This window comes from Sciurus carolinensis, chromosome 4, assembly GCF_902686445.1.
Source record: "Sciurus carolinensis chromosome 4, mSciCar1.2, whole genome shotgun sequence".
Classification (NCBI taxonomy): Eukaryota; Metazoa; Chordata; class Mammalia; order Rodentia; family Sciuridae; genus Sciurus; species Sciurus carolinensis.
The window spans coordinates 107,480,744-108,057,459 of record NC_062216.1 but is presented as its reverse complement, the minus strand read 5'-3'; the positions used below and the strand labels follow the sequence as shown (position 1 = coordinate 108,057,459).

Here is a 576,716-nt window from a genome sequence, read left to right as displayed (position 1 = left end):
ATCACTTGTGAATAAAAATGCATTAGATTTATGAGCATTGATCTTATATCCTGCTACTTTACTGAATTCACTTATGAGTTCTAAAAGTTTTCTGGTGGAATTTCCCAGTTCCTCTAAATATATAATCCTGTCATCAGCAAATAGGGATAGTTTGAGTTCTTATTTTTCTATTCATATCCCTTTAATTTCTTTGGTCTGTCTAATTGCTCTGGCTAGAGTCTCAAGGATGATGTTGAATAGAGGTGGTGAAAGAGGGCATCCCTGCCTTGTTCCAGTTTTTAGGGGGAATGCTTTCAGTTTTCACCATTTAGAATGATATTGGCCATGGGCTTAGCATAGATGGCCTTTACAATGTTAAGGAATGTTCCCACTATCCTATTTTCTACTGTTTTGAGCATGAAGGGGTGCCATATTTTATCAAATGTTTTTTCTGCATGTATCGAAATACTCATGTGATTCTGGACTTCAAGTCTGTTGATATGGTGAATTACATTTATTGATTTCTGGATTTTGACCAACCTTGCATCCTTGGGATAACACCCACTTGATCATGGTGCACTATCTTTTTAATATATTTTTGTATGCGATTTGCTAAAATTTTTTTTTTTTTGCGGTACTGGGGATTGAACCCAGGGCATTGTGCTTACAAGGCAAGCACTCTACCAACTGAGCTATCTCCCCAGCCCCTAAAATTTTGATGAGAATTTTTGCATCAATATTTATTAAGGTTATTTGTCTGAAATTTTCTTTCCTCAATGTGTCTCTGTCTGGTTTAGGTATTAGGGTGATATTGGCTTCATAGAATGAGTTTGGAAGAGTTCCCTTCTCTTCTATTTCATGGAGTACTTTGACGAGTATTGGAATGAGCTGTTCTTTAAAGGTTTTGTAGAACTCGACTGAGAATCCATCTGGTCCTGAACTTTTCTTTGTTTGTAGGCTTTTGATGACTTCTTCTATTTCATTACTTGAAATTGATCTATTTAAATTGTGTATGTCCTTCGTGTTCAGTTTAGGTAATTCATGTCTCTAGAAACTTGTTGATGTCTTCGAGATTTTGTGATTTGTTGGAGTATAGATTTTCAAAATATCTTCTAATTATGTTTTGTATTTCACTCGTGTCTGTTGTGATATTTCCTTGTTCATTCTGAATTTTAGTAATTTGAGTTTTCTCTCTCCTTCTCTTTGTTAGTGTGGCTAAGGGCTTATCAATTTTGTATATTTTTTCAAAGAACCAACTATTTATTTTGTCAATTTTTTCTATCGTTTCTTTTGTTTCAATTTCACTGATTTCAGCTCAGATTTTAACTATTTCTTGTCTTCTACTACTTTTGGTGTTGGTCTGTTCTTCTTTTTCTAGGACTTTGAGCTGTAGTGTTAGGTCATTTATTTGTTGATTTTTTCTTCTTTTATTGAATGTGCTCCATGGAATAAATTTTCCTCTAAGTACTGCTTTCATAGTGTCCCAGAGATTTTGATATGATGTGTCTTTGTTCTCGTTTACCTCTAAGAATTTTTTTATTTCCCCCCTGATGTCTTCTGTTATCCATTCATCATTCAATAATATATTATTTAATCTCCAGGTGTTGGAGTAGTTTCTGTTTTTTATTCTGTCATTTATTTCTAATTTCAATTCATTATGATCTGATAGAGTACAAGGTAGTATCTCTATCTTCTTGTATTTGCTAACAGTAGCTTTGTGGCATAATATATGGTCTATTTTAGAGAAGGATCCATGTGCTGCTGAGAACAAAGTGTATTCGCTCTTTGTTGGATAGAATATTCTATAAATGTTTGTTAAGTCTAAATTATTGATTGTGTTATTGAGATCTATAGTTTCTTTGTTCAATTTTTGATTGGAAGATCTGTCCGGTGGTGAGAGAGGTGTGTTAAAGTCACCTAGTATTATTGTGTTGTGGTCTATTTGATTCCTGGAATTGAGAAGGATTTGTTTGACGTACATGGATGAGTCAATGTTTGGGGCATAGATATGTATGATTATTATGTCTTGCTGATTTGTGCTTCCCTTAAGCAGTATGAAATTTCCTTCTTTATCCCTTCTGACTAATTCTGGCTTGAAGTATACATTATCTGATGTGAGGATGGATACTTCAGCTTTTTTGCTGAGTCCATGTGCATGGTATGTTTTTCTTATCCTTTCACCTCTAGTCTGTGTTTATCTCTTTCTATGAGATGAGTCTCTTGCAGGCAGCATATTGTTTTCTTTCTTTTTAATCCAATCTGCCAGTCTATGTCTTTTGATTGATGATTTCAGGCCATTAATATTCAGGGTTATAATTGAGATATGATTTGTATTCCCCGGTCATTTGGCTCATTTTTGTTTTTTGACATGACTTGATTTCTTCTTTATTTGGCTATTCCTTTAGGGTAGTTCCTCCCTTTGCTGATTTACATTGTTGTTTTTCATCTCTCCCTCATGGAATATTTTGCTAAAAATGTTCTGTAGTGTTGGGATTCTTTTTGTAAATTATTTTAGTTTTTGTTTATCATGGAAGGATTTTATTTCATCATCAAATCTGAAGTTAAGTTTTGCTGGGTATAAGATTCTTGGTTGGCATCCATTTTCTTTCAGAGCTTGAAAAATGTTCCAGGCCCTTCTACCGTGTAAGGTCTGGGTTGAAAAATCTCCTGATACCATATTGGGTTTTACCTGAATGTATATTGATTTTTTTCTCTTGCAGCCTTTAAAATTCTGTCTTTATTTTGTATGTTCGGTATTTTCATTATAATGTGCCTTGGTGTGGGTCTGTTGTAATTCTGTATATTTGGAGTCCTATAAGCCTCTTGTACTTGATTTTCCATTTCATTCTTCAGATTTGGGAAATTTTCTGTTTTTATTTCATTGAATAGATTGTTCATTCCTTTGGTTTGTTTCTCTAAGCCTTCCTCAATCCCAATAATTCTTAAATTTGGCCTTTTCATGATATCCCATAATTCTTGTAGATTCTGTTCATGATTTCTTACTATCTTCTCTGTTTAGTCAACTTTGTTTTCAAGATTAAATATTTTGTCTTCAGTGTCTGAGGGTCTGTCTGTTGGGACTAATGACACGTTAACTAACTCAGGCTGACTCCTTATTCCCTGGCGAGTGAGCTAGATCAAGGCCTCAAAGGCGGTTTCAATAGTTAATGACGATGAATCGAACCACCGTCAGGGATTGGTTAACAACAGTTCTGCGAACGTGATCAGCTTGTGCTTGCCATATAGTCCAATGGGACTCTCGCCTGCGTGAACCCCCCTGCCTTGCTGACCTTTAAGCTGATTGGTTCCCGCCTAGCCCTCACCCTACATAAAAGCTGTGTGACTTCCTCAATAAACGAGTTCCTGCTGTCACGGGTCTCCCTGAAGTGTCTAATTGTCCTCCACCCGGAGAGCTGGGAGCGGGCGGTCAGTCGGCTCTACCTATCCTGGTCTGACCTTGTTGGGGAGTGTCCCCTTCCCTTGTCGCTGGTTGAGAAGGGCAAGGGGGCTTAAGTCCCCGACACTGTCTCCAGGTGTTCTATCCTATTGGTTATGCTTTCTGTGGAGTTTTGAATTTGGTTTATTGTTTCCTTCATTTCAAGGATTTCTGTTTGGTTGTTTTTCAGAATCTCTTAACTCTTTATTGAAATGATCTTTTGCTTCCTACATTTGCTCTTTTAACTGTTGATTGGTGCAATCATTCAAAGCCTGTATTTGCTCTCCATGTCATCATTTGCTTCTCTGATCATTTTAATTATGTACATTCTGAACTCCCTTTCTGAAATTTCTCCCACCATGCTGTCATTGGATTTTATTGATGTAGCATCCAGGTTTGTTTGGGACATTTTCTTCCCTTGTTTTCTCATATTGCTCAGATATCTTCCCCTCTAATAGTGAAACTCTGAGATGTTGCAGATTTCCCCTATTGACTTATAGTGTCCCTGTATATTTCCAATAACTCACCTCCTAACCTTCAGTAGCCTGAAGTCTTGGAGGAACTTGATAATGCAGTGCTCCACAAGGAAGTTGCCCCTCTATGGGTGGTGACCTTCAGGTGGGGTATGTTCCCTGCTAGTGGGCAGAGGTCCCTCCACTTGTTGACTCATGATGGTCAGTCAAAGGGGGACTAGACTATGGACTGGGGCATGGCTGGTCTGGGCCTGGGTGTCTTGTTTTTAATGTCCTGTTGGGAAAAGCTTGCCCGGTGGGGAAGATTCACCCAGTGGGGAAGTCTCACTGGGCAGCCCTCTTCCGAGAAGTTCCCTGCGGTCTGGAACTACCACTGGGGCTGGGGAGCCTTGCTCTGCAGCGAAGTCTCTCGCTAGGCCGCCCTCTACAATGCTCCTGGCTGTCTGGGTTCACCACTCCAGCAGGGGAATCTCGCTGGGCAACTCTTCTCCACCAAGTTCCCTATGTTCTGGGACTACTGCCCCGGCAGGAGAGCCTCACCCAGCGGGAGAGACTCACCCACTGACTCTGAGTTGGTCAATACCTCCTCTTCTTGAATACTGAGTCCCTTGGTCCCAAGGCAAGATTCTTCTATGGAAGGGACGTGATGAACAGTGTTAATGTCTTCTTATAGTGTGATGCACAATCACCTCTCGCTCCAGCCCAGGGTGACTGATGCCCGCATTGGAGAAACTAATTTCTACCAATTGCCGACTGTGGCACCAGTCCGGTAGCTCTACTGGCAGACTGTCCCCTGAGCTGCCAACCAAGACAGGTGCTCTTGTTATCCCCATTTTAGAGGTGAGAAAATTGAGGACAAATGAGATTAATTAACCCATCCTACATCACACAGCCAGTGAGCAATGGGGTAGGTTTCACTCTGGGCAGTCTGAGTCCAGAGCTTTCCTTCTTGACTTCTGCTGTCCACAGAGGAGCTTTACTTCCAAGTCTTCTCTGATTCTGTAACTGAAAACACAATAGAAAGGAACTTAAAATTTTTCCTATTCTGAAAAGTGCCATAGAGGCTTGGGGTCAAAGAGGCTTAGGGTCACCATTGGGAACTTTAAAAGCTATTGAGAGGCCTGCATCTCACATGTGTGAGGTGCTGATTGTAGTAGGAACCTTGCTTCCCTTTCTCTTCCTGCTGCTCACTCTGCTTCATGTGTCATGACTGCATTTTATTCTTGTTTTTGTTCCTCACAAAGTAATCTGCTTGAAGCACAATGTGAAATCACTGTTCTGAAAATGACTTCGGCATTTTACAAAAGCGAGTGTCCTCTGTAGGTCGTGATATTAGGTTTATTCTTCCCCAAGTGTTCCTTCATAGCTGAATTTATTCTTCAAATAAGCTTCCAGCTGCTTTATGTGCACAGATTATGGTTCAAATCCTCTCTTGTCAGATCTGATAGGATCACCAAATTCAATTGAGAAGAACCGTGAAGCTCACTAAAACACCAGAAAAGACAGTGGCAGAGAACAGTTTTTAAATGAAATGTAAAGACTTTCTGGAGTCCCCTTTTCATCACTTTTATATGGGATGTTTGGAAATTTCTTGAGTCTTAGGGCAGAATTTACTCTAATTTGTGGATCAAATGATGGGTTAATAAGCCCCTATTTGGATTGGCAGAGGTCCTGTCCTTGCTTGTGGAACATAACCTATATTTATAATTTATTCTCTATCCAATTCCAAAGAGCATTTGGTTACTTTGTAGCTAAGCATTGATGAGATAAAAGTTTTGTCAACCTGAAAATAATCATCTAAATCTTCAAGTCTCAGTTTCTATGTCCTCTTTCCAAGGGAGCCTTCTTTGATCTTTTTAATAGGAAGCAATCTCTACTTATTTATGGAACGCTCAAGTATCAGCGTTTCCTCCTATTAAAGAATCCTTCCTTTTGGCATAGTTGGTAAAGGAGGACTTTGTCATGTGCTTCTTCCAGCCTTATCAGTGACAGCCAGTTTTCTGCATCTTGTGATTGGCACTGGTGCTTCCCGTGGGCTGCTCCTCTTTTTCCTGCCCTCTGGGCTGGGATGGGGGTGAGACGGGCCAGGCAGCTAAGGAACCAAGTGTTAAGGACACATTTCTTCTGAGGTTGGATTAAAAGCAGGCTGATCTTCACTGGCCTTGGTTCTGGGACCCACCATAGTCTGGATTATTCCCCTTGGTGAGTAGACGGAAAGAGGTCTGGATTATATCAGTCTGGTGACACGTGGTGGCATTTTATGTAAACAGTGATAAAGAGCATGATCTCTGGAGCTGTACATGCTACTTTATTTCTTTGTACCTCAGTTTCCTCATTTGTAGGAGGGGGATTATGATGCTGAAAATATAACCCACCTTGCAGAATGCAGGCCAGTCACAAAGAGCATCCCTGACACACGGTGCATACTCTGTCAGTCCCAGCTTTGTCTCTCATTGTCATTTCAAGCTCCAGTCTCAGGTACCTCCTGCAGCACCACCACCCAAAGTTACAGAAATGCATGAAATTTTATGAGAAGATTGGAGAAAACCAAGTAAGTGGAATATTTTTATATTTAATTTTTAAAATTTGTTTTAATTAGTTATACATGACAGTAGAATGCACTTTGATACATCATATATAATGGAGTATAATTTCCCATTTTTCTGGCTATACATGATGCAGCAACCCACCAGTGGTATAGTCATATATGTAATAGGGTAATAATTTTTGATTCATTTTACTATACTTCCCACACCCTTCACTCACCTCTACCTAATCTAAAGTAACTTATTCTTCCCTAGCCACCCCTCATTGTGAATTAGCATTCACATATCAGAGAAAACATTCCACTTTTGGTTTTTTGGGATTGGCTTATTTCACTTAGCATGATATTCTCTAGCTCCATTCACTTACCAGTAAAGGCCATCTTTCATTTTTCTCCAAGGCTGAATAATATTCCATATATATATCTCACATTTTTTTAATCCATTCATCAGTTGAAGGGCATCTAGGTTGGTTCCATAGTTTAGCTATTGTGAGTTGAGCTGCTATAAATATTAATGTGACTCCATCACTGTAATATGGTGATGTTAGGTCCTTTGGGTATAAACCCAGAAGTTGGATAACTGGTTCAAATGGTGGTACCATTCGATGTTTTCTGAGAATCTCCACACTGCTTTCCAGATGACTGCACCAATTTGCATTCCCACCAGCAATGTATGAGTGTACCTTTCCCCCCACATCCTTGCCAACATTTATTGTTTTTTTGTATTCTTGATAATTGTCATTTTGACTGGGGTGAGATGAAATCTAAGAGTAATTTTGATTTGCATTTCTCTAATTGCTAAAGATGTTGAACATTTTTTCATATATTTGTTGATTGATTGTATTTCTTCTTCTGTGAAGTGTCTGTTTAGTTCCTTAGCCCATTTATTGGTTGAGTTATTTTGTTTTTTTGGTGTTAAATTTTGAGTTCTTTATTTATCCTGGAGATTAGTGGTTTATCTGAGGTATACATGGTAAAGATTTTCTCCCAATCTGTAGACTTTATCTTCACATTGATTGTTCCTTTGTTGAGAAGAAACTTTTTAGTTTGAATCCATCCAGTTTATCGATTCTTGATTTAACTTCTTACACTTTAGGAGTCTTGTTAAGGAATTCAAATTTTAGGCCGAAATGGTGAAGATTTGGGCCTACGTTTTTTTCTGTTAGGTGCAGGGTCTCTGGTCTAGTGCCTACGTCTTTGGTCCACTTTGAGTTGAGTTTTGAGTAGGGTGAGAGGTAGGGATTTAAATTCATTTTGTTATATCTGGATTTCCAAATTTCTCAGTACCATTTATTGAATAGACTATCTTCAGTGAATGTTTTTGGCACCTTTGTTCAGTATGAGATAACTGCATTTATGTGGGTTTGTCTCTGTGTCTTCTATTTTGTACCATTTGTCTACATGTCTGTTTTGATGCCAATACCATGCTGTTTTTGTTACTATGTCTTTGTAGTATAGTCTAAAGTCTGATATTGTGATGCCTTCTGTTTCACTCTTCTTGTTAAGAATTGCTTTGGCTATTATGGGTTTTTAATTTTTCCAAGTGAATTTCACGATTGCTTTTTCTAGATCTATGAAGAATGTCATTGGAATTTTAATTGAAATTGCATTAAATCTATATAACGCTTTCAGTAGTATGACCATTTTGACAATATTATTTCTGCCTATCCAGAAACATGGGAGATCTTTCCAACTTTTGAGATCTTCTTCAATTTCTTTCCTTAGTGTTCTGTAATTTTCATTGTAGAGGTCTTTCACCTCTTTTCTTAGATAGATTCCCAAGTATTTTATTTTATTTTTTTGAAGTTATTGTGAATGGGATAGTTATCCTAATTTTCCTTTCAGTAGATTCATCACTGATGTATAGGAACACCTTTGATTTATGGGTGTTGATTTTATACCTGCTACTTTGCTGAATTAATTTAGGAGTTTTAGAAGTTTTCTGGTGGAATTTTTTGGCTCTTCTAAATATAGAATCATGTCATTGGCAAATAGTGATAGTTTGAGTTCTTCTTTTCCTATTTGTATCCTTTTAATTTCTTTCTTCTGTCTAATTGCTCTGGTTAGAGTTTCAAGGACAATGTTGAATATGAGTGGTAAGAGAGGGCATCCTTGTCTTGTTCCAGTTTTTAGATAGAGTGCTTTTTGTTTTACTCCATTTAGAATTATGTTGGCCTTTGGTTTAGCATATATAGCTTTTATGATGTTTAGGTATGTTCTTACTATCCCTAGTTTTTCTAGTGTTTTGACATGAAGGGGTGCTATATTTTGTCAAATGCTTTTTCTGCATCTATTAAGATGCTCATGTGATTCTTATCTTTAAGTCTATTGATATGATGAATTATGTTTATTCATTTCTGAATGTTGAAACAACCTTGCATCCCTGGGATGAACCTCACTTGATCATGGTGCACTATCTTTTTAATATGTTTTTGTATGTGATTTGCCAGAATTTTATTGAGAATTTTTGCATCTATGTCATCAGGGATATTGGTCTGAAGTTTTCTTTCTTTGATGTGTCTTTGTCTGGTTTTGGTATCAGGTTGATAATAACCTCACAGAATGAGTTTGGTAGGGTTACCTCCTTTTGTATTTAATGGAATATTTTAAGGAGTATTGGTGTTAATTTTCTTTGAAGGTCTTGTAGAACTTGGCTGAGAATCCATCTGGTCCTGGGATTTTCTTGATTGGTAGGCTTTTGATGGAGTTTTCTATTTCTTACTTGTAATTGATCTATTTAAATTGTGTATGTTCTCCTGTTTCAGTTTAGGTAGGTCATATGTCTCTAGAAATTTGTTGATGTGTTCAAGGTTTTCCATTTTATTGGAGTATAAGTTTCAGAATAGTTTCTAATTATCTTCTGTAGTTCAGTCATGTCTGTTGTGATATTCCCTTTTTCATCATGTATTTTACTAATTTGAGTTTTCTCTCTTTTTCTGTTCATTAGTATGACTAGGGGTTTATCAATTTTATTTATTTATTTTTTCAGAGAACCAACTTTTAAATTTGTCAATATTTTCAATTGTTTCTTTTGTTTCACTTCATCGATTTCAACTCTGATTTTAATTATTTCCTGTCTTCTATGGTTTTTGGTGTTAAAATTTGTTCTTCTTTTTCTTTCTTTCTTTTTTTCTTTTTTGAATTGTAATATTAGGTCATCTATTTGTTGACTTTTTATTTGTTTAATGAATGAGCTCAATGCAATGAATTTTCCTCTTAGTACTGCCTTCATAGTGTCCCAGAGACTTTGATATGTTGTGTCACTATTCTCATTTACCTCTAAGTATTTTTTATTTCATCTCTGATTTCTTCTGTTATCCATTCATCATTCAATATGTCTTATTTAGTCTCCAGGTTTACAGTTTTTTATTCTATCATTGATTTCTAATTTATTCCACTATGATATGATGGAATGTGGATATTATCTCTATTTTTTTTGTATTTGCTAAGACTTATTTTATGGCATACTATATGGTCTATTTTAGAGAAGGATGCATGTGCTGCTGAGAAGAAAGTGTATTCACTCATTGATGGATGAAATATTCTATATATGTCTGTTAAGTCTAAATTATTGATTTTATTATTTAGATCTAGAGTTTCTTTGTTTAGTTTTTGTTTGGAAGATCTATCCAGTAGTAAGAGAGGTGTGTTAAAGTCACCCAGTATTATTGTGTTGTGATCTTTTTGGTTCTTTAAGATGAGAAGGGTTTGTTTGAAGTATGTAGATACTCTATTGTTTGGGGCATAAATATTTATGATTGTTATGTCTCGTTGATGTATAATTTCTTTAAGCAGTATGAAATACTGTTTTTTTGTCCCTTCTGAATAACACTTTAAGTCCACTTTATCTGGTATGAGGCTAGAAACCTTGCTTGTTTACATGATCCATGTGAATAATGTTTATTCCCATCCTTTTACCTTCAGTCTGTGCATGTCCTTGCTTATGAGTCTCTTAGAGACAGCATATTGTTGGGTCTTGTTTTTTAATCCAATCTGCCAGTCTATGGCTTTTGATTGATGAGTTTAGGCTGTTAACATATAATGTTATTATTGAGATATGATTTGTGTTCTGGTCATTTTGGTTTACTTCTGGTTTTTAATTTGATTTAGTTTCTCCTGTGACTATACCTTTAGCTGTTGTTCCTCTCTTTGCTGGTTTATACTTTTTTTTTCTCATGGACTATTTTGTTGAGAATGTTCTGTAGTTCAGGCTTTCTAGTTGTGAATTCTTTTAGCTTTTGCTTATCATAGAAGGTTTTTATTTCATCTTCAAATTTGAAACTTAATTTTGCGGAATATAAAATTCTTGTTTGGCATTCATTTTATTTCAGAACTTGAAATATGTAATTCCAGAACCTCCTAGCTTTGAGGGTCTGGACTGAGAAATCAGTTGAGATTCTAAGTGGTTACCTGCTATATGTAACTCAATTTTTCTTTCTCTCATGGCCTTTAAGATTTTATTTTTATTCTCTGTGTTAGTCATTCTCATTATAATGTGTCTTGGTGGGGGTATGCTGTAATTTTGTACATTTGGGGTTCTGTAAACCTCTTGTATTTGGTTTTCCACTTCATTCTTTAGGTTTGGGAAATTATGTGATATTATATCATTTAAAAGATTGTGCATTCCTTTGGTTTATATTTCTGCTCCTTCATCTATCCTGATAACTTAAATTTGGTCTTTTCACATTATCCATAATTCTTGGGTGTTTTGTCCATGGTTTCCTACAATCTTCTCTCCATGGTCAACTCTGTTTTCAATATTATATATTTTGTCTTCATTGCCTGAATTTCTGTCTTCTAAGTGGTATAGTTGGTGATGCTTTCTATTGAATTTATAATTTGGTTTATTGATTCCTTCATTCCAAGGATTTCTGCTTATTTTTTCACAATTTCTCTTTATTGAAGTGATTTTTCACTTCCTGTGTTTTTTCTTTGACTTCATTCCTCATACTATCCTTTATGTCACAGATCAGTTTAATTATGTACATTCTAAACTGTCTCTGTGACATTTCTTCTACTGTGTTGTCAGTGGATTCTGTCATTGGAGTATCTTGGTTTGTTTGGGGCACTTTATACCCTTGTTTTTTCATGTTGTTTGTGTGTTTTCCTATCTAGCAGTATGGAACTAAGGCAGCACAAGTTCTACCCTGCAGACCTATAGTGTCCCTGAAGTTTTCCAGCACCTTGCTTTCAAGGGGTGAGACCAACAGCAACAACAATCAACATAACAACACACAGTCTCAAGCCCCCTAGATCCTATCAAAGCGTCCACAGTTTTCTGGCAACAAACAGAAACTACAAGTTCAATTACTGTCCACACTATACATAGCAAATTTTCTAAAAGGATTTACAATTCCAAATGTCGGACAAAGAGATAACAGAAGTGGTGCAGGACATGATGTTCATGAGAGAAAAGGAGAGAAGCCAGAAGCAAAAATCTATAATAAGAATGGAAGAGCAATTGGCAGAGACTGACCGTTAGTGGGAGAAAAGATGGAGAATCCAGGGAAACAGACCATCGGGAGGAAAAATATAGACAATAAAAAATTAAAAATATAAGAATACACAACAAAACTGCAAAATACCATCCATATGCCACAGTCTTCAATGAACTGATGCATAAAAAATAGCCAGTCCCCCCAATAGTAGAGATGCTAGAGAAGAGAAAAACAAAAACAAAACAAAATAAACAAAAAACCCTAGAAACAAAAAAATAACGACAAAAACACCTTGGTGAAAAACTGAACAACTGTTTGCTTCAGAGTTCAGTTTTTTCAGTCCTGTCTCTGATTCTTCATGGAATTTCCAGGCCCAGACTGGCCCACGCAGACCCAGTCACTATCCCACTGATCTGGGTTCAGATCCCCAGGCTTGGCCACAGTACAGTTGCAAGATCTCAATGCTATTCCAATTTTGCAGAGAGCTCATCAGGGATGCGCTCACATAGAGGAGCGACTCTGAAAAGAATCTGCAAGGTGGCAGCACTCCCCACAGGAAGACTCCAGGTGCAGTCAACCCTGAACGCACTTCAATACTGGAACTTCAGGTCCCAGCTGGTGTCCCCAAACAGAGGTGGCTGTGCCCTGAGATGGCGGTGGCGGCAAACCTGCAGACCCCCTAGCTCCCCAAGCGCTGACTGGAGTCCCCAGATGGAGGGGCCATGTGTAACCAAACCTGCAGGCACACTGGCAGTGGACCTCTGGGCGGTGGTAGCAGTTGGTTAACAGCAGTAGGTGGAGGGTTGCCGGCAGCGACGCTGGGAAAACTGGTTGGCAGCAGAAGCACCTGTGGTAGTTGTGCCCGGAGAGAAGACCTCCAAGCGGCGGCAGTGGCATCTCCCAAGTGGAATTTTTAAATAGAGAATTTAAAATTGTCATACAAAATCAGATTTCCCCAAGACCCAAGGAAAAGGCCTGCCAGGAATTAGAGGGTGCAGTTCACTCCCTGACCTTCCTCTCTCTTGGGGTTCTGTATTCTCTCAAAGTACCTCTGCTTTAAGTTCTTTGGTTTCTTTATCTCCTTCTGCTACATATTTTGCAGAAAACTTCATTCTTACCTCAGAGGGCTCTCCCCTCTCAATTCATCCTGCTTCCCCGACTGAATATTTCCCCACGCTGAACTTTCTAGTCCAGAATAATACCTGGGACCATCCGTAGCACAGTCCATATTGGGCACTGGCAGTTTATCATGTCTTCTGCAAAGTCTTCTTACCAAATATACCTCTCTACCCCCTCCCACCAAAACACCAGTTTCTGGTTGGAGGAGTCGCTGGACACCTATGCTTAGCCATGAGGTTGGGGTGGAATTCTCCCGTCCCTAGTTTCAGGGAATAAGCTTATTCTACATCCCTGGCTCTGGTGATTGGTTCAGAGTGGAGCTCAACATAGCCAATCACAAACAAGGAGACAAATGAGCCAAGAGGAGACATTTGCTGGGGTTTCTGGTAACACTGGCTTCTTCTGCAGGAGATTCCTGAAGTGACTTTTTGCTTGCATAATCTCCCTCCCTACTGGACCTATGTGAAGAAGAGTGTAGTCCTGTAGGTACTGCATCTGTCTTGAAGCCAGGAGAGCACAGCCTGCTTGAGAATGGTGTTACATCAAAGAAACAGGAACACACAGGCATGCTCGCAGGGGGGTGGGAGTGGGGAGAGAAAGGGAGAAACCTCCTTAGGTTCTAGATGGAGCTGTGTCTGAACCCCCCTGGACTGTTTAGTTATGTGAGACAATATGTTTCCTTTATGGTTTAAGCCAGTTTGAATCGTGCTTTCTGTTGTTTATGACACAGTGTCCAAAATGATAGTGTCTGTGTTTTCTAATAGTCCAACTAAGAGCTGAAGTGTCACAATCTCTCTCTCACCAAATACACATACTCCAGAAGGGAATATTTTAGTTCTTAAATGTAATAATATCACTACCATTTTTAAGAAGTAAGAAAAATATTGTTTCAAGTGCTACATAGTCTGTAAGGCACTGTTGCTCACAGAAACATTTGTCTTTTGATATTATTGTACACAGCTGTTTTAGCACATTGTATTTACCAACATCTCAACTCTCTTTAGATTCATCTGGAATAAGAAACTGAGCCATCACTAAACCACATACTGGCTTCTTAACTCCATGGGAGCTAAGTTAAAACTTCAGAATTATAACTTGTAAAGTTCTGATTGCTTTTCCTACAAGGTCATTCTTTTCTCTAATTTTTATTTGGGGAGGTTGAGTGGAGGACATGTTTTTGTTTTTTAATACATTTAGTTACATTTTTAGTGTTCTTGCTGAAATAGGATTTCATCACCTTGCCTGGTAAGTTGTGGATTCTGGTTGATCATATCTTTTTTCATCTACTAGCTATGTTAATCATACTTCTGTTCTCTTAATATTCAGGTTAAAGAAAAGAGATAGGAATTTTCCCTTGACACAGAATCTGAAATTCTTCCTTCCACCATCTCCATAGTCTGAATTGCTTACCCTTTAGGTTAAAGATGCAGTTTGAGGACATATTTAGCTTCCCTGTAAATCTTTGGGAACAAATTAGAGATTTGAGATAAAAATAACTCTCAAAATGCCATATTGCCCACCTATTTTCCACTTCTTATTTGTAAGGATGTGCCTTTCTCACTTTAATGGAAAGATCCTACTTCAAGAAAGGCTTTTGTCTGAATGTTATGGGAAATGTTATAAAAAGCAAACACATTTACAATCCAACCAATTTGCAATGTTGTTACATATCACCTATAAATAAAGTGACAATATAATACAGTGTACAAACCAAGGTGCTTTTGAGGGCGAAAAGGAAACTTTTCATAAGTACATAAAACTGCCATACAGGCCAAGAAGGAGCAACAAGAAGTGAATTTATCCTCTTATCCAAAAATTTAAACAGTCAAATAAAATGTATTAAGTAACAGCTTACTAGACAGAAGACATCAAATGACAAGGGGCAGGTGTCTCTGAGAGGTGGGAAGCAAATAGGTGGGCCCTATGATTATCCCATATTACTGCCTGGATACAGCCTGGAGAGAGTTTCTAGTCCCAACACAGGGAAGGGGACATAGGTGGTCTCCTTGAAGGGAGGAGACACTGCTGGGAGTGTGGGATGAGGCAACTCAAGCTCACAGGACAGAGTACTGAAGAGGAGGAGGAGGAAGAGGAGGAGAAAATGCTGTGGAGATCTTTAGTGGGTCACTCTTGAGTACCCACCTGACCTCTGATCAGTGCATGTAGGAAACAACCACCCACGTAGAGCACTCAGGAGACTTTTGCCTCAGTAGTGGAACCCAATAATTTTTTTTCTGGTTTCACCTAACAAACCAGCTTAAAAGCAAGATTCAAATGTCTCAAACTTTTTCAAGAACTTTACTTCTGTCCCAAAACGAAGCCCAAGAATTTTTATAGGAATACAAGAATATCACACTCAATGAGATATTTACAGTGTAACATCAACTAAAACTTGTTAGCACACAAAGAAAAAGAAAACTATAAGCCATGATGAGGAAAAAATTCAATCTAGTGAAACCAAACCAGAATAGATATGGAACTAGTAGACAGAGATATAAAAGTATTAACTATTGGTTTCCATACGCTCAAGACACTTAGAGAAAAGATTTAACACTTTATTTAGAAAGATAAAATGATTCAAATCAGGTTTACAGGGACAAAACCTACAAAGTCTGAGGTGTAAAAGCATATTAGCATTAACATCATATTAGACACTGCAGAAAAAAGATTAGTGACTTGAGAACATAGCAATATAACTCTCCAAAATTAAACACAGAGAGAAAAAAGATGGAAAGAAATTGAACAGAGAAACATTAAGCTGTGGAAAAATTTCAAGTGCTTAATAGAAATGTAACTGGAGTCCTCAAATGAAAGGATAAAAGAAAATTTAAAGAACTAAGAAACAATTCTCCCCCAATTCCAAGGAGGGCAACAAATCCAATACATTAGAAATGTGTCTACACCAAGAGACATCACAATTCTTTGGCTTATAAATGACAATAAAAGAAAACTTTACAAGTAGTCAGAGATAGAAAGAAAACACTCAGTGCAAAGGATAAGGATAAGATACAGCAATGACTTCTCAGTAGAAACGATGTAAGCTAGAAGGCCCTCGAGCAACATCTTTAAAGTACCAAAAGGGGGAAGGTTAGCTTAAAATACCACACCCAAAGACTCACTTACAAAAACTGAGAGAATTTATCACAAATAAACATATCCTACATGAAATGTTAAAGGAAGTCCTCTAAGCAGGACAGAAATGGCATCAGATGGAAATCAGGATCAACTAAAGGAATGAAGAGCATCAAAATGGTAACTGAAAAGGTAAAATAGAATGATTTCTTCTTATTATTTAAATCTTATTAAAGATGGTTTTGAATGCAAAATTAATAGCAATGTATTGTATAGTTTATAACATATGAAGAACTAAAATGCATGGCCTCGTTAGCACAAAGGTTGGTAGAGGAGAAATGGAAGCAGAGTGTCCTAACATTCTTGTACTGAATATGAAGTGGTGTAAAATTACTTGAAGTTAGATTGTATGACATTTAAATATGTCAAACCTACAGCAACTACTAAAAATAACCATAATACGTTATAGCTAATAAGTCAACAAAGATAAAATGGTATAAAAATACTCAGCATCAAATAAGTCAGAAAAGGGGCATGAAGAACAGATGAATAAACAAAAATCAAATAGCAAAGTAGATTTCATTCCAACTCCATCAATAATCACATTATATGTTTAAGGTCTCAATACCACAGTTAAAGAATTTTTTATTTTATTATTTTTAAAATTTTATTTTTACAGTCTGCATTCTGATTTGTTGTACACAAATGGGGCACAACTTTTCATTTCTATGGTTGTACACAATGTAGAGTCACACCATTCGTGTAATCATTCATGTACATAGGGTAATGGTGTCTGTCTCATTCCACTAAGTTAAAGATATTAATTGATTGTCAGATTGGATTAAAAAAAACAAGGGTCAACTATTTACATTTCCTGAAAGACTCGCTTTAAATATAAAGATAAATAGGTTGAAAGTAAAAGAAGGGGCCATGCCTCTTGGGATTCGCAAGGGTTTCTCTAGGGGAGGTAAGTCATCTGTCCCCACAAAGTCATGGAGTTATAGAATATGGCCCATTCTTCAGACTAAAGGGAACTCAATGAGGAGAATCCAGGTGCTCCATTACTCTGAAGCTACTGGTCCCAAGCATTTTGAGTAAGGGATACTGAACCTGTTTATCTTTCATGGAAGTGGATATCTCCATGTGAGGAGTAAAGAGGACAAATTGGTTCAGATTTGTATGAAGTAAGGAGACAAAATTTTTCCTGAGAGGAATTTTTTTTTTTTGAACCAGGGATGGAACCAAGGGGTACTTAATCACTGGGCCACATCCCCAGTCTCTCTTTTTTTTTAATTATTGTAAACAAATGGGATACATGTTGTTTCTCTGTTTGTACATGGCGTAAAGGCATACCATTTGTGTAATCATACATTTACATAGGGTAATGTTGTTTGATTCATTCTGTTATTTTTTCCCCTTCCCCCCCACCCCTCCCACCCCTCTTTTCCCTCTATACAGTCGTTCCTTCCTCCATTCTTGCCCCCCTCCCTAACCCTAACTCTAACCCTAACACTAACCCCTCCCACCCCCCATTATGTGTCATCATCCACATATTAGCGATATCATTCGTCCATTGGTTTTTTGAGATTGGCTTATCTCACTTAGCATGATATTCTCCAGTTTCATCCATTCACCTGCAAATGCCATAATTTTATCATTCTTTATGGCTGAGTAATATTCCATTGTATGTATATACCACATTTTCTTTATCCATTCATCAATTGAAGGACATCTAGGTTGGTTCCACATTCTGGCTATTGTGAATTGAGCAGCTATGAACATTGATGTGGCTGTATCTCTGTAATATGCTGATTTTAAGTCCTTTGGGTATAGGCCAAGGAGTGGGATAGCTGGGTCAAATGGTGGTTCCATTCCAAGTTTTCTAAGGAGTCTCCACACTGCTTTCCAGAGTGGCTGCACTAATTTGCAGCCCCACCAGCAATGTAAGAGTGTATCTTTCTCCCCACATCCTCGCCAACACCTGTTGTTGCTTGTATTCTTGATAATCGCCATTCTAATTGGGGTGAGATGGAATCTTCGGGTGGTTTTGATTTGCATTTCTCTTATTACTAGAGATGTTGAACATTTTTCCATATGTTTGTTGATTGCTTGTAGATCTTCTTCTGTGAAGTGTCTATTCATTTCCTTAGCCCATTTGTCAATTGGATTATTTGCATTCTTGGTGTAGAGTTTTTTGAGTTCTTTATAGATTCTGGAGATTAGCGCTCTATCTGAAGTATGATTGGCAAAGATTTTCTCCCACTCTGTAGGCTCTCTCTTCACATTGCTGATAGTTTCCTTTGCTGAGAGAAAGCTTTTTAGTTTGAATCTATCCCAGTTATTGATTCTTGCTTTTATTTCTTGTGCTATGGGAGTCCTGTTGAGGAAGTCTGGTCCTAAGCCGACATGTTGAAGCTCTGGACCTACTTTTTCTTCTATAAGATGCAAGGTCTCTGGTCTGATTCTGAGATCCTTAATCCATTTTGAGTTTAGTTTCGTGCATGGTGAGAGATATGGGTTTAGTTTCATTCTGTTGCATATGGATTTCCAATTCTCCCAGCACCATTTGTTGAAGAGGCTATCTTTTCTCCATTGCATATTTTTGGAACCTTTGTCTAGTATGAGAAAATTGTATTTATTAGGGTTTGTGTTCGTGTCCTCTATTCTGTACCATTGATCCACCTTTCTATTTTGGTACCAATACCATGCCGTTTTTGTTACTATTGCTTTGTAGTAGAGTTGAAGATCTGGTATTGCGATACCCCCTGCTTCACTCTTTCTGCCAAGGATTGCTTTAGCTATTCTGGGTTTTTTATTCTTCCAGATGAATTTCATAATTGCTTGCTCTATTTCTGTAAGGTACATCATTGGGATTTTCATTGGAATTGCATTGAATCTGTATAGCACTTTTGGTAGTATGGCCATTTTGACAATATTAATTCTTCCTATCCAAGAACATGGGAGATCTTTGCATCTTCTAAGGTTTTCTTTAATTTCTTTCTTTAATGTTCTGTAGTTCTCATTGTAGAGGTCTTTCACCTCTTTTGTGAGATTGATTTCCAAGTATTTTATTTTTTTCGAAGCTATTGTGAATGGGGTAGTTTTCCTGATTTCTCTTTCTGAAGATTCATCACTTATGTATAAAAATGCCTTAGATTTATGTGCATTGATCTTATATCCCGCTACTTTATTGAATTCACTTATGAGATCTAAAAGTTTTCTGGTGGAATTTCCTGGTTCCTCTAAGTATACAATCATATCATCAGCAAATAGGGATAGTTTGAGTTCTTCTTTTCCTATTCGTATCCCTTTAATTTCTTTGGTCTGTCTAATTGCTCTGGCTAGAGTTTCAAGGACGATATTGAATAGAAGTGGTGAAAGAGGGCATCCCTGCCTTGTTCCAGTTTTTAGAGGGAATGCTTTCAGTTTTTCACCATTTAGAATGATATTAGCCATGGGTTTAGCGTAGATGGCCTTTACAATGTTAAGGAATGTTCCCACTATCCCTATTTTTTCTAGTGTTTTGAGCATGAAGGGGTGCTGTATTTTATCAAATGCTTTTTCTGCATCTATCGAAATAATCATGTGATTCTTGACTTTAAGTCTATTGATATGGTGAATGACATTTATTGATTTCCTGATGTTGAACCAACCTTGCATCCCTGGGATGAAACCCACTTGATCATGGTGCACTATCTTTTTAATATGTTTTTGTATGCGATTTGCTAAAAGTTTGTGGAGAATTTTTGCGTCAATGTTCATTAAGGATATAGGTCTGAAATTTTCTTTCCTCGATGTGTCTCTCTCTGGTTTAGGTATCAGGGTAATATTGGCTTCATAGAATGAGTTTGGGAGGGTTCCCTCCTCTTCTATTTTATGGAATACTTTGAGAAGTATTGGAATGAGCTCTTCTTTAAAGGTTTTGTAGAACTTGGCTGAGAACCCATCTGGTCCTGGACTTTTCTTTGTTGGTAGGCTATTGATGACTTCTTCTATTTCATTACTTGAAATTGGTCTATTTAAATTGTGTATGTCCTCCTCGTTCAGTTTAGGCAATTCATATGTCTCTAGAAAGCTGTTGATGTCTTTGAAATTTTCTATTTTGTTGGAGTATAGATTTTCAAAATAGCTTCTAATTATGTTTTGTATTTCAGTCATGTCTGTTGTGATATTTCCTTGTTCATTCCGAATTTTAGTGATTTGGGTCTTCTCTCGTCTTCTCTTTGTTAGTGTGGCTAAAGGTTTATCAATTTTGTTTATTTTTTCGAAGAACCAACTATTTATTTTGTCAATTTTTTGTATTGTTTCTTTTGTTTCAATTTTGTTGATTTCAGCTCTGAGTTTAACTATTTCCTGTCTTCTACTACTTTTGGTGTTGGTCTGTTCTTCTTTTTCTAGGGCTTTGAGCTGTAGTGTTAGGTTGTTTATTTTTTGAGTTTTACTTCTTTTATTAAATGCGCTCCATGAAATAAATCTTCCTCTAAGTACTGCTTTCATAGTGTCCCAGAGATTTTGATATGATGTTTCTTTGTTCTCATTTACCTCTAAGAATTTTTTAATTTCCTTCCTAATATCTTCTGTTATCCATTCATCATATAATAGCATATTGTTTAATCTCCAGGTGTTGGAGTAGTTTCTGTTTTTTACTCTGTCATTTATTTCTAACTTCAATCCATTATGATCTGATAGAATACAAGGTAGTGTCTCTATCTTCTTATATTTGCTGACATTAGCTTTGTGGCATAATATATGGTCTATTTTAGAGAAGGATCCATGTGCTGCTGAGAAGAAAGTGTATTCGCTCTTGGTTGGATGGTATATTCTATAAATGTCTGTTAAGTCTAAATTATTGATTGTGTTATTGAGATCTATGGTTTCTTTGTTCAATTTTTGTTTGGAAGATCTGTCCAGTGGTGAGAGAGGCGTGTTAAAATCACCTAGTATTATTGTGTTATGGTCTATTTGGTTTCTAAAATTGAGAAGGATTTGTTTAACATTCATGGATGAGCCACTGTTTGGGGCATAGATGTTTATGATTGTTATATCTTGCTGATTTATGCTTCCCTTAAGCGGTATGAAATGTCCTTCTTTATCCCTTCTGAGTAACATTGGCTTGAAGTCCACATTATCTGAAATGAGGATGGATACTCCAGTTTTTTTGCTGAGTCCATGTGCATGGTATGTTTTTCCCCATCCTTTCACCTTTAGTCTATGGGTATCTCTTTCTATGAGGTGAGTCTCTTGCAGGCAACATATTGTTGGATCTTTCTTTTTAATCCAATCTGTCAGTCTATGTCTTTTGATTGATGAATTCAGGCCATTAACATTCAGGGTTATTATTGAGATATGATTTATATTCCTGGTCATTTGGTTCATATTTAAAATTTTATTTATTTATTTATTTATTTCTTTTTTGACACACCTTGGTTCCTCCTTTATTTGACTGTTCTTTAGGGTAATTCCTCCCTTTGCTGATATGCTTCTTTGTTTTTTATCTCTTCCTCATGAAATATTTTGCTGAGAATGTTCTGTAATGCTGGCTTTCTTTTTGTAAATTCTTTTAGCTTTTGTTTATCATGGAATGATTTTATTTCATCGTCAAATTTGAAGGTAAGTTTTTCTGGGTATAAGATTCTTGGTTGGCATCCATTTTCTTTCAGAGCTTGAAAAATGTTGTTCCAGGCCCTTCTAGCTTTTAGGGTCTGGATTGAAAAATCTGCTGACATCTGTATTGGTTTCCCCCTGAATGTAATTTGGTTCTTTTCTCTCACAGCCTTTAAAATTCTGTCTTTATTTTGTATGTTAGGTATTTTCATTATAATATGCCTTGATGTGGGTCTGTTGTAATTTTGTGTATTTGGAGTCCTATAAGCCTCTTGGACTTGATTTTCCATTTCATTCTTCAGATTTGGGAAATTTTCTGATATTATTTCATTGAATAGATTATTCATTCCTTTGGTTTGTTTCTCTAAGCCTTCCTCAATCCCAATAATTCTCAAATTTGGCCTTTTCATGATATCCCATAGTTCTTGCAGATTCTGTTCATGATTTCTTACCATCTTCTCTGTTTGTTCAACTTTGTTTTCGAGTTTAAATATTTTGTCTTCAATATCTGAAGTTCTGTCTTCCAGGTGTTCTATCCTATTGGTTATGCTTTCTATGGAGTTCTTAATTTGGTTTATTGTTTCCTTCATTTCAAGGATTTCTGTTTTTTTTTTTTTCAATATCTCTAACTCTTTATTGAAATGATCTTTTGCTTCCTGTATTTGTTCTTTTAACTGTCGATTGGTGCTATCATTCAATGCCTGCATTTGCTTTTCATCTCATCATTCAATGCCTGCATTTGCTCTTTCATCTCATCATTCAATGCCTGCATTTGCTCTTTCATCTCATCGTTTGCTTCCCTAATCATTTTAATTATGTACATTCTGAACTCCCTTTCTGTCATTTCTTCTGCCATGCTGTCGTTGGATTTTATTGATGTAACATCTAGATTTGTTTGGGGCATTTTCTTCCCTTGTTTTCTCATATTGTTCAGGAATCAATGGGTTATTAAGATATTACAGATTTCCTCTATCAACTTATAATGTCCCTGAAGATTGCTAGTATATCCCCTCTTATCCTTCAGTAGCCTGAAGTCTTGGAGGAAGTTGATAATGCGAAGCTCCACGAAGAAACTGCCTCTCTAGGGGTGGTGACCCTCAGGTGGCGTATATTCCCTGCTAGTGGGCAGAGGTGCCTCCACTTGTTGACCAATGGTCATCCAACGGGGAACTAGGCTATGGGCTGAGGCAAGTCCTGTTTGTGCCTGTGTCTCTGGTTTTACCGTCCCTGTGGGAAAACCTCACCCGGCAGGGAAGACTCACCCGGTGGGGAGGTCTCGCTGGTCAGTTCCCCTCCTAGAGGTTTCCCTCAATCTACAACTACCGCCTGGGCTGGGCTGTCTTCCTCTACAACGTTCCCAGGGGCCCGGACCTACCTCCTGGGCCTGGGAGCCTCACCCTTCGCAGGCGAGTCTCCTTAGGCTGCCTCTCCCAGAGAATCTGCCCGCAGTCCTGGAAACTTCGCTCCGCCCCTAGGCGTGTCTCTGTGCGGCTCTTCCAGCAAGAAGCTACCTAGCTCCTGGGACCCTGCTCTGCACCTAATCGCCTGGCTATGCGGCCCCTCCTCTGAGCCGCCACCTGGAGCCCCGTACAATAGCTCCGATACCCAGAGACCCGCCACACACCTCCTCCTCTGGACAGCCGCCCGGTTTCCGACGCAGTCACTAGGAACCCAAGCAACTCACTTCGTGTCTCCTCCTCCCGCCAACCTCCCGTAGCCCTAGGCAGTCACTCCAAGTCCAAGTGACCCACCCTGTTCCTCCTCCTCCTCTTCGGGGTAGCCCCCCGGGTGTTCAGGAGCGGTGGCTCTGAGACCAAGTGACCCACCACACTCCTCCTCCAGGCAGGCCACCGGTGTTCAGGAGCGGTCGCTTTTAGTCCAATCAACTCACCACTCACCTCCTCCTCTGGCAACCGCCTGTGGCTCTGATGCAGTCACTCCTAGACTGCGACCCGCCGCACTTCTCCTCTTCCTCCGGGCAACCTCCCGGTGTTCAGGAGCGGTCCTTCTGAGTTCAAACAGCTCCCCACGCAGCTCCTCCTCTGGCAACCGCCTGTGGCTCTGATGCAGTCACTCCCAGGCCAAGTGACCCGCCACGCTCCTCCTCTTCCTCCGGGCAACCCCCCGGTGTTCAGATGCGGTGGTTCTGAGTCCAAATAGCTCGCCATGCACCTCCTCCTCAGGCAGCTGCCCGGAGCCCCAGTGGTTGCTCCTAGTCCAAGCGCTGTGCTGAGCCGCCTCCTCTACGATGATCCCAGTTGTCCGTGTTTACCACTCCAGCGGGGGGGAGGGGCGTCTCGCCGGGCAACTCTACTTCACAAAGTTCCCTGCGTTCCGGGGCTACTGCCCCATCCGGGACGCCTCCCCAATGGGAGAGACTCACCCAGCGGCTTTGAGTTGGTCCCAAGTCTCTCACTATCTCCTCTTTTGAATCTTCCGTCCTGGAGCAACGTGAAATGTAGCCGCCCCCTAGTCCACCATCTTCTCATGTTCTGATCCCCAGTCTCTTTTTATTTATTTATTTTTTTGAGACAGGGATATGCTAAGTTGCTGAGGCTGGCCTCAAACTCACAATCCTCCTGCCTTAGTCTCCCCAGTCACTGGGCTTACAGATGTGCACCACCATGCTTTGCTCCTGAGGGGATTCTTTATCATCTTACACTGGATGTAAAGGACAATATGAAGGTAGTGAGGTCATTTGTTGGAGGACAAGGATTACTACATACAACTGACCAGCTCATTGTTTTGGTATTTAAGGAAGCTCATCAAGTTTTTGGCACAAACAGCATAGTGGTGTTCTCTAGAAGCTGGAGCACTCTATAAGGGGTCTGATTGTGTTAACTAAGTAGACATTTAGCCCTTTTTACATTACAGACGTGAAACAAGATGATTTTTCCTTTGTTAGGTCATTTGATCAGATATTTTTAGTGAAGTAATAAAATTGATTTTGACATGAAATAAACTGTGAACATGTGGATCACATTTATGAAACTCAAGATTCAAGAATAGTGGTCTCTATGTTAATATATGCATTAACTGTAATCTAGGTAAAAGTTGAATCTTCCAAATTACAGCTACTTAGCATATGTTAACTGAATAGTATTCTTAGTCATATATGCTAATGCCATCCCTGCACTCTGAGGAATGATAGATAATACAAGTAGACAAATATAATACACTTTCTACTTCCCATCTCACATTTTCCTTGGGTTGAGAAGTTGGAGAGAAAACCTATTATGGGGTACACTCTATTACCTACATTACTTTTCCAGTTCACAATAAAATAACTGTCTGAATTTTATGCAAATGCATAAAATTGAGAAATGCTTAGTTCTTTTGTCTGGTGCCTTAAAATAATCTCTGCTTAGATTCTTTGTTTTAGAGTCTATGCCTTCTGTGACAAACAGGTGGCTACATGGACCAAGACACCTAAGCTAAACTTCCACAGTAACAGGGAGATAGGGTTGCTATGCTTCTTGATGTTTATGTTTAAGAAGAGATGGCTCTCAGGACCTTGAGAAAATAATTTCTGGGTTGTAAAACTGACAAAAACCTTACCCAACCTTTGCAAAAGATCTTTACAAAGATCTCTATCTATATCTATACACACATTCATATATTCATACGTCAAAGATAGAGGGGAAGATCACATGAACATTATGTTTGTCATGAAAATGCTCTAAAAAAGAGATTAGAAGTAATTTTCTTGGCAACCAAGAAAATTCTGAGTGTTTTTTTGTTTTGTTTTGTTTTTTGTTTTGTCCTTGTAGTACCCAGAAACCAGGCAGACAAGGAGATATCTCTGTAAAGAACACAGGAGTCTGGTTGTACCAAGACTGAGTGTAAATCCCCTCTGGAAATCTTCGTGAGATTATAAGGTTCCTTTCTTAAGTACCTAGGTGCTTTTCTGAAGAGGAGTGGTGGAGGAGAAGGAAATCTGAAGGTTTGGGCATTTATCCTGATGTTGCTCAGTTTCATTAAGAGACTGATGAGGTATTGAATTGGGTTAAATCATCTTTTATCTTGCTAGCCAATGGGGTAGGAATTCATGGGAAAAAAACAGATCTGTTATGAGAAATATAGTTTTGTTTGCCACTTTGTGTCAAATGCACAGATCTGTGTTGCTGCTGGACAACTTTTTATTTCACTTGTGCCCATACTTTTCATTTATTTACCTAACTGCCCACAGCTTAGTTTATTTGTGGGAAAACCAAACCAAATTTAACAAGCACAAATCCTTTTTAAATGCAGAATGAGTCACTATATCTGATAAATGCATGACCAAACTATGAAATATATATACATTCTTGGTGCTAATATCAAGCCTCAAATATGGTTTATCTAACTTAATAACAAAAAGTTAAGGTTTTGTTTGCCCTTTTCCATTTTTAAGAGTCTTACTCCACCACAAACAAACAATACATCATCATATTGTCATCTATCTTACCATTTCAGAGAGGGAGAGCAAATATGACAGTTAAATATTTGTTCAAGACTGGCTTAATCAGATCTCATAACTGGGAGCCTCTCTTTATCCTTAATATCAATGATTCACAGCGAAAAAGGATAAAATGTTGACTAAGTTAAACAGTAGAGAAAAGAATGATTAAACAAACTAGAACTTAAAAAAGGAAGAAATGACTTTAGAACTAGTTATAAAAAAAAAAGAAGGTCCCTTGGTCAGTGCCTTTGGTGATATTATTTCTAGCTGCCCGTTAAACATGATGTGCTGTGGAGATTTAGTTTGCTTATAAGCATCCCAGATGATGGAGACCCACACTAAGGCCTTGCCAACTTCCTATGTTGGGTCCAAAATGTGATACCAGATGTAGCTGAACTTTTCCAAAGGACTGGGTTTCCAAACCCATTTTCCTTTTAAAAGCAATGAATCCAGTTTCCTGGGAAGTTCAGAATAAATTGAACTGAAATGTCTGAGACTTTTATGTTAAAAAAAAAAGCAGTAACTGTGTTGTATGCACACAGCTTCTCTCAGACCAAGCAATTTCACAACTATGTAGAGAAAAGGAAGAGGTCATGTAGAGACTTGGGGTATCTACTCTTAGGAAACAGTCTTTGATGTTCCTTGATTTGTTCAGAAACATGAAACAAATTTAAATTTACATACAAAGCTTCTTCCAGTCCAGTACTTTGAGAAGTCATAAAAAATGAACATTATTATGATAAGCTTTATACCAAATAATTCCATTGCCGAACTCAAACTCCTGAATAAATCAAGAGACTTGCCTTATCAAATTGTTTTGGTTCTTGGGGGCAAAGATATTATTTTTAAAGAGTTGAACATTGCCCATCAAGAAGTATCTCACAACTTCGAGCAATACAAAAGAACTTCCATTTGTTTTTCTGTTTGATTTAGAAAGTATTCACTAAAGTTTTTTTTTTTTTTTCTTTCAGGACTATAGAATTAAGTGGATACATTCTGCCACAAACAGCCTAAATATTAGGATAAATTCAACACATATTTGGTTCCTTGGAGTGTGTCTGGAGCAGTGAATGTTCTCTTTCTCTCTGCTCTTCCTCCTCCTACTTACCTTTTCCCTCTATAATAAAGGCTCAGGGTCTGGACAAACAGGGGTTAGAATTTAAAAGTAACTCCTAGATGGTGCTAAGTACTTAGTGGAAAAATCAATATTGATTGACGGTAGACCATGCTTTGCTGGAACCTAGGTAATAAAAGAAACATTTAAGCAAAATACTTAAAATGAAAAATAAAAACTAGATGGCACATACTCCTTTGATTAGTTTTCTCAAAGAACATGTGTAATTTCATTTCAAATTCTGCTTTTAGAGGAATAAAACTCACTATTGTTATTATTCAAAGTCCAACATACTAACTCTGAAAAGGGTCTTAAATTTTTTAATTGGGTAAGGAGACATTCCACACTAAATTTTTAATGGATACAACTCCAGAGAAATTTAAGAAGTGGAATAGGGGAGTAGTGTGAGAGAAGAATAGAAATGTGATTTGAGTCATAGCATAAAAGCACTCTGCTGGGTGTGGTGGTGCTTGTCTGTAATCCCAGTGGCTCAGGAGGCTGAGGCAGGAGAATCTCGGGTTCATAACCTAATTCAGCAACATAGTGAGGACCTAAGCAACTCAGAGAGACCCTGTCTCTAAAATATGTGTGTGTGTGTTTATATATTAAAAATGCAAAATAAAAACTATATGTATACATATATATATGGGCTTGGGGAGGCCCTGTCCCAGACATGTGGGGCTGTTTTCTTCAGCTGCTGCTGCAGCCGCTGTCAACACTGCATCGGATGCTCTGAGATCTTTTCTCCTAGTGTGGCTGCTGTCTATACTGCTCTGCTGCCACTCCTGCTGCCATCAACACTGCTGTCTTTTGCCAAAGTTGCTGCCACTCCCAGAGGTCACCGAATGTCTTCTCTCTGGGTGCCACTGCAGTTGCAGCCACAGTGGCGGCCACCGCCATTGCTGCCACTGACCCTCTACCTGCCACCAATGCCATTGATGACTGCAACTGCTGCTGACCTCCTTCCCGCTGCCACCAACTCCTGTCACCACCACTTTCCCCACTGCCCAGAGGCCCACTGCCAGGGAGACTCCAGGTTTGATTGCACGTGGCCACATTCATTTTGAGACTCTGGTCAGAACCTGGAGTTTGGGGTGCCTGCAGGTTTGCTGCCACCACCATCTTGGGGCACAGTGGCTTCTGTCTGGGTATACTGGCCAGGACCTGGAGGTTCAGTGTCGGAGTACCTGTGGGTTTGGCTGTGCCTGGGATCTTCCTCTTGGGAGTGCAGGTTGCTGCCATCTAGTTACTATCTCTCAGGATTGCTCATCCCTGGTGGTTTCTCTCCAAATTCTTGTGCATTGAGATCTTGGGACTGCATCATGGCTGAACCCAGGACATCTGAGGCCCAGATTGGTGGGATAGTGACTGGGTCTGTCAGGGCCAGTCTGGGTCAGTCAGTCTTGTGGGAAGTCAGAGACAGAGCTAAGAAGTTTTCAGATGCTGGCAGAGACAGTTCAATTTCCCACCTAGATTTGTTTTATTTTTATTTTTTTCTTCTCTCTCTACCATATTTGGAGTAGGGTGTTTTTTGTGCATCAGTTTGTTGAGGATGGTGATATACGCATGGCATTATGCAGTTCTGCTGTATATTCTTATATATTTTTTTCTCTTTATATGTATGCTTCCTCTTGCTTGTCTGTTTTCCTGGATCTCTTTTCTACCTTTTCTCCACCTAACAGTCAATCTCTGTTGGTTTCTGTTCCACCTTCCTGTGGATTTTTGCTTCTGGCTTTTCTCTCTCCCTCATGTCCTCCACTATTTATGTTCTGTCTTTGTCCACTATCTGAAATTGTAAATCCTCTTGGTAAATTTTCTGTTTATATTGTGGACAGTGATTGAACTCATCATTGCTGTTTATAGCAAGAGGGCAGTGGATGCCTTGGTAGGAGCTATTAGATTTGAGGCAGTATATTGTTTATACTGGGTGCTGTTGATATTGGTCTCCCTCTTAAAGGTGGGCTACTGGAAATCTTCAGGGACAATGTAGGTCTACAGGGTAGAATCTTCACTGCCTCAGATCCATACAACTAGATGGGAAAACACACAAGCAACATGAAAAAACACAGGAATAAAGTGACCCAAACAAACCAAGATGCCCTAATAAGAGAATCTACTGACAACACAGTAGAAGAAATGTCCAAGAAAGAGTTTAGAATGTATGTAGTTAAACTGATCTACAAAGCAAAGGATGGTATAAAGAGTGAAATCAAAGAGAAAACAAGGAAGTGAAAGATCACTTCAGTAAAGAGTTAGAAATTGTGAAAAATAACCAAGTATAAGTCCTTGAAATGAAGAAATCAATGAACCAAATTATAAATTCAATGAAAAGCATCACCATTAGACTAGACCATTTAGAAGACAGAAACTCAGGCAATGAAGATAAAATATTTAATATTAAAAATAAAGTTGACCATGCAGAGGAAATGATAAGAATCCATGAACAGAACTTCCAAGAATTATGAGATAACATGAAAAGACCAAATAGATGAAGGAGCAGAGATACAAACTAAAGGAATGACCAATCTGTTCAATGACAAAATAGCAGAAAATTTCTCAACCCTGAAGAATGAAATGGAAAGTCAATTACAGGAGACTTACAGGACCCGAAATGTACAAAATTATAGCAGACCCACACCAAGATACATTATAATGAGAATAACTAAAATACAGAATAAGAATAAAATCTTAAAGCCTGTGAGAGAAAAAAAGCAAATTATGTATAGGGGAAAACCAATTTGGATCTCAACTGATTTCTCAGTCCAGACCCTCAAAGCTAGGAGGTCCTGGAATTACATATTTCAAGTTCTGAAATAAAATGAATGCCAAACAAGAATTTTATATCCAGCAAAATTAAGTTTCAAATTTGAAGATGAAATAAAAACTTTCCATGATAAACAAAAGCTAAAAGAATTCACAATTAGAAAGTCTACACTACAGAACATTCTCAACAAAATATTCCATGAGAATGAAGTGAGAAAAAATAGTGAAAATCAGTAAAGGGAGGAACTACATTAGAGGAATAGTCAAAGGAGAAACTAAATCAAATTAAAAGCCAGAAATAAACCAAAATGACTGGGAACACAAATCATATCTCAATAATAACTTTGAATGTTAATGGCCTAAACTCATCAATCAAAAGACATAGACTGGTAGATTGGATTAAAAAACAAAACCCAACAATATGCTGTCTCTAAGAGACTCACCTCATAGGCAAAGACATTCACAGATTGAAGGTGAAAGGATGGGAAAAAACATATTACTCATATGGATTGTGTAAAGAAGCAGGGGTTTCCATCCTCATGTCAGACAAAGTGGACTTTAGGTCAAAGTTAATCAGAAGGGAAAAAGAAGGATATTTCATTCTACTGAAAGGAATTATACATCAGCAGACATAATGATCGTAAATATTTATGCCCCAAACCATGGAACACCTATGTATGTTAAAGAAACCCTGCTGAATTTCAAGAATCAAAGACACCACAACACAATAATACTGGGTGACTTTAATACATCTCTCTCACTACTGGACAGGTCTTCTAAACAAAAACTAAATAAATAAACTATAGAACTAAATTATTAATTAGTATAACTAATTATACTAATTATACTAATTAATAATTTAGACTTAACAGACATATATAGAATATTTTATCCATCAATGAGCGAATACATTTTCTTCTCAGCAGCACACAAATTGTTCATTAAAGTATACCATATTCTTATGCCACAGAGCAACTCTGAGTAAATACAAAAAAATGGAGATAATACCTGCATTCTATCAGATCATAATGGACTGAAATTAGAAATCAAGGGTAAAAGAAAAAATAGAATCTATTCTAACACATGGAGACTAAATAAGGCATATTGAATGATGAATGGATAGTAGAAGAAATCAAGGATGAAATGAAAAAATACTTAGAGGTAAATGAGAATACTGATAAAATGTACCAAAATCTCTGTGACACTATGAAGGCAATACTAAGAGGAAAGTTCATTGCATTGAGCTCATTCATTAAAAGCGTAAAAAGTCAACAAATAAATTACAGAACCTTACATCTCAAGGCCCTAGAAAAAGAAGAAATCAACACTAAAAACAGTAGAAGACAGGAAATAATTATAATCAGAGCTGAAATAAATGAAATTGAAACAAAAGAAACAATTGAAAAAATTGACAACACAAAATGTTGGTTCTTGAAAAAATAAATACAATTGACAAACTCCTACCAAAAGTAATGAGGAGAAAGAGAGAAAACCCAAATTATTAAAATATGTGATGAAAAAGGAAATATCACAATAGACACAACTGAAATACAGAAGATAATTAGAAACTATTTTGAAATAGAGACATATGACTTACCCAAACTGAATCAAGAGAACATACACAATTTAAACAGATCAATTACAAGTAATGAAATAAAAAACTTCATCAAAAGCCTACTAATCAAGAAAAGCCCAGGAACAGATGGATTCTCAGTCAAGTTCTGCAAGACTTCAAAGAAGAATTAACACCAATACTCCTTAAAGTAGTCCATGAAATAGAAAAGGAGGGAACCCTACTAAACTTATTCTATGAGGTTGATACCAAAACCAGACGAAGACACATCAAAGAAAGAAAACTTTAGACCAATATCCCTGATGAACATAGATGCAAAAATTCTCAATAAAATTCTGGCAAATCACATACAAAAACATATTAAAAAGATAGTGCACCATAACCAATTGGGGTTCATCCCAGGGATACAATGTTGGTTCAACATATGGAAATCAATAAACGTAACTCATCATATTAATAGACTTAAAAACAAGAATCATATGATCATCTCAATAGATGCAGAAAAAGCATTTACAAAATACAGCACCTCTTCATGTTCAAAACACTAGAAAAACTAAAAAGTAGGAACATAACTCAACATTGTAAAAGTCATATATGCTAAACCCAATGCAAACATAATTCTAAATGGAGAAATATGGAAAGCATTCCTTCTAAAAACTGGAACAAGACAAGGATACGCTTTTTCACCACTCCTATTCAACATTATCCTTGAAATGCTATCCAGAGCAATTAGAAGAAAGAAATTAAAGGTATACAAATAGGTAAAGAAGAACTTAAACTATCACTATTTGCAGATGACATGATTCTATATTTAGAAGATCTAAAAAATTCCACCAAAAAAATTCTAGAACAAATAAATCAGCCAGGTAACGGAATATAAAATCAATACCTAAAAGTCAAATGTATTCCTATATATCAGTAATGAATCCACTGAAAGAGAAATAAAGAAAACTACCCTATTCACAGTAGCCTCGAAAAAATACTTGGGAATTAATCTAACAAAAGAGGTGAAAGACCTCTATAAAGAAAATTACAAGACCAATATGGATAGCAGCCGACTTCTCAACCCAGACTCTAAAAGCTAGAAGGGCCTGGACCAACATATTTCAAGCTCTGAAAGAACATGGTTGCCAACCAAGAATCCTATACCCAGCAAAACTAACCTTCAGATTTGAAGATGAAATAAAATCCTTCCATGATAAACAAAAGTTAAAAGAATTTACAAATAGAAAGCCTACACTACAGAATGTTCTCAACAAAATATTCCATGAGGAGGAAATGAAAAACAACAATGTAGGTCAGCAAAGGGAGGAACTACCTTAGAGAAAAACCACTCAAAGGAGAAACCAAGCCAACTTAAAAACCAAAAATAAGCCAAATGACTGGGAATACAAATCATTTCTCAATAATAACCCTGAATGTTAATGGCCTAAACTCATCAATCAAAAGACATAGACTGGCAGAATGGATTAAAAAGAAAGACACAACAATATGCTGCCTGCAAGAGACTCATCTCATAGAAAAAGACATCCACAGACTAAAGGTGAAAGGATGGGAAAAAACCTACCACGCACATGGACTCAGTAAAAAAGTGGGGGTTCCCATCCTTATATCACATAAAGTGGACTTCAAGTCAAAGTTAATCAGAAGGGATAAAGAAGGACATTTCATACTGCTTAAGGAAACCACAAATCAGGAAGACATAACGATAGTAAATATTTTTGCCCCAAACAATGGTGCATCCCTGTACATCAAACAAATCCTTCTCAATTTCAGGAATCACATAGACCACAACACAATAATTCTGGGCGACTTTAACGCACTGCTATCACCACTAGATAGTTCTTCCAAACAAAATCCAACCAAAGAAACCATAGAACTCAATAACACAATCAATAACCTAGACTTAATAGACATATATAGAATATTCCATCCATTAACGAGCGGATACACTTTCTTCTCAGCAGCACATGGAACCTTCTCAAAATAGACCATGTGTTATGCCACAAAGCAACCCTTAGGAAATGCAAAAAAATAGAGATACTGCCTTGTGTTCTATCAGATCATAATGGACTGAGAGTAGAAGTCAATGACAAAATAAAAAAGAGAAATTACTCTAACACTTGGAGAATAAATAATATGCTATTGAATGAAACATGGATAACAAAAAACATCAAGGAGGAGATTAAAAAATTCTTAGAGTTCAATGAGAATGATGATACAACATATCAAAATCTCTGGGACACTATGAAAGTGGTACTAAGAGGAAAATTCATTGCATGGATCACATTCCAGAAAAGAATGAAAAGTCAACAACTAAATGACCTAACATTACAGCTCAAAGCCCTAGAAAAAGAAGAACAGAATAACAGCAAAAGTAGTAGAAGACAGGAAATAATTAAAATCAGAGCTGAAATCAATGAAATTGAAACAAAAGAAACTATTCAAAAAATTGGCAAAACAAAAAGTTGGTTCTTTGAGAAAGTAAACAAAATAGACAAACCCTTAGCCACACTAACAAAGAGAAAGAGAGAGAAGACTCAAATTACTAAAATACATGATGCAAAAGGAAATATCATGACAGACACCACTGAGATACAGAACATAATGAGAAGCTACTTTGAAAATCTGTATTCCAACAAAATAGAAACTACCGAAGACATTGATAAATTTCTAGAGACATATGCTCCTCCCAAACTGAACCAGGAGGACATACATGATTTAAACAGATCAATATCAAGCAATGAAATAGAAGAAGCCATTAAAAATCTACCAACAAAGAAAAACCCAGGACTAGACGGATTCTCAGCCGAGTTCTACAAGACCTTCAAAGAAGAACTCATTCCAATACTTCTCAAAGTATTCCAGGAAATAGAAAAGGAGGGTACCCTACTGAATTCATTCTATGAAGCTAATATCACCCTCATACCCAAACCAGGAAAAGACACATCAAAGAAAGAAAATTTTAGACCAATATCCTTGATGAATATAGATGCAAAGATCCTTAACAAAATACTAGCAAACTGTATCCAAAAACATATTAAGAAAGTTGTGCACCACGATCAAGTGGGGTTCATCCCCAGAATGCAAGGATGGTTCAACATTCGTAAATCAATAAACGTAATCCATCATGTCAATAGACTTAAGGATAAGAATCATATGGTTATTTCAATTGACGTGGAAAAAAGCGTTCGACAAAATACAACAGCTCTTCATGCTCAAAACGCTAGAAAAAATAGGGATAGTAGGAACATACCTGAACATTGTAAAGGCTATTTATGCTAAGCCCATGGCCAACATCATTCTTAATGGAGAAAGACTGAAACCATTCCCTTTAAAAACGGGAACAAGACAGGGATGTCCTCTTTCACCACTTCTATTCAACATTGTCCTCGAAACTCTAGCCAGAGCAATTAGGCAGACTAAAGAAATTAAAGGGATATGAATAGGAAAAGAGGAACTTAAGCTGTCACTATTTGCAGATGACATGATTCTATATTTAGAGGATCCAAAAACTCCTCCAGAAAACTTGTAGACCTCCTCAATGAATTCAGCAAAATAGCAGGCTATAAAATCAACACGCATAAATCTAAAGCATTTTTATATGCAAGCGACGAAACAGCTGAAAGGGAAATGAGGAAAACAACTCCATTTGCAATAGACTCAAATCAATCTAACCAAAGAGGTAAAAGATCTCTACAATGAAAACTACAAAACATTGAAGAAAGAAATTAAGGAAGACCTTAGAAGATGGAAAGATCTCCCATGTTCTTGGATAGGCAGAATTAATATCATCAAAATGGCCATACTACCAAAAGTGCTATACAGATTCAATGCAATTCCAATTAAAATCCCAATGATGTACTTTACAGAAATAGAGCAAGCAATCATGAAATTCATCTGGAGGAATAAGAAAGCCAGAATAGCTAAAGCAATCCTTAACAGGAAGAATCAAACAGGGGGTATCGCAATACCAGAACTTCAACTATACTACAAAGCAATAGTAACAAAAACAGCATGGTATTGGCACCAAAATTGACAGATAGATCAATGGTACAGAATAGAGGACATGGACACAAACCCAAATAAGTACAATTTTCTCATACTAGACAAAGGGTCCAAAAATATGCAATGGAGAAAAGATAGCCTCTTCCACAAATGGTGCTGGCAAAACTGGAAATCCATATGCAACAGAATGAAACTAAACCCCTATCTCTCACCCTGCACAAAACTCAACTCAAAATGGATCAAGGACCTCAGAATCAGACCAGAGACCCTGCATCTTATAGAAGAAAAAGTAGGTCCAAATCTTCACCTTATTGGCTTAGGATCAGACTTCCTTAACAGGACTCCCATAGCACAAGAAATAAAAGCAAGAATCAATAACTGGGATAGATTCAAACTAAATAGCTTTTTCTCAGCAAAGGAAACTATCAGCAATGTGAAGAGTGAGCCTACAGAGTGGGAGAAAATCTTTGCCACTCATACTTCAGATAGAGCAATAATTTCCAGAATCTATAAAGAACTCAAAAAACTCTACACCAAGAATACAAATAATCCAATCAACAAATGGGCTAAGGAAATGAACAGACACTTCACAGAAGAAGATCTATAAGCAATCAACAAACATATGAAAAAATGTTCACCATCTTTAGTAATAAGAGAAATGCAAATCAAAACTACACTAAGATTCCATCTCACCCCAATTAGAATGGCAATTATCAAGAATACAAGCAACAATAGGTGTTGGCGAGGATGTGGGGAAAAAGGTACACTCATACATTGCTGGTGGGGTTGCAAATTAGTGCAGCCACTCTGGAAAGCAGTGTGGAGATTCCTTAGAAAACTTGGAATGGAACCACCATTTGACCCAGCTATCCCACTCCTTGGCCTATACCCAAAGGACTTAAAATCAGCATACTACAGAGATACAGCCACATCAATGTTCATAGTTGCTCAATTCACAATAGCCAGACTATGGAACCAACCTAGATGCCCTTCAATTGATGAATGAATAAAGAAACTGTGGTATATATATACACTGGAATATTACTCAGCTATAAAGAATGATAAAATTGTGGCATTTGCAGGCAAATGGATGAATTGTAGAATATCATGTTAAGTGAGATAAGCCAATCTCAAAAATCCAAAAGATGAATGATCTCACTGATAAGCGGATGATGACACGTAATGGGGGGTGGGAGGGGGGCAAGAATGGAGGAAGGAGGGACTGTATAGAGGGAAAAGAGAGGTGGGATGGGTGGGGGGGAAGAAAAAAATAACAGAATGAATCAAACATCATTACTCTATGTAAATGTATGAATATGCAAATGGTATGCTGTTACTCCATGTACAAACAGAAACATGTATCCCATTTATTTACAATAAAAATAAATTAAAAAAAAACAACTTTTACTATTAAAAAATCAGACTTCTGGTAAAAAAAAATAAAATAAAATAAAATTATAGTACACTAAGGAGGGAAATTGAAGAAGACCTTAGAAGATGGAAAGATCTCTCATGCTCCTGGATAGGCAGAATTAATACTGTCAAAAATGGCCATACTACCACAATCTTATATAAATTTAATGCAATTCCTATTAAAATCCCAATGACATTCTTCATAGATCTAAAAAAAGCAATCATGAAATTCATTTGGAAAAAGAAGAGACCCAGAATAGCCAACGCAATCCTTAGCAAGAAGAGTGAAGCAGGAAACATCACAATACCAGACCTTAGACTATACAACAGAGCCATAGTAACAAAAATGGTATGATATTGGCACCAAAACAGACATATAGACCAGTGGTGCAAAATAGAAGACACAGAGACAAACCCACATTAAATGCAGTCATCTCATACTAGACAAAGTTGCCAAAAATATTTACTGGTGAAATAAATAAGTGGTGCTGGAAAAACTGGAAATCCACATGTAACGAAATAAATTTAAATCCCTATCTTTCACCCTGCAAAAAACTCAACTCAAAGTGGATCAAAGACTTAGGCACTAGACCAGAGACCCTACACCTAATAGAAAAAAAGTAGGCCCAAATCTACTAAATCACCATGTTGGCTTAGGATCTGATTTCCTTAACAAGACTCCTAAAGTGCAAGAAATTAAATCAAGAATCAATAAACTGGATGGATTCAAACTAAAACGTTTCTTCTCAGCAAAGGAAACAATCAATAATGTGAAGAGAGAGCCTACAAAGTGGGAGAAAATCTTTACCACATGCACCTCAGATAAAGCATTAATCTCTAGGATATATAAAGAACTCGAAAAAGTTAACACCAAAAAAAAAAAAAAAAAAAACCCAATCAATAAATGGGCTAAGGAACTGAACAGATTCTTCACAGAAGATATATAATCGATTAACAAATATATGAAAAAATGTTCGACATCTTTAGCAATTAGAGAAATGCCAATCAGAACTATTCTAAGATTTCATCTCACTCCAATCAGAATGACAACTATCAAGAATATAAGCAACAATAAATGTTGGTGAAGATATGGGGAGAAAGGTACGTTCATATGTCACTGATGGGAATGCAAATTGGTGCAACCATTATGGAAAGTAGTATGGAGATTTGCTCAGAAAATGTGGAATGGACCCACCATTTGACCCATTTATCCCACTCCTCGGTTTATACCCAAAGAACTTAAAATCTGCATACTACAGTGATGCAGTCATATTAATATTTATAGCAGCTCAGCTCACAATAGCTAAACTGGAACCAACCTAGGCGCATTTTAACAGAGGAATGGATAAAGAGAATATGGTATATATATATATAAGATGGACTGTTACTCAGCTTTAAAGAAAAATGAAATGATGGCATTTGCTGGTAAATGGACGGAATTGGGGAATATCATGCTAAGTGAAATAAGCCAAACTCAAAAAGGCAAAGATCAAATGTTTTCTCTGATACATGGATGCTAACTCACAATAAGTGGGGAGGGGATAGGGAAGAATAGAGTTACTTTATATTAAGTAGAGGGGATGGGAAGGGGTCTGGGGATAGGAAGGATAGTAGAGTGAAACAGACATTATTACTTCATGTACATATATGACTGCATGACTGACGTGATCCTACAATATGCACAATCAGAAAAATGAGAAATTATACTCGATTTATGTATGATCTACCAAAATGTATAAATGTATTCTACTGTCATGTACAACTAATTAGAACAAATTAAAAAATTAAACAATTTTAAAAAAGGCTGGTGATGTGGCTCAGTGGTTAAGCACCCCTAGGTTTAATCTCTGGTTAAAAAAAAACAACAACAGCAACAGGTGTGCACACACACACACACACACACACACACACACACACACACAGCTTACAAACATTAAGTTCCATGGTAGAAACTTTATCCAACGTGTAAAGGATAGCCATCACTGGTTCCAAGCATGTAGAACTCATCCCTGTGCTGACACCCTGAATTTAACCCTCACCCCTTGGAACACAATAGGGTTTTTAATGGCAAATCCTCCCATTTCTTTAGATCTGTGAGCCTCACCTCCTCCAATGAGTGTTCTTACTCTCTAACACATACCCCACAGTGCTCTCTTTCTGGGGAAACTCCAGTAACTTAGCTGGGTCATTCCCAGAGTGCTTATCACAAACTGCCTTGTAGCATGACCTTCTGCTTGCATTTATCTTGTCTCTGGGATCAGTGGGTTACAAAGTCCTTGAGCAAAGGAAGTATGGCTTATGTGAACTGAAGGCAACCCTGCCCCAATGTCAAGTTCCAGGTAATATCTCAGCTTGGTAGATGTAACATGCATAAACATTAACTGTTCCTCTCTTCACTGCCACACATCTCAGTCTCTTCATTGTAGTTAGAAATTAAAGACAAGAATTTTGGTCTCTTTATTACTTCTGAACTCCCCTAATTATCTGCAACAAGGTGGTTTTAATTTTCCCTAAGAAATACTATAATTTAATACTAAGGAACAAATGGCAACACTCTTTTTTCAGTTCCTCCCGTAAAGAGGTGGAGTCTCCTCCACGTCTTGAATCTTGGCTTAGCCTATGAGTTTCTTGGCCAATGTGACGTTAGCAAGCCTGGCATAAACTGAAGCCTGACAAGTGCTTCTGCGTGGGGCTTGTTCTCTGTCTTACTGCTTTTGGAACTCAGTTGCCATGTGGAAAAGCCCAGCTAGACACTGGAGAGATGTGGCCCAGTCTCTCTGTTTCTCTAGCCAACTGCCAGACATGTAAGTGAGGCTCTCTAGGACCAGCCATCTCCCAGCCAGTCCCCAGCTGACTGCAATGGCCTGAGCGAGTCCAGCAGAAACTAGCAGAGGAGCTGCTTAACATCACCCAGCCCAAATTACACACCTATGGAATCGTGAGCTAATAAATGTTTATAGTCATGTGCCATGTAATATTTTGGTCAATCATGGGCCACCTATATGATAGTGGTCCCATAAGATTATAGTGTCTGGTGACATCATCACTATCTTTGTGTAAATACACTCTGTTTATTTATCTGGGGATGTGGCTCAGTGGTAGGACACTTGCCTAGCATGTGTGTGGCCCTGGGTTCAATCCCTAGTATTGTAATACATAAATAAATAAAGTGCTTAAACAATTTGTCCTAGAGAATATTTAACTAATAAAGTGGTGAAACTGGGATTAAAATTCTAGAAGTCTGGATTTTTTTTTTTTTTTTTCTTTTTTAAGATGGGGTCTCACTATGTTGTTCAGAGTCATTTCAAACCCATGAGTTCAAGTGAGCCTCCGGAGTAGCTCAAGAAACCTGGATTCTTAACCAAGAGTTCACATTCTTAATAAAACACCCTGTAAGTACTGCTTTAGTTTTTAAAATTGTAATTGGTAAACTGTGAAGCTAAAAAGAAAAGGTGTATCATTAGACTTCTTTTACATGAATACCATCATTTCCTACTTCCTACTATTTAAAATCATTACCAATTGTCTTTGTATAGGTGTGGGATATAAGCCACAGCAGGGATTAATGAGTTTTTGCAGCTATGAAACTCTCATAAATATTAGCATATTGGAGAAATGTGTCTCTTCTGTTCCAGAAGAATTATATTAGAATCCCAAAACATGGGATTAAGGAGGTTTATAGATCCACAGAACACCCACAGGCAGAGACCTGAACGTTATAGACTCCACTTGTAATTCAATTCACTAAGTGAATCCAATAAATGCACATATTTCAAGTGCTCTGTAGAGTCTGAAGTGCTATGCAAATGTTAATTGTTTTTTGCTAAATTAATTTTTCAGAAATGTCCAGCTGGGCTATTGGGAAAAAGGAGGCCAGGGCCATAAAGCTAACAGAGACTATGCTTTATTACTGATGCTATTATGACTTTCTGCTTTATGTAAAACAAGGCATCATGGGAATATGTTTAGGCACTGTTGGGACAGGTACTAGCTTGGTGACTGTCTAACAACTCTATCTGAATGACACAGTGCAGGCTCGAGTCAGTCGCAGAGCTCATGTCATAGTATAAAACACAGGGGTGTTCGGGTATTCTTAACAAGTCATTTAAGTTTTCTAAGTCCCAGTTTCCTTCTTTGCAAAATAAGCATCATAGAATTGTTGGGAGATAAGGACACAAGTAAACAGGATGATGCTACAAAGACCTTACATTCATGTCTTAGATTCACTTTTCCTGTGCTAAAAATATGGACTAAATCATTCTTCCGACACAGTAAGTTCAAAACCTGGGCCTCCAAGCCAGTGGTTCTCTAAAAGTCTCATTATTATCTGTTTGCAACCCAACTGGAAGGAAGTAAATATTATAACCCAAACAATTTTTCTCTGTCCTTACAATGCTTCGTTTACCCCCTTTCCATTTCCTTTATCTTTAACAGCTACAGTCATATCTCCAGCCATTATTAATATTTTACTACCACAAATAATGTTCTGTTAACTGTCTTCCCATGACCTTTATTTTCCTTTGTTCATAGAAATGTGCTGAAAGATGAGACACTTGGCCTAATGGGTGAAACTATGATGGTTTTCTCAGAAATTAGAATAGAGAAGAGTCCTTGGTTAAGTTCTGTATCTGCACTGGAGATCAAACTGCTCCTTTTAAAGCTTACAGAGAGTTTGTTGCTGTGCATAAACATTCTCTGACAACAGACTGAAGAAAATTTCCATAACCTAATGTTTAAAGTCTGACAATGAGCTCCTTGTTTAAAGATTCTCTAAAAAGATGAGCTTATGTAAAGTAACCAAGTCTGCTAATATAGGAGGGAGGAAAAAACTGGTAATTTGGGAGGGTTCATTTATGCTTCATCCATTTTTTGGAATAGACCCTCAGAAATTTTCTTACTTTTCCCCAGTGGAAGTAGTCTGAGATATCAGAAATGGTAACAGTTTTACTGAGACTTGGACTCATGACAGTCCTGCATGCACACTTGCATTGGTCAGATTTCCATTACTGTGACAAAGTACCTGCCATAGAGCAACTCAAAGGAGGAAACCTCTGTTTTCCGAGTTTGGGTCCATGGTTACTTGGTCTTGTTGCTTTGGGTCTGTAGCAGGCAGCACCTCTTGGAGCAAAGAGGAAGGACTGAGATCCCAGGATCCCCTTCAAGGCCAGATCCCCAGTGAACACACTTCTTTCCATCAGATACCATAAGCTCCTAACAGCACCATCATCTGTGAACCAAAGGCTTTAACACATGAGACTTTGGGACATTTAAGATCCAAACAACACTTCTTGGCTTTCCTCAGTGGTCTCATGGGGGCATTAGATTTTCATACAAGACCATCTATGAGATTGTCAAATCTTGAAGAGAGGCAGTTGGGCCTGAGCCGCCCTGTCTAACCCCAAAAGGTCTGTGGTTCCCCTTTGACATTGCCTCCTGAAGTCCTCTTTCCCTAGGAGAATCCCCCGCCAGCTATTTTCCAGGGCCAATCATGGACAATACTGTGCTATCTTCTTCAATTTTCTCCTCCTCTTCTTTCATTTCTCTGATCTCTGCCTCCAGTTCACTCTAATCCCATGTCCACATTTAGATTTTTAAAATAGGACCTCAGGCAAACTTTTGCTTCCTGGATCCTGTCAGGAAGGAGGGCAGTGCTTTCAAATTGCCTTCCTGCAGAACTACTCCTTCATGGTCACAAAACTCATTTAAGACCAACAAGAGCTCAATGGGTCATTTTTCTCGGGGTTGTTTGGACTTTTAAACAAGAGGCAGAATAATGGCAGAATTTAAGCAGTGGGAAAGGCAGGGGGAGGTAGGACAGAGTATTTGGACAGGGGACCCTTCCAAGTATATGTCAGCCCCTGCAGGGCTGCTTTGACATGGACAAGGGTGCTGGCCTAGTTGACTGGCAAGGCCTGCTTTGATCATGGCTGCAGGATACAGACACTTTGCACTTCAGAATCTGGCTGGAGTAGAAACTTGTGCTAGCTAACCTTCAAGGCTGGTTTGGTGGATGTACATAGAAAACTTACTTGAAGATTTCCTATTTATAAAAGAATTACTGCTATTGTCACAGATCTGAGAACTTGGGTTGTCCTGAGAGGGAAAAAAGGCATTTCACTACTGTATCCAGTCATCAAAGTGACCAGATACATAAGAACATTAGTAGGTAACAGATGCTGAGGTGGCTGTGAAGACTGTGACCCCCAAATGGATTAGGATGGGCAACCATAGCACTGTTCGTTAGATTTTAAAGTGTTAAGACCCTGGGGGAAGGAGAATAGCAGGCCCATCCCCAGACCACTAAAGGGCACTTCTCAGTGCTTGTAACACTGTTCTTGAGTAAGTGACCTGTCTCCCCACTCTCCCATATCCCAGATTCTCCCCACTAATGGACAGAAGCTCACAGATTTGTGCAGCCTTCTCCCTGGAGATAAATGACCCCGAGAATGATTCAGGCCTCTTCACCTCCTTCTGTTCATTTGCAAGTTGCCTATCAGTTTGGTTTTTGCTTGCTGCTTTCTGCTTAAAGCATTTCCCAAACTAATGAGAAACAGAGCCATATCTCATTCCCTTCCCAATGTTATGCCTAAACTTGGGGGCTTATTTTATTCTGTACCTGTGGGTAGGGCTCAATTTTATCCCAATATTTTTTCAGATATATAAAAATAGAGCCTTATGATTTTAGATAGCTCTCTATAGTGACAAAAGCAAGAAAATAAATTAGAAAAATGGAAAATAATACTAAGAGGGAAATTGCATTCTGGTCGGGAGGGTTCCCATTTTAAGAGCATAGAAACAGATGGATTTCACCTAGGTCTACAACAGGAACAAGCAGGCAATACTAGCCCCCACCCCCATATTTGCTAAACCCTTAAAGTACACAATGTCTTTGAAGACAACTGTGAAATATTTGGGGTACAAATATAAACACAGGAGAAAACAACAAAATAATGATATTTCTGCTAAAGTCTCTTGAGATGCAGAAAATAATTTCATTTTTCTTAAGATTATTTCTTGAGAAAAATCCATTTGGATCACAAATAAGAGGGAGGAAAAAAAGAAGAGATAAAGATAGACATATGTATAGAGAGAATTATTTGACTATATTGAGGTTAAGGAGAAAATTAGGCACTAAAGACTTTACTGGCATTCTGACTTCCTAAAATAGAATGCCAGATACACAATCTCCTTCTGGAATATATTAAACATAATGCAGAGAACTTGCAAAATGGAATTGGAAGACAGTGAAGGCCAATATAAGCCAATATCTGGTTATCCACAGAGAATGGTAGAACCAAGTTCATAGACTTTAATGTGTAAGATCATAATGAACCAAGGACGTCAGGAATGGCACCCTGAGGGCAAGGCAGGAGACAGGATATATTTTATCCAGTTATTATTAGTACATGTATATGTAATTAATTCATCCCTTCCCTAATTGTTGAAAGTGATGTTACAGATAAGGCTAAATTCTTTTTTCCCCACCTATCCCCAAATCCTGGTGTCCTCTACATAGGAAATGTGTGTATATTCTTGAATATATTAAGTTATGCATTTATAAACATTCATTACCTGTATTAAATCTATACTATTGTTTTTGATGAGTATATATTTTTAAAAACCACAAATGATAACATTCTCTGTGCATACATAGAGAATGCAACTGCTTTTCCCCATCAACAATACATCTTCAAGATTCATGTCAGTGCAGTGGGTGCTGTGGTGTACACCTGTGATTCCAGTGACCTGGGAGTCTGAAGGAGAAGAATTCCAAGTTCAAGGTCAGCCTCAGAAACTTAGTGGGGCCCTAAGCGACTTAGCCAGATCGTGTCTCAAAAAATAAATAAATAAATAAATAAATAAATAAATAAATAAAAATAAAAAGGGCTGGAGATGTGACTCAGTGGCAACGCACCTCTGGGTTCAATCCCCAGTATCAAAAAAAAAAAAAAAAAAGTGCATATGTCTATCCATATGCATGTATCTTCCTTGTATAGATACATCTGATATTATACACATAAGCAGCAGTTATTACTACTTTTTAACTGAGTTGTGATATATCATAGTGAAGATGTGCTTTAACCATTTCTTTATAGATGGACATTTAGGGAGTTTCCAATTTCACTCTTACATACTTTGAACATGCCTTCTTGGCTATATGTGTAAATGTTCCTTTAAGGAAAAATACTAAAAACCAGAAATACTGAGACATAAAATTTGTGCCATTGAGAATCCTGTTAGCTGGCTATGAGAATACACATTTGCCCACACTCTGCTTACAGAAAATACTACCAAGTGTTTAAATTTTTCATAATCTTATGGGTAAAAAAAAATGACACATTGTTGTTTTGATTTTTATTTTCTTGATTTCTAATGGAGTCAAGCATTGTTTTCCATATTCTTAATCACTTATTCACATTTTCCTTCTGTAAATTGCCTGCTTGGATTTTTTGGATCCATTTTGACTTTGGATTATTTGCACATTCTCCCATTTTTAGAAATTTTCTTCATCTAGTCTAGAAATCAATTTGTCCATTATATAGTTTGATGTATCATCTCCTAGTCTTCCACTTAAAAATCTTTCTTCAAATTATTTGTCATATAAAGGTTTTGATTTTGAAGTAGTCAACTTCTCTTGTGACTTTAAAAAAATCCTAAGAAGGACCTTACTACTCAAAGTTACACATATATTTTCATGACTTCCTTAACAAGATTCCCAGAGCAGAAGAAATCAAAGCAAGAATCAATAAATGGGATGGATTCAAACTAAAAAGATTTTTCTCAGTAAAGGATACAATCAATAATACAAAAAGAGAGCCTACAAAGTGGGAGAAAATCTTTTCCACACGCACTTCAGATAAAGCACTAATCTCCAAAATTCATTAAGAACTTACAAAACTTTACACCAAAAATACAAAGAACCTAATCAATAAATGGGCCAAGGAACTGGGCAGACACTTTACAGAAGAAGATATACAGGAGATTGATAAATATATGAAAAAGTGTTCAATATCTCTAGTAATTACAGAAAAGCAAATTAAAACAACTCTAAGATTTCATCTCACTCCAATTAGAATGGCGATTATCAAGAACACAAACAATAATAGGTGTTGGCATGGATGTGGGGAAAAAGGTACACTCATACATTGCTGGTGGAGTTGCAAATTAGTGTAGCCACTCTGGAAAGCAGTATGGAGATTCCTCAGAAAACTTGGAATGGATCCACCTTTTGACCAGTTATCCCACTCCTCGGTTTATACCCAAAGGACTTAAAATTAGCATACTACAGTAACATAATCACATCAATGTTTTGCATACTTTTTAAACCTTACCTTTAGAGCTTTAATTCAGTTGGAATTTATTTTGTAACTAAATACAAAAATAAAGATACATGAAATAAAGATAATCTTATTTCTCCTTATCAATGGATACATAGCTGACCTACTTGCCAATTTGATATGCCTCCTTTAGCATATCCAAATTTCCATGTATACGTGGATATATTCTTTCATACCAAATATCTACTTGCCTATTCCTGATCTAATGCTGCATTATTTAAGTTATTGTACCTTATAATAAAATTTGATACTGGAAATTAATGATTCAGAATTTGTTCTTCATTTTATTACCTTGATTATTGCTCTGCCTTTACTCTTTCATATGAATTTTAACTTGATTTAGCTCATTGTATAAAAAGTAACTTGAGGATTTTAATTAAGATTGAATTAAATTTACAGATTAATTTATGAAGAATTGAATGTTTACAAATAGTGAATCTTCTCATTCACAATCTGAAATATTTCTCAGTAATATTTTATAGTTTTCTCTAAAAGGGTCTAAAAGGGTAGATTCATTTGATATGCTTTACAGTCTTGCTATTGCTGAGAAAGGCATATTTTTCAATTGCTTTTTAGTAGGCATCTATAGGAAACAATAGTACCTTTTAAATCTTTTTTCAAAACAGAAGTGTTTTATGTCAAGAATCCTTACTCTTTTTAATGGTGATAAAAATGTCTTTAAAGCTTTCAAAGAATGAAGAAGAATGCACACAGGTTTTTTCTTTTTCATCAAGATGTCTGGTTTATCCTCACCCATGCTTAGATAACCTGAAGTTACCTATTGCTTTAATTGTTTCACAAGAAGTTTCTGCTGCCCCTCTTATCCCTCCTCCTCATGAAAGATTTTTGACATTTAAACCAAATAAGACCAAATAGATACTAACCTCAAATATTCTAACCTTAAATGTAGATTTACATTTTTAAAAGAGATCAGTAAATTTGTATTGGGAACTTTTTGTGCAAGACAGTTACTGCGAAGTATATAAAATGTATAAAATACTGCGACTGCCCTTAGGAACTTAGAGGTAGCAGTGGATGTGTTCTCAAGGTCAGAGGCCAAAACTTCAGTAAGACAATAATTTATTACATTATTTAAGCCTTAGAAAACTTCCATACAGGAAGTGCTATTATTATTCCCATTTTAGAGATGAATTCTGTGTGTAAGAGTGTATAATAAAGGATTTGGCTGCTTTTGTCCCCTATTCCTGGGAGGGGGCCTCTAGTGCTAGGAGATTTTTTTTTTTTTTTTTTTTTTTTGTGGTGCTGGGGATTGAACCCAGGGTCTTACACATGGGAAGCAAGCACTTTACCAACTGAGCTATATCCCCAGCCCAAGGAGAATCTTTGTCACTCATTGTGCACCCCTCAACTCATGTTTGATAATTTGTGCTAATGAGGTGACTTATGACAGATCCCCCTAGATAGTTTCAATTACTTATTTTTAGGTGTGTATAGGAAATGATAGTGTCTTTTGAGTCTTTTTTTATAACAGAAATGTTTTATGTCAAGATAAACAAATGTTTTGTTTTAGGTAGATAGTTTATGCTAATGAGATGCCTTAGCATCTCATTAGAAAGACGGATCATGATTAGATGGTTAGGACTTTGAGCTATGCGATGTCAGCCCAACCTTCAGAGAAAGGAGAGGGGTTAGAGATTGAGTTGCATAACACTGCCAATGATTTGGTCAGTCATGCCCACATAAAATGAACCAATAAAAACTGCACACCAAAATTTGGGTGAGCTGCTCTGGTTGGCAAAAGTGAGCGTTACCTACATTATAAGCTGGAGGAGGCAATAGGTTTGGGAGACAGGACTGGAAGCTTCATGTTGGGGACATTCCAAGAACTCACCCTGTGTGCTCTCCCTTTGACCTGTTCTGACTTGTATCTCTTTTTTACAAAATTGCAATGGTAAATTCAGGGCTTCCTGGAGTTCAATGAAATATTCTAGTCATTATTGAACATGTGGGGGCTCATCAAGGGGACTCCTGGATTTGTAGTCAGCTGATCAGAAGTGAAGGGAGTCCTAGGGATCCCACATTTGCAGCTAGTGTCTGAAAGGGACGGCATTCAAGTGGAGGGCCCTGCTCTTAACCTATGAGGTTAGAGCTGGGTAGTTGCTGGCTAATCATGGTGGAAAGACCATTCTTGGGCAAAGAACATGACCACTCTGTAATTTATCTTTCTTAAGGTTTGGTATTTTTATGTTTTATATTTAGATGGGGGAAAGGGAAAGTCCCTTCAGTAACTATTTTCCACTTCCTCTGGTGGATAGAACCATGTAAACAGGCAGGGATGAGTAAGGGAGAAACTCGTCGTGTATTATTAGTAAATCCAGGTCCAAGTAATGCATTTTCTGCTTAACATCAGAAATGGGACAAAGAAAACCAGACATCCAGGAGGATGGAGAGCTGGATAAAAAATGTTCAGAAAGAAAACTCCCAGTTAAGGATTCTGTGAACCCTTTCAAGTCATATTCATCTTGTGCTTTAATTAATAGACAGCTAAGCGCAGAATGCATAAAATGCAATTAAGTTGGAGATGTGAGTCAATTTTATAGCCAAGGGTTCAGGAAACTTGTGCCTTCTCATTTCAGACCTACAAGGTTTTTCATGCCATGCAGCAAGAATTGTGTACATTAAACTTCTCTTTAAGTTGATAATTTAGTTGAACAGTGTTCCGCATTTCATTCGCACTAAGTGCCAATCTGCTGTTTGTTCTCAAGGTGAGTAGCAGTCCTACCTCCAACACCAGATCCCTCCCAGAGTATTTTCCTACCCACAGAGTCCAAAGTCATAGTTGCTCCAAATGTGGTCCTATGGAAGGAATTCTGAAGATTTGAAGAAATTTTCCTTTCTTTGCCAATGCAAGTTTCTCAAAAGTGTCATACGTCATGCCTCTGGACATTTGAGTTCCGGAGTGGGATGGGAATTCTCATCCATTTCACTGGGAACCAAAATGGCACAGATGCCTGGTCTTAAATATGCTGCAGCCAATATGTCTCATTCCCTATAACTGGGATAGCAGAGGTGATTTCTTTGAAAGTGGCAGGGGCCACAGCTGGTCTCTGCCTCATTCTTTTTTTATTTATTTATTTATTTATTTTTTATTGTAAACAAATGGGATACAACTTGTTTCTCTGGTTGTACATGAAGCAGAGGCATACCATTTCTGCCTCATTTTTAATGAAGGGTGGTTTTATAGAACATCCTTAAACTATGGCCACCATGCTTTTAGGGAGGAAGTAACGAATAAAGAAAAATCTCTATATGTGATATCTGTATTAGTTTCCTAGGACTGCTGTAACAAATCACCAAAAATTTGGTGGCTAAAACAACAAAAGTATGTTCTGTCATGATTCTGGAGGCTAGAGAGACCAATATGTCAGCAGGACCGCATTTCCTTCAAGAATCCTTCCTTGACTCTTCCAGGCATTCTCTAACTGTGGCTGCTTCACTCCAAATTCTACCCATCTTCATATGGTCTCCCCCGACCCCTGCGTCTCTGTGTATCTAAATCTTTCTCCCTTTTCTCTCATAAAAATGCCAATCATTAGATTTGGGGTCCACCCTCAATCCAAGAGCATTTCATCTGGATGTTCTTAACTAGTTACATCTGCAAAGACCCTGTTTCCAAATTAGGTCATATTCTGAGGTTCTGGGTGGGCACAAATTTTGGGGACACCATTCAATCCTCTAAGCAGCCACAAATAAGGATCTGAGTGGTGCATTTTCCAGATCTTATCTTTTTCGAGCCTCAACTCCTTCACTTGTAAGCTGAGGCTGATGGTTATACTTTCCCTAAATACCTCACAGGATGGTTAAGATTAAACCAGTTAATTGGTGTGACAAGACTTTGTAAACTATTTCAGGGATAATGGGACAAATATGAAATGGAGGGATGTGGCTGCTGGCAATAAGAATTACTGTCTTTGTTGAGTTTCTACAACTGGATTTGAATGCTGGGACAGGCAAAAGCTCAGGACCCACTGTGGGCAGTAGCTGAGGGAACAAACCTGGATGCTTAGCTGTCTTGAGTGTCAGAAGAGGAATACGTAGGTTTATTATGCTTACTTTCCTGAAGAGAAGAGTATGAACTGGGAGAAACTGGGACACTATGTTCAAAGGTGACATCCGAAAACAGGGAGGCTGTGACAGTCCTTAAAAACTGAAATTGCTGGTTTGTGTTTTAAGTAGTTTGTTCTGTGTCTTGTCATATGACTTCTTTCCTGTGATGCCCAAGTCCTCAGAAATGTCAACTGTACTCAGGGGTGTTTTGAGCTTATAGGATTTTTCTGACTTGTTTTGGAAATTATGTCAGGAGATCAGTTTTTAACTCAGGCAGATGTGACTTGGGAAAAAAACTGTAGACATGTGAATAGGAACCAAGAGATAGTGACTCTAAGAATGTCATCATTTTCCCCGGGTTCCGGAATTGGTAGAAAAGGAGGGAGTGCTTTGGTCTCAGTCAAGGAATGGAATTAGGGTTAAGGCTATCTAATTCAGATTTCCCAAGGCAGGAGAGCCCCAGATGACATTGGGACACACGACACTGGGTGCAGGTACGAAGGAACTGCAATGGAGTGAGGAGGGACACAGAGCACTTACAAGCAGCAGAGGCAGAGGCACTGGGCTCACAGCCCTAAAAGGCAGACTCTTCATTCTACAGAAGCTCAGGGCCTAGGCGGAGACTGGACTGTGCGACCCACGTAAGGGTAAGTGGTAAGGAGAACTGCAGACACCCAGCCCAAGGTGGGACTTCAGGCGAGGGTTGCCCTGATGACCTCCTGGAGGCTGACACTTTCTGATTGTCTTAAGAGATGAATCAGAGTTGGCAGGAAAAACAAAGCAGGGAAAATCCTCCTACTTCTCCTTGCCTGGTTTGCTCATCTATTTATCCCTTTTTCAGGATACTAGCAGGGGCTCAGGGAGAGCTCTTGTGGAGAAGGCAGGGTCGAGTCGTGTCCTTACATCACACTTGAAGGATTGTACCACTTCTGCCTACAGCTAACGTTTTAGTCGTCTTTTTCACTGCTGAGACCAGAAGACCTGAAAAGAACAATTAGAGGAGGAAAGTTTATTTTGGGGCTCACAGTTTCAGAGTTCTTAGTTCATAGATGGCCGACTCCATTCTTAGGGGTCCAGGGTAAGGCAGAACATCATGGCAGAAGAGTGTGTCAGACGAAAGTGACTCAGGACGTGACACCAGGAGAGAGAGAGCTCTGCTCAACAAGGAGAAAATATAAACCCCAAAGGTTCGTCTCCCAGGGACCCACCTCTTCCAGCTAACCCTACTTGCCTATAGTTACCACCCAGTTAATCCTTATCAGTGGATTAATGCACTGATTAAGTTAAGATTCTCATCACCCAATCATTTCGCCTCTGAATGTTCTTGCATTGTCTCACATATGAGCTTTTGGGGGGTACCCCATATCTAAACCATAACAGCTAATGACCAATTGCATTCAAATTGGTCGATTGTTACTTCTCAGAAGTTAACACAAAAGATGGTATGCAATTTCAATAATGGTTATAATAGAATAAAAATAGTTCCAAGGCAAAGTATAAGCAAAAAAATATATTCATAGTAAAGCGAGTATAAAAATTCATTAGGTAGCCAAATAAATTGCATAAGAAATAAACTGCTAAACCACTAATCACTTGCTTAACCATGAAGGAAATAGCTACTGATGTTTCAAAAACCTTGGAGTGCCAACTGAACAGTCCTTTCCAAATGTGGCTCATTACTTATTCAGCTTTTTTTGCACCGGCTGATTAGTTAGTTGTTAGAGTGGGTCCTCTTGCCACTCTGGAGGTTTCTACATATAAAACTATGAATATATATACATACATGTACATCCGTATAAATAAAAGCAGATGGTTTACAAATGCAAGTACGAGAGTGTATAAAATGTATATACAAAGTCAATCCTCATCATTCACAAATTCTTTTCTGATGAATTTGTGACTCAATAAAACCTATTTGTAACCCAAAATCAATACTCTCAGTGCTTGCCAAGTGCTGTGGTTTAAATGGGTCCCCCATAGTTCAAGGGTTGGAAACTTAATCCCCACTGCAACATTGTCCTTAGGTGGTACATTTAGGAGGTGATTAGATCATGAGGATTCTGCCCCTGTGAATGGATTCGTACTGTTATCATGCAAGTGGGTTCACTATCACAGGAGTGGCATCCTTTTGAGGGATGAGTTCAGCCTTTCCTTCTCTTTCCCTTCCTACTCTCCCCATCTCATTTTCTCTTTCTCCTCTTTTCTCTCTCACTTTATCTTTTTCTCTTTTTTCTGTCACTCTCTTACCATGTAATGTCTTCCACAGTATCATGATACAGCAAGAAGGTCCTCACTAGATGAAGGCCCTTGATCTTGAACTTCCCAGCCTCTAGAACCACAAGCCAGATAAATTTCTATTGCCTATAAATAACAGTCTATGGGCAATCCATTAGTATAACTAGTTACAGCAACACTAAATGGAGCAAGACCCCCATCATTCAAAATGTGTGAATTATGAAAACTCTGAGTCTTCTGGATGTGCACATTCCCAACTGAAATCTAACAAGGCAACTTCTCTGCTCTTTTGTTCCAACTCTTACAAAGAAATGACCAGAAACGAAGCATGGTGGTGCATGCCTTTAGTCCCAACATTCGGGAGACTGTGATGGGAGGATTCCTTGATTCCAGGAGTTCAAGATTAGCCTGGACAACATAGTGAGACCCCACAGAAACAACAAAATAGATAAAAAACCCCAAACAGAACAGAAGGAAGAGGAAAGAAATATGATACATATGATATATATGATATATGCACATATACATAAATTTATATAAATGTATATGTGCATATTATATATTTATATGTACATATGTAGAAATATAATATATAAATATATACATACACATATACACACCAAGGGGTAGTGGTTCAGTTTTCACTAACCTGGTATTCACTAATTTGTAGAAATAACTACCATGAATGATGAGAATTGCCTATATACATTTGTATGTGCACCTACAGACATATCTGGAAAGAGGCACACATATGTTTGCATGTTTGTGAATGAGGATAGGGTGTATTTGTCCATCTTTGCTATATATTCTGAAATCCACACAGGTATAATCAAGAGAATATTGCTAATGGCTCTTGTTTCTTCCATTTTTCAGAAGTGACGAAATTAGTTCTCGAAAGAGCTTTGCTCTTTATAAAAAGGGAGCAAATTGCTCACTTTTTTTGTAGGTACATTAAGTCTTTTGGGGAAAGTCTTCTTGAGTCTACTCAGTAATCTACCTCTTTCAACACATTGAATAGCATATCCCATTAGTCTGACCGAGTTAATGCAACTTCAAAAGGGAAATAGTTCAGCTCTTTCCATAAGTATGATGAGAACCATAATGCAATTTTCCCAGCTGTTTTTCTATATTTTGCTATTCACTGGCTAAGATTGCTAGAAAAGGATTACATTATTATAGGAAAAGGATGGCCACTCACGGCAGGTAAAAACTGATGCCACTGACTTAACAATAGCAAGAGAACTTCAAGAAATTTTCTCAAAAGTTGTAATGGGTTTACAATATTCCATTCTTGCTTTTCCTCTAATGGCCCAGGGTGGCCAAGGGAACATTTTTGCAGGACAGCTGAAATGCATCAGGGCATTTAGTCAAAATTTGAGTGAACTAACTGGTCTACGATAGCCATGAATCTTCAGTCTTGACTGCTGAGACCCTATCACATAAAATCAGTGAGCCTGTTACAAAATTCAGAAACAGAAGTGTGGCATTTTATTTGATGCAGCCAAGGGTAAAAACATGTATTTACATTTGATGTAATAAAAAGAATTCCTGTCTACAGGAATTCCTGTGTAATTCTTACTAAATGGGGATTAAAGATTTCTGTGTTCTAAATGTATTTTTGGAGTAGATTAAGTTCAAGGACAGACTCCCAAATTAATGGTGGCTCAGGGTAACTGCAAAGGATCCTAGGAGCTGTGGTTTCCCTATGGGCCCAGGAAGAAAAGAAGATGGTGGATTTTGGTGAGCAGTTAGCCATTTCTGGCATGGATATTGTTATTTACTGGACCTGAAGGAGGAACACAGACCCCTCCCCCTCCCCCACCACCATCACCACCACAGGTTGGGCAACAGATCTCAGAAGAGGAGTGGGGCCATTTATGATATTAATGTCCTGGGGAAGATGCTGGTTACTATTCAAAAGTGAAAGGTGAAATAAAATAGTTAAAGGCAGAGAATAATCCATGACCATCTGCCTCTCACTTTTTTTTTTTCTTTAAGAATTGACTAAAAACAGCCAGGCACTATGGTACATGCCTGTAATCCCAGCAGCTCAGGAAACGTAGGCAGGAGGACCTTGAGTTCAAAGTCCCTAGGCAATTCAGTGAGACCCTGTCTCTTAACCAAATAAAAGAAAGGGCTGGGGATATGGCTCAGTGATAAGTGCCCTCTGGGTTCAATCCCCAGTACCAAAATAAATAAATAAGTAAATGAATAAATAAATAAAATAAATTAAAAAAAAGAATTGACTAAAAACAAAAGTCAAGGTGCTTTAAAAATAGATCCTTGCTGAGGAACCCAAGCAATGTGTGTATGAAATTATGCCTGCAAATACTAGAAGCATTTGTGAGAGTGAGTGGACATTCTCATATATTTTAAATATCTTCATCACATGATACTATTTATTCATCTTTTGAGAATCTCCCCAAAGTAATATTTTATGCCACAGGATGCAGATATGTGCCTTAGATTCTTCCAAACAATTCATGAACATGTGATGTGGAGTCAAGCTACCAGAGGGATCACTGGGGCATCTCGTTGCAATTTGGGAATGGCCAAGGCGGGGCATTTCTGAGACTGACAGTGATGGAGGACAGCTTCTGATCACAGGTAAGTTTTAGTAGTCCTAGAGTTGATGGCAGCACCTACTGTATTACCTGGCCAGTCCTGTGGGCTAGTTCTGGGAGCTGTACCTGGTAGCTTAGTCTAAATGCTGTTCCCACCACCCCAGGCCTTCCAGTACTTCTGTGAGCTTTCTAATGTTCCTTCAATTTATTTTTCAGCTAACGAGAATGAATTACCTTGTCTTCAACTAAGAGCTTTGACCAACATAAACAACAAGCTAGGTGTAGTAGAATGAGAACTCATTTCTTTGATGTAAAACTATTTCTCTTCCTCAAACTCTTTACTCACATTTTCTTAATCCACTCATATTTGTTAACAGTGCTGTGCTAAAGTACACAGATGGAAATTTCTGTCTACATTATGTGGAATATCAAAGCTAGGGCAGAATGCTCTCGGAAGCCAGTATGCTTTGGTGGAAATTATTCACGTAGGAGAATCTGAAGGGGGAGGAAGGTGAATTCCAGGAGAATTCGTCAGTTCCACTGGTCCCGCTGCCCATCCATGCCAGCAAGTTCTCCTTCTGAGTTAAAGCTTGAAGCTTCTGGACTGGAATTTAGTAAAAGAGGGAAATTACTCCAGAGACAGACTTATGAAAAGGAATCAACTTTTCTTTTCTTTTTTTTCCAACTTCTTTTTATAAAAGGATATCTCAAATTTTATTCTGTTTTTTCTAGAGTTACTGATGACTTGGGTCTAATGTTTCAAGAAGTTATGTTTTTTCATTAAAATTTTTCTAACCCAAATTGTGTTCCCAGTGTAATTGAGGCTTAACAGAGACAGAAAGCAAGGGCGTGCCATCAGGACTGGCCACGGAGAAAAGAGACGGTCTTGGTTTGTGAGAGGAAACTTGGCACATGGCAAATCGCATTTGAGTTGTCACTTGCCAGCTCTGTGTGAACTTATGCAAGTCCTTCAACTTCTCTGAGCCTCACTTCCTCCTATGCAACTTGGGGATAATAATGACAGGACCTTACTCACAGGATTGTCATCAGACTTAATTAAAAGCATATCATGGCTCTTTGTTGTAGGTATTAGAAACCAATTCTGACCTAACGTAAGCAGAAAAAGTATTTTTGAGGGGTGACTGAGATGCTTACAGAATTGAGGAAGGTGAAAGAACCAGGGTCATAAAATGAGCAGGTGCTAAAGGAAGCCAAGGGAAAAAAGAGAGAGCAAGGCCAACACTAGGAATGGTTACTGGGGTACCCCCACTGGCTCCTCTATCACTGACCTAGTTCCTGTTACTGCTGTGGCCTGGCCCCATCACGATGCCATGGGACTCTTAGCTCCACTGTCTCCAAGCATCATTCCCCACTCCACAAAGTCCCGAAGCTGAATTGAACCTGCTTATGAGAAACAAATATTAAACATGCAGGAGTTTCGCAAGCTGAGCAATAAAGAGTTTTTAGTTGGAAATTAGTCATAGTAGGAGTTACTTTCACCATGAAAATTGGCAAACCTACAAATTAAGACCGGTTTTGTTTTCCCAGAAAGCCAGTTTACCAGCACACTACTGCCTCAGGTACCATATCCTGGGTGTGAGATCTACTTGGTTGTGTCTAAGATATGTGACTGTTTAAGCTTCAAGAAGATGGGGAGGGGAGAGAATGGTCTTTTAAGTCTTGTAGGCCATAGTGGAAAGAGGCTTCTCACTTACCAGCACTGGAGCTGTTGGAGGATCTTCCCCCAAATGATGAAGTTCCAATGCTGACTAGTCTCCTCAAATTTCAAATATTTTCTGCAGTATATAAAGGGCTTACCTAAATCTATACCAAGCACCTGGTACTTTTTGTGTCCCTTTTCCTTTATTCTCCTTCCTTTCCCCAGTTTTTACCCTTCCTTTTCTGTTTGATGTGATCTTAAATCTCAGACACAACAAAAATAAAGCCTCCATCAAACCTTGCCCTAAGTTATAGCTAGTAAAGGTGTAAGGTCAGCTTACACCTAGTTGAATTGCTAACTAACATTATGTTCCCTGTGAAGGAAATGAGCTTCTTTTTTTTTTTTTTTTTTTTTTTTTTGCGGTACTGGGGATCGAACTCAGGGCCTTGTGCTTGTGAGGCAAGCACTCTACCAGTTGAGCTATATCCCCAGCCGGAAATGAGCTTCTTTAGACAGAATTATTATTGTCTTAAAACCTTCATGTTTGTTTTTGAACTAATAATAAAATAACATATGAACCCTCAAAACCAAGATAAATTTCTTACTGAGATACCGAAAGTCTATTTGTTATCTAAAATTCTATCAGAATAATTTTTATTAAAAAAACCAAAAGGTAAAGTAGTGAATCTTCTAAGTGAGAGGAAATTACAGTCAGCTAGTATTATTTTTTACTACTAATTAATAAACCTAAGGTACCTGGCTAACCAGCTGAAGGTTAGACACAGAAAGAATAAAAGTAAAATCTTTTTCAAGGAAACTGCTTCTTCGTATTGGTTGCAAATGATTTGTCTTAAAACTTGGATGCGTTCTGGGGATGAGCTGGGGTTCAGGGTTTGACTGCTCTGCTGGGTGGAGGGAAGAATGCAGTGACTTGAGCTAATTGTCTCCTTCCCACGCCATCCAGTTTCCTCATCTGGAAAAGAAGCCTCCAACCAGATGTCATTTTAGTCAGCTTTCCGTTGCTGTGACCAAAAGACCCAAGCGATCAGATGAGGAAAAGTTTATTTTGGCTCACAGTTTCAGAGGTTCAGCTCATGGTTGTTTGACTCCATAGCTCTGGGCATGAGGCAGAACATCACGTTGGGAGGGCTTGGCAGAGGAAAACAGCTCAGGACATGGCACTAGGAAGGGAGAAAGAGAGAGAGAGAGAGAGAGAGCACTATGCTCACAAGGGATAAAATATAAACCTTAAAGTCTTGCCCCCAGTGACCTACCTTCTCCAGCCATACCTTACCTGCTTACAGTTGCCACCCAGTTAATCCATATCAGTGGATTAATTCACAGATCAGGTTGCAACTCTTATAATCTAATCATTGCACTTATAAACTTTCTTGCATTGTTTGACACCTGAGCTTTTGGGAAACACCACATATCCAAACCATAACAATTCCTTTGTATGCCCTTTCTTCTCAAAATTTTGCCTCTTAATTACCAATTCCAATCCCAACTTTCAGTTGAAAAATGCACTTAATTATTTGCAGTTCAGCTGGGCACTAATGAAAACTCGACACACCATGATGGACTTTCTGATCTCGGAAGCCCTGTTCATACCTGGGTTACAGAATCTCCCTCCTTTGGTCTTTCCTGATGAGTAAAGCCTTATTTTTGGCAGTGCTGGTTTGGGAATAGCATCTCTATAGAAACCACTGCCTAGGTGAACACTTCCCTGTGACTGAGCATCCTTCCACATTTGCATGTTATCTTAATTGAAAGAACAGGTACATCTTTCTATCTAGATCTCTGAGTCATTTTGTCAGCTTCCAAGTCAAATCCTAAATTAGATGCAACACCTGAAGGAGTGTGCAAACTGAGAGAGGCATCAGGGTTGTCATGACAACTGGGAAATGCCATGTCTCCCCCAGAATGTTAATTTAACTGTCATGGTAGGGTTTTACAAACCAGTAGTTATTATGTTTTTCAACTGAGTAGAAATGAAGTGACATTTGGGGTTTTCCTTGAAGGATTTAAAACTATTTGTGGTTACTGTTGTTAGGTTTCTTCCTTTGCTACAACCCCAAGCCCCGTGTTTTCAGAGTTGTGGAGTCTGGTGAGAATTGGCTGGGACATCACTAGAGGTTCCTGAGCAACCTCTGACTGGATCTGAAATAGTGAAGATCTAGAGCACCTACCATTTCATACTTTGGAGTACGTGTTCTCAGAAAGAACTCCGGAATCCAGTCTTATAAGATGGTTTTAAGAAAAAACAGAAATGGGGACTGGGGTGGTGGCTAAGTGGTAGAGTGCCTGACTCACACGTATGAGGCACTGGGTTGGATCCTCAGCACCACATAAAAATAAATGAATAAAATAAAGGTATTGTGTCTATCTACAACTAAAAAATAATAATAAAAAAAGAAAATAGAAGTGACTGGCAGCCTCTAAATGCATTGCTGTTTCTAACACTGTTACAACAAGGAATAGCTTTCATTTGATACACAAACTAGAGGAATAAACTCTATAATGTGTAATGTCATTCAGTTTTTCTCCCTCTAGCCCCCAATGTGTTATAAGTGCTCCAGGTACCCCCTGTCTTCAGGAGAACTGTGGAATGATCAACTCTGCACATTTTCTCGTGGGTCAACTATAATTACCAGTCCTACGAGGTTGAATTTTCTTGTACCTGATATTACTGAGTGAATCAAGAAGCAAAACATATGTATAGTCTGGTTTGGAAATCCCAGCAAGGTTTGGGTCAAGGTAAAATGATAGAAAATACATCTTGTTGTAAAGAGGCATGATGTATTGAAACTACTGATAATTTTAAACTGGGCACTTTCTTTGGAATGTTAGGTAATCATGGAAGTTTTGATTCATAGCTGCTCAGGACTTCCTCATGTATGACTGTCACGGGTAGCTTTAACCTCTTTCAGAAATGCCAATTCTAATTCTCACCATGAAGAGTTCCCCATGTTCTGACAAGAAGAGGAACACTTTCTGCTCTAAAGTGTGTGCTGTCCCTGCTCTTTAGGAAGGATGGAGAAAAAGAGCCCAAATGGATACACACACTGTTTTTAATAGTTGGGAGCAGTGTGTGCCTCTAAATTCACTTGATGCTTGCTCAATTTTCTATTTCCTGTGTAGATTCATTCTCAGATTGGAGGCAATTTTATTACCAACACATTCAGATTAATTCCTGAGTCATGCCTGGCTTCTCTTAAAAGCAGATCACAAAATCTGGACTTTGATAGTTGGAGTTTGACCATTTTTCAATCTAAGTGTTCCAGGATAAGATGTTCTATAAAGATAACTGTGATGAAACCACTTCTGATTTATTAGGCAGACTGAGAATTCCAAATGATGCAGAGAAAAGAATAAAAATGCAACAAAACCACCACCATTTCTTAAGTGTCTGCTAGATTCTAGGCATTTTGCACATATTAACCTCATCTAATCTGCACAACAACCCTGTGAGTTTGATTTTATTTTCAGATGAAAGAACTTGTCTCAGAGATTAACTTGCTCAAGTCACACAAACCACCCTTAGCCCTGGAGCTAAGATGCAAACCCGAGTCAGAGGATTCTTAGCCAGAATGCTGCATAGTAAGCAATGCTGTATCACCAGTCAAAAAGCTATGTGGGATGGTATATTTTTGCTCATGCCTGTGAGTTCAGTATTTTCCCAATGTTTGTGTTCTAGAAGACTATGGCAGTTAAGGCAGTTGTGGAGAGGCAGACCCTGGAAGAAAAGTGGAATGGTGATAAATAGGAACAATATTATGTGGAAAGAAGAAAAGATATTTCTTATTAGCTAAATGAGATTAAGGTCTGGGATCTAAGAGTTCATCCTTCAGCATTTATTGAAATGCCAACATAAGCAGAGCCCTATATTATAATCCTTAGCAAAACTCAGTATAAATTACTGACTAACAACCATTAGAGGAGTTTCAGTTTTTTTCTGAAGTGCAGCTATAAGTTAAGTGTCAATTGAAATCTGTTAGGTAACGTAATGTTGGAAAGAAGACGTTTTAGAAAAATATTGGGGCCTGAAATTTCATTTTAGAAAGTCTCCAGTTTTTCTGACAAAAACTGGATGAAGACAAAAAAGGACAAAAAAGGATGAAGAGAAGCATTGTAGTGCAATTGTGCTGCACAAGAAAAAGGAGTGCCATTTACATAGATTGCAATGCACATGGTGTCTACTGGATTTGTACAAAAGGGCAGCCTTCACTGAATTGGGAGAAACACTAAGAATCTTCTCTACTCAGACATATGATGCTTCTGGTTTGTTTGCTTCTCTAAGTAACTGGGTCAATGATGGTGCATGCCATTTAGACAGATACAAAATATTAGGGAAGGAGTGACATTTCTGGTGGGGGGGGGGCGGTACCCAAGAGTTTTCTATGGAGAGGTCAAGTCTGAGAAGTTGAGGATGCCATTGGACACACTACATTGAAGCCGAGGGGAAAAGTTGAATCTAGAGAGAGAATTTTGGGAGTTAACAGCGTATACAGAATCCTAATGCCATGGGACTGAATGATATGTCCCAGAGAGGGAGAGTGGAGAAAGAAGAGAAGGGGGCTTAGGACCAGGCCTAAGTATCCTCTAACATCTAGAAGTCTGGAAAAGGAAGAGAGTCAGCAAAGAGATTGAAAATGAGCAATGAGTGAGGTCAAGGACAGCTATGAGTTTAATATCCAGGAGGGAAAACAAATGAGAAGAGTGCTTCAAGAAGTGTCAAATGCTGGGCCACGTGCTGCTGAGCAGTGCTGAAGCCCGATTTTGTAATATGTCCTCTTCCCCCCAAACCCATGACTGCCTCTCCAAGGATCCCCTTGCTTCTTGATTAAGTTTCATACAATCTGTGCTTATTGCTATCACCAGAGTGGGCTATCTCTCTACAAGTATAAACACTATCATGTCATGTTCTAGCTTAAAACTAGGTAATGGCTTTCCATTTCCCACAGAATATAATTTTAACTCCTTAATTTATTAGAGGCCCTTTCTCTTTGGAAATTGTGCTCCCTACCTGCTTATCTCCCATACATTCTGAGCTGTACCTCAGTGAAACACTTCCCATGTGCATGCTTTTCCCCCTGCTTCCATGCAGTTCCTTTTTTTACTACTCTTCCCTCTGGCTGAAATACTCTCTTCATAGTCCTCCTAACACTTCTCAGTACACAGGACTTAATTCTAGGGTCATCTGCTCTGTAAAATTCTTCCTTGACTTCCCTTGAACAAAGTAAATAATGCCCCATTCTACCACCCCATAACTTGTCTTATATGTCTCAATTACAGCACTATTTGTATTGTGACTGCTTTATATTACTATCATGACATTAATAACTGCTCATTCCTTAAGAATGGGAGCTATGCCTTTTCTTTTTAATGTTCCCAGGGCCGTGTAGAGTGCTTAGTTCTTATGAGAAACCCTGTAACTACACATGAAGGAACAAGATGTAAAAGTTTTCATAAAAGTCTGCATTTCTATGTTGACAATACTTCAACAAAACTTTCTGTTTCTTGAGGAATTACTTACTTACTAAAAGTCAGGAATAACTACTCACCTGGCTCTCACCTTCCTGCTCTGGGGGAACACACTGCTCTAGTACTTCCAGATTGTGGACCACTGGTGATTGTTCTGTTTTATGATTCACCAGAGGCCTTTTCCAATCATTTTCTTGGGGCTCAAAATCATGAGTCATGCAGCTAGTTCTTTACACTAGGAAAAAAAATCCTACTCACCCTATTTATTAGAAGCCCAGAGCTCCATCACTTCAATTAAATTAATTTAGTATTTGTCAAAGTTCCCCCAGTTACAGATTGTACCTTAAAACATAAGAAAACGTACTCTGTGAAGACTCCACATTTTTATTAATATAATTTTTAAAGAAAATGGCTTATGTAACCCAGCCATAATCCATCTAGGATAAGATATGAGGAGGGAAATGAAGTCGATTAGATTATCTTGGAGCCAAATTAGTTTGTAGTGGAAATTTATGAAGAGCACTAAGTCAGACTTTGGTGTTTAAATATGTAGCAAAACTTTAATATTTCCCTAGCATTAGGTTATATAATAGTAGGAATACACTTATCCCTGTCTTGTTTTCTTTTGTCTTTGCATCTCAAATTTAAAAAAGCCCTATTTCAAGAAAATCTATTGCTGAAAGATTAAGAAGATAAAGGTCAGGCTTCTGAGTGTTATTTAAGCAGATATTTTGACCTCTCAAAATTGGACCTTTTAGAGGTCAACCATTCTATCCTTCTCTCTCTTTCATCAGGAGCAATTGAAATAAACCAGAAGAATGAGAATCTGTCCTACTTTTAGAGGCCTAGAAAATAAATCTCCATTGGTAACTCATTTCATTATATAGTAACCCTCTGGAACTTCCTTCTCATGTTTGTTCTCTAAGGACCTCATGCTTCCATCAAAGTCCTTTGCCTTCTTCCAAACCTGGACAACACCATTCATAAAACTACATTTTCATATAGGAATGCTCTTAGCTGCCCCCAAAAGAAACTAATTCAAATGGACTTTGAGTCAGCAAATTTAACTCTCCTCACAGCAATTCTAAGGTCAGGTGTGCTCTGGGGTTATTTGGTTTGTGACTCAAGAAAATCTTTGAGGATACACATATTTTCATCTTTCCTTGACTATTCAGAACTTGTTTCAATCTCAGTCTGTAAGCAAGTTTCCGTACACATCCAGACAGGACAAAATCCAGAGGGAGAAGAATGGTTGTTTCTTGTGTCTCCTTGGAAGGAAGGAAACCTTTTCGAGAATTTCTTAGCAAACTTCTCTTCATGTTTCTTGGTCAGAATTGGCTGTTTTTGACCAGGTTTTGACAAAGAAGATAAAATGTTCACAACTGACCAATCATGTGGTATAAACTACCAGGGTCACTATGTCTGCCTGTCATTCCATCCAGCATTTTCTTCTGACTTTTGTTCCTCTCCTGCATATCCTCCATTAAGAGGGGAGGAAGGACCAGGAGGAGGACAAGAGAACAAACCGATTTGAAAGTAGAGATTGTTTGAGATTGTAGAACAGATATAACTTATAAGTTGGAGAATAGAATTTATTGAAGAGGATCATGTTTACATTTATTATGTAAGGGAGTTGGATTATATGTTCTCAGAGGTCCATTTAACACTAAAATGTGGGTGCCTTTCAAGGCTAGCTTCTCGGAACAGACCGCCCAGTGAGAGCCTTTCTACATAGAGCCAGCTACAAGTCCCCAAGCCAACGGAGAGCTTCGATCCGCAAGCAGCCTCTGGGATCAGGGCAGGGCAGCCAGAGATCTCTTCAGGCGGCTCTGCCCACTCTGGCCGCAGGCGCTTTCCACGGGGCGATCCAAGATGGCGGCCTAGAGGGTGACTGCACCCCCAGTTGCTCCAGAACCCAGGAGTTAAGAAGGGGAGGCATTGAGAGATTCGGACTGAAATAGAGCCACGGGTGAGTCTACCCACTGGGTAAAGCTTGACACGGGTGGCAGGCCCAGATAGAGGTGGCTTATTGGAGCCGGGCAGGGCAGCTAGAGTCTTCCACAGGCAGCCCTGCGCACTCCAGCGCTGGACCCCTCCCACACAGCCAGATTCTCCAGGTTCTTGGAGCAGCCCCCCTACTGAGAGCCTTTCGGATCAGAACAAGCTCCAAGTCCCGGAGCCAGCGCGGCATACTCCGGCCCGCAAGCGGCTTCAGGGACCAGGACAGGGCAGCCAGAGACTTACCCAAGCAGCCCAGACCCCTACGGTGGGAGGTGCCTTTCAAGGCTAGCTTCTCGGAACAGACCGCCTAGTGAGAGCCTTTCTACATAGAGCCAGCCCCAAGTCCCCAAGCCAACGGAGAGCTTCGATCCGCAAGCAGCCTCTAGGATCAGGGCAGGACAGCCAGAGACTTCCCCAGGCGACTCTGCCCACTCCGGCCGCAGGCTCTTTCCACGGGGTGAACCAAGATGGCAGCCTAGAGGGTGACTGCATCTCCAGTCATTCCAGAACCCAGGACTCAAGAAGGGGAGGCATTGAGAGACTTGGACAAAAATAGAGTCACGGGGTGAGTCTTCCCCACTGGGCAAAACTTGGCCTGAGCGGCAGGCACACATAGGGGTGGCTTATCAGAGCAGGGCAGGGCAGCTAGAGTCTTTCCCAGGTAGCCTTCCACACTCTGACGGTGGGCTCCGCCCACACGGCCAGCTGCAAGGTGCAGGCCCCCAGTGAGAGCCTTTCCGCACAGAGCCAGCTCCAAGCCCTGGAACCAGTAGGGGGCTAGGGGTAACTTTCTTCGGAAACACTACATTATCAAGTACCTCCAAGACTTCAGGCTGCTGAAGGCTGGGAGGTGATACACTGGAAATCTACCGGGACACTATAAGCCAATAGAGGAAATCTGCAATATCTCAGATTCCCACTGACATCTGACCAATATGAGAAAACAAGGGAAGAAAATGTCCCAAACAAACCTAGATACTACATCAATAAAACCCAATGACAGCACAGCAGAAGAAATGTCAGAAAGGGAGTTCAGAATGTATGTAATTAAAACAATCAGAGAAGCAAATGAGGAGATGAAAGAGCAAATGCAGGCATTGAAGGAGGAGATGAAAGAGCAAATGCAGGCATTAAATGATCGCACCAATCAACAGTTAAAAGACCAAATACGGGAAGCAAGAGATCATTTCAATAAAGAGTTAGAGATACTGAAAAAAAAAAAAAACAAACTGAAATACTTGAAATGAAGGAAACAATAAACCAAGTTAAAAACTCCATAGAAAGCATAACCAATAGAATAGAACACCTGGAAGACAGAACCTCAGACATTGAAGACAAATTATTTAATCTTGAAAACATAGTTAGCCAAACAGAGAAGATGGTAAGAAATCATGAACAGAATCTACAAGAATTATGGGATATCATGAAAAGGCCAAATTTAAGAATTATTGGGATTGAGGAAGGCTTAGAGAAACAAACCAAAGGAATGAACAATCTATTCAATGAAATAATATCAGAAAATTTCCCAAATCTGAAGAATGAAATGGAAAACCAAGTACAAGAGGCTTATAGAACTCCAAATATACAAAATTACAACAGACCCACACCAAGGCACATTATTATGAAAATACCTAACATACAAAATAAAGACAGAGTTTTAAAGGCCGCGAGAGAAAAGAATCAAATTACATTCAGGGGGAAACCAATAAGAATATCAGCAGATTTTTCAATCCAGACCCTAAAAGCTAGAAGGACCTGGAACAACATTTTTCAAGCTCTGAAAGAAAATGGATGCCAACCAAGAATCTTATACCCAGCAAAACTTACCTTCAAATTTGACGATGAAATAAGATCCTTCCATGATAAACAAAAGCTAAAGGAATTTACAAAAAGAAAGTCAGCATTACAGAACATTCTCAGCAAAATATTCCATGAGGAAGAGATAAAAAACAAAGAAGCAAATCAGCAGAGGGAGGAATTATCCTAAAGGAACTGTCAAATAAAGGAGGAACCAAGTTGTGTCAAAAAAATAAATAAATAAATAAAATTTAAAAAATGAACCAAATGACCGGGAATACAAATCATATCTCAATAATAACCCTGAATGTTAATGGCCTGAGCTCATCAATCAAAAGACATAGACTGGCAGATTGGATTAAAAAGAAAAATCCAACAATATGCTGCCTGCAAGAGACTCATCTCATAGAAATAGATACCCATAGACTAAAGGTGAAAGGATGGGGAAAAACATACCACGCCCACGGACACAGCAAAAAAGCTGGAGTATCCATCCTCATTTCAGATAATGTGGACTTCAAACCAAAACTAGTCAGAAGGGATAAAGAAGGACATTACATGCTGCTTAAGGGAAGCATAAATCAGCAAGACATAACAATCATAAATATCTATGCCCCGAACATTGGCTCATCCACGTACGTCAAACAAATCCTTCTCAATTCCAGAAATCAAATAGACCACAACACAATAATACTAGGCGATTTTAACACACCTCTCTCACCACTGGATAGATCGTCCAAACAAAATTGAATAAAGAAACCATAGATCTCAATAACACAATCAACAATTTAGACTTAACGGACATATATAGAATATACCATCCAACAAAGAACGAATACACTTTCTTCTCAGCAGCACATGGATCCTTCTCTAAAATAGACCATATTTTATGCCACAAAGCTACTGTTAGCAAATACAAGAAGATAGAGATATTACCTTGTACTCTATTAGATCATAGTGGATTGAAATTAGAAATAAATGACAGAATAAAAAACAGAAATTTCTCCAATACCTGGAGATTAAATAATACACTATTATATGATGAATGGATAACAGAAGACATCAGGAGGGAAATAAAAAATTCTTAGAAGTAAACGAGAACAAAGACACATCATATCAAAATCTCTGGGACACTATGAAAGGAGTACTTAGAGGAAGATTTATTTCATGGGGCGCATTCAAAAAAAGAAGTAGAAATCAACAAATAAACGACTTAACACTACAGCTGAAAGCCCTAGAAAAAGAAGAGCAGACCAATACCAAAAGTAGTAGAAGACAGGAAATAGTTAAACTCAGAGATGAAATCAACAAAATTGAAACAAAAGAAACAATTGGAAAAATTAACAAAATAAACAGTTGGTTCTTTGAAAAAATAAATAAAATTGATAAAACCTTAGCCACACTAACAAAGAGAAAGAGGGAGAAAACTCAAATTACTAAAATTCGGAATGAACAAGGAAACATCACAACAGACACGACTGAAATACAAAACATAATTAGAAGCTATTTCGAAAATCTATACTCCAACAAAACAGAAAACCTCGAAGACATCAACAAATTTCTAGAGACATATGAATTACCTAAACTGAACCAGGAGGACATACACAACTTAAACCAATTTCAAGCAATGAAATAGAAGAGGTCATCAAAAGCCTACCAACGAAGAAAAGTCCGGGACCAGATGGGTTCTCAGCCGAGTTCTACAAAACCTTTAAAGAAGAGCTCATTCCAATACTCCTCAAAGTATTCCATGAAATAGGAGGGAACCCTCCCAAACTCGTTCTATGAAGCCAATATCACCCTGATACCTAAACCAGACAGAGACACATCGAGGAAAGAAAATTTCAGACCAATATCCTTAATGAACATTGATGCAAAAATTCTCAACAAAATTTTAGCAAATCGCGTACAAATATGTATTAAAAAGATAGTGCACCACGATCAAGTGGGTTTTATCCCAGGGATGCAAGGTTGTTTCAACATCCGGAAATCAATAAATGTCATTCACCATATCAACAGACTTAAAGTTAAGAATCACATGATTATTTCAATAGATGCAGAAAAAGCATTTGATAAAATACAGCATCCCTTCATGCTCAAAACACTAGAAAAAATAGGGATAGTGGGAACATTCCTTAACATTATAAAGGCCATCCACGCTAAGCCCGTGACCAGTATCATTCTAAATGGTGAAAAACTGAAAGCGTTCCCCCTAAAAACTGGAACAAGGCAGGGATGCCCTCTTTCACCACTTCTATTCAACATCGTCCTTGAGACTCTAGCCAGAGCAATTAGACAAACCAAAGAAATTAAAGGGATATGAATTGGAAAAGAAGAACTCAAACTATCCCTGTTCGCTGACGACATGATTATATATTTAGAGGAACCTGGAAATCCCACCAGAAAACTTTTAGAACTCATAAGTGAATTCAGTAAAGTAGCAGGTTACAAGATCAATGCTCATAAATCCAATGCATTTTTATACATAAGTGATGACTCTTCAGAAAGAGAAATTAGGAAAACTACCCCATTCACAATAGCATCGAAAAAAATAAAATACTTGGGAATCAATCTCACAAAAGAGGTGAAAGACCTCTACAATGAGAACTACAGAACACTAAAGAAAGAAATTAAAGAAAACCTTAGAAGATGGAAAGATCTCCCATGTTCCAGGATAGGCAGAATTAAAATTGTCAAAATGGCCATACTACCTAAAGTGCTATACAGATTCAATGCAATTCCAATTAAAATCCCAATGATGTACCTTGCAGAAATAGAGCAAGCAATTATGAAATTCATCTGGAAGAATAAAAAACCCAGAATAGCTAAAGCAATCCTCAGTAGCAAGAACAAAGCAGGGGGTATTGCAATACCAGATCTTCAACTCTACTACAAAGCAATAGTAACAAAAACGGCATGGTATTGGTACCAAAATAGACAGATAGATCAATGGTACAGAATAGAGGACATGGACACAAACCCAAATAAATACAATTTTCTCATACTAGACAAAGGGTCCAAAAATATGCAATGGAGAAAAGATAGCCTCTTCAACAAATGGTGCTGGGAAAACTGGAAAACCATATGTAACAGAATGAAATTAAACCCCTATCTCTCACCCTACACAAAACTCAACTCAAAATGGATTAAGGACCTCGGAATCAGACCAGAGACCCTGCATCTTATAGAAGAAAAAGTAGGTCCAAATCTTCAACTTGTTGGCTTAGGATCAGACTTCTTTAACAGGACTCCCATAGCACAAGAAATAAAAGCAAGAATCAATAACTGGGATAGATTCAAACTAAAAAGCTTTCTCTCAGCAAAGGAAACTATCAGCAATGTGAAGAGAGAGCCTACAGAGTGGGAGAATATCTTTGCCAACCAGACTTCAGATAGAGCGCTAATTTCCAGAATCTATAAAGAACTCAAAAAACTCTACACCAAGAATACAAATAATCCAATCAACAAATGGGCTAAGGAAATGAATAGACACTTCACAGAAGAAGATGTACAAGCAATCAACAGATATATGAAAAAATGTTCAACATCCCTAGTAATAAGGGAAATGCAAATCAAAACTACCCTAAGATTTCATCTCACCCCAATTAGAATGGTGATTATCAAGAACACAAGCAACAATAGGTGTTGGCGAGGATGTGGTGAAAAAGGAACACTCATACATTGCTGGTGGGGTTGCAAATTAGTGCAGCCACTCTGGAAAGCAGTATGGAGATTCCTCAGAAAGCTTGGAATGGAACCACCATTTGACCCAGCTATCCCACTCCTTGGTCTATACCCAAAGGACTTAAAATCAGCATACTACAGAGATACAGCCACATCAATGTTCATTGCTGCTCAATTCACCATAGCCAGATTGTGGAACCAACTTAGATGCCCTTCAGTTGAGGAATGGATAAAGAAACTGTGGCATCCCTGGGATGAAACCCACTTGATCATGATGCACTATCTTTTTAATACATTTTTGTATGCGATTTGCTAAAATTTTGTTGAGAATTTTTGCGTCGATGTTCATTAAGGAAATTGGTCTGAAATTTTCTTTCCTCGATGTGTCTCTCTCTGGTTTAAGTATCAGGGTGATATTGGCTTCGTAGAATGAGTTTGGGAGGGTTCCCTCATCTTCTATTTTATGGAATACTTTGAGAACTATTGGAATGAGCTCTTCTTTAAAGGTTTTGTAGAACTCAGCTGAGAACCCATCTGGTCCTGGACTTTTCTTTGTTGGTAGGCTTTTGATGACTTCTTCTATTTCATTACTTGAAATTGGTCTATTTAAATTGTGTATGTCCTTCTTGTTTAGTTTAGGCAATTCATAGGTCTCTAGAAACTTGTTGATATCTTCGAAATTTTCTATTCGGCTTAGGACCAGACTTTCTCAACAGGACTCCCATAGCACAAGAAATAAAAGCAAGAATCAACAACTGGGATAGATTCAAACTAAAAAGCTTTCTATCAGCAAAGGAAACTATCAGCAATGTGAAGAAAGAGCCTACAGAGTGCGAGAAAATCTTTGCCAATCATACTTCAGATAGAGCACTAATCTCCAGAATCTATAAAGAACTCAAAAAACTCTGCACCAAGACTACAAATAACCCAATCGACAAATGGTCTAAGGAAATGAACAGACACTTCACAGAAGAAGACCTACAAACAATCAACAAACATATGGAAAAATGTTCAACATCTCTAGTAATAAAAGAAATGCAAATCAAAACCACCCTAAGATTCCATCTCACCCCAATCAGAATGGCGATTATCAAGAACACAAGCAACAACAGGTGTTGGCGAGGATGTGGGGAAAAAGGTACACTCATACATTGCTGGTGGGGTTGCAAATTAGTGCAACCACTCTGGAAGGCAGTATGGAGATTCCTTAAAAAACTTGGAATGGAACTACCATTTGACCCAGCTATCCCACTCCTTGGCCTATACCCAAAGGACTTAAAATCAGCATACTACAGAGATACAGCCACATCAATGTTCATTGCTGCTCAATTCACCATAGCCAGATTGTGGAACCAACCTAGATGCCCTTCAGTTGATGAATGGATAAAGAAACTGTGGCATATATATTCAATGGAATATTACTCAGCCATAAAGAATGATAAAATAATGGCATTTGCAAGCAAATGGACGAAATTGGAGAATATCATGCTAAGTGAGATAAGCCAATCTCAAAAAACCAAAGGAAGAATGATCTCGCTGATAAGTGGATGATGATACATAATGGGGCGTGGGATGGGTTAGTTTTAGGGTTAGAGTGAGGGTTAGGGAGGGGGGCAAGAATGGGGGAAGGAAGGACTGTATAGAGGGAAAAGAGGGATGGGAGGGGTGGGGGGAAGGGGAAAAAAATAACAGAATGAATCAACTAACATCACCCGATGTAAACGTATGATTACACAAATGGTATGCCTTTACTCTATGTACAAACAGAGAAAGAACATGTATCCCATTTGTTCACAAAAAAAAAAAAAAAGAAACTGTGGCATATATATACAATGGAATATCACTCCGCAATGAAGAATGATAAAATTATGGCATTTACTGGCAAATGGATGAAATTGGAGAATATCATGCTAAGTGAGATAAGCCAATCTCAAAAAACTAAAGGACGAATGATCTCACTGATAAGCGGATGAGGACATATAATGGGGGGTGGGAGGGATTAGCATTAGGTTTAGGGTTAGGTTTAGGGTTAGGGATAAGGAGAGCAGTAAGAATGAAGGAAAGAAGGACTGTATAGAGGGAAAAGAGGGGTGGTAGGGGTGGGGGGGAAGGGAAAAAAAATAGTGAATCAAACATCATTGCCCTATGTAAACGTATGATTACACAAATGGTACACCTTGACTCCATGTACAAATAGAGAAACCAACATGTATCCCATTTGTATACAATAATAATAATAAAAAAATATCATTCCAAATGAAAAAAAAAAAAAAAAAAACACTAAAATGTTGCCACCAGACTGATAGGTAGGAACATTGGCAGTGAAGTCAGACAAATATGCATCCTTAGATCAATTCATTTAATTCTATGGAGACTAAGATTCCTTGTCTGAAAAATAGAAATAATAACAATCACCTCGTGGGATGCTGTGAGCACTATATGTATTATACAACTAGTGTATCACACCTGGTACTTTACTTATAGGTAAATCACAGAGGACAATTGTCTGTAATAATAAGGAGAAGGAATTGGAGATGCTGGGAACACCAAGCGAGTCAGTTGCAGGGACCACAGAACAGTTGAACTGATGACTGTGAGATGGCAACTGCCCGTACTGAATGATTCACTGTGCTGAACGTGGCACTCATGTTGTCTCACTTGTCTATTGTGGTCCCCATTTTACAGATGAGATCACAAAAGTCACATGACTGGTGAGTGGAAAGACCTAGTCTGCAATTTGTATCTGCCTTGTGCTGAGGCCCAAGCTCCTGACCAGAATATGATAATTCTTCTAGAATAAGCCCCCTTCCCATGGTTACCTGGGTAGTACATTCTCAACAAAGTAGATTCACACAGTACTCTAACTTTTAGATTTCTTTGCCTTGCTTTCTTTATCCAATTATATTGTATATTATATTGTATATTATATATTCAAATATACAATACTAGTATATTATATACAATATATATTGTAAATTATATATTCAAAGTGCATGTATATTAATAACTTGTTTTCATATACTGTCTCTTTTTGACAGAGGACCTAAACCTCTTTGTATTCTCTAGGTAGAATCAACTGGCACCAAAACGTTAGTAAGCAAATGCAGATTTCACCAAAGACTTTACGGAAGGCACAGAGGAGGAGGAGTCCATTGCACACTGCACAACGAGCTATTGACAAATCCTGTTCAATCTTCCTGCTCTCTGGTTCCTTTTTCCCCACTGAATATTCAGTGTGGGGGTTATTCTCCCTATAGTAGAACCCCTTTCTGGGTCCTGGCTCTCTTTACCATGTTGCTTTCTCCACTCTGACTCATCGTTTCCTCCTCTGCAGACTGTTTAGCAGTTTTCCGCCTTCTACCTTTTACTTACACACCCCAGCCTACCTCTGGAAACACAAGTGGGTCTGGCATTAGCCCTATAATATTAGTTGAGGGTCAAGAAGACCTCACTACTGAAACATCTTAACATGCTTTCCTCTTTGAATTGGGGTATAAATGCTATCTTAGGAGTGAACTGAGAGAGGAATGCAAGATTGAGAGGAGACTTGTTAAACCATCATCAACAAGTGATATTTTATTTTGAATTGGTTTATTGATTAACTCACAGAATTCTGAAAGGATAAATTTGATTTTTTTCCCCAATGAAAATCTATTTCTCAGGATATGGTATGGAAAGAGAGTCTCTGGGAAGCTGTGGGGGAGGTATACAGACAGGAGGGAAGATTCAATGTCAAACACCAGTGGTGGAATGAAATTTAGAGATGGGACTCTATATAATTTCCCCTAAATTAGTAGATGTGTTCATGTCAGGGCAACTTACTAAGTGTCCTAACCTATATAGAAGATATAAGTAAAAAGTAAAAGATGCAGGAGAAACTTTAAAACCTTGCTTAGTTTACACTTCTATCATGAAGAACTTGAAGAACAGATGTTTGTAAGTATCAGGTATTTAAATAATACAGAATCACGTCTTAACAACTGGCTATATTGTTGGTAGAAGTACAAAAACAAAACTGATAAAAAAAATTGAAGTCAAATTCCCATCCCATATCACACCTGAAATGAATTCCAGATGATTTTGATTTTAATATTTTAAAGAAAAAAATTAACGAAAGAAAATACACGTGATTATATTTGTTGAGAATATTGTGGTAGGTAAAAAACTTTTCAGCATGACACATATAAGGCAAAACTAAAGCTGAAATGATCAAAATACCCTTCTATGAGTGGAAGGAATAATCCATAGGCACATATACCAGGAGGCAGGGGGCTAGATGCCACAGTAGGATGCAGTAGTTCATAAAAGTAGAAAGACAATGGACAGATTAGTGTGAAAGGGGACTTCATGGCGAACATGTCCCTTACAGTACAGCCCACAGTAGATTATGGGAGAAATTAGGATCAGACTTGGTTGCTCCCTAAAAGTTGGCATAAAGCTTAATTCTCTTAAGAAAAACAGACCAACAATTTCCAAGAGGTGTCTTTGGGTAAACAAATGATGAGAGGTAACTGATCAAGAGGTGGTACTATAGCTTCCAGTTTAGGAGTAAGAATAGGCGGATTTTGAGTCCTGCATTGCTGGAATTCCTCAGAGCCACAGAGGAGTAGAATGATAAACATTACAAAGAAAGGTAGAGAAGCACAGTTTTAAAGTCCAACCCCTTTGCAAATAGTTCCCTTAGAAGGCATTTTTCTATGCAAAGAGAATTATGTTGAGAAAAAGTAAGTACTGAAGGCAAAAAGAATTTACTGTTTGGATGTATACCAAGATTCAAGCCGTCAAGATAAATCATGACTTTTTGTATATTCCTGAAGGAGTAAGCATGCTCTAGAGATACGTGCATACCCATATTTATAGCAGCATAATTCACAATTATGGAATCAGCATATGTGCCCGTCAACAGATTAATGGATAAACAAAATGTGGTGTGTATATATATATATAGTGGAGAACTATTCAGTCATAAAGAAGAATGAAATAATGTCATTTGCCAAAAAAAATGAATGGAACTAGAGATCATCATGTTAAATGAAATAAGCTGGAATCAGGAAAATATCATATGTTTTCTTCCATATATGGAATCTAGAAAAAAAAGGATAACATGAAAGTGAAGGGAAACAGAAGGGGAGTGGGAAGAGGGTAAAAAAAAAAAAAAAGAGAAAAATCATAGTTTTAAGCCATCAATATCTATTAAGCCTAACTGAGGAAGTTACTTATTCTGATTGTTGGATTTTTGTCATGAAAATCTTGGTCTTGGTAACATTTCATATTTCTCTACTGGTCTTGTACAGAGAGCAAAGGAAAGACTAAGAACTTAAGTTTTGATATTGAAAGTTTGGAATGAATTTTCAAAAAACTAACAAACAAAAAGATCCAAATCCTTCTGTTTAGTCTCATACAGAAATTCTACTTCATTCTGTCATTCAAATTCCTTCGTTAGTAGATGCTAACTTCTTTTTAAATCTTAACTCCAATTTTTTTACAGTCTTCCATTCTTCTCATCACTCATATTAATCTGTTCTACCTCTTTCCACATTTCTGATCATGCTTATCTTTTTGCCACTGCACCTATCTTGTCCTTCCTTCTTTTCTCCTCCCATAAAGTTTGTAGCCTATCCTTGAAGGCTTGGCTCAAATATCTCCTCTTCCATAAAAATTTTATAGACATCTCAGCTCCTTCCATTCTCTAGGCTCAAATAGCACTCTTGGTCTGATTCCTCCTCATTCAAGTAGGCTGTCCTTCAGCTGCCATTGACTTCTGGCACTTCACTTAATGGGTGCATGGATATACACCAGTACTTCTTCAAAAGATTGTAATGTTTTGGAGAACAGAACTCTACACTACTTTGTCCTCTTTGACGCATTCTATTGCTTGGTGATTATCTCTTTGTCTCCCTCAGGCACTAGAGCATCTGGAAAAAGTAAGTACTTGCTGGATTGAGTTTTTTATTAAAGTGACATTGCAAGACACCAGACAGTAGCTGGTCCCTTCACAGTGATGCTTTACTGGTGGTGATTGAGGGCTGTGTGCAAACCAGTGTAAACTTGGTGAAGCCACAGTGGTTCATCTTTGCTATGAGCTAGATGTGAAATCAGCAGGAGTTACGCCAAGTCCAAGAAACTCTGGGAGAACAGGGGTGATAAATATGCCATCACTTGGGATGCTCACAGCGATCCATTTCCATTGACAGCTCTACAAAGTTGGGCAATTTTTCACTACTGCAAGCTTCAAATACCTGCTTTTCTGATTAAACAGGGTTCATTAAACATATTTATGAGTGCCTGTCAAGGGCATTTATATAAAAAACTGGCACATAGTAGGTGCTCAAAGATCTTTCTTTTCTCATTCACTTGGCAAATGTTGCAGTTATTTCCAAAGTTGGCCCTTTATTCCCTCTTCCCCACCTTCTGACAGCATTTTCATGCAACGAAAATGATAGCTCCTTCCACTGATATAGAGCTTTATGGTCTGTAAAGTAATTACAAGTATTGTTTCATTTGAGCATCACATGAATCCAGTCAGGTGGATATTATTAATCTCTGTTTTTCAGATGGTAAAACTGAACCTTATAGAACTAAAGTTATTTGCTATTGGTGAACAACTCAAACTCGAATTTCCTGATTTAATAAATTAGAAATGAAGAGGTAGAGGGGACATCTTATTTCCTCTTTTTAAAATGATATTACCTTGAAAATACTACTGTGTTAAATATTGCTATTTGCTTCCCAGAGGTTTGATTCACCATGAGCTGAACAAGTCCAAGTTCTATGGCCCTTCACTTAAATGACCTTCCTAAAGTCATATTACATAGTTATATGTTTTTGTAGAAATTGCTAGCAAAAAGATTGAGTTATATTCTACACCCCCAAGTTGTATAACCTTCAGACCCCACAACCTAGCTGTGTCACTAACAGAACCTTGACTAGGCACATTGTCACCCAACCGGAACACTACATTTGCCTCTATTCCTTGCAGGCATGGCCACATGATCAGTTCTGGCTAATGGCATGTAAGCCAAAAGTGTTTGAGACTTTCAGGAATTATTCTAAATGAAAAATGGACAACAAACCTTCTTTGTCCCTTTCCCTATCCAGCTGCTTAGAACATGAGTGCTTTAGTAAGCAGCTTAGACCTTTGGAATGAAAGACCCATACTAGGGATGGTGGAAGGAAGAAATGTAAGGAAACTTGATCTCTAATAACTGATGATATGTATCTTGGATTTTCACCAGACTTCTTTAAGTAAGAAAAATAAATTTTATAGATTAACATCTTTAACATTTGGGATAATAGAAAACCAGGAAAGTTTTGAGAGTGGTAGGAGACATATGATAGATCTTTTTGTTTTGTCTTGTTAAGTTGCCCAGGCTCAGTGATCCTTCTACCTCAGTCTCCTGAGTGTTGGGACTACTTTTAAAAAAATTATTGGTGAATAGTATTGCATGATATGGGGGTACCATAGTATGTTTAACCATTTACCCATTAAAGGATATTTAAAGGATAAAGGATATTTAAAGGATAAAGGATATTTGTTTCCAGCTTTTGGCTATTACAAATAAAGATGTTATAAACAAACATGTATACAAGTTTTCATTCTCTGAGATAAATAACTAGGAATACAATTGCCAGACCTTATGGTAATTGCATATTTAATTTTTTAAGAAACTGAAAAATCATTTTTCAGAGTTATTGTAACATTTTATAATCCCAATAGTAATGTATGAGAGATTCAATTTCTCAATATCTTCACCAACATTTGGTATTGTCATTGTATTTTATGTTAGCTGTTTCAATGGGAATGTAGTGGTATCTCATTATAACCTCAATTTGAATTACCCTAATGACTAATCATGTTGAACATGTCTTTGTGTGCTTGTTTGCCATCTGTATATCCTCTTTATCTAAATGTTTCTTCATGTATTTTGCTCATTTTGTAATTGAATATTGGTTTGTTGATGTTTACCTTGAGATTTTTAAAAATTCTAGATATTTTGGATATAAATTCAGATATATGGTGTGGAAATATCTTCTTTTATTGTGTAGTCATGTCAAAGAACTCTTTACTGACCCCAAAGTCCCAAAGATTTTCTCCTGTACCATCTTATAATTCTTTCATAATTTTAATTCTACATTTAAACCTAGGATCTATTTTGAGCTAACTTTTAATGTCATGGGAGATTAGGTCAATGTTTTTGCTTATGGATATCAAATTGCTTTGGCATATTTTTTTCAAAATTCTGTCCTTCCTCCATTGAGTTGCTTTTGCACCTTTGTCAAAAATCAGGTAGCCAAACTATATGCACCAATTTATTTGTTCTCTATTCTGTTCTATTAATCTATGTACTCATTTCTTTGCCAATATCATACAGCCTTGATTAGTTTAACTATATAGCAAGACTTGAGATCAAGTGAACTGATTCCTCTCACTTTATTATTTTTTAAAAAAATCAGATCTGAACTATACTAGTTCCTTTGCCTTTCCATGTGGATTTTAGAATAAATCTGTCTGTTTCTATAAAAAAAAACTTACTGAGAATTTGATAAGGGTAATAATGTTCAGCTATGTATCAAGTTGAAAGAATGAATTTCTGAACTATGTTGAGTCTTCTTTCAATTCAGAAATTCAGTCTATCTATTTTCATCTTTGATTTCTTTCATGAGCTTTCAGCATATAAGTACCGTATATATAGGTAGATTCACACCTAAATAATTCACTTTTTGAACAATTACTATTTAAGATTTTTAATTTCAGTTTTCAAGTGTTAGTTTCAGTATATGGAAATGCAATTGATTTTTGCATGTTGATCTTGTGTTCTTTGACCTGTGGAACTTGCTTATTAGTTCTAAGATTATTTTTATAGATTCCTTGGGGTTTTCTGTGTAGACCATCATGTCTCTTGCAGAGAGGGACAGTTTCATTTTTTTCCTTTTCTATCTGTATGCACTTTATTTCCCTTTCTTGCCTTACCATATTCTAAAACTTTTAACACTGTTGTATTGCAATGATAAGAGTGGCTATTCTTGCCTTATTTCTGCTCTTAGGAGGAAAGTATTCATTCTTTTGCCATTAAATATATCATTTTAACTATAGGTTTTTTTTTTTTTTTTTTTTTTTTTCAGTACTGGGGATCGAACTCAGGGCCTTGTGCTTGCAAGGCAAACACTCTACCAGCTGAGCTATCTCCCCAGCCCAACTATAGGTATTTTTGTAGATTATTTTTTAAAGTTTAGAAACTCTCTTCTATTCCTAGTTTTTAAATTTTTTCTCATGAATGATTACTAAATTTTCTCAAATGCTTTTTATCTATTGATAAAATCATGTAGTTTTTCTTCTTTAGTCTGTTAACATGGTAAGATCACACTCCTGGATTTTTGAATATTGAACCATCCTTGCCTCTCTGAAGTAAACCCACTTGGATTTGGTATAGAATTCTTTTTATATGTTGTTGAATTCTACCTGCTAATATTTTGTTAGAAATTTTTACATCTATACTCATGGGGGGTTAGTCTGTAGGGTTTTTTTTTTTTCTCTTTGCATGTCTTTATTTGATTTGCATATCAGTTAATATTAGCTTTATTCAGTGAATTGTCAAGTCATTCCCTTCTATTTTTCACAAAAGATTGTGTTGAATTGATGTTAATTCTTTTTAAATATTTGGCAGAATTCTTCAATGAAACCATTTTTTGTTCTCACGGGCTTCCAAAGAGCACAATTTAAAAGCAGAGAATAAAGGGAAGAAACTAATACAGGTCCATGCGATAATGTGGCATGCTCCTTCATTGAGAGGCACTTTGCAAGTTTTGAGCATGTGCTCTTTAGTGTCAGAGGGATGGCATAGTCCAGAGGAAGAAGAGCTTACCATGAATTGGAAGAGCCAGAAAAGTTCTGTTGGATGAGATGGACACAGCTCCATGGACAATGTGAAAGCTTGGTGAAATGAAATAACTGAGAACTTATATGGCGCTTCAGTAAACAGGATCGACTGTAAATACAGTGAGCACATAGTGCTCAGGACCCTTTGTTTAGGGATAAGGGACAGATCTTATCTAGGGATAGAAAGAAGTTTAAATTTGGGGGAAGGTACTTACCTCAGTGAACCTCTTTTTTTTTTTTTTTTTTTTTAGGGCTTGACATTTCCAACCCCTAAAATGGTGAGTCCAACTCTAAAAACCATAGCTTCATAGCTTTAAATCTGCCACTGTATAAAATGCCCAAATCCCTGCAGATTACTGAAGAAGTCAGAACATGTCAGCATTCAAGATCTTCTGGGGAGTGGACACTGTGGAATGCCTCATCAGACTGTAAAGAACCCTTCATGAATGATCACCTGTCACCTACCCATGAAGTGGTTGGGTATGAAGGGTGGCTATCATTGCATTTCTCTCACTGTTATTGTTCAAAATGCTCTGACAGGGCTGCCAAGGAGGAGGAATGGCACAACATTGTGACAAAATTTATTAGCATTTGCAGAACTAGACACAGCCCCCCAGGGGACTTAGAGATGTTTCGCCACGCTCTCCTCCCACGCTGCTATGGCTGCTTCCTGACCTTCCCCCCACCTTGAGATGTCTGTCGTCTCCAATGTGTCTGGGTCCCCAGCTGGCTTGAAAGTTCTTGTGACACCGGGGGCATATTATGTGACATTGTCCTTAGAAAACTCTAAAGCTGGTATACACTCCAGAGATCTGCTTTACATTTTGTTCATTTTGTATTTAATTCTGTTCTTATCATACAAAATAGAGAACTGAAAATGCCAACGGTTGAATATAGTGTAAGGATTTTAAATGTAGATTTTTAAAATTCATCATGACAAATTTAAGTTCAATATTAAGGAAGATTCAGCATCTATATTCAGTAGGAATTAAGCCTTCCCATTTCTTTATTTTGAAATACATTATCTTGTAAGAGTTGTAGAAAAGGTGCCCTATCTAAACCAGGGGCATGAAAATGTACATTCCCTGGAATGTGCAGAAACATTGTGGAGGGCGTTTGACTGCTCAGAGTCTAGCTGAGGTCTTGAATACTTCAGTAATATCCTAGAGTAAAATTAACAGCTACCATTGAGCCCTGGCCATATACCAGCACAGAAGTATGTAATACCCCAGTGGATCCAGGTGCTAGTATCCCTCTATTCCTATGAGTATAACGTTGACAGTGATGATGGTTAGCTAGTGTATATTTAAGTCTGGATAAAGTCCAGATATATTTGACCCCTGTCTGCAGTCTTGGCCACTGCCTTTGACATTCCTGAATATAAGACCAAGGGATAGGTCTTACTCTGTTTGTACTGCTACAACAAAATAAAATAAACTGGATAGCTTATAAAGTATAGAAATTTATTTCTCAAAGCCTGAAGGAGGCTCAAGGTCAATACAGATTTAGTGTCTGGTGAGAGTCCATTTTCTGCTCAGACAGCACCTTCTGGCTGCATCCTCACATAGTGAAGTGGGTGAAGGGTTCTCTGGGGTTTCTTTTATAAGGTCATCGACCCCTGCATGAGAGTTCTGTTCTCATGACCTAATCACCCCACCTCCTAATACCACTACCTTGGGGTAAGAATTTTGATAAATGAATTTTGGGGAACACAAACATTCAGATGATAGGAGGATTAACTTATTCTGTAAATTGTTATTTATAGTCCTATATATATTTGCCTGAGAACCTTAATTAAATGTGAACTGCTCTTTCCAGATAAGCATGGTACAAATATGCAATAATTTTTATTTCTAAATATTTCACCTGATACATTGAAACCCTTCCAAAACATGAACACCTATTTCAAAATGTTCTCAAAATTAGGCTGATTTTCTCTTCTAATCACCTACTCAGAACTAAAATACCTATGTCTTCCAGGGAAGGACAACCTCATTTCTCCACTTCATGAGGTCCAAGGAGATGGTGGAACCAAGCGACTCTCTCTTGTTTTGTTTTTGTTTTAGAAGAGTGAGATGCCAGCCCCCTGGTCTGCTACAGGGAAGCTCTGCCCTCGGCCCTGCGAGTGCATTTTATAACATCCGAAAGAACCTTATGAACTATACCTGTACTGGCCAAAGTTCTTCCATCCCTGGCATGACTGTTGACAGAAGAAAGTGTGAATAGTGTGGGCCATGCTCTGTAGAGCAGAGTGAAACAAAAGAGTGCAATGATGCCTACAATAATTAGGACTGCAGTCTTTGCAGTAGGTTGGGGGCATCTCTGGGAACAGCAAATTAATAACAATGTCTCTTTATGGTAGTACATAATAATTATGAAAATGAATATGCTGCATGGAGTTGGGTTTTGCTCCCTAGTGGACCCACAGCATTGAATGATTCATTTACTGCTGGAGCAGAATTCTTTATCCCAGATCAATTGCGTGCCTTCCTGATGACTCTTTAATAGAAAAAGTGGGCACGGAATGACGCTGATGATGGGAGACTCAGACGCAAAGTAGAGCTAGCATTGCCTGAAGTCAAACAAAAATTATACCACTTAAAAACCCAGAGTCCAAGAGCTAATACCTTGCCTACAAAAGAACAAAAGGCAGAAAGTTTTTGCTAAAGTCGTGTAGATTATAAATGTCTGGAACTCCTAAGATGTGTATTTCCAGTTGAGGCTTGAAGAGTCATTATAATTTTTTTTTTTTTGTGGTGCTGGGGATCGAACCCAGGGCCTTGTGCTTGCAAGGCAAGCACTCTACCAACTGAGCCATATCCCCAGTCCCGAGTCATTATATTTTTAAAGAAAGAAAAAGAAAAAAACCTGTTAAAGTCAGGTAACCTCATGAAAATCTCAGGTGCTATGCAGTGAGACAAGTCTGGAACTAGGAACTCAGACCTAAGTGTTGACCAACAGGCCTTTGAGAAAGTGGCTTTGTCTCTCTAGAACTGAGCTTCCACAGAGGAAACTCTGATGTCCATAGGGAGAAAAAAGAAACTCCCCTTTCTTGGAGAATCTTCTCTCTCCAAAATTACCCACATGAAGGTGAACATTCCCTGGGAGGATGGGACCGACAAATATGGTTCATTCTATCAAATGACTTTAAAATTAAACCACAGAAAGAAGTAGGAAATGCCACTGTGACAATAGCACATCTTCATGATGTTCTCCCCATAATTTACTCTAAATGAAGGTAGAAACCAGGACACAGAACTTTCGCTGCAGATGGAAAGAGAAAAAGGGATGCCAGTCATTTTGTTCTTATTCATGTGCATTCAAAAAAAAAAAAATACTTCCCTCATGGTTTCCATAGCTACTCCACCCCCTCAGTTTTTATTTGCAACTTGTCTAAGGGAGAGGTCATGGACAAGTGGCATCAGTGCCTTCTCACCCACCAATTTGGAATGGGTCTCCAGGACCCATGCCCCGCCTAATGCTGATTCACACCCCATGTCATGAAGGAGGGCAAAGCAAATCCAAACATAATCCTCTCTGCCTAAACAATCTCCCTTGTTCCTTTTAGCTTTGAAATTCTTATGGAAAGATGGCTCAAGAGTGTCCTTCAAGCTAAACACTAACTAAAACATTGAGGTAAAACACCATCATTTGTCAGAGTAAAAATATAGATCTAAAATATTTCTAAAAATCTGAATTTTCTATCACCAATTCAATTCATAATATAAGATCATATATATGTTAATATTAAAACCAAAAGAACTAAAAAGAATACTTTTAGATTGATGAAAAAACAATTCTTTCTCCTAGGGTTCCCATTCTTGACTGATTTTGGGTTTCTCGACTCTATCCTGGTGCTTGGTTACTGGTCATAACTGCCAGGGGTATATTATATGGCCCTCCCTTGATCTTTTTATACCTTCTCTGAAATCGTTTCTCAAGGCTATTTTGTTTCTCATAACAATTGAATTCAAATTTCAAAAGAGTTCCCTTTCTTTATGTTCAGACAAGAACATTAGCAGCATCTTACTGAATGTTCAGGACAATTGTTCTTGGGATTCTCAGCCCTGAGTTTAACCTCATGTCTGGTATCTGGTTCCTGGCAGACTCCCACATGGTGCAGGGGAAAGCTTGCCCTCCACCAGTGAAAAATCTCAACCCCTCTGTTCCCTGCTTGCAGTTCAAGGCATGACAATTCTTCATGACAATTTTTCATGAGAAACTTCTCTCCTGCTCCCTCTCCAGCCTTGAAACACACAAGGGCAGATGGTCTTCCATGACCCACACAAGTCTAAATCTATATTTGGAAGTCTTCAGATTGGGGATAGTATATCTGCTCTCTTCTTAGAGTCCACCAAAGTAAAATAAAGAAAGGAAACCATATGCTAAACCCACAACAAAGAGAATGGGAGTCAGGCTCAGTAGAAGAACTTGTTAACATTCTAAATATGTCAAGTGAATGGAGGATATGAAATGGATCCGGGAAGTCATGCTTTCACATGGGGCACAAAGACAACATTGGAGCTGATTTACCCCACAAAACCATGGAGAAGTGCCAAACTGGAGATGTCACCTACAGTGAAGGGCAGGAATAAAGCTTGGAACTGAGAACAGGGGATTAGTTTACAGGGTATGGAAGCGACAAACTCTGCTCTCCCTAGCCCATCCTTGACACTTAAAGGCCCAGTGTTGGCAGCTAGATATCTCCCCCCAGGCTAGATACCTGAGTTTCTTCTTGTGTGGGGGTCAGTGCTGGATTGATGGCTCTTGGTCAAGTACACACTCTGGCACTATAGGTCTCCTCACATAAAAGATGGTTTCCCACTTGATAAAGCAAACTGCAGCAACGCAGAAGTCTTTCAGATGTAGAGTTTCAGATTAGCTTTTCATTGAATTACTCTGAAATGTGAACAGTAAAACAAGGATTCTAACATATATGAAGGAGTCCCTAAGTAGTAGGGGGACCAAGGGTGGGTGGGCCAATGAAAAGAGTGAAAACGCAGACAACAGAAGAGAACTCTACAAAGAAGAAACCGCAGTGAATGTCCATGATATAGGCAGGTAATTGGAAGAGGGTTGGAGTGATATTGAGTGAGCCTGATGTCTGCTCCCATCAACAGGTACCAAAACAAAAACAAAAACAAAAAAACAAAAAAACCTCAGTTTGACATTTAGCCAGTCAGTGAGTATGATTGCCTGTCTTTTTGTGCTAAGTTCATCCTGGATATTGATGGCAGTCAATTTTATTTTTAATGGCATGTAATCAGTTTTCTTCAGGGTGGTAATCAACTGCATCTCTCCATGCTTTTACTGAGCATAGCCAGCAAGATGAAGGCTAAGAATTATGGGAATAGAACATCACCTTCTCTCAGAGACATTGAAAACAGATGTGGGAAATAAAATGCTGGAAAACAGTAAAAATAAATACCACCTTTCATAATTGATGATTTATAACTTGCAAAGCACTTCCTTGTTTCACCTTATCACCAAACAACCCTGTAAAGCAGAACATTTTTACAGTTGCCCTTTTGCTCCAAACTGATGTTGAACCTACTAGGAAAAGATTAACACATGCAAAGAGCTCTTCGTGCCTGGTACCTAAGTGTTCAACAGGAGAGAGATGCAGCCAGAGAACTTGAAAAGTGGGGCAAAATCTGCCTTTTGTTGTCATGATTTTTTTTTCTGTGCTTATCTTCTTCCTTCCATCTCCCTGTGCCTCCTTGTATCTAAATTTTTAGCTTGTGCATGCCTAAAGTCCCCTAGGTATTACCCACAGCTTTCAACTTCTGCTCCCTTCTCCCCAGATAAAAAGCTTCCGTCCCACTTCTCTTTCCTTCAGATCTTTAATACAATGTGACAATGTTCAGTACAGGAGCCCCAGAGTACTGTTTCAGAATCACTTAAGAGTCTTTAAAACAGGCAAGGCATCAAGGTAAATGACAATAATTAAGGTGTCTCTCTTGGATTTCTGATGGTGCCACACAGGCAGGTTGTTGCCAACTTTGTGGTCCTGAATTACTTGACACCTGAACATCCATGTAGCCCACTGAAGGAAGATTCAGATTCTCCTGACTTTTAGAAATAAGTGTTGAGGGTTGAAGGAATAAAAGAGGTTGCCTTTGAGAGTTTTAAAAATTGATCTGTGGAATAAACTTGAATTTTCTTTGAGTAGAGTAAGCAGCTTTTAGTCTCTTGCACAGAAAACACCGCCTCCCAGCCTGGCACCACAGCAGGTTTCCTAGGCTGAATAGAGAATAGTCAGAGCTGCAGGCAGATCCTTGGAGAAACATTTACAGAGTATAAATCTGATTCTCATACAAGGACTGTGTGGTGTCTAGTGTAGGGTGGGTGGTGTTGCCGTGGCGATGGTAATGGTGTAGTGTGTGTGTATGCATGCACCGTCAGAATCAGAAAGAAAAGAGAGACAGTGAAATGAGTTAGCTCACTACATATTTACATTCATTGAGCTGTAAAATTTATCTCTTAAAAAAAAGAAAACCACAGAAAAACCAAAAAACAACTCTATTTTGTTGGATCTGATTCCAACCATTTTCAGCCAAATAGCACTTTGATTTTACAGGAAATAAACTCAGCATCCCATAAAGTTGGGGGATTGTGGATTGCCACTGTGATAAGAATTAACCATCTGCTGAATATCTAAGCAAGAATTGTTACTGCCCAAATTCTAAAACAGAGTTTCCCATGGATTCAGATGATTTCAGAAGAATTTTTATGATGAGAATTAACTCTAAATGGCCCATCTGCTGATGCTCTCTGCTCCAAATTAGAGTCTCCTCGGTCACACTAATCATATATACATCTGAGAGAAGTCCTTGTAAGGTGTCAGCGCCAAGCACCAAGCGATGTGTGCTCTCAGTGCTTGGGTAGTTTTGTTTTTATGTACTTGAGTCGCAATTTGTCAGTGATGATATATTAAAGGAAGAGAAATGTCAAAATGATCATTTATGGATGACCTAATTTCACACTAATATAATCTAAAAAATAAAGTCAGATGTTGGAATAAAGTGATTAAATACATTAAAACAAGCAAGATGATGACGAGGAAAATAGTGCAGGCTTGGCTTTGTCATGACGACAAGCCCAGTGGAAGGACGTGGTCAGCCAGTGCCCAGATGCCTCTGTCTTGGAGGCTCCCTGACAGCTCTCAGGATTTTAGGAGAATCCATAAGCAGTTCAGTTCTTTCCCTCGATCACCCCTCCTCAGCCTATGTACGGACAACTGTCCAGACAGACTTCTTTGCTAGACAATCAGTTTACCTAGAAAACAAGCAAACCAGATTTTCTCTCCCTATCTTTAGTTTTTTTTCTCTCCTTTCTTTTCTAAATTCTGTTTTTTTGCCTTCTTTGCTTAACAAGTAGTAAATGTGCGTGCATACAATATTATGCCATATCAATAATCACTGAAAATCATAATTTAAGGAAGAGATCATGTTGGAAAAACTGATGGGTCAAAATAAAGAAAACATTACTTTTAACACAAGAGGTTCTCTTTAAAAAAAAAAAATACATGACTGTGGTTTTATTTCCATGTAATGAACTACCCCCAAATTTACTGACTTCAAACAACAGTTTTGTTCAGAGTCTGTGGGTTGGTTGGGAGTCAGCTGGGAGGTGTTGTGCTGGGAGTCATTCATGCTGTTGTGGTGAAGTGGTGGATGGGGCAGGAACATTTGAGATGGCTATATCACATGTCTACACATGTCTAGAACCTTGGTGAATTCAGTGGGAAGGCTGGAACTTCTTTCTATCTCTGTTAATTTCTCTGTATAACTAACTTGGACTTCTTTACATAACGGAAAGGCCTCCAAATGCACACACTCATCAATCCTCTGCATGCATCATGATTGCTACTTTATCATTGGCCAGAGTCAGTGTTGGCAGGGCCTATACGAAAGTGTGACTATGGAAGGCATAATTTGGGTGGAGAGGAGCAAATAGTTCTTTTTGCTCATCCTTCAGTAGCATCACTCTATTCTGTAATTGTTAGCTTGTTATCAGTGCCAGGAGTTAAATTGGATCTAAGTATCATCAGTGGCTAGCATAGTACCTGGTCAGCACTGGAATATAAATTGGATGGATGAACAAAGGAATGGACATGTTGGATAGCATACTCCAATCATTGCTGGGAGAGCTGAAGAGGAAACCACGTGACATCAGTTCTTACCTCCATCTCTTTAATTCCTCCACTGCCTCCCTTCTGAGCCAGGTGTGAGGTGTCATCACAAACAGAAAGAAGTGCCTTCAGCTAAGCTGTCTGCATTTGTCATAATTTCACAAGTCTCTACTTGTGAAGAGGACACTCTCAACTCACTGCTTTTAGGGGACATTTGAATCTTGTAAGCTGTTTGGTGCTAGGTGGTTTTGCATTGCAAGATTGTATTCTGATAGGTTAAGAAAAGAAAACTAACATTAATCCAAGATTTCATAAACAAACATGACTTTGCACAAACATGAGGAAAGCACAGGGAAGTTGGTGAGTCCCAGGATGAGATAGGTTGGGAGGATCAACCACACTGGAGCGGACATAATGTGACCACCAGATGAAGGTGAAATTGATTCTACAAGATGCAATTGTATTCCAAAGAAGACTGGTGAGCCTACACAAGAAAACTCTCTTTAGGTATATATGGTTTAGTTGAAAAGATATACAAGCCCAGCTTTGGATCTCATCTTTGAAATGTTCTTGTTTGCTTTTGTGATATGGGCTGACATTTTCCTTCTCATGAACTGTCAATCAAGATGGTAAGGCCAGGTCTATAGGTTTCACCCTGTGCTTCTGGTGCCTGGGTCCCAGGGGATGACCAGGTGGGGAGATGGGGCTCCCAGACTCCAACCAGATCACCTCTGCTTTCATCTGTCATGCATATATTTATGTGTTCTGCATAAGACCTTGTTTGAACAAAGATTCTGCTACAAAAAAGATTTAAAAGAAATCCTTTTATCTCTGAAACTCTTCTCAAAATCCACTGGCTCCCTTGAATGTTCAATTATATAATTTCACTTTGTCTTTCTTTCTGGGAAGAGAAAAATATGTAAATAAATTGTGTTAGAAAAGCAATGCTTGGTTTTTGATGTTGTTTTGTGTTTATTTTGACGTCTATTAGCAGTGGTTAGCTGCATGTCCAGAATGCCAATTACTTTCCAGTTCAAGAATGGAAAAATGGTTTGTAAACATTCCTTGAAAAACCCTGTGATAGTTGCTTTCCAAATTATTACCAATTTCAGAGCCTTTGGAGTCTGAAGATTAACTGTGCCATTGGTTTTATAGTCTCTCCTGGTCTTCATTTCTCAATAGTTTGGTTTCCAGGACTTATTAAATCAAAGACTTTTGATGTTTGAAGAACAGTCTTTTGAAGTTTATCTTCCACGCAGATTGTCAGGATTCCCTGTTGGCTCTATGAACTTGCTTTCATTCATTCACTCAACATTAAACCTACCTCAAGAATGGAATACTAATTAGAATACATCATATTCCATGTATGTATATGTCAAAATATACTAAGAGAAAATAAAAAAAATAAAAAGAACATTGAATAGGCACTTGCTATACACCCAGTGTGTTCTAGGCTTGGGGTGGCGGGGAGTTGGGACTGTGAACAGGACAGAGTTCCTGCCCTCATGGAGTTTACAATTGGCATGCCTGAGCAGGGAAGAGAGACAGTGAGCAAATAAGTAAATCAGATAAGTTCAGATAGTGTTTAGTGTTGTAAAGAGAAAGGAGAGAGAAATGAAGGAAAGGAGGATGAATGACATGGTTGCAAAATCATCAGCAGATGGTACTCTAGCAGGAAAATGTGAACCATTGACCCTTCAAAGAGCCAGGCCCCTGGAAGGAGTCCCAGTAGGGAGAATGTCCTGGAAAGGGGGAGCAACAACTGGGAAGCCTGGAGAGGGGATGGGGCTTTATATTTTTGAGGTGCAGAAAGAAGACCAGTATGCCTGAAGGAAAGAAAGGAGGGTAGGCGATGAAGTTGGAGTGAGTCCAGAGCACGTAGGGCCTGTGGAAAAGAGTTTGGATTTTATTCCAAACAAAACAAGAAGTTGACCAATTTGAAGCTGGGTGTGAAATGATCTGAGATCCATTTTTAGAAGGTCATGCTGTTGACTGAGTGAGGAACGGCTCTATGCCATTACCCTGCTTTACCTTCTTAATAGCACCCATCGCACTCTAGAATGAACTTGCCCACATAGGTATTGACTTGCTTGTGGTCTGTCTCCTCCACCCCACACCTAAAGAATGTGAAATCCGACAGCAATAATTTTGTCTGCTTTGTTCAGTGCTGTCCACCCAAGTGTCTAAGACAGTACCTGCCATATTGTGGACACTAAAAATCCTTTGTGGAATGAGTAAGTGAATGTGCTTGTTCATTTACATAACTGAGCCCTGAGAGGGGTGTCTGTGGTACATGAGAGGGTGACAAAGTAGGAAATAGGACATTTGGTAACTCTTTTCTAACTGCAGCTGGAATCAAAGGGATATTATGATTCCTTATGCAGTCTGGTGCACCCCCACTTTAGATACAGGTGCAGCGTAATGACAGCAAACATTAAGTCCATTTCTGGAGTGTGGGAATATATATATATATATATCTCACCTTGAGGGTGTTGAAGGATGGAGAAAGCAGACGTTTGAAGTTGGACAGGCCTAGGTCTAATTCTTCTTCTTGCTTGTGCCAGATGGATGCTTTTGAGTAAGTTATTTTAAAACCACCATCCCAACCTCAAAACTTGCTCATGAGTGTTTTCTGTGAGGAAGTTACCCTCTTCTGTGTTTCCCTTCCAATGTGAGAAGAAACAGTCTCTCTCTGGTGACAGGGAAATGTTTTATGCCTTTAGGTTAAGGGAGGCAGATTTGGTGGTGCAGTTGTGTTTGACACCAGTTAAAATTCCCAGCTTCATCCTACCTGCCCCTTGAGCCACTGCCCAACATCAATAAGAGCATCCCAGGAAGGGTGACCCAGGGCCATAAGACTTGGGTTCTGATTCCTGAGAGTCCAAAACCAAGGATCGTGACAATAACAAATACACCAAGTGCTTCCTATGTGCCAGGCACTGTTCTAAGTGTTATTCATATCAATTAACTCAATTACGGACCATGAAAACCTGTTTTCTAGGTGAAGGAATTGAATAACAAAGGTTAAATAACGCACCCTATGGCACATGGATGGCAAATAGAATTTGAACCCAGGAAGCTTGGCCACCTGCCCTGAGAAGTGGAAAGTGGGGGAAAATCTACATCCATACCTGTGGTCTTAGGGGGTGCCCCAGCATCTCCTGCACCCACACAGGGCCCACTGCATCAAGCATACCTGGTTTTACGGCTACAGAGGCTGATCTGTGACACACTGTGCTTATTTCTAGGTTTGTGTTTTTTCGTTTTTTTTTTTTTTTTTTTTTTTTAATTATGCTGGGAATCAACTCAGGGCCTCACACATCCAAGAAAGCACTCTATCACTGAGCTACACTCCTAGCGCCCCACACATTCTTCTTCTTGATAAGAGAAAAGCACGTGATTTTGGTTGACTGGTCTCCACCCTGGTTCCCTTTCTTCCTCCTCTGCATGACTGCAGGGCCACTTTCCTCCTCAGAAGACCCGTGCTACCATCACACACCAGCTTCTACCCAGGTGTTGTCTCATTTCACCTCCAAGATGAGGTGTGTTCCTGCTGCAGACAGAGTGTCTGACACATAGTAGGTGCTCAATGCATGGTCAATGAATAAAAAAAAAAGATAATTTCAGACAATGATGAAAACCATTATAGAAATTGAGCTCCGGCCTTCTGCAAGTCTGGGAGCTATGCCAGGTAAAGGAGCTGACGTTACGCCATTGGCAGAAACAGAACCATTTTAAAGTGCAACGGCAAATTTAAACATTCAAGCATGAGGAATATTTTTATTACTGCACCTTGCCAAATGAAACTGAAGCAGATTTTGATATAAAAATTGACAGGAAGCAAAAGTGGAATGGGTAAAAATAGAAATTACCAAGCTTTGAAAGGAAGTACACAAGATGAAAATGGAATTAGATCTACCTTGACTGGAGGAGATTATATAAAAAAAAGAATAAATTGACAGTAAATTAACATGCAGCACATCTACAATCTGTCTTTAGAAGATAACAAAAGATATCTTTATTATCTCAAAGCATACTTTGGGGTGAGTTTTTTTGTTTTCGATTGGCTCCTGAAACAAGAGGTTTCGTTTTGCAGAGGAATGGGTACCACACTCTGGCGACGGCTTGAGTGCACATGGAGGAGCCTGTATTATGCTTCTCTAAATCCTCCTGGATGCAAGTATTTGCTTGGATGGAATTTTCTGTGAAACTGAGGTTGTTTGATACTTAGGGGTTAGGGTGTTTGTGTGAGGCTTGGGGTATGGCAGATGGAGCATACTAGAATCGAAGCCCTTAAAAGTCTGATAGGGCAAAACCAGAATCCAATTAGGAGGCACCAGATCTGCCAACCACACAGTCACATATATGAAAACATTTCAGCCACCGATTGTTTTTTTTTCATCAAATGTGCAAATGTGTAAGCTATAATACCCTGAAGGCCACTTTATTTTTCTGTCATTTAAACCAGGGAGTGGTTCCCCCCTCTTTTTTTCCCCTGAGAAATGAATTCATTGCTACATCCCTTTCTATTCTTTCAATTACCATATTTTTCTTAGCCTATGGCTTCTTAGTTCTTAGCCACAAGAATTTAAGTCAACTCATTATTGAATAATTCTATTCCCACTTTGAAGAGAATTTGCACACACAAAAAGTAAAAACTGAAAAGAAATGAAAATATGTTCATGCAAAGACTTGTCCATGGAGGTCCATGGAGCAGCATTATTCAGAACTAGAAACAATCCAAATGTCCATCAGCAGGCAAATGGATAAATAAGACATGGCATATCTTCAAAAACAAGAAATGAACTCTGGATGCATGCCACAACATGGATGAGCATTAAAAAAGTATGTTGCATGGAAGAAGCCAGGAGCAAGGGACTGCATATTGTGTGACTCTATGAATGTGAAATGTCCAGAAAAGTAAATCGACAGAGACAGAAAGTAGGTTATCAGCTGCCTGAGGCAGAGGGTAGCTGAAAGATGGCAGCTGAAAGAATAGAAAGGGACATAGCAATGGCATGAATGACCATGAGGATTTTGGGGGGTGGTGGTGAAGGAAATGCTCTAACACTGTAATGTGGTGATAGTGCACAAGTCTAAATATGCCAGAAAAATCACTGGATGTAAATTACTTCAATAAAGCTCTGAAAAAGAAGGTAAAAAAAGAGAGGAACTCTGATGGAAAGCACGGGAGTATAGGTGGGCATTTGAAAGGTCAATTCTTGCCAGGCAGGGTCAGCAAGGAGGATTAGAGCCTGAAATCCAGCATTCACACAACTGTCAGGAAGCTGAGAGTTGGCCAGGGTCCTCAGCCAGCTTCAATGCACTGTGAGGAGCAAGGTTAGGTTTCAAGGAAGTGATAAGTTCTGATCTAGAAGCTGGAAGACCCTGGGGACAGATGTCTTGGCCTAATTCACACTGTGATCAGGTGGACAGACTGGGAGTTCAGGCTATGGATCCTACGGTGCTTTGCTTTGGACTAGACTCAGGAGGGTCTTCCAGCCTTTGGGGGTGGTTACTGTCAAGAACAAAGCTCAGCCCTGGTCTTGTGTTCCATTAATCAGGAGAGAAGACTAAGAGCTGAAGAAGAGCCACCAAGGTGGAATCCCAGAGGTAACAACTGGACTCTGAGGGCATCAGAACAGGTGTTCAAAATCAGGACATCTAAAGATCATCACCAGCCCTGGAGCCAGTGGTGAAGGGGTATGGTCAGGCACCAAAAGATGGCAGGTGCCAATGATCTGAACTGGGGTATGAGGGTCCTGACTATTGTCAGTGACCATGCTGGGCCTCGGCTGGAGCTGCAAGCATTTAATGTCCCTGTGTCAGGTCTGGCATGACCAGGAGTTCTCAAATGCCTGCCTGCCTCTCCTACCCCTATGTGAAAGAAATTTCAAATTATCAACAATACTAAACCATATGATGAGTGTGCAAAAGGCTGGCAAAATTCCGATTTTCCCACAATGACATTGGTCCTTTTTAAAAATATACCAACAAAGTTTCCAACTTTCCCCTTAACCCATATTCCTTAATCCCCTTCCTGACTATACTTCATCATCTACTAATATACCATATAATGTGCTATGCAATGTGTTCATTGTTCAATTACATATCTGTCTCCCATCATTAAAATCTAATGGCACAGATTTATTGCTATGTCCCCAGCAACAAGAACAATGCCTGACAAAGGAGAGCTCCATAAATATTTATTGAATGAATAAATCAGACATAAAATTCTCTCCCTGCTTTCTTTTCTTTCAGTTTTGCAAATACTCTGAACACACAAGTTTAGGCTGCTGGGTGGGAATCCAGCACCACCTCACAGTTCTGAGAACACGGAAGCCAGGAACAGACCTCATGGCTCCTGACTTGGGGGCTTAGGGGTGCTGCAGAAGTGAGGGCCAGGCTGGGCCTGCACGAAAGTCCTGTGATCATGGGGGTCTATCTAGGTTAGGCACTGTTCTGGTCTTTGCACCCCATGGACAACTGCTTAGCATGCCTCCTGGCTTCCAGGTCAGCAAGTTTTCATTTTGTCACTGGCCAGCCAGCCTTTGAGGCTCAGTGGGCTGGTGCCCACCTCTAGCAAACGTGCCTAGCTGGGGATGCCCACAAGAGCTGCCTATTGAAAAGACAGGGAATCTCTGGTTAGGATATCTCTGGGTTCCATTCTTTCCATTTTACTTTTAAAAAAATTTGTTCTTTAGATATATATGACAGTAGAGGATATTTTGACACATCATACCTACGTGGAGTATAACTTCCCATTCTTGTGGTTGTACATGATGTGGAGTTACACTGGTATTCATATAGGAACATAGGAAAGTTATGTCCGATTCAGTCTACTGTCTTTCCCATTCCTATCCCCACTGCCTTTCATTCCCCAAATTCAAAGACCTTCTATTCTTCCCTCCCCTCCTTATTGTGTGTTATCATCTGCATATCAGAGAACGATTTTTCCATTTTAAACAATGAGAGAGAGAGAGAGAGAAAGAGAGAGAGAGAGGAGTATGTATGGTGAGATGCAGTTACTTTAAAAAAATTATTTTGTAGTTGTAGGTGGACAGAATGCCTTTATTATATTCCTTTATTTTTAATGTGGTGCTAAGGATCCAACCCTGAGCCTCACACATGCTAGGCAAGCGCTTTGCCACTGAGCTACAGCCCCAGCCTGTTACTTTGGGGTTTTTTCCCCTACATTTTCTATTGGAGCGTTATAGTTGTACATAATAGTGGCATTTTTTTTTAACTTGTTTTGGTTTTTATAAGACAGAAGGAAAGTCTGTTTCAGTGGAATTCCCAGGACAATTTTGAAAGGCTGACCTGAGTACTGGCTTCTGTTCCTTGCATCCTGACTTCTATCCCAGTTTCTTCTCAAGTTTTTGTAACATACCTCTCATTCCAGATGTTTTTATAACTTCCCAACATTTAGCAGTGATTGATTTCTATTTTTCTTTTAGTCAAATTAAAAATAGGAGTGATTTTGTACTACAAGAGAAGAGATTCTTTTATGTTGAAAGAGGGTGCATTCTGCATCTCTGTGAACACCAGACTAAATCACATATTTTCAAGAAGCAGAATACTGTGATGCTTCTAAGTGTGTATAAACACTCTCAGCCCAGAAGTAACTGCTTACTCTTTTCCGAACTTTAATTATGTAGGAATTTTTTTCTTTCCTTTTTTTTTTTTTTTTTTTTTTTTTTGTAATACTAGAGTTTGAACCCAGGGTCTTGCACATACTAGGCAGTACACTGAGCTACATACAGTCCTTCAACTTTGAGACAGGGACTTGAATTTGTGATCCTCCAGCCTCAGCTTCAGGAGTAGCTGGAATTACAGGCACACACCATGACTACATGTTTATGCAAATTTTTAATTGAAGAACAACTTGCATTCAAAAATAAGTGCAAATCCTAAATGTACAGCCTGATACATTTTCACTAAGTGAACACATTTGTGTCACAGCATCTGGATCAAGAAACAATTTGACCAGGTCACTAGAATTCCCTTTAAAACTTCCTCTGGTTGCTTTCCACACTCACCTCATTACTGCCAGGTTGCAGCAGCTTGGCCTGTTTTTGAACTTTATGTGAATGGAGTCAGACAAGATGAACTCTTTTGTGTCCAGATTCTTTTGCTCAACAATATGCAGTTTTGAACCACACAATGTATCAGTCACTGATGGACCATATGCATGATGGATACACCATAGAGCCTAGGTGTGCAGAGGACTATACCATCCAGCTGGGTAACCACACTCTGTGATGCTCCACAATGACAAAGGCACCTAAAGACATGCTTCTCAGAAGTGTCTCTGTCATTGAGCAACACATTTGTGAAGAAAAGTGTGGACCTGAGAGTAAGGCAAGTGGGAAAAAGAGAAGACAAGCAACATGTTCTGAAGGCTGCTAGACCTAGGGTTCAGGCAGGAGGGCATCTGGCCCTGCAGCAGGGTCTCCAGGGTGTTAAGAAAGATGGCAGCGAAGATTCCTGGATTTCTACTATTCCTGCAGTAGATACTCCATCCTGCCCCACTTCTCCAGTGCCCTTTTGATTATATTTGGAAGTCCAGCTGGTGGGACTCACTGAAGGAGTGAGTACAGTGCAGAAAGATAAAGGGTGGACTCAAGGATGAATTTCAGGACTTTGCTTAGAAGCTGGGCTGCTGCCATTTACCAGGAAGACTGGGGAGAAACCGGTGTTTGGGGAGGTGTTAATCAGACAGTTTATTTTGCACATATTAAGTTGGAAATGCTTCTTAAAACAAATCCAAGTGAGTCTGGAGCTCTGGTCAGTTGTCAAAGTCTAAGAGAACAATTCAGTCACCATTAGAATGCCTTTAACCCTTTGGGGACAGTGCAATGTCATAAGGAGTGTCAACTCAGCTGCTAGGTCCAAGTCCTCTTTTCCTCCTGACTCTTCTGTCCCTCTCTTTTCCCTTAGTTGGTATCAAAAAAGCCCAAATAATTGGGGAAGAGGGAATCTTACTGAGAAAGAGGAGAAGATGGGAAAGGAGATGGGAGGGTGGTGGGGCTGGCTGCTGGGAAATTCTCTTTGGTTACAAAAGGAAAAACAAAGACTTAGTACACAAGCCAGTTAGTACCTGTGCACATACCTTTTAATGTCTTTTGCCTATCACTTTCATTGTTGTTATTCATAATGCATTGTCCTTGGAATTTTCTTGAAAGTAAGAAATTCCTTTCTGTGTTCCTAGAGAATGTGTAAACCCAAGAGTTGAACAAAATATATTTGTTGTATAAATTTCCTTTTCACTCAAAGAACTTAATCACTTATCTATATATTTATTCCTATACTTAGCAATTTGCTGATCGTAAGGTAAATGCTTACTGAACTGGTCTCTGTGTGTGTGTGTGTGTGTGTGTATGTGTGTGTGTGTCTATAAGAGAGAGAGAGAGACAGAGAGACAGAGAGAGAGAAACAATGGTGTTTGAAGTGAAAAAAAAGGCTCATTTCAGATGAAACTCTCTTTTCATTGCTGAAGTGTTGGCCCCATCTCTGGTGAGCACTTGTTTTTAACCAAGGATAGGATGCTGGAATGAGGCCCTGGCAATCCCTGGTAACTAAACTGAAGGACACACACGTGCCTCCCCCTCAGATATTTTTGGCAATTAATTCACTCATATTCAATCTCCAACAGATGCACCACTTGGGGGAAAATAACTCTCCCTTCATGCCTAGATTCCGCATCTTCTCATAATTAAACCATAAACAAAATAAAAGATGAAATGAAATATACATCATTGCCTTAAGAAGAAACAGAAATGCAAATGAAACGACTGATCCGCAGATGGACAGCCTCCCGGGAGTCTGCACCTTGGACTTGGACGTCCGCCAGCCTGTCTGCTCATTTCCTCACCCTCCTCCCGCCTCTTTCAATCTCTTTGCTTTGCCCCAACTTGAGTCCCTCCATTCTTGCCCATGTCCACCTGGGTGGCTCTTTCATTTTCTCTTACACTTGAATTTTCACATTTCCCAAGGACAGTGCTGTGAAGTAAGATCATATTATAAACAGGAATGATTACTTTAGCCAGCACAATAAAAGACTGACAAGTTGAGGGGCCCTAAGCAAGTTGATTCCTGATCATCAAGATGAAGATAGAGTAACTGCCTTTCCTTCAGGACACACACACACACACACACACACACACACACACACACACGGTTATATATCCTTTAGATTCTTATATTGAAACAGGATAAGCTTTACTCATAATTGGGGACTGAGTGCCACAGGCCCTAAACTAAGTCTCCTACTTCCTCTGCCTCCATGACTAAACTTCGCTGAACACTTGATTGGTGTTGCTGATTCCACTATTACAACTATTGTGTTCAACTACACATTTGCATACTTTGGCTCAACCTTGTGTGCCTCGCTCTGAGCTAAAGCACTTGACTAGGTCAGGGCCTTACATGTGGTAGAGCTGGGGATTCTACCTGGACCCTCCTTGCATTTCAACTCAGCCAGGGCCGATGGTGTCAATGACTCTTTCAAAGCTCCTGTCAAACACAGGGACGTGATTGCCAGTTGGCCCTCCACAGCCTTGGCTTATTCATCAGACCGGCTTTACCAGAGAACAGGATCCTGAGAAGGTAGGTGGGGGACAGTAAAAGGACAAATGAGATACCAAGAGGGAGGAAAATAAGGGTAGCTTCTTCGGGAAGACTAAGTCCACTGCCTGGGTGGTCACAACAGCTTTGCCAGAAGCTGGCCTGTGACACACAGTTATCCTTCTTACAAACAAGGCGGCAGACACCGTCAGCTCCTCACCAGAACTCAGGAAGACATGTCCTTGAATGGTGTGTGGCTTCAGCTCTCAAGCCTGGTGAGAATTAGGCCGTGCTGTTACCGCTGACCTCTGGGCCCTCTGGACTTTTGCTGGGGAGCATCTACTGTCAGTTTGTGGGTGTGTGAGAGCAAGGAAATGGGGTCCATGAGGGGCAACATACCAACCAGGCCCACAGCAGGAGGACCAGTTAATGGCTCAGTGCTGACCCGATCCTAAGAGGCCTGAAGTTGCTTTCTGTCAGAAATCTCCAGTACCCCTCTCTTCACCCTTCTTGCTCCCCAAAGATGCAGAGCCCACGATTTCGGATGCTATCCCTTGTCAGATCTGCTTATAGGATCTTAAGACCGAAGAACAGAGAACACCTTTGAGTTTTACTCTACCCAAAGATTTCTTTCCTTCTTCCCTGTTTCCCCTCCCTCCCTTTCTCCCTTTCCTCTTTCCTTCCATTTTTTGTCTTCCTTCTCCTTCTCTCTCCCTCTGTCCTTCTCATCCTCTTTCCTGTGTTATTAACAATTAATTGGGGAGCTGTGGTTGTGGTTCGGTGGTAGAGCGCTTGCCTAGCACATGGGAGGCACTGGATTTGATCCTCAGCATCACATAAAAAATAAACAAATTAAATAAAGGTATTGTATCTTTCTATAAAAAAAATTAATTGGGAGGCCAAGAGACTGAGCTGGCCCTGAACCTTAGGCTCCTACATAAGCAAACTGAAACCTAACTCAGTGTTCAGTCAGAGGAAACTTAGGCTTAAGCAATCAGAAACCACCCAACTACCCTCAAACTAGGGACTTGCCTCTTTAATCACACAAGTAGATTTTCTTTGCCCTGCTTCTAAAAACACCTTATTAAAGTTTCTCTCGCCCGGCGCTCCCAGGTAGAAAGACCAACCACTGTGGTCTGGTGCTGCTGGCTCCATAGATCATGGCATGCTCAAATAAGCACAGCAAAATTTTCATATGCCTTAGTTTATCTTTTAAAACTTGCATATCTTCTTTTATTATAGAATCTGTCTCGTGTGTGAGGCATATGCAAGGATCCCCGAGAAGGAAGTTTCTCTCATACTGATCACCGCTTTGGTATAATCTGATATGTGATAAAAAGCAAACTCCCAAAAGGGATTTCCCACAATTACTGAATGTCTAAAGACTTCTCTTTGTTGTGGATTTTTGGTGTCTGCTGGGACTTATGTACTAGGGTATGGTTTTATGTCCCAAATCAACTGTAGATTTGCCATGTGACCCAAGGCTTCCCCACACTGCCGGCTCATTTGTGATGACTTGCCCTGTGGGTACCAGGACTGCCTCCCTCTTCACAGGAGCTAGCACTCTCCACTGTGCAGTCCCTTATACTCAGTAAAATATGGTTTGCGACTGACCATTTTTTCCCCATTCACAAGTTTAAGTGGTTTCTCTGTGGTAAGAATTCTCCAAAGTCCAATTAGGTGAGGGTTCTGCCTAAAGGATTTTCCAGATAGATCACATTTAAATGGTTCCTGCCCAGCTGTTAGTTTTCGATGTTGAACAAAAACAAAGCCTTTTTAAAAGCCGTCCCATGCTCATGACACAAATAGGTGTACATTTTCATATGCATTTTATGATGGGATTTTTTTGCAGCATGGATTTTCATACTCATTACAAATATAAGATTACTTCATTTCCCCAGTTTTTGACATTTTCTAATAATTAGGGATCCACATTAAAAAGTCTAGTTTTATACTCAGTCATAAAGAAGAATGAAATCATGGCATTTGCTGGTACATGGATGGAACTGGAGAGCGTCATGCCGGGTGAAATAAGCCAGACTCAGAAAGTTAAGGGTCAAATGATTTTTCCCACATGTGGAAGTTAGAACAAAATAAGGGGGGTAATGGGAAGGAGTCCACGAAAATAGAAAGGAAAACATTGGAGTAGAGGAACGGAGTAGAGGGAAAGGGAAGAGGGACGGAAAAAGGGAGAAACTGTGGAATGAAACTGATCAAATTATGCTATGTACACATTTGAATATATTACAGTGAATTTCACTTTGATGGATATGCACAAAGCACCAGTTTAAAAACTTAAGGCTTAAGCAATCAGAAACCAGCCAACTATCCTCGAACTAGGGACTTGCCTAAATAGAAGGAAGAGCAATAGAGTAGAAGGGAAGAGAGAATGGGAGGAGGAGAGGGAAAGGAGAAGCACTGGGAACTGAAATAGAGCAAATTATATTCCATTCATGTATGATTATGTCAAAATGAACCCCACTATTATGTATAATTATAATACACTAACAACAACATTTCTTAAAAAGTCTTAGAGGTCTTCCTTTCAGAATGTTGACATTTTTCACCAGTGACTTATTTGAATATTTTCTGGTGGGGATTTTTCTTGGTTGACCTTTGCTGTGCAGGAAGCACTGCCTGGGAAGGAGCTTTTTCTGCTGCCCTTTGCCCTTCGCCCTTCTGCTGCCTTTCTAAGCAGCTTTCACCTTCAAGGGACCCTCTGATGGTCTGGCACACATTCATTGCTGCATAGACACACATTCTACAGCAGTGACTCCTTCTTGGTCTTGGTGTTGACAATAGACACAGTGGATCAAAAATCCTAACATCAAGGCTTGGGTGGATCAGTATCAGAAACTCTCCTCTTAGCTCTTTGGGAAAATAAGACTCAGTGTTCTTGCAATTTAAAAATCACAGGATTTTTGGCTGGAAATGCCAGGGAGACCCAGGTCATGTGATTTTCCGGTGTCTCATCTCTGAGAGTTCCTTGTGGACAGAATTCAGATACAATCTTTCCTCTCAGCCCTAAAATTTTAAGGAATCCCAGAACAATTCATTTCCATTGTGCAGAAGTCAATTCCCAGATGAGAGCTAGCTGTAGCCCAACTGAGAGGACAATAGTCAGTACTGGAAATCGTGGACTTTTCCGGAAGTCTAGAGGATCAGGTGCAGCAGTGCATCTGAGTCCCGTTAATAACTAGCATCCTGTTTGCTGGGTGTGGATCTGGGAATGGAGGGAGTGTGGGAGTCCTGAGGCTTCTCTCCAGGAGGTTTGCATTTTAAGGACCCAAACCTTAGTTATGGGGATCAGGTTCTAATCGGGGCATCTCAAACTAGAACCAGCAGGGGCATTGCATTCCTTCTGGTAGCAGCACTGCTTATATGACCTATTCCACCTGCCTGCACCTCTCCTTGGAATCACAGGTGCAAAACTGGAGACCTGAGCTACTCAGGGGTCCTGAGTTTGGACCCCTGACCAATTTCTCCTGTTGGTAAGATCTTGGAGACTCTCATGAGTTCACTGGGGCTAGACAGCTTCTGCCTTTCTCATGGATTGCTGGGGAGATGACAGGAACTATTTAAGGAAAAGAGGGAAATCTGTAGAGCTGAATTTTGCAGGGGTGTACATGTGCAAATTGGGTGTTTTTTTGTAATGCTGACCATATTCTACTTGAATCATTTAGCACTATTATCTGCTGCACATTCTGGCTGGAGATGGGAAATAGAATGGGCAGGATATTGGGGCTTAATTGAGAAAATTCCATAATGCATTTTGGTGACTTCTAAGGACAACACTAAAATAAACCATAAAAGGCTCTGTGCAATTGTCCATTTCATTGGTTGCAGATAGATACATACGAGCTGGGAAAAGGGTTGAGAGAAATGGTCTCAGAGGTCCAGGCAGGGGTTCTCTGCTCTTCTTCTTTGAGAAGAGGAACAACATCCTTGGTGATCACAGGCTTGTCTGTAAAACCCTGGGCACAGACAGGAGGAAAACCAGATGGAGAGAGCCAGAAACACACTGTATTCACTTCCTACAGCTGCTGTAAACAGTACAAATTTATTCTCTTACAGCTTTGGAAGATATAAATCCTAAGTCAGCTTCCCTGGTCTAAAGTCAAGGTGTCGGCAGGACTGGCTCCTTTCGGAAGCTGGGAGGCGGGAATTCACTTCTGTGCCCTATTCAGGTTCTGGTGCAGCCTTGGCTTGCATCTCCCTCCTCCACCTCCAAAGTGCAGCCCTCCAATCTCTGCTTCCACGATTACATCTCCTCTGACTCTGACTCTTCTGTGTCCCTCTTTCAAGGACTCTGTGACGCACTGGCTCATCTCATCTGGATAATCCAGGATAATCTCCCCCTCTCAACGTCCTTAATTGAATTGCACCTATAAAGTCCCATTTACTGTGTCAGGAAACAGTCCAGGGATTAGGACTTGGACTTATTTGGGAGGCTGTTATTCACCCATCCCACAACATACCCTTTACTGGCTGGCAGAAGAGCAGGAGAAAGAACTGACTGTTCAGGAAGAGCAGAATGGAGTCTCCAAAACACAGCAAAGGGGCTGCATTTTAATTTCCTGATGATCAATTTACCCAATTTCTATATAGTAATAGTATGCAAAAGCTTGTTTCTTTGAATGATTTTAATGTCATTTTAAAATTTTTCAATCTGCAGTATTCTCTTGTGGATTCCTCAAATGGCTTATCAGCCTTAATTTTGAACTTCTAGTAATTTTAAATTAAATCAAAACTTAAATTACATTAGGTCAAATTAGATTAAAATAGCAAAGAATAAGACAAAGGGATGACGTTTTAACCAGGAACTTTCAAGTAAGAAATAGGTAATGGGGCTGTTTTTAAATTAAATTTTAAATACAAAAAAAGGACCCCAAAGATTAGTAACAACAAAACTATCCTGTTAGAAATGATGACATTTTAGATTTCTAACAAGAATAGATTTGAGCCAAGCCAGCAGGAGGGCAGTGAAGATGCACAGAAGATTGAATTATAATGATTTTTATGTCCATCCTCAAGTTAGACAGTTTCTAACGTAAATCTAAAATTGCCATGAAACGATTTTATTTTAGTGATTTTCGAACATCCTAAAAATTCTAAAAAGACTATTAAGTAAGAACGAACAGTAAGCTATAAAGTGCAACCATATCGTACGGTAAGTTTGAATTGTTCAACTGTTAGAAAAGTTGGGTTGATAAAATAAATTACCACAGTATAATAGCCAACTTGAAAAACTGGCAGAATCGCCACAAATATGATAAAATGTTGACCAAACCAAAAAGACAAGGCGAGCACTGACATTTAAATTATGGAGTAATTTTTGATTTTTCAATACAGTAAAAACACTTAAAGATTTCTTTAACCTGCTGCTGCAAAGAGAAAATGAAACCATGTCAGGGAAAACTCTAGAAATTCTCCAAAACAACTAAAACTGGTTCATTGAAGACAAATTACAACAAATTCGTAAATAAGTAAAAGAAGCAACTTTTTAAATAAAATGATAAATTTGGTGAATTGACGACTTGACAAATTGCTTTTTGGCAAACCAGGCTCTCCATGATTTGAGCTTCAGTAACCTGCCCTGCCTTCCTTGGCCACAGGGCCTTCTAGTGGGACACAGGGTCTGCTCGGTGTGTCTGGAAGGGGAGTCAAGGAATGCCCTCCTTTGTCTCTGCTCATTTCTGGGCTCTGCTGCTGGTGGAGTTGCCTGGGCAGTTTTCCAGGGAGCGGTCTGTCCCTCTCCCACCAGTGAACCTCTCCCTCCGTGGTACATGCTCTGGCACAGCTCGGACACTTCAGTTGCATCTGTCACTCTGTGTTCATCTCCTGCAACCAGACCTTAACTTTCTTGGGCAATAACAGTTTCTTATCCAACTTTTTCTCCCTACCCTGAGTTAGTGCTTGGCAGCAATTATTGAATGAAGGAATGGATGTGCCACAGACTTAAAAAATATGTCCATTTCTCCAGGATTTTATTCCTGGCTTCTTCCATCTGTGTTCAGTGTCCCTGAGGTTCCCTCCATTGTGGCAAAATCACGCGTTTCCTTGCCTCACTAAAACCAGGAGGTCTCTTCACCTCTGCATCCCTACCCCCAGCAGCTATGGGACTAACTAATTACTTCATGACCTAAAGTGAGTCCCCAAGATCAGAAGGCAATTCTCTGTATGAAGTCCCCCCATAGGGACATTCCAAACTCCTTTTTAAGTGTAAAGATCTTTGCATATATAAAGGAGACTTATTTCCATTCAAATTAGCATTTTAGCTCTTATCTTTTGACTCATGGGCAACGAATTTCTTCAACAGCTTAGCTTCTTCAGGACCTACTTCATGCCACAGTCCTAAGCAATAGGGCCAACTACTTTGTGAACCAAGCAGAGAAACTTTATTTATGAACATTATAGTCTGTAATGTCTTTTATATCTATTTTCTTTCTAAAAATAACATTATGGGAAATAACTGTCCCTATATTTTTGATTCCTCCTGTATTTATAACATGAATGGAATTTCCCAGGTTATCCTTCCTATTTATTGCTGAAACACATTTAAAAAAATTTTAATTGCTCAGTTCATCCATGAATACTCAGAAATAATTCATCATTGCTTCACATGTTTTTTCATTTCTGTTTGCACAGAAATGAATTATTTATTAACCTTTTAAATTTTGTTCAACTCTCCCTTGCCTTTTGCATTTTTCATTTAATATTTGAAAATGCTGTATTGGTTGTAGTAATGAAGAGGGCATGATTTTGTCATAATAAAATATGGAAAAGCTGCTGATGTAAAACCAAAGTCTCATTTAGATGAATTGAGATGATGACTTCAGATTTCTATAAATATTTTCTGGACATTTTCCCAAAGACCTTTTCCACAAAGCTTCTTTTCCTGTTCCTGTAGAGGACTGCGCAGTTCTTGAGAGCACTCTACACACACCTGTTAGTGCTCACTTGTTTCCTCTCTTCACTAGAATACAAATATTTTACATCTACAACCCAGGGCCTAGCACACTGTAGATGCTTAATTGATGTCACTCAGTGAAGGATTGAGTTCAAGGTGTCACTTTCATCTCCCTATTAAAAATAATTTACTATTCCCTCATTACTCAGTATCTGACTTATTGCAATTTTAGTTATCTGCAGTCAACTGCAATCTGAAAAGATTAAGTGGAAAATTCCAGATATAAACAAGTCATGATTTAAATAGCTTCTATTATAATATATTGTTACAATAGTTTTATTTTATTATTATTGCTGCTAATCTCTTACTGTGCCTGATTTACAAATTAAACTTTATCGCAGGAGTATATGTGTAAGAAAACCATGGTATATATGAAGTTTGGTACAGTCTGAGATTTCAGTTATCCACTAGGGATCTTGAAACACATTCCCCATGGATAGGGGAGACTTTTGGACCAACAGCTCATGTTCACGACTACATTCTTTGGGACAACAGTAAGCCAACTTCACTTCATGAGTTATTTCATAATCTTTCCATAGTACAATCTAATATATTTATTAACAATGCAATATATTTGTTGACTATGTACTTTTTCTTTTTTATATAAATTTATTTGTAAATTTATATACATTTATTTTAGTAGATACATAAAACATAAAAATTGTACATATTTATGGGGTACCATGTTGAAGTTTTGATAAACCTAAGTATTTTATCTGTAAGGAAATTATCAGAAATTTAAGTAAATTAGCTCTTCCAAGGTTAGAAGCAATCACAAACCCTGGAATCAGCCTGGAAGTCCATATTTTAATATAATTCTACCTTGCTAAGGTATTTCAGTTCACCTTAAATTGAAACTGATTGAAAAGATCCTCTACTAGTGTTCTTTCCATATAGGACATGGATGGCTGCACCCCAGGGGCATAACATCTGACAAGTGGCTTAAAAACTGAAGCCAGGCTAAAGGCAGGGAGCACATGTAGGAAACCAGGGACAAAGAAAAATAGTTGGGGGGAAAAAGTGGTCTCTTTTGTGCTAGATGGGATTGAAAGTGAAATTGTTATCTAATTGTTGTGATGCTCCTAGGAATCCATCCCTCAGCTCCAGTGATTATACACTGATGATAAGTGCAAGTGCCCATTGTTTTTGTAGGTGAATGCTGGTCCAAAGATTCAAGCAAATCAAAGAAGAAAAGAAATGGAGACATTAAGCAATCATTCAAACCAAAGTATCTCAACTTCGGCACTATTGATATTCTAGGTTGTGTTACGGGTTGAACTGTGCTCCCCTAAAATTCATATGTTGAAGTCCTAATCCTTAGTATCTCAGAATATGACTTTATTTACAAATAGAATCTTTTTTAGGGGAAATCAAGTTAAAAAGAATTATTAGGGTGGACCCTAACCCAATGACTGGTGTTCTTATAAAAGAGGAGATTTGGACACAGAAATACACAGGAAGGTGATACCAAGGTACACAGAAGAAGTCAAGGAGAGAGGCAGAACAGTGAGACAATAAATTTCTTTTGCTAAAGTTAGCCAAACTGTAGTATTTTGTTTTGGCAACCCTAGAAAACCAATGTGGGCATGATAACTCTTTGTTGGTGCGGTGGGGTGGGGCCTTCCTGTGCATTATAAGATGTTTAGCAATGTTTCTGTCCTGATCCACTAGATGAAGTACTATCTCTTTGTGTCCACTAATGGCAATCCAAAATGCCTCCAGTTGTCACTAAATATTCCCCTGGGGCAAGCAGAACTAGACTGTATGGCTTGGAAGCAGTTGCTGGTCTCATCCATTGCAGGCATATCACTGCCAATTCTGTAGCACTCTCCAGGGCCTGATTTCCCAAGCAGAGTAATACACATAATTTGGAACATTTAATTTCATCTGAATAGGGACCACTTACAAATCATGCATACAATGGGAAAAACTCTAAATCAACTGAAGGTCTGCAGAACCTAGAGAAGGAGACCCAAAACTATACCACTTTGGCATAGGATTATTTGGAGTTGAAGGCATTCAAGATACAATAATTGCAGAAAGAAGGAAGCCTTTTTAAAAATTTCTCTTACTAAAAGCAGAAATTCCTGAGAATCAAGAGCTGCACTAAATGCCCTCTCCTGGAGATGTTTCATGGCCACAAAGAGGATGGGAAGTTGATACCAAAATGGACATGCAAGAATAAAGGTTACTAAGACAGCTTTTATCTTCCAGTGGTTTCCCCCATAGATTTACTTTCTCATGGTCTGCTGCTTGTAGAAACCCATAACTCTTTTCCTTTCCTGTGTGAAATTTCCACGGTTTATTCTACTGTGTTAAAAATGTCATGTAAGCTCTGGAGCCTACCTGCTTCTCTGGGTCAGGAAAGCAGCCTCACCTGCCTGTAAAAATTAACATACAATAAAATGTGCATGCCTTTCTCCTGTCTTTTCTTCAGTCTAATTTGTAGGGGCCCAGGCAATGAACCTCAGAGGTAGAGAGAAAAAAGTTTTTCTCTCCTTGGAGTGCAAATCCCTTAGTCCTACTCAAGGAATACTTAAGGGGTTTCGTTTTCCTTAAATCTGGACAGTGGCTGAGTCTGAAGACAAAGGCATTTGTAGATGTCACCCTTTTGTAAAAGGGCTAGTCTTGCCATTGTGCAAAGCTATTCAAGAAGGAAAATAATGCTTCTGTGCTATAGGAAATCAAGAAAAATGTACTGCTTCAGTAAAAAAAAAAAAAAACTGTAGCAGAAGAATCTAAGGACATACATAGTTGAGAAGTGAATGTTGTAATAAACCATCTAAAAGGCCTGAATAAATTACTATTTATTTACATGCAGGTAGTTAGTTATAATGAATGGAGAAGAACAAAAACAACAGCAGCAGGCATATTAGTGATGCAGTGAAATCCTTTTCACATCCTTTAATTCCAAAGGGATTCTAAAAGGTCACATCCACAGAGCTTCCATAATTATATTTTCCTCACAGCAAGAACTCTTCCTAATGGCGTTGCCATAAGCTGCATTCAGGTGATGAATTTTTTTCCAGTGGTCAATGTATCATTTTAAACATCAGAAAGCTCTCTTTTGCTAATAGTTGAAGCATGCTTCCAAGGTCTAGATTAAAATTCTGTAAGAGATCCTTAAAGTAAGTCCACTTACTTTTTCAATTCACTCCAAGATCTATCTGACGTTACTAGTCCATTATCAATTATGCATTACCGTGCTGGGGTTGTGGCTCAGTGGTAGAGCAGGTGTGAGGCACTGGGTTCAATCCTCAGCACCACATAAAAATAAATAAATAAAATAAAGGTACTGTGTCCATCTACAACTAAAAAAATATTTTTAAAAATTATGCATTACTTGTTTTATTTTTTTCTTCTGTGTTAAGTGTCTTTGTTTCCTCTTCTCAGGTAAATGTATACATGTACTAGTATTTTCTCTATGTCTATGTCTTTATTTTGTCCTAAGTTAGAATGGAAAATAACTAAAAAGACGGAGCCTTTCCAGTCCCCTCCACCTCTTTGAGTTGGGAGCTCCAAGACATGGCCTTGGTGTTCTTCAGCTATCACTCCCATCTCCGCTCTGCTTGGTGGAATAAAGGGGTCACAGCAGCGGAAAACAGAGGGCTCCATTTGTCTGGGCTCTTGTAGATCCTGGCTGTGTGTGAGCTCTCATTCTTGATCTCTGAAACAGATGTGCTGACCTCTGCCTGCCCTCCTCAAAGGATTGTCAGAATCAGGTAGGACAGTGCATGGGAAAGCAGTTTGTCAGCTGGCAAGTGCTTCACCACAGAGGACATCACAGTGAATAGTCCGTCAAAGGCCTATGATGGCTTTGTGTGGGGGAGAATCGCTGGCCCATGTCTTCTGGGAGCAAGTAGACTTCTGGAAGAACAGAGCGGGACTTAAAGAAAGAGCTGTCTCTTTGGGATCAACAGGATTGGATTTGGACATCTGAAGTACATGCTTGTGTCCCTATAGTTCTCAAAGAATTGTTTTCCAAAGCTTCATCACCTAAAGTAGAGGAATTGCTAAACACAGAGATAATCTGATTTTATACTACCCTTAGGAATGGCTTTACTTCAGAGTACGTGAAACAAAATGTGCCTGAGTTCTCAGATAGCTGCTTCGTAGGCAAAACACTTGCTTGAGAGGATCTTGAAATGCGGTAGGCATTTTCCAGGGAAGATGAGCTTTATGGAGAATCCAGATCAAACATAAGGAGGAAAGCTGCAATAGTAGGAAAGTCAGACCATAGTGGGGTTGGGTAAAGAAGGGTGCTCATGTAAGAGAAGCCTCAGGCCTCAGTCTCCTTCTCCCCAGGCCTCGACAATCCTGCCCAGCATTTCCAGTGTAGGCCAGTTCTTCCTGTCCAATCCTCAGTAGTTTCAGTGAGAATACTACTGCTGTTACCCCTTCATCATTTTATCTAGCACTCCCCAGGGAGTTGGGCAAGGTACTCTTCTTTTCCCCATTTTATGACCCAAGAAGGTAATACATTTTTGCTTAGTCAACATTTTTGCTGCTGTGACCCAAAGACCAGACAAGAGCAATTTTAGAGGAGGAAAAGTTCATTCAGGACTCATGGTTTCAGAGGTCTCAGTCCATAGATGGCTGAATCCATCGCTTAGTGCCTAAGGTGAGGCAGAACCTCTTCGTGGAAGGGTGTGGCAGAGGAAAGCAGCTCAGAACACGGCAAATAGGAAGCAGAGAGATACTAAACTCAGCTCACCGGGGATAAAATATATACCTCCAAAGGTACAGTGATCCACCTCCTCCCATCTGCTTACGGTTAATCCATTCATGTGGATTAATGCACTGATTAGGTTAATGCTCTCATAACCCAGCCCATTTCACCTCTAAACTTTCTTGCATTGTCTTACACATGAACTTTGGGGGGATACCTCAAAGACCATAGCAGACGCTAAAAGCAGGATCTCCAAGAAATATTTGTATACCTATATTCAGAGCAGCATTTTTCACAGTAGCCAAAAGGTAAAAGCAACCCAAGTATTTATTGATAGGCAAAAGGATAAAAAAAAAATGTAGTATATGTATTCAATAGAACATTACTGGGAGTGAGGGCCAGGCCGAGGAGTGTGGGCTGGGTTGCGGATGTCACGTGGCCTGTGTTTTGGACCATGGTGCATATCTATGCTCCTTACGTCTCATTCCCTGTGGTCTTTGTGGTCGGGGCTGTGGGCTACCGCCTGGGATGGTTCATCAGGGGAAAGGATCCTTAGTCGAGGGAGGAGGAAAAGAGCATCTCAGAGTGCCGGGAGGATGGCAAGCTGGATGAGCGGCTGGGCAGGACCACACCCAGGTGACAAGCCTTAAGGACTAGCTGGAGTTTGCCCCTAACACTGTCCTGAACAGAAACTGCCCAGAGAAGAACTAATGGAGGACATATTGTTTCCTGTGGTCCACAGGGCTGTGACTGGTTCTGCCACCATGTCGACCCGTCCCAGAACATACATCTGATTTGCTTTGCTGCTTATTCTAGTCCCTCCCACCCCACAGTCACACTGTACCGGCTGCTCCTTTATGACCAGGCAGGCACAACAGCAGCTGAGGGGCCAGTAAAGAGGACGGCCGCATCTGTTGAGTGAGGTCCATAATACGCAGGCTTCTGGGCTTATGTGGGTACACTATGCAGAGGAGTGTTTTGAAATGAACACTGGTTCTCAGACTCCCTGGGGAGGTGGTTTGGTCTCAGGTGGGGAGGGCTGGTATTTGGGAGTTACCTTTAGGAGGGAACCACACATGTCAAGTTCTAGTTTGCACTGGGAAGAGTTCAAAAACTGGTTCAAAAACTGGTCCTCAACTGGTTCTCCTTATCTTTCAGGTTCATTCTTCCTGAAATTCTGTTATCAGCTCAGGAATGGGATTCCTTAGAGAAGGAAAGCAGTTTTTTCTGTTGTCAGAAGTTTAGGCTGTTCACCTTAGGGCAAGGAGGAACATGTGCCTGGTGAATTTGCTTGAAAACAATCACCGTCTTCCACTCCTCATTATTGTGTAGTGAAAACCTTGATTAAAGTGGCATCTGAGCACCTGTCAATTGAATCCTATCTTCCAGAAGGCATTTGGTGTCTCCTTAGGAGTTAGGAAGTACAGGCAGTTCAGGTAGGACAACCACTGTTTAGGACTCCCAGGGCACTGGAAACTTTGTTTTACTTGGTGGTTGTTGTAAATTCCTGAAGCCCAGGTTCCCAAGAGCCTTTGTACCATGATAACAGAGGCTATAGCATCATCTAAAGTCTAAATTGGAGTACAACAGATGCACACAACACTTCTCTTGAAAAGTAATATATGCATATTAGAGAAAATTTGGTAGGAATTAGAAAAGGTCATCATGCTCTCAGTGCTCTTAAAAAAAGAGAATATTACTCAGCCTTGAAAAAGAAGGACATTCTGACATATGATACCGCATAGATAAAACATTTATGCTTAAAGAAAGTGCTGGTCACAAAGAAGACAGTGCTGTATGATGCCTCTTATATGAGGTATTTAATCAAATTTATAGAACAGAAGCAGAAAGGGGCAGACAGGGGATTTATGGCGAGTTGTTTAATGGGTTCAGAGTTTCAGTTTTACAAGATGAAAAAGTTCTGGACTTGGCTGTACAACAGTGTGAAGACGCTTAATGCTACTGAACTGAACCCTTAGAAAGGTGTAAGATGGTTAATTTTATGCTACTTGGATTTTATCACGAGTAGAAATAGAAATTTAAAAACAAAACAAAACAAGCAAAAAACGCGTGCAAAGTCATAGAGGCAGGGTTCAAACTATTTGAAGTGCATTTGTAACTTAAAGGCAGTAGGCTCCATTGCACATAAGGAAGCAAAAAGCAAAAAAAATAAAGGAAGGACTAGAGCGAGTCCATCTTCCTTTCTTCCTCTTTGTTTTCAAAAGAGTGGCTAAAGAAATGACGAACATTTGAAGTGATGCTACCTGACACTGTATACATGTTTTGAAATGTTACAATCTGCCCCATAAACATGTGTAATTATTGTGTGTCAATTTAAAATATATATATATATTAAGTTTATATATATATATATATATATATAAATATCATAGAGTTTGCCTCTGGATGCCTGTGGCATAAAAGTCCTTTCTAAGTGGTGGAAATACAAGATATTTCTTTTCCTTCTCTTTGTGTCAATCTGTTTTTTTCTCAAATGTCTATGATTATGGATTACCTTTGTAATTGGAGAACATGCTAAGGATCTATTACATCAACAGATGGTATGCAAACATTCTGAGATGCTTGGGTAAATGATATCTGACAAGGTTCCTCAGGGTGGGAAGCCCTACTGTTTCCTGTGGGTCACAGGCCAAATCCAGGAAGGACCTGGTCCCATCACATGGCTGCTCTAATTCAAGGGGAAAAATAAGGGGACCTAGAGATGGAAAACGACTTTCCCCAAACTCCAAACCCATCACAAGTCAGAACTAGAAATCAAGTGTCACAGCCTCTGCTGCTCCAGTGCCCTTTGCCCCACGCCACTATTTCTCTGAGAGCTGATGTGCTAGTTGTACCAACCAGGTCAGGGTTCCATGCAGCTCAGCTGGGCTCACCCCACCGTTTCTCACCCTCAGCACTGCAGGCACTTGGGCAGCATAGTTCTTTGCTGAAGCAGGCTGTCCCCTGTGCTGTAGGATGTCCAGCAGCATCCCTGGACTAGAATCCAGTCACCACCCAGCCCCCGTGTGACAGCCTCAGATGTTTCCAGACATTGCCAAATGTCCCTTCGGAGACACAATCAGTTGCAGTTGAGAGCCACTGATTTACTCTTGGTGAAAATCCATATAATCAGATTAGCAGATTTTTCTTTTGAACCTTTGCCTTTTGTGTGTAGTAATGGATTTGGAGTCTGAGAAGTTCATGAAAGAAAAAAATCTTTGGCTTGTTCCTTGACCCCCCTCTGCAACACAATCTTACTTAGGCTGCGTTGCTGCAGAGAGAAATTCTGGGTGGCAGAGTAAGAGGCTGCAGCTATGGCTGCAGTTTCCTGAGACTGCTCTCCAGGCTCATCCAGACAGGCTTCCTGGTGACTCACCGGCTCTCCTGCTCCCTGGGTCCCTGTCCTGACACTCTCCTGCCATGGGGCAGCCCTTGTCCAGTTCTTTCTTGCCAGCTGACAGCTATGTCCTCTCTCTGGATAACCCTGAGGTCAGGGGTAGAAAGGGGCCACCTGGGAGCTCTGCACTGGTACTGGAGGCAGCTCTGCATTTGCACAGAAAACCTGGGCATGACTTAGCCCCTTTGGTTCCCTCCATCTTGAAATTGGCGAGTCCTACTTGGTAAGACTGTCCATGAGAAAAAAATGAGAGTATATATGTCAAACTGGGCCATAAATGCTCAAGTCACCCTATTGTCATCATGTCACTGTGATCTTGAATAAGCCAGTTAACTTTTCAGGGTCCTCGTCTGAAAAAGGGAGGAGTTGGTTAGGCTAACTGCAAAGGCTTTCTTCAATGTCAGCTTTCAAAGACTGTTCTTTCAGCTGAAAAATGGAAGAGGTAAGAACTCCTCCTGAAGTTGTAGTGAAAGTGGAGGATTGTGGGAAATGCTTTGCATACTGTCTGTCATTCATGTCAGCATGCCATGGGCCTGGTCATCTGGGTGGGCAGTTGGGGCCTGCTAGCCAGAGGGATCACACAGCACTCAGTCTGCTCAGGCCTTCTGTGAATGAGAGCCCAGAGCCAGATGGTCCCATCTCCATTTGCCATGTTTTCTGTGGGTCTACATAAGGGGACAGTGGGGAAGGAACTGAGGAGCCGTGTCATTTCTCCACAAAGAAACTCATTTTCTCATTTTTAGAGAGTTCAGGAGGCCAAAGAATGGTGATAACCGTTATGGGTGATTAACAGGTTGTTCCCCAAAAATCTGACAGGTCAAATTCTCAGCATGAGAACGAAAAAGCCTGAGATAAGTAGAGACGAATCCTAATAGTTCTGACGAATCCACAGGGAGGGTGTTGTTCTGACTCATAATCTTTTGGCTCTAATGGCCATCGACTAGGTGGCACCCAGCATCCTTTACCTCCTGTGAAAATAGGAATGCAATTACCACTGCTACTGCTGTTGCTGATGACGAAGATGATGATACTAGAATCCATCAGCTTCTGTGTTAAGGACTTTATATATGTTAAAATTTGAATACTAATAACAGTATTACGAATAGGCATTCCCAGTCTGTCATACAGAACACAATGTCAGAGCCCAAAGAGGGTCAACATTGGCTCCAAATTTTCCAGTACAGACCGTTGGAGCTGAGCACGAAGTCTAAAGTGAGAGAAGGACAAGAAAGGTTGACACCAGCCTTACATGGTAACCACCAAGAGTGATGGGAAAACTTCCTCCTCCAGTTTCCTCTTTGGACTTGAGCTTCCATCATTTAAAAGTAACTTTATTTACATTGCTAAAACATTTTCCATGTGGCAAAGAATATTGGTCAAACTTTTTGTTAAATCTTTAGTAATTCAGAGGAAAGCAAAAACCATTTGAAACAGGCCTCAGGGACCCGGGCATCTTGATAGGCTCTATTTCTTACTAGTTTGGCATCTGCAGTCAAAGAGTTTGCTTTTCTCCATGATGGTTTCTTCATCTGTAAATAGTAATAAATGATTTCTCTGTAGTATGGCTATGAAGTAGTATTGATACAATAGACTAAAAGTCCTTGTTAAAAAGTAAATTCACATAAAAAGAAAAAGTATTCATTGTCATTTGGGGAAGGAATCTTTTATTTTCATTTTTTATCACCATATCAATACTAGTTTACATCATCATTATTCACATACACAATGATAAGAAAGAGATCTATAACCTCTTCATGAAGAAAGAGGGGTTCACGCTTTCATGGGAATCCTTCCAGACCTTTGATTAAAATGAAGAATGCTTTTGTTTTTTACCTATAATCTTGTAAGAACTGATTTTTACTGATGGCAGTACTGATGAGGTGGAGCAGGGAGAGAGTTCAAGGGCAGTAGGTTGCCAAGGATGGTAGGTAGAAGGGGAGTGGACAGATCTACTCTGAAGCCACCAAGCTGGCAGCTAGGTGGGAAGTCAGTCAAAGCAAGGAAAATATAGAAAATACTTACAATATTTTACCAAAGTAAAGCAAAAATGTACTTTCATTTGACAGTATTTTAAAGGCATGAGATCTGTTAAATAATGGGACACCTAATTAGAGTTCTATGGGGACATTTAGAGAGCAAAAATTGACTCTGCATCAGTGGTGTCTATTCCAAGGTGATTAAAATAGGGCCAGAGTGCAAAGGTAGTTGGGGAATCATCTGAGTTCAGAATTAGTCTACATTTATCAAAATTTCCCAATTATTTTATATTTATCCATAACCAGCTGTAAGATTTTGCTTTGTCTTGTTTGTAAAGTTCCATTTCCTTTCCTGCTTATTGAAAATATTCAGTTTGGGTTTTATATGATGGCAATTCCTTTTTGAGTTATATTTCATTGGTTTACATAATTACAAAATCGAGTACAACTGGCAAAACTAGTTTGTGGACAAACAGCACTGCCTCTTGGTAAATATAAACTGTGGGAGCAGAGTGCCCCGGGACCTTCAGACCTGCCCCCTGGCCACTGCCCTCCCTTTGACCCTCAGCACATGTTGAACTGAGAGCCAGGTACGTATCTGTCAATCTGGTCTCAAGGGTTGCTCGTGTGCTACAGAAACAATGGTGTCCTTTAGGTGCTTTGGCTGCAAGTAACAAAAACTCTAACTGAAGTTATATTATTTTAATTTTTAAAATTTTTAAATTTTCTTCTTGTGTATGTGTCTCTTCAAATAAGGAAATTTATCATCTCAAATAACAGGAAGTTTAGGTCAGAGGTAAGAGAGTCTTTGAGGCTAGTTGATTCAAAGGTTCAACAACATCATGGAGACCCAGGATGATCTCAACATCTCCACTTTTCTTCCTCAGCATCAGCTTGGTCCCAGGACTGGAGCCAACACCTTCCCTTTTCCTCATCTAGGAGGAAAGAGAAAAAACAGGTGTCACCCATGGAATCCATCCTTCCATTCTATCTGCTCGGCCTAAGTTGGGCCACATCCCAACTCAATCCTGCTCATCCCTGGAGTAATCAATCATCATCACCAAGGGAATAGCATTGCTGATTGATTTAGAATATCAGAGTCCTTTCCTGGAACTGGGGATGGGCACTGTTTCCCAGTCCTGTGGTTCTTGTGGGCTGTGTGAATGCCTGAACAAACCTAGGTCCTGTTGTGGAGGAGCAAGGGAGGACAAGATAGTGGCTCCTGTAATAAGAAGCTTTCCCTTAGTTCATCATTGCCCCAGGCTGACTCTGTCCCCTCAGGAGCCAGGAATGTTCATCTCCAGACAGTCTTTCTTCTTGGTCAACATGGTATCATCCACCTACTCTGAGCAGCTAAAAGTGACAAAATAAAACTGCAGAAACTAGTCTCACTTGAATTCACAATCACAAATGTGATGGGCTCTCCCAGGTCCCTGGAGACCTGCCTACATGTCCCTCATTTGTTCTGTCAGTTGTTGCTCTGCAAGAAAGCATTTCACAGATCTGTCCCCTGTTTCCTCTTCTCCTCGTGCCCTCACTGGTGTCTTTCTCCCAAACTTCACTGAGAAAGTAGAAGCTGGGACTAGATCCTCCCCCATCAACTCTACTTCATGGTCCACCTCTGCTCACAGGCTCTGCCTTCCCTCTGCCCCTGTGGCTGACCTGGTTCCTCTCTCAGGCCAAACTTGCCTTCCACTTGTGCTGGGACCCCAGCCCCACTCACTTCTCAGACCCTATCTGGCAACCAGTCCTTATTTCTCCAACCCTATCAGCATAAAAGGGTACTGGAATCTTGAATCTTAAAAACAACACAAAAAAACCTGTTCCACAGCCTTTTCCCTCCTGGAAGAGTCTTGCTTTTTCACAGCAAAACGTCTTTAAAGTGTCTGGAATCACTGCCTCCTCTTTCCCAGTCCCATCTCACTGCAGTGAGTTGCTTACCCCACCATGCCTCTAAAAGGTTCTAATCAAAGTGATTCACAATCTTGCTGCATTTCTTTGACTTGACCTTTGCTTTCTTCAAACTCTTGCTTTCTTCTTTCACCTTCTATAAATATACCCTTTTCTATGTGAATTTGCCTCCTAAATCACTTGCTGTTTCTCAGTTTCCTCTCTTTGGGGAAACCCAAACTTGATTTGGGACCTTCTTTTCCCCCTTTCTTCCCCTCCTTTCTCTTCCCTAATATCTCTTCCCTTTTCTTCCCACCTTCAATCTTCTTTTAGCACATACTTATCTGGTTATCTTAACTCTAGTTAAGAGACTAGTTAGCAGATGACTGGCAGATTCAGAGTTCCAATCCTGACCTGTCCACAGCTCTAGGTTCACACAGACACCCAGCTTCCTGGGTCCCTGCTGGGATATCTGGTAGCATCTCTGCCCTCACATGTTCTACATAGAACTTTTGGTTCCTCTCAGTCTCTGTCCCTCAAACCCAGTCTTTGCCAACCTAGTAAATGATGCCCAGTCCACACCATTGCCCCAGTCTAACTCTGAATCAGTTCTGACTCCTTTTGTCCCGTGCTACTGTGCTCATATACTCCATCGGCAAGTCCTGGCATCTCTTCTCCAAGAGAACCTAAATCCACTCATTTTTCATTTCTAGCACCAAGCTGCAATCATCTCATTATGGAATGTCCCCTAAAGGCACATTTATTAAAGTCTGGGTGCAGCAGTACAGCAGTGTTCACAAGTGGGGCTTTGGGGAAGTAACTGGGATAGAGTCATAATTTGATGTCATTCCTGGGAGGTGGTAGAATCTATAGGAGGTGGAGCATGGTTGTAGGAAGTAGGTCACTGGGGGACTATACCTTGTTCCTGGCCCCTCTCTGTGTTCTCTGCCTCCCACCACCCCCAGCTTCCCAGTCTCCGTGAAGCGAGCAGCTCTGTTCTGCCATGCCCACGCGCCATGATGTTCTACCTCACCACAGGTCTACAGCAATAAAGTCAGCGAATCATGGACTGAAAACCTCTGAAACTCTGAGCCCAAATAAAGCTTTCCTCATTTAGGTTGCTCATGTCAGGTATTTTGGTACAGTAACGAGAAGCTAACACAAGCTCACTGTACTACTGTGATAACTTGATACAGCTTCTATTCTCACCCTCTACTCAGAGGACGAGTAATCAAAATATATGAAGTTAGCTCACTTCACTCCCTTGTCTAAAATCTTTCAGTGGTTTCCTGTTGTGGGCAGAACAAAATTAAGATACCTTATCATAGCCTAAGAAGCTTTACCAGATCCGGTGTGACCCCCTTCTGACCCAGTCTGGTGAAATCAGGCCCAAGGCATTCTGAGCCTCTGAAACTGCAGGCTTGTTCCCACTGCCTCCCACTCAGAGCCTTCCAAGTTTCTCTGCTCCCTGATTTTTGCAAGGTTTGGTCTTTGTTTTCATTCAAACCTCAGTTTAACTCACTGCCACAGAGGCCGTCCCTGGCTGCCCAGTCTAAATTGGTCTCTTACCCATTACTCTACCTTTAACCTTGTTCAACTTTTGTTCTAGAACTTATCACTGTTTTAATTATTTCACCATCCAGTTCCAGACAGCAACTACCAGGGAGTCAGCATTCTTGGTCTTGTTTATTATTGTTAAACAAAATTTATAGGAGGTCATTGTTTTGGTCTGAATTCTTGCACTAGACCCAGCAGAGCAGACCAAAGTGCAGTCACTTGTACTGAGTGCCACATACCCAAACTGAACAAACAAAAACTCCCAGAGACTCACAGCAACCAATTAGAAGGGGCCTGTGTAGCACAATCTCAGGCTGTTTTCCTTACTGCACACACACAGCAGTGTTTCTGTGACCTCGAAAAGTATGGTATTTCTCCCCGCCAATAAGCAAACAGTCCGTTCTATGGTGGAACCATCTGGCTGTCCCCTAATTCACTTCAGCTCTGATACTACCTCCCTGAAGATGGTGTCAGCTTCCACAGGTTGAGGATTCGATCTCCAAGACTGACCCCAGCTCCCACACTTGAGAAGCCAATTGCAAACCCCAGGTTGTTCTACTTGTGCTTCTGACTGACCAACTATAAACTGGAGTTTCTACAGTCCCCTTCCTTGAGTTTTACTAGTTTGCTCAAATGGTTCACAGAACTTGGGGAAACACTTAGGTTTACCAGTTTATCATAAAGGATATTACAAAGGACACAGATGAAGAGGTGCACAGGGCAAGGTATGGAAGAAAGAATATGGAGTTTCCAAGCCCAAGCTAGGTGTGCCATTCTCCAGGAACCTCTGGGTTTTGATCTATGTGGACTTCCTGAACCTGGTCCTTCGGGTTTATATGGAGATTTCATTACATAAGCATGATTGACTATATTATGGTGATGGACTTAATTTTTATCACTTCTCCCTTTTCAGGAAGTTGAGTAAAAGTCCCGACCCTCTATTCCTGCCTGGGTCTTTCTGGTGACTAGCCCCATTCTGTGTTGGTCACCAGTCAACTCATCACACTTTGGGGATTCCAGGAATCTTAGGAGTTGCATGCTGGGAAATGGGATGAAGAGCAGAAACACATTTCACAGTACCACAGACGCAGTCTACCTTGGCTGGCTGGCATGATAAGGAAATGCCCTCTGTTGGAGCCGTAGTGAGAGAGTGACCACAAAACAACCCATCCACCTTTTGTTCCCTGTTTCTGCTTTCTTTAGCCCTTTTTTGCCTCTAAAGTCAAACTCTTCATCAGGACATCAAGACTCCCTTTCTATTTTATAAAATGAGATTATCTGATTCTGGAACCACAAATAAAGCCAATTAGATCTTTAAGTTAAACTCGTAATTTTGGTGGTCTCAACACCTACAACAATAACGAGAGCAAATAATAATCATAAATTGATGAATGAGTAATGCTGTTTGCCTCACTTATAGCTCACTTTCTGAAAGGAATGACCTCCTGGAGTGGTCAACAGAAGTCCCAGGATGAATAGCCATGGGAGTCACCTACTCTTCTTTCAGTTTCCACTTGACTCGTTTAGCGAATGTTCCTTGTCAGGTTGTGTGCTAAGCACTGGAGGATCCAGAACACAGAGCTCGACTTCAAGAACTCAGACTAGTGGGTGGCAAACTGAGACTTTAGACAGTGACAGTTGCTGTCTGACAAATGCAATAGGAAAGGGAAGTATGGGATGATATTGGAGCTCAGGAGGATCTCCTACCTCAGAAAGATGAGATCAAGGATCACTTTGGGGTGAAGTGCTGCCTCCACTAATATAAGTGAGTGCTAGCCAGGGAAGAAGGGATGTCTGTGTGAGGACACCCAGTCAGTAAGTGGTGGAGTCAACATAACAACATTAGGTGTTATTTCCTAATTTCCCTCTCTGGTGCTTAGTTTCCTCACTGGGTGAAGATAACTGATAACAGTGCCCCTAAACCATGGAACCTGAGGACCCATGAGAGCATTCCTGTCAGAGTGCTGGGCACTTGTTTTAGTCAGCTTTTCCCCTCATGACTAAAAGACCATTCAAGAACAACTTAGAGGCGGAAAAGTTTATTTGGGGCACAAAGTTTCAGAGGTCTCTGTCCATAGGTAGCCAACTCTATTGCTCTGGGCCCAAGGTGAGGCAGAGCACCATGGTGCAAGAGTGTGGTGAGTAAGGCAGCTCAGGACAGGACACCCAGGAAGCAGAGTGAGCTCCACTCACCATGGACAAAACATAACCCCAAAGGCACACCCGCTGTGACCCACCTCCTCCAGCCACACCCTACCTGCCTACATTTATCACCTAGTTAATCCATATCAGTGGATTAACTCACTGATTAGGTGAAAGTTCTCATAACCCAATCATTTCACCTCTAAACTTTCTTGCATCGTCTTGCACATGAACTTTTGGGGGATATCTCTTACCTGCACCATAATAGCACTGAAGCCAACTTAGTCAGTACTCAGAAAATATCAACCACTATCACTAGCATTACTAATTTTTTTTTTTTTTGGAATGTGGATAGAGAAAGACTACCTTTAAAAACTAGGACCTTTTCCTTGCAGTGAAACCAGGACTTGATAGTTCCTAATAGCCTTGGCTCCTCTTCCCTCCTTCATTATGATTGCTATATTAGTTTATCCACTTAGAACATATTCTGAATGTCCAATTTTGGTCTTTTTTTCAATTTGATAATATTAAAAGGTAAAAAGATAGAATTGATAATTACACGAAAGGATTAATGGTTTAAATTCTTCATTGAGAAAGTAAAGCATGCACACGTTGAAAAAGTTCTAATAATACAAGTGAGAATAACATGAGATGTAAAAACCTGCCTCTTTATGGATCCATATGTAATATAATTATAGTTGAACATAATCATAGCTATTATTTTCCCCAGAAATTTATACAAATATATTTATGTTATATAAATATATGTATAAAATAAATCTTTAGAATCCTCCCTTATAACAATACTGTACCTTATTTTTTAACTCGAAAAAGTCTCCTATGAATGACTAAATAATATTCCATTTTATTGAGTCATTGTAGTTTATTTAATTGTTTCTGGATGGGCATTTAAGTTTCCTCTAGCTTTTTACTATTACAAATAATAAAATTATGCTATCTCTGCACAGTATATATTTAGTTCCTTGTGCAAATGTTTCTATGGGGAAAATTCCTAGAAGGGGAGTTGCTGAGTTAAAGCAATTGTGCTCTTTAAATTTTAATAGCTATTGCCAAATTGTTTTCCAAAGAGGTTACAGCAATTTACATTCCATTAACCGTACATGACAGTTCCTGTTTCCCACACTCTTGAGTATGATCAAATTTTATTTCTGCAAATACACTAAGTGAAAAATAGTATCTTGTTTTAACTGACACTTCTTTGATTACATAAAAAACTGAAAACATTTTTTCTATATTTATTGACTTTTTGCTTTTCTTTCCCCTTGTGAACTGCCCACCTTTTACCTATTTTCCCATAGAATTGTTCATTTTCTGTTGTTGATTTTTAGATCTCTGTGTGTTGAAAAAACAGTCTACTCCCTTTCCTGTTTCATAAATCACAAATATTTTTTCTATCCCGTGGTTTATCTCTTGATGTTGTTTAAAGTATTGTCTTGCAAAAGTTTTAATTTTTATGTGAGTAAGTTGGTCATTATTGTCTGATATATCTCCTGACCTTCCCCAGTTCAAAACTATGGGAAAAAAATTACCAGTGGTTTTTCTAGGATTGTTTTGGTATCATGTTTTATATGTAAGTTATTGGTCCACCTAGAATTTATTGGGGTATAAGGAGAAAAGCACTTCAGCTCAACTCCCATGTCTTGCTTGTCACAACAGCATTTTTGAATTATTCACATTCTCCAAGAGACTTAAAATGCCACTTTATTTATATTTTAAATTCTCAAATATATTTGGGTCTGTTTCTGGGCTTTCTGTTATCCATTAATAACTTTATTATTTCCTATAATTTCTCTGTAATGTAAATCTGTATTTCCTGTAATTTCTCTCCTTTAAAATATCTTTTTTGGGGGAGTGGAGGGTGGGTACTGGAGAATGAACGCAGGGGCACTTAACCACTGAGCCACATCCCCAGCCCTTTTTTTGTATTTTATTTAGAGACAGAGTCTCACTGAGTTGCTTAGTGCCTCACTAAGTACTGAGGCTGGCTTTGAACTTGAGATCTTTTTGCCACAGCTTTCTGAGCCACAGGATTACAGATGTGTGCCACTGCATCCAGCTAAAATATCTTAATATTGAGTAAAACTAGTTCTGTCTTGTTTCTCTGTTTATAGTTGTATTGGCAATTCTCACTCCTCTATTATTGCATATGACATTTTTATCATTTTTTCCAAGTCCCCCAAAATCTTACTAGTATCTGGATGAGAATTACAATTGCTTCTGGGAAAAGTAATATTGTTTTACTTACTCCTATGTTCTTTTATGTTCCTGTACCATCAGGACAGGATGGACCATGCTGCAAGAATAATAAAATCCCCAGATCTCAGAGTTTAACTCAACACAATTTTGTCTTTCACTTTTGCCTGTTCTAATGTGGTGGGGGCTGCCCTGTGCAGTCTGTTTTTAATCTTACAGTTCAACAGAGGCCCCTGGGGACAGTGGAAGAGATAGTTAAGTTACCTATGAATTCTGTGGAATTTCCAGACCCCCAATAATCAGATGGGCCATAAGTAAAACCATTCTGGTTAAATGATTTGGAGCAGCAAATCTCACTTTCAGGGTCAAAGCTTAGAAAAGCAGGTTTAAATTTTCTCTTATCATTGGGTTGCTGAGGTCATAAATTGAGATGACAGAGCTGAAAACAGATACTTCCTTAATAGCTGAATCGGTTCATCATAGGTCAGCTGCCCTGGAGACCCAATAGGCTCACATCACAGCAGCTGTGACTCAGGAAACATTTTATTGTGTTAAGGCCACCGAGCCTCCAGGGTAAGTCATTATTATGATGTGAAAAACTTATCCTTGGTACCAACAGCAGGAAAGCTGCAGAAAAAAAAATTGAAATATTGACTTAGCAGTTAGGTGATGGCAACAAGGAAACTGATATCAGAGCTGGAATGAAACCAAAGATTTGATAGAGCCATTGCTTGATATGACCTCGAAGGCAGATGCTGTGTTAGGTGGCAGCTAGCGATGGCCAGTGAAATGTAGGCAAGGTCACAGGTGTTCTTTAAATGACTTTAGGATCTTCTTTAAACAACTTCCAAAGTAGACAAGAAAGCAAAGGGTGGTAGTTAATTTGTAGAGAATAAACAGAAACAAGGGAGCAAATGGGAGAATATGTCAAGAGAAAGGATTAATGGACTATCTCTTGACAGGGTCTCTTGATGTTGATGTAAAGCTAGGAATTATGACTATAAGGGTTTCCAATAGTCTGGGAAGGAAGATTCCTTTAGTAGCAGAAGTGCACTAGGGTAACTTCTGACCAGGTATTAACCCCAGTGACTACATTAACATGGGGTTGACTTGGAGATGAAGCCCCCCCAAATAGGATGGCCACCATGACAGTTCTGGAGAGGACCAACTGAGGTCAAAAACTCCACTACTTGAAGTGAAGAGGGCATTGAACACCTGATTGACAAAGAGAACAGAAGGTGGTCCCCAGCTCTTCTGGTAAACATCAGTGATACAATTGGTGACAGTGTTGTCTCCTTTGTCTTTGCTCAGAGACAGTCCACTCTCTCACTTGAGAGTGCTTTTTGCTGAAGCCTCACTTTGCTTTTACTTCACTTTCACTTATCATAAAGTTCTCTTGCATGGTTTTTGGTGTCCGACTTTAAATTTTCTTTCCTCCGAACCAAGAACCTAGGTTGGAGTTTCTCCCTGCTTTCCTGTGACACCTGTACCTATGGAAATGGTTGGTTCAGGGGAAGATGTCAGAAAACAAAACTTTAGTGCTGACATAGGTGGTTGCTACTGGCTGTATCTGGCAAAATGTTGGGGGACGGAGAGAAGAAGAAAAAGAAGAGGAGGAGGAGGATTAAAGAAAAAAGAAGGGAAAAAGAGAAATAAGTTGTTTCTGGGACAAGTAAGCTAAGGGATAAAGCACATTGAGAAATATTATTGGTTAGTTGCTCATAGAAATGTCTGGAAGCAGATAGATGGGCCTAATGGTTTCTGCAAAGAAACCAAGAGCTTTGTTGAAATATCCTGAGGTGCCTGCTCTAATTTAGGGCAGGACACAGGCTGGGAAAGCTGCGTAGCTCAGTGCTCACATCAGGTATGACCAAGGAAGGCAATGGAGAGGAAGGAATTTCCAGAGAGCAGAACCAAGAAGCTCCCAGACACTGGGGGATGGGCCCCAAAACTCCCGCCTGTGCTCCAGACCCACACAATGTTGGAGTGACTTGAAACAGTGTTGGGCAGGTATCTGAAATTTGACTGACCAGATTCTCTCAGAAACTTGAGACGGAGACTGAGATGTTGACTGGTTCTGAGTCCTCAGAACTAAGGACATGGGGGGTGGGCAGCCATCCTCCCCCACCAAGTGTGCAGAGAATTCTACAGAGAAAATCAGACTTCTCTCTAGAGAACAGAAAAAAACACCTCTTGTGGAGAACAAGAGATGCGAAATCATATTTAAAGGGGCAGGATAGAAACGAGAGACAGGAGGGTGCCTCTGCCTGTGTCCAGCAGGCATTCTAGTCTCTCCGGCTCCCCCGTCGAATCTCCTCAAGCACCAGCTGCTTTCCTGTGGGCATCAGGAGACTCACAGGTGTCGGGCCGTCTGCCTCCTTTTCTTGTGTAAGTATGATGGGATTGGTTTCAATTTCTTCAAATCAAAAGAACCTCGACTGAGGAAGTTCCCATAACTTATCACTGGAAAACATCTCCAGGAAGGGCCCGCCCCTTCCTTCCTGCTGAACAGGCTGTGGTCACAGCATGGCGGTGAGATTTCTCAGCATCATCTGGTTGTTTTTTTGTTTTGTTTTAAATATTTTTTTAATTGCCCATGGACCTTTATTTTCTTTATTTATTTTATTTCTATGCGGTGCTGAGGATGGAACCCAAGGCCTCACATGCCAGGTGAGTGCTCTACCACTGAGCACAAGTATCATCTGGCTCTAAAGTGACTACCAGGCAAGAGGAATAGCTGGAGAATTAGTTTATGCTTCCATCCCCACCTAGACTGTCCAAGTTTAAGAATGATATTTTTAATAACAACATTGGGAATGACAATAATATGTTAAAATAAAACATGGATAATACCAATTGTCCTTAATTTCTTAATTGGGCTAAGAAAAAAGAAACTCTTCTTTATCTTCCTTTATCAATTCACTCCTGCTCTCTGGGAAGATTATTTTCTATCATCTCCTCTCTGCTAACCCCTGAACCACCCCCCCACCCCTTCTTACTGTCAGTTGAAGAAAGTACTTCTGATTCCACTGAGACAAAAGATGGCCAGACAATAACTGTCTTATCCTTCTCCAAATCTGCCAAACTACTTGCACTGTGCCCGTGTACTCTGCCCTCCATCCTGCCCTATCAGTGCTGTCCACCAGGACCTCCTGTGGTGATAGTAATGTCCTGTGTTATCCATCTCCCTGTGACAACCATAAGCCACATGTGGCTAGTGGCTGCTGTGTGGGACAGCCAGGGTAGAGAGAACTCTTTTGAGGAGTTTTGCTGTAAAGGGAAATGCGTAGATAGAGAGGGATAGGGGTCAAAGTAACATTTTTTTAAAAAGGTGGAAATGGTATTTTACCATGTGCTCACATGTATCAATCTCATCTTCTGGGAGCCATGTTTTCCTGAGCTGCCTGACCTGCCTCAACCTGTTCAGGTCACTTTGAGCCTATTGCTCAGTTGGCCTCCTGAGATCTTCACTCACCTCCATCCTGAGGGACTTCCTCTCATTCTTGAGGTGGATCCCATTTCCTGGATAAGTCTCTTTCTTGATGTACAGCCGTGTTTTGCTACTGCTTCTGTTATGGGGCACAACTTAAGAACAGACTGATCACCACTGAGAAGTCCGAATTTGAGAGTCTTTAATAAACCGGCCAGCTGACTGTCTCACACAATGCCCCAAAAATGGCTATTGGGAGAACAGCCCGACCACAGGGTTGTAGGGGTTTTTATACCCAAAATCACATCAATCATAAGTGTCTGTTGCTATGATTCAAAATTACAAACTAACATCATGAGATCGTCAACAGAGGGGGAAGTAGGTCAAAATGACCCTTACCTAGGTACAAACTAAAGAATGGTTGCTAACATCCACACAATCACCGTTTACATGTTACATTGGTTAAGAGCAATAGAGGTCAAAGGAGAGCAATTTTTACTACATAGGAGTTGCCATTGTATATTATTAGACATGTCACGCTAAGTAACTGATGAGGGGTACAGAGGCGGGGTGTCCCATGGGAGAAGCTTATTTCCTACATAACATGGAGTCTCAGAGCAAAATGGAGTCTGTTTAGTCATTTCCCTTAGAGTCTGGTCTATAACATTCTCATGGAGCCAGATCTGTCAGCCCATCACAATTTTCCTTCTCTAACTTTTTGCTCTACTTTCCTCCATTTACCTTCCAGTCCTTATATTGAATTGTTTGTTTCGGCTAGTATAATTTTTATTTCCAAAAGCTCATTTTTGTTTTATTAGCATTTCCCTCTCTTTTGGTGACATCTTGTTCTGGTTTTGTAGATCCAGTATCTTCTCTTATCAATGATAGTTTTTTCTCCCTGTAAATTTAAACCTGCAGAAAACATTGGTTTGATAATTTCATCTTGCCCTTTAATGCTAGAAGCTTTCTTCAAAATGTTTAGCTGTCCTGGGCTATCTATCCTCTCGCATTTAAGAGTAGAGCCTCAGAAAAGGAGTCAGAAACTGTGGGCAGGGGCAGGGTATGAGAGGGACTTGTTGTCTCTAGTCATTAGGAAGTAGAGATCTTTATTCTCGGCCTAGTTAGTCCCCTGAGGGATTATCCAGTCTTGAGCCTGGGATGCAGGACACGATTCAGATGCTCATGTAATCCCAGCACCTCCTTCCTTGGTCCCAGCACCTCCCTCCCATGTCCCAGCACCTCCCTCCCGTGTCCCAGCTTCTCCCTCCCGTGTCCCAGCTTCTCCCTCCCTTGTCCCAGCATCTCCCTTCTTGCTCTCACTGCAAGTCCAATGACCTCTGGTTTATGTTCTCTTAGTCTTATGCCTGGGTGGGAGAATGAAGTTCCCAGCAGTGAAAGATGGCAGGGCCTGGTTGGTGAACTGTTTTTCAAATGGTTTGCAGTTCCATCAGGCCCATCTACACCCCTTACTCCTGGGAGATCCCGTGTCACAAACCCTGAGCCTTTTGATGACTCTGAGGGGCCTTCTAGTCCTTCCACGGAACCTCATGGATCTTCTCAATTAGGTTTGTTGCCTGAATTCTCTCCAGCTTCTAAATGTGCACGTTAGGGGAGGGACATGTGTGTCAGTCATTAAAATTTCTTTTTGGTCTCAAAAAGGTAATGAGGTTTTAGAGGAAGCAGAAGTAAAAGCCTGTGTTAGATCAGCCATCTGTAACCAGGAGCTTCCTCATTCTTATCTGAATGAGATGCTAAGCAAGCTTTCATCCTCTACCAAATCTATGTTTGCCACAATAACACGAGACCTTCCCTTTGCCTATTCTGTGATCTATTCTCTGTCCTTATCTCATTTGACCACTTTGTAAGATTTGACATGGTTGCTCACTGGCTTCTGGGACCCCACACCATCCTCATTATTCTCTACATTTGGCATTCTTTCCCTCTCCTATATTTAGAATGTACTTTCAAAAATTGAGTTATAATTTATGTAGAGTGAAATGCATAAATCTTAAGTGCACAGTTCAATTAGTTTGGTAAATGCATATATCCATTAACTCACACCCCTAGCAAGATAGAGAACATTGCCATTCTTGTTTTCTTCTACTGATGATCCTCCTCTTCCTTTTCCTGACTGTTAAATGTTGAAGTTCCCTGGAATGAAACCACCATTTGACCCAGCTATCCCACTCCTTGGCCTATACCCAAAGGACTTAAAATCAGCATACTACAGTGACACAACCACATCAATGTTCATAGCTGCTCAAGTCACAATAGCCAGATTGTGGAACCAACCTAGATGCCCTTCAATTGATGAATGGATAAAGAAACTGTGATATATACACACAATGGAATATTACTCAGCCATAAAGAAGAATAAAATTATGGCATTTGCAGGCTAATGGATGAAGTTGGAGAATATCATGCTAGGTGAGATAAGCCAATCCCAAAATCCAAAGGCTGAATGATCTCTCTGATAAGCGGTTGATGATACATAACGGGGGTTGGAAGGGAGGCAAAAATGGAGGAAGGATGGATTGTATAGAGAAAAAAGAGGAGTGGGAGGGGTGGGGGGAAGGAAAAATAACAGAATGAGACAAACATCATTACCTATGCACACATATGATTACACAAATGGTAGGACTCTACTTCATGTACAACCAGAGAAACAAGTTGTAGCCCATTTGTTGACAATGAATCAAAAATAAATAAATTATTTTAAAAAATGTTGAAGTTCCCAAGGACTCGATCCTTGGACCTCCAGTGCATCTATCTACATCATCTCTCAATATCCAATCCCTTGACTTTCTGTATAATTTAGACCTGTGCTGTCCCATATAGTAACCGTTAGCTCCACACAGCTATCAGGTCTGAATTGAGTTTTGCTACAAATGTAAAATGCAGACTAGAGTTCAAAAGTTCAAAGACTATGTGTATTAAAGCATCATTTGGTTATATTTATTTACAAAATGTATAATTTTTATTTTTGTTTGATAATTTCATCTTGCCCCTTTAGTGCTATAAGGGCACTACATATAATTATAATATATGCAATTTTATGTATCAGTTATACTTTTTCAATTTAAGAAAAGGATATAAAATAGCTAATTAATGTTTTTATATGCAAATGCCTGCTTGACTTACCCACTTCATCTGCATCATAGGCATTTCAAACTTGATAACTCCCAAATGGAATTTCAAAACTTTCCTTACCCTACACTGATCCTCTCCAGTTTCTCCGGTCTCAGTAAAGAGTAACTCTCTTCTTACTCAGTGGCTCAGGCCCAGAACTTTGGAGTCATTATTGACTGCTCCTTTCTCTTGCTGTCCACATTCATTCTCTCACATATGCATTTAGGGTTAGGCAACTTCTCACCTTTGCCCCCACCTGGCACAGGCTATGGATCCCACTTGCCAGTCACAGACTCCTGTATGCCCCAGATTGCCCACTTAGGTGGACCAGTCACTTCTCTGAACTGCAGCCAAGTGAATTCTGTTACAAACATTTGACAGATTAAGTCAGTGTCCTACTCAAGACCCTCAAAACCATTTTGATCACATGATAAATTCAGAGTCCTTACCATGCTGTGCAAGGATCTCCCTGATCTGTCCCAGGCCATGGCTCTGAACCACTTCTCACCCTTTCCCCGTGCTCGCTGCGCGTCACCTGTACCACACCTTGGTTTCCAGCTCAGGGGCTTTGCCCTGGCACCTCCCTCTGCCTTGAATGCACAATTCATGGTTTTTCCACAAGGCTCACTCCAGTTCATCCAAATGTCACCTCTCCAGAGAAACCTTAGAAATTCCATCTAAAGCATCGCTGTTGTTCTCTATCCCTTTATATATTTATTTTTATTTCTTCTTAACATTTAATGCCTGGCCTTGTTCGTATCTATTTGCTTATTCTCTGTGTCCTCCACAAAAATGTATGCTTCTTGAGAGTAGGGACTCAGGCATTTTTGTTCATTCCAGTGTCCCCACCACCTAGAACATTGTCTGCCACACAGTTGGTGATCAAAGGTTACTTTTCAAATGACCAAGTAAGTGTATATGGATGAATGAATTGAAGAATTTAGTGAGTTGGAAGCTGAGCCAGTTTTTGCATTAACACTGGCAGGAGAAGCGAGTTCTGTGAAGGCAAAGCCAGGAAAAGAACTCCGATGCTGGCAGGAAGCCACCTTCCACGGGTCAGCACTGTCCTGGAGAGCCAGAGGTGAGGTTCTACGCCTCACCACCTTCCAATAACCTCTTAGAAGAGCACAATGCAACTTGTTTCTTTCCTCTTCAAAATCACTTCTCTGTTAGGAGTAACATTGTAATCCCTCCCTTTTCTTTCTTGTCATAGATCATTGGCACCATGTCAGAAAAATCACCTGCCCAGTCACTGTCTATGCTGGTGCCATTCTTTCTAGAGTGTGGCAGATGGTGTTCAACTCTCCTGTTCTCCAATGGTCAGAATTAGGTGTTGTGATAATATCCTGCCTGTTCCTCCCGATAAACCAGAAATGGCATTCAATGATGAAATCAAAATGAGAACCAGCAGTCCTGAAGTATAATTCAACCCTACTGTAATAGTCTTAATAACTGATGAATTCTCACAGATCTTATGTATCAAATCTTGTGTGTTAAAATATATCCAGTTCTTTCTTGTCTATGCAATTCTACACAATGATGAATTTAGGTTATTCTCTACAGCTGCTACCTTCTAAGAACTGAGACAAAATACATTTTTATAGGCAACATCTATTTTTTTTGTAAATACAATTGTCTTCACTCTATAAATAATATGTTTTTATTGTTTGAAATACTAGAAAATACAGTTAAATAAAAAGAAGAAAATTTAAAATCATCTAGGCTTCTGCTACACCACTAGCATTTATTTGTATAACTTCCAGACTCTTTCAAAACCACATTTCAATGTATGCATAACATCATTAAATAGATAAGCTGCACATTCTTATATTGAGAAGTTCCTCTTGCAAATATAGGGTTATATGCAAAAGCTAATGCTGCTGGGTGAACACCTTTTATCAGCATATTTCTTGGCCATTAATATCATAGCCACTATTCACAAAACTTCTGCTCCTTGAATATTAATACATGCATTCTTGATGGGAAACAAGTGTGTGCCAAACTGCTGGTAAATAGCACCATTCTGCATAAAATAGTGGCCAAAACCAAAACCCTAGGGCATCACATAGGCTGTTAAACATGTGAAATTAATAATGCTTATGTAATCTGAAAAGAGTTAGTAGATTGTATGACTAATGATGGGGACATTTAAAATTCCAAAAAATTAAATGAAAACAAGGTTTCTTAGTATATGAAAGGATTATTATTGCAGATATATTACTTAACCCCTCTATCCATAACTTGAAAGCCACTGTGTACTTTTTAAAAGTGGTCTTTTGAAATAAATAAAACAGTATATAAAAATTAGGGTAAATTATAATAGTCCAAAGATTAAAACTAAAACATTACCTTTTTATTTATTTTTTAAACAGATTGGCAACCAGAACAAACATTAAACAAATTTATACCATTAATAAGTCATTTTTAACTTAGTTTTCCCTCCTCCTCCTCCTCCTCTTCTTCCTTCTCATTTTCTGGCTTTTTTTTTACTGTGCTAAAGAAGTACTGAACTAGAACCAAAGCAAAAGATTCAAATATCGTCTAGACTCGATCTAACTGAACTCACAGTCCATTTATTTTGGGATTCTTCCTCAAAGATCAATGAGACTGAAAGGGAATCTCCCACATATAGACAGATGGAGTGTTTCTGGGTCCTACTCTGAAAGTGACTGTCAGTCAAACTTAATTAACACAATCTGTCAACAGGCAAGCATGATAAGAGTGATCACCATGCCTCATCCCAAAGGTGAAGGAGTGGTTGGAGCTCCCTACCCCTTCCCTTCTCTAGAACTTTGAGGAAGGGCAGACAAAAACACCATTTAGCAACTTTGTAGTCACTTAGTCCACAGTCACACTTTGGATTTCTCAGAAAATAATAAAAGTTCATTCATTTATTCACTCATTCAAAAAACATTTATTGAGGACTCACTTCATATCAGGTGCTACAAAGGCTTTAGAGATATGGGGTATAATACTTAATTTTATGTGGCAACTTGACTGGGCTAGGGGTGCCCAGATATTTGGCTAAACATTATTTCTGGGTGTATCCGTGAGGGTGTTTCCAGATGAGATTAGAATCAGTAGATTTTGTAAAGCAAATTGCTCTTCTCCATGTGGGTGGGCATCATCTAATCTGTTGAAGGCTGGAGTAGAACAAAAGGTGAAGGAAAGAAGAATCAGTGCCCCTTTTCTGCCTGACTGCTGAGTTGGGACGTCTCATCTTCTTCTGTCCCCAGACTGACACTTAGGCCATCAGCTCCCTTGGTTCTCAGGACTCAGACTTAGACTGAACTACACTATTGGCTCTCTTAGGTCTCTGGTTTGCAGATGGCAGATCGTGGGATGTCTCTTCCTCCATAATTGCATGAGACAGTTTCTCAAATTAGCCCTCTCTCTCCCTCTCTCTCCCTCTCCCCCTCTCTCTCTCTCTCTCTCTCTCTCTCTCTCTCTCTCTCTCTATAGAGAACTTTGACTAAAATGTGCAGTGAACAACATAGTCATGCTTTTTTACCCTGGTTGATTTCATTGTCTAGGAGGAAAGCAAACATTAAATATTTAATCCCAACTAGATGAGTTATAGGGAAGAACAGATTGCTTTAGGAGTGAGAGGCTGAAGCAACATCTTTGTCTCCAGGCTGAAGGTAAAGCGCCCTTGAGGACACTGCTGTTCTGCAGACCCTGAAGGTGAAGGACCAGTCAGTGCTCCCTACCCCATCTTTCTCCAGAACTTTGAGGAAGGGGTGACAAAATGCACAAAGGCTCAAAGGCAGACAGACACCAAACTTCTGGAAGGCCTCTGTAGCCAAAGGAGAGAGGAGTTCTTGGGTTTATTGTATTGCTGGGTGTTTAAACACAGTTACAAACAGGGGTGGTGGACATTTGGGAAGACAACTGTCAGAGTATGGAGTTAAATTCATGGAATACCCAATTAGTCACTCTTCCTCCTGCAGGTCTTCTTCGCCTTTCTTTGCTTTCCCTTTGAAGGCTGATGCTCCCCCTGGTTCTGTCCTTGGTCTTGGCTCTCCTTCATTCCTATGTGTGTATTCTTCTCTAGCTGATCCTCTTTGTTTCTGAGGCAGGTCTGACATGCTTCCACCCGGGACTCTTGCCCTTCCATGTCCCCCTAGAGAGAACTCTCTTCCCACCTGCTTCCCTTGGAGCACTTTTCTTTTTCTTTTAGGTTTCTGCTTAAATGTGAACTCTTCAGAGAGATCTTCTCTGGCCATTTATCACTCACTGTTCCTTTATCATCCTTTATTTTGCTTAAGAGCAGTAATATGATCTGGCATTGCATTATGCTTCTTTGTTCATTATCTCTTCCCCCCTATAATGAGAGTTCCATGATCTCAAAGTCTTGGCCACTACTGCACAAATATTCAGTCACCCATGTAATGTTACTGGCACAAAGTAGGTAATATTCACTTATTGGATAGGTGAATGGATTCTTGAATGAACAAATGAACGCTGGAATGGATTTAGCTACTGCCCACATGCTAATGACTTCAAATCTACACTTTCTGCCTTCTCTCTCCTGAGTGCCAGATTCACTTATTCAACTGCCCGTTTGTCACCTTGGCTGGTATGACCTAGGAGCACACGGATTTAACATGCTCCAAACAGAACTCATCAACCCCCCACAAACACGCATACCCGCTGTCTCTCTTGTGTTCTTCTCTCTTTTGAATGACTCTGCTACCCATCCAGTTGCCCAAGCCACAAGCTTTGTGCCATCTTCATGTTTCCCTTTACCCTCTATATTCCATCAATCACCAAATGCTGTTGACTCTACCTCGTGACTCTGTCCCCATCCTGTGCTTCCTCACAGACATAATAATACTCATTTCTTTATAATTATTTCCTGAATTATGTCCTCTGACTATTGCCTTACTGTCAATTTTGTCTCCTTCCAATTTGTGCTCTATCCTGCCACCAAGGAACTCTTTTAATTGCATTCATGCTTTATTGCATGAAGCAAGAGCTCCTCTTTGCTGTAGATAATATCTAAGTATCTCGATATAGCACACAGGCTTGGGATAGAGCTCAGTGGTAGAGCACTTGCCTTGTATGCACTAGGTCCTGGGTTTGATCCCCACCATGGTAAAACAAAACAAAAGAACAACAAAAACATAAAATTTGTTTCTTGTCATTTCTGTTTTGGTTTCTAGTGTTCTGCCACCACCATTCACATTAGCATTGTGATGTGCAACAACTATGAAGGTATGTTTGTCTTGGTTATGCAGAGTTCTCCTGTTCCTGGGAAGAAGGGAGGGTCCTTAGAGCCAGTGTTGCTGACGCCCTCACTGCCAGCTATGACCTTTGTGCAAGTTTGTCTCTTTACAGGGGTAGAACTGTGCCACCTGAAGGGGCTTGTACAGATATGTGAATGAAAAACTGATCATGTCCATGCTTATTGTTTCCAGGGAAGAGGTAAGCTGCAGCACATAGTCAGAGGCTTTGCTCACACTGAGGACTTCCCCTAGTTATTGAGCCTGCATCTTTGATGCTGGGATTAGTCCCATAGAGAGACACTGTTATGGTTTAGATGTGAGGTGTCCCCCCAAAACTCACATGGGAGACATTGCAAAAAGGTTCAGAGGAGAAACAATTGGGTTGTAAGAGTCTTAACCCGAGCCGTGAATTAATCTCCTGATAGGGAGTAATTGAGTGGTAACTGAAGTGGTCGGGTGTGACTGGAGGAGGTGGGAATTGCCGGCGCAGCTTTGAAGTACATATTTGTATCCGGCTGGCCAGTGGATTCTCTCTCTGCCTCTTGATCACCATGTGAGCTGTTTCCCTCTGCCATACTCTTCTGCCAAGATGCCCTGCCTCACCTTGAGCCCCTAGGAATGGAGTCTGCTGTCTATGGATTGAGACCTCTGAAACTGTGAGCCCTATAGTAAATTATTCCTCCTCTACAACTGTTCTAGTCAGGTGTTTAAGTCACAGCAGCAAAAAAAACTGACTAAAATAGATACCATGACTGTGTTTAATATGGTTTGAAGAAATTTCATGTAGAACAGGGAATTCATTGACTCCGTATAAATCTAAATGGATTAACCAGGATCTATAAGCAGAAGCTAAGTTGTGGCAACACTTTCCTTGGGCTCAATAAAAGAGATACATTTCTGGTGATTGAATAGGCAGCCTGGCAAGGCAATGACCTCCTCATGATTGAGGGGATTCACACAGACCATAGAGAGGCGCTCTGTGGTTATACATTTCTAAGGAATCGTACTTCTGATTGGTGTTGAATCAGATCTGCACAGATGTCCCTTCCTTGCTCAGATATTCTATTTGTCTCTGAGTCAAAGGATAATTACACAATCCTCCATTTTGCTTGGTTGTATAGACCTAGACTTTGGAAAACAGATGGGAAAACAGACTTTGAAACTAAAAGCCCAAGAATTAGTGTGCCTATTTTTATCAGGTGATTTTGTATAATCCTCAGATTTAAAAAATACCCTGAAGAAAGTTGTTTGTAGAACAAATTTCCTCATAGTATTGTCACAGTGAAATATTTTAACAACTAATATATTATCAACCTGCGAAGGAGAAACCACTAACAGTTTCCAATGCATTAAATAATTTAGATCCTATCTCAAAGTTTATTGCAGCTTGATAAGAACACTTTTCTGTCTTACATTCTGTTGGTTTGATTCTATGAAATGAGCAGCTGGTTGTATCCAGACTTTTAAAGCTCCTGGTTTCAAAATAAGATCATAGAGCTGCTTTAAATTAAAGATTTAAGCTTTGAAAAGTTACATATACAGTATTAGTCAGGGTCTATTTAAGAAAAGAGAAACCATTCTAGATATTTCAAGCAGAGAGAATTTAACACAAAGATTGGTGACATGGGTGTTGGAAAAGCTGGAGGACCAAGACAAAAAGATCAGTGACAGATTGGTAACTATAGGAAACTGATTCTTCCCTGAACCAGTGTAACTGACTCAGGAACCAGGAGCAGAAACTCAGGGTTGGCTCTGCTTGGCCACCACTGCAGTGTAGTCACCGACCCCACTGCCAGGACTGTTAACAAGGCTGCCACTACAGCCTCTGCCAATACACTTGCTGTTACCAATAGCCTATGCTGCTGCTGCCACTGTTACCATGGTCACTACAGATGTGGCTGCCTACACCCCAAACCGACACCCAGGGCAGGAAGAAAGGGAGGGATACAGCCACTTCTTCCCTCTTCTTCTTCTTGCTTGAATTCAGTGGAGAGTCAGGGAGCAAGACAACCTGGACAGAGCAGTTGGCAACGTAAAGAGACAAAGTTATAACCAATTTAGTTATAGATTTAATTGGTGGCTTTTGTTAGCAACTCATAAATTGGGAAGCAGCCTCCATTATAAAAAAAAAAAAAAGAATGAAAGTTCCCACTGAACACTTGTAGAACAGTTGATTTTCTAAGCTGGGAACAAAGAATTAGAACAACATGGGGAAAAACCCCATATGTTAACGTCAAGTTCCTTTTTGGTAAGGGTTGAAGCAGAGGAGACTTTCTTATTACACTGACACAGATAGATTCCAGGAATCACTCATTTCTAAGAAAAACTGCTCGGTTTTGGGATCTGTTTCTTTAAAGTTTCAGTTTAATTATGTGGCATTTAGCTTGAATGACTCCATTTTGGTTTGTTTTGGTCTGGTTTGGTCTTTTGGGGCCTAGTGCAGGAGTTTAGTCGAAAACAATGGCCTTCTGTCATTTTTGTTTAGTGGCACGATCCCAACCCTTTGCAAGAGAGCAGAGCACATACGAGGAGAAACTAAGAACACATAAACAAACAGCCTAAATGACTAGAGATTGGTAAAAATTGTTACAAGTTTTTAAAGTGATTTTTATAAAAAGCAAACCAATTAGATTGACACCAGGATTCTAGAAACCATTCTAAGTGCCTAAGTGAGAAGATACCCATGAAGCTTGCTGGAGGTTACTAACTTACTGTGTTCAATACCTCTGAAAATAAGATCATCACAAGGGCAAAGTCTTAGCAACTCAAAAAATAACAATGGTGGGATAGCTTGAGGTATGTATGTCTGAGAAACTTGCTCTGAATCAGAGAGAGGAGATATTTTAGGTTAACCTGTAGTCACTTATTCCTTTAATGTCCATGCACATGCTACACTTCACAGGTGGAGAAGATTATAATTCTCAAAGAACCTAAAGGCAACTGGAACTCTGAATGATTCAATGCCTTGTCTGAAGTCATAAAGCTGGGAAGTTGCAGAACTGGGACTGTAATTCAGATCTCTTAGCTTGCATATAGTGTTTTAGTATGCATTGCTGGCCCCAAATGATTGAAAGCCTTGCACACTGCCTATCATCTTTATAACGATGATTATTTCCTGTTGGGATGGAAGATTGGCAGGGAATCATCTAAATGTTTACTCTTTGGTCATTGTGTGAATATTGTCATGTATTTGGGAAGCACTGAAGGGTGGGAAAAGGTATAGTATCTTAAATTTGTTAAAGTTTACCTGAATAAGTTATTTTAGGTCTTCTGGCAACAAGTTATCAGGGAAGGAAACCAAAAGAATTTGTTGCCAGAAGACCTAAAAGAATGACCTAAAGTTCTCTAAACAAAAAATAATAAATGAAGGAATCTTGGAACATCAGGATGGAGAAAGAACATGGAAAACCAAAGTATGGATAAAGACAGTAGAATTTCCTTCTTCTCTTTTTTTTTTTTATTTTTTTTTATTTTTTTTATTTTTTTTATTTTTTTACGTTTACATAGGGTAATGATGTTTCTTTTTTTCCCCTTCCCCCCCACCCCTCCCACCCTTTTCCCTTTATACAGTCCTTCTTTCCTTCATTCTTACTGCTCTCCTTAGCCTAACTCTAAACCTAACCCTAAACCTAATGCTAACCCCTCCCACCCCCATTATATGTCCTCATCCGCTTATCAGCGAGATCATTCGTCCTTTAGTTTTTTGAGATTGGCTTATCTCACTTAGCATGATATTCTCCAATTTCGACCATTTGCCTACAAATGCCATAATTTTATCATTCTTCATTGCGGAGTAATATTCCATTGTATAAATATGCCACAGTTTATCCATTCATCAACTGAAGGGCATCTAGGTTGGTTCCACAATCTGGCTATGGTGAATTGAGCAGCAATGAACATTGATGTGGCTGTATCTCTGTAGTATGCTGATTTTAAGTCCTTTGGGTATAGGCCAAGGAGTGGGATAGCTGGGTCAAATGGTGTTTCCATTCCAAGCTTTCTGAGGAATCTCCACACTGCTTTCCAGAGTGGCTGCACTAATTTACAACCCCATCAGCAATGTATGAGTGTTCCTTTTTCACCACATCCTCGCCAACACCTATTGTTGCTTGTGTTCTTGATAATCGCCATTCTAATTGGGGTGAGATGAAATCTTAGGGTAGTTTTGATTTGCATTTCCCTTATTACTAGGGATGTTGAACATTTTTTCATATATCTGTTGATTACTTGTACATCTTCTTCTGTGAAGTGTCTGTTCATTTCCTTAGCCCATTTGTTGATTGGATTATTTGTATTCTTGGTGTAGAGTTTTTTGAGTTCTTTATAGATTCTGGAAATTAGCGCTCTATCTGAGGTATGGTTGGCAAAAATATTCTCCCACTCTGTAGGCTCTCTCTTCACATTTCTGATAGTTTCCTTTGCTGAGAGAAAGCTTTTTAGTTTGAATCTATCCCAGTTGTTGATTCTTGCTTTTATTTCTTGTGCTATGGGAGTCCTGTTAAGGAAGTCTGATCCTAAGCCAACAAGTTAAAGATTTGTACCTACTTTTTCTTCTATAAGATGCAGGGTCTCTGGTCTGATTCCAAGGTCCTTGATCCATTTTGAGTTGAGTTTTGTGTAGGGTGAGAGATAGGGGTTTAATTTCATTCTGTTGCATATGGATTTCCAATTCTCCCAGCACCATTTGTTGAAGAGGATATCTTTTCTCCATTGCATATTGTTGGAACCTTTGTCTAGTATGAGAAAATTGTATTTATTTGGGTTTGTGTCCATGTCCTCTATTCTGTACCATTGATCTACCTGTCTATTTTGGTACCAATACCATGCCGTTTTTGTTACTATTGCTTTGTAGTAGAGTTGAAGATCTGGTATTGCAATACCCCCTGCTTCGCTCTTGCTACTGAGGATTGCTTTAGCTATTCTAGGTTTTTTATTCTTCCAGATGAATTTCATAATTGCTTGCTCTATTTCTGCAAGGTACATCATTGGGATTTTAATTGGAATTGCATTGAATCTGTATAGCACTTTAGGTAGTATAGCCATTTTGACGATATTAATTCTGCCTATCCAGGAACATGGGAGATCTTTCCATCTTCTAAGGTTTTCTTGAATTTCTTTCTTTAGTGTTCTGTAGTTCTCATTGTAGAGGTCTTTCACCTCTTTTGTGAGATTGATTCCCAAGTATTTTATTTTTTTCGATGCTATTGTGAATGGGGTAGTTTTCCTAATTTCTCTTTCTGAAGATTCATCACTTATGTATAAAAATGCATTGGATTTATGAGCATTGATCTTGTAACCTGCTACTTTACTGAATTCACTTATGAGTTCTAAAAGTTTTCTGGTGGAATTTCCAGGTTCCTCTAAATGTATAATCATGTCATCAGCGAACAGGGATAGTTTGAGTTCTTCTTTTCCTATTCGTATCCCTTTAATTTCTTTGGTTTGTCTGATTGCTCTGGCTAGAGTCTCAAGGACGATGTTGAATAGAAGTGGTGAAAGAGGGCATCCCTGCCTTGTTCCAGTTTTTAGGGGGAACGCTTTCAGTTTTTCACCATTTAGAATGATATTAGCCATGGGCTTAGCGTAGATTGCCTTTATAATGTTTAGGAATGTTCCCACTACCCCAATTTTTTCTAGTGTTTTGAGCATGAAGGGATGCTGTATTTTATCAAATGCTTTTTCTGCATCTATTGAAATAATCATGTGATTCTTAACTTTAAGTCTGTTGATATGGTGAATGACATTTATTGATTTCCGAATGTTGAACCAACCTTGCATCCCTGGGATAAAACCCACTTGATCGTGGTGCACTATCTTTTTAATATATATTTGTATGCGATTTGCTAAAATTTTGTTGAGAATTTTTGCATCGATGTCCATTAAGGATATTGGTCTGAAATTTTCCTTCCTCGATGTGTCTCTGTCTGGTTTAGGTATCAGGGTGATATTGGCTTCATAGAACGAGTTTGGTAGGGTTCCCTCCTCTTCTATTTCATGGAATAGTTTGAGGAGTATTGGAATGAGCTCTTCTTTAAAGGTTTTGTAGAACTCGGCTGAGAACCCATCTGGTCCTGGACTTTTCTTTGTTGGTAGGCTTTTGATGACCTCTTCTATTTCATTGCTTGAAATTGGTTTATTTAGGTTGTGTATGTCCTCCTGGTTCAGTTTAGGTAATTCATATGTCTCTAGAAATTTGTTGGTGTCTTCGAGGTTTTCTGTTTTGTTGGAGTATAGATTTTTGAAATAGTTTCTAATTATGTTTTGTATTTCACTCGTGTCTGTTGTGATGTTTCCTTTTTCATTCCGAATTTTAGTAATTTGAGTTTTCTCCCTCTTTCTCTTTGTTAGTGTGGCTAAGGGTTTATCAATTTTATTTATTTTTTCAAAGAACCAACTATTTATTTTGTTAATTTTTCCAATTGTTTCTTTTGTTTCGATTTCGTTGATTTCGGCTCTGATTTTAACTATTTCCTGTCTTCTACTACTTTTGGTATTGGTCTGCTCTTCTTTTTCTAGCGCTTTGAGCTGTAGTGTTAAGTCGTTTATTTGTTGATTTCTACTTTTTTTGAATGCACCCCATGAAATAAATCTTCCTCTAAGTACTGCTTTCATAGTGTCCCAGAGATTTTGATATGATGTGTCTTTGTTCTCGTTTACTTCTAAGAATTTTTTTATTTCCCTCCTGATGTCTTCTGTTATCCATTCATCGTATAATAGTGTATTATTTAGTCTCCAAGTATTGGAGAAGTTTCTGTTTTTTATTCTGTCATTTATTTCTAATTTCAATCCATTATGATCTGATAGAGTACAAGGTAGTATCTCTATCTTCTTGTATTTGCTAACAGTAGCTTTGTGGCATAAAATATGGTCTATTTTAGAGAAGGATCCATGTGCTGTTGAGAAGAAAGTGTATTCGTTCTTTGTTGGATGGTATATTCTATATATGTCTGTTAAGTCTAAATTGCTGATTGTGTTGTTGAGATCTATAGTTTCTTTATTCAATTTTTGTTTGGACGATCTATCCAGTGGTGAGAGAGGTGTGTTAAAATCGCCTAGTATGATTGTGTTGTGGTCTATTTGAATTCTGTAATTGAGAAGGATTTGTTTGACGTACGTGGATGAGCCAATGTTCGGGGCATAGATATTTATGATTGTTATGTCTTGCTGATTTATGCTTCCCTTAAGCAGCATGTAATGTCCTTCTTTATCCCTTCTGACTAGTTTTGGTTTGAAGTCCACATTATCTGAGATGAGGATGGATACTCCAGCTTTTTGCTGTGTCCGTGTGCATGGTATGTTTTTCCCCATCCTTTCACCTTTAGTCTATGGGTGTCTCTTTCTATGAGGTGAGTCTCTTGCAGGCAGCATATTGTTGGATTTTTCTTTTTAATCCAATCTGCCAGTCTGTGTCTTTTGATTGATGAATTCAGGCCATTAACATTCAGGGTTATTATTGTGATATGATTTGTATTCCCAGTCAATTGACTCATATTTGTTTTTGACATGATTTGGTTTCTCCTTTATTTGGCTATTCCTTTAGGCTAGCGCCTCCTGTTGCTGATTTGCATCGTTGTTTTTCATCTCTTCCTCATGGAATATTTTGCTGAGAATGTTCTGTAATGCTGGCTTTCTTTTTGTAAATTCCTTTAGCTTTTGTTTATCATGGAAGGATCTTATTTCATCATCAAATTTGAAGGTAAGTTTTGCTGGGTATAAGATTCTTGGTTGGCATCCGTTTTCTTTCAGGGCTTGGTAAATGTTGTTCCAGGCCCTTCTGGCTTTTAGGGTCTGGATTGAAAAATCTGCTGATATTCTTATTGGTTTCCCTCTGAATGTAATTTGATTCTTTTCTCTCGCGGCCTTTAAAATTCTGTCTTTATTTTGTATGTTAGGTATTTTCATAATAATGTGTCTTGGTGTGGGTCTGTTGTAATTTTGTATGTTTGGAGTTCTATAAGCCTCTTGTATTTGGTTTTCCATTTCATTCTTCAGATTTGGGAAATTTTCTGATATTATTTCATTGAATAGATTATTCATTCCTTTGGTTTGTTTCTCTAAGCCTTCCTCAATCCCAATAATTCTTAAATTTGGCCTTTTCATGATATCCCATAATTCTTGTAGATTCTGTTCATGATTTCTTACCATCTTTTCTGTTTGGCCAACTTTGCTTTCGAGATTAAATAATTTGTCTTCAATGTCTGAGGTTCTGTCTTCCAGGTGCTCCATTCTATTGGTTATGCTTTCTATGGAGTTTTTAACTTGGTTTATTGTTTCCTTCATTTCAAGTATTTCAGTTTGGTTTTTTTTCAGTATCTCTAACTCTTTATTGAAATGATCTCTTGCTTCCCGTATTTGGTCTTTTAACTGTTGATTGGTGCGCTCATTTAATGCCTGCATTTGCTCTTTCATCTCCTCCTTCAATGCCTGCATTTGCTCTTTCATCTCCTCATTTGCTTCCCTGATCGTTTTAATTACGTACATTCTGAACTCCCTTTCTGACATTTCTTCTGCTGTGCTGTCATTGGGTTTTATTGATGTAGTATCTAGGTTTGTTTGGGACATTTTCTTCCCTTGTTTTCTCATATTGGTCAGTTGTCAGTGGGACCCTGAGATATTGCAGTTTTCCGCTATTGGCTTATAGTGTCCCGGTAGATTTCCAGTGTATCACCTCCCAGCCTTCAGTAGCCTGATGTCTTGGAGGAATCTGATAAAGCAGCGTATCCGAAGAAAACTGCCCCTAGCCCCCTACTGGTTCCACGATTTGGAACTGGCTCTGTGCTGAAATGTTCTCACTGTGGGCCTGCACCGTGCAGCTGGCCGTGTGGGAGGAGCTCACTGCCGGAGTGTGGAAGGCTACCTTGGGAAGACTCTAGCTGCCCTGCCCAGCTCCAATAAGCCACCTCTATCTGGGCCTGCCCCCCGGGCCGAGCTTTACCCAGTGGGCAGACTCACCCGTGGCTCTATTTCAGTCCGAGTCTCTCAATGCCTCCCCTTCTTAACTCCTGGGTTCTGGAGCGACAGGGGGTGCAGTCTCCCTCTAGGCCGCCATCTTGGATCGTCCCGAGAAGAGAGCCTGCAGCCGGAGTGGGCAGAGCCGCCTGAAGAGGTGTCTGGCTGCCCTGCCCTGATCCCAGAGGCTGTTTGCGGATCGAGGCTCTCCGTTGGTTCGGGGGCTTGTGGCTGGTTCTATGTAGAAAGTCTCTCACTGGGCGGTCAGCTCCGTGAGGCTAGCCTTGAACGGCACCTCCCACCGCAGGGGTCCAGACTACTTGGGGAAGTCTCTGGCTGCCCTGTCTGGACCCTGAATCTGCTTGCGTGCCAGAGTACGCTGAGCTGCACTGGCTCCGGGACTCGGAGCTTGTTCTGGTCAGAAAGGCTCTCACCAGCGGGCCAGTTCCGTTCCGAGAACCTGGAGAAGCTGGCTGTGTGGGCGGGGCCCACCGCCGGAGTGCGCAGGGCTGCCTGTGGATGACTCTAGCTGCCCTGCCCGGCTCCGATAAGCCACCTCTGTCTGGGCCTGCCCCCCGGGCCGAGCTTTACCCAGTGGGCAGACTCACCCGTGGCTCTATTTCAGTCCGAGTCTCTCAATGCCTCCCCTTCTTAACTCCTGGGTTCTGGAGCGACAGGGGGTGCAGTCTCCCTCTAGGCCGCCATCTTGGATCGCCCTGAGAAGAGAGCCTGCAGCCGGAGTGGGCAGAGCCGCCTGAAGAGGTGTCTGGCTGCCCTGCCCTGATCCCAGAGGCTCTCCTTCTTCTCTTGATTTTATATTTTATGTTTGATTAGTAGAAGCAAAATTATAATACTGTCTGAGTATTGTAATATTATTCCAAATATTTGTAGAGAACATATTTAATATTATTAGAAGCACAGGAGGATGAAGGGAGACATAATTTCTTTACTTCATTCAAACTGGTAAAATGACAATTCCAGTAGGTGGTAATGTTGTAATACCTAAAACACTACAAAATAAGTTTATTATACAAATAGATACTCTCAAAAACACTATAGGTAAATAAAAACTAAATTCTAATAAAGTACTAGTAACTCATAGGAAGGCAGAGAAATGAAAACAGAGATCAGAACAAACAAAAATAAAAAACAGCGTTAAGTCCTAATATATCAAAAATTATAGTAAATGTAAGTGATCTAAATATGTCAGTTAAAAGACAGAGATCTTACTAAGGACCACAAAGAATGATCCAACTATGTGCTGTCTACAAGAAACATACTTCATATATAATAACATATGCAAGGTGAAAAGAGGATGGAAAATATGCATGTATTAATCTACAAATAGCAAAAATAGATATATTAACATTAGATAAAGTAGGCTTCAGAAAAACTAAAATTTATAGAGACAGAGAAGGTTATTATATAATGATAAAAGTGTTAATCCACTAAGAAGGCATAGCAATACAAGCATATACTAAAAAACAAAACTACAAGACATGTAAAATGAAAATTGATAGAATTAAAAGAAAAAAAAGATAAATCCACAATTATAGTTGGAGACTTCAATACCTATCTCTCAAAAGCTGGTAAAACAAGACAGAATATCAAGAATGATATGTAACTCAGCAAACCCCATCAACCAACAGGATCAAATAAAGAATACTGTTGGAGTCACAGTGAGGCAAATTGCTTGCCATGAGTGACTCCATTTTGTGGGAACATTTTGTGGGAAGTAGCACACAGGGAAAAAGTTACATTAGGTCAAAGGAAATTATGATTAGAGGAAAACAATATATGCTGTACACAGCAAACAGTGATCTGAGCTCTGCAAACAGAATTACAATACATGCTGCGCACAGCAAATGCTGCACACAGCAAATAGTTATCTGAGTTCTGCAAATAGAATATTCCAGGAAGTTAAAACAGTGTCTTGGGGAGAAAGTTATTAGTTACAAAATATTAACATATTGTACTGATTAGAGTTCCTGCTTGCTGGCACATAGAACTACTTACTGATGATAATAAAAGAATGAGGAGCAGGACACAAAAAGGCTCTCCTCACTCATGGTTTAAATGACTTTATGAGTTAGTTGTTTTTCTTCATGGGTTAGTTTTTCTTCATGTCATCACCATGGCAATCTAGGAGGTATTTTTAATTTGTGTTGACACCAAGACAGAACACCATGCCCAACAACTGCAGAAAGGATGTTCTTTTGATTGATCACAAAACATATACTAAGACAGATGATCTCTTGTGCCATTTAAACAACAACATGAAGTTAATTATCTGAAGTTAAAACAACAAAACATGAAGTTAATTATCTGTTTACAACAGGATGAAACTAGAAATCAGTAACACAATGAAAACAGAAAATTTCCAAATACATGGCAACTGAACATACTTACCAATATAACTCATGGGCCCAAGAGGAAGTAGTAACCAAGGAAAAATTTTTAAAAATAATATATATATCATGCTTAATAAAAATGAATATGCAATAAATCAAAATTTATGGAACATAGGTAAAGCAGTGCCGGCAGTGAAATTTAAGGACTGAATACTTCAGAAAGAGGTTAAAGTTCAAACAGATAATTTAAGTTTCTACTTCAAGAATTAAAAATATAAAAATGAGCAGCAAACTAAACTGAAAGCAGGCATAAAAAAGGAACTGGAAATAATAAGAATTAGAGTAGAAATGAATAAAGTTGAAAACAGAAAAACAATAGTCAATGACAGGAAAAAACCTGTTTCTTTGCAAAGATTGTTGAAATTTGTAAACCTCTAGCATGACTAACCAAGAGGAAAAAGAAAACAAATTAGTAATATCATGAATAAGACAGGACATATCACTACAGATCCTACAGACATCAAAGGGATAATAAGAGAAAACAACAAACATCGATATGTACATAACCTTCACAACTTAGATGATATGAACCAATTCTTCAAAAAACACAAACTGACCATATCTCATGCAATATGAAATAATTTGTTCAGCCCTATGATTACTGAGGAAATTGAATTAATGATTTAAAAATCTTTTCTTCCAGCAAAGAGAACATCAGACCTAGACAGGTTCATTGAAGAATTCTACCAGATAGTTCAAGAACTAACACAAATTCTACACAATCTTTTGCAGAAAATATAAAGAGGGCTGGGCACTTTCCATTATCTTTTATAAAGTTAACATCACCCTGATGCCAAAACCAGACTAGGACAGTATAAAATATAAATAAATAAATAAAAAGAAGAAGAACAAACAAAAAAAGAGAACTACAGACCAATATCCCTGTTTAATATATGTGTGAAAATATTAACAGAATATTAATGGAGTTCAACAATATCTAAAGAGTAGTATACATAATGATGCCCAAGTAGAGTTCATTCTAAAGATGTGAGGCTGATTCAGTATTCAGAAGCCAAGAATGAGATTCATCTGAAAGAGCTAACATCATACCTAAATGTCAATCATGCCTCTAACATCCTACTTAAATGGTAAAAATTCAAATGCATTCTTCCTAAGAGGGAGCAAAGCACCTCTGTGCACTCCCACTGCTTTCATTCAATAGCGCTGCAAGTTCTAGACCATGCAGTACAATAAGCATAGGAGGTGAAGGAACATAAATTGAAACAGGAGAAATGAAAATTATTCTTCTTTGAAGATGATGTGATTCTTTACATAGAAAATCCCAAGGAATTTTTAAAAACACATATCTCAGGATACAAGATAAACATTCAAAAATGAATTGCATTTCTATGTGTTAGTAATGAGGACATAAATAAGTCAGTCCCCAAAAACCAAAGTTCTAATGTTTTCCCTAATAAGTGGATGGTATATAATGGGAGAGGGGTTGGGGGTGAGAGAAGAATGGAGGAACTTTAGATTATGTAGAGGGAAATGTGAGGGAGGGGTATGAAAAATGGAATGAGACAGACATCATTACCTTATGTACATGTACGATTACATGAATGGTATGAATCTACATCATGGACAACCATAGAAATGAAATGATGTACCCCATTTGTGTTCAATTAATCAAAAATGCAGTCTATAAAAAAGAAAAAAGAAAAACGAAAATATCATTTATAAAATAGTTCAGGAAAAATGAAATAGGGAGGTATAAATCTAACAAAACATTTAGAACACTTGCATGCTGAAAATTACATAATGCTAATGAAAGAAATCAAAGAAAATCTAAATAAATGAAAAGATGTACCATGTTCCTGGATCAGAAGACTGAACATAATAAAGATGACAATTTTCTCCCAATGTATGTTTAGGTTTAATTTAATTTCTATCAAAATCTCAGCAAGAATTTTGATAGATCTACTAGATAACTCTAAAATTTATATGAAAAGGCAAAGTAATCAGAATAGCTAAAGTATTTTGAAAAGACAAAGTGGGAAGAATCAGTCTACTTGATCTCAAGAATAATTGTATAGCTACATTAATCAAGACTGTATGGTTATCAAAGGAGTGGTAGATACATAGATCAGTGGAAAAGAACAGAGAACCCAGAAATAGATCCACACGAATATGCCCAACTGATTTTCGACAAAGCACAAAAGCAATTCAAGAGTAAAAGAGCCTTTATAACAAATGAGGTTGAACAGTTGGTTCTCCATCATCAAGAACACAAAGTTCCACCTAAGTCTTACATCTTAGTAAAAAAAAATTATTCAAAATGGATGATTTTCTTAAATGTAAAGCATAAAAATATAAAACTTTTTGGAAAAAAACAAAGGAAATCTTTGGACTCTAGAATTAATCAAAAAGTTCTTCGAGTTGACACAAAAAGCAATGAAAGCCAGGGACAGTGGTGCATGCCTGTCACTCCATTATTTGGGATACCGAGGCAGGAGGCTCATGAGTTCAAGACCCACGAGGGCAACTTAAGGAACCCTTGTTTTGAAATTAAAAATAAAAAGAGTTAGGAATGTTACTCAGTGGCAGAGCTTTGCCTGGCATGTGTAAGGCTCTGGGTTCAATCCCTAGTGCCACATACACACACGCATGCACCCCAAACCAAACCAAACAAAAAAACCGTAATTGATAAAATAGGAAAATGATAAAATGAACCTAATCACAATTAAAAGGTTCCTATGGTAAAGATCCTCTTAAAAGGATGAAAAGACAAGCTATTGGAGAAAATAGTTACAGACCATTATATAAATATACATAATGCTATTAATTATGTATATTGCTATATAGTGCTATTAATATCTAGGCTCTATAATAAAGTCTCAAACTCGACATTAGGAAGTAAGTTTTCCAATTAGAAAACAGACAAAAGACGAAGAAATGTTTCAATGAAGAGGATCTGTACATGGCACTAAGCAGTGAAATGATGCTCAACCTCATTAGTCATCAGGGAAATGCAAATGAGAACCAAAGTGAGATATCGCCACACGCCTATCAGAACAGCTGAAATGGAAAAGTCCTGATGACAGTAACTGCTGAGAGGATGAAGAAAAACCAATCGTTCCTACGTGGTGCTGGGGATGGAAAGTGGTAGCTCCAACCCAGGAAAACATTTAGGCAGTTTTTTAAAAACTAAGTATGCAACTACTGTATGAGTCTGAAATTATACTCCTAGACATTTATTCCAGAGTAATGAAAATATGTTCATCTAAAAACTTGTGCATAAGTGTCTACAGCAACTTTATCCATAATAGCCCAATACTAGAAACAACCAGATTTCCTTCATTCATACCATGAAATACTCCTCAGCCCTAAAAAGGAAAAAACTATTGACATGTGCAGCAACCTGGATGATTCTCCAGAGAACTGTGCAGATTGGTAAGAACCAATCTCAAAGAATTAAATGTGGTATGATTTAAATGATATGTTTAACACAACAAAGTTACAAAATGGAGAGCTGATCGGTGGTGGCTAGGGGTTGAGGAGGGAGTGTAGGTCGCAGTGAAGGGGTTATCAATGGGTGACCTGAGAGATCCTTGGGGATATTTTTAACTTTGACAATATCAGCGTCTATATGCAGTATAGTGTATACAGCGTAGTTTTTCAAGTTGTTACCAATGAGGGAAAGCAGGTACAGGGTCTGAGGCTCTCTCTGTTTTATTTTCTTACCACTGCATATGAATTATAATTATCTCAAAAATTAAAAAAAATATTAATTTAAAAATGCTCTGTAATATACAAATAATTCATTGTAAAGGGCGTTATTTATACACCTTGGAGCTACCTGTCATGTTCTTGGCCATACTCCTGGGCTCAACCATTGACCACTGTAGCAGCCTGAGGGTGATTGCAACACTGCATAAACTCTGAACAACCCTGTGGAGTCAGACCACCAGGACTTGGGGAAGAGCAGGGGCTGGGGACTGGAGAACAATAGTGCTGACATGTATCCACCTTCCTTCTTTCTTCTAATATTTTGAAGAACTGAATTTATTCTGATGACTTTCTGAAATACTGCATCTAAAATATCTGAATATAAGGATAAGAATTTCTCCAAACCCATTAACTAATTCTCTTAACAACTTAGGATTTATGTTATAGAGGCAGAGGTTTAAAGATATCCCAATGTTTCTCATGTACGTGCTTTTTAAAGACATCAATAATTCACTTCACACAATTGCTCCAGAAATGCCCCAAATTTCTTTTCCCAACTATGTCAAAGCCAAGGACAGACTTCACTACCATCCGGTACCTCTGAGATTTTAATCACAGCATCGTGGTGTTCACCCCTTACTTCTTGCCTCTTCTCATATAGATGAATTAAGACGGACTCTAAGAATCTCTGCTGTCATCTACAATCTTCTGTTTTCTGGTTATATTTTTCTTGCACATTTTTCTCAAACTACAATCTTGCCTCATCTTCTCTTTTCCTGTTTATTTTAACCATGGGATTTGGCGGATACCCTCTTTCTGTCCCCACACAGGAGGCTTACTACTATTTCTTATCATTTGTTTCTTGCCTTGGGAATAAAATAATATACAGGCAGATAGATTTCCATATCACTGTGCACTTTCTTCTTTTTCTAAATCTCCACAGAGCTAGGTGTCTGGTGTCAAGTGCTTTGCAGAACAGAAATCTTAGTTGTTTTTTTTTTTTTTTTTTTCCATTGAAATGAAGGATGCCTGAGTGATTACATGGAATCTTCATTCCTGTCTTTGAATGCTTAGATGGAGGCTTCTTATAAACAGGAATGAATTTCAGAAATATTTGGGATTAAGATGAGGGCTCTGTGGAGTCCTGTGGCTGGTTATCAAAGACATCGCTGTGCACTAAGACTCCTGGGTTCAATGACGTTCATAGGTGCCCACTCAGTGCCCACCATGAGCACCTAGGAGGTTGGGAGGTGCTGGTGAATTTGGAGTGCTCTTGTTCTTTGCTTTCCTAAGGAAACAGCCTCAGCCATCCAAGTCTTGGATTACCATGTCGCTCAAGCTGTGAGAGCTCTGAGGTATTTGTGAGATCTGAACTTGGTTCCCCAGAGCTGACTGTGATTCAGAGAGTAAACCCCACTTAAATCAGCATGTGTGTAAAGAGCTTATTTTAAGATCCAGAGAGCCTCTGGAATCCAGGGCCTCCAGTAACAGAAATTGGGAACCAGAAATGTTGAATCTAAGGCACTTTCTCCGAGTCTTCCCCCGTCCCCTTTCTCTGTCTCCCTTTACCTTTCTAACCACATGGTCGCTCCTGTCCATTCTCCCATGTGCATGGTTCCCCGCCGGCCTTCTCATTCTCCCTTTTTTTCTCTGTGGGCTTACAGTTTAAAATGTCTACCAGCCCCAACCTTTCTACACAGCCTACTCTCTATAAGAGCTAACTATAGATTTCTGGAAAAGTGGGACCCTTCCCTGATCTCCTCAGTGGCCCTCTGGGATCTAGGGTTTCTGCCCCACCTGTGGCAGGTGCCATGGGTAAGATACGATTATCTGAACGTGATGAAGTGCTTTTTTTTTTTTTTTTTTCCAAAGTATTTGCTTGTTCAATCATTATATCCTGTAATACTTTCCAACAAAGCTTAACCTTTATTGTGGAGGAAGAGGCTACTTCTTCACAATTTGACCTGAGCCAGATGGGGATCCTTTATCTCCCTGTAGCAGAGTCTATGGGAGCTGCTATGTAACTGAGGATCATGGCATTTGGGGGCAGTTAGGGTAAAGGAAAGCACTGGGTTGAAGGTTGTGAATCCAATGATTGTAGCCCAGGCCCAACATGATACCAACTCACTGTGTGACCTCGGGCAAATAATATCATTTTATGAGCTAAAGTTTTCATTTGTAAAATGAAGAATCTGGGGTTAATCTGCAGTTCCCAGATTTGTAGGGTATGCTAACTGCTTAATTTCAAAAAAGGCATCTGTACCACATGTTAATGGTGTGAAGTTTGTTGCTCACTGAAAGGAAACATCCTGCAAGAATGTAGGGAGTCCAAGACGCTTATGGTTAACTCCGTGTGAGTCCAAATGGTGCAGGCTGAAACCACGGTTGTAGCTGACTTTAGGGCTTCTTCTGGCTCTGATATTATGGAATTCAAGCCAGGGGGATTTGGGGTGTTTAGAAAACATTCGCTTATTCAAGAGGAAAGCTGACAAATATTTCCAGGTCCAAGAGTAGCACTAGAAATTTTCAAGAGAAATTAATTAAGACAGATTCCAGGATTTCAAAATCTAAGCTGAGAAAGAAGATGGAAAGAAAGGTCAATATTAACAGGAGTGGGGAGATGTGGGGTGACCCAGTGGGGAGCAGGGTTATGTAATATGGCTCCTACCATAATCACCAATAGGAGGAAGGCCGAGGAAGTGATCTCAGCTCCCAGGCAAGGTGAAATAACTTTTCTGACCTTAGGCACATTATATAATAAAATATTAAAAACAAAATATCATTAACAAATACAACATAATTAATAATACATAATAATATATATTTTATCAAATAATATTAACACATGAAAGTACCAAGATGGTACATGGCACATAGTAGGCTGTTTTTTATCTTCCCTCGAATTACAATACAGTTGAAGTACTACTTAGATATCTTCTAGTCAAATTTCTCTAATAATTAATACCAGCTGAGTAGACAGCAAGAAGGCACTGGCACAGTCCTGGGGTAATTTCTATGATGTATGTACCAGACAGATGCTCACAGGGAATTACCTTCACATAGCTTATCTCAACACTGTCCTCGTTACGTTTTCTAATGCTCTGTATGTGTAATATCAAATAAGAAATTGATTCTCAAAGACATTCTGCCTCATAGCACTCTTCCTGAGATTGTTAGGAGATCTGAACTTGACAGTTTCTATTTCTCAGAGCTAAATACAGATCTGAGTGTTAGGTTGGGAATATAGGGTCAAATTTCTAACCAATTCTCATCTAATTGAAATGAAAAGCAAGATGTGGTAAATAGGAAAACTTCTTGAAAAAATTAGGTTAGTAATTCTTGGTATTTAAAAATGTTATTAGTATTTTAATTTACATATTCTAGCAAACATATCCTTTGGATAATAGAAACTTTTCCAGTAAATTCAACTGTCAAAGCTTTAAGAAATCATAAAGCTTGTAAGAAAGTGTTGATCCAAAGATGGGTCAAACTAAAAGGAAGTAGGATCTTGGGCAGCTCATAGAGTATAAGAAAAACAGATTCTGTGCTTGAAATTGCAGAAGTGCTTGAAAGAAAAGTTGTGCTTCCTTTAAGTAAGTCAAACCATGTTACTTGAATCTTCAATGAATAATATTCATAAATTGTGAATGATGAGTTCTCTTTTCATTCTTCAGAGCCAACCCACAGACAAAGTTGGTATGAAGAACAGAATAGAAATAAATCTAAATGTTGAAAATTTAAAATTTGTATATAGCTGATAGCAATTGAAGGGAAGCAGGGGGAAGAAGGAGTGGGGAAATGCAGGAGGTTAATTTTTTCCTCTTACACAGACAAGGGTCAAATCACAGACTATTATAAATGCATCAATACATAGAGATTAAGGACTTATAATTTAAGGTGGCAGGGAAAGACATTTCTGCACCTTTCTTTTCTCAATAATCACCTAAAGCAACAAAAAGAAGAAACACAAACCCAACTTTGACACCACCATAGAGAAGACATGGGTAATGATAAGCCTTAGAAGGAAGATGACAAGACTGCTTCCAAAGAGGCCCCCCTGGGAAGCAAGGGGGGTCTGAAGGCAACATTGAAAGTTCCCTTCAAGGAGGTAGTTACACCCCAAATCTCCACTTCTGTTCCTCCCATCTGTAGTAAGAGAAAACAGAACCAGGAACTTCAGACCCAGAGACAGCAAGCAGAAGGAAGACGGAGGTTTGTAAAACTTTTGATGTGAATCTGGCATTTTTCAAAAGTTCAAAACCTGAAAATTGGTATATTAAAGATTAATATCCACAGTCCCCTCACCTCCCCACTATCTCTGCCCACCGCTATAGAACACAGGCAATAACTGACTTAAATCACTCAGGCAAAAGATTAGAGGATCCTTTCCTAGGAAAACAGACTCATCCCAGAATACAGGTTCATAGATCCTGACATCTGGGGAACTCCCATGAAGAGCTGGCTTCTGCTTACTGTGAAAACCACTGGTTAATGAGTCGTGTCCTAGCATACAGTCAACCAAGAACCATCCAGAATTCAAGAAGACACGAAAGAGCAGAAGGAAAAAACCCAGCATCCTAAAAGGAAAAGAAAAATCCAGAAGAACTGAAAAAAAAAATTGTGGAAATTTCCCAGAAAGTGGAATAAAAGATGGATGTATAGAAGGAGAGGGAAAATATAGATGGTCTAACACCTGAATAATGGATGCTCCAGAGAGTAAGAACAGTGGGGTAAATTTATCTAAGAAATCATACAAGAAAATGTCTTGAAATACAGGATGCATTTCCAAATTGAAAGGTGGGACTAATTGACCAGTTCAGTGAATAAAAAGTGTGTCCATGATCAAGCCGTATCATTGCAAAATTTCAAAATCTCGGATATAAAGAGAAGATTCCAAAAGCTACTCGAGTGAGAAGGAGAAAATCAAATTACCCACAAAGGGCTGGGCATAAGGGCATTGGGACTCTCGCAGAGATTTTTTTTCTTCTGTCTGAGCCTGACTTCCTTTCTCCTGAAGGCTCAACCTTCTGAGTTTTATCTTGGAATTCTCCCCTCACCACCTCTCTTGCTCTGCCCATTGAAGACATTCTGAAAGTTCTATCATATCCTATTCAAAACAATCTCTTCTCTCCTTAACTCATTTCCATATTGGACGCTGTGACAGATGAGTGTATACAGGGCTAGGTTCTGCCTCCCAGACAGTCATCTCTTCAAACATCATGTGTACTGGTTAGTGGTCGAGTGTGGATTTCCTCAGCATATACCAGCAGACCTCAGTTACCAGGATCTCTGCAGACACTATTGACAAGTCTTCCTCCTGCTTGGAGCCCTCTCTGCCCTCTTTGGTGGTAGAAAGGGTGAGGATATCAGTCAGGTAGAACTTCTACAATCACATAACATAGATTCAACCTACAAACATCATATGAGAATTCTGCTGATTCCCACACAACAGACCCATCCACACCGCAGTACTATCCTGCTGTGAAGAGGAAGTAGCAAGGATCTGCTTAGACAGAGAACAGACACACTGGGGAGAAGGAGTTGTACCTGAGAAACTCTTAAGCATGTGAGGTTGAGTTTACAGATTTTTACAAAATCAAAACCCCTCTCTTATTTTGTCCTCCTTCTCTATCTCTCCTGAATTTCCCTTGTATTATAGGGAATAATAATGATGACCTTCCAGTACTCTGACCTGGGATCACATTAGGCTCATACTTCTGGTTCCTTCCATTATTATTCCATTATTCTGTGGGGTTTTAGATGTCTCTATATCCTTAAAACCTGCATGCAAATGGCGGAAACTATTCAAATGTTTCCATCTTGTATAGATCAGTTTTTGCTGCATAACAAACCACCCTCAAACTTAATGACTTAAAATAGCAACTGTTTTTTAGCTTATGACTGTATAGTTCAGCAGTTTGGACTGGGTTCATGCACAGTTCTGGCCAGATAGGCTGGGGTTTGGCTGGAGGTGGGGATTGGTTGAGATGGCTCATTTCTACTTCACATGGCTTTTCTTTTTCTAGCAGGCTCTCCTGGGAATGGTGAGATGGTGACTACACTGTTGCAAGAGTATAAGAGGAAACGGAAAGGCCTCTTGAGGTCTAGAATTGAACTTGTTCACTGCCACTTCTTTCATATTCCATTGATCAAAACACATTGCCAGATTCAAGGGAACCCCTCTCTTCATGGAGGAGCTGCACAGTATTAAGGCCAGTTTTCAATGCACCATATTTCAAGAGAAAAACTGGAAGTAGAGGAGGAAAGAGATAGACAACTTTTACTTTTCATTTATATCATCCTGTTTTGTTAGAATTTTAAAATTTGTGTAAGTATACATATTACTTCTGTAATAATGATGATAATTGTTTTGGTCAACTTTCCATTGCTATGATAATATACTTGAGAAAAATCATCTTATACAGTAAAAAGTTTATTTTTGCTCATGGTTGCAGAAATTTCATTCCATGGTCCTTTGGTCCTATTGCTTTGGGCCTGTGGTAAGGCAGAACATCATGATGGAGAGCATGTGGTAGAGCAGAGCTGCTCACCTCATGGTAGCCAGGAAGCAAAAAGAGAGGGTAATGGGTAGATGTCTTTGAAAGGGAAACCCCCAGTGACTTTCCTTCCACTAGGTCTTGCCTCATAAAGTTTCACCCAACAGTCTGACAATCAAGTCTTTAAGACCTGAGACTTTGGGAGATATTTAAGATCCAAACCATAACAATAATATTAAAATATAACACCAAACATGTTTATTACCTTAGTTACACACTTGGATAATAACATAATTCATAATCTAACTCACTTTTTTTCTTTCTCTTTAGTTGTTTTGGTGGGGGCAGTACTCAGGATTCAGCCCAAGGTCTTGTCATGCCAGGTAAGCCCTCTGCCACTGAAATACTTCCTTTTTATTTTATTTTAAGACAGGATCTTACTAAGATCCCAGGCTGTCCTTGAACTTGTGATCCTCCTACCTTAGCCTACCAAGTAGCTAGGGTTACATTAGCACCACCACACCTGGTTAACCCACTTAACACTTTGAAGAACCCATGATTGAGTTCCAACTCCTAATTCAGTTTATGTCTTTGGACCTCTTGTAATTTTAAGACCAAGTAATGTCAGTTTGCACATGAAAACCTTCAGCTTGGCAAGGAAGTCTTTAATGAATGTTGAATGAATCTGAATCTGGATGAGAAGATGGGAGCAAAAATAGGTGTAGAAATGAAGGAAAATAGTCTTAAAGGCTCTTTTATTAGTTTAATGTTTATATACCAAGTTTTATCATGACAACCTGAACTTTAACCTGAGCAAGAAAAAAGCTCTAACTCCCACGCACCTGTAGTGTGGACTGTTGCGTGAAATAACCAAGTGACCATTGCTGTGACAGTAGCTGGGAATTAGGGCCCAGGGTAGAATCAACTCTGGTGCTGCAAGTCACCAATCTAAGAAACCATGCATCTTTACAAAGGCTGGGGATGCTCCTCATCTATGTCAAGGGGGGCCTTGGAGAATCACCCAAAAGGGTTATCTCTTTTACAAACTTTCTTTCTTCAACAGCTACAACACAAATTAGCCAGACACAGAGAGTGGCCTCTTAATTTTGTTCAGTAAACTCCATGTTCAGTCTGATCTACTGCTCTTACCAGTTCTTCCTGTTCCTCCAAATTAGAAATGGATAATGAGAAATAATAAAAATATGTTACAGAAATTCTTGCAGATTCTTCACTGGCTGATTTTCAGTTTAGAATATGTTTTCCTAAATCCTATTAGTTTAATATTTTTGAAAGTAAGCTGGCTATTCATTTAATAGTCATTAGAAGTCATCCTGGCCCTTCCCAGGAAGGTCAAAGAGTAGCCTGTTATTTTGATGTCTAATGTAACTGGACAAAGGAAATTGCTTTCATCGTTTTTGCTTTGCTTTTCTTAATTGAACTGAATGTCAACTTTCCACTTGATGTTTCCCGACAAACACTCATGTTCCTAATGCAACTAGATTAGATCAATCTGCATCTGTCTCCATTGTACCCTGGGATTGCATAAACTTTGAATATATATTTATTTTGTGGATTTCATTTCCATGTTAATTAGAATGCAGGTTTCTGGAATTTCTTTTTTGAGTGAGCTCCTTACAGTCAGCCTGGTGGAAACAGCTGTATGCTGTTTATTGAACAAAAGATGATGTTCCTTTCTCTGACAATCATTGGATATATACTTTCTAAATCAAAATATACACCTCCATTTTTTCTGATATAATAATAAGGATATGCTAATTTACTGAGTTTCAAACTCACTTTTATTAGGTCACGGTGTTTTTTAGGAAGGCATAATGCACAATAAAAATTACCAAGAAGTCATTCTTACAAACAAGTATTTTGAACCAAACTCTGTTCTCTATCTAAGTAGATTTTTTAAAAGGATGAATCATTTCTCTAATTACAAAGGTTACTTGTGTCAAGGGTAGAAAATCTGGAAAATAGACAATCCCACTATTGCTAACATTTTGATAACTTTTTTCTGTATACATATAATTGATTTCTGTAAGATGCTTTTCCTTGGAGCAGACAAATACAGTATCAGTTCCCAAACACTTTTTCACCAACCATCCTTCTACTCTAATCAAGTAGTTATTAGAGCTAGATGAAGTGGCACAATAATCCCAGCAACTAGGGAGGCTGTGACAGGAGGATCACTAAGATGGAGGCCAGGCTCAGCAACTTAGTGAGAGCCTATCTCAAAATAAAAAAGGGCTGAGGATGTAGCTCAGTGATAAGTTGCCTGTGGGTTCAATTCCTACTTCGTGTGCGTGTGTGTGTGTGTGTGTGTGTGTGTGTGTGTGATAATTGTTGTTCTTGTTTTTGCATAACACAAAGACTCAGGCGGGCAGTCCAAAAGTAGTATGATGGCTCTGTGATATTGTCAGGGGCTGGACTTTTTCTATCCTTTCCCCCAGTCACACTTTGCAAGTGCTTTGTGTTCACATGTGAGCTGCTGAGCTCAAGCGAGCACTTGCAAGTTCCTGGCAGAAGGAGAGGAGCCCAGGAGACAAAAGGGCCTATGATGAGGGATTCAGTTCTCTTTAAAGAACTTTTCCAGAAGTCCTACTTGGTGACTTTACTTGCATCCCACTGACCAAAGCTATTCATGTAAACTTTCCTAGCTGCAAGAGGCATTGAGAAATACTTCTGTTGATTCAGTTGGTTGATTCAGTTTGGTTTGATTTATTCAAGTATGTTACCATCACATACAAAATCAGGGTTGGTAGATAAAAATGGAAGCATAGATGTTGGGTAATCAACTCACAAACTCCACCACATCCCTTGACCATACCTGTGTGTCTCTTCAGGGCAACTATTACTGGTTATACCAGATGTCCTAAAAATTTTCTATCCTGAGAATTTTCTGTCTGTTTAGGGACAGGCATATTCTCTCATCAGCACAGGCAAGGATCAGACAAAAGAAGATTGAACCCCACCTAGCTTGGAGATTCTGTCTCTTGCTGACTTTAAGGGAGAACCATGTTGGGAAGGCCCATGTGGCAAAGAGCTGAGGGTGGTCTTTGGCTAGCATCTCGCAAGGCGCTGAGGCCCTCAGTCCAACATCCTCAAGTTATTGCATCCTGCCAACAGACACCTGAGTGTGGAAACAGTTCTTCTGTTTCTACCTCTGCTGACACTTGGATTTTAACCTTGTCAGAACCTGAAACCATGGACCCAGTCAAGTCAGGCCTGACTCCTCACGACAGAAACTGTGAGATGATAAATGTCTGTTCCATTAGACTACTAAGTTTGTGAAAATATTGTTATACAGCAATAGATAATAATACAAAATACATATCAATAATGTCCAGAAAAGAAAAGCAGGAAGTGAAATTTTTGTTTTGTTGATTTAGAATCATGCCAATAAAAAATTTCAATTAAAAAAATTAGCATTTAATAGCACCCCTGTTCTCTTAAAAATGTTAAAAATAAAATAAATAAAATATTGAAATGGGGAAAAATGGATTAAGATTTTGAAAACATATCAATGCATTTTTTTCTTGAAAAGAAGAAAATGTATCTACTTCTTGGTCTATGATAAAAATGAGTAAGTAACATTGTAGTTTCTGGTTTTAACCCTTCTGCAAATTTGTCAAAGACTTCATCGAAACTGATCTTTTTTTCCATATTCATGTTCAATTCAGAGTGTGAATCTATTTGTCAACTTACTGTGCTCACACTCACAGCTGATCCTTCCATGGGACTATGCCATACCACAAGAGTTGACAATGCCAACTGTACTCTAAGAAAACTTGAATGATTCTGAAGAGTTACAAACTTACTTTCCAAACAAATGTGTCAATGACCCCTTTGTTGGAGGTTGACCAGATAGCTTGAAGTTCTCTGAATTAACTTCCAAACAAAATACCATCATGTTTTTAAGATGATAAGCAATAAAATATGCTAATTTAAAACACATATAGATTTTTTTTGAAAACTTAAAAGTAATTGCAGCAATTGTTTAGAGTTTAAACCAACAAAAAAAAGTGTTTTCGTTTTTCTCTTGGAGAGTATTATTTCACCACAGACATTTAAATTCTTGGTACATGGTGGTAATAGCCTAAGTTTGATTATGATTGATCTGAGCCTGGGCACATTCCACCCCTTCCTGGTGCACCGAGGTGAAGAAGCCAGGGACAAGTGAGAGGTGCTATTATAGGGTGCCCAGGGAAGTTGCCTCTAATGAGCAGGGAACTGAAGGAAGAGAGGGAATGAGCTGTGCCACTCCAGGGGAGGATGATTCCAGTAAGGGGCAAGGGTTTTGAGTCCAGAACGTGATTGGTTTGTTGGAGGAACTGCAGGAAACCATGTGATGGGAGCAGAAGGATCAAGTGAGTGGGAGGTACTGATGATAGAGAAGTAGCAAGTCAGGGGCTGGGGCAGGAGAAACGTGATTGTCAGAGTCAAGTGCACTGTTTCCATCGTATCCCTTCCTGCCGGGTGATGCAGGTGATGCAGAGAATTACACTGGATGTTCAGTTGGAAGATTTCATTTGAATCAAATATTTCCCACTTAACGGAACCCAGTTTCTCAGGAAATAATATAATTTATCTCACAAGGATACTGTGTTTACTGCATTAAATGGGTTAATGTTAATGAAAGAGTTTTGTAACCCATAAAGCATCATGGTAAGGATTCTCTCATTGCCTTTGAGTGGGGAGGAAGAACTTTTCCTACCCTTTTAAATTCTGTAGCTGGCCTAAGAATTCAATTGGCATAAGACAGAATAATGGGGGAACACACAAATTTAATATTTTTATGTGCATGTGGAAGTCTTCAGAAAGAGAGATACAAAGAAGCTGTGAGGACCAAAACCTTATACATCCTTTTACATAACAAACAATAAATTGTGGGGATGTGATAAGACAAAGGGGGTTGGCTAGTGACTCCAAATTGTGGGATATTGACTAGAAAGTGTGTAGGGATAACCAATGGGAGATGAGGATTATTTTAGTAAGTTTGTTTGCACATGCTTATTTTGGCATTGATTCCCATCTCTGGTGATAAGAATGTTCTCTTCCTGGTACAGGGAGGGCACTTTTCTTGCGGGAAATTTTATGATCTTTTTAGGGAGAAAGTGTGGTGGGTCAGAGAGCCCTCTCTGTATCTGTGATTGCTCTAGTGTCTTCAGCTCAAATAATCAACACGTGTAAGTGACATATTTTGGGGTGGCATGTTCTGAACCCCTTCACTGTCAAGTTTGATGTTTAATTGCTCCAGAACCAAGGAAGTAGAGACTTTCTAGTCTAAGTGCTCTGCATCCTGCAGTTCTCCTCCCATGATTGCACGTTCTTTCTCATGCAGCCTCTCTCCCAGGGAGCCCTGGGGGAACCCAGCAGGCAGGCATGCTTCTCATTAGTGTGACAGGAGGCACATCACCACCCACGGCGATAACGGTTAACCAAGCTAAACAGTATAAGATCACCTTCATTTGCAAATCTGATGAGCAAAAATTACATGGTTCAACTCTAATAAGAGGGAAATGAAGCTCGAGATCATTATTTCCACATCTAAGATTAGCAGCTGGAAAACACAATCTGTAAAATGACAGTGTCAAAGATACACAGCTTAGCATGACACCGGCACACACACACACACCAAAGAGGAATCGCTTCCAAAGTAGAAGTAGAGGCTTAGTCCTCTGAGAGCTGACTGCTCAATGCACACCATGCCTGGCCACCATGACATCACGGGTTGAAACAACTGGTGAAGGTCTGGGCTGGGTGGGGGTGCGGGGGAGATATCTGCTAACCAAAGGAGCACATGAGCTATGAGCTGTCTTTCCATTCTTTTTCCTTTTATCGTTTGGAAGAGTGTGTTCTTTGCCTGAAGAAATACTCCTTTCTATAAATCAAATAGGACGATGGGGCTGGAAGGAACCAATGTGGGAGTAAGGAGTCATCCCAGAAAAAATTGAGAATCTCCCTCCATCTTCACAGAATGTTTTTTCCTATGTCATAGCTGGTAATTTACTGGAGGTCTTTGGCTTCTAACAAGCCTGGGTTATAAGCCTGTATTCCATTCACTTGTTTTGAGACCCGAGGCAAGTTATTCAAGATTTCTGTTTCTGTTTTCTCATCGTTCAGTAAGATATAATAAGAGAGACTGGCTGGTAGTGTTACCAGCTCAGCTCAGTGGGTTCCCGTGCTCTCAAGAATCAGGCAGAGGCACAGTGTAACAGGAGCAAGGCTCTTGACTGGGGGCTGCTGCTCAAACAGGAAGGGAGGCAGCATGACCCAGAGTGTCAGGCTGGCTTAAGCAAAGAGCAGAGGTGTGCCGTTTTTTATTGCTTTTTGTTTGTTTGTTTGTTTTTTTCCAGCATAGGAGATTGAACCCAGGGGCACTTAGCCACTGAGTCGCATTCCCAGCCCTTTTTTGTATTTTTATTTAGAGACAGGGTCTTGCTGAAATTGCTTAGGGCCTTGTTAAGTTGCTGAGTCTGATTTTGAACTTGCAATCCTCCTGCCTCAGTCACTGGGATTACAGGTGTGCGCCACCATGCCCTGCCGGTGTGCAGCTTTGATGACATCTACAGGCCAGTGGGAGCTGGATCCCTTGATGTCATCACAGAGGAGGGACTTTACTTGCATCTGTGTGCCTCTTCTTCATGCTTCTGCTCATTGCCCTCTGAAGTCTCCACAGAGGGGTGTGTGTGTTGTGTTAATAAGGAAAGAGGGGAACTCAGTGGGTTACGTCAGCGACTGTTCTGCCCACGGTTGGCCCCTGACCACCTGGAATGTGCCTCTTACTCTCTGGGAAAGTCCGATATTATTTTCAGAGTGGGCAGACTATTGTTCTGACTCAAAGACCTTGTCTTGGTGATATTGCTTTGTCTGCCTCCAGCTTCTTGGCATTTCTGCTGACCCCATAATCTCAAAAGCTGAGCTGACTTCTCAGCCTCCCATCTCCCATCTCACTTGGCCTTCCCAACCTTGAAGGCTGGTTCACTTTTAACTCCTTATTTTCTGGTACGGCTATTAGCCCTGTAAGACTGTCTTATTTCCCTTGAGAGGTTTTATCCCTTAATCCTAAGGGGTCCTGTTTTTCACAGGGGTGCCTAACTGTTCCAGTCATAAGTATTAAGTGAGAAAATGTCTGTGAAGCATAGCACAGTGCTCTATCAATGCTTGTCTTGGTGTTATCATTGGGGAAAGTTCTATAAACAGGGCTATAAGAATGAGAGAAAATGCCAAACCTTAAGAATCATCCTTACAGAGCTGGGGGTATGGCTCATTAGGTATAGTGCTTGCCTTGCACTCACAAGGCCCTGGGTTCAATCTCCATCACCACAGGAAAGAAGGAAAAAATCATTCTTAATTTTCCAGGGCTTAGCTAACATAAATCTGATGTAACACTTAGTGTACATGAACTTTTTCTTTAAGGAGTTTATTCAATAAAAAGCACTAAATATACTAGAACAACATGAATGGTTATAGATATTTCATCTAAAACCCTGGAGGACAAAAGAACTGGCACATTTTTTTAATGCTCAAAGAACCTAGAACTCTATATGGAGAGAAAAGAATCTTCAGGAACAGTGATATAAAAGTATTCCCAGATGAAAGAAAATCAAGGATTCATTGTGAGCATACCTACTCTGAAATCCAGGAAGGAAATTTAAAAACCCTGAAAGAATTTAGAACATCAGACCTGAAAAGAGAGTAATATAAATGGTAAATATCTGGTAAATGTACTAGACTTAAGTTCTTTTTAAACTGTTTGAAAATTGAAAGCAAAGATTCTACATTGTGTGATGAATTCTGAATGAATCAGATATGATGCGCCAGACAGCTACTGCAAAAAGAGGGGAAGGTAAAAGGAATTATAAGATGATGAGATTTCTACATTCCACATGAAGTGGTAAAATATTGATTCTAAAAAGACTGTTGAATGTTAATTTTTTATGTGTAACTCAAGCAGTCCCTTAAAGAATATGCAAAGCCATGTGGGGGAAACACAATAGATAAATTAAAATGAGAAGGGAAAAGGAGCAGCTCAGTGGTGGAGTGGCAGAGCCACCTGTGAAGTCCTGGGTTCAATTCCTGCCACTGCAAGAAAATAAGAAAATAGCATGAACTACTATAAAATATTCAAGCCATCCAAGAGACGGTAGGAAAGAAGAAATAGAGGATCGATCAAACAAACAAACAAAAACCAGAAAATAAATATGAAAATGGTGGAGTTAAATAAACCCAAAGGGATCAGTAGTTGTACATGTTCTAAACAAGAGGGCAGCATTTTAAAATTTTTTATCTGTAACTGCTAACTAGTAAACATCTTAGACCTTGGGAGCCAACTGTCTGTCACAACTACTCGTCTCTGCCACTGTGGCACAAAGGTAGTCATGAACAGCATCTAAGTGAGTGGGTCCCGCTGTGTTCCAACCAAACCTTATTTACAAAATCAAGCAGCTGGAAATGGCCCACAGCTGTAGCCTGGTGACCCTGGTCTCAATCTAATCATTAAAAGACAAAGATTTTTGGAATAGATGAATAACCATAAACTGTACGCCATCTATAAGAAACTCACTTCAAATATGTCATAAGTATGCTAAAAGTAAAAGGACATAAAAAGATTTATCATGCTAAGTGAAATAAGCCAAAACCCCCAAACCAAAGGTCGAATGTTTTCTCTGATGTACGGATGCTAATTCACAATAAGGGGGGCGGATAGGGAAGAATAGAGTTATGTTATATTAAGTAGAGGGGAGTGAAGGGGAGGGAAGGGGTAAGGGAATAGGAAGGAAGTAGAGTGAAACAGACATTATTACCTCATGTACATGTATGACTAAATGACTGATGTGATCCTACAATATGTACAATCAGAAAAATGATAAATCACACTCTATGTATGATCTATCAAAATGTATAAACGCATTCTACTGTCATGTACAACTAATTAGAACAAAAAAAATTAAAAACTAAAAAAAAAGATTTATCATGAAACTTTAATCAAAAGGAAGCTGGTGTGGTTATATTAATATCAGACACTGCAAATTTCAGGGCAAAAAATTACCAAAGATAAATAGGGACATTTTCTAATATAAGAGAACTGATTTGCAAAGATATCATCTTAAATGTGCATACATATAAGAGCAAGCATCAAAATACATGAAACAAAAACTGACAGAACAGGACAAATATATAAATACCACTTACTATACTATATTCAGAGACTTAAACTCTTTCATACGATAAAGAAAATTAGCAAAGAAGCTGAATGACTCTATCAGTTGACAGGATCTAATTGACATTTATAGGAACTCTATCCATCAGCAACATCAGCAAATTGAATTCAGCAATATATACTAATAATAACACACCATGACCAAGTGGACTCAACCCAGGAATACAAGCCTGGTTCAATATTCAAAGATCAATCCATGTAACCCACCATATTACATTCTTTTTGAGTTCATATGGAACACTCACCAAAATAAACTATATTCCAGGTAATGAAGCAAACCTTAACAACTTTAAAATAATTGAAATCATAAATATATGTTCTCTGACTATGATGGAATGACACTAGAAATAAATAACAATGATAATAGGAAAACCTCCAAACACTTGGAAAATTAAACAAAGATACTTCTTAATAAACGATGCCAAACAGAAATCTGTGGGAAAATTAAAAACTAAACAAAAATGAAAATGTAACTCATCAAAAATTGTGGGACTCTAAAAAAAGTAGTCTATTTCAAAGGAAAAAATTGTAGGCTAAAAGCAAAGCTGCCCTTGGGGTAAAATTATAGCACTAAGTGCTTGTATTAGAAAAGAAGAAAGTTCTTCCAACTAAGAAGCAATTTTAAAAAACTCTGCAAGATGGAGACCTAGGAAAGTTAGTGGTTTAATTCAGTCTGAGTCTGAAGACCTGAGAACCAGGAAACATTGAAGTAAATTGTAGTCCCAGGGCAACAGAAGATAAAATGTCTCAACTCAAGTAGTAAGGGGAAAAAAGAAATGAACTCCTTCCTCTGCCTTTTGTTCTATTCAGGCCCACAACAGATTAGATGATACTGATCCGAATTGCAGAGAGCACAATCTACTGAGTCCACCAATTAAAAGGCCAATCACATGTAGAAACACCATTATGAATGCTCCTAGAAACCAGTGTTTAATCTGGGTGCCCTCTGACCTATTCAAGTTGATACAAAAATCAATAGTCACAACGATCAAGTGATTTATCCTAATAATGAAAAACGGTTCAGTATTCAAAAATCAATCAATGCAATTCACCATATTAACAACCTAAAGAAGAAAAATCACAATTGACAAAAGAGAAATCATTTGAAAAAAATTAAACATCAATTCATGATAAAAAGTTTCAGTAAACTAGGAATAAAAGGCAATTTCCTTACCATATAAAGCATTTACAAAAACCTACGTGAACAACGTACTTAGTGGGAAAAGTCTGAATTTTTTCGACTCCTTAATATCAGAAATAAAATAAGAACAGTGACTCTGTTTCTTTAGCAGGGATTGGTTCCAGGATCCCCTGCAGATACCAAAATTCATGGGTGCTCAAGTTCCTTGTGTAAAATGATTAAGTATTTGCATATGACCTATCCACATTGTCCTGTATACTTTAAATCATCTCTAGAATATGACATCCCATAATAATATCCAATACAATGTACAATGTAAATATTTGCTTGATGGTATTGTGTAGGGAATAATGGCAAGGAAAAATGTCTGTATGTATTCAGTACAGATGCAATTTGATTTTCAAATATTTTCGATGTATGATTAGTTGCATCTGTAGGGTGTGGATTGCTGTGTATTCTTTAGGGGTGTATATTTAGATGGAAAAACTCTAAAACAAAGCAAGGAATTGATTAATATCCAAGCCCATGTCTAAGAAGAGGTAGGGAGGAAATTTTAATAAAGAAGGAGCAAATAAGATTGTCCAGCGAGTTGGCAATAGTTTATTTCTTGAACTAATGGTGATGGTTTATTGGATGTTCGGGTCACAACAGTTTGTTAGGTTGTATACTATATTGTTTTATGTGCTTTCCTGTATTTGCATTATATTTCTCAATATAAAGCTGAAGAAAAAATGAGTATGTATTTTTTGTTATGGTGCTAGAGATCAGACCCAGGGCCTTGCTCATGGTAGGCAGCGTTTGCAGTGTTGGGGATGGAACCCAGAGACTTGCACATAGTAGGCAAGTACTCCACCACTAAGCTAGGTCCCCAGGCAAAACATTTTCAATGTTAGCTTTATTAGAAACAAAATTTAACACCTCACTTCTCAAAACTTCCTGTATTTTTAATATGTATACTAATAATTCAATAGAAGTAACAAATTGCCCTCAAGAGTTTTTTTTTTAATTATTTATTCTTTTAGATATACATGACAGTAGAGTGTATTTTTTAAAAAAAATTTTAGATGTTGGAAGACCTTTATTTTATTCATTTATTTATATGTGGTGCTGAGAATCTGACCCAGTGTCTCACACATGCTAGGCAAGCACTGTACCACTGAGTCACAACCCCAACCCCCAGTAGAGTGTATTTTGACATATACATACAAGGAGTATAACTTATTCTAATCAGGAGTCCATTCTTGAGGTTGTACATGGTGTGGAGTGTCACTGGTGGTGTATTCATGTATGAACATAGGAAAGTTATGTCTAGTTCATTCTACTGTCTTTCCTATTTTCATCCCCCTTTCCTTCCCTTCATTGCCATTTGCTAATCCAATGAAGCCTTTAACACATGGCCCTCTGGACATTGAACATCCAAACCATGGAGTTGGCTCTGGGTGGGGCCCATACCACATCTACAGTCATGGGAACATCAGCCAGCAAGCTCCTTACTCTGTTTTCAGCTTTAACCAAAACTCTCCCTGATTGAAAAACAATATGAAAAATTGGCCTTAATTACCTGAAAGCTTTTTATATAAGTTCCTTAGAAGGGTATTTATAGCAGAGTCATTTAATATCATTAAGATAATTCCATGTGCATTTAAAAAAACTTATTTTAAATTCTAGTGATGGCTTAAATTGCCTTTCCTAATTTTTTAGATTTCACTTGCTTAAAATAGTGTAGGTGTGGATTACTGTGTATTCTTTAGGGGTCAAGGAACTAACAGGAATTTTGAAAAACAAGCATGGAATTAAGAGTGGTAAAAAGTTCCAAAATCAATCCTAATTTTTATCAGTACTACATGGAAAATATAAAACTATGTAGGCAGCCTTCAGCAAAATTGCTTGTAATAAAACTCTTCTTTTACAGTGTTGGAAAAAATGACTCAAAACTCGAAATGTTATTAAGAACATTTATTCACTCCAAAATTTTAAAAGTTTTTACCTTAGGGGTGAGTTGAGAATTGTCTAAAATATATAGCAGAGTGCCCTATCTTTGTATTTTTTTAACACATACTGAAGTTTTAAATTGATATGTAATGAAATCTAGAATTCCTTTCTTTGTAATTTCTTTTATCTTTTTTATTCTTAGAAAGTATGTCTCCATATGTATCTCATCATATAATCAATCTAATTTGTTTACTTAATAAATAGAGAGCATCTACTATGTGCAGACATTGTTCTAGGTATATATGAGAAAATAGGCCACATAAAATTTCCTGCCCTTGTGGAGCTTATTTTTAGAAGACAGACACAAGAAGTACGGTAAGTATATGACATGATACGTTAGAAAATAATAACGGCCGCTGGAAAAACTAGTGCCAGGACAAGGTCTAGCCTGTGGGGATTGTTGGAATCATTAAGAAAATGGTCAGAACAGACCTCATTTGAGGAAACCACATTTGAAGATGATTTAAAGGAGATAAGGGAGTATGCCTCATAAATATTTGGAGGGAAAATATTCTAAGCAAAGGGAACTAGGCATACAAAGGCTCTGGGGCCTGAGAGTGCTTGGAATGTTCCAGAAAGAGTCTGGAGTCTGCCATGGCCAGGGCAAAGTAGACAAGGAGGAAGTGGCCAGAGGTGTGGTTAAAGAAGTAACGGTGGCCTGTTGTAGACTCTGGCATTTACTCTGAGCAAGATGGGAGCCTTTGGTTTGTTGGTGATCTCAGCTAGGTTTGGACAGGATCACTCTGGCTGTTCTGTCCAAAAAAATAAAGGAAAACTGGGGTAGAATGATGACCTGTTAAAGGTATTGCAATAATCTAGGTAAGGTATGAGAGTGGGGACTACTGTGGAACATGGAGGTGGAAAAAAGTGATCAGATTTTGGATATACGACAAAGTTGAGACAACAGGATTTTCTGATGGAAAGATGGAGTTGTCATTACTTGAGAAGAATACGAGTAGAGGAGAGATGGATAACATTACTTCAGCTTGTGATAACTGAATGACAATGTTGAACAGTGTACTGGGTTGAATAGTGTCCTCCCCAAATTCACGTCCACCTGGAACTGCAGGAAATAGGGTCTCTAGAGATGTAGTTAGTTAAATTAAAATGAAGTCATAATGGATCAGAATGCATTCTAAATCCTTATAAGAAGCTATATGAGGCCAAGGGAGAGTGCCATGTAAGGATGGAGGCAGAGACAGGAATGATACGTCTACAAATCTAGTATCACCGAGGATTGTTAGCCAGAAGCCAGGGGAAAGGCATGGAAGGACTTCTCCCTCAGAGCCTCCAGAAGGAACCAACCTAGCTGACCCTTTAATTTTGTACTCCTGGATTTCTGAACTGTGATGGAATAAACTTCTGTTTTAAGCCACCCCATTAGGAGTAGTTGGTTATGGAAGCCCTAGGAACTAATGTAAGTAGTTAAGTTTAGAGTAAAATTCTGGGCTAGATATCTATTTGTGATTTGGAAACTTATAAGGAGTATTTAAAGTCATGTACTTAAATTTCAAATAAATTAAATAAATTTGGAAGAAGGAAAAATAAGGAAGAGGAAAGAACTAACAACCAAGCTCTAGGCCTTCAATATTAAGAGTTTGGAAGATGAGGAGAGTCACCAGTGAGGTAGGAGGAAAAGCTCAATGTGGTATCCTGGAAGTCAGATGAAGGAAATCTTTCATATTGAGTATGAAACCATCAAGCAAGATGAGAAATCAGAATTTAGCACTAAATTGGCTGATATGATGGTCATTTGGAGAATTTGCCAAAGAGTGTTTTGTTGGAGTGCTGGAAGGGAAAGCCTGATTGGGATGGATTTAGGGATGTGAGGAAAGAATTTTAAACAGTATAGCAAAACAATGTAATTTTGCTTTAAAAAGGAGCAGTCAAAATAGGATTTCTGGATAATTCAATGGGATCAAGAGAAAGTGATTCTAAAATGGGAAAAATCACAGAATGTTCACAAGAGCATATGAGGAGAGAGGTGAAAACCTGCCCTTCAGGAGACTCAGTGACTGGGTGATGTCCTTTATGGAGAAGGACGTGATTTGAGGCCATGCTGTCCAACAGTGGGAGCAGGAGCTGCGTGTTGATGGAGAGTCCAGAGTGGGATGCACTGCAAGTGAAAAGTACACATCCGGTTCTAAGACTCAGGATGAGGAAAAGAATGTAAAATGTATTAAAATAGTTTCTGTTGATTATGTAGGGAAAGCTAATGATCAGCTCTACCCATCTGAGATCTTGCATGGAATCTTCTGCTGGGACCAGAAACCAAATCAACATAAGATCAATTAATAATTTTATTAATTTTACATGAAACTAGGGACCCTCACAAGAGAATAAAGATACAAAGAAATGACCACACAAGATGCTTTATGCTTTTTAGACAAAGAACAATCCATTTGTGTAAATCATAAAAAAGGATTTCTGGGAAGTCAGTGGGAGATATAGGGGTGAGGGGGAACAGCTATTGGAAAATAAGGGTTTAGTCTAATACGCAGTATGACAAGCACTGAAAAGTTTCGTAAAAGAGAAAGTTTATTTGTGAGGTAGCAAAGCATGGGGGTGGGAGAACCAAGTCTCAAATCTGCCTCTCCAGAATAGAGTTGAGGAGTTTTTATGGGACAAAGAAGCAGGGTGATTTAAGGCAAGGGGAAAGATTACTGGAGGTAAAGCAATCAGTGGCCTGCACGGGTGTAGTCAGTCTTCACAGCTCTACGTAGGAGGTATGTTCACAAAACGACGGCCTTAGCATTGCTCCGAGGGTGGCAGTTTTCTGGCGACCTGATGTCAAAAAATCACCCATCCCAAACTTTTGGAGGCCCAGATGAAGAGCTGATGATTTTGATGACAATGTCCTTCAAGTTCCTGAAAAGTAACCGAGGCAACCGTTATAACCCACATGCCAGAGGTATTCTCTACAGCAAGCCAGTGGGAGACTAGTGACAGACAGTGCAGCTGTGTGACCTACGGAACTGGTGATCTTTAAAGCCAACTAAAAGCATGAAACTAAAGGGGAGCGTGGAAGCTCGGAGTCAGAGAAGGAAGTCCAAGGGGCTGGGTAGTATAAATGAGAGCAGGCCAGCTACGTTTGCTGGCTGACAGTTATCAAGGGTAGAATTCTGGCCTCTCGTGGAGTCTTGGAGATTGGGTCTTATTCTTTTGATGGCTCTCAGGTCCTTGGGAGATACTTGTGAGCTGTGAAAGATGCATGTTTACAGCTGTAAGCCCTTCTTTTAGTAAAGGCATGGCAGATGATTGTGGCCCATTAAGCAAGGGCTCAGTTTTAACTCTAGTGAATTTATTCATGTCCATGATTCCCAGTTTCTGGTGACAAGGACTCTGCTGTGGCTCTGTTACAGCAAGATGCCCCTCCCAAAGGAAACTTCGTGGGCTGCTCCATGTAGGAAAAGGCAGATCTGATAGCATAAACCCTGCCTGTGAATAGAAGGGATGGTGGGTATCTGAAGATTGCTTTAACTTTCTCACTGAGCGAGGAAGCAAGATTGCCCATAGTGTTCAATTCATTTGTGTAGAATTAATTTTGGTGTAGCGTATAAGGTAAGGATATAAATTGATTCCTACCCCGCCAATGATTAACCATTTGTCCCAGCATCATGTATTGAGTGAGATTTCCTCCCCATTGATGTGTGATGCCTCCTTTTTCTTAAAACAAATTCTCTGATTGATTCTGGGCTACCTTCTGCATCCGTGTGCCCAGGCTCACACCTGTCCCTCACTGATTTAATTGTTATAGCCATGTAGGACTCTCTGTATGTTAGGACCGTCCCTACTTTTGCATCTCTTTCAAGATATCCTCCCGTTTCCTTGATTGGTATGAGTCCAGGTGAAATTTTAAGATATTTAAGTTCCAAAAAATAATCAGGCAGGGATTTTTACCTGGAATTATCCTAAGTCTACCTGCAGGAGGGGAATGCCATCTCTACTCTGTCATCACTGTTCTGTTTGGCTCTTCAGGATCTAGGCATATCTTTCTATTTATTGAATCATCTCTCTCTCTGTAATTTAATAATGTTCCTTGAGTGAGTGCCACACACCTTCTCTTTTTCCCTGGGGTTTTGGTCTCAGGCTTGCATTGGTACTCCTAATGTAATCTATTTTTTTCCGATTCTAGTTTTGAACTGGGAAAGCTCTGAATTTTCTTTTTTTTAAAATAGGAACCTTGTACTTGCTCTCCATCACTTGTCAAAAATCTACTGTGTCCCAGGCCATGTGCAAGTGCTGATCTTCACTGTAACCCTGAGGAAACTGAAATTCACTAGTTTAATAATTTTCCGGTTAAGTACCTCCTGCTTTCTCTGAATGCATTTCTCCTGTAGGCACAAATGATAACCGTGTCTCTGTCTTTTCAATAATTACACCTTTATTTTCTTCTTTTGCCTTTTTTTTGAGGGGGGGACTAAACATCACTTAAACCCCCAGGCAAATCCATAGGGAAACTAGCTACCTGCCCTTTGCTGCCATACTAACAAATTATGTTGGCCTGTTTTCCCCCTAATTGAACCTGTTTATACCTTCTGTTATTTTCCTAGGTATCACTTGTGTTTACTAGCTCCCGGCTACTTTACCTCACCTATTCTGCAGTTTCTAATCTGATAAATAATACACGGTTCAGGCGGCTTAATTCTGGGCTGCTTTCCATGAAGAAAAATATGTAGTTGGAGAGTTCCATTAGAAAGTGGTGTTTGAGGCAATTGTTTGAGTTCAAAAGCACTTTCCTGATTACGCTACACAGCTGGGGTTGCCAAAAGCCTGCCTTCTGGACAAGGGGATGCTCTTGTACTAAGTTTAATTAAACAGTCACCAGTATGGGAGTTAGGAGACATGGATTTCTATTTCTATTATGAATTTGCAATATTTGTTACATCTGCCTTCAAATAAATGGAATACGATGACAATATTAAGATCCATTTCTATAACTATCACATCACAGTTTTCTCAAGTTTTTCCCATGCATTATTTCGTTTGTTCCTTCTAATAACCTTTTAACTGATAGGGCCAAAGATATCATTCCTATTTTACATGTGGGGAAAACTGCAGCCCAGGAGACTCGGTTGTGCTGATTCAGGTTTCAGGTTGAACCTGAGCTAGAAGCATGGTCTGGTATTTTCTACTTCTCTTTCCTCTACACTGTCCTCTCTTTATACCTTAAAAGTTATCAGTCTATTTGGGAGGCTGAGGCAAGAGGATCAGGTGTTTAAGGTCAGCCTGGGCAACACAGTAAGACTCTGTCTCAAAAGAATTAAAAAATCCATTGAAGCAAATTCCCCTAGGCATTTTTACCCAGCTGGCAAATATACCACTGATAGATTTTTGTCAGGCTTGCAGGGGAACATGTAGCACATTCTCTCCCATTCTCAACCTTCAGCACCTGAAAGGTTGCTCCAGGTTTCTAGAGCAGATCTTCCCAAGGTCTAAGTAGTTTCTTATTCCCAGGGCCTTGGGTCTGGTTCTTTTGGAAGGGTGTGTGTGGGGAGTGTAGGGCCAATTACAAAGTTAGAGGGCACAGTTCTCTAATGCTGCCCTCACTTCCAGTGCCAGCTGCAAGTGCAGGGCTCCCCAAAACACCTCTGACTTGGCATTCTCTAGGAAGATTCACAGAACTTCCTAAAAGCTGTTATGGTCAGTTATGGTTTATTACAGGGAAAGGATGCAGATTAAGATCAGTCAAAGGAAGAGACATGGGGTAGAGTTCAGGTGGATTTCAGATGCAGAACTTCAGTTTTCTTTTCTTTGTGGAGTCAGGACACCCTGTGATATTTACGTCTGGCATTGATGTTGGATAATACACAGAGTATTGCCAACCAAGGAAGTTCTCCTAAGCTTCAGTGGTTATTTTTTATTGGTGCTGCATTACACAGGCATGATCTCAGTCTCCAGTCACTGAAACTAGGTGACTCAAAAGCTCTACCCAGTCACATTGTTGGTTTTCCTGGGGAGGACTGTCCCATTCCTAAGGCTATATGGGAGTGGCCATTCCCCACCCTAAGCTGCGTTAACTATCCACTGTGAAGTATGAGCTCCCAGTCAAAGAAAGACACAAAAGATTATTCACCAGAAGTCAAGGGAAAAGGTCAGATCTCTTTTGCAGAAGGTTAATTCTTCACTACAGAGTGCACCTGATGTTTCTTTGTTTCCTGTGTAGTTAGGAAGAGAGCTCAGGGTCTATACTCAGGGGCTTGGACTTCTGGAAGAGAGCATTCTCCATGACTGGGCCTGAAAGGCCCTGCTCCTCAGTTCTCCCAGGGAAAATGGAACTTGCCCGCAGTTGGGAATCAGCCCTTAACCAATCAGTAACCCAAACAGAATACTCCAGGAGGCCTTGAGTCTCTAATCAGCAACAGGAATCATGCTGAGGAAATTGCCCTTAATGTGTCATCCAAATTCCATGCAGACCCAAATGTTTCATTTAAATGTAAAATAGAGATAACAGTGTATTTTCGTGAAATATGCCTCTCTTCCAATCATGCTGCTCTTTCCATATAGTGTTCAAAATTCACACCCTGCTGAGAAGTCACCCTATATTACCCCCTCCAACCAGCAGAACTCCCATCCCAGAAAGCCAGCCACTTGTGCACTTCAGTGCTTCTTCAGTGCACTTCAGAAATGAAGCCAGTCCGTCAATGAGCAGGAACCTACTTGGTGGCAGGCACTGACCTAGCACTGGAGAATGCAGAGGCAAATCAGCAATGTGCCCCATGCCCAGGGGTCTGGTAGTCTAGAAGGCTGGGGAAAGACAGAAGTAAATGAAATGAGCAGTCTATCCCTCGAGAGTTGGGGTGCAGGCCGATACCTAGTCATTTCCATGCTGAGAAGCCTTTCGTTGTGATCTAGTCCTGGAACATTCATTTGCCTTGGAAATCATGCCTCCGTCTGTCACCAGGTAAATAACTCTCAAATACTGAGAAACAACCCTTTTCGTTAAACAGTTTTAGCTGTTTCAGACAAGATACCTGCCTAGCCAGCCTCACAGACATCCAGGACCTCATCTTCAATATGAAATAGGATGCAGGATGGAACAAGGCAAAACTGGTTTCAGCTGTAGAGGATGCCGGGAGGACCTGCTATGTGCTTCCTGACTACACACTATCTACTGTTAGTACACTGCCAACTGCTTTCCACCCGGAGTGCAATCCAATGACATAAGGACTGAAGAAATGTGGTGCCGGCTGCTGGGATGGACCTTCCCCACTCCCTGGAAAAAGCCATAAAGAATCCAACAGTCATCAACTGAAGTTCTCTCCTTTTGTCTTTTTACCCCTAAAAGAAACCCCATCCTTTGTTCAGCTGAAAGCTAATTTGTGAGTCTCTTCCCCTTCACTTCTCCTTATTCTCTGACCAAGAGTAAACCTCATTCACTGTTCAGTCACTTCTTGGTCTTGTCATTGGTTATGTGATTCCAAGAGGGAGAAAGAACCCAGTTTGGGGGCAGAAATTAGTAATGCTTTTGGATGTTCTACCCCAATAGTCCAATGTGGACCATTCTGCTCTTAGGAAAGCAATTCCACCAGACATCAGGTTTTCTCAGCCATTGCTTTCCACAGACCTCTCAAGATATCAGCAGTGCCTGATATCTTGAATGGCTAAGTACAGAAGTGCAACAAGACTGGGGTTTGAATTGAGTTCTGGAGTTTTCTCTGTGAGCTTTGGGGAGTTGTGAGAGATGGTGGAGTTCATGCTCCCAGAAAAAACAAGACTGCACACTGAGCAGTTAGCAAAGATGCTCCAGTCTCTGCCAACTTAGTAGATGATGAAATTCAGTTCAAGAGTACAGAATGAATTATTTTATTTATTCAGTTCCTCATTGGAATTTTCATATTAGTTTATCTTTTTTAAAAAGGCAATACATGTTTTAATTTTTCTAGCAATATACCATGTCATTAAGGCAGAAGTGGAGATGGGGCAATGGGAGCTATATATGGAAAACGAGAAACAAAGAAGCCCTGTTTCAGTCAACATGCAAGTCTCATGTTGTCAATTAACTCTGCCTCAATTTTTTGATCTGTTAAAAAAAATAGGCAATAGGGTCGGGTCGTAGCTCAGTGGTAGAGCTCTAGTACGTGAGAGGTACTGGGTTTGATCCTCAGCACCACATAAAAGTAAACAAATAAAATAAAGGTATGGTGTCCATCTCCAACTAAAAATATTTTTAAAAAAGAAAAAAATATAATCACAAAATAAAAATAAAAAACAGGCAATAGATCAGGCCACTCTCACCTCCCTCACATTAGCTGCGTAGTCTGCCAGAGATCAATTTTCCAATACCATAATTTCCATTTGGTTCAGTCTTTGTTTCTTAATGGCTGACAACACATTTCCTTTCCACAGCCTCGGTCTAGCTCTCAACACTGAGTTTACCTACAGTCTCAACATAATAAACAGAACTGGTCCTACCACCAGCCTCATTTCTCTCTACCCCTCAGCAGAATGAATTCTCATCTCTGTCAGTGCCCTCCCATGGAAGACCACCAGGGATACCCCTGTACCTGTTGAGTTCATTACTCACAGTGAAGGAACACACATCTTAGGAAACCATGGACTGCCTCAGTAGGAAGGTATTAGAAAAGACTTAGAGGACTTGGGCTTCTGTTCACTGATTTGGCAGAGAGTTTAAGGAAGCAGGGTTTTGCTCTGGAGTGGATGCTTTCAGGAAGCTAGGGTAATTCCATGACCAGTATCTTAATAAATGCTATGTACAGGGAGGATAGATTAGAAGGAGGCTAAAGCTGCATTTGGTAAGAAGCAGCTGTCATTCAATTTAGCTGGGAGAGAGGCCGTGTGGTATTTTGTGGCTCATGCAAGGCTCATGCTTTGTTCTCTGTTCAGACAGGATTGCCAAGTGGTCTTGTTTTTATCTTGCTCCATCAAGACAACAAAATGGCCTTATCTGATGTCAATGGCCTGCAAAACTGTTTTCCTTTAACAGAGAACACCAAAGCCTAGCTGTTGGTTCCAGCTCAGCTCAGAGCAACGCCAAGGCTGACTAATAGTACCAGGTCAGCTCTAGATGTCAAGACTGCTTTTTTCCTTCTCAGCAGTGAAGGTCTCCTTGCTGTCTTCTGAGCATGCAACTATTTCCCAGTCCTTAGAGTTGGAGCTGACTGAAGCAAGTGAGGCAAGCAGGGCACAAACTTTAGGAACAACTTACCCTTTGGTGCCAGCCCTCTATCTATATGACCTAGAGAAAGAGTGTCTCCTAGAATTTTGTACTTTAAGCCCCTTGGTTACTTCACCTCTAACCTACTCTGCAAAATCTTTGTGTGCAGTCTTTGCCCTTCCTTCTTTCTTTTCTCCCCGGAAATCCTACCCCACTGCCTTACCCAAGACCAGGGAGAGCTTTCCCTTCTCTGACCCCAAACACTCTCAGGGTCTCTAAGGATTTGCTAATTGTGTCATGTGAATTTGTTTGGTTTCTCCAATTGCACTATAGATCTCAGCCTGGCTGGTCCTTGCTCATCATTCATGTCTGGGTTTAGATGTGCCCCTGAGAGAGGACTTCCTTGCCCAGCATAACTAAAACATACCCATGTCTAGTCATTCTCTCTCTTTACCTTGTTGTATTTTCTTGATCTATTAATCACTATATAAACAAGTCTTCTTTATTAGTTTGTAAGTTATGTTCTGTCTTCACTGGCACCTCAATGTTGTAAGCATCTGTCTGTCTTATTTAATCCTGTGTCTCCAGGGCTTTGCTGTGTTTATGTTTACAATAGTCAATATATACTTGCTGCAATTGAATGAGATGTACTAAGATATATATAAGTCCCCTCATTGCATGTGTCTGTGGCCAGGAGGGCCATTGGACAAGAACAGCAGAATCCTGGTCTCCACATATAGTGTACAATCCAAGCATCACCATGCTCGATGGGTATATTTTAGGTAGGTTGGGCTTCATTGGTCTGTTCTCAGGAATTAGAATAAAGAAGTACTGAGAGAATGAGACATTTTATAGTGAGTGCTGTTGAAAATATGCAAAACAAAACAAAAGAAGACTTGAAGTAAAGTGGTACCACGAGGAATCTTGAACAAGTTGAAGTAGAGGTGGAACAGCAGGTGGGCAGATAATAAAAGAAAGAGAGTAAGCAAAGTCAAAGCAAAACAAACAACAAAAACAACACAACCTAAAAGGTGGGAAAGTCAGTTGATGATGCAAGAGAACGAGAGATGTGCAGCAAGCAAACTCGCAGAGAGCAAATGAATGGATTATGTCAATGGTGGTGGCCTTCCGTAAGACCCAGAAACTCCACTCCCTGGGGTCCCAGAATTAGATGATTTGGCATCTAAGGCACCTTCTCATTCCAATCTCCTTGAAGCCTGACTCAGATACTGCTCCTACTTTTCTGAAGCCTAGAGGTTCTGCTTTTGCTGAATTCCCTGAGACTTGGCCATGAGATCACTGTTTGTTCATCTCTAGGGGGCTAGATAGAGCACATTCTTCATTACTCCAGGTGACCAGAGTCTCCCTCCCTATATACACAGGGTACTGGGGATTGAACCTGAGGCCTTGCACATGCTAGGCAAGCGCTCCATCACTGAGTTACCTCTCCAACCTGACTTGAGTCTTGTTCTTAAAATCAAGAAAGCCTAATTCAGACAGTCAGCTCTTCATTCAGGTGTTGTTCACTACTGAAGGTAGAATGGAAACAGTCTTCCATGTGAACTGTCTTCAGTTTTAATCTAGGGTCACAAGTGAGCTCTGAGACTTTGGGCAATATAAAACCTGAGACTGGTCCTTTCTATCTTTTAATGTCTGGGGCTCAGGATTGCTGTGAGAGCCAATAATGGTTTATGCAAGCAGCTGGCATGGGGCCTGACACAGACTTAGCACTCAGTACGGGCTGGTTCCTGTTCTCGTCCTTCTCTCTGGATACTTCCTGTCTTGCATAATAAAGTCTACCCACTCGACCACTCTAGCAGCAGCTCTGGTTAAGCTTGTCTACTTCCTGTCTCACAAGGCTCTGTCTGTGTCTAACTGTTATGTGCTCACACACTTAAAGAGTGAAAGTCAATCTGACAAAGCTATAAGCACAGATTTGGGGCCTGAATTTGAGCCCATTTCACTTTGTATCCACCAAAAGTTAACTGGAAGAAAATGGTTAACCTAAAATGCAATCAATTGTGGAGGGTAGAGTGGGGATAAGGAGTTCACTTTATATCTTCTCTCTCAGTTGGTCTGCCATCGACAAAGAGTTATTGAGTTAATGTGTAAAGCTATTATAAAGACAATACATAACATTACATGTGATGAAAATTAAATGCACATATACATAAGTTTATTTCATGTTTCACTTACTTAGAATTTGCCAGTGTGTGTCAGATATTTGAACAATGTAATCAACATTGTAAAGGTTAACTCTCTTATCTGGGTCTTAACTAGCGTTAACCAGTGTCTCCTGAATATTACCATAGCATCTTGCTCCTAGTCAGGGCTTATAAAATAATGGTGGATGAAAGACTCAATAACTAGTTCAGATTTTTCAGGAATTAGCAAACATCTGTAAATCTTACTGTGCTAAAAGGGAGTATTGCTATGTAGAAAAATATATGGTGGTACTGTAATTATGGCACTCTCAAGTTAACCTGAAATTGTACTCTTTTTTTTTCTTTGCCACATTCCCAGCCTTTTTTATTTTTTTATTTTTGAGACAGAGTTTAAGTTGCCCAAGTTGGCCTTGAACTTGCCATCCTCCTGCCTCAGTTCCTTGAGTAGCTGGGATTGCAGGCATACGTCATAGTACCTAACTAAAATTATAAGCTTAAAAATCATCCATTCAGTTTAAACCACCAAGCCTACAGACTATAATTTTTGAAAAAGGAATAGTATAAAATTTTCTGGAGCTACTCACTATAAATTCTTTATCTTCTAATCATCTCAGGCAAGTGGCTTTCTGTGTCCTTCTGACACAGAAAAACAAAACAAATAAAAAGAAAGCAAAGACCAGAAAATTCAGCATCCTCTATAATTTAATTGGGCAATGCAGAAAGACTGGTATTCCACAAGCTTCATCAATTATTTTTTAAGCATATAAATAAATTTAAATGTAAGTATTTCCACAACTTAAAGATCTACCTTAGAATAATAAAAGCATAGTATCAATACCTCTCCAAGAATAATGATAAGGGAATAAATGTTATAAAAAACCAGTGAGAAAATTTGTAAGTAATTCACTTTTCCTACCACATGCAATATATGTTCAGAAGTCAGTATAAATCCCAACTGAGTAAAAAATAAATACCTTTTGTAAGAAGATCACTATGATTCTCAGTGAAGCAATGAAAAGTTAGGCAGGTTAGAGATATAGAACCTAAAATTAGATTTATATACTTTGGAAGCACTTTTTACCTGTTACATAATATACAAAACATGTTCTGTGCCTTTGTCTAGAAAGTTTGGCAGAGATTGTTTTAATTGGCAAAAAGTGTTTAATTTAAAAAATAAAATGACAGGGTTAAGGATGAAGCTCAGTGGTAGAGTACTTACTTAGCATTTGTGAGATCTTGGGATTGATTCTCCAGCACCACAAAAAGAAAGAGAGCAGGGTGGGGGACAACAGACTTGCTTTTCATATTGAAATCATTCCTCTGAGAAGTTCTGCAGCAAGGAGCTATCTTGGATGGAAGATAGCTCAAGCTCACCTGGGTGGCATCGAATTGCTGGTACTCCAGATGCTCATCAAGAAAAAGATGAAGTGAAAGTAGGAGAACAGGACAGGGCTTGTAATTACCAGCTCCCAACTTGACATTTAGTTATTAGGTAAGCACTGTAGGACATGACAATGAACGAAAAGGGAGAGTAAAGAGGAAGAAATGAAACTGTCAAAATTGCTCGAGAAAGAGAAGGACTAGAATACCGTCTTTAGGATCCACACCATGAATCAAGGGTCATTGCAATGTCCATGTAATGAAATCCATTTACCTGTGATTAAATTATCTGGGTGAGGATGAAGCCACACCATTTTCTACAATTTCACTTCATTTTAAGACACATTTTTTCCATGGTTCCTCATCCTCATCAAACATTGAAGAAACTGTGTGCACTTCCTAAAAGGTGGGGTCAGAATGTCTACCTGCCAGCACAGAGACGCTCTTTCCCTGGCACTTCTGCTCCTCTGGTTCTTTCTCTTCTCTAGAAAAAGACAGTTCAGTTCTGTTCTCTTTGCCCATCCATCCTGTCCTGTCTTAGGGTTGGCATGCTTCCGGGATTCCATCATGCCTGAAGGGATTCCAGAGGGCAGAGCCCAGGTCTCACGTTCCTCCTCCCCACTGTTCTCAGCTCCTCTAGGACGGCCCTGAGCCTGGCATATTCTTTCAACAAGGAGTGGTAGAAGTGGAGTCAATCAAACAGCTCAGCCAGGCACGTTCTCCTCTCATTCTTAGGGGTATTTTCCTTCTGGAATCCTCACTCTTCCCTCTCTGCATCTCAGGCCATGACAACGCCATCTTTTCATCGAGAAGTTGTACAATGAACCTTACAGATTTTCTTTTCCCCAGACAAGCCATCTTGAGTTTCCACCAGAAGTCCCTTCATTTTCTTAGAACTCTTTTGTTGTTTCTTTGGGTAGCCTTAAGCATAGTGGTGTGTCTGTGCCTGTCGGGTGGTGAACTGTGGGATCCACCTCTCTTGCCCTTGGAGTTCCTTTGGACTCAGCAAGAGTCTATATAGACATAGTCATTGGGCAGGAACAGGTCTGCTGCCTGGCATGATGGGGAACTCTGAAAAGGGAGCCTTTGTTTTTTATCCAGTAAGATTAATCTGGCTGATTATAATACTACCATGTTTTAAACAGTTCATCAAGGAGACAAGCAGACTGATGTAAGTAATGTTGTGTGGCATTGTAGAGTTGCAAAGCACATACACAACTCTCCTGATTATTATCTCCAGAAATCCAGAGCTCTGAAAGCAGTCCTGCCTCCAAATTGCCAGTTTCCCCCATATGAGAATATATAAAACAGCCACTTTCCCTCCTCAGAGTCCACAGTCACCCCTCCTGCTCATTTCTCTCAGCCTAGGTGGTCACTAATTAACTAATTACTTCAATGGCTTGTTAATTTACTCATTCAGTACTTGCTCCCAAACTCCACTGCTCATTCTAAGAGGATTTCAGGTAGAATGTTATCATTTGTGTGAAAAAACAAAGGGGCAGTCTTGTTAACCAGCATTTTCTTCAGTGATTAAGTCCTTTGTTCCCAAGCCTGGTCCCTGCTCCTTATATATCTGGGCCAAGAGACAAGGCTGGCTCTGCAGAGATGGCTCCTGCCTTTCTCTTCTGGGAATCTTTAAAGGGCCTGGCCAGAGCAGTACCTAGAGGCCCCACCCCGCATCTTCCCTCTTAAGATATGTGGCTTACGGGTATCTCCTTTGACCTTAAAACCCATGTATGCAAACCTCTGATAACAAAAGTTCAAGCTGCTTCTCAGTGGCCTCTTCTAGAAACACAAGTTTAAAGTGAATCTAAATCCTGGCAAGAAGTGACACAGGTTGGGCCCTTGGGACTCCGTTTACAGAAAATGAAACCAATCAAGGGGAACTCACGCTTTGCCACGGCGCCCTGTTCTGGTGGAGAGCGTGCGGTGGTCTTGCCTTGGCCCCATGCAATCGTCCAGAGTTCTAAATTCCTCCTGCCTGGGATGGAACTGTTCCACACAAGTGTTCTCATTCCCCCATCTGCTTCAGGAAAACGCCCCTCGCTTTCTCGGAGATGTCTGATGGGAAGAATCTGAAGAGAGAAAGCGTCTGGGTTGGTAACGGTGATGTCTCCCGCCTCTGAATGGACGCGCTCTGTGCGCGTGTTGGGACGGTGGGGAGACTCTTTACCATCCTGTCACGCTCAGCTGTTGTTTACTTTCTGTGAATCGAATGTTGACAATTATAGTTCGAGGGTTTTTTTAACAGCATATGCTGAACATGATAAAATATTTAGAGCAACTTGCTTTGGACTTACAATTATGTTACATTCTTTCAACCCATTTATGACTAAATTAGAACATTTAGTAATGTTTGGTGACAACTCCCACACTTTGTAAGCACCAAGGGGAAGAAAATACAATTTATTTAATTGGTTTTCATTCGGAAGGGAAATAATCCCATTTCAACCATCGCAGTGTAAGAAAAGACACAATATATTCCCCACATAAATACGCAGATGCTCATACATTTGGGAAATTAACATATCCTCTACAAGAGAACTTACCCTAAGGCTATTTCTCCTTTATGTCTCAGCCATTACTTTCGCCCACATTTTTATTTTTTTGGTAGGATCCCTACCAACCACCTCCTCTTCCTCTATGTGTTCCTTGAAGAATTCCTGAACTATAGATATGGCTTCCAGGACACAGAAGGTCATGGGTACTTAAGGGCACCTGCTCTATGCTGGGCCTGTGCTGGGCACAGAATTTTAAGATAAGATGAACTTATTTGTTCCCTTTTGCAAAGAGCTTGTGACTAGAAACAAAGAAAGATAAGAAGAGTTCTCACTCTACAGACAAGGGAGACTCGTTAGGGGGCACCTGACTGGCCAGGACAGGGCAAGGAGGGGAAGCAGGGTAGCCTGAGAATCACAAGGAACACAGGTGATTCAAAAAAGAGGGAGGGAGGCACTTCATTCAGTGCTTGGGTTCCAAGGTCTGCAGGCAGGAGAATGAGCCCCTAGGTCAGTATCACCCTTGGTCCAGTTGGCTGTGGGAAACAGGGAAGAATGGTGAGCAGAATTCTGATTGAAAATTTAGGGGCAGTGCAGATGGTGCCAGGTTTTGCACTTGACTTGTACCCTGAAAACCATAGGGAGCCCATGAAGGACCCTGCAGACTACACAAGAGGAAGCCAATCCAGCACCAAGGCAGAGCATTGCAGAGCAAGAGGGCAGACTTGCGTGCACATTCAGGGAGAATCAAATATGTCTTAAGTGCAGATAACTTTATTTTAAGAACGCACAGGCAGAAAAACTGGAGAAAAAAATGCCTCCTCCCTTTGTATGCCACCTCGCTGCGGCTGAGCTCCAGTACTGCCTTGGGGGGGGCACATGCTAATGATAGGTGATCATTCAGCACTCACTGTAAGCAGCTCTGGTGCCCAGGCACTTCCCACCGAAGGAGATCAGAAATATGCCACTTGAGCATCAGGATTATTTTTGAGCTGAAGACAACTGATAATCAACAGATACAGGAAGAGTTCTCTAACTCTTTCCTAAGCTGTCTAAAGCAGGGTATAAATTTCCCTTTGTGAAGGTGTTTCCCCTCTGTGCCAGGGAGGGAAGAGCAACCCTTCATGGAAACTGAAAGTCAATACCAAGATAAGTTTGCATAAACAAACCTTACTAAAATAACCCTTATCTTCCTTTAGTTGTCCCTATATTTTCTAGTTATTTCTCATGAATTATCTTCCCTTGTAGCCCAAACCCTCTTTGCTTTGCTTATAATGGTATATAAGCCTCTGAGTTTACCCACATCTTTGAGTTTCACTCCTTTTCTGTGAGCTCCTTTGCATTAGCATTAAGAAAAATGACTTTTTTTCCAATTCATCTGTCTTTTGTTAGTTTAATTTGTAGGCATCCATGAAGTAAACTTAAGAGACTAGAGTTTTTCCTCTTAGTAACATTCAACAACATATCTCATGAAATCCTCATCCCTTTTAATGACGAAGTTACTGCTATTATCCCATACTTTAAATACAGAAACTAAAAGACAGTAAGGAGCTAGTCCAAGGTCAAGCAGCTGACAGTGGCAGATCTGGGATTTGGAACACACTGCCTGAACACCTCACAACTGCTATAATTCCAACTTGTTGAAAAGATAGTGTGACAGAGCCAGCAGAGAGGGATTGGGAAGCCAAGAAATCCATATTCTAGTCTTGGCACTGTTGCTATCAATAATAATATTAACCATGTAAATATTTGTCCTGTTCTTTATTTTGGATAATTAGGTCATGAATAAGATTTGATATGACCTTGGAGTAAATCATATAACCTATGTGTCTTAATGTTTTTCTACTAATTAGCACACAGTTTTTAAATTCCCACCATGTTCAAAGCCCTACTTTAATTTGAAGATCATGATCTTTTTTTTTTTTAAATCTACTTTGAAAAGGCAATGATTAGCACTCTCTCTAGTGAATCCACAAACTAATTGTCAGATACTTAAATTCTGTTGGTTCCAAGAAACGAAACAGAAAGAAGTTTTTTTCAGTTCCCTTAAATGCAAAACACCTATTCAGACCAGATGGGGGGTACGGGAATTACATTTTGATGTAGGTACCAACCAATATAACTAAGTGGTCATTGGCTATAATTTAAAATGGAAAAGAAAGCAGAAAAGCTCTTATAGATTATGTTATTTTGAGCAGGTGCAGACTGTCGTTAGTGAGGTAAATTGACAGTTTCAGACTTGACGAAGCTGTGAGTACCTAACTGGTCCCATGAATACTGTTCACCCAACCCCAAGGCTTTGAGTGATCACCCAGGAAGCCCCAAGAAGAGTTCCTGTTGGTCGAGAGCGGGAGTGTGAACTAGAGTCCGCTAGACTGTTGCACAGATCATTTGCTGAAGGGATTCAGAGAGAGGGTGGGAGGAGAGACAATGGAAGAAGGTGGTTGGGGAGAGACTGAGCTGAGATGAGAGGAAAGATGGAGCAAGACTTGGAAGCTACTGCAAGAGCAAAGTTTGAAGAAATGACCAAGAAACATTTTAACACATTGAGCATTGTGATATGTGACATAAATCCTTTTTTATCTACAAAAGCATAACAACACTTTTCCCTGTTGAAGGTTGTGCTGCCAATTGGTCTGTTTGCTCTCAGATCCATTGCCCGTCTCTGCTCCTGTGTCTGATAGTTGCAAGCTGGCTCCCAGGTCAGTGAGAGGCCCCAGTGGGGCCTGGAGATGGAGCGGGAAGGAGAAGCCTTCTTGCCCTTTTCCTCTGTCTTGGAAAGCATATTTAGCAGCAGCTGCAACACCTCTCTGGTTCCAGCTTTTACCCAAATAGGCTCCTTGTGGTGACAGTGTCTGTCTACTAAGGGGCCACCAGCTCCTTTCTCCATCCCTCCAACACCAAGAGTGGGCCATGGCTTCCCAGTTGCTGATCTTGGGGCTGCCTCATCTACCCTGGTTACTCTTTCATGTCCTTTAATATCTGTAACCAATTCCCTCCATTTGTTACCATCTGTTTAATAAACTTGGGTGTATTTTGTTTTCCTGCTAGAAATCTGATGGATAGAGGCTCTTCTCCTCTCCATCTTTCCCCTCCCCTCCTCATTGCTATAATGAGGAATTTCTTAAAACATGGGTCTCATCTCTCTTTCCCCCTTGCTCATATCCTATTCCTAGGTCTCTGGAGTAAAATATATGATAGTAATTTTGGAAGAAATCTTGGGCTTGTTGGTTCAACTCACCTTCTTCCTTCCTGAATGAGTCTTAAGAGGGAGAGTACCAAGTCTCTCTGTGCTGACAGCCTTGCCTGGCAGGCCTGACCCAGTCTAGCAGGTGCCCTATTTGGGGTAGGTCTGTCTATAGTTAGTTGACGTGACCATCAGACCTAAAATCTAGATGTCCAGCCTGGCTTCTGGCAGGCATGAGGGTATTTTTATTTTTTTTTTCCTGCTTTCGTTTTATTTCAACTTTCTCAGAACCCAGGAGGGGAAGAGAAGCTCTATGTCATGAGGGCCCCTCTTCAGAGCCTTACTAACATTGACCAATTCCCAGTGAACTGAATTCCTGGTGTTTTTAGGTGCTATAGTAGCAGAGAAAGGCCTAAAGGCAGGGAAGGGCACCTGTGCTCAGCTAACCAATGTTTTCTTCAGCAGTTTTGGGGACTCTGAGGTTGAATGCCTGTGTACAAGGATCAGCCCTGCCACTACGGTGGTGTCACTAAACTAGGATATTATTCCTAACGCCCAACTGCTGCAGTGGCAATATCAACATTGGTCTGTCATATGTTGTTGCTGTTGAAAGTAAAGACCTGCTATACTTGATGTTAGTGAGACTGATTTCCAGCATAAGTTTCCATATGATTCTAGAACCACTGCTTCCCTCCTGTAGATTTCTTCCTCTGTCGTCCCTGTCATTTTCCTGTAATCTGGCCACCTTGGAACTACCTGACATGCTGTGAACACATGGATTATGTCTGGTCCCTCCAATGGATGTGGTTCAAGTCTCTTTTTCTAGTAACTCCTGAGCTCCTGAGCAAATAAGAGATTTACTACCTCTACCAGGAGAGGGTTATTTCTAAATGACACTCTCCAGAAACTCCTGTCTGAGTTGTGACCTTGCATCAACAAGTATTTGAAAAGCAGAGCCCGTACTGAAGAGTTCTGCCTCCCAAATTCCACCTGCACTGTTTCTCCAACCTCTGCGCTCCTGGATCAATTCCCATAAATACAATGGACAACACTGGAGCTCTTGGAATGAAGTTAAACAAGAGCACCTGACAGAAGAGCATATTTCATCACACATCTATTTGGATCCTGTAATGGAGCCAGGGTTCTGGAACAACAGGTAGCTAAACTGAGCAATAGATAAGGACTCTGCTGCAGAGGACATACGTGGCCCCCAGCAAGAAGGAATCGAAGATAAAATGAGACAGTGGTGCTTCAAGCTGACTTGACACTATGATGATTATGTCAAAATTCTAGTGAAAGGGAACGGTTGAGCATGTGTTCTTCTTTTTTTTTTTGTATCCTTATGCTCATCTCTAGTGCCTGCTCCCAGCAGAGGCGCAGTCAATGATGATGAATTAATGATGTTTTAAAGAAACTCCAAGTACAGTGACTCATGCCAACAACTCAGGAAACTGAAGAAGTTCAAAGCAAGTTCAAAGCCAGCCTCAGCAACTTAGCGAGAGCCTGTCTCAAAATAAAAATATTAAAAAATAAAAAAGGACTGGAGATGTGGCTCAATGGTTAAGCACCCCTGGGTTCAATCCCCAGTACCAATAAATAAATAAATATGAAAAATGCTGTTTTAGTCCTTTCTCTCTTGTTTTTCAAACCCTAATTTTAGTTCCCTCTCCTTTGATTGCTTTGTCCTCTTATTTTGCCTTATTTCTCTCTCTGGACTCTTACCTATGAGCAAGAAACTCTTTGTCTGTGACATGATTAGGGAAATCACATTCTCTTAGCTAATGGACTCCAGAAAGAATGGAGTGCCTACCATGCTGCCTGTCTTTAGGCAAATTGTTTAACCTCTCTTGGCTCGATTTTCTCATCCTGGGTGACATTAGTAAGAGCAGATCTATGAATTTGAGTAGAAGATAAAGAGACAGTTGAAAACACCATCTTAAAAGCTAAAAGTCCTACCTTTTACATGCAGACCATTGTTCCCCTTGTGACCAGCTGTGACAGCCAGTGCCATGAAGGCTAAGAGAGCCAGCAGGTTTATTCCTCTGAGGTCACTGGGCCCCCAGAGGTCCTATGGGTATGCTTTGGTCCTTTCAATGGGAAAGGCAGAAAACCTATGCAAGAGAGGCAGAGAGATGAGAAAAGGTGAGGCCCTGAGGCCCTGAGGCCAGCTCAGGAGGAGAACACCTGGTGCCGGCTCCTGTGTGGCCCTGTGACCTTCTGAGCAGGGTTGTTGTGGTGTGGCTTTGTCCTTATGGTAGACAGAGGAGGAACAACTGAGAAAGCAAAATTAAACATATATGTGAGGGGGAAATCGATGGTGTGATATGGATAAGGACAACTATTATTTATCAAGTGTTTACCAAATGCTGGTTATTTACTCAGCTTCGGACTACATTTACCTCTTCCCACAGCACTGTGAGTTAGCTGGTGGTGCTTTTGTTTTGTTTTTGCAGATCAGGCAGAGGGTCAGAGGATTCTTAACCTGCTCACAGACATAAACCTACTAGATGGTACTAGATAGTAGAACCATGATTTGGCCCAAATTAATTTTAGTTGTTTTTTTTCTTATGATTGGATTGATTTTTCTAAGTTTCTGGGAAGATGAGAGCCATTATTCTTTGAAAGGAGTCAAGAAAAGGATAAAGAATAGTGAGGATACCAAAATGTGTTCAAATGGTCTTCAAGCATCCACAGGCAAAGAGCTTTATCTTTACACAATCATATCTTCAGAGCCAGGGCATGACTAGGTGATCTCTTTCCCTTCTTCCATCTCCTCACTCCTTTCTTCCTTCCTTTCTCATTCGCTCTCTCTCTCCTTCTCTTCTTCCAACCTAAGGAGGGGTAATTTACCACTGAGCCACATTCCAAGCCCTTTTTATTTTTAATATTTTGAAATAGGGTCTTGCTAAGTTGCTGAACCTGGCCTTGAATCCATGATCCTCCTACCTCAGCCTCCAGAGTTGCTGGGATTACAGGCGTGTGCCTGGCCTAGCTGCTCAATAAATGTCTTTTGAATGAATGAATGAACGAAGGAATGGATGAAAAAACAAATACAAAGTCACAGAGGTATCCTGAAGCCTCAGAAGAGAAAATGAGGTACTTTGGAAGGACTTTGCCCTCTCTCTTCTCTATCTTGAAAGGAGATATGAGGAGCTGTGGAAAGCAGAGTTTCAGAACTGTCACCTGGGAAACATGATTGAGAAGTCAATAAAAGATGAATATAAGAAGTGCTGAGTGGGAATGACAACCCTCCAGAAGTTTGTGTAAATCTGTCAATGTTTATTGAATAAGCACTCACCTGGTCGGGGGCTAAAGAGAAGGATTTGGGATTTCTTTCTAATCTTACATAATTGATCAGCGCTATCATTAAATTTTAAAAATCACTATAGTTAAAAACCTGCCATATGGAAAGCATTTTATAAAACGATGATGTTGAAAATTATAATCTCAAAGTGTTGAAGAAAATAATGAATAGTGCCAAATAGAACCAGGAGTCAAATCGTGTCTGCACAACTTTAAATATTAGTTTTAGTAGTAATTATTGCAACAAATACTTTCTATTTTATCTATAAATATGTCAGTGTGTATCTGTAAATGGAATGGACTCTTTCAATAAACATAACAACAATATAATTAACACATCAAAAGGAATTAACAATTGCTTTAATAATATCAAATATAGTCAATATTCAAATGTCCTCATATTTTGTTTTTTAGACATTTGACTAAATCATATCCAATATGATGCACACCCACTTTGCAGTCAGTAGATATGAATCTTTAAGTCCACAAGTTCTCTCTAGTTCTTTCTCCCGACTCATGTGAAGGAAGTGAAGTCTGTCTGTTGAGTTCCCCAGTCTGGATTTTTCTGATTGCATCCCACGTGTGTATGTAGCATGTGCCCTGGACACTAGTTTCATCTGGAAATGGTATTTGATTCTAGAAGCTTGAAGAGATTAGACATTTCTTGCAAGAACACTTTATAAGAGGTACCAGGAAGAACACAAAGTCTAGACATCTCTTTTTGAGAAATTTGCATCTGTGGATGTTCTACATGATCTCATTGAGAGTCATAAACTAATGATATTCTAATTCTATCACTCATTCATCCACTGACTGGCTTTCTCCTAACAATAGAGACTCTCCCTGTCCTCTGTTGGTCATCCTGAGGTACAGTTTGCAGGGGTGAAGGCAGGAAGACTTGATACTTCCTCTCTGTTTGCCATTTAACAATCATGATGTGGTTCTCTAGCATCATCCGAGGTTTTGGAGATGGGTTTTCGTTAGGTAGTTGTCTCACTCTTATGATTGTTTAATCTCAGTTTTCTGAGTATGAACTCTGAAGCCAGCCTGCTTAGAATCAGAATTCCAGTTCTGCTTGGAAATTGAGGATACTTAACTTTATCTCACAGTTGTTTTGAGGATTAAATGAAACTGTGTGTGTGTGTGTGTGTGTGTGTGTGTGTGTGTGTGTGTGAAATGCTTGGCATGTAGTAAGCCAACGTAAGCATTTGCCGTCATTACTATTGTCATTATGATTGTTTTTAAGTGGTTTGGGATGATTTCTAGACAATGGCATTATGTAAAAACTTCCCACATAATTCTAATATTACGCCAGGGTGGAGAATCACAAGATTATGAGGTTTAAAGGGATAACATTTACAAACAAAGGGAATGAAATGACTAATTTCTGTTTTTAGAAGACATCACAGCATGGCAGCCCTTGTTATCCCGACTACACCAAGGTTGAGGCGGGAGGATCACAAGTTCAAGGCCAGCCTTAGCAATTTAGTGAGGGAGCATCTCAAAATATAAAAATGGCTGGGCATGTAGCTCAATGGTAGGGAGTTTGCCTAGCATGCACAAGGCCCTGGGTTTACTCCCCAGCACCAGGAAAAAAAAAAAAAAAAAAAAAAAGACAGCCCAGGGGCTGACTTTCTGTTCCTGCTCCTTCACTCAATATTAATAAATTAACCTCTCTAAGCCTCAGTTTCTCCATCAGAAATAAGATGAATAGTAGTGCATGGTTCATAGAGTGACTGTGAGGATTATTAATTCTGCCCAATTCCTGGCACATAGTAAGTGCTCAAGAAGTGTTAGCTGCTATGTGTTGAAGAGCTACCGCACAGGCCAGGGTCCCTGTGCCCAGCTGACATTCCTCTCCCTGCCTAGATTCTTCTGTCTGTACAATCTAAAAGGTAAGAACTAGGATCTGAGAAAACTGATTCCACACAAACATCTTTAACAGAATGGTATCTGTGCTCAGGTTGCTAGACAGCTGTGTAAACATACATTCCAGTAGTTCATAGTAGAACATTTTAATTTAAATGATATTTTGAGAGGGAGAATCTTCAAATTGGATAAGCAAATAAATAAATACCATCTGACAAGCTCAGTGCCAAGTCCAGATGGATTTTCTCTCCCTATTTGTACTTCCAGCCTTTTCAAGTTGCTGCTTCTCTTCCGGTTCCACAGCTTTAAATCTTCTGTTTTTCTTATCTACACACTATAAATTTGGGGGCATTTCATTTGAGATGCTGTGTCCTTTAAAAAGAAAGCATTTTGTTTTCCCAACATCCTGATTTGTCATCCATAAAGACAACAGACAGGATAGTCTTTAAGAGACAGATGCTAAGAGATGAATTATTGATCAAACCATAAATAAATTGGAAGATGAAATACATTTACCAGATCAGTTTATTAAAAAAAATCTTTTCAAAACTTTTCGACCTCCAACTCTAGAGACCTATCAACAATGGAGAAAAATGCCACACAGGCATACACAGGAGGACCAACTGGAACAATCAGAGGCGTTTCTTTTCAGACAGATTTGGCAATCTTTTTAATGCTGAGATCTGTTTTTATGATTTCCCCTTCCAAATGGCCCTCTGTTTTGAAAAGCTGAACACACCAAACTGCATTTATCAATATTTAACTTATTTCCCCATTTTTTATTAATCAAAGTCATCTATCATTGCCAACCAGAACATCCAATCAGTATGAATCAACCTGAGTTACTAAACCGAATTGTTATAATTCCAGATTAAAAAAAAAATTGAGTTCAGGTAAATATTTGAATTGAAACTATCTTTAATTTGGAAACATGAGAATATTGTATTTTCCTTCCTGGCATGAAAAATGAGGATGACAACCTGACATTTAGTCTTTCAATTTGGGGTTCTAGCCAATGGTTAGAAAAATAACGCCCCCCAAATAATCTATGTTTGCCTAGAACTTATGCATATGTGGTTTCATGGCAAAGGGGAATAAAAATTGCAGGTAGAATTTGGGTTGCTGATAAACTGACTGTAAGATGGGAAGATGGCCCAGGATCACCTGGTTGACCCCAAATAATCGTAACTGCCCTTAAGTTTGCAGGTAGGAGGTGGAAGACATGATGTGATGTACTGTGAGAAAGATCCTGCTGGCCAGTGCTGGCTTTGAAGTGAAAGGGGGCTACAAGGCAAGGAATGTGAGCAGTTTCTAGCTGGGAAAGGCAGGAACATAGATTCTCCTTCAGCTTGTCCAGAAAAGTTCACTGTTCTGCTCACATCTGATTACAGCTTAGTGAGACCCATTTCCTACTTCTGACCTCCAGATTGGTAGGATGAGAAATTTGTGTTGTCTTAAATCTGTCCCCTGCCCCTGTTTTGTGGCAAGTTATTATAGCAGCAAACTATATATGACTTATTTTCCCTAATTCCTTGACTTCTACTTTCCTTCATGGGCCATGTGCTCTGGTCAAAGTGACCTCTTCCATGATCCGTGAGTTCTACAGTTGGAATGAGCTTTGTCTCCTCCCAAAACTCATGTTGACATTTAATCCCTATTGTCAGGTATTAAGAAGGTTTAAACTGTATTTAACTATGGTGGAGCTTTTGGGAGGTGATTAGAATTAGGTAAAATCATTAGGGTGGAGCTCCCAAGATTGAATCTGGTGGCTCTGTAAGAAGAGGGAGAGGAACCACAGATGCTCACATGTTCAAATGAACTCATGGTCCCTGACTCACAATATGACACCCTGCACAGTCTCAGGACTCTGCTAGAAAGAAGACCATCATCAGATGGGGCACCTTGACCTTGGACCAGAATCATGAGCCCAAATAAATCTGTTTTCTTTATCAGTTATCCAGTCTGAGGCATCCTGTTATTAGCAACAGAAAATTGGTCAGTAATTGGGTATGCTTTTTACCTACTTCTGGATCCTTGCTTTTGTTCTCCCTCATTGTGACGTCAAGACTATATCACATCAGCAGAGAAAAATCCTGTCCAGTTTTCAGAAGGCAGCTCACATGCCTTCTTTGCCCCTGACTGCACTGTTCCTGCATCTGGGATGCATGTTCTCTCTCCCTCCCTTGAACTCCTATAGTGCTGTAGTTGTCTCTCTTTCCTACCTTACTACGTTTTCTTCTGAATTGGAGTTATTTGTGAATGTGCCATGTTGTCTCTACCATATTTAAAGCTCCTGATGACAAAGTTAACATTTGATTCATCTCTAAGTCTACAGTACTGAACCCAATACATTTATGTCTTATAAAAATTCAGTCTTTTTTATGTGTGTGTATATGTATATGTACATATATGTATGTTCACGTATATATGTATATATGTGTATTATATGAGTATATGCATATATACAAAGGATATTCTAGAAAGACCATATGCCTCATAGGAAAGAATAAGATAAAAAAAAACAAATGTTTATAATCAGCTGCCACACAATGGTAAGCATCCCAGGCACAACATTATTTGGGAACAGCTGAAGTATTTGTCCAATAACAAGCCTGAGGCAGAACAATGGATGAATGTGGGGGAGTTCACTCCTGATGGAGGAGGTCTCTATTAAACATGGAGAGCTGTTCCAGAAACTCCTCTGCAGACACTCACAGGATCTGAACAAGAATTCTGGTTTGTGAAAAAGAGTAAGTTGTTCTTAGGTCAGTTAAAAGTTTTCATTTTATTTGAGATCTAGCCACCCGGAATGAATGCAAAGCATTTCTTTCATGGCACTGTTGAACAATATCTTTCTTTCCAGAAGGAAACTAATAATGAAACTAAATGAGTCACAATATCCATTTGACTGCTGTCACACTGACTTACTGCAATACAGAAAGCCTTTCTTAACAACAAAAAAGTGAAATGTTTTGTCTTCAAGATGAGCAGGTATCTCGGTTGCACCATAATTTCCAATTATGTGAAAATAGAAAAATGTTCTTTTAAATACACTGCCTGTTAAAGCAATTATTTTAGCTATTGTCTTTCTAAAATAAACATTAGGCCCAAGAATATACATCCTTCCAAGGACTGTTCTAATCCTGGTATGTTTTTAGTTCTTTTCCTTTCAGAAGATAGATCATGGGTGCATTTTTAATTGTTTGTATTTATTGACTACTTACTGTGTCCCATACATGCTAAGTGCTTTACAGATATTATGCCATTTAAAACTAACAATCCCATGAGGTGGGTGTTATTATTTTCATTTTAAAATGTAGGTGTCTGAACTATCAAGAGTTTAAGGTTCCTACACAAGCTCCCAATAAAGGTTGTAGATTCAATGAACCCCAAGGCCTGTGCATCCCCCAGCATGTTCTTTTTTTCTTTTTTGAGTTTTATTTTTTCATTTGTTATTTTTAGTTATACATGAGAGTAGAATGTATTTTGACGTATCATACCTACATGGAGTATAACTTCCCATTCTTGTGGTTGTACATGATGGTTACACTGGTCCTGTATACATAAAAACATAGGAATGTTGTGTCTAATTCATTCTACTGTCTTTCCCCACCATGTTCCTAACTTCAACATCACCTATCAGTGGGCTACTTATCAGAGGAGGTAAGTTGCATTCTTGCTCAGACATCAGCATCTAACCTGAGATATTAGATTCTTTTTTTTTTTTGAGATGGTGCCTCACTATGTTGCCCAGATTGACTCCAAACTTGTGGGTTCATGTGAGCCACCTGCCTCAGCTCCCCAGGTGATTGAGACTACAGGAATGCTGCACCACTGCATCCAGTTCAGATATTGCAATTTCAATGATACTCCAGAGCAGTACTTTTCAATTTTATTCTATAATAATCCCTAATAATAATTATATTATACTTTTAATCAGAGTACATGCACATATCACACACACATATATGAACATCCCATGGAATACCATTACTACTTAAGTTTGATGTTTTTTATTGTGTTACACCACATTTTTTAAAAGAATTCTGATCAGGGTGCACTGAATTATTTTCACAACTCAATAATGGATCACTGTTTTGAGAAACACTGCACTAGGGTATAATGAGTCTGTCTTACATGATTACCTTTTTGAAGAAAGTTCTACCACTGAAGTTACAGTATTTAAATTCTCAGTCCTCAGTTTCTTAATCTAAAAAATGATGGAGTTGAAGCAGATCACTTAATTCTTAATCCTGGCTGCACATTACAAATATTTGGAGAACTTTTAAATACACTTATGTTCAGATTTTTTGCCCCCAGAGTTTCTAATTTAATTGTTTGGAATAAGGCCTGTGTATTGTTGTTGTTTTAACTGTCCAGGTCATTGTAATGTGACACTAGAATTAGAAATTACTGGACGAAGTGATTGCTAAGTTTATTCTCAGGCAAAAATTCTAGGCTATTCTGACATGATAAACAGGATATATATATTTTCTAACATTGAAAAAATATTATTTTAAAATTTATCTTTGTGCAGAAAGGGCATTAGTACCAAGCAATGCACCTTACAACAATGATCTTCACATTCTAGTTACATAAGGAATTGGAGATTGTCTAACATACTGATTCCTGGGCCCATGCCCAGTGATTCTAACTATAAGCAGGATGGGGCTGCATACTGCATTTTTAACAAATACCGGAGGTGCCTCTGATGCAAGGAGTCTAAGAGCTAGTGCACCATATCATCTCAATAAATGTTTATTCATTCTGTGGTCCTTAGTGACTGGCACTGGGTCTATGGCCAGTGGTCCGAGATGTTAAATGTCTGCCCTATCAGCCTGGTCACTGTGGCTGCCCACTGCCCACACTCTGAGCTTCATGCCATTTCCCTCCATTCTTCCATCCTTTCCCTAACTTAGCCCAAATAAATACATTCTCTCTTTTCTTCTGCTGCAACCATAATTATATCCTTATAAATTAAAATCGCATTCCAACTGGGTTATAATACCCTGGGAGGTGATTCCAAGGTGGTAGCTAAAACAATAGGATAAACATGGGATACATCTTTCATTTTACTTAATATTTTTATAGTACTAACTGTGTACTAATCACAATTCTAAAGACTTTGTAAACACTGGCTGATGTCCATATTCATTCTATGAGGTAGGTTCTCTCACCCTCCATATTTTACTTGAATCCCACTGTATTTTTATAGCACTGACTTTACTCATTCTTTTGAAGAGTATTATTATTATTTTTAAAACAAATAATACTGTGTTCAAGGAACATAGAAATTCAGTTAATATTTTAATATGGGGCTTGAAATAAACTTAATTTTTGAGTTAGGCTGCTGCAGGCAGACAGACTGTATATGAAGGTTCATTCTCCTCCATCATTAGAGGTATTTCAGTGGAAAGATTTGCAAACATGGTATTAAGGAATTGCCTAGTAAGCTATAGACAATTCACCCTAGTAGTAATTTCCTTGAATACTTTTACATAATATGGCTTTCTTTTTTTTTTTTTTTTTTTTTTCTTTGCAGTGCTGGGGATTTGAACCCAGGGCCTTCTGCTTGCAAGGCAAGCACTCTACCAACTGAGCTATATCCCCAGCCCAATATGGCTTTCTTATGTAAATTTTTATCTCTAGCCATGATAATGTAATGCTTGCTTAATACAAAATTAACATTTTAAATTGAGTTGACAAATACACATTTGTGTATTTGTATACAATACACTTATTATGTACATAGTATACTAGTTCATCACCTGCCAACTTGCAAGGATACCCTCACTTCCATATGTAAACACTTATTGTTTGGTTAGGAAAGGCATAATCCCACAATGAAGGTGAGTTCACATGCAAAGAAGTTTTTTTCCACTTTTAATGTTCCTCATCAGCTGGGCTTTGAATTCCTTTTGTAAAGTTTTACCTGATCAACCATTTGCTTCTTCTCATCCTAGAAACAAGACCACTTATTCTCTATCTATAGGTTCATCTTTACCTGGTCTATATTTTTGCTATCAGTCTATCTCTGTGCTTTTTCTCAGTGTTGAGACAGGGGTCCTTGGGTTGTTTCAAAGATCCGTTTCTATCTAGAACCACATTTCAGATAACAGTGTCATGTCTCTTTCCATGTACGGGGTCCTTGTTGGTAAAGCATCAGTCAATTGTGTATGTTTGTGGGGGGGTCCAGTTATATTCACTATCATGCTTCATGACAGCCAGGCTTTTCTGAAAGAGGTGTGTCTTAGGATAATCAGATAGCACTTGTTGATGGGAAAAAAATCTTACTAAAAAAAAAAAAAAGCCAGCTACAACGTACAAGGAGCTGGGCATGGTGGTATACGCCTGTTATTCCAGAAATTTGGGAGCCTGAGGCAGAAAGATTACAAGTTTGAAATCAGCCTTGGCAATTTAGCAAAACTGTACTCAAAAGAAAACACAAGAAGTATTGTAAGTGTTGTAGATGTAACTAAGGGCTCAGTGGTAGAGTCCCCCTGGGTTCAATCTCCAATAGGGGGTGGGGGTGGGGGAGGAAGTGCAAAGAATGGTAACACGAGAAAAATCACAATTTTCCCATCCCTAATGAAATCATTTTTTTCAAGCAGGAATCATTAATGGGGGCCATAATCATTAAGTGAAAGATTGATAAGGAGTTGGGAAATTTACATGGCACCGATGTATCACCTGTAGGACACTTGATGGTTTTACGTGTGAAAACATAACTTTCAAACGGAAGTTTCCAGTTGTCTCCAACACTGGGAACATCTAACACTGGAAACCTCCTATTTTGTTGCACTGTGAGTTATACTACCTCGACTATGAAGTATCCTACCAAAACTATTTCACTTGAATATAATTGAGTTCTTGAACCTAATATTCACTTTATAGGAAACACAGGGGATAAAGTAAAAGTTAAATGATACCATTAAGAAATTATTAGACAAATTCAAAAAATGAAACTTTCTATAGGACAGGTCTTTTTAGCAAGTGGAAGTCTTGAAAAGAAAACATCGTGTGCTGGTTTCTCTTGTAGATTAAAAGAGATTTCAAGAAACAAAACAACTAAGGCAATGTGCAGTTCCTCAGTGGATCCCAGTTTGAATAGTTGTAGAAAACATTTTGGGGATTGGATATCAAATGATATCAGCAAGTTACATCAATTTTGTTAGATATTATACTAATCATCTTGTTATCCAGGAAAATACCCTTACTTCCCACAAAGTATTTAGGGATGAAATATTATGAAATAATTTACTTTAAAATACTTTAAAAGCCAGGTGTTCTGGTACACACCTGTAATCCCAGTGCCTTGGAAGGCTGAAGCAGGAAGATCACAAGTTCAAAGCCAGCCTTAGCAACTCAGTGAGGCCCCAAGCAATTTAGGGAGACCCCGCCTCCAAATAAAAAAAAGGATTGGGGATGTGACTCATTGGTTAAGTGCCCCTGGGTTCAATACTGGGTACAAGCAATAAGAACAATAGCAGCAACAAAAACCTTTGAAAAAGAAATAATCTGGTAAAATGTTAACAGTGGTTAAATCTAGATTATGAATACATGAGTGGGAATACCCGCCATAACCTAAATTTAGATTTTTCTACACTTTTTATAGTTTTATTTTAGGGCAAACAAAACAAAACAAAACAAAACAAAACAAACAAACCCTTAGATTAGCAGTTTGCAAAGTACGATCCTTATCTTCTGAAAAAGTACTTAATTAGAAATGCAAATTTTAGGATCCCACTCCTCACATACTGGATTGAAGCTTGGGGGTGGTGGTTTTGCAGCAATGGTGTTTGAGCAAGCCCACCAGGAGATTCTGATGCTAAATACCATTGATGATCACTGCCTTAAGGCCTGGTGTGGCTAGGGTTAGAGGGGATGATAAGGGAAGGTCAACATGGTAGTGTGATTTAATTGCCAAGATGAAATATAAGATCAAAATCGACTTGCCAAAAATCAACCCATGATATTTAGACAAGACACCAAATTCAAGAAGCCATGTATCAGCTGGGTCGGAGGTGTCACGGCTGCAGCAGGAAGGACGGCAGCTGCCCAGAGGAGGCACTGTCAGACGGCATTGGCTGGTGGTTGCTTCTGCTTCAGGGTGTCTACTCTGCCACAGCAGCTCCTGCTGGCCCTCTTGTTCTTCTAAGACCCTTTACTTGGAATCAGAGTCTGGCACCTGACAATGTTGTCCCTACACGTTGGAAGAGGGTACTGTTGTCGAATGACTATCTGCTCGACTTCAGCATACTGTTTATTCTCTCCTTCCCAATTGCCATGTTCCATTGGGATGCTCCTTGGAATCTTCTGTGACCTTATGCCAGGCATCTGATCCTAGGGCTGGAATTCCTCCACTACATGCCATACTCTTCAGGCTGTACTGGACAACACCCTAGACCTTGCTATCAAGGTAGGCTCTCCCAGTGCCTCCCTTACCATAGAGAAAGGAGAAGGCAATCATTTCTGGTTCATTTCATCCCACTTTGGCTAGTTAGCCCTTCCCATGTTTGTTCCAGGCTTATTTAACAAATACTAGCTTGTAACTGGACACTGATTACTAATAATGCTATGTTAGAAAAGGGCTGCATATGTAAACTGTCAAATGTCACTCTTAAACCATTTTTTCTTCCACTTCACTTGCTTTCACTATTTTATCTGGAATTCTCTAAAACAATATTTCCTAAAATATACCTTTTCAAGATGCTACAAATGGCTAGGTGCAGTAGTGCACACCTGTAATCCCAGCAACTCAGAAGCCTGAGGCAGGAAGATTCCAAGTTTGAGGCCAGCCTCAGCCTTTTAGCCAGGCCCTAAGCAATTTAAGGAGATCCTGTCTCAAAATAAAAAATAGGGCTGGGGAGATAGCTCAGTCGGTAAAGAGCTTGCCTTGCAAACACAAGGCTGTGGGTTCGATTCCCAGCACCCCAAAAAAATAAATAAATGAATAAAAATGAAAAAGGTTGGGGTTATGGCTCAGTTGTAAAGAGCTCCTGGGTTCAATTTCCAGTACCAAAAAAAAAAAAAAAAAAGCTACAAATGAAAATGGTTCTATTGTTAAATGAATCTAGCAAATAAACACATTTAATCAAGTGATTTTATGCAGAGCTACTCAGAGCTTCATTGTAAATGTCCATACTGGGCAATTATGGAATGACTCATTTTGCGAACAACCTTGCCCTCAGAATACATGTGAAGAGAAGATTATGGTTCAAAGGGACATGTTTCAGGAGATGGTTCTTTAAGAGGTAAAGTCTTATGAAAAAGCTATATCTATAAATAAAAATGGGTAGAAGTCCTTCACGAAACTGTGAGGATAAAAATATTTTTTCTAGAATTTATAGAAATGAATATACAATAGTTTAAAACAATGTCTTTTTCTGACGTAAATCTTCCTCCCCACCCCTCTTTTGAAACAAGGTCTCTCTGTGTTGTCCACGGTTGTCTTGAATCCCCGTAGTCAAGCCATCCTCCTGCCTTAGCCTCCCTAAGTTACTGGGACTAGAAGTAAGCACCTCTCTGCCTGGTTCTGACATAAATCTTAATTATCTGTTTCCAAAACAACTTACCTTTGCAGAATTCATGAACATACAGTGGTCAAAGAGACCTACCGCTTTGTACAACTCCAGCATTTAATGTGAACATTGCCGCAGAGAATCTGTGACTGATTAGTGGAGGAGTTGACGGTGTTCCTATGGCAGGAGATAAGGTTTCATTTATTTTCAAATTCTGGGCCTTATTTTCTTCATACTAATGGAAAAATATAGTTATAGCTTTAAAGTTTGAGTCTTTGGTATAACATATTTTTATACAATCTTGTGAGAAACATCCATGCCTTGGATAATGTAAACTTAATCATTAATTTTACTTCTATTTTCCTTTTTCCAGAAAACTTGAGACGAGTCAAGTATGAAAAGCTCTGAATGCTGTCATTTCTTGAGGCTGCAGTACAGGCCAAATGAACCCTGCATTGTAAGTCTGAACAATAGAGAAATAATTTTTCTCATCAGTACTGAATAATTTTGGCTCTTTTTATCAGACAATAGCTTGATTGCATTGCTAGGTTTCTGGATTTTAAGGAGCAAGATGACAATAGCAGAAATGGGCAAAGAAAGCCTTAGATTGAAAGAAAGGCCAGTATATGTATGAAATTAAATGCAGACCCCAGGGAATGTGCTATCAGGCTCTGACTCCGGTGGCGGGGAGTTGGGCCCAGGGAAGAGGGGGAGGGTAGCCACTCAGGGTGACTTATGTAAAGCTATGTTGACAGACATTCCCTGAAGAGTAATCCAATACTGCCCAATTTTAATACAAATTGCATACGTAATCTAATATATAATGTGAATTATCTTTTCGCACATTTAATTAAAGCAAATATACTAGACCATATCTTTTCCCCATCTGTTGCCTAGTAGGGAGAGGGAATTCAAGGGAACAAGACTCATAGTACTTTAATTCTGAAAGAGGAGGATAACATGTTAACAATGAAGCCATTGCTGAGTGGGAAAAATAATATAAAGGAAATACAGTGCTATAATAGATCATTATGGTACTTTCAGATTAGTCATGAAAGTCCTGTAAGGAAGTGACTTCAAAGGCAAGAATGGAAGGATGAAGAGTTAGATATTCAAATAAATGGAGCTAGGGATGTAAACATTCCGAGCAAAGGGAATACCAAGTGCAAAGACCCCAAAAAGAGCTTGACATGTTACATGGACAGGAAGAAGTTCCATGTGGTTGAAAGCATAAAGAACCATAAAGAGAGTTCCAGAAGATAACATTGCAGGGGCAGGAAGAAGGCTGATCAAGTAAGACAGTGTAGGAGAAAGTAGGAATTTTATTTTGGAGTAATGGATTTCAGATTCCTGACCTTCTGAACTGTGAGAGAATACTTTTTTTGTTTTCTTTCTTTCTTTTTTTCCTTCTTTCTTTTTTTTGGTGTGTGTGTGTGTGTGTGTATGCTACTGGAGATTGAACCCAGGAGTACTCTACCACTGAGTCACTTCCCCTCTTTGTAAATTTTATTTTGAGACAGGGTCTCACTAAGTTCCCTGGGCTGGCCTTGAACTTGATTCTCCTGCCTCAGACTCCTGAGTAATTGGGATTATAAGAGTGCACCATCACTCCTGGCTAAATGTGTGTTGTTTTAAGTCACCACATTTGTGGCATCTTTGACAGCAGCCATATGGAATTAACGCACCTGTGAGAGAAGATGGTCCCTGCATTCCTACCCACCTGAGGAAAAAAAACTTGTTGAGTATTTGGTTCATTTAATTCATAAAACAGTAGATCATCATGCGTGGTTCTCAGCACTGAGTATCTAAAACCTCATTTTCCTTGATTTATCAGGCATGGTCAGATTACGGAGGAATAACGTGCTAACCTAACTCACAACAACCAGAGCACCAATTTATTGGTTTATTTCTGGAAATATAAGTACTAAAATGTGTTGATTTACTTAGATCAGCAGCTAAATGCTGCTTGGGAAGTGTAAAGCCAGAGTGTAAAGCCAGGAAGGCAACTGGCTTATCTTGAGGGCTGATATTACTGAATCTAATAGTCTGATGCACTAGAACATTTACATGGCCAGACATGTCCCTCTTTCTTGAACATGCTGGAACATTCTTTCCAGGGTCCTGAAGAACCACCATCCTCATGCTGTTTTAGCAATATTCCTTCAGAGGGGTTACAGAGATTTAATGTCAATTTACATGATCTCTTTAGACAATCATCAATGTATTTATAAGACACCTCTTCACATCCTGATTCAATGAGAAATACTGGTCAGTAAGTGCTCAGCACTGCTAGGGTTTTAGCTACAAAGGTAAAGATCAAGGTCTTCTCTAGGAATCGCATGTTCCTTTAGAGGGTTAAAAGCCACTGTTTTTCTCTTCCATAGCTATCCATTTCTTGTGAGTTCATGATCTTCATTTTTGTGGGCTAACATTTCCTCACTCTTATCAAACTTAGGGGTAGTGGTATTGGAGACCAACAAATCAGTCAAATCAGTTCAGTAAAACATCCTGATTATTCAGAAGATTTTAATAACATCCTATTGACTATTTTATTTAAACATTAACATTTCACTAGTCCAGTAGACCAGGGGTTCTAGCATTTAAACAGTCTCAGTGATGTTAACATTCCTACAAAACAAAACAAAACAAAAAAAAAAACCATGGCATCTGTCAGAGTTGAAAGAGAAGGAATCTGTGGACTGTGTTGTCCCTTCCAATTTGTAGTTTTATTCCATGATGGTGACTATATGGTCTTTAAGAACAGCTTACAGCTGGATACAATGGTGCAGGCCTGTAATCCCAGAGGTTCGAGAGGCTGAGGCAGGAGGATTCCAAATTGGAGGCCAGCCTCAGAAACTTGACAAGGTTCTAAATAACTCATCTAGATTCTGTCTCTAAAAAAAATATAAAAAGGGGCTGGTGATGTGGCTCAATGGTTAAGCACCCCTGGGTTCAATCCCTAGTACAAAAAGCCAAACATCAACAACAAAAAACCCAGTTTATTTTGAGCTATTTTTCTTAAGTCCAAAAATCAGGAATGAATATCACTGTCACAAGCATGCCTTCCCTTCTAACTTACATAATTCATCATATAAGTAACAACAGACTTCCAGTTATGGTCCCAGAGATGGTTTTGCCATCACTTGCATAGTAAGACCACGTTTGGTGGACTTTCCTTGTTTCACATTAGCTTTCAAACCTCAGGACCAAGAAAACTAGTTTAAACTAGGAAAGACTAGGGGCAGAATGGTTGTCTGAATGACTTGGAACAAGTCACACTCATCTTTCTTGGATTCAGTATTCTCCTAAGTGTTGGTTAAGCTTTATGTCTTTCATTTCCCTAATTCTAAAATTCAAGGATTCTTTGGGAATTTCTGGAAAATATGATCACGAAAAGTGACCCATTTATGGGAACTCCCAGAAGAATTTACTTTAGACAAACTAGTTTGAATAGTCCACCAAGTAGATGTCACAACTATTCTTCATCAGTGTCCTGTTTTTACAGAGCTAATTATTTCACTGCAAGGAGAGCTATCAATTAAATTTAGACACACATAAAACCCACGACTATTTTGTGAAACAATTTCTGTATTCCACTTTTATTGTTACAAAAAGGGAAAAGCAATAGGGAATGGGGAGGCAGGAATAATGCCTGGTCCCTCCTGCGCCCCCCATGCAGAAACAAGAAAAGCAACAAGAACCAGTCAGAAGGCTCTCCCCGGGCCTGTAATGCGTAACAGCTACAAAGGCGAAGATGTCCAAAAATGGACCAACTATTAAGGCTTAAGGTCAGGGCACGCAGCCTGTGCCAACATAACGGCAGAGTCAAAACAATCCACGCCATTCGCCTTCAGGAGAAGGGGAAAAAAGACCCAGGAGGGCCTACTGGCGCCTTGACTCCAGGTGGGCTGGGGCCCCTCTTTTTGATCCTCTGTGCCGCCCTCTCCAGGGCATATAGGGGCCTCGAACTAGGTACCGCGGTAAACCCCTGTACACCACAGGCGCCCGCTGCTGATAACAGGGTGAGAAGTTGGGCATGGGTGGCGGGGAACAAAAGTTGAAGTCAGCTTCGAAGGCAAATCCTGGCTGGGTAGGTGAGGGGACATCCGAATGGAAATAGAATTGATCTGACTGGAAAACATGGTCAGAGGAAAAGTTGAAATCCTGGGGATAGAGCCGGGACTGGGGAGACACCTGAGGCGGGGGAACGGGAAGAGGCAGCAGCGGAGGCAGGTGTAAGCTGGGGCGTGGGGTCTCGAGCAGGGGGCGGCGCCTAGGAAGAGGCAGGAGCGGGAGCAGAGGTGACACCGATTGATCTCTGTTGGCCTGGGGCTGCCTGTCAACTGCCGGGTCAGGCTGTTCCCACTCAGCGGGGTCTTGGGTCTGCTCGCCTGCGTGTGCGGGTGAGCGGCAGGGCAGCTCCACACCCCACGCCTCGGCCACGTGGGTCAGCAGCAGGTAGGACAGCTGGCGGTGTGCGTGCTCGTTCCAGTGCACCCCATCTGACTGCAGGCAATTCCAAGCGTGGCGAAAGTGGAAATGCAAGTCGAGCACATCGAAGCCGTGTTTACTTGCCTCCAAGGAGCTGTGGAAGTTGGCGTGGACCAGGATCCTTCGCAGGGGGTTGGCCCAGGGCAGGGGCTTGCGTGGGAGAAAGCCCGCGGTAATGTTCTCACCCACAGGCATGGCCGTGTTCCACACCAGGAGGCAAGACTCGGGCAACACTTGGCCCAAACGCTCAAACAGGTTCTCCAGGTTCCGTAGATAGCTGTTCCAGGACTGCGGACCATACCTGGAGAGGTCCCAGAGGCAGGAGTTGATGATGACCAGATCAGGCGCGTGTTCACCCGACTGCAGCTCCTCCAAGATGGCCTCCAGGTATTTGGAGTACACGCGCGTGAGGAAGTAGAAGCGCACCAGATGGTGGCCCGAGCAGAACTGGCGGACCTCGCGGTAGTTGGTGCCATTGTGCATGGGGCTCAGCTGGCCCCCCTTCACCAGTTCGTCCTGTTCGAACGTCAGTTCGCCTTTGGCCTTGAGTTGGCTGGGAGTGAGCAAGCAGTCTTTCTGCAGCAGGAGCACCAGGTCTTTGTACACTGCCCTCTGCACAGAGTCCCCCAGGATGACCACAAATTTGTTGTGGAGCAGCTGCTGAACTTCGGAGGCCAGCAGGCGGACCATGATGCCCAGAGAGCGCAACTTAGCTCCTTCCTTTGTGCAGGGTTAGTCTGCAGATTGCTAGGACAGAAGGAGAGAGTGCTGGAAGGGACTCACCCCTGGGCAGGGCAGGTAATTCAATGAAGACAAGGAAAGGCCCTGGGAGCCACGGCCCCTGCCCTGAGGAAGTGCGCCTGAGGCGCTGCCTGGCAAGCTCCACCAAACCTGGGCTTGAATGGGGAGAGAGCACAGGCAGCGAAACAGGTGCGCTGGGTGGTCTGCTGCCCTTTAGGCCTGGGACTTGTAAGCTGCTCAAGTAGTTCTAGGAGTTCAGGCTCCACCCAGAAGGGAGAGGCCAACCCTAATCAGCACTGCTCAGGTTTGATAACACCGGGATGACCCAGCAAGAACGTGGAAGCAGCCACGTGCAGTGCCAAACACTCCTAATCCCAGATATTTGGGAGACTGAGGCAGGAGGATCACAAGTCCAAGGCTAGCCTGGGCAATTTTGCGAGACCTTATCTCAAAATCAAATTTTTAAAAGAGTTGGGGTTCAATCCTCAGTACAAGGCAAAAAATAAAGGAACAAAACAACAAGAACCTGGAAGTAGCCAAGATGCTTAACAACTACAGAATAGTTGGCAAACTTTGCAGCTATTAAATAATGAGGACTGAGATTAAGAACATGGAGAATGTTTGTAATGCAATGTTGTAAAAATATTATACATTGTGCGCCCATATCACTGCAACTCTATGAAATAGATAGACATAGATAACATTGGGAGGAAAATATGTAATAACATAGTTTATTAAGAGTAGTAAAATTGTGAGCCAGGCACACTGGTGCCCATCTGTAATCCCAGCGTCTTGGGAGGCTGAGACAGGAGGATCAAGAGTTCAAAGCCCGCCTCAGCAACATCGAGGTGCTAAGCAACTCAGTGAGACCTTGTGACTAAATAAAATTCAAAATAGGGCTGGAGATGTGGCTCAGTGGTTGAGTGCCCCTCAGTTCAAACCCTGTAACCCACCAAAATAGTAGAATTATGGGTGAGTTGCCTTACCCCTTTTTTGTAAATATAATTTATAGTTTTATATTGCCTTTTTTAACTTAAAAATAATTAAATGCAACAAGTAACAGAAAAGAGTACTTGTACTAGGTTAGAAAATATTAAATGAAAAGGTTTCTTTAATAAGGAAATGACTGCTTATCAGTAGGACTGAAAAATACTAATCAAGATAAAATTTGGGACTGGGGAGATAGCTCAGCTGGTAGAGTGCTTGCCTTGCAAGCACAAGAGCCTGAGTTCGATCCCCAGTACCGCAAAAAAAAAAAAAAAAAAAAAAAAAAAAAGATAAAATTTGGATATAGTTCAGCTATGTACTTTGCTTTCCATTTGAAGATCAGAATATGTTACCTCAAAGCACACACTTTGATAAGGGATATTTTCAACTGAAAATAGATGCAGAAAATTCTGTGTCCTTGTCCCCTTCTTAATTTCTTGTTATTTTTATTTGTTAAATTAATGAATTCATTCTTTTTCTGACATCCCTTTATCTGTCTAAAGTCTGGGCATAAATTTCCCTTTGAGGAAGGCTACACCTCTCCCCCTAACCAGGAAGAGAAGAGTTTCTTTCATCACTTAACATCAGACAGGTTGTGGGAATTGACACCTATTTGATGTTGCATAAATAAATCTTACTAAAATAGTCCTTATCTTCCATTAACTCCACCTATTTTTTCAGCTTTCTTGACGTTTAAACATTTGCTTTCAATTGTTAAAAAATATATGAATCCTCAAATCTAACTGTTGAGTTTCACTTCTTTTCTGTGCATTCCTTGCATGTATATATTAACTAAAATTGTGAGTTTATTCCTGTTAATCTGCCTCATTTGCTTGCCCACAGGGGCTGAACTAAGAAGTAGAGAAAAAGGTTTTCCTTTCCAACATATTGGATAAAAATGTTAAAAACTAAAACTCATCTTCAAAACTTTGGATTGTTTATTTCAAGCTGCCACTTATGACTATCTTCAGGGATGACTCTGGGAAAAAAAACGCTTTAATACCTGATTGGGAGGAACATGGCATTCGCTTATACACTTACACGGAAACTTTAAAATCCACTAAGGCTTGACAGTTGTAAAATTTTATGCATTAGTAAACATTTTAATGGGTGTTGATGGACAGCTATCATTAAATTACAAACTCAACTTTTTTTTTTTTTGGTTTTGGAATTGAACCCGGGTCACTTTACCACTGATCTATATTAGTCCTGTTTTATTTTTTATTTTGAGACAAGACTTTCACTAAGTTGCTGAGGCTAGCCTCAAACCTGTGATCCTCCTGTGTTATAGCCTCCCTAGTTGCTGAGATTACAGGCCTGTACCACCATGCCTGGCCAAATTCAGTTTTTAAAAGTCATACTACTTGTGGTTTTAAATGGTTAAAAGTAAAAAAATTAAAACATGAAAATAGGTAGAATATTAAAGTTCTATAAAACAGTTGAAAACATTGGTTCATCTTGCTCATCTTCATAGAATAATTTTGCTATCAGAGAAAATAGAAAGAAAAAAAAAAAAAGCTTGAGCCAGGCACTACGGCCTCTACCTGTAATCTCAGTGATTATGGAGGCTGAAGCAGGAGGATCACAAATTCAAGGTCAGTCTCAGAAATTTAGAGACCCTGTCTCAAAATAGAAAGGGCCCAGGGATATGGCTCAGTGGTAAAGCACCCTTGGGTTAAGTCCGCAGTACAAAACAAACAAACAAAAAAGCTTAGAAATAGAATATAGCTCGTGTGGTTCTACTTGCTAGCTCCTTGACTTTAGGCAAATTATTTTGCCTCTCTATGCCTTAATTTTACTCAGCTGTGAAATGGGACTGTTAATATCCGCTTTATGGATTTTGATGTAAGATTAAACGTAAAATATTTTGAACAATGCCTATTATCAGGCATTAATAGGCATTGTCCAAAACATTAGCAAGTGCTGATAATAGTTATTATTCCTAAGCAAGTTGCAGAACACCAGATTAATCATCTATAAAATAGGGATACAATATTTCTGCTTGAAGAATTTCTCATTGTTCTTCCCCAGTAGGACATGCAGATGTGTTTGTGAGACAAGGGGTGGGGTGATGGAAGGATCATTCTCACAAGAAGCTGAAACTGAAAGGAAACTCATGAACTTCTTGGTAAAGAGCGCCAGCAACTCCAACAGGATTAACAAAATCAGACACTGGTCTCCAACTGTGGGAAAGGATTGTTTAAGCTAAGAGTCCAAACATCAAAAACAAAATGTACAGAACCAAAATGACAGTTAAGCAAAGCAAGTGAGTTGGAAAAAAAATAATGTAGAGAAGTTAAATCATCTCTCCCTTTCTCTCTCTCTCTCTCTCTCTCTTTTTTTTTTTTTTTTGGCAAATAACTTCCACTTTCAGGCTTTTTTATTTACAAAAAGTGAAACAAAAAGGGATTTGAAAGCCAAATCAGTGATCTTTTGAAGCTAGGTTTCTTCTTTTCTTCAGATTTGCTAAATTCACCTATTAGTTTTAGAGCTATCTTATGGATTAATATTAATTAATTATTAAAGATCCTGAAGAACCAGAGATTGTGTTAGGAGGTTCAAGGAGTGGGTATAAAAAGACAATCTCATCCCTCAAGAAGAGGGGTAAGGAAATGGATATTCAAAGACATATTGGAGGAAGAGCTGGACGTTGGAATTGATATATGCAAATGAAGCCTCCAAAACTGTTGGAAGAGTCGAGGGGTAGGAAGGAGGTACCTGAACAACCATTGTGATCTGTTATTCCAGTCTTAAAATAGTATTAAAAGATTTTTTTTCAGCCAGGCATGGTGGCACACATATGCCTGTATTCAGCAACTGGGAAGGCTGAGGCAGAGGATTTTAATAGTCCTACTTATAAGTAAAATATGAAAAAAATGCTTGCCAGACATGAAGGTACACGCCAGTAATCCCAGCAACTTGGGAGGCTGAGGCAGGAGGATCACAAATTTGAGGCCAGTCTTAGCAATTTAGCAAGACCCTGTCTCAAAATCAAAACTAAAAAGGGTTGGGGATGGCAGGGCATGGTGGTGCTTGCCTGTAATCCCGGCAGCTCCAGAGGTTGAGACAGGAGGATCAAGAGTTCAAAGCCAGCCTCAGCAAAAGCGAGGTGCTAAGCAACTCAGTGAGACCTTGTATCCAAATACAAGGGACGTGGCTCAGTGGTTGAGTGCCCCCGAGTTCAATCCCCGGTACCTTCCTAAAAAAAGGACTGGGCTGGGAATGTAGTCAGTGGTGGAGCATTGAGGTTCAATCTCTAGTACCCAAAAAAAAAAAAAGGTTTAAAGAAGATCCCCATCTCGTGGTTTTGTGTAGTTATGTAGTTCCACATTTTTCTTTTTTCAAAGCAAAATTTGGACTTAGACTAGAGTGGTGGCAAGAAATATACATTATTAATGGCTACCCCTATAATAAATTGCTTCCAAGCAACTTGCCTATATTTCTCCACTTGGGGATAATTAATTTTTTAGTAACTTCATAAGCCATGAATTATAAATCATTGACTATTATTGCTTTATAACCACCACAAGCGAAACAACATTTATTTTTCATTAATCAGTATTTGTAATAATTGGGTTAATTTTTGAGGAAGAGTAATACTGAAACAGACTAGTTGCTCCAGAGACCCTGCAGAGAAGACTTAAATCAGAGACAGTCATTAAGAATTAGGGTGATGTTTGATTACTTGTAGGAAGTACTTAACTATTTTAAAAGTTTCTTGTATATGACTATCTTAATGCAACATGGTATTGGGACAATAAAAAGTTCATTTCCTTCTGATTGCCTGGGATCAAACCAATACTTAGAACTTTCCAAGATTCCCTTAAATTTTAATGGAATATATGGTATATACAAGAGAATAATCGTTTTTCATGAATTCACCTGTTTGAATTATCTATTTCTTGGCATTTGCTTAGTTTTCTATTTCAACTTGTCAAAAATTAAATTGAATGTCATATCAAGTTTTAAAAGAAAAAAGAAGAGCTAACAATTAAAATTTCTCTTTGGGAAAGCTTAATGACCTATGGATTGAGGATTTTCCAGACTCATCTTTTGATTTGAGGCAAGTTAGTTAATACTATTCCTTCATAAACCATCAAAGCGGGGAAGATAATGCAGGCCTACTATTTTAAAAAGAGGTTTTAGGAGCAAATAAAAATATCTATCTAGAAGCACGGTGAGAGACTATGGTAAATAAATGCAGTAGAGAAATAATTGCCAAATAGCTGTCAGAAAGACCAGCTCCAGTTCACCACCCCCAAAGATCTCACCTCTTAAATAGATCTCAGCATTGCACCTGTTAATTCAGTAAAAATTTAGATAACACCCCTGTCTGTTGAGGCCTGTGGTAGATGTCATTCTGCAAAATTCGTTCTCACTCCCAACAAACATCATGGTTCCTTTGCCCAATCCCTGCATCATAAACCCCAGTGTATGGTTTGCATCCCTGACTTGATTATTCAGGTAGTCCTTAGTCACACATAAGGTCTGACACATGTGAAATAAACGGAAAATTGTAATACCAGCAACTCAGATTGCTGAGGCAGGAGGCTCACAAGTTTGAGGCCATCCAGAGCAACTTGGTCGTCTCAAAGTTGGAAAAAGAAAGGGCTGGGGATGTATCTTAGCAGTAAGGCGCTCCTGGTTTCAATCCCTAGTCCCAAAACCAGAACACAAAAACTGCAATAATGATCTGCAAACTGGGTACCACATGATCACGAGTTTATTTCGGGGAGGCAGGAGTCCCTAGGAACTTATTCAATTTGCAGGATTCTTTTGCAATAAATATCTTTGGAAGAATTTAAAATATTTTAAATCTGAAAATTAAAGTTTAAAAATTCTGAAAACAGAATGGATATCCCACAGTCTTAGTCTAATACAAATATTTCTGTGTAGGAAGAAATGCAAGGACTATCCTTAAGAATGAAGTACAAGTTCGCGGTGCTAGACATGCAGATGTTTTTTATAAAACAAAAGATAAGCTGGATGTGGAGGCGAACACAGGAGGATGGCAAGTTCGAGGCCCACCTCAGCAACTGTGTAAGACCCTGTCTCAGAAAAATTAAAAAAACAAAAAGCTGGGAAGGTGGGTCAGTGGTAAAGGGCCTCTGGGTTCAATTCCCAGTACCAAAAACAAAACAACAAAAAAGAGAGATAAACTATGGACCTTTTATTCAAATGGCCTTATTAAGGAAAAAAAATCTTCTGTTTTTCAAAGGGATCCCCTAAAGTAAATAATAAAAGCAATTGATAAAAACAAAAGTTTGATACCAATCATATGTAGTCTATGGTAAACTTTCACATTATGTTCCTGAGCTATTATTCAAACTACATTTCCAGGGTTGAGGATAGAGCTCAGTGGTGGAGTGCTTACCTAACATGGGTGATTCCCCAGCACCTGTCTCACTGAGTAAGAGCGAGGATGAAAAGAGAGCCCACATTAGGGCTTAGTACAGCACCCACCAGACACTAAGCCCCTTAATGACCTCTAGCACAGCAAGCTGTCCCTGCTTGACTCTAGAAAAAACACAGGCCTGTAGACAGGACCTCGCTCAGACTCCCTCTTGAAACCTTCAGCCCCAAAGGCTCCTTCCCACTAGTGTGCAAAGGCAGAAAAGTACCTCCTTAGGTGCAAAGTTAATCCTTCCACGCTGGTCTCTGGTCCTCCCGCTTCCCCAAGGGTTCCACTTCAGGATGTCCCCCGGTAAGGGGCTAATTGTGTTCTGCGTTTTCTTTACTCGGGTTGGCTCCTTTATTTCAGCATTAAATACATTCTAATTTCTTGCTTTTAAAAAAGAAAGGAAGCTTCTTGACTCCACCTCCAGGACAATCCTATCTTTTGCCTCCGCTCAAGGCCACAGTGTTGTTTGCGCTGGCTGGCCCGTCCCGGGCTTCACCTCCCACTCATTCCCTCCTTGTATTTTAATTTGGTTTCCAGCTCCACAGAACCAAAGATGTCTGTCTGCAAATCATCACTGATTTCTTTCTTACCCCTTTTAATAGTCACTTCTGGGTCCTTCCAAGCTCCTGAGGCTGGGGTGCTGTTGACTGCCACGTCTGAAAAACTGGGCTGAATCTGTGTCTGTGACAACCCTGTATCTCTTCCTGGGATCCTTGGCAGGTTTCTTCTCTAGCTCTGGGAATTCCCCCAAAGTTGATCTTTCTCAAGGCCCACTAATTGGTTCCTTTCTTCTCCAACTTTCTTATTCCTTTGTTGATCCACTCTCAGAGCTACAGGCAGTAAGATCACACATCCCCACTAGCCCTAAACAGTTCTGGTTTAGGCCTGTTTCCCCAGCATAATTATTAATAGCACCCCTCCCCCCTCTGGAGTCCTAGTTTGAATAATGACAATTGGCCAATCGCCTTATCAATAGCAATACCATTTGTATGCAGATGGCTCAGAACTGAGGCAATAAAGCACAGTGGCTAAGAGGGAGGGCCCTGGAGTCGGCCCCCCTGGGTTCATATCCTGCCCCACCGGCTTTCCAGCCTCAGAGACCCTAGGCAGGTTGAGTAGTGTCCCTGCATTGAGGAAGCCTTGTCAATGGAACAAGCAAAGTTTCTTACTATGGATTTCTTAACAAGTTAGGGTTAATGAACATTGGCAAGTTCGTTAGCATGATACTGCCACATTTTAAATGCTTAATGAATTCAGCTTGGCTCTCTCTCTAGCCCAGGTCTGTCTTCTAGACTTAATTCAAGTGCAGAATAAAGTTTGTTGGGGGTTGCGGGGAGTGAGGAGCAACAGATTCTCTAGACACTCATTTATCCTCCCATCCAACTGTGGCTGAATTCCTGAGATTATTCTCTCCTGACCTTTGAACCATCTTTCTAAAGGTAAATATTGATCATTGATGGGAATAGGGGCAGCATATTCTCACAGAGAGCTGCTGTATAATTTGCTCAAAACACTGGATATATGTAACTGGGGGAAAATAAACTGCCTCTGAAAATGCTTGGGGCAAGTCATTTTTATTTTTCATGACTGATTGTTTCCACTATTCCTGAGACAGCGAAATCCTTGGATGATTTCCTCCATATAGATCAGTTTAACTATTTCTTGATATACATACGTACATACATATCTTGAAAATATACTTTAGGAAGGAGGATATATTTTCCATATATTTTGAAAAGTAGAGCACAGTGACAAATTTCTTCTGTTGTAAGTCCATGGTTAGCCTTTTTATTTTTCACTAATTTTTCTTAATCTATATTATTATTATTAGTCTTACTCTGATTAAAACATTATTTCTAAAATGGTCTAGTTTTGTGTGGGGGGTGGGGAGGGCAGGGATTAAACCCTGGGGTGGTTAACCACTGAGCAACATCCCAAGTCCTTTTTTTTTCTTGTTTTAACTTTTTATTGCGACAGGGTCTCACTAAGTTGCTCAGGGCCTCGCTAAGTTGCTGAGACTGGCTTTGAACTTGTGATTCTCTTGCCTCAGTCTCCCGAGCCGCTGGGATTACAGGCACACACCATCACACCCAGCAAGACAGACTGTTTAAAAAGCAGTTTTGTCAGGGAACCTTTCCTATTTCCCCAGACAGAAAAATCTCTCCTTCCTCTGACAAAGGCCTCTACTTAACGCTTGGTTTTGTTTTGTACTACACCTAGCTACCTGTGTGCCTCTCAATCCCAGCCTGCCCTAGTTTGTGGTGGCAGACTGGGTCTCACCCAGCCTTGTCACCGTGACTGCCCAGAGACTTAGCATTCTAACAGTATTCATGGAGCATTGGCTCAGTGCCAGCCTGTTCAGTTCTTACAACCCAGTGGGGTAGGAACTACTGTGACCTCCATTTCATAGAAGAGTAAAGGGAAGAGGCAGAGAGAGGTTATAAATTGCCCAAGACTGGCCCATTAGTAAATGGCAGAACTGGTCTATTATTGACAGTAATTTATTTATTTATTTATCTATTGGTGGCACTGCAGAACCCAGGGGTACTCTACATTAAGCCACATCTCCAGCTCTTTTAATTTTTGATTTGGCAACAGGGTCTCACTAAATTGCTGAAGCTGGTTTGAATTTGGGATCCTCTTGCCTCAGCCTCCCTCATCACTGGAATTACAGGTTTGAGCTATCACACCCAGTGACAGTAAATCTTTTAATCCATTTGATAAGTTTAAAGTTTTGTTTTGTTTCTTTAGGAGAAAATATGCCTCCAGGCCCTGAGTTTGTTAAACTTCATATGTAAATACTTGTTAAAATTAGGAAGAAAAAGTAATCTTATCTAGAAAGAAATATCTGTATGTAGCTTTTATCTTTGTTATTCAAAATAATATTTTGTGCACAGTTTAAAATTTTTTTATAAGGAAACAAAGCAGGTATGAAGTTAACTTAGTTGGATTCTCATCAGATTGTGAGCTAGAATGCTCAAGGGTCAATGGAAACCCCAGTGCTGCATTAAAGTTTTATTTTTATTTCAAAAAATTTTATACTCATGCTGACAACTTGAGATTCTCACCAATGACTGGATAAAAAGTTCCCATGGTTGAAGAAGGGATTGGGTAGTTAATAATGACTAGATGCTTTCAACCAATGATCAGGTTGGAGTCTGAAAATTCTGTCTCCGGGACCGGCCACAGAAGCCCATTCATACTGTGCCGGGAACACAGGGCTGAGTCAGCAGGTCTGGGTTTCTGCCCGTCCAGTGCTCATTTATGAGGAACTAGCCCCTGTGTTCTTTCAGGGAAATTACACAAAAGAACTTTAAAAATGAGTATAATTTTATTATTGTTGTTGTTCTCAACACAGCAATATCTCAATTCTATGTGCAATAGTGTTTCTGTGAGAAAACTTTCTGAGTTAAAACATGAGATTCTAGGGGTTGGGGGTGTTGCTCAGTGGTTAGAGCTCTTGCCTAACATGCACAAGGCACTGGGTTCAATCCCTAACACCACTACCACCAAAAAAAAAAAAAAAAGGTTTCTAAGAGCAGGCAGGTCTCTGTCTGCCACATCTCTACCCATCCTGTCTCTTAAAGGGATCTGAAAGACCTGGGGACCTGGGTTCCCACTGCTCATCTGTGGTCAGGGGGACTGAGGACTTGCCTGGTTTCAATCTTTATGCCTTGGAGCAGGAGGAGAGGCAAGGGTCAGCAGGTGAGGAAAGTAATGGCTCTTCTTCCTTCAGCTGCAAGTTTAGACTCTGGAGTGTCTCTTTCTGGGACCATGTCTTCTCCCTTGTCCTTCAGTCCCCGAAACAAATCAATAGCTCTGCATTGCCCACTTTGGAGTGTATTGTGGAAATCAAATAAAATGCTCCATAAACATCACACATGTTCAGTGTCACCTGTTCTGAGCCACCTCAGCATATGTGGGGTGGGCTTAGTGGCAAAGGGACTTTCCAATTACATGAAGTATTTAACTATTTAGCAACACTAGTAGTTTAGTAACATCATTTAGTGTACCTCCAATAGGATTTAAGTACTTTTATCTGCTTGCTTATTTATTCCTCTTAAAAATGCTAAGAAATAATCACATTACTTTTTCTTACTTTCCACATAAAAAAATCAAGTTTAAAAAGATGGAGTCATCTGGCCAAGGTCATCCATTTTACAAAAGGCAAGACTGTGAGTCAAAACAGAGGCCAAGACTTTGTGGTCAACCACAACATACAAGATTGTTCAGACAATAGATGCTTCACCTCCTTTCTCCAGTTCACAACTAAATTGGTTATTTCCTGGCTCCCAGCCCATTTTTAGAAATATGGTAGTTTATCAGTCATTCATACTTGATTATCATCATGTAGCAGCTGACTTTTTAGTGCTGTTAGGAGAGGTGGACTGACACAGTGATTCCTTCCTAAGCGAGTGCCCAAGAAATGGGATCCTCCTTTCTTAGGCACTTACGGTAAGAAGTTAGAAATGCAAAATTAATGTTAAAAGAAAATGGGAAAACTGGAAAGTACTTACTCATTGAAGCAACTGGTGATTTTAAAATGTATCCCTCAGTTGATTCTAGATCTCTTCCCTAAGTGGAGAGCTTTCCAGGCTGTAGATCAGAGTGGCCTAGAGTCTGGCAGACAGGGTAAATAAGTTCACCTCTGGGAGGTGCTACATCCGCAGACCAGAGTCTGGGGAGTGATGTCATTTCCGGTGGCATCTGGGGCAAATGACACAGGTCAGCATTTACTTTCTTGCTTTAGAAAGTGGATGAATAATGGCTTCAAGACTTTGATATATATGAAAATAAGAAGTGGTAAATAAATACCAAAAATCAAAAAACAAAACAAAACAAAAAACACTAAACCCCAGAATCTTCCAGAAATCTGGCTCTGAACTTGTTTTCACTTCACCTTTCTCAGTAATTGGAATGTAACTTATCTTGACTCTTTTTTTATTCTAACAGCTCAGTTCCTCAGCTCTTAGGATTCTTGCTGGTACTGTGCCTTCAAGTTGTGAGAAGGAAAAAGGAGGAAGTGGGAAAAGACTCCTGGGGAGATGGTATTTCTCTGTGTTCTAACTTATGCTTAGAACAGTGATCCTGCACCTTAGAGTGGCGCCTATAGTTTGCAAAAACGCTTTCAAATTCTTTCACTTGATTCTTTGCCCTTTTGTTGGAAGAATAACCCCAGCTATAGCTAGGGGAAAACACAGAAAATAAAGGACCTGGGCTAAGGCCCCAGGTAAACACAGCAAGCTGCACAGCGTCTCCCTCGCTTCCATTAAAAACCAGCAGGTAACTCAAGGGGGACAGTGTGCTTAGAAGGAAATGGTACTTTGATCGAACAGATAAGCACAGAGCTTTTGCTTTTTGTTTGGAATGGTAGTATTGGGGGAGAAACATTATCACCTCCTCTGTAAATACCAAGATGAAAGAAAAGGAGGAAATGAATGGGTGGGGGGAGAAAGAAAGAAAAAAGGAAGCAAGGCTTTAAGAAAGCTTTTCTCAAAATGGTGAGAGTTCTGTAGGTGTTTTAAACACTATAGAATAGAGAATTTTTCCATTACATTAACTCTCCCCTCTGTCTGCCACTCCTCACAATTGAACCCAAGCCTTATACATGCTAAGCTGTTGCTCTATTACTGAGTTGTACCCGCAACCTCCATAATATTAAATGTATATAAAATAACAAAAAACTAGACTAACAGATTCCAAAACATCCTGAATTACATGCCCTCCATGTTGTTTTTAATTTGTTTTTTGAATACTATGCTATTTAGATACGCTGACCTATAAAATGACGCAGTTGTCATTATTGTGTTTTCATCTTCTTATATATTGATCAAATTATTTTACATTTTTTCCATGAATTTTAATACAATCATTGCTGTGTCTCCAGGAAGGGCTGCAATCTAGAACCCAACCCATAGATAACTTGAGTATTTTTTTTTAAAATTCGTATTACATAACTTGAAAAATCTGCCATTATCTGATCCTAGCAATTCTGTGAGTGACAAATCTTTCCAGTGTTTGCGATTCCAGCTAGCCTGTGCATTGTGAGAATAAAATAACAAGCTATGGGAGGATGACAAATTCTTCTAATCATCAGAAGAGCTGTAATAATGCAAAGGATAATCAGGTTTATACTCTTCAAATTTAAAATGAAGTTGTTTAAGGTCAACCAAAAGATTTTCAATGGATTTTCTTGCTTCCAAGAATTTATCATAATAGCTGGCTACTTTTGAGCAGGTCTATAATCCCAGCGAATGCAAGGGTGAGGCAGGAGGATCACAAGTTCAAGGCCAGACTGGACAATTTAGTGAGATCCTGTCTTTTAAAAAAATAAAAAGGACTGGGAATGTAGCTCAGTGGTGAAGCACCCTTGGGTTCAATTCCCAGTACAAAATAAAATAAAACAAATAACAGACCATTACAATATGGTTTGGATTTGAAATGTACCCCAGTGGCTCATGTGTTAAATGCTTGATCTCCAAGGCAGCAGTTCAGAGGTGGGGCCTTATGAAGGTGATTGGATCATGGAGGCTCTGATTTCATTAGTGGATTAATCTATTGATGGAGTCATAATTTATTTTGCTATTGGGAAGTGGTGTATGTTTAGGAGGTGGGGCCTAGTTGGAGGAGTGCCCTGGAAGGGTCTATCTTATTCTCTCTTCCTCTTCTTGTTTTCTCTCTTCCTTTTTGCTTCCCAGCTGCCATGAAGTGAGCAGCTTTGCTCAACACATGCTCCCTGCCATGGTGTTCAGCCTCCCCACATGCCCAGAAGCAATGGAGCCAAATGACCATGGCCTGAAACCTCTGAAACCACGAGCCAAAAGTAAATCTTTCCTCCTTTAAGTTGATTTTCTCAGGTATTTTGTTACAGTAACAGAAAAATGACTGAACCCAATGTTAACTATTCCAGCTACTGTTGTGATTCTGGCTTTCCATTTCATTCTCCAAAGTTTGGGGAGTTGTCTGTTTTTCTTCACCACATTTGACTTTTTCCTAAAAGTTAAATGACAACTTATGAATGTTTTATTCCTTCAATGTGCTTTCTCTTGCAGACCTTTCATAAAGCCAGCTCTCATTGTTATCTTCACTCTGCAGAAGATGTAGCAGGCACTGAGAGAGCTTGCATGACATGTCACCCTGATGGGGCAGGCAGGCACTTGGAGCCAACTCTTCTAACCACAGTGTATGATCTTTGCTGCCTCCTCAGTGGGAGGCCAAACAGGTGTACTGTCATTATTGTCATTCTTAAATTATTTTGCTCATTTTTAGAAGGTAATTCATGCACATGGCCCAAAACTTCAAAGGGTATCAGAAATATGAGTAAGAAGGAAGTCATGCACCCTTTGGGTTCCCAAATCCTTGTTTCTCTTCTAGAAGAAATACTGCCTGCCACTTTCTTCTTGTCTCCCCTGAAAGGTTCTATTCAGATGTTCTGTATCTTTCTGAGATAGATTATTCTCTCTTTCCTCTTGAAGATCTAATAATCCCTTTTATTAAAGGCAGTTGTTGGGTAATATATGAGCTTCCCTTGAACGGATATTAAACTGAAGAAATGCTTTGGTAAATCGATCATCCAGATTGTTTCAAATATTCAGATATTTGAAATGATACAGAAACCCATTTCTCACAGCATCCTGCAGCAGGAGGCAGACAAAGCTGTCCCGGGAGGCAGCACCGTGACTGACCTGGGCCACGGTGAGACATGGTGACAATATGTCTGCTCACCGTACGGTTGGAACCAAAGCTGCGATGCTGTGAAGCAAGTGAGCTGTGAGGTCCTCTGACTCTGCAGCCAACAGACTTGGGTTTAAAACCTCTTCAGTCATCATGTCTGCATGACCTTGGCAGTCATTTAATTCCCCTGTGATTATTTTCTCATTTATAAAATGGTGATAACAATAACCACTACCTAGATAGAAGCAAAAATTGAGAAAACAAACCCAGAGTACTATGTAAAGGAGCTCCATATCATTAACCATGGCCCATCTAGTCATTCTCTTTTTTTCAGTCAAAAAATATTTACAATAGGCACTATTCTAGGTAGTAAGGATAAAACAGTGAATAAGACTGTTTTGTTTTGTGTACTCGGAATTGAATTCAGGGGCATTTTACCGTGGAGTTACCTCCTCAGTCCTTTTTATTTTGAGACCAGGTCCAAGTTGCTGAGACTGGCCTCCAATTTGTGATCCTCCTGCCTCAGCCTCCAGAGCTACAGGTGTGTGCCATCACACAGCAGAATAAAACATTAAAAAAAGTCCTTGACCTTATGTAATTTATATTTGAATTGGGGGAGGCAGACAATTAAAAAAATAGATAAAATAATTCCTTAGGTGAAAGACCAGAGGATAATGAGTGCTGGGTGAGGAGGTTGCAGGGACTGTGAGTTGGTATTTTATTTTTATTTAAATAAAAAATTTTGGCAGTACTTGGAATTAAATCCAGGGGCACTCTACCACTGAGCTATACCCCCAGCCATTTAAAAAATTTTTATTTTGAGACAGGGTCTCACGAAGTTGCTGAGGCTGGTCTCAAACTTGTGATCCTCTTGCCTCAGACTCCCGAGTTGCCATGAGTACAGTCAAGCACCACTGCTCGCAGCACAAGTTGGCATTTTAAATAGAGTGGTTTGGAAAAGGCTTGTGGAGAAGACAACATTCGCATCAAATTCTGAGGAAGGGGTTAGAGCAAACTGTGGTGAACCCTGGGGGAAGGACGTCCATGTGGAGAAGTCAGGAAGCAAGTCCGATTAGGCTGGAATGAAGAGTCAAGAAAGAAAGGGGGACAGACCATGGGCCATCTAAAAAGCATGGGCTTTTACTTTTGGGAGCCACTGTGAGGATTTTGAGCAGAAAAATGACACTTCTCACTAATTTTTTTTTGCGGGGGGAGTACTAGGGATTGAACTCAGGGACAATCCGCCACTGAGCCACATCCCAGCCCTATTTTATGTTTTATTTAGAGACAGGAGTCTCACTGAGTTGCTTAGCACCTCCCTGTTGCTGAGGCTGGCTTTGAACTTGAGATCCTCCTGCCTCAGCCTCCCAAGCCACTAGGATTACGGGCGTGCGCCAGCTACTTCTCACTAGTGACCACTTAACATGGTCATTCTTGCTGCTCCATCGAGAAGATTGTATGAGGCAGAAGCTGCAACAGAGAGGACCAAGTAGGAGGCTACTGAATAATGGGGGAGTTGTGGCGTGGATCAGAGTGGCATTGGTCAAGGGATGGAAAGTGGTCTGATTCTGGATATAGTGTCAAAATAGAGGCAATAGAATTTGCCAGAGGGGAGAGGTGCAATGTGAGAAGAGGTGATGAGGATGGATTTTGACCTGAGCAATAGGAAGTGCAATGTTGCCATTTACTGCAATGAAGAAAATAGGAAGAAACAGGTGTCAAGGGTGAAAGTCAAGTGTTTTCGTTTGGAGCTTGCAAAGATCGAGATTCCTTTTACATAGCTCAAACCCAGAGGTTGAATGGGCATTTGAATATACAAGTTTGGAATTTGGAGAGGTCTCAGCAGGAATTTCAATTTGGTTTGGATCCTAATAGAGAAGGTGAAACTAGAGGAGGATATTTGAGTTGTGATATTTGAGCCCTGGTACCGTCCAGTTAGAGGAAGGCAGGGAGATGAGGGTGAGCCTGTGAATGATTCTGAGAAGACATGGTGAACAAATCAGGAAAACCAAAAGTCTGTAGGGTTTTGGAAGTGAAGAAGAGAAAGGTGTCTCTAGAAAAGATTCAAAAGAAGGTTGTTTGTGTTAGAGACAGATGATACGTCAAGTGGGAAGTTGAACCACTGGTGATATCATCCTGTTGGACATTGGTGAACTTGATGGAGGGGTGTGGACAGGGCTAATTGGAATGGCTCAAGAGAGAATGGGAATAGAATTGGAGATGGTACCTCACTCAAGGAGTTTTGCTACAAACAGAGAAGTAGAAAATGGCACGTCTGCTGGAGGGGAAAGTGGAGTTAAGAAAGTTTTATCTGCTTTTAAGATGGAAATGATAATAGCATGCTTGTGTGCTTACAGGAACAATCCAGGAGACAGGGAAAAGCGGATGATGTGAGGAGAACAGGGCAGGACTGCTGGAGCAATGTTGGTGGAAAAAGGAAAAAAAAAAAAAAAAAGGAGGTGACCTAGTGCCTGCTGAAGGCATTCCCCCTGGACACGCACACATCAGGGTCATCAGCTGAGAGTGAAGGTGGGGAAGGTGGTATTAGAAGGCGGAGGAGGAAGAGAAGGCACGGAATACTCATCTAGGACACCAGAGAGGCTGTAACTCTGAGCAGCATGAAGGGTGGTAGCTATGTTGCTTGGTTTCCTCTCATCTGTCCCAGCTACATGGGTACAGGCACAGAGTAGGCAAAAAAATATCTAATCAAGCTTGGGGTTTTGCTTTTTATTTTTATTTAAAATTATGATTTATTTAAAATCAAAACTACAAAAATGAAAAATTAGGCAGTGAAAAATATTCTGAGTTAAGTATAAGGGCAAAAATGATATTCCCTTAATGTCAACAACCTTTTAATAGTTCCAGTCACAGATTAACTTAAATTTAACTTTGTGAAATCCACAATTATTTCATCCACATTTTCTATTTTAAGGAACATGGTTATTTTTCTTATCTTCTTGGAATGGAATGCTATATGCAGGCCAGAAATCAGCCCATTAAATATTTACTTATAGATGCACTTATTTCAGCCAGTTGGTGTATTTTGTATTCAGATCCATGCCTGGCTACCTTAAAAACATGACCAAATTTGGCAAATCACAAAACAATGTTTCTTAATTTTTTTGTATGACTTTAGCTGTCTACATGCTTTTGATAGCTTCTCTTCAAAGCATTTGCATTTAGCACTTTCAAGGACATAAAAATAATGAATAAATTTATTTCTATTTGTGTGGTTGCTGAGCTGTAGGGTCATTGGGATTTGGGAGGTTATGGATTGAGAAGAGCCAAATTAGAGGTTTCACTATTCAGGATGGATGAAATGAGAAGTGAATTTATTTTTATTTTAAAAAATTATTATTATTACCATTATTTTTTGTGGTGCTGAGGATCTAACTCAGGGCCTCATGCGTGCTAGGCAAATACTCCACCACTGAGCCATATCCCCAACCCTGAGAAGTAAATTTATAAAAGATTCTATTCTATCAGGATTTCTTCAACCTTTCTACAAACTTTCTTAGATGTGTTATGTTTTATGCAAGTTCTTCATTCTGCTCCAGCGTAGCTTAGTCGTTCAGAGCATGCCTTTGCAAGCTAAAAAGTTGGGTTCAGAGTCCCAAGTCCTTAACCTGTGAACTGCGTGACTGTGGGAATGATGCTCAACCCCTCTGTCCTTTTCCGGTTTCAAAGACGAAACATGCAAAGTGCTAAGTAGAGTGCTGGGCACTTAGTAAATGCTCAGTTTATTTTAGGCATTAGTAGATGCAGGCAGGGATCTAGTTCAACAAAACTAACTCATTTTGGTCACAGCCACTCTTTTGTCTATTAGGTGACCCTGGCACACATCCCAAGCCCTATAGACAAACAAAGTTGTTAGGGTGGTCAACTGAGCGTGGTGTCCAGGTCACTGACACTTCAGACTGTTTCTTTGTTTTTGGCCTCAGGGATTGAACCCAGAGGCACTTACCACTGAGCAACATCCCCAGCCTTTTTTTGTATTTTATTTAGAGACAGGATTTCACTAAGTTGCTTAGCGCCTTGCTGAGGCTGTCTTTGAACTCTTGATCCTCCTGCTTCAGCTTCCCAACCTGCTGTGTCCCACTCCAAATTGTTTCTTAACTGATGTTTTGAGAGAAGACAGGTTTATTCAGTTGGCTATCGCCCACCTTTGTCTCACTCAGAAACCCCTTCCTCCCACCTTGGGATCCACATGTGTTGCTGCTGCCCAAGACACTCTCTTGTCTTTAAGACTCTGATAAGTTGCACTTTGTGCAGTCTGGATCTGTCTGCCTCTGTTTCTGGCCTCACAGCTCCTTCTGCCTTTGGCAGCTGGTATGCATACCCTAGGACTGGAATGTTCTGAAATAGTATACGTACATCCATGCTTTAGTACCACACAGTCAGCTGAGCTTGGACCAAGGACTGGGCTTCCTGGACCCTGCTCCCATAGTCCCACAGCCACAGTTCATGACTTTGTTTTATTTTTTAAAGATTATAAACCTTTAACCACATGTGGTAGCATACACCTGTAATCCCAGCAGCTCAGGAGGCTGAGGCAGGAGGATCTCAAGTTCAAAGCCAACCTCAGCAAATTAGTAAGGCCCTAAACAATTTAGCGAGATACTGTCTCAATATAAAATTTAACAAGGGCTGGGAATGTGGCTCAGTTAAGTACCCCTGGTTTCAATCCCTGGTACAAAAAAAAAAAGAAGTTGCAAACCTCTTTCACCATGTCCAATTTAATACCAAAGGAGACTTACATTAGGTAGCATTATTCCTCATCTCTAAATAATATTATATTGTTTTAGAAGACTAAACCACTAGCTTAGTCCTCTGATTCCAGTTCTCTCTCCTTCCTTTCTCTTCTCTCTTTTACCAGCTTAACCATTTGTTTAAAATGTGCAGTTCAGTATTAGGTCTATATTCATACTTGTCAAACAGATCTCCAGAACTTTTTCATCTTGCAAATCTGAAACTCTGTACCACTGAACAGTCCACTGCCCCCTGCCCCACCCCCCAGCCCCTGGTAACTTCCTGTTCTGTTGTCCATTTCCCTTATGTTCACCTGGTTACCACATCTTCAGAGCACAGCTTTGTCAAACCCTAGGTTGGTAACTCTCAGATCCCCTGTGTGTTATGTTCCAGTCAGATGACTTAGCTATTTATGAGTTATAACACATTTTCCTTTTTTCCATCCATGCTGGCATAGACCATGCACACAAAGAAGTTTCACCCCTAGAGCCAAAAAATACCAGGAGGACCTGATAGCAGAAGCTGGCAGAGAATCTTCCTTTATGGTTTACACTCAAGATCTGCACTTCAAAAATTTCTCTTAAAAATACCTTTGATCTTTATTTTCATCTTGTCATACCTTACGGCTCTATCAACAACATTGTCAACCTAAGAAATCTGGATATTCAAAAACTTGGTGCTTTTAAGTGGCATTATGAACTCTAACAGTGGCGATGTTCTCTTTGCTGAAATTAAAATGCTAACCCTTCATTTACTTGAGTGGTGGCATTACAGTTGCAGTAATTTTTCTAATTTTCAAAATTATCTGAAACTTGGTCAGACTACCTTCCTTCCTTCCTTCCTTCCTTCCTTTCTTTCTTTCTCTCTCTCTCTCTCTCTCTCTCTCTCTCTTTCTTTCTTTCTTTCTTTTTTCTTTCTCTTTCTACCACAAATTGAACCCAGTGGCACTTAACAACTGAGCCATAACCCTAGCCCCTTTTTAAATTTTCCGTTTTGAGACAGGGTCTTTCTAAGATGAGGCTGGCTTTGAACTCGTGATCCTCCTGCCTACTGAACTGCTGGACTATAGCATGTGCCACCATATCCAGCGACATACTACATTTATAAAGCAAATGTTCACACACTTTAAAATGCTATCAACAGCTTAATTCTTGAATGTGAAGTTGTTTTGTCTAGTAGGGTAGAAATAGCTTAATATTTTTGGTATGTGCTGTTCTTCCTTTCTTTCTTCATTAGATAAGTATATTCACTGATATCTCTCTCAGCCACGCACAGTGCTTGACATCCAGTGTTCTAAAAATGCAATAATTACCAAGAGCAAAGAAATCTCTCTCCTCTCTCTCCCCCCCCTCTCTCTCTCTCTCTCTCTCTCTCTCTCTCTCTCTCTCTCACTTCTTCTTCTGCTGGTACTGGAGATTGAACCCAGGGGTGCTTTACCATTGAGCTACAACCCAGCCCTTTTCATTTTGAGACAGGGTCTCACTAAGTTGCTGAAGCTGGCCTCATACTTGTGATCCTCTTACTTCAGCCTCCCAAATTGCTGGGGTTACAGGTGTGCACTGCACCTGGCAAGGATGTCTCTTTGCTGCTGGTCGAATAAGCTCTGTGACTATGCAGAGATACAATCTAAAATAATTCCTAAGTGAATTATTTTATTTCTCAAGTCTGTTCTTTCTCTCAATAAGTGAAATCAACATCCCCTTGATTGTTCCAGACAGAAACCTGAAGATCCTCTGTGACTCCTTCTTCCACTTTGTCCACCACAATAGAATAGATTATACCTCGAAAACTGCCCTCATCAGTCCACTTCTCTCCCCTCCACAGCTTCTACCAAGAGTCCAGTTCAAATCTGGACTCTTACTGTGGCTTCCTAATTTTTCCAGCCAGTTCTTCTCTTCCTCTGGGTCTGTTCTCTAATCTGTGGTCTTTGCTCTTTCTAAGAGGCAGACCTTAGGATTTCACTTCCCTCCATAGGCCCAATCTTGCCTCCTTGATCATGCTGAAATGTTTCTGAAGATACCAGCCTTTCTGCCTTAGGCACATTAGCCAAATCCAGAAGAGAAACCTGAAGATCCTGTTGACAAGGCATCCCCAACCCCTTAGATAACAACAGTAATGACCAACACTTACTGAGTAGACTATTCTGAGCACTTTAGGTATAGTAACTCTTTTTACAAAATCAACAGTAATAAATATTGCTGCCATTTATCGAGAGCTTCCTGTATATCCCAGTGTGATATATCCATTAGTTACCTTTAGAGCACCTGCAGGGTAGGCATTACTGTCTCCACCAGGATAATGAGAGGAGGGAAAGGACTGGGTTTGCCTCAGGTCAGTCGAACGGTAAGAAGCAAGGTGTGAATCAACCGGGCCTCTGCCTGATCTGCTCTCTCTGCTCACTGCCAGCATGGGACGCCTCACTGCGCCCCAGACGGCACAGATGCCACACCTGCAGTGGTGATGTATGTGCAAATTAACTGCAGCCACGTCAAGCAGGCTGCTTTGACTTATTACTTGGAGGGGAACACAGGCTGACAGTGGGTCAACAGTGTGTGGCTGCTTTGATTTCAGGTATGTGACTAGGGACCGCAGGTTCAGGAGTCCTACAACTTATAGACTCAGAGGGTCAGGACCTTGGAAAGATTTCTTATACTTCCTTTATTTATGGTGACTGCTTACACTGCTCAGCGGGGAAGAAAACCCAACAAATTGTGGGGGTTCAGGGGACTGCGTTAGCCCGTAATGTCTGAAGGAGAAACTCATTCACAGAGCTTGATTAACCACAGACGGATGTTTTAGGAGGAAGTAGGCTAAGAAAAATCTGCAACCCTAGCCTATCATAAGCTTAGTTTGTGCAAGAAAACCAGAGAAGGAGTTTATAATTTCTTTAAATGGAAAAGGCCCCCAAATGTTTTGTCTGAATAAGTCCTTAGTGTATGTCATAGAACGGATGCAATTTCTTTAGGCTGCAGATGAATACTTACATGTTTGTGCAAAGAAGCTTTCCTTGTTGTCCTGTCTCTTCATCATTGGGTCCAGAGGAGATGGGAAAAGGAAGGAAGGGAGGTCAGTGGGCATGGCACACTGTCACCCATGCTAAGAAGAGAAAAAGGTTGTTGTGAGCTCTGCTTGGTCACGTGCTGGTTGGCTGAGTCATCCTGGTCCTATCAAGAGAGAGACAGCACTTCCGTCAGCAGGCTGGACAGCTGGAGGACATGGCCCTTTGGCCTCAGCCTGCTCTGAAGGGGTAGCCGGGGCTTCCTCTTTTAGGAAGCTAATTAGATACAATTTTGGCTCTTCTCAGCGTTACCAGATAAGTCCAGCTGCCAGCTCCCCACTTTTCTAGCAATCTAACAGTCTGCTCAAACCAACCTCTGATATTATTTCAGTGTTAGGTAGTAGCTAGCAAAGGGTGGTACAAAGCAAAGGGTGGTAGTTAATTTGTGAAAAATAAACAGAGGCAAAGGAGCTAATGGGAAAACATGTCAAGAGAAAAGGACTTGGTACTAACTCTTGACAGGGTCTATTGAGGTTAATGTGAAGCTAGGAATTATGGCCAGAGGTGCCTCCATTTGTCTGGGAAGGAAGATTTCTTCAGTAGAGCAGGTGCACTAAGGTAGTTTCTAACCAGTTATTGACCCCGGCGCCCGCATTAACATGGGATTGACTTGTAGATGAAGCCCCCCTAAATAGGATGGCCACCATGACAGCTCCTGAGAGGACCAACTAAGGTCAAAACTCCACCATCCAACATGAAGGAAGAGTTGAACACCTGACTGACAGAGTAAAGAAGGTGATCCCCAGTTCTCCTGGGAAACACAAAACAGTAATACATTTGGAGACAGCATTGTCTTCTTGGTCGATCTCTGCTCAGAGATGGCCCACTTTCTTGAGAGTGCTCTCTGCTTAAGCCTCACTTTGCTTTTATTTTAATTTCACCTCACTTTCTCTTTACTTTCACTTACACAAAGTTCTCTTGCATTTTGGTGTCTGACTTTAAATTTTCTTTCATTGGAACACAAGAACCGAGGTTTGGAGTTTTAGCTCTCATCTTTCCTGTGACACGAGCAAATTATTTTCCATATTTGGGGACAATGACCTAAACTAATTTAGCTCTTCATCTATCACTTTCAAACCAAAGTCTCTTTATTTTCAGGTGCTTTGACTACGGGACTCCAACTAGATCCTGTAGAGGACACTGTGGTAACTCCCTGTGCACCTCTCCTAATACAATTCTGGAATTTTCTGATCATTTGCTAGCAACTCCTTTAAAGTCCCTTCCATCCTGGGCAGTGAGACATTTGCTTCTGATGCCTAGCAAAGTTGATTCCAGTTTCAATTGAATGAGAGCTTGTCAAAGTCCCTTGTTATACAAAGTCAAACCACTTAGGAGGAGGACAGACACGGGGCCAAGCCATCTAATCACCATTTGCATATTTTGGGGGTGTTGGGGCTTTAGGAAACAGTGGAACTAGAGTAGTACCCTGACTACACTCAGACTGTTTCCTCGCTTTCTTTTCTAACATATGAGGTTTGTCCTTAAAATACCTGGGACTTTTTAATTGATTAATTCATGTAACAGAGGCTGGAGAAACTGGAAGAAACTCCTGCTTGTCCCCAGCAGGTTGAGGGAATTGCCAAGGAGGGAGAGGCAGAGCAAATCCACCAGGCCCCAAGCCAGCTATAGACCATGTTACGTTCACACTCACCGAGTGCTGCCATGGTCCTTCTTGCTTTTTCCTCCCACCTTCCCTTCCTCCCCTTACCCTCCCTTCATTCCTTTCCTCCTTTTCATAACACCAAAAGAAAAGCTATTGACTAAATTAGCTTATGGTTATAGTATCTATATATAACTTCAATTACAAGGAAAATCAAGTGGTTAGGGAATTAAGCCACAATGTTCAGACTCTTTTATGGGAAGAATCACTGCATGTATAGCATTTATTGCTAAATTAGATAGAAATGTTATGGTCCATCTGCAGAAATCAGGTTATTTGCATTTGCAGAAAATGAGGGAGGCACATTTGGAGGAGCAATTAAGAGCCACCTAGACCCTCTTCTGTATGCCTGACTGCCTTCTGTGCTCGGTAGGCAGTAGCAGATTAGGAAAACTAAGACTAGGAATAAATCCAGAGCATAATGCACACCCTAAGAACACCAAACCAGGAGTTTCAAATGTCAGTAATGGTTATGGGACCAGATACGAGATGTTGACAGCTAATTTAGTCAATAGCTGTATCTGTTCTTGGGATCTATATTCATTTTGCATATTAAACATGGAAGATTAATCCTCACTTCTTCCAAGAATTGTACGTTTTTTTCCTTGAAATTCTTAATGGTCTCATTATATCTCTTCTTTGGCCACTTGGGAAAATAAAAATGCTTCTCCACTTTTAAGGAAAAAACAGAAGTGAGAGTATGGTGGTGGTAAGTGAAAATTAATAGCCTCAGTGTTGGAGACAATAGAGGATGGTAAGGATTGCGGAAAACTGGAGAATGCATGTGCCAATTAAGTGGACAGTAGCCATTCTGTTCTAGCAGATTACTTCTTGAGGAAATATTGATACTGGGCGAAAAACCTAAATAAACCCTTTAGTTTCACTAGCTCTTAGAATTCACTAATTTTAGAGACCACACAACTGTGCAATGTGTTACTAATCTCTCATTGACCTCACTGTAGACAATACCGCTGGCGTGTGGGTTATGATGGTAATGGTTGCCTAAGTACTAACTTAGGAACTTCAGGAACTTAAAGACCACTTTTGCTGAAAACACTGACTCTTCATTTGGACCTGCCAGATGTCTGGTAGGTGACCAGGTTGGCATCTCTGCCTTCATATTGCCTCTGTCTCTTATGATGTCTAAACCTTTGGGTCAGATTCTACTCAGCTCTGCCTGTAGACATAGGGGACATTTGAGAAATGTTTTGTTCAAAACTATAATCTAGAGTTAATTTGTTTTAGACTTGTCTAGTCTCTCTCTCCTCTCTCTTGGGCTAAAGACACCTACCAAGAACCAGGTATAGAAATGCAAAACCATGAAAGGAGTGAAAAGAGGTGGCAACCTGAGTTCTGGAATATCTCCATCTATTCCCATGAATATTCCTCCTCTTTATCAGCCTCTCCCTCTCCCTCCTCCTCTCCCTCCTTCCTGTCTGTGGGATGAGCTTTTGAACCTAGGTTTGGTAAAAATATATCTTCAATATTGCCACATATTCCAATTTTTCAGAAGACAAAGCTGTATACGTAGATTTTATGAGCTAGATTCTGATTTTAAAACATCAGCTCAAAACACACACACACACACAAACAAACAAAAAAATAAGCACCACATAGGTAAAATCAAACAACTTTGCAGTTTTGCAGTTATTGGGCTGTACTTCTAACTAGACAGTAAAGGTGTCAAATTTGGGCAAATATTTGGGAATCAGGGACTGCATAGCCTCAGATCAAAGCCGGGCAGTGGGGAGAAGACAGGTAGGTAGTGAGATGCAGAGGCTATGAAAGGGGTAGAAGTGGAGAATTCTGAACCCATCTTTGCCTCAGGAACAGGTTTTCTTCTAGCTGGAGCAAACACAAGCAATGGTTTCCCAGGCAACGTCTGGTCTGGCACAGTCTGGAAGCTCACATGTTTCTGAAATGCTGCATCATTTCTTGATGGGCAGGTTTTGGCCCAATTCCCCAGAGATTTGCCAATCTAGGAATGGAAGTGGAGATGGTCTTAACTCTCTCTTGCAGTGAATTTCAACCTTTTTACTAAGTGCAAAGAATCCTTAATGAATTCTCAATGTCTTTATGTTTGTAACATCTTGGAATCAGGTTCTCAAAACCTGAATCCCTCATAAGTATTTTTTAGGTGTTGTTTATATTTTATTTGTGGTGCTTATGGTGGATGAATATAGATAATTGGATACTTGTAACACCAATATATTGATACTATAATTGATCTGAGTGGCTTAGTATTTCTTCACAATTGGACAGATTTTAGTGACTGCTTTGAGATAGATTGCTATGTTGCTCAGGTTTATATATATTACTCCTCAAAGATGAATTTAAAGATATTTGCTTCCTGCTACTAAGGTGTCTGAGGAGGGAGGATCACTTGAGCCCAAGAATTCATGGCCAGCCTGGGCAATATAGCAAGCCCTTATCTCAAAACAACAATGAAAAGAACTCCAAAACAAACAATTAAAACTCCCACCATATTGGCTTCCTTTGTTAAAGAATAAAAATATTAATAAAATAGTGTTAGGGCAGTTTCAACGACCATACCATCTATAACTTTAAAAAAACCTTTAGGTTTCCAAGTTGAAAGACCAATCGTCCTGGTCATAACCCCATCTTGCCTGCCAGGTGACCCTGGCATACATCCCAAACCCTACAGGGCAAACAAAGTCATTAATGTGGTCAGTTGGGCATGTGGTACCTGTCACTGAGGACACACAGTTTCTTTGTTTTTATTTTTTCTTAGTACTGGGAACTGAAGCCAGGGTCATTTTACCACTGAGTTACACCCCCAGCCCCTTTTGTTTTTTAATTTTGAGACAGGGTCTCATGTAGTTGTTTAGGGCCTCGTTAAATTGCTGAGGCTGACTTTGAATTTGTGATCCTCTGTCTCAGCCTCCAAAGTCACTGGGATTACAGGTGTGCACCACCACGCCCAGCACAGACTGTTTCTTCAGTGATGTTTGACATGTTAATGGTCTTTGAGGAAGGCCAGGTACATTCTGGTTGGCTATGGCCCACCTCTGTCTAGCTTGGTATAGAAACCCCTTCCTTCTTCTGCTTTGGGAGCAGGTCTTGTTATCACCCAAGACATGTTCTGTCTGAAAATCCTAATCATGGAACTTTGTGCAGTCTTGGATATCTGCCTGCTTCTTGTCTCTTAGCCCCTTCTACATCTGGTGACGGGTTCTCAAACACTAGGACCAGGTTTTTCCAAAACACCTTCCATACAACTTCAAACAAGTCAGTGTTTTTTAGAACACTGGAGAAGTAGAACTTAAGTCAACCATTGCACCTTTCAATCCATATCACACATGACCTTTTTCGTTCAACTCTCTTGTACTGTTTCTACTTACTTTCCAATGAGCTGAACTGAGATGGATCAGGTTATTGGTCCGGCTCAGCAGTGGAAGGCTGTAGGCACATTATATCCCAACAGCAGTCAGGCATTTGGCAAAGCCTGTTGCTACAGCCTTAGCATTCTAGATAAGACGAAAACATTCATGTGGGCTAGATAAGAGCACATGTCAGTGTGCTCATAGTCATCTGTATTCAACATATCATTCAACATTTACTCAGCAAATATTTATTGGGCATTTATAGACTAGTACAGCTCGTCGTTCCTCTATGATTAGAGGAACAAAAAAAAAATTTTTTTTTTGGTAGAAGGCATTGGCAAGTAAATAGAAGCTTTGACACACACACACACACACACACACACACACACACACACACATAATTTTTAAAAAGGTAACTGTAATCTTGAATGGAGAATAGATCATATATTCACCGAAAGTGAGTATTGAAATAATTTTGAAATGTCATAGGTGAAACATGGTGTTTCATTATATAAGATGATATACCTAAACATTAATTAATATTCTATTTTAATATTTTAGGTTTAGGTTTTAGGTTTACAGAGAAACTGAGCAGAAAGTATTGAGTTCTAACATACCTGCATTTTGTCATGTGACAAAATACCTGAGAAAATCAACTTAAAGGAGGAAAAATTTATTTTGGCTCATGGTTTCAGAGTTTCAATCTGTAATCACTTGACTTCCACATTGTGGGCTTGTAGTGAGGCTGAACATCACGACAGGGAGAGTGTGATGGAGAAAAGTCGCTCACCTCATGACAGTCAGAGAGAGAGAGAAAGAGAGAGAGAGGGAGAAACAAGGGGGCTGGGGACAAGACATACCCTTCTAGGGCACATCCCCTTCTCCAATAGACCTCACCTCCTAAATTTCCACCACCTCCCAACAATCCATTTGACCGTGAAACCATTAATGAACAAATACATTGACAAGATCATAAACTTATCATCATCCCATCACTTCCTAAAAGCCCCACCTCTGACCATTGCTGCATTTAGGACCAGACCTTCAACATGCCAGGCTTTGGGGGACATTCCAGACCCAAACTACAAGAATACCCTTTCCCCTACTTACCCCTCACATTCCTCTCTTATTAACATTTTGTACTACTGTGCTCTTTTCCTCTAATTGATGAACCAGTATTGATATGTTAACCACAGTCCATAGTTTAGAACAGTGTTCGCTCTTGGAGATGTCAAATTCTACAGATTTTGACAAATGCATAGTATCATGTGGCCACCATTACAGATTTCATCCAGAACAGTCTCACTCCCTGTGTTCTGCCTGCTCATCCCACCCTTCCTCCCCGAGAAACCCTGGCTACCATTGTTCTTCTCACTGTAGTTTGTCTTTTCTGGATTGTCAGGAAGTTGGAGTCATACAGTACACGGGCAGACCACAACTTAAGATAGTTTCACTTAACAGTTTCTCAACTTTGTCATGGTCTAGAGTTGGTACCCACTCAGTAGAAAACATACTTCAAATTTTGAGTTTTAATTTTTTCCAGGGCTAGCGTGATATGTGGTACATTCCTCCCTTGTGATGTTGCACAGCAGCAATGAGCCACAACTTCTGGTCAGCCACGTGATTAGGAGGGTAAATGACCCATATCTATTGTGTAGTGTTTGCTCAGCTATGATGTTCAGTGGGAGAAGGTGTACTAAATGCATTCTTTAAAAAAATTTTTTTTAATTACTTATACATGACAGTAGAATGCACTTTGATACATCATATAAAATGGAGTATAATTTCTCATTCTTCCGGTAATACATGGTGTAGATTAAATTTTTGACTTATACCATTTTCAACTTATGTGAGTTCATTGGGACATAACCCCATTGATAGTCTAAAGAGCATTATCTTTTTAGATGGACTTTTTTCACCTAGCAATAAGCATGACAGATTAATCTGTCTTTTGCTTGATAGTCCATTTCATTTTATCATTAAATAATATTCCATTGCATGGGTACCACGACTTGTTTATTCATTCACCAATTGAAGGACATCTAGGTTGCTGCCAAGATTTAAAAACTATGATACAGCTGCTAAAAATATTTAAATGGAGGATTTTGTGTGGCTAAAAGTTTTCACCTCATCTGGGTAAATATCAAGGAATATGATAGCTGAATTGTATAGTACAGTAAGGCTATGTTTAGCTTTGTGAGAAGCTACCCATCTGTCTTCTGAAGGGGATGCACCGTTTTGCCTTCCTACCAGCAATGAATGAGAATTCCTGTTACTCCACATCCTCACCAGCATTTGATATTGTCATTGTTTTGGATTTTAACCATCCTAATAGGGGGGTAATAGTATCTCATTGCTTTGGTTTACAGTTCCCTAATGACATATGAGGTTGAGCATCTTTTCATGTCTATCTTCTTTAGTGAGGTATCTAGGTCTTCCGACTTTTTAAAAATTAGATTGTTTACTTTCTTATTGTTGAGTGTGAAGGCATCTTTATATATTTTGGAAACAAGTTATTAATTAATATGTATTTTGCAAATATTTTCTCCCAGTCCATGGCTTGCTTTTTATTCTTTTAACAGTGTATTTTGCTGTGGCCTGTAACCTCAGAAGCTCGGGAGGCTGAGGCAGGAGGATCACAAGTTCAAGGCCAGCCTCAGCAATTTAGGGAGGCCCTGAGCAACTTAGCAAGACCCTGAGCAACTTAGCAAGACCCTGTTCCAAAATAAAGAAAAATAAAAAGGACCCAGGATGCAGTTCAGCGTTTAAGCACTCCTGGGTTCCATGTCCAGTATCAAAAATAAACAAACACCCCCAAAGTAGTTTCTTTGGCAGAGTAGAAGTTTTTTGTTGTTGTTGTTGTTGTTTATTTTATTCTTTTTTGTTTGTTTGTTTGTTTTCTGTGGTACTGGGGATTGAACCCAGGATTTTGTACTTGTGAGGTAAGTACTCTACCAACTTAGCTATGTCCCCAGCCCAGAAGTTTTCAATATTAATAAAGTCCCATTTATCATTTTTTCTCTCATGGATTGTGCTTTTAGTGTTGAACTAAAATTTACCACCAAGTAGCTCATCACCTAGATTGTCTCTTATGTTATCTTTTAAGAAGTTTTGTTAATTTTGTATCTTATACTTAGGTCCATGACACATTTTGAGTCAATTTTTGTGAAAGGTATAAAGTCTGTGATAATTTAACTTTTTTTTCATTCCTTCCTCCCTTCCTTCCTTCTTCCCTCCTTCCCTCCCTCTCTATCTCTGTCTCTCTTTCTTTCTTTCTTTTTTCTTCTTTATATCTCATGTGAATGTCCATTTGTTAAAAAATAAACAAACTATCCTTTTCCATTGAATTGCACTGCTCCTTTGTGGAAGATCAGTTGACTACATTTTTATAGGTCTATTTCTGGACTCTATTATGTTCCTTTGCTCTATTTGTCTATTCTCTCACCAAATGTGCTATCTTGATCATTACAGCTTAATGGTTGAGTCTTGAGGTTGCACAGTGTCTGTATTCCACCTCTGTTCTTCAATACTACGTTGGCTGCTCTGTGACTTTTGCCTTTCCTTATAAACTTTAGAATAAATTTGCTGATATTCACAAAATAACTTGCTAGAATTTGGATTTGTATTGCAACAGACCTATAGATCAAGTTAGAAAGAACTTTGAGTCTGACAAATTTGAGTTTTTTGACCATGATCATGGGGCAGCTTTTCCTATATTTAGTTTTTTGATTTCTTGCCTCAGTTTTATAGTTTTCCTCATAAAGACCTTATACATATTTTGTTAGATATATGCCTATGTATTTTTTCTTTGGTGCAAACATAAATCGTGTATTTTTAATTTCAAATTCCAATTGTTCATTGCTGGTATGTAGGAAAGCAATTACTTTTGTACACTAACTTTGTATTCTGCAGTCTTGCTGTAATCACTTATTAGTTTAGGGGTTTAGATTTTGATTCTTTGTTATTTTCTATATAGACAGGCATGTCATCTCTGAACAAAGTTTTATTTCTCTCTTCTCAATCTGTGTATCTTTTCTTTCTCCCCATACCTTTTTCTCTTTTCTCCTTTTCTTTCTTCCTTTTTTTTCCCCTTTGGTATTCATGCATTAGGAGTAACAGGGACTATCCTTGCCTGCTCCTCATCTCCAGGAGACGCACCTAGTTTCTTACCATTAGGCATGATGTTAGGTGCAGTTATTTTGTAGGTATTCTTAAGTTAAGGAAGTTCCCTGCTATTTGTAGTTTGAATTTAAAAAAAAAAATGAACTAGTGTTGAATTGCATCAAATGCTTTTCTTCATCTATTGGTATGACTATATGATATTTTTCTTCTTTAGCCTATGGATATAAAGAATATATTAATTGAATTTTGAATCAGTTGAACAAGCCCTGTGTGCCTGGAATTAAACCCACTTGGCCATGATGCATAATTCTTTTATATATTGTTTTAATCTATTTGTTTAATATTTTTGGGGGATTTTTGATCTGTGATTATTAGGTCCAAGACTTAACATCTGTGCAGCCATCTTAAATCCTTACAAGCCATCTTATAAGTTTTGCTTTCCCACCCTTGAGGGACACTTACAGAGAAAACAAAAGTTAAAATATAACTTCCCTTCCCGCCACCTGTTAACCAACCTAACTGAAATATCTCCTTATTTGTCCCATTAGCCTACCACAATCCTTCCAATGGCCCACCACAAGCTTCTATGCAAGCAGCTCATAGACCTTACGCAAGCAGTCCAAACCTGCCCTATAAAATACCCTGAAGTTAAGCCCTGCCTGCCTCTCGCGCTTTTCTCTGAGTGATGATGGCCTTTGTCAGATCCCAGCTGACAAATAAAACTTTCTATGTGTGGATCTCCTCACCTGGTTTTTGTGTCGCTCATCTGTGTCTCATTTCCCTTTCAGTGATCATAAGAGATATTTGTGTAAAGTGGGGCATGGTGATGCACGCCTATAATCTAGCCACTCGGGAGGCAGAGACAGGAAAATCACAGGTTCAATGCCAGCCTCAGCAACAGAGCAAGGGCCTATCTCAAAACAAAAAATAAAAAGGGCTAGGGATGTGGCTCAGTGTTCAAATGCCTTGGGTTCAATCCCTGGTACCAGGAACAAACAAACAAAACAAACAAAACCCCCAAAACCAAACAACAACAAAAAACAAAACTGAATTGAAAAAAAAAATATTTCTGCGTAGTTTACTTTTCTTTTAATGTCTTTGTGTGGCTTTGGTATTAGAATAACATTGACTTCATAGACCGAGATAGGAAGTATTTTCTCAGTCTCTGTTTTCTAGATGAGACCGTAGAGAACTGGTGTAATTTTTTCCTTGAATATTCAGTAGAATTCACCAGTGAGCACTTTTGGGTTTGGTACTTTGTTTCAGAAGCTTACTAATTATTCATTAACTTTCTTTGATAAATATTGACTTGTTCAGATTATCTGTTTCTCCTTGTATGAGGTTTAATAGATTGAATCTTTAGAGAAGATGGTTCATTTCATGCAAGTTATATCTGTGAGAATAGAGTCATTCCTAATACTCCTTTGTTATTCCTTTAACGTTCATTGAATCAGTAATAATGACCCCTTTTTCATTTCTGACATCAGTAGTTTGTGTTTTCTCTTGTTTTGCACATCATTATAATTTAGTAATACTATTTTTATTAGAAAAGAGGGCAGATATACTTTTGCATAGCCGGTTTTGTTTTCTAAGCTGCCAATTTACGTGCTTTGCTGTTTTTCCATTTTATCTAAGGCTCATTATATATTCAATGCAACTAACCTTTTGGCTTGTCATACATGCTGCAAATGTTTTTATTCCAACTTTTAATTTTCCTATTTTGTTCTTGCATAAGCTAAAAAGTCTTTCAGTATTTTTAAATTGTTTTGCTCTTTTGTGTTGTTTACTCTGTGTCAGGCAAAATATATAGTGATTTACATGTATTAACTCAATTAAACCCTGAGGTACTTTATCTCCATTTTATGAATCAGAAAACCAAGGCACAAATAAGTTGAGTATCCTGTTTAAGGTGGGCACATCTAGTCAGTGGCAGATCTGGGATTTGAAGCTAGTAACTGTCGTGCTAGAGATTTAACCCCTAAATTCTACTGCCTCCTAGCAAAACACTCCATTTGAATATGATATTACTTACCACGCTTACTAGCATGTTGTGTTTTGGGGAAGTTTCTGTCTCTAAATGAATATAGAAAGACAATCAGAGGAGGAGGGAGGGTAGGTGAAGGGAAAAGAAACAGGCTTACATATTTTTTGTGTTTTACATATTTAAAAAAGTTATACTCAGAACACTACTTTCAAAATATTAAGATTTTCAAATTCCATAATGTACAGCTGTATTTCATAATCTTTGAAAAGTTCAAAGAACTTCTTCACATTTTGGAATAGGGTTGATGTTAACTGGTTTGACTGATGGAAAAGAAAATTAGGTTGATGGAATATTGGAAGATGTGGAAATAATTGCAAAAGAGATAAAGAAAACTAAGCAGTTTTCTTTTCCAAAAAGGCAATTATAGATTGAACTGGAAGTGTTTCAGAGTTTGAATTTTTTTTTTTTTTCAGGTCTCAGAATATTTGCATATGTCTCTTAGAGAGAGAGAGAGAGAGAGAGAGAGAGAGAGAGAGAGAGATATCAGTCTTGGGGGATGAGACCCAAATGTAAATATGACATTCATATGTGTCTCATATACACCTTACATACATAGCCCAAAGGTAATTTTATACAATATCTTAAACAATTTTGTTTAAGAAACAAAAGTTTCATGATGCGGAATTTCCCACTTGTGGCATCATGTTGGCACTTGAAAAGTTTTGGATTTTGGATTTCCAGATTAGGGGTGGTCAATCTGTATTAACTTCAAGAAAAAAAGACAACTGGTTAAAAAGTCTAATCGGAGTGTACTATAACACCCGACTGTAATTTCTTGTGATTTCTGCCTGCGTGGGTATAACGAAATAAACAATGAATATTTATTTGTACAAAAAAAATAAAATAAAATAAAGAAGGAAAAAGAAACTAGAAACTGAATGGAAGGTGAGGAAGCAGAAAATGGAAAAAATAAGAACAGACAGCTCTGCTAGACTCAGGCATGATTTTCTTAGACCTTCCCGACTTGCTTCAGTATCTGATCTCAAACTACCCTGGGACTGTGAGAGTAATCTCGTGTCCGTCTGGTGCTCACCATAGCATGCCACTTACAGGGACCACATCCTCCTTAACATAATACCCACCCCTCCTCGGCTCTACTAGCATGTTGTGTTTGGGGGAGTTTCTGTCTCTAAATGAATTTAGAAAGACAAGCAGAAGAGGAAGAGGGTAGGTGAAGGGAACAGAAATAAGCTTACAGTCACCAGTAGGTGGAATTGAACTGTTGACATAATGAATACAGAGAGAACATGCTCATTCTCTTGTCGTCCTCATTTCGTCCCTTGAGACTTAGCTCCAACCTTCAGAATTATTTCTAAAGACTAACTATAAGAGACTAAAACACACTCCCACTCCCACCCCAAATTTCTTCATTTAACAAGTTAAATATAGGATATTAATAAGTGACTCACAACACTCAAAATGAAGACAATAACTTTAAGGGGCATAATGAAATGGGGTCAATGGCTTTTTAAATACAATTTCATTTACTATCTGACTTTGACATGTGGCACCTTTTTTATCCTCATTGAAAATCCAGGCCCTATATTGCTGCGTCTCTGGTATAAGTTCTGTTCTTTAAATAGCACATGGAACTCCTACAGTGAGGCTTTCTTCTTCACAGGTCACCTGGGAATATTAACTAGAGATACTTTATTCCAGGGCTCCCAAAAGGACAGAAAATCTTAATATTCTGAGAAGTCTCATTGAGAGTCTAAGCATCTGCCAAAAATGATAGATGTCCTTTGCTCTGAAGAAGTTTCTTTCATGTTTGATATCCAAGGGACATTTTATAGTTCTTACCTAGTTCCAATATCTGTAAAGAGACCAAAAAAAAAAAAAGACAAGGCAGGTTATGGGAGACACACCTGTTTCAGGAGGTGGAGGGAAGAGATCTGAAGGATACTGGCAGCCAGGGACAAGCAGCCAGTTCTGCAGGAAGGTCTTAACACCACCAAGTTCTGTCCAGGTGGCAGGGCACATAAACAACATGTGACAGTTACTCAAAATCAAGACAGGAAGGAAGAAAATCAGGAATACACCTTAGTGAGGGCCGGAACAAGGCAGAGTCCCAGAAAGACTGAGCAACGAAATGGGTTAAAAACAAAAACACAGGAAACAAAGTGCAGCTACCAGAACTGAAGACAGAAGGGCAGATACTCTGCAAAACACAGGTGAAGTGCAACCTGAAAATACGAACAGCAAACGAAACTGGAATCTTGGAGACTCTGGTTGCCTCACATGAATTTATAGGACTATAGCAACGTGCTGATCCTCATGCTGAAATTTATGTCACAGGGTGAAAATATAATTCTAACTTTCTAAAAGACCATGATTTAAGCTACTCTGGGGTGACAGTGTGGAAGTATGTCTTTGTCTCTAAGGAAGATCATAAGAAATACTTGTGCATAAGAGTCATCCATAATTTTTAATCTGCTGTCTCGGGGGTCCAGCCAAAATTCCAAATTCCCTAGCTCTTGTGATCCTTGTAAGTGACGGCAGTAATCTGAATTAGGACTGTGACTGGAAGGGGCGGGGAGTAATAGAACAATGACTATTGTTCTTTAAGAATCGTGAATAGGAAAACAAGGTGGTTCTTTGGTTTCTGGGTTGGTTTGGACAGCTGAGTGGACAGTGCTGGCAGGGAATGGGGACTGTCTTATGCCTGGATGCAAAGTGTGGTTCACTCTTTACTTCAAACCTGAGTCAATTACTTAACCTCTCTGAGCCTTTATCCCTCAAAAAGAATAATTTTACTTCACAAAGTTATTGTGAGAACTAAATGAGACACAAACTTGAGAGTTCATACTTTGGTGCTTATATTGAGTCTCTAGTAACTGCGAAGTCTTAGAGTAAATGCTGAGAATAATAAATGAAACACAGTTCCTGAATTCAAAGTATTCTCTGTTAGCTGGAAGAGATATGCACAAACGATTAACGCAATACAATGCAAGAAGATCTAAAATATCAGTGTGCATAAGGTGTTACAGGAGCTCAAAATAATGCAAGGTGCTTGCAAATGTGGAGCTACAGAAAGGCCTCTGATAGATGAGGGAAAAGAGGAATGACCATGGGAGCTAGGCTTAAACAAATATAGTTTCACCAAAATGCCTTTCACTTGTGAACTTGGACACATTCATTTCCCTGAGCCTCAGTTTTCTCAGCTGGGGATAATAGCACCTATCTCAAGGAGGGATTTTGAGGGTCATTCGAAATAATTCATGAAAAATGCTTAGCACTGTGCCTGGTACCCAGCAGATCTCTGTGAACATTAGCTATGGTCTTACACTTGTTCCTTTGGAGAACTCAGGGGGTCAGTCAGTTCTGCTGGACTCAATGACATATCAAGGTCACAGCTAGTAGCACAGCCTAGACTAGGATTCAGGCTGCCAATTTTATACTCCAAAATGGAAGTAGAGCTTTATGTTCCTCCAACCCCACTTTTTGTACTAAAGATGAAATGGAATCCTTTTGTGTAAAGGGGGTACCTCCACAAAGTTTTCCAAAAGAATGAAGTCATTCAACATTTGAATGATCTCGTATCTAAAAGGGTTACCCATTTCCACAGAGCTGACCAGATTGCATACACAAGTTCACTTTTGCTGAACCACTCTATTATTTTTTTTCCTGAGCTATATATATTTCTCTTATTTCATACCTCTAGGCACCAAGTTCTCCAGAGTCTATTTAATTGACTTTCATATCAAAGCAAAATGAAAGCAAATGGAGTAAGTTCTACTTGTAATCAACATACAATTACTGTCTATTATGTTTTAGAAGTTGTTTGCTGGCAGTTTGGAAAGAGATTAAAAAGATTACAAAGCATAGCCACCATTTGTGACATAAATTAAATCAGATCTGTATGAAATGAGAAAACAATAATTTCAGAACAATGTAGAGAAATTCCACAGTGATATGGGTGGCTGGATATAGTCACACAAAGGTGATGAGTTAAATGGGTGTTCTCTTAGAAAAGAGCAAATGAGAATGTAAGAACTGGATTGGTGGTGGCAAGGACTGCGCTAGGAGTTCCACATGGACTCGGGTGAAAGTGATTCCCGAGACTGCTCTAGAAAATGGTAATGGTAATGGATGTGGACTGGAAAAGAGACAGGCAGGCAGTGGAACTCATTGGCATCACTTATTAAAAATTCAAACACCTATTCTTAGGCCCCATCCCCCAAAGATTCTGCTTCCCCTGAGGGTGGGATGCCTAGGTCTCCAGTTATGGAAGCTCCTGACTGATTCTAACGTGCAATCCAGGATGCAAACCTCTGTTCTAGACCAGATGGGGAATCTTTGTAAGTCCTATATAGAAAGAAGCAGGCCTGTGGCGACTGTTTCTTCTTCCTGACTGTAATAAAAATATGACTTTCTTGAGTTCACCTAGGATAAGAGCAGAGAGAATACACTGGATTGTGAATGTGTTAGTGTTTGCCTGGGAAGGGTCAAGGTGAGGATTTGGAGAGATCACTGAGATTTGGTAGAAAGATTGAAGAATGCTAATGTAGGGTACAGCACCAAGAAGAAACCAAGAAATTTTAAGTAAAAATTGTGCGTCTCTGAGGAACTTTATTACATTATGGAGTTATGAGGTTGACAGAAGATGAAAGAGCAAAAGAAGTCTAAAACCTGCTCAGAGCTTTGGGGCCAGTGAGGGTGGACTTGGTGGACATTGCTAAACTTCAGCCTCAGCTGTAAATGGCACAGCCGTTGAGGCCACCTTGTGTTGTTGTGAAGATGAAATGGGACAGTCTGCAGGCAGCTCAGAGCTCTGTGCTCACCACAGACAGTAATAAACATCAGTTGGTGGTACTCTTGTTATTTGAGGATGAAGGTTCCTTATGAATTAATTATAGTATCCCAGACTTGGGATTTTTGTGGCTGCATACTAAGAGGGCTTCTCTTGAAAACTGGTACAGGCCTGAAGAGCCTTATGTCTCTAGTCCAAAGGAAATCCAGGGAATCACTTAATCTGTTGAACTGGATGGAAAGCCTCACAGAGGGGGCTGGAGAAAAGGCCTGGAGGCCAAAGGTGGAGCCCAGAGCTGGGAGGGAGTGGGCGGAAGAGATGGAACTGGAGTGAAGGGTCTGTACCCATTTTGGAGGCCAAGGCCCAGACACTGGAGCCACACTGGCATGGGCTTCCACTTGTTCCCGTTTATGAATCATCAGCACCATGGAAAAGGATGGTAGAATAGACAGTCTGAAAGCTAACTCAATTTTACTCGTCATTTTTTTTTTTGTTTGTTTTATTTTAATTTATTTTTATTGTAAACAAATGGGATACATGTTGTTTCTGTTTATACATGGAGTAACAGCATCCATTTGCATAATCACACATTTACATAGAGTAATGATGTTTGATTCATTCTGTTATTCCCCCCCCACCCCTCTTTTCCCTCTATACAGTCCCTCCTTCCTCCATTCTTGCCCCCTCACCCCCCATTATGTGTCATCATCTGATATCAGCGAGATCATTCTTCCTTTGGTTTGAGATTAGCTTATCTCACTGAGCATGATATTCTCCAATTTCATCCATTTGCCTGCAAATGCCATAATTTTATTATTCTTTATCACTGAGTAATATTCCATTATATATATATACACACCATAGTTTCTTTATACATTCATCAATTGAAGGACATCTAGATTGGTTCCACAGTCTGGCTATTGTGAATTGAGCAGCTATGAATATTGATGTGGCTGTATCTCTGTAGTACGCTGATTTTAAGTCCTTTGGGTATAGGCCAAGGAGTGGGATAGCTGGGTCAAATGGTGGGTCCATTCCAAGTTTTCTAAGGAATGTCCACACTGCTCTCCAGAGTGGCTGCACTAATTTGCAGCCCCACCAGCAATGTATGAGTGTACCTTTCTCCCCACATCCTCGCCAACACCTGTTGTTGCTTGTATTCTTGATAATCACCATTCTAATTGGGGTGAGATGGACTCTTAGTGTAGTTTTGATTTGCATTTCTCTTATTACTAAAGATGGTGAACATTTTTTCATATGTTTGTTGATTGCTTGTAGATCTTCTTCTGTGAAGTGTCTATTCATTTCCTTAGCCCATTTGTTGATTGGGTTATTTGTATTCTTGGTGTAGAGTTTTTTGAGTTCTCTATATATTCTGGAAATTAGTGCTCTATCTGAAGTATGAGTGGCAAAGATATTCTCCCACTCTGTAGGCTCTCTCTTCGCATTGCTGATAGTTTCCTTTGCTGAGAGAAAGCTATTTAGTTTGAATCTATCCCAGTTGTTGATTCTTGCTTTTATTTCTTGTGCTATGGGAGTCCTGTTAAGGAAGTCTGATCCTAAGCCAAAAAGTTGAAGATTTGGACCTACTTTTTCTTCTATAAGATGCAGGGTCTCTGGTCTGATTTCAAGGTCCTTGATCCATTTTGAGTTGAGTTTTGTGCAGGGTGAGAGATAGGGGTTTATTTTCATTCTGTTACATATGGATTTCCAGTTTTCCCAGCACCATTTGTTGAACAGGCTATCTTTTCTCCATTTCATGTTTTTGGCACCTTTGTCCAGTATGAGAAAATTGTATTTATCTCGGTTTGTGTCCGTGTCCTCTATTCTGTACCATTGCTCTACCTGTCTATTTTGGTGCCAATATCATGCCATTTTTGTTACTATTGCTTTGTAATATGGTTGAAGTTCTGGTATTGCAATACCCCCTGTTTCTTCCTTCCTGCTAAGGATTGCTTTAGCTATTCTGGGTGTCTTATTCTTCCAGATGAATTTCATGATTGCTTGCTTTATTTGTGTAAGGTACATCATTGGGATTTTAATTGGAATTGCATTGACTCTGTATAGCACTTTTGGTAGTATGACCATTTTGACAATATTAATTCTGCCTATCTAAGAACATGGGCGATCTTTCCATCTTCTAAGTTCTTCCTCAGTTTCTTTCTTCAATGTTTTGTAGTTTTCATTGTAGAGATCTTTTACCTCTTTGGTTAGATTGATTCCCAAGTATTTTATTTTTTTTTTGTTTTCCTCATTTCCCTTTCAGCTGTTTCGTCCTTGCGTATAAAAATGCTTTAGATTCGTCGTTATTTTACAACCAATCTTTTACTTTTTGGATGCTAATTCCAACTCATAGTTACATGAGCTAATGCATGTGAAAGTATTTTCTAATTTGCCAAATACCATGTGAATGAAGTGTACCAGTGTTTTTCTCTATTGAGTTTATAGAGATATTGAACTAATTTGTGCATTCTGAGCAGGCGTCTGAGCACCGTGCATCGTGATGAGGGTGTCGGTTCCCAAGGAGGAGGGTGAGGAAGGCCAAGGGCAATGCTGGGCAGGGCTGGAGGCAGCTCTTCTGCACATCTCAAGCCTGGGGCAGTAGAAAATCATGCCATCACATCCGCGAGGGCTTGTGCTTGGAAGTTTCAAGGATGCACCTTTTGTTAAAGGGTTAGATGAAGTGAAAATGCTGGGTTGGAGAGAAACGAACAAGGGATTCAAGCGTTGGGCTCCCGGTCCATGTTCATGAATTGTTTGCTGAAATGAAGACAAAGGTGAGCATAGCCCCACAAAGGGAGATGGCTTTGCAAAGAAAGCCGTGGCACATTGGATCTGATGTTTCTGGCTGCAGAAAGCTGCTCTACAGTGTGTCCAAGGCCACTCATTTATAAAACAAACTTTAAAGAATACTTTCATCATAAAAATCATGGTTGCTGTAATGCTTTATTTAAGCAAGATTATGTGCTTTTCTTTCTCTAAGAAGGTCTGTACTTTCTGGTTGGAAGGTTGTTTGTGGCACAGGAGAGTAGTGCTGATCAGTCTGCCCTCTGCTCCCTGAGCTGTGCACACTGGGTAGGCTGGAGGAAGGAAGGTCTTTCTCCAGTTTCGCAAAGGCACCCTGTGGGGTAGCGGCAGCCCTGTCTCTGAAGGTCCTAAAACACAATGCCAGTTCTTCTACTTAGATCACTTATCAGGGGACTTCAGGACCCTGGGGCAGGAAACCAGTAAAAAGAACAACAAAGTGGGGGGAGGGAGAGGGAGAGAGAGAGAGAGAATGAATAAAGCTCGTAAAAGGTAAGGTAGAAGAACTGGAAAGGAATAACCAAGTGAGATAAATGAAGAATGGTAGTTCTCAAGATAAGAGGAGGTGGCCCCCACAGATTTCCGGTAGTATGAGTAAACTTGAGGGAAAGTTCACAGTGACCTAATCTGCAGCCAAAATGAAATTAGGGCAAAACACAATGTAGAGGCATTTTGCAATAAGAAGGGACACGAGTCTGGCACCTAAATGTAACAATTGTATAACCAGGGCTGGAAAGAGTCCATGTTACCAGTAACAGGTCTGCTTTTAGGAAGAATAGTAAGAGGAGCGTGCTTCCACTGTCCTCTGAATTTCTCTTCACTTCCATCTACGCTCCCTTCCTCCTCTGCCCACTCCAGCCCCACAGTGAAGCTGGATGGCTACAGCTTATGTTCCACATTTCGGTTTGGAGGATGAGAGCCTCCTTATTGTTTGCATCTGCTCTTGTTCCCAACTCTGAATGTTCAGGAGCGCATTCAGAGAAAGAAGCCCTTAACTCTGAGGAGCAGTTTGGTCCTGAAACAAGCTAGGAAATGGCTCAAATTCTTTTCGGATTCCAAGGAAAGCAGGATTAGCACAATATAAAGATAAATGACAACATCCAAGCAGAATTTCATAGAAATATAACAGATTAGCTCCAGGGACATTTGCTTTATGGTGCCCAGCATACCCCCTGTTTCTCCATAGACCAGGAAGACCTATGGCCAACACCCTTCCTGAATTCTTATCCTTATAGAACTTTTGGGTGGGACATTATGGATTCCTATCAGTTCCAACTGGGAAATTTATGACATGATATTTTCCCCTTCAGATTAGCCTTTTATAATTTATTTATTTACTCAATGTCTAATAGACCCTGATTGTGTTAGATGCTGGTAACACAAACATACCTAAGGCATAATAACTGTCCCTAAAGCCTTACTATAAGGAGGCAGGCGTGTGCTATGGTTTAGATAAGTGTCCCTCAAAGGCCCATGTATTAAAGACTTGGCTGCCAACCTGTTAGTCCTATTGGGAGGTCGTGGAACCTTTAAGAGGCAAGACCAGAAAGAGACATCTGGTCCCTTTCTCTCTCTTTGCTTATAGGCAACCAGGAAGTGGACAGACCTCCTCTATAATGTGTTCCCACTGTGATATACTATGTTGCTACAGAGCCAAGTGACCATGGACTGAAACCTCTGAAACAATGAGACCTTTCATTTTCATAAATTGATCTTCTCAGGTATTTTGTCATGGCAATGGAAAGCTTACTAATAGTATATAATTTAATAAATGCCATAAAATGTTATGGTATTTTGTGTATATATATATATCTATGTATACAAATATGGTATGATGTGTATACATGTATGTGTGTGTGTGTGTGTGTGTGTGTGTGTGTGTGACCAAGGAGGAGGAGGTGCTTCTTGGCAGAACAAACTGGAAATAAACTAGTTTTGAGGCAGTCAAAAAGATACAGGTAGACCAATTGGCCTATTAAAATTCTGTTAGAGCAGGTGGGGAAAAACTAGGCTCAGGTGAAAGAGGTTACAGATGGATTTGGGCAAGCATGTAGGAGGAAGATTACAGTGAAAGCATAACTATCCTGTAACCCATAAAACCACAGTGTTGTTGGGTAGAGTATAAGACTTGGCCTCCATATGACAAGGCTATAGTGTTCAGATATTCCTAATGAATGTGAAGACAATTTAACGTTTAAGAATTCCAGAACTAGGGCTGGGGGTTTATTAATGGTACATGCTTGCCTAGTGTGTACAGAACACTATGTGCTGATTCAATTCCCAGTACCAGAAAGAAGGAATGAATAAAAGGAAGGGAGGGAGGAAGGAAAGAAGGAAGGAAGGAAGGAAAGAAAGAAGGGAGGAAGGGAGGAAGGGAAGAAGGAAGGAAGGGAGGAAGAGAGGAAGAGAGGAAGAAAGAAAAAAAAGAAAGGAACATTGACTCCAGAATTTGGATATGGAAGGTTCTTCCCACTTCTTGTGATCCTCAGTGCTGAATTCATTAGCATGTTTATTCCTCATCTTAGCGGTGACAATATATATTTAAAAACATTGATGTTGGGTTTAACTATTTAAACATTTCCTGACTGAAGATTAAAAATATGTCTTACTACATACATTGTTGCCTACCATTTAAAACAGAATCCCTGTTTGTCCTTTCCTCACACATTCTTTTTTAAAACTGGGTGGATAAATTCCTTGGAGCAGGAAAGGGGATTTTCTGTCTTTTTTTCCCACATTTTTAATTGGTGCATTATGGTCATACATACTGATGGGATTTGTTGTTATGTTATTTGCACAAGCACACACTATAACATTATAATTTGGCCAATATCACTCGCCAACACTTTCCCCCTGGAATGAGGGATTGTCATCAGTACCAGGTTACTTCTGCTTTTTCTTCTTCCTGAAATTTCCAACTCCTCACACTTAATTTTCACTCCAACTAACATCTGTCTCCTGGTTTTAGGTGAGTCCATGGTGTCTCCCCATGAGAGCTACCTCAATTCCCTCAGCATGTCCAACTTCTTTCATGGGATCCATCTACTTGGATCCTTTACCTAAAATCCTGAGTACTTCTGGAGAATTGTAAAGATCTCTTCTGGGATGAATCTCAAACACTGTTAGACAGATGGTATTTCTAAGTGCAGCCCTCAGAGCAGCACAGAAGTCCAGCTTCTAAGGTGACCGTCACTTCCCATGGGCTACCTAGAGGCTCAGGTCGTGGGGACAGATTCTTGATGTGCCCTACTCTAGGTCCAAGGGACAGGTCTAATGAGTCATGGAAATCTCTTTTGACATTGATCGTTCTGTTTGGGGGTCTACCCAGTTCTTGCCAATGAAATATAAAAAGAAGTCAGTTGGAGACGTTCTAAGTGGAGACAGGTAATGATGATGATGATGATCATGATCATGACAATGATGATGATGATGATGATTTTGCAGGATTCAAAATCCTGGGGATTCAACCAAGGACCTTGCACACAAGCACACTACCACTGAGTTACATCTCCAGCCCTGTTCATTTTATTTTGATATAGAGTCTCACGAAGTTGCCAAGGTTGTCCTTGAACTTGGGATCCTCCTGCCTCAGACTCCTGAGAGCATGTATGGCATGTACTATCGTGCTCAGCAAAAACAAGATTTTGTGATGAAAAGACTAAAACCAAGAGAAAACCTGAATAAATCCTCTAGCTTCACTTGCTTTCAGTTACTTGCTTTTAACTGACTTTAAAAATCACTAATTTGGAGGTAACACAGCTAAGCTATTTGTCATTAGTCTCCCACTAGCTTTGCTGTACAGAACACCTCTGACCTGTGGGTTATGATGATAATGGCTGCCTAAGTTCCTTTTCAGGGTCATGAAGAACATTTTTATCACTGGCTCTTCACTTAGATCTGTATGGGTGTCCAATGGGTGACCTTAAGGCTGGGGATATAGCTCAGTGGCAGAGTGCTTGCCTAGCATACCTGAGGCCCTGGGTTCAATCCCACCACAACCACCACCACCACCAACAACAACATTACCCAGTGGGTGACCTTGTGAAGTCAGCCAGCCCAAACCTCCACCCTTAGATCATGCTAATGCCATTTTAATAGCTGTGAGGTTTGATTATGCATGTACAGACCACTGATTCCTTCTCTTCTAATCACCTTTCCCACCTTAAATCACCCTGCTTCCTTTTCCCACAAATATTCCCAGACCCTATTCTCAGAGAGAGATTGGAGACTTGGGTCTCCCATGTCCATGTTTGGCCACTGTGTTAGTCAGCATCTCATCACTGTCATAACATACCTAAGAAAAACAACTTTGAAGGAGGAAAGATTTATCTTGGCTTATGGTTTCATAGTTTTCTGTCCATGGGCTGTTGGCTCCATTGTTTTTGGGCATGAAACGGAATATTGTGGCAGAAGGGCCTGATAGAGAAAAGCTACTCACCTGCTGGCAGTCAGGGAGGAAAGAGAGAGAGAAGGGGCCAGGGGCAAGATAGAGTCACCAAGGCCATGTACCCCATGCATCATTCCTTTCAACTAGGTCCCATCTCCTATGATTTTATCGCATCTTAATAGTCCATTCAAATTATGAATCAACCAGTGGACTAATCCACTGGTGAGATTAAAGTCCTCATGAACCAATCATTTCCTAAAAGCTCCACTTCTGAATATTGCTACATAAGGACCAGGCCTTCAACACAGGAACCTTTGGGAGACATGCCAGATCTAAGCCATAATAGCAACCTTGCAAATAAACACTTTCTCATTTGCAAAATTCGTTGCTTCAGTAATTGGCATACTGTGTGGTGAGTAAAATGGGCCTGGTTCAGTAGCAAGACCTGCGTTAGTTTCTTTGGGTTACCATAACAAAGTACAGTATGACTATCTCTTATCAGAAATGCTTGGGGGAACTAAAAGTGTTTGGGATGTCAGCTGGATTTTAGAATATCTGCACATACTTAATGAGATATCTTAGGGATAAGATCCAAGTCTAAACATGAAATACATTTTTTTTTTCCCTAGTACATAGTGCTGAACTCAGGGTCTCAGATATGCTAGGCAAGCATTTTACTACTGAGCTTCATCCTCAGTACTTTTTTAAAAATTTGAGACAGGGTCTTGCTAAATTGTCCAGACTGGCCTTGAACTTGAAATCCTCTGAGTAGCTGGAATTACAAGCATGCACCACTGTATCCAATTCATTTCTGTTTCATATACCCCTTATACACATAATCTAAAGATAATTTTATGCAATATTTTAATATGCCTGCATTTTGATGGTCACCATCAAGTGAAGTCAGATGTGGAATTTTCCACTAAAAGTGACATCATGTCAGTGGTCAAAAAGTTTTAGAATCTGGAGCATTTTGGATTTGGGATTTTCAGATTAGGAGTGCTCAACCTGTTCCACACACTGGGTGGCTTTCGACAACAGAAATTTATAGTATCACAGGTCTGAAAACCTGAATTTTAAAATAATATGTTTTCAGGGCTGTGTTTCCTCTGAAACTTGCAGAGAGATAATCCTTCCTTGCCTCTTCCTAGTTTTTTATGGCTATCAATGAAGGGATTTGGAGTAGGCCACTCCAGCATATAAATTATTTTGAGCTTAAGGCAAATGAGAAAAAGCAGATGCAGGATGAGTTCTTAGTCCTCCACTACCTACCTGAAAACAGAACAGGAACCCCCTTGCAAAGTCTTACCTCTGCTTCTATACCAGGAACAGTGATAGAGTAATAAGGTAAAAACCTTATCACTGGACACAAGAAGGCATCTAGCAAATCTTCAAACAAATCCTACTAATGAGCCCTATCTACCATTAGTTTCCCCATAGATTTGCCTTCCCAAAATTTACTGATCCTAGGACTCTAAGTCATTTTCCTTTGTCTTGCCACTTCTCTACAAAACTATTCTTCTTTGCTAAGTGCCATGTAAGTCCAAGTTCTAACCATCTCTCCAAGTTACTTATCACCAAAACCCCTGTGTGGATGTGCAGTGCCTGTGTTAGTAAACTTCTGTTTCTTTTCCTCCTGTAAGCTGTCTTTTGCTATTTTCACCTTCAGGGATCTAGCTGCAGAACTAAACATGGGTAGGGAAAAAAGAATTCTTCCCTTCTCCAAGCCAGGAGTCCCTGGCATTCCTTGGCCTCAAGCCTTGTCGCTCCAACCTTTGCCTCTGTCTTCACGTGGCTGTCCTCCCTCTGCTGGTGTCTGTGCCTTTACATAGCATTCTTCTCTCTGTACCTGCCTCTCGTTTACTCAGAACGTTAGTTATTGGATTAGAGCCTCCTCTAATTAACTATGACCTCATCTTCACCGATGACATCTTCCTAGATCCTGTTTCCAAATAGGGCCACATTCACAGATACCTGGAGTTAGTACATCAACATATTTTGGGTGGGTGAGAAACAATTTGAACCATCTCAAGGCCTCTGTCCCCTTCCTTTCATCTCTCTGGAAGTGCAGCAGCTATCTGTGACTCTGACCAGCATGAGGAAGAAGGTCTGCAAACTAAAGATGGTGGAAAGGAAAGCTGGGGAAAGACAGGAGTCTGAGCATCACTGCAGGTGAACTACTGCCAGCAGCCACTAACCTCTGGGACTCAGGAATGTGGGGGAAATAACCCCAAGTTATCCAAGCCACTGCCAGGTTTTCTGTCACTTATATTCAAAAACGCCCTAATGGACACACCAAATTTCCCCTAGTTCATAATAAAATTAGAAAAATAAGGTAACACAATTTTCATAAATCTAAATTCATTCAATTTCTTTTTTCTGATATTATGTCATTCCCATGATTTTGGTACTCAAATATCTTGTCTTTTCTGAAATAATGACTATAGATTGTCACTTGCTTTACAGTGTACTGGCTTGGCAAACAAAGGAAAGAAGCAAGGAGAAAGGGGGAAAAAGATCTGAGAAAGTTCGTCTTTCTGCAACTTAAAATTTTTTTTGAGCTTGTGATTTCCAAAATTCCGTGCTGAGAAGAATGCTGGCTGAACTTGCCTTGAAGGCCCAGAGCTCGCAGTGTGCTCGAGCTGCTTGGAGCAGCTCACGAGAGCAGATGGTTGAATTTCCAGGAAGCTGCTTGGCATCACCTTGGTAGCCTGAAATCCAATGTGGTGGGAGTATTTGCATCATGGAAATCTGCAAATGCTATAAATCACCTCCCAAGCTGGTTGTTCGCTGCCTGGAACCTGCCTCTGCATTGTACGGGTGGGGGCGGGGAGGCAAGCACGCAGGTACAACACATACCACCCAAGACACACATACATTGATGTGGATTTCATCTATCAATTCACAGATTCACAATGAAAAATACTGTCTCAGCACTGGTTTAGTCATTGGATGGTGCATTTTCTTCATGAAAGCATCAGCTCTGCCTCAGTAGAGCCCACATCATGTGTTCTAGTGACACAACATCCCACTGCCTAGCATAACTCCAAGAGGGTGTAGGGGACCTCGCTTTCCTAGGAGTCATTATCAGAGATTCTATTACCATAGAACGCTTTGGAAAGAAAATGCTGTTGGAACACGAAGATATTCAGCAGTGAAGATGTGTGTAGACAGATGGGTCCCTGTCCTCATGTGTACACGTTCTCAGATGGCCAGGCAAGAAGTCATAATTAACAAAGGCACTTTGTAATTTCAAGTAGTAAGAATCACCAGAATGTGTTTTAAACAATCCATGATAGTGTGTTCATTGAGACACTAGTTCAATGGGTGGTTTGTAGACGTTAAAAAAAAAGAGAGAGAGAAAGAAATGGGTCTGCAGCTAATAGATTTGGAAAGTGTTGGTTAGCTCAGGCTAACTGGTTTCTTTATTGCCTACCTCATGAGACTTTAACTGATACTGAGGTGCACGTGAATCTTTATTTCTACTTTTAAGGTGCATCACCTATAATAAGTGCTCCACAGAGGCATTTTAGGAAATACTAGCACAGTCATTTCAGATTTCTTGAAAGGTTTCAACTAATTTTCTTGAGAGTCTTTTCTATTAGGTATAAAAGCAAATATATAAAGGGATTCCAATGAAGGAGCCCATGTAGGTATAAGATTCAGCTCTGCCATCACTACCAGGTAGACTTGTGCAAGTTACTTAACCTCAGTTTTCCTCAACTGTGCAATGGGAATAATAGCACAAGTGTCCACCTCCCAAGCCACTGAAAGCCTTGAAAGAACAATAAAGCACACAACGTTGTGTTCCTTTAACTTTAGCTCTCTCAGTACCAGAAGTGTATTGCTTACAGAGACTCACTGCCTTACACGTTTGAATTCCTCTAAGGCCTCTTTTTTTTCTTATCCAACCAATTGGGTAAATAAATTCGGTTCCTCCAGCATCTCCTCCCTGGGAGGATCACCCAAGCTTTCAATCATTTCTGCTGCTCTTTTCTGAGCTGTCTTCATGTTTCACTGCCTCTCTTCAGTTTAAGGATTTCTAACAGGGCTCAGTCCTCTGAAAAATGCTGCCTAGAGAAACAGAACTATTTGTGACTTCAAAATTACATCAATCTGTTCTTTGAAAAGGGTTTGAAAAGGCCTTTCTGTTATCAGTGGGAGTGGACTATTATTAGCAGCCAGCTCTGCTCTGATCTTGTTGGATTCAGTTCTGATTTTGAAGGGGGGAAATTACAGGATGTTTCTTGTGACAGAAGGGTGTAATGGCTGGTAATGATGTGTTGTCCTCTGTTTAGCACTGACAGAGAGTTGAGTTATTTTAATTTTTTTTTTTCCAGTAGAGGAGATGGGACAGAAAAAAATTCCAAGTTTAAAAGAATTTATGGACACCCAGAATTCTTTCTAATACATACTATTTTTCTATCTTATTGTACTAAATTTTAAAAAATACAGTTGAAAATACCTTTACTAACCAGAAACCAGCTCCCTGAAAACCATGACTTAAATAGTTGAGAAATATACATATACACGCAATATATATTGTTTATTCTCTTGCTAATGTATGCTTACAAAAGAGAAGGGTGGAAATGGTTATGGTCTAAACTGTAGTTCCAAACTCATGTGTCGGGGTACCGCGGACCCCATCCTAGCCTGGCACTGAGCCGGGGCGGCCTGGTTTGCAACATCAAGAACTTCAGTGCGGAACCTGGCACTGAGCCGGGGCAACCTGGTTTGCAACTGCAACATCAAGGACTTCCACACTGGCACTGAGCCGGGGCAACCTGGTTTGCAACAAACAGCTGACAAGGACTTCAGTGTGGCACCTGGCACTGAGCCGGGGCAACCTGGTTTGCAACAAACAGCTGACACTGCTTAAGGAAGTTGCCCCGGCACTAAGCCAGTGCCAGAATGGACTGCTCTGATTGGACAAGGTGACTCATGCTCGCTGCGTACCCTCTTGTTGCAGCTGTTTGTTGCAAACCAGGTTGCCCCAGCTCAGTGCCAGGCTAGGATGGGGTCCGCGGTACCCCGACACTCATGGTAGGTAGGGGCATTTCATGAGGCAAATTAAAGCAAATTTTGGTAAAGTTTCCATTCTAAGTTATATCATCTAGATACACATTTACATAATCAATTCTTTTCAAAATTAAAAACGATGGGACTTTTGTAAATGATGGCGATGCATTTTTAATATCATCAGCAATGAAGAGAGTCAATCGTCCATTCAGTTCCTAACACAGGTATATTTGAGGTGCTTTTGTCATTTCATGTTTTTCTTCTTTAATTTTTAACCGTGTCAAGAGCAGTAGGAAATGTCTAACTGCTGCCATTCTATTGTTTGGAGTCTGAGCCTGATGCTGTTTGGCCTCACCAGCCCATGGAAGTTCCTGTGGCAACGCTCCATCTTCTCAGGTGGTAACTTAGCAACCCCTCCCACAGGGTCCCTATTTGTGTTGGGGACTCCCAAATGTGGGTGCTTCCCATTGGTCCTATAGAGGTCTGTCAAGTGCTGTCCCTAGTCTCTAGTTGCCCCTTTAGCTCCAACCCAGAGCTGAGGTATCAGTTGGGTGCAGATGTCAGATTCCTCATCTCTCCTCTCTCCTTTGGCATACTGTCTCCAACCAAACTCTTTCCCCATCTCAGTCACAAAGCAGAAGCGTGAGGGCGACATGAGCATCGTGGGGTGAGCGTGCACATGATGAGCAGCCAGTCAGCCAATGCAAGAGAAGTCTTCTCCTGTTTCACTAATGATGAAACAAAACCTGACATCTTCGGTTCCCCCACAATCCATAGGTGTTTCTCAACTTAACAGTAATCCCGTAGTAAATCTAAAGTATTATAAGTTGAAAATGCATTTAATACACCTAATCTAGCAGACATTGAGTAACACAGTACACTATGGCTCATCAGTTCTTGACCCTCATGATCTGCAACTGCCTGGGAACTGGCTCATGGCCACTGCCCAACATAGTAAGAGAGGGCTGGACTGATCCACTAGAAGATTAAAATCTAAAGTTCACAGTTCAGTGTGCCACTGTGCTCGGCTGTATCACCCTTCTTTTCCTTGTTGTCTTCCTGATTTTAACTGGTTTGAAATCCAGCCACTTTTTAAGAAAGAAAGTACCAAGCAATAATAGTTAAAGAAATGTGGGATAAGACAAACCAATATTAAGGGGAGTAAACAGACAGGTTTCTCAATCTCACACTATACATTATACATTAGAAAAAATTTCTATACACTAGAAATTGCTACAACCCAACTTTTAAAAAAATCATTATAATATTCTAATAATGAGCAAATAAATTAATGATGATATTTGGCTCCTTTGGGATAAAGGTCTTGAACCAATTTAATTACAAAGATACTGTGCACGTTAATATCAATTTAGTAACTCAAATTAATATGAGAAGCCAAGAGTGGATAAATACTTTCATACTGAAGTTGTTTTTGTTGCTCATAGATTAGAGCCATTTGTTCACTTTCTGTCTAGTATATTATGATATTTGAAAAATTAAATTAATTTAAATTTTATCATTATCAGATAGACACATGTGTCTACTATAAATATTTTACTCAACTAGCAATTCAGTTTTTCCACAACTTGCGATTCAGTTTCTCCATGCTAAATACCAGAAATTGCAGAATAACAGAAATTTGAGAAGAAAAATTTAAAGCATACTTTAAATAATATCACATTTAAAATAATTATATTTGAAAATAAGGATATTTTTAAATAATTATGTGTTATACTATCCAGATATATGAGGGTATATGGTACATATTACTTAGTTGCGAGTGCTATGAGTAACAACAAACATATATCTGGGGGGGAATCTACAACTCCTCTGGTGGTTGGTTTCTTCCACCTGCCATAATTGTAGTCTATGGACTGGCAGGATTGGCAGCAACCTCGAGCTTGTCTAAGATGCCAATGCTCAGGCTAGGGGTGCAGTCTGATGCTAGAGAGCTTGCTGACCACGCTAGAGCACCTGGTTTCCATCCCACATACTACACAAGAAAAGAAGGAAGAAAGAAAAGACACTCAAAATGGTTGAGTTTGAGTCTATGGTGTGAAAAGATTCCAGTGATACACACGCATCTTAAAGTCTGAGGAAACCATGATCTAAAGAACAAATGGCTTAAGGCTCTCAAACAGATGGAGGGAGGAAAAAAATAACAACCTGCAGAGTAGGCGCTCTGAGCAAGACAGAATTGCTATGGGAGAGAGTCAACAATCTGAACTGGGGTGTTGGGGGGAAGCAAAATTAAGGGTATTACTAAAAATACTTAAAAAAATTCTTTAACAGGGATTCATTGCTGTCTTGCAAAGTGAATTAATTCCTGCAAGAGTGAGTTGTTATATGAAAAGCAAGGCTGGCTTCTCTCTGGTCTCTGGCTTCTTATCTTACCACAATCTCCCCTCTCTTAAGTGCTTCCACCACAATGCCATCTGTCATGTCAGGGTATAGCCAAAAGGTGCTTACCAGAGGATGAACAGCTGGGGTTGTCCAAACTTGGATTTCAAGCCTTCAAAACTGTGTGCTAAATAAACTTTTTTCTCTACAAAGAATCCAGCTTCAGGTATTTTGTTATAAGAACAGAAAATGGACTAATATAATCCAGAAACTGTATGGAATGAGGAAAGGAAGGTAACTACCATGAAATGAGAGTTCAGTAGAACCTCCAATTAACAGGAAAATTGGGGAATGCAGAGCACCTTGAACAAAACAGCAAAATAAATTAATTTAAATGAAAAAATGCAAAAAAATAACTAAGTCCAAAAATAAACATTAAATAATAAAAAAGCTGTTATACTTAATATGAATGAGTTAAACTTTTCTGTTGAAAAATGGAAATTGACAGTTGGGTTAGATAACGAAATGTAACAAAATTCAGCAATATATTGTTTATTTTTAAGGCTTAAAAGAAGTGATTTTGAAAAAGATTAAAGAATAAAAGGGTGGAAAAGGGATATCACAAAAGAAATCAGTAGCATGTGCCTGTAATTCTAGCAGCTCAAAAGGTTGAGGCAGGAAGATTTCAAGTTCATAGCCAGCCTCAGCAAACATGAAGCACTAAACTGTTGCTTTTCTTGTGCCCGACTAGCTCAGACAGGGGGTAAGTGGCACAGAACCAAGACCCAGACTCCAGGGGAGTTGGGTGGCAAGCTTATGGCAAGCAGCTTGCAAACTTGTTTATTGCAGGAGCAGCTATACATTTTATAGGTTTCTTGCTCAATCACAATGTGCCACAGGGGACCAGACCACTAAGTTCCTATATGGGTTCCTTAGGTAACATTGATGTCAATTTGGGGAGCAAGTGGCATGTCTTACCAGTTGACTGAAGCAGAATGCTCCATCCTGCAGGTATTCCTGCTAGGCCTGAATGTGTGTAGGTTTTCCTAATACACTGAGACATTTGCAGCTAAGAGTCCAACGTCTGACTACCCACACTAAGCAACTCAGTGAGACCTGTCTCTAAATAAAATACACAATAGGGCTGAGGATGTGTCTCAGTGGTCGAGTGTCCCTGAGTTCAATCCCAGTACCCCCGCTCCCCAAAAAGAAATAAAAAATTAATGTTAATACCAGATAAGAAAGAATTTAAGTTTCAATCACTAATGAAGTTCAAAATGAAGATTACATAAATATCTAATCTTTTATGTACATAAAAATATCTTTTATGTAAAAGTTATCATTATCTTGTATGTTTTAGAAGATGCAGTAGCTAAACCTATAAACTGTTAGGAATTCAAGGAAAACTTCATTAAAAGTACAATTAATATTAATGTTTTAAGCCCGCCACAGTGGCACATGAATGTAATCCCAGCTACCTGGGAGGCTGAGGCAGGAGGATTACAAGTTCAAGACAACTTAGTAAGACCTATCTCAAAATAAAAATAAAAAGGGCTGGGGATGTAGCTTAGTGGCAGAGTGCCCCTGGGTTCAGTCCCCAGTATCAAATGATAATAATAATAATAATAATAATAAGAAGAAGAAGATAAAAAATAATAAATTTCATTCAGAACCATTCTAATCTAGTGTGTGGGGGGAAGTAGTTATAATAATAAACAGAAATTAAATAGTAAAGTTATTAAAAAATACTACCCTGTAATATGGTGCCTTTGCATATTGAATAGTTTAAGCTGAAGAAATCTAAGAAATGGCAGGTGCAGGAAGGATCCTCTGACCTTCCGTCCTCCCCTGAAACAGGTAGAGGAGAGGTACCCTCCCTACAGCGAGAGGGAAGGAACATCCCTATCTCCAAAGACTGAAAGACAGAGGACTTGATGAGGGGCCTGCAAACAGGCCTGCCAAGTGTCCTTCAGTTAAGGACTCTGACCTCCAACCTCCTTCATCCTGTCTTACTTTTCTATGACTCCCCACTCTTCATCAAATCTAGTATTTTTTTAAAAGCACTCTGGTTTAACTGCTTCCTGGGGGTCTTCATTTCCTTGTGTAGGTTTCTATGTTATATAGCACTGTATTAAATTTTTTTGATTGAGATGAGCAGAGCATTAATTTCAATCTTTTTTTTTTTTTTTTTTATTAGAATGTGTTGTAAATCACTTACTGTCATGAGTACGGCCAGTTGCCATTAAACTATAATTGTAGACCATTACCGTTGACATGTTTTTGAGGCAAGCTAAGTTTCCACGCATCCATCCTTTAATTGGTTTAGTGCAGGTTTTTGGCAGGATAGGTTAAAATAAACAAACAAAGTTGAACACTAGTTAAAGGTGGTAAACTTCAGTAACTACTGCAGTAGGAATAAAAAGAGAGGTCAGTATAGAACTGAGCTCAACTCCGATCCATATGGAGGTGATGGGCCTTTTAAAGGGAGAATGAAGGCGGGGAGGGGGATGACAGGAGGCTCAAGCAGAAGGGAAGAAAGTGGAAAAATCACAAAAGTCAGGTAGGGGGGTTGGTCGATGCAATTAGAACATCTGGGTTTGTTAACAGGCACTTATTAAATTTAGGCTCCTACTATTAGGTCCAAAGTTTAACATCTGTGCAAACATTTTCAATCCTTACTACCATTTTATAAAATAAGTTTTACTTTCCTGCCCTAGAAATAAGTTGTGCTTTTCTGCCCTAGAGAGGTACTTGCAGAGGAAACAAAAGTTAGCAGATAGCTCCCCATCCCCTCAACACCTGTTAACCAACTTCAATATCTCTTTATTCTCCTAGAGCCCACCTCAAGGCAGCTTATGCAGGCTTATGCAAGCAGCCCTATAAAACACCCCAGAGTTAGATTTTTCCCTGCCCTCTCTCACCTTTTCTGAGCCATGGCCTTTGACAGACTCTGACAGACAAATAGGGCATAGAAGGGCATTCACATAAGTGGAGTCTTCAATTTGTATATTTTAGCCACATGTAAATAAAATGTGTAAGACGTTATTATTTATATTTCAACCAGCTGCGTCACCCCTGTATAAGCATCTTTCTTAACTGTGGACCTCTCTGCCTGGATTCTATGCTGCTTGTATGTGTTTCACTTTCTTTTCACCTACTCTCCCACAGAGACTGGGAGACAGGAGCCCTATCTGCAGGTGTTGTCTGCAATAAACAGTAAATTCTTTTGACCGTCTTGAAATTTCCCGGCTGAACTTACAGGGGTGGGTTAACCCAGAAATATGGCCTTGAGCTGTTAAAACCATACTAGTGTTTAAATCTCAATCTATGTATGTGTAGAGGGTGGGGAGTGAGGAAGAAATCAGTTGTAATGAGGAGGAGAATTCTCAGATGTAACCCAAAGAAATCATGCTACAATAATGATCTTAAAATGCACAGCTGTTGCCAAGTAATTCTATTTGGTCACTAAATTTAAATTTTCATTTGCTAATATAAAGTCAAATTTATATTACATGTGACTTTTTAATTTAAGAGAACTAGTTGGCATATCATGCCTCAGTAGCCCTTGAAGATATTCCTAAATAATATATTAATATGCATAATAATACACATTATGCTCCAAATGATTGCCTTAAGTGAGCCATCTGAAACAACTTTTTAAAATGAAAAAATAAAATTTTGTGAGAGTATAACTCAGTCAACTTTGTCCAACTTTAGATTGTGATAATAAATTCAAGAAGCTAGTCATAAAAACCTATATAAATAAGCCCTTGAACAAGTAAATACAGGATGGAATGATCTGTATTCTCTCTGGAGTTGTTAAGAGAATATGTGTCAAATTAGTTCTCAAAATATTTGCCTGATGCACACATAGTCTTTGGAAATGTACGTGTGAAAATGCAAAAACCTTCATAAAGCTGACAAAAATGAAAAGCAGTTCTAGTGAAAGTGCCCATCATTCATTCATTATTGGTCACAATATGGTTTTATCTTTGCAATCATAAGTAGTACTATGTGAAACAATATGCTGTAGGAAATTGGGATAAATGTTTTGCTACCTCAGTGCAAGTTGGTTCCCTACCACGTACTGAAGGTCCAAAGGGCAGGGTGTAGTCATCTTATAACAAACCACATTTGGGCTCAGAAGAGGCCAGTAGATCAAGATGACAATTGGATGAAATAATCCTACCTGAAGATTTTCAAACTCACAGCCAAATATCTGGCACCTGGCACATAGTAGGGCATTCACGTAAGTGGAGTCTTCAATTTGTATAATTTAGCCACATGTAAATAAAATGTGTAAGTTGTTGTTATTTATATTTCAACCAGCTCCATCACCCCTGTGTAAGCATCTTTCTTAAAGAGATGGCAACAGGGAAGACACTGGACTTGTTCAATTACAAATAAGCCATGTTATTAACATCATCCTTTCTCATTGTTATACACATTGAATTTAATTGGCTACTGCCACTCCAAACGTCTCCTCAAAAAAATATAGCTGAGGGACTGGGGATATAGCTCAGTTGGTAGAGTGCTTGCCTCATAAGCACAAGGCCCTGGGTTCAATCCCCAGCATCGCAAAAAAAAATATATATATATATATATCTGAGACCTAAGAAAGAAGCAGGAATGCCCTCTGCACAGTTAACTAAAGCTGCTGGAGTCAGTGCCAGCAGGTTTAGAGTCTTTATCTCAGAAGAACCCTCAGGTCCCAAATTGAAGCTTATTAAATCTCATTTAGCATAGGACTTAATTTTGTTTATTTGGTTTCTATGTCAACCAGCTAGAAGGATTTCATACAATGCTAATTTCCTAGGGTAGAATTTTAAAAAGAAGCATACTTTAAGAAAACTAGATCCCACGTTGGAGTTTGAGGCTGTTTCCTTTTATCCTCAGCCTTATCTCAGCACTTCCTCTCTCCCTGTTTTTTTATACCTCTGTCTCCTTTTTCGGGACAGGTAGTTTACTATGTCTTATTAATATTTATATTCCTCTTTACTTCTAAATCCTTCTAAAAATCTTGAAGTCTAGGCATAGAATAAATGTGCATTAAGCATGATGAATCAAAAGTAGAGAATTAGAAGATTTGAAGTTCTTTTGGAAACAGCAAGAAGTCACATATAGAGGCTGATAGTGTAGGAAGACACAAAATCAAAGGACTGACACAGGAGAAAACCCAGTCACCAGGAGTCGTTCAGTGTAGAGATGAAGGGCGCCACAGGCATCGTTAGTCCCTGAGAACAGCAAGGAGCTACAGAGGGCTGCAGTACGTGGTGCTCTGAATGACCTGAATGACCACGTTGAATCATCAGATGGGTTTCAATGATGAACTGCATGATCGGTTTACAGAAAGAGGCAGGGATGAGATAGTATTCATCTCTAAATTGTCAACCAAGTTTCCTTTAGATAAAACCAGTGATGCTTGCGCACCATAAAAGGGGCATGCTTGTAAACTGCTGGAAGTTGTGTGAACCATTTAAGAAAAAGTCTTAAGTACAAGGTCAGATATTACAAAGCTGTATGGCACAACGACGTTCATTGCAGTATTCTAATTTTTTATTTTTAATATTTATCTATTTTGGGGGTACTGGGGATTGAACCCAGGGGTTCTTTACCCCTGAACTATGTCCCCAGTCTTTTTAAATTCTATTTTGAGACAGGGTCTTGCTAAGTTGCTTAGGGCCTCACCAAGTTGCTAAAGCTGGCCTTGAACTTGTGATCCTTCTGCCTCAGTCTCCTGAGTCTCTGGGATTACAGGCCTGTGCCACCACACCCAGATAATCATAACAGTATTAATATACACTATGAAAATACCCAACAATGGAGGAATATTGTTCAACAAATGCTTTTTAAAGTTAAATTAGAGTATTTGGAAGCCAAGAGCCTCTCTCCCCACCTGGATAACAATGATACTGACAGAATCTACCCTGGAGTCTATTGAAAGCTTGCAACTTCCCGGGGAAGGACTGGATGGCAAATTGGAGTTAATATCTATGAATTTCAGATCTTAACAAAGTAGCTGTTCCCCACCTCCAACAGCTCCATTGCAGGTAGCTGTGTATTTTTGGAGCAGATTGCACATAGTCTGCAGGTGCCAGGATGAGCAAAACATACTCTGTTCCCCAATGTATTTAATACCAATTCCCAAGTACTGGGAATCCATGCTCCAAGAGCCGATTGATGTTTCTGATCACAGAGGTGCAGAATGTAAAGAAGATGACCACTGTTGTTGTACCTCTCCTAATTACCGAAAGTTCCTCTCATTCCAGTTGCTATGACTTCCAGAGATTTAAAAAGTTGAAGCCTTTCCCCCAATTTTAGAAATCAGATATTAGAGACAAGTACATTCAAAAGCAATCACACATATGGGAAAATTAAGTGACCATGCATACCTAAGGAAAGATGTAGCCTCAAGAAGAGACTTGAGGAGATCTTAAGTTTAAATCTCATGCTTAACTTTGATACAGAGACTGCCTAAAACCGTAAAAAATAAATAAAACAATAACAAAAATAGCAAACCCTGCAGTGGGCAGGAGAAATCTGCTTTCCAGAGTTACTCTATTATTTGATTCAAATACCTTGTTATAAACAAAAAATCTTAAGGTACACAAACAAACCTGAAAATATGGCTTATTCAAAGAACATCAACGATAACAACAAATCAACATAAACTATCCCTGGAAAAGACCTGATGGCAAGTCTAATAGACAAAGACTTTAAAACAACTACTTTTTAGATGCTAATGAATTTTAAAATACATGGAGAAAATCAAGAGAAACAATATATAAACAAAATAGAAGTATCAATTAAAAAATAGGCAACCTAAAGAGAAACCAAAAAGAAATTGAAGAGCTCAAAAGTACAATAACTGAAATGAAAAATTCACCAGACAGATTTGAAAGCATATTTGATCAAATGGAAGAAAAAAATTAATAAACTTGAAGATTGGATAATAGAAATTATCAAGACTGAGGAACATAAAGTATAAAATACTTATGGTAGGAGTCTAAGAAAAGAAAGGGGCAGAGAAAATATTTGAAGAAAAAAAATGAGTGAAAATTTGCCAAATTTGAAGACATCAATATAGACATTTGAAAAACTCAACTAACTCCAAGTAAGATGAACTCAAAGAAACTCAAACTAATGCTCATTCAAACTTTGGAAAAACAAAGAATCTTGAAAGCAGTAAGAGAGAAATCACCTGTCATATACAAGAAATCCTCAATAAGATTATCAGTAGACATAACTTTCCTATGTTATTATATGAATACATGACCAGTGTACATCATGTACCACAAGAATGGGAAGGTATACTGCATATATGTATGATATGTCAAAATACACTCTACCGTCATGTATAACTAAAAAGAACAAACAAACAAACAAAAAATTATCAATAGATTTCTTAACTGAAACTTTGGAGACCTGAGGGGAAATGAGTAGATATATTCAAAAGGTTAAGACAAAGAAAGAGAGAGAGAAAGAAAGAAAGAAAGAGAGAGAGAGGGGGGGGAAGGAAGGAAGGAAGGAAGGAAGGAAGGAAGGAAGGAAGGAAGGAAGGAAGGAAGGAAGGAAGGAAGGAAAAGAAAGAAAACAAAAAAAAAAATTATCAAACAAGAATACTGTATCTGGTAAAACCGTCTTCAAAAGAAAGGGAGAAACTAAGACATTTCCAGATAAACAAAAGTTGAGGGAATTCATCAGTAGACCTGCCCTTCAAGAAATGCTCAGTAGTAACGCATGTGCTTAGTATGTGCAAGGCTCTGAGTTCAGTTTCCACTATCAAATAAATAGAAAAGAAAGGAAAAAGAAATGCTCCAGGATGTTCTGCACAGTGAAAGGAAAGGACATGGGACAGTTACCCGAAGACATATAAAGAGAGATCTCAATAAAGGTAAATACATGGGCAAATACAAAAGCTAGTATTATTATAACAAGGGTTTATAATTCCACTTTTTTCTACATTATTTAAGAAATAAAGACATTAAAAATATTTAGCCTAAAAGATAACACTATCATAACTTTGACTTGTAATTCTTTGTTTTATTTTCCATGTCATTTAAGGGACTAAGGTGTTAAAATTCTAATTTATATATTTGGACACAAATATTTAAAGATGTCATTATGACATCTTTGTATCAAATGATGTAGAGAACAGCCAAAATTCAACAACAAAAACCAAGCAGTCCAAACCAAATGAGCCAAAGACTGGAATAAATATTTCTCCAAAGAAGATATACAAATGAACAATAGGCATATAAAAAATGCTCACCATCACTGATCACTAGGAAACTACAAATCAAAACATCAGGGAGATACTACCCAACAGGATAGCAGCTATAAAAAATTAAACAAGGCTAGCAGGTATAGCTTAGTGGTAGAGCATGTGCTTAGCATTCATAAAGCTCTGGATTTAATCCCCAGCACCACAAACAAAACAAAAGAAAACAAAACAGAAAATAACAAATGTAAGACTGGACAATTTGGAATACTTGTGCATTGTTGATGAAAAGGTTAAATGATACAGTTGCTATGGAAAACAGTATACTGTGGAAAAAATTAAATTAGAATAACCATATGATTCAGCAGTTACCATTCTTGGTATATAACCAAGAGAATTTAAAGTAGAACATCAAAGGGATATTTATACACCTATGTTCATAGCAGCATTATTCATGATAGCTAAAACATGAAAGTAAGTGAAGTGTCCATTGACAGATGAATGGATAAGCCACCTTACCTTGGGTCCAGAGCAATGGAGTTGACCTACCATGGACTAAACCTCTGAACTGTGAGCCAACACAGTTGTTCTTCTAAGTTGTTCTCATCAGGGATTTTGGTCACAATGACAAAAAGCTGACTACTATGCTATTATGGAGATGGATGATGACATGAATGAAGATGGTGATGGTCACACATTACAGATGTATTTAATACTACTGTACCCTTAGAAATAGTTAAGATGGGAAATTTTATGATATATGATTTTATCACAATAAAACAATTTGAAAATTAGTTAAATTAGAGTTGGGCCTGTTGATGTATGCCAGTAATCCCAGAGACTGGGGAGGCCAAGAAGGGAGAATTACAAGTTCAAGGCTGGTCTCAGCAACTTAGGGAGATTCTGTATTAAAATAAAAAATAAAATGGACTGGGAGTGTAGAAAACTCAGTAGTAGAGTGCCCCTGGGGTTCAATCCACAGTACTACAAAAACATTTTAAAAAAGAATGTTAAATTAGAATGTCTCATTATGATATAAATGTATAAATGCACATTAAATGGGTGTATGTGAAAGGCTATATTCTAACATTAGTAGTGGATGGTAGGATCACAGATGACTTTTATTTTGATCTCTAGAATTGTGTTTCCCAAATTTTCATTAAAGATATAAATTAATTTTAAGAGAAACAAGAAAGGATTTTTGTGTGTATTTAGGGATAAGCTTTACCTACGTGGAAATTCATTTATGTGAGAAGCCCATTCCTTGACCATACTGTGTTGGACAATTAGGAATGTCCTCTGTGTGCCTGATGTTTGTTGGTTTCTGAGTATTAAAAGATGAGACACAAGGTTCCTGTCCTCAGGAGAGCCTAGTCTCTATGAGAAGACAAGTTTTACTATAATTGAGTACTCACTGATGTAGGTATTTTCCTTAGGTTTTGCCATTTAATCCCCACAATAATTCTGGGGACTAGATATCATAACTATTCTCCTTTTGCATGGCAGGAAGCTAAAGCTTAGAGAAGTCAAATGACTTGCCCAAGTTGACAGCATGAAAGAAATGAAGCAGAACTTAAACCCAGACAGACCTGCTTCAGATAGTCTTTACCTCTCTCTCAGCACACACCACCACTATAATCTAGGTGAGATAGAGGTAATAGAGTGGTTAGTGGAGCATAACCAGTACTCCGTGGAGGAAAGGATGGGGAAGGCTTCCTGGAGGAGGTGGCATCTTCACAGAACTGAACATGGATGGGAGGTAGAATAAGGTGAGGTGCTCAAGGGTCAAGAGACACAGACCACTCAACTAACGCACCTGGTCTAGGGTGGATGGAACCAGGGAGCCAGGTGCAAAGCTGGAACCTCATCCCAAAGAGACATGTTTGTTTCATCCACTGGTATTGTGCAAAATGAAAATCTATCTGTTCTGCACTTGGAGTAAGAGAAAGGGTTAAGCAGGCTTTTAAATTTCCATCCCTGTTTGACTGATTACTGCCATGGTAACCCAGCAGCAGCCAACACTTGTCAAGGCCTCTTCTTTGGATACAATAATAAATAGTGATAAAACATTACCTCAGGGCTTTGTATTTTTGCCATTACTTAAAATTCTGTCCCTGACTATGGTGAAGACTTAAAAGAAAAATAAAAAGTATATTTTAAATAATGCACTAGAAATACTTCGTGCATATGCTGTAAGAATTCAAAGCTCTAACATTCCAGGCACTTGAAAGGCTAAAAACCTTATCAAGGTGGAGTTCAGAAAGGGCTTTCTCCCTCCTAAGAAGCCTCCACAGAAGGTAAACAATGATGCTGCATCTTGCAGCTTCACGAAGCATTGGTCCCATTTGTCTACAATGGCTTCTGGGCAGGGGAAAGCCATCCCTCACCCCTCCTTTCACTTTTAATTCCAGCGGAAAGAGAGGAGCTGAGTCTCACAATTACTGCTGTGTGACAGCTGTGCAATGGGTGGAAACTCGTTTCTAAAACAATGCACAAATATTTAGATTTAGTACCATTCTCAAAGCACTCTCAGCTCTGGCAGCTTCTTCAAAGAAAGCAATTCCTAGAGTACTTGGAAGCATCTCAACTTTGAAGGGAGACCTGGCTGGGTTCAAATCACGGTTCTCCCACATGACAGCATCGCGTTCCTATCCTCCTAACCTCCAGCTCAGATTCCGGCTTGTAAAATGCAGCCTAGTTGAAAGGACTGCAGATAATGAATGCAAATGTGACAGGGACATAGCATGTGTTCAACATCGCGGTCATACACTCAAAGTATAAGAGGGATCAGGAAGCGCTGTGAAATGGTCCAGGCAAAAAGTCTGCAACCCCCGATTTACATATCAGATTTCTTCCATTTGAAGAACTATCATGTTTTAATATCCCTGAAATTGGGATGTGTCTTATAGCAGGTGATGTTTTATAATTTCATAGTGATTTTTCTTTCTTAGTTAATCCTAGAATAACGCAGCACCTTACAATGGAGGAAATCTTAGCTGGATGAAATAGGGTAGTTCCTTCTAGCATATGGAACATTTTATTTTGGGTACAGGCCAACATAAAAAAGGAGCCAAAACCTATTCCTGTTCAATAAATCTGACAGAAAAGATAAGATTCATGGCAAGTACTCATCTCATCTTTCTGAACTGTTGCAACCTGGCAACACATCTGTTCCTAAGAGAAGGCACGTCAGAATCACCCAGCGACTCGGGCTCCTGTGTGATCTGTGCCACCTGGCCCTACCTTCCCATAGCTCCTCAACCTTCTTCTCCCCACTAAATGGGTTCCTGCTAAAGCAAAACCAAACCAAAAATACTTAAGTTCAGCTTTTCAAAGCTATTTCTAAAATAGAACCAGGCAAGAATGTAATGAAAGTAAGTTTTCAGGCTTGTAGAAAACATACTGATCACAACAGCAAGTCTTACCGTTGGGGGAGACAGTAGGAAGATGTTCAGGGAGGTAGGTACTTGTGACCCTAGAGTAGCTGGTGTCACTTACTTGATGTCCGGAAGAACACACACACACACTCACACACACACACACATTTACCCACATAGGTAGCAGATTCTGATTACACAGTGGGCTAAGAGGCACTTGCCTGAAGAATCTGTTTACAAGGACACTAAAATATCATCAAATACCATAAATCAGGACTATAATTCCAGTTAAGTGTGCTTTTTGAAAGCAACTCTACATAGTGACTGAAACATAATTTTGGTCAGGTACCCATTAAATAAGGCATTTACTGTTAGGAGAAATAGTTTAAAATGAAACAAAATAATATGTGCTAAACCTGTTTCAAATGAATATTTTTGTGGCACTTAGGAGTATCCCTGACAGTATGGACCACTGATCCTATAAATTCGGTTCCTGAAATTAATAATTGGTCAGTAAGGTGAAAGGACTGTCAAGAACTGCCCAGGACCAGAGATTTTACCTTTATGACAAGTGAACACGTCAACCTGCTGCTGTTTCATGGATGCTGGTACAAGACACAAATCTAAGTCAGATGGTGTGGAACAAAGGGCAGTGGGTGTTTTGCTCATGAGATGTATAGCTATGTGAAGACCCTGGAGAATTGTCTCCCAACAGTGACATAATATGTTACATGCATGTGATATGGTGGAATACAGCATAGTATTTCCCACTCCACTAAAACAACGGCATACTTGAAACATGCAGAAAGAATATCAGCATGAAGAGGCACAGATTCCTAGACTGCCTGGAAAGTTCATGGGCCAGCTCTAGCCCAGAGCAGTGCAGGGCTAGCTGTCCCGTGGGAAGGAACTTGGATGAAAACATCAATTACTGGAGAAGGAAATGGGACAAAGGAAACCACAGATCTTTTTCCTCTTTGTTCAGAGACAGACATATTATGCATTTCATGATTCAGAGGACAGAAGGTAATTGGACATTTAAAAGTAGTTGGAAAAAAATCTTTCTCTAAAAGCCATCCATGGGTTCAAAGTTTAGTTATGGAGAACTAATTATTTTCCCTTTGTGTGGACAGAGGCCTCTATTTTCTTTTGTCTTTATTAATCACTTCACAGTTCCTTGCCTCATATTTAAAGGTCTTCAGTAGGGAGATAAACAAAATTACCAGGTTTAATATGAATGGAACTTGAATCATTTCAAATGTACATATCAAATCAATTGGAACTTTTTTGTGTAATTTTTAAGTGTGTAATTCAGTTAACTTGAATTTCTGAATGTCTAAATTTCTGAATTCTGTGCATTTTCTCCTTTTCTCGAATAATTACAATAGATAATAGTCTTCTATGTAATTATCATAAAACATTTTCTAACTGACAACCTACTGTTACTTTAGAAAATAACTGATATATACAAATATTAACTAACCTGTAGACATAATTTCCATCTCTTAAAATTTCCTCTTTCTGGTCCAAAATTTAATTTGGGATCTTATATTACATATTTTTTTCATGATTCCTTCATCTCCTGCATCTTGAACAATTTCTCAGTGTTTATTTTCTCTGACCTTCATGTTTTCAAGAGTCCTCTAATTTGGGTGTGTTCGATATTTTCTCAGGGTTAACACATCTTTGCCTAAAAACAAAAAAATGCAGAAGTTATATTGTTTGCCTCTGAGTGCATGGCATCAGGAGGTACATGATGGCATTCTGTCTCGTTTTTGGTGATGCTGGCTTTGATCATGTGATTGGGGTGGTGTCTGCTAGGTTTCTGCACTGATTTTTCACATCGAAATTAAGTGTCTTGTGGAGAGACACAAAGACTGTAGAAATATCCTGTTTCTCGGCAGAGTGTTGCCCACTAATCTTAGCATCTATTGATGTTGCCACACTACAACAGTTATCATAGCATTTACCCAAAAGTGATTTTCTATTTCTATCATTCCTTCTGCATTTATAAATTAGAATTCTACTGTAAAGAAGAATTGAATAACTTATTCATTCATTTATTTATATCAGTACAAACTCACGGATATTTATTTTATCTATCGTCTTGTTCAATTTGTTCCCTATTTGGCCTGGGGGAGCTCCTTCATATTGGCTCCCGAGTTCTTCTGGCATGCTTCCATCATATTTTTTAGCACTTCCTTGCTTTCTGGCGTGACAGTATGGTTCAGAATTATCTTGTACTTTTCTTCACCATCACTGGAATCAGCCTCTCTAAGAAGCTGGGTCTGCTTTTATTGGTGAATAATGTTTAGAAACTAAGATCTGGGTGAGTGCTAGGTGTGCACATCATTACTGGGGTGCCATTGCTTCTAGGTCCTTTCAGCAAACAACTAGGAAATACCTGTAAGTATACACACATGCAAATATATCTCTACTGATCTATCAATCTATTTGTCTGAAGCCATGATTTACATTGAAATCTCTGATCGAATCCCAAATCACAAGTCCACTATAATCTCCCCCTTTAATTTATAACTTCTTTGTCTTCTAATAACATACCTGGCTCTCTATATCCACAACCTTTTAAATTATGTGCACAATCCTGTAATGTGTAGTTTCAGAGGTGCTAACTCATACCTCTGAGAAAATTTACTAAATGGAAAAAAAGTTCTGTATATTTCTCTTTGTTTTCAGTCTTAAGAATATGTGATGGTGACTTTATATGCCACTTGATTGGGCCACAGGTACCCAGATATTTGATTAAATATTACTTTTGGCATGTCTGAGAGAGTGTTTATGGATGAAATTAACATTTGAATGAATAGACTGAGACTGTTTGAATTTGCCTGAGAACTGAGAACATTTGAATTAATTGCCCTCCTCAATGTGCGTGGGCCTCATCAAATTGGCTGAAGTCTTGAATTGAATAAAAGACTAAGAAAGAAAGAATCCTTTCTCTGTGCATGACTGTCCCCAAGTGGGGACATTGATTTTTTTCTTACCTTTGAACTTGGGTTCAGAATGGAACATATATCAACTCTCCCGGTTCTTAGGCCTTTGGACTTGGACTGGAACTTACATCTTTAGCTTTCCTCCTTCTCCTGCTTCCAAATTCAGACTAGAACTATACCATTGGCTTATCTGGGTTTCCAGCAAATCTTGAGACTTCTTGGTCTCCGTAACCACATGATCTAATTCCTTGTAATAAATTTCTTCATTTTCCTAAAGAACCCAGACTAATACATATTACAAAGCCAAAATATTATTTCCCAAACTTACTTAGTTTAGTTTTTTCCCTTTGCATACCCTTCCTGTGGCTATGTTGCTAATTGGTAATTGGTTCTTTGTTTACCATTTATATCTTAAGACTTTAGTCTGATCCTATCTGCACAAAACCTCTAGGACTTTTTATCTTACTCAGGATCAAATTAGAAGTCCTTTCATGGTCTAAGCCTCACATGATCTGGCCCTCCTATGTCTCTCGCGAGATCTTACCTCCTTACCACACAATCCCTCGAGTCCCCCAAGTCGAGGTTCTCTGGCCCCCTTGCTGTTCCTTCAACATACCACAGGTCCCGACCTCAGTGTCTTTGTGCTTTCTCTTCTCTGGCTTGAATGCTTTCCCCCCAGATATCAACATGTCTGTTCCTCACTTCCTTCAGAATTCTGTCAAGAGGCACCTCACATATTTGTTTCTTTTTCTTAGTTATACGAAAGAAAGTTCCATGAGAGCTTTGTTTTGTTCTCTGCCATCCTCTCTGATCTAGAACAGCACCTGAAACTGTTGCTAGTAAGCCAAAAAAATAAATACACACACATACACATATAAAATATATAGAAATGTGTGTGTGTTTGTGTGTGTGTATAAAGAGGTGGGTTTTCCCCAGCTTTATTGAGATATGATTGGCAAAAAAAAAAAAATGTATATTTAAGGACTGCAACATGATGACTTAATATACAGATAGATTGTAAAATATCAAGCTCATTAGCGTCAAACATTTGTTGAATTAACCTGATTCATATTTCTGTAGGAAATATCTTAAATGTTTTAGATGTTGGTTGTAAGTGTTAACTGATAACAAATTGTCGACATAAGGACCAACAATCTGTATTTCTCCCTTGGATCCGTACTACCGTAACTGCAAGTACAGTATGTGATTCAGTCTATTCATTAGAATGTTTGCCTTCAACACACTCCTCCATATCTTTTCTAAGAGCTGCCTGCCCTTATATAAAGGAAACACGTTTTTTTCCATCTGCAATTCTCTACAATGAATAAATATTAATTTTATAATCAGAGAAGAAGCAAAAGCTATCAAAATAACAAGCTCATATGTTAAAGCATAAGTCATCGCCTACCCTTGAATTATTGTGATACTGCTTCTCATTCTTCATTCTCCTGAGAGATCTTTCATGTTGTCAGCCTCCAGAATCGACTTTCAAAGCATTTGTTTGAGAAAATTATCCCAAAGCATATTTACACCTACGAATAGGCCATTTACTGTTGTGTAAGCCAAAGATACAGTTATCCCAAATCACTTAACAGGAACAGGTAGAAGAAGGAAACAACAATAGGTAGTAGAAAATGGGAGGTCATCATTGTGCTGTTTTTCAGGGAACTTGGCAAAGGAACAGAGAGGTGAGAAGAAAAAGGGACTAAGCTCTAGTGGGGTGAGAATGTCAATGTCTTTTCCTGAATTTTAACACAGTGAAGGAGGAGATAACACTGGAGGGCAAGCTTTTAAGGCAAATGAATTTGTATTGAAAGCCAGATGTAAGATAACAAATTATGAAAGCCACTGAGTGATGTCTAAACTAAGAAATAGTAACTAGAAAGTTGTTTTTGCTAGTGGAGGGCAAAGATTTGTTCTATAAACTGAAAAGACGGAATAACCAAAGAGGTTGTTAGGTTAATAGAATCTTCTACTGGGTTTACTGGGGAGGAATCTCAGCAGCACCATTTCCCATGGAATATTACCAAACCTGGAGGTATGTGAACAGGGAGATAGAGAATGGGGGAAGAGAAAAAGAGGACAGAAATAGTTAATTTTGTAGAGTCCCATGGGATACAGAAAACACTTAAGGGTAACAAATGTTGAAAGCAGGTGTGGTCCCTCTGGAATCAGATTCCTCAGATTTAAGGGACTCTAATCAGCAGCATCAAACTCTGGAGGAAGGAGGAGTCACAACCAAATTAAAGAATCGATGATGCATAAATTCGTGAAACAAAGGGAGCATTTCCTTTCTAGAATAGAGGGCTTTCTTTGTGGAGAACATCTGGACAAAAATGTGGGAAAATAAAGCTTATATGAACATTATATACAGCTCCTTAGGCTTTTGTTTTTTCTCCTAGAAATGACTTAACTCCAGGACACTGGTAAACACATGAACGCTGAGGCCCCCATGAGGACAGGTTTCAGAAAAGGTGGTGAATCCTGCCGATGTGGTGCTCCTCTCTGCCTGCATCTACAGCAGCTGACACCTTTGGTCACCTACCCAATGGCATTTCCCAGCTTTGTCTGTTCTGAAGACCTGAATTTGTTCTTATATCCACACTTTTCCAAGAAATCATGAACTTTAGGGAATGCCAGTCCCATTCCCATTTCTAAGTGTTGAAGTTTGATTATATTAACCTAAAGGTAAACATTGCATTCTCTTTGCCAGTGATTGGCTTTGGGAGAGTAAGTAGTTTTGACCAGCAGGACATGAGGGAAGCAGAGGAGGTTTCTAGGAAAGGTCTCTTAGCTTTTTAAAAGAGACAGAAGAACTAGGTGTGGTGGCATGCACTTGTAATCTCAGCTATTTGGGAGGTTGAGGTTGGAGGATCATGAGTTCAAGGCCAGCCTAGGCAACATAGTGAGATCCCATCTCAAAAATAAATAAATAAGCCGGGGGGGGGGGATCTCATTTTTTACCCCCTATGTATAATAGAATGTGAAGACATGATTCTTGGAATTGCTGTAGCCATTTTTTTAACCATAAGGAAAGCTAATTAATATACTGAGTGCTGTGGTCGGAATGTTTTTTTTTTCCTCCTTCGAATTCATATGTTGAAATATTAATCTCCCAGGTGATGATAGTCAGAGGTGGGGCCTCCAGGTGGGCGATCAAGTCAGGAGGTCAGAGCCTTCATGAATGGAATCAGTGCACTTAAGAGAGGCCCCAAAGAGATCTCCTGCCCCTTCCACCATGTGAAGACAGAGCAAGACGGCACTGCCTATGAAGCAGAATGTGGGCCCTCATCAGACCCTGAATCTGCCAGGGCCTCCATCTTGGACCTCCCAGCTTTCAGAACTGTGAGAAACAGATTTCTATTGTTTATAAGCTAAGCACCGTGGGGTGTTTTGTTGTACCAACCAAATAGATTAAGACGCTCAAGATGTTGAAGCAAACAAGTGAACTTGTGTTCTTAATGATGTTGTCAAGGTGCTGAACTGAACAACCCTGGGGCTATACTACCTTGGAACTTCTCCTAAGGTGACATACCAAATCCATTATCTGTTCTAGCCATTCTGAGTTGAGTTTTCCATTACCTGAGTCCCATATGTTTCATTGTCTTACTCTTACAATGAAGTTTTCAATGTGCTAGCAATAAAACTCTTACTTGTGTAGATTATTAAGTTATAACATGGCTTCTCTCCCTTTTACTCTGTGGGAGAACTCCCAGAGTGGGCAGACTGTGACACTCTTAGAATATCAATCCCTCTAAAGCAGAGACAGGGAGCTCCTAACACAATTGGGATCAGAGGCAGCTTTGGCTCTGGTAACAATATAATAGCTGAAAATGCTCATAGTGTCTCTGAGGATTGATATACAGACTGAATTTAGAAATTAGTTCTTGGGCTAACATTTGGGCTGAGTCTGCTGCTGTATCTCTTGCAGTGCTCTGGCGTCTTCAGGATTCTCAGGCATCACACCTGTCCTGTGACTCAGATGCTCAAACCTTGCATATTCCAAAGAAAGGACTGGCCCTTGACTGGACCCTAGGAGATAATCTCCGAGTCCACAGAACATTTTTCCTGATGAAAGAATCAATGTATAACTGAAAGCTTACAGAACTACGCCATGGCAGATAATCTGGTGATTCATGGTGAAAGCTGGTTTGACTGCCTGGAGCCTAGAGTATACTGTATCAGTTTGCCCTATCAAGGCATGGAGACCGAGCATTAAGGACAGTCACTCAAGTATTCCATGCCTACCTGCCTGACCTTCAGTACCAACTTTGGAGACCAAGGCTCAGACTCTAGGCATTGAAGTTCCTCTGATTGGCAATAATACTTTGTATGTGTTATCATGCACTGCTACTGAAAAAATTTAAGCACTGTCTATACCACTCCCCCACCAGAGGACAACTGGAAGCTTGTGCTAGATTCTCCTGGACTCTGCTTTATGCACCTTTGCCTTTACTGATATTAATATGAATCCTTCCACTGAAATAAACCATAACCATGTGTATAACAGCCTTTCTGAGTTCTGTGAGTCCTTCCAGTGAATCATTAAATGTGATGAGGGTCTTTAAGACCACCTGTTAAGTTGTATGAGTTCCTTACATATTTTGAATATTAAACCCATATTATGATTTAGAAAGGAGGTATCTCTGGAAAAGCTCATGTATTAGACAAAGCGGGAAGGTTCAGAAGTGAATTGATTAGATTATGAGAGCTATAATCTCGCCAGTGGATTAATCCATTTTATGGATTAATAATTTGAATGAATTGCTGGATGATAACAATAGGTAGGTAGGGCTTGACTGGAGGAAGTAGGTCACTTGGGGCCTTCCCTTGGGATTATATTTTGCCCCTGGCTCCTCTCTCTCTCTCTCTCTCTCGCTCTCTCTCTGTGCTTCTCAGTTGCTATGAACTGAGCAGTTTTCCTCCACCGTGCCCTTCCACCATGATGTCCTGCCTATCTCAGTCCCAGAGCAATGGAATCAGCTGACCATAGACTGAGAGCTCTCAAACTCAGAGCCCCAAACAAACTTTTCTAAGTTGTTCTTGTCAGGTAATTTTGTCAGTGACAAAAGCTGACTTAAATACTCCATTATTATAGGCATAGTTTGCAAATATTTTCTCTCATTCCATTGGTTGCATTTCACTTTGTTGATTGTTTCCTTTGATGTACAGAAGTTCAACGTAGTCCCCAATTGTTTATTTTTGCTTTTGTTGCCTGTGCTTTGCATATCATATTAAAAAAAATCAATGCTAAAACCAATGTCAAAGTACTTTCTTCCTATATTTTCTGTAAGGAGTTTTACAGTTTCAGGTATTACATGTAAGACTTTAGTTCATTAAAACTTGATTTCTGTATGTGGTATAAGATAAAGGTCTAATAACTTCTTTTACATGTGGATATCCAGTTTTCCCAGCACTATTTGTTGAAGAGACACTCCCTTTCCCATTGTTTTTTCTTGGCATCCTTGTCAAAGAGTAGTTGACCATAAATGGGATAAAAGTGTAGATTTATTATTAAGTGCTTTATTCTTTGCCATTGGTCTGTTTTTTCCTAGTACACACTGTTTTGATCACTATATGTTTGTAGTAGATTTTGAAATCATGAAGTGTGACACCTTCAGCTTTGTTCTTCTTCCTCAATAATTTTTTTTGATATTTGGGGTTCATTGTGAGTCGATACAAATATGAGGATTTTTTTTCTATTTCTTGAAAAAAAAAGTCCTACGGGTTCTGATAATGATGTAGACTGCTTGGGTTGTATGGATATCTTAACAAAATTTGTTCTTCCAATCCATGAACACAGAATATCTTTCCATTTATTTATGTCTTCAATTTCTTTAAATTATATTATGTTTTATAGTTTTCAGGGTATAGATCTTCTACCTCCTTGATTAAATGTATTCCTAAGTACTTTTTTGGATGCTATTTTAAATGGGATTGTTTTCTTTATTTCCTTTTTCTATATATATAAGACAGTGTCTTCTACGATTTGAATTCTTCCTTTCTGACTTGGAACTGCTCCCTTCCCTCTCCCCTTCCTGCCTACCTGCCCACCTCCCTTCCTTCATTCCCTCCCTTCTTCTTTTCCTCCTTTCCTTCTTTTCTTTCTTCTGCCTAATTGCTCTGGCTAGAATGTCTAGCACTATGTTAAATAGATGTGTCAAGAGGAAGACTCTTTATTTTGTTTCCGGTCTTCGAAGAAAATCTTTCAGTTTTCCTTCATAGTGTACAGTATTAACTGTGGGCTTATCATATCTGGTCTTTATTGTGTTGAAGGACATTCCTTCCTAATTTGTTTAAAATTTTTATCATGAAAATATGCTGAACTTTTTCAGATGATTTTTCTGCATCTATTGAGATGATCACATGATTTTTATCCTTCATTCTGTTAATGTGATATATCACAGTTTTTGATTTGCATATGTTGAACCATATATCCATCCAGGGAGAAATCCCACTTATTCATGATGTGTGATTGTTTTAATGTGCAGTAGAATTTGGTTTGCTAGTATTTTATTAAGGATTTTTAAATCCATGTTCATCAGGGATGTTGACCTATAATTTTCTTGCCTTGTGGTGTCTTTCTGTGGCTTTGGTGTGAGAGTAAAGCTGGTCTGGTCATATGAGTTTGAAAGTGTTCCTTCCTCGTGAATATTTTAAGAGTTTGAGAAAGACTAGTGTTAGCTCTTCTTTGAATGCTCAGCAGTAGGGCTGGGATGGTGGCTCAGTGGTAGGGTGTTTGCCTACTATGTGTGAGGCACTGGGTTCCATTCTCAGCACAGCATGCGAATAAATTAAAGGTTCATCAACAGCTAATAAAAGCATTTTTAAAAAATGCTAGTGGTATTCACCGGAGAAGCTATCTTGTCTTGGGGTGGTCTATGTTAGGTTCTTTTTGATTACTGAGTAAAATCTTTTTATACATTAACCTCACTCCTACTGCTCATATTTTCTACTTCATGATTTATTCTTCATAAGTTATATTTTCCCAGGAATTTAGACCTCTCTTCTAGGTTATCTAATTTATTGGTCCATAATTTCTTCTCATAGTCTCTTGCGCTCCTTTACATTTCTGCCATGTCAGTTGTAATATTTCCTCTTTCATTTGTAATTGTACTTATTTGATGTATTTTTCATTGGTTAGTTTATCTAAATGTTACTCAATCTTGTTTATTTTATCAAAAAGCAACTCTTAGTTTCATTGATCTTTCCTGTTATCTCTCTAGTCTCTATTTTATTTATTTTTCCTCCAATCTTTATTATTTCCTTCCTTCTGATAATTCTAAGTTTAGTTTGTTCTTTTATAATTCCTTGAGATGTAAAGTTAGGTTGTTTATCGAGATATTTCTTTTTTTCTTAATACTGTCATTTATTGCTGTAAACTTCCCTCTTGGAACTTGTTTTACTGTATCACAAGTGTTGGTATATTGTGTTTCTATTTTTATTAGTCTAAAGATGCATTTTAATTTCCCTTTCAATTTATTGTTTGACTCATTAGTGAAGACTTATTTTATGGCCTAACATATGATCTACACTGAAGAATGCTCCATTTAAGCTTGAGAATAATATGCATTCTGCTACTACTGGATGGAATGTTCTGTGTTTGTTAGGTCCTTTTGGTCTCTGATGTTATTCAAGTCTGCAGTTTCCTTGTTGATTGTCTATCAATATTTTCTGTTGAAAGTGGGATATTAAAGTTCCCAACTAATACTGTATTGCTATTTACTGTCCCCCCACCCAATTCTGTTAATATTTGTTTTACATATTTATGTCTTCCATTGTGGGTACATGTGTATTTAGAGTTATTATAGCCTCTTGATGAACTGACTCCTTTATCATAATATAATGATCTTTGTCTCTTGTGACAACTTTTAAAACTGAAAGTCTATTTTGACTAGTACAATACAGTCACCCCCACTCTTTTGATTAGCACTTGCATGACATACCTTTTTTTCCCCTTCACTCTCCCCCTGTTTGTGTCCCTAAGCCTAAAGCGAGTGTCTGGTAGGCACCATATTGTTGGATCTATTTTTTTACTCATTTGGTCACTCTGTCTTTTGATTTGGTAATTTAATCCATTGATGTTAAGTAATTAATAATAGAAAGGACTCATTATTGCAATTTTGTTCATTGTTTTCTAACTTTTATAGTTCCTTTGTTTATTTCTTCCTCTTTTTCTGTCTTCCATTGTGATGAGCTAATTCTTCTTTTTTTTTTTTTGTAGTGCTATACTTTGATTTACTTTTCTTTATCTTTTGTGTAGAGCTTCTTTTCTTTCTTTCTTTCTTTCTGGTTACCACAAAGTTTACATAAAACACTTTATAGTTATGATATTTTGTTTTAAGCAGCTATCAACTTAACTTCAATCACATATAAGAACTCTACACCTTTACTTGCTCCCATGGACATTTTGTGGTATCAATGTCATCTTTTTATATTATGCATTTATTAACAAATTATTGCATAAGTATTTTTAATGTTTTTGTCTTTTGAATTTTATCCTAGAGTTAAAAGTGATTTACCCACCACCATTATAGTATAAGTGTATTCTAAATTTGATTGCATGTTTACCTGTACCAGTAACTTTTATATTTAGCATATTTCTCTTTCAATGGGAAGAACTAGGTCTAGAATTTCTTGTGAGGAAGGACTAATGGTTATGAGTTCCCTTGACCTATGTTTGGGAATAGCTTTACTGCTCCTTCATTTCTGAAGGATCACTTTTCTGCATATTGTACTCTTGGCTACCAGAATTTTCTTTTAGCACTTCACCCCGTTCCCAACTGGCCTATAAAGTTTTGATGAGAAGTCTGCCAATAATCTTATGAAGGTTCTCTTGTATGTGATGATTCTTTTTGGTCTTACTGCTTCCAAGATTCATCCTTTGTCTTTGGCTCTTTACAACTGGATTATAACGTGTTTTGGTGTATTCTTTGATTTCATTTTTCTTGAGGTTTCTGGGAATTCAAGAATCTGTATGTCCATCTTTCAAGGTTTTAGAAGTTTTCAGTCATTGTGTCTTTTAATAAGTTTCTGCTCCTCTCTCTCTCTCTCCTCCTTCTGAGACTCCCATAATTCATATATTCATTCACTTGGTGGTATCCTATAGGTCTCTCATGTTTTCCTCACTCTTTTGCATACTCTTTTTTTTTTGCATACTCTTTTGCATACTATTGTTTTCTTTTTTGTCACTCTAACTGGGTAATTTCAAATGATCTATCTTCAAGTTTGCTGATTCTTTTGCATGATCAAATCTTCTATTGAAGTTCTCTGTTAAATTTTTCAGGTCTGTCACTGAATGAGAATTTGTTTGGTTCTTTTTTATGGTTTATATTTCTTTATCAAGATGATTATTTTGTGCATGCATTATTTTTCTGATTTCCTTTATTTGTCTGTGTTCTCTTGCATCCTACTGAACTTAAAGAAAAGATCATTTAGGATTCTATCAGGTAATTCATTGGTCTCCAATATTTTTTTTTTTTAGTTCAATTACCAGAGCTTTATTAGTTTTATTTGGAGGTGACATGTTAGCCTGATTCATCATAATTTGTTTAGACTTGCATTGGTGTCTTTACATTTGAAGAGCATAAACTTCTTTCAGTCTTTTTTTTTTTTTTTTATTATAAAATTGTAAACAAATGGGATACATGTTGTTTCTCTGTCTGTACATGGCGTAAAGGCATACCATTTGTGTAATCATAAATCTACATAGGGTAATGTTGTTTGATTCATTCTGCCATTTTTCCCCTTCCCCCCCTCCCCTCCCACCCTTCCCCTCCATCTATACAGTCCTTCCTTCCTCCATTCCTGCCCCCCTCCCTAAACCCAACTCCAACCCCAACACTAACCCTTCCCACCCCCCATTATGTGTCATCATCCACTTATTAGCGATATCATTCTTCCTTTGGTTTTTTGAGATTGGCTTATCTCACTTAGCATGATATTCTCCAGTTTCATCCATTTGCCTGCAAATGCCATAATTTTATCGTTCTTTATGGCTGAGTAATATTCCATTGTGTATATATACCACATTTTCTTTATCCATTCATCAATTGAAGGACATCTAGGTTGGTTCCACAATCTGGCTATTGTGAACTGAGCAGCTATGAACATTGATGTGGCTGTATCTCTGTAATATGCTGATTTTAAGTCCTTTGGGTATAGGCCAAGGAGTGGGATAGCTGGGTCAAGTGGTGTTTCCATTCCAAGTTTTCTAAGGAATCTCCACACTGCTTTCCAGAGTGGCTGCACTAATTTGCAGCCCCACCAGCAATGTAAGAGTGTACCTTTCTCCCCACATCCTCGCCAACACCTGTTGTTGCTTGTATTCTTGATAATTGCCATTCTAATTGGGGTGAGATGGAATCTTAGGGTGGTTTTGATTTGCATTTCTCTTATTACTAGAGATGTTGAACATTTTTCCATATGTTTGTTGATTGCTTGTATATCTTCTTCTGTGAAGTGTCTATTCATTTCGTTAGCCCATTTGTCGATTGGATTATTTACATTCTTGGTGTAGAGTTTTTTGAGTTCTTTATAGATTCTGGAGATTAGCGCTCTATCTGAAGTATGATTGGCAAAGATTTTCTCCCACTCTGTAGGCTCTTTCTTTGCATTGCTGATAGTTTCCTTTGCTGAGAGAAAGCTTTTTAGTTTGAATCTATCCCAGTTATTAATTCTTGCTTTTATTTCTTGTGCTATGGGAGTCCTGTTGAGGAAGTCTGGTCCTAAGCCGACATGTTGAAGCTCTGGACCTACTTTTTCTTCTATAAGATGCAAGGTCTCTGGTCTGATTCCGAGATCCTTAATCCATTTTGAGTTGAGTTTCGTGCATGGTGAGAGATATGGGTTTAATTTCATTCTGTTGCATATGGATTTCCAATTCTCCCAGCACCATTTGTTGAAGAGGCTATCTTTTCTCCATTGCATATTTTTGGCCCCTTTGTCTAGTATGAGAAAATTGTATTTATTTGGGTTTGTGTCCGTGTCCTCTATTCTGTACCATTGATCCACCTTTCTATTTTGGTACCAATACCATGCCGTTTTTGTTACTATTGCTTTGTAGTAGAGTTGAAGATCTGGTATTGCAATACCCCCTGCTTCACTCTTTCTGCCAAGGATTGATTTAGCTCTTCTGGGTTTTTTATTCTTCCAGATGAATTTCATAATTGCTTGCTCTATTTCTGCAAGGTACATCATTGGGATTTTAATTGGAATTGCATTGAATCTGTATAGCACTTTTGGTAGTATGGCCATTTTGACAATATTAATTCTTCCTATCCAAGAACATGGGAGATCTTTCCATCTTCTAAGGTTTTCTTGAATTTCTTTCTTTAGTGTTCTGTAGTTCTCATTGTAGAGGTCTTTCACCTCTTTTGTGAGATTGATTCCCAAATACTTTATTTTTTTCGAAGCTATTGTGAATGGGGTAGTTTTCCTAATTTCTCTTTCTGAAGATTCATCGCTTATATATAAAAATGCCTTCGATTTATGTGCATTGATCTTATATCCCGCTACTTTACTGAATTCATTTATGAGATCTAAAAGTTTTCTGGTGGAATTTCCTGGTTCCTCTAAGTATACCATCATATCATCAGCAAATAGGGATAGTTTGAGTTCTTCTTTTCCTATTCGTATCCCTTTAATTTCTTTGGTCTGTCTAATTGCTCTGGCTAGAGTTTCAAGGACGATATTGAATAGAAGTGGTGAAAGAGGGCATCCCTGCCTTGTTCCAGTTTTCAGAGGGAATGATTTCAGTTTTTCACCATTTAGAATGATATTAGCAATGGGTTTAGCGTAGATGGCCTTTACAATGTTAAGGAATGTTCCCACTATCCCTATTTTTTCTAGTGTTTTGAGCATGAAGGGGTGCTGTATTTTATCAAATGCTTTTTCTGCATCTATCGAAATAATCATGTGATTCTTGACTTTAAGTCTATTGATATGGTGAATGACATTTATTGATTTTCTGATGTTGAACCAACCTTGCATCCCTGGGATGAAACCCACTTGATCATGGTGCACTATCTTTTTAATATGTTTTTGTATGCGATTTGCTAAAATTTTGTTTAGAATTTTTGCGTCGATGTTCATTAAGGATATTGGTCTGAAATTTTCTTTCCTCGATGTGTCTCTGTCTGGTTTAGGAATCAGGGTAATATTGGCTTCATAGAATGAGTTTGGGAGAGTTCCCTCCTCTTCTATTTTCTGGAATACTTTGAGAAGTATTGGAATGAGTTCTTCTTTAAAAGTTTTGTAGAACTCGGCTGAGAACCCATCTGGTCCTGGACTTTTCTTTGTTGGTAGGCTTTTGATGACTTCTTCTATTTCATTACTTGAAATTGGTCTATTTAAATTGTGTATGTCCTCCTCGTTCAGTTTAGGCAATTCATATGTCTCTAGAAACCTGTTGATGTCTTCGAAATTTTCTATTTTGTTGGAGTATAGGTTTTCAAAATAGCTTCTAATTATGTTTTGTATTTCGGTCGTGTCTGTTGTGATATTTCCTTGTTCATTCCGAATTTTAGTGATTTGGGTTTTCTCTCGTCTTCTCTTTGTTAGTGTGGCTAAAGGTTTATCAATTTTGTTTATTTTTTCGAAGAACCAACTATTTATTTTGTCAATTTTTTGTATTGTTTCTTTCGTTTCAATTTCGTTGATTTCAGCTCTCAGTTTGACTATTTCCTGTCTTCTACTACTTTTGGTGTTGGTCTGTTCTTCTTTTTCTAGGGCTTTGAGCTGTAGTGTTAGGTCATTTATTTTTTGAGTTTTACTTCTTTTATTAAATGCGCTCCATGAAATAAATCTTCCTCTAAGTACCGCTTTCATAGTGTCCCAGAGATTTTGATATGTTGTTTCTTTGTTCTCGTTTACCTCTAAGAATTTTTTAATTTCCTTCCTAATATCTTCTGTTATCCATTCATCATATAGTAGCATATTGTTTAATCTCCAGGTGTTGGAGTAGTTTCTGTTTTTTACTCTTTCATTAATTTGTAACTTCAATCCATTATGATCTGATAGAATACAAGGTAGTGTCTCTATCTTCTTGTATTTGCTGACATTAGCTTTGTGGCATAATATATGGTCTATTTTAGAGAAGGATCCATGTGCTGCTGAGAAGAAAGTGTATTCGCTCTTGGTTGGATGGTATAATCTATAAATGTCTGTTAAGTCTAAATTATTGATTGTGTTATTGAGATCTATGGTTTCTTTGTTCAATTTTTGTTTGGAAGATCTGTTCAGTGGTGAAAGAGGCGTGTTAAAATCACCTAGTATTATTGTGTTATGGTCTATTTGGTTTCTAAAATTGAGAAGGATTTGTTTAACATACATGGATGAGCCACTGTTTGGGGCATAGATGTTTATGATTGTTATATCTTGCTGATTTATGCTTCCCTTAAGCAGTATGAAATGTCCTTCTTTATCCCTTCTAACTAACATTGGCTTGAAGTCCACATTATCTGAAATGAGGATGGATACTCCAGCTTTTTTGCTGAGCCCATGTGCATGGTATGTTTTTCCCCATCCTTTCACCTTTAGTCTATGGGTATCTCTTTCTATGAGGTGAGTCTCTTGCAGGCAACATATTGTTGGATCTTTCTTTTTAATCCAATCTGCCAGTCTATGTCTTTTGATTGATGAATTCAGGCCATTAACATTCAGGGTTATTATTGAGATATGATTTGTATTCCCAGTCATTTGGTTCATATTTAAAATTTTTGACACATCTTGGTTCATCCTTTATTTGACAGTTCCTTTAGGATAATTCCTCCCTTTGCTGATTTGCTTCTTTGTTTTTTATCTCTTCCTCATGAAATATTTTGCTGAGAATGTTCTGTAATGCTGGCTTTCTTTTTGTAAATTCTTTAGCTTTTGTTTATCGTGGAATGATCTTATTTCATCGTCAAATTTGAAGGTAAGTTTTGCTGGGTATAAGATTCTTGGTTGGCATCCATTTTCTTTCAGAGCTTGAAAAATGTTGTTCCAGGCCCTTCTAGCTTTTAGGGTCTGGATTGAAAAATCTGCTGATATCCGTATTGGCTTCCCCCTGAATGTAATTTGGTTCTTTTCTCTCACAGCCTTTAAAATTCTGTCTTTATTTTGTATGTTAGGTATTTTCATTATAATGTGCCTTGGTGTGGGTCTGTTGTAATTTTGTGTATTTGGAGTCCTATAAGCCTCTTGGACTTGATTTTCCATTTCATTCTTCAGATTTGGGAAATTTTCTGATATTATTTCTTCAAATAGATTGTTCATTCCTTTGGTTTGTTTCTCTAAACCTTCCTCAATCCCAATAATTCTCAAATTTGGCCTTTTCATGATATCCCATAGTTCTTGGAGATTCTGTTCATGATTTCTCACCATCTTCTCTGTTTGTTCAACTTTGTTTTCGAGGTTAAATATTTTGTCTTCAATATCTGAAGTTCTGTCTTCCAGCTGTTCTATCCTATTGGTTATGCTTTCTATGGAGTTCTTAATTTGGTTTATTGTTTCCTTCATTTCAAGGATTTCTGTTTGGTTTTTTTTCAATATCTCTAACTCTTTATTGAAATGATCTTTTGCTTCCTGAATTTGCTCTGTTAACTGTCGATTGGTGCGATCGTTCAATGCCTGCATTTGCTCTTTCATCTCATCGTTTGCTTCCCTAATCATTTTAATTATGTACATTCTGAACTCCCTTTCTGTCATTTCTTCTGCCATGCTGTCGTTGGATTTTATTGATGTAACATCTAGATTTGTTTGGGGCATTTTCTTCCCTTGTTTTCTCATATTGTTCAGGGATCAGTGGGTCATTAAGATATTGCAGATTTCCTCTATCAACTTATAATGTCCCTGAAGATTGCTAGTATATCCCCTCTTATCCTTCAGTAGCCTGAAGTCTTGGAGGAGGTTGATAATGCAGAGCTCCACGAAGAAGCTGCCTCTCTAGGTGTGGTAACCCTCAGGTGGCGTATATTCCCTGCTAGTGGGCGGAGGTGCCTCCACTTGTTGACCAATGGTCATCCAATGGGGAAGTAGACTGTGGGCTGAGGCAAGGCCTGTTTGTGCCTATGTCTCTGGCTTTACCGTCCCTGTGGGAAAACCTCCCCCGGCCGGGAAGAGTCACTCGGTGGGGACGTCTCGCTAGTCAGTTGCCCTCCTAGAGGTTCCCCTCAATCTACAACTACCTCCTGGGCTGGGCTGTCTTCTTCTGCAACGATCCCAGGGGCCCGGACCTACGTCCTGGGCCTGGGAGCCTCACCCTTCGCAGGTGAGTCTCCTTAGGCTGCCTCTCCCAGAGAATCTGCCCGCAGCCCTGGAAACTTCGCTCCGCCCCTAGGCGTGTCTCTGTGCGGCTCTTCCAGCAAGAAGCCACCTAGCTCCTGGGACCCTGCTCTGCACCAATCGCCTGCCTATGCAGCCCCTCCCCTGAGCCACCACCTGGAGCCCCGTACAATAGCTCCGAGACACAGAGACCCGCCACACATCTCCTCCTCCGGACAGCCGCCCGGTTTCCGACGCAGTCACTAGGAATCCAAACAACTCACTTCGGGTCTCCTCCTCCCGCCAACCACCCGTAGCCCTAGGCAGTCACTCCAAGTCCAAGTGACCCGCCCTGTTCCTCCTCCTCCTCCTTGGGGTAGCCCCCCAGGTGTTCAGGAACGGTGGCTCCGAGACCAGGTGACTCACCACGCTCCTCCTCCAGGCAGGCCACCGGTGTTCAGGAGTGGTTGCTTTTAGTCCAATCAGCTCACCACTCGCCTCCTCCTCTGGCAACCGCCCGCAGCTCTGATGCAGCCACTCCCAGGTCAAGCAACACGCCGCGCTCCTCCTCCTCCTCCGGGCAACCTCCCGGCACTCAGGAGTGCTCGCTCTGGGTTCAAACAGTTTACCACGCAGCTCCTCTTCTGGCAACCGCCTGTGGTTCTGATGCAGTCACTCCCAGACCAAGCGTCCCGCCGCGCTCCTCCTCTTCCTCCGGGCAGTCCCCCGGCGCTCAGGAGCGCCCACTCTGAGTTCAAACAGCTCACCACGCAGCTCCTCCTCTGGCAACCGCCCGTGGCTCTGATGCAGTCACTCCTAGACCCAAGCGACCCGCCGGGCCTCTCCTCCTCCTCCGGGGAATCCCCCGGTGTTCGGAAGCGGTCACTCTGGGTCCAAACAGCTCGCTACGCAGCTCCTCCCCAGGCAGCACCCGGAGCCCCAGCGGCTGCTCAAGTCCAAGCGCTATGCTGAGCAGCCTCCTCTACGATGATCCCAGTTGTCCGTGTTTACCGCTCCAGCGGGGGGAGGGGCGTCTCGCCGAGCAACTCCACTTCACAAATTCCCTGCGTTCCGGGGCTACTGCCCCATCCCGGACGCCTCCCCAACAGGAGAGACTCACCCGGCAGCTTTGAGTTGGTCCCAAGTCTCTCACTATCTCCTCTTTTGAATCTTGCGTCCTGGAGCAGCGTGAAATGCAGCCGCCCTCTAGTCCGCCATCTTGGCCTGCCTTCTTTCAGTCTTTACAGATAATTTTGGCAGGTAAGGACTATTCTATTGGGTCTACAAGCTGATGGGATAGCCTGCAGGCTTATAGTCCATTGGGGTTGGAGTTGGATTGGTGCCAGGTTTGTAGTAGAAACTTATTCTGTTGGATCTGCTAATAGAGACTAAAGAAGGCATATTTACTGTCTGGTTTCTGGGCAGACTGGACTACCTCTAAGGCCTTGGTCAGTAGGGCTGGTCATGGGACAAGTATCTCCTTTAGGGTCTGCAGTTTTTTCTGCAGATGGCAGACCCATTAACAGGTATGCAGATGAATATGACTCTCTCTGAGTCCCTTAAAGGGCTCCCACAAGATCAATGATTGGGCTCCTGAGTTGAAGGATTAGCCATGTATTGTGGCTGAGAGAAACTACAACTGAGTTATAGGACTGCTTAGAGGGTCTATATCTTAGGTCAAGATCTGAAGACCTACCTCCCAGGTCAGGAATGGGTATGCCTCCTGATGAATTTCTGGGAGGTCACGGCTGCTCTTGGACCAGAGTGTGAGAGAAAGGAGCTGGTTTCCAGGACCACTTCAAGATCTGCAATTAGACTGAAGTTGGTGGGTCTGTCACCAAGGCACAGATGGGTGTGTTTCCTGGAAGGTCTCTGAGTAGGCAGGACTATTCCCAGACCATAGCTGATAGGGAATGGAGCCAAGTCACCAGGCTATTTCAGTATCTTCTGTGGACTCAAGGGCAGTAGGCCTGCCTCTGGAACTACAGAAGAGTTTATTGCCTGGAAAATCCTTGTGTAGGCAGGACTGCTCTCAAACTGAGTCTCAGAGTGGCTGGAGCCAGGTCACAAGCCACTTTAGGCTCTATAGCTGGTGAGTCCAAAATCTGAGGCATTTTAGGTAGGTATGACTTCACCTGGCTCTCTTGGTGGATGGTTCTAGTGGTAAGAGCAAAGCCAAATGGGCAACAGTCAAGTCCACATGGGATGGAGCTATTTATGGATCTGTTGCCAGATAGAATCATGGTCAGTGACATTGCCTCCTAGGTATGAGCCTGTCCACTCAATATTTTGAGCTTCATTTTGTTTTGCTCAGCTCTTTTCAGCCTTGTGTTCTCTGCCTGAGCTTTTCAACTTTTTGTCTGGGTCACAAAGCCTCCAAAAAGGCACTTTTGTTCAGTGATGACTTCCAGATTCTTAATGATGTTGGAGAATATGAATGGGGGAGGGAGATCTTATGTCACCATCTTGCTTTCTTTTTTTATCTTAAATAGATCCTAATGAGGAGGAAATTAAGGAACATTTTCAAGGCTCTATAGCTGGTAAAGAGCATAGTGCTTAAGCCATAGTCTTCTGATTGAGCTCAAATTACCAATTTACACAACAATCCATTCTTTTAAGTACTTCCAGTGAATTTCATCTCTCAAGTATGAAACAGCTTAGAGATGTGTATTCTGTCTTCTGAATGTATCAAGAGTGCCTTAGTAACTATCTATTATGTTTTGGATCTGGAATGTTCCCTGAAAAACTCATGTTTTCAAAGCATGATCTCCAGTGCAGTAAGGTTCAGAGGTGGATTTTTTAGGCAGTGATTAGTGCTATAACCTCATCAATGGATTAATTCATTTGATGGATAAATAATTTGAATGGACTATTGGGTGGTAACTAGGGAGAGGGTTTGACTGGCAGCAGTAGGTCACTAGGGGCATGCTATTGGGGACTATATTTTGTCCCTGGATCCTCTCTCTCTCTCCCTCTCTTTCCTCCTCTGCCTCCTCTTCTTCTTTTTCTTTTTCCTCCTCTTCTCCTCTTCCTCTTCTTCCTCTTCCTCCCCTCCTCCCCTCCTCCTCCTCCTCCTTCTTCTTTTCTCTCTCTCTCTCTCTCTCTCTCTCTCTCTCTCTCTCTCTCTCTCTCTCCCCTTTCTGGCTGCCATGATGTTCTGCTTTGGAGCTCTCTGACCATGAACTAGACCTCTGAAACTGTGAGTCCATAATAAATCTTTCTTCCTGTAAACTGTTCTTGTCAGATATTTTGGACACAATGATGAAAAGCTGACTCACACTATCCCCAGAACAAGAGCTCTTCAGGAAATATACCAGTCATACTTAAGAAGGTTTTGTTTTATTTTTGCTTAGGATATTTAGCAAGTAAATATATCTTTGGGCATTTAGGAGCAAACTAGCCAACAACACTAAAAAGAGGAGGGATGTTTGCTTCTCTTGCTCCCTTTCCCTGTTTATACTTTGCAGTTTAGATATTCTTCCTTTCTTTTTTTTTTGTATACAACCAACACAATCATGACTGGGGAGAAAATTTGTTATTTCTTCTGCCAAATATGTGAAGTATTTCCACTCCTGAGATAATTGAAATCTTGGTTGTGAAATGAGTCCTTAGTTTTTCGTTTTTGATTGTGTTTTCTATGTGGGTCAAGATGGAGATGGTATACAATTCCATATCATTGATTGAATGAAGCCTACATACAGATATTAATTCATAAAACAGAGTGAAAGCAACAACTTTTTGCTGTTCTTCATACACACTTCTTGGAAGCCCAAGGCACCAGGGGCATACAAGACTTTGATAATATAGACCAAGAATCCTTGGGCTTCCAAACCTACATTTAACCAGATTTATAAATGAATACATTTAAAATTCTAGAATTACTTAAAATGTATTATGGATTTGTTCTGGAATCTATGCTTTGTTGCATTATATATTAATGATATTGAAAGGTATTAGATTTCCAAGATCATGATGATTAGTAGATGTAAAACAATGTTCTTTTTCAGAAAGCATTCATGCATTATTAAAAACCTGGATTATTCAGTAGGAAAAATTCCTTAATAGTGTGAACTAATATATGCATGTAGTATTTTAATTCTGGGAACTTGTTCAGAAAGAAATAATAAGAAGTAGAATGTTTCCTTTCTTTTCAAGATAGGGTTTTTAACCATGCCAGCAGGATGATTGGTTGACAGCTTTTGTTGTAACAAGAGTAGTAACCTTGATGTATGTACATACCACCATACACATGCCACTCTATATATACTCTCTTCCCACACCCAATATTCATGCACATACTACATCCACACACTATGCAATACACATACACACCAAGCTTTATACATTCCCCTCTCTGCCAAGCACACTCTATATATACATGCCATACCATGCCATATACACCAACACATACACACATATACCTTTATATCAAATGCATACATGTATAAACAAAAACCCATAATATATCACACACATACACAAACTATATCTATAATACACACACACACACACACACACACACACAAGAAATACAAGACTTAACTATGCATGTACCACACATACCATACCACACACACACTTCCACTCATACCAAGCACAAATGCATACACATACAAACACAATTGGGCCACCTGCTATATTCCAAATCTTATTTCTAATCCTTTCTTCCTTTTTCACTGTACTTCAGCTACATCTTTTTCCATGTTGGATCTTGAACACATCAAACATACTCCTCCTTAGGACCCTTGTATTTTTAGTCCTCTCTGCTAGAACTTCTCTTTCACTGGATATTAAATGGAAAGTTCCATTCCCTTAAGGGATCCTTTTCCTAGCCCCCCAATCTAGGATAGCGCCAAGAGAGTCCCTCTCTGTGACTCCCTGCTCCTCTCTCTCACTCTTCTGATCTATACTCTGAATATCAAGCATAAGATGTAAATGGTCCTTAGAAATCATCTAATCTAGTCTAAATCCTTATTTGGCCATGAGATGAGAATCTCAAAAGGAGAAGTAACTTGCCCAAGGTTATAGAAATCACTTTTATTCATTCAGCAAATATTTAATAAGTGCCTACAATATATTAGATACTATTCTAGGTACCAGGTATCAGAGGGGAACAATAAGGGCAAGGGCTTCAAATCCATGAAATTTACATTCTATTCAGGTAGAGTCTTATAAAAATAAATAAATATATAGTGTAATGAGAAACAAAACACACATAAAGCCTGGGGAGGAAAAAGGAGGCAGAAATAAGAAAGCTAGGAATCGTTGAGAAACACTATCCCAAAGGCACATGGGGAAACAGGCTGTTGGAAATCTCCAGGTATTAAAATATTGTTTATTCAAGATGGTAACCAAATGTCAGGTTGACAAGTGAATGCAGAAGATTTAGTAAGGGAGTCATTTGAACTTTAAAAAGAGACACAGTTTCTGAGTCTAGGCTCAAGTCAAAGATGGTGTAAAAGACCCTTATGTGTTGTGATGACTTTGTGATAGGAATAGCTGTAGTTAAGATAATGGTAATGTATGAATCAAATTCACTCAAAGTGTCATGCACAATGAACCACCAGCGAGTTTGTATACTCTCGTTTATGTCAGTTACCTTGGTGGCTAGTGCAAACTTAAAATCTTCTAAGAAAGTAATGAGCAGTCTAAAAATGGGAGCCAGGTTACTGAAAGTTAGAAAGTCAAAAGTGATCATGAATAAAGCAAGACTAAAATCAGACCCCCCCCCCCCCATCTAGGACTGTCCCAATCTCTACTTATTCTGGAAAGATGAAAGTCTACTGATGCCATCATGAGATGAGGTCAAACAATAAAAGCTGAGAAATGCAGACTATCTGAGAAAAAAAGAGACCGAGAGGCACCATCTCCGGGAAAACAACCTTCTGGAAGCTCAAAACCCTCTCTATATTCTTGTGTTGGAGGTTCTATCCAGAAGTAGGCACCAAATGGAGATGTCTCAGTATGTAGGTGGTGTGTGTGTGTGTGTGTGTGTGTATACTCACTTGTGTGTGAAAGATAAAAGAGAAGATATGTTCTGGAATTATCCCCACATGTTTAACAGCATATCCTTTCTGCCAGGTCTGGTACAATTAACACAACTCATCTGTTTAAGAAAATGATTCTTTTAGGAATGGTAACCTTGGTCTCATATGTTACGTTAAGTTCCAGAATCAATGTGGCTTTTCAGATCATCTGAGTCATTCACAGGCAATTTCAACAAAATTGACCATTTGCACATAAATCATAATAGGACCTTCTTTAGTGAAAACTTTGAGTGGTTATGACTAAATTTTAAATCTCTTAAGTGGCTCAGGCTTCTTAGATTTAAGGTAAACTTCAGGAAATAATAAGAATTTGGGAACTATATAACCATTGTGAATTTTAAGCATTAAAATAATTCCTGTTTTGAAAGACAAAAATGCTGTCCCAAAATGTTTAGAAATTAGGAGAGGAATACATTAGAAACACTTACATAAGAATCTCTCTAGTAGAATTCTTTTAGATTTTACTTTATATACCTTAAATATTTTATTTGCCATAGCACATATATCATTTTTGGCAAAGGGTTGTTTTGGATTTGTTGATTCCAATTCTGTTCATTCTTCTATTTTAAGATACGTATTGAACATGATCTCATAAGAAGCTAAAATGTACAAGTTTAATCAAAATATGTCATTTTTTAAATATGAAGAAAGTAAAATGAAATTAAGGATATGTTGATACCTCTTTCATAGGAAATTCTCATATTAGATTTTGTCAACAGTACCACCCAACCTTTCACAAGTTGGAAAACAGAACCCAAAAGACATTGCTGAAAATATTCTACAGATATCTTGTTCCCAACAATTAAAGCAATTGAGAGTCCTACATCTTTAGAAAAATGCTTTACCATGAATTCTTTTCATCAGTAAAACAACCTACTTGATAGCTAGAAAAGTTATCACTATTTCATTTTGTAAATGAAAATACTGAGCCATAGAGCACATGAGGAAGTCACCTGAGATTTCATGGCAAGCAAATGAAAAAGGTGTACCTGGAATCCACTAACCTTTGCATTTCAGCCTTTCCATACCACACTGCCCTGGCTGGATTGTGACTTATCTTCTAGGATACATTGACAGATCCCAACTTAAAGATTTGCTCAATATTATTTCACAGTGATGCTTAGATGTTCAAAATGGTACTTAAAATTTTGAGCAGCATCATTTAAAAATTTTTGAGCAGCATCATTTAAAATTTGGAAAGTTCAGCATTTTGAACGATATCAAACAGCTACTTGAAAGAGTCAGCTTTTTGAGTTCTGGCATGCAAGTTTTATGCAGATTTCAATGGCATGAATATTTGGCTTCTTTCCCAATGATAAGCACTCAAGTTTCCCTTGGGTACATCATGCTGCCTTCTTACTATTCACTTGTCCTTTAAAGTAGGTGAGAGTTTGGCTCTTACCACTTCCTATATCTCCTTTTTAAAAAGAATCAGGCTGAAATGCTTCACACAAGAGGGCTTAAGAAGTCCATCTGTTAACATAAAGGGAAGAAAATAATTTATTTCAACCATTAAAAACTTTTGACAGATGGACACTTAATCTTCTTGTTTTACAAAGAGCTCATTCAGATGAGCTGAAAAGTGAATCAATAGAAAAATGAACAAGATATATGATCAACAGCTTATAGTGCAAAAATTCAAATAGCTAATAAAAATATGAAAGATGCTTACAAAGAAGGAATGACAAAACATGATATATATACACACGTATGTGTATATATATATTAAATAGTGAAACATGATTTATAAATGTATCGACTTGGAAAAAAGGCAAAATAACAGAACCATGACAACAACAAAGAAGTTGTGTGGGACTCAGTACTGATGAAGGAAAAATGGCTCTTGGACCCTACTGGTGGAAGTGTAAATTTGAATATCTGTCATTGTCTATAAAAATCACAATTGCGACTATCTTTTGAAGAACTAAGCCCATTTTATGGAATTTATTGTGTCGATATAGTCACGGAAGTTCACCTGGATAAATATGGACACCAAACATTATTTGTGGCATTGTTTGCCATTTTTTATTTGTAGCAATAAACAGCAAACAACCAATTCCTATCAGTAGGGAATTGGTAAAATAAATGAAAGTAAAGCCATAAATAGAGAATTAGGCACCAATATTTGCATTCTCTAGTAGTAATGCTGCTAGAGGCTATTGCTTTAAAAGACTATTACTCTCTGGCCTCAGAAGTAGGGCTAAGAGTAGGGTCATCTGGAGCTTGACTTCCATGTGCAGTACAACCACTAACCTAACTTCACCATCAGATGGATCCTGCCCCTTGGCCTGAGGACTTGACAGAGACAATGCTGGGTGTGATGGATTGCTTTCCTAACAATATAAAGACTGCATTCGAGCCTCGAATTACACATCCAAGGACAAGTCATTTAATTCTTGCATAGCTTTGAGATATTGATTTATTTCAGAGGACTAAGGCATATTAAAATGATAACTGGGTCTTATTTTTAGTTTGGCTAAACAGGATCAAAGCTCTAGACTGCCAGGCTTAAATACACATAAGCATAAAAGTTAATTAATATAATGTTTTTCTTGTGTTTTCTCCCCCATAAATATGTTTATGCACATCCACTTAAATAAATCAAGGTTCCATCTCAAGTGACTTGCTTAGATGTTCATATGCAAATTAGAGAGATGATGCAAAGGGAAGGGATGATTTACTACTTACTAATGTTAGTACTGGGAGACAGTTGTTGTTCTATTAAAAAAAAAAGGCACTGGGAATATCGTAGTGTTTCCACCATTGTTAGTTAACTTTGATGTTGATGACTCGCTGTGTAGATTTTTTTAACTGCCCAGAACGTCTACTTCTACTCCAACTGCCTCACCTTTTATGTAAATATGAACCAAAACATGACCATCCTGTCAGCCCATCAGGCTGTTGAATGGAACTGCAAAAGATGCATGAAGGGAAACCTCTCACACCGTGTTGCTCCCTCCAACTTCCTTCCCCTCCCTTTTGTGCTCAGTGGTGTCAACAGTGAGAATTCTTTGGAGTTCATCAGCCAGGACTGATAAGGGACAACCGTGAACACACCTGGGTGTTTTTACAAGTAAGGTGCAAATTTTTACACTTTCAATCTAACAAGTTTTCTAGGAATAAGACTATTGAATAATTATCTGCTTAAACTATAGATACATGGAGACTCTGAAAAGTACCAAATGTCCTTGCATTAATAAGGAGGACCCTGGGGGTCTACCCCTGGACTAGGGGTAGATTTCCTTAGCCCTAGGAGTGGGATGCCTAATAGTGTTTCAATAGTTTTATTTGCTGAGCCAGCAGGTGATGGTGGCTTGACATTATCATTGGATGAATCAGTTTTTAAGTAAGTGGTAGATATTGGGATGTTCCAACTTCTTGAATAAGAATATGGTTCCTCAATTATAAAAGTAATTCAGGTTTATAAATACCATCATGATGTCTTCAGTGTTTATTTTTGTTTGTTTTGGTACTGGCGATTGAACCCAGGGGTGCTTTACCACTGAGCTATATTACCAGTCCTTTTTTATTTTTTATTTTGAAACAAGATCTCACTAAATTGTTGGGGCTGGTCTCAAACTTGCCATCCTCCTGCCTCAACTTCCTGAGTCACTGGGATTACAGGTATGCACCACCATGTCTGGCATATCTTCAGTTTTCAAAAACTGTCCTTGGCAGATGACTGAGCATATTGAATATAGTTCCTATGATAAAATACAATTATGCATTGACCTAACATATAAGACACAAGCGATTTCTGTGATGCATCTCAGTCCATTATAAATAGCTAATTAATATGACTTGTACCCCAATGTGGCAGTGTTCTATGTTTGTGAACAGAGTCAAACATAAATGCCCCAATGACATGTTATTTTAACTCACAAATTTATAATCTGACATTGTTTTTGTTTTGGGGTTTTGTTTGTTTTGCAGGGCCTCCCACACGCTAGGCAAGTGCTCTACCACTGAGCTACAACCCAGCCCACAATCTGATTGCTGTTATCAAAATATTGATCCTACTGATCAAGCATATATAAACAATCACAGCTAAATAATTTTCCATGAGGACATCTAAAGCATTAAAGATGAAGACTATCACAATATGGTTGTGAAATAACGTTATTTGATTTTCCTGTCTACCCTTCCCCAATATTTTTACAGAAAACTGGATAAAATATATTTAAGTGATATCTTATATTTCATTGTGTGTCTTATTAACTTTTACTATTTGAAAACAAACAGTACTTCTCTTTTTAAAAAGTACTGCTCTACCTTTAAAAAAAATTATCCAAATGTTCTTCTGCTCCCCCAGCTCAGTGGCACTTAAACTATTTTTGAATAGTAGAATGTCATCTTCAAGTGAAATTTTATTTGAAACTCCAATAAAGAAAAGTGAATAAAATGAAACTGCTCTGGTTGAAAACTGGGCATACCTAGCTCTGAGTCCTATGTACTATGGAGTCTCTCCTTTGGGCAGAGTTGTTTGAAAACCACAGTGTTAGCTGGTGAAAAGGAAATTGCTCTCCATTTGATAGGAAGCAAGTCCAGTCAGTGTCCACTACCCTGTTGAAGATCACTGTCATGGTCAGGCCATGTCCACATCTGACAAGTATACTGCTCCCTGCTGGGTCCCTTCTCCATCTTCTGTACCTTGTGGTTCTACCTCCTTTGCCCAGGTGATTGAACTAGGGGTAGGCACTTGATCTAAGGAAACTTTCTATCAGCTGTCAAGTGGCATTTCAGGAACCTGGTATGAAAATTCTTCCCAAGTAGGCACTCCATTCTGGAAGGTTGACTTTCTCTGCAGGGAGTTTGAACTTGAGGTATATATAGAGGAAAGTAGCAGGGAGACATACAGAAAAAAAGCAGAAGACTTGAGATAAGAAGAATTAGAATTTGTCAAGGCAGAAGCTGTCAAAGAAGAGAAGAGAGAAGCTGAGTCAAAACAACAGCAAAGCACTAGGAGAGAGCAGTGGTTGGCTGTTCGGGGATCCTTTGCCAGCACGCCAGGATGACTGATGTGCCTGCAAGGAGACTCTGAGATGGCTTCCTGCACAGCCTCACTTTCCCAGGTGTCCTTATAAAAATCTCTCTCCAACTAAGCATTCTCAGTTGACTTCAATTTGGAAAAGCCTCACTAACTTCATTGCATAGTTTTCCTAATTTATCAAACATAATTCAACCCAGCAGATATCATGTGAAACTAGATCTGAATATCAGATTGGTCTCAAGACCAGGAACACCAAAACCATAACACTGGAATCCTTGACAGACATCAATAATTGAACACATTCTTTCATTCCATTTATTTATTTATCTACTTATTTTTTGTGGTACTGGGGATTGAGCCCAAGGATACTCTACCATTGAGCTACATTCCCACACCATATTTATTGTTTTATTTTGAGACAGGGTCTCACTAAGTTGCCCAGGCTGGCCTTGAAGTTGAGACCCTCCTGCCTCAGCCTCCCAAGTCACTGGGATTGCAGGTGTGCACCACCATACCCAGCATATTCTTATTTTTTTTCTGTTGAGATAGGAATTGATTTTAGAAAAATTTTCAAACAGTTCTTTAGGCAGTTTGCCAATTTATATGTTTGATGCAAGAGTTGAAATCTATTTACCATTCTACTCCAGTAAGTATTTGGGATCACCTTTCTGTTTATCAGAGTATTGGAGCATATCTGTGGTTTTCAATGTTTTCCATGGTGTCTTAGGTGTTGGCAGAGGTGCCTCATGGGTTATCTCTGGGAGAAGGAGAATGGGGCCCAGAATGAGGGTGAGCAATTGGAATCCAGGTAAAAATGGTCCATGTCCAACCTTTGTGCCTTCAACACTTTTTAAAAAATTTTTATATTTTATTTTTATGGACTGCATTTTTTTTTTCTTTAACTGGGTACTGGGGATTGAACCCAGGGCCGTGTGCTTGTGAGGCAAGCACTCTACCAACTGAGTTATATTCCCAGCCCTACAGACTGCATTTTGATTAATTGTACACAAATGGGGTACAACTTTTCATTTCTATGGTTGTGTACGATGTAGATTCATACCATTCGTGTAATCAGACATGTACATAGGGTAATGATGTTTGTCTCATTCCACCATTTTTCATACCCTCCCTCTCATTTCCCTCTACTTAATCTAAAGTTCCTCCATTCTTCTCTTACCCCCCCCCCCACTCCCATTATATATCATCCATTTATCAGGGAAAACATTTGGCCTTGACTTTTGGGATTGGCTTATTTCACTCCAATTCCATTCACAACACTTTTAAACAGATAAAAAACTTTTATGCATTTACATGTTTAAGCGCCTGGTAACATTTTATTTGAGGAAAGTTTTCTACAACTAAAGAAAAAAGTAAGTTAAAATCACAAGCACTATTATTAGTATTTGGACCCTTGTTTATCATTTCATAGACTGATTTGACTGAAACTGCCAACTGGCATATCAGCCAAAAACTTACACTTCTCATTTCAAGATTTAAATTTACAGAACCACTTCTTCAAGTACTGTTTTTATGCTACTGCTATTAATGAATGATGCTCTCATGCATCAATGATAATACATCTTCCAGATGACAGTCACAGCATCCTTTCTTATAAAGTATTAATTAAACATTAAAATGTATCATGATGCAAAATGGTACATGCACTCTTTCAATAACTGAACCGTATTTTTCAGAAAATCAGTAAATATATGATGGATGAACAACACTCTCAGCTAATTTGACCTAATTGTCATTTACAGAACTCCCAACAAGAGCAATCTTATACCTATTCTTTCAGGCACACTTGGTACATTTTCTAAGGTAGAAAATATTCTAAGCCATAAAATGTATCTAAATAACTTTTAAGTGTTTTAAGTCATGCAAAGTATGCTCTTTTGTGAGATACCAATAACAGAAAATATATCAATAACAGAAAAAATATCTAGAAAATTCACAAATATTTGGAAACTAAACTACACATTTTGATATAGCCCTTGAGCAATGGAAGAAAAGGGAAATTATTAAGTATTCCAAACAAACTATAAATGCAAATAAAGCATCAAAATTTGTGGAATTTCACTGATGAAATTATTAAAATAACCCTATACTGTTAAAGGAATAGAGTTAGAACTTAAAATCTTCTAACAAAGAGAACTCCAGGATCAAAAACTTCCGTGGTAAATCTGACCAAATACTGAAGGGAGAAAAAAAAATGCCAATTTTACAAAATTCAAGAGAATTACAGAGAAATGAATACTTCTCAACAGGCAGATGAGCATTATCCTAATACCAAAACCAAAGACATTGTAAGAAAAGAAAATCTTGTGTACCAATCTCCTTTGTGAAACTCAATACAAAGTGTTTAACAAAACTTTAGCAAATTGAATCCAAAATTATATAAATAGAATAGCATTTCATAACAAGTTGGGTTTACCCCATGAATGCAAAGTTGTTTTAACACTGGGAAACTAATCAATGTAATTACCCACATTAACAAATTAAAACAAAAACCAGTGACCATCTCAATAGATATAGAGAAAGTAAAATCCAAAATTCTTCCTTATAAAAATTCATAGTAAGATAGGAATAGAAGGGAAAGTCATCAAGAAGAGGTTTTTACAAAACAACAGCAATTTACATTTACCATCATACCTAATGACGAAAGACACACTGAATGTTTTCCCTGTTAGATTGAAAACAAGGCAAGAATATCCACTCTCACTACTTTTTTTTTCAACACTGCATGTACTAGAGTTCAGCCAATGCAATAAGAAAAGAAAAAAAGAATCCTTTTAAATAAATTTTTAAAAGATTGTAAAGGAAGAAATAAAACTACTTATTTGCAGATTGGATATGATTGTCTATATAGAAAATTGTATGAAATTTACTTTTAAAATTATGAGAACTAATAAATGAGTTTAGCAAAGTTTGGAATACAATACCAAAGTGCAAAAGTCAATTGTACGTCTACATACTAGCAAAGAACATCAGAAATTGAAACTTAAAAATTCAAGTCCATTAGAAAAAGAAACACTTAAAGATAAAACTGTCAAAAGCTGTGCAAGACTTTATACTAAAAAACTGTAAAACGCTGCCTACGAAAGTTAAGGGTTAAATATGTGAAAAGATATACTATATACATGGATAAGAAGACTCAATATGATTAAGATATTACTTATCTTCAAATTGATGTGTAGATTGAATACAATCTCAATATTCCAGCAGGCATTTGTGTTTTTTTTTTTTTAAATTGACAAATTGATTCTAAACTTCATATGGAAATTCAAAGGCCTAGAGTAGTCAAAAAGGAAAAGAACAAAAATGGAGGGCTAGTACTATCTGATATTAAGACATATTTAAAAGCAATAGTAGTATCAAAACAGCACAGTATTTCTATCAAGATAGAAAAATGGATCAAGGGAATAGAATAGTAAGTCCAAACAGTCCAGACCCACACATATATGGTCAATTGAATTTTGACAGAGGTATAAAGGCAATTCATTAGAGAAAGGATAGTTCTTTCTATAAATGGTAATGGAACAATTTGTTGTCCTTATGCAAGGGAAAAGAACAAAAGAACCAAAAGGAGTAATTCCATACCTTGGGGAAAAAATTAATCTGTGTAAAAATTAACACAAAATTTATCATCGATCAAATGTAAAACTGAATTACAAATTTGTAAATTATTTTTCATCCAAGATCCAAAGATTATACCCCTCTCCAAATTCTTGTGTTCCAGATTTGAAGGACATTAGTACAGCCTACAGAAAAGTTGCTTGGTGCCTTGGGGGAAATGCTCATTTTATAAAGAATGGTAGGTGCAGAGAATAGAGGTTGAAAAGAGAGAAGATTCATCAACCTGCTCTTTCATATTATATACCTTGACTATGAGACTAGTGGCTACAAAATGTTTAATGATTTTCTATTACTGAGAACAAAATGAAATTATTTACTTTTAACAGGACAAAATGCAGTGTGAGCAATTATGATATTAGTCCTACCAAGATAACATGAAATATCAGTTTCTGGATTAAAGAATGTATGTGGATCCACTTGTTTCTGCCCATCTTCAGGGAAACTTCATGGTGACTGCAATTACAAATGAAGAAAATTTTCTAAGGTATAAATACATTAATCTGCCATGGTGCTTAATTAAAAGAAAGGAGCAGAGTAAATCACTTGATTGCATATATTCCTCTGATAGGATGCTTATTAGGCCAAGTGATGAATGCCTAATTTAAAATAATAACAATAACAAGCATTTAGAGTGATTATTATTTACTAAATGCCTTTATAACTTCATAAGAACTGAACTATAATCATACCCATTTTACAGATGAAGAAGGGAAGTTTGGAGTATCTTTTACTGCTTATTTTGACAGAGTTAGGACAAAAGCCAAAGATTATGATGTTCTAACCCATTTCTCCACTTCCCCTATTAGCCAGAGCTTTCTAAGGCAGGTTAAACAACTTATGTCAACATCTAAAAAATTCTCATTAGATAATTAATCAGATTGTTAGTTTATTAAAAATGTATTAGAGGATGTCAAATGTGTTTTTGTTCCTACACATTGAAGAAAAGTTGCAAAGGAAATTAAAACAATTCTCCAATATTTTTAATTAATAAAAAACTCAATTTACATTAGGCTGCATTTTGCTTTTAATTTTTACACAATCTGAAGTGTTTGGTTTCTAAAGAGTCAATATTTTTAGAGCAGGTGCCAAATTTCACAGCCATGAAAGGCACCTTGCAAATCCATGGGAAAAGCACCTGCCTCTTGCCAAAATCTCATCTATAAACCATCCTCCAGGGTGTACCATCATGATGTTTCCTTCCCAGTGTTTAAAGAATAAGATTTTTCTTCCTTACTACTACTACTACTACTACTACTACTACTACTACTACTAGTACTACTACTACTACTACCATTATTATTATTATTGGTGCTGGTAATTGAACCCAGGACCTTAACACTGAGCCTCTCACTCCCAACCCTAGAATAAGATTTTTTCATCTATTTTTAACAGCTTTATTGAGACATAATTCACAGAATATATAATTTATCTTTTCAAATGTACAATTTCATGGTGTTTCACAGATATGTGAAACTCACAATTTTAGAACATTTTCATAACCTCAAAAAGAAACCCCAGACCCTTAGGTATACTCCCAAATCCACCCCTGGCACACGCTAATCTACCTTCTGTCTTTATAGATTTGTCTGTTATGGGCATTTCATATAAATAGAATCTTAAAGTATATGGTCTTTTGTGACTGTCTTCTTCCACTTAGCATAATGTTTTTAAGCTTCATCCATGTTGTAGCACTGACAGTAATTCATTTCTTTTTATGACTGCAAAATATTCCATTGTATGAATGTACCACAATTTCTTAATCCATTCATCATTTGATGGACATTTGTGTTGTCTCCACCTTTTGGTTATTATTAATAATGCTTCTAATAGACATTCGCATACAAGTTTTGGTGTATATACCTTGGAGTGAAATTGTTGCCCCATGAGGATACTCCTTATTTAGCTAAAGAACTGTTGGATTTATTTCCAAAGTGGCTGCACCATTTTAAATTCCCACTAGCTTTGTATGAGAATTCTAATCACATGTCCTTGCCAACCTTTATTATTTGCATTTTTAATTTTAGCTATCTAAAATTAAAATTAGGTGGCATGAAGTGATATCTCACTGTGGTTTTCATTTGTACTTCTCTGATAATCAATAATGTTGAGCATATTCTTTTGTGTTTGTAGCTATTTGTATAACTATCTTGGAGAAAGGTCTATTCAGATCTTTTACTATTTTTTAAATTGAACTATATATCTTTTTATTATTGAGTTTTAAGAGTTCACATGTATTCTGGACATAAGTCTCTGTGCTAGTCAGCTTTCCATTGCTGTGACAAAATACCTGAGGCGGAGGGGAGAAACATAAGGAAGCAAGATTAATTTTGACTCATGGTTTCAGAGGTTTCAGTTAACGTTTTTTGGCTCCATTCATTGTCTTTGGGTCTGTGGTGAGGAAAACATCATGGTGACAGAGGAAACTGCTCTATTTATTTCAACAGGGCCAGGAAGAAAAGAGGGAGACGGGAGGGCAGAGTCTCAATATCTTCTCCAGGGTCATGGTCCCTGATGACCTAACTTCCTTCTACTAGGTCCTATCTCCTAAAGATTTCACTACCTTCCAATAGCACCATCAGCTAGTGACCAAGTGTTCAACACATAAGCCTTTGAAGAACATTTAAGATCTAAATCATAATACTCTCCTATCAGATACATGATTTGCAAGTATTTCCTCCTATTCTATGGTATGTCTTTTCGCTTCTTTGATAGTATCCTTTGAAACACAACAACTTTTAGTTTTGATGAAGTCTAATTTATCTATTTTTTGGTTGCTTGCACTATACCAGTACTAAGCTATTATAAAGTTTAAAGTGCTATTTACTATTTAGGATGAAATTTAGATGATAAATATAAGACTCATTTCCTTATCTGATGTTACAGTTTGAAAATCAAAATCTCAAAATAAAATAAATTCTATAATTTTGGAACTGGAAGAAATATTAAATATAGGCCAATCTATTTTTATTACACAGATCAAAAATTAAACTTCACTCCTTTCATGATAAAGATGTCACCTTTTGCCAAACTGTGACCTAAAAACCATTTGCTCCATTAGACTTATTTGCAAACTAGAAATAATTCAAGTGTTTTGACAGACTCTCTAAAGGGAACTGATAATTATTGGTGGGGACAGAGCTTATCAACCTCTCTTTTGTAGTCAAGACACATCACACTAGGGGTGTGTCTGCAACTATTCAGGTTATAAAATTTTGTATTTGTTTTGTGAAAACTTGGCATCTTGTAGACTCAGCACAATATCTTTAATAGTGAAGGTCATTTTAAAGTAGAAACATTTATGACAATACTATCTTATTTTGAGACAAAACATTAAAGAAATGTACTAATAGAAATCATGGAGCAATTGATTCAGAAATATTTTCTGGTTCTATATTCCATGTATATTTAAAATTTTCATCATTCTTATTAAATAGGTTTCCAGTGAGTTAATTTAAAGGGCAACGCTTCACTGATGTGAAATAAAAGCTCAACTGCACTTAGGTGCCCAAAACCAATCAATACAATTTCTTAGAATCAGAGCATGGCATAGAACTCACATTGTTGTATATAAATGCTTTTCATGTACACATAAATGATTTACATATAAAAGGACTATGTGGAGATGTAAGAGACACATCAATCTTCAAAGGTGCTCCAAAGTGTATAGATAATCATTATATCATCTCATCATGTAGAAAATAAACAGTTACACATTAGATGAATAAGGAGATTCAATCCATACCACCTTTTAACCAGCAAAGTAAAAGATTATATTCTAATTTTAAAAATTTCCAGAAGGAGAGGAAGAGGAGAAAGAAGAGAAGGGTAGGGGAAGTGGAGATAAAGTTTTCACAGCACTTTAATTTTTGAAGCAGTTTATAGTTATACCTCATGAGCATTGCTACAGCTTTAAGGCAAAACTTTCTGTTTGTCCTTGGAAACGTAGAAAACGGAGAGCCCAGATAGTCTGAAAACACTGGAGGAGGGGCAGGGGGATGAGGAAGAAAGAACCCACACTAGCAGAGGTCAGATCAAGTACAGACACCATGCAAAGCTGGTTTAATATTGTAGAAGAAGCTTTGAACTGTTTGCTAATTCTTGTGTCTGAAATTCCCCCATCATTATTATAGAGATTCAAAATTAGTTCCAATCCAGAGAAACCAGTCACTCTTAGTTTTGGCAAGGTCCTAAGACCACCATCCTTTTAGTCACAGATATAAGCATTTAATGACAACCTATGTGCCAGATTTTGAGGTAGAACTTTCTGTACATTTAGATAAATTGGTAATATTATATTTTAGACAGAACACAGTGAATTAGACTAGAGTTTAATTTTATATACTTTTTCATTATTATTTTGAAAAATATATCAACTTTGGAGTCATTAAAACAAAAACTATAGTCTTAAAACCTTCCCACCTGCATCTCCAGACTACGTTATTAAAGCTTGCTCAGTGGACAACAGGGAACGTGAAAGTAGAACGTCCTAAAAATGCTCTGTGTGTTGGAGTAAGATGATCATGACAGAAAGTTGGATGCAGGCATCAGCTAGCTCTTCAAGACTCACCTGAGGCCTGCACTTGGTGGTGGTCTCCTTGATGGAGGCCCCTATCCCTGCTCCAGCTGGAGGTCTTAAGCCTTCTGGGATGGGAACATGTGCTTTTCCTAAAGAAAGCTCTGTAGGTCAGGCAATAGCAGGAGTAAAGTCTCAAACTTAAATTTTCTGTTTTTCCTTTCCCAGTGGGAGCCAGAGGAGGAAGAAAAAATTATGCAATCATACAAAGGGCTTCACCAGTGTGAGCCTCCAAATAAATGGTATGATTCTCAACCACATTCTTTTAAAAGAATCACATTTTGGACTACCCTTGGCTTTTTCTCTATACACATGTCCCACAAATTTTTAGTAGAAATTTCGAGGCAATTCAAATCTGGTAAAAACTGGTGGCCAGAAACCTGTTTGGGGAGGTGGGGTGGGGGTGGAATAAGGGAATGGGATATGAAGCAGAAAGTGTCATCAGCATGGAGTGATGCAGCATAAAACACAAAGTCAGGCAGTCAGAGCTATCCAATGTGTGTTCAAGAAAAGTTGTATATTTTCATTCCTAATCTGTGATTTCTAAATCCAGAAATCTACCCATCTTCTGAATTCCCATAAACTTCTCTTTTACCATGTATTTTTTCTTGACTTGTAGTAATTGAGTGATTCTTCTCCCTTACTCCTTCAGGACAAGAAAAGGACCCTCTCTGGTGCCTCTTGGCACCAGAATGAATGAATAAGAGATCCCCAAATAATTGGAAGGGGGTTGTGTACACTTTTAAAGATAGGTGGTTCTACGAGTCCATTTTAGATAATGGATTACTTCCCAAGAGTGGAGATAGCAGCTAATGGGATTGCATTTGCTTTTGCATCCAGCAGGACGTTCAAGGGGGCAGGTCTATGACTGTCACTTCCATGACCAGGATGCTGTTACTGTTCCCTGCAGCTTGAGGCTCTTTGCCATAGAAATGAACTTTAGTCTACTTGCTGAAGGGAGGAAATACTTGGATAAACCCCACACTCCCTGGGGCCCAGAGGAGAAATGGCGAGTCTTTTAAAGTGATAAGGAAAAGGCAGGTATTATGGGCATGACAAACATTTGCAAGTGATATGAGTTTATTAAAGGATTACAACCTTGGAAAGCATAATAATAAAATGATACACCTTGGAAATCGTGTCCTTATGAAAAACTCAAATTTCTATGTAAGATCCAACACATAGATTGTGATCTAAATCACAAGCAAACCTCCAGCTAAAAATCACTATTTTGTGAAATATATTCAGGGAAAATCAGTGCACATGGTTGCTTGGTTCCCCACACAAACACCATGGGATATGGATATATATTTTTTTTCCTCAAAAATAAAAACTTAATGAAGTGTGAAGAAATTTGCCTCAAGTCTTATTGAAATGGCACTTAGTTAAAATAAAAACTTCTACAGTACAGATTTCAGACTTTAAACCATCGAGACTCTGTGTTCGAAAGGCATTAGGAAATAAAGCTACTTTTCACGGGACTGGGAGGCATCCCCAGAAGCAAGCTTGGCAGATGCATCCTTTGAATAATAGAGAGTGTATCAAATAATTCCAGGTTTTATGCTGTGCTTGGTACAGCATTGGCCATATAACAAGTGTTAAATAAAATAAGAGCAACATGTAACACGGAGAGCCTGATTCTCACATTCTGACTGCTAAACCCACACACCAGATGGTGAAACGCATCATAATCTAATGCAGAGGGCATGTGAACCAGGCCAGAGGCAGCTTGGAGTCAGGCCAGCGGCCTTCTCCCCTGGCCCCCTTGTGGGAGAGCTGCAGGACCTCCACCAACAGTTCTAATGGCAGGTCTGGCACTTTTCGAGAGCTCGCGGGGCTCACGGATGGGTCCAGACAATCCATGAATTATGCCCATTTCCTACAACTCTGTGTGCAAAGTGACATCTAATCAGCTCTCTTCACCACCAGAAACCACTTTCCAATAAGCTTTGTAACAAACGGGGATACTTATGAGACTCTCCAAAGTATTAGCTCTTAAAAAACCATCTACCCTGAAGACAGAAGTAAGCCAATCACGAAAGGATGATTCCACAAGTACTGGATGATTCCTATATGAGGTAGTCAGAGGGGTCAACAGAGACAGAGAGTGGAATGGTAGTTGCCAGAGTCTGGGGAAGGGGAACAGGGAGTTATTGTTTAGTGTGTGTGTGGCATTGCAGTTGTGCAAGATGGAAAGAGTTCTGTGGATGGCTGGTGGTGATGGTAGCACAACCATGTGAATGGATTTAAGGTCCCTGAGTTGTACACTTCAAGATGGTTTAGATGGTAAATTGTGTTATGTGTATTATCACGATTTTAAAGTATATAAATAAATAATACATATTTAAAAATCTGATAAGCACTTATTTCTTCTGTGGGTCAGTGAAAATCATGGGGATGTTCCCCCTATCACGAAGCCTTTTGAACACTGTCTTCCACAACCCTCTTGCCTGGAGGTATTGGTTCCCCTAGAAAGAAAGTGAACTACTCCCGGGCAGAGTGAGGTTGGCCTCATCTTTGTGTCCTTGTAGCTTTGTACAGGCCCTTGAAACATGAGGTTCACAGTATTCCTGGGCTTCTATTATCAAGACAACCCAAACATTAATGGACTCTTCACTTCTACCAAAAATCAATTTTAAAAAAAAAAATAGCTTAAAAATCAGACTTCTAAAGCTGTTGAATTCAGTGGGAGGAGAAACGTATTTCTCTTTGAAATCTGAAGTTACATAAATCAAACTTCAAAGAGCACCAGTACATTCTTTAATGCCACATATGGTTTTTGAACCGAAGAGCTCAAACCTTTGGTGCTGTGACCTTGTGGTTCTCTGCATTAGTGGCCTGAGAAATCAAACTTCACGTAGAACCAACCTCTGTATGTGTCTGCTATTGACTCACAGAGAAGGGCCTGATCAATAACCACCTGAAGGAAAATGCCAGTTTGATCTAAAAATGAAGTTCATGTTTTCATGATCAAACCAGATTCTTAGGGAGCGTCAGACCCTTTCAGTGATGAAGTTCCTGAAGGGTGACAGACGTTTTTCACCTGAAGTTCAAGGTGAGGCTGCTTCTCTTGCACTCAAGGTCTTTGTCACATATTTAAAGAACAATAATATGCAGTATCTTTTTGGGTTTTGACTCTTCAACAATGTTCTAAGTCCCATGTTCAGCAGAAATATCATACTCCATTAATAAACTTGAGCCAGGTCCTATGCTGGACCTGTTGTTCTTGTCAACCAAAAACTGCTATCAAACACTTCCTGGGTGAGATATGTTTATAATTCATAATTAATCAACTGAATAACTACTGAGTAAAAAATGGTTCACTGAAGTAGGTCTTACTGTAACCCCATTGTTCTTTCATCTTTATTGGCAGTGTCTGCAAAGTTCACTTGACATCTTCTACACACAGTGTTTTTATTTTTAACCTCAGAGTGGGGATAGAAGTGGTTGCTGGCTATCCTATGGATTAGCATTTACATGTCTAATTGTTCATTCATTTACCTTTCTCTGTTCACCTACTTTTCAGCTAAAAAAAAAAAAAAGCCCATTACAAAGTTTCATTTAGAGACATGAACACCATAGAAGAATAAGGAAAAGTGGAAAAATTCTTGAATAATTTTGACTATCAGCAATCTCCTGGTCGACCTTTTAGGACAGTTCTAAATTCCATTACACTGTGTGGGAAAACAGAGTCTCCATTTTAACAGGTTAAAAATTACTGAAGCATTTGATAAATTGTCCAAACTTAACATACTTTAGAATCTTAGAGATGTTCTTTAGAAGGAATATCAGAGATCATCATGTTCAGTGATGCCCATTCTTGGTTGCACATGAAAACCAGCTGAGAGACTTAAAAAAATATACTGCAATTCTTATTTAACTGGTATTTATTTTTTTATTTTTTTAAGGAAAAACTTTTAAAAGTTTTTAAAAAACAGTTTTTCAAGTAATTTTAATATGCAGCTAGGGTCAAGAAACTGACATGGATCAACACACCCCACTCAACCCTCACCCCTTACCTTCCCCCACTTACAGAGGAAGAAAAGCTAAATGATTTGGTGAAAGTGACATAAAGATTGCTAGAAGGAGACAAGCAGGGATTTAAAAACCTTAAATCCAATTTGCTAAACTTTTTCTTTTGTAATAAAGTATTATCAACTGGGTGATTTTCACTCGACCTAGAATGATTTTGAGTTGAGTTGGAAGACAAAGCGGAAAGTTTATTTTAGTTTTCACTTCCAGATCTGAACATGATGAACCCACAAGATAAAAGAGTTCTACCTATTGTCAGGAATTTGCCAAAGGAAGACAAACAAGGTCTGTATGTGCACAGACATGTTATACACTTCTAAAATTAAACAGACTGATCAGAGGCATGAAGTTTCAAGAAGAGAAGTAAACAAAATAAAGCAAGAGGAGTGGCTACAGTGAATGCTGGGCTCATACTGATCCCAAAGATGATTCTATTCTGTTGTAAAAATCAAGTAATGGAGACCTGAGAGAAAATGCAAATGATCAATAAATATGCAAAAAGACACTCAGTCTCACCAGGGGCCAGGAAAATGGGAATCAATCTACAATTCATCTGATTAACAAGAAGTAAAAAATTGATCATCCAGGTTGGGCAAAGATGTGAGGAAAGCTCAGTGGGATTTGTGTGAGCTTCCAGACGGAATCTGGATATCGGGAATGTGCAGGGTACAAAAGATCCTGGGAAAGGAAGTCATAGGAAAGACTTGCTGTTCTTCACCCTTCCTGTTACTTTATTTCAAGGTTGTTGAACCTACATGTTTAGGTCTGTGCTTGAAGTATATGGGCAGTTCTGGAATTGGCCCCTGAGAAGCTCAGCAGCGTTGGGCTACTCTTGCTGCCTTTTGTCCCCTGTCTTATGTAGTCCCCACCTCACCAGCAGATCTCAGGGTTCTCAAACTGGAGAAAGCTGGGCTCATCCATCGCAACCACTCCATCTTTTTTTTTGGTGGTGGTGGTGTTGGGGATTGAACCCCATCTTGAAATCATCATGGCCGGGGCAGTCAGTAAGGTCTTCACTCCATCGCAACCTTCCCACACACTCAGCTGCTGGACGTGTGTCTCTCTACCATTTACTGAGTACTTGCTGGGATCAGCATAGCTTTTCATTTTCTCAAATAGTCATTTTGTCCTCAATCAACCCCATAAAGTAATCATCATTTCTATCTCTATTTTACATATGAGGACACTCAGATTCAGAAAGATTAAGTGGTTTTCCTGAGGACACTCAGCTGGCAGTTGGCAGTAACAGTTCTGATTTCTTTGTATCGGGAGTCTCATCTCTTTGTAAGAGAAGTATGGGGAGTGAATACACACTTTCCCTCCAACTTCCTCTTCCAGGGAACACGATCTGAGCAGATCCTGCAGGAGCTCCTGTGTGGGAGGCAAACCCAGACTCCAGAGGCTGAGCCTGAATCTTGAGGCTTCCCTGCCAGGGTCACTGCCAGCTGCCTGCAGGCTGGTCCCTGTGCCACCTTAGCTGCACATTCAGTGGAGGAAGAGGCCTCTGCTGCCAGTACCACTACCTGCTGTGAGCTGGTCTTTCTGCCCTGGTCCTCCCTAGTGCTCTAACTTTAATCCAGGGTGCCTTTTGCTTCTTCTGGGAAGATGGGCGAACATGAACAAGTTCACCTCAATTTACCTTCCTGTATTCAGGACCTTAAGGCTGCTCTCTATTAGTTCCCTCCCTATGCCACAGAGAAAGGGAGAGTAGAGTTTCCTTCCTTTCATGACAGAGTATATGCTGCTCCTGCCCCACAGGCCTGCTCCATGAAGATGGGTGAGGCTTGGACCCCACCAAGACCCCTAGCCTCTGATACAAGCAGAGCTCGTAAATGTCTGGCCCAGGCATTTATCAATCAGAACATTAGGGGAATCTTTCATAAAAGTGATGAAGAATATCAAGGCTGATGCTCCTGTCACCAGGAACACAGCTCTTTCCCTCTGGAACTTACCAGTAACTTTGTGTTCTGTCGGTTCTGCTTATTTGCAGGTACTGTTTTCTCATGGAAATCGAGGCTGGATGCCCATAACCACCTGCTCTCAACTGTGATCTGCCAAGCCCCTAGAGGTGACAGCTTGCACACTCCACCCTCCCCCTTGTAACGGTTCTAATAAAACCCAGACCCCAGACCTGCTCAAGGAGAAGTTACCTTTAGAGCAAGAGATTCCCCTCTTCATTCTTTTGTCATCAAATAAAAATGTCTAGCTTGCCAAAAAACAATTCGGGTATATTATTTGCAAATTATATTGAGTACAGAAAGAATTTGCAAATTCAGTAACACTTCCTGTACCCAATTTGAACAAAGACTTGGGGTACATGGTATAATGAGAAATGCTTCAAGGAAATTAACCAAGAAAATCAGAACTTGAGTGGGTTCACTTTAAGATAAGTTCAGCATCCCAGCCACAAATCATATCCACCCTGTGAAATATTTACAACATTAAGTGCTTGCTTTCTGTATTCATGTGGACTCATCATTACAACATGACAGAAATTGGCTCAAACTCACTTGAGCTGATATAGGAGTTTAAAGTCTCCTATACTCCAACAAGAGAATAAGCCACAGAGGACTGATCTTGGGGATATCTGAAGCTTGAACTCTCACTTCAGGTTTCTCCTTACTGATCTCTCATCTCTGCCTCTATCTGTGTTCTGGCTTTGTTCTGTCTCAGTTTGGAGGTACCAGTGGAGAGTTGTAGGAAGGACAGGATGGTTATGGACAGTAGCAGGCCAGACCCATAACTCTTCCCTTTTACCACTATGGACAAAACTACTCAGTGGCCCCAATGGAAAAATCCTGGAGAAAGATTCAATTTTCCTTCTTTTGAATCAGTTATTTTTGATAATCTGAAATGAGCTTTGTTACCATCAGAAAGGGGAAGAGTATGGGGCAGAAGATGAAAAATAGATACTATAGTTCTACATAATTAGGAACTAAAGCATCCATTTATTTTATTTAATTCACATCATCAGTTTTATTTTATTAAATAGTATAAAATAAGTTTCCAAAAACAGAATTCCAACTGATAAAACTGTGACCATTGGAAGTTAGGCTTTAATTTATTAACCATGTTTTCCTTTATCTCACTCATTGGAATTTTAATCATATATTTATGGTGTGGTCATTTGATTATTGCTTCTGTGCTCAGCAGGGATGTGAATTCCACAAGGACAGGGACTTTCAGTGGTTTAATTTACTCTGATTTCCTCAGCATCCAGAACATTGCTGCTCTAACACACCCTGCACATGACTGAATAAAGAACAAACTTGACCTTGATGCTAAATCCAATACATACATGATTCTGAAGTTAAGGAATTATAAGTGAAGAAACAGTATAAGAAAGAAAAAGAAAATGAGATGAATGCCTAGAATTGGAAGATCCATCTAGCCTCATCATTCCTGGCCTTCCAGGGAATACACAGAGCAGAAACTGGGAAATTTCAAAGAATAAGTGTCTCATGAGCTAAGCATTATAAACTCAAGATGATCATAGCAGAAAAAGGTTCAAAGTTCTAGCTGATTCTAAAACTTAAAAGTGTGGAGACAGAGTTGACCTGTGTATTAAATAAAGGATAGGACTGAGCCTGAGAAACTTACCACCCATCACTGTATTTCTATTCAACCCAATTTCAAAATGGAAAAGTCATCAGGCCAGAGACATCCAGATAGGTCTCTTAAGTGGCCTGTTAATGGAACAACATCCTAATGAAAATTCCCCTGCTTGAGGATGTTATGGGTTGTGTTAAAAATTACAGCCTTTCAGATGCACAGGCTCTTGCTTTATGAACACTTTGTCTGTCTAAGCCTCTGTTAATTGAGTTCTGCAGATTTCCCTGATCAAAGCTTCCTGTGTCTGAGTCTGGGCACATCACTGAAATGAAAACAGTCTATAGCGACCTAGGGTGGGTGTTGGGGTGTCCCTTCTCCAGTGTAAGTTCTTAGCATACTGGTCTGAGGGAGAAGGTGCCTCAGAGAGAAGGCTGCAGCCTTAAGACAGAGGAAGCAGGCCCCTAAGTATGTATGGGTCCTCTTCCTACTCTTCCTAACCCTCCATTATTCGTATGAGAGACAGGGACAGAAAAAAGGTTTGGAGGAAAAAGCAACCTACTCTGATTGGATAGACTTTTTTGTTTGTTTGTTTTAAACTTTTGCTAGGATAGGTGGGGAACTGTGGAGGAGGAACAGGGAATTGAGGTCAATGGGTGGGTGCCCTGTGGGAGGGGACCCCTCAGAGGTGGAGGAGGGGTTGTGACCTAGGCTGGGGCAGGTACCAAGAGACCCTGTGGACTTGCTGGCAGGAGGCTCTACTTCTACCCATACAGGATCAGAGATGGCGTTTGTTGATGCTTCTCGGGAATTCACCTTACCCTGAACAGCAGGTTAGAGGACGGGTCTGAGGGAGCCAAGGGCTGCCTAGAGGTCCGTGCTTACCCTAGGCACATCCTTTCCTTCCCACTATGCAACTCACACCCTGGATGAAGTTATCTTCAACACAAGGATTACCTCACACTTAATGATTTAATTTTACAAACAGGAAAATTTAATGTAGTAAGGAGCAATTAGACAAATTTATCTAAAAAAAAAATTCTTGATTTTAGAAGGAGAAAATGCAAACCACCAGTCTTCTATTCAGTCATAAAATGGTCCATCTGGATTTCTGTGGCCAAGCAAAAAAGAGCACACTGGACTAGGAGTCCAAACACTTACCTTCTGGTCATAGATCCAATACTCATGGGCTGGGGACTCAGGAGGACTCTTCACTATTTTATCCGGGTCGTTCCTCTATAAAATGATAAAAGGATATATAAGTTCTCCAGGTTTAATTTTCTGATACATTTTTTTCAATTAAAAATTTATACGATTTGTTAACTACATCATCATACTATTTTTCTCCTCTTTGTGGGACGATCTAGAAAATATTTCTCCATACTGATGGGAAATGAAGTAGCTGAGACTGCTTGTCACCTTGAGCATCAATTCACGTGCATGTTCTTTTGAAAGACATCAGTGCTCTCAGTCACTCTTCAATCATTCACACTTTGTTCACTCTCCCCCAGTGACTTTTATTCTTCTACGAGCAGTTTCAAAGCTACTTCTTACTAGAACCTTTCTAAAAAGGGCAAAATATTTTCCCTTTTCTAAAAAGGGAAAAATTTTGCTAGGGTTGACTATTTGAGGTAAAGCAATGCAGAAGAAATTTTAAGTCTCAGTTCTGAGCAATGGCTTCTACCCATTTTGCATAAAATCATAGAGCTGCTCCTCTAATTCTTTGTATTTTCCTTTTCATTCCCAGGTTCCCATTATTTCAGAACCTGGTCTCCTAACTAATCTCCCCCGCATCAAGCCTTTCCCTACCAATTCTGCCTGCACAGTACTACACTCTTTCCCTCTAGAATCCTGCACCCACCCTCTATCATCTGTATTGATAGCAGGATAAAGTCCAAGAGCTTAGACCAACCTTTTCGCTCTCACTCCTGTGGATCTCAGCAGCCCTGGCCACTGCCACTCCCCTACGAAGCCTGTTTTGGTCTCACAAGTTTCTCGTACTAAGCACATCCCAGACCCTTCCAATTCTGCTCTTGAACCTACCTACTTGAAACATCTCCCTTTTAATAGCCAACCCAGTCTTAATCTTCCTTCCAAACTCAGCTTAGACACCCACCCACTTCCTCTAAAGAACTTTCTCTGAACTTCATCTTGAAGGCGGGCATCCCTACTTTGTGCAGTTCCCTGACTGACATGACAAAAGAAATGACCTAGGGTAGACTCAGAGGTATTTCTTCCTCAGTCTATTTTTGGTTGGCATGAGCTTAAAGTCCCCCTAAACACAATCAGAAGACAGAAGAGACAGGAGTCAGAGTATAAGGTGGGACCCTGACTAGTCCCCACAGCACAGGGGGAGCTGTGAGAGGTCCGAGTGAGCTGGCTTCTCCTCAGAGGGAGAACCAATGGGAGAGCTGAGGCAATGGGATCGGGCTTCTATGGCAGGAATTTGGATTGCACCAATGGAAGCTGCTGTGGGTGGCCTCCCCTTCCTTCTGGATCCCATTTACTGTCTTTCTTCTGCCTACAGCCTCCACCCTCAACAAAACAAACAAAACAAAACAACCTGTTAGAGTAACCAGCAGAAGTTTGGTAGCAGTTAAATTCTTTATTACCCTAGAGACATGGCTACCTCTGTTTTTTCTCCAGCGACTAACAGAATTTACCCTTAATCTTTGTCCCAGTGAACATATAAACACTCTGCAAGTGGATATTTGGCTGAGGCCTAATACCCACAAACACTCAGAAGATGACTGCCCATGTGATAATGAGAACAAAATTAGCTAATATTCACTGATCTACTATATGGTAGCCACTGTTGAAAGCACATTCATTCACTCTTGAGTTTAATTCCCATCATAATTCCCATTATATAATGGAGAAAATCTGTAGTGTCAAGGGTGAGCTGCTTCTCCCCAAGTCACACAGTTAGTGAGGGTCAGAGCCCAGTCCCATAACTGCTATTTTCACTTTGCTTCATTTTAGGGGAAGGGCCTTAGTGGAGGCAAATGGGAACTCTCATGTTTGCAGGAGGTAGAGTCTTCAACACTTCCCTGACTTTTTCTCTGAGAGCATCCTCTGGGACCTGAGGGCCTCTCATTACCTGAACTATGAAAATGGCACATGTTTAATTATTCATTTCCCATCGCCCTTAATGAAGGGATTAACTGCTGAGTGAAACGAAAGGAAATAGTCTGACCTTCAGGCTGACAGGAAGTGATAATTAACTAAAACCTCAAGTCAGTTTAAATGGACAAATGAAAGGGTTTTACTGATCTCGATGCAAATGAGTCATGGGGTCACTAATTGAAGTCACATACGGAGCAATGACAAGGAGAAAATAAACGTGCTAAAAATATGTTTTCTTAATGATGTGCACAGGTGCTCTTCTACCTGCCACTAAGGGCTGTGAGCTTGGCTTGTGGGCAGGATGGGGGAGCTCCACGTTGGGCTGGGAGTCCATTCCATCTCAGATTCAGAAGAGCATCCTGAAGGTGGAGGCTACTCTGAGGTCTGTTCATCCCAGCTTCAAGACCACTGATTGGTTTTTCATTACTCGGTTGACTGGTTTGACCAAAAGTTACTGTGGGAATGATTTATGGAACCGTTTTGCTGCTTGGCATGTAAAAACAGCCTTCTAATCTAGACCTTTCGCTATGAAATGGTCATAAATAGCTGCGAATTACTACTGTTGTGCAACTCCTGAGTTCATCGTGGCTTCTGGCAGAGCAGATGGGAGCCACGTTCCAGGCTTTGCTGCAGCACCCATCTTTCCCATAGCATTTAATGAGCACAGTGCAGTAGGTGCTGCACAGATGACAAGACAGTCCCCCCTGACCCCGCTTTCTCCCAGGATAACACACTTTTCCAGAAGGCCGTCAAGCGTTGAAAGTCTCCACACACAGATACTGCATGACATATAAATATATGTCTGCTCAAAATATGGCAAAATGAGTCACTATTAATAACTCAAAGAGTCATGGGGATTCAGGCAGCCCAATTCCTCTGCCAAAAGTTCAGAATGTTTGCTCAGGGCTTTGATTTTTTTTTTTTTTAAACTCTGTTCTTGGTTCGCTTCAGTACATTTTCTATTTAGATACTTCACCAAGTATGTCAAACTTTATCTGACCTTACTAGGACATACCAGAGCATACAGGAGGGAAAGGCCTATAAAGCTATTGGGGTTTTAAAAATCTTGTTTGCCCAACACATTTTCCATTTCTCTTTCCCATAGCAACCATCATCTCTGACATATATGCAGAAATTGCTAGAGGAAAAAGTCAGGAAATTCTCTAACTTATTTATATGGATAATAATAGTCTATTATTAATTATTTCTTGAACATTCATGACTTCTGGACAGAATACTTCTACATGTCATTGCTAAGCCTTGTGGCAACCCTGCAAAGTACATGTTATGTTCGTTTCACAAACCAAGACTCAGCAGTTAGGTAATGGGCCTGAGCTGATACACAAGTGACTCTCAGGACTGGAAAGCAAATCCAAAATTCCCTAGCTTGAGCCATATGAAACTGACCATAGTCAATTATTTCTGACCTCAAATGGAAAAGTTCTCTCAACCTAATGCTATAAAGCACTGATCCCGCCAGGACACCCAGACTCTCCTCCTGATGTCATGAAACCTCTTCACAGACTGACAACACCCTGATTGGAAGATTGTGTGACACAATCCTGGGGCTGGGTGGAAAGGGAATGGTAATGTAATCTATGATCCTTATACCCATTATTATTACAGAAAAAAACATGATGTGAAACTGAAATAAAAATGGCAAAGTATGCCAGAAATTATTTAACATACTTACATTTTTTATTACATTCTATCCAATGCTCACATGTAAGAATGCTCACCAGATTTTCCCAAGCATTGAAATGATTTTGAGTACTGAAAAACTAATGATGCTGAAATGCTATATTGGTACACTATGTGTTTTTTTCTTTAAAAAAATTGTTTTTAGTTGTAGGTGGACACAATATCTTTATTTTATTTTTATTTATTTGTATGTGGTACTGAGGATCAAACCTAGTGCCTCATGTGTGCTAGGCAAGCGCTCTACCACTGAACCACAACCCCAGCCCCATACTACATGTTTTAGCAAGCAGGTAGCCTATGAATCTGCAACAGGGATGTATTTGAAGAAAAACTTGGTAAGATTGATTTACTTTCTTGATCACCAGGTTTTCGAGAGAAGCTACTATGTATGACAAATTGTTTCTCCAAGTTCTTATCTTAGAAATAATACAGAGTAAATTCAAATTTTGCCTTTAATTCACAGTCTTCTCCACTGATTTAGTTAAAATGGGAAAGTTTCAAAGGGCTTATGATGATTATGCATTGAAAATGTAATGACTGCTGAACAGTGGATTGTTAAATGCATAATACTTGGGAAGATTTTGCTGTAAGTTTTGTGTCCAATGATGAACAATGAGAAACTGGTCAGTAAATGAGTCTTAGAATGAGATATCAGGCACTCCTCGTATTGAAGGGGACACAGAAGCACATGGAAACCTAATGAGTGGCAGCCATTCACCTCATGGTGCTTTCAGTGACCAGTGTTCAGCTCTGTGACTCCTGAGCAAGCGTTCCTGCCCATACCCTGACCTCCATCCAAAATCAGTTTGGCTACAAGTACTATTTTGTTTCTTACTATCAATACTTCTTTTTCTTGAAAGTATCTGGTATAAATACTAAAAGATGTGCCCCCCCAAAATAACATATCATAATGAACCCAATACCTTAGATGACTATCAGATGGGATAGAGTAAGCTTGATTCTTCATATTTGAAACAAAACTAATATTACTTAAATAGGTAAATAGGTGACTCATCAGAATCCACAGTCTTATTGGTCTTTCTCCAGACCAGAGGAGACCGTTCCATCATACCTTTCCAGATAACACTTGCCCCCCATATAGAAGGTACCAGATTTGATAATTGGAAGATTGTGCCTGACTCAAATTTCCAAACCAGCATTTTTAATAGGAAGGTGAACCAACACAAGGTTAAGGATAGCTTTACTACACTACATGTGAACCAAACCAAATAAGGAAGAGGTGCTTGAAATAGAAGGATTCTAATACCTTTTCTAGTGCAATGATAAGTGTATAGAAGGAAAATGAAAACAAGGATACTGATTGACAGAAGGATGAATGATTCAGCTTGGTTCTACCTTCACAATGACTCATTCTGCAAAATTGGAATGTTTAGCAAATAAATCCTACTATTGTACCAGAAAAGACAAGAACATAAGATGGTAGAGAACCAAGCATGCCAAAACATCATTTTCTTTTACTTTTGTATATGACTTCTCAGTGTTCTGAATATTACTCTTGTCTGTAATGATACAGAAAAGGGAAAGAATATGTTAATGACAGTCTGTCAGAAAAAGCAGTCTTTTATGAATGAAAATCATTTTTCTAAACCAGTATCTATGGGTAGTCCTAAGTTTATTTTCTTTCCTCATTAGCCTTCGATTGAGTCTGTGAGAATGGCCTCTTCCCAGTGAATAGTCCTGTAGGACCTGGGCTATTTGCTGGCTGTGTCTCCATCGCAAAGGTAACTCTGTGATTGACATGGGATGGATCTTGCAGCCTGGGTTGGAAGTGGCCCAGATGGAATGGGAGGGTGTGCTGGCTCAGAAAGATAGTGGCGCCTTTAACCACCACTTTATAGATGTGACTGGGTCAACTCTAATCTCCCACCACCACTGGGCTAAGTAAATACTGATAATGATTTCTTATCTTCCTCATGGGCTTCAAACAATTCTAGCAGAGCTCATAGAAGTTCAAAGGTGGATGGAGTCCAGAAGGAGTGGTAAAGGGGAAAGGAAGGTTTCTGCATATCAGACCTAAAGCTCTTGGAATATTCAGATCAGATTATATGCAGGATATGTGTCCATTCAAAAGGATACCCTAACTCTTAGGCACTGAATGGAGGTGTTGGTATATGACATGTAGACATCACTCTTGTTTTCAAAGCATTTATGATTTGATAAAAGAGGTAGTGCAGTAGGTGGTGTGTGAAACAGGGAGGAAAGGTTTAAGTGTGATAGGAAGCAGTCCTTTTAGGCAGAGTGTGTGGTCGGCTACTGAGACAACAGGAGGTGCTTGGTTTCTCCTAAAGACATCACAGTGATGACAAAGCATGGCATCATGAACTGTCTTTATTCCCTAGTGTCTCATGTGGTCTTCTCACTATTTTGCTCTTCTAAGAAGCTACTGGAAGAGTCGGCAGACTAAGTATTTGATAGTGTGGGTGTTTTCAGAATCTTTCTTTCTTAACAGGAGAGAGAAGGTCTGAACCAAAGCCCCAGGTACCCAAGGAGAGGAAGAAGTCCCTTCAACAGAGGTTGTTGGTTGCTAGGAATCAAATCTCACTCCAATTAACTGAAATTAAAAGAGGAATTCACTGTAAAGATAAAGATGGCAATTTTACAGACATCCATTAGCAGGAAACAAAGTTCAACTGGAGTCATAGGACAAGTGGTAGGAAATAGAAAGCCAGATTTCAGGCTGGTTGGTCTCGATTCTTTATTTTATTCTTTCTTCTGTTTTTGGCTCTTTCTCTTTGACTTTGCTGTCTTAAATTTTTTTCTTCAGTGCTGGGGATCAAATCCAGGGACTTGCACCTGCTAGGCAAGTGCTCTACTGCTGACGTACACCCCCAGCTCTCCTCTGCTTTTTAAAAGCATGTCTAATTTCTTCTCCCCGTAGATTTTGGCTTCCTCTGATGATAACTTTGCTTTCCAGTGGGTTTGGTTGTATGGGACTTGGGTTTGCACTGATGCCAATCTTGGCCCTCACTGAACTGGGTTCTCAGCTGTGGTCTACAACCACTGATTGTAACTTGTAATCTTGTAACATGATCAAAATCATGAGAGAGAATCTGATGTTGCTGTCCAGGAGTCTACCCCTGGCTACTCAGAGTGGGGCAAAGGGAATGCAAGGCGGGTTCAGGGTCACTTAGGCCTGCCTTTCCAGCAAAGACCATGAACTGCAGGGATTGCAGAGTTGTGACTGGAGGAGGTAGCACAACTGTTCCAAAGCATGTGAACTACTTCCCCAAAACAAATGCTTCCTCTGCACAGTGGAGCAGGGGGCAAGCCTTACTTGGAGAGGGCAAGACTGTTTGCTGTGGCATAAAGCCAAGTCAAATAGTTTTTGGAATATCTGCTTCTCTGTTCTTTTTCTCTTTCTACTACAAATTTCACACACCCACATACCACTGTTTTAACGGCGGCTCAGTCACCACTCTGAATCTGTGAATGGGGTACATAGGGGAACAGATCTGGGGACTAAGGTATTTTCATTCATTCATTTGATTAACTTTAGCAAGCACCTACACTACACTTTGTGCCAGAAGATTCTTACATCCTCCAAAAGTCTATTTTACTAATCGTTCTTTGGCACTTGTGTTAGCTGGCTTTCCACTGAACTGCAATTTAAATTTCACCACTTAGAAGTTCCTAAAATACTCCTGGAATCTATTGTACCTAAAAATTTCTAAAAGCAGAATATTAATAAATTCAGATACATAAACAATGATAATTTCTGGCTCTGGAAACTACATTCAGTCCAGTGCCTGGAAACAAAAACTAAGCAAAGGGCTAAAATAAACATAATATTATCAGCCTGGCCTTCCCTTCCCCACTGATGTGTGGCTCATTAGAGGTTCCAGGAAACTCACTATGTTTGCTCTAGACAGATGTTTACATGTGTTTTGATTCTTTCAAACCTAGTGACATGGAACCATGAAGAAAAAGGAAACGAACAGCTGACCATTTAAGAAGTTAAAATAAAACTGTGAATTTTGAGGGAAGTACTTTCTATAGATACATTTGTCTTTATAGACATTTATTTCAGGTATTTAGACTTTATTTTTGGTATTTTTAGCTGATGCAGATAGGGAATTGAACTGGGCATCAGAGAACTTGAATTCACTTTGCCAATAAAAAGTGTATGATGTAAGTTCCTTGCCTCCCGTGATCTTGTTTCTCTGTCATTTTCACCTAATCCATCCAGTTAGTAAGGGGGTTCATCAAGGGACTGAATATTAGTGGTCTTTGAAAATTATAGAATACCATTCAGCAAGTGTTTGAATTTGACTAAGTAAACTCAGTACTTTATTGAAAAATCAATATTCTTGCTTGACCTTACTACTTATTTTATGCAAACTTACATTATCAAGTTTTGGCAATGATTTAACCAAACTCCATCTCAACTACACACACACACACACACACACACACACACACACACACGTTACACACACACACACAAGTGTGTGTGTCTACTTTTTGTTTGTTTTCTTTGGTGCTAGAGATTGAATGCAAAGCCCTTGTACATGCTAGGCTAGAGCTTTAACACTAAGCTATATCCACCCCCAAACATATTTTAAACTAACATATAATTAATTTACATATTGACTGTGTTCTAAGTTTATTTTCTAAAGTATATAGAAGTTAATTCAAGCATTTGTTAAAAAGCAAATACAACTCCAAAGCAGGTAATTATTAAACAAAATAAGAAATATCTGTAATACTCTTTATTTTATTTCTTTATTTATTTTTGGTACCGGGGATTGAACCTAGGGGCACTTAACCATTGAACCACATCTCCAGCCCTTTTCTATAGTTTATTTAGAGACAAGGTCTCACTGAGTTAATTAGGGTCTCCCTAAACTGCTGAGGCTGGCTTTGAACTTGTGATCCTCCTGCTTCAGCCTCCCAAGATGCTGGGATTACAGGTAGAAGCCACTATGCCCCACCTATAATACACTTTAAATGAAAAGTCTCATGATAAATATTGGTGTCTTTTAAAGCAAGGGATGGAATTTGCAACTGAATCCAATCCACAGACTTTTTGAGCCCAGATAAGACAAGGTATTATGCTAGGATATGCAGAGAGTGAGAAAATATAAGAAAACTGCCTCTGCCCTTAATGATCTCAAAAGGACAAGATACAGAGAATGTAAACATATAGAGATGAATTAATTTGTGTGTATACTGTACATATTACATTACTACCTATCAATATGGCCATAGAAAAGGCAGCATCAATTTTAAACATGAACAGATCTTTGAGATGAATTAACCCAATTACTAAATAATGTTTTTATTACTGAGTCATGTTTAGCCAATGCTCCATTCATGATATAGTCTCTAAATGGCACTGAGAGTAAAATATTTCTAGAATTCTTTGAATGATGGTATATCATGATGCCCAGAAATGGGTTTTCCAGGTCAGAGAGCAGGTACATTGCTCAGGAATGTCTGGGCACAGACTCTCCTGGCTCCTGTCCCCAATGTCAGGGTGTGGTTCAGAAACAAGGCGAACCCAGTACCGTAAACATCCTCCTGAACTGAGGCTTTAAATACAGAGAGTGTTTATGTCAATACTTCCTGACTAGGGGTGTAGATGTTAAGTATAGGGCCCAGAATACTGCTGGAGACTAAGCTTCAGTGCCTGACCCAGGGATAAGCCAAAAATTAGAGTTGCCAGAAAAGGAATATAAAATACTCATTATAGAATAAAGAACATAGTTAAATGTTAACAAAAAGGAGGATTTCACTAGAAAGTTGGAATATATTAAAAATCAAATGAACCTCCAAGAATGCTAAACATCTGAAAATATTTGAAACTAGGAACACAAATGAGTAAGTTATACAGCAGATTGGACATAGAATAGCTACAGGATAGTGAGGTGCATTGGTGAGCTGGAAACCAGATCAATGGAAAGTACTTTGAAGCAAAAAGGGAAAAAGATGAAAAATAAAAACAATAGCTAGACCATGACACATGGAGAATTTCATATACATAATGTAATTGGAGGTCCCAAAATGAGAGCAAATAGAGAAAAAGCAACATGCCCTGGGATAAGGAACAGGAATTTTTCAAAGACAAAGTCATCAATACATAAATTTAAGAGTAGGATAAAACTGCAAATAACTACTTTGCAAACTGAAAACCAAAGACAAAAAGAAAATCTTAAAAGTGGCCAGAAGGAAAAGGAAAAAAAAAAAAAAAAAGAAGACACTCTCTTCAAAGAAGCAACATGAAGGTTTACAGTGATTTACCAACAGAGATTATGGATTCTAGAAGATAATGTTTTCAACCTTAAGTGCCTAAAGAAAATGATTGTCAGCCTAGAATTGTAGCTTACAAAATCATCCCTCAAAAATGAAGGTGGAATAAAAAATGGTTTCAGACAAACTAGAAGATAGTCTTCAGGCAGAGAACAATAATCTCAGACAGAAATATGGAAAGGCAGGAAGGAAAAAAAACATTGGAAGAGCAAATTTGTGGATATTTATAAGTTACTATTGACTACACAAAATGGTAATTTTAATGTCATTTATAGTATAAAATAAATATATATAATAATCTACATGGCAAAAAAGAATAAAAAACCTTGAAGGGTAAATAGTTTATTATTGTTTATTATTATTATTTGTACTGGGGATTGTTGTTAGTGGTAGTAGTAGTAGTTCTGGAGATTGAACCCAGGGGTACTTACCCCTGAGATACCTCCCTAGCCCTTTTTATTGTTTTTTTATTTTGAGACAGGGTGTCTCTAAGTTACTTAGGGCCTTGCTAAGTTGCCAAGGCTGGCCTTGAACTTGCAATCTTCCTGCCTCGGCCTCCTGAGTCACTGGGATTACTAGCATGTGCCACTGTGCCTGCTAGGAGTCAATAGTTTGGAAGGTCTAAGGGTCTAATAGTATCAGGAGAGTGGGAAAATAATGATTTGTTATAGTTTAAATATTTGTGCTCCCCAAAATGCATATGTTGAAATTCTAACCCCAGTGATGACAGGGAGGTGAGCAGCCTCTGGGAAGTAACTGGACTATGAGGTTAGAGCCTATGAATGGGATTTGTGACCTTATAATAGAGACTTGGGGAGCTTGTTTGTCACTTCTGTCATGTGAAGACACAGCTAGAAGACACTATTCATGAGGAGCAGACCTGTACCCGACACTGAATCCGTGGGCACCCTGATCTTGGACTCCCCAGCATCTAGTACTGTGAGAAATATGTATTTTGTTTACGAGTTATGTATTTATGGTTTTTTGTTATAGCAGTCCAAATAGACTAAGCCATTCTCTAAGAAATCAAGGATATATGTTGTAATTTCTGGGATACCTACTCAGAATAATAAAATAATACATATATAAAATTGTACCCACTAGTGACCAACTCATACTCATTTCAAGTGTACATGAAATACTTTTTGTTAAAATCACATATTATAAAGTCTCAACAATTTCAAAATATTGAAATCTTTCAGAATATTGTCTCTTACCACTGTGGAATAAATCAGTAACAAGATTGATAACAAAAGTAGAAAACAATAGAAAAGTAGAAAAATTAAATAATACATGGGGTTAATAAAGCAATAATCCAGAAATTAGAAAATAACTTAAACTGAATAACAAAAATAAACATTTCAAAGCTTATGGGAGTAAACTTAAATGGTGCTCAGAAGGAAATGTATAGCCTTAAATGTGTATACTGTATTATAAAATAAAAAAGGTTAAAATGTACTATTTAATCTGGTATTAATCACCAGAAACTAGAAAAAGAATAGCAATCAAACCTAAGGAAAGAAATGAGAAACAAAAGCAGACAGTAAGGAATTAAAAATCAAACATATAATAGAGAAAATCAAGAAAACCAGAGTAAATTTTTGAGAAGATTAACAAAATGATAAAACTTTAACAAGACTGACAGATTAAAATTACAAAAAAGGGAGAGGGCACAAATCAGCAACAATAGCAATGACAAAGAGGTTATCAGTAGAGATCACACAAATATCAAGGAGATAATTAAGGGATGCTAAAAACAACTTTATGTTGATGAATTTAACAATTTGGGTTAAAAGGGGAATTCTTTGAAAAATACAATTTACCAAACTTAACAGAAGGAGAGACAGAAAATATGAATATTTCAGTAGGCATTAAAAAATTCAGCCCAAAATTAAAAAATGAAAACTTTCTCAGAAGAAAAGCCCTGGCTTTTAAGATAGCTTACCAATGAATTCTCCCAATTTTTGCAATGAATTAAGAAAAAATTAATTCCTGTCTTTTATAATTCTGCAGCAAGAAAGAAAAAGGAGAGCTTCTCAGATTTTTAAAAAATTAGAATAGCATAAATTTTATTTTAAAACTCTGAGAAGCTTTGTGAGAAAGAAAATTACAAACTACTTTTCACATAAACATTCCTGAAAAATTCTTAAGAAGATATTAGGAAATCAAATCCAATGATATTCTAAACTGAGGGGGCAGGCTAATCCAGATGTGCAAGGTTGGTTAATTTGATAAACTGAACATTAATTTGTGATGAAAACATTTAACCAACTAATAGAATTTTCTTAATTTGATCAAAAATATCTGGAAAATACATGTAGCAAGCATTATTCTCAATGGTGGAATATTAAAACTTCTTCCTAAACTTGGGACCAAGTCTAACACCATAACTGGAGGTCTACAAGAGAAAGAAATGAAAGTCATGGAGATTGAAAAGCAAGAAGTAAAATCATTGTTTCCAGACATGCCCAAACAAAAATTCTATGAATTACTCATATCTGTATATACCAACAATAAACAAATAGAAAATAAAACCTATTTACAGTCATATTCAAACACTTGAAACACCTTGAAATAAATCTAAAGATGTACAAGACTGAAAATTATAAAATAGCATTGAGAAAAACTGAAGAACCAAATAAATGGAAATAAATACACGGCTATGATCAGAAGACTCAATATCGTAAAGATGTTAATTCTTTCAAATTAATATACACTTCCAGGAACCAAATTGAAATCTGATTTTTAGGCTTTTTTTGTTGTTGTTGTTTTGCTTTGTTTTGTTTTCAGAAACTGACAAATTCTTTCAAACTTCATATGGAAATGTGAAGTACGAGGAAGAGCCAAGACACTCTTGAAGGATAACTATGGAAGACTTGAACTATGAGATATCAGGAACACTGATTACAGAGCTCTGATAATCAAACTGAATGGTATTGGTGCAAGAACAGATAATTGTTCAGTGAACAAAGAGTCCAGAAGCAGACCTGCATATCTATGATCACACCATTTATGCCAAAAGTGACCCTACAACATGGTAGGGAAAAGGGTGGTTTTCTCAATAAATGGTGTTGGGTCAAGTGAATATATAAATGGAAAAAGGCATATTGACTTGTACTTCACACTACACACAAAAGTCAATTCCTGATGGATTGCTGAAATAAATTGAAAGTAAAAGAATAAAGATTTTTGAGGAAAACACCATTGTGAACTGGAATAGCAATACTCTCTTAAAAAGAAACAAACCAAAAGACAAAACAAAACAAACAAACAAACAAAAGAACGCCATGAACCATAAGAGAAAAAAAAAAAAGAAATGGGATAAACTTGATAAAATTAAGAACTTCTTTCACCAAAAATGTCTGAATTGGCAATCTGCAGATGGGAGAAAATATTAATTTCCATATTAATTTACCTAGGTCACACACGCATATATATGATTTAAAAATCTCACAAACCAGAATATATAAAGAAGTTTTAGAGAGCCGGGCTTGGTGGAGCATGCCTGTAATCTCAGTGGCTCAGGAAACTGGGACAGGAGGATCACAAGTTCAAAGCCAGTCTCAGCAACAGCGAGGTACTAAGCCACTCAGTGAGACTGTGTCTCTAAATAAAATATGAAATAGGGCTGGGGATGTGGTTCAGTGGTCAAGTGCCCCTTAGTTAAAATCCCAGTACCCCACCCCCAAAAATGAAGTCTTAGAGTCAATAAGAAAAAGATGGACAGTTCAACAGCGAAATAGGCAAAAGACTCAGAAAAGAGGAAGTCTAAATGAACATATGAGAAATTGCCCAAGTTCATTAATAATCAGGAAATACAAATTATTACCACTACCTACTCACTAAAATGACGGAGATGAAAAAATGGAAAATATGAAAAATAGTAAGTGTTGACAAGGATGTGTAAAAAATATTTCATATACCTTTTGTGAGAGAAAAAATTAGTACACCACTTTGGAAAACTGGCAGTTACTGCTGGAGCTGGCAGGTACATGATCTGTGGCTCAGCGAATACACTCTCAGGCATACAGATCCACAACGATGCACAAAACATCAGATGAATCTCCAACAATAGCCACAGAAGCCAGACCCAAGAGTCTTCATTCCATTTGCCCAAAGTATAAAAACAGGCAGAACTATTCTATGTGGTCAGAAGTCAGAAGAGTGGTGCCACTGGAAGGTTAGCAACTGGAAGGGAAAACACAGGGAACTTTGGGAATGCTGGTAAATGTCCTGCGTCTTCACTTGGGTGATGGTTACAAGGTCCTTGTTCTGCTAATCCTCTTCCATGCCTGCTCCATACGTTGTCTCATAACTCTTTGCCAGAACTTTCTTTTCATCAGAATAACTGGACAGGACTCAATTTCTGCTTATAGAACCACTCAGTTTATTTTCAATAAACGTATTTATAATTGTATTTTGTTGAGGTTCTGCAAAATGCTGGCTTCTCATGACTTATATCAGGGAACTGGCTTTTCTCTCTAAGGAGTTATTCAGCTTTCTGATAAAGTCTTTCTAACACAAGTTCTATATTCTTTGTCCTTTTGCCTTTCTTCTGCGTGATCACTGTTCTAGCTTATGGACTCTACCTTTCCAAGCTTTGTACTTATACTGATAAAGGAAAAAGGAAGTATATAATAGAATACTTTTCTCATTGGGGCAAAATTAGGGTGCCAATGAATTTCTGGTGCCTCTGTTTACCTGCTTTGTACCTTCTGCCCAGGGATGACAATGCCCTATGCAGCCAATCTGAATATGTGATCCTACTGTCTGACAGATCCCTCTTGTGTCAATGGATTTGTCATGCTATAAAAGCTTGGGATCACTAAACAAACTATTCTTTGTTAGTGTACATTTATAAACATTTTCATCTATAAACTTGGCTTTGCAGAGAAAATGATCAGGCCAATATCAGGTTCTGATCCACTTGATTCTTACATTAAATTGATAAGTAGGTGTTATTTTGTTTTGTATTTAAATTATTGCCCATGGATATAATTAACTCGAAGATACCAAAAATACCAAGTTTCTGGATTTGCCTAAAGGAACTATGTGGGTGCTACCAAGGTGGTCCTGCCTGGAGAGCCTAGTGTCCTGTTTTTCCCAGGCTCACCCTAAAAACCAGTAAGCAAATATCTGAATACTCCTTGGGTCAATGGATAATCTGCTTCTAAAAATAAAGCCAAGGACCCAAGGTTTCAGTGCCTATCCAACAAGCAGAATTTAGAAAAGAAGAATAAATATGTAGAATCATTTTAATAAATAAAATTGAGTGGAAAATTCTACTTCAGAATAAATGTGGACAATTGCCACAAAAAGCGTGTTTTCCATCATCCTCCTGTTTCCATGAAGAAGGAAATGTCAGTGAGCAGACTCATCCTTCAGCAACTTGCTCAGATTGGCACCTGACCTCTTCTACACAACAGCTGCCAAGGAAACCTACACTGGTTTCCTATCATGTATTTTTATCACACTGTAACAAGCAAGTAGCAGCATGTCAAAATTGCTCTCTGGAGAGAGTGATTATTATTATTATTTGTTTTATTTTGCTTTTTCCTGTAGTTTGAAACCTCTTTGGGTACTCTCCAGTGTGGATTGAGATTGCCAATCTTCACTCCTAACTAAAGGTTTCCACTGAGGATGCTCCCCCACAACGTGTCACCTTCAAGTTGCAGGGGTTCTGAGAAGCCCAGACATGCAGACGGGTGGACTTATTCCAGTCTGCAGCTGCTGAGACAGAGGACCACAGAGAGCAAGGCAGAGCTGAACCAACTGAGGACCTGCTGCACTCTGGTACAGGAGGGCTCCGGGGAGCAGTTACTTAGTATAAACATATTGTGTTGAGACACCGCTCCAGCTCTGTTTATTTTGTACATAAACCCAGCCATTAGGTTCAACAAACAATTATTAAACATCTGTGCTGTATCAGGCCACATCCAAGGCACAAGGGTAACAAGGCATACTCTCTTACAACTTTATTGTTCTCAAAGCACTTTTCATGTCTCATTTCAGTCAACCTTGTAGAATCAAGCAGTGCATATATTAGTAGTACCGCACTTCCATTTTATGAATGGAGAAACTCATAACCTGAAAGGCTGAATCACTTACCTAAGATCCCACAGTTAATAAACCAAAATTCTGGGACCAAACTCCAGGGATTTGATTTATTCAATGCTCTATTTCGCTCTAGGAATCACCATTTTTTTTCAGACATTGCCATTTGGCATTTAATTGGAGGGTGTTTCAGACCCTTGGTGCATGACGGGAGAGAGATACTACTTTCCTTGCTTATAAGTCTTTATTGCTAATGCCATGGAGAAGATGAATCATAGGTTTGTGTTACCATTGCTTAATTCAAAAAAAGAATTTTCACCTCTGACCATTTAACAGTTTTCTCCAGTTTATGTTTTTATTTGCATATAATTCACTTTGCTGAATCAGATGTTTAGTCAACAAAATGAGTAAGATCTAAAATTCTTCAGGTATTTGGAATTTTTGAATGCCCCAAGTACATATAGTCTGTTGCAAATATTTCGGCTCTTGGTTAAATCCAATTTGGAACTGAATTCTGTGACTGTCTTATATCCTATATTTATTTATAATAATACTACAAATTCCTAGAGGAGAGCAACCATGTTATGGCCCTGGGAGTGTAGCCAAGACTAACAATATTTGCTGAATGGAATTTAAATTATGGCTAACCCTGCTACTCCCTAAATGGGAAGCATTAGAGCTAATGGTTAAGCAAGAGACTAGAGCAAGACAGGCTTTGGTGAGAGAGCTAGTTCTACCACTAACATTGAGCAAGTTACATACACCAGCTAAACCCCATGGCCCTCATTAAAAAATGGAGACGTTAATGGCCATCTCTTAGGACCTTGATGAGAATTAAAGAGAAGCTTGGAATGTAGTGTAACTGAGACCCCTTGCAATTAACAAGACCACTTTCTGTGATCTCTCCAGAAGTCCTTATGCCATCTCCTATATTAATGTGATGTTTCTTTTCACTGTCTCAAACTGAAAGGTCAGAGTTCCAGAGCAAATTGCCCATGGCGCAACCAGCAAAAAGGGCTTTGCATTTGCTGAAAATAATTAAGTATTTGAGATAGTGCTGGCTCTCTAGTGGGGAGAGCTTGTTCTTTTCTCTCTCAATTTTATTTTATCTTGATGGTGGTTGGTGAATAATCATTGCTTCAAATTGAATAATCAGATTCACCATTATAAAGCAATGATAAATTAATTACTGCAACGGGAAATCCAATTTTTAAAAAGACATAAAACAGGAGTCTGAGTGCTTCATATAGTTTTCTAAACCAGGTTTGTTAAATATTATCTGCATTTATGAGAGATAAAATTAACCCCAGTTTTGAGGGATATAACAGCATTTAGGAATTCAATTAGATGAGCTCTTCAGGCTAATAATGAGCAAAATGAAAATCAGAGCACTTACCATTTATGACTAAAATCTTAAGAGGTAACCATAATGCTAGTTTCATGGTTTTGACACACTGAGTTTTAAAAAACAAATTCTCATTTGAGTATTTCATTCCTAAGGGTGAGAATTTTGGAGTATTAAATAAAAAGATTTGCTTGTTTCTATCATTACACAATTATGACAAAGAAAAAAAATCATTCTTTGCAAACTTCTTAGGTTCCTCACTTCAGTGGATTTATTCTTTGAGCAGAAACTTTAATTTACCAATGCGATTATGGATGGCATTCTCTGATTCTTCATATTTTTCATATACCTTCCAGTTTTTCTACAATAAACACATAGTGCTTTTCAAATTAGGGAAAAAGGGGTGTTTAGTAATTTTTTTTGTCTGTTTCTCACTGAAAAATAAATGGAGCAATGGAGCAGAGAGCATTCTAGCTGACCAAAAGTTGGCTTAAGGGCATACTGTTGGAAAGGACTCATAGCTGTTGGGGTGTGTCTCAAACAAGGAGGTTGAGTCCCAAACCTGGGATGTGGATTATTGGCCAATAAGAAATATACATGTGACTATTATGTGCTTTATTTTATTCGGATGTGTGTGGTCGTCATAGCACATATGTAACTCTCAGACTAAAGAGTAGTAACTGACACGTAGGAGACACTTAGGAATTATTTGCCAAATAAATACTTGTGCTAAGGTAGGGAACAACTGTTGTTCCTCAAAATGGGAGCCATCTCACTACTGTCTGAGAAGCCAGAGATGGTTGTGCCTTCTGAAACTATAGAACTTAATCATCAAGTAGGAATCACAATTAAGCAGAAGCAGCATGAATAGCTGATGCCCATGACTTTAACAACTAAAGTTTTCATTGTACTTTTCTTATCATAAAATATTGTAGAATTTAGACAAATGGTGTGACTCTACATTGTGTACAACCAGAGAGGTGAAAAACTGTACTCCATTTGGGTACAATGAATCAAAATGCATTCTGCTATCATGTATAACTAAATAGAACAAATGATAAAATATATTATAGAATAACAGATAAGGAAAGAAGAAATATTTTTTAAACTACCATTTATGACATGGGGATATGCTTTTTCAAGCAATCTATGCGTACCACAGAATTGATATACAAATATATTTTTCTTTAACAAAAATTAGAATTGTATCATTTTGTAATGTTTTGCTATGTCACCAGATATTCCCCTTCCTCATTATTTTGAAGAGCACTATAGTATGACACCAGATGGGTGTACACTTATTTATTTATGCATATCCCTATGACAAATTAAGAATGTGCTAATTTTTTCCTACTAGAAATGATACTGCAATGAATATTTGATCCCCCATTATAATTGAATACTTAATAGATTAAAGTGATCTCTCAACAGTGGAGAACTTGCCTGAAGTTGTTTTACTTAAAGAAGCAATGGGATTGACATCATTCGCTGCAGAGAGAGAGGCGGAGCCTGTGTGTCCAGGGTAGTGAAAACTGACCCAGACAAGAAACCAAACCCAGAACTGCTCTAATTGGTTAGCACTAATTGGTTAGTCTATTCCTGGTCTTGGGCAACAGGGAACACATCATTACCAAAAAATCATATTAACTTTTTGAAGTTGGAAGGAACTTTAGAAATCATCAATTGACACCTCAATTGACTCTTGGGATTATGGGAAGTTAAAGAATTTTTACTCAGATCTAAATCTTAGATCTCCTCACCTTGTGATTTTGGTAGGTTTCTGTACTCATCCAGTGGTCTAATACTTTTTTAATTGAAGACTCTGAATAAATGGGGCTTTGGGCCCCCTTAGCCACATTCCAATCCAAGTACAACTAAACCAAATATGCAGGACTTTCACCAGGGTGATCTCAAACAGTTCCACAACCCTTAGCTTAAAAACCCCATCCAAACCCTAAAAACATGTTAAGTGAAAAAAGTCAAGATATAAAATACCACATATTGCACAATCCCATTTATATGAAATGTCCAGAAAAGGCAAATCATATAGACAGAAAGACGATTAGTCCTTGACAGGGGCTGCAAGGAAGTAGAATGGGAATGACTACTTAATGGATTGGGTTTCTTTACAGGATGATGAAAATAATCTGGAACACAATAGTGACTGCTGGGTGTGGTGACGCACACCTGCAATCCCAGTGGCTGAGGAGACTGAGGCAGGAGGAGGATGGAGAGTTCAAATCCAGACTCAGCAACTTAGTGAGGCCCTAAGCAACTAAGTGAGACCCAGTCTCTAAATAAAATGTAAAAAGACAAAAAAAAAAAAAAGCGAGGGGGGAGTGCTGGGGATGTGGTTCAGAGGTTTAGTGCCCAGAGTTCAATTCCTAGTACGGAAAAAAAACACACACACACACACACACACACACACACACACACACGATGGTGATGGTTGCACAACGTCGTGAATAAACTACAAAATTGCTAAATTGTGCATTTTAAAATGGTTAAGATAGAGAATTTTATGTTATGTGATTTTATTTTATCTCAATTGAACTTAAACATGTCTAGCTTATGCTATTGAAGGTAAGAGAGAGACCAATGGGATGGGTGGGTGGGAACTGCTTAAAGAGTTGCTCCAGGGTGAGTTCTCCCTGGGGTGGGAATGTAGTTCCTGCCCCCAACCCCTGTCATTTCCAACCAAGTAAAGGAGCTTCCAGAGAAACAAGCTACAAGTTGACATATACCTCCTGGAATTCAGGGGCTGGAGTCTGCCTTCTGTGAAAATATCTCTCCAAATAGTGAGAGACATAGGATGGGTGAGAGATCTCACTGCATAACAAATTTGGGGCAATTTACAAAAACCAGTTGGAGCAGGCCAAGAGAAGGACAGGCTGCTGTAAAAACTGGGGACACTTCCAGAAACTGATGGGCAAAGCTATGCATTTTCTGATTTAAGCCAAAGTATTCCTGGGTTAAAAAAAAAGGGGGCAGGGGAGGACTAGACATTTGCTAGATTACAGGATACCTGCTAGAATCAATTGTGATAAAGAATGTGGAAGTCTTTCATAGGATAAAAACTTCTATTAAAGTGTTCATTATTGGTCAAAATGACTGAGAATCATCAAATTAGTGCTGTGACAATTTCTTGTCTCATTTTTCTAATTCCTTAAATCTTGGAATACAACCTAAGAAATCCTGGAAATCACAAGCCTGGAAGAACCCCTGAGATTTCATCTACTCAAATCACTGCCTTGGGGCAGGAGTTACTTCCAAACGCAGAAAGACATTCACATGCCCATACCAGATCCAAAATCATGTCCAATGTCAATTTACTTTCTTTTGTCCATTAGAGTCATTATCGAGTGGTCAAAAAATATCAGCAGCTTATACCATGTGAAAGAGGGCAGAGGAATAGCTCTCCATCCTATTTTAAACTCCTGGGAAGGCAACTTGACCATCTGTCTTGGTACCCATTCCAGGTTGGAACCACTCTTGGCAATAACATTTCTATTCTGTTTAATCTAAATCCTTCAAATGAAACCTTAAGGTTATTTCAACTCACTTCATTTTTTAATAATTTGAAACATAGTTGTTTACCATCTGGGCTACAGGATTATATAATGTTGCAGGGTTGAGGTGAACATGAAAATGAAGTAATATATGTGGAACACAGAACTCAGAATCTGGCACATAATCATGACCCAATATATATTTATTAACTATCACTGTATTCATTAGGACTCTGTCAGTCATAAGTGACATAACACAACTCAAAATGATTTAGGCAAAAAGAAGAGAGGGAGGTAAAAAGAAGAGAATGTAATTAAATAAAAAGTTTAAATGTGTAATATTAGGCACTATTGGATCTAGGATTCAAATAAGGGGACTCTCACCAGAGGTCAAACAGATAGGGTTGCCTGATTTTGCATTTTCAGCCTCAAAGAATGTGAACTAAATAAAACTCCATTCTTTACCAAGTACAGAGCCTCAAGTATTGCGTTATAGTGACAGAAAACAGACTAGTATAAAGGCGACTATTAGGAAAAAGATGAAAGTTAAAAAGATACCAGAAAGATAAAAAATAAAATATAGTCATATTTATACCACTAGTAAGGTCAAGTCAGCTTTCTCTTCTCCATGCTAGTACACCTGCCTCCTTTACATTTCTCTTTCCATTAACACAGGTGGGAAACCCAGTTATCAGGTCTTCCAATGATTAAACAGCCTTGTCTGTGGATTTTGGGTGCATTTAGTTTATTTATGCTGTATAACAACTGCAAAATGTTTCCTTGGTTTGCCTTCAGCTATAACATAACCTTCTGTTTCTATTTTTAAAGTCATTTATTCTTCTTACAGCATTTTTATATTAAACACAGGTCTTTCTCCGATCTTCATGGTTTTCTCTTGAGGATGTTACTCAAGAAAGTACTGCAAAAACTTGGTCATTTATTAGTCATTTAAAAAGTACTTGAGCACTGTAACTTTAATTCTATTTCTCTATTAAACTTGTTAATCCTATAAAACGAAGAACTAAAGGCCAAATTTTTTGAGAACTCCAGGAGGTGTGACCTAATAAAAGAAAACCTCAATCTCTGTCTCTCCTCTGGAAGTGAAGAATGGTTTCATGAAGACTTTCAGGCTGTATTCTTGTGATAAAATTCAACTTTTCATGAAACTGAAACTAATCTGATCAAGTTACCCTCACTTGAAAACACTTTGAATTTTCCAGTGCTATTCTGGGTTTATTCCACAACCAAGTAAACAATGCACATGACTCCATTTAAACTAGGCACTCACTGGTCTTTAGAATCTGCGCTACCACACCAATGCATTGACAGACAACTTTCACTAAATTGAAGGTTGTTTTGAATGTGGGGTGAAGGAAATTGGTTTGTCACTGTCATTGCTTTATTTTTAAGTAATGTTACATATTACGTGCCCTGCCCCAACTGTGTTTTTTCAATTTAGTCTGTTTTTCAGTTGTTTTCCCTATCCCTTCTACTGTGAGTAGCATCTTTTGTTAGGGCAGTAATTTATTTCTTTTAATCCGGATATAATGGCCAAATGGGTCATTTGGCTCAGTCAAATCCCATCGTTAAATCTTGGAATTAAGCAAAAATGGATTTTTAATCGAAAAGCTCATCAGCTTCATGGCCTCTACTTCATTTCTGCATGGCCTTGTCCAGCTTGTACCCTCCCATGCCTGCTGGACCAAAGCACGCTGGAGCCTGGCCTCTCCGGAAGGAACTAAATCCCACTGCGCAGACTCGCCTTCTGGGATCAGTCCTGGTCTTGGTCCAGCCGGCCAGCAGTTTGTCAAAAAACAAAAATAAAACAAACAAGCAAGCAAGAACTGGTCTGATTCTGAGAATTTTTTCTTTAAGGTTAATGCTCTTTGCATGCAAGCTGGAAGGTCGGCTCCAAACCATCTTTCCTGCCCTCCTGCTTCTGAATTGGGCACCATCCCTGATGCCGCCCTAAGTTAGGAAAGGGATAGAACTTTTCCAGGGAGCAGAGGGGTGTCCTCGCTGTGCCTTCCCGGTTCCTTTCCCCAAGCAGAGACTCCGGTCGCCCTGGAGGAGGAAATGTGCTCGAGTCCCCATCCCCCCGCCTCCTCCCCCAAATCAGGGCGGAGACGAAGGCAGCTTTTCTGTTTTGTAAACCTTTGAAGCCAACTGAACTTAGAGCCGATAAAGCTCCGTTGGCCCTCGCCCAAAAGCAAAGCGCGAAGAGGTCCGGGAATTGCGTGGACTAGTGGGGGAGAGATGCTACCTGCATGGTCACGGCGACGTGGGTCCCCAAGATTGCGCCCCCTCCCTCCGGGACTGGGCGTCTCCTCCTGAGCCCTTCCCGACCCCACCACCATCCTGTTTGGGGCTGGACAAACGGACAGGAGCGTTCAGGGTCGCGAGCTGGGCCTCCGCGGATCCCCACCACGAGGCCGCTCCGTGGGTCCAGGGGAGCCGCAGGAGAAGGCGGGAGGCGGCAGCAGGGTGGGAGTGAGGGGGACGCCGGCCGCCTCTCCGATTGGCTGCGCCGCCGACCCCTCCCGCTCCACGGCCCCTGCCGAGCGCCCAGCAGTTCCCTCCCGCGGCTAGCGAGCTGGGTCCCGCAAGAGCGAAGGACGCGCAGGGGCGGGACCGACCTCCCCGCCCCACCGGACCCCGGGCGCGCGGGGATAAAACCCCGGCGGCGGGCGCGGGAACATCGGGCCCTGGGGCCTCCAGAGCGCGGAGGAGTAGGGTCGGCCCGACCCGCTGCCCGCGGCCCCCCTTCTCGGACGCGGCTGCGGGAGCGGGGCGCCCCGCGCGCGGGCACACGGTGGCCAGAGCGCCGAGGCGGTACCTTCAGCGGTGCAATGAGAAGAGCCCGGGAGAACCAAGTGGAGTCCGCGGAGAGGATTGCTGCGCCCGGGCTTGCTGCTGCCGCCGCGGCTGCTTGAAACTCCCCAAAGTTGAGAGACAGCGAGAGGCTGCCTCCCGCCGGGAGCAGGAGGGAAAGGAACTCTCAAGGTGCCAGAGTGACAGAGACGGACAAACAGACTCACAGACCTTTAGAAAACACCGCCGTCGGTGTCCTATCTCCGCAGCCCGTGAGGCTTCCCAGCTCTGTGAGTTGTTTCCTGGACGGGTGGTTTGCTAAGTATTTCCGTTTAATTGTTCATAGGATGTGTTTGTGTATTTTTGTGTTTGTTAGAGGGAGTTAAAAACAGAACAGATCGACCCCTTTAAAACCATTGAGTTTCTGATGGCGAGACAGTTGTATTAAGAGAATGTGCCTGTAATGTCTTTAAGCAGGAGTAACCTAGGGGAAAATGCATTTGGTGGTTAAAAGGTAGCATAGAACTCTCTAGTGTATAATGAACCCCATTTCAAAAGTTACTGGGAAAAAATACGGTATGACTCTTAAGGGTTAACTAGTGATAATTAACTTATACTTTTTTCCCCTTCTTAAATATTAATTATTTACCAGGTTGACTGGTGGGAGGCTGAACTGGAGAAAAAGGGTCCTGGAAAAGACGCAGAGGCGACCATGTCTTTACGTTTACGTACACTGCCCACCCTGCCTGGAGTTGTCAGACCGGGTTGCAGAGAACTGCTGTGTTTGCTGGTGATCACAGTGACTGTGAGCCCTGGTGCCTCTGGGGTGTGCCCCACCGCTTGCATTTGTGCCACTGATATTGTCAGCTGCACCAACAAAAATCTGTCCAAGGTGCCCGGGAACCTTTTCAGACTGATTAAGAGACTGGATCTCAGCTATAACAGAATTGGGCTTCTGGATTCTGAGTGGATTCCAGTATCGTTTGTCAAGCTGAACACCCTAATTATTCGTCATAACAACATCACCAGCATTTCCACAGGCAGTTTTTCCACGACTCCAAATCTGAAGTGTCTCGACTTATCATCCAATAAGCTGAAGACGGTGAAAAGCGCAGTGTTCCAAGAGTTGAAGGTTCTGGAAGTGCTCCTGCTTTACAATAATCACATTTCCTATCTTGATCCTTCAGCGTTTGGAGGGCTTTCCCAATTGCAAAAACTCTACTTAAGTGGAAACTTTCTTACGCAGTTTCCTATGGATTTGTATGTTGGAAGGTTCAAGCTGGCAGAACTGATGTTTTTAGATGTTTCTTATAACCGGATCCCTTCCATTCCAATGCATCATATAAATTTAGTGCCAGGAAAACAGCTAAGAGGCATCTACCTTCACGGAAACCCATTTATCTGTGACTGTTCCCTATACTCATTGTTGATCTTTTGGTATCGTAGGCACTTTAGTTCAGTGATGGATTTTAAAAATGATTACACCTGTCGCCTGTGGTCTGACTCCAAGCACTCCCATCAGTTGCTTCTGCTTCAGGATAACTTTATGAATTGCTCTGACAGTGTCATCAATGGTTCCTTCCGTGCACTTGGCTTTGTTCATGAGGCTCAGGTTGGGGAAAGACTGATTGTGCATTGTGACAGCAAGACTAGTAGTGGAAATACAGATTTCATCTGGGTTGGTCCAGATAACAGACTGCTGGAACCGGATAAAGAGGTGGAAAACTTTCACGTGTTTTACAATGGAAGTCTAGTTATAGAAAGTCCTCGTTTTGAGGATGCTGGAGTATATTCCTGTATTGCAATGAATAGGCAACGCCTGTTAAATGAGACTGTGGATGTCACAATAAACGTGAGCAATTTCACTGTAAACAGATCCCATGCTCATGAGGCATTTAACACAGCTTTTACCACGCTTGCCGCCTGTGTGGCCAGTATCATTTTGGTACTCTTGTACCTCTATCTGACACCGTGTCCCTGTAAGTGTAAAACCAAGAGACAGAAAAATATGCTAAACCAAAGCAATGCCCATTCATCTATTCTCAGTCCCGGCCCTGCCAATGACGCCTCTGCTGATGAACGGAAGGCAGGTGCAGGTAGAAGAGTGGTGTTTCTGGAGCCTCTGAAGGACGCTGCAGCAGGGCAGAATGGGAAAGTCAGGCGCTTTCCCAGTGAGGCAGTGATAGCTGAGGGCATATTAAAGTCCACCAGGGTGAAATCTGACTCAGATTCAGTCAATTCAGTGTTCTCAGACACACCCTTCGTGGCATCTTCTTAATCGTGTGCCTGTATTTGTATGATGTCATAATTAATCTCTCCATATTTAACTTTGTGTGGTCTCCAAAATAATAATAGGGCAGAAATTGTGGGAGTTCTTTTGTTTGTTTATTTGTAGTTTGTTTTTTGAGATAAAACCAAATAAACAGTCTATTGAAATGGTTGTTAGGAAATGAGATAAAGCACTTTGGTTCCCCAAGGTGCCAGAGAAAGATGGGGCTGTTTTTCAAAGGCTCAAGTTCCAGATAATAATATCTCAATCACTGATACTGCCAAAGCCAGCCCAAAGGTGATATGACTGCTATTATTCCTTTATGCAGGACTCTTAAAAGAAAAAAACAAACTGCATGTATTAGTGCTCCTTAAAAAACAGACTTTGCTAACTTATTAGGACCAAAGTTGAGTTATTTTTAAAGAAAAGCATTAGTGTCCTTTATTTTTCAAAAGATATAAAAGAATCAAGCAGCAGTGGTTTATAAAGCATAAAGTTAGATTTGGCAAGTAGCCAGAATCATTTCAGACCAGTGTGAACTGCACTGATAGAATTTACTGGATAATGCCATATTTTCTACAGTGTTAAATAAGTAGTGCAAGGAAGGTACATTTGTTTGTCTTCTTTCCATTCTGTACATTCTCTCCATTCTGTATCCTTGTATAAAGGATCTCACTGAAAATTTAAAGTCATCATTATTTGTTGCCAAGAATATGTGTCAATACCAAAATGTCAGAGTAACTTCTTAAAACTTTGTTCTTGCAGACTAATATTTGTTCATATGCTTGTGTATATGTAAATCTTAAATTATATAAACTATTAAATAGACCCTACTGTATTGTGCTTTGGACATTTAAATTAATGTAAATATATGTATTCCGTGACATGATGTTTTGTCTTAATTGGCTATTTAAAAACATAAATCTAAGATGTTTTATGTGATCTGATTGTGCTATTTTGTGCAAAACACCACCAATAGCAAATCCCTCTCCAAAATTCTTGTAGTTATAGAAAATTCATCTTTTGGAGGGACAAAATGCTTTAATGTGTTCTGGACCAATTTGTGCTTTCTATATCACATTTTACTCTGATATCATTATGTACTTCAATCAGGTGTGGAAGACACTTGAGTTTCAATTTTGCCACAAATGAGAACTGGGAGATCTCCTTATTATTTCCATTTCTGCCTTGAGGTAATCAAGTACCTTCTCTGGATCAAGGTTTTCTCAACTGTAAAATGAAGGTCTTGGACCAAATGATGTTTACGTTTTCTTCCCACACTGAAATCTATAACTTCCTGGTGGTCTTAGCTCCATCCTGTGCTTACACAGGCTTTCTGAAACTGGGATCTCTGAAAATGAATGGATTAAGATAGTCTAGCGTAGTACTGTAAACTTGGAGGAACAGTCCCAGATCATCAGTTCTAGCTCCTTCCCCTTTCTCCAGCATAACTGAGGCCCAGAGAGGGCTGCAAGTTGTCTTAAGGTAGAATGATGAACTAGTGTCAGGAATAGAAGAGTTTTAGCACTCTCCATAGCAGATAAGAGGGCCAAAAGATCAGTTACCTTGAACAGCGATGAGCATGGAGAAGAAGCCAAGAAATAGACACAAGTGTGATCAAAGGCAAAGAAAAGTCAAGAATGCATTGTCCTGGGGCTAAGATTTTTAAGCAGTGGGAGTGGGTGACAGTGACACACATGGCAGAGTAGATGAGGGTAAAAGATGAACCACTGCTTTGGCAATGAAAGGATTCTGGGAGCAGTGTCAGTAGTAATCGTGGACATGGGGAGCGCTCCCTGTGTGTGCCCTGCTTGGCTTTCTGTGACTGACTCTGGTCCACAGAGGGTTAAGGAGAAAGTGTCCAAGAAGTGCCCCTTTAGGAACAGGATAGGAAACTATTGCTCAGTAGCACTGAAAATCCCTTATTGCATGGTGTTAACAACTATTGACTGTTGTTAAAAGTTATTGCTCCTGCCTCTAAAATACCAACCTCACCCTTCAGAAGATCCTGAAGAGCCAGATGTTACCAGAAGTATTTTATTCTAGTTACTGCCATTTAAGTAATTAGGAAGAGTTCTATGATTTGTGTGACCTTAGAAATCATCTCTTCTACCTTCACATTTAGAGAAACCCAAACTCATGAGATGCTGTGATTGGTTTATGATCATACAGCTAGCCTGGACACAAGGAAAAACTTAAACCGCTAAAGCCGTTGGGTAACAGAAAAGGCTGAGCACTTGAACTTTGGGGGTGTGATAAGAGGCAGGACCACCACCTAGTGAGGAAGTTGCAGAGATCTTTTCTGGGTGAGATCTTTAAGGTCCTCCTAGCCTTGTACTGAGGAAATAAGTTGCATTTGGCAGGGAGATATGGATAGTGTTAGAGCTCAATCATGGCTAATCCTAATACGAACACAGTTTAAAGTTAAGGATGAGCTGAGATAGAAATCAAACACAATCAAAACAAAACAGAAAAGACCCTGAATACTGAAAACAAAGCTATGCTTTGAGTAAAAACAGAATGATGTGATAAAAAAGTATGGAACTGAATGTTATGATGTGGAATTATTAGCTCTTAGATGTATCGATTTTTTTTTAGCAGAAGCCTGATCTCATGTATTTAAATATAGGAACAAAATTAATTTATGCTTTATAAATTTGTCTCACTCAAAAACTTTTATGTAATTTTTCTTCTGAGTACTAATCTGGATTTATATAACTGGGTTGTTCTTTAAGCTACTCAGTATTGTTCATTTTGTTGTGGTGAGAGGTGGGGACTTATTGGAGAAATTAACTATCACAGAAGTGAAGTTTTCCCAGGCTTAGCATATTTTTTCACTATATTGAAGTTACTGGGTCCACTATTTTCTCATGTTTATAATTAATTGTGAGTTCGATTTTTAAAATTCACCTTTAAGATTTATAGTCCGAAAGAATGGCCTAAAAGATTTTCTTATTTATACTCAAATTCTGTATTAGTCCTCACTGCTGGATTAGACGCATTTTAGCATATTTATTTTTAATTTTAATTGTTTGAATTATTACTTGCACAGAAAATGGTGTTTATTTTTCTAAATAAACATTTTTCTAAAACGTTAACCAGAAAGGGACATAGGTGAAACTTCTGGGGGTGGAAACATAAGAGGAACAGGCAGACACCCTCTGTCCAAATTCCAGAAAGACATTCAATTTGGATCACCCTGCTAAGCACTGGTAAAACAGAATACACCCTGACATCCTCCATCATCACTGGCTTTCCTTTGCCATAACTGCTGCCTGATTTTTGCCACCTTTCAGTGTCATCTGGTTTATGGAATGAATAACAGTAGCTCCAAAAACAGCCTTCTCAATAGAATCTCAGGGGAAAATGTAATAAACAAGGGTTTCCAGCAGCTACCCCTCCGTACACTCCTACCAGAGACTCTGCTTCAGGGAGTTTGGGGTAGTATGTGCCTTTGGTATTTTTTAAAAATTAATTTGCCATGTAATTCTGATTTTACCTATTTTGATGAAACATATCCTGAAATGGGACCATAGCAAATCTTGTGTTTGATGCTATGGCAAAACACATTATTCTTTCTTGCTAATAGATTTATTAATAGAAAGAATATTCTAGTCCTCTAAAAAGTTCTTTATATATTTTAAAAACCCAAATAAATAACCCAAGAGTTTGGGTCACTGATACTAAATGCACTTTAGAGTATATTGTTGTCTCTAATTTCTGATTTATATTTTTCTAAATTATGAAATCTAAAATTACTTTGAGATGACTAAAGCCCTGATTCTCTCATTTTTTAAAGCTATTTTTAGTTTGAAAGCAGCTACAACAGATCAGATTTTGTAACAATGAGCTTTGAAGCTTTCAAATTTGATTAGATCATAGTAAAGTGAAGTTATATCCCAAGGATATTTGAGAGCAGATTTCATCTACAGAGAACCAAACGTCTTTGTTTTCCAGTGGGTAGTAGAAAAATATTTTTTAAGGAAGCATTAAAATTCTTTTCATGATTCTTTCATCTCTCCCTGCTCAAGAGCCAATCCCCAAACCCATGTTTCTTATTTATTATAATATGAAAGTTAGTGTGGAAAGATGATGATTTATTTGCCTTTGTAATCATTATTGGATGATAAGATATAAAAAGAACTAAAAGCCCTTATAACAATTTCTTGAATAATTTAGAGGATTGCTTAAGGGGCACTGTTGCATGTGGATAGATTTCAAGGAAGGGAGCCCTTTTTATAATAAGGACCAGAGTAAACAACACAGATAAACAGACAGTAAGTTGTAAAACGTGTGCATGATCTTCATGCTGGCTTTAAATTCTTAAGCAGAGGTAGCATTTATTTGTTTTTTTATTCTTCATCACAGAAACCTTGAAAGATGGGAAATATTATCTTGTTGCAGCTGGAAAAAGAAACTCAAAAAAGAAAAATAATTCTTTCAAGTGACTTAGTTAATAAGCTGTTTTTATTGTGATAATCATTTAAAAATATCTCTTCACAACACTCACATAGGTGTTTTGCCAATAGAATGGCTTTTTAAGGCCTGAGTCATAGATGAACTTTCTATAAATGTGAGAATATGAATGAATGAATGCTCACAGCCTTCTCTGGGGGAGAAGAGAAACAGAAAGTCAGGAGATCCTAAGTCATAATAAAGAGTGACATTATTTTGTTTCCTTGTAAAATATGATGCATTGTAAGTGGCAAAATTGGGAACCTATCTAGGGAGGTGTGAATTTGGTAGACTGGCCTCCTCCAGTCCATTGGCTCTTTTTATTCTGCTGCACTTCACACATGAAATGTGTTAATATGCTAAATAAATATCTGCTTTATCATTGTAAATGACATATCCAAATAAATGAAAAAGTGATTATTTTCAATATTTTAAAATTAAAAATAACCCAAATTTATAGGGGAAAAAAAATTCTGTTTGAGGGAGACCTAAGAATTTGTTTTCAATTTCCAGAAAAGTGGTAGAGACAATTCAGACCTCAGGGAGATTTTTTTTTTCCAACTAATTTTAAAATTAGATTTCTCAAGGGAGTTTTAAAATTATTTCACTAGGTAACCTCACTAGCTACTTGATTAAAGTTCTCTATAAAGTAATACGTTACCGGAGTGTGTACACACACACACACACACACACACACACACACACACACACATTTAGGGACATTTATAGTGTCCATAGGATCTTACTGTCAATGGAAGCATAGGATAGTTTATCACTTTGTTGATGAATGACCGTAGTAGCCAAGAGCAGATTATGGAGCATTGCTAGAGGCTGTGGAGGCCATAAATGATGTGTAATAACTACACTGTCCTCTTAAAGGACATTATATGGAGAGTAATAAAAAAAAAAACTACAGCAATTCAATAGTAATTAAGAGTTTATTTGCCTACTAGTGACTCTAACAATCAATAAGGTGGAAACAAGATAACTTTCCTATTTATACTTAACTTCTGGGCTAATGTGGCACAGATTTAATCATAGATTATTATCCTAAGACTATTATCTACCCTAGGATCCTTAACTTCAGAAAGTCAATGGGAGATAGTGCATGCAAGTCATAGAACTCTGAAATGAACGTCAGGAATTCTTTTAAAATTTCCACTTCTGTGCTATTCTTGATCCCATCTAGAGGAAAAAGGGAACTTAAAGTTTCATACTGGTCTTCTATCTACACTCACAGCCCCAACCTCACCTCCATCACAGTTGGGATGAAGCCTTCTAAATGTGTCCTAGCCATGCCATGAGGAAGGAGAATAGAACAATAATTATATTTCCTATATGTAAGTCCCATATTAAGGGCTTTATATATTTTGTTTCATTCCCATGAGAAGGGTATTACTTATGTCCATTTAAAGATGGAGGAACTAAGTGTTAGATATGTCAACTAATTTACCCAAAGAACTGTAGTAAGGGAGTCAGAATTTCAACCTGGTTTGGTGTGGATCTGGAGCTCAGTCCTCTTATAATGTGTATTCTGTAGTAAATTAAACTCTAATTCTTTTCACTCCATAAGAGGGCTTACCCATCATATCTCTTGGTCCTTTTGTACCCTATTAGCTGACTTGAGACCACTCAGTGTTCTGGGTCTGTTTTCAAGATTCTACTCCATGCCCTTCCCTCGCAGCTATCCCCCAATCCTGGCAGCTCACCACTTTGGCCCTCAACCATCCTTGGCTTTTCTTCTTCTGCTTCTCTTTTCATTCTCCATCTCCTTGTCCCAGGTCATCAACTTCTAGAGGCTATATCTTCTCTTTATCAGCATCTAATACATAGTAGGTATTTGCATGTCTTGGCAGTTTCAGTTTCATTCATTCATTAGTTCAACAGACAGTATGCAATACCTAATATGTGCCAGTCCCACTATGCCCAAAGATCAATACGATCAAGTTGCTCCCAGGTTTCTGAGAGGCAGAAATACAGTTTTATCACCAGGAAAGTGCCCTGATGTAGAAACACCCAAAGACAGGGAGGCCACTGAAAGAGTCCTGAAGGAGGAGCACACATTTAGAGTTCCTGTTTGGGTTCCACAGCTAGACATGCAGACGCATTGGAAAGCAGGACTGTGAATGTGCTCCAGATCCATGGGGATCCAAGTAAAGTGGCCATCAGGAAACCAGGGCAATGCTGTCTGCACTCTGTCTTAGAATGAGGCTCCTTAGCAGTTTGATCACTAGTCCCTTTGTACCAGGTCCAGTGCGAGGCTTCCTCTTTTCTCTCTCTGCACTGAAATTTTAGCAGCGATGTATTCCTACTTCATAGCTCTTCAAAGGGGAAACATACTAAATTGGCTCATGTAAATGCTTATGGTATTTTTTCTAGGTTAAAAAGAGTTAGAAATATTAGCTTCTCTTGTGTAACAATACGGGCTTAACATGATAATGATGAAATAATCCTACTTAATTCAGTTATCACTCTATAGACCAAGAAATGTCTCAGAGTGAATGTTTACCCAAGCCTCACTGTAATTAAATTTACATTGCCAGCCCACATATTGACTTGACTAAGCTGATTTTATAAGAGTGAATGATTTGGGTGGGAGGAGACTGAAAGACGTGATTTTCAAGGGGAAAAAAATATTAGGCTGACCTGCAGGATTAAGTCAGAAAAATCAGGCTCGTGTTGAGCATTCATGTGCACTTTTGCCCCAACTCTGCCTGGTTAAATTCTTCTCCAAAGCATTTGTGCTTGAGTGAATTTTTCTCAATCTAGTCTTGTAGAGCTATTGCACACTTTATAAAGAATTATTTTTTCAACTGTATTCCTTTTTCCAAAGAAAATATATTGCCTGAGGTGGAAACAAAATGAAATATCTGTGATGTGAAAGACTAAAAGAAGTTGTTTATTTTTTTAATTCTCATTTTTTTCATATTCATACTTAATTACAACCTTAGGGAAACCTTCAGCTCTCAATCGGACCTACTTCAAATCAGCGGAGAAACTAGCAAATATCTCCCCTTAGCAACCATTTATAATAACTTTGACTTTTTCCCAAAACCCAGAGGAAATAACAGTGCTTGATCCCCGGCCAAGTTTGTCAGGAACTCTGTGTTAATAAATCTTACTCATATAAGGACTCAATTGGAAAAGCATATCATTGATTATTATATACTATTTGTAATAAGGACCTTAATTAGCTATGGTTTGTAGTGATTTGAATGACAAATATGTTATTACCTTTATTTCTTGTTTAATTGATCAGCATTAAGCATCTTAAGAATTTGGCAGGGTTTTTGAAAATGAAGTCATAGGGAGCCCCGTGCAGGGTCTGAGGTTTTCTAGACTAGTCTTAGACTCGGGCGTCGCTCTCCTGGGATTTTCTATAATGGTGAGCTGGCTAGCTGACTCCCCCGCCATTTGCCACTTAGCATATTTAGTTTTAAGTACCACTCGCTGGGAGAAGTGGGAGTGTCACCTACCTACCATGATAGAGCATCCTATCCTTCTCTTGAATTTAGGGGTGGTGACAAGGAAGTCTCTTCCCACAAGGTCTAAAGATTTAGAGGAGATGGAGGCAGGGGCATTTCTTAGGAAGATTTTCCTGTTTACATCATCTTCTCTTCTGCTTCCTTCTGAAAATATTTGGAACACGTTTATTATTTGTTATTAAAACCATCTTAAAGACACTCAGCTATAGATGCTCATCCTCCAGCTCCACCCCAAGCCTCTTAAAAGCATTAGTGAACCCTTCCAGTGCCCAGTACTGAGCACTCTGCTATCTATGGGCACTGGCATGCCAAGTGTTTTATATTTGACCTAGAAATGCTTTCTTGTTTCTTCCTACGACCCTTCTCCTCTTGGTCAAATGACAGCTCCCTCCAGTTATTCAGGCCCCAAACCTTGGTGTCATCTCTGACTCCCCTTTTGCTTTTACATCCTACATGCAATCTATAGGGAAATTCCTATGGCTCTCCCTTCAAACTATGCCCAGAGTCCTCTCACTATCTTCACCCCATCCTGCATCCAAGCCACCAGCCTTCTTCACTGGGTGATTGCAGTAGCCCACTGGTCCCACCGTGTCCACCTTTTTCCTTCTATGGTAGTCCTTAAAACAGCAGCCACCATGACCCTCTGAAGTGTAAACCAGCTCATGCTCCTCTTCTGCTCAGAACCTATGACTTCAGTGTTTCTCACCCCTTGGCTTTACTCTGGAAGCATATATAGAGATTTCAAAAACATTCCTGAATCTGGCTCCACCCTGGAGATTTTGATTCACTTAGTTTAAAAGCTCACAAGGGAGTCTAAGCCCTTACCCACCCAACCAGTTCTCCAGTCTGGGTTCCCACCTCTTTGACCTGCATTCACTCTGCTCTTGTCTGTTGGCCTCTGTGCCCATTCAGGGGCTTTGTGCTTCTCTGCCTTCTTCCTGATCCCCACCTCACTGGTCTGGCCTCCTACAGGGCTTTGCTCAGATGTCCTGGTAGGAAGGTCTCTAACCAGGTTAGACCAGGTTATTGAAAGCTGAAAACCCTACCCACCCCAAGCCCAGCGCAGTCCTCTTTCCTGTTTTATTTTCCCCCTTTGCATTCATCTCCATCTGACATGCACATACTGTACGTTTGATTTACCATGTCATTTCCACAGGGCAGGGGTTTTTATCTGTTTTGTTTGCTGCTGTATTCCCAGTGCTGAGAAGAGAACCTGGTCCAGCAAGTAAGTATTCATGAGGGAGTGAATTAATGAGCACCCAGTTAGAGCTGTATGGCTGTCCACTGTCATGAACTCTGAGTTGAAGCAAGGCCACATAGGCAGTACTGCTTACAGTACTGTCTATGTGGCATGCTTTCTACTCTGCCCCACAGTTTGTGATATCCTTCTTCACCCCCCAAAAGAGCACACCAGGAGTTTTGCCATATCCAGGGATGAATAAGCTGTCTAAATACCTCTAAGTACCCGTTTAGCATATACTTCCCACTTGTTTAAGGCATCCCATTTGGTGTTTATGAAAAGATGTCATGCGGAGTACAGGAGAAGCAGGAAGCCCCTGCCTGGCTTCTCTTAGCATCTGCTAACAGAATACTGCCAATTAGCATGTGTCGAGGGCCTGAAAGGAATGAGACTGGGCTTAAAAGGTATCAGGCTGTAGGCCTGACACAAATTTAATAAACTGCCTCCCACCTTTGGAGCAGGTTTTGGGGAATGCAGTTCTGTCAGGAAGAATTCTGGCTGCTTTAGTGAATCAACAGCCGAGCTGCAGTGTTTACGCAGTCACGGCCGACATGCCATCAGAGGTGACCTCTGTGGAGGGTGTGCAGTTTGACAGCCCAATTAACTCTTCCCCTGTCAATGTGTGGAAACTTGCAGCAACTTCCATGGCAACAAGGAGAAACTTGCATTATCATAGAGAAAACCAAGAAAAAGAAGGACCTGAATGATGTGGCAGCATGGGGCTAGACCCTCGCAATATCCACCACCCCGTGGCGGGGTGGGGTGCAGGGGGAGAGTAAGTCTGTGACAGTGGATGGCAAGAGCTGTGTGAACTGTGAAAGGCAAGAGCAGGATGACTGTCGAAGATGGCAGCCGGGACAGTCTTGTGGCAAGAGGAAGCTCGGCACTGAAGAATGTCTGTCTCTCTCCATCAATGTGTTCCAGAGTAGCTGCTGCTTCTGTCCCCATCTCCACCCCTCTTTGCTTTCCATTGAGAATCTCTATAGTACTAAACCCAAGAGAACAGTAGACTGCATGCCACTTTCAGGAAGCAGACCCTCTTGGTATATTATACTCCATATTGTTAAAAAAAAAAAAAAATTCAGGTTTGTGCCATTGTCATCTCATGAGCCTAATTTCTGATTATCAACAAAAAAACCAAAGAGGAAGAAGGGACAATGGAAAATAAGTAGCTACTATTTATTGAGCTGCCACGGAGCAGCCATTGTTCTACAGTGCGCTCTGTGAGCTAACCCTCATGACTCTCATGACAGCCCCTGAACTAGAATTACTGTGAACTCCACCTGTCCTAGGAGCAAACCAAGGCACAGAGGGATTTAGAAATCTGACAGGGCCATGTGGCTGCTAAACGGAGGGCTAGGGTTCATACGCATTGCCTCATTTAATCTAGGCACCAAAACGCTAAAGGAGGTACTGCTGCCCATTTTACATATAAAAAATTGAAAGAGATCAATTACTCAATCAAGGTCATGTGGCTAGTAAGTAGGACAGTAAGATCAGACCCCATGTTTATCTAACTTCAAAGCATTTGGCTGTGCTTCTTGGGTAAGGCCCACTCTTTTTGATTTATTATTTATTATTAATATTCTAAATTTGGAATTACCATAACTATTGCTGGAAGTAGGCTTCCAGAGATATCTGGGTGTTACATAAAGATTCTATATTTTTAGTTTCATTAAAAAAGATAGTCATTATACTGGATTTGAGCAGCAGCACATTAGAGCTGCCAAGAAAGACTACTATTGGCCCTGTGACTGCTTTCTGTGGGCCTAGCACAGGGCCAAGTTCTTTGCTTACATAATTACAAAGAGGTATGGCATCCCAGTGAGATGAGTACTAATAGACCCATTTTCAGATGGGAAGATTGCCTGAGATTATGTAACGTAGCCAGTAGTGGCCAAAATGGGATCTGATTCCACATCCCTCACTTCAAAGCCTGTACTCTCTGCAGGGCCCCGGTCCTCTACCAGTGCTCAGTGCAAAGGTTTCCTGCCGATGGGCACCTAGAAAACTTAATTGCACATTCTAAAATTTTGTAATGAAGAATTAAGAATGATTGTCATTTCACTGAGGAACTTCTGAGTGTGAGCTCAAAGTCAAATTCCTGTCTGGGCTTAACCAAATCAAGCTGCCACAGACAGCAGGCTGCTTCTCTGGTTCCCCCACCAGACATCTCAGAGAAGAATGCTATTACTGGCCACTAGGAAGATCCTAAAGGCTGAAGATACTCATCATAAATCTGACATTCATGTTGGAAAAGCAATTCCAAGAGCATATCCTACACATACTAGTTTGATGGCACCTTGATATCTTAGTCAAAAAGTCAGACACTGAAGCCATTTGGCCCATCTCCTCTTTCTTATGGTCAAAGATGTAGTAAGGTTATTTCATTTATTGTTTAAAATGTTCATATTCATTCATTTTCTGGCAACTTCCAGAAATTACTTACTGACAACTGGATAAAAGTAACAGAATGTATCCAATAAAAATACTTTTTGAAACTAGGAGTTGCATTATTATTTTGACAGCAATCATAGAATTGATATTCATATATATTATTCATGTTTATAGTTTTATGATTGCTTTTATTCTCATGGAAAAACAACCCCCTGAATTTGGCACCAAGTATTGAGTCTGTTCTTCTTAATTTTTTTCTCTTTTCCTTCTCATGTTTCTTCTTTCCTTCCTTTCCTTTTCTCTTATCTCTCTCTTTTTTCTTTCTTTTTAAAAAAAAAATCTCCACCTGTTTCATAATAATTTTAGTGCTAGAAAGGTCTAGAAAATTTTAATTTTAGTCTAGAAAAGGTTTGGTACTTCTCTGATAGACTTATATGGTATTTACCATCTCACAGTTTGGAGTCTGCTAATATATGCTATTTGTAGTCTGAGAACACATTACATTTTATTATGTAGCTCAATTTCTAACATTAAGTTTAAATCATTGCTATCACCAGGCTTTCTTAAATGATACATAATCAGTGGAGATTATTACCTTTCTGTGTTACTTCTAAGGCTGTTATCATTCCTACGAATGTCAGTCTGTTGGAGGGAGGGAGATAATCTGTGAAAACACCAAACCTCTGTTTTATCTTCTCTTAAAAGTTATTTTAAGTGTCATAAAATATTCTGTGATATAATAATGTCACAACTCACATTCAGAATCATGATAGCTAATATTTAATATGTTTCTGAGGAATAATTATACAACATTAATCTCAGTTTGCAAACTGTGTACCTATTAAAATTTTTCGTAATGACAAATGTGCTAGGCAGTTTTCTGTCATTATAACAAAATGCCTGAGATAACCAACTTGTGAAGAGAAAAGCTTTATTTTGACTCATAGTTTTAGAGGTTCTAGACTAAGGTAGGTTAGGCTTGTGGCTTTGAACCTGTGGTGAGGAAGTACATCATAGGAGGAGTGTGGTGGAGACACACTGTTTACCTCATGAACCAGGGAACGAAGAGATGAAGAAGAAGGGGCTCAGGTCTTCTGATGCCCTTAGAACGCATGCCTTCCATGACCTGAAGAGCTCCCACTAGGCCCCGCCTCTTAAAGGTTTTGCCACCTCTCATTAGTGCCACTGTGGAGAGAAAGCCTTTAGCACACGGACCTTTGGGATACATTAAGATCCAAACTAGAGCAGCAAGACATACATACTTGTTGATGTAATGCACTGGTATGAAGTTTCATAGTCACCGTAGGCCTAGGAATTTAATCCAAGTGTTCCTCTTCTCCATCTACTATGTTTTTTTAAACTTTAAAAAAGTAATAGCAGAGACTACATTAATTCAATCTTTAACAGCTTTCAAGTGGATTAAAAGGTTAAAAATCAATGGTTTAGGGATGGGGTATAGGTGAGCGGTAGAGTTTATGCCTAGCATGGGTTTGGCCCTAGGTTTGATCCCCAGCACCAGAAAGAAAGGAAGGAAGGAAGGAAGGAAGGAAGGAAGGAAGGAAGGAAGGAAGGAAGGAAGGAAGAAAGAAAGAAAGAAAGAAAGAAGATACGAGAAGGAAGGAAGAGAGAAAGAAAGAAGAGACAAGAAGGAAGGAAGGAAGGAAGGACCGACCCAAACCACACATAGTTTAATTATTAGCCAATCAAAGATGATTCATGCCACTAAGCAGAAACCTTCCCCAATGCAGAACTATTTATTTTGTGGTGAACAGAATAAACAGTCTTTCTCTGAAGTATTTGAATCTGACAATCAAACTTCTACCCATCAGAGCATAGTCTTAAACAACCCATCATTTTCTTTGGAGACAAAAAGTTTTGGTTGCATTTTTTCTACTTAAATTATGGCACTCTTTCCCCTAAACTGTTGTTGTTGTTATTGCCTATTCTTATTGGTTAAATTATTTCCATGGGAGTGCAATCATTTTTGAATAGTGTTGGGGTTCAGAACATGCTATCCCAAAATATGGCACCTTGGCACTGGAGAAAACAGCAGCACAGATCACTCTCATCTTTCATCCCCTGAGAGAAACTCATTTGAGAGGCAGCCTCCATATTCCTGGAAGAAAGGAACATTCTTATCTCCAGAGACACAGGGACAGAGAAGAATCTGAACAAGTGGACCGTGCTAAGGTCCTCCAGTTTATTATCAGCAGATCATACCACTTGGCCAATCATGCTTCTTTACAACTGTCCACCTCTGCATCAAACCTAAATAAAAACACACAAGTTGACCTGCTTTTTGGGTCTTCATTTCTGAAGACTCTCGTTAATCTATCTTTTCTTACAGAAGTTTCAGCTATGAATCTAGTAATGGCTGAGGAAAAGATATTTCTCATCCTCTTTAATATGCGTATGTATGAAATTAAGAGGATCAAGCAAAATGGAATCACTCATACTGAAGTTCCACATCACCAAGTGGAAACTAAGTTATTTTCTGACTTTCTGAGAAGTTAGGAGAGAGCTAGAGGCAGTAGCCAGATCCCCTGATAGGCCAGTTTTAGCCAGTGTAATAAGAAAACCCCCTCTGCTTTAATTTTTATGAGGAAAGTAATTTTGAAACAACCAATCCACTTTTTGTTCCTGGCTATTGCTTCCTTCAGCCATTTTTTGTCTATAAATACTTACTGCCCACATTCCAGAGTGGAGCTTTCTGAATATCTTCTGAATCTCTTGTGAATCATTGTTTGCTCAAACTCTGTTAAGTTCACTTTGTCTAAATTTTTTCCTTTATTAAATAGCATTAATATGCAGTTAAATATTAAGTATTTAAGAAGGTACTTGCTTTGGTCTGATAATACAGTAACTAATGGCTTTCTCTGAAACATTTTTTCTTCTAGATTAGTCTGTATCTCAGTTATTTTCATATCAGGATATTAAAATTGTACCTCTCAAAAGTATGTGTATCTGCCTCCTCAATCTTTTCCCCTCCCAATGTCCCTCCTGAATTCTTCTGTCATTGCTGTGACATTGAGTTTGTAATCAGTCTTTTGAGACACTGCATATGACCTGCTACTTAATAAACATTTCTCTCATTTCATATTTAACTTCCTAAAGTGCATTAGTATTTTAATTAATTAATTAATTATTTTTATTTTTACAAGCTGCATTTTGATTCATTGTACACAAATGGGGTACAACTTTTCATTTCTATGGTTGTATGCAATGTAGATTCACACCATTTGTGTAATCATACATGTACATAGGGTAATGATGTCTGTCTTAGTCCACTATTTTTCTTTCCCCCACCCCTCCCACCTTATTTCCCTCTACACAATCCAAAGTTCCTCCATTCTTCTCTTACCTTACCCCCATCAACCCCCCCCCATTATGTATCATCATCCACTTATCAGAAAATATTTGGCCTTTGGTTTTTTGGGATTGGCTTATTTCACTTAGCATGATATTCTCCAACTCCATTCATTTACCTGCAAATGCCATAATTTTATTCATCTTTATGACCGAGTAATATTCCATTGTGTACTTTATCCATTCATCTATTGAAGGACATCTAGGTTGGTTCCACAATCTAGCTATTGTGAATTGAGCAGCTATAAACATTGATGTGGCTGCATCACTGTAGTATGCTGATTTTAAGTCTTTTGGGTATAAACTGAGGAGTGGGATAACGGTCAAATGGTGGGTCCGTCCATTCCAGAGCACAAGAAATAAAAGCAAGAATCAATAAATGGGATGGATTCAAACTAAAAAGCTTTTTCTCAGCAAAGGAAACAATCAGTAATGTGAAAAGAAAGCCTACAGAGTGGGAGAAAATCTTTTCCACACATACTTCAGATAAGAGCACAAATCTCCAAAATTTATAAAGAACTTAAAAAAATTTTACACCAAAAATATAAAGAACCCAGTAAATGGGCTAAGGAACTGGGCAGACACTTTGCAGTAGAAGAAATACAGGCAATCAACAAATATATGAAAAAGTGCTCATCATCTCTAGTAATTAGAGAAATGCAAATCAAAACCACACTAAGATTTCATCTCACTCCAATTAGAATGGCTATTGTCAAGAACACAAGCAATAATAAGTTTGACATGGTTGTGGGGAAAAAGGCACACTTGTACATTGCTGGTGGAGTTGCAAAGTGGTGTAGTCACTCTGGAAAGCAGTATGCATCAGTCTTAAGTAGAAAAATTAGATGAAGAACTGAATTTTCTGTTGTATAAAACACATTTTGTGGCACAACCCTTTATAATTGAATTCAAAATCCTTCTTAGATTGCCTCTAGACAACCTTTACAGTGTTCATTCCCACAATTTTTCTATCTAAAAAACCATTTCAATTTGACCTCTTCAGAATCCTTAAAGAATGTTCATTTTAGTATTTTACATGGATTGATAGTCTGTGTTAGTCAGTGTTCCATCACTGTGACAAAATACCTGAGAAAATCAACTTAAAGGGAGGAAAGATTTATTTTGGTTCATGGTTTCAGAGATTTCAGTCCATGGTTGCTTGGCCCCATTACTTATGATCTAGGGTGAGGCAGAACGTCATAGCAGAAAAGTATGGTGGAGCAAAGCTGCTCATCTCATGGAAGCCGGGAGAGTGAATGAGGAAGTGACCAAGGCAAGATATACCTTTTAAGAATATGTTCCCAGTGATCTGCTTCATCCAACTAGGCCCACCTCTAAAGTTTCCACTATATCCCAATAGCATCACTAGCTGGGGATAAAGACTTCAACACATGAGCCTTTTGGGGACATTCCAGACCCAAACCACAACAATAGTCTTTTAATCCTAAAAGGCCTAACATACATCCCACTTCTATGAAGCCATCTTTGACTTCCTTTATGGATTCACATGTTAGAGTAAGATTTTCTAATCATATACCATTTATATACTGACTTAAATTGTCTTTAAAAGCCCTTTTTTCATCAAAGCACATATATTAATTCAATTTCAATTGAAAATGATACCTCTGGTAATAATATCGAGATTGGTTGAGATGGAAGAAAGTAGGAAATGAAAGCAGAGTGTTATGCTTTGGATGTGGAATGTCCCTCAAACTCTCACATGTTGAAGGCTCGATCCCAATGCAGCAATGTTCAGAGATGGTCCTTTTAGGAAATGATTGAATCATAAGGACTCTAATTTCAACAGTGAACTTAATCCCTTTTATGGATTAATAACTGGAATGAGGTGTAAGCTGCAGGCAGGTTGGATGAAGTAGGTAAGCGGGGGCATCCCTTAGGAAGAGTATCTTGTCCCTGGCCTCTTCTATTCTCTCTGCTTCATGGCGGCCATGAGCTAAGTAACTTACCTCCACCAAACCCCTCCACCATGATTTTCTGCCTTGCCTCAGACCCAAAGCAATAGAGCTTGCTACCATAGACTGAAACCATAAACCCAAATAAATCTTTCTTTAAGTTGTTTTTATCAGGTATTTTTGTCACAATAATGAAAAGTTAACTTACACATAGGGAAACCAATTAGGGGCCCTTTACAGTGGCCCAGGAGCAAAAGAAGGGACAATTCTGGACATAAAAAGGAGTCACAACTTTTAGAATTTAAAAACCAATTACAATTAGATAAATTACTTCTGACTCACATAAAGGCAATCATAAAAATAGGGACAAGGCGCTACAAGAGAACAGATCAGCGTGGGGCTGAATGTCCAGAAAAACTTTCCTAGACCCTTAATATCCCAAGACAAGCTTGAAGGCTGAGTTTGTAAGGCAAAGTGGAGGAGTGGGAGGAGGCAATTCTGGTTCAGTTGGAGAGAGTAGCAAGTTAAAGATGAGAGACTGGAGACGACCCATTGCATCCAGTGAATTGCAAGCAGTTTGCTTTTGCCAGAACCATAGCTGAAGATAGGCAGAGGTGAGAACTGCAGACGGGAGGCTGGGAAGGTGGTGGAGGTCACATGACGAAGGGTCCCATGTACCACCTCGCATCAGGCCAACCTTATTCTGAAAGCTATGGAGTCATTTTGTGAAGGATTTCAGCAGCTGGAGTGATATATGAATGGATTAGTAAGCTAGAAAGAGCTTTCTATCTGTAGTAAAGAAGCAGCAGACTAGTCAGAATTCTAAGGATAACCTGGGAAGAAATGAAAAAGGTTTGAATTGAAATGTGGTAATGGCGATGGAGCAGGGAATGTATTAGAGGAATGTTAAGATAATAGGATTGGTAAGATCGGTGTTTGGTTAGGTGAAAGAACATAGAAGAGACCACAGCTGACCTTCCGACTTACTCTTTGGGCTGTGAAGGATGATGTCATCTTCCAAGACAGCAGAGTATGTCTGAGGGAGAAGAAAGTGAGTTTCATTTGCCATGTGTTAAGTTTGAGCAGCCCTGCAGGGTATCAAAGAAGAAATATCCAGCACAGAGATGCATGAAGAGGCCTGGAGCTCAGAAAAAAACCTGAGCTGGAGATTTAGAGCTTGGTCATCAGCATTTAGTTAGGAGTTAAAGCCCTGGGAGTGGATAAAATAAATCAGGAAATATGTAGCCAGAGAAAAGAAGAGGATGCAACAGCTGAGATGGCAGTATTTAAGTAGTTGGAAAAGCAGGCGCCAGAAAAGGAGGAGTCAAATAGGAGAGAGCAAAGCAGGAGGAGAATTGAATTAGTGAAGCTGAATGTGGAAAAGGAGACAGTGTCCAGCAGGGCCAAGCACTTCAGAGAGATTAAGAAAGAGAAAGCCTGGAAGTAGTCTCTAGATTGAGGAACAGGTGACCTTGGCACAGTAGTTAAGTGGAGGAGTAAGCCAGATGGCAGTGGGCTGAGGAATGCATGAGAAATGAGGAAGTGCAGGCATCTCTTTTAAGGAGTTAGGATGGGAGTGATTTGAAACAAGAGCTAGAGCCTGAGTTTTGCAGAGAAGCACAGAATATAGTGAGGGCTGTGGATTTCTGAAGCTTTGGGTGGATCTAATGCTAGCGGGGAGAAGTCAGTAAAGAGAAGGAGGAAGATCTTGCTAAGACCAGGCATACGGAATGAAGCAAGCCAGGCATGGTGGTGCATGCCTGTAACCCTGGTGGCTTGGGAGGATGAGGCAGGAGGATCACACGTTCAAAGCCAGCCATAGCAATTTAGAGAGGCGCTAAGAAACTTAGTAAGATCCTGTCTCTAAATAAAATATAAAAAAGGGCTGAGGATGTGACGCCCCTGGGTTCAATCCCCAGTAACCGCTCCCCCGACCCCACCCCCGAAAAATGAAGCAAAGGCATGCCACAGCAGGAAGGAAGAAAATGAGTGCATGGGAAGAAGGAAGGGTAGCTCTTCCATTCTGAGAAGCAGGAAGGGGAGAGGATGGGCGTTTCTCTGTGAAACACAGAAGGAGATCCTCTGATGAGAACGAGGGGGGACTGATGTATTGGGAAGAGTCTAAAAGACAGTGGGGAAGATTTGGGAAATAAGAGAAAGAATAGGGAAGGAAGTGAAGGGTGAAAAGGAAAACAGAAAAGTGGATGAGAGAAGGTTGAAGCACCCGTGTAGCTGGGAAGTTCTGCAGAATGACAAGTTCTAGGGTTGTCGCTAACGGGCAACAAAGGATATGCAGTGACAAGGGTAGGAAGAACGGTGAGGCTCAGGCTTTTGAAGGGTCATCTCTATGGATACAGAAGTTACCTAGGATGGTTTCAGGACCTGAGATGACAAGGATGTGAGTCAGGAAATGCAATGTTTGCTGCTGTAATGAGAACCCCAAATTTTCAAGGGCTTGCCAAAATAGAAATTTGTTTTTCCTGTATGTCACAGTCCAACTTGGGTTGGCAACTATCCGCCAAGCAAAGACTCTGAGACTAGGGATCCTTTGGCGCATGGATCTGCCGTCTTGGAGTTATTTGTTTCTAACTAAAACGACCCTGAAACAACACTTAGAAAAGAGAGCACACATAGGAACGCTTGGAAACATGGAGGTAAACCTTTCAATAAAACGCCAGCAGTAATAAAACAATACAGCATGACCCAGGGAGTTTATTTTAGGAGGGAAAGACAAAGGTTATGCCTATGTGGGCCTGACCGAACTGAATGGAATGGAAACATTTACTTTGCTCCATGTACTGCAGCTCATCCAAACATTCATATATCATAAAGTCAGAAATATTGGTCTTTCACTTCAACAAACAACAATGAGATAAATCTGTGAAGACATTCTGTAAATTGAAATGCATGCTGTAGGAGTAAGGAATTTTTGAGCATACAGGGCTCCATGCTGGGGGTGGTACTGTTTAGTATAAAAAGTTTAAGATATGACATGATTTGTCCTCTCTTGATCTTACCATCTGGTTGGGAGAGAAAAGGCACAGAAAGATGTGCAGGACATCATGTGATGAAGACTATCAGAGGTAGAGACAGGAATATGTATATTTAGAGGCTAGAGGGAGAGAAGACAATATCCAGGCATTGTCCATTCCAGGGAATCCAAATTATCTCATTTTCTTCCAGGAAACAGAAAGATGGACTTTTTCAGTCTCTGCTGCCTCCAGGAGATCTAAGTGACTGAGCTCTGGCCCCTCAAATATTTGCAAAAATTATGTACATCACCCCTGAGTCTGGGCCCATCAATATCAGAGTGCCTCTCATTCATTCATTAATTCATTCATATTCTCTCTCTCTCTCTCTCTCTCTCTCTCTCTCTCTCTCATTTGTGCAAAAAATAAGCAAAAGTCAATATTTTAAAAAATACATTTGCTTTTCGATCTGTATTTTTAGTTTATTCATTCTCTTAAACAACATTTATTGTTTTTTGCAGGCAGGAATTGTGCCTTCATAGAGCTTACATTCTAGTTGATTGATGACCTCTGCTATGGTTTGGCTGTGAAGTGTCCCCCAAAAGTTCACATGTGAGCCAATGTAAGAAGGTTCAGAGGAGGAATGATTGAGTTGTAAGAATCTTAACCCAATCAGTAAATTAATCCCATGATAGAGATTAACTGAGTTGTAACTGAAGTGGTAGGATGTGACTGGAGGAGGTGGGAATTGGGGTAGGGCTTTGGGTATATATATTTGTATCTAGTGAGTGAACTCCTTCTCTCTGTTTCTTGATCTTGATGTGAGCTGCTTCCCTTTTCCACACTCTTCCACCATTATGTTCTGCCTCCCCTCGAACCCAAACAAATGGAGCCAGCTTTCTATGGACTAAGACCTCTGAAACCATGAGCCCTCAAATAAACTTTCCTCCTCTACAATTGTTTTGGTCAGATCTTTCAATCACAGCGAGAAAATGTTGACTAAAACAACCTCTAAGAAGTTTTCCATGTTATTTTTTGTTATTTTGAAAGTGTGCTATTGGATTTATTAATTCAACCAAATTTATTTTCTAGTTCTTTAATAGCTCTCTTTAGCTTTATTATTTTCTTGTTCTTCTTTTCCTCAAGTTCTTTTAAATTGTTTCTTTAAATTCCTCACATTGACTTTTCTTTTTTTTAATAATGAAAGTATTTAAGGGTACATTGAAACCATTTCATGTGCACCTTCAAGGTTTGTTAAATCAACTTTATATGCTTGTGTGGATATTCCTCAGCATTACCAATCCTGTGAATGGCTTAGAGGATGCAGTCAAGTCAGAAAAACATCTGCAAGAGTTTCAAAACTCAGGAGAAAGAACACTGGTTTTAAACATATCATAACCATCAACAAAGAAATGAACTGTACTGTTTGTTGAAAATCTGTTGGATTTATATACTCTATGAGCTTATTTTCAAAATGTATTTTTCCTCTAAGTGATTTTCATTTTATAAGCTTATTTTAGAGCCAATAATCCATATGAGAGTCAAAAACATTTATTGGCTTGTAGCTATTATTGTCTATCATGTGTTTTCAGGAATAACATTCACATTACCATCAATCTAAATGTTGTGTACCATGGTTTTGATTTCTTTGAATTAAAAGAGTTGATGTTAAATATCGCTTTACTCAATTTCCTGTTTCAGAAAGATCCTAGGTTATAAGAAGTGTTATGCACCCTCTGGTTTCTAAATATATAATTAATTACACATATACACACACACACATACAACTTTACAAACTGTCACATTTACTTTACTGGTCTGCCCTAGGCATCCTAGAATGTGAATTAGTCATTGAGTCTTGTATCTAATCCTCAGACTACTAACACAAAAGTCCCACAGAAAAAGATCCTAATTAGAAGGTGACAGAGTCCCCAGACCATCTGTGTTTTGAGATACCCACTACTATACCCTGCAGTCAAAGCTATTCAGCTAGAAAAGGGTTAGGAAAAAGAATGAGCTCTTAACCAAGAGCAAAAGAAGAGACTACCAGATTTGGGTTTTTTAATGAAGAATCTTGGTTTGGACATTCTGTTAGTAGCTATGGGAAAATCACGTATCCCCTCAGATCCTTCCTTATTTAGAGATATCTCTTCACTGCCAAGGACCCTGGAAGTGCCAGTGTTCTAGATGATGGACAGTCTGAGATGTGGAGTCCTTCAGACCTGACATGAGTCCCAGTGTTACAGAGCTGGAGCCTTCTGAGAAAGGGAGACAGTGTGAAGACCTACCCTTCACACACCAATTCTTGGGATGGAGTTAGAAAGATTACAGACATGTTGCTCAGAGTAACAGGCATGAGTTTTACTGAAGAGATAGGAAAAGGGGACACTTTTAAGGGAGAGTGTGGGTTTGCTCTGAGAGGAGAGGGACAATGTGCCTCTCCTGCATTCCAGTTTTACCGGAAATCCCAGAGAAGTTTCCAGAGAGTCCTGCCAAGATCCACCTCTTGACTTTTGACTGACATCAGGAGACAACAGACTTTTAAGTGCCTATTGACATGACAATTCTAGCTTCCCTTGCATCATGCTGAGCTGTGCTAATTGAATTCTTAATCATTTTTATGGTTTGGAGGAAATTATCCTTATCTTCCAGAATCTTTGTGAAAAGGTTCACAAAAGTTTCTACCTTCAAACTAACTTGGGTTCCTTTTATCAACATTATTTCCTTCCTGCATTTCTTTGCAGAAAACAGGTAGTTTGCTGAGAAATGGGACATATCCTGTCTACTTAGGTCAGGCAGGGCTGCAGGTCACTTATTTTTTGGCAAAGAAAGCATATGGAGTTCAGCACAGTGGACCCATTTTGTAGAATTATTCTCTTTTAACCTTGGGTTCCCACCATCCTCATCTGTCTGTCCCTGAACACCAGCAACACCACACAGCACTGTGTAATTTTGTGCAAGGGCGCATTCCCTTGTCCTAAGAAGTGTAGGTCATAGTATTCTCTTTTTATGAGAATTACATGAAAAAAGATAATATAAAGCACTTAATCCTGTGCATCCATAGCTAATAATCAGAGCCATCATTACTTTATTGCTTTATGATTTGCAAGGAGGTCTTTTTTTCCCCCTCTAGTCTCTTATTTATTGCTTGCATTAATTCTATGCATTAGCAATAAGCTCAGAGAGTTTGGTTGCCCAGCCCTGGATCACACAACAAGGAACTCTTGGTTGCTATGGAATCACTATTACCTAGCGCTGTGCCTGGCACATACTGGAAGCTTAAAAAATTTCTGGTGAATTACCAAACAGTGGAACTCAAACTTTAAGTCACATGCTCTTCTTATGTTCTCACAATGTTGTTGGGAGTCTCAAATGAGAAACACATGAATGAGCTTTCAAACTGTCATGCTAGCTGCACTATATTTATCATGCTGTACTGGGGTAAGGAAGGTGGCCCCATATTCTGTGTGACCTTAAGTCACAATGATCAACAGAACCACAAAGGCAGCAACTCCACTCTACTGCTTTGAAAAATCTCTTTGTGGATACATTTTATTTGTTTACTTATTTTTAAGAGTCTTTATTTTGTGGTGCTGGGGATTGAACCCAGGGCCTCATGTGTGCGAGGCAAGCACTCTACCAACTGAGCTATATTCCCAGCCCAGTGGATACATTTTAAATGGGAAAGGAAGGACCCTTGCTGAATATCTCTTTTCATCCAGAATGCACTAAAATGATTTTGTTCTCTAAACTTTGTAAGAGTCCCTATGTTTAACCTGGACTTCATTTACGTAAGGTGGCTGAAAAGTGGGAAAGGAAGAGGTCAAACTTTGATAGCATTAGGGTCTCTTCATCCCCTTAGGCTTATCAGCTTTTGAGAAAGTAATCAATGGATCAATAGACACCCAGTAGAATTGTTGATTTGTGCTTTTTTTCCTCAAAGTTTAGAACTAATTATTTCTGTCACATGATTTCATAAAGATAACATTGATTCAGCAATTACTTTGTACCATGCCCTGTTCTTGATGTGTTATGTGAGTTAAGTATGATAGTTATCTCTATAGATGAGGAACCTGAAGCACAGGGAGGTTAGGTCATTTGCCCAAGGTCGTCTGGCCAGTAATTAAGTGGCAAAACCAAGTTAGGAAGACATGTGTACTCTCCACCATGGAGCTATGCTATCCTTCAGAAGTGAAGATATTCATAATGGCAGCTAGATTACCCAGGAGGTTCCACATCTAACTCCCTACATGGCTTCATGTTGGAGGCATTGTGTAAGCAGCAAAATCACATGCATAGGCATTCTAAGAACTTAGGCCTCATAACTGCAATAATTGAGGCATAACGTTTGCAAACCTGAAAGCCAAAATCTCTTTTAAGGGAATCATGATAGTTTTCAGAATACATTTGGCTCTTCATATCCCTGAGTTTTGTCAACTACTGAGGATCAAAAATGTTTGGGAAAAAATATCATCTATACTGAACATGAACAGATTTTTTTCCTTGTTAGGCTATAAACAATATGATATAACAACTGTGCACATAACATTTACATTGTAATAGGTATTATAAGTAATCAAGAGATGATTAAAGCAGATGGGAGGTTTGGTATAGATTATATGCAAACACTACACCATTTTATATAAGGGATTTGAGCATCCTTAGATTTTGATATCCAAGAGGGATCCTGGAAAAAACTCCCCAAGAATATTAAGGGAGGACTGTAGATCATCACACCAAGAACTTGAAAGGGACTTTAAAAGTCACATCATTCAACCTGTGTGTCTAAGTGACTTGTTCAAAGCCCTATTGGCAGAGGTAGAAGTCAAATCCAGGGGCCTGAAATTCCCAGTTCCAATTGCAAAGATTCTTATAATAAGGCTTTTTTGCCTTTTTGTAAATTTCTTTCTTCCTGGTCCTCTTCTGAGGCCTTCAGTATTAAAGAAATAGAAATAATTGAGACATTTCTCTCAGTGTGAACACTTCAGCATGGATAAAAGAACCTTCCTTCCAAGGTCCCCACTCACTTTATTAGGATTGTTATTCAGCTTTTCATCACTGTGACCAAAATATCTGCCAAAAAAAAACTTGGAGGAGGAAAAGTTTATGTGGGGCACACAGAGGTCTCAGTCCATGGTTTGCCAACTCCATTGCTCTGCATCAACTCCTAAAATGATGCAGAACATCATAGCAGAAGGGCAAAGTGAAGAAAAGCTGCTTAGTTCATAGCAGCAGGAAAGAAGAGAGATTGAGAGAGAAGGTGAGGCACCAGGGACAAAATATAAACCCTAAAGGCACACCACTATGCTAACTACTTCCTTCAGCCATGTCCCACCTGCCTGCAGTTACTCCCAGTCAGTCTATTCAAATTATTAATCATCAAATGGATCAATCCATTGATTACATTGAAGTTCTCATAAGCTAATAATTCCACCTCTGGATATTCTTGCATTAGCACAGGAGCTTTTGAGGGGGACACCTCATATCCAAAACTAGAACTATATGGTTTTGGAAAGACTATGTGTCTTTCCTTTGTTCCTTCTGTTAGGGATCAAGTTCAGTTTCAGATAAGTGATAAGAACTGCAAAGAGGCTGAGATTTTACTGTATCTGTAAACTAACAAGTTAACCTACTATAGTCTCATGGGTGCTGGTAGAAGACCTAAGACTCCTCAGTCAGAGACAAAGGGAAGTTTATTATTCATAGCAATAGTAGTGATCAGTACCTTAGTATTTTTTTTTTAAACCAGCTCCTCAAAAGCCCCAATATCCAAAAGGAAGAAAACATGCCAGAAAATACTTGTACATGTGGTGGGTTGGATTAAAAGAGAGGAAATGTGACCCGAATCTTTCATAATGGGCAGTAAGCATACCTGTTCTTTGCTCCATAGAGATTCTATATCTATTAAAGGAACAGCAGACATGCCTGTCCTTTGTTCCAGAGGGAAAACCCTATCTCTGTCTTTCGAAGTTATTCTCTATACAAATGTCCTTGAAAAGATAGTCCATAACAAAAGGAAATCAGTGCTTCTGCAAGATGTGCCAAAATGTTGAGAGACTCATGGGAAGTTGTCTCCCAACAGTATAAATTCATGAAAACTGCCCTATTCAAGTCACCAAATGTGCTATTTTTATATTTTTAAAAGTACCTAAGATAGCTGAACTCTTGAAAAATCAGACACCAACTTCATTTTGTTTCAATTAATTCTTACAGCAAGAAAACTGATTTTTAATCCACTCCAGTAAAAATAACTGAATACCAAGGACAGCATTACAATTTTTAAAAACAATGGGAATACACTTTTCCTAAGAATTTCATTCTTCCAAAGAAAGGATTTTTTCTTTGCCATGCAAATGCACAAGAAATATTTTCTTGTTTGGAAGTGAAATGAAGGGGAAAGAGCCAGTGATTACCCAATTTTTCAGCAGTTGCATGTGTTTTCATGTACAGCACACACTGGGGGGCATTTCCATGTTGATATGTGCAAATAACTCCCATGATGTGATCACTTTTAAGGTTGTACAATTACTTTTTATGATAGAAGAAAATATCATAAGTCTTAGAAGTATATATATTTTCCATAAATAGTTTTAATTGATGACTAGGATTTCTGCCATTTATACAGCAGTTGCTTTTGTCTTTCTCAGTAATGAATAATACTACTTGCAACTTACTGTGCATCTGATATTCAGGTACTTTGCATATTTTATCTTATTTGAGGTATATGAAGGAACAGAGACACATGCAGAGCTACAGAGGAGAAACTAGGATTCAAAGATCTACCTGCCTACAAAGATAGTAACTTTCTTTATATTACTCTGGATTATTGTTACATGGGCCACTTTTTGGCTTGGGATAGAGATTTCCAACAAGATCTTGAAGTATTGTCCTCCACATTGCTCTCAGTACCTTTGTCCCATTCACTTGGAATGCTGATTCTCAGCTACCTTGTCTATAGCTCAGGGACATCATAGACTCTTAGAAGTTCTAAGGAAGACTGACACCAACAGTCTATATTTTATAGTATCCCCAGTGGATGCTCAGATGTTTTCAGATTCAGTGGTTCCATGGTTGGAAGCTCTTGTAAATAGAAATTTTCAAAATGTTCTTCTAGTTGTCTCTTTATAATTTACACATATTGTTCTAAGTTGTTCTCTAGTCTACTTCTTCTAGAAGGACCTTTAAAGAAATCCAAGAAAACTATCTCCAAAGAAATACAATGAACAAGGACCACTAATCCAGGTGAATGGTATAGTAACATTTTAAAATATATTATTAAAATTAGAACTGAGTACTCAGGTTTCAAGCCCTGATAAAAGTTAAATCAAGTCAACAAATCACTGTTAATCATTTGCAATGGAAAAGAGTTGAGGCTGACTTAGTGAAGTACTTATTGGTGCTAATACATTCACTATTAAGACTAGCAAAGTAGTTCTAAGCATTTCATCAGAAACCCAAATACTATGGTTTGTTTGTTTGCCCTCCAAATTCTTGTGTTAGCAGCGCAATTCCCAATGGAACAGTATTGGCAGGTGGAAGGTGTTAGGTTGTGAGGACTCTACCCTCATAAATAGATTAATGCTATGGTAAGGGCTTATGGGAGAAGGTTCTCTTGCACTCTTCTGCCATGTAAGGAGCAGTGTTCCTCCCCTCCAGAGGATCTAGCATTCAAGGCACTCCTTTGGAAGCAGAGGCTTGGTCCTTACCAGACACCAAACCTGCTAGCGCTTTGATCTTGAACTTAGCCTTCAGAATTGTGAGAAATAAATTTCTGGTTCGTTTTGTTTTGCTTTGCAGCACTGGGCATTGAACCCAGGGCCTCAGGCAGGTTAGGTAAATGCTTTACTACTAAGTTGTATCCCCAGCCAATTTCTATTGTTCATAAATGACCCAGTCTCAAGTATGGGTGCAAAACAGACTAAAGCACCCAATATTAAGTAAATGTTGAGTAAGCATTTTTAAGTGTTCCATGGAGATATTATCAGTTTTATTTACATTTGCACATTAAACTGTCCAGCAGTTTTGATGGATGGTCTGATAAGTAATTTTCCTCTCCCAAAGTCACCACCTATGACTGTTAACACTTTTCTCTGACCCATCTACTTTTCTCCAGCTTAGTACTTTTTAAAGCAATTCTACCTCAGATCCTAAATTGCCAAGCAATTTAGTAGTCTCATTTAGTAAGGCTGAATTTTTTTCATTTATATTTTAGGATTCTAACTGGTATATTTTGTATATTTCAGGTAATTGGAATGGATTGAATATTCTCCCTTAAAAATTGTGTCCATCAAGAGCTTAAAAATGTTGCCTGTTTGGAAATGAGGTCTTTGTAGATTTAATTAGTTATGAATCTCAAGATGAAATCTGGATTTTGGTTGGACCCTAAAAACCAATGACTCATATCCAAGAAGAGAAGAGGCATGGAGAGACACAGAGGAAAGAACATGTTGTAAAAATGAAGACAGAGATTGGAATTATGTCACCATAAGCTAAGGAAGGAACCAACCCTGCCAACATCATGACTTTTGACTTCTAGCTTCCAGATTCATGAGAGAATAAATTACCACGTTTATAGTAATTTGTTATGTCAGTCCTAGGAAACCAATATAGCAATATAAAAACAATTTAAAACAAGAAATCATGTTTATCAGTAAGTGGTGTGCTAATTAAACGAGATACATGGAGAAAGTAAAAACAAAAGATTGACGGGACGTTGTTACTAGATCTGAAAATATGCAACTGCTAGCATTGCCTTAATTAAATAAAGATGTTATTCCTCATAAGTAGTTTGTGAAGACAGAGACTGCTTGTCTTGTTCTGTTATTCTCCATAACACTGATCACACAGTATTGAATGATTTATCCTCATGTTCAGTGAGGACCCTTTCTTAATCTCAGGTGAAACTCTGTCTTAGCAGAGTGACTGGCTCATAAGTCACAGTAAGGGCTCAACAGATAGCATGACCCTGTGTCAAGATTTGCCTAGTGTAAACCTTGTTTACTTCTATTTTTCTGATATAATTATCAAGAGTGTCTTCTTTTGTTCTTAAAGTATACCAGTTTGAATGATACATGGTCATTATATTGAAAGATCCTTAGTGTATGTGTGGAGTAGATGATTTGAAAATAAACTATCCGCGTATCTGTGATTTTTTTTTTCCAATTTCAGTTACCTGCAGACAGTTGAAGTCTGAAAATATTAAATGGAAAGTTCTAGAAATAAGCAACCCATAATTTACTGTTGTGAGTAGTATCATGAAATCTCATAACGTTCAGCTCCTTTCTTCCTGGGACTTGGATCTTTGGCCTATGCATCTACACTGTGTTTGAATCTGCCTGTTAGTCACTTGTATGATATCATGATAAAAAGAAGGTTGAATACTGTATAATAATTTGAACGAGAAAGAAATCATTTTCACATAACTTTTATTACAGTATATTATTATAACGTTCTACTTTATTATTGACATTAATCTTTTACTTGCCTAACTTATAAAGCAAGCATTATTATATGTATAGAAAAATGTGAACATATGTGTAGGAAAAATATCTGAATATATATATATGTAATATATATATGTCTTATATATATGGGTATACACATACACACACACACACACACACATATATATATATATATATATATACACATAGGTATATATATATATATATATATATATATATAGGTATCCATGGGGTGGGTTCTTGGAATGTATTCCCTGGAGATAAAGGAGGGACTACTGTACTGTTACAGACATATTTAACAAAATGGCAGAGGTATTTTCCCCTGTCTTTATTAGATTTTATTGTAAAATTCATATATGTAATTAATATATGCAGAATGATTATATGAAAGCAAGTCAGATTATGGCTTTTTTTGTTGTTGTTGTTCAGAATCCTTCTATTCCTGCTCATCTCACTCAGAATAAAAACCTATCTTTACAATGGCCTATAGGGTCCTAACTAATCTGACCCAGGTCCTTTAGTACTGAGTTCCAATCGAACTGCCCTTCTTGCTGTCAGTCAAACACATACATGTTTCTAAGTTAGAAGATTTGCCCTTGTTGGTGATAAACAGGTGTCAAAATTCATGGAATATAGCTAAAGCAGTATTTGGATATTAATATGCATTAAAATACCTATAATAGGCCAAGCATGGTGGCATGCACCTGTAAATCCAGTGCCTGGGAGGCTGAGGCAGGCGCATCACAAGTTCAAGGCCAGCTTGAGCAAATTAGCAAGGCCCTAAGAAACTTATTGAGACCCTGTCTCAAAATAAAATAAAAAGAACCCAGGCTGTGGCTGTGGCTCAGAGATAAAGCACCCTCAGGTTTAATCCACGGTACAAAAACAAAAAACAAAAAACAAACAAAAAATACCCCTACAATAGAAAATAAGAAGATAGAAAATGAATGACCTTCAGGTTAAAATTTAACTAGGTAGGGGGAAAAAACAAAATAATTCTAAAGCAATAAAATAAAAAAAATAATAAATGCATAGGTTAATGAAATTTAAAACTCAGAGAAATGATCAACATAAAAGTGGTTATTTAAAAATTCTGGCAATTTTGATCAAGATAAAAGAGACAGGCTATAAGTAACTATATTAGGCATAAAAAGGAGTAAACTCTATTGGGGATTTTTAAAGTATGGAACAACATACAAGAGTTATGAACATAATTTTGGTAAAATGTAGAAGAAATAGTTATTTTTAAGAAAAATACAAGTAACCAATACTTACCCAAGAAAGATATTTTAAAAATGCAAAACTACCAATATACATTGTTGATGGTCAAAACTTTCCTCAAAAGGCATCAGATCAAGAAGGTTTTTTAAGTGAGTGGAGGATATGAAAAATAACAACCCCTGAGAAAAAGGGGAATAACAACCCCCAGAGAGAGAGGAGGACAATGTGACCTAGGGAGAAAAGGCAAGCAATGAGCTCTGGACTTTCACCTTTCCCCAGAAACAATGGGTTTTGAATTTTTGCAGCGGTTTCCTCTGATTTGAGCTTTGAATTTGCACAACTGTTCCCCTGAGTACCCAACCGGTGCATTTTCGCCATAATTCAAATCTCACTTGTCATGATTCCAACTCCTCTTAAACTCTAGTTGTAATCAATCACCATTTCTTCTCCAGAAAAAAAGCCATTCTGCTGCTTAGTAAAGAAAGCTTGCTGATCTGTTGAGGTCTGTTAACGCCTGAGGAAGCAGGACTCGTCACTGGTAAAGAGCGGTATCAGATTTGGAGGTCCCACCGAGATCTACGCCGAGGTAAGTGAGCTTTTCTCTTCGCGCACCCCAATCTGTCCGAGGTGCATCTTCTGTCTCTTTCTTTCTGGAGGGCAAAATGGGCACCTGTCGGCTACGTAAACACAGCTGCCATTCTTAAGACTCGGGTGAGAGGTTTCCCGGCCCAGGCAAGTTTCCAATCACCTGCTCTGCAGGCATGTTGGGCTCTGCTGAAGCCGTTTCCTACTTTTCTGTCCAGGCCCAGAGCGCAATTGCCGTGAGTACACAGTGTCCCTAGTCTTGATCTGCCCAGGATGCGTGGAGGCGGAGGAAGGGTTGGAACAACTGCGGGGTTCTCAGCCCAGGCTACTCTCAGGTGGACCCCAAAGGTTCCTGCTCCAGATTCCCCCTCCCGACCGCCCTAAGGGGTATCCAGGGTGATCGGTAGACGAATGGCACTGAGGGAAAGTGCCAATTACATTTGCCTCCCTGTGGGCCGTACAGCACACCACACACATCCACTCCCTCCTGGATGTTTCCCCTTCGCTCGCTGATTAGACATTAAACATTCAGATGGTAGGATCAAGAGAAAAGCATGGGACAATTAGTAGGAAAATGCCCAGGTTATCTTTGTTTGCATATTTAGCCTTTGCTAGTTTGTTTAAAGTTTTCCTGTGCTTAAATGTGCTCAGTGTGTTCTAAGCTGTGAGGAGGATGTAGATTTTAATTCAACCCCTCTCTTGAATCCCTCAGAGAACAGGGTATTATATGTCTAACAATCAGTAGGTGTCCCCCTCACCCTTTGGAGATTCCTTTAGTCTACAAAATAGGCAAGAAGATGTGCAATTTTTCTTTTGTTGTGGGTCCCTCTTAATTAGGAATTTATAGTGACAAGGAGGAAAGCAGTAATGCCCTTAAGTCTGAATCCTCCAAGGGTCTCTAGCACAGGGCAAACTAGAACCCTAGCACTTTGCCAAAGAAGGCCAGAAATCACTTTGGCAAAGCCAAGTAGTGAAAGACGGGTTTTCTGAACCAGATTAAAGCTCAAACTTAGGGAGATGTCCCTAAAAATGATCTCTGGCATGGGCGCCTGAGGTCTATTTTTCTTTTCTTTCACTTAGATGGGAGCTTCACTCTCAACAGTATTGCCAGGTTCACCACTAGCCTGCATACTGAAAAACTGGGACAAATTTGACCCACAGACACTCAAGAAAAAGTGTCTCATTTTCTTCTGCCACCAGGCCTGGCCTCAATACAAACTCTCTGATGGAGAATCCTGGCCGCCAGAGGGAAGTATAAATTTTAATACCATTTTACAGCTTGATAGATTTTGCAAAAGGGAAGGAAAATGGTGTGAGGTACCTTATGTTCAAATCTTCTTTACTCTAAGGGAAGACCCCAAATTATGCCAACAATGTAAAGAAGACTCAGCCATAACCACTGCCATAAGGGAAGAAAACCTTAAAGAGTCACCTACTGAGGGAAAGGAATTTTCTGCTAATGTCCATCAGCAGGCCTCCTGTCCTCCATACCCTGGTCCTTTTCCATCTGCCCCATGGACAGATCAAATATACTATCTCTCCAGGAGATGCCAGGAGAAGAATTTGGACCAATTAAAGTATATAACCCTTTCTCCCTCCAAGACCTAAGACAGATAAAAACAGACGTAGGGAAATTTTCAGAAGATCCAGATAAATATAATGAGGTATTTCAAAACCTATGCCAGGTGTTTGACCTCACCTGGAAAGATATTATCCTGTTACTTAACCAGACTTTAACCTCCAATGAGAAGGAAGCCACCCTAAAAGCAGCTGAATAATTTGGAGATGACCTACACCTTGCTCATGCCCCAGGAGCCCAAACTAGATCTAAACCCACCTATCCATCGGGAGCACAGGCAGTTCCCAGAAATGACCCCGACTGGGATCCAAATGATGAACAGGACGCTTGGAAGATCAGGCACTTCCAAAAGTTAGTCCTTGAGGCCCTTAGGAGAATCAAACAGAAGCCTATTAACTATTCCAAGGCTTCTGAAATTATACAAGGTCCCCAGGAAAGCCCGGCTGTTTTTATGGAGAAACTCAGGGAGGCAATGAGAAAACACACCACCGTGGATCCTGAATCCACAGAGGGCCATTTACTTTTAAAGGACAAATTTATGATTCAGTCGACCCCAGACATTCGGAGGAAATTACAGAAATTGGCATATGGACCTGATCAATCCTTAGATGATATCCTCCAACTTGCAACTTCCATTTTTTATAATCGAGATGTAGAGGAAAAGAAGGAAAAAGAGCGTAGAGACAAGAAAAAGACTGAAGTGCTGGTCTTAGCCCTAAGAGGAGTTAGCTTCCCCGGTGAAAAAGGAGGAAAACGGAATGTACCTCAGGCCACAAAAGGGATTTGTTTCCATTGTGGAGAGGAGGGACATTTCAAATGGGAATGTCCCCGAGCCAAATGGCCACCTCCGGAGCCTGCCCTAAAAGTCAAGGCAATCATTGGAAAAGTGACTGTCCTCAGGGGCATATGTCCTGGAGGCCAGACTCTTCCACACAGGCCTGATGGGGCCCAGGATCGATTCTAATGGCTCCCATAACTCTTATCACTACACATGAGCCCCGAGTATGCTTCTCCGTAGTGAGCCAAGAGGTCAACTTTCTCTTAGATACTGGCGCCAGTTTGAAACTGAAAGTGTTCACCTCTTGTCTTGGACCTCTTTCCTCTAATACTATAATGGTGCAAGGGGTGTCTAGACGCCCTGTTATCAGAAAGTTTACTCCCCCACTGAGTTGTGAGTGGGATGGGATGATGTTTTCTCATGCATTCCTGATAGTCCTAGAATGCCCTACCCCTTTATTGGGAAGGGACTTACTTTCAAAACTTCAGACTTCCATTACAATGAATTTGGGACCACAAGGATCATTATGTTTACCTCTATTAGAATATGATATAAACCCTGAAGTATGGGCCACTGAAGGCAAGATTGGACGGGCAAAAAGTGCAATCCCAATTAAAATAGTTTTAAAGGATCCCTCTGTCTTTCCACATCAGAGACAATACCTGCTTTGCCCAGAAGCAAAAAAGGGCTTATTAAAGATCATCTGGAACCTCAAACAGCAGAAACTTTTAGTACCTTGTAACAGCCCATGCAATACACCAATTTTGGGAGTTCAAAAATCAAATGGGGAATGGCGTTTAATCCAAGACCTCAGAATAATTAATGAAGCAGTTGTTCCCCTCCACCCAGTAGTTCCTTATCCATATACTCTGCTATCTGAGATTCCAGCAACTGCTGCTTGGTTTACTGTGTTAGATTTAAAAGATGCCTTCTTTCGCATACCTTTGGACTCTCAGTCTCAGTATCTGTTTGCCTTTGAGGAACTAGATAGTGGATCTCAATTGACCTGGACAGTACTGCCCCAAGGATTTAGAGATAGCCCCCACCTATTTGGACAAACTCTGGCTAAGGACTTTACAGAATTCAGAGATAAAACATCTACAATTGTTCTCCAATATGTGGATGACATCCTGTTATGCGCCTCCACCCAGGAGGAATGTCAAAAGGCTACTACAGAACTCTTAAACTTCTTAGCCAATCAGGGTTATAAAGTCTCAAAAAAGAAAGCTCAATTACGTCAACAACAGGTCCAATATTTAGGATTACAACTATCTCAAGGAATCCGCAAACTAGGATAGGAAAGAATAACTCCCTTAGGACAATATCCTCTGCCTCAGACCCTGAGGCAACTCAGAGGCTTCCTAGGAATAAACTGGATACTGCAGACTTTGGATTTCTGGATATGGGGAATTAGCTAAGCCTCTTTACAGTCTTCTGAAAGAAACTTTACAACAAGGAGCAACCAACCTAATATGGGAACCAGAACATATTAAAGCCTTTAAGACATTAAAAGGGGCCCTACTCCAAGTCCCTGCCCTTAGTTTACCTACTGAAAAGAAATTTAACCTGTTTGTCACTGAAAGAGGAGGAATAGCCCTAGGAGTGGTAACACAAAAGAATGGACCTATTCAACAGCCAATAGCCTATCTCAGCAAGGAACTTGATATGGTATCTCAGGGATGGCCCCACTGTTTACGCAATTGCAGCGTAATTGCAGCGGTAGCTCTACTAGTCCCTGAGGCAATCAAAATCATCCTGGGAAAAAAACTTATTGTCTACACTTCCCATGATCGCTCAGGAATTTTAAACACGAAAGGAGGACAATGGCTTTCAGACAGTCGCCTTCTAAAATACCAGGCTTTACTTCTGGAAGGACCCATAACTCAGATAAGGACTTGTTCTACTTTAAATCCAGCTACTTTCCTACCAGAAACATTAGAGGAAAGTCCTGAACATGACTGCCAACAGGTCCTAGCTATGAATTACTCAGCCCGAGAAGACCTTCAAAACCTTCCCCTGTCTAATCCAGACCTCACCATGTTCACTGATGGAAGTTCCTTTGTGGAACAAGGATAACACAAAGCTGGATATGCTGTGGTGACTCTACATGACACTTTAGAAGCTCAATCTTTGCCCCCAGGCACAAGCGCACAACTTGCAGAATTGATAACCCTAACAAGAGCCCTCAAACTAGGGAAACAACAGAGAATTAATATTTATACTGACTCTAAATATGCCTACCTAATCCTGCATGCACATGCAGCAATTTGGAAAGAAAGAGGATTTCAAACAACTGGGGGAACAGCTATAAAAAACTATAAACAGATCTTAAAACAATTAGAAGCTGTCCATTTACCCAAAGAGGTAGCAGTAATCCATTGCCCTGGACATCAAAAAGGAATAGATGAAGTAACAGAAGGCAATAGACGAGCAGATCAGCAAGCCAAAAAAGCTGCTAAAGGGACTTTACAACAAATGACAACCTTAGCCCCTCTGATATGGACAGGTCCTCCCCCAGAGATAAGACCCCAATGCACCCAGGAGGAAACACAGCAGGTTTTATCTAGAGGAGGTAACCTCTTGCCTTCTGGGTGGATTCAGATGGAAGATAACAAACTTTACTTACCTGCTAATTCCCAGTGGAAGATTTTACACACCCTACATCAATCTTTCCATCTGGGAGAAGAAAACACTCTCAAATTAACTCAAGAGATATTTGAAGGGAAGCATATTTCAAAAACAATTCAACAAATAGTCAAAGCCTGTGAGATGTGCCAAAGGAATAACCCACTTAACTCTGCCAAAAAGCCTCCAAGCTACAAAGGACAGGACAATTCCCTGGAGAAGACTGGCAACTTGATTTTACTCACATGCCAAAGAGTAATGGATTTCAATATTTATTGGTTATGGTAGATACCTTTACTGGATGAACTGAGGCCTATCCCTCCAGAACTGAACAGGCAGGAGAAGTAGTCAAAGCCTTATTACAGGAAATAATTCCTCGATTTGGGCTGCCCCACAGCCTCCAAAGTGACAATGGAGCTGCTTTCAAGGCTGCTGTCACTCAGGGAATATCCAAAGCCCTAGGCATAAAGTACCATCTCCACTATGCATGGAGGCCCCAATCCTTAGGAAAGGTAGAAAAGACTAATGACAGCCTAAAGAGTTATCTCAGAAAACTCACTCAAGAAACTCACTACCCATGGCCTAAAATGCTTCCTCTAGCCCTCCTCAGAATCAGGAATACCCCCAAAACATTAGGGCTCAGCCCATTTGAGCTCCTATATGGGAGGCCATTCCTAAGGAATGATATCGTTAAAGATCAGGAAACTGCAGATTTAGTGGCTTATAATCACAAAGTTGGCCAAATTTCAAACTGAAATCTGTAAGTATCCCGTATCTGAGCCAATCACTTCTCCACCTTTGTATGAGCCTGGAGATCTAGTCATGATAAAAACCATACCTTCAAGTTCTCCAAATTTAGACCCTATTTGGAAAGGATCTTTTCCTGTAATCTTATCTACCCCCTCTGCAGTAAAAGTGCTGGGACAAGAGAACTGGATTCACCACTCTCAAGTTAAAGCCTGTCATCCTAAGTCGACTCTCAAAGAAACTTCCTCCCCAGGAACTGAGGCACTCCAATAGAAGACCTAAAATATCTCTTCTGCAGAGACAATGGTGATATGTAAACTTTTCTTCTTCTCTTTCTTTATTATTGTAGGCAGATCCAGTGAAACTAATTCTTTTCTAAATTGGGCCCAGCAATATGCCACTAAGTTACAGAAAGATAATTGCTGGATATGTGGACTATTACCCCTTTCCAGCACCTCTGGACTACCTTGGTGGGTATCTCCTTTACAGGGAGATGACTGGACAAATTTACAGTCCTTAATATTAGAACAATAGAAGGAAAGACCCTCCTTACAAACTGCTACTTGTGCCAATGTTAGCTTATGGCCTATCAATGAAACTCTATCTCTACCGGGTCATAAAAAGGCTTTCACTTTAGAGCAGACCAATGTTCAAATTTCTACTGCTGTCAAGTCACATGCAGGCCCATTCACTTCTGACTCTCCACCACTGCCATCAATATGTCACAGATACAAAGATGGTTATTATCAGGTTTGGGACGGAAATTTATGGCTTACACCCACCATTGGGCATCTAAACCAAAAGGACCCAATCTGTTGGGAACAACATAACCACACTTATGATATATGGCCTAATAGTACACAAGAATTAGGATGGACCCCAGAGTCACAATGCCAACAAATTGTAATTTTACAAGCCAATGATTGGTTTGGAACTAATTGGCTCTCTAGACCTGAAATTAGCTGGCCAGCACCCAATGGGACACAATGGATATGTGGAACTAACTTATGGCCCTGGCTTCCCCCAGGCTGGATAGGAAGATGTACTATTGGGTACCCCTGGATGCAAGGGAGATGGACCCCAAGTATAGAACAGCCAGCAAATCTCCCCAATCTCAAACATAGATGGGGACAATCTGTTTTTCATTGGTATGATCATTTAGCTTCAATGTTTATCCCGCAAATTGGTTTAGAAGATATAATGTGGCATGTGGAGACTCTAAACAATTATACCCAAACCGCCCTCTGTGATGTTGAAGAAAGCATTTCTCTCCTTAACACAGAAGTGACACTCATGAGGAAAGCTGTCTTTCAAAACCGGATGGCTTTAGATATCCTCACTGCAACCCAAGGCGGTACTTGTGCCATTGTTAGAACTGAATGCTGTGTTTATATCCCTGACAACTCTAACAATGTGACTGACATCCTTAAAGACTTATTACATTCTCAAATAGAGGTCATGTCCTCCCCAGACTCATCATGGGAACAAATTCTTAGCTCCTGGTTCTCTGGTACCTCCTAGTGGAAAACAATATTAGTCTCTGTCATCATCATCATACTCATTGGCGTATTCCTATGCTGTGGCATTTACTGTTGCATTAATCTTATCCCAGTACTCATAACTTCTTGTTTCTCTTATAGACCGCCCATCTTTCAAATGACCCTCCAGCCCATTACTTCTCAACCAGACTTTTACTGTGGACCCCTTGATCGACCCGATTTCTAAAAAAGGAACTCCAAGCTGCTTGCCCCACGCCGCCCACTTCCAGCTTGAAGAACTCAGAGCGGTCATCGACCCCCTTCCCCGACAGCAGCAAGGAGTTCCTAAGACTAGAGGGGGGAATGAAGCCAGAATTGGGGACAGGCAGTTAGTGTAGAAATAGGGGATCGGGTCAGATAGAGGAAATGGAGGCCATGAAAGTCATCTGTCTCTGGAAGTTGGAGACTGCCATGGGAGAATGGAATGTCAAGGACCTGCAGAACCCATTGATAACCACATTTACCTGCCCTTGTCAGAGACTACAGGCAGGAAGGTGCTGATTAATGCCCCCTGGGCCCTTACCTGTCTGAATCACTTTGGCCTTCCCCCTGCCCCATCTGCTTTTCACTTTTTACATCTCACCTGCAAAACCAGGCCTAATCCCATAGGCAGGAAGGAAAGAGATAAGGGGGAAAGAATGGGAGAATAAAACCCATAAAAAGGACAGATTTGCTCATCCCGTGGATTCCGCCTTTGGGTCCCCTTCTTCCACCCGGGAGGAGTCTGCTTTTACTTTTCTTTAATAAAGCTGCATTTCCACTCTACATTTGCCTCGGCATGCTTCTCTGGCGTTATACTTCAATGCCTGAGGAAGCAGGACTCGTCACCGGTAAAGAGCGGTGTCAGATTGACATAGAAAAAAAGGGAAAATTATTTAATTTATTTTTACATTTAATATAATCTTGATAATAAAATAAGAGTAACACAAAACAAAAATAACAGGTTAATCATACTTTGAACATTATTTTATAGAAATATTTACAAATCAAATCCAACAACATACAAAAAAACAAAATTGTTCAACATTAGAAATAACATTCACATTGTAAAGAAAAAAATATGTTAATCTTACTAGATATAAGAAATAAGTATTATAAGAAATTCAACACTTATTTTGGAGCTTTATGAATAACTTCAACATGTTCTTCCAATTATTAAACACAGGTTCAACCAACTAGTTAAGAAATGATAATTGCAATTTTATAAAATCTTCTTAGATTATAGGAAAAGAGAGAGCATTCCCCAAATCATTTTATGAAGTTACCAAAAATCTCAATACCAAAACTAGACAAGAACAATAGAAAATTTATAGACCTATTTCATTCATGAAAGATCCTAAATAAAACTTTTTAAGACAAAATTGCATGAAGTATAAAAAAGTAAATAATTTATGATTAAGCTGAGTTCATTCCAGGAATATCAAAGAGATTTAATATTTGAAAGTAAAATTATGTCGTTAACCTCACATGTAGTAAGTAATTTAATCTTGTCTGAAGTAAGTCTGGTCTTTTTTTTTAATGTTTCTGGGAGATAATCGCTAAGCCCTTGGAATGTTGCTTGACAGGAATGTTTCTGTTTTCCTGGGAGATTTGGGTCACTGAATAATCTAGCAATATGATTTAGGGTAAGGTCCTACTTCACCAAAAGACCAAGGATCTGATTTGAGTGGGGGTTTTGGGCCTTGCCTGGGTAGATGGAGACTGGAGACCAAAATTAGCCACACGGACAAGCAATCATAACTATGTCATGGGGTCCTGGTGAAAAGTCTGGGCATCAGGCTTCAGTGAGCCTCCCTAGCTGACCTTACTGTGCATGTCACACATTGATATTGGAAATTTACATGTCCATGAGTTCTGGGGGAAGGAAAACAGCAGTTTGATAACTTTTCTTGACTCTGCCCTTTGTGCTTCCAACTTTGACTGATTTTTAAATTTATATCCTTTTTCTGCAATAAACTCTTACCTATGAGCATAACAACTTTCAGGGACTTCCATCAGTCCTCACAAATCATCAAACCTAAGGGTGGTCTTGGGAAGCCCATAAACTTGCAATTGCTGTCAGAAGTGAAACGAGTCTTGTATGGATAGTGTCTCCTCAAACTATACAGTTGGCCAAACTCCTCGCACTTCATTAGTTTATTAGAGAAAAATCATATGATTATCTCAATAGGTGCAGAGTTAGATGAAATGCAGTATCTATTCGTGGTTTAAAAAGTTATCACCAATTGACAATAAAATTAAGATTATTTAATCAGATCAATAGCATCTTAAAAACCTCACAGAAAGATTATACATACTGGGGAAAAGTTTAAAGTTGAAACTCAAGAAAGGAAAAAAAAAGTTCATTATTACTACATATATTCAAAATTCTACTAAATGATTGGAATATTCTAGTTATACAAGAAAAAGAAGTAAAATAAACTATTACGAACAAGCTGTCATTACTTGGATAGCATAAATATCTACATAGAAAATTCAATAGTTTAATGGCCTAGTTTAAGAATAAATAAGAGAATTGACATTGTGGGTTACAAAAACAATATTAAAAAACAATTATATTTTTATATACAAGCGATTATCTTAAACACTTATTTAAAAATATTATGCCTCTTAAATGTTCTTATTGAAGGTATAGACTATGTGAGTATTTGCATTCGTTCAAATGCAACAAATTGCATACTTGGTTTTGTTTGTTTTAATGTATATATATTTTATCTAACAATGAACTGTAAATATTTTTAAAATAGGAAAGTTTTAAAGTATTTATATTACATTACAACAAATATACATAGTATCCAGGTAAATCTCAAAGTTGTATGAGTGCTGTAATTGTGAAAAATTATGAAGTTTTACTAAAAGATATTAAGTAAAACCTAAATAAGTGGGCGGATATACCACACTCTTGGATAGACAGATTCAATACTGTGATGATGTCAAATCCCATGATTAATCAACACTTCTAAACTCCCAACATTGCAAGCTGATTTTAAAATGTATACGGAGTAGTAAAGGACCTATAATCACCAACACAGTTTTGAAGAAAAGATGTGATTGTGTATAATCGAACACTAAAATTTATTGTAAAACTATAGTATTAAAACATGTTTTATGACACAGGGATAAATCAATGGAGCACAATACAGAGTTCAGTAAGACTTACATGTACATAGATAATAGTCAATGTTAAATACAAAAGAACAAGGAAGAAGGAGAACGAAAGGGAAAATGGAAAATTTCATTCGATTTACATTATTCATGGTCAAAATTATTTTCCTTAATATTTTAGGAACGGGGAACATAAAGTATGGACAAGCCACAGTTCAGTTTTCCTAACAAGAGAGCAGGGGTGGGGATGTAGCTCAGTGGTAAAACACTGAACTAGCATATATGAGGCCCTGGTTCAATCCCCAGTGTTACCAGAAAGTGAAGGAAAGAAGGAAGGAATGAAAGAGAAACCAGCCTCATAATTTGTGGAGCCACTACAAAATGAAACTATAGGACTTTGTGTTAAAAAATTATTAAGAATTTTAAGACAGTTACAGCAGAACCCTAAACCAAGTATAGGACCCTTCTAAGCTTGGGATTCCTGTTTGAATGTGGAATCACAATCAATATGTGAGTCACACACCCATGAAGCCAGCCCTGCCAAGAAATACCCTATAGCGAGATCTTGGCAATGAACTATTAAGAGTCCTATATACATTGCTATCACCTTTGCAGGTGTCAGTTAATGTGGGAAGAAAAATGCTGCCCTATCAGTGTTTCCATTCATAACTATACCAGTATTCTCTGGAGTCAGAACAAAGAATTCTCTATATTTTTCCACTTTTATTAACTAAAATGTACTTTTGTAACTCCATACCCAATTCAAAGTTTCCATTAGAAAATAGTTGCAGTGCATAGCCTGTTTCTGAGAGCTTAGGGGAGTACTTTAATTTTTCTTTCATTACCCTAATAAATTTTCTATTGTTTGGCATCCTCCTGTGGCATTCATTCACAAAATTGAAAAAAAAATAAAACATTTCACTAAGGTAATGTTGATTTTATTTCAGGTTGCTTTGCTTTACTTTTTACTCTCAAATATAATGAATAAATCAGTGTTCAAAGTTACAGCTATTATGATATATTAATGTGAATATTTGGTAATGAATAAGAACTGATTTTCCAGAATAAAGTCCAATTTAATCACACTCAAAATTGGTCCTTAGAAAACATTTTTAAAAATCTTTTCTATTTTATGGAAAATATTTTGAAATATACAAATGGATTGAAGTTTTCTCAACATTATTTAGGATCTTTCTTTGAAAGATTGGTTGCATTTTATCTAATATTGTTATATGCATAATGATTCCACCTTACCAATAAGCCTTGCATATGAAGTTATAATGGGACTTATACTAGTTATAGATGTGTATTCTTTTGTTATACCCATATAGTGCCTCTGAAGTCATTTGGGGTAAAATGACATAAGGGAATAGGAATAAAATTGATGAAAATCTAAAGACTGACTGAAAATTGGTAAACTTTCCAATAACAAGGACTGGTCCCAAAAATCTCCATTAAAAATAGTGGAATTTTTATTGAATAATACTCAAATATTTTTTTAGCCCAGGAGGTGGTGCACCCTCACAAAGCTCTTCAAAACTTTCTTTCCTCCTTGTTTGTTTGCCTCTCAATCTTAAGTCCTTTGTTCTGTGTTGACTTTTGCTTTCTGTTTGTGAGGAATTTTAATCTCCTAAAATTTGTTGTGTATCTGAATAGCTGTTTCTGTGCCTCTTTTTGTGATTTGCTCATTTTTTAAATTGGACTGTTTGTCTTTTTCTTATTAATTTGTAGAAAATTTGTAGAAGTTATGTAATAGAGATAAAAATCTTTTGACTATTGTTTGTCTTGTAAATAATTTCTTAGACTCTGTGTTTCTCTTTTCTCTCTTGAAAGTGTATTTGTTGCATACACATTATGCATTTCAATGTGATTAAATATGTCTGAATCATGATTTATGGTTCCTTTAGAGTTGTTATTGCTTGTGTCCTATTTAAAAATCTTTCCTTATTTTAAAGTCACAAAAGTATTCTGTCATATCCTCTTGAAATTTTTTCATTTTTTTCTTTTACATTTATGCTTAACAAAAAAACTGGAATTAATGTCTGTTTATAATGGTCAGGTTTGGGGCAAGTTTTTAAAATATATAATAGGGATGCTTAATTTTCCCAATATTATTTATTAAAGAGAGCCTCCTTTACCTCATAATGCCATCTTTTTTATAAATTGAGTGACCAAGTATGGTTAAGTCTGTCTGGACTCTTTTCCTATTTGTCTCTCATTGACCCTTTCTATTAAATTGCCCCAGTGTCTTTCTACTATAGCTTCATATTCTTGATAATAAAACATTCAGCTCTCTTCTTAAAACATTGCTTGGTTCTTCTTTGCCCTTGGAATGTCTAACTAATTTTAGAATCAGCTTGTCAAATTTTATTTAAAAAAATAAAATTGTTCACAGAAAACTTTTAGATCCATCTGGAAAGAATTATTCTTCATAATTTTGATGACTTCTTTCCATGAATATGGAATTTCCCATCAATTATTTAGGATTTATTTTGTTTGTCTTAATAATGTTTACAGTTTTCTGCACAGTGTCTTGCATATCTTTTTAGAGATTTACTCTTACGTTTTTGGTATTTTTCAAGTTACAAATGATATTTTTATTTGAATTTTTCTTACTAGTATACAGAAATTCAAACAACTTTTTTTTTTAATATTTTTTAGATGTTGATAGACCTTTATTTTATTCATTTCCTTATATGTGGTGCTGGGGATCGAACCCAGTGCCTCACACATGCTAGGCAAGCGCTCTACCACTGAACCACAACTCCAACCCTCAAACAACTTTTAAAGTATATTTTCTAGTAACTTTCCTAAATTCACTATTTACTATTTTGATATGGTGTTAGGTTCTTTCTTTTCAATTGTCTATATACATAACCATATCATTTGTGAATAATTGTATTTTCTTTCTTGATTTTCCAAAAATATGACATTTATTTATTTTTCTTTCCATACTACATTAACTAGAAGTTTGAGTGTCCTTCAGTGTTGTACATTAAAAACAAATGGTAATAAAATGGTTTATCTTCCCTAGAGCTGTACACATCCAGATTGGGATACATGGAGTTATAAAGTCCCAGCCTTACAGGCTCAATTCTGACAGAACACATAGGCTCTCGGTGGGGTCAGTCAAGACTTTATCAGGCTTATACTTCTATTGTTATATTCCACCTCTGCCCAATTTCTCCTCCTCCCCTTTGCTTTCTGATATTGATCCCCATAAAATCCTTGCATGCCAAGCACCATCTTAGTGTCTGCTTCCAGAGAATCCCAGTTGGTTGGGTTGGAAGTCAAGAGTGATTTAAGAAAGTCTGCAGAAAGAGAGACTGCTTGCCACCTGGCTATCAATGAGAACTCTCTTTATCCAGAGAGTTAAGGTAGCCTGTTGAAGTTCAGGCTCAACAAAATCTCCTTTTAAATTTTGTCTTGCCATTGCAGCCACACTTGCTGGAAATTTGCCTTCGACAGTTCTGGAGACACTTGGGCTAGTGAAAGGAGTTCCTCAAGGACTGGTTCTCCAATTTTGGAGCAAACCAAATTTGACATCAAGCCAATCTCGAAAACCAACAAACTTTAATATTTTTTGAAAAACACTTTTTGTTTATTTATTTTTCAGTTGGTTGTAGGTGTGTGGTTTATTTTGCATTTATTTATTTATGTTCTTGTTTGTGCATTTGCTCCTGGTAGCAATTTGACAGGAAAATGATATTTGTCTTATTACATTTTACCTGCAATATATGACTGAAGAAAGGAACCATTTCAATTTAGTGCTATACAGATGACTTATCAAGGAATTTTGAAATAAATAAAATAAATGACATCACTAAACAGAAAAAAAGATAATGTCCAGAATCCCATGTTCTGACAAGAACTCTAATTTAATTTTTGTAAGTCACCCTTGAAAGTGGCCTCTGAATACACTAGAAGAGCTGAGGTGTTCATCTTTCATCAGTAATCATGAAACATGGAGAGGTAGGACCATAGTGCATTGCTGGAGGATAGATATTCACCTATTTTCTTCCATCTAAAATGTAAAAAATGCTTTCAAATATTAAGCATTTCATTTTCCAAACATTTTAAAGTTAATGAGGAAAAAAAAATCTCATTTTTTAATGTTCAATGTAGCGTGAAGTTAACAAGGTACTTAGGAACAGAGATGAGATGAGTTATATTATGCGTCTTTGTTAGTTACATTATAATTCCAACTGTAAAAACAAAACAAAACAAAACAAACACTAAATCTATTAACAAAACACTTGACCTTAAGTTGACTTAGAAAGTCAGAGACCTTTTCATGATTCCTCTTCTGCCCACCTTTTTTGGTCTCCTTGAATTTTTGCTCAGCTATTTTGAATTTACTTCAATTCACCAATAAGCCAGGTTTTCCTAACTCCAGACAAGAATCAATGTAGGCACACACACACACACAACACACTTTCTACTCAGAACATTCTTTTCTTTCCCTTCAGCTTCTTTGTAGAGCTAGCTTCAACACTTCAGAGGGTTTAAATATTGCCAAGTGCATGGACACAAGCCTATAACCCCAACTACTGAGGAGGCCGAGGCAGGAGGATCACAAGTTTGAGGCCAGTCTGAGCAACTTAGCAAGATCCCTTCTCAAAATAAATTGAGAAGTGGGGGAGGTCAGTCTGAAGATGTGACTCAATGGTAGAGTACTTGCATAGCATCTACAAGGTCCTTGTTAGTTCCCAGCACTAGTATCTATTGCCCAAGGAACTGCTGAGAATGTAACTTTCCCCAGATGAGAGGTGATTAGTACTAAGAGCCTCTGCTCAGCTCCCAATAGAAGGCAAACTGTTTGAATCCAGCTTCACTCCTTACTAGTTATGTGACCTGGGACAAGTGACTTAATTTTTTTGTGCCTCAGTTTCTTTACCATTAAACTGATGCTACTGGTACTTCTCCATCTGTTGTTGAACATTTTAGGAGTTTAGTATAGAGTCTTGCACATGATGAGTGCCTGTTGAATGCTATTTACTTGTTTAGCAGTAAAGGGAAAATTGGAGTTCCTGCAGAGGATTCCCTTGGGGAGGGGATACTCAGCTCTCTTGTAAACTAGTTGAAACATCAATGAAGGGATAAGGTTTCAGTCACCACATCTGAAAATAGAGTAGAGACTACTGAATTCCCAGCAGCCTAAAACAGATAATGAGCTCCAGAGAGGGAAGATTTTATGTATTTAAGGAGACACAGTGATTCCTCTTCTTTGAATTTTCATTTCTTCACAAAAAGGCTAAATGCAAATGGTGACATTCTCAAAAATATAAACTTCCTTGCTTATCATCTTACTTCAGTGAACTGTACTGAAAGAACAATAATCAACAATATTTGGGGACTATTGCTTAGCTTTTCCTGCAAATGTTCAGATGATATAGAGAGGACAATGGTTACTTGAGTGAGTGGAAGAGAGTAATGGAGAACTTTGGGATGCATTGATGTGCCACACCCATTCCTAGTCCAAGTCCCCTTCTTGATAGCCACCTTACAGGAAACAAATATGAAGGCAAATGCTTCTTAGCTAAGGAAGGAGAGGGGAAGATAGAAAAGCCTGGGTCCCTGCTGGCATCACAGAGCAACCACACCAACTTTAGACTACTCACCTCTGCATTTTGTATGTGACAGAGACACATACAAAAAAGTAGACAAACTCCTTTTTGTTTAGGAGAGTGTTGGTTGGGATTTCTTGCCTTTGAGTGGACTTCTGTTATGGTTTGAATTTGAGATGTCCCTCAAAAGTTCCCATGTTAGTGTAGTTATATTAAGAGGTATAAGGACTAGATTTCGAGAGTTGTGATTTAATCAGTCTATGAGGTTAAATGGACTAACTGGATGGTAATTGTAGAAAGATGGGGTGCAGTTGGAAGAGGTGCATCACTGGAAACATGCCCCCCAAATGTTCAGCTTCCATGTGGCCCCTTCCCCTCTCTCTTCCTGCTTCCTGGCTTCCATGAGTGAGTATTGCTCCTCTGCCACACCATTCCACCATGATGTTCTGCCTCACCTTGGACCCAGAGCAATGGAGTCAGTTGACCATGGACAGAAGCTCTGAAATAATGAACCAAAATAAACTTTTCCTCCTTTAAGTTGTTCTTGTCAGGCATCTTGGTCACAATGATGGAAAACTGACAGATATAGAAATTGGTACTGAGAAGTGGGTCATGACTGTGATTAACCTGATCATGTGATTAACAGGCCATTAGAACTAGTTTGCAAGAGGAATTTGGGAAAGTTCAGTGATGCAGTGTTAAGAAACCTTAGAATGTGATAAGCAGAGCTTAATGGGGGATAAGTGTGGGACCTCAGATGACTAAATGCCAGTAGGAATGTAGACAGTAAAGACTGTGCTCATGAGGCTTCAGAGATGAATGAGAACTCAAATGGGAATTGAATTAGAGACCATTTGTGTTACATTCTAGTAAAGAACTTATCTATATATTGCTCATATTCTGAGACGTCATGAGAGGACAAATTTAAAGGTGATGGACTAATTAATCTGGCAGAGGAAATTTCAATTCAGTATAGCATTTAGGATGTACATGTAAAACTGGGGCCAAGGATGGTGTGGTTATTGAAGGCATTACCATCAGTAAGGAGAAGTGAAGTATGTTGCACAGAGACAATAGGAGAGACTCCTTGAGAGCATCTCAGGAATTTGCAAGATCATACACATTGTAAATTAAAGGGCATAAAAGTAAAAATTCCTTTGAGAAGAGACCATGGGGATACTCTGCTCATGCAGAGGAGCTCTGGGAAGTTGTTTCATTACTCCCAGATACCTAGAGACCTAGAGACTTTGAGGCTGCTGCAGTCATGGTCCCAGAGGGTCCAGCTACTGCTTAAACTGGTGGCAGACCTTGGTGTCATTCATGTGGTGCTAGTTCTGCAGCAATGCTTGTGCTGGAGTTAGGGGGTGATAGAGGCTTCCACTGAGATTTCAAAGGAAGGTCTAGAAGGCCAGGAAAAGTCTTGGAATCCCTGCAGATTGCTGGAGAAGGAGATTCATGAAGCTGTGAAGGTAAAGCTGAAGCTGGAATGGAGACCCCAGGAATTAAAAGATGCCAGTAACATAGACTGTCTACCAAAAAATCTACTGGTTGTGGAGAGTCAGGCTAAGAGAGAGGCCATGAATGACTCAACCAGAAAGTTCAAAGGGGCAGGGCTGCACAATCCCTTTGGAGAGAACATTTCTCTGCCATGTGCCCCAGATGCTGGAAGTTGAGCTACAGGACCTCATATTGGCCTGGCTGGATTTTGATCTTGCTTTGGTCCCATACTTTCTTTCTATGCCCCTATTCCTTTCTTTGGAAACAGGAATGTTTACTCTATGCTATTATATATTTGATACATGTAACTTGCTTTTTGATCATTACAGGGGCTCACAGTCAAGTTTGCCTTGAGTCTCAGAGAACATTTTGGACTTCGATTTTTGAGCAATGCTGGAACTATTAAGACTACATGGACTCCTGGAGATGGACTAAATGCATTTTGCATTGTGAGATGACATGAGATTTTGGGGACCAGAGGTAGAATGTTATGGTGTGGATATGCGGAGTCCTCCTAAACTTCCTATATAACTGCAGAAATATTAAGAGGTAAAATGATTAGTTTGGACTAACTGAATGGTCACTGCAGGCAGGTGAGGAATGACTGAAGAAGATGGTTCATGGGGGGGGCATGCTCTGGAAGTGTTCATCTTCCACACTTCCCTCCCCCCACCTTTCTCTCTCTCTCTCTCTCTCTCTCTCTCTCTCTCTCTCTCTCTCTCTCTCTCTCTCTCTCTCTCTCTCTTTCTTAGAGCAGCTTTCTTCCACCATGATCTTCTGCCATGATGTTCTGCCTCATTTTGAGCCCAGAGCAATGGGTTGGCTGACCATGGACTGAACCTCTGACACCATGAGCCAAAATAAAATTTTTCCTCTTCAAAGTTATTCTTGTTGGAGGTTTAGATCATAGGAATAAAAAGCTGATTAATGCAACTCCTAACTAACAAATATTCATGTAACCCCAAACTTTACACTGTTAGAGTCTCTATTGTAATACTACAGTATTTTATAAAAACTAGTTTTCTTTCTCTTCTACTAGATCTTAGTTCCTTGTGGGTAGGGCTGACTTACTTATTTCTAGACCTACAGCATATAATAAGCACTCAGTAAGCATTTGATGAGTGAATCCTTTTCAACATACCGTGATTAATGAACTTGCAAATCAGGAATTGGTGCTATAGAAAGATTTCCCTAGATGTCAGTTTCAGTCAGGAACAAAGTGATGCTCCTGTAAAGAAACCAGGTGCATTTGAAAAAATATAAAAGGCTCATGAGCCAGAACTGAACTTTTCTGCCTTCATTTATTTCTGGATGCATTATGATAAAAACAAAGTATATGAATAAATGGAAAACCCCAGACATTTTTACTAGAAAATGAAAACACACACTCTTTTTGGACATAGAATTAGCCTTAACAGAAAAAGGAGTAATAGGAACAATAAAACAGAAAAGGGCAGAATGATTTTTCTCCCTTTATTAACCTGTTTGCTCATGCATAAAATGGACCTTTATTTTGCCAGGAAATCCATGCATTTCATTTTAAATAATCTGGAGCAATGACTGATTAAGAAATGTGTGTTCTTGACCTTATCAGTTTTATTCAGGGGATGCTCAGCTTGCTGTTTCTCCTCACAGATGTGCAAAAGCTTATTCCTCAGGATACTGTCTTTCTTCATCTGCCTTCTCCTTTGCCTGTGGCAGATTTCATTTCCTTCAGCATCACTAAGTTACTGAGCCAATTTACCCAGAGACTTTCTGTCACTTGCATTTCAGCTGCCCACTTCCCTCCTTGGTTTCTATTTTAAAATGCTTATGTAACAACGTTGGATTTGCTAGGGTCTTTTGACCCCAGAAGATTTTAATCACATTGGCCCAGATACCCATATCATGCTCTGTGGAAAATCCAGCACCTTCTCCAGGATTTCTCCTAATTCCCAGGACACTTCCTGGTGTCCTCATGGACATCTTGACTTCTGTTTCCTATGCTGATGAGTTTGTGCTTCCCATGCTTTTCCATGCTGTCCTTGATGTATCACACAAGCTAGAAGTAACATGTGACACTTCCATGTGACATGGAAAAGCTTCCTTGATGAATATGTTGATACCTATTCCATGCCTGGCACTGTCATGAGAGGAAACTTTGAGGAGAGGTGACCTTGAACCAAGAGCCACAGTCCTTTCCTTGGAGGGCAGCAGTCAGGTCATCAAGAACTTATGAGGCAAGGCATGGTGGTGCATGCCTATAATCCCAAAGGCTCAGGAGGCTGAGGTATGAGGGTTGCAGGTTCAAAGCCAGCCTCAGCAATTTAGCCAGGTCCTAAGCAACTTAGTGAGATCCTGTCTCAAAATAAAATATTAAAAAGGCTTGGGATGTGAACGCCTGGGTTCAATCCCCAGTATGAGAAAAGAACTGATGAGGGGAACTGTGGTCAAGTACTGTGGGCCATGGGAGCCAGGATGCTCTGTCTACAGTGCCGGCACAGGTTTGTGAAAAATCTCAGTAAGTACTGTTTTTTGTGTAGATCGAATAACAACTGAGTTGCAGATCAACTGAAGGTGATTATTCCATATAAATTGTATTTCTTTAGTATAGAATCCCTGCTTAGAAGCTCCAATGGTTTGGTCAACCCTGGAAAACAAACCACTTATATGTTAGTATCTGCAGAAATCAGTCACAGTTGGTATCTGTGGGTACCCAGAAGAAAAATGCTAGTGTGCTGAAGGAAAAAACTCGATTCTCTTAATCGATGAAGTAAACACAGGATAAACCTTATGTCTTTGTATAAAATATCTTTTTCTAGTTTTTATTCACCATCAAATGGCTAGTTTTTCCTTCTGCTTCTGTCCTGCTTTGATATACATACATACATAACTCTGTGTGTGTTTTAATAAGGTGGGCTTTTAGGGCCATCTAGTGGCTGCTTTTCCCCTAGTGTTTTGTTTTATTTTATTTTATATTATTTTATTTTATTTTTACGGACTGCATTTTGATTCATTGTACACAAATGGGGTACAACTTTCCTTTCTATAGTTGAACAGAATGTAGATTCACACCATTCGTGTAATTATACATGTACATAGGGTAATGATGTCTGTCTCATTACACGGTCTTTCCTAACCCTGCCCTTCCCCCCTCATTTCCCTCTACATAATCCAAAGTTCCTCCATTCTTCTCTTACCCCCACTCCAACCCCCATTATGTATTCCCCTAGTGCTTTTTTTTATATAAAATATTAAATATTACCTCCAAGTGGCAGAGGAGAAAAAAAAAAACAAATTATTCTCTTGATAAATTTGCTAAGTATCCTCTTAGAAGCTTGAAAAACATATCTTGGAAATAAGAATAGATGAGATTCTTGTACTATCTCAATATATACCACAAGTGTGTCATATATCTTTTATCTTCTCCCAAAATGAAAAGTTAACATATTGCATTCCCTTTCAAACAAGGTAGACAATATAATAACCTGTGTGTTTTTGGATTTTTGAGGACAGATAGAATTCTGGCATCTGGTGAATTGGTTATGAAGTTTTAGTCTATCCTGACAACTAAGAATTTCCTGGCTCCAATATTTGTACCTATTTACAATGTTCAATTGAAAGAAATCAGTCTAGGGCTGCCCTCGCATTTTAATGGGGCCTAATGATTTTAAGGTACAGTTACAGATTTTTCCCAATGCAAGATTCCTGAGCTATCAAAAGCTGGTTTGCCAAGTATCATCAACACAACTTGCTGATAAGACAAACTTGAGTTTATTGTTCACATCACAAAACTTTGGTATCATCTCAGGGTAGGAGAAGGCAAAGAGAATTTTCTGAGAATTTGGACATGTGATTTGAATTGAGTCTTTCAAACTGGGGCTCAGCATTGGGTAGGGATCAGAATCTAATGTTCAAGATTGGTAAAATTATCAAAGTCAGGAATTCAAAGAATTTTAGGTGCAAATGGTTAGTTGATGTTTTCCACTGAGGCATGGAGAAGGAGACAGGTCTTCTGGGAAGGTCCTATAAAAAGCAATCAAACCATCTGCCTGAGCAGAGACTTCTGGAGAAACAAAGCCACGCAGATGAAGACAGAGGGATGGCAAATCCACAGGAACAAAGACCCGCGCTGGGTTCTCCTTCCCTGTCATCCAGACTGAGTATCAGGTAGACAGCGTCAGTTCTCTGTGACTCTCCACAATTAAGATTCCTTCCTGGAGTCAAGCAGCATTCCCTGTTAAAAATGCAAATAACAAGAAAAAGGAAACATTAAGATATTACAAGTTGGATTGCTTCCCATCAGGATGTTTAAATGGCAACAGTTCTCTGAAGCAACAGAGTTCTATTTTATTGACACATAACAATTGTACATATTTGTGGGGTGCAGTGTAAATCATTTGATATATGTATACAGCGTATAACAATCAAACCAGAGTAATCAGTCTTTCCATCTCCTTAAACTTTATCATTTCTCTGTGCTGGGAAACTTTAAACACTTCTAGCCGTTTATAAAACATATATTAAATTTGTAAACTATAGTTGGCCACCGTTCTATCCTGTAGAACACCAAAATGTATTCTTCTTGTCTCATTTTGAATTTATTTTGATACCTGTTGTCTAAACGTCCTGCCCCTCTCCTTACCAGCTTCTAGTGACCACCATTCTATTCTCTACTTCTATGAGATCAACGATCATCCATGGAGAAACTAACCATGCAATGAGACAGTAAGAACCTGACTTTGAGGGCATCATCCTCATAGGATGGCATTTAAAGCCACATGACTTGTCTCACCTGGAGCGAGTGCAACAGGTGCAGATAGACACCCAAGGTGTGGGTCCTGGTATGTCTCAACACTTAGGATCTGGAAAAGGAGAATCCAGGGAGGAGAGGAGGAAGGGAGAGGAGGAGAAGAACCACTAATGATTTTAAGAAACAGTTTCACAATGACCTTTCATTGTTCAGATGCTACTTTTTCCACAGACAAATATTCCTCTGGATCAATTGATTCCTCAGTTCTGCCTCACATACTTTAACTCACAGAATGTATATGGAAGTACCACATGCATCCAGGATCCACAAGAACCCTGACCCCAGTTTTAGGGTCTACCTCCTGACCTAGTGCAGAGGAAGTGTAACAGAGTTAGTCAAGGATGTTGAATCATAGGTCTTTTCTTTGATGCACCAGGCTTCCTCAGGTTGTAGTATGGATGTTATGTCAGAATTCAATGTATGAATACAGTGTTGGGCTACTGGCTTCGGGTCTAACATCACCACTGCAATAGTTAATGCAAACACAGCTACCACTGTCACAAGTGCTCACATCTGTGTAGCTGAGAACTGTTGGAAGAACTGGAGTCCAGCTTCTGCACACACTTAGGCTTGGATGAACTTGCTTGTCAGCTTTTATAACCATGAAAGTAGGCTTCCCTTCGATTCTACTTTCTATATCTATATGAATACATATCATTAGCAGAACCCAACTCACATTTAAAAGCTTTCTCTAGGTAATTTTGAGACATGTAATTAGACTTCTAGCCCTTAAGATACAGAGGGCATACAAGATTCCAAATTCCAATAGCTAATATCCAGTGTTCAAAGGGTTGCAAGTTTTGCAAAGGGTTATAAGACTTAGATATTTTCTAAGAACTGCAACTTCTGCATTATTTCATAAATATTTTTATTTCTGACATCCTATAGTATGGGAAGGCTTGTGGTTCTTATCAAATTGATGCCCTCTGTTTTTATTCTCTGCTTGGATTCTAAAGAATTCTATAGGTTTATCCATTTTAATGCCTCTTACTCAGCTCTCTCTTAATATATTTTAAGAACAAATATTTTGGGCAATACATATCTAGATGATCTCCAAACTAGACTATGGTGTTGGTATAGTGCAAACTCTTTCTCTTGGTCTTTCAACAGCACAAGTAAATAAATAGTCAATTGATAGTCTTCAAAAAAGATCAAATATTAAAATGACTTCTGAGGTAGAACACTGTGAGGTGCATTGCATGGTGGTGGCTCACAATCTTGCCTAGGAGCCTAGATTGATCTCACATGCTGTTTCCAGGTTGGTCTCTTTTACTCTTCATTTATTTTTGGTTAATCTTAATCCACCACTGTCAACCCAAGAAATGCATTTGCTCCTCCTACAATCAACCATCTCCTTTCCCTGCTTCATGTTCAGAGTCAAATATCCATAACTATACAGTACAGCAATAAGCAGCACTTAGTTTATTTCAGAACTTAAAATAACTGATAGCTGTTATGGTTATTTTTATAACTTCATTGTTTTTAGAAAATCAAAGAAAAAACACACCAAAAATTTTTAAAAACATAAAAACCACAAGAACCACACTGCAAGTGAAATAAAACTAAACATTATAACTGCTCTTAAAATAGTTTACAGTTTTCCTCCCAGTGGACTTGACAAATGGGTAGAATTGCACAGGTGCATCTAGAAACACCCATCATGGCTAAGACTTCCTGACTAGTCAGTGTCTTTCACATTTACAACAAAGCAAGTCAAATAATGCTTTTCTCTGTGAATGCTATGAAACTGTATATTATGGAAATTAAGATCTGTGACTAGAAATCAGGGGTCACCCACTTCTTTGGATTAATCAATTTGTCTGCATCCAAAACTAAGAATCCTGTTGTGGTGTGGATCTAGAATGTCCCTCCAAAACTCATGTGTTAGGAAATACAGCAATCTGTGAAAGATGAAAATATTGGATTATGAGAGCTGTAACCTCCTCAGTGGATTAATCCATTTGATGGATTAGCAATTTGAATGGACTATTGGGTAGTAACTATAGGAAGGTGGGACATGGCTGGAGGAAGTAGGCCTCCAAGGGTGTGCCCTTTGGGACTATATCTTGTCCCTGGCTCTTACTCTCCACTTCCCAGTTAACAACTTTCCTCCTGCATGTTCTTTTACCTTGATGTTTCTGCTAGTTGACCATGGACCAAGTCCTCTGAAACCATAAGCCAGAATAAACTTTTACTCCTCTAAGTGTTCTTGTCAGGTATTTTGGTCACAGAGATGAAAGCTGACTAGTACAAGTACCCTGAGGACAATTGTGATGTGGGCTATGCCCAAGACACTGTGATAGATAGGGAAGGACTGAGTGGTGCCCCTCGACTGCAGTTTTGAAGGACTCGTATGAATTATGCACACGAAATAAATAGAATCAGAACATTCCAAGTAGAAAGCAAAGTGCTACCACAGACGAAGAGTTGCTGTGAAAAGCTTGGTAACGTTTGGGAGAATTGCAGCGAGTCAATAGAGCTGCGCTGTCAGAAGTGCAGGGAACTGGGGACGGAGGAAGGCAGGGTCCACAATACACAGAGGCAGGGCTACTAAGGCAAGAAGCTTCAGCTTTACCCTGAGTTACAAGGGGGAGGAGCTTGATCAGATTTAGTTTGGCCAAAGCACCATCAGTTGGGTAGAGGATGTATTAGAGAGTAAGGACAGTAAAGCAGACAGGGGGGTCAGTTAGGAGGTTCTCACAGATAATCTAGAAGATCTGATGATAAACCTTAATTGTGTTAAGGTGTGATGAGGAAGGGGAAAATGTACTTGAGAAATAATTAAACGGGAGAATCTACTATAATTTTGCTAACATAGTAGATTATAGTAGGAAAGATGGTAAACTCAGGAGACAGATGACCTGGTTTCAAATATTTTACATTCTGCTACTGCAGCATGATTTGGACAAGTTCTTTATTTGAGACTCAGTTTCTTCACCTGTAAAATGGAAGCAGTAACTTGACACGCTGAATTATTGTGGAGATTAAAACAATACATGAAGAACATTTAACCCTGTGCTTGGCACGTAGTATGAATGCTCAATAAATATTGGCTATTATTGCTATTAACTGCTCAAACCTGATTGAGAGGAGAGAGGTAGATTGATTCACAGTTATCTGACTTGATAAAGTACAGGCTGACTATCCTTTATCAGAAATGCTTGAGACCAGAAGTATTTTGGATTTCAAATAGTTTCTAATTTGGGAAATATTTACTTATCTATAATGAGAGATCTTGGACATGGGACTCAGGTCTAGACATGAAATTCATTTTTGTTTCATATACATCTATTCACATAACCTGAAGGTAATTTTATACAATATTTTTAGTGCACTGCATTTTGACTGTGACCCATCATATGGGTCGGGTGGATTTTTCCACAAAGGCATTATGTTACTCAAAAAGGTTCATATTTTGGAACATTTTGGATTTCAGGTGTTTTGATTATAGATGCTCAGTTATATCAGGTTTGGATGGGATCACTTTTTGCTTGAATCTGAGCTATTTTAGAATTGTCTCTTTAGACATGATAGCTTATGCTGATAATCTGTTAAAGGTATAAATCAACTTCAGTCCAAAAAAAATAAAGCCCTAGAGATAACTATTGATATATTCTGTCCTACTTCATTTGAGGATATTAGGATTGTTAAGATAATATTACCACAGACAAAGGCAAAAAGTGACAAGGAATACAGAGACTTTGACTTGGTAATGTGGTCCTTTCAAGTACTTTAGGTTTGAACTGGGAAGAATTTCAATCATTTCATGGGTCAGTTATCTCAACTAATGAAAAAGTCAATGTTTGAAAACTAGACAGTTATTTGGCATGTAACCACTGGAGGAAATGATGTGTTTGTACATGTGCATGGGATGATTTATAAAGGTCACCGCTCCAAATGGAAGTTAAATGCTTCGTTTTCTTTAACTGCAACAAAATGCTGCTTTTTTTTTTTTTTAAAGAATACCAATGAGGAATATCTTGGTTTTCTTACAGATTATTTCAGAGTTAACTAATAGATTTAGGTGACAGAAGAGCTGACTTGTAATACTTCATGTTAATTAAGTGTTATATTTCATGTTTCTCTGGTGGCTACTGTTATGTAGTTTTATTACTTTTTCTTATAAGATCTAAGTGAATCAAAGGGCAAAGACCTACATTTCTATTGTCAATTTTCCCAAGTCCTAATTATAACCTTTTCTTCATATCTTTGTCTTAATCCTACAAAGCAAAATAACAGCAGGAATACAAATAACTTTCTAATATTAGCTCAACCCATCATACACTACAGCCAAGAGCCAAGGTCACTGTGTAGGTGAGGTGTCTGGAGCTGGCTGTAGGACGAGCTCACAAGAGGTACTTGTGTATATCCCTTTCCAACTTTTTGTTCATTGATCTCAAGTTGGCACCTTAAGAGGAGCCAAAGTAGAAGTATTTATGGCACAGAAACCAACCTATTAAGGCTCTTTTCTCCCATGAACTGGTTAACCAGTTCACCATTGATCAAATATCAGAAATACTTTTTAAAAAAATCTGCTTTGGGTGGTGGCAGGTGGCAGGGGTAGAGAGAAGAGGTTTTGATGGCTTGAGAAGTGAAACAGTTTTGAATTTTGCATCAATTCACAAAATTGGCTAAATCATATATATTTCTGATCTTCACCATTTTTGAGCTCACAAAATAGCATTACCATGAAGTTCAACCTAATATAGAAGGGTGTGAATAACAGAAACCTCTACAAAGAGCCACTTACACAAATAAAATTTTGTGCCATATAACAAGAAAACCAAAGGTGTGCAATATGGATACATAGCTATTCAACAAATGCATGATGCCAGAGACCCATCATTCTTAGAAAATTGAACTTTGTCTTTTTGCTTGTCACCTCATGGTCACAAATGTCTGTTGTGCCTCCAGCGACCATGCCTTTGTGCTAGGCAGAGCCGCACAGAAGGGCAAAAATCTTATGTTCTGCAAGTTTAATATGTTAATCAGGAAGATAAAGGTTTTCCCTGAAGTCTCTCCCAGTAAATTCCATTTCCATCTCACTGGCCAAATGAGTGGTCCCTTGTCATGTGGTCACTCCCAGACAAAGATGAACAGCATTACTAAGGTAGGTTTAGGTCAATCATTATTAGTCCCTGGCCCCTGGTGTAGGGGGGTCCACTCTCCCAGAGAAGATGAGATCTTGGCAGCCACCTGCACAGACAAAGGTTCCACAGGATGGTAAAGGGGGGACCCGGTAGAGATGGGAAGGACAACAAATGGTATCTATCAAAACGCCCTTGGGTTAGGAAGCCAAGGATCTTCAGGAGGCTTCCAACAAACTCTAACGAGCTTTCCCATTTCCTTCAGTTTAGCTATTTTAAAGTACTAGGAGTTATTTTTAATCTTTCACACTGGTTTCCTAGCATTGTGCCTAATTAGCATGGAGCTCAAAAAAGTATGCAGTAAATATGAGTAAGTTTTGCAAAATTTATACGATCACAGCATTAAAATTTATTCCTAAAGTCTCCAAATTCACAGTTTGGTTGTTATGTGGCACAACCCTAAAAAGGATTGAGAGGAGCCTTGACCTAAGGTAAAATCACTGTCCTGGCACCTTGGTCTAAGATATTGTTGAGAGAAGGTACTGATATAAGGGAATATATAAGAATTCTGAATAAGGATCCTAAGGCTGGTCATTTTGAGGAAACTTGGAGGAGTTAATATACTCCTCTGTGGTGAAGGTTATATCCTTTAAGAACTCTGACAAGGCATTTACCTACCTTGACATTTAAGAATCAAGTTACCCAAATGACTGTCAGCCTCGCTCCTGCAGTAATGGCAGGTCAGCCACTCTGCAGTCCCAGGTCATAGTCTAGTCTAAGTTAGCCACTGTTTATGCTTCATTTTCCTGTTGATTTGATTATGGCAAATAGGAGAGAAGGCTTGGCTGCTGTGCTCTTGGCTGAGCTTGGTAGAGAATTACGTATAATGCTTGTTTTTATAACATGGTTACAAAATACTTTTGGTCATATTTATGAGCATGGGCTTCAGAAGCACACTTTGGTTTTATCAAAAAGTGGGCATTTACTGGCGATATGATTTTGAATAAGCTAATTTCCCGCTCAACCTCAATTGCTTCATTTGTAAAACAATATTATTAATGTTGAAGAAATTAAATGGGGCAAAGCATATAAAACTCTTAGTACATATTAAGAACTTAATATTTAGAAATGGGATTATTGTTTCCATTTTCTGATGTCTGCTTTAAAGAAAATGCTTCTGCAATGATTGCATATGTGGCAACTGTTGCTTTAATAATAATAAATATAACAAAGGTTTTGTAATAACATAACAACTACTATTTCCAAGGACAAATGTGCAATAATTAATTCTTATACTTCTTTCTGATACTACCTGTATACACTTGGAGAATGTGATTTTGCCTTTTTTCATTTCATCTTTAATAGCAAATCCATTTATTCTCTCATAACTTGTCCATGAAAAATTATGCAACAATTAAAGAAATCTTCTCCTTCACTTTAAAATGGTTAGAAAACAGGATCTTTTAAGTAATGTATAACCAAAAGACAAAAGTCCTTATCATTATCTTTCAATCTTTATTTAATATTCACTATGGATAAGACAATACAGAAGATCATGTAGCTATGGTTATAATTCTATAAAAGCGTCAATCAGAATGATGGACATACTGCCACACACTGAGTACTAGAGGTTTGTTCTGTTATAGATACAGAATCACTTTTCATTTTAAATCCAAGCAACGAGGAAGCTCAAAAATACATTTTAATACTCTGCAACGAGAATTTATATTTAAAGTGTAGTTCTATGAATAACAAGGATAAAATTAAATCTTATTTGAGTTTAGAGCCAAATACATTTTACTGTATTCTGGTTTTTGGCATGTTGCTAATGCACACATGGTTTGTGTATTATGATACAATTAGCTAACAAATTGTTCTGATAGCTTCATTTATGAATAAGATTACACATGATCTATGAAATTGTGGATGACTAGACATTTTGCCCTTGCCCATTTTATATAGTTGTCTCATCCTTGCATTGTTCCAAAAAGTGAATTTTTTACATGACTTTTCTATATAACACTTAGAAAATATCACAAAACAAGCCACTAGATGGCATGCTAATCGCACTGATACTCTAGTGTCAGGCAGAAAAATAGCATTTTTTAAATCCGCAGAAAACTAAAGCAGTAAATTACACGAATATACATTGTATTATAGAGCAAATGTATGCATCAAAAAGTCGACTGTGACTTTTTATAGATGTGAATTTCTATATAGTAAATTCCTTTTCCCATTCACTTCTATTGTAAAATCAAAGATGCATTTCTCAAAATAATAAAAATTGATGTGGATGATACAATAAATTATCATGTAGGAGAGAAACAACTATTTTTTATTGACATATTTAAAAGGAAATTCTATTCTGACATTTTAATAAAGGTGTTGAAATGTCAAAACTGAATGTTGTAGAGTTAAGATTAATTTCATGTTTGGTACAACATCATACAAATCTGGAGAAATAAATGACATTTTAACAACACCAAATACATGGGCTGAAAATCACCCAATGTATTTCCCTTCAGTTGCTCTGAAATGAAACCTAACACTGGATGCTGATGGGTTTTAGAAATAAACAGTCTGAGCCAAAAGAAAGGAGAAGCAAACACAGCAGCGGTAGTAATTAAAGCAAAGTAGCAAATGAACAAACACAGCAGCAGATTCTGCAAATCCAAAGAAGCAATTGAAGCAATGAGAACACACATTGATTGAAACTAGTTGCTGGAAGGGATTCGAGAATTCTGTGAAGAGAATCCTTAATGATGCACTCCTTCATTTTTTTAAGTTATGAATTTCCATATAAGGAAAGTATGCCTGAAATAAAAACCAGATTCACCTTATAATGAAATAAACATTTTTTGGGGGAGTTTCAGCACTTACTTTGAACTTCATTGTTTACTATATACTTCTAGGTCTAATTCACAGCTGTCTCTTAAACCAAAGCTCCTAATAATATAGTCCTGGGTCTCCCACTCTCTGGTAGTCTGTTCTTGCCTAACTATTCTCACTTGCCACAAAACTCCATTTTTTTTTTTTTTTTTTTTTTACTGAGCAGCTTCTTTTTTTTTACTTATTTTACTTTTAAAATTTGTTCTTTTTAGTTATTCATGACAGTAGAATGTATTTTGACATGTCATACACAATTGGAGTATAACTTCCCATTCTTGTGGTTGTATATTATGTGGAGTTTCATTGGTCATGTATTCACATATGAACATAGGAAAGTTATGTTTGATTCGTTCTACTCTTTCCCATTCCCATCTCCTTTCCCTTCCCCCCATTCCTCCAATCCAGTGAAACTCCACCCACCACACACACACCTATTGTGATTCAGCATCCACACATCGAGAGAATATTTGGCCTCTGGCAAATGACATAATTTTATTCTTCTTTATGGCTGAGTAATATTCCACTGTGTATATATACCACATTTTCTTTATCCATTCATCTATTGAAGGGCACCTATGTTGGTTCCAAAGCTTAGCTATTGTGAATTGAGCTGTTGTAAATTGATGTTGCCATGTCACTACAGTATGCTCATTTTAAGTTCTTTGGGCATATGCCAAGGAGTGGGATAACTGGGTCAAATGGCAGTTCCATTCCAAGTTTTCTGAGGAATCTCCATACTGCTTTCCAGAATGGTCGCACCAATTTGCAGTCCCACCAGCAATGTATGAGTGTGCCCTTTTCCCCACATCCTCACCAACATTTATTGTTACTGGTATTCTTGATAATTGCAATTCTGATTGGAGTGAGATGAAATCTCAGTCTAAAAACTCCAATTCTTACTTTGGCCAGGCAAGCCTGCCCACTGCCTCATGTGAGTGCTTCATCTCTCTCCCTGTGCTCTGCTGTAGCAGAGATGGCAGACTTCCTTCTCATAGTATGAAGTCGTGGCTGTGAGGCCCTGGCCAGCTGGGGTCCAGGTTTCCTAACCACACTCTCTCTTGCATCCAGGTGGGACTGTGTGACTAGTTCTTGCCAGTGGAATCTGAGCTGAAATGGTGTGTGTCATTTCTTGGCCAAGATGGTTAGGAAGTGCCAGTGCTTTCCCTACTGCAAGCAGGTTGATCTTTGAATCCACACCTGAAAGGTGGCAGAGACTCCCAGTGGAGGGCTCCAAATGAGTATGGGCAGAGCCTTCCACACCCTATCTTCCCCTCCTGCCGCCCAACAAGGGATGATTGTTTCGGAATTTATGGGAGTGAGAAATGTTTCTACAGTGTAAGTCATGAAGGAGTAATACCTCACCATAATTAATCTATTTACAACAGTAATTTTAACAGCTGGAATACCTTTTCCATTTTAGGGAAAGACAGACGGCATTGAGTGCTAGTATGACATGCTATGAACATCATAATGGCAATATCTTTGTAATGATTTTTACATGGTATCATTTTTTTAGCCTCTGAACTTCAAGACCTAGTTGGTGTGACTTATTAGTACAGTTTTGATGTATGCTGTTGGGTAATTCTGTTTAAGTGTTGTCAGTTTCTGACTTTGAACATTTTACCTCACTACCGGGAATAGGGTTGAGTAAGCCAAAGACTGATAGGGAAAATATGAGAGTCATTTGACATTCTAGAATATTTAAATCTGACTGTCTCTTTAGGTTACATAGGAGATAACAGAGAGAGATGGAATTGATAAGGTAGATTCCAGATCAAGAGTAATTTTAAATGCCAAAGTTAGAAATTAGAACTTTAATCTGTAAGGCAATGGGGAGGGTATTATTAAATCTTTTTTTCCAGTCAAATGCAAGCTTGCTTTAAGAAAATCTGCTTGGCAACAACTTTAAATATAGCAAATTTACAAATTAATTTTAAGAGAAATTTTTTAAAATCGTGATGGTGTTGTCCTGCATGTTATAGAATAGTTAGCAGAATCCTTGGTCTCTGCTAACCAGGTACCAGTAATCAACCATCACTTCCCCTCAAGTCAGGATATCAAAAATATCTCCAGACATTGTCAAGTATTCCATGGGGAGTAAAATCACTCCTGCTTGAAATCCAATTTTAGAGAAATAAACATTCCACAAAGTGAAAACGTCTTTAGTTTTTTCTATTTGAAAATAGAAAGTTTTCTAGTTGAAGATACACCACTGCCTCATTTTAAATCAGGACATGAGAAGTTCCTGTGGCAGAGGTTGTGCTCAGTTGAACTTGGTAGGGTAAGGAGACCCCTGAGTCATTTGAGAGCTGGGCTTCTGTTTGTCTCCTGCTTCAGAGTATTAAGCTGTATTCCACAATCCATTAAGGGGGTAACATGGTAGGAAGATGAACTTGAACTTCGACTCATAGGCATGTAGGTTCCCACTGGCGTCTGCCCATAGCATCTCTGTGTTAGCCCAGCGTGGTCAGGAAGCATTGGATTGCTTTGACCATGGAGGAAAGGGGAGGGACACCTGGGGAGTGTGTAAAGGCTAGCAGATGTCTGTGCAGTGCATGAGGTCTGAGAGTTCCTTAAGGAATAGGAAGACTAGGGTGTGGTTGGAGGATGGTGCTTGGGCAGAAGAGCAGGTGGTGAGTTTGCAAGGACCCTCAATAGGGGCCCGAAGGTCCCACCAAGGAGCTGAGACTTTCTCCTGCAGCAACAGAGAGCTCTGGGCGTTGCTGTGGCACAGCAGAGTTTCTATCGTGGCTAAAGTATAACCCTGGAGGGAAATGGAAGAAAGTAAAGAGCGGGAAATCAGAGAGAAAACTGCTTTAAAATTCTAACAAGAGATGCTAAGCTGAACAAAGACATTGAGCACAGGAGTGAAGCAAAAGAGAATGGAGATGGCTGGCAAAAGCAGAGTCGTTTGTTCACAAGAGTGACAGCTATTTACAAAACCATGAGCACACGGAAGCATAGACTCAGGCTTTTGGGTTTTAGGATGTTGGACTTAAAGGATTTTGGTGTTTACATGGGTAGCGCCCGATGAAATTTTCAACCAGGAGTTTAAATTTTTACTTCTTTGCTCTTTTCAGGACTACTTTGTAGACCTTTTATATCTCCATGCCTGTTTTAAATTTTACATTGTGTTCCTATGCATGTGAGTATATACATTGTTTTGCAAAAATCCAATATATAAAACATATTTCCATAAATATGATTCTTAAAGTAGAAACTTTGGGTTGAGTGAAAACCAGTTTAGATTATATTTGAATGATATGGGGATCTTGGTGTTCCTGAAATCCCTTTGTTTCATGTGTCGTGTGCTGCCAGCACAGATACCACTCCATGTCTCTGTTCCACCAGAGTATTCACCTATCAGGCATGGAATCAATGTGGGCAAAGGAGAACCAAAAACAGGATAAAATATTTCAAATTTAAATCAAGAAGGAAGTTTACTTTGAACTCTGTTTTTTGAGTAAAGATCATCTAAATTAAACATGAATTTGAGTCTGTATACAATTACCTTCAGCTATCTTCAAGAAAAGGTAACTAGTAACAAGTCTGTTATAGGAAAAATTTGACAGGCAATTACATTCACATTAATCTTTTGCTGGGACATCTACAGGAATGAGATGTTTCTGAATTATTAGGATTCTGCTCCACCACTGGAAAATTCCATCACTCCAAATACATTTTCAGACTGCATCCTTTGGGTCCAAAGTGACTGTAAAATGCCAATTAGAGAATTGCAAACAATGGGCTCACAAGACCTGGTAGAATTCCAAATGATTTCGTGGGCTTATCAAGCCATTTTCTGAACAATAAAAGAAATGTGAGAAATGCAGCAGCTACTTTAAAGAGCATTATTGTTCAACCCCAAGCTGCCTTCTGTGCAGTGTGTTTTCATACGCTTGAAAATTCAGGAAGTCAGGGCATCTGGAGTAAGAAGAGGCCTTGCAGGGCAATTTAAATGTGTCATTCTGTTTCCCACTTTATCGTTATGTAGAGATATATATTTAAACAGTTAAAAAATGTACCCTATGCAAGGTATGGGGATAGCAAGACACAAGAATAAAGGTCCCACATAATGATAATATACCATGAGGCAGATGTTAGGCTAGACATTAGACAGTACATCAAGTAATCCTGTGACATACATATTACAATTTCCATTTACAGATGAAATTTATTGTGAGGTGTAATTTATTTAATGGTGCAATTTTAGCAGGTGGAAATGTCCAGCTGGAATCTGTGCTCTGAATAATATCTTATCGCTGGGATGTGGTTCTCAAGAAGCTTTTGATTTAGTTCACACTAGAGAGAAAACAAAATAACAAGAGAAAATACAAATAAAAAGTCACAAAAATACATAAAGACTGTCCTAAGGAAGGTTCATGGTTCATTTCCAAATGACTCATACATACAGGAAGTACCTTAGAAATTCAAGGGCTCTTTACATAGAGAAATGCATTTAGATCAGCAAGTATTTTTTTTTTTTTTTTTTTTTTAATTTGCTCTGTGAAACGTGCTGGGAGTAGTGGGAAACCACAAGAGGAAAACCACCAAGTCCTGAGTCATTACCTAGAGTGGTCAGCAAATCCTTTTCAGAGCAGGTAGGGGGTGAAGAAGTGTTGTTTAGATTGGATCTGGAGAGCTATGCTTGAGGGCCTACAAGGCCAAGGAAATGAGAGGCAAAGATGTGTGGGGGTGGAAGAACAATGTCCATCAGTAGTCCGACATGGGTGCACCAGTGTGACCTGGTGGAGACTTCACATAAAGAGGAGTAGGAGCTAAGGCATGGTAGGTCCTTGCAACTATGAGTTGGCAAGTTTTCCAACTATTCTGAGAATGATAGTGAGTATCAAAGCTTTTTTGAGGAGACATGGGAAAAATCAATCTATCCAGGTGGTCAAGGAATTCACTCACAGAAAAAGTAAGTATGTTCCTTGGGGGAAAATGCTGATTTTGATTTAAGGGAATCTATGGATCTGTTAATCCCACTAAAGAAATCCGTAATTATGACTTTAATTTATGCGATGGGTTGGATGGAATTCTTAGAACTCATTCATAGGAAACACATTGCTTCGTATCACTAAACCCCTATTGTCTTGATCCCACCCAGCAGAAATAAGAAGTAATAAAAGATTCTGAGCACATATCCTTTCAGGATCGTGCTTAAAAAGACTATATGCTAGATGAGGAGTTGTATTAGTCTTCTTGGGCTAATAACAAAAGGCCACAGACTAGCTTAAACAACAATTTATTTCTCATGGTTCTGGAGGCTGAGAAGTCCAAGGTCAAAGTGCTAGTAGATTTGGTTTCTGGTGAACTGATAAGGGTTTGCAGATTGCTGCATTCTCACTGTGTCCTCACAGGCAGAGACAGAGCCTGGGATCCCACTCTATTCTTAAAAGTCTGCTGTCCTATCAAATTACAGTCTGACCCTACAACCTCATTTAGCCTAATTACCTGCTAAATACTCTATTTCTGGATACAGTCACACTGGGGGGTTAGGGCTCAATATATTTACCTGGGAGACAAAATTTAGTTCATAGCAGGAGTTTAGGTACAGCTACGGAATCAAGCACTAGGGATTTTTTAAAAATTTATCCAAGATTTTGGAAATTATATAGAAGTTAAAAAACCATCACAATAGCAAATAAGGAGGTAATGTTTCCTCACATTCCTTCACTGCTTTGTGGAACTTTCCCTAATACCAAAAATGATAAAGATTATTCTTGTATACTACAATTACAGAAATCATGACTTTCAATTAATAAGTTGTTTTGGATAAGTGTATTATAGCTATATGGGATAAAGTAACCTACCATATCCACATTCTACTAATAGTTTCTACTTACGTGATCACCGATCATATGCTAAGGTTTTATATATGTTATCTATTAATTATTCCTATAACACTGTAATGTAAACAACTCCATTCCATAGATGAAAAAAAATCAAAACTCAGAGAATTTAGGTAATTATACAATATACAGCCAAATTTCAAACTCAGGCTTGAGTGATTCCCCAAGACCAGAAATTCCCATGCACCATCCTACCATTCTTGATATTATTTTATCTTGTATTGCATTGATGCTATAACAAATAAAAATGATACTTTCAACAGTCTTGAATGGAGAATGACAGCCATCAGAATCACCTAGAGATTTTTAATTTAAACCCAGATGAAGTTATCTCCCACCATTAAACACAAACATGTACACAAACCAGGTCCATGGAACCAGAATGCCTGAAGATGGGGTCCGAGAATCTGTATTACAAAGTTACCTAGGTGATTCTAATGACTGATGAGATCTGGAACTGCAGTGGACTGAATGGTGGCCCCTGCAAAAGATGCATCCATGTCCTAATCTCTGGAAACTGTAAGCATGTCCTTTTTGGGAAAAGGAATCTTTGTAGATATCAATAAGCAAACCTAGAGCCCCCACAAGCTGGAAGAGACAAGGAAACCTTCTCCCCCAGAGTCTTTGGAGGGAACAGGTCCCTGAAGACACCTTGATTTCTGAATTCTAGCCCCCAGGAATGTGAGAGAATGGATTTCTGTTGTTCGAGCTGCCGAGTTTGTGGTAATTTATTACAACATCACTAGGAAACTAATATAGGGACCTACTGATTTAGGTGCTATCAAGTAGCTCCAGTAATTAAGACAGGATTGAATGTGGGAGTGAGAGTGAAAATAAAGAAGGACATCTTTTGTCACTCAAGAATTTAATAGAAATTTGTCACTCACAATTAATAGGTTGTTTTAGTCATTTACTATTCAAAGGTCCATCTACACATCTTTAACTGTTTCAAAAACACTGAGCGGGGCTTGTAAATCGTATTTACATTAACCCTTAACTAGGGAAGTTCATTCAAGTGTAGACAGTAAAACCCATTGTGTAGGTAAGGTTTATAAGAGTCCTGAAACCTCCAGACAGCATTGTAATTCAATTCCTTCCTAGAGGTTAGTGTTGAGGCTGATATCAAACAGGAAAAACAGTCAACAACTATGTTGAGAATAAGCACCCACAAAAACCGTGAGAGATGACAAAGGAGGGAAGCAATGGGAGGTGGCTTTTTTACTTTGTGCCTCAAGAGGTACACATGTTATTTTCTTCTATTCTTCAGCAGGTGTAGCTCCCCTGTGAAGTGGGCTTTCCCTCTCTTTTGGTAGACAAATAATGTAAAATGGACAGGGATGCTCCCACAGTGAACAAATTAAAAATCACAAGTAGAAGACATTTACTGTGGTATTTTTAAAAATATCAAACCAATAATTCTTTTTCCTCCTCTAAATGTTTTTTAATGTTATGTCATATTTTAAAGGACCTGAATACCAATTTTTCTACATACCAATTGAAATAAACAAAAATGTGTGAGCATTAAGTCCTATTTTGCTGCCAACTAGGAAAATATCCAATGTTATGTTGAGCTAATCCCACATGATAATGCCTCTGTGTTACCTAGATTCTTGCTGTCAACAAGGTGCCTTGAGATCATGCTATGACATTGTCTTATTCATTTGATTTTCCCATATTTATATTTCTAGCCCCAACCCATCCTAAACTCCAGACTGAAAACTCCTAAACTCCTTAGAATTTCACTTGATATCTCCACTCATATGATTAACCAGCAAAGAACTTCTGACTTTCTTCTCCAAATTTGCTTCCTCTCCAGTGTTCTCCATCTCGGACTTAGTGGCACCATCACTTGCTCAATTGTTCAAGTCAGAAACTGTGGAGGCATTCCTTCTTCTATTTCTGGAAACCTCCTTAAGTCAAATCTATATCAGGTATCATTGGCCAACCTTCCAAAAATATCCTGAATCCTACACTTCTCTCTCACCCAGCCTGCTCCATCATTTGTTACCTAGAATATGGAAAGAGTTTTAACTGGTCTCCCCATTTCTACTCTGTTCTCAAGTTTATTCTGCACCCAGCAGCCAGAGTTTTAAAATAAGACCAGATTATGTTTAGTTATGTCTCTCTTACTTAAAACTTCCTGATAAGTTCTAGATTATTTAGTATGGTAACTTGAAATCAAAACCCCCAATAACTACAGGTTTAATGAGACAGAGGGCTGTAAATGAAGCTTCCATAGGCCAGGGACCAATCTACCATTTAGTGAATAAACCTTTCCACATTGTTCAAGATACATCAACCATACCATATTTGCTTTCAGGTCCGTGGGAAGTAGAAAGAGGAGGAAATGTCCTTCCCATAAGAATTTAAGCTTGAAAATGTGCATATCATTCCCACTCAAAACCCAATCACCAGAAATTAGTTGTATTACCACACTTAAATATAAGGGAGATTTAAAAAATGTGATCTTTATTGCATGTAATCATGTGCTGAGCTGGAAATTAAGTTCTATTACAACAGCAAAAAGGGGAGAATTGATATTGGGAGTTCTATGGTAGATTAGGTCAGGGTAATACATAGACCCAAATATGTTACAGATCAACAAATTGGAAGTTTTGTTCCATTTTCTCTCATAAAATAGTTGTGAGTGATTGAATTGGTTGTTGGTCAGACTTTTCTCAATATGGTTATTAGGGTTCAAGGTGATGCAGATTCCACCATATTCAACCTATGGATTTGAAGGTTGCCATTGCCATTTCCATTCCCAAGAGCATAAAAGAAGAAATAGCTTCTGGTCTCCGAATGGAGGCGTGGGTTCGTATTCGTATTCCACTTCTGACACAAAAAAAAAAAAAAAAAAAAAAAAAAAAGAAGAAATAGCTTAGAGATACACAGGATCTCAGTCCTGGAAGCGGTGCACATCACTTCTACTCACATTACATTGGCTAGTTCTCACTAGCTCATGATCACATCTAAGTGCAATGTACGGTGTGAAATTTTGTCTTGCTAAAATGCAGCAAAAAGAGAAGAGAGATTTGGATGGATACCTCACACATTTCTCATCTCACCCAGAGTAAATCCAAAATCCATATCACAACTTAAAGTCCTTATAAAGTCTAGCCCATGACTGCATCTGTAAACTTTCTTAAATGTACCTTTTGCTGATTTCAGTCCTGCTTCACTGCAACTGCTGTTTATTCTGTCTGGAACACTTTCTCCCAGATTTTCTCACACCTCACTTCCTCACATCACTGTATTTTCTACTTAAAAGCTACCTTCTAAGAATGACCATCCCAGAGCCACCATTTCCACACCTTCCTGTATCGTCTCTGACCACTCCCTATCACTGCCAAATCTCTTACTGTTTCATTTTTCTTCTTAGAACCTAGCATTTGTTCATCAGTTTATTTATGGCCTGGAGAAAATAAGCCACACCATGGCCCTAGCTGCTTAAAAAAGGTGTCATAATAGGTACACAATAAACACCTATTGAATTTAATTAATTGACTAGGGTAGAAACTCTCTTGCTTATAGGTAAAATTTGATTTATCACAGGATTCTGTGAACCAATACCTTTCCATTCTTATAGATATTCCTTCTGGAAGACCATTTTCCAGATGTCTGGTAGTCACGTCCCTTATATGTAGAATGGGGATAATTATGTACCTATTTCCTAGAATGATATCAAGTTTGCATGAGATAGAGTATGTAAAATGATGAGCTCAGAGTAAGTGCATGCCCAGCAAGCGTCAGCTATGACCCATGTTGCCACCTCTCAGTTCCTGAAGGGAAATCATTAAAGTAAAAACTGTGTGTGTGGAGGGGGACTCTGTTAATCATTAACATATCCCTAAAACATGTTAATATGCTACATATTAAATTATATATCTAAACTTAGGAGCAGAAATAAAGGATCAGCAATGTAGCTATCTACTACCTTGATGTTGAAGTGAGAGATGGCCAAGTTCTGAATGGCCTTTCATTTGTTCAGGTTGTTATTTTATAAGGAATATGCAGGCGCTAAACCTCTCCAGCACCAGTTTGATTGCCATAATATAACAGTTTAGAATATTACAGTCATTCTTCCAACATGACTTATTGAAGAGAAAGCAGAACAAAATCCTCCTGGTAACAACCCATTCTGTGTCTAATGCATTATTGAACATAACAGGGATTTTCATTTGGTTTTCACTTTCAAATTAAGAATACATTCCATCCTATAGCTGACAAATTATATCTGCTATATTCCTGTTGACAGACCTATTAAAGGTGATATAGTTATGCTAGTTAATCGCGTATCTTGGTGAATTTTTGTGAAAAGCTTTGATCAAAATATCTCCCCCCTGCTTTTTTTGTGAGCAGAACCAACCAGGAAAAGGCTACCAAACATTAATAGAGCCTGAGACTTTTTAGCAAGTAAAAATATTGAAATAATTGCTTAATAAATAAGGAATTGTTCTATTTGTTTTCATAGTGATAATTTAAAAAATAAGCTTCCCTTTGAGTCTTCAGTATAAATATTCCATTCTTTAATGTTACGAAATGATTTCAAGGGGCCAGTTTTGCATTCCCAATCGACAAGTGAGTGCTGTGGCCTTACACTCCCTTGCTGCTTGCTCAGGACTGGTTATTTTTCCTCTCAGATCTAGCCGAGAAGGTTGGAAGGTCTACGATGCCTCATAGGCACAAGATACATCGACTTGAAGGAGTTGGAATTACTGACAATGACTGAAGCTTGAGTCCTCTGAAATTGTGACATATGAACAGCCACACTTCCCCGTCCTGTCCCCACAATTTATCACACGCAGTTGTCAGGACTTCTCTTGCCCCCACTACTCCTTGGTACTCATTACCCCATGATCCAGCTCCATCTATTTCAGGCTGACTGCTCACTGGAAAATGTGGTCTCTGAACAGACATAGAAATAGAATTGCTGATGGGGAATTAGAGAGAGAGAGAGAGAGAGAGAGAGAGAGAGAGAGAGAGAGAGAGAACAAGAGAGAGAGAGAGAGAGAGAGAGAGAGAGAGAGAGAGGTGGCGATGTTGGCTGGCTCAGATGGGAACTACGTCAGTGGGGCTGGCACCTGTTTTTCTAGTCAGTGCCACCCCTGTCCTGGAGTTAAGGGCAGGCAGTGGGGGAGAGTCAAAGTCTTTCCCCTGCTGTGGGGTTGTTCTTGCTGCTGTTGTTCAAAGGGCAGTGTTTGTGCCATCTACGAAGATATTTCTCAATCCCTTTCTGCTAATGATGCAGTTCGTGGAAAGTACGCAGGAATCCTGACACACCTTCTTCTCTTCTCTTTAGTTTATTATACCAGTGCCAGTTTTTATCTTTTTATATATCTTTGTGGGTATTTTAATAGAAAATTACAAGGAAATCTGTTAGGTATTGCTAATTTGATGCCTTGTTAACCTCAAAGTTTACCTAAGTTATTTGATTTTGCTTATGATGAAGAATGATCAATTAAGCAGAATAATTGGCTGAAAGGAATAAAAATATTCTCTTTATTGAATATATCCTCCATTTTTATCTTCATTACAACCAAATGGATGTATGTGTTGTTATCTACATAATACCGGAGAAGAATTTTATTTTTATTGAAATGAGGGTTTTTTATTTCTAATACCAGATTGTGTTTCTATCCGGGCTATCTTCTGTTAATACAGAGGTAATTGGGAACCTGAATTATTACTTAGAAAGTCACTTTACAAATGCCATAGTGAATGGAAAAGACTGTGGGTAAGTTAGGAGGATATTTCGTTAGGAGATGAGGCTCTGAGTTATGCCTGCCCCATCAGAGCATGTACATTTAAGTAATTTCATCAGTGTTCAGCCAAATTCTTCATAGGATGTAGTTGGACAAATACTACCATCTTATGATTCTTGAGTTTTCCTTTTCAATGGTCCACATGGTCTTTATCCAGATAAGGTAAGTAAAACTGATTAGATTTTTACTCCTATGATGGTCCTGACTGTAGACATCACACCATGCCCTTGACTGGAATTTCAATTGCTTTCAAAGCTCTTCAGTGGGGCTGGGGAGATAGCTCAGTTGGTAGAGTGCTTGCCTTGTAAGCACAAAGCCCTGGGTTCAATCCCCAGCACCGCAAAAAAAAAAAAAAAAAAAAAAAAAAAAAAAAAAAAAAAGCTCTTCAATGAAACATTTATAAGCTTTAGATTTATCTCCACAATGACTAATCTTGTTCATTTCATGTAAGTGAGACCATTTTTTTTTCCCTTCTAGAGGGCAACCTTACTAATTTTCTTTCCAGATTTTTAGCTAAAACAAAACTTTTATTTACCACTCCAGTGTATTTAACACTACATCGTTGTGACAATGTGATCAAATGGTGGGATGAGTCCAAGTCACTTCCCCAATGTTACCCATGAAACCACAGCTCTAAAAGAGACCCAAAGAGAAATTCTTGCCCAAGACTCTTCCTGCAGCTGAGTGAATGCCTTAGATCAAGAACCCCTGCACCTTTGCTTTTCTTAATTAAATGCAGAAATGACATACAACAATTTCTTTGGCAATTCATTTCAGCTGAATTTTTAAAAAGTAGTGATTGTTCCTTATGTTTACACATAGTCTTGCTAATTTTATTTTATTTCATTTCCTCTTCATTACTTTTTTTTCTAGGAGAGATGCTCTGGAGAGGGAGAGTGTTCCAGGTGTGCCACGTGACTCAACAGGTATTGGGGGAACAGCCAGGCAGATCAACAAAAGGTGACCCTAACTTGGCCTGGGTCGGATGTGCACTGATCAAAAATGGGAGTGATGAGATGAAGTGCTTTGACATTCATGGATGTTTGGGCCTACGTTTCCTACATTTGTTCTAAAAAATTTCCATCTGCCTTTAGAGGCCAGTTAGTGAGAAAACCAGCTGTTCATTACTTCTAAGAAAAGAAACAGAAGGAGAGGACAGACCTCAGAATGGGTCTCACTGGAAAAGAAAGGCTGTGCCGAGTCCACCCAAGCTGCCCTCCTATTCACAGGGCAGCCATTGTGCCTCTCATCATCTCTTGAAAATTCCAGAAGTCTCCGTTCCTGAGGTGGAGGTTGTGAGCACCCTGGACTACCTCAGTGAACGCAGGCGGTTTTTATAAACAAGGTCATGGTCAATGTTCCCTGACTCTAAAGACCCTTCTGGATATTTGAGAGGCAATTATTTCCTGAGTCTTATTAACTTTCAAGTGGCTGAATGCTTTCTTAGCTGAGTGCCAAATAAAAAATTACTTGGACAGTCTTTTGCAATAATGAAGGGAAGCAAGAAAAGTGAGTTTCATTAGCTGTGAAGAAGCCATTTCCTTCTGCCTCTCACTTTGACCTCTGACCACAGCAGCCACCAGGTGAAGGTTTATAATCAGAAGCTTATCAAACCAGGGGCCAGGGCATGCTCAGGGACATCCAGTTCTCCACCATCGGCAAGAACTCCCTTGTTCTCACTTCTCTCTGTTCCCTGTTTATTTAAGTGTCACATTTATTGTCCCACTGATAAATGTGTTTTCATTCCAAGATAGATTTCCCTAAAACCTGGCATTATTCTGCAAACATGGGGATATAAGAAATAAGACACCAAATTTGCACTAACTAAAGCTATTTTCTATCTGACACTTCTTTGAGGTCTGTGATAATCAGGAGCATCAGAGTCTCTGATAAAGAACTCTCCTTTATCACCCCAAAGACTCAAATCTAAACCGTATCGAGTTTTCATTTTAAAAGCTAAAGAAACTGTTGTGGCAGCAAATAATTCTCTTTAAAGGCGTAAACACGCCAGATGAAACAGGGTGGAAATTATGTTTGGTGTATAAAGAAAGCATTTTCCATGATTCATATCTTCACTTCAAATAGAATCTTCAAATTCATAGATGCCACACAGTGTTTTTGAGCTTTGAATGGTTGTCTTAAGAATAATTGTATTTCTGAGTAGATGAGCAATAAACACCGCAAAATGTTTTTAAAATACAGAAACCTACATAAGAGAAAATAAAATCCTCTAGTAAACCTCTAATAAGTGATGACTGCTGTTAACATTTTGCTATTTCCTTCCAGTTCCTTTCTATGCATTTTTAAAACATAGTTTAGGAGGGAGTATGTATAATGTAGCAGAGGATAACATTTGAAATTATTCAACAACACCTTTTCATTTTCCCCCCTTTTCTTTGTATCCTTTCAAAGTACAAGGCAGATTCATAAGGCTTTGTGCTACAACTCCTTTTCCCTCTCATTAGATTTCACTCTCATCCAACCAGGTGCGCAGACCAGACTCCTTGGAGTCAGTCTAGGATCCTTTTCCTCATATCCATAATCATTTAATCAACACATTCTGCTGCCTCCACCTTCAAAACAATCACTGACCTGACATTTCTAACTATCTCCACTTACATCATCCCAGGCCAAGCAAGCCACAGTCATCTCCCGCCTAGACTAACACAAAAACTGCTAGCAGTTTCATTTCTTCCTTTCCTGCAGTCAGCTTCCCACTCAGGGGTAAGACAGATGTTTTGAAAGTAACAGTCAGATTCTATCAGCATCCTTCTCAAGTCTTCCATACGGGTCCTTTCATCCTCAGGGTGAAATCCTAACTATGCTTTATAATCGTAGTTCTCAAACATTTTGTATCAGGGCCCCTTTTTACTCTTAAAATTTATTGAGGGTACTAAATCAGTATGTAATTTATTAAAAACTAAAGCTATTTTCTATCATATTCACAAAGGAAAAAGAAAATGAGAAAGAATAAAACTCAGGAACATTTAAAATATTTATTCTATAATTGAAAGATAATTATAAACCCATTTACATTAGCATAAATAAACTTTTATGAAAAATAGATATGCTTTCAAAAACTGTGTGTGTGTGTGTGTGTGTGTGTGTGTGTGTGTGAGAATGCCATGGTTTTACATTCTTATAATTTTTTAAAGAAATCTGATTTTATTAAAGACATCTGGATTCTCATATTTGCTTCTACATTTTGCAATATGCTTATTTGCACTATATGAAGAAAATCCAACCTTACCGGAAAAAAGTACTTGGAAAAACGAAGATTTCATGGAACCCTGGGGATCTCAGGGACCATACTTTGAGAATCAGTGGGTCTACAAAGTCTAACATGACCTAACTCCTATCTCTTTCTCCAACTCTGTCCATAACAATCTCTATACTGTCTCACTCTATTTAACCAGAAAGGTCTCCTGCTGATCCCTTGACTCTCCATGCAAGTTACTACCTGAGGGCCATTGCATTTTATCCCACTATTCCCATACCTGAAATTGCTTTCTCTAGATGTGTGTTTGGATCTCTCCTTTACCTTATTTAGATGTTGGGTTAAATTATATCTCACAGAGATTTTACTGAATCACCCTTTAAAAAATTGTCTTATCTCTTACTGTTTTTCTGTCACCTTATCCTGCCTTGTTTATTTTAGTAAAACTTAGAACATTTGGATTTAGGCTAACGTTTGATTATATATATTCTATGCTTTCCATATTAGAACATAAGCTCTATGAGGCCTTTTTTTCTTGTATGTAGTTTTCACAGTAAATATTTCTTGAATGAATTAATTAATGAATAAAAAAATTGATCAGATTTGTGACTCAAACCACATGTCTTTTCTTGCATCTTTAGATTATGGTGTCAAAAGTAGGGTTTTACTGAAAGAGAAATTTCTATGTGACAGAGCTCCTCCTTTGACACACCACAGTGCAGTCTTGTCCAATTGGATCAAAGAGTAGATCTTGGTTTAAATTGTGCCTTAAGGTGTAATCTTGGTTTAACATGTGCCTCTTTCTTGGCCTTGGAGCTTGTGAGAAGAGAAAGGAGGAGTTGTGTAGGGGAGTCATTTAGGTAATAGCTGAGTTGCTGAAGTACCACAGCTCAGAAATATGTTTAGGTAAATTAAAGGATATGCTGAGGGCTGACTTGGCACCAGAACATCTTGGATACTCAGAGGTGTAGACTTATCAGGTTGTATCACAGTAATGCTGTCCATAAGCACAGGTAGTGATAGAGAGCTGTTTAACTCTATGCCCTTGTTACCCATGAGGCCTGGAACATAGAAGTGGGGCATGCAAGTTGGTTGAGAGCATGACTCAGAAGTAAATCAGAGTGGATTATGATGGTACACTGAATTGACACCCAGTTCAGGCCTGCAGGGTGGACCATCAAGGCTAGAGACAAGATGGGAGTCATAACCAAAATCCAACGACTGCTGTCACTACAGGGGACAGAGTCACAGAGAGGACCACCTGGCCCCATTCAAACCCAACTCCAACAGTGCCTCAGCTGCAGGCAGTAGAAGAGTAATCATACAGGGAATGGGAATCGTTGTGAAGACCAGAGGGATCAAGCAGCCTGGGGCCATGTTTCCATCTTTCCCTCTGCCTGAGGTCAATCAAGTTTTCATTCCTTGGAGTGTTAGCAGAGATAGGGCAGAAAATCAGAGTAATTGTCCAAAAGAACTTGGGTTAAAGGTCTTTTATTGCAGAAATTACTGAACTGTACTAAAGTTATTAGATAGGATAAATATAGAAAGGGGACATTTTAAATTCTAGTTCATGAAACTCTTTGCTTTTTCTTTTCCCACCATCTGAAAATCAGCATTGTCACTTTAAATCTTTGACATAAATAGAAAATTGACAAAAGAGGAAACACCAATGCATAATAAACAGGTACACAAAGCTACTCTTACTGTAATTTAAACAAGCTAAAGGAACACTGAGGTATCTGAATAAGCCCTTTTAATTTGGCAAATATTTTTATTAAATGAAATTATCCATAAAGAAAAGACACTGTCTCTTAATGATGGTACATTCTGGAGGACAATTTGTCAATATTTATATACTTTGAGGGATTTAATCTCTGAAAACTGGCAGGGATAGTGATCACTCATTGATTTAATAATTTCTTATTTGATAGATCTTGCTTTTGATGCAAAGTCTAAGAAATCTTTACATATCCTAAATCACAAAGATTTTATCCAATGTTTTCTTCCAAAGGTATATATATATTTTTGGCTTTTACATTTGAGTCTGTTATCTGCTTTGAAATAATTTTGTATATAGTGCAAAGAATGCATCGAAGTACCTCAGACTTTTTCTTTTCTTTTCCTTCCTTTCTTCCTTCCTTCCTTCCTTCCTACCTTCCTTCCTACCTTCCTTCCTACCTTCCTTCCTTCCTATCTTCCTTCCTTCCTTCCTTTCTTCCTTCCTTTCTTCCTTCCTTCCTTTTTTCTTTCTTTGCATATATGGATAATTGGTCATTCCAGAACACTTATTGAAAAGATTATCCTTTCTCTACTGGACTGTCTTTTTACCTTACCAAAAAAATCAATTTACTATATTTTTGTGAGTCCGTTTCTGGACTTCATTTTGTTTCATTGATCTAATTGTCTCCCTGTTGATGTTAATACATCATCTTGATTGTTTTAGTTTGAAAATCAGGTAGTGAGAGTTCTTTAACTTTGCTATTCTTTTGCAAAGTTGTTTTGGCTATTCAAAACTCTTTGCATTTCCATAAAAGCCTGTTAAGATTTTGATCGTGATTACACTAATTTTATAATTCAATTTGGAAAGAACTGACATCTTAACAAAATTGTTTGCTTATTCATGAACATGGAATATCCCTCAATTTATTTAGGTTTTCTTAAATTTTTTATCAGTAATGTTTTGTAAATTCTAGGGTACCACTCTTCACTTGTCATATTTATCTCTAAATATTTTATATTTTTTTGTTTGGATGAATACAATTTTTTTCAAAAAAACATTTTAAAATAATTTTTATTTATTTTATTTTTTTAAAAAAATGTTATTGTTCTTTTTAGTTATATATGACAATAGTATTCACTTGACATAATTATAAAAACATTTGTTCTAATTCAGTTCCCAGTACTTTCTCTTCCCCTTCTTTCCTCCCTCCCCTTTTTCCCTTCCCTCTGCTAAATGAATTACTTTATAATTTCATTTTAATAGTGTTCATTGTTAGTATATAGAAATACAATTGACTTTGTGAATTGGTCTTGTATCTTGCAAACCTGCTAAATTCATGTTATAAGTTACAGTGTTTTTTTTAGCTGATACTATAACACTTTCTCCAAAGATGGTCATGTCACCAAAAATAGTTATAACTTTTCTTTTACTAACTGGATGTATTTTGTTTTTCTTGCTTTTTTCACTGACCAGACCCTAAAGTTTTGAGTAAATTGGTAAAAACAGACATTCTTGCCTTATTTCTGTCTTTTTTCTTTTTTTGGTGTAAGAGTTCCTAAATTTTATTCTTCTGGCAAATTGTCAGTATTTAATACAGTATTTAATACTATTAACTATAGTTCTCATGTGGTATATTAAGCTCTAGAGATATGCTGTTATATTACATAACTGCAACTCTGCACTCTGATCTGTAGCTTTCTAACTCCTCATACTTGCTAACCAGTCTTACTTTAAATATACATAAATATGTGATCTCTATATTTAGATTTCACATTTCGTACTATATCTTTCTTTCCACTTATTTCTTTTTCTTTCATTTTTTCTTTTTTCTTTTTGTTGTGTGTAGAAAGAGACATATAATACTTAAAAAAAATTAAGTGTACGTTTATTTCAGTTCATCCTGGATGGGAGGACAATCTGCAACATTCATCTCTGTGGGACCATGTGACCCCCACCTTAAGGCCTCAAGGGGGCCCCACAGAAGGGCAGAGCCTATTTGTACCAGGGGCTTTGGGGAGTGCCCGGGGAAGGAATGTGAACATGGCCAAGATCAGAGGTTCCTCCATTTAGCCAATTTTTAGTTTAGGTGAGAATTTTAGGGGGTAAACATACCATTAAGTACAATGTTCACTGTAGTAGGGTTTTTTTTTGTAGAAGTTCTATTCCTAGATTGCTAAGAGTAGTTTTTGTTTTTCAATTGGAGTAGTTGTTAAACTTTTTTGTCAAATATTTTTTCCTACATTTATCTGATAATCATGATTTTTTTTTATGTTTAATTTGTTAATAGAATTACACTGGTAGACTTTTGAATGTAAAACCAATACTGATTTCCTGGAATAAGAATCAATTAGTCATGATTATTTTTTTACTCTATGCTGATGAGGGATATAGTCTGTAGTTTTACTTTCTTAATAATGTCCTTGACTAAGTAAGCTGAGCCTCATGAAATGAGTTTGAAAATATTCTTACCTCTTCAAAGTTTTGGAGAATTTTGTGCAGAATTACTATTACTTATTGTTTAACATTTAGGTAGAATTTACCAGTAAGTCATCTAAGCCTGAAATTTTCTTTGCGGGAAGATTTTTAACTAAGATTATTCTCTAATAGGTATGGTCCTCTTCAGTTATCTAGTTCTTCTTGGGTGAGCTTTGGTATTTTGTATGCTTAGAGTAATTTGTCTACTTCATCTAAGTTATCAGATTTATTGATGTAAAATTGTTCATAATATTTTCCTATTATCCTTTCAATATATAGTATCTCTAGTGATGTCACCCCTTTCCTAATATTGGTAATTGATAATTCACTTTGGTAACTGGTAATTGGTAATTCACTTTTGCTTTCCTGATAAGTTTATTGAAAAGTTTATTAATTTTACTGATCTTCTCAAATAATTAGATTTGGGTTAATTGATTATTTTTCTGTTTCATTGGCTTTTGCTTTGGTTTTTATTATCTTTCTTCTTCTGCTTTCTGCAAGTTTAAGTTATACTTGTTTTCTTTTGTTTATTTTGTTGATACTGTTTTAAAGAAAAACTGAAGTTAATTGATTAGGCCTTTCTTGTTTTTCTTAAGGGAATTTAATACTATAAAATTTCCATCAAGTACTGCTTTGATTGCCTCCTGTAAATTTTGTATGATGTTCTTTTATTTTCATTTGGTTCAAAATATTTTCTAAATCCCTTTTTCTTTTCTTATGTCATTCAAGAGGTATTTAGAAGTATGTTATTTAGTTTCCAAACAGTTGAGGATTTTCTAAATATGTTTTTGTTACTTATTTATAATTGAGACTTAGGTGAGATAGGTAAACTCAAATGGGCCCATGGGAGGGGCTCTTGATAAATGGAGACCTCTGAAAATATGAAGTTATGTCAAGCTTGCTTCTTTGGGTAGAGATAAACAGAACTTTCAATATATACTTATAAGATATTAGGCATATATTAATTAAAATATCACCCACCCAAGGAACTTACACAGTGTGTCTTAAAGTGATTCATGGCTACACTTTGACCAAAGAGGAATGCTTTGACCTCCCAGTATGGTATGGTTGCCAAGGGACTTGATTTCCAGGAGACTTGATCTTCCAGAAAATTTGTAAGCATTTTCCAAATCAGCAAAATCTAACAATGGCTCACCTGCTTAGGATCCCACACATTCCTGTCTCCCCCAGATTACATATATAATCAGAGATCTCAAACCTGGGTGCATCACTCATTTTCTTCTCTCTGAGAGATGAGAGTCACCCACACTCCATGAGTGTGAATTCCATTGCTGTCCTTAGGTAATTCTTTACCTGTTCCTTGCTTATGATGAGTCCTGCAATTCTTTCTGCAATGAAAGTCAAAAACCTGAATGGTTCCAAGTTGAGGTCTTCCTACCTTAGGACTTCCTTGAATCCTCTGTTGACATAATTTCAATGATTTGAAATCTATGGACACTTGTTTTATGGCCTACAATAAGATATATCTAGATAAACATTCTGTGTATTTGAAAAGAATATCTAATCCGTTGATAGTATAAGGAATGCTATATAGAAGTCAAGGTAGAGTTGATTGATGATATTTTTAAAATTTTTAACTGTAATTGTGAATTTCTATATTTCTTCTTGATATTCTCAACCCTCCCCTTCACGTATTTTGAATCTCTCATTAGTCCATAAATATATAGGATTGTTATTTCCTTTTATTGAATTAACTCCTTTATCATATGAAGTGACTCTCTTTATCATGTAATATTCTTTGGTCTAAATTCAACTTTGGTAGTAATATAATAACTCTAGCTTTCTTTTGGCAGTGATAGCATGATACAATGTATCTTTTCCCATTTTTTTATTGTTATTGTGTCAATATTTAAAGTGTATTTTTTGCTGGCAGTATATAATTGGGTTTTACTCTGTTAACCCAATCCAACAATATCTGGCTTTATTTAGGAGGTGTATACCATTTAAATTTAAAGCGGTTGTGGATGTGATTATGTCTAAATCTATCTTGTTTTTATTATTTGTTCTGTCTGTTCTTTTTTCCTTTTCTTTCTGTTTTCTCCTATCTTATTTTGGATTATTATTTTTTTTAAATTAATGATGCCATTTGATCTCCTTTACTAGTCCATTATCTATCCTTCTTTATTATGTTCTTAGTGGTTGTTTTAGAGTTTATAGTATACAGCTTTATCTTATCACAATCTTAAAATGATGTCATCCCACCTCATGTAAAATACAAGAACAATAAACTGAATTTCTATTTCTCCCCTCCCTTTCTTTGTTCTCGTATGTTTCATTTCTAAATATTTTGTAATCCCCAACCATATATTTTTATTATTTTATTTAAACAACCACTTATCTCTCAAAGAGACTTAGTTCATAAGAGCAATACTGTTTTCAACCACAGATTTATTACTTCCAGGACTCTTCATTCTTTTTGTGGATCTAGACATCTGGTATAATTTTTCCTTTGTCTGAAGGACTTCTTTTAACATTTCTTGTAGTACCAGTCTCTTGGTGAAAAATTCTTTCAAGCTTTTGTGGGTCTGAAAGTCTGTTTTGCCTTCATTTTTAAAAATATTTTCACCAAATAAAGGATTATAACCAGTTGATAGTTTTTTTTTGTTTGTTTTGTTTTTTTTTATGGTGCTGGGGATCGAACCCATGGCCTTGGGCATGCAAAGCAAGCACTCTACCAACTGAGGTATAACCCCAGTATAGGGCTTTTTTCTTCTGAAATATTAAAGATATTTCCCCACTCTGCTGACTTTTGGTGTTTCTGACTAGCAATTTGTGGTCGTATTTATCTCTATTGGTAGTGCCTCTCTCCATGATTCTTGGCTATTTAAAATTTTTTCTCTTTTTCATTTCTTTATTGAAAATTTTAATCATGTGCTTTTGTAGTGTTCTTCATGGTTTTTGTGCTTGTGAGCTGTTTTTGTTTTTAATAACTGATATAGCCAGGCATGGTGGCATATGCCTGTAATTCCAGCAACTTGGGAAGCTGAGGTAGGAGGATTGAGAGTTCGAACCCAGTTTCAGCAACTTAGTGAGGCCCTAAGCAACTCAGCGAGACCCTGTCTCTAATAAAATATAAAAATGGACTGAGGATGTGGCTCCGTAATTAAGCACCCCTGGGTTCAATCACTGGTATCCCCCCCCAAAAATAACTGATACATAAATCACAAAAATTATACATACTAATGGTATATCATGTGATATTTCAATACACATATGCTTTGTGAAATGTTTAAATTAGTTTAAACATATCCATCGCCTCAAAAATTGTTTTATTTCTTCATGGTGAAAGTATTCACAATCCTTTCTTCTAGGTTTTAAAATACATAGTACATAATTGCTATCGAGTCACCCTACAGTGTGATAGCACATCAGAGCTTCTTACTCCTATCTAATGCATCTCAGAACACATCCATCAACCTTTCCCATTCCCCTTCCTCCTCATTGAATGTCCTGAATCTGTGTGTTTATAATTCCATCAAATAAAAAAAAAAATCCTGATGTTATTTATTCAAATATTTTTTGTCTCTCTTCTTTCAGGTACTCCAGTTATACAAGTATTAGGGCGCTGGAGGCTGTCCTTAGGCAGCTTTATCAGGCAGACATGGCTTGTGCATCCTGACCACATTTCAACTCTGGCATTCTAGCATCTGGTTCTGTGCCCTCCCACAGAAGGCACTCAATGAGTGCTCACTAATGGGCTAATTTGCACATGTGTTGGTGATTTCATTAACTTTTTGGTTGTCTTGTTCACCTCTCAATTTTCATTTATTAAAAATATTAGTTTCTCTAAAGCCTACAATTTATGTTAAATTATGGAGACTGGAGATAAACAGAAATGAGTGGTTCCCCATAGAGCATGGAAGCAATGTTTTAAAGTGAAATTCTCTGCACATTGTTCTCTTGTAAGGGAAATAGCAAACCCCTGACTTCATCACAGATGTTTCTTTTATTGACTCAGTTTCAACACTTCAAATCAACATACTTAGATTAATATTAAATTGCAAGTAAACCAAAGTAAACATTTCCTTAGATTACTTTAGACTATTAGCATTCCAGGGAAATTATGTATCAGTAATTCTATTAAATATCCTTCTTGCTTTTACATCTTGTTTGTTTTTCTCAGACTTTACGCCATTATTTTAATAAGGCCTTTTCTGGTTGGGTTTGTAAACCTGACCATCTGGAAGTAGCATACACGTTCACTTAAAATCAAATGATATACAATTTGCTGAAGTGGGATTTAAAAAAAAAATTTTGCTTTCAAACTATAGCCTTTTTGTAGGTAACTGAGTTAAAATAACTGGAAGATAAGGGCTGGAGAGTAGCTCAGTGGTAGAGCACTTACCTGTCATATACAATGCCCTGGGTTCCGTGCTCAGTACTGGAAAAAAAAAAATTGAAAAAAGAACAAAATATCTAAATTTTCCTTCTTTGCCTCTATACTGGAGAATATATTTTAATTTTAAAAAATATTTAATTCTTAAAGTATCTGAATATGAACTCTTCTCATAAATGTTTATAAATTAAACACATTTCAGACACAATAGAGAGGAAATGGAAATGAGATTATATCTGGCAAAACGCTGTTCCCCTTGTAAGCATGGAACTGTCAGGTGTTCCTTCAGGGCCAGGAGAGAAACTGCGGTGGCCCCACCAGGCAGTGATGCCATGTTATTTTCCCACCCAGCCCTCCATTCTCTCCTGGGCACCTCACATGTCGCCATGGCTGCTATCCTCCCAGAGTCAACCTTTCCTTTAATACCAATTAGCTTAATTAAGACCCCGACTTGAACAACTGCATTTAGTTATCTGGTCCCCTCACAAAATACTTCTGAGAGTCCTCAGTGTCTGTTTCCACGTCCAGGAATGTGCTTCCCCCTCGTATGTCACCTCAGTTAGCCGTCTTGCTCCAAACTGGGGCTCCACTCTCAGACACTGGCTTCTGCAGGTTGTGGTGGTTTCTGCCTTACAACTGCACTCCACACGTGGGTCTGCGTCTTCATTTCTCCAAAGCATAGCTATTTCGTTTTTTTAAGAAAACCTCCTTGAAAACTTGGAGATTATGGAATGGACTATAAGATGAGCAAGAAAAAAAAAATCTAACAACCACTATTTTAAAGTCCACTATGTACCCCTCCACAGGTTACCCCTACTGGCTTTCTTTTCCCACAACCCTCAGAGTGCTGCCATACTGTATCTTTGCTGTGTCTTCATAGCTGAAATTTGAGTTCCATGTATTACAGACCCAGTGTTATGGTTTGGATCTGGAATGTCCCTCCGATGTGCCTGTGCTGAAAGCTTGGTCCCCAGCAGCCATGTTCAGGGGCAGGGCTGTGGGAAGTGATCGGCGAATGAGGGCTCTGATTTCTGATAATTACATGACATTAGTGGGAGCTAGCTAGTGGAGACTTTAGGAGATGGAGTCTAGTTGGAGGAAGGGTATTTCTTGTCCTGAGTCCCTCCCCCCCCCTCCTTCCCTGCCACCTCGGGATGTTTTACTTCACTCTCCTCAACTACCCAACTTGGAGTTTGACCAGAGAGAAATAAATAAATACATTTCACAAAACGAGACATTTTCTATGCTAACACTTCAATGTTTACATGTGTTCAATTTTTTTGCTTAATTTTTTAAAGAAAATAAAACACTTCTAAAAGCATAGTTTTATAAAAAAATAGGACACAGCTTATGATCACAATATCATTTGCACTCTATTTTTCTCTATGAGTATATTCTGTACTCCAGTGAAATTTCATTGGTCATATGCAGACGAGTTTCCAGGAAAGTGCCTGTGAGATTCAGGAGTCATCCCTGCTTGACTGTGTATTTAAGACTTTAGTTTCAGGCAAATGCTTTAAAAATACATGTGAAATGAGGATATATTTATCTAAAGCAAGAAAGGAGCTATTGCCTACCCAGAGGGGATGTAATTTTATCACTATTATGTGGCAGTTTTGGGTAGGGTGTTACAGATAAAGTTGTTTTGGTTCTGTTTTTAAAGAAAACTACGATAGCGTCATACATCATATGCCTAGTAATTGAAGGTTTTGGAGATACCAATTACATAAAGCCTTCTATTTTACTGTCTTTTTAATAAGACTATTAAGTTGGATATTGTCTAATAGTGTCCTTGGATATCCATTTAAGTAGACCAAAGAGTTGTACAACATGCAAATATGAATATGTTCCTACCATGGAAATTAAAAGTAATTGCCCTGGACCAGTGTTGCTTGTGACAGCATAAGAGATCTGCCTCCTCTCCACGCTTCTCAAAATACCTCCCAGAGACTGGTACATTCAAGGGTAGCCACAGAGCTATAAATCTGGGATGTGATAACCTTTCCGAAGTGTGTGTGTATGTGTGCAAATACACGTGGGTGATCTTGAATCATCCAATGGTTGGTGAACACCTTCGACATGTGACCAATTACACCAACTCTTTACTCCTCTCCAGTACCACAATTCCTTCAGTTGGTCAAGAAGGGTGAACACTAGCATTCTGTGTCACTGGACTGCTTGTGTGAGAGGTGGATGCTGAGGACTCAGAGGCCATCTTGAACTGTAAAGATAACTGTGTTTTGGTTTAGATATGAGGTGTTCCCCAAAAACTCATGTGTGAGATAGCGCAAGAAAGTCTGGAGGTAAACACCAGGAGTGGCAAATCAATCATTGCTTTGAACTCCAGAGCCTTGGACAGCGAGACTGCCGCATCTGGGGATCTTTCTGTGCCATGGTGCTAAAAGACACCCCATTTGCAGGTGACCACTGTTCATGGGGCAGATTCCATTCTTGGCGTGGAATTTATGGGTTCAATAGCTTTGAACTGAGATTCCTACTGCCTACGGTGAAGGAAATATGGGCGCCCTCAATAGTCTTGAGGCTCCAGCAGTCCAGAGCCTAGAGAAGATAGAGCAAAAGCAGATAAACTCCAATTAGCCTGTTACTGCCCGACTTTGCTTTTGTTTACCTTGAAGAACTTTTTTCCACAATAAATCCCTTTGATACGTTTCCCTGTACAATAAAGTTTCATGGGCATTTTCCTCTCTGTTTAGGGATCAAACCCATCAGTCTTGATCCACCCACTGGGGCCCTGCTTTTAAACTATTTTAGTAGTATCTTTTGTCTTTATTTCTTATTATTACTTCATACCTTTAATTTCTCAGTCAGCTCACAACCTGAGATGGTGCAGGTCACAGTCAGAGGTAAGATGATTGGGTTATGAGAGTTATAATCTAATTAACTAGGTGGAAACTGTAGGCAGGTAGGGTGTGGCTGGAGGGGTGGATCATTGGGGGCATGTCTTTCAGGTATATATTTTGTCCCTGGTGAGCAGAGTCTCTCTGCTTCCTGATGTTATGTTCTGAGTTGCTTTCCTCCACTGCACCTCTGGGCCATGATGTTTTGCCTCTCCTCAATGCCAGAGCAATGGAGATGACCATCTATGGACTGAAACCTATGAAATTGTGAGCCCTAAATAAACTTTTCCCTCTCTGTGTTGTTCTTGCTGGGTCTTTTGGTCACAGCAATGAGAAAGCTGACTAAAACACTGAGTCTATGAATGGAGCAGGGGAAAAATTGTATCAAGTCAGTATATGGGCAGCAGTGGAAGACCCTACTTGCTACAAAGACCAGCCTCCACCTGGCCTCTGTGCACATCCTAGTTATCACAGTGGGAAAAAATGCCATGTGATTTAGGGACTACTCTGGATTGAAGGAGTATAGAACACCCTCATCTGGGAACAGAGGGAATGTTAAAAATCATTCTAGAATGATTCTAGTATTTGAGGGGGTTGGGAGTGGGGTAGTATCACTACTTCTTTAATCAAGAACAATCATCATCAACCAAGTTATGCATCTAAGATTGGGGAAGGGGGGAAAGAACCACATAACATATAAAGCAATAAGTCCTTATTCTAGAACTTTGCCTTGTTGATTTGTACAGAAATAAAAATAGCATGGTTATGTTATGTTTCATGAGGAAATAGATAAATTCAACAGTTTGTGTGTTAGTTTTCCATTCCTGCATAACACATCACCTCCAATTTAGTAGCTCTAACCAGCACACATTTATTATCTTATAGCTTCTGTTGCTATGTCCACATGTGGCTTCATCGTGTGCTCTGATCAGAGTCTCATAAGGTTGGAAAATGGTGTTGGCTGAAGCCAGAACTTCATAAAAGACTTGGAGTCCTCTACCAAGCTCATAGACTGTTGGTAGAATTCAGTTCCTTGCCATTGTAAGTCTCAGCCCCTAAATTGAGTCTGCTTGCTGTTTTCTGACATGTGACTCACTCCACACACATCAGAGAGCTTCTTTCAGTCCAACAGGAGGGGGTCTCTGCTGCTTTGAGTCTCTCAGGGAATGTCGGGGTCTTAAGCCCCCTTGCTCTTCTTGACCAGCGACAAGGGAAGGGGACACTCCCCAACAAGGTCAGATTGGGATAGGTAGGGCCGACTGACCACACGCTCCCAGCCCTCCCGGTGGAGGACAATCAGACGCGTCAGGGAGACCCGTCACAGCAGGAACTCGTTTATTGAGGAAATCGCACAGCTTTTATGTAGGGTGGGGGCTAGACAGGAACCAATCAGCTTAAAGGTCAGCAAGGCAGGGGGGGTTCACGCAGGCGAGAGTCCCATTGGACTATATGGCAAGCACGAGCTGATCACGTTCACGGAACTGTTGTTAACCAATCCCTGACGGTGGTCTGGTTTATTGTCATGAACCTTTGAAACCACCTTTGAGCCTTGATCTTGCTCACTTGCCAGGGAGTAAGGAGTCAGCCTGAGTTAGTTAACGTGTCATTAGTCCCAACAAGGGAAGGCCTGAGCCCTCTTATAAAGAGCTCAACTGATTAAATCAGACTCACCTGGGATAATCTCCCTTTTGAGTAATGTAGTCAACTGATTAAGCACCTTAATTACACCTGTGAAATCTTTTTGCCTTTGTCTCATAATGTAACCTAATTACACAATTGAAGAGCTAGGATTCAGAAAGGATCCAGAGGAGGGAAAAATATAATTGGGAGGAGGATCCTTCAAGAACAGTTATTCCTTTTCTCTTGCAATCTTTCTCCCTCTTCCATCTCTCTTTTCTGTTTCTATCACCTCCCTCTCTTCCTTCTCTACTCCCTTTTTTTTGTTAGAGAAACTTCCAAGAAGATGATCAGTATTTTTCATGTGTTTGTGTAATCACAACTTCTATCTCTACTTAGACCAGAAAAACAGGAGCATACATTATTTCACTGAATCCTCACAAATATTATATTAATAGATATTAGAGATTAACTTACAGAATTGAAAGATATTCTTTATTCGTTTTTCTATTTGAATATGTATCTTTTTCTTTTTGGTATCAGGGATTGAACCCATGGGTGCTCAACCACTAAGCCACATCCCCAGTCCTTTTTAAATATTTTATTTAGAGACAGGGTCTCACTAAGTTGCTTAGGATCTTGCTAAGTTGCTGAGACTGTCTTTGAACTCCTGATCCTCCTGACTAAGACTCTCAAGCTACTGGGATTATAGGCATAAACCATGGCACCTGGATTTAATGTATATTTTCTTTCATATCAATTCATAACGGTTCAGTGTATATAAAAATATTTAAAATTACCAAATTTTCTGTAATATGTATTGAAAATATATTTTCCAGTACAGTGGTCACCTCTTATTTGTGGTTTCACTTTCCACAGTTTGAATTATCTGTGGTCAACCATGATCTGAAAATGTATAAATGGAAAATTCCAGAAATAGGCAATTCATGTTTTGAAAAATTTTTTGTTCTTTTTAGTTATACATGAGAGTAGAGTATATGACTAATTTATACAAACATGGAATGCATCTTATTCTAATTAGAATTCCAGTCTTGTGGTTGAACATGATGTAGAGATTCACTCTGGTATATTCATATATGTACATAGGAAAGTTAGGTCAGAATCATTCCAGTCTTTCCTACTCCTTACCCTCTCCCTTCCCTTCATTCCCCTTTGTCTAATCTGTGGAACTTCTCATATTCTCCTCCCCACTTGTGTGTTAGCATCCACATATCAGAGAGAACATTTGATTTTTTGTTTTTTTTTGGGGGGGTTTGCTTATTTCACTCCAGATCCATCCACTTTTCTGGCAAATATCAAAGTTATTTTTTAATGGCTAAGTAATACTCCATTATGTAAATATACCACATTTTCTATCCATCAATCTGTTGATCCACATCTAGTTTGATTCCAGAGCTTACCTATTGAGAATTGAGCTGCTACAAACATTGATGTGGCTGCATCACTGTAGTATGCTTATTTTAAGTCCTCTGAGTGTATACAGAGGAGTGCTAAAACTGGGTTAAATGGTGGTTCTTATCCTAGTTTTTTGAGCAATCTTCACACTGCTTTGCAGAGTGGTTACATGAATTTGCAGTTCCACCAATCATGTATGAGTATACCTTTTCCCTCACATCCCCACCAACATTTGTTGTTACTTGTATTCTTGATTGTTGCCATTCTGACTGGAAAGAGTTGAAACCTCAGTGTAGTTTTAACTTGTATTGCTCTAATTATAGAGATGTTGAAGATTTTTTCATAGATTTGTTGACCATTCCTGTTTCTTCTTCTGTGAAGTAACTGTTCAGTTCCTTTGCCCATTTATTAATTGGGTTATTTGTTTTTTTGGTGTTAAGTTTTTTGAGTTCTCTATATATCCTTAAGATTAATACTCTATCTGAGGTGCAGGTGACAAAGATTTTCTCCCATTCTGTAGGCTCTCTCTCCACTCTCTTGATTATTTCCTTTGCTATGAAGAGGCTTTTAGTTTGGTACCATCCAATTTATTAATTCCTGATTTTACTTCTTGCATGATAGGAGTCTTGTTAAGGAAGTCAGTTCCTAGGCCAACATGATGGAGTGTTGGGCCTATCTTTTCTTCTAATAGATATAGGGTGTCTAGTCTAATGTCTAGGGTATTTGATCCACTTTGAGTTGAGTTTCCTGCAGAGTGAGAGGGGTTCAATTTCATTCTGCTACATATGGATTTACAGTTTTCCCAGCACCATTTGTTCAAGAGGCTATCTTTTTTCCAATGTATGTTTATGGTGCCTTTGTCCAGGGTGAGATAACTGTATTTATGTGGGTTTGTCTTTGTGTCTTCTGTTCTGTTCCTTTGGTCTTCATGTCTGTTTTGGTGCCAATACCATGCCTTTTTTGTTACTATAACTCTAGAGTATAATTTAAGGTCTGGTATTGTGATGCATCCTGCTTCACTTTTCTCACTAAGGATTGCTTTGACTACTCTGGGCTTCTTATTTTTCCAAATGAATTTCATGATTGCTTTGTCTATTTCTATGAGGAATGTCACTGGAATTTTAATAACTTAAATCTGTATAGCATTTTTGGTGGTATGGTCATTTTGATGATATTAATTCTGTCTATCCAAGAACGTGGGAGATCTTTCTATCTTCTAGGGTCTTCAATTTCTTTCTTTAGTGTTCTGTAGTTTTCATTGTAGAGGTGTTTCACCTCTTGTTAGATCAATTTCCAGGTATTTTGGTTTTTTGAGGCTATTGTGAATGGGATATTTTTCTTAATTTCTCTTTCAGCTGATTCATCATTGGTTTATAGGAACACCATTGATTTATGGGTGTTAATTTTTTATCCTGCTACATTACTGAATACATTTATGAGTTCTAGTAGTTTTCTGGTGGACTTTTTTGTTCTTCTAAATATAGGATCATGTCTTCAGTAAATAGGGATAGTTCAAGCTCTTCTTTTCCTACTTGTATCCCTTTAATTTCTTTCTTTTTCTTAATTGCTCTGGTTAGAGTTTCAATGACTAAGTTGAATAGGAGTGGTGAAAGAGAGCATCCCCATCTTGTTCCAGTTTTTAGAGGGAATGTTTTCAGTTTTTGTCCATTTAGAATGTTGTTGACCTTACCTTCAGCTTTTGCAGCTTCAGTTTGCATCGTTGAGTTATGTTCCTACTATTCCTAGTTTTGAATATGAATGGATGCTGTAGTTTGGCAATTTTTTTTTTTCAATCTATTGAGATAATCATGTGATTCTTGTATTTAAGTCTTTTTATGTGATGAATTACATTTATTGATTTTTATGTTGAACCAACTTTGTATCCCATGGAATGAAACCCACTTGATCATGGTGCACTATCTTTTTAATGTGTTTTTGTATGTGATTTGCCAGTATTTTATTAAGAATTTCTGCATCTATGTTCATCAGGGATATTAGTCTGAAGTTTTCTGTCTTTGATGTGTCTTTGATGGTTTTGGTATCTAGGTGATACTATTTTCATAAAATGAGTTTGGAAGATTTCCCTCCTTTTCTATTTCATGGAGTAGTTTGAGGAGGATTGTTAGTTCTTCTTTGAGGATCTGTTAGAACTTAGTTGAGAATCCATCCAGTCCTGGATTTTCTTTGTTGGTAGGCTTTTGATGGCATCTTCAATTTTATTGCTTGAAAATGATCTGTTTAAATTTTCTGTGTCCTCCTGGTTCAATTTGGGTAGATCCTGTTTGTCTAGAAATTTGTCAATGTCAATGTATTCAAGATATTCTATGCTAGTGGAGTATAAGTTTTCAAGATGGTTTCTGGTTATCCTCTGTATTTCAGCAGTGTCTATGGTGGTATTTACTTTTTCATCACAAACTTTTCAAGTTTGAGTTTTTTCCTTCTTTCTCTTGATTAGCAAGGGTAGGGGTTTATCAATTTTATTGATTTTTTTTCAAAGAACCAATTGTTTGTTTCATTGGGTTTTTTGAATGTTTTTATTTTTCTTTATTGTTTCAATTTCATTGATTTCAGCTCACATTTTAATTAATTCCTGTCTTCTGCTGCTTTTATTGTTGATTTGTTCTTCTTTTTCCAGGGTCTTGAGATGTAATGTTATTTTATTTGGTCATGTTCTAATCTTTTAATAAATGAGTTTAGTGTTATGATCTTTCCTTTTAAAACTTTCTTCATAGTGTCCCAGAGATTTTGATATATTGCATCACTATTCTTATTTACCCTAGTCCTCAAAAGGCGGAGTCAAGAAAATAACTACCTTTAAGAAATGCTTGAAATAAGAAGAGTGAGACAAATATGTATATGTTCAAATGTCCATGGGCCATTCAACACACAAGAGTCAAAAAAAACAGAAAAACAAAAAAACGGTTCTTGATGGAAGATTAAGGGATGGTTTCTGTTGTGATGGTAGAAAAATTGTCTATAACACCCTATGTTGTCAGTTCTCAATTGTCTTTCTGTTTTTTCTTGGGGTATGTATGGCGCACAAGAGTAGTAGTCAGGGGCTGCCAGTTCCTTCTTTTTGTGGATCTCCTTGTTGCCTGTTCTCAGCTTCCCTTGGCCGCCATACTAGATGGGGTGGGCTGGAGGGTGTTATTCATTCCACTCACGGCAAGAGGTCGCTGTAGAGTTTGATGGAAGGGTTTCCAGAGGTGGGGTTTGGGCAAGCTGCTTTGTGGAATCATGTTTGGGGAAGTTTTAAATTAGCACACCTCCAGAGTCCGGTTACTTCCGGTCTGCACTAGGCGTCGTACCGCTTGAATCTGCCCTGGGTTCCGCTCAGCTGTGACGGAGCCATTCCGTCATCCCCCTTCTGCCTCGCTGGGCTCCCATATCTTGGCCACCTCCGCTCAGTCCGAAAGCGCACATTCACTGCCCCCTGCCCTGTTAAGTCCCCTGTCATCCCCAGCTTGTCCTGCGAATCCTAAGACTCAAAGTGTGGAGACACTCAGGATCTCCCGGGTCTGAGTGTCTCAAGTTCCCCGGGCTACAACATCTCCACGTCAGAAATTCATCTGGTTTTGTAGTCACACTCTGGGCCACGTGGAGGGCCTCTGCCAGGTCAGGTTTTCGGAACCATCGGGAATAACATACGTCTGGGCGCTTGGTTTTGACCCAAACCTGCCGGTCACCGTAGTACAGTGGAAAGAGATGGCGGCTGACCCTGCAGGTCCCTGGGAGAGGCGCAGTGTCCCTCTCACATGAAAGCAAAGTGCAGCTCACCCACCAGATCAGCCTGACAATGTCCCCAGTTGCCATCTTCTCTGCTTCAAGACACGCCTCTGTGCCAACTGAAATGGGGCTCTCTTAGGCTCTCTCTTCGACCTGGCCATGATGAATCCACATCCGCAGCCACCGTGCCAGTGGTGGTTTTTTTTTTTTTTTTTTTTCCCTTTCTTTTAAATTTTATTCTATCTAATGTTCTGCGCCCCTAGGCCATTCTGAGAGTCCAGTATTAAATCCCAGTAGAATTTTATTTTTGTTCTTTCTTTTCTTTTCTTTTCTTTTTTCTTTTCTTTCTTTTCTTTCAACTGACCTCAAAGAGAAGCTGTTTGTTCTCTTTCTTGGTCCTACACCGCTCAGAGCACTTGGAAAGTAACCTTCTCTACAGCACCATCTTCTCATAAGTTTGACATTGTGTCTGTTCTGCATGCATCATCCCTTCCCTTATCTCATCACATGGGTAATGTATCATCTCCTGTCTTCACAAGAGGGGTGAGTACAGGGCATAAGGTATTTTGAGATTGAGTGGGAGATCATATTCACATGCTTTGCATTACATTATATTATTACAATTATTGTATTTTGTTATTAGTTATTATTACAAATCTCTTACTGTGCCTAATTTATGAATCAAACTTTATCATAGGTAGGTGTGTATAAGAAAAAACATCATAGGTAAGGATTCGATACCACCTGTGGTTTCAATCATCCACTGGGTGTTTTGAATGTATCTGTGGTAATGTGCTCAGAATGACTTTCCCTTAAAATATTTATTTGTATACTATTTTAGTACTTTCATTTTTGTTTGAAGTGATGAGGATCAAACAGAAGGCTTTGCACATACTAGGCAAACACTCTACCACTGAGCTGCACCCCAGACCCTACCTTCATGTTTTTTTTCTTTAACATAACCCAGTGAATTTCAAAGTGTATAAAATGCTCACTAATAGAGCTTCATCTTCTACATTACAACTAACCTTTAGGAAAATATCATTTGAGTTTTGCTATCGTATCAAAGAAGGATACCTATAATTATCTGAAAAATTATTAAAATACCCTTCCCTTTCCAACTGCATAGCGATGGATCATGGTTTATTTTTACATTTGAATCTTTAGTGGAAATCTACTGGAATTTGTTCCCAGCCTCTCTCACAACTGTTTCCCTTGCAACCCAGATTTGTGAGGCTCCAGTTGCTTGTTCCTACTTTTTGATTTTGCTCACTGAGTTGATTAGATTGGAAATACAATTAGATTGCCTCTCCTGGGAATCTGAAACACTTTGGAACATTTTCAGTTTGACATGTGTAGCTATACGCCATATTCTGGGGAGCTGTGGAGTGCCATATTCCATGCCTATTCACAGAGCATGAAACACTGTGTAAAGACTCATTGAAGAAAGAGACAGGGCAATGCAGGTCCTGTTCCTTGCTAGTTCTGTCCTAAAATCAGTGCATTTCTCCAGCAGATTTTCATGTAAATTATTTCTTGGATACACTATTGCAAATCAGTTTCTAGTATAACCAAGTAGACATATACAATGTAAAAGGTATTTTATTGTGGTGTAAGTCCACTTCAGGTATTTTAAGTACCTTTCAATATTTTTAAACCCCAACTCCTTCACCTCCCTTCCTTTTTCTCTTTCTGGATGTCACTCATTCCTTACTTCTCCTCTTGCTTGACTGCTTCTGTCTCTGTTGACTTCTTGTGTGATTTTACAACAGCTTCAACTGTTTCTAACTTGGGGAGTGGGAATCTGTTTTGAATACAAATTCCCTTCTAACTCTTATTCTCTCTCTCTGATTCTTTAAAAAGAAAAGAAAAAAAGACACCTACATTAATTATCTTCACTTTCTACAAACACTCACCCTAAACTCTATGTAACCTGATCCTAAACAATGGCCTTAAATTGGCCTGGCCAAGCACCTGCTATGGCACCTGTCCTTTGTGTGGAGTACTGTTTCCCTTGTAGTTTATGTAAATTCTAGCAGGGCTGATGGATGGTGGCTTTGCTTTCAGAAAGTTGCTGGATACTTGAGCCATCTTTCATATAGATGTGCATGATCTTTTCAGATTTTTAACTGGAGAAATTTCAAAGATATATGAAAATGGGGCCAGTAATATATCCCCCTATATGCCCAACATTCAGCTTCTATAATGATCAACTCAGAGTCAATTTCTTTCTTTTATATCTTAAACAGTTTCCTCGTCTTCCCAGGATCATTCTAAAGCAGATTCCAGACTTATATGTTTTCATCTATAAATGTTTCAGTGTGTATTTCTGAATGACAAAGATCCCATTTGTAAATATAACCATATCATCATCATTATCAGCATAATTTGTTATACCAATTGTCTCATTCCTGCTTATATTTCTCCAACTTTCTTATATTCTTTTTTTTTTTAAATAATTTTGACAGTTTACTTGAATCTGAGCCCAAACAAGAATCTCCACACATTAAATGTTTATAAGGCTCTTAACCTTAACCTTCAGGTGTCCTGTCCATCTCTTCCACTTTCTCGGCCACCCTGTATTTATTGTGATGATATTGTTATTGAAGGTGATTAAACAGGTTCATTTTTTTTGTAGAATTTTCTTGCCATGTAAATTTTTGTCAGTTGCATTCCTGGGAAGTCATTCATTTGTTTTTCTGTCCCCCATAATTTCTATAAATGGGCAAAGGCTCGATCAAATTCAAGTTTAATTTTTGGCAAGAACATGTTTGAGGTGAAGTTGTGAGTATACAGCAGGAGGTACATATTATTTGGTTCCTCTTTGGGTCCCTATGGATGACTCCATCATAGCCTTATTACACTCTGCAGATTTGTTTTAACCTGGAATGCTGCTTTTCTCTAAAGACTGTAAAGTCTTTTTTGTAGGGGAATGCCTGTGTCCTGTCCTCAGCATCTAGTTTAATGCCTGACACAGTGACTAAAGAAACCTCTTAAGAGTGTTCCTGTGCCTGTAAGATATATCATGTCACATAGCATATAGTCCTATCAACTTTTCCAGGGAGGATTCGTTACAAAATATTCTCTTAAATAATTGAAGGATGTAAACTGTTGTAAAAGCAATTTCTCTTTGGAAAATGTCTCTTTCAAAAATGAGGAATTGGGATTTAGAGTTGCCCGTGGTCTGTTCATAATTAGCTAGGTAACAAAAATGTTCGTGTTGAAGCCACTTCTTGTTTGAAAGAATAACCAATATAATTCATCTTCCTATTTTCTGTACTTGGAACCATTTCTTTCTTTCTTTTCTTTTCTTTTTTTTTTTGGAACCATTTCTACAAATGAGGATACTGAGTTTCAGAGAAGTTAGATCGTTCTCCATAAGGCACACAGCTAATGGTGGTAGAACTCAGGGCTTACATCTAGATCCTCAGATTCCAGTTACAAAACTTTTTCCAGTACATACTACAAATCAGGTCTAGCAAGTGGCTCCCACATTAGGTGAAATTTAACAAGTATGAAGCACAAATAATAGTCTCTTTCAACTGTGAAGTGAAGTTCATCGAATCTACCTGCAGGGCTAGATCATTCAGTGCAGAGAGAAGTCTCCAAATAAAAATAGGCAACAGGAGTTATCCAAGGCTACAAAATGACCAAAATCTTCTTATCTTCTTGCATTGTTTTAAGAGAGAAAAATAGTTAGTTCAGAATCTGTCATTGCTAAAAACCTCAAAATAATAATGTGCCAGCTGCGCTTGGCCATGGAATAGCCCAGGCTGCTTGGTGGAGTCCCTGCCTTGGTAGGGACTATTTGAGTGCCTGCTGGCACTTTCCTCACAGATGCACTAACTTCTTTGATACCCTGGATGCTTGACTGGGGCATGGAGCCCTCATCCAGTATAGAAACTACTAAATCAGGATCCTTTCCCTGGCTGTACCAGTGAAGCTTACAAAGTTCCTCAGTGGCTCCTGAGGCTTTCCAAATTTCACTGCCAAAGCTTACCCTGAATAGCTTTGTTCGCTGCAGTCAGGAGAAGCCAAGCTGTTCCAAGAGGAGAGGCCAATGGGACAGCTGTGGGATCTATTCCCCACGGGTCCCTAGTAATGCTTCAATTGTTAACAAAAGCAGGCCATCGCAGAATCTGAGTATGTGATACTTGAAGAAGAATACCAGAACTCAAAGGCAAACTTGATCCAGCGATCACCAAAAGGGTTCAACACAGCATCAAACTAGGATCACGATGCACACAGAGCTTAGTGTATTCCATGCGACTATCCTCCATGGTCTTCAGCTGTACCTACTGGTCATGTGTCACCCTCTATCCCTTCCAAAACAGGACCTGTATGCTATTCTCTGTTGACCTTCAGCTAAAATAGTGTCTGGCACTTAATAAATACATATGAAATGAATGTTGTTACCTCAACAGAAATGTTTTATACATATAATTTCTTCTTCTATCATTCCTGCTTGCATGAATTCAGTTACTTTCAGAGAAGAGGAAAATACCTAAAGTACTTTTCATTTAATTATAGAATGGTAGTACTAGTCCCAAAGAATCATCTTCCTCACTAAAACAAACATTATGGACTCCATTATTGAACAGTCTAAGATGAGACAAAGAAAACAGAATAAAGATTAGGTTGAAATCTTTCTTTTCTGGAAATAAATCCATATTTATGATTGATACAAACTAAGATGACCTTCAGCACTAATTATTTGGACATTTCCTGAAAGCCTGGGTTATATTTTCAACCCCTCCAGGGTTTGTTTCTTCCCCAGGGCAAGCTGGGTTTCAGTTAAGGGATCCTATCCTAAATGCAGTTTTCTTAGGATGATTCTCTGGGGAAGCTCTGAACTGGAGCTCCCTAATCTAGGCAAATAGGTTTCGTTTCACATACTAATGCCAGTAGAAGGCCTGGAATGTGAAACCAAGAGAGCTTTGAGGCTGGGCTTAACTGTAACTTCAGCCTGGATGGTCAGTTGCCACTATGGACACAAGTGGGGAAACAGTGGCTCAAAGGCTAAACATCAGCATCCTGCCTTAATGACTTCACAATGCAGAAAAAGTTTGCTACATACAGAACTTAATCATTTCAGTTTTGAGGAATACAAAATGTTCACAAAGGACACCCCCATTTTACACTTTCTTGCAAGTCTCATGGAACAAGGACTGGAAGCTGAGAACACTGTGTCCCAGTACAAATCCTTTCCAACGTGCCCTTTGCAGGTTTGGCTGAATGTAATCCCCTCACTATGGAACCAGTTCCTCAAAGTCCAATGCTGCCTACTTGATTGATTCATTGATAGAACAAGTCACTGACCTGCACATGGCAATGGGGAAGTTTCTCCTTGGCAGTCATGGGGAATAATAAGAGGAAAACCTGCCAGTACAAGACATCTGGCAGAACTTGTTGAAACTCTATTTCTAGAACTTGGAATGCACATGAATCTCAAATGCACTAGGGAGTCATGCGGGCTGATCTTTAGTGCCCTTAAGAGGAATCGTTTGCAATCTTTGACCCCACATAACCTACACAGGTACACATTCCAGCATATTTCAAATATTTTCTTTCTACATGTGGAGAGTTTATCTCCATCTCCATTTCTCCACCTTCACCCTGCAGTGATGGCTCATTTATACTGGCATATGGGAAAAGTGGAATATTGACAAGGTCATTTTCAACTTGAAGTGAATGACATCTCAGGTCACATGAATGGAACAGTGCTACACTACCCTCATCTAACTTGAACTCTCCTTTGGATTCATTGTTCACACTACAATCCTTTACTCTATATGTGATTCTCAACCAGATACTTCTGCCTATTAGCATTTCCTACCTCTAGAATGGCATCCTTATTCAAACTTGGTTAGAGACACTAATAAGGCATTCGAGATAACGGAATGAGGATGAGAGTTCTCTTGCTAACTGTGCATGAGAATGGAGGCAACATACCTTACCAATAAACGTAGCAGGGATTTATCTACAATAATTGAATTGAATTAACATTTATTCTATTTTCTTGATTTCTCTCTGAACTCCTTAGAATCTGCACTAAAATTTCAGGTGACCCTTTTTTCCCCCATTTATCCTCTAACTTCTCTATCAAATAGTCAATAAATAATATCAACCAATTAAATCAGTGCAATTTTTGAGAGCAAATCCTAGCAGACACCCATGAATTTTGTATATAGGAGTGAGTCTAAAGAGGGAACCAAGGGCTCTGTTTCATATTTGTCCCGGAGTTCAAAGGGAACAGACACAATGTTTATAGGAGAAGCTTCTATTTTTGAAAGATCAAATTTGACTCATTCAAGAACCAGTCTCAACAAAAAGACTTGAACTTCTTAGGAATTCATCTCCCTAAGATCTCAAACTCCCAAAATGTAATGGGCAAATACACGACCTTCAAAATTCAGCTCGGTTATAGCCCGAGAGTTCTTTTCCTTCTCCTCCTCCATTCTCCTTCTCCTTCTCCTTCTCCTTCTTCCTTTTCTCTCACCTTCCCCCTCATTTCCCTTCCTTCTTTTTTCTTCTTCTTTCTTCTTCTTTTATTTCCTGGAGACAAATACCTTTTAAAAATATGAAACAATCTATGCAAACACAAATTTATGAAATGAAAGTTCTATCTATAAAATATAAAATATAACAATTGCCTCTAATACTTAATATTATTGGAGAAAAACTTAAGTGTTTCAGGCTTGTTTATTTCCCAGATGATTAGGAAGAAACAAAGCTTTGCAGAGAGAATAGTGAGGCACGAGAGGTAAGTAAAGGAAGCTAATGGAGAGCCCATAATAGTGATTCCAGATTGTGGGAAACTGCTGGATATTCAGTAAACAAGTCAACTGAACCTGTACAGTGGTCCTGCTCTCTGCCCTCTTCATCCCCCTGCCCAGACCTCATGACCTCTTGTGGGATGGTTATAATAGTCACCTCACTCATCTCCCTGTTTCCTTTCTCTCCTCTCTTCCATCCATCCTATATCAATCATTTAGCCAAGAAATATGTAACAAGCATCAACTTTGTGCTCAGCATATTTTTATCTTCTGAACACCATCACAGGGATCTTTAGAGAGCAAGGCTTTAAGAAATATCATTGTATTGACGGCTAAGTGTGACTTTTAAAAACAATGACCTAATACGCTCTGCCTACCAAATTCGTTCCCCAAGGGATCTACATGTATACAAGTAGGAGAGTGTGTGTGTGTGTGTGTGTGTGTGTGTGTGTCTCCTCTATGGATTTAAAGCTGACATTTGTTTGCTTTCTTCCTCTCTGAAGAAAACCAAAACTTTTCCTAATCATTGTAAATACTATTCCAACAAGAGCCTAGGTGTGAGGAGATGAGGTGCCACTGTATTCTTACCATTCTTCACATGGTTACTATTTCTCTAATCTCCCTGCAAAGGCTCTAAACACATCTTTCCTCCAAAACTATCTCTGGTCTTTCCAAACTTTATTTTTTTACATATTTTTATGCAATTCTCATTCCAAAACCAGTTGTGAGGATATTTTTTAAAAATATGTGCATGCATGCATGTGTGTGTATGTTTGTGTTTGTGTGTGGTGTGTACTTTGAAAGTTCCTAAAGTTATTCTGGGATGAACTTTTCTTCCATGTGAATCTATTTATCTAAAAGGCTGTTTTGTTCTGTGACTGGCCATTTTAAGTTTGTTTTTTTTTCCAATCATACAAGTTTTCCTCAATGAAGATGGTCATAAGCTTTCAGAGAAAGACTTGATTTATATTCTGTGATTGCACACAGTCTTATTTTTGTTTGTCAGAAATGTTCTATCTGCTTGGGGTATGCCCAAGTGACACGTGGAAAGGACTTGGAGTCTGGGAAGACTTGGGCTTCAACTTGGTCTCTACACCTGACTGGCTCTGTGTTTCTCTGGGAGAGCCACTTCAGGTCTAGGTGTCTTGGTTTCCTCCTCTCTAAAACATGTCGAGTTGGCGCTCGACATGTCGAGCTGTGTGAATGTGCTCTGTGAACCTTGAAGTGCTCTGTTAGTCAAGCGCTGGTTGGAAGAAGGGGTGCCTTGTAGAAGTGGGGTTAAGGTTACTGAGGCAATGTCCCTCTCCTCCTACTTCTTGCCCAGCAGATGGGGTCTCCCTTCAGGTCTAATGAACAAGTACTATGACCAATAATTATAAGTACATGGCAAATATATATATATATATTTTTGGGGGGTTACTGGGGATTGAACCCAGGGCCTTGTGCTTGCAAGGCAAGCACTCTACCAACTGAGCTATCTCCCCAGCCCTATGACAAATATTTAATGTTGTGGGTATTAAAAAAAAGGCCAAAAAATAAAAAGCATCAACATTTCCCCTTGACAGGGAAGCTGATCAGTGAGTCCAAAGAGCTTTGGCATAAACATGCAAACATTTTTTTAAGCCGGTTTTGGTAATGAACATGTCTTTTCATGCTAGCTACTTTTCCAAGTGTGGATTTAATCTTCATCCTCCCTTCCACACTTTTTGACTGGGTACTAATAAGAAAAGTACCTAGTGAGCAGTGACAACCCAGTTGCAGGTATGCATGGTTACATGTAAAAAAATAGCCAGCAGTATTCAATAAAATCAACTCCTTTTTTATTCCTTAAAGATATAATGTTCTGGTCTTTATGCCAAATGGCTATTAAGTGAAAAATAACCATTTATCTTACATGAATTTTGATTAAAATCTACTGACCGGTCAGAAACCCTAACAGAAAATAAACTTTTCTTTCTCTAGCTTTAGAATTGAATTTATACACTGATCCAAATGCAGACTATACCAAACACTTGGGAATTTATTACTAAGAAAATCAAATTCTAGTAATAGAATTTTTGAGAACAAATTATACTTCTCTGAGCAGCATGTTTCCTCTCATATTTGGAAGTCATTAAATTAGTCTTTCTATTTATTTTTCAACAATTGTAAGTCAATATATTATTTTAAAACATAACATCAATTAAATTATTTCATTTAAACATCCACTGGCACATTATCCTGCTTGTTCACGTCTGTCTTCCTTTCCTTGGTGGGTGACATGTTATATGGAGATATAACTCTATTCTACTTTGGTCACCACAAATCAATTCTCTTTCTTTATCATTACTTGCCTGACTGCTAAAATTTCATGAGCTGCTGACTCATCAGCCCTACTCATCTTCCTTAAAATTTAACCTTTGCTGACAAGCCCAGCATAGCTATTTTTATAAGCTATATCAACTACTTGTTTGAACTGATCAGCCATCTAATCATGGAAGTTGACCTGATTATTCCACAAGCATGAGGAAGTGAGAGGGAAGAAAAGGGGAGGGAGTAGGCTCTGCAGGGTTGTGAAGAGTCACTGATCTGTGACTTCTAAGAAGTTAAAAATCATTGATCACTTAGTCACTCTTTTGAGGAAAAAAATATAAGACTGATCCTGGAAGGCTTATTTCTGGCATCTGTTCTGTAGCAGGAAATGGAAGTACCACAGCTTTCAATCTCTCTGTATCCCTTTCTTCTTTGTTTCTGCTTTTATTCATGTCGATCACTGTCCCAAGAAAGCAATGGAGAGTTGAGGAGTCGTAGAGCTGAGGGTGATAGAAATGTAAGTGGACGAGTCCTGCTCGCCAGGAGTGCCATCATCTCTGGAGGAACAAGACACACAAAGTATGAGTTGCCATGGTGGGCTGACCTCCACATGCTCAGAGCCCCGAATCACGTCCTCTGTTCCAAGAGCACTTTTTTTTTTTTTGAAGATGAGTAACAATCCTTTGTTTCTCCCACAATATTGGACACATGGCAATGATCAGAAGTGTTGCTTGAGTTCCATTGGCTTAATAGAAGCCCACTTCTCTTCTCCAATTATGAAATGAATTTGTACAGATGGTCTATGAGATACTAGGCCTTGAAATGTTACAAAGCAATTTTACTTGAATTCAGTAGATTTAATATTTTTAAAATTATTCTCCACTTACCACCCAAATCAATCATTTTAGTAGTCAGGGAAAATCCATTATATAAGTCTTTTCAGTATCTAAAGGACAACAGTTAATGATTGATAGATCAGGAGCAGCCCTGAAATTTTTAAATCAAGTGATCCACATGGGAACTCTGTTCCAGGTGACATATGCACCGAGGTCTCTTTATTTTAAAAATATACTTTTACCTTAGATGAACATATTTGTCTTTTAAATCCTTTGTATTATTAAGGCAACATTATCCCAAGTTCCAAATGATATGAAGCTTACATTGACTTTGCGTTTGAAAATTTGACATTAATTGGATCATTTAATATTTTGAAACATCTTCTGGTTACATACAAAAAGTAAAATTAGGAAGACAAATTCTAACAAAATAAAGACAATTCACAAAAGTCCCTGTCACAAATTTTTCTTGAGAAAAAGGGCACCCATTCATTGAATTTCTTAGTTCTAAAGATGAATTTGGTGTGACAGCTATGGAATTGGATTAGTCAAGGAAACCTGAGGGTTAAATGAGAAATCTTGAGGTTGATGAGTTCTTTGAAATAAAGCATTCTGTAAAGGAATGAGGGTCTACTTATTTTCAATGCATATGGAAATACCAGTGAAAAGTGTTTTGATCATTTAAGCCTATAGATTACCTGAGAGATGGATGTTCCCTTGGGTTGACTGTTTTTGACTCTCTGAATTAGACAGAGTCACATCCTCCCCTTATTGTGGGATGGGGTCATGATGCACCTGTGGAGTTGGACACCACAAGGCTTTCCTGGAAGAGGAAGGACTGGCCAAATGAAGTGTTTGAAAGGCTTTCCAAGGAAAAGAACACATCCTCAATGGTATCCCCTCCTGAGGCTGGGCTGGTTGAGAGGCAGTGCAGCAGAACCTGTGGGAGATGGGTAGGGCAGAGCCTGGAGTGGGCTGGCTGACTGCCCAGACAGGTCCTTACCAGAGGTTATCTCCACTGAATATACTACCTCCCAGGGAATGACCTCAGACTTGTAGGCTCTTATTTTAGTTCATTCAGGATAGTGTACAAATTACCATAAACTGGTTAGCTTAAAAACAACAAACATTTATTTCTCACATTGCTGGAGGCTAGAAGGTCCAGCATTCAGGTCCATAAACTTGGGGTCTGGGGATGGCCCATCTCCTGCTTCCCAGTCTTGCCTTCTTGCTATGTCTTCACTGGGTGGCTCTCTGGTGTGTCTTTATAAAGTTACTGTTCCCAATCATGAGGGCTCTGTTATCATGATCTAGTCACTTTCTAACAGTTCTACCTCTTAATATTGTCACATTGGGGATTGGGTTTCATCTCTAATTTTGGGGGGACACATTTAGACCATGGCAACTTTGTAACCCATTGGTGAGCCACAAATGGTACCTTATGCTAACAAAAAAGATCATGAGATGGAAACACAGAATGCCACCCTATTACATTTTAAAGAGAAATGGAAATGTCAAAGAGACCTTACATTCAAGTCAGTTTTACCAGGGAAAAATATATGCGACATTACTTTGGGGAAAAGGAAGCAGAACAAGGGAAACTGGTTATGGGAACAGAATGTGCAACAAGCATCAACTCTGACAGACTTCCCAGCCATCTACACAACAGGAATATACTGATCAAGTAGACTGGATGAATTCATTTCTTAGCAGTGCTTGGACATACATAACTCAGGTTTGCTTGATTTTGTCAATCAAGAAATGAGTAGGGGAGAGAGAAGCTCTCCAAAGGAATATGTTTATTTGGGAGTGACAAAGGATTGCAATTAGGATTTGCAGGCCATGATGAACAGTGGTGGTGGGGAACAGGTATACCCAGGAAAGCAAAGGAAGGTATATATGTTTATGTGTGTGCATATATATGTATGTGTGTGTGTGTGTGTGTGTGTGTGTGTATATATATATATATATATATGTTATACATATATAATGTTGTTTGTTTTGTTTTTGTACCCAGGTGCACTGTACCACTGAGCTATATCCCCAGTCCTTTTTATGTTTTATTTCGAGACAGTGTCTTGATATGTTGCTTAGGACCTTGCTAAGTTGCTGAGGCTGGCTTTGAACTTGTGATCCTCCTGCCTCAGCCTCCCGAGATGCTGGGATTACAGCCATGTGCCTGGCAAGAGAATTTTTAAAGATAAAATGAGAAAGGTTACATTAAGTTTTTATAACAAATTTCCTTAGCCATAGATATTAATGACAAGCATGGTGATAGTCCAAGGTTGCACAGGCAGTGGCCAGGCAGGTATCCTTGCAGAAGAGGTCTTTGTGTAGGGTGCAGTTCTTTGTGCAAGGCAGCAATGGTTTTTGTGCAAGGTTTTGGTTTGGGCAGTCTTTTGTGATTGTTCTTGTTATCAGGCAAATGTGCATGCATGGGATCCCCTCCCTAATGGCCTCTTGATTCTATTTTGCTTTAGGATTGGTGTAAGTGACTCCATTTATATTCTGCCAATTTTTACAATTTTTATGTGACTTTATAAATCTCTCCCCAAATCATGCTGGATTCATTTTGTATTTTAATTCTCAAGGAACAATTTTACTCACTTTATTTCCAGGTTTTCGATGACCATCCCTCTATAATCCTCAAGGACTGCCTACAAGATATATGATCCAAGGATAGATTAGTTCAGTATCAGATTTGTATTTGAGATGCCCACATAGTCCACAGGTACAACTCAAGTAGCACCAGGCCCAATAAAAACCACTGACCATGGGACAGTGTGCCCGGTAGCACACTTGTCCTTGGACCAGGGTTAACAACCACTTTGGCATGCCCACCACTGAGACAAATCCTATGAAGTGTAGAAATTTTGAAAATTGTTTCTCTAAATTCCTCTCTGTGATACACAGTGAAATACTTACTCAGATACTGAAAAATCTGCTGGCATTTACAGTCACAACTTAATTGAGTTTTTGTACCATTCCCCAGTGTTCTTTCCTTCTTCCCACTTTCCCTTAGTGGGGTTGGGGTCGGGGAACTAAAGTTGGGTGGGAGATTTGCTCCCAGGTCACAGAATTAGATAAAATTTAAGCAAACATTTAAAATTTTTAGGATTCTCTTTGTTCCTAGTTTAAGGATCACAATGGGTATTTATGAAGTTTTTTAAAGACAAAAAAATTCTTCTAAAATCCTTATCACTTCACCTTATACCAAATTGGAAGACTTGATTAGACAGGTAAAATTTGCTCTGGGAGAGGTAGGAGTGTCAACAAATTAAATCATTTAGGGTATTTTTTTATTCTAAATATCAGATCATTCTTTTGTTCATCAATAGTTTCATATTTCTCAAAGCTAATGTCTATATAGGTGGTTATCATTGTCTGAGGCAATATGATTCTAATCAAGCCAGTAAACATAACTAAGAAGACTTATCTAGTGCAGTATAAAAGAGAGACATTTTCATGTGTTTATTTCATCTCCAGATTAGCTAAGTTCATAATTCCAGATTAATAAAACTAGAAGTCATACCTCAGGAAATCCTGTTTTCAGGAATAGAGCAGCTTTGAATATTTTCCTATAGCAAAGCATGCTGATTGCTTTACTTTCAAAGTAGTAATTCAAGTAATGCCTCCTAAAGATCAGTTACCCAGGAAAATCAAATTCATCTTATTTCCAAGTCTTGGTCTTTAATTTTTTAAAAAAAATTAACCCACAAAGCATTTATTTTCAAGATAACTGTAGATAATTCAGCTATCTTTCAATTATTCTATAAACTCTTCAAGTGCAAGCACTTGACTTTGATAATTTATGTACTTCCTCTCAGTAGGGAAATCTGCACAAAGACTTTTTATCTTATGTAGGGGCTCCTCATTTTCTCATTACTGTATACTTCTGATGATAGCAAAACCAGTGCAAAATCTTTTTTCAAAGAAAAATTATATTACACCTAAATATAAATATAAGTGACTAAGATCCTATAATATTTTTCCAGCCTAGTGTATTTTTAAATTTCTATTAGGAGAAAAGACTCAATGTAAAGGAACACAATAGGGCAAACAAAATTGGGAATAAAGAGGGGCCTGTGGTCAAGCCCTACCTGTGGGACCTTAGAGCCCTCAGGTCAGCATTCTGAGCTTCCACCTCCTTCTGTTTCAGAGGAAGAGGTTTGACTGGAGCTTTGAGATACCGCCAAGTCCATAAATTTTAGCAGACATTCTAGATGAAAGCAAGGTTGAGGGGATTTGGGGAGCTTCAAGAACAGGTATGGTGAGAATAAGGCAGTGAAGAGAAAGCTGGAAGGGAGAGGGGGTGTGTTAGATCAAACAAGGTATTAGAACTCAATGTCCTAAGGAAACTGTGGTATATATATACAATGGAATATTACTCAGCCATAAAGAATGATAAAATTATGGCATTTGCAGGCAAATGGATGAAATTGGAGAATATCATGCTAAGTGAGATAAGCCAATCTCAAAAAACCAAAGGACGAATGATATCACTAATAAGTAAATGATGACACATAATGGGGGGTGGGAGGGGTTAGTGTTAGGGTTAGAGTTAGGATTAGGGAGGGGGGCAAGAATGGAGGAAGGAAGGACTGTTTAGAGGGAAAAGAGGGGTGGGAGGGGTGGGGGGAAGGGAAAAAATAACAATGAATCAAACAACATTACCCTATGTAAATTTATGATTACACAAATGGTATGCCTTTACGCCATGTACAAACAGAGAAACAACATGTATCCCATTTGTTTACAATATAAAAAAAAAAAAAGAACTCAATGTCCAACATTGGAATAGTTAGTGGAGGTAAGACCAAGACAAGGAGAAGCTGTAGGGAGGTGTGAACAAAGGCTGTTGAAGTTAGTATTTGGAAGTGTATCAGGACTAGATTACTCACACAAATATTGGAATTCTTCCAGATGATACTGGTGAAGAGGAAGCCTGTGAGCTAGTGAATGTGGTATGTGACATGGAGCACAATGCACAGATGCAGCATAGATGCCAGACAGATTTGGTTCGAATCACAGCCCCATGGCTGAGCATGGCTTGTCCTTGTGCACCTTGTTTACCATGTGAAATCACAGTCTACTCTACTATAAAATGGGATAAATGACGATGTCTGTCCCACAAAACTGTTCTGTGTAGCAGATGCTAGTAATTGCTTACCCAGCAGACATTTGCATTTTCCATTTTTTTTTTTAACTGAACAAACTATTCCACAATGCCAAAAGCTCAAGGCAGGTTGAGTTTAGACCACTAGATATATCTTGATCCATCTTAGCTAATCATGTGACTTTTTCTTCCTTTTTTTTTATGGTTCAGATATGAGGTGTCCCCTAAAAGCTTATGACAATGCAAGAAAATTTAGAGGAGAAATGATTGGGTTTAATAGCCAAGAGCTTCTGCAGCTGTCTTGCTACCATGAGGGAAACTAGCAAGTAAGCTGAGAATGCCATCTCAGAAAGATGAAAGGAACATCAATAATTTTGTAAAATCAATGTTAGAAAGACTACTAACACAAGCTCTGAAATTTGTTAGGAACTTGAAAGTTTAGATTATAATATAAGCTAAAAATTGTTCCTTCATTCTTTGCCCTATAAAAATTGAATTATTAGTTTTAACAGGACAGTGGAGAGGGAGAGGGCAGTCAAGAGAAGTGCCTTAAAATCGGAAGTGACTGGAATTTATGAATAAATTGCTAGATATTCTGTACTTCTTTCCTTGCAGTTGTCAAGGGCCTTAATAGTTAAATTGATGTTGGTTCAGGAAATATAAAGTGAGTCACAGGAAGAGAATCTGGTTCAATGATTTTGAAAGGTGCTGAATATCACTATAATTTAAACTTCTTTTTTCTAGTGTTTTAGAGAAGAGAGCCATTATCTAAATACATTAATGAGGCAAAGTTGACTTTTAAGTAGAGTGATTCAAATAACATGAATTTATTCACTTGACTTATAGCTATTGATATCTTGGAGAGTAAACAAGAACATGAATACTGCAAACCCATCCTAATTTTCCTGCCTTCATATTCTTCAAAGGGATGAGGCTGATTCTTGGAATATGGTGGAATAGAATTGGTCACTTTCCTAACTGCTCTGTGGCATGAAACCAAGAAAACAGATAGGCAACTTCTCAGCAAGATGGGTGAAAATATATAAAAGAGGATTTACAATGAATTATTACTGGACATTCAAAGCTGATCAGGGACTCAGGAGGTTGAATATAATAAAATAAGGAAGAAATCTCCAGCAACGCTGCTACCACACTAGCACCAGCCAGAGTAGTCCCCCTGTGAGCAAAGTGGAGGGATAAGGGAATTAAAAAAAAAAAAAAAAACAAACCCACCATTTTAGGATGCCTGTGGCATGTTTGGGTACAGAGAGATCAGAGATCAGAGACACTGCCTGAGTAAACTTAAAGGCATGCCGCACTATATCCTTGTGCAGGAGAAGGGCCACTTTTCTTGCAACTGCTGTGGACAGAGAAAGGAGCCATTTTGCAGTTGCACTGTGGTAGCTGTGGAGGCTGATTCCTGGGGGCCCAAGGTTTAGGCCAGGCAAATGTACATTGCATTACATAGAGAGTGCCCAAGTGGCCAGGAGAGGGTCAGATGTGGAGAGGGCTTTACATGGGGATATAGAGGTCATGGAAACCCACCTGGCTCCACCCCCATTCCCCTCCAGTCTGGCTTCTTGCAGAGCTAGGTGAGTCAGGATTCATTGACTTTGGAGACTGAACTGGAGAGACCAGGAAACATGGAGTCTGCAGATGACAAAAGGGACAAAAGATTAACTCCTCTGCCACATGAGTGGAACTCAGGAGAGCTCCCTGGGTGCAGTCTCCCAGCAAGGACCAGCAACTGGTTAGCCCTGGAGATGCACTGATTTAAAATCATCATACTAATTGACATTCAGCGAAGAACCTGGAGCCTACCTAGGCCAAGACCCAACTCCAGGAGCTCTGCCTACAGAGGATGGAGCAGACATCACATACCAGCTGAGCCCACCCAAAACTGCTGAGAAGGGAAGCCAACAATTTTTTGAACTACAATGGAATCCATTCTTTAACTTTTCATTGAGAACTTTTTTTTTCTTTTTTCTATTTAATTGTGAGCTGAATGGTTCATGGTCACATATATATTTGTTTCTTCTTTCTAGCATTTTTTGAAGTTAGATATTTTTCATGGCTCAATCAGAGCAAGAATGCTCAATAGTATAATTTGATTTTGTTTTGGATTTTATTAATTAATTAATTAATTAATTAATTTTTAGTACTGGGAATTAAACTCAGGGACTCTCGTACACTGAGCCACATCCTCAGCCCTATTTTGTATTTTTATTTAGAGGCAGGGTCTCACTGAGTTGCTTAGCACCTTACTTTTGCTGAGGCTGGCTTTGAACTCGCAATCCTCCTGCTCAGCCTCCCAAGCCACTGGGATTACAAGCATGCACCACTGCACCCAGCACATTATTTTATTTTTAATTTTTATTTTATATATATTTTCTCCCACTTCTCTGTTTTCCTTGATTCTCTTTATCTCTCTCTTTCTCTTTTTTCTGCTAACAGGCTAACTCTACTCTTTTCTTTCATTCTTCCCTTAATTTTTTTACTGCTATTTTATCTCCTCCTTCCACATAACCATCACATCACACTTCTCTTCTGTTCTCTCCTTGTTCACCATTTGACATTGTAAAATCTTTTGCAAACTTACTGTTTTTATTGTGGGCAATAAGTGATCACATCATTTCTGTTTAAGACATTTAACATGTGAATGTCAGAGGAGGAACTATATTGTTTTCATCAGTTTTTATTATTTGTCTCCCCTCAAACTGTGAGGTATTGTAAACATTCAGGGACACTGTAAGTTCATAGGGTAAAAACCCTACTGCCTCTGATTCATACTCTTAGAGGGGTAGACACATAAACAACATGACAAAGCAAAAGAATGAACTGCCCCTAACAAATCAAAATATTTTAATAACAGAATCCATCAACACCACAGTGGAAGAAATATCAGAGAAGGAGTTTAGAAAGTTCATAGTTAAACTGATCTGTGATGTAAAGGATGATGTAAGAAGTGAAATCAGAGAGAAAATACAGGAAGTGAAAGATCACTTCAATAAGGAGATAGAAATACTGAAAAAAAATCAAGTGAAAATCCTCAGAATAAAAGAATCAATATACCAAGTTAAAAATACAATGCAAAGCATCCCCATCAGACTAGACTACTTGGAAGATAGAGTTTCAGGCAATAAAGACAAAATGTGTAATCTGGAAGATAAAGTTGACCATGGAGAAAAGATGTTAAGAGAACATGAACAGAACTTCCAAGATATGGGGTAACATGAAAAGACCAGATAAAAGATTTATCAGGATAGATGAAGGAATGCATGGTCTTATCAATTAAATAATATCAGAAAAGTTTCCAAACTTTAAGAATGAAATGAAAAAATTAAATACAGGAGGCATTCAGGACCCCAAATACAAAAAATTGCAATAGAATAACACCAAGGCCTATTATTATGAAAATGCTTAACATACAGAATTAGGATAGAATTTTAAGCATTACCAGAGAAAAACAACAGGTCATATTTGAAGAGAAATCAGTCTGGATCTCAGCTGATTTCTCAACCCAGACCCTAAAAGCAGAGGTCTAGGCTAACATACACTAAGCTCTGAAAAGAAAATGGATGCCAGTCAAGAATACTATATACCAAGCAAAATTAAGCTTCAGAAATGATGAAGAAATAAAAACCTTCCATGATAAACAAAAGTTAAAAGAATTTACAACTAAAAAGCATACTACAAAACACACTAATAAAATATTTCATGAAGAAGAAATGAAAAATAAAATAAAAAACCAGCAAAGGGAGGAGCTACCCTGGAATAGTAGTCAATAAAAAGAGAAACTAGTTCAAATTAAAAACCAGCAATAATTCAAAATGGAAGGGAATAAAAATCAATTCTGAGAAATAACATTGAATGCAAATGGCCTAAACTCAACTCATCGATCAAAAGACACAGACTGGCAGATTGGATTAAAAAACAAGATGCAACAATATGGTATCTCCAAGAGATTTACCTAGTAGGCAAAGACACCCACAGACTAAAGGTAAAAGGATGTGAAAAATCATATCATTCACATGGGTCTTATAAATAAGCAGGGGGATTCTATCCAACAAAAATTCAAAAAAGGAACAAAACAAAAAGTTGGTTCTTTGAAAAAAATTAATAAAACTGGTAAACCCTTAACCAAGCTAACCAATAGAAAGGGGGAAAAACTCCAATTACTGAAGTCCATGATGAAAAAGGTGATATCTCCCTGGATACTACTGAAATACAGATGATAATCACAAACTATTTTGAAAATTTATACTTCAATAAAATAGAAAATCTTGACGGTATTGACAAATTTGTGGAAACATATGACCTACACAAATTGAAATAGGAGGACATAAAATATTTAAACGTCCATTTCAAGCAATGAAATGGAAGATGCCATTAAAAGCCTACCAACAAAGAAAAGCCCAGGACCAGATGGATTCTCAGCTGAGTTCTACAAGACCTTTAAAGATGAACTAACACTAATCCTCAAACCATTCCATGAAATAAAAAATGAGGGAATCCTTCCAAACTCATTCTATGAAGCTAGGATCACCCTGATAGCAAAACCAGACAAAAACACATTAAGGAAAGAACACTTCAGACCAATATCTCTGATGAACATATATGCCAAAATTCTTTAAAAATTTTTTTTTTATTTTTTTAATTTTATTTATTTATTTTTTATTTTTTACAGGCTGCATTTTGATTAATTATACACAAACGGGGTACATCTTTTTGTCTCTATGGTTGTGCACGATGTAGATTCATATCATTCATGTAATCATACTTGTACCATTTTTCATACCCCCTCCCTCTCATTTCCCTCTACATAATCTAAAGTTCCTCCATTCTTCTCTCACCCCCATCCTCCCACCCACATTATATATCATCCACTTATCAGGGAAAACATTTGGCCTTTGGTTCTTTGGGATTGGCTTATCTCACTTAGCATGATATTCTCCAATTCCATCCATATATCTGCAAATGCCATAATATTATTCTTCTTTATGGCTGAATAATATTCCATTGTATATATATACCACAGTTTCTTTATCCATTCATCTGTTGAAGGGCATCTAGGTTGGTTCCATAATCTAGCTATTGTGAATTGAGCTGCTATAAACATTGATGTAACTGTGTTACTGTAGTATGCTGATTTTAAGTCCTTTGGGTATAAAACAAGGAGTGGGATAACTGGATCAAAAGGTGGGTCCATTCCAAGTTTTCTGAGGATTTTCCACACCGCTTTCTAGAGTGGCTGCACTTTTTGCACCTCTACCAGAAATGTAAAAGTGTGCCTTTTTCCCCACATCCATGCCAACATCTATTATTGTTTGTGTTCTTGATAATAGCCATTCTAATTGGGGTAAGATGAACAAAGAAACTATAGAACTAAATAATACAATCAATGATATAGACTTAATAGACATATGGAGTATTTAATCCATCATCGAGCGAATATACTTTCTTCACAGCAGCTCAACTCATGGATCTTTTTCCAAATAGACATTATGCTATGCCACAAAGAAGCCATTAGTAAATACAAAAAAAAAAAAAAAAATAGAGATACTACCTTGTTTTCTATCAGACCATAATGGAATACAATTAGAAATCAAGGATAAAATAAAAACAAAACTACTCCTACACCTGGAGACTAAATAATATGCTATTGAATGATGCAATGATAACAGAAGACATCAGGGAAGAAATAAACATTCTTAGAGGTAAACAAGAACAACAACACAACATATCGAAATCTCTGGGACACTCTGAAGGCAGTACTAAGAGGTAAGGTCATTGCAATGAGCTCATACATTAAAAAAATAAAAAGTCAACAACTAAATGACCTAACATTATATCTCAAATCTCTAGAAAAACAAGAACAGATCAACAGAAGACAGGAAATAATTAAAATCAGAGTTGAAATCAACAAAATTGAAACAAGAGAAACAATTAAAAATTTTGACAAAACAAAAAGTTGGTTCTTTGAAAAAAGTCTTAATAAAATACTGGCAAATCACATACAAAAACACATTTAAAAGATAGTACACTGTTTTAGTCAGCTTTTTCCCTGCTGTGACAAAAATAACCCAATCAGCCCAAATGGAGAGGAAGAAAAGTTTATTTAAGGGCTCATAGTTTCAGAGGTCTTAGTCTATAGAAGGCCAGCTCCATTCCTTGGGGCTCTAGGTGAGGCAGAACATCATGGAGGGGGAGTGTGGCAGGGGGAAGCAGCTCACATCATGATCAGATAGCAGAGACTCCACTCACCAGATACAAATAGATAGCCCATAGGCATGACCCCCATGTATCACTTCCTCCAGCCACACCCACCCACCTACATTTACCACTCAGTTAATCCCACAGGGTGTATATTCACTGATTAGATTAAGGCTATAGCCCAATCATTTCTCATGCAAACCTTTCTTGCATTGTCTCATACATGAGTTTTTGGGGGACACCACATCTAAACCATAACATTCACCCCTGGCCTCCAAAGGCTCACTCTCCTCTGACAGTGCATAATATATTTAGTCCATTCCCAAGAGTTCCCATAATCTACATACACCATGATCAAGTGGGTTTCATTCCATGGAATGTAATTTTGGTTCAACCTACAGAAATCAATGAATATAATTCACTACATATATAGACTTAAAGACAAGAATCGCATGAATATCTCAATAGATGCAGAAAAAGCATTTGACAAAATATAGCACCCCTTCATGTTCGAAAAACTAGGAACAGTAGGAACATACCTCAACACTGTAAAAGCTTTATATGTTAAACACATGACTGACATCATTCTAATTGGAGAAAAACTGAAAGCATTCCCTCTAAAAACTGGTACAAGACAGGGATGCCCTTTTTCACCACTTCTGTTCAACATCGGCCTTGAAGCTCCAACCAGAGCAATTAGGCAAAAGAAAAAAATTAAAGGGATACAAATAGGAAAAAAAGAACTCATACTATCCCTATTTGCTGACAACATGAGCCTATATTTAGAAGGCCAAGAAATGCCACCAAAAAAATTCTAGAACTCATAAACGAACTCAGCAGGATATAAAATTAACACCCATAAACCAATGATGAATCAGCTGAAAGAAAGATTAAGAGAATGATCCCATTAACAATAGCCTCAAAAAAATAAAATAAAATCCCCGGGAATCAATCTAATGAAAGAGGTGAAAGACCTCTACAATAAAAACTACAAAACACTAAAGAAAGAAATTGAAGAAGACCTTAGAAGATGGAAAGATTCCACATGTTCTTCGATAGGCAGAATTAATTGTCAAAGTGGCCATACTACCAAAAATGCTATACAGATTTAAAGCAATTTCTATTAAAATGTGAATGATGTTCTTCATAGAACTAGAAAAAGCAGCCATAAAATCCGTTTGGAAAAATAAGGCCTAGAATAGCCAAAGCAATCCTTAATGAGAAAAGTGAAGCAGGAGGATCACAATAACAAATCTTAAATTATATTACAGAGCTATAGTAACCAAACAGCATGATATTGGCACCAAAACAGACATGAAGACCAGTGGAACAGAATAGAAGACAGATAGACAAGCATGTAAATACAGTTATCTCATACTAGACAAAGGTAACAAAAACATACATTGGAGAAAAGATAGCCTCTTGAACAAATGGTGCTGGGAAAACTGGAAATCCATATGTAGCAGAATGAAATTCAATGCCTCTCATCCTGCACAAAACTCACATCAAAGTGGATCAAGGAGCTAGGAATTAGATCAGAGACCCTGAGCCTACTAGAAGAAAGTGTAGGCCCAACTCTCAATCATGCCAGCTTAGGAGCTGACTTCCTCAACAAGACTCCTAAAACTCAAGAAGCAAAATCAAGAATCAATAAATGGGATGATCTCAAATTAAAAAGCTTCTTCACAGCAAAGGAAACACTCAAGAGCATGAAGAGGGAACCTACAAAATAGGAGAAAATCTTTGCCACTTCTACCTCAGATGGAGCACTAATCTCCAGGATATATAAAGAACCTAAATGTTAACCCCCTAACAAACCAAATAATCCAATTAATAAATGGGCAGAGGACCTGAACAGGTGCTTCACAGAAGAAGAAATATGAATCAACAAATATGAATCAACAAATATATGAAAAAATGTTCAACATCTCTACAATTACAGAACTGCAAATTAAAACTACACTGAGATTTCATCTTATTCCAGCCAGAATAGCAATTATCAAGAACACAAGTAAAAATAAATTGATGCTGGGGATGTAAGGAAAAGGGTACACTTGTACATTCCTGATGGGACTGCAAATTGGTACAATCACTCTGTAAAGCAGTGTGGAGATTCATCAAAAAAGTAGGATAGGATACACCATTTGATCCAGTTATACCACTCTTTAGTATGTATCCAAAGAAGTTATAAAAAAGTATACTACAGTGACACTGCCACATCAATGTTTATAGCAGCTCAATTCTCAATAGGTAAACTCTGGAATCAACCTAGATGCATATCAACACATTAATGGATAAAAAAAATGTGGTACATCCTCAATGGAATATTACTCAACTATGAAGAATGACTTTATGATATTCACCAGTAGATGGATGGATTTGGAGACTATTGTGCTAAGTGAAAATAAGCCATTGCCCAAAACCCAATAGTCAAATGTTCTCTCTGATATATAGATGCTAACCCACAGAAAAGTGGGGAGGGAAAGAATAGAAATTCAGTGCATTATTCAAGGAGTAATGAAGAGAAGAGAGGGGGAATAGGAATAAAAAAGATAATAGAATGAATCAGACATAACTTTCCTGTGTTCATATATGATTACACAACCAGTGAAACTACACATCATGTATAACCATAAAAATGGGATCTTAATTAGAATAAGTTATACTCCATGTATGCAAAATATGTCAAATACACTGTATTAGTATTAGATTCACATATAGTGTATCTAAAAATAACAAATAAAAAAGGGATGAGTCTATTTAATTCATTTGCTGAAAGCCTGGTAGGAAACTTAATTTACCAACTTTGAGTCTACTTTAAACTGGATCAAACAGCGAACCTATATACACTATAAATGGGAACACTGTATACACATATTTTGATGTACGAAGGATGAATATATATATATATATGTATATATATACATATATATATATATATCTCCCAAGTAATTTAGGAACATTTATGACTTTACTTCTGACCATCAGAATGGATGGAAGCTATGGGTTAGAACAAAATCCTGGGAGGCCCGTATTGTTTCTGCCATTAACTCTTCAGTTTTTACACCATGGGTGGTTGTTGCATCCCAGAAGAGGAGGCAGATTGGCTCAGAAGGGGTGCTATTTGCTAACTAGTATGGGACTACAGGTAGAGCATCCCTAATTTAAAAATCTAATGTCCAAAATGCTCCAAAATCTAAAACTTTTTGAGTGCTGACATTATACCTCAAGTGGGAAATGCCACACCATGAAACCTTGTTTTATACACAAAATTATAAAAATATTGCAGAAAACTACCTTCAAGCTATGTGTGTAAAGTACCAATGACACATAAATGAATTTCATGATTAGACTTGGATCCAATTCCAAATATATCTTATTATTCATTTATATACAAATATTTCAAAATCTGAATATTTCTGAAATCCAAAACATTTTGGTCTCAAGTATTTGGGAGTTGCCCACTGTATTCACTAGTTAGATAGATGCATTGCATGGGCTATTTTCCCCAATCCCTTGACTTGTAGTGCTCCCATAGTTTTATCTCAATATTCTAGGGAAAAATGAAAATAAACAGACGAAATTCCCTTCTTTGACCAGCAGATCAAAGGGAAGGTGCATGCCTGAAAACTGCATTGCCACCTTGAACATGAAAACAAGATTATTGATGCCCTGACAGTTTGGTTGTTGATACAGATTTTTCTCTGATACACTAGGAAACCAAATATTAGGTCTAATTTTGGAGTGTTTATTTTTAAATTCTGGTATTTTTAACTATTCATTCTTTTTTTCCAAAATGGAAAGAAAATCCATATTGGTTTGGATTTAAATGTAATATGGTAGTCAAAAAACTTAATTTGGAGGCTGTTGAGCTGGGATTGAGTTTCTGCTTCTTGATAATTTTGTGAACTTTGGGTATGAATCTTTGCATCTCTGAGCCTCATTTTTCTAACTAATAGAGTGAAGGCAACAGACACCAGTCCATCACCCAGGACTGCTGACAAATGCTTGGATAAGAGGTGCTATGGTTTGAAGTGGGGTATTGCTATAACAATACCTGTAAAGGTGGAAGTGGTTTTGTAACTGAATAATAGGCAGAGAGTGAAGGAGTTTGGAGATCGGGCTAGAAAAAGTATAGAAGACTGAAATGGAACATTACAAGGTCAACTCTGGTGAGGGCTTAGAAGACAAAAAGATGAGGGAATGCCTGGAACTTTTAAGAGATTTCTTAAGAGGTTTTGACTGGAATGCTGATGGAAATATGGATAGTAAAGGAAATTCCGATGAGGTCGTAGATAGAAATGAGGACTATCTTATTGGGAACTGACTAAAGGTCATCCTTATTATAGAGTTGCCAAGAACTTGACTGCATTGTGTTCATGCCCTAGAGTTTTGTGGAAGGTAGAAAAAGAGTGGTAAACTAGTATATCTGATGGAAGAAAAATCACAGCAGCAGAGTGTTCAAGAAGCTGCACGGGTACTCTGAACCACTTATACTGAAATACAGAGTAAAGGGATTACCTAAAGGTGGAATTTAAATTCAAAGGGAAAAGAGACACAAAAATTGGACTTTTCTCAGACTGTGTAAGGGGGTGAAAAAGCATGCAAGAGTGTACCCAAGCACTTTAATAACTGGTTAGTTACTAAAGAAACTGGAATGATAACAGGTGTCATTCATCAAGTGGTTCCTGGTGTCCACTACCACTCTGGAGGGCACACATGTAAGTAATAGCAGTGTCCACATCCACGTGGTGCTAAATTTGAAGGTGTGCATCATGGAAGAGCCATGGGGGCATGCAGACCTCCTCCTAGATTTCAAAGGTCACTTCCTGTCAGTTCTGGGATCCCAGTGGCAGTCCCATCTCCCTCTCCCACGGCTCCACTAGACGTTGCCCTGGTAGGGATGCTCTGCCTGGCTCTGACCCTGCAGCAGGTTTCTGCCTGGGCTCTAAGATCACCTAATCTTAAACTTTCCAGCCTCAAGAACCTTGAACCAAAATAAGTCTCTTTTTTGATATAGGTGTACAGAGAGAATTAAAGATGCCACAAAACATTGAGGAATGAAGAGAGAGAGCCATCAGCCTCAATTTCTGAGTTTTTGTTCCATTTCTCTTTCATGCTCACCCCAGCAGACATCATTGTCTGTCTTGAAGTAAGCTCAACGGGTCTTGTTCCTTATTCAAGAACTCACCTGAGTTTTACACTCACGGAACTAGTGAGACCAAAGAAAGGACCAAAATCCAGGTCTCTGGTTACTCCCCAGAGTTCCTTCTGGTGCTGGCAAGCCCATCTCTTTCTAAAGAAAACCTATATGCAGAAAGGAGAAAAAAGTCCTCTTCGATTTATTTTAGCTTTAGTTCAATTCATGTTTTGTAACATGGATATAGCATTTTTTAATGATGATTTTATTTGCAAAGACATCTTTCCCAAAGTAGTCTGGCTTATCACTGTCTTTGGATCCAATTGTGTTAGACATTTTCTATCTTGTTTATCACAAGAAACATTCCAGTTGCTTGATAGCTTCAGCATTTATGTCCATCTTTCCCTCATGATGGCTGACTTCTTGCTGCAACATCCAAGCATATTTGTACTAGTTCCCATATGTTTTTGTAGCCTCAAGGCAGTTTTGCTGATATGCAGTGAGTCAAAAACCAAAGCTTCTACAAACAGAATTGCATACCACAGAGATTATCTTATAGAAAGACTTAAAAGTCCAACAGATATGTCACAAATCATTAGATAACATTGATGCCCAGCAACTAGGAGCAGTAAGAATCACAGATAGTTCATGAACAGTGTGCAATCGTTCATCTTAACTCGAGGTCAGATGTTGAATTTTTTAAAAATGGATCATATTGATATATCTTTTCCTTCTCAGCCATTCCTTCTGTGGGTCGAAGCTATGAAAACTTCAGCTCTAATAATAATAGATGGAAATGATAGATATTTAAAATATGTTATCAGGTTCTAGAAAATGAGAAAAGATTTATTTACTCCTAAATTTGACTGAGAAATAGCCACTAACTAATGGGTGTAAAGCATATGGAAACATGAACTCTAAAGATCTGTCAATGCTTATTTCTCATTAGAATGTGTTTCAGAATGCACCCTATTGTTCTTTGGGTGCTAATGAATCCATATTTAAAACATGCCCTCGAAAGCATCTCTCATGCTTCTGAGACAATTGCTATAAAAACGCACCAGTTCATGGTTTGCCTAAATGGAGCACAATTATCACCAAGTTGCACAGTCTTTTTATCTGTACTGTCACTGCAGGAAATCTCACTGTGTATGTGACCTGAATACATACTACCTAGTGGAAAATTCCATAAGTGCAGAGTCGCCTAGAGCATCCGACAGCTGCTTTTTTTCCCTTTATTTCTTTCTCTTCTTTCCCAACCAAACACAAGGGATTGCTGGAGAATAGTTCCCCAAATCACTGGCCTCTTTACTATTCTCTGTCATTTTTGTCTATCTATATTGATTCTTAAACAACATCATTCAAATTGCTATGTTTCAACCCTGAGGAATGTAAATACTGAGGCAATTACAAAGCTGTATTTTCCAGTGGCACACATTTAAATGATTAGTTGAAGGTCAAATGTTAATGTCACAAAATAAAGAAAACACAGTCAGTGTATTTTGCCCATAGTTAACAGACTAACCTAGAGCAAACAATCTAAAATTGCAAGCAAATTTGAATGTGGAGACTCAAAATGTTCCAACCATCTGAATGTCCAGAACAGTAGGTGAATTTCATTTGCTCCAGTAATTCTAGCAGGGCTGGTGGGACAAAATATATCAAGAAAAGGAGGAAGAAGAAGCAGTGAGGAGATGGACTGAGGACAAAATGCATGTGTTCAACCAGGCAGTGGTGCAGGATGAGAGAACAATGCAGGATAGTTCTCAGCCCAAAGTTGCCAAGAGCTCAGAGGCAGCATGGATATCCTTTGTTATATAGAAATTAGCTTTGAGTGTCCTTGGCCCCCTTTCTTCCCTGGCCTCCATTTCTGCAAGTTGTCTCTCTTCCTCTTTCTTCTATTTTACACTGCATCTCTTCTGGTAAGTCAATATAAAGAAATACAAGCTCTGAAGTTAGTGACGTTCCTAATTACATACTAACTTCTATTTATCATGTATTTTGAAACTGTACTCTTGGGATATTTTGTAGAATCTTCAAATCTAATAGTTATGAGTTGAGTTCCCCCAAAATGTATGCTGAAGTCCTAACTCACAGGACCTCAGAATGTTCTCTCATTTGGTAATAGGGTCATTATACATGTAAGAGTTAAGATGTGTATTGGAGCAGGATGGCCACATGAAGACACAGAGCTACGCAGGAAGAACAACCTGGGAGATGGTGGTAGAGACTGGAGTGAGACATGTACAAGCCAAAGAGCACCAAGGATTACTTGTAGTTACTAGGAGCTAGGACACAGGCATGGAACAGATTCTCTCTGGGCCTCCAGAAGAAGCCAACCTGATGATACCTTGATTGGAGACTTATAACCTCTTCAACAGTGAGAGAACACATTTTTTGTTGTTTTTAGGTCATCCAGTTTGTGGCACTTGGCTATGCCAGCACTGGGAGACTAATGTGGTAAAATTTGAAAGAAGCCTTAGTATTTCTCTCTAGATGAAAATTCCACCCCTAATTCAATGACACAAATGACTGCAATATTCACTGCTCGCTGAATACACACCAGATACCATCAAGGCTTCTGCTGCAGAGTTCTCTTCACCCCTACCTTGAAATCAGACTGCCCTTCTTCCCTCTTCAAGTATCCAGTGATCTGGTTCCTAGCAGTAGGCAGACTGCTTAGCAGTCAGAGTTCTGAGGCTCTGGGATGAAGCTCTATAAGTTTCTAAAATTCCCTCTTAGACTTTCCCCATGAAACTAATGCATTTGCTCTCTGAAGACAGGCCTAATGGGAAATAAAAACAGTCAACTGAACATCAGTTGGGAAGCATGAACTCAGAGCAAGGTGTGCTAGTCAGATAGATTAAATATTTAATGGCACCAGACATATCCATTTCACAATGAGGAATGGAATGTATTTGGGCTGGAATTTTGGCATCCTCTCCTCTGGACATGAGCTGAGCATGTCCAGCTGTGCTTTTACATCCTTTTAGAGCTCCCTGAGACGACCAACCTCTTTCGGGGAATAATATTTATATATATTTTGTCTTAGCTACTAATGTACCCATGTGCTACTCAATCACATAAGTTATAGTTTGATCTGTGATTCAGTTCAGGAAGCACATGTGGGACAGAGAATGCTTGGATTTTACTAGAGAAGGCAACCAGGGAAAACTCTGGGAGCCTTTGCCCCATGATGCCAGTTGACCCTGAATGAAGGAGAAAAAGGAAGGGGAAGTGTCTAAGGAAGGTTCATCAAGGTCCCCAGGGGCAGTATGGGTCAGGAAGGGTGGCTGGAGACAGAGTGGACTGTAGGAGAAGTCCCTGTATCCCAGAAATGAGTCTGGCTCAGTATTCCTGCTGTGCTCAGTCATCTGGCAGCAGCCCATGGGAAGCTTGGCCTAAGTGCCAGCAGAGTGAAGGATTTTTGAACACAAAAGCTGGGATCCTTGGTCACTTATGCCTTCTATCTTCTCGTGACCTACACACCACAGCCTGGGAACACACTTATCTTTAAGGCAACTGATTGTATATTTTGGTAATGTATTGATTTAAAATTTAACTGCCAGAGACAATTTTACTTCTCAATTTTTGGAAGAAACTTCATGTGGTATGACCTCCAAGTATTTGTAAGACTTGTCTTGTTTTATTCTATGTACCGATTACACACACATGCACACACACACACACACACACACACACACACACATTTTCTAAGGTATATTACTGCATTTAAAAAAGAGAGAAAGCCTTTGAAACTTTAACATTTCCTGAGATAGGAATTCTCCTGAAACCTGTAGTGAAATGCCTCTTAAATTGAAGAATACTATTTTAGTGCACTCTATTAGTTAGACAACAGGCAAATACACATTTATAATCACATCTTAAGGTGAATAAATGATATACCTTATACCTTGCAGCATAGATCACATTTAATGAAACACCTAGCTGAGTCTTAAGAACGCTTTACTTTACTGTAATGAGAACAGATGTTGTCCCCAGAAATAGTAATCTCCACAACTCTCAGTACTGAGAATGAGTGAAACAAAAAACAATGCACATCATTTTTACGACATCATCAGATGGCAATTGAAGGATGTGCTGAGCACAGCTCCCTCTGCCTTGTCTGAGATGGTTACGTGGAGATTTGTGAGAACACATGTGTACACGTTGATTCAGCATGACCAAAAGGGCTGTATTTCTCCATCCGCTGGGAATGGATTGTTCTTAAAATGATGTAAAATACAAAGCAGACTAGAGGTGGGGGAAGCAGTGAAAACTGCCATCTATAAAATAAGAATCTTGAATTGCTGTCTGCTTATTGTTGAGCCTTAGATAAATTACTTGAGTAGCTTCCTCTCGATCCATTCCTCTTTTGTTTGCCTTTCTTTTTCTTCTTTTGTCTTTTCTTCAGTCCATGTTAGTTTAAGGAGCACGACTTAATCACATAAAAACAACTTTGACCCAATGATTCATTTTATGAACTTAATGTGGAAATGCCATTTTAACGCTCAGACTCAAATATTTTTTTCTGTATAATTTTTGTGAAATACTGCTTAATGATTTGCTCTAAAGCAAAAAAAAAATCTATTCTTAAAAAGAGAGCAAAAATATTTTGAGCCTTTCTTTATCAAGAAATCATTCTTCAAATTCCAGAAAATACTTATGCATCAAGTTTAAAAGTTCATAAACAGTGCAGTGTTTAAAATAACAACCCAAATAACCTACAAATCGGATTTTTATCTTTTGTGGTCCATACTCTTATAGAAAAAATTAGAAATAAATGATCATAGCAACTTCTAAGATGATCTTTTTAGTGTCCTTTGATTTCCTTAGTTCTTTATAGTTATTATATTATATCATATTGAAAATGTTCTATGTGTTTAAGGAAGAACATAGAATATATTCACAAATAATAATAATGAGAGAAAACACAAGAAGAATTTTGGTGTTTAGAGAATTAAATATTAGCAAGCCAGAGTGCAAAATAACCAGATTCTCTCATTTAGCAAGCCAGAGAATAGAGTAATCAGATTCTCTCATTTAGTTCTCCTAGAGTTCACTCTACTTCTCAACACATACGGAACATATATAGCCTCCTACAGACTGCTGCAGCCTAACATCCCAAGTTGCTGAGCACTGCGCCAGTTGCTGGGAGGCCACAGTGGCACCAGCAACCTGTTTTCCACCTTCTCTTTCCCATTCCTATCCGGAAAAGAGCTAAAGAAGTCCTTCCAAGACCCAGAGTTTGCCTAAGAGGCTGGGGGCTGAAGAGGGTGGGCTGGCAGGAAAAAAGATGACTGCAACATTCCTCCAGCTCTTGAGGCAGAGAGACCTGAAAAGAAAGAAGAGCTAAATTCTGCCAGCGCCTCTCCCTCCAGTATGCAAACACACATGCACACACCCACACCTTCACACTGTGCTGCGTTTTTCTCACTGCTGCCCTTGACATTCCTTCAAACTTGACTTTGCACATGGAGAGTGCTTATGAGCTGAAGAGGCCACATACAGAAAGAATAGTCTCAAATCACATAGCCTCCAGAAATCATCTTTGGGCCCCAAGATTTACTGAGCAGGTGCTCAATAAATGTTTGTTAAATAAGTGAGTGTGCTCATGCCACCTACTGACATTGAGTTTAATTCTGATTATTCATGGGATGATTTATCCCCTTTTGCTTCTGAATCATTTCCTCTGCATAGTTCATGGATTCTCTGCTGCTGGGAATTGCTGCTTTGGGAATTAATCAAGATGATCCCAAACTCTAAACATTTTGGAAAACATCTATAGAAACTTGGGTTTTTCCATCCCCTATCTTGGGCTCATGCCAATTTTGTAAATGACTTTCAGCTACTCTCTTGATAGTACATCTGTGGCTTAAATTTTATGGGTGTGTTTAAGTAAATTTCTACAGAAAATGAATGTGCAATATGTGTACCAAAAGTTTTCAGAAATTGAAATTCTATAGTGAGAAAAATAAGTCACTAGGGAGTTTGTTTGTTTGGGTAGAGTGTACTTATTTTTAAATTTAATGCCCTCTATATAAATGATTGCTTTTAGAATATAATAACCTGTAGAGGGATTTCATATTTTTAAAATGTGTTTAACATTCAAGAGGCTTGAACTGAAACTAGGTCTTCAGGGTTCTGTTCCCACATGCCAAGAAGGGGCAAGATAGATGTGTTAATGTCTGTCATTGGAGATCATGATGACCCTTCCCCGTTCTACCACGTTCACACGTCCCTCACCACCCAGAGCTTGCCTCCTAATTTCTACACTTACAGAGCTGACTACAGAGTCTCTTTAACCACCATGCCCTCTGGAGGAACCTGTCCAAAATCCTATGTCATGTCTCTGGAGAACATTGTTAGAGGGACAAGTGCTGTCATGGTTTGAAGAACGGAGTAGCACAATGCTGTAGTGTTTGATGCAAATTAAACAGAACAATCAAACATTGATCAGAAGAGCCATATCAATAGGAAAGTACATCATACAAACTTGCTTCAATTTGTTTAATAAAATTAAACTTGTTTGGAGCAAGGTTATGCTACTGCTTTATAAATCGGAACCATCTGAATGACCTTAGTGTATACTTCTTTCAAATCTCATGTAGTTTCTATGATACTTTGTATATTTCTCAGAGTACAAGAATGGATGGTGGTTTTCACAAGAGTGGCAGAGATTTTTTTAAAAGTTCTCTTAAATATTTAATAAGTACTCATTCATTGTGAAATAAATTCAAATTTAAAAATAAAAGAATTAAAACTCATAATTCCACCACTCAAGAACTAAAAGAAACTGGCATTTGGTTAAAAAAACTTTTTCAGTCTATATATGTCTATACTTTCCAAAGATGAAATATATTGTATATATTCCATAAAGGTACCTGTAAAATTTATTTATTTTTACACGTCAATAGATATTCTTTTACAACATCATCTTTAATGTGGTGTAGAATTCCTTTCTATGGGTGTATCATAGAACATTTAACCATTTTCTACATTAAACAAGCTGTTTTCAATAACACAATTATAAATTGCACTGCCATAAACATCTTCAGTTAAGTATTTGTCTCCTTAGAATTAATAATTTCCTTAGGGTAAATTATTAGACAGAAAAACGTTGGTTCAAAGGATTTACATATTTTAAGGTATTAGACATCTAGAGTTGGAAATACTTTCTGAAGAAATGCCTTGCTATCAATGACATTTGATCTTAGCTTTTGAATCAGAAAACCTGAGGGAAAATTTTGACCAAAATGATGTCAGAAGCTATCCCACTTTGTAGGTACAAAGTAGTGGAATCTCTTAGTTTCAAAATTAATATTTGAAATTGAGTGTGCCTACAGAAGATATGTTTTGAAACTAAGGAATAATTTTGCTCTTTGATAAGTGGAGAAAGATAGACACACCAGGAGTGTAGAGGACACTTTAGTGCAATAGATTGTACTGGACTTTGTCTTAGCCACCTCCAGCGTTAGGAGTCCCACCCAGCGGAGTGGGGTTACTGACAGTGCCTGCCAACATGACACAAAACTCTTTCTAGTTAATGTTTTGCTTTTCACGTCATTGATGATCATGAAGCTGCTTAAGAGCCAAATACCAAATCAAACCTGAACAAACCACCACAAGCTGAGTAAATTCATTTGGAATCTTTTATCACAAAAAAGTCACATGTGACTCAGTGCTAACAAAAAAAAAAAAGAAAGAAAGAAGAAAAAAAAAAAAAAAAAAAACTCCAGGTGTGCACTCAATACCATAAAGATTTGGTTAAAAAAAAAAAAAGACTCTGGTTTTCATTTCTTCAACAAAGGAGCTTAGACATCACTACTCCATCCACACAGGCATAAGAATGAACAAACTGCAAAAGTCTTCTGAGATCCAAAAGAGAAGTGAGGTCACAGGGTAAACTGCTGCCCCCCAAATTGGGTAGGCAAACACAGAGGATCACAGTCTGCTACAGCAGAAAATCACCAGCAGACGTCTCCATGGAAACCAGTGTCAGGGTAGAAATACCCACACTATGACTGATGTACTGCTAGAGGCCCAGTGTGGACAGACTGAGGCCTAAAACTACAAGGGGACTTGACATAGGGGAGGTCTGTACTTCTGCGAGTTTGACCTAAAGGAGCTCAATCTAATATTCATGGTAAAATCTTATATTTTCAACAGGGGTGTAGGAAAAGGAGTCATTTTGAAATATTTCAAACAGCTATTTTAACAAGATCTGCCTTCCAAAGAAACTACTTAAGCAGAGCCCAACTGATTTGGAGGAGGGAAACATTCAATTCAAGCCTAACTTTCATTTTCACTACCCCAGCCCACTCTAGCCTTCCTCCACCCGAGGGAGGGAAATGTCCAACTCCAGTGAAGTCCAGCCATCCTGTCTCACTGAGTGGGTGAGGGCTGAGAAGTCACAGTTCAGAGGCACAGACACTTTATAACTGAGGCTTATGTATAGGACTATAGACTGTCACTCAGGCACCTTAGCATGTACTGCTAAAGGCCTGTTTACAGCAGTTGCTTTTACCCTGACATGTTCAGCTATAAAGAAAAAACTGCAAGGCATTACCAAAACAGTCTGAAGAGAAAGCAAGCATCTGAACCAGACATGGCAGGGCAGTCAGAACTGTAAGACCAGGGGTTTTAAACAGCTATGATTAATATGCTAAGGGCTCTAGGGGATAAAGTGGATAGCATGCAAACACAGATGGGCAAGGCAGGCAATAAAATGGAAATCCCAAGGAAAAAACAAACACAAGTTCTAGAGATTAAAAACAAAAAAAAAAAAACAAAAAAAAACACTAACAGAAATCAGTAGTGCCTTTAATGGGTTTATCAGGAAACAGGACACAGCTGAGGAAATAAATCCTGAAATTGATGCTGTATCAATCATAACCTCTAAAACTAAAAAGCAAAGAGAATAAAGACAACACACACACACACATGCACACACACACACACACACACACACACACACCAGGATATCCAAGAACTGTGGAACAACTACAAAAGATACAATATATATATATAATGTGATACCAAAAAGAGAAAAAGAGAGAAAAGGACAGAAGGAATATTTGAAGGAATAATGACTCAGAATTTTCCAAATTGATGACAGACATCAAAATCACAGATCCATGCAACTCAGAGAACACCAAGGACTGATCCCCCCAAACCAAAACAAAACACCCATAGAAGCACACCATATTCAAACTACATTAAAAAAAGATAAAAGCATTTGAAAGAAATTAACAAGAGCAAAAATATACCTTACCTATAGAGAAACAACAACAACAAAAAAGAATTATAGCCAACTTCTCCATGTAAACAAGAAAAGAGTAAAATATTTAAATTGTTTGGTTTTTTTGGGGGGTGCTGATGATTGAACCCAGGGTCTTGTGCTTAAAAGGCAAGCACTCTACCAACGAGCTATCTCCCCAGCCCGTAATATTTAAATTGTTGAGAGAAAAATTCCACCAACCTAGAATTCTGTATCACTTTTAAATTGTTACTTAAAAGTTAGAGATAAAGACTTTCTTAACAATCAAAAACTGAAGGAATATGTTGTCTGTAGACCTGCCTTGGAAGAAATGTTATGAGGAATTCTTTGGAGAGAAGGGAAATGATAAGGTCAGAAATTCATGTATACATAAAAGAAGAGCATTAGTAAGGAGTAAATGAAGGTTAATTGGCCTAACAGATAAGTTTGCTCAGAATTATAACAATATATTTGATTATGTGTATGTCTACCATATATAAGCTTATGCTTATAAGAAAATGAACAAAAATAATGATACAAAGGATGAAGGAAGAAGTAGAATTATTTTGTCATAATGAGGTACTCAACTACTCATGAAATGGTATAATGTCATTTGGAGATGGACTTGGATTAGCTGTAAATGTATATTGCATGCACTTTAAAAAGTCAAATAAAAAACATAAAAACATGGATCATGGTGTTATAGTTTGGATCTGAAATGTCTTCAAAGGTTCATGCGTTGAAGGTTTTGTTCCCAGCTCATGATGCTATTGGGAGGTAACAGAAACTTTAGTGGGTGAGCCCTAGTTGAAGGAAGTAGGTCACTAGATGCAAAGAGTACACCTTTTCTCCAGTACCTCCCCCCTTATACACACACGCACACACACACACACACACACACACACATACACACACACACACACACACACATATATATATATATATATATATATATATATCCTGGCCAACTTTGCTCTACTACACCCCTCCAACAATGATGTTCTTCCTTGCCCAAGCCCACAGTGATTAGGGTCAAGAAACTATGCACTGAAACCTCTAAAACCATGAGCCAAAGTAAATATTTTTCTCCTCTAAGTTGATTTTATCAGGTATTTTGTCATAGCAATAGAAAGGTAACACGAACTGTACTAAGGAGAGAAAATGGATTAATATAAAATGCATGATTAAAACCACAATAGATGAAAGAGTAAAAGATTAAAATAGGAACAAAAAACAAGAACAACAAGTAGAAGACAGTAACAAATGTGGTAAATATTAATCCCACCATATCAATAACCATTTTAAACATCAATGATCTGAATATCCCAATGAAAAGAAAAATATTGTCATACTATATCATACTGTTTTCTACAAGGAACCTACTTTAAATATGAATACATACACAGTTTAAAAATAAATGAATAGAAAGAAGATAAACTATGTTATGTAATAATAATCAAAAGAAAAGTGTAAATAACCATATTAATTTCAGAATAAAAGCCATATAGGAAAAAATATATACCAAAACCACAAAGAGACATTACAAGAATGACAAATTCAGACTAATATCTCTCTTGAGCATAAATGTAAAAATCCCCAACAAAATATTAGCGAATCAAATTCAACAGTGTATAAAAAGAATTATACACCACAATCAAGTGGGTTTATCTCAGGTATGCAGGCATGATTCAACATTCTAAAATCCATCAAGGTAATCCATCATATCACCCGGTTAAAGAAGAAAAACAACATGGTCTTAAACGCAGAAAAAGCAGTTGACAAAATTTAATATACGTGCTAAAAATTCTCAGCAGACAGGAACTAAAAGGGAAACTTCTTCAATCTGATAAACAATAGCTACAAAAAACCTATAGCTAACTCTGTACTTAATGATGAGAGACTAGAAGTTACGCAAGGATGAAGGCAAGGTAATCTCATCTCACCTTTCCTTTTCAACATCATACTGGAGTTCTAGCTAACACAACAAGATATGTAAAGGAATAAAATAGGCCAAAGACATTCTTTTCAACAAATGATATTGGAGCTACTGGACATCCACATGTATAAAATGAATCTAGACCCAGAGTTCACCCCTTACAAAAAAACTAACTCAAAGTGCAAAATTGCAAAATTCCTAGAAGATAACAAGGAGAAAATCTAGATGACTTTGAGTTTGGTGATGACTTTTTAGATATGGCACCAAGGTCACGATCCTTGAGAGAAACAATTGGTAGGCTGAACTTCATTAATATTAAAAATGTGTGCCCTTTGAAAGACTCTATTGAGAGAATGAAAAGACAAACCACAGACTGGGAAAAAATGTTTGCAAAAGACATATTTGATAAAGGAGCATAATATAAATATATAAGGAATTCTTAAAACTCATCCACAAGAAAATTAAATTAAAGGATGGGAAAAAGACTTTAAAAGACAGCTCAAGAAAGAAGATATTCAGATGAAAAATAAACATGTAAAAAGATAGTCCAAATCATATATCATTAGTGAACTACAAATTTAAAAAAAATAAGATTCAATTACATGCCTATAATGGCCCAAATCCCAACACTGACAACACCAAATGCTGGCAAGGATGTTAGAGTAACAGGAACTCTCTCATTGCTGGTGGAAATGCTAAATGGTGCATGCTATCACTTTAGAAGTCAGTTTGACAGTTGCTTACAAAACTAAACATACTTTCACCATATGACCCAGGAAATGTCCTTTTTGATATTTACCTTAAATGTTATCTCCAAATTTTAAAAACTTGTATGTCAAAGATCATAGTAGCTTTATTGGTAGGAAATAAAAGCAAGCAAGATGTCCTTCAGTAGGTGAACAGGAAAATAAACTTGTGCATTCAGTCAGTGGAACATTATTTAGCACTAAAAAGCCATGGAGAAAACTTAACTGCATTTTATTAAGTGAAAGAATCCAATCTGAAAAAACATACTAGATGGTTCCAACTATATGAAATTATAGAAAAGGCCAAGCTATGTGGAAGATCTGTATTTAATAGGGATTTGGAGGGGTTCATCAATTGTACCGGTCACACCTCTCTGACAGGGGATATGATAAGGAAAATTTTGCATGGAGCAGGGTGGGGAAGCTCTGTATCTTCCTCTTAATTTTTTTTTTAAGAGAGAGAATGAAAGGAGAAAATAATGTGTAGTTGAACAAGCAGAGAACTCAGACAAGGCCAGAGCCATGGTCTTGGCAGAGAAGTAGAGAAGAGCTAAATTCTCATTTCAGTTACAAGGATTAACTGGAAAGTGAAATGGTGCACATGGTTTTCTTACATGAATTTCTACAGTTAGTAAAATGTCCTTACTCATACTTTAGAGAAAAGAAAAAGATTGAATGAGTAAGTTAAATGTCTCATTCAGAGAACACAGAAAATGTAGGTGCTCACTTTGGGTCCCAGGAGGACTCTAGGTGAATAGATACAACTCTCAGAGGCAGTGGACTGGGTGAAAGAGACCACATAGAGGTGTTCGCATTCAGTCAATCAGTTGTCAGTTCACATCCCTCCTTCTCCCTTCCCCTGCCCCTTACCGGGAAAGACACCACACTAGGAATGGTGAGTGATTCTGAGTTCCCTTTCTGCACACACCCAACAAAGATGTGTGCCACACTGTTGTGATCTCACTTCACAGTAAAGACTGGAGGGACCCTGCTTAAATACCTGGGAGCTGAGGCTATTGCCTGAACAGAACATGAAATGGAGGTCTGGAAAACAATTTGAAGTGCAAGAAATATGAGGACACAAAATAGACTGAGATACCAAAGGAAAGAAAAACGAATCAAACTGAAACAAAAAACAACCAATACAACAAAAGTTGAAAAAATGTTCTTTTTTGACAAAATATGATTAAACTGTCTTTCCTGAAGAAAATGTGGGGAACATTAATGCTGTCTAAATAAAGAGATTCTATCTGTCAAGCAAATATTTTCTAAACTTGGCACTTAATCTGCAACAAGTAAATGGGGGAAGACAAGCCAATGTTTTGAGATGTTTCTTTTATAATAAAATAACATTGACTAAGTAACATACTTGTTACATTTAATAATGACAGCTTGTATTAATTTAGAAATTGCAAAGCACCAGGAACTGCACTAGGTATTTTACATAGATATTAACTTTTTGCCCCATTTTACAGGTGAAGAAACTGAGTCACTGAATGTGAAGTTTTGAAAGTCATGCAGTCCGCGATCAGTAGAGTGGGCTTTGAATCCAGACTCAGATCCCAGGGCCATGCTTTTATCCTGTACTGCACAAATGACTATGTGTTAACAATATCACCAGAGTAAGATGAGCTTATCAGCTCTCCAACTATGTTCTTCTGTCATGTCTGTAAATTTTGTTTTTATTTCAATGAACATAAAATGGTCCTGTATGAAACAGATTTTTACAGAGTGTGATAGCACGTTGTGGCTTCCAAAATGCCAAGCAAATAAGAGCAATCATATGGAGTGCTTTGATTATATCTCTATGAATAAAAGAAGTATTTTTATTACTTAACCCCTAAGAAAAAAATCCTTTAGCCCTTCCATGAAGAATATTGCCTACCACCAACCATCTTTTTAAAATTAATTCCATTTTAGGTCCTCAAATTACTATAAAAATACCAAAACTTTCTTTAAAAAGTGACAGTTTAGTTAGCCTATTTGAGTTGCTTTGAAAACAAGTAGAGGATAAAAGTCTAGGTTTCTTTACTGCACACAGAGGCACAGTCCTTCACAGGTCTTAGAAACAAGCACGTTGTCCTTAGGAGTGATCAATCAGATGAGGAAGGGGCTGTGGGCAAGGAACTGCAATGCAAGAGCAAGACCCCAAGACTCCGGTGGAACCATCAGCATCATCAGCTTGAATGTTCAGGGGTGCTGATTATCTACATCAAAGCTCTGGAGTCTTCTGGTTCATTCTCTCAATTCTGTCCACTCTTCCCCTGGGTTGACATGTCTGATGAATAGATATCAGATATCAGATGCTGACATTGTCATTCTCAATTTTGACACAAGTCCTTGCCCGACAACACTGTAGTACACTGCTGTTTTCCTTTGTACACGGCGATGCCATGAGTGCTTCTTTCTGTCTGTAAGAATGTAGCCTCCTGGGTCTCTTCTCACCAGGGTAGGTAACAGCTATTCAAGAGACACATAAGTCATTGTGAGGTGATGAAGTGTGAGACCTCACATGATGCACAGCTTTTAAAATAGACTAATGACATAATGCAATGGCTATGTCCCAGCTTGGGGTGGAAAATATTTCTAGAGGGAAACAGATAACTAAAAGAGAGCTAATTAATAATCTAGAGCAGTGTCCCAGGGCAGGAGAAAGATCAAGGTCAGGAAGCCTTCTGTTCTCTCTTTCTCTCTTCCTCCCTAGCAAGAGCTTTAAAAGCCAATAGTCGTATCTACCTTTTCTTTACAGATCTAGGGACAAAAACAGCACAAGAGAAACAGAGTGGGAAGTTTGTTAAAGACGCCAGAGCCTTAGGAAGGCTTCTGAATGAACACTAGGAAATACCCCTTGACATTAACTTATCCTCTGCCTTCAGAATATTTGATGTGTTTGTCTCAAAAAGTGCTAAGTGTTTGCCTTGCCCTCTTTTTCAGGATAATGGAGCTCTGGATGATGTTCTCCTACGATCCCTCCTACAGGGGCAAATACTGCTCAGGATTCCCAGCTCCACAACGGGGCTGTGTGCGGTGGAGTCGCTCACACCCAAGTTGGAACAGTAGGTGTCAGCACTGACCTTGCTCATTGTGTTTCAGCATCGGTTTTCACATCAGCAGAATTCGGGTTATGCATTCCATGGCAACAACTGAAGGACAGAAAATATCTTACATGTGACTTCTAAAGAAACAGCATTTCTTTAGAAATGTTAGGTAGACAATTAGGTAACTGCCTTAAGAATCCAAAACTCTCTCTTGGAAATGAGGAGTCTGGAGCAGCTGCCCTCCCTTACACAGACATATGGAAATGTAAATTGCAAACCTTGCCTACTTGTAGTTTTCCTTCCTCATCCAACTCCCAGGCAAAATACATTTATGAAGAAAATAACAGTGCTTAATTTTTTTTTTAAAAAGGAGAGAGTCAGAGAATTACAGAGAGTCATATCAAATTACAAAAAATATATATATGTATATATTTGTATCGGAAGGCCTGACCGTTAGCTTTAATTATGTTTTTAAAAAACAGACTTTATTTTTTAGAGCAGATTTAGGTTGACATAAATTTGAGCAGAAGCTGCAGAGATTTCCCACATACCTCCTGGCCTCCTCCACACATGGCCCCCCAAGCTGTCAACCTCCTCCACCAGGGTGGTCGGTTTGTCACAGATGATGACCTGCATTGATACATTGTTACTGCCCAAAGCCCATAGTTTACATTAGTCTTCATCCTGATGTTGTGTTGGGAAAATACAGTGCCATGTATCCGCTGTAGTATCATGCAGTAGTTTCACTGCTTTAAAAATCCTCTGTTCTCCATCTATGTCCCTCAACCTTGTCACCATTGAACTTTTTACTGTCTCTGTAGTTTTGTCTTTCCAGAATGTTGCATAGATGGAATCATATAGTATGTAGCTTTATCTGATTAACTTATTTCATTCATTAATATACATCTGTTTCTTCTTTGTCTTTTCCATGTCATGTTCATTCATCTCTTTTTAACTGCTGAATAAAACTCCACTGTTGAATACCACAATTGATTTACCCTTTCACGTACAAAAGGACATCTTGGTTTCCAAGTTATGGTAATTACGTTCAAACATGCTACAAACACCCATGTGCAAGTTTCTGTGTGGACATAACTTTCATCTCATTTAGTAAATGTAAGAGCATGATTATTGGATTATAAATATTGGATTATAAAGAAAGAGCATGTTTAGTTTTGCTAGAAACTGTTAAACTGTCTTCCAAACTGCTATACCATTTTGCAATCCCACCAACAATGAATGAGAATTCCCATTGTTCTACATCCTCACAAGCATTTGGTGGTGTCAATATTTTGTATTCTGGTCACTGTAATAGGTGTACAGTAGGATCTCATTTTGTATTTAATTTTTATTTCCCTAATATGTGAATAAATGATGTGAAACATGTTTTCACTTGCCTATTTCCTATCTGAATATCTTCACTGGTAAGCTCTTTGTTAAGGTCTATTTTTGCCCAGTTTTTCATTAAATTGTTTATTTCCTTACTGAGTTTTAAGATTCTTTGTGGAGTGATGTTGGCAAGATACAAGCCCCTAGTGCTCATGCTCTGCCCACAATGACCACCAAAACAATGAATAAACAACCACATTTTGATAAAAAAAAAAATAATAACTAAAAGAGAGTCCCAGAGCACATCAAAGGAGTAGCAGAAATGCTGTGGTTCACAGGACTCAGGATGGGGAAGGACAGAAGGAAACTCTTTGTCGCGGCCTGTCTGGGTCAACTGGAACCAGGAGGGACTTCTCCCGGTGGAGAAAGGTAAGCAGCCCATCACCTCCTTGGACACTTATGGTCCCCAACAGTGGGGACCTCTGCAATCCTCAAAGGTGCTAAGTCCAACTGGGAGTTTATATAGCTGCACTGGCCCCAAAAAAGGAGCTGACAGAGTGTTCTGCCTTTGGTGGCCTGTGCTGCTGTTCTGCTGTGACATCTTAGAACGGGAACCCCTGCTAGAGTGTGTCCTGCTCTGGAGACAAGTAGCCATGGCACACCTCCCAGCCCTGAAATACTCCTTACCTGGCTGCTCACCATTCCTAACCAAACTGGTATTACACCATACCTCATGGGGTCAAGTTGCCACAGAGCTGCTCCATCTGCCCCTCCCAGTCAATGCTGCACCCTGCCCCTGGGGCCTGCACTGAGGCAGTGCCCTGGCTCCCAGGGAAACAGTGCCTGAGCCACCCAGAGCAGGCATGCCGGCCTGTACCTGAACTGAAGTGATGGGTTGCCTGACAGGGAATCTGAGCCTGGGCCTGCTGCGCAGTCTTGCTGATCTGACATGGTATCTTGCATCCCAAGGAAATGGAGCATTGAATAAGCTGAGACAACCAACTCTATAGGCTAGATAACTCTAGTACCTTGCTTTGCCCAAGTAGGAAAAGCTTTCTGGAGTCTAAAACCCCCATACCCAAGGAGCGGAATCATTGCTGTGCTGCTCCCTGTCCTTGAAGGTCCAGGAAACATTCTGAGGTCCTTGCTGTTACTGCACCTGGCCTATCAGAATCTGGAATTTTATTATGTCCTACTGTCCCAGGATCTAGAGTCAGCACTACATGATGTCTTATTTGCTAGGGCCCAAGTTGCCACTGAGCCCTATTTGGTCTGGTTATTGACTTGCAGCTGTGCACTGCTCCACAGATCCAAATCTCCAGAGCATGGCTTCTTTTCTGGAGACATTGCAGTACTACACCTTCTCCCCGAGGGCCTGAGCTGCTAGCGAGTGCTTCTAAGCTATAGATCTTAGTGTTACGAGTAATCTGCACCCAAAAACCATCTCAAACAGTGAACAACCACCAAAAGACCCAAGTGCTACAGTAGTTTCATGAGACGCAAAGCCCAGGACCTCAGCTCCAAAACTGCTCTAAGAACTATGCCCTAGAATCCAGCACCACCTCTCAGCTAAGACATCCCACTGTAGGGAAAATGAACAGGAGGATCTCAAAAGTTCTCACCACTGAAGACCATAATGACATACCCTGCCACAGGACTGACACAAATTTATACAACCTCGGCCTTTGAGGTACCCACAATCATTGCCAAGGTGGATTGCCACTGAACAAGCTACATGGAGGCTATACCACTGCGTCTGCTCAGAAATAGAGCCACCACTTCCTTCCCAACTGATACACTAAGATCTATCTGCAAGCCACTATGTAAAATTCAGAAGAGGTTATTTTTCTACCAGAAGCACAGACATCAACTCAAGAACAAAAGAAATAGGTAAAAGCAAGGAAACATAGCAACACCAAAGGAACACCATGATTCTCCAGTAATTGACCCCAAAGAAGAAAAAAATGTATGAAATGCTTGAAAAGGAATTCAGATGACTTTATGGAAACTTGGTGAGATACAAGACAATGGACAGACAATTCAGTGAAATCAGAAAGCCAATTCATGATCTAAATGAGAAATTCAACAGATATAGATATCATCAAAAAAGCCCAAACATATCTCAGAGTTGAAGATTTTGATGCATGAATAAAAAATACAATAGCTTCATTAGAAGACTAGATCAAACAGAAGAAAAAAATGTCCAAACTAGAGCATAGGGCCTTTGGAAATTATCTAATCAGAGGCTTTTGCCTCACTTAGTTTTGTACTCTACTGTTAGACATATACACGCTAAGAATTATTATTTACCTTCAAGAATTGACCCCCTTATTATTCAATTGCCCCTCTTTATCCCTTATAACTTTCTTTGATCTGACTTTTGCTTGTCTGAAATTAATACAGCTACTCCAACTTTCTTCTTGACTAGTGTTAGCATGTTCTGCATTTCCTCAGTTCTTTTACTTTTAACCCATGTATGTCTTTATATTCAAAGTGGGTATCTTGGGGAAGCAGAAAGATGGTGGAAAACAGAGTTGCTTCTCTGGTAGCTCGGTGGTACAAAACCAAGAAAAGCAGACAGACAGCTTTTCAGCAAGGTGGGTAAATGAACAAGAACTAGGGGTGACTTCACTGAATTTAATACTGGATACTCAAAACAGATCAGGGACTCAGGAGATCAAATATAATAAAATAAGGAAGAGATCACCAGTGCCATAGCCACAGCAGTGGTTGGAGGCACAAACTAGAACAGTCCCTCCATGAATGTAGTAAAGCAATAAGGGAATTAAAGGAAGCCTGATTCTCGGGAGGACTGAGGCATGCTGGGGTGCAGACAGTTTAGAGTTTAGAGTCATTGATCAACTGAACAGTAAGGTGGGGTGCATAATATCCTGGTACAGGAAAGAAACTGCATTTCTCCCAGAAGTGTGCAGAGGGTAGCTGAAGGAACAATTTTGCAGTCACATTGAGGGGGCTGGCAGCTGAGGGAGCTGTTTTCTGGCAGACGCGAGTCTGGCTGGAAAATCAAACTGGACAAACCCATGCTGTGTGAGAGAGAGTGTGCCTAAGTGACCAGGAGAAAAATAAGCATGGAGAGAGGTTTACACAGTGGAATACTGGTCCCAGAAACCCACTTGGCTTCTCCATCCCCTTCTATTCTGGCTGCTTCTAGGACCAGCAGGGAGAGAAGTGCCTGAAAGGGCAGGGGAGGGAGAGATTGAGTTTGGAGACTGAATTAGAGACCAGGAATCATAGGGTCCACAGGCAACGTAGTGGGCTAAGAACAGGACAGATTCCACACCACACAAGAAATTCTTGGGGTGCAGTCTTCCAGCAAGGACCAGTAATTGCTGGGCCCTGGAGGTGTGCTGACTTAAAATCTCCAGACCAAATGGCATTCTGTGAAGAGACTGGAACATACCTAAGCCTAAACGCCATCTCCAAGAATTCTGCCTCCAGGATTAACCCTCTTAACCTAGAAACCCCACCCAGAGGGTAGGACAAGTATCACACTCCAGACCTAAGAAAGGAAGCTGAAAATCTTTTGATCTGGAACAGAAACAATTCTTCAACTTTTCATCAAGATCTTTATTCTATCTCTTTTTTTCTCTCACATTTCAACCATTTTTGAAAGTAATTCTCTTTCATGTGTCAATTTATTGAGGATTAGGATTTCTGAATAGTATATTTCAGTTTTGTGTTCTTTTACTTTTACTTTTTTCTTTCTGTTTTTAATTTTTAAAATTTTATTTTAGCTGGGCACTGTGGTGCATGCCTGTAATCCCAGTGGCTCAGGAGGCTGAGGCAGGAGGATCTCAAGTTCAAAGTCAGCCTCAGCAAAAGCGAGGTGCTAAGCAATTCACTGAGACCCTGTCTGTAAATAAAATACAAAATAGGACTGAGGGCGTGGTTCAGTGGTCAAGTGTCCCCTCCCCCAATTTTTTTCACTTTACATTATTTTTCTCTTACTTATCTGTTTCCCTTAATTCTCTTTATTTTTCTTCTAACAGTCACCTCCATTATTCTCTTTCATTCTTCCTTTAATTTTTTACTTCTATCTTCTCTTCTCCTTTCTCATAATCATCACATTCTATACCACTTCTGTACTCTTTTTGTCCACCTTTTGAAACTTTTGCAAACTTACTATTTTTATTGTAGGCAATAACTGAACATATCATTTCTGTTTATTGTAACAAAACTGTAGATATCTTAGTAGGAGCTAATTGGTTTAAGGTTGTATATTGTTTGCATTAGTTGCAGTTATTACTTGTCTTCTCCCTAATGGTAAGGTACTAGAAACTTTCAGGGACACTCTAAGTCTACAGGGTAAAAGCTGTACTGCCTCAGATTCATGCTGCTAGATGGGTAGACACACAAACAACATGTAAAAACAAGGGAACAAATCATTCCAAGTAAACCAAGATGTTCCAATAATAGGATCCATTGACACCACAGAGGAAGAAATGTCAAAGAAGTTCAGAATGCACATAGTTAAACTGATCCATGAGGCCAAAGACAACGTAAGGAGTGAAATCAGAGAGAAAATACAGAAGGTGAAAGATTACTTCAATGAAGAGATAGGGATTCTAAAAAGAAACCAAGCAGAAATTCTTGAAATGAAGGAATCAATAAACCAAATTGAAAATTCAATAGAAAACATCTCCAACAGACTAGACCACTTGAAAGACAGCGTTTCAGGCAATGGAGACAAAATATAAAATCTGGAAAATAAAGTTGACAATGGAGAAAAGATGTTAAGAAAACACAAACAGAATTTCAAATAAATATGGGATAACATGAAAAGACCAAATTTAAGATTTATATGTATAGATGAAGGTGCAGAGATAAAAACTAAAGAAATGGACAATCATTTAAATGAAATAATATCAGAAAATTTCCAAAACCTAAAGAATGAAATGGAAAATCAAATACAGGAGGCTCACAGGACTCCAATAAACAAAATTACAACAGACCCACCGCACAGCACATTATTATGAAAATTCCTAACATACAAAATAAAGATAGGATTTTAAAGACTGCCAGAGAAAAATGTCAGATTATGTTTGGAGGGAGCATATCAGCTTTGGATCTCAGCTGATTTCTCAACCCAGACCCTCAAAACTAGGAGGTCTTGGAATATATCAAGTTCTGAAAGAAAATGGATGACAACCAAGAATTTTATATCCAGAAAAATTAAGCTTGAGATTTGAAGATGAAATAAAACCTTCTATGATAAACAAAGTTAAAAGAACTCACAACTAGAAAGCTAGGGCTACAGAACATTCTTAGCAAATTATTTCATGGAGAAGAAATGAACAATAAAAGTGAAAACCAGCAAAGGGAGGAACTACACTAAAGGAAGAGTCAATCACAGGAGAAACTAATTCAAATTAAAAACCAGAAATAAACCAAAAATGGAATACAAATCATATCTCAATAATAATTTTGAGCATAATTGGCCTAAACTCATCAATCAAAAGACATAGACTGGAAGATTGGATTAAAAAACTATACCCAATAATATGCTGTCTTCAAGAGACTCACCTCATGGGCAAAGACATCCACAGACTGAAGGTGAAAGGATGGGAAAAAACATGTCACTCACATGATATGTTTCTACCCTCCTATCAGATAAAGTGGACTTCAAACCAAAGGTAATCAGAAGGGACAAAGAAGGATATTTCATACTATTTCAAGAAATACATCAACAAGACATAACAATTGTACATATTTATGCCCCAAACAGTGGAGCATCTACTCACATCAAACAAACACTTCTCAATTTCAAGAATCAAAAAGACCACAACACAATAATACTAGATGACTTTAACACAACTCTGTCACCACTGAATAGATTCTCCTAACAAACACTGAACAAAGAAACAATAATTAAAAAATACAATCAATAATTTAGACTCAATAGACATATATAGAGTATTTCATCCATCAGTGATTGAATACACTTTCTTCTCAGCAGCACACGGATCGTTCTCTAAAATAGACCATATCTTATGTCACAGAGCAACTCTTAGCAAATAAAAAAAAATAGAGATAATACTTTACATTCTATCAGACCCTAATGGAATTAAATTGGAAATCAATGATAAAATAAAAAATAGAAGCTACTCTAACACTTGGAGACTAAATAATATGCTTTTGAATGACCAATAGATAGTAGAAGAAATCAGGGATGAAATTAAAAAATACTTAGAAGTAAATGGGAATAGAGAAAAACATCAAAAGCTCTGGGATACTATGAAGGCAGTGCTAAGAAGAAAGTTCATTGTATTGAGCTCATTCAATAAAAGAACAGAAAGTCAACAAATAATGACCTAACATTACAACTCAAAGTCCTAGAAAAAGAACAAATCAACACCAAAAGCAAAAGACAGAAAATAATTAAAATCAGGGCTGAAATCAATGAAACTGAAACAAAAGAAACAGTTCAAAAAATCAACAAAACAAAAAGTTGGCTCTTTTAAAAAGTAAATAAAAATGATTAACCCATAGCAAGCTAATAAATAAAAAGAGATAAAACTCAAATTACTAAAATTCTTGATGAAAAAGGAAATATGACAGGCATTACTGAAATACAGACAAAATCAGAAACTATGTTGAAAATTTATACTTGAATATAAAATAGAGAACCTTGAAGACATTGACAAATTTTTAGAGGCATATGACCTACACAAATTGGATCAGGAGAATATATACAATTTAAACAAAACAATTTAGGGCAATGAAGTAGAAGACACCATCAAATGCCTAACAATGAAGAAAAGCCCAGGACTAGATGAATTCTCTTATGAGTTCTACAAGACCTTCAAAGAAGAACTAATACCAATACTCCTCAAATTATTCCATGAAATAGTAAAGGAGGAAACCCTTCAAAATTAATTCTATGAAGCTAGCATCACCCTGATACCCAAACCAAAGACACATCAAGGAAAGAAAACTTCAGACCAATACCCCTGATGAACATGGATGCAAAAATTTTCAATAAAATTCTGGCAAAATGCATACAAAAACATATTAAAAAGATAGTGTACCATGATCAAGTGGAGTTTATTCCAAGGATGCAAGCCTGGTTCAACATATGGAAATCAATAAATGTAATTCATTGCATCAACAGACTTAAAGACAAGAATCACATGATCATCTCAACAGATGCAGGAAAAGCATTTGACAACATACAACACTCCTTCATGTTCAAAACACTAGAAAAACTAGGGATAGTGGGAACATACCTCAACATTGTAAAAACTGTATATGCTAAACCCAAGGCCCACATCATTCTAAATGGAGAAAAATTGAAAGCATTCCCTCTAAAAACTGTAACAAGGATGCCCTTTTTTACCACTTTTATTCATCATAGTCCTTGAAATTCTAGCCAGAGCAAACAGACAGAAGAAAGAAAATAAAGGGATACAAATAGGAAAAGAAGGACTCAAACTATCACTATTCACCAAAGATATGATTCTGTATTTAGAAGACCCAAAAAATTCCATTAGAAAACTTCTAGAACTCATAAATCAATTCAGCAAAGTAGGATGTAAAATATGTAAAATTAACACTCATAAATCAATTGTATTTGTATACATCATTGATGAATCTACTGAAAGAGAAGCTAGGGAAACTACCTCACTCACAAGAGCCTCAAAAAAGAATATTTGGAAATCAATCTAACAAAAAATGTGAAAGACCTCTACAATGAAAACTACAGAACACTAAAGAAAGAAATTGAAAAAGACTTTAGAAGATGGAAAGATCTCTCATGTTTGTGGAGAATTAATATTGTCAAAATGGCCATACTATCAAAAGTGCCATACTGATATAATGCAATTCCTATTAAAATCCCATGGCATTCTTCATAGAAATAGAAAATGAGGTCATGAAATTCATTTGGAAAAATAAAAGGCCCAGAACAGCCAAAGCAATCCTTATGAGAAAAGTGAAGCAGGAGACATCACAATACCAGACTTTAAATTATACTACAGAGCTATAGTAACAAAAGTGGCATGGTATTGACACCAAAACAGACATGTAGACCAATGGTATGGAATAGAAGATACAAAGACAAACCCATAAATACAGTTATCTTATACCAGCAAAGGCACCAAAAACATACATTGTAGAAAAGATGCCCCCTTCAACAAATGGTGATGGGAATACTGGAAATCCATATGTAGCAAAATGAAATTAAACCCCTATCTCTCTCAAAATTCAAAGTGTATCAAGGACTTAGACATTAGACCAGAGACCCCAGAGTCCCTGCATCTAATAGAAGAAAAAGTAGGCCCAACTTTCAATCATGGTGGTTTAGGAAGTGACTTCCTTAACAAGACACATAAAGCACAAGAAATAAAATCAAGAATCAACAAATGGGATGAAATTGAACTAAAATGCTTCTTCATGGCAAAGGAAAAAATCGAGATTGTGAAGAGACAGCCTATAGAATGGGAGAAAATCTTTATCGCCTCCATCTCAGATAGAGCATTAATCTCTAGGATATATAAAGAACTCAAAAAACTTAACACCAAAAACCAATTAACCCAATTAGTAAATGGGCAAAGGTAATGAACAGTCACTTCACAGAAAAAGAAATATATGAAATATATGTATTGAAAAATATATGAAAAAATATTCAACATCCCTAGCAGTTAGAGAAATGTCAATTAAAACTACACAGAAATTTAATTTCATTCCAGTAAGAATGGCAATTATCAAGAATACAAGTAACAATAAATACTGGCAAGGATGTGAAGAAAATGGTACACCATACCATTGCATACCAAATTGGTGCAACCACTGTGGAAAGCAGTATGGAAATTCCTCTGGAAACTTGGAATGGAACCGCCATTTGATCCAGTTATCCCACTCTTTGGTATATACCCAAAGGAATTAAAATCAGCATACTAGAGTGACACAGTCACATCAATGTTTATAGCAGCTCAATTCACAATAGTTAAGCTATTGAACCAACCTAGGGTCCCTTCAACAGATGAATGGGTAGAGAAAATGTGGTATATATACACATTGGAATATTACCCATTCATAAGGAAGAATGAAATTATGGCATTTGCCAGTAAATGAATGGAACTAGAGAATATCATGCTAAGTGAAATAAGCCAATTCCATAAAACCAAAAGCCAAATATTCTCTCATATGCAGATGTTAACTCACTATTAAGGTGGGGGTGGGTGGGGAAGAATAGAAATACTTTGGATTAGACAAAAGGGAATGAAGGGAAGAGAGGGAGAATGGCAATAGGAAAGATAGTAGAATTAATTGGACATTACTATCCTATTTGCATGTATCATTACATGATCAGTGTAATATACATCATGTACAACCAGAAGATTGAGAAGTTATACTCCATATATGTATAGTACGTCAAAATACATTCTACTATCATGAACAACTAATAAGAATTTTTTAAAAACATAGTGGGTTTTTTGAAGACAATATGTAGTTGGGTTGTGTTCTATTTTTCTTAATATAGTCCAACAAGCTTTTTCTTTTAATTGGTATACTTAGGTCATTGGTGCTCAAAATGATTATTGATATAACTGGATTTGTATCTATCACTATTTCATGGCTTTCTATTTATTGTCTTTTTTCTTTGTTCCTGTTTTTGCCTTTCATGCTTTTTCTGCCTTTTGTCATTTTAGTTGAGAATGTTGTGTATTATTTCTATCCCTTCTCACCATATCAATTGTACTTCTTTCTTGCCCTGGAGTATGCAATATACATTGTCAAGAGTCCAAGTCCGCTTTCAAATGACATTTTCTGCTTCACAAATACAGTGCAGTATAGTACAATGCAGTATCTTGTAAAAGTAAAACAATCCTATTTTGTTCCTCCCATCCCTTGTAGTATTGCTATCATTCATTTCGCTTATACATAAGCAGATGTGCATGTGCACACACGCAATCAATACCTTGTTGCCATTATTATCTTGGACAAATTTTTAGGGCTCTGAAAATTTTTAAAAAAATACAGAATGCTTCATTTTATTCTCATTTATTCCTTCCCCGGTGTTCTTCCTTTCTTCATTAAGATTCAAGTGTATAATTTTCCTTCACTCCAAAGAACTTGTTTTAACATTTCTTGCTAGGTAGGTCTATTATTAACACATTCTTTAACTTCAGTCTGAAAAATTCTCTATTTTTTCTATACTTTCAAATGATAACTTTACAAGGTACAGAATTTTATACTTTGTTTTTTATCTCTCTATACTTTGAGTATTTCACTCGGATCTCTTCTTGCTTGCATGGTTTCTGTCTAATGTAATTCTTATATTTGCTCTTCTATGGGTAAGATTTTTTTTCCCTCTCTGGCTTTTTTCAAAATTTTTTCTTTATCTTTAATTTTCTGCGGTTTAAATATAATATGTCTACTTAAATAGATATAGACATAGAAGCATTTATTCTGCTTGGTGATCTCTGAGCTTCCTTGATCTTTGGTTTGATGTCTGGTATTAATTTGGGGAAAATTCTGAGCCATTATTGCTTCAAATATTTCTTCCCTTCCTTTATAGTTCTCTTGTATTTCTACTACTTGTATGTAATATCTTCAATAATGGTCTCACAGTTCTTATGATGTAATGGTTCTCCTTTCTTTTCTTTTTCAGACTTCTCTTTTCTGTTTTTGAAGTTGCTATAAAAAACATATCTTCAAACTCAGACATTTTTTCTTCAGCTGTCTGCTGAGTCTATCCAAGGCATTCTTCATTTCTGTCATAGTGTTTTTCTCTTTTATCTGTAGCACATCTTTCTTATTCTTTCATAGAATTCCCACCTCTGTATGTCAACATTGTCACTCAGTTCTTGCACATTGTCTATTCTATCTAGTACAATCCTTAGCATATTAATTATAGTTGTTTTAAATTCTCAGTATGATAATTCCAACATCCTTGGCATATCTGAATCTGGTTCTGATGACTGCTCTTGTTTCAAACTGAATTTTTTACTTTTTACTATGCATTGTAATTTTTTGTTGAAAGTGAAATATGATATATCGGGAAAAGGAATTCTGGTAAATAGGACTCAACTAATGTGGTGGTAAGTCGTGGGGGCTGGAGAAGCATTCTATGTGCTTGTGATTAGGTTTCATTCTCTTACTGAGGCTTTCAAGAAAGAGGGAAAACCTTGCTAATAAGAACGGAATGTTATGGGACATTTCAAAATGGTTGTTCTTCCTCCCCCGCTATCTACAGCATGAAGAGATTTTTCTCTGCTCTTCACTGTGAGAACATGATTAGAGCTCCTGCAGTTGAAACTCATAATAAATGTGTGGGACTTCTTTATGACTGCCTCCCTCCCAGAGTTGTCCTTGGTGAGCCTCTAGTGGCTTGTTAGTTACAGTTTAGAAGTTACTACCTCAGTACTGAGTTTTGAGGAGATTTCTGCTTTGGTAAATTTTGATTCTCTATATTGATCTGTCACTCCAATTTTTGGTGCTGGTGTTTACCCTATGACCTCACTTCTCAGACAGATCTAAGAAGACATGACAAATTGTTGCTTTTTCAGTTTGGTTTAATTTTTATTTGTTTAGATAGTGAAAATTTCCATGCTCCTTACTTGTAGGTCCAGAAACCAGAAGTCTCAATTATAATTTTAAAGCATTTCCTTTCTCTTATTTTAAGTCTATAATATTAAAAAATTATTACTCTAAGAGATATCATCACAAATAATGTCACTTAGTTCCTTAATTTTATAGTGAGTTTAGTCAACAGTATGCTTTAGTCAGCTGTTCATTTTTGTGACTGAGATACCAAACCAGAACAACTTAGATGAAGAAAAGTTTATTTGGGCTCATGATTTCAGAGGCTCAGCCTGTGATTGGCCAGCTCCATTACTTTGGGCCTGAGATGAGGCAGAACATCATGGTATAACTTGTGGTGAAGGAAAGTTACTCACAGAATGGCAACTGGGAAGCAGAGAGAGAACATGGAAGGAGCCAGGGACAAAATACATAACCTCCAAGCCATGCCCCAGTGACACACTTCCTCCAGCCAAGCCCCACCTGCCTACAGTTACCATGGTCAGTTCACTCAAATTATTAACCCACTGACTAGGTAGCAGCTCTCATAATTCAATCATTTTACCTCTGAATAGTCCTGCATTAACATAGGAGCTTTTGTACTACAGAGATATAGCCACATCAATGTTCATTGCTGCTCAATTCACCATAGCCAGATTGTGGAACCAACCTAGATGCCCTTCAGTTGATGAATGAATAAAGAAACTGTGGCATATATATACAATGGAATATTACTCAGCCATAAAGAATGATAAAATTATGGCATTTGCAGGCAAATGGATGAAATTGGAGAATATCATGCTAAGTGAGATAAGCCAATCTCAAAAAATCAAAGGAAGAATGATCTTGCTGATAAGTAGATGATGATACGTAATGGGGTGTGGGAGGGGTTAGTTTTAGGGTTAGAGTTAGGGTTGGGGGGGGCAAGAATGGGGGAAGGAAGGACCGTATAGAGGGAAAAGAGGGATGGGAGGGGTGGGGGGAAGGGCAAAAATAAAAGAATGAATCAACCAACATTACCCTATGTAAACTTATGATTACACAAATGGTATGCCTTTACTCTATGTACATTTTACTCTATGTATAAACAGAGAAACAACATGAATCCCATTTGTTTACAATAAAAAAAAAAAATAGGAGCTTTTGAGGGACACCTCCTATTCAAACCATAACACAGTGAGTATGGACTAATAGGCTATCAGTGTTGGAAGTGACCTTAAAAACCATCCAGCCAAATCCATATTTTTTAAATCAAAAAATGAAGTCCAGAAAAATTAAGTGATTTGATTAAATACTTTAGCTGATTAATGTTAGATCCAAATCCCTTGGTTAGCCTGTGCCTTTTTCACTATATTCCACAGCTCAGCTCTCAATTTTAAATTGCCTAATTCACAAATATCTGTAATTATATTGAGTATTTGCATAGTTCACTATCTTATGTAAAAGCCTACCTAAATCTTAAAAAAATGTTGGATTAAAATCCTACTGTTTGGTTATTCAAGTCTCATTCCCTGCCTCCATACCAGTTTTGCAGTGGTACCCAGCCTACCTTTCTCATGTCTCAGAGGATGATGGCCCCAACCTCTAGACATACACTATTTAGTCTAAGCCCAAGCTAGAAGTTCCATTTTTTTTCTAATACTTAGCTTAAGAATGAGTATGTAACCCAATTTGGGACACTAGGACATTAGAGAAATTCTACTGAAGCCTTTTTGGAAAAAGTTTCCATGTTTCCAGGACATAAAAACAAGAAAATTTATTTCCTAGTTGTTTGTACATCTGGATCTGAGGCCTAGAGCTTCTGCAGTCATTTGGGGAGTATAAGGGAAGCTAACCAGGAGGCAAACATGACACATGAAAGGAGCTAGAACAGAGAGATGGAAGCACCCCAGATCTTTGAGGTCATTGTTAAACCACTAGACTTCCTGTTATGTTGGATGTTAAATTGCCTTGTTGTTGAACCAGTTAATATTGTGGTTTTATGTTACTTACTTGCAGTCAAAGTAATCTAAAAAAGAGTTATTAAATGCGCATTATTTTATTTCCCAGTTTTTCTTAAATTTAATATAAACTTAAGGCCTAAACATAGTATCTGGCCCACAATAGGAATATTTTCAAAGGAACAGATACTGTCTGATTTTTATGCCCACAAAAGATGACCATTGTTCTCTGTTCTTTCTCTTCTAATGCAATGATCCACTACACCAAAGGCACTTGTCAATTTTGAATTGTTCTTGGGAATGCTTTTTAACTCTGGAGTAAATAACTTTAATCCAGGTATATTCCTACCATCTCTTGTTATCTTCTGCCGCTTTATACAATAATCTTACAAATACATATATTTGCTCTTGAGGTATCTGTATTTAGGACCCTGATAAATGGTTCTTCTCAGAGATTTTTTAAAATCTCCAACTCAAATAACTTTTATTCTGACAATTTCCATAAATTATAGGTAGTGTAGAGATTCTGTATTTCTAGACATCAGGGTCTGCTAAGGCCAGGGGGTTCTTAATCCTGGCAGCATATGAGAATCAACTGGGGAGAGAGAAACATGCTGATGAAAATGAAGGCCATATACTAGACAAATTAAGTCAGTATCGTTGGGAGGGTTATCCAGGCATGTGTCCTTTTTTAAAAAATATTTTTAACAACTGTTGTATTTTTAAATAATACAAAACGTACCAAAAGAGTGGAAAAATAGTACAAAGAATACCTATATACCACTCATCCAGAGTTTCCATGCTAGTTTATCATTTTCCCCTCTCTAAATAAAAATATTATCTCTACATATTATAGGTGGTTTTAAACATTTGAGAGTAAGTTGAGGACATGACACCCTCTTCCTTTAATTTGGAATACTTTAGTGTGTGTTTCCCAAAAACACAGGCCTTCTCTTACATGGCATGGTATAATGATCACAACCAACCAATCAACATGGATTTGATCTATAAGCCTTATTCTGATTTCTCCAAATGTACCTACGATTGTCCTGGTTCAGTTTCCAGATCAGGATCTCATTCAAGATCTACTGCATTTAGCGGTTACGTCTCTTCAGGCTCCAGTAATACAGGACCATTCCTCATATTTTTCATGAGCTTATCATTAAAAAAAATAACAGACCATTTACTTTATAGAATGTCTCTCTATTTGTGGTTTTTGGACACTTCCTCATGATTAAATGCAGGATGTGTATTTTTGACAGGAACATCCCTGAGTGATACTAAGTTGTTCTCAGATCATCATCACCAGAAGGGATATGTTGATGTTGGGAAGGCTGATGATGAGACTGAAGGAAAGATAAGGGATGGGAGCTAATGAACTGTCCTCATGTTCTCTCCAACTTAAGTCTGCTTCTTCCACTGCTACTGAAAAGTACAACACATGTGGGTACTTGTCTGCCCCACTAGATGGGAAGTTTCCTTGGTGCAGAAACTTTACGTTACTAAAATTTTATTCCTCCCTGGCACCATATAGGTGATGATGGATTATCAGATAGACAATGAATGCTTGCTGAGATATATTATAAGAAGTTCAAAGCTCAGATTTTCTGCTAGCACTGAAAAAAATCAGGTGACAAGGTGGATGGCAAATAAAGTTGACTTGTACCAACTTTGGGCATGTAAAATAGTACACCATTTATTTTTAAGAGAACAACTTAAGTTGGGCCCTTCTATGCCAGGCAGTGGAGGAACCTAGCTGCTGGCATTCATGGAGTTTCCCTCTCCTTGCCTGTGCTCCTGTCAGTAATCCAGGATTATAAATGGTTCTGAGATAAATGCAACCGTAAGTAGGTACCATGAATCCTCCTCTTCTGATCATTGTTTCTTGTCCATACCTTACTACTGAGATGACAGTCATCCCTGTCCCTGGGGCCCATACAGGTTTGATGGCTCTCTGTGGCTTTCAAATCACAGCATTTGATTGTACCCAGGAGATAAAAATATATTGCACAAATTTGGTTTGATGAAAACCAAAACTGTTTACCCACCCTCCCGCCCCAAAAATTAATGCCTTTAAACATTTTGCATGTGTCCTATCTAGTCAGTCACAGTTGCCACCACTCCTTACTGCTCACACACGTGATTCCCACGTTTGCATTGCCCCATGCTCCTGGAGACCTTTGACCTTGCAGTCCTGGTTCTGAAACTCCACTCATCTCAGTGGTCTTGCAAATTCTCTGGGGGACACCTCCAGAAATCTGAGCCTGGTCTGCCCTTCTCCGGGAAATGGTAACCCCCTCTCTCTCCCCAGCCGACAGCTTCACTACAGGAAAGCATGCTTCTTCTAAGCCACTCCAGTTCTTCCTGCTCTCATTCTCATCCTTCCACCTCACTCTAGCAGCAAGATCATTACCTACCTCTTCTGTATTTCTGCATTTTGTTGTCTTCTTCTGACTTCCATTTATTTCCCAAGGCAATGAGTTTTAAAGCTTCTTTCTTTCTGAGAAGAAAATCAAATAGTAATAAAGACCAGCAGGAAAAAAAATTTACTATTTCAAATATTATTCCACCACCCACATATAGTTATTCCAGGTTCCTATGCTATAGAGTGACAATACACTAATTACTTTTCTCTCCTAGATGAACTTGTCTACTATCAGGTTATATTTGATATGTAAAATGCCCAATCAGTTTAAAAATCTGAAGTATCTTGAAAATATATTTAAAATTCAGTAAATTTTTCTTGGGGCTGGGGGTGGTATAGAACTTGCCTAGCACATGTGAGGCACTGGGTTTGATCTTCAGCATCACATAAATATAGATAAATAAATTAAAGATATTGTGTCTATCTACAACATTAAAAAAATTAAAATTCAGTACATTTTTTTCCTCCATACCTCCATTTCTTTTTAACCTTCATCAGGTTAGATTCAAGTTTTGCTGACCATAGATTTATAAGGTGACCCAGGTTTAAGATAGCTACATGAAAACTCTCACTAGCTTCTCTCTAAATTCCCATCATTACAATTCCAATTTTCTCCAAATGTTTAACTGATATATGATTTCTGAAATCACAGTCATCCTCTCTAAGGAAAATTTCCACATCATTCTCAACTGGCCAGAACACATTTTTTACCTCTAGGTAATATAAAGTTGCATTGTTCTTTGAGGATTAGCCAACCCTGGCTGTTAAAACGACATGTAAGTTATACCTTAAACATTCTTCCCAATGAATACATTCTTCTGATTAATTGGAACATTAGTAACTGTTCCTATTCTGACCTCAACCTGGCAGAATACACTTCTCAGATACTTTGGAAGACCCTTTAAATAGTGCACTGTTTCATCTTTGAGGTTCCTTTGAAGTTGTAACTCCCTCCATGGCAACACACCTACAGATTAGAAGTAGAAGAAGGAAGAGGTACATGTTTAGTTTCCTTTGTTAAATCTCCCAGTGAAATGGGACAGAAAAATCTAGCCCTAGCAAAACTTTCATATCGTGGCTACTGTAATATAACTAAAATATGCATATATTTTGGTCTTAGTCCCTTCCTCTCTCCACCCATTCCTGGAACACAGCTCCTGAGACCCCTGGTATCTTGGAAATGACAAGTCTTTTTGCATACTAAGGAAATGGCTGATAGCTGGATAGGTCCTGGATAATTTCAGGATAACAGCTGGCTACTAGGGGAACCAACTGTCTGATTAGAGAGTTGGAACTTTGAACCCAATTTCCAGACCTCTGGGGAGAGGAGAGGGACTAAAGGTTTAGTTGATCACTAATAGTCAATGATTTGATCAATCATGACTATACAAAAACTCATAACCCCCCTCCAGTACTGGTAGTATAGAACTCCTGGGATGCCGAACACATGAAAGATGTTACATCCCAAGAGCAGGGGGTCCCTGACTCTGTGCTCCTCTTCCTATTCCTGGTACTCTGCATCTCTTCTACATGGATGTTATATCCTTTTATAGTAAATGGGCGAATGTAAGTGAACTGTTTCTCTAAGTTCTGTGGTTCATTTCAGCAAATGCTTGAACCTGAGGAAGGGGTGGGAGGAAGCCCAGTGTATAGCAAGTTGGTTAGCAGTTCTGGAAGCCTGAACTATATAGCCAATGGCATTTGAAGTGGGAAATGGTCTTGTGGGTCTGAGCCCTTAACCTGCGAGGTATGACTCTAACTCCAAGCAGTTGGTGTTGGAATCTAATTAAACTCTAGGCTCCCTGTTGAGGTGAGCTGAAGAATTGCTTGGTGTATAGGGAAATGTTCCCCAACCCCATATACACATCCGGTGTCAGCAGTGAGATATTCAGTGTTGAGCTCTCTGTGTGAGATAGGAAAGCATTTTGTTCTTTCCTATCTCAGTTTTTAACAATGAGTGATTCTTCATAACACTTGGCGATGACTTCATAGTTCCATAAAGATAAGAAAAGCACCACATGAAGTCTTCTAAGTGGAGATAAAAGGAATTGAAAAAGTTTGAATTGAAGAACTTTTACGCATACTTCCTGTCCATCTCAGTCCCACCTCTCTGCTTCAACTAACATTTCTGTTTCCAGCTTCCCTCTCTAAAGTTGGTTATCTGCTCTTTGGCCTGCTCAGTGAAAGCTTGACATTTACTTCTCATTTTGCCTCATGAGCAGGTGTGGCTAATCTGCTTCTGGCTGTTATTAAGTTCTTTGAGTCTGTCTTGACAAAAAGATTCCTTTGCCATCACTCCATGTACAGCCAGTTGGTAGCCTTTCATTTATGGTCAATTAGAGCAGTTAATTAAGCTTCAGTAATTTGGTTTTTAAAACTTTTTTTTATAAAACAAAAATAAATCAATTTAGTAAAAGAATTTTTCTTTCTCTTCTAGTCTCTTTTATTACTTCAAGATCCTGTGAAATAGTAGTCACTCATTTTCTTGTTTTCTGAAATTGCAAAGAGCTTTACAAATAGTTTAGGTGATTTCATTTTAATCCCTAACAGTTTATTCATTTAAATTTTACAAATGTTCATGGAACCCTAGCGTGGACACCCATCAAAAGTACAACTTGCAGGTTCTGACCTCAAGAGTTAATGATTTTGCAGGGAAGAGGACCATAAATACAATTATAATAGGAGACAGAATCTAAAACATAATAAGAAAAAATCGTATACACTGCAGAAGATGGAACAGTAAGAAAAGGTTAAATCCAGCTATGGGGGTTAGATTGGGGAAGACTTAGAGATGAAGATGGAAGGAAAAGTAGAATTTTGAAAGAAAGAAATGGGAATGGAATAGAGAAGCCATTTCAGGTGGACAGAACAGAAAAGGCAAAGAAATGGAGATGGGAAAGAGAAGACTTATCCTGGGAGAGCCTAGGTTAGCCAGATCTTGGAGGGTGAGGAAGGAAATGTCTGGAGGTACAGCTTGGAACCTGGTCCTGAGCAGTGATGTGTTCATGTAACCAGTTTAAACTTCTCCCCACAGTCTGTATGGAGCCACTGAAGATTTCTAAAAGAAATGATACTGCTAGAGTGGTGTGCGCAAAGCTTGATCTGGTGACATTGTTCACAGTGGTGGTTATCTGGGGTGCTTTTGCTTTCAGGGACATTAGCAGTGGTGGGTGAACTACAGCTGATGGAATTCAGCCCACCATTTATGAGCTAAAGAAGGATTTCTACAGTTTTGCTTGGTTGAAAAAAATCAAAAGAAGAATAATCATGACAAATGAAGAATGTGACACAGGAAAATTATATGACATTTAATTTTAGAACCCATAAATAAAGTTTTACTGGAACACAGCCACACCCATTTGTTTACTTACTGTCTATGGCTGCTTCTATGCTACTCTGGCAGAGTAGAGTAGTTTCAGCAGAGACCACATGGTTTACAAAGTCAGAAGTATATACTATCTGGCTCTTTACAGAAAAACTTTTGCAATCTCTGGTCTAGAAATCAGACTTTGGAATCTAGAATTCCCATGGAAAAATGTAAAATACTTCATGCTTACATTTAGGCTTGATGCCTGAAACTCATGGCCTTATCCCAAATTATCAAACTCACTCTTAAAACTGCAGACTCCAAAGTAGAACACAAAAATATAAATTCTAACACTGAATAGGCAAAGGCAAAGGAAGCACCTGCATTTCCTTTCCCTTTGCAAAGCAGAGTTAAGGGGCTACCACTAGCTGTGTCACCTTGGGAAAGCCACATAACTTCTTCACTCATTTTCTCATCTATATATTGTGCTAACACATCTTCCCTTCCTACTTCACAGAGAATGAGATTAATACAGATGACAGTAGCCTATAAACTTCAAGTTGAAACAGAGTAAAAATAATGGTTCATTAAACAAATATTGAACAACTACTGTATACCAGGCACCGTTCTAGTCTTGTGAGTTGTGTAGAACAAAATGAAGATGCCTGTTCCTATGGAGCTGTGTTGGTGCTTGAGAGGATGACAGTCTTGCTGCTTTTTCTCTTTATCTGCCCTGTCCCTCTCCACTGGTAATTCCAATGTTAAGGACAATTGTTCTGATTAGACTTAATTGTAATGATCTTCCATCGGAATTATTACATGCTGAATCCAAGGGACCCTGATCTAACACAATAGTTTTTCCCCAGTTACTAACTCTGAGCTGGAAGTGAAACTGCTATAAATTATTGCTGACTTCAGAGAGGGAAACCAGGCAATTTTTCTATCCCTGGTAAGAATCAACCTAATTTGTTCAGATTTGTCCCAAGTTTTTAGTCACGGAAAATGTGAAGAGTCTTTCTTAAGTGTGGACAACTTTAATTTCTTCTCTTGGCCAATAGCAGATAGCTCAGTAATGCTTTATACAAACTCAGATGGACTCTCTGGAAATGATCCTAAAAGACATATTCTAAGATTATGATGCAAAGTAACAAGTTAGCTAAACAATCATACTGAAATGTTTTAATAAAATTTACACAAAGAAGACTACTTCTGCCAAAACCTTCTTTTAGATGTATGCTGAATTCCTGAGTTGGAAAATATTTTCTATTTTATTTACTTTCATGACTTGTTCAAGTATGAAAATTTTTTTCTCCTTTTGGGGGAGAATGAACATAAATCACACAAGGTAGAAATTTATCTCAATATTATATGCTTTTCTCTAATAAATCAAGATCTAAGGCAGCATTAAATTTAGATTGTGATGTACTTAAGAGGAGTCTGGGAGGCAGTTGTATTTTTCTGGTGCTCAGGAAAGAGATGTGAGTTGGAGAAAGAGAGGAACTTAAAAGATGGGCAAGGATGAGCTCAACCAGGTGGAGCAGGCAGAGTGAGGAAAGAAAACTCAGCTGGAGCCCGGACTCTGACATTTAAGGAAAAGGAACAGGGCAGTGCTGGATCCTGAAAAGTGGGCTGAAAAGAAGCTGAGAGGCCACGGGAAAGCCAGGAACATGAAGTGCTGTCAAAGTCAAGAGGAGAGAGTGTTCAAGAAGTTCATGGTCTCAAGAGTCAAATTCTGCTGAAATCTGACATAGGTAAGTGCTCTCTGGATTAGCAATAAAGAGCTCATGGGACATCCTCCAAAGAGCATTTCCAGTGGGACATTGGGTGCAGCCAGAATACTGTGGTGGGAAGTGAGGAAGTGAATGACAACTGGACAGATGGCATTAGAAAAAGTGATAAGCTTTGGGGAGGAAGAAGGAGCATGCTCACTAAATACTTACTATGTGGCAAGAGGGGGAAAAAAACAGACGAGAAATGCCTTCAAGTATTTGGGCTCAAGGAAAATGTAAGAAGTTTATATTTGAAAGGCCAAGGCCACTGGCATTTTCAGAGGTAGAACTATAAAGAAAATACTTAAAATACTAGAAAGGGCATGAATAGAGGGATACTAGCAGATGGGAATACACCCTAGAGAAGTGTAAGGGACAGGGCAGTGTGCTTTGAGCTGAGTTTGGAAAAAATTAGCTAAAATCAACCAAGTCATCAGATTAGGGAAATCTGGAAGTAGGAACCCTGGTTAGGTAGCTGCCTGCCACAGGCACTCATTGTTTCATTTAAACATCTTTAGACCCCTCCTGTTTTCAAAGTCTTCACCACCACCAATTCAAGCTCAGCAGTGTTCTCTTTTCACAATGAAACATTTTGAAACACTTCCCACTCATGCCTGCTCATCTCCTTCAAGTCCTGTTTAGTCAGAAGTTTGAGGTCCTATCACTTATCCCAAACCACTTTTAAAGTTGTATCTCCAGGTCCTCATGCACAGAGGCAGAGATGGAACAAGGACACAGAATGCGGCCTGGTCCAGTCGGGCTTCTGTGCTCCTGCCAGTTGGTGGAGCGGTTCTCTCTGCTCTCCTGCTGCACTCAGTTCCCACCTAGCTCCTCCCTCAGTTTTCATGTCACCCTGCTCTCTTCCTCTTCAGTCTACCAGATATTTTTTGAAAACTTTGTTCAGTGGTGATCTCTATCTGATCTTTGCTGCTATAAGTTTATTCTTTTACTACGGGGCCTTGGGAGGACTTGATTTTATTTTATTATTATTTTGGTATGGGGGAGTGAACCTAGGGGCACTTAACCACTGAGCCACATCCCCAACCTTTTAATTTTTTTTTTATTTTGAGACAGAGTCTCACTAGGTTGCTTAGAGCCTGGCTAACTTGTTAGCTGACTTTGAATCTGCAATCCTCCTGCCTCAGCCTCCTGAGCTGCTGGGATTACAGGCCATGACACCATGCCCAGATTGATTTTATTTTTGAAAGTATGCTAAGAATAGGAATAAAGAAGAAAATAGTTTTCTTTCCCCTGTCCAGATTCCTTATGGCATACCTTACCATGGATTTATATTGAAGAAAAACATTTCCAAGTTCTGGGCTGCTGCATACTAAGCCTCTCCCTCTTTCGCTCTGGTTGTTCCCTCTGGCAGGGGTCTCAGACCTGATGCTGACTTGCTCCCTCCTTTCATTCAGGACTCTACTCATCTGTCACTCCTCAGAGAGCTCTTCCTCAATAAGCAGCCTATCCCTGCCTAGTCACTCCCCCATCACCTGTGTTTGATGTCTGGAAACAGTTGTCACTGGGAGAGATGGACTTACAGAGGTCTTGCCTCCCTTGTTCACTGTGAAATCATGGACCTGGGGCAGTGATCAATCACCTGAGTGTGCAATCAATAGTATCTTTAATTGGTTTATTGTACAAGGTACATTCATGAAGTCGTAACTTTATGGAAAGCTTGGAAATGGGCAAAGTATCAGAAAATGTGGTTTAAATGGTCAATTTTAAATGCTACTTGTCTCTGGAAGTTTCCATAATCATGTCATACTTCAATTCAAGGAAAATTTACTAAACAACTACTAAGGTGAGGCTGAAGACACAGAGAAGTAAGGAACAGTTACTGAGTTCCACTGGACTGCTAATGTTCTAACTCAGCTCCAGTCTTCTACTCCATCACTTGACCACACACAATTCTTCTTCAATGTTAGGTAAGTGCTCAACCACTGAGCTACATCTATGGTCTCTTTTAGTGTTAGTTTTAGTTGCCCAGGTTGGCCTTGAATTTGCAATTCTCCTGTCTCAGACTCCCAAGTACCTGAGATTACAGGTGTGCACCTCAGTGCCTGACTCCCTTGTCTTCTTTGAACATTCAGGGTTTCTAGTCCATTACAGAAAACTTTGACCATGTTCTATTGTTCACTGTTTCCTGTGTTAAGTCCTGACCCCCTACTGAATTATAAACTCCAAGAGCGCAACTAAGGGCCCACATGAGTTCCCTGAAGTAGGCTTGAACTACAGTCATGTTCATACAATGGAATGGAAAGTAAACCTGAGAATGCTTCCAAAAAATCGAATCTACTCTCTACCCAAGATCACACCCTCTGTCGTAGTCACCAAAGTCTTTTCTTCCATTAAGGACAAATGTGTTGCATTTGAGATGTTCCAGAATCTCTGCATATTCATTCTCCCCTTCTCCTACCCTCCAGTGTTCTAGATTCATATTGCCAAGATGATTAAATATTTGGAAAGATTTTAAAATGAGAAGAGGAGGAAAGGTGAGAAGGAAATGAGATGAGAAGGGATGAGTTGGGTGTTTTTTCATTAAGAGAAATGTCGAAATGTATTAATTTATGTACTCTGTGCCTAGTTTCTGATATAGTTACTGATCTCATGTAAGAGGGCTTTGCCCTCATGACCTAAATACCTCCTAAAAGTCTCACCTCTGTATATCACCCCCTTGGGAGTTAGGATTTCAACATATGGATTTTGGAGAGACATTAATATGAAGACCATAGCATTCTTCCCCTGGCACCTAAATTCATGTTTTTATAAGCAAAATAAATTCCTTCTCTCCCAATAGCCTCAAAAGTCTTAATTCTTTCCAGCATCAACTCAAAGGTCTTGTCCCAAGTCTCAGCTAAAATATCACTTAAACCAGTTATGGGTGAGACCTACTTAAGATATGATTCATTCTGAGGCAAATTACTTTTCATCTGTGAATGTATGAAATCTGACATGTTATATGCTTCCAAAATGCAATGGTGGGACAGAAAGTTCCCTTCTAAGAGGGAGAAATAGTAAAGAAGAGTGACAGGTCCCAAGAAAGTCCAAAACCTTATGACTCAAGAATCATCTTTGGCTCCATGCTCTGCCCTCAGGCCCACGGGGGCTGTGGTCTCACCTTCCAGATGCACTGGGGCCACTGCCTTGTCCCATGGCTTTGGCAGCTGTACCCCTCAGCAGCAGCCCCTGCTTCCACCATGGTAGCCCCAGAGGTGGCCCTTCCTCAGTGCCTCAAGTGACATGCCCAAGGCCCCTCCAGGCTAGAATCATGAGCCAGAGGTTCTGGATAGAATCATAGGGGCAGTCCCAACCCCAGGGTTCTTCTGACATTGCCCCAACAGGGAACTCTGTGGTGGCCCTGTGTTCAGTGGAGGTTTTATACTCTAGATTTGAGATAGGAGATGTAGGCTTAATGCTCTCTGAATTATTTGGGGGATCATTTTATGTCTCGAAAAATACTTTCTAGCTTTTGTTTAGATAAGTGACCAATCTTGTTATATGGTTATTTGGCTGCACCCTTCATATTCTCTTTCAATCAGACTCTAATTTTTTTCAGTATACTAGTCTAAGAATGTAAGTTAGACCTTTCAGTTGATGTTCCATTTTGATCAACAATTCCATCTTTAAATCATTTTTTACATCTTACATTTTGCTATAAGCAGTAGTCAAAGGAAGCTAAGCTGTACCTTCAACATTTCCTATAGATATTTTCTCAACCAAATACTCAATTTTGTGGCTTGGAAATTCTACCTTCTGGTAAAATGTTAGACACAAATGCAGCATAGGTAAGTTGTTTCCCACTTTGTAACAAGGGCAGCCTTTCCTTCAAGGTCCTACACTACATTCCTCATCCATCTGAGACCTTATCAGATGTCATCCATATTTGGGTCAAAATTCTCTTTAAGATTATTTATGTATTCCCTACAACTTGATTTTTTTGTTTGTTTTCCCTGAACCCTGCCAGAATTGTCCTTAACCATTTGTTTGTAGCAATATAGGCTTTTTCTAATATGCTCCTCAAAACTTTTCCAACTTTCACCACTCTTCAGTTCCAAAACCACTCCCACATTTTAAACATTTGTCACATTATCACCCCACTCTTGGTTCCAATGTTCTGTTGGTCTATCCATACGATAGTCTATCCATACGATGGTCTATCCATACAATAGGCTGGGTGACTTGTAAACAGCAGAAACTTATTTCTCACAGGTGTGGAGGCTGGCAGTTCCAAGGTCCAGGCGTGGGCAGATTTGGTATCTGGTAAGGGCCTATGTTTTAGATGGGCATCTTTTCACTATGTCTTCGCCATACAGAAGGGGGAGTGATTCTGGGACCTCTTTTATAAGTGCACTAATTCCATTCATGAGGACTTCACCTTCATGACTCAATTATTTCCTAAAGTCCTTCGCTCTTAATATCATCTTCTTGGGAATTAGGATTTTGATGTATGACTTTTTGGGGACACATATATTTAGACCAGGGAAGTGGTGTCAATGGGGAAAAATGAGTTTGCAGTCTGTTTGCATTTTACAAGTTAAGCAGTGAAGTGTGTGTGTGTGTATTCTACCCATATTAGCACTGGAAAAGAAAGAATTCCAAAACAGTTGGTGTCATAATGCCAATATATTCAGATGAAGAATTCTGTCAGTTAACACAAAATGTCAAATATCCCAATCTATGGAAATATCCAGTGATGATATTTTTGATCTTTTGTTTTTGATTTTGTTGAGATTTTTGGTAAGGTACAGTCGCAACTGATTTGTCAAGTTTAAGGACTAAAATCACAACATTTTCTATCTGAAGTTATCAGGCTGATACTCTGGAAAGAGTTTTAGTATCCTGAAGATTTATATTTTTATCTTACAGTATTCTTCAAACAGTAATTATTTATCTTACTTTTATTACTTATTTAATTTAATCAGAACACAAAAATATCAATAATATAAACAAATCCTCAGAAATTGCTATAGAAATAAAAAAACATGCATTCTCAAAAATTATTGGTACAATCTAGCACAAAAAAGTTTAAATAGATTTAAATGGTCCTAAGGAAAAACAGGTAAAGGAAATAGAAACTTGTGAATTAAGTTTTCTCATATCAACATATTAAGTTTTAATAACACATCACCTCCAATTCCCAGTCTATTTCAGGAATGCTCTGAGTTGGCTCCAAGCATCCAGGTCCTCAAATATCTGACTCTCTGATTCCACAGTTCACTTTTATACCAGTGCAACTTGATCCCAGAGTTCCATCTGGAATTTTGCATTCAGTTAATCCCACCCAGCTTCACATCCCTGTCATGCTGGGTCACTGCCCAGATGGCAAGCCTCAGAGTCATCTATCCTCCCCTTTCCTCTGCCCCAAACTGCCCTTGGTTTTCTCTCCCTTGAACCATCCTCCCAACATTCTCCTCCTGCTGGAATCTTTGATTAAGGGTAGGGAAGGTAAGGAAGGAAGGTTCCTCACTCTCATGTTTGAAAGTGTTAAGGTTCTTTCCAATCATGTTACTGTTTTTTAAAAATATATTTTATTGTCACTATGATTAACTAGACAAGCAAGTACTTCTAAGGCACCCACAAATCTATCATAATCAAATATCCAAATTTCCTCTGCCTGACAGTTTTTTTTTTTTTTAAATTTTTTTCCTTCCAAAAACTGGATCCTAAATATAGAAATAAAGAATTTCAAGCCATCTTTTCTACCTAAAACTATCTTTGGAATATCCCAGATGGCCCCTGAAAATTTTTAAGTATTGTTGCTTTCACTATAAAATAAGAGAGTGGAAAGAACTATATTTATTTGGTAAGTGCATACTGCAAGTTGTCAAGCCACAATGGACGCTTAGCCATCACTAAGTTAACTTTGTTAACAGAGGTAAAATTTTATTAATATAAATTTATCAGAAATTGTATGCTTTGTGGGAAATCCCTGATGTTTGTCAGTACCTTCCCTGGCCATCATGGGGAAACACTGACCAAAGCTCTAAGAAAAAACGGTGTTGAGTTTTCGTATACTTATCAAAGTCCTGGTAGTGTTTTGTCGAATTATCTGATGGTATTAGGTAACCATAGTGTTATCAATCATAATTTCAGTTATTTCAAGTTTTATTTGGCTGCAACTTTCATTTTAATGTAGCAACTTCTAATTTAGTTGCTCACAACTAGGGACGCACATCAGACTTATGGAGCTTTATGATAGAGCTTTCTGTATCTTATGCAGACTTAGCGAATCTCTTTCCTTGATATTCTTTGTGTATAAATCAGAATGATCATATATTATGTCTCAAGATTTTTTTATCTATAAGAATTATGTTCACTCATTTGCATAAATCAGATATAACATTCATTAACAATGTACTTAATTATTATCCTTAGAGATATTTTATTTTAAAATTTTAATGACTTTATTTCTTTTGCTATATAACAGTAATCTGATTATACAAGTAAGATCCATCATATTCTCAGGTCCCAACCATACCCAAAGGGAGGTGATTATACAAAGTGTGTACGCCCTGGGGAGGAATCTTGGTTTTGGGGATAGTAGAGGGAATACTGGGGATTGAACCCAGGGGCACTCTGCCACTGAGTTACATCCCTCATCTATTTTATTTTTAACTTTGATACAGTTGCTTAGAGTTGCCCTAAACTGATGAGGTTGTCCTTGAACTTGTGATTCTCCTGCTTCAGTTTCCAAAGTTGATGGAAATGACAGGCATGCGTCACCAAAGTCAGTCCCTGGACAAGAATCTTGGTGACCATCCTAGAATGCTGTCTATTCTACTTCTCCATCCAGTCCCATCAATATTTATGTCACTAGACTTTTCTCTTTTAATTTACAGTGCAATTTTCAGTTTTAATTTTGATTATTTAGTATTCATTTCTTTTCATAACCTCATAATTGCAGGTTGGAAGAGACATGGGTGACGTCACTTTTTCCTCCTTAGGACATCACTCCCTCTACCTGTCCTCTCCTTTCCATTCTGTATTGTTGTTGTTCTATGGAGTTCTGTCCTTGTCACTCCTCTCTTCTTTTTGAACTTACTTTAACAAAATGTTGTCATCTCCTCTCATTGCTTCAGCTCCCATCTCCATGCTAATATTTCTCCAAGTTATACCCCTAGCCCAGGCATTTCTCCTCTTTAAATAGTATTATCCTCATTTTCCTTCATTTAAACCAAGCCAGTTGTTAAAATGCTATTTACGTCATATTTACGTCAGAGATTCTAATAATCTGCACTATGACACTTGTAATCTTGATTTATTTAAAAATTGTTTTCATGTTGTTATTGATTTTATTAATAAATTTTTGAAAGTTTTAATCTGTGTTAGCTCAGGAACTCATAAATGGGATAATTATCATACGAAAGCTGTGCTGTGAAGCCCAGGAGCCAAGATGTTCACTAGTGAAGCATTGAAAGGGTTTTATACATGGTGGTCAGGAAAGGACTAATAGGTTAAGTGGCATTTCCATAGGAAATATTTTATTCCTGGGAGTCTTCGAATCATTCTCAACAAAGCATGAAAAGTATTCTCTATCATTAATCAAAAGGTCTAAAATAAAAGATTTAGGACAGTAATGTTACAAGCACCAACATCATAAAACAACAACATACGTAGAATACTTAAGAAAATACTTATTTTATTCGAAAGAGGATATAGATGGGGAATAAAAGGAGAAACAGGTAAAAATGGAGGTTAAAAAAAGCAGAGAGATTAGTGAAAATAATAAAGGTTAAAACTGAGAACATTTATTTTATTTTATTTTAAATTATTATTATTATTATTATTTTTACAGACTGCAGGCAGACAGGTTCCTTTCCACTATAGCTCTGCTTCATTCTTTCTAGTGTACCAATGCCCTCTGTCCCTTATCTGGAAACACGGGTTGCATTCTAGAAAGGTCTTTAGCAGGTAGCTAGAAAATGCAATGTTTAGAGAATTAGAATTTTCCAACTGGTTGGAAATAGCCAACAATTTGAGGCAGTGAGGTAAGAGAAGGAGTTAAGAAAAGATACAAAGAGAAACTTAGAGAATAAGGAGGGAGGCACCCTCAGAAAAAGCCAGAGAATACTTTGCAGGAAAATCCTCTAACAGTCATACAAGACAGAGATTTGCTTCAAAATTATGACGTTTTGGAATTAGAAAACCATCAGGCCAAAAAGGCCTTGTCAGAATGAGTCAGTATAAAAATGAAGTGGAGAAAGAAAATCTGTCCGTCTTCCCAGTTGGCATTAAGTACAATTTTTTTATCACTCTCTTTTGTCCAACATATTGAAAAAATGAAATTTAATGAATAACAATAGATGCTGAAAACTTAATATTCTTGCCACGTGTAAAACTATGAAAACAGATAATAACTGACTAGACATCTATACAGTGCCTCCTCCAAAGGCCAAACTGTCCTTTAGATCTTAAGGTATCTCCAAAGAAGATTTCACAAAACTGACTGCGTACATGTCCTTCTAAATTGTCTACTTTTGAATGGGAATTACTGTATCAGAAGCATAGGAAATGAGCTGTTATTCACAAAAACGTCTCAGTATTTGACCGCCATTTTTAAGAAGTGATGTTATTTATTCTGTGGAAACTTGTCCTGGAAGTGTTATATTTCCCTCCCTAAAAATATATACCAGTTGCTAAGTGTTATGGTTTGGATGTGAGGTGTCCCCCAAAAGCTCATATGTGAGACAATGCAAGACATTTTAGAAGTGAAACAATTGCGTTATGAGAACCTTAACGCAAACTGTGAATTTTGATTAATTTGTGATTAACTGAGTGGTGGTAGCTATAAGTAGGTAGGGTGTGGCTGGAGGAGGTGGGTCCCTGGGTGCATGACTTTGGGGTGTATATTTTGTCCTGTTGAGCAGAGCTCTCTCTGATTCCTGGTGCTATATTCCCAGTTGCTTTTCTCTGCCACACTCTTCTGTCATGTTTGGCCTCACCTCAAGCCCTGAAGAAAGGAACTGGTCTTCTATAGACTGAGACCTCTGAAACCACGAACCCCCAAATAAACTTTTTGTTCTCTAAAATTGTTCTTGTTGGGTCTTTTGGTTACAGCACTGAAAAAGCTGACTAAAACACTAAGTATGTCAGCATTGAATTTTTACCTCAGAGTAACGATGACAACAATAATACCCAACATTTACTGATCACTTATAATGTGGACGGTATTATTCTAAACAGTCCATGTGTAGTAGCTCGTTTAATTCTCACAAAAGTCAAATGTGTTCAATATTAACATTATCCTCATTTTACTGATTTGGAAAACAAGACAGAGAGGTTAAGTAACTTGCTTAAGTTTACTCTGTTACTAGTGAATGACAGTTTGGATTTGAACCCAGGTCCTGTGGCTCAGGGCATGTTCTTAACCAGACTCTTCAGTCTCTGATGGCAGCCAAGGCTGTTTTGATATCCAATGGCTCTTCAGAGGCATTTTGGAAGTGTTTGGATGAACTGTGACAGTGTGATGTTTGCCCAGTACTAAACCAACTGTATTCCAAGAGTATAACTTATGACTGTCTGTGTGTGTGTGTTTGCACATGCATGTGAAATTTAATCCTGGGTCCACAGTCTTAAAGTACAATTTGTTTTTTAAGCCCGAGTCTTGCCTAATTCTGTAACATGAAGGCCTGGCATGCTTTGCTAAATCTTCAGGACCACTCTAATGTAGTTACCTCCACACTCCCTCCACAACATCAAACCACACAAACAGACGTCTCCTCTTCAATTTCTATCCCCATCTTTCCATTCCTAATGGAACCACTAAAGTTAGACTTTTGTTACTTCTCCCCTGAAACAAGAAATGACCTCCTTACCATTCTCATTTTCCAGCATCCTATATACACTGATTCCAGGCATATCTTTCCAAAGCACAATGCTGATCATTAAATCTGAAAAATTCTTGCATTGACCCCCCAATTTTCAAACAAAACTGAATGATGCTGTTTATACGGCTTCTCTGCATTCTGTCCTCTGCCTTGCAGGTTTGCCTCTGTTTGCTATAAACACCTGGTACTCCAGGTGATTTGGAATATTCTCTATCACTCTCTATAATCCCTGTGGTTGTGCTTCTGCTTATGTTGGGACATAGGCTTACAATATCTCTTTTACCATTTCTGCCAGTCAGTACCTGATATGGGTTGAATATTTGTCCCTTGCAAAACTCATGCTGAAATTTAATTGCCAATGTGACAGTATAAGGAGCTGGGAGTTTTAAGAGGTGATTAGGCCTCATGGATGGGCTCAATGATTTAATACAGGGTTTTTTATGAAGAGCCCAGGAATGGATGCTCTGTCTTTTCCCCTTCTGCTATGTGATGTCTTCCACCATGTGATCACACATCAAGAGGGCTCCTGCCAGAAGCAGCATAACATGAACTAAGACAATCTCTAATTTATATGCCAGGTGTGGTTCAAAAACTAACATCCTCTCTAAAGCTTTTCCTGACACCTCTGGCCTTCCTCTCATCCCCAGGAGTATGAATTACCTCCTCTTCCATGCTCCACTAGGACTTTTCCATCCTTGCTGTGTAACTTTGTCTTATACTTTGGTTCCCCTGGTATAGTGTCTTGTACAGTACATGGCAGGTGCTCCTCAATGCTGAGTGAAATTAGTCAGTAAGCTCTGCACATATCTCCTCTAACTGGATAGAATTTATTCCTCCTCCAACCACAACATTTAACACTTTTAAAAATCCAATTTACTTTAACCCTTTTTCTACTATATTGTTCCCTCATCCTTTCCAAACTCTCCCCACAGTTTCCAAGTTCCTTGATGCTAGAGATCTTATTTGATTCACGACATACAGAATCTGCTAAATGTCTGTAGAATGGATGGGAATGAAATCTACTCATAACAAAGAATTCACAATCCTAAATAGGTACATTTTTAAAAAACAATCCATTCCATAATAGTACCTCCTATGCTAGATTCCTAACAACCTTATGCTCTGCTTAGCTGGGGTGCTATGGTTTAGATGTGGTTTATCCCCCAAGGGTTCAAGCACTGAAAGCATGGTCCCCCGTGTGGTAGTGTTAAGGCTGTGGGAGCTTTAAGAGGTGGGGTCCAATGGAAGATAATTAGGTCATGAGGGCTCCACTCTTATGAATGGATTCACAGAAATGGTTCAAGTCTAATGAAATACATTGGTTTTTGTAAGAACACATTGTTAATTTTGTTTAAAAAAAGCCTGACTCCTCCCTTCATTTTCCTTCTTTCTTGCTTGCAGACAAGCAAGGAATTCCTTGCCAGACATATTGCCATGTTGTTTGGAATTTTTAGACTCCAGCAACATAAGTCAAATAAAACTCTTCTCTTAAAAAGTACCTTGCCTCAGATTTTTTGTCATAGAAATACAAAATGGACTAAGAGTTAGTTACATGAATATTATAATTATGCCCTTTTCCACCTTAGGCAAGAACCATGCTCTGAGGTCGTATGGATACAAGAATTTGAATATATTTTTAAAATGTAGTAAATAGAGGTTATCTGAATGAGGGAACGTAGGAGTCCCAGAAAGTGTTAAGTGGAAACCTGTATGAAAAGTTTTTTTTACAAAAGAAAGTCAATCAATTCATTGGACCAAGAACACATGAAACCCCAAGAATGATAAACTATGACTTCAATAAGGATGGGTAGATAGTTGTCTTCAAAGAATGTGGCATCCAGGGGACTAAAGATCAGGAAAATATAAGGATAAGAAACAGTTGGCTCTTCAACTCAGAATGGACAATTTCTTCATCGTGTCAACAGGAACTGACAGAGCCAGATGAACACGCTAGGTTACATGAAGTCCAGAGTCCTGACTACCTTGTGCTGAATATGATTTGTACAGTGGAATCCTCATGTTATGAAGGAGCTGATTGCTTACGTGTTAGGATTTAGGATGAAGGCACTTACTGAAGGGACAGACATGATTGTTAATCTCTTTAGAATTGTTAATCCTAAAGATCTGGTTTGAAGATGGAAATTCCACTGTCTTCAGACAATGGCCTCTTAAGATTCACAGAGGATGAGACCAGGCTCTATCCTGATGCCAGGGTACTTCCGACACATGGCCCCAGGCAAGCCCCTCAGGTGACTCTCTGTTGATGCCTGATATTTGCATTCTGTCTTGCTTGCTTTTCTACCTGGCGGCTCTAGGATTTGAGATTAGCACATGGATATCACCATTCTCTCTTTTTTTCCTGGACTTCCTCTTGAGGCATACTGGTCCTTTATGGGAATCCTTTTCCTGGTCATAAAATAGTCTCAGAAAGCCTGATTAAGAGGGTTCTTCTTAACTCAAACTATCCCTATTTGCTGATGATATGATTATATACTTAGAGGAACCAGGAAATTCCACCAGAAAACTTTTAGATCTCATAAGTGAATTCAGTAAAGTAGCGGGATATAAGATCAATGCACATAAATCTAATGCATTTTTATACATAAGTGATGAATCTTCAGAAAGAGAAGTTAGGAAAACTACCCCATTCACAATAGCATTGAAAAAAATAAAATACTTGGGAATCAATCTCACAAAAGAGGTGAAAGACCTCTACAATGAGAACTACAGAACACTAAAGAAAGAAATTAAAGAAAACCTTCAAGGATGGAAAGATCTCCCATATTTTTGGATAGGCAGAATTAATATTGTCAAAATGGCCATACTACCAAAAGTTCTATACAGATTTAATGCAATTCCAATTAAAATCCCAACAATGTACCTTACAGAAATAGAGCAAGCAATTATGAAATTCATCTGGAAGAATAAAAAACCCAGAATAGCTAAAGCAATCCTTGGCAGAAAGAGTGAAGCAGGGGGTATCGCAATACCAGATCTTCAACTCTACTACAAAGCAATAGTAACAAAAACGGCATGGTATTGGTACCAAAATAGAAAGGTGGATCAATAGTACAGAATAGAGGACACAGACACAAACTCAAATAAATACAATTTTCTCATACTAGACAAAGGGGCCAAAAATATGCAATGGAGAAAAGATAGCCTCTTCAACAAATGGTGCTGTGAGAATTGGAAATCAATATGCAACAGAAGGAAACTAAACCCATATCTCTCACCATGCACGAAACTAAACTCAAAATGGATTAAGGACCTCGGAATCAGACCAGAGACCTTGCATCTTATAGAAGAAAAAGTAGGTCCAGAGCTTCAACATGTCGGCTTAGGACCAGACTTCCTCAACAGGACTCCCATAGCACAAGATATAAAAGCATTAGCTGGGACAGATTCAAACTAAATAGCTTTCTCTCAGCAAAGGAAACTATCGGCAATGCGAAGAGAGAGCCTACAGAGTGGGAGAAAATCTTTGCCACTCATACTTCCGATAGAGCACTAATTTCCAGAATCTAAAAAGAACTCAAAAAACTTTACACCAAGAATACAAATAACCCAATGGGCTAAGGATATGAACAGACACTTCACAGAAGAAGATCTACAAGCAATCAACAAACATGAAAAAATGTTCACCATCTTTAGTAATAAGAGAAATGCAAATCAAAACTACACTAAGATCCAATCTCACCCCAATTAGAATGGCAATTATCAAGAATACAAGCAACAACAGGTGTTGGAGAGGATGTGGGGAGAAAGGTACACTCATACATTGCTGGTGGGGCTGCAAATTAGTGCAGCCAGTCTGGAAAGCAGTGTGGAGATTCCTCAGAAAACTTGGAATAAACCCACCATTTGACCCAGCTATCCCACTCCTCGGCCTATACCCAAAGAACTTGAAATCAGCATATTACAGAGATACAGCCACATCAATGTTCATAGCTGCTCAGTTCACAATAGCCAGATTGTGGAACCAACCTAGATGTCCTTCAATTGATGAATGGATAAAGAAAATGTGGTATATTTATACAATGGAATATTACTCAGCCATAAAGAATGATAAAATTATGGCATTTGCAGGCAAATGGATGCAGTTGGAGAATATCATGCTAAGTGAGATAAGCCAATCTCAAAAAACCAAAGGACGAATGATATCGTTAATAAGTGGATGATGACACATAACGGGGGTGGGAGGGGTTAGTGTTAGGGTTAGAGTTAGGGTTAGGGAGGGGGGCATGAATGGAGGAAGGAAGGACTGTATAGAGGGAAAAGAGGGGTGAGAGGGGTGGGGGGGAAGCAAAAAAATAACAGAATGAATCAAACAACATTACCCTATGTAAATTTATGATTACACAAATGGTATGCCTTTACGCCATGTACAGACAGAGAAACAACATGTATCCCATTTGTTTACAATAAAAAAAAAAAAGAAAAAAAAGAGGGTTCTTTTTTCTCATGGAATGTCTATCTTGCAATCTAGAACTACTGTCCTGGGATAGCAAAGAAGTCTATAAAATGTGTATATATGGTGTGGTTAAGGATCTTTTCTAAGATAGTTCAGATTGAAACAGATTATTTCAGTTTGACTTGCATTTTGGTGATGGTCTTCGAAAGAAATGAATGTGTCTTTTCTATAGCCCATAAAAATTTCTGAGCCTATATCTCTCTGTACCACACAGTGTTTTTTTATAGTGCTGTGATCCCCTAATGGATTAAGAATGACTTTGTCCAAATTAATACTTACCACGTTTTTTAAAACTAAGCAGTATGAAACACTTGTATTAGAAAACAACAGTGGTGACGCACACCTATAATCCCAAGGACTCAGGAGGCTGAGGCAGGAGTATTACAATTTCAAGAAGAGCTTGGGCAATTTAGTGAGACCCTAAGCAACTTAGTGAGACCCTGTCTCAAAAATTTAAAGGGTTTGGGATATGACTCAGTGGTTAGTCACCCCTGGCTTCAATGCCCAGTATCAAAACAGAAAACAAAAAATAGAGCAAAACAAATGCCCCCTGCAAACAACAAGAAGACAACAGTTTGTTAACCCTCATGTCCATCACTCTGCAAAACTGTAACTTTCAACTTCTTTGTTTCTTCTTTCACACTTTTAAAATGTACTTTTCTAACTGGATTTTTTCCCCCAGCTTTAGCCAATGTTTGTTGTTGAGATTACTTAACTGTTTTACAGGTTCCATATCACTTAAACTCTTCCCCTTGTCCTGTTCTCTCTATTGAACTATATCATAGTCTCTAAAATTAAATCATTATGACACTATTGTAACTCTGTAAACATCAGCCACTATGGAGTCAAATATTGCAATCTGGTAAGTTTTCTTTCTAGTATAGTCCTGCAGTTCCTATACTGTGTGTGTGTGTATGTGTGTGTGTGTGTGTGTGTGTGTGTGTGTGGTTTCTCATGTGTTTAATTATTCTGAGACCTGTCAAATATCTATCAAATTATCAAAATGCCTACATTAGTTATTGAATTTACCACCTGCCACCCCATCTCTGTGAAATCTCCATTCCTGAGTGTTCATTTCTGCTGCTTCAATTGATGTGAGTTCATTTCTAGTCCAGATCCTTCCCTAAACTGCTTTCCTCTGTGGAATCCCTTGTTTCCTGGAGTCCATCTTTCTTAGTTGATTTCCTCATTTTTCTAAAACATGTTCTCTGGCTCTTTCCTAAGAAAGGGTGCATGGGTAGTGATTTTTCTGAATCCTAGGATGTCTTGCTCCCCCCACCATTCACGCTGGAGATTAAGGGACTTTGACACACACTCTACCATGGAGCTACACCCCCAGCCTAACTTCTACCCTCAAATTTAATTGGTAGACTGACCTACAGTGTCCTTTATTCTCCCTGAGTTTTGAACACATTGTTTCAATGTCTTACAATTTCCAGTCTAAAACTGAAAAAGTCTGACACCGATCTTGCTATTTTTATTTTACTTCCCTCCATTTTCTCTGCTTTCCAGAAAATTTTGAAATTCCTGGGTTGATCCTCTAATATTTTTATTTTCTCTCGTTTATTTACAATTCTTTCTCCTTTTATTCCAATATCTGGGATAGTTCCCTGATTTGGTTGTACTCATGCTTTTCTTTTGGGTCACTTTCTTGCTCCTTGGGTAGTCTTTTGTTTTCCCATAATATCTTGGTCTTAATGCACAAAACCAGTATTTTCTTTCTTTGAGGATACTGATAAAATGTCTTATTTGAACTTTTCTTCTATTTCTTTCTTTGTTTCTTTTTCATGCAGGTTCATCTTTGTGGCTTACTTTCATTAATTACTGTGTCATGCTGGAGATTCTCCACAGGTGTTTGATCTGTGACTGTCCCTTCATATTTTAAACACATCATATACCATGCAATTCGCATCTTTAAAGTGTATACTTCTGTGGCTTGTGGTGTATTCACAAAGTTGTACAATCCACACTGTAGTAAACTGTAGACTATTAAAGATTCATTCAATTGCAGCACTTACAATTACTTTATTCCTTTTTATTGTTAAATAACATTCCATTCTATGGACAGACCACATTTTATTTATCCATTTATTAGTTTATGGATATTTGGGTTGTTTCATCTTTTGATGATTATAAGGTTGCTGTGAATATTCATATTCAAATGTTCATATGGACATATATTTTCATTTCTTTATATTATATGTTAGGTGTGGAATTAACTCGAGGAGTGGAGTTAACTCTATAGGTAATAGTTTAAGGAATCTCCAGAAAGTTTCCCAAGTGCTACAGCATTTTGTATACCCACCAGCATCATATGAGGGTTTCAAATATTCCATATTTTTACCAATGATTGTAATTATCCATCTTTTTTATTATACTCATCCTAGTAGGTATGAAATGGCATTTCAATACTTTTTTTTTTTTTTTTTTGGCGAGGATGGGTACTGGGGATTGAATTCAGGGGCACTCAACCACCAAGCTACATCCGCAGCCCTATTTTGTATTTTATTTAGAGACAGGGCCTCACTAAGTTGCTTAGCACCTCGCTTTCGCTGAGGCTGGCTTTGAACTCACGATCCTCCTGCCTCAGCCTCCTGAGCTGCTGGGATTATAGGCATGTGCTACTGCACCAGGCTCATTACAGTTTTGATTAGCATTTCTCTATTGACTAATGATGTTGAGCATCTTTCCTGGGCATTTAGCCATATGTGTATCCTCTTTGAAGAAATGTCCCTTCATACAGATCTTCTGTCAGTCTTTTATTATTGAGTTGCAAAAGTTTTTTATATATCCTAGATGTGAGTTCCTTTTCAGAATATATGTTCGCATTTATTTTCTCCCATTCTGTGTCTTGTCCTATCAATTTCATGATAGTATCCTTTGATGAAATCTAATTTATTTTGGGGAATATATATATGGTTTGTATTTTTTGTATCATATCTAAGAAGACTATGTCTAACCTACATCACAAAGATTGAGGCCTATAATTTTTCTATGAATTTTACATTTAGGTCTACCATCCATTGAGTTATTTTTTTGTGGGTGGCATAAAAAGGTCTGTTTTAGTCAGGGTTCTCTAGAGGAACAGAATCAACAGAAAGCATGATTGTAAAAAGGGGATTTATTAGATTGGTTTATACGACCAGAAGCTGGATGGTCCACAATGGCCATCTGCAGCTGGAGAGCTGGAAGAACCAGCAGCTGCGCAGTCCAAGATGCAGAAGCCCCAGAACAAGAGGGATTAAGAGTGCTACCCAGTCGGAGAGCAAGGCTTCTGCAAACTACCTGGAGAATGAATCACTGGCAGAGTCTGCTTTGGAAGAGTGAAGAAGCGAAGCGAGAATCCCACATCCTCAGATGATTGAAGTAGCAATCAAGAACCCATTCAAGAAGAGCGGAGCTTGCATCTGCATCTGCTTCCTTATTCTTCCAGCTTTTATTCCATCCTATTGGGCAGTGCTGCCCATGCTTAGGGAGGGTCTCCACTTCCTATCCCACATTCCAATCATTCCTAGACATGCCCTAAATGACACACCCAGAAGCCTCTTAATCATTGGCATCTCTTAATCCAATCAAGTTGACAATTCAAATTAACCATTACAGGGTTCAACTACATTCTTTTGTATGTTTATATCCAATTGTCCTAGTATCTTTTGTTGAAAAATATTTTCTATCCATATTAAAAAATGAAACACCAAAAGAGTAAATACTAAAAGACACTAATTGGTGGTACTGTGTACAGGACAGGGGTTAATGAACTGGTGAGTTTCTATTTGAGGGTAATGGCAGTGTGTTGGCTTTTCCTTGAATCCCCTGAAAAGGTAATAATCAAAGTCATCATTCCGTTTTGAACCCTACAACTTATCCCCATTGCAGCTTCTGCTTCCAGGCCCAGAACATCTCCTACTCAGTTTCTATGAAGAATTCACCAGTGGTCATTTGGGGAGAAAAGAAAATAGGTGGGTAGGTTGTCATCTGTGTGGGTTGGAGAAGATCTGGGGCTATTTAACCACATTGCAGACTTCTGATGTGTTCTTCTGATTTCAATCTTTTGCTATATCCACTCTTTGATGCCTGCAAGTTTTGAAACTTTGAGTTTCATGGAGCAAATGGGCTCTTTCCTCATCAGCCTTCCTTTCAGGAGGGACATAATTTTTCTCCTCTACTCTGATAACTCACTCTCCCACCTCTTTTTAATTTTGTCATCTGAAAATTTTCTGAAAGCCTTTGTCTGTTGATGATTCATCTCCCTTTCTTGTTTTGGTCATTTGTCATTTTAATGGTGTTCAGGAGATAAATAAGACAGCCATGGGATAAGTATGCCACATTTAACAGGAAGTTTCCCTGTAGTTTTGACTGTGCACACCCTGAAAAGTCCATATTCAATCAGGTTATAACTTACTTCATGTTATGGTTTGGATATGAGTGTCCCCCAAAAGATCTTCTGTTAATACAGGAGATGAAGTGATTAGATTATATGAGTTATAACCTAATCAGTGAATTAATCCATTTGGATTAACAATTTGAATGTATTACAGGGTGGTAAACTGTAGATAGTAGGGGTGTGGCTGGAGGAGGAGGTCACTGGAGGAATGCCTTGGTGTTTTAGTTAGTTTTTTCTCTGCTGTGACTAAAAGGACCCAACCAGCACAATTATATGGGAAAGAAAAGTTTATTAGAGGGCTCATGGTTTCAGAGGTCTCAATCCATAGACAGCAGGTTCCATTCCTTGGGGCTCGAGGTGAGGCAGGACATCATGGTAGAAGAGTGTGGCAGAGGGAAGCGGCTCACAAGGTGATCAGGAAGCACAGAGAGACTCCACTTGCCAGACACAAATATATACCCCAAAGCCATACCCCAATTCCCACCTCCTTCAGTCATACCCTACCACTTCAGTTACCAATTTATCCCACTAGACGATTAATTCACTGATTGGGTTAGGACTCCCACAACCCAATCATTTCTCTCTGAACTTTCTTGCATTGTCTCACATGTGAGTTTTTAGGGGACACCTCACATCCAGACCATAACACTTGAAGATTATATATTTTGTCCCTGGCTTTTCTTGCTCCCTCCACTTCCTGACTACCATGCAGTGTGCAGCTTTCCTCTGCCATGTCCTTCCATCATGATGCTCCATCTCACCTGAGTTCTAGAGCAATGGAGTTGGCCAACTATAGACTGAACCTCTGAAACTATGAACCCAAATCAATTTTTCCTCCTGTAAGTTGTTCTTCTCAGGGTAGTTTGCTCACAGTGACTAAAAGCTGATATACATACTTCAGTAGGAAAGTCTGACCAGGCAAGTATAAGTTTACAGTTAAGGAAAGATAGCAAGAGGGAAAAACCTTTTTTTGTTTTTAACTAGAGTCTACATCCCATATTGGCACCATCCTATGGTCAAAGGATGTCAATAGGATGCTGCTATCCTGTGGACAAGTTTTAGCTCCCTGGCAGCAAGCATCAAGTATCTGCTTCAACACGGATTTCTCAAAGCTTAGTACAGTAGGGAGCTCTCAATAAAATGTTCAGTTCATAAAAGAAGGATTAATAAACATCTATGTGACACTGAGCAAAGTTTCAACTACCATTGGTAGCCTCTGGTTTTCAGTAAATTTTTTCAGCATTTAAGTCCTAATTTGACTTTTACATCTTGACTTGAGGTACTATACATTTCATTTCTTAACTATTGCTCCAAAGTAAAGTTGTATGTTACTGAGATGGAAATCAAGACAGACTAAGAAACAAGAATGTACTCCTGGTTCAAAGAAATCAGACCATAAAACAAACTGACCTTTTAAATTATCTTCTCATGTTCTCCCTCCCTTCAATCCCTGAAAACAAAGTGTCATTGTTCACCAAAATAACTCCAAAACTGAATTGAATAAAATCAATCCAGTTTGATAATTATAAAAGATAACTAAATTTGTAACAGGATGCTAGTATATTACCAGACTGTCTCAAAATTTCTAATTTTTTTAATCCTTTTGAGATATATGGCATGAAATTAACATTTCTTTTGGGTGTGATTTAGTTTCATTTTATTGTAAAAATTCTAAAAAGATATTTCAATTTGTATCACCTAGAGATATTTACTCTATGTTCAATTGTTTTTTCTTGTATAAAGTCACCTAGATACCTTGATAAATAAAATAAGTTATTTCAAAGTTGAAGAAATAGGAGAAAATAGAGAGTTTTGCAATATTATATGGGTATAATTTTATGTGGTTTCACTCACCATATTTAGTAGACCTTGATTTAATCTACTCATAAACTCTGGACATAGAAAATGCAAAATAGGAGGTGCTGATTATTTGAATTCTTGAAACGCTTAATTTGCTGAGAAAGTTTCAGGTAACTTTTAGATTCAGCTCATTTAAATGGTTAAGTTGGCCTCAGGCCCTTGTACTGGATTGCTGCCTAGAAATTTCTTCAGTATTGCTGGAAGGTGTTGTTGCTTGTCTTTTCAAGAATAGTTGAGATATGATCACACACACACACAAAAATACGTTCCCATTATGCTGAAAAAATGTAGAAGTAAGGATTTTCTCCAAAGGGGGAAAAAGTTTTTTGATCTAAGTCAAGCTCTGTTTGATAACTGCAATCTAGTTTGTTTTATGTTAGCTTAAATCACTTTATAGTGGCACCTATTAATTTTCTTCTTTTCATTGATTAGATATTTTCTAAAAATTATATGACCATGATTTTTCAAAATCTCAGATAATAATAGCAATTTGAAAATTGGCTTTCAGTGCATTACTTAACAAACTAGGATTATGTAAATATTTTATCCATAGAGCCAAATACTAAGCTTGGAGTTACAGAGAAGTGAATATGTTATCATCATTTATATTTTTCTGAAGAGAATATTTCCCAAGTTCCAGCATAAAGAAATTTTCTTTTTTTTTTTCTAGCTTCTTTCACTTCAAAGTTACACTCATGTGCTGATACTTCTTGTATCTTAGTCTTATGTTTCTTAGAATCATTTTATATTTTGCTGGTTTATCTATTTGAGAGCAATGGATGCTAGACTTTCTAAATTTTGCATGTCCAAATGACTTTCTTTTTCCTGCTCATTTGATTAATATTTGTCTGGGTATAGAATTCTAAATCTGAGCTGGGCATGGTGGTGCATGCCTGTAATCCCAGCAACCTGAGTCAGGAGGATCACAAGTTCAAAGCCAGTCTCAGCAATTTACTGAGACCCTGTCTCAAAATAAAAAATAAAAAGGGCTGGGGATGTGGTCCATTGGTTAAGGACTCCTGGGTTAATTCCTACTAGTCACACTTCCCACAAAAGGGCATTTTTAAGAATCTGCCAAGTCTTTTCTCAGCTCAATACATTTTCTACTGTTATTTCTCAATTGTTTCCTTCCTTTCATTCACCGGTTTTCTTCTTTTCTACCCCAGGTATGTGGTTATTGGACTTCCTGAATATATCCTCTCTCTTTCTTAACCTAGCTCCTACTTTTTTATTGGCTAATAATGATTATACATAACATTAGAATTTACTTTGACATAGTTACAAATGTGTGAAGTATAGTTTGCTTCAATTAAGACCCTAGTACTTACCCATCCCTTCCCTCTTCTCTATTTTACCAATTTTACTTTATTTAAATTTTCTTAAAAAATAAGTGTCTCATGACTAAATATAAAGAAAATAGACAATGAAGAATATTAGTTAAGAGAAAGGTCTTTTAAATCGAATTCCCTGGATTTGAATATTACTTCTTCTATGCATTATCTGTGTGACTTTGACATGTTACTTAACCTTTCGGCATGTATGATCATAGTGCTTACTTCAGAAGTTTGGTGTCAGAAATAAAGTTATTTGCCAGGTGTGGTGGCACACACCTGTAGTTCCAGTTACTCAGGAGGATGAGGCAGGAGTTTGAGACCAGTCTGAGCAACTTAGTGAGACCCCTGTCTCAAGAAAGCAAACAAATAAATAAGCAAGAATTAAATAAGTCAATATAACTAAAACACTCAGGATATCCTGATACATATTTCTTTGCTCTTATTTCCTAACAATCAACTCCTTGTATGTTCTAAAGAATTCTATGAATTTACTTTCATTTGATCAATTTGTCTGGCTGTCCAATTCACTATTCAGCTTATTCACTAATTTATTTTCATTTGGGCAGTTGTATTTTTAATTGCAATAAACTCTTGCCTGTTTTTGAATGTCTCCATTTTCATAGTAGCCTGTTGTGATTTCTGTTGCAAACTCTTCTTAATTCTGATGTTAATATTTTTAAGTGTGAGTTCTTGTTCATTCACCAAATGATTAATTTGCTCTAGGGTTAGTTTTTCTTTTGTTTATCTTAGCCTTTGTCTTTTGTGGCATTGGTTTTGCTCACATGCCTGGTGATTCTGGATCTCTTGCATGTTTACAACTATTGGTGAGTGACATATGAGCTTGGGTCCTCTTGCTGTGTTCAGTCACACTCCCTCTCAGTCTGGTTCTATTATCAGTCAGCGTCCAACAGAAAAACAGAAACCACTCTAGTATTTCAAACATTAATAAAGATCAAATTTAATACAGGGAGTCTTTAAGATATTGTCAGAGATTCTGGAGGAACAAAGACAGTAAGTTAAGTTCCTTAAAGGTAAGTAGCTATAGGAAACTGGTACCTTTTCTGTGCTGAAGAAGCAAAACTTTACCCAAAGACCAGGTGAAATGTGCTACTGAGGTTCCTGCTGTTGCACTCAAGTTGTGAGAGCAGGAACCCAGTCCTTTGATTTAGATGGTTGGAAGTGGGTTCTACGAACTTAAGTGCCTTTAGGGGCATGCCAAGCCCAGCAATGGATGAAGCGGGTGGGCCAGTGGGTGGAAAGCAACGAGGGTGGTAGGAACTGTAACTGGCTGGAGAATGCGAGCCCTACCAACGCATTTACACTAAAATTTCACATTTTTACAAAATATGATGCTGTCTAACAAAATTGATTTTCATCTAGATCTTATGTCTGCTGTTTTTTCCTGCCTCTTAAAAATATTTCAAGAGTCATTTCAGAGAAAAAATTATTTTCATTTTTACTAAAACCTAACATACTTAAGAGAGAATGAGTTTACTATTAATATTCATGGGGTTGAACATTAGCATCTTCTATTTTATCTCCTTATCATAATTATATATCATACTATATTTTGGCCATACTGATCTAAACATTCAGTTGATTTTTATTTAGTTATTTTGAGGACATAAGGAGATAATTCTGTTACTTTTAATCTTTTATAATCTTTCCTCTGTAGTCCTCACAGTCATGAGCTAGAGTATCATGATGCTTTGGATGCTTTCCAGATATGAATATCACTTTTCAGACCATAAAAGGAGCCTTAGGGGTTTTGGCTAATGAACTGGAACTGACTGAACCTCAGAAGGACTAACTTTATGCTGACTGAAGCAATGGAGAAAAGAAAACAAGAAAAAGCAAAGGAGACCTGTCACATATTCATTTAAAAATTTTCCATATGCTGTTACATTTTTGGGACAACAAACTTACACCAAGACCAAGAAATTATCTTCAACCTGAAAAGAAAGGAACTGAATTTTTGTGTGTCTGACACATGCCAGCCCCATATGTGGGTTATTGTTTTTCTCAAATCAATTGCAGAAGACAAGGACTTTAGCCCATGTCACAGATGGAAAAACTGAGGTGAATTCGAGCACCCTGAGCAAACAGATATTAAAGTGATAGCACTTCTGATATTCAATCCTAAATCTATCTGATTCCAACAACTCAATCCTTTGTTCCATGTTATCTTTTTATGAAGTCAAAAGTTGGTGAGAAATTTCATAAGACCTCAGAAGAAATACCAACAAAGAAGACTTGAAAAGTTGTCAATTTTCTTCTAATAATGTCTTGAAAAGTATTAAAATTTTGTTATTTTGCTGGACAGTTAGCAAGCAGAGAAATACATAAGTAGAATTATTTCAACTTCACACGCACTCAGAGAGCTGTGGAGCCAAGACAGGCCCTGAAGATCACCTGGCAGTCTTTGCCTATTCCACAAATAGAGCAGTGATGATTCATGCTCTTGTAGTTGATATTAAACGCACACTCGAAAACACGGCCTGAGCCATGGTCCCCAATGACACTGCTTCTCTGAATGTTGATGGCAGCATCTAAAAGCACTGCTAAGAATAGAAGAAGGCCAAGAAACCAAATACAGCTCTCAACTTCCAGAACCCTCACAGCAGCATACCGGAAAAACCAGAGTAGGTTTCCCTCAATAGGCAGCTGCACAATCAAGTTCTAGGATGGTGGTGTTCAACGTGGAGTGCAATTGTTCACAGGGCAATCGGTCCTGCGCTTGTAGTAAATAGGAGGCCCTGGAAAGCTGGCACTGCACAAACCCTGTCTGGTTGTACTCCTTTTCAAGATCAGCATGTTGATACGTTTATGACCATAGAGCGGGCATTACCCAACACCACTAATTGCCACTTAGTGTTAATCTTTGGCTTTATTCCTTTTGTGTGCTTTCTGATCTCCTAATTGGCTAATTAGAGCAGCACCGGGCTGTTCAGGAGCTCAGCTGGTATTCCCACCTGTGGTTGCTAGTGAGGAACTCCAATAGCCACTACCTATGGAGACCTCACCTTTGTCACATCCTGCTTTGAATTTAGGGACACCTGGGAGGCCTCTCCTGCGTGTTAGTATTAAAAATGCCCTACCTGGCTTCCTAACATAACTCTCTTGCCTCCCCTTAGTTCAGTGGTCTTCAAACAGCAGTGTGAGGGAAGATCATTTGGTGCCCTTGTTAAAACACAGATTGCTGGGTCCCACCCTAAGAGCTTCCCATTCACTAAGTCTAAGGTGGGGCCTAATATATGCATATATTTCTAGCAAGTCTTCAGGTGAAGGTGAAGTATCCCCTGTTTGGGGACTGCCCTTTGAAAACTACTGCTCTAACCAGACACCTCAAAGCTTTCCTAGTATACAAAGACATGGCAGTCTTCTAAGACCTGGTCTTGCAGAAATCTCTACAAGGGGAAGGACTTTGTGAAAGAAACATGGAGAAATAACCAGGCTCCTGGCTTCTCCTTTTTAAATGAATAAAAATGAGAAGACAGTTACAGTGATCCCCCCACACACATTATCCACCATTCCTTCTCTCTCTCTCTCTCATAGTAAAAGATATTAAGAAAAAATATTCAAACGTGAATATTCCAGAACTTTTCTCCATACCAATGAATACTGGCAAGAAATATATTTCACTGTCCCGTGCTAATAGATTTAATTTCCTATATTCAGGCTAAACAAAACTGATGTCACACAAAAATAATTCAGCTCCTTGCTCCATGAAAAACCTCCTGGGAGATAAGACTTGGACCAACAGCTTGCACATCAAGAGCCCTTTCAAGACTCCTCCTCACCGTGCCCACCAATCCAGGTCTATTATGTCATAAAATCTGGAGAATCCCAACCGGTGTGCCCCCTTGAAATAACTGCCTTAAATTATCCTATAAACCTTGTAATTATTGTCTCCTGACACCCTCTTTCTCAGTTTAGACACTACCAAGACTCTATCAAGGTAATGTTCTTCTTTACTGTGTTAGATCTAGTAATTTTAGCTTGTCTTGATCAATAGAGGTTTTTGTTTTTTAATTATTATTTTTGTGGTAAATTTTGGAGGTTTGACAAGTGAAAATCCTCTAGATTCTACCAAAATAAAGTCTTAAGACCTTTATTGGAATAGTGAAACTCCCAGAAGACCCCGTGAGCTCCCAGTCTGGAGTCTCCCCAACAGTGATGGACAAACAGTGTGTTCCTCAGTTCCTTCTCATTTAATGCTTCTCAAAGTTGTTCCCAAAACAGAGTTTCAGCATCACCTGGTAACTTGATAGGTAGGCAGCTTCTCAGGTCCCACCCTAGCCCAGCTCAATTAGAAACTCTAGAGGTACAGTCCCACAATCTGTTTTAAAAAGCTCCCCAGCACTAAATGTGGGAAACACTACTTCCAATCCATTCACAGCATGACAGTCAGAGCAACCTCAACTGAAACTTTTATGAAAATTGTAGCTTCACATGCTGCTGATAGAGTTACTTTAGATTAGGTAGACGGGGGTGAAGGGAGGGGAAGGGATATGTGGGTAGGAAGGTTAGTACAGTGAAACAGACATTATTACCTTATGTACATATATGACTGCATGACTGAGGTGATCCTATAATTTACAATCAGAAAATGAGAAATTATAATCTGTTTATTATGATCTATCAAAATGCATAAATGCATTCTACTGTCATATATAACTAATTAGAACAAATAAAAAATTTTTAAAAAAGAAATAGGAAGTTTCCTTGTACAGTTTATTCAGTTCTCCCCAATGGTAACACTTTGCAAAACTATAGCATAATGTCATGACCAGGTTGTTAACATTGATATAATGCACCTATTTTATTCAGATTTAATTGTGTGTACATGTGTGTGTGTGTGTATTAAGTTCTGAGTTCTACAGTTTTGTCACCTAGGTTGTGTCCCTAGCACCAGAGTCAAGTCATACACTATAGGGCTCCATTGGCCTTTTATAACGGTATCGTTTTATAACAGTACCCACCTCCCTCCTGCATCCCTTACCACTGGAAACCACTAACCTACTTTCCATTTCTAAAACTTAGTCATTTCAGAAATGTTATATAAGAGTAAGTAATCTTTTTTATTTTTTTATTTGTTCTTTTTAGATTAATGGCCAAAAATAATGAAAATAATAACAAAAATAGTGTATTATACATTTCAAAATTGCTAACAAATTTCAAATGTTTTACCACAAAAAATAAGTATTTGAGGTAATACATATGCTAATTTACTTGATTTAAGTATTCCGCATGTATTCATAAATCATATCACTTTGTACCTCACAAATATATTATTATAAATTGTGAATTTATAATAAAATTTTTTTAAAATGTGGGTAAATTTTGGGATTGTCTTTTTCACTTAGCATAATTCCCTGAAGATTCATTCAAGTTTTTGTGTGTATCAACAGTTTATTAATATTTATTTTTAATGTGGAATAGGATTCTAAGGTATGTAGCACAGTGGGTTTAATCATTCCCATTAAAGGACATCTAGATTTGTTCCAGTTTGGGTCTTTTACAAATGAACATGCATGTACTGGTTTTTAAGCATAAGTTTTCATTTCTCAGGTGGTGTGAAGTTGCATGTTTAATTTTATAAGAAACTTCCAAACTGTTTTTCTGAGACGGTAGCATTTATACTCCCACAGTAAACAATGAACAATCCCGTATCACCTTGTTCTCACCAGCACTCAATGTTGTCGCTACCTTTTATTGTAGCCATTCTGACGGGTGTGTAGTGATACCTAATTGTGGTTTTAATGTACAATTGCCTTGATGGTTAATGATGTCAAGCATAGTTTCAGGTGATTATTTGCCATCCATATCCTTTTCAGTGAAATACCTGTTCATAACCTTTTTTCATATTCTTTTTTAAAAATTCATTTTATTATTATTATTACTATTGCTATTACTACTATTATTATTATTATTATTATTATTATTATTATTATTGTATGTGCTGAGGCTTGCTCTTGCTAAGCAAGCACTCTACCACCAAGCTATACCCCCAAACTTTTTGACCCTTTTCCAAACTGCATTATTTTGTTGTTGCTTTTACTGTTGTTTTGAAATTTCTTTATACATTCTAGATACTAATCCTTTGTTGGATATGAGGTTTCCAAATATGTTCTCAGAGTTTGTAGCTTATCTGTTTCGTCTCTTTCACGTGTACTTTCTTTCACATACACAGAATAAAAGTTCCTCATTTTCATGAGGTCCAATTTATCAACTTTTTTCTTTTGTACCAAAATTGCCCATAATGACTTTTTAAAAAGATTGTGGTAAAGTATATATGACATAGTGATCTTTTACACTCGCTAGGGTGACCTTTTAAAACACAAATTGAATTATGTTGCTTTTCTATTGAAAACCTTTTAGTGGTTTCCCACTACCCTCAGGATAAAGTAAGGCCCCTAGTGTGGATTAAAGCCTTGCACTATCTTGTTACACCCCTGCCACTCTTCTCTGTATTTGCAAATAAGGGGAACTACTTTCAGTTCCTCTGAGACATCTGACTTTCTTTTCCCTCCTTCTTCTACTACTTCCCTCCTCCACAAATTCCTTGAGGACTTTGCTGCTGCTTCATATTGTGTGGTACTAACATCTCCACTCTTGAAGCCCCACATGGAGTTAAGTGCCCATCTTTCTGCTGCCCCCTTTCTCTAAACTCCTAGAAAGGAAGAACTGTCTCTTCATTCCCATCTCTGCATTGCCTGTCCAAATGCCCATCACATAGAAAACCCAGACATGACTAACTTCTAGGATCTGCAGACCTCCTCGTAGCACCATGCTGCAAGGAAAGAAAATAAAATCTCACCAAACTGTTCACCCCCAAATTAGCATCACTCACATCATCTCTGGTCAGCTTTCAAAACATTTTGCAGTTACAAAGCAGCCTTTATTATTGAGCCCTTGTGTGGTATGGTATTTTGGCAAAATGTTTTATAATTAGCTTGTCAATTGTTTCTCTAAACCTTTAATGAGAAATGTTTACCCTGTCTTAGAGATTTGGGAACTGATCCAGATGGATCAGAAAATTACATCTAAAATCAGATGGCAAATCATTAATCCTCACCAAGAAGTCTTTGTCTCCCCAAGTGTGACCCTGACATATATTACCATAGCATTGATAAAGTCCATGATGCCCTGGGACACCCAGAGAGGATCATCCAATACAACATTATCTATTGGACCATTAACAAAAATTGAATGATCATTTTAATTGACTGTTGAATGTATGAACTGAACAATAAATCCTTATTTTTTTGTTAATTATTTAAAGTGTTAGACACTTTTTGCATCCTGCTCATTATTAGCTTACTGGATGGTTTCTCATTTATGGAACAGACTTTAAAAATTAGTATAATTGGCCAGGCACAATGGTGCACTCCTGTAATCCCAGCAACTTGGGAGGCTGAAGCAGGAGGTTGGCGAGTTCAAAGTCAACCTTAGCAACTTAGTGAGGCACTTAGCAACTCAGCAAGACCCTGTCTCTAAATAAAATATATAAAAGGGCTGGAGATGTGACTAAGTGGTTAAGCACCCCTGCATTCAATCCCCAAACCCTCCCCCCCAAATTAATGTAATCATTCCTATAGCTTTTATAACATTGAAAATAGAGAAAAAGCAATGGCATTAGTTACTTCCCTTTATTTTGCAAAATTTGATCTGGATCTCTTCTTTATTAGTTGAGAGATATTAAAGATAACCATCATAACCCACCCACATTGTCAGGCCAAATTGAGCCTCCAATGAGGCCCTTGTGAAAGGATGAAAGACCTTCTCAAAGGGAACAGTGAACAAAGAGAAAAAAAATTGGAAAAAGATTAAGTAGCACACTCCCCACCCATACACACACATAGCCTCCTCGTCTAGTTCTAAGGTATCATATTCCGAAGGTCCACACACTCCCTGGGCACAGCTGTGATTCCAATAAATGTAGGATTAGGACCACTTCTCGAATCCAGGTTTTACTGCTAGTACATCTCCATCCTTCCCCCCTCATCAAGAGGGAGACAGGAGACAGAGAAGCTTGAAAGCATCATCTGAAGCAGTGAACCATGTCCAACAGCAGCCCCAACCCACTAGGGCAGGTCTCACTTCTCATCCACCCACCCAAGCAGCACCTGCTCATCCCTGGTGTATCTGCACCAGAGCTATTGCATCAGCAGCAGAAATTTACTTTGCATGCATAGATTTCTTTCTCCTAAACTTATTCTGAAATGGATTATGGGCTCAATGATTTGATCTTGCTTGTGTGAAGATAACATTTAACTAATATTGGATCTCAAAACATTTTTGGTCTGGTTTTATTGACCAATATAAAACTGTTGTCCATTTATTTATTCAACATTTACTTAGTGAGGACTCCCGCTGTGCCCCTTTTCTCTGGCACTGAGGATAAAATAGTAAACAAAATAAGCAGGGCCTCTGCTCTTTTGAAGCTCACAGCCTGGTAGAGGAAGAGCCTAAAGTTCACCAACTACACAAGGACACACATATCTCCTTTAAAAACAGCCTCTGATGCAGCAGTGGGTTGGGATAACACTGTTAACACCTGACATACACTCTCTTGCAGCACCTGCTGTAGAGGTGTGTTTTCCCAGACTCAGTGACAGCCAGGTTGGCCAAGGGAGCTTCCATGTATCCACCACATGGCAAATGCCTTCAGCCTACATGTGCTTCTCAGGACTGCCACATCATGTTCTACTCCACAATAGTCTCTTTTATTGGGTATTCTGTCAAGGAATTTGACTTAAAATACCTGACCAAAAAATGTGATGATGTTCTACTGTGACAAAGACATAAACACATGGTAAACTTTATGTTGAACACCTAAATGTGGGAGCAGCTAGAACCCATCTTTAATGATGGTCAGGAATGCAGAGTAGTAACTAGGAGGTGAATGGACTCAAAGAAACTTCTCTGACATGACAGGCTGTCACAAACATGCCTGAAATCTCTGAGGGTTGACAAGTAATTGTGTCTGTTAGCCTGAAGAGATTTAATGGAACATGCCATGGTGTCAGGGGCTCTGAGGTGAACAGGAGAGTGCCTACTACTCACTGCAGTGCCAATAAAAATGCATCTTGAATCCCTCTTGCTGTTAGGAGTATAATTCCCAGGGCATCAACGGCTATGCATTGGAATCCACCACTGTCCACATTGGACCTCTGCTTCTTCTGAGCTACTTCTCCTAGACATATGTTTGACAAAGAACAAAGGGAAGATTATTACTCAGTGACTGAGTGTGGTGGGCATAGTTAGGCAGATCCCAGTAACATGTGTCATCAGTCTTTGGCTCAAGAATTTCTTAAGGGCTTTTAGAATTTAGGAATTAGTCTTTCTTAGACTAATGGACTCCAAGCCTCTACCCTTTCTCCTTAACTTGGGGCCAGTCTCCCCCACATTCTGACAGCTCTTTCAGTTTTCACTAGCTCCTTCTATTTCCTTGCACCCAGAAAATCTCTCTACTAAAGCCCTTGCACATTTTGTTCAGTCTTTGTTTTTGTTTCCTGTAAGACCCAGACTAGAATACTATCCTAACAGGATTTAAACTGTAACCACCAAGCACTGACTCAGTATGGCTATTTCCAGGAATTCTCCCCCCACCACACTAAACCCTATAATTGTAGTAAATATTATGAAGAAAAAGAGCAAGGTACTCATTAAACAAATAAAAATATGGGACATCAGGGAATACCACTCTAAGGAAGTCACTTTTAAACTGAATCCTGAAGGATAATAATGAACTCATCTATTCATTCATTCCATAAATGTTGAAGGGGCACTTCCCACGTGCCAGGCACACATTGTTCTGTATGTTGAGGATACAGCAGTGAATAAGACAAATTGCTGTCCTCATGGAGCTTATATTCTAGTAGAGGAAAAAACATTGCCAAAACAATTATTCAGGTGGTTTATTTAAGGTCTACAGATGGAAAAAATAAAATATAAGGAGTGAAGGGAAATAGGAAACACAGGGACTAAGGGGCTTGGCCTTACTCACAAGGTGATCTTTGAGAACATCATAGAGGCATAGAAGGAGGTAAGGAAATGTGCCATGGTATTTCAGAGCACAAAGCCCAAGGCACAGCATGACTGACAAGTTTGGATAAAGCCGAAACCAACATGACTGAAGTTGAGGAATAGTAAAGGGAGATGAAATTAGATAGGTACGGGGGGATGACATCTTATAAGACTTTATAGGTCTCCCTAGACTTTGTCTCTTGCTCTAAATGGGATGGGAAGTCCCTGAAGAGTTTTGAAAATAAAAGTGACACCAATTGGCATTAATATTGTTTAAAGACCATTCTGGTTGCATTGTTAAAAACAGATTTTAGGGCTGCTTTGGCAGGCAGAATTTCAAAGATGTCTCCCAATATTCACATCCCTTAACTATTCATCCCTCAAACACTAATCTAGGTACTTCTCTGAAGGGACTTTGCAGATTGAATTAAGGTTACCAACCAGCAGATCTTAAAATAGTGAGAAGGTACTAGATTGTCTGAGTGGGTCCAATCTAATCACTTGGGACTTTGAGGAGGAGTGAAGTGAACAACAGTGAAGCCCCATTGGCACCTTCGACTTCATGAAACCCAGAGCAGAAAACCAGTCAAGCCTATTGGACTGCTAGGAAATTGTGAAACAATCATTAGTTTTGTTTCCAGCTGCTGAGTTTATCCAACTTATTACAGCAGGAACTGAAAACTAATATAGGAGTAAGGCTCTTAATTAAGAAATTATTGCAAAATTCTAACAAGAGGTAATGGCATAAACCAGGTAACAAAATGGAAGTCATGCAAAGTGGTCGGATTCTGAATATATTTTGAAAATAGAGCAGTAAGGATTTGCTGATGTGGTGCATGACTGGGAGAAGCTGAGGGTGACTCCAGGGTTTTTGGTCTGAGCACCATCAAGGATGAAGCTTGCATTTGATAGGATCAACTGCAGAAGGAAGGGTTTGCAGAGAGGAATTTCAAGAGGCAGGTAGGAACCAAGTAATATAGTTTTCTGAGTTAAGAATTTTGAGCTTTATCTTAAAAGTAAAGGAAAACTACTGAATTATTTTAAGTAGTCAAAGATAAGAATTAGATTGGAACTTTAAAAAGAAATCTCAGGAGGCCTCATGGTAGTGAGACTGATGTTGTGAGTTGTATGTACTCAAGGAAGTAACCAGAGAGATTTTTTTCCCCCAATATTTAAGAAAAGCAGCAAAGCCTGAGTCTCCCAAAAGAGGACCAAAGAGAGTCTCCTATTCATAACAATGGAATTTCTCAAATGTAAGTAATGACAGGCTGTTTTAAGAAAAAAAAAATCCTCATAGGACTCCAATATTTTATATAAGTTATTTTAGGTATAATGAACTAAACACAAACAATGAATAAACAGGGCTCTTCTACCTCAATAGACACACAAAGTGAATGTTAAGAAAAATATAACTAAAGTTTAGAACATTAATTTACATTATGGAAGATGTTTTGTGAAAATTAAATTGTCCACGTTTGATTTAATAGTTGAAAGATGCAATCTGGTTTCTTTTTCTGCCTGTCTTCTTTTTTATTTTTTCTGCACATCAACAATATAAATGCAAATGCCTGTTGAAAAATGTATGGGCAAAATGATGTTACCAACATCAAAGTTTTGCATGGTAGTTCAAGATAATCAGATATCATATTAGTCAAAATCTGCCAATAGGCAGTCTTCAAATGGCATTTCTAATGAGGCACAATTTAATAATTTTGTAAAGTTTTTTGCTGTCATAAAGATGACATAGCATTGCAACATCTTAGAAATCTTCATTAGCATGATACTTAACAGTTTTGTTGGACATTCTCCATTATATATTTATTTCTGCACTATTCTCAATAAACTATTGCAAATGGACACATACAAAGGTGGAATTTGTGTGGTACATCTTAACAACACAGAAGTTTTTTCAAATTTAGCAAGCCAATATGCATAGAAGGTAAAGGGAAGAAAGTAAAACTGGAAGGATTAGAAAGGAAGAAATGTAATTGAACCTATCTGAAAATGTTAAAATTTTGTGGGTAAAAACCCTAAAAAGAAGATTCAAATAATTTAGTAGAATTAACAAGAAAGTTTAGCAAATTTTCTGAAAACTAAATCAAATAAACATTAGTATGCATCTCACATACCAGCGGCAGTTGAAAAATAAAATTAAAGTACTATTATTTACAATAACACCAAAAATACCTAATAATGAATATGACAAGACCTTTCTGTAGAAATACATAAAACTTTTCTGAACAATGTTGAAGGAGTTCTAATTACATAGAATAAGGACCATGTTCATTGATTAGAAAATAACATTTTAAAAAGGTCAACTTCCTATCATTGATTCAATGAAGTGCTAATCATGTCCCCTATAGACTTTCTTTTTTGGAAATTGACAAGTTGACTACAAATTTTATATATTCAAAAAGCTAAGGATAAACAAGACAGTTTAAAAAAAAATGGGAGTGACACCCCAAGTAAACACGTTTTTTGTAAGGTATTATTGGGCTTAAGTAATTAAGACTATAGGAATTGTTACAGGCAGAGAGAAATAGACCTGTAGAGAGACACTTAAGGTAAACCCATGAATAGGGGTCATATGAAGATCAATCAGGACATGATGACTTTTTAAAACAATAAATCATTCTTAGAAATAGGTTATCCTTTGAGGCAAAAATAAAGTTGGGTATCTTTGTTACACCATAAATAAAAAATAATAGCAACTGGATTAAAACCTAAATGAGAAAGACAAAATTACTAAACTTTGAAAAGACAATAAAATAGGATATTTTGTGATATCATGATAGGAAAGAATGTTGGAAATATGACATAAAGAGCATAAACCAGAAAAGACTGATAAATTTAATTGCATTGAAGAACTTCTGAGCCAGACATAGTGACAAGCACCTTAGTCCCAGTAATGCTGGAGCCTCAGCAGGAGGATCCAGGAGGATTGCAAGTTCAAGGCCAGCCTCAATTAACTTGGTGAGACTCTGTCTGCAAAACAAGTAAATAAAGAAGAACTGCTATTTATCAAGAGACCCATAAAGAGAGAGAAAGTGCAGTGCACAAATTGGGAAAGGATACTGATAACACATCAATAAGATGGGAGAAATGAGAGTTTTTCTTAATATAAGAAGGGCCTAGATAAATGGGAAGGTAAAGACATGAGATGGAGGGTGAGGAGGTGGGATAATCAGTAGACTGAAGCCTTTGGAAGGGACAAGGAAAAAATAGGTGAGCATTGCCTTTGATAACTGGAAACACTTGCCCACTAAAAGGAGGAGTGAGAAAGAACAGGGCTGTAGGTTCAGAGAAGTTGTAGACTTGCTGGTGTGAAGAAGCCGGAGCTCCTGAGTGATGGTTTCTGTTTTTTTATGATTTTTATGAGGTTGTCCCAAGTTAGCATTGAGAGTTTAGGGAGGTGAGATGCAAGGCTGAAGATCCAAAGAGGGGGAGAAGTCGTGAAATCATTGTGGAAGGAAGAATAATTTTATTTTTGAGCAATTTTGTGGGCCAGTTTGAGCTTGATCAGGAACATGGAGAGGTACCATTTTTCACAATCTCATGAAAATGTTTCTGGTAATGTTCATTTATGTTCAGAGGATTCAATGTTTGGGTTTCTCCAGATTTGGGTTTTTCCAGGGAGCCATGACAGAATAATACCTAACCTATTTCAGGTAAACTACAAAGTGTTTCACATACACTAATATTTAACTCTTCTAATGATCCTATGATATAGGTACTAATATTATCCTCATGTTACAGATGAGGCAACAGGGTTTTAATTTTGGCAAAGAAACTAGAGATTTCCAAGAAAGTGTGATGGATCATGGAATCAGTGCCAAATAAGGAGCTAACAAAGATAGAAGGGGACTCAGAAATTGCCAGGGTCAATGAGTTGGGAGTCTTAATGAGGTTAAATATGATGTCAGCATGAGATCATAAGTGGGCCACCAAAGATAGTGGGTTGTGACGGAAGAGGAATGCCAGAACTAGTGGTTTCAGTGGGTGGCACAAAGAAAAAGCAAATGAGTGTCTGAGCTAAAGGAGAGGAGGTCATTGAAGGTCAAGGAACAGAGAGGCTGGGGTATTGGACATGGATTTCAGGAAGGAGGAAGGCCAGACAACCCTCTGCACCAGGTTGGAGGAGACTGGACCAGATGCTGATTCAATCAGTGAGTCAGTGTGCTCGGGGAGTTCTGAGATGAAGGCAATTAGACAGAAGGTGGTATAGTCAGAGAGCACAGCCTCAAAAACAGAAAATGCTGGGAAAGAAGTGGAAGACACAGGGAAGACTAATGATTGCAGAGTGAGAATTCTAGATGCCACAGGGGCTGGGTATGGGAGGAAGGAGAGGATCAGGGATGGGGTTAACAGGACATAGAAAGCAGTGTGGGAATGAACACTCAGGAGATGGAATACGCCTAGAGGCATCTGCAGTTGCTTCACAGTGAGCCTCGTTAACTCAATCATGAGGCAGGTGCAGGAATTGAGCACCTACATTGAGGTGAATTTAGCTGTGTCCTTGAAGGAAGCTCGGTGACTGTGTAGAGGTCCCACATATCTTTACTAGTAGTGGCATCCACAGTGACCTGGAGGAATTGAAGAAAATGCACAGTATGGCTTATAGTCATGGTTGAGAGACTGGGGTCTCCAGGTGGCCCAGTTTACTTTTCCCATGAATTTTATTTGCTTCATGTATACTTCAAATAGTTTCCTATGTACCAGCTGATAATTATCATCCTTTCCTCCTTCCCCAAGGCAAGCGAAACTTAACTTTTAAATTATCTAATTTAAATACTGGGAGTCATTTAAACTTGAACATGAATGTTTAAATTTTAAGTCAACTAATTATTTACTCTGGATTAGTAGATCGAGATTAACTGGATATCAAACCTTTGCTTGTTGTGTTATGTTTTAGGGGGATGCAATGGGTCCTTATTCTAGATAAAAAGGCAGTATACTCATAAACGTATCTTGCTGTGTTTTAAAAAACATATTACACCGTGAAAAAGTTTATGGATATGATTGGATAAGTGTGGTAACATTAATATGTGTGTGGAGGGGGAGAGAGAGAGGCAAACTTTAGCTTATTTAGGCAGAAAAGATATCTAGGAAAAGAAGCACAAATTGCTGAGGTCCCTCTTGAAGGGCAGAGGCAGAGCCACCAGATGATGATTGAGCCATGCACCTTTGTCTTTTTTACATAAAGGCCCTTGACAGGCTAGCTGTGGCATTGGGTTGGGGAGTGGAATATGGTATATGTGACAGGATCTGGAAAATGACCCAACACACCAGGGGCCTGGTCTGGGGAAGTCATCTGGGCTCTGCCCACACCACCGGCATTCCTGCCACTGCTGCCAGAGAGTGTCCTCCAAGTCTCTGGCTCCAGGGTGGGACATGTTGGCTCTAGCTGCAAAGGAAGCCTGGGAAGCAAGTTCCTGACATATTCATCTTTAATAAGGAGCAGTGTGTGAACCACCCACTGAGGCCCAGAAGATGAGAAATTCCCCAGGCACAGGGAGAGGTCCAGATGCTGGCAATCCAAGAAGAAAGACGCGGCACTTATTGTTGCTGTTGTTTCCTGTCCCTATGTTTTCACGTTTTGGTTTTTGTTGGCTTGTTTGTTTTTGCTTTGACTTTTATTTTGTTTTGCCTTTACCCTGGCATTCTAAAACTCGGGCAGATGAGATGGTGCTTCAGTGCAAAAGAAGACAATTGGAATCTGCCCAAAGTTGAAAAAAGGATCAGTCCATGGATAAGCGAGAAATTAACTGAAAGGAGAAATTGTTCTTGTAATAATTGTCTTGTGCTTCCGGCTACTGAGAGTCACTCCATTCACTGGGAACACTGGGTGAATGAGGCGATGTGAAAATTCAGGTGGTAGTTTTAAATGAAAGCACTAAATATGAATATGTTTAACTTGATTTCTCACTTATTAAAATTTGACCATGCAATATTATTGCTATTTGTACCATCTACACCTATAATGGATCAAGAATGTAGGTGCCAATGTCCATGCTTGTAATTGTCTCTTCATTTTTCTTCCATTTTCTCATTTTGTCTTGTCTTTTACCCCCTTTCTTTCCCTCGGTACTATGGATTCAACTTGCTACCATAGCAACATATACCTCAACCATCAGTTACATGTCCTTGATCCTGGCTCCATTTAAATCAACTCTATAAATATTTATTATTTGCCTACTGTGTGCAGCACATCACAGATGTTATTAAAAATGCAGTAACAAATCTTTTCTCTCCTTGTCTCCCACACCACAGCTTAAAATACATCACACGGTGCCAAATACATGCCTGCTAAAAACAAATTAGATGAATGGAGAGACATAGTCAAGATGCACACAAAACAAATGAATCAAAATTATCCATAAGATATGAACAAAATACTTCTTTTTGTCACAGTTTCTTTTTTTTCTATTGCTGTTATCTTTTATTACCTGAAACACACTTATTTTAGTACACAATTCAAGAGAAAACTCTAAGTGCAACTAGAATTCCCATATAGAAGATAAGACCTGTGATGGATAAATAAAAGAAAGCACACTTCATACAAGAGAAAAATGTTAGAGATGCTCATCTTACTTTTTCTTTTCTTTTCTAATATTCTGCAAACATAAAATAGTGAATGATTTTAAGTAATGTGTATTTGAGGTTAAGATAGAAGTTCTGAGGCACTTATAATTTATAAGAATGTAATTAAGAGGCAATTGTTTAAATATGTTAGATGCAATTAGAGTCCATTCATTGATAAAATACTCTTGATGCTTAACCAGGGCACTAGTGCCTATGACCCTTGGAAGGCAATGGAAGGAAGCTTGTCAAAGCCCAGGGGAACAGGGCTAAATGGCTCCTATGAGCACCATGTTAAAATCTCATTAAGAACCTAATAATAACCCAGTTGTAGCTTTCCATCTAAAATTTTATCTTGTCACTTAACAGGTCTGTAGACATGGATTAGTTATTTCTAGTAAATTTAGTGTGAGTTGAAGATTATTTCTGCAAAACACCACTGTTGGCAGTGCTGGGATAAACACAGTGGTGACTAACAGATACTGAAAGGAAGAGTCTGCTGTTTTAAAGACAAACATGTGACACACATGGCCAGCTTAAAACCACATGTCGGGGTTTCAATTTGGAGACATTCAAGCAGAGCACTCGCACTCTTTGTCTGGCTACACAGTCTAGATCTATCTGGTCTCCCCTTCCCTCCAGCTGCGCTTCCCAACTTCATCATTCCTCTCAGGCCACCTATGTGATTCTATCACCTTTCTGAACAAATCACCTTGCCTCCTGCCTACCCATGAGGGGGAGAAAAAAGCTCTCAGGGTAGAACTCTCCCGAAGTTCCAATTTCATAAATAGGTGAGTAATTATTGATTTAACGTCTTCATGTCTCCTGGGTAATAGAAAGCTCCGTGAGGTCAGGGCTGGGTTCAGTTCACCAGGGTCAAAAGTACCCAGAACATGATCTACCAGGAGTTCAACAGGTACCTGTTGTGTAAGTGAATAAACATATTTCCTTCACCCACATATAATTTTTGTTTTGAAAACAAGTTTTTAAGGTAATATATTATGCTGGTAACTACGCAACCCCCCCCAAAATGCATCAAATTCTATTAAAGGAACTGTTCAGACCCTTCCCCTATGCTTCCTGCTGGGGCCCTGCCTTGCCTCCTCTTCTCTAGTCTCAGAAGCCACCCCTCCCTGTGTCCCAGATTTTCTTCTCTTGCTGTGATCTCTTTTGGGAAGCGCTTCTCCCTTGAGTGGACAGTCAGGGAGGGGGCTTGGCAGGGCTGTTACTCAGAGTGGCCAAAAGAGTTGCAACAGCTGAGGGCGAGGGCGGCATCGTGGCCAACAGAGCAGTGGCTGGGTGCCAGAGCAGCTAAATCAGTCATCAGATCTTCAGGGTGAGTGCAGGCTAAAGAAAATAAGAGGCAAAGCAAAAGGTCAGAGAAATGCAGCAGGGGGTCAAGAATGTAAACGCAAAGCAAGACCAAGGGAAAGGGCACAGAGCCACAAAGGAAAGGAATCACTGAAGGTATATGTATATGTGGTGGGAGTCTGGCTGGGGCTCATCAGTGGGTCAGGGAGATCAGGACTGGCACCCTAACACCTCTTCAGATCTTCAATTGTTAATTATTCCTCTCCTTCCAGTGTATTGGACATCTTCCTTTCCTCTAATTAATTCTTTCTCAGACTATAAATAGTTGCTCTCCTCTACCTAAAAACGAAAAACAAACAAAAAGACCTCTCTCAACCCTGTCTCTCCCCCTAATTACTTCACCCCATCGCCCTCTGCCAAATCTAGACACATTTCTTGAAAGAGTAATATAGACTCGCTCTCTCTGCTCCTCCCCTCCCACACACTGCTCAATTCCTAGTTTCTACCTTCTGTCCCAACCAACACTTGGCTAAAAGTGATTTTTGTTAATGTCACCAAGAGCCAGCACCACCCCTTTTTCAGAGGCACAGATTTAATTGGGAAAGCAGTCGCATTTCAAGGGAGAATGCAGGCTATCCCCAGGGAGAGATATATTTTGGGGTAGAGTAAGAAATACACCTTTAAGGGAGACTACTAGCCGTCTTGAGAGTAACTCAAGGGGGAGAATGTGGGCCACCTCCAGAGGGAGAGGCAGCCACCAACAGCCTTCTTACTGCTATCATTGGATACAGATGCCGTTTTCATTTCTTTCTGAGTTGACTTTGATGCAGTGGCCCTTTTCCTCCTCAAGTGGCCTCTCTAAGCCCCTCTGCAGGTTCTGCTCTGTGACTTACCATTGCACTTCCTCCGTGGGACCATATTCATCCACTCACTTTTGTATGTAGTCGCCATGAACGTCCAAGTTCCACAGAGTGGCGGGCAACTAACTGGTTGTATGTATCTCGCAGTAAAGTAGTGGCCCTCTGCAGGCACCATTCCCTGATACAAAATCTGCCCTGGATTATTGTCCAGGGTTGTTCCACCACTTACTTCCAGTTTTCTGTTCCTAAACAATCTCACTGTCTCCTTTTTCTTACAAGAAAGCATCTTTATCAGTCATTTTATCACATTATTTTAATAGCTATGGTTCATGGAACACCTCCTGTTTGCTAGGGGCTCATCTGGGTGCTTCACTATCACTTATTTATTCAGAATCTTTGGTCTACAGATACTTACCAACTCATTATGGTGCAGGCACTGAGGATATGTGATTCCTAGTTATTACAACTAATTTGGAAGATAGTATATTGTTATTTTACAGAGCATGAGAGTTGCCCTACTTGGCCTCAGCTCTTAAGATTACATAACAGGCAGACCAAAGATTTGAATTCATAGCTCTTTCCATTTCATTAAAATACCTTAAGAAAAATATTTTATCTCTCATCAAGCCTTGTATGCCAGGAGCTTTCCCACCTTTTACCTCATTACACAAGTCAAATCATTAGCCTATCATCTGATGTTACTTTTAAAACATTGAAGAGAGAGATGCATAGCACTAAAAATCCAGAGTTCCATAAGTTCATCATCAGCACTGTCAAACGTATTTCCACACTATCCCGACAAAGCTACTCATAAATCATGTAGCTTGAGATTCACTCATTTATTCATGTTTTCATGGAGTTTATCATATAGAGATAGGGGTGGGGTGTATTTTTACATCTAGGAAAAGTACCAGGGAAGAAAAGAATACAATTAAATAAGAACAAATATCAGAGAAATCTGATCCAGATTGAGAGCTCACAGAAGTTTCCCTAAAAAAGTGATGTGAGAGTTGAGTACCGAGTGACAGACACTAACCCCATGAACACAGGAAGGAACAATTCAAGATGAGGAAACAGGATGTGAAAAGTGAAGAGGAGGAATCATAATACTTTCAAACCCCAAAAGGCTACAACAGGGAGTGGACCAGGAGAGGTATGCTGGGCCAGACCATTCAGACCTGACGCTATTCTTTTCATCTTAAGAATCATGGTCCAGCAGAGTGGGGGCCACATCATCAGATTTGTTCTGAAGAGTCCACTGTGGCTGCGATGCAGAGAACTTGTTGAAGGGGCCCAGGAAAGATGCATGCAGGATGATCAGGAAGCTAGGACTGAAGTCTGAAGAGGAGACAGCAGTGGCTTGGCAGTAGGGTAGTCACAGAGGAAAAAAGTAAATTAATTTGATACATATTAAGAAGGCGGAATCAGTAGGACTTGTTGACTGGTTAAATAAAAAATGATGGAGAATGAGGTATGAAGGCCACATCCTAAGAGTCTGAAGTACTCACTTGGGGGAGTGATGGAGCTGTGGCTGAGAGAGGGATAAACAGAAGTCAGGGAGGTCATGGACCAGGGGTTGTGGGGGTGAATTGGGGAGTTTGTAGCACAACAAGACAATCGCTCTATATGCCAATCAAACTGCAAGGAGAGACCTGGGTTGAGGGCACAGACTCAGGTGAAAGCGACAATGCCGTAGTAATAGAGTCATGAACATGAACCAGAACAAGTAGGGAAGAAATACAGAGAAAGAAGAAGGGGCCCAGGAGGGAGCCATCCAGAACGACTTCTTCTAAAGGAACACTTCCTAGTCATTTAAAAAGAAAACATTTTCTGAAGAAATTCACATATTTCTTAAAATAAAATTTCTGTTAACAGTTTTAAAATCTTAACCCCAATAAGAAGTTTTTAAAAGATATCCATGCTGGGACCTCAAATGACTCTGTATTGTTTACTTTTATTAAAAAAGAAAATGTGTTCCACATATCAGAGAGAACATTCAACCTTATGAAGTAATATTTTACTACCTCTACATTTAGCATACACTGAGCATTTCTAAACATCTAGATAGACTATATGTTTCAATTAAGGACTCAATTTCTTTACTACATACCTGACAGTCTTGAATAAACTGCACATATGTAACAATAGTTATAATTTGAAAATTTCTTCAACATATGAACATTCTGGCCCTTCATCAATGCAGTGTGCTATAATGCTCAAAATTTTGGAAGACAATCCTTCCTAGGAATTTTAGCACAAAACCTACGAACTTTGTTTGCCAGTTTATATTTTAGTCATAAACCAGCAACCTCTTGAAAACCTCTCAACATCTAGAAAAACCAAGTGAAGATTAGGAATCATTTGTCTTTTATGTACACTAAATACACAGCAAAATAAAATAGAACGCTTAGACATAGGTATAGTGGTTACTCTTGCTTCATTGTATTCACACTGATATGGTGATCCAGAGAACCAGCACACAGTATATATTACTCAAAAGGGGGCTTGGCTATTGCCCCCCTGAAAAAAATTCCATAGATATTTGAACAAAAAAAAGTGTTGTAATTTACCACTTCTTCTTTTTACATATATCAAGCACTTTAAAACATCTAGAAAGTCCAGATATTTCAGAAAAAGTACTTAGCATTGTCAACTATATGTAGAGTAGTGAGGAATAAAATGCACAAAACAATGGTTATAATATTTAGAAAATATGTTTTGTGTATAACCAATCTGGCACAGAACTTTTTCTTCTCACAAAGTTTTCTGTGTTCTCTAATCCACTGAATGAACATGGACAAGTGTCACTACTAGAGGTGGTTTAACAACTCCATTTCAAAGTCACTTCCAAAGCAGCTTTTTCATATTATATGCACAGGCCTTTATCTATAATCAGGCAGTAAATCTTTCTGAAGGTGACGGACATTTTTCTACAGTTTCTCTCTTTGGTAGACCAAACAACAGCTTGAGGGTGCTCACCCTTCCACCCATCCAGTCTCAGGGCTTCACACTTTCCAGGATGGTTCTTTGTTTGCCTTGTCAGGACAATATGTCTCCTGGAGCTTGCACAGATCAATCACAGAGGTCCCTAGCCTATATTGATTGGCCAAATTTTGCAGCAATCACTTGCCTTCTTGAGCCCTCAACGCCCCTGCTGGCCTCTGTATATTTGGTTAGTGCCTTTCTTTTTACCATGCCATGACCTGCTATCCACAGGTGCCAATTTCTCAGAATCAATTTTAGTTAGGATGGACAGGACTGGGCCAGGAGACTTGGCAGCCCAGAAGTCCTGGGTCTGGGGTTCAATTGGTCAGTGCTGCCATCAGGACATCAACACAGAGGGAGAGGTTTGCCAGTCCTTCATGTTTCACACCCTGGGCAAACAAGTGGGCAGGCCCAATGGGAGCTCCAGCAGTCTGCACAGCAAAGACCAAAGCCTTTCTCTATGACTCTCAGGTCATCTGCTGGCTCAGGACTGGAGGGCACCAGAGGGCCATACTTTTCTGCTGGAACTGACTTGGTAGTTCCCTCTTTTAGATTTAATTCTGTTAGTCAAGTTTTTTGTTTTGATCTGTGTTTTGTAATAATACATTCATAATCAAATTAGTTTTGAAAGTGAACTCACTATTCCTACTTTTTAAGTTGTTTTCTGTATTTCTTATTCTTGTTTTTCTTACTTTGCTTAATGTTTTAACTTGTGGTTCATAGCTTTTCACAGCCATCTTTGATTCCTCTCCCACTTCTCTTTATATATTCTATAGGTACTTATAGTTCTCTTTTCTCAGCCTCTCCCATGTTGCTAGGATTACAGTTTTGCACACCATGCATGCCTCTTTTAGAAACTTTTTCTTAAGGAATTATTCACATAAACAATTTCTGCTTGTTTATATTAACAATTTTTGTCTGAATTTAGCTCCTGAAACTTCCTTCAAATGGTTATTTAGTGCTCTTTGGGTAATTCATAACTCCCTATGCTAATGTTCAATACAATAAAATATTAATTGTATTACTTTGATTAAGTCATGCTTTCCTTTATCTTTATATGCTGTAGTATTTTTAATTGATTTTTCCATTAAAAAACCAGTCAACAGTAGATTATATTGTTATTCTGGAAAACAGTATGGAAGTTTTTAAATAAATAAAAAATTGGCAAGTAAAAAAAAAAAAGCGTGACTGTGGTTTTAGCTCAGTGGTGGAGCACTTGCCTTGCATGTGTAAAGCACTGGCTTTGATCTTTAGCATTAAAAAAATTAGTAAATAAATAAAATAAAGCTATTGTGTCCATTTACAACTAAAAAGATATTTAAAATAAAATATGTAAAATATTGGTATTTTCTTAAGTCTGAGGTGAACATATGGGTGTTTGTTGTAGGTCTCTATTTTTTATATAAATAGAATATTTTATAAATAACAAGAGCAACATCAAAGTGTTCTAGGAAATAAAACCTAAATCAACAAAAACTCAGGACAAAAATTAAATGCCAGAATCAGTTAAGAGAAGAAAAAAGGACTAGGGACATTGCCAAGGAGCCTCCTGGTCCCAACAGGAAAGGTTTTAGGCTCAATGTAAGAAGATGTACCCTGAAAGATTCTGCTGGTAATGTCATAGGACAGGAATTTCTAATGCTATAGAAACCATAATAAATAAAACCTTGGCTCTATTTATATTTCAGGGTAATTAGGACCAAGAAGTTGTCCAATATTATTTGCTTTGACTGTGAAGGAAGGCAGTTAGCCTGGCTGCATGAATAGATGCTATTTTTGTGAGCCATAAGCACAGGAATATTGGTTAAAATGTGAGGCTGGGAATGTAGCTCAGTGGTTGAGCCCTTGCCTAGCAAGCACAAAACCCTAGGTTCCATCCAGCACCATAAAAAATAAAAAATAATTAATAATGATAAATAACATGTGAAGCAAACTTTGTCTAAAATAAGAGTACTAATCTACAAGTGATCTCTAGTTGGAAATGGCTTTGATAGTATTACCCATAATGGAACTCCTCTTTCCCTTACCATCTACTGCTACCACCACCACCATCTCTTCCTCACCACTACCCCCAAGAGATAATTTTAGAGGAGTGCTTTCTCTAAGACCTTACTCAGGCCCTTAGAGTAAGGGATATATGACTCAGTATTGCACATTTGCTCAGACTACCTAAAAGAATATTAACTCCATTGCTTTGAGAAACTCTCCTTAAGAGTATTACAGACAATCAGAAAAAAGAAAGGAGCATAGCTGTAGTTTGCATTGGTGGGGTTGTTTAAAAGGAATCAAGCATGGATTGCTGTACCTAGCACAGATTATTCTATAGGGGTGGGATTCCCAAGCCCACCTCAAACACCCTGTTCCAGGCATCCTTGTGATGTTACTCTAATGGTAAATAACTCAGACTTTGGAAAATAACTGATCATGACTGGGTTCTATGAAAGATCCAGTGGGGAAAGGGAACGTCCCCAGGGCAAATCCTGCACTGTGAAGGCTGGGAGGCATTCCCAAGGCTTCCAGATCCAAGGGAAAGGGCCTGTGTTATCCATGGGGTGATGGATATGAAGGTTTAATTCTTCAAGGACTCTTCTATTGGGCACAGAAAATTATGTGTGACATAGTTATTTTTCCCTCATGTGCTATAGCTCCTTTTTATTTTTACCAAACTTTCTCATAACCTGATTTACATTGTAATTTTGGGTAGTGATATTGTACAAGGAAACAAGGATAGACCAAAAATGGGATTATTCATCGATCCCCTGGAGTGGGTTGAACGGCATCTTCCAATAATTCATGCCCACTGGGAATCTCCAGATGTAATCATATTTAGAAGAAAAGTCTTTGCAGATGAAAATAACGAAAAGATCTCTAGATGAGCTCGTTCTGAAATGGGTGAGCCCTAAATCCAAAGACTAGTTTCATTATACACAAAGTAAAATGGGAAGACACAGAGACAAAGAAGGAAAGCCCATGTGAAGATGGAATGAGAGATTGGAGAGATCCACAAGCCACAATCCACAATCCAAGGAATGTCAAGGATGGTCAGGAGGCTTCAGAAGCTAGGAGAGAGGCATAGACTGGATTCCATGCCTCCAAAATAACCAATCCTGCAGGCACCTTGGTTTTGGGCTTCTGGCCTTCAACTATGAAAAAAGAAATTTCATGTTTTAGTAAACCACACAGTTTGTGGTGTCTTGTTACAGCAGCCCTGGGAATCCAATCCACAGAGGCTCTTGAGGAGTGACTGAAATCATTGAGTTTGAGGCTATGAAGAGAAGGAGACTAAACAGTGAGCTAGACCAGTGTCCAGTAGCCAGTGTCCTAGAGGAATATGCAACTTGAAGGCTCAGTAGTCCAGAAGACCACTTCTACAGTTTGGATCTCAAATGTCTACTAGAATCCCATACGTTAAGACTTGGTGCTCTCGGAAGATGGTGTAGTCTTAAAGAGGTGGGTCCTAATGGGAGGTCTTTAGGCCACGAGGGTCCCTTGAAGGGGGCTGTGGGGCCCCAGACCTCTCTTGCTAGTTTTTTTGCTTCCTGGAATTGGGATGAGTCGTTCTGCTCTGTCATGTGCTCTCCCATTGCCATCTGGAACATTCGACCAGAGGCTAATGACAATGGGTCTGCTTGATTAAAGACAGGAACTGCTAAAGCAGTGAGCAAAAATAAACCTTTTCTCCTTATAAGTTAATTATCTTGGTTATTTGTTACAGTAACAGAAAGCTGACTACCACCACCACTTAAGCAACATAGGTCAACTCCTTTTACCCTTTCCCCAAAATTTTAGAAGGGGGTTCAAAGAATAGGGAAAAAACAGTGCCTGTGCACTGTTAGTCCATTAGACTCTCCTTTCTCCCAGATTGCTGGGTGATGCTCCTCATGTACTCTTCCCTTCCTCTTCTAATGATCTTCAGACCTCTATGCTGTGTTGATCCATGTCTCACCAATGCCCACATCCACCTTAGTCTGAAGATTATAAATAATTTGGGATAAACCAGCTTAAACTTCTACTAATGTTAAACAGAATTTCTTGGGCATTGTCAGATACTGCACTATTCAGTAAAGTACTATCTGTTTTTTTACTTAAAAAGAAAATATCGGCTTTATTGAGATATATGCCATATAATTCACCTGATTTTAAAGTATACAATTCAATGATTTTTAATATGTTCACAGAATTGAGCAATGATTACAACACCAATTTAAGGAATTTTTTTTTCACTCCAAAAAGAAATTTTATCCTCATGAGCAATCATTCACTATTTCCTGAACTCCCATCAACAGTTTAAGGCAGTCACCCATCTATTTTATATATTTACCTGTTGTGAACATTTCAAGTAAATAGACTCATACTGTGTGTGTGTGTGTGAGGGGTGGGGCGAGGACAGAGAAAGAGAGAGAGAGACTGGCTTCTTTTATTAAGCATAATGTTTTCAGTGTTTATCCATGTCATAGCTCCTGTCAATACTTTATGCCATTTATTGACAAATGCTATTTCATTGTATGGACATACCTTTTTTTTCAAAGAACCAATTTTGGTTTTGTGGATTTTTCTCTATTGTCTTTCTGTTCTTCATTTTATTACTGTTCACGCTAATCTTTATTATCCCTTTTCTTATTTTGTCCTTCATTTTCAGTGTCTTAAGTAAAAGATTAGGTTGAATTGAGGTCTTTCTTTTTTTGTTATAAGTATTTACAGTCATAAATTCCACCTTAACAACTACCTTACATGCATTTCATAAGTTTTAGTATATTATACCTTCATTTTCATTCATTTAAAATATTTCATAATTTCCCTTATAATTTTTAAAAGTGTGTTATTTAATATTCACATATTTGTGAATTTCTTAAATTTCTGTTATAAATTTCTAATTTCATTTAGAAATGAAACTGAAGAGGATATTTTGTATGATTCCAATCCCTTTAAATTTATTAAAATTTTTTTACAGCCTACCATATATTCTACTTGGAGAATATTACATGTGTACTTAAAAGAATGTGCTTTTGGCTCTTGTTGGGCAAAGTGCTCAGCTAATGTCTGTTAGGGGCACTGAAGTCTTCAACTACAATTGTCACATCACCAATTTCTCCCTTTCATTCAGCAGTTTGTTTCATGCATTTGGGACTCTGTTGCTAGGTGCATACATATTGGTATATATCCCTGATGGACTGATCCTTTTAACATTATAAAATGCCCCTCAATTTCCAGTAACATTTCAAGCATCTCTGATATTAGTATAGCCACTCCAGGTTTGATATGATTCCTGCCTGTGTAATAGAACTTTTTCCATCTATTTACTTTCAGCCCATTTGTATCTTTGAATCTAAAGTGTGTCTTCTATGGACTACATACAATTTAATCTGTATTATAAATCCAATATGACAATCATTGCCATTTTATTGGCTTGCTTGATCCATTCACACTTTGCAATTTTGATAATAGTTGAAGATATGTCTTCCCTTTTACTGTTTTCTATATTTCTTATGTTTTCTGCTCTTCTATTCCTCCTTTTCTGCTTTCTTTTGCATTGAGTGAATATTTTCTTACTTAACATTTTAATTATTTAAGGAGTTGTAGGACTCTAAGACTCACCATGCATATCCTAATTTATAAGAATTCCATTTGGTTTGATACTAGCTTAAGTAAGATACAGAAACAATCCTCCTATGTAGCTCTGTTCTCCTTTCTGAGCTTATTGTTATGTATATTGCATGCATATATTTCACAGATCCCCAAATATGTTGCTATAATTATTATTCTATATTAGTTTGTCTTTTTTGGAGAAAAAAACAAGAGGAAGAATATGTTTATAGAGTATGTTCTATTAACCTTCTTATTTTCCTTTTGTGTTTCTCTTCATTCCTTTCTGTGAATTTGAGTTACCATCTGAAGTAATTTCCTTAGCTCAGTACAGCTTTGTTCCCAACCACCACTTTTCAACTGCTTTTGTCAAATATATTACATTTCTGTATGATTTAAGAATATAATACATAATGTTTTATGCAATTACTTTTAAATTCAGTTAAGATATAAAAGACTAAATGTGCATTTATTTTGTCTTTTATAATTATATAATTACCCACAGTATTCTTTGATTTTTTTTCTTGTTATTTGTTTTCTATTATGGGTTGCCTTTTAAACCCAAAGAATTTAATTGTGTTATTTATTGTAAATTGAGTTTGCGAGCAACAATCATTCAGTTTTTAATTTTCTGCGACTGTCTTTATTTCTCCTACGTTTTTTAAAGATGGTTTTACTGAATATAAAATACTTGGTATTTTTATCCTTTGAGAAATCTGAATATGTCATCCCACTGTCTTCAGGGCATATGGTGTTTTAGGCAGGAAATAGGCTGTTCATCTTATTCCTCCCCTCTCTACCAATCAATTTTCTCTAGTGTCTTTTAAAAATTTGTCTGTGTTTTTTTGACTATGGTGTATCTGAGCATGTCTCTATTTGAAGTTATTCTATTTAGAGGTTTTTGAGCTTATTGGATTTTTTAATTAATATTTTTCTATTAAATTTTTGAAATTTTTAGCCATGATTCCTTTAAGTATTTTTATGGGCTCCTTTTTCTCTCCCTCTACCACTCCTATTATGCATATGTTAAGGTGCTTTGTAGTATTTCACCTTTCTCTAAGGCTCTGTTTATTTTCTTTAGTATTTTCCTCTGTTCTTCCTATTGCATAATTTTGATTAAATAATTTTCAAGTTTGCTAATTTCTTCTTTTGCCAATTAGAATAAACTGTTGGGTCCCTCTATTGAATTTTTCATTTCAGTTCTCTTACCACTTGTCTTGAGAATTTCTGTGTGCGTCTTTTGAATAATTTATATTTCTCTGTTAACAGTCTCAATTTCATGAGGCATTGCCATCACACCTTTATTTCTTTAAACATAGCCTCCTTTCATCCTTTGAATGTGTCTATAACAGTTGTTTTGATGTCTCTGCTAATTCAACATCTGGGCCATTGTCAGAGGCAGTTTCTGTTATCTGCTTATTTCCACTGGGTATGGCTCATATTTTCCTTTATCTTTGTATATTTCATAACTTATTTTTGTTAAGAAGTGGATATTTTAAGTAGTAATTCTGGATACTATTCTCTCCTTTCCCTAGGTTTTATTTTTTTATGTGTTCACTTGTTCATTTGTTTGGTGACTTTGATGGAATGTTTTAAATGTCTATTTCCCCTGAAATGTAAAAGCTGTGACATCCTTCCTAAATAACCAAATTTATATGTAAAATAAATGGTTATTTTAATTTTAAACCATGTTATGCAGCAACAAATAACTACAGCATTCAGGAAAATCATTAAACATATTATGGCATAGTTTTCTATCACATATATTTCCTTGGCTCTTTTCAGCTGACCCTTCTTGGAGTATCTGAATAACAGTTGTAGAGCAGAGGCTCAGAAGACATTAGGAAATAAACATGATTATTGGCACTGTAACAGTTTCCAAAACATCCATCCCATCGTTTTATCATTGGTAGCAGCAAAGTGGTTTGATTTTGATTGACTTCATTCACTTCAGTATGCAGAAGGGAGGTGCTGATTGGCAATCAATCAAGATTCTCTTAATTCTTTTGACTATATTGATTAAGCAGTCACAAAAATAGAGAAAGGACCTAGAGTATGATTTCTTGTTTGGCACTTATTTTCAATTGCCTGCCTAAGGTCAAGCACTTTTACTCATATATTTTGGCCTTCTCCAAGCAGTGTCACCTTAGGTTAGATTTAGTTTTTTGTTTATTATTGTTGATGTTGTTTGCTGTGCTGGGGATTGAACCTGGGACCTAGTACGTGGTAGATAAGTGCTCTATGGCTAAGCTACATCCCAGTCCCAGTCTTACCTTTTTTATTATTTTTTTTTATTTTTACAGACTGCATTTTGACTCATAGTACACAAATGGGGTACACCTTTTTGTTTCTATGACTGTACACGATGTAGATTCACACCATTCATGTGATCATACATGTACATGGGGTAACAATGTCTGTCTCATTCCACCGTTTCATGCCCCCACCCCCTTACCCCTCTCATTTCTCCAAAGTTCCTCCACTCTTCTATTACTCACCACCCCCCTGCCACATTATATATCATCATCCACTTATCAGGGAAAACATTTAGCCTTTGGTTTTTTGGGATTGGTTTATTTCACTTAGCATGATATTCTCCAATTCCATCCATTTATTTGCAAATGCCATAATATTATTCTTATTTATGGCTGAATAATATTCCATTGTGTATATATACCACAGTTTCTTTATCCCTTCATCTGTTTAAGGGCATCTGGGTTGGTTCCACAAACTTCCTATTGTGAATTGAGCTACTATAAACATTGATGTGGCTGTGTTACTATAGTATGCTGATTTTAAGTTCTTTGGGTATAAACTGAGGAGTGGGATAACTGGGTCAAAAGGTGGGTCAATTCCAGGTTTTCTGGGGAATCTCCATACTGCTTTCCAGAGTGGCTGCACCAATTTGCAACTCCACTAGCAATGTACAAGTGTGCCTTTCCCCCCCACATTCACACTCAATACCTATTATTGCTTGTGCTCTTGATAATAGCCATTCTAATTGGAATAAGATGAATCACAGGATGGTTTTAATTTGCCTTTCTCTAATTACTAGAGATGGATAGTTTTTCATATATTTGTTAATCACCTGTATACCTTCTTCTGTAAAGTGTCTGTTCAGTTCCTTGGCCCATTTATTGATTAGGTTATTTGTATTTTTGGTGTCAAGTTTTGTAAGTTCTTTATAAATTTTGGAGATTAGTGCTCTATCTGAAGTGCATGTGGAAAAGCTTTTCTCCCACTATACTACAGAGTAATAGTAACAAAAAAGCATCACACTGGCACCAAAATAGGTAAACCAAAGGTACAGAATAGAAGACACAGAGATGAACCCACATAAATATAGTTACCTCATACTAGATGAAGGAGCCAAAAACATACAATGAGAAAAGATAGCCTGTCCAACAAATCGTGTTGGGAAAACTGGAAATCCATATGTAGTAAAATGAAATTAGACCTCTATCTCTCACCCTGCACACAACTCAACTCAAAATGGATCAAGGACCTAGGAATTAGACCAGAGACCATGCACCAAATAGAAGAAAAGGTAGGCCTGAATCTTCATCACATTGGCTTAGGATCAGACTTCCTTAACAAGACTCCTAAAGTGCAATAGATGAAAGCTAAGATCAATAAATGGGATGGATTCAAACTAAAAAGGTTTTTCTCAGCAAAGGATACAGTGGATGATGTGAAAAAAGAGCCTACAGAGTGGGAGAAAATCTTTTCCAGTCTTACCTTTTTGGACTTCAATTTATTAATCTGTAAAGGATGGGATAATGGTATTGAACTGAATTATTTCTGAGATCTCTTCCTGCTCTGATGTTTAGACTTTATTTTTAATGTAAATACTATCATCCCTCCAGCATTGTTAATTAAATTACCCACCATTAACTGAAATCAGTTGGGTATTTACAAGCTATGTGCTGAAATTAAAAGGATAAATAGGACATGATCCCTTAAATTAATGAGTTCATAGTCATTAGTAAAATAGATATGTAAGCAACTAAACTGTAATATAATGCAATAAATGATATTAAATATGTGCATAACTAATTTAATAGTTGTGGAGTATGGACAAAGAAAGCTTTCCGAGAAGAAATATACTTGATTTGGGACCTGCAGAGGAATAGAAAGTTCAGAGAATGTATGCACAGGAAGTCTAGAATAAAGAGAACCTATTTTAGATATAGATAACATTTCTCATTTAGATATGAGAAAGCGATCATAATTAATGATAACAATAACATTAATAAATGTTTTCTGAGTGTTATGATTTGAATGTGTCCCCAGATTTAGCATGTTGGAAACCTGGTCCCTAATGCAGCTGTATCAAGGGCAGGATTTTTGGACAGAGATTGGGAGAGCCCTCATGAGTGGATTTATGGATTAATGAGTCATCGCAGGAGTGACCCTGTCAGGCACACCTGCTCTGGCTCACTATGTGATACCCTTTCCTGTCATGACCCACCTGGAAAGCCCAAAGACTGAAGAGATGATCTTGACTTGGAGGCAGCACTGTGGTTTTAGATTTTCCAGCCTCCAGCACTGTGAACTAAATAAATCTTTTTTTCTTTATAAAGCATTCAGTTTGTGGTATTCAGTTATAGCAACAGAAAATGAATTAAGACACTATTTACCACATACAAGTCACCATTTTATTCTAGTTTAGGTGTTTTCTTATTCTTTACTTGACAACCTTATGAAGGACACCATCGTTATACAAAGTTTACTAATGGAAGCCCATAGACAGCTTTATTACATAGCAAGAGATCAACTCAGGCTACAGCTTGGGCAGATTGCTCCTGAGTCACTACACTACACAACTTGTATAAGGAAACTCCAGTGACATATACTATAGTAAAAGACATTTTTAAACTACAAAATAGGGCATATTTGATCTAATACTCAATGAAGGGAACACAGATGCTTAAAATATTAAAAATAATCAGGATGTGATAAGATAAACAAAATTAAAGAAATAATGTCAAAGGCATTGCCTTTGGCAGAAAGATGAAGGGATGAGTGCTTCTGGGGCGGGCTTCACTCATTTGTAAGACAGCCCATATTTCATGCGCCATGTTTACACAGTTTACACATGTGAACAGCATATGCCGTGCCAGTCATGGTGCCCAGCACCTAAAATAGAGCTTACAAGTTCTTGTTTCCAAAGGAAAGTCAGTAGAACCACAGATTTAAAGAGAGAATGTACACAAAAAGCACTTGGGGAAGGATAAAATATTCTTCATTTATGTTATAATTATTTTCATTTATAGATGGCACTTACAAACCAGAAAAAAAATTGTTTTCCACAAAAGCATGCATTCAGCTTTTCATCATTATAAACGGCTCTCCTTATTTTGGCTTGGATATTTGTTTTCTCACTTAAACAATCACTAATTATAGTTACAAGTTTGACTGAGTATAGTTTTGAACTAAGAAACCAAAACTAGAAATACTGTTTTAAAAAAATCTCGGAGATCCAAGATGGCGGACTAGAGGGAGGCTGCGTTCAGTGTCGCTCTGTAACTCTGGTTTCAAGCAGAGGATATCCGTTTCTTGGTGAGGCAGTTTTTGCTGCTTATCTATCCCCTGCTGTTTACCCCATTTGTCTGCTGTGACCACCTGCAGTCTGCCAGCATATTGACGCCTTTTTTGAGTGCAGATTGCTCACTGTCAGGCACCTATCATCCGCCATTTACCTGCCTCTCGCCTGTCCATCGCCTACCTTACACCTATCCATTTCCCAACGCACGAGGTTCACCTCCTGATTGTCCTACAACAGTCAGCAAATGATTGCTGACCACCAGTGGAGAACCAGCTCCCTGCTATTGCCTGGAAGTTCACTGTTACAGTACCTGCAGGTTTGATTACACATGGCTGCCGCCATTTTGAGACAACAGGCAGGCCCCATAGAACCACTGGCCAGACTGCCTGAGCCCTGTCTCCAGGAGCCCTCAGCCTGACCGATCACTTCCTGCCTCTGGGACCCTCACATCAACTGACTGCTCCCTGCTGCCAGGACCCCCACACCAACTGACTGTGCCCTATTACTGGGACCCCAGACTGACTGCACCCAGCCTCCAGGATCCCCCAACCACACCAAACACACCCGAACTCCAGGACCCCTGCCTGACTAACCACACCCCACCTTCAGGACCTCCTGCTGACCACATCCACACCCTGAGCTGCAGCTCCCCATTTGCCAACACATTTGGAAGCCAGAGTGGTCATCTTGGATTATCCTGGAAGCCAGAGCTCCGATCTTAAGGTGGGGCAAATCCCATCCTGAGACGCCTGCTGGAGACTTGAAGCTCAATGTCAGGTCATACATCAGGCTACTAAAGACTGGGAGGTTTTATTACTATATGACTGTTACACTGTAGATTTTCTGTTTTCTCCTTATTGAAAATTTTTAAGTTTTTATTTCTTTACTTTTTTTGCTCTCTTTTCCTTTTGTTTACCTGTTCCCTCAGAGTCTCTTTCTCCCTTTTTTGCATGCTAACATCCAATTTCTTTTGATTACACTCTCACCCTTTCGTTAATCTAGAACTTCTGTATGTTCTTTTCTTATCCCATTAACAGTCACATTCTACATCCCTCTGCATCCTCTTTGTCCTCCATTTGAAACTGCAGATCTTATTGCAAATCTGTTTGTTTTACTGAAGATAATATTTGAACTCATTCTGTTTATTATGACAATTTTGTTATTGTCCTCATAGGGGCTATTTGGTCTAGGATTGCATAGTGTCTGACCTGGGCACTGCTAATACTGATCTCCCCTTAAAGAAAAGGTTTTGGAAACCTATAGGGCTGCTATAAGGCTATAGGGGGAAATCTGCAATACCCCAGATCTGCACTGCTAGAGGGGAAGATACATGAACACCATGAAAAACCAAGGGAAGAAAATGATCCAAACAAATCTAGATTCTATAGTAATAGAATCCAATGACAGTATGTTAGAAGAAATGTCAGAAAAGGTCTTTAGATTATACATGATTAAGATGATTCACGAAGCAAAGGATGAGATAAGAGAGCAAATGCAGGCAATGAATGATAATACCAATAAGCTGAAAGAGCAAATGCAGGAAGCAAAAGATTATTTCAACAAAGAGGTAGAGATTCTCAAAAAAAACCAAACGGAAATCCTTGAAATGAAGAAAACAGTAAACCAAATAAAAAACTCAATGGAAAGCATCACCAAAAGACTAGAGCACTTGGAAGACAGAACCTCAGACAATGAAGACAAAATATTTAATCTTGAAAATAAAGTTGCCCAAACAGAGAAGATGGTAAGAAATCATGAACAGAATCTCCAAGAACTATGGGACATCATGAAAAGACCAAATTTAAGAATTATTGGGATTGAGGAAGGCACAGAGATACAAACCAAAGGAATGAACAACCTATTCAATGAAATAATATCAGAAAATTTCCCAAGCCTGAAGAATGAAATGGAAAATCAAATACAAGAGGCTTACAGAACACCAAATGCACAAAATCACAACAGATCCACACCAAGGCACATTATAATGAAAATGCCTAACATTCAAAATAAAGACAGGATTTTGAAGGCTGCAAGAGAAAAGCATCAGATTACATATAGGGGGAGACCAATATGGATAGTAGCCAACTTCTCAACCCAGACTCTAAAAGTTAGAAGGGCCTGGACCAACATATTTCAAGCTCTGAAAGAACATGGTTGCCAACCAAGAATCCTTTACCCTTCAGATTTGAAGATGAAATAAAATCCTTCCATGATAAACAAAAGTTAAAACAATTTACAAATAGAAAGCCTGCACTACAGAATGTTCTCAACAAAATATTCCATGAGGAGGAAATGAAAAACAACAATGGAGGTCAGCAAAGGGAGGAACTACCTTAGAGAAAAACCACTCAAAAGAGAAATCAAGCCAACTTAAAAACCAAAAATAAGCCAAATGACTGGGAATACAAATCATATCTCAATAATAACCCTGAAACTTAATGGCCTAAACTCATCAATCAAAGACACAGACTGGCAGAATGGATTAAAAAGAAAGACCCAACAATATGCTGCCTGCAAGAGACTCATCTCATAGAAAAAGACATCCATAGACTAAAGGTGAAAGGATGGGAAAAAACATACCACGCACATAGAATCAGTAAAAAAGTGGGGGTTTCCATCCTTATATCAGATAAAGTGAACGTCAAGCTAAAGTTAGTCAGAAGGGATAAAGAAGGACATTTCATACTGCTTAAGGGAACCATAAATCAGGAAGACATAATGATAGTAAATATTTATGCCCCAAACATTGGTGCATCCCTGTACATCAAACAAACCTTTTTCAATTTCAGGAATCACATAGACCACAACACAATAATTCTGGGTGACTTTAACACACCACTGTCACCACTAGATAGATCTTCCAAACAAAAATCAAAGAAACCATAGAACTCAATAATACAATCAATAACCTAGACTTAATAGACATATATAGAATATTCCATCCATCAATGAGCAGATTCACTTTCTTCTCAGCAGCACATGGGACCTTCTCGAAAATAGACCATATGTTATGCCACAAAGCAGCCCTTAGGAAATGCAAAAAAATTGAGACACTGCCTTGTGTTCTATCAGATCATAATGGACTAAGAGGAGAAATCAATGACAAAATAAAGAATAGAAATTACTCCAACACCTGGAGACTAAATAATATGCTATCGAATGAAACATGGATAACAGAAAACGTCAGGGAGGAGATAAAGAAATTCTTAGAGGTCAATGAGAATGATGATACAACATATCAAAATCTCTGGGACACTATGAAAGTGGTACTAAGAGGAAAATTCATTGCATGGAGCGCATTCCAGAAAAGAATGAAAAGTCAACAACTAAATGACCTAACATTACAGCTCAAAGCCCTAGAAAAAGAGGAACAGAATAAAAGCAAAAGTAGTAGAAGACAGGAAATAATTAAAATCAGACCTGAAATCAATGAAATTGATACAAAAGAAACAATTCAAAAAATTGACCAAACAAAAAGTTGGTCCTTTGAGAAAGTAAACAAAATAGACAAACCCTTAGCCACACTAACAAAGAGAAGGAGAGAGAAAACTCAAATTACTAAAATTCGTGATGAAAAAGGAAATATCACGACAGACACCACTGAGATACATAACATAATGAGAAGCTACTTTGAAAATCTGTATTCCAACAAAATAGAAACTACCGAAGACATTGACAAATTTCTAGAGACATATACTCCTCCCAAACTGAACCAGGAGGACATACACAATTTAAACAGATCAATATCAAGCAGTGAAATAGAAGAAGCCATTAAAAATCTACCATCCAAGAAAAGCCCAGGACCAGACAGATTCTCATCTGAGTTCTACAAGACCTTCAAAGAAGAACTCATTCCAATACTTCTCAAAGTATTCCAGGAAATAGAAAAGGAGGGTACCCTACCAAACTCATTCTATGAAGCTAATATCACCCTCATACCCAAACCAGGCAAAGACACATCAAAGAAAGAAAATTTTAGACCAATATCCTTGATGAATATAGATGCAAAGATCCTTAACAAAATATTGACAAATCATATCCAAAAACATATTAAGAAAATCGTGCACCATGATCAAGTGGGGTTCATCCCTGGAATGCAAGGATGGTTTAATATCCATAAATCAATAAACGTAATCCATCATGTCAATAGACTTAAGGATAAGAATCATATGGTTATTTCAATTGATGCAGAAAAAGCGTTTGACAAAATACAACACACCTTCATGCTCAAAACACTAGAAAAAATAGGGATAGTAGGAACATACCTGAACATCGTAAAGGCTATTTATGCTAAGCCCATGGCCAAGATCATTCTAAATGGAGAAAAACTGAAACCTTTTCCTTTAAAAACGGGAATAAGACAGGGATGTCCTCTTTCACCACTTCTATTCAACATTGTCCTCAAAACTCTAGCCAAAGCAATTAGGCAGACTAAAGAAATTAAAGGGATACGAATAGAAAAAGAGGAACTTAAGCTGTCACTATTTGCGGATGACATGATTCTATATTTAGAGACTCCAAAACACTCCTCCAGAAAACTTCTAGACCTCACCAATGAATTCAGCAAAATAGCAGGCTATAAAATCAACACCCATAAATCTAAAGCATTTTTATACGCAAGCGACAAAACATCTGAAAGGGAAATGAGGAAAACAACTCCATTTGCAATAGCCTCAAAAAAATAAAATACTTGGGAATCAATCTAACCAAAGAGGTAAAAGATCTCTACAATGAAAACTACAAAACATTGAAGAACGAAATTAAGGAAGATCTTAGAAGATGGAAAGATCTCCCATGTTCTTGGAGAGGCAGAACTAATATTGTCAAAATGGCCATACTACCAAAATGGTATACAGATTCAATGCAATTCCAATTAAAATCCCAATGATGTACCCTACAGAAATAAAGCAAGCAATCATGAAATTCATCTGGAAGAATAAGAAATCCAGAATAGCTAAAGCAATCCTTAGTAGGAAGAATGAAACAGGGGGTATCGCAATACCAGATCTTCAACTATACTACAAAGCAATAGTAACAAAAACGACATGATATTGGCACCAAAATAGACAGGTAGATCAATGGTACAGAATAGAGGACACGAACACAAACTCAAATAAATACAATTTTCTCATACTAGACAAAGGGGCCAAAAATATGCAATGGAGAAAAGATAACCTTTTCAACAAATGGTGCTGGGAAAACTGGAAATCCATATGCAACAGAATGAAACTAAATTCCTATCTCTCACCCTGCACAAAAATCAACTCACAATGGATCAAGGACCTTGAAATCAGACCAGAGACCCTGCATCCTACAGAAGAAAAAGTAGGTCCAAATCTTCAACTTGTTGGCTTAGGATCAGATTTCCTTAACAGGATTCCCATAGCACAAGAAATAAAAGCAAGAATCAATAGCTGGGACAGATTCAAACTAAATAGCTTTCTCTGATATTTCTCTGATATAGGAAACTATCAGCAATGTGAAGAGTGAGCCTACAGAGTGGGAGAAAATCTTTGCCAATCATACTTCAGATAGAGCACTAATCTCCAGAATCTATAAAGAACTCAAAAAACTCTACACCAAGAATGCAAATAACCCAATCGACAAATGGGCTAAGGAAATGAACAGACACTTCACAGAAGAAGATCTACAAGGAATCAACAGACATATGAAAAAATGTTCAACATCTCTAGTAATAAGAGAAATGCAAATCAAAACTGCCCTAAGATTCCATCTCACCCCAATTAGAATGGCGATTATCAAGAATACAAGCAACAATAGGTGTTGGAGAGGATGTGGGGAAAAAGGTACACTCATACATTGCTGGTGGGGCTGCAAATTAGTGCAGCCAGTCTGGAAAGCAGTGTGGAGATTCCTTAGAAAACTTGGAATGGACCCACCAATTGACCCAGCTATCCCACTCCTCGGCCTATACCCAAAGGACTTAAAATCAGCATACTACAGAGATATGGCCATTCAATGTTCATAGCTACTCAATTCACAATAACCAGATTGTGGAACCAACCTAGATGCCCTTCAATTGATGACTGGATAAAGAAACTGTGGTATATTTATACAACGGAATATTACTCAGCCATAAAGAGTAATAAAATTATGGCATTTTCAGGCAAATGGATGAAATTGGAGAATATCATGCTAAGTGAGATAAGCCAATCTCAAAAAACTAAAGGACAAATGATCTCGCTGATAAGCGGATGATGACACATAATGGGGGGTGGGAGGGGGGCAAGAATGGAGGAAGGAAGGACTATATAGAGGGAAAAGAGGGGTGGGAGGGGTGGGGGGAAGGAAAAAATAACAGAAGGAATCAAACACCATTACCCTATGTAAATGTATGATTATGCAGATGGTATGTTGTTACACATGTACAAACAGAAACAAGATGTATCCCATTTGTTTACAATAAAAATAAATTAAAAAAACAAAAACAAAAAACAAAAAAATCTTACTAAGTATGTCCCCTGGAAACACATTCTGCTTAGTATTCGCTAGAAGGAAGAAAAAAGTCTTACTTTAAATCTTACTATGTGGAACTCTGGTCTAAAGAAGCACAGACCCTGGATTCATCCATCCATCCTTCCTCCCTCCCTCCTTCCCTCCCTACCTACCTCCTCTCTCTCTCTGTCTCTGTCTCTGTCTCTGTCTCTCTCTCTCTTCTCCTTCCCTCCCTTCCTCCTTCCTTCCCTCCTTCCTTCCTTCCTTCCTTCCTTCCTTCCTTCCTTCCTTCCTTCCTTCCTTCCTTTCTTTCCCTTTCCTTGGCACCAGGAATGCTTAACCACTGAGCAACATCCCCAGTACTTTTTGTTTTTTATTTTGAGGTAGGGTCTCACTAAGTTGCTTAGGGCCTTGCTAAGTTACTAAAACTGGCTTTGAACTTGTGATCCTCCTGGCTGAGCCACTCAAGCCACAGGGATTACAGGCATGTGCCACCGTGCCTGACTGGATTCTTAAGCAAACTTCCTTTCTTAGCAGGATCTGCAGGATGGTGCAGCCTGGGGGCCCTGCTGTTATGAGTCCTTGAGACCCAGATTGATTTTAGCTTTGCAGATGTCCCTCTTCCCTTCCCACAAGAAGGAAAGTGCCATGCCTTTGGGTGCACACTTTGTTCTCAGCTGGCCTGTCAAGCTTACCACTTGGAACACCCACCGGTGCCTGCCGGCTCCACAGGGGATGAGCTCCTTCCTCGTGCTTGTGTTGTGTCACCCAGCAGAGAGATGTCAGATGATCGAGACATGTTCACTGAAAAATGAGAAATACCAACTTTTAACTTTGCAAAAAGAGATAATGAAAGGGGACTACCATGTGGTATTCCTCAGGCTGTTCCTCTTTCCCCTGTGTATATTAATGCCATCAATACTATATGCACGGAAGGAATCATGTGGGAAGTTTAGACAGCAGCTTGGAAATTCTTTCTCTACAATGTAGAGGCATCTTTCAGCACAAGAGTCAGGTACTTGGGCAACCATGTTGTTGATGGAACAATTCTCCAAATGAGATTGGTAGAGAGGTGGGAGGAAAGACTGAAAATCAGGAGATTCTTGTACGTTTTCTTTGCCAGGAGACCCTAAGTAGTTCCCTTTCTTAAAACTTAAGTGCAGGGATATATATATCTTTGCCAACAGTCCTGCATCATATCTTTTTTTTTAACTTTGGGATACAACTGTGTCTAACCTTTAAGGCAGGAGGATTGGCTCCTGGGGGAGCAGTAAAACTTCCTGGAGATAGCACCCTAAAGATCTGTCAGTGATGATCACAGAGAACTGGAACTGGGGTCTTGGGTATGCCAAGGCCATTGGGACCCTGAAACCACCCAATATGAGATCAGGGAAACAAAGCAAGCTCCTCCTACTTACCTCCTCTGTGCTACCCTTTAAGCACTGAAGGACTCCTAAACCTGGTGCCTTTGATTTTCTGGCTCAGAGAGAGGGAGGGGAGAGTGACTTTGTATCCAAGATTGACTGGGCCTAGGGCCTCTGCTTCCTGAAGTGAAGTGCTTTTCCCTCCAGATTCTCCTAACACTCAGCAGACCCCAGACCCCCACATTGTACTAATTATACTGTCAGAGTTAAATCACTAGCTACTGTACCTATTTGTGAGCTGATAATATGCAATGATGGAAAGTTGCATTCCTTGTATCAGTAAATAAAATTTTAATATCATATTTTTGTATGTGTTTCTCAAAGCAATAAAGGATATTTTGGCAGAAGAGCAAACTTCAGTTAATAACTTTCCGCATCATAGTCTTTAATTAGATGCTGGCATTTGAAAAACTTCCAGTCTACCTGCCTCTTTTCCTATCCCACCTAGAGTTAAAACATTTGTGTAAAAGCGATGCTTGCCTCCAAGACCATAGAAGTGAGAGGCAATATTTTTGGTAGCTATTCTAAAAGTTTATAGGAAAAAGAGGAGAAGGAGGAGGAGGAGGAGGAGGAGGAGGAGGAGGAAGAGGAGAAAAAGAAAAGATTGTTCTCCACAGTGCTAAATCCTAGCCCAGGCTTTGATCCTGCCAATGTAGAAAACTGCCAGGCTCCAGCCCCTTTCTCTTCCCTGCCCCCAACTAATTTCCTGCCATTACCTTGCAGAGAAGGCCTTTATGGCAAGAAGGATTGGGACAGAGCAATGAGGAGTGGGTACAGGAGGATACAGCCACTCAAGGAACTAAAGAGCCCTTTCTCCCCACCACTGTCCCAGCCCACTCAGGGTGTGGCCCCCTCAGCTGGAAGCTTGGCATCTCTTGACACTAGACTCTAGGTGTGGGCAAGGATGTCCTTCTCTGAACTTTCCAAATGGCTCCACAGCAGCTTTGGTAAAGTAGGTACCAGAGCATAGGTGGAGAATCAAGTTGATGACTGGCCGATGGGCGGGTCTGTGTGCTTGTGCAACATATCCCCTTAGACACGCTCAGAAATAACCACGGGAACTCTGAAAGAGGGGAAGCAGACCTTGGTGTTACTGTGATGGGAAAAATTTTACATATGTGTCTATCTATACATATGTATATATAATAAAAGTATATTACACTTTACTATATCACATATAGCATCTTATTATCCCTTATTAAATTTAAGCTTACATATAGGTAAGACTTTGTATATGAGAACATTTAAAAAAAATTTATGAATAAAAGAATAGAGTAAAAATACACCTTTATTAGGACACTGAAGTTTCAAGTACCTTGCATATCAAAAGAGACAATAGATTAGTTGATCCTGATGCCTCATTTTGCATTTGAAATTATTATTTATTTTAATTCACATAACAAGTTACAGATAAAATATCAATTTTTATAAAGCACGTCTAGCATGAGATTGTTTTTACTAAAATTTCTGTGTTTCTCTTAGCTATGTGCTATACTCAATATTTTTTATATCACTTCCTTTTGTTATTAAAATAGGCAAAAGTTATGCAAATTAATTTTATGGACTACACAAAACAGCTGCTTTTCATAAGTGAAAATGGAAATAAATGCTTCTTTTATACTTGATCATGGTTCTATTTTCATTTATTTATTTATTTCTTATTTTTACAGACTGAATTTTGATTCATTGTACACAAATGGGGTACATCATTTCATTTCTATGGTTGTGCATGATGTAGATCATACCATTCGTGTAATCACACACGTACACAGGGTAATGATGTCTGTCTCATTCCACCATTTTTCATACCCCACCTCCCTCTCATTTCCCTCTATGTAATATAAAGTTCTTCCATCCTTCTCTCAACCCCCACCTCTCCATGCCCATTATATATCATCACCCACTTATCAAGAAAAACATTCAGCCTTTGGTTTTGTGGGGATTGGCTTATTTCACTTAGCACGATATTCTCCAATTCCATCCAGTTATCTGCAAATGCCATAATATTACTATTCTTTATCATTTCCTTTAGGACTGAGGTCCCATGAGAAAATCTTACTATGAATGATTGCAACAGAGTTCAAATACATGACTTTCTTCTGCTGTTGGGTTGCTGGGAGTTCCTCCTCTACAGAGGCCCTCCCTCCAGACAGTGCAGAGCTGCTGGTTCTCCCTTCCTAGGCCTCGACCTCCTTTAATCAGAGCTGCCATGTTATTTTCCACCTGCAGAATCAGTTCTATCTCAGTCCAGATGAACCGTACACTTGGGGGATTCTACCTTGAGTCACTTGAGCACCCAGAGTTCACAGTAGATTTCTACATAGTTTCATCTGCAACAGGGGCTCCATTAAAATTGGAAAATTTAAAAGACCCAGCCACTGCCCTGATTAACTACATTTTGTTCTTATAACCTGTTCTTTTAAGTTATTTATCTGACCAAGTTTCCTATAGGCAGACATCTCATGCTGAGAATGAAAGCTGGACAGAAACTGTCGCCCTGGTACCAGGAAGATACCCACTGAACCAGATGTGCCAGCCCACACAGGCTGACCAGACTGCACACGCATACGGATATCTCTTGGCTGTCTGCTTTTGATCTTCTTTGGTGTAATTCTGAAGCTGTCATCGGTATGGACAGATTTCTAGGCTAGTTCTCTTCCCAATTTTGGCTGAACTAAGTTCATTTCCTGCATCACCATTGGTTCTCTCTTTGTTAATTAAACTCTTTTTTTTCTTATTCTTTTTTTAAATTCATTTTTATTATAAACAAATGGGATTCATCTTGTTTCTCTGTATATGAAGTAGAGGCATACCATTTGTGTAATCATGCATTTACATAGGGTAATAGATTTTGATTCATTCTGTTATTTTTTCTCCCCCCAACCCCTCCCACCCCTCTTTTCCCTCTATACAGTCCTTCCTTCCTCCATTCTTGCCCCCTTCCCAACCCCTATATGTGTCATCATCTGCTTATCAGTGAGATCATTCGTCCTTTTGTTTTTGGAGATTGGCTAATCTCACATAGCATGATATTCTCCAATTTCATCCATTTGCCTTCAAATGCCATAATTTTATTATTCTTCATGGCTGAGTAATATTCTATTGTATATGTATACCACATTTTCTTTATCCATTCATCAATTGAAGGACATCTAGGTTGGTTCCACAATCTGGCTATTGTGAACTGAGCAGCTATGAACACTGATGTGGCTGTATCTCTGTAGTATGCTGATTTTAAGTCCTTTGGGTATAGGCTGAGGAGTGGGATAGCTGGGTCAAATGGTGGGTCCATTCCAAGTTTTCTAAGGAATCTCCACACTGCTTTCCAGACTGGCTGCACTAATTTGCAGCCCCACCAGCAATGTATGAGTGTACCTTTTGCCCCACATCCTCTCCAACACCTATTGTTGCTTGTATTCTTGATAATCGCCATTCTAATTGGGGTGAGAGGGAATCTTAGTGTAGTTTTGATTTGCATTTCTCTTATTACTAAAGATGGTGAACATTTTTTCATATGTTTGTTGATTGCTTGTAGATCTTCTTCTGTGAAGTGTCTGTTCATATCCTTAGCCCATTGGGTTATTTGTATTCTTGGTGTAGAGTTTTTTGAGTTCTTTATAGATTCTGGAAATTAGTGCTCTATCTGAAGTATGAGTGGCAAAGATTTTCTCCCACTCTGTAGGCTCTTTCTTCGCATTGCTGATAGTTTCCTTTGCTGAGAGAAAGCTATTTAGTTTGAATCTATCCCAGTTATTGATTCTTGCTTTTATTTCTTGTGCTATGGGAGTCCTGTTAAGGAAGTCTGATCCTAAGCCAACAAGTTGAAGATTTGGACCTACTTTTTCTCCTGTAAGATGCAGGGTCTCTGGTCTGATTTCAAGGTCCTTGATCCATTGTGAGTTGATTTTTGTGCAGGGTGAGAGATAGGAATTTAGTTTCATTCTGTTGCATATGGATTTCCAGTTTTCCCAGCACCATTTGTTGAAGAGGCTATCTTTTCTCCATTGCATATTTTTGGCACCTTTGTCTAGTATGAGAAAATTGTATTTATTTGGGTTTGTGTCCGTGTCCTCTATTCTGTACCATTGATCTACCTGTCTATTTTGGTGCCAATATCATGTCATTTTTGTTACTTTTGCTTTGAGGTACAGTTGAAGATCTGGTATTGTGATACCCCCTGTTTCATTCTTCCTGCTAAGGATTGCTTTAGCTATTCTGGGTTTCTTATTCTTCCAGATGAATTTCATGATTGCTTTCTCTGTTTCTGTAAGGTACGTCATTGGGATTTTAATTGGAATTGCATTGAATCTGTATACCATTTTTGGTAGTAGGGCCATTTTGACAATATTAGTTCTGCCTATCCAAGAACATGGGAGATCTTTCCATCTTCTAAGGTTTTCTTTAATTTCTTTCTTTAGTGTTCTGTAGTTCTCATTGTAGAGGTCTTTCACCTCTTTTGTGAGATTGATTCCCAAGTATTTTATTTTTTTCAAAGCTATTGTGAATGGGGTAGTTTTCTTAACTTCTCTTTCTGAAGATTCATCACTTATGTATAAAAATGCATTGGACTTATGAGCATTAATCTTATATCCTGCTACTTTACTGAATTCACTTATGAGTTCTAAAAGTTTTCTGGTGGAATTTCCTGGTTCCTCTAAATATATAATCATGTCACCAGCGAACAGGGATAGTTTTCCTATTCATATCCCTTTAATTTCTTTGGTTTGTCTAATTGCATGGCTAGAGTTTCAAGGACGATGTTGAATAGAAGTGGTGAAAGAGGGCATCCCTGCCTTGTTCCAGTTTTTAGGGGGAATGCTTTCAGTTTTTCACCATTTAGCATGATCTTGGCCATGGGCTTAGCATAGATGGACTTTACAATGTTAAGGAATGTTCCCACTATCCCTATTTTTTTTAGTGTTTTGAGCATGAAGGGATGCTGTATTTTATCGAATGCTTTTTCTGCATCTATTGGAATAATCATGTGATTCTTAACTTTAAGTCTGTTGATATGGTGAATGACAGTTATTGATTTCCGGATGTTGAACCAACCTTGCATCCCTGGGATAAAACCCACTTGATTGTGGTGCACTATCTTTTTAATATATTTTTGGATGCGATTTGCTAAAATTTTGTTGAGAACTTTTGCATCGATGTTCATTAAGGATATTGGTCTGAAATTTTCTTTCCTCGATGTGTCTCTGTCTGGTTTAGGTATCAGGGTGATATTGGCTTCATAGAATGAGTTTGGGAGGGTTCCCTCCTCTTCTATTTCATGGAATACTTTGAGAATTATTGGAATGAGCTCTTCTTTAAAGGTTTTGTAGAACTCGGCTGAGAACCCATCTGGTCCTGGACTTTTCTTTGTTGGTAGGCTTTTGATGACTTCTTCTATTTCATTACTTGAAATTGATCTATTTAAATTGCTTATGTCCTCCTCGTTCAGTTTAGGTAATTCATATGTCTCTAGAAACCTGTTGATGTCTTCGAAATTTTCTATTTTGTTGGAGTATAGATTTTCAAAATAGCTTCTAATTATGTTTTGTATTTCACTCGTGTCTGTAGTGATATTTCCTTGTTCATTCTGAATTTTACTAATAGGTTTTTCTCTCTTCCTCTCTGTTAGTGTGACTAAGGCTTTATCAATTTTGTTTATTTTTTCAAAGTACCAACTATTTATTTTGTCAATTTTTTTGATTGTTTCTTTTGTTTCAATTTTGTTGATTTCAGCTCTGATTTTAACTATTTACTGTCTTCTACTACTTTTTGTGTTGCTCTGTTCTTCTTTTTCTAGGGCTTTGAGCCCTAATGTTAGGTTGTTTATATGTTGATTTTTTTCTTCTTTTGTTGAATGCGCTCCATGAAATAAATTTTCCTCTAAGAACTGCTTTCATAGGGTCCAAGAGATTTTGATATGATGTTTCTTTGTTCTCATTTACCTCTAAGAATTTTTAAATTTCCTTTCTGATATCTTCTGTTATCCATTCATCATACAATAGCATATTATTTAATCTCCAGGTGTTGGAGTAGTTTCTGATTTTTACTCTGTCATTTATTACTAATTTCAATCCATTATCATCTGATAGAATACAAGATACTATCTCTATCTTCTTGTATTTGCTATCGGTAGCTTTGTGGCATAATATATGGTCTATTTTAGAGAAGGATCCATGTGCTGCTGAGAAAAAAGTGTATTCTTTCTTCGTTGGATGGTATATTCTATAAAAGTTTGTTAAGTCTAAATTATTGATTGTGTTATTGAGATCTATGGTTTCTTTGTTCAATTTTTATTTGGAGGATCTGTCCAGTGGTGAGAGAGGTGTGTTAAAATCACCTAGTATTATTGTGTTGTGGTCTATTTGATTTCTGGCATTGAGAAGGATTTGTTTGACGTATATGGATGAGTCACTGTTTGGGGCATAGATATTTATGATTGTTATGTCTTGCTGATTTATGCTTCCTTAAGCAGTATGAAATGTCCTTCTTTATCCCTTCTGACTACCTTTGGCTTGAAGTCCACATTATCTGATATGAGGATGGATACTCCAGCTTTTTTGCTGTGTTCATGTGCATGGTATGTTTTTCCCCATCCTTTCACCTTTAGTCTATGAGTATCTCTTTCTATGAGATGAGTCTCTTGCAGGCAGCAAATTGTTGGATCTTTCTTTTTAATCCAATCTGCCAGTCTATGTATTTTGATTGATGAATTCAGGCCATTAACATTCAGGGTTATTATTGAGATATGATTTGTATTCCCAGTCATTTGGTTCATTTATTTTATTTTATTTATTTATTTTTTTGACACGACTTGATTTCTCCTTTATTGGTTATTCCTTTAGGGTAGTTCCTCCCTTTGCTGATTTGCATCGTTGTTTTTCATCTCTTCCTCATGGAATATTTTGCTGAGAATGTTCTGTAATGCTGGCTTTCTTTTTGTAAATTCTTTTAGCTTTTGTTTATCATGGAAGAATTTTATTTCGTCGTCAAATCTGAAGGTAAGTTTTGCTCGGTATAAGATTCTTGGTTGGCTTCCATTTTCTTTCAGAGTTTGAAAAATGTTGTTCCAGGCCCTTCTAGCTTTTAGGGTCTGGATTGAAAAATCTGCTGATATCTGTATTGGTTTCCCCCTGAATGTAATTTGATTCCTTTCTCTCTCAGCCTTTAAAATTCTATCTTTGTTTTGTATGTTAGGTATTTTCATTATAATATGCCTTGGTATGGGTCTATTGTAATTTTGTGTATTTGGAGTCCTATAAGCCTCTTGTACTTGGTTTTCCATTTCATTCTTCAGATTTGGGAGATTTTCTGATATTATTTCATTGAATAGATTGTTCATTCCTTTGGTTTATTTCTCTAAACCTTCCTCAATTCCAATAATTCTTAAATTTGGCCCTTTCATGATATCCCATAGTTCTTGTAGATTCTGTTCATGATTTCTTATGGTCTTCTCTGTTTGGTAAACTTTGTTTTAAAGATTAAATATTTTGTCTTCGATATCTGAGGTTCTGTCTTCTAGGTGTTCTATCCTATTGATTATGCTTTCTATGGAGTTTTTAATTTGATTTATTGTTTCCATTTCAAGGATTTTTTTTTCAATATCTCTAACTCTTATTGAAATGATCTTTTGCTTCCTGTATTTGCTCTTTTAACTGTTGATTGGTGCGATCATTCAATGCCTGCATTTGCTCTTTCATCTCCTCATTTGCTTCCCTGATCGTTTTAATTATGTACATTCTGAACTCCCTTTCTGACATTTTTTCTACTGTGCTGTCATTGGGTTTTATTGATATAGTATCTAGGTTTGTTTGGGACGTCTTCTTCCCTTGTTTTCTCATATTGTTCAGGTGTCTACTCCTCTAATAGTGAAACTTTGGGATGTTGCAGATTTCTTCTATTGACTAATATTGTCTCTGTAGATATCCAATAACTCACCTCTCAATCTTCAGTAGCCTGAAGTCTTGGAGGAACTTATAATGCGGTGCTCCACTAGGAAGCTGGCCTTCCTGGGGTGTTGGCCTTCAGGTGGGGTATATTCCCCGGTGGCTCTGATTTGGTCCTGAGTCTCTCAATACCTCCTCTTCTTGGCTCCTGGGTCTTGTCAAAGGCCCTCTAGTCTCCTGTAGGTGTCTCAGGAAGGGAGCTGCCCTTCTGATGATGATGGCCACGCCCTCAGGAATAATTCAAAATGCCTGCACCAGCCTATAGAGAAGCCTCTGGCTAGCTCCGCAATGCAGGCGGGCTGGCTCCTCTGCAGGCTTACTCCATGATGGCAACAGACCTCGGCGTGGTGGTCAGGTGGGGTCTCTCAGTGTTGGCGTCTGTCTTTGGTCTGGTGGTTGGGCGGGTTGGGTGCCCGCCTTCAACCTCCACGATGCAAGTGGCCTGGCTCGCCTGCCTGCTTGCTCCAAGACTGCGACCAACCAGTGATGGCACCGAGCTAGGTGCAGGGGTCAGGAGGGGTCTGTCCTTGGCCTGCTGGCTGGGCGGAATAGCTGCCCCCCGCCTACCTCTGCGATGTACGCGGGCTCTGCGCCTGCAACCAACCAGTGATGGCACAGACCTAGGTGCAGGGGTCAGGTCTGTTAATTAAACTCTTGACCCCCCAGTCAAGCCTCTGGCTGGGGTCCCCACTAACACTTCTACCTAAATCTTTCCTGAGTAACTTCCCTTGGACAGCAGTGTCTTTGGGGAGACTGGCATCCTACCCCCAATTCCAAGTACCATGATTAGAGAACTCTCTGAGAAAAGTGTCTCTTTAGTTTTCTGAAAGGGTCTCCTCTCCTCTCCTCTCCTCCTTGCACCTCTCCTCTCCCCTCCTCTCCTCTCCTCTGTTCACTCCACCCACTAGAATTTCCTAATTCTTCCTAGAGGTCAAGGCCCTTGGGCTGCATCTCCTGCTTTGTCCTCCTGCTCCTCCGTACTATGGCTAGTTGTCACCAGACCCTTTGGGTCCTTTATTTGGTTGACTAGATCTTCCACCCCCAAAACATGTTCCTCCAATCCATCTCCTCAGTGGGCAAGCCTAATCTAGATATCTCAATCTTAATGGGAGCAAGAATCATAGAACGTGTTAAAATGTGGGTTCTTGGGGCTCATCCCAGGGATTCTGATTCAGTAAGTTTAGGGTGAGGCTAAGGAAACACTTACATTCCAATTCAGGTAGTCTGCATCACAAAACATTGATGTGGTCCCAGTTTTCATGCCATTTGGCCCCATCCTGCTGAAGTTCATGGGCCTGGTCTCAGGAGCAGGCAGCATTCCTATAGTAGGACTGGACCCTGAAACACAAAGGACCCAACACTGGCCCTGAGTCATTCCCTAAGAGTGTTAGGTTCCTAGGAAAGAATGAGAGCTGACCTTCCAATAGACATCCCCCTCCACCACAGAGTAGTTTCAGGCATATCAAGAGTTACAGATGTGATTTCCAAACCTAGTCACACTTTAGAATGATACAAGCTATGTGACTAAAATATAGAGTAAAGAACCACAGCCCAGATAATTAGTGAATCAACTTCTTCAGAATGTTTTCTAGTACTTCTTGATTTACCCCCTGCTCTAGGTGAATCAAAGGCAATCCTGTGGTTGTTGCAATTAGGGACTGTAGGGATATGCACATTTCCTCCTGGTACCTGAAGTTCCACAGTTAGAGGTTCATCACTTTGACTTAAAGGTTATTCTTTTAAACATAACACCCCTTGGAAAGAGGGTCTCTTCAAATGCCAGAAAATAGAAATAATTAATATGAAATACAGTCATGATGCACTGGGGAAGGTGTTGAGGTATATTCCCCTTGGAACTAAGAGGCTACTAAGTTCTGCACTCCTTCACACATATCCCCCGACACTGCTCCCCCTGTAGCAAGTATTTTCACATAGTATACTTCTTTTTACACATATGTACCCCCTCTATTGGGGTCTTAAAACAGAGTATCTAATTAGTCTCTTTATCTAGACATGTTCAACATGTAAGTGTTCAGTCAATTGTTGCTTAATCAACAGAAGAGAGCACATTAGCTCTCATACCTTCATGCCAGGGTTTATCAGTCCTTTTTCTCTGAGCAGATTTTGATATGGAGAAGGTGAGGACACTGGAACGCAACCTCCTGTGAAATGAGAGGAGGCTGAAGACACATTAGACAAATGCCAAGTGGTTATCTTTCTCTGAGGTCAGGTCTTCCCTGTCAAGATAGTTTGTAGCTGCCACAATACAGCTTTTGGAGGGTTTGCTCCACAGGCAAGCAGGAGAGGTGCCTGAAAACTTGCTTGCCCCAAATATTCAGTCTGTTGACATCTAAATAAAAACCATCTGATAAAATGAGAAAAAGTTTATTAATAAGGTAGCCAGCTGTTCCACATCTGGGAACAAAGTAGGAAGTTGATTTTATATTTGGGCAGAATACTCTTTCTTGTCCTATAAGAAAGAGGAAATAGGACAGTGGACAGTAAAGCAGGGACCCGTGTAAATAGGACATTTAAATGAGAAGGTAGGACAGGGTACTAACGTTATATTCCTTCCCATTTACTCCTCTAATACCAATCTAAGGAAGGGTGTGCTTAGGTAAAGAAGTGGAACTGCACACAGTAGGATGACTTTAAAGTGAGAGTAGTGGTCACAGAATAATGAATTTATGAACATAAGAGTCAATTTGATGAGGATGTTTGGAATTTATATTCAGAGACCAAATGTCATGACCATTCTAAAAAACTCATATACAAGCCCATACTTTTGATTAGGGGTGGTTGAGTTTATCTGGTAGGATTTTCCCTTTATGCTATGAATTCAACTGGTAGCATGAAAATTGCTTGCATTAAAAAATACAACCAGAACCTAGGCTAGAGGTGTGACTTTGTCCTTTACACATTAAATATTGCAGAATCTTGCAACATGTCTTTCCTAACAAACTACCTGCTGCAATATGTCAACATAAGTTTAAGAACAAATGTGGGATTGACTGTAAATCTCAGTCAAGTTGACGTTTTCCTCTTTGCCTTTTTGCTTGCTTGTTTGCTTAAGGCTTAAAGGAACCTCTCTGAGTTGTGACCACAAGAACAAGCAAGACTTCACACTCATCCTCCAGTTGTCTCCTCAGTCAAATCTTCCCTCAGCTCAATCTTTCTTTCACTGCAGTTTTGTCATTTTATATGTTTTGTGTTATAACTTGATTAAAATATTTTTTCCTATCAAATTGTAAATTCCATAAAGTCAGGAATTGTATCTGTTCCTCTCTATTCTTTCTCTGGCACCTAGCTATTAGGAGGAACCCAATAAGTACCTGTTAAATTGGGGTATGAGTAAATGAGATTTTTCAAGGGAGGAGATGGGGTCACCAGAATCAAATAATGGGGGTGCCTATGGGCAGGCAGTGTCCTGAAGGAAGCTGTGTCTCAAGGGAAGGCTGTGTTCGAGGGGCACAGCCTCCTCAAAGAGGTCTTCATGTCCAAGCCTTCCTTTGCACAATCATATCAACTAGCATTTTAACCTTTAATTTTCTGACTGGAATACCCTTCTGAGATGTGCCCCACTCTTCAAAACTTGGCACATGTGCATAGTCCTGTGTTTGTGGACTACTGAAGGATAATCAGGAAGGAAGGCTACAAGAGTTTGGTATAAAGTATCCACCAAAGTCTCTAAATGTATAAGGCTGAGTCCCCAGTGCAGCCTTGTTCAGAGATGAGACTTCGGGCAAGTTTTGGGATCATGAAGACTCTGATTTATCTATTTATCAATGGGTTAATCCATTGATGGGTTCATGATTTGGCAGATCACTGGGAGGTATGGAAAATGTAGGAGATGGGGCCTATTTGGAAGAAATAGGTTACTGGGGGGGCATGTCCTGAAAGGGGATTTCTTGTTCCTGATTCTTTTTTACTCTCTCCTCTATCCCCCTCCTCAGCTGTTTTGAAATGAGCAAATTTGATTGACCACATCCTTCCGCCATGATATTCTGCCTCACTACAAACCCAGAAACAGCAAAGCCAGCTAACAATGAACTGAAACCATGAGCCAAAATAAATTTTTACTTCTGTTGAGTTGCTTTTCTCAGGTATTTTGTCACAGTGATGAAAAGCTGGTTATGAAAGACAAGAGCCAGGCCTGACCCCCCATTTTCCTGGCAACCTCATCAGAGAAGGGGCTGAAAAGGACATTGGCTCTCTGAGTGGAGTAGGAGACAGAATTTCCCTTGCTCAGTAGTAGTTGCATGGAGGGGCACAGAGGCGATTTCATAAGACTTTACTTCTCCAAAATCTCACACAGTTTAGGAAGATGCCCTCTTCCAGACTGAAGTAAGATAAACATCCCTTGCCAATACACATAAAACCATGTAAGCATTAACATGCAAACTAAGTCTTAAAATATGAGAAAAAATGAAGTAGAAGACAGAGTCTCATAGCAAGAGCTTCCAGGGAGAAGGGACAGTATGTTGAAAAGTGCTAAGGATTGGAAGATCATGGCATTGGGAAGCTAGAGGACAACGAGTGGTTTGGAATGTTGGTTATATGGAGGGGTAAAATTGGTGCCCTGAGTGTCAAGCTGGAATAGGAAGTAGAGGCCTTGGGTGGACTGGTCAACTGTATGTAGCATCACTTCCAGAACAGTGAGATGAAGCCAACCTCCTTGGTGCTGGGTGTTGAATCCTGACCACATGGGCACACATTCTGCTCCCTGAGATATAGCTAGATGTTACATCATCTCAGCTCTCCCTTGTCACCTCCTGGTTGGGACCTCAAAGCCTTCATTCTGAAAAATCCCAATCTTGGATACCAGAGTTGGATTTGTAAGATGATCTAGTCTGATATTTTTGTTTTTAGATCAGTGTCTAGTTGTTTCATCACATGTGAAACTGAGACAGTGAGTGATCTATTCAATATCTGTTTCTTAGTACAGCAAG

The 576,716-nt window shown here is 38.8% G+C and overlaps 2 protein-coding genes, 1 long non-coding RNA gene, 1 other non-coding gene and 1 pseudogene across 15 annotated transcripts; 4 read left to right on the top strand and 1 right to left on the bottom strand.

Moving 5' to 3' along the window:
• Window positions 1-109,501: 109,501 nt before the first annotated feature.
• LOC124982863 (small integral membrane protein 12-like) lies at window positions 109,502-110,736 on the top strand (annotated as a pseudogene).
• Window positions 110,737-115,087: 4,351 nt separating this feature from the next.
• Pced1b (PC-esterase domain containing 1B) lies at window positions 115,088-341,228 on the bottom strand. Of its 12 annotated transcripts, none has more exons than XR_007108282.1 (6): window positions 340,953-341,187; window positions 317,273-317,347; window positions 228,945-229,124; window positions 218,055-218,244; window positions 183,431-183,614; window positions 115,088-116,333 (listed from the first exon to the last, which is right to left on the bottom strand). XR_007108282.1 is itself a non-coding variant. In XM_047549090.1 (6 exons), exon 6 carries the CDS (start codon window positions 207,096-207,098, stop codon window positions 205,800-205,802), a length of 1,299 nt encoding a protein of 432 aa, XP_047405046.1. In that variant the 5' UTR covers window positions 207,099-207,155; window positions 218,055-218,244; window positions 228,945-229,124; window positions 232,588-232,656; window positions 317,273-317,347; window positions 340,953-341,187; the 3' UTR covers window positions 204,592-205,799. The 12 variants fall into 12 exon arrangements, 9 of the variants coding, with proteins under 9 accessions (XP_047405046.1, XP_047405045.1, XP_047405044.1 ...); XR_007108281.1 differs by lacking the exon at window positions 115,088-116,333 and adding an exon at window positions 171,224-171,744; XM_047549090.1 differs by lacking the exons at window positions 115,088-116,333; window positions 183,431-183,614 and adding exons at window positions 204,592-207,155; window positions 232,588-232,656.
• Window positions 263,997-264,070, top strand: Trnam-cau (transfer RNA methionine (anticodon CAU)). The gene has a single exon. It is a non-coding gene; the product is annotated as a tRNA-Met (tRNA).
• Amigo2 (adhesion molecule with Ig like domain 2) lies at window positions 340,568-347,959 on the top strand. Its single transcript, XM_047549086.1, has 2 exons — window positions 340,568-341,217; window positions 341,580-347,959. The coding sequence occupies exon 2, from the start codon at window positions 341,640-341,642 to the stop codon at window positions 343,203-343,205; it is 1,566 nt and encodes a 521-aa protein (XP_047405042.1). The 5' UTR covers window positions 340,568-341,217; window positions 341,580-341,639; the 3' UTR covers window positions 343,206-347,959.
• A 61,409-nt stretch (window positions 347,960-409,368) lies between these two features.
• On the top strand, window positions 409,369-427,213 carry LOC124981999 (uncharacterized). The gene is made up of 3 exons (XR_007108158.1): window positions 409,369-409,416; window positions 416,989-417,041; window positions 427,086-427,213. It is a non-coding gene; the product is annotated as an uncharacterized LOC124981999 (long non-coding RNA).
• Window positions 427,214-576,716: the final 149,503 nt, after the last annotated feature.

Excerpts from the sequence above, each read along its gene's own strand:
- Pced1b (XM_047549088.1), bottom strand. The coding sequence starts at position 207,098 with ATGGTCCGCCTGCTGGCCTCCGAAGTTCAGCAGCTGCTCCACAACAAA.
- Amigo2 (XM_047549086.1), top strand. The coding sequence starts at position 341,640 with ATGTCTTTACGTTTACGTACACTGCCCACCCTGCCTGGAGTTGTCAGA.